We start from the raw sequence: 474925 nt of genomic DNA, 5'->3' as shown, positions 1-474925 counted from the left end.
TTTTTGGCTGATGAAGAGTCGGTCTTCCGGGCTAAAAAAATAATTTAGCGAAAATCTTGGGAACGAATTAAGAAAAATTCTTTGAAGATAAAAACCAAGCGGCGTATAATCGGTTCAAATTCGGGAAACCGGTCATTACTAGTCCCCATAGATCAACTCTGTCCCCATAAATAACTAGTCCGTGACGTTCATCCGTCCATGAAACAGGCTAATTAGTGCTCACGTGGAGGAATCAAGAGCATCTTTACGGACATATAAAGGGGAAATTTCGAGTTGCATTATCAATCCAAAAAAGAGACAATGAAGTTTCTACTTTCAATTTTCTTTGCCCTTGCGGTAGCAATCGACGAAACGATGCTCCTCCTTCTAATGCAGAATCAGCCTTCAAACCAGCCAGCTGGGCAACAGAACGCAATGCACCAGATGTTGCCACTGTTACTTCTCACTCAGGATTCTAGCAACAGCTCGTCGAACTCTGAGGCTTTGATGATTATGGCACTTTCCGGTGGTCTTGGCTCATCTGGCGAGATGTCTCATCTCCTGCCCTTCCTGATTCTCGAAGACGAAGGAAGCACCGACATGACGAGTTTATTCCTGCTCACAACAGTTCTTCAAAACGATTGCACTCAAAACACCAACTCGGCAATGAACAATCTCCTCCCTTTGCTCTTATTGAGCGACGATTCTTCATCTGCCTCCACCTCTTCTAGGGATAGTTTGATGAGTCTGCTCCTCGTTTCGACGATGTCATCAGGCGGCGCGGACATAAACAGCTTTCTTCCTATTCTTCTGATGAGTGATGACATCGCAAGCGATGATGACAATATGGTTCTGCTCATGGTAAAAATGAACAAAATAAGAGTTATTTCGAACAATTTGTTTAGGTGCTTCTAAGTTCAATGAACGGAGGCATGACAACGGAGCAAGGATTCGACAACAGCTTCAATATGCTTCTTCCATTAATGCTTTTGTCCGAGGAAGACAATCGACGCAAAAGACGTTCTACCGACGGTGTTGACGTGGACATGCTTGTTCTTCTGATGGCGATGCAGTCCCAGGCGCCTGGAACGACGATGGGCACCAATGTCATGCTTCCTCTTTTGCTGATGTCCGACGACAGCGCCGACTCCAATGAGAGCCTTATGTTCTTTATGATGATGAATAAGGGCCCATGCGAGCCTACTGTCTATTAGATTTCTTTATCAGACCGGCCACTTTATCCGCTTTACTGAAAAATTACAAAAAAAAAATAAATGAAACCAAAAAAATGCACTTCAGTCAATCTTCAAATGCACCGAAAAATGAAAACACTAACTTTCTTTGACCCATGAGCTCATTCGTCTTCTTTTTCTGAGCATTTGCTTGACTCAGGGCTGAAATTTTAAGCGCTCGGAATTCCAACAGATCAGGGCTCTTCTTGAGATTTATTCCCTTCCGTCTCCAGAGGATTGTCTTCGTCCCCGGCCTCAGAAGCATTTCTTTTTTGTCTTCTCTTTTGGAAAAAGGGAAAACTCACGGAGCGCTTATTGGCTGCGCAGGGCGCGTTTGAGCCTGCTATTGGCTCATCCTTTGCGAGCTCGGGCTCAGCTCAGAGAAGCTCCCAACCCTCCAGGCAATTTTCAAAAAGGAAATCATGAGCGAACCATTCATCTTCTCCAAGGTAGTAAATCTTACCGATGATTCAACTAGAGAAATAATTATTTTCAAATTATGATTTTCAATGTGCCCGTTTCAGATCGACAAACAGTTTGCCTTTCTGAAGAATAGAGAAGTGCTGGAGAAATTACAGAAATGGAACTTGGATCTTAAATTTAACACTTTCAATTATGATAAGCCAGCGAACGAGATCGATATGGGCAGATTGATTCAGAACTTTTTCGAAGACGCGACTGTTCTATCTCTACTACAGGTTAGATAAGTAAACATTCAGGGACGAAGAAAAAATAACTGTCTCTCATTATACAAACATTCATCTGGCACTTTAGATGGATAGATACGTGAACAAAATCGACGTACGACAATTGAACACTGATATTATGTCGATGGAGTTTTTCGACATTTTGCATAAGACAGGGACAGAAACTCCGATTCTCCGTCACACGGGGCACATTGTCGGATGCCCCCCAGATGTTCGCCAGGGAATGACAATAGAAGATGAGCTGCGCAGAATGCTTGTCGACGAAGAATCCGACAACTATCAACTTTTCAACGAGGACGAACGAGATGAGTTCATTTTCGAGCTCTTTTCGAGTCTGGTTCTCGGCGGTCCACTCTGCCAGTACGAAGACGAAATCGATCAATATCTTGAAACCACGAAAACTATTTACAAGGTAAAAGAAGCTGAGAAATATGTTGAATAAAACTTGTGGCAAGGACCTTGTGGCTATCAAGCAGAACGCCGCAGGCATAAAGGACATTCGAACAGCTGCCTTCATCATCGACGTGCAGAAGCAAAAGAACTGCATTTCCACTCACTACCAGCCAGGGGGTGCGTGCAATCCTCATCCGCAGACGAAGATGTTTTTCCTCGTTGATCCTTTCTACCGCCACATTACTATTCTCTCCCACCAATGGCCCAAAAATGCGCTCTAATCTTCATTTGACGCATCACCATTCTGCCTCACAAACATAGAAAACTCCGTACTTTTTTATTTTTCTAGCCACAATACATTTATTTTCAGGAAATCTTAATGATAAATAAGCGTTTTTCTTTCAGTTAGAATGACTACAAGCGGAATTGGCTACGCTCCGGGTCAGTTTGATGATCCAGACGAAGATGAAAACGAATTGGACAAGCTTCAGGTACACAGCTATTCAGTCGAACGTGTTTAAAAATAGTTAGATCGAAGAGATGATCTCGACTATCGTCATGTCGAAGTTAAAAACGAAGCGGGAAGATAGCAACGCCGAAGAGTTCGAATTAGACGAGCGCTTCATCGATGACAACGAGTTCAGCTCCTACGATGTACAGAGCATATCGAAGGGTGCTCACGGCTCATTCCAGCCAAAGCATGCAGAGCACAAGTTCGACAGCAGAATCAATACAGCGATGATCGTGCGCGAGCAGCACGAAAGGAAGCAACAGAGTGAACAAGAGATCCGGCGGAAGGACAAGTCCCAGCGTGCCACTACTGAGCAAGTACTCGATCCCCGAACAAGGCTGATCCTGCAGAAGATGCTCCAGCGGCAACTGCTGCACTCAATCCACGGCTGCATATCCACTGGAAAAGAAGCAAACGTGTATCATGCGCTGACAGAGTCTGGAGCTCACCGCGCGCTGAAGATTTATAAAACCTCAATTTTAGTCTTCAAAGACAGAGAAAAGTACATGAAGGGAGAATTCAGATGGCAGCGCTATTGCAAAGGTATATTCCTTTCTCAGCCCTCATAAAAACAAGTCTATCAAAGGAAATCCGCGAAAGATGGTGGCGACATGGGCAGAAAAAGAAATGCGAAACTTGGGTCGACTGCAATCAGCGGGCATTCCCTCGCCAGTTCCCTTGGAATTAAGAGCTCATGGTATGTTTTACAAGAGTTTATAAAGAAAAAGAAGATTTTCAGTGCTTTTGATGGAATTTATCGGAGACAACGGCGTTGCCGCGCTTCGACTCAAGGATGCTGCTCCTCATATAAAGCCCTCAAAATGGATTTCTCTTTATTTGGAAGTCGTGAAGCATGTTCGGACTATGTACCAAACTTGCAAACTAGTCCACGGAGATCTGTCAGAATTCAACATTCTTTACCACAAAGGTAGCTTACTTCTCTTTCCTAATGCTGAGCGGCGATTTAAGGCGTATGCTATATAATCGACGTGTCTCAATCTGTCGAGCACGATCATCCCTACGCTTTGGATTTTTTACGTTTCGATTGCAGAAATGTAAATGCATTTTTCAAGAAGCAAGGAGTCAATGTACCGAGCGTGAGAGAAGTATTCGAGTTCGTTGTGGATTTAAGCGTTAATAACTCTAACATAGGTGAGTATACTCTGTCGAAGACGATATAATGAAGTAAATTTAAGATGAGTACATCGACAAAATTATGACACGCGCTATCAATCGCAGCGAGACAGACCTAAAGGACATGGAGGAAGAAGACAAGATCTTTATTGAAATGCCGATTCCACGAACTCTGAGTGAGATTGGCTTTCTGCAGGCGGAGAAGGACATCAAAGCGGGAAAAGATGGTGGAGGAAGCGCACTATATGCGATTGTCTCGGGACTGAGAAAGGACATGTCTGGAGCAGCCCAACAGCCGAATATCTTAGCAGGTATAGTTATAATTACGAGACGCAATAAAAGTAAGCATTCAATTAAAAATCGGTTATCAGATGACGAGTCTGCTGAGTCAGAGGGTGAAGAAGATAACAATAACCAAAATGAAGATACTGATGAGGATGAAATTATAAAACCGGAAGAAACATGGGTGCATCCAAAAGACAGGAAGAAAATGACGAAACAAGAAATGAAGGAGCACAAAGCACAAGTGAAGGAAGCACAGAGAGAAAAGAGAAAACATAAAATGCCCAAGCACGTGAAGAAACGGAAGGAGAAAGCGACGAAAATGAAAAAATAAAACCGACTTTGGATGTCTTTTCATAATGCCTTTCAATTTCTTCATGTATTTGCTCAAACTTATTTATATTTTTTAGAACGATAATACCGAGTTACGGAAATCGGAATCGGCGACATAGGGGATGATAATTTCTCTTCTCCATGTCTTCATTGCCAGTACGTCTTGTGAGAGACTAAACAAATTCGTAAAAAGCTTCGAGCCGCTCCAATATGATCCAGTTCAAATTGAGCGGAAACATCGAGTAGTGCGAGATTTACATCACGAAGGACGCTATCGCCGCAGTCTCGTTGACTCAGAGGGATCGCCAGTTGTTTCCCTCAATTTTACTGCGAAGGGTTACCATTTCCCATTGCTGCTTCATGCTGACTCTTCTGTATTTGCGGAAGGTTATGAAGTAGAAGACAATAAAGGGCATTCACTAGTTCACCGGATTGATCATCTTGTTTCTGGCAAGATCGCTGATCAACCAGGCTCACACGCAGAAGGACAGTTACGACAGGGCGTTTTCAGTGGGACGATATTCTCTCCGCTTTGGGGAACGTTTTACGTCGAGCGACGGGGAGAAGCTGGGACCACTCACTCTGTTATTTATCATGAAAATGAAATTGAACTTCCGAAAGATTTCGGTCACTGCAAAGAGATGAAACATTCTCCTGCTGATTTTAATGCGCCAATGGGTGCATATCACCACACTGAGCCTGATGACGGATCGAGAGTGCGCCGTGAATCTGATCAAACGTACGAAGAGGATCAGCGAAACACTTGTATCATGCGTATTCAAGTAGATCACATGTTCTCCAATGAGTACAAAAGATGTCCAGGTACCGCACTATTTAATCATTAGATTCTTATGTAATTTTCAGATGGAAAACGCTCACCAAGCTGTCCTGTGGATCGGGAGGAGATTCTCTCTTTTATCTCTTCGCATTTGAAGGCAATAAACAAAATCTACATCAAACACCAGTTTATTGTCGATGGCGCCAAGGGAAAGAAGGTGTACATCCGACCTCGCTTCCAAGTAAAGCGAATCAAAATCGATGACACTACTGGCGAAGGAGACAACTTTAGATCGCGCAATATTGGTGTGGAAAAGTTTCTTGAGTACGCTTCGCTCGACGATTATGACGATTACTGCTTGTCTTATGTATTTACAAAGCGCGATTTTAACTCTGGTGTTCTTGGACTTGCTTGGGTTGCTCAGCCGGAAGGTAGTTCTGGCGGAATTTGTGAGAAGAACAAACGATACAACGATGGGAATACGAAGAGCTTGAACACAGGCATCATCACAATCGAGAACTATGGCTCAATTGTCCCCACCAAGGTCTCCCATATCACTTTCGCTCACGAAGGTAAGATTAAACGGCAATGACTCAATATTCATTTTTTCAGTGGGTCATAATTTTGGCTCTCCTCATGATGGAGGTATTCTCTGCACACCAGGCGACTCGATGGATCAGTCCATCAAAAGGGATGGAAATTATATCATGTTCTCCCGTGCCACCTCCGGCGACAAAGCAAATAATGATAAATTCTCGGAATGCTCGATCCGAAACATTACGCGAGTGCTGAGCAAAAAGCGAAGTTGTTTTGTTACATCCGATGCACCTATTTGCGGCAACCAAATTGTTGACAAGGAGGAAGAGTGTGACTGTGGATTCGAAGAAGAATGCAAGCGACTCAAGGATAACTGCTGCTACCCGGCAGATTTCGACATTCCAAACAAAAGATGCAAGTTGAAGCGTGGAGCGCAGTGCTCCATCTCACAAGGTCCATGCTGCGATGGAAACACGTGTAGACATCATGGAACAAATGTTCTCTGCGCCAAAGAACAAGACTGTACTGAGCCGACCATGTGCTCTGGCAAGAAGGCTGAATGCCCGACACCAAAGCCAAAAGAGAACTACAGTAAGTGTCATTCTTTCATACATAATCTATTGAGAACAGTTGTTCTAAAAGAATTAGAAGTTATAATTTCATTTATAGAGTGGTGCCAGAAAGAAACGATGACTTGTATTGATGGGTTTTGTTCTGGAAGTGCATGTGACAAATTTCCAGGGATCCTTGAGTCTTGCAACTGTCCAGTGCCGGAAGTTGACGCTACAGAGGCCGAGAAAAAGAAGCATTGCCATGTCTGTTGTCAGGTATCGCCACGAAATCTGTCGGTTTCTCACTAAGATTTTCAGTTACAAGGCCAACCAAATACTTGTATGTCAACTGGAGAGCTTACCAAGTATTTTAACAACAGGACGATTTACAGAAAACCCGGTTCTGCATGTGATGACTTTAAAGGCTACTGTGATGTATTTTCGAAATGCAGAAAGGTTGCAAATCACGTTTCTTAATAGTTTTGTAATTTTTATCTCTAGGTCGATGCAGACGGCCCTCTTGCTCGGCTTCGGAATATCTTCTTCAATATGAAACTCTATAATAATATCCGCGACTGGATCGTGGTAGGCTCTTGATCAGCTACTTGGTCTTTTAAGTGCTGCCTTTAAGGAATATTGGTGGGCCGTCGTTGCCATGTCTATTGCGCTGGTGATGTTAGCTGGGGCCTTCATCAAATGCTGCTCTATCCACACACCTACGAATAACCCGAAGATGCGTCGTCATCGCGACTTCCCAGGTGCAAATCACACTTTTATTTCAATTTATTTTAAAAAGGGTTGATGCCATTACTCGGCAAACTCAAAATATCGCTGGGAGGAGGGCTTTTCCTCCGTCCCAGAAGAGCAATAGAGATGATATTGTCTCCAATGCCACAAGTTACTGGCATTGGCTAATTGGGATCTTCAATTTTAAAAGACAAGATTGAGATGCTCTTTTTTATAAACATCTATCTTATATCTGGCTTGCAAAAATGAAGAACCTTGAAAAGTTTGTCTCCTCGGGCGGCAAGTCCACGAGTGAGTGTCACCAGAGAGCCCGTAAGTGAACCCCGGCGAATGCCCTCGCCGGTCTCTCGAAATTCAGCTCTCCCACTCATTTCGACGATGAAGAGCTTCTCTGCCAAGACCAGAAAGCCGTAAAACATATATTCGTCACGTTAACTTCTAAAATAAGACAAAAGATTTTGAGAAGTAATCGTTGTGGTCTGAGAGTGCTCTAATCACATTTTCGTTCCTCCAAAATTTTCGATACCTTCATAAAACAGATAAACTGTTTATCAAGGCTATCCGATTACTTGGATATGTATTGATCAGTCTTTCTAGGAACGATGACGCTAAGGAGGATGTCCGGCCGCCATCAAAATCGGGATCGACAGTACGGTGCAAGTCCGAACTCAAATCGGAGCCCGGATCTGCCTCTCAACTCCTACAGCCAGTAAGTAAAAGTAGAACTACCTCGTAAGTATGTTATAACTGCATTAACGACGTTTAAACTTTAAAGTATAAATGTCTGCTGCAATAGATATTTTAACTTTTTTTTCGCAGAGGACAAAGTCGGCGATGACCGACAGGACCACTTCGCTACCGGTAAAGAACTTTTCAATCAAAAGTCGCTTGATTAAATTTGCATCCAATCAATTAATAATTCGCCGCGATTGGCGCTTAGAATTCTACAAAAGCCTTCCTTTCCCATTCACAATATAGGAAACTATTGAGTCTGCATAATCAATAGACTTATCAATTTCAATTATTGGCATGCTCAAGTTCAATCTATTTGCTATTTATTTTTAAATCAGAGACCGTTCATCCTTTGATTATTCGCGTCTTTTTGGTCAGCACTAAACTGATTGTATTAACAATGTTTTATTTTCATGTCGCGTCCGAGTGCTACATGGTCTGACATTTATTTCAGCTGATCGGCTCTGCCTCGTGCACGAGCATTTGCCAAAGTCTTGGAAACAAATCTCTTTCTTCAACAAAAAAATCAACTTCAAGTGGTTGAAATTTTCACTGTATTGTCAAGTCGCAGTTAATTTCCATCTCTACGCATTCATTTATTCTACTCTAAAAATCTTTTTCGTTCCGGCATCCTATTGAAAAAAGTGGAGCTATAACTCAACTGAATAATTTTCTTATCAAGACTTCGCTGAAAATCTGACCCGCTCAAAGTTACTGTATCAATCTAACAATTTACCTATTTTTTAACATCTATCTACTTTATGGTACCTGCAAAACAAACCTCTGTAAGTATTGTGGAATTATCCCACTGCATTTTTATTTCTTCTCTGCTGACAAAATACGACCTTTCTGCTGCACATGTTTCAATTAATTAAAAAGATATTTCGAGTTTTAAACATACTTCTTAATGAAAACTGATTTCCTTGAGAAGCCTTTTCTTCATGTATTCTTGCAGGGCATGGCATTTATTTTGATATGACAGGAGGGATAATTCTGATAGTTAAAGAATAATCGTGGAACATTCTTCTTTTCTGATCGAATTTGTATTTGCTGGTCCAGTGATTGAATAATTAGGCTGCATGTTATACAGAGTCTTATTAATTTTGCAGCTTGCTCCTGCATTTTTTTCTTTTTGAGAAAAGTTCGAGAAAACGAGATTCTTTACAGAGTTTTTTAGTAGTCAATCAGTACAAAACAGATTTGAATAATAAGGGGGAATAGGATAATACAGAACAGGGGAAGATACACCTGTCTCTGGCCAGAAACGATGTTGTGTTGTTGTAAGTGGTTTGCCATCAGCGTGTGGTCGTGGGCCCAGGACCACTCGCCCAGCGAGAATCGAATTAATGGCCGTTAGCTTGGAGGGCAGCGAGGAACTCTGAATAAAACAAGTATAAACACTTATTTAAACAGAAGATATTTGTGAAACCAAGCATTTGTTTTTATAAACTCACCATCCATGTCAAGTTTGCCGTCTCCCTTCTTATTGGCATCATCGAAGAGCTCCTTGATTTCTTCCTCCTACAATCTCACATCAATCATCGTTGTTATATATAGTTATTCTATATTGTCAATTATAGTATTTTTATAGAGGAGTACAATTTGAGAAGGTGTGGCACCTAGAAAGTGATAACTCCTCTGAATCCAAGTGTGGATATCAGATCACGTAGGTACATTTCGCGTTTACAACTTTGAACTTATAGAAAAATGATATGGTTAGAAAATATGAGGTACTATTTAACAGGCCGTCCCAAGAATGATCCACAGTATCTTGTTAACTTACAGATGCTGCGCCAGCAAGAGCTACTCCGAGTTCGGCGACAGACAAGTAGGAGTCTTTGTCACTAGAATGAACAATTAGTAGTCTATTTTATCGAGGTAAGGAGGGAGTGTTTCTCATTGTTTTCATTTTCTTAGTCTTCACATAAGATTCCACACCTGTCAAGAATTCGGAAAGCGTCCTTGAGAACTGTCTCGTCCTGAGATTTGGATTCTTCCTTGAGCTGCATAACCATCATGATGAGAAACTCGTCAAAGTCGATCTCGCCAGAGCCGTCCTGGTCAACGACTTCGATGATTTCGTCAAGTTCATCTTTGGTTGGAGTAAAGCCAAGCATCTTGAAAACCTTGAGCAATTCCCGGGTGGAGATTTCTCCTCCTCCATCGGAGTCGAAGATGTTAAATGCCGACTGGAAGTCTTAAAGACCGGTGATTTCGATGTAAAGGGGAATGAAACTTACCGTCAACCTGTTGAGGAGTGAGCGCGCTTCGAGCCTCCTCGGCGGTCATCATTTTGATAGATCCACGTCGTTCACCCTAGCAAAAATAGATGAGAATCTACGCTAAGAAAATGCAGAATCGGGTAGACGGTGTTATTTTGTAGCAATTGAAAATGGACACCACCAGTAGATTACTCGTTCCGCCAGCTAGTGAATTATTCAAATGGCACATTCGAACAACTTTGTGGCCAAAAGTTCTCCTTTATTCATGAAACGCTAAACGGGACACAGCCCTCCCTTTTTGTAACACTCGAAATGTATTACATCTCGAATAAGGGTGACAATCATCTTATGAAAATTTATCTGCTAATTTTGATGGTCTAGTGATAGGAATAGGCGGGCGATTTGTCCCCAAATTTTCGATATAGACAGTAGATGTCAGTGTAATTTTTGATGAATTTTAAGCGCTTATACGCAACCCTAACCCTGAGTCTATATTTGATTGACTTATTTTTATTTTTGACTCATATTTTGAATGCATTAAACTGAAGTCAACAGTTTTATAATCAGTCTTAAAAGATATTTAATCTAAGATGTACGACAAAAAATATAAAAAAAGCAAAATACTACAGTGCTAGACGTCATAAATTATCATAACCAACACTCACCATAGCTTTTTTATGGTTTTCCAATAATCTCTACTCTGGGATGTGAAGTTGATGAAGCTGGTGTGCGAGCTCCGTGTTGATGCGGCTGAAAAAGACCTCTCCAACAGCTGCTCGACACCCTTCGCCGTGACAACGCAGCTTGAAGTCGAACAGCCTCGGCTCAAGGGAACTAGCAACTGACGTGAAAACATGCACTCTCCCTGGGAAAATGGCTAGCCTAATCCTCCATGAGGTAATCTTAAAATAAACTATATTTCTAAATTTAGCTCACCTCTAGCTATTCTTCTCGCATCTAGACTGACGCGTTTCTTTGTTGTCATCATACTTCGGCAATGCTTGATTCACCAGGCTAAAAATTTAGTTTTACTTACATGCTAGGCTCTGAAAATACAGTATTATTTAGACTATATCTCTCAAAATTTAAACAATTTAAATATTTCCTAGAACTTCCTGATGTCCTCATAAATTGAGATGCAAATTAAAATTGAAAATAGTCTATTTTAAATAGATGGAGAAAGATCTTTGTGAGTGATGAAGGAAGATGATTGAGTGATCTCTTTTTATGAGATGGTGATTTATATTTGGACTCACCTCGATACAGATACTGGCTCTGCGCGTAGAGTAGGTTGATCTGGCGATGCTGCTGTCCCTAGGAATAAAGAGTTCGCTAAAGAAGGATCTTGTGATGAGCAACGATGGGCGTGGGAAACTGGGGCGCGCACCTCGGAGAACTGATCGCGGATCGGCGCGACAGCTTGTCCACGGACCTACGCACTCTGGGGACATGCATATAATAAACTCGAATGGAAGGTTTATGCAATAAGTACCCAATTGAAAAGTACCTGCTTATTGGAAGAACTTGATCGGGCTCCCCAAGCAGCGAGTTGTCGCTTGTCCTCATTGATTTCCACATGTAGCGGGAAGCCTAACGTGATTTTAGATTATCGTTTAAATATTCAACTCCAATCAACAATTGACAACCACATTTCTTACTTTGAAGTTAAATCTAGTTTTCTTTTCGGCGGATAGTGATGAGTGACTTTTGTTACTGAAAGTGATTCCGGGTTAGTCAAGGGAGTGAAAGGATGAGCGCCCATCGCTCAGCGGAGTGAAAATCAAAAATTAATTCTTCTCGACGATTTTGTCGCCGACATTATTGATTTTTGAATTTATCGCTCGTGCTAAATGCTTCGGCTTTGTCATCTAACATTAGATGCTGGATCTTGGCATTGAATTAGATCCAGTCCCCATTACGGTACCTGTTATTACTAGAGGTAGAATCACGTCGTTTGAAAAATGCAGTTGATTGTCGCCTTTATAAGACTTATACTTTTATGTTTCAAATAAAATATATCCTTTCTAGGAGCTTCATATTTTGGTCTCTCCTGTGCATGAGCATCGAATGGCTACGTTGCATAGACTCTAGCCCCTTCGCCATATCAGTGTCGGAGATTTCGAATAGACGCACATTTGAACTGGCCGTAGCAAGTGTGCGAAGTTTTCCAACATTTATGCGTGGCCCCATCGCCATCGAGTATTTGTTCACGAAGTCGAAATCGGACTGATCTTCTTTGGCCCCTAGCACCTGAAAATTGAAAAGACTCAATTTATACGCCGTTTATGGCGCTTTTTATGCATCCAAGCGCGATGTTTTCTCTGTTTAATTTAGAATACTACCCGCGTTAGAATTTCAAATTAAGGACGTAGTCTCCATACAAAATGCACGCGAACTCTTACTTCATGGGTTAGAAATACAGGGTCAACCGAGGTCGACTGAACTTACTTTAGTGTGTTTCCAGAAAAGGCGATCAATAAGCCACAAAATCATGAAGAAGCCAAGCATACTGATAAGGCGTTAATAAATCATAACAAACCGTAAGCCTAACCAGATAAAAATAATGATACTTTGCATCAGAGGAGACACTTTACTGGAAGTCTTATCAAATTCATCGAGGAGACCAGTTTCAGTGGAATTTCCCACTCGAATTGGAGTCATCTCTGGTTAGGGTCGCGATTTCTCGTTGAGGTAGATTCACGTCGCCCGGGGTAAACCGGGATTCTGAGAAAGGTTCAACTTTTTTTTTTATTTCAAGATTTCCTTGTTGTGAGAACCTGCCTTGGGTCACAGAACGAGTAAATTCATTTGAAGTCGCTACTGATCATCAATAAAGTCGCTGTCGTCATTATTTTTACATTGACGGTTAGTGTCTCTTGCGTTTTCTGAAGAAAAAATAGAACTCACTGCCTATGGGCGCCATAGTTTCTATGCCCCGGGCGAGAGAGGTTGCGCTCCGTCGCCCTCAGCCGACACTTCCCACCGCTTTAGGGACATACCGGGAGAATAATTCGCGCCAAGCGAAAAAGTACTATCTTTAAAAGAATACACTCGCGCGAGGTTGTCTTTTAGTTTAATAGATCGTGATATAGTAATTATAAAAAGAACAATAAACAAATATCTTTTCACCTTAATTTTATCACGTTTAGTTCATTTTTTATTAAATAAATAAATCATTAATGCAAGAAGCATAAACTAATAATGAACATCACATTTATCGACTTTGGACAAAAATCTTTGACTATCTTCTCGTATTACTGTGATACTATTACCTTAATTCTCGAGTTCTATATAGACAAAACTTCTTTACTCTCCCTCTCTCTCTCTTATTCTCAAGCAGCCAGAATGTTACAAGGACGCTTCATCTGGCGAAAATAATTTTATACCGCACTTATGTCCCGTTTATGAGCACAAGTTAAACTTTAATCAGAGCGCAGGAAAGAGCTGAATTTTCTGAAAAGACTAATCGCCGCTAATTTAGCAAAGTGGATAGTAAAAGACCTGCGCATACTCTTATGGAAATCTCTTTCAAGTGATGGAACCCGCTTTTAAAAATTGTTTCTCTTTTAATCTTTACAGAAGCATTCATGGCAATAATGCATTCATGGCAATAATCTGGCGGGTGCCGAGAACAGTCGGAAGTTAACATAATCTTTTACATGTCGTGTGAAGTCACACGTAGTCTTCATTATGCGCCGTGAGTGGCAGGGTCGTCCATTGCTCGGGTAAGGCATGAACATCCCGCGTATGCCTTTGTTTGTGTTCTTCTCTCCTCCAAGAGTGATTTCATCTACAAATGCGTCCGGACTTGTATCTCCAAAGAGTTCCGACATCTTGAACATTTGCGTACCAATCACTATCTACGTAGCAGCGTATTTAGTTATTCAAAGCCTATTTTACTTACAATTGCCTTATTGGTATTTGCGTTGGGCTCTTGAATTAGCTTCGCCTTTATTATATGCTTTGCTCCGTCGCAGAAATGCAGTTGTCTTGCATGCATGGGGTTCTTCTTTTTATCCCGGACAACCCAGTCAGCGAGGTCGACGGTCTTTGATCGACCCCGCTTGGTCAAAGTGAGAAATAATTTTCCAAACTTCACAGACAGCTCCAGCGGACCGAATTTAAAAATCGTACCTTAAAAAACATTAAAAAATAGCATTATCGCACGTCAAAACCTGTATTGGACTCTATGATCGCATAAAATCCAAAGCTAAAATGACTGTCTTTGCGGTGAAGATTTTCAAGCTTTTCGAGACTGACAATTTATTATCGCTGTAGATTATTTTTGATGTGCCAATTTAAAGTCTGTCCTTTGAAATATCGAATGTAGCATAGCCATTTCCCTCGGCGTAGATGCCATCGCCATCCACTATTTCAGCGAAGCATTGTTCAGAGGAGCTCACCTCTACTTCAGAAGGAATTTCGTATTTATTGAAAAATGTAGTTGACTGTTTCTGGAAACAAGCATCGAGCGAGTTTGATGGGTCAATCAGAGGCTGGTCTTTGCTTCCACCAAGTTCAAGCTTGAACAAATTTAGATTAAAAAAGCTAAAGCAGCTTACTCGACGCATATTTGTTCCAAATGTTCCTTGGTCAAAGCCATCTTGGGAGAAGATTATATTCCCGTCGATGGAGATTTTCAATGCTTTCGTAGCTCCGAAGTCCCGACGGAAAGTTAAAGTCGAAAAATAGCCATTTGAATAGCTATTTGTAACGTTTTGTGAACCTAACTTTATCATAAGATATATTTTTTCAATAAATTCACCTTTGATCTCGCTTCCTTCAGAAAGAACCGTCGTGACCATACCATCGGCCAATTTTACCCTTATCAGCTGACCCTTATTTTTCTTTGATTTTCTTGAGCTCATTTCCATCAACACACCACTTTCATCGCGTGTTCGAAAGTTCACTGCGAATTCGAAATGCTTGTCCTCACCAACGATTTTAAGATCAATGACTTGCGAGTTCTCGCCATTGAATTTCCGTCCGGTTTGGTATGACTCTGCCATAGGCTCGATCGGTTCATGGCAAACTGTTGGGACGTTTGGCCTGACACATTCATATTTAGGGACTGTGTTCTGGCAGACAAATCCTTCGTCACACGTATGAGATCCTGTAGAACACTCATCAATGTCCTGTAATAAAGGATTATGGATGATCGAAAGTTGAGCAATCTTTCCTTGCACTGGTTTGTCGTCTTGTCCTCCTCATAACCTTCGCGACAGACGCAGTTAAAGCTGCCAGGAAGATTGTTGCAATAAGATGTTTTAAGATCACATGAGGAATGTTTGCACTCGTCTTCGTCTTTGCAGTTTCTGTCCAGATCGAGAGCGTAGTTTCTCGGACAAACACATTCAAAACTACCGCTTTCATTGAGTTAAATATCAAATTTCTTGTCTTTTATTCTATGATAAATTCACTGGTTTAACTAGTTCCTGGTATTTTCACAAATTGCTCCGTCGCCACAGTTATGAGTTCCGAGCTCGCACTCATCTATGTCTTCACAACTGTGTCCATCCGGTGAGAGGAGGTATCCATCTCGACAGCTGCATTCATAAGTTTCCTCCAGATTGTTGCATTTATGGTGACATTTGATGAGATTGCTGCAAGCATCCGAATCTGATTTTCTGAGGAGTTCCTTTCGAAAATCATTATTAAATCGAATCCAGATTATGTAAAAATCCTGAAAAAAAATCAACGAGGAGTACCTTGTAAGTCTGATCATTCATGCAGCGACATTCATCGACATCTGCACAAGTGAAACCATCCTCCTGAAGCCAGTGTCCCTTTTTGCACTTGCATTGAAAATCACCAGATGTATCGCGACAATCCTCGGTACACTTGCGATCCATGAATTCTTCGCAAACTTCACGGTTCTGATTATAAAAGCGCGAACCACCTTCGAAGCACTCGCACTCATTAATATTGTTACATGTGTGCTTGTCGCTGTCTAACATATAGCCAGTGTTGCAGCTGCATTCATATCTATGATTTTCGGTCATAAACGAGTCTCAAAATTTTCAAAATATCATAAACGTGACCGATTCCTGCGACCTTGTTTGTCCAAGTCTGGATTGAAATTTTGACACTCATGCTGACATCTTTGACCTTCTCTAAGAAGAGCAAGGCACGATGAATGCTCATTTTTGTAATCAGGGTCCTCCATACAGCGACACTCGTCCAAGTCGATCTCACAAGTTTTTCCGATAAAGCCCGTGTTTATGCAGCTACACAGGAAATCACCATCAATATTGGTGCAGATTCCTCCATGTGCACAGGGAGTGTCTTGACACTCATCGATATCGATACATGGTGGGTTGCTATATCGGCTCATGGCAGGAGTGTATCCTGAGGGACAAGGGCATTCATAGGACCCAATTGTATTCTCACAAACAGAAGGAGATCGACAGTCGTGCTGTTTTTCCAAACATTCGTCGATGTCGTGGCAAGTTTTCCAGTCGCTCTTCATAAATACCGTTTTGATTATATTTAGGATAGTCTTACCGTATCAAGTTTAAAGCCTTCTTTACAAGAGCAGTCGTAGGAACCATCAGTGTTGATACATTTTTGAGTGCATTCGTGAGTTCCGTCGAGACACTCATCATCGTCCATGCAAGTGAAGCCATCGTTAAGAATGTGATATCCTGATTCGCAAGTGCAATGATAACCACCATCTTCGTTAACACAAAGTTGGTCGCACTTCCCATTTGGTTCCATATTGTCAAGCTGCATTTTTAAGGATGGATTCAGATCTAAGAATATCTTCAAAAAGTAGAAAAGAATTTCTCACCCTGGGAAAGTGCAGCTGCAGGAAGGTCTTCTGGATGACATTCATCCAAATCTTTACAAGTATGACGGTCATTATCGAGATAGTAGCCATCTTCGCATCCGCAGTAGTACGAACCATGAGTGTTTTTGCACTCTTGAGAGCAACCTCCGTTATTGTCTTCACATTCGTCATCGTCATAGCAGTGTCGTTCGTACCTGTAGATATCCTTTTGCAAATATGGTTTCATTATTTGCGAAATATTACCTCATATCTAGTGTGAATCCGTCAGGGCAACTGCATTGAAAACTTCCTTCTGTATTCGAACAATATTTTTCGCAACCGCCGTTGTTGTGTCTGCATTCGTCCACATCGTCGCACTTGTTCGAATTCTGGCTACTCTTAATGTATCCCTTGTTACACTTGCAGATGTAGGAGCCAATGGTATTCTCGCATTGATGCTCGCACTGGTGAGAGCCAGTTTCACATTCATCTTCGTCTTGGTCGCAGACGTCAAAGCCGCTATTTGAATGAACCCAGCCTGGCGCACATATGCACATTTCCTGCTGATCGTCGCATTCTCCGTGGACGCACTGGTAGGCCTCATCGCTAGGCTCAAGCACTTCACGCCTGCAATCCTTGACCTCTTTCTCACAGTTTTTTCCTTCCCAATTAAGTTGACAATTGCATGTGTAATCTTCGTATTCAGGAATACATCCGTCGCCCTTTTCTCCGCCAATGCCATTAACACAAGGGTTGTTCACGCAATAGTTTACCAGTGTGCCACAATCTTTCTTTCCGTAACCATATTCGCACTCACAGCGAAAGTCCCTTATCAAGTCCTGGCAACGAATCGTATGAGCTTGATCGCAAGGATTCGCTGCACATTGATCCTCGTCTTCCATACATTCTGGAAGTTGGTTATTCTTCCACGTGCTCATTCTCCTCGGTATTCATTGCTCAGAATTTCTTTGCATTTTTCGTATTTTTCCCATTTACGGATTTTCGCATGTTGATTAAGGCCCTTTGCTGTCTCAAACAGTTCATCTTGGTTACAATCCTCCTCGACGCATTCACGCTCAAAATCAGCACTTTGAGTAAACTCCTCCAGTATATTGTTTGATCGTCTTACACGCTGTAAGACTTGTGATGCTTCTTGTTTTGTCTGTTGAGATAGATGAAGGAGTCAATGCGCTAAACGAATGTTTGTTTATAGATACTGTTGCTATTGACGGGCGGCATCGTCCTTCACTATTTCCTGAAAAAGTGCATCTGCGCGCATAAACAGTAAGAACGTCCATTTTTTCATGTCTCTTTCTCTCTCGTTTTATGGAACAATAAAAGCGGCTGTCTCTGGATGGGAAGATTTATAAAACCTCTTCGAGCTTGGCGCTGTTTGCTCCTCAAAAAATTAAAAACGGAACCCTTTTGTTGCTCCCCGTAGACAAAGAACGGAGTAGTTTAGAACAAATAAATGGCGATTGGTGGTGAGGGACACTTCGATCACTTCATTCAATTCCTAATTTTGAGTAAATTGCGCAATCACAGACATCGTTGAGTGTAAACAAACGAAATCATAATTTTCTCTTATCATCAACTTACATCGATCCCGGTTCCCAATCTCGGGCACCAGTCCTTATCAGATTCAGCAAGCCAAACCTACCTCTAAAAATGTATTTTCTAGAACTTAAGTTATTTTGATCTGCTTTTGCTTGCTATAATCAGTTCTAAGTCTAAATCAGGGATGGAGCATCGCATCATCAATCATAAGGAAGCTGCCCGAATAAATCAATTATTCAAAACGAAGATATACTTAACACCATCGTTAATTGGAAACTACAAGGTGATGTGTCCTCTACATCAAACTGAAGAGTACCATAAGCTACATCGATATGTCATCAGGAAAATTCTCATTCGAAGACGGCTCAGAAAGTACCATAAGCAGGTATATTTATCACTGCCAACATAACGTAATTGAACTCAATTTAGCGAGCCGATAGATGGACGATGGCAATTGTTGGAACTGTCTGGCTAACATTATTGAGCGATGTTATTTACACACACCTCTATTATTGATATTCTCAAAATAAAAGTAATATGTAATTATTCTTTCGTCCCTTATGCGAGAAAAGTCGTGTAAGAGACCGAACTCCTGGCAGAAAAAATTAATGTTCATGGTTATCAATTTAAACATTGATTGCATTTGTACTCTAGTTAATTGTCTTAAGACTTAAGTCCATTTATACATTTTTATTTAGAGATAAATAAATATATATCAAATTGAACAGAAATGATTTCATGATGTTATCCCCTCCAACCAGAAATCGGAGATGAAATTACCATTTTCAATAATACTGCACTGATAACACAGACCCCAGTGAGAAAGACTCCTAAATTCATGCAAAACATTTTTCTTTTCCACAGGAAGTATACCTGACATCATGAAGACAGCCTTATTACCGCTAGAACTCCCAGTATCGCAGTTGGGTGGATTGTCAAATGTTCCGTCGGGTAAGCAAGTAGAGTTCATAGGATCTGCTGCGGACGAGCAAGCATAAATTACACTTCCTCCGATTAGGCTAGACACTTTCATAGACAGCCTGCGAAAATATTCAGCGACTTACACAATTTCGTTTGATGGAAGAACGCATCCGTAGATTTCTTCGCATCCATGCTAAGTTTAAAACGAAAAATTCTTATTCTTATTTTTCTATATTTTTCTGTTCGTTTCAAACTTTCCTTGTTCCTCGGACCCCTGGTTCACATTCGCACTCGAACCATGGTTCATCTTGTAAATTGGAGCATACACCTCGCCTCTCGCAATTCTCAAAAGCGCACCCATCTGGTAAGCCCGTTTCGGGATCCAGTAAGGTTTCGCAGAAATCGCCGCCAAAATTCTCCGGACAGAAGCACCAGAAGAAGTTGATATCGTCAATACATTCTCCGCCGTTCAGGCAGGCATCTTCAAAGCAGTCGTCAATGTCAATTTCACATGAATCTCTTCGGGAAATAAAAATACATGTTTTTATTAGATAAAATTTAAATATCTTTATATCCTTAATAGCCAGTAAATCCGGAAAAACAATCGCAATAGAAATCGTTGACTCCATCTACACAGCTTCCATTATTGCAGGAGACGTCGATACAGTCGTCTACGTTTTCTTGACAAAGCTCGCCTTCAAAGCCTGCTAGACATACACACATTCCTTCATCACAAGTGCCTCCGTTTTGACATTGGACATTGTCACATGGGTCGGCCGAGATAACTTCGTATTCGATACGAAATCCTATGTTGTTGACACCTCCGTCAGATTTCCATTCGATGACAACTGGTCCTTGGTAGAGAAACTCTTCGCCAGCAAAGCCCGTTCCTTCTCCACAGTATTTTCCTTGAAGTGTTCCCGCGGCAGTTACTGTAAAGAGCTCAACATAATTTACAGATGACATTCATGTGTGTTTCGAGCTCTAGCTTGAACGTAATCCCAGCGACATCTTCCGTCGTTTTCAACCCCAAATACTGAACTCACTCTGAGGAGAATTTGAAGGGAGGGATTTCCGATAGTCCACTGACATTCTTCATTGTTTGCTTTATTCGGGGCGCTTAGGTATTTAATTTGTCATTATGTATGATTTATTTATATGTCATATAATTTGGGCCGGATTTCCACTATAAGTTATATAGTCTAAAACTGATGGTAATGCTAGTCTTTACATTCTAAATTTAAGACCCGTATCATATCTAGCAGGATTTCCAGGATCCATTGGAGGCTCTATTGCACTCGATCCATCTTGGATGCTGCCACCGCACTGTGCTAGTACTCTCTTCTTTTCAACAAGAATGAAAACTACGAAAAATAAATAACCCTGTTTCATGAAGCTCTAAAATGCTTATTAAGTAGAATGGAATTAGATTTGTTGGACAATGCTTGTCCCTCCTCAAGAGCCTTTGAGAATTCATCTTCGCGACAATACATTTTCATTCAAAATTTTGAAAACAGTTACTGACATTTTATTGTTGCAGAAAGCTAACAACGAGTGTGCATGTATGGTTATTGCAGGAGTGCAGGCTCTTGCTTATTAGTTAATTATTTTTGTTAGAGCAGTTTATCAGTGACGTTTTTGAAATTGTAAAAAAATGTCTATTATAACAACTAAAGCACATCTTCACAGAATTATATTTCGCCTGATTCTTAGGTGAGAAGCTCACTTTCAAGACTCTTAGCTTCGTGTTGGGCGCGGCGCAGGAACCATGCATGGGAGACAACCCATATTTCGTCACATTCTCGGGTGGGAAGCACTCTTTCCAGATTTTGTTTTTCGCGCATGCCGCGGTGATGGAAACCCGTGTGGGAGACAACCCATATTTCGCAATACACTCCTCCGGATCCATCCGAAACCCTGGGTATAAAAAGGCTGCCTGGGCGGCCAGAAATCACAGTGAAGAGTCTCTTTCTCTGGTCCGAGACGTAAAATAAACTTTGATTTTTCAACATGGCCAGATCCAACAAGAAGAAGCAAGCTTTGGATGACTCTGTCTCTTCGGATGCCGCTTCTACCAGCAATTCTTCCGTCTCTACCGACGCTTCGACCTTCGTCAAAGGATCCGAAGCGGCGAAAGAGAAGATGGCGAAAATGCGAGCGATGCGAGTGAAGGGCAAAAAAGCGAAGAACATTCAAGAAATGAGTGGCCTTCAACTCCCAGTCCACAAGATGAAGCGGACAATGAGGCAGATGAACGCCAACAACAAGGTGACTCTCGGCGCTCCAATCTACATCGCTGCGGTCGTCGAGTACCTCTGCGCCGAAGTCCTCGAGCTATCCGGCAACGCTGCTCGTGACAACAAGCAAAAGCGAATCTCTCCTCGATACATACAGCTCGCTGTCAATCAGGATGAGGAGCTCAAGGCGCTCGTTGGCAACGTCACCTTTGCTCAAGGAGGCGTGACGCCTCACATTCATCCCAACCTCCTTCCACGAACCAAGCCTTCTACCAGCGAGTGGCAGAAATAAAACTCCACTAACAGCCAAAAAACCAGCCCTTTTAAGGGCTACCAATCCTAAAACTACATTTGCGAGTTACACACGAAAAATGGTTGAACTAAGTAAGTTCGCCGAATTTCGAACTATGAGCATGAAAAATATTTTTTTTATTTGCAGAGAACTTTAATCTGAGTCTGAACTCAATGCAGAAACAAAGGTGAAACATTGCGATTTATAAAGCGCGCATCGGCTTTCGTTTTCCAAGAACTCTACTTTTTCATTTTCATCCAAAGAAAGACAGTCAAATCTTCGTACGGGGTGTTCTGGAGGTAATGTTTCTTCTGGTGCTCCTGGTGGCTTGGTGAACATTGTTCGATAGAGCTGATTGAAGCCGGACACGAATGCTTTTGGCCCAATAACGTCGTATAGGCCTATCTGGCTGATGAGAAAGGCTACCGCAATAGATCCAAAAGGGTTCCCTTTGGCAAGTGATAGATCACTAGGGCCGCTTCAATTCGGAGTTTGAAAAAAGAGAAACAAAGTTTCTTACTTGAATTTGTAAATAACGGGAAGCAAGTTTGGCTGTTGAAGTTGTTTTATCACCCATTTAGGCAACGATTTGAAAAAGTGATTTTCCGTGCAGTGATTTCTCCCAGCCGCATTCTCTTTTGTCAATATTCCGTTGTACGAAGCTGGGCTGTTAAAATCGTAGTGATTTTTGATAACGTGGTCGTCTCTAGCCATTTCAAGTTCAATCGCAAGGTTCACAGCAGCTTTCCCAGCAAGTCGTACTGTATCTTTGCATTCTGTACGCAAAGGATTGAAAATAATTATTCACGGAGCTTGTTTACCTTGAAAAATAGTCTTCGAACGAATACCAAGCTCCGAAGCGATTGATTTCGGCGGAATAGAAGCCTCATCGTCTGACTCTTCAAGAAGTTTTTCTGGGTTTTTATTTGACACGTGAAATTCTGGCTCGCTGTCTTCTTCGCTATCCATCTCCATTTTCACCGCCGTTGTGCTCGGGTCCTCGATGATTTCAGTTGGCTCCTCTTTTACCTCCATGGGTTCAGTTTTTGTTTCGTGAAGAAGCACATTCTCCATAATCTTAACGACAAACATTATTGAGAGCGAGTTTGTGCATCTTTGATCAAGAATAAAAATTGTTCGGCCGGTAAAACTAGATTCTCTGCATCCCATTGAACTCGTGGGAAGCTGGCTAAATCTGATAAACGTTCAATTTCTGATTCCCGAAAACACGAAACACTGCTCGCTTGCAATTTCATTGCAATGCTGCTTTTGAGATAAATCATTCAAACGTCTTGGTGCGATTGTGTTTAATGACAGTAGTTTCGAGTTAGAATGAAATACAGTAAACAGTGACTTTGAGTGTTTTGACTAGTGGGTATGACAATGGATAAGTTGATGAAGGGAGAAAATATTTAAGAAGCTAAACTAAAATTAGAAGAAAGTGTTGATAAGTGACTACTGTAAAAGATGACTTGATGAGTGTGGAAATCAAGTGCTAGAGACATCCAAGACGTTTAATCCAGGAGAGAGGCCGATCTCGATGTTGTTGACGATGCATTTTCGACTGATGCAGTCGGACAAGTACGCGAGAACTTGCGAGGAGGTGCTTTGAATGCAGAGCCACGAAGCATTACTAGAAACATTTCATAAATTGGTCAATGATGGCGCTCTTACATAGATTGTCTCAAAATGACGATCCCAGGAAAGCTGCTGAATGCGCTCTCAAGCTCCATTTGAGATAGTCCCGGCTTGATGTTTGTAACGTAAACGCTGTAAAATTATTTAAAGGAAAAGGAGATATCGAATGACATACCAGAAAACTGGTTGAGGAGCGGGAGAAATCATCGGAGGGGAAAAATGCTCCTGAACTGGGTAGACAGGCGCAACTCGAAGAACAGGAGCAAGTTGGTCTGGAGGAGAACCCGCCATGCTGTATGGAGAGGCTTTCGGTGACAGGGAGAAGTACGGTGCTTCATCCAATTCTCGAATTCCCATTGGAAATAGCTCGTTTCTCGGTCGAACATTGCATTTTGTGTTAGCCTAAAGATCATTAGACCTGTCTGAGAAAATTCTCTTCTACGGAAAGAGTTTTTACCTTGGCAAACTCGATTTTCAAACGCAAGGTGCTTTCCTGGTCAAGCTGGAAGCCATTGAAGCTGTTCATTGCGCTTCTAGCAGCTTCGACAGTGGTGAAAGTTGCAAAGGCAATCGGGTGTCCGTGGGGTTTGTGAGCAGGTGGCCCAGCGATGATCGCTCCCTCATATCCTGCAAGTCAAATTTTTAACAAAAAAATTCTTATCGATTCTTACCGGGAACGTTTCGGAAAAGGACTCGAATTTCCCGTCGCTTGATGTCCGCTGGGAGACCGGTGATGTACAAGGTTCGGACTTCTTCACCCTGAAAAAGATCATTTTCAAAGATACAAACGGCTTTTATTACCTGAGGGAGTGGAGAAAGGAAGTTGGTGTTGTTGATCAAAGAGCTGTAGTCGCCGAAGGTGCAGGTGGTAGAGCTGTTGTCGTAGAATTCCTCCATGTCCAAGAAGAAGAAGGCCGGAAATCTCTTTTTTTTTGAATGATTTTCGTTTTCAGTCAAAAGCGAAATGAAAAACTTTTTTCACTTTTTGGAGAAATTAGCTCCCGCGCCGGGGCCTATCGGCTCGAAAGTACATCTAGAAGCGCCCAATGTCCAAAACAAGCCAATTTCGGAAAACTTTTCTTTCTCCGCAGCAATTGTCAACGGAAAAAGTTTTGATACTAATCCTAAGCTGTAAACTAGCATTTTTCTTATTTAAATTCAAATTACAGTAATTGGAAGTACCCATGAAATTGAATTCGAAAACAAAAAAAAATGATCAAATTTATCAAGATATCAAAATGAAGGATAAAAGAATGTATGAGGACGTCATTCTTACGGCGTAATCTTTCTACCTCAAATATTTACCTTATCTGCATTTTTGAGCAAACTATTCGTTCAATCAAAAACGCCATTGAAAAGGGAAAACTCATCCGAGAATAATTTTTGAAGGAGAGAGAAATGACGGATGAAAATGAGTACGCGATTGGAATAGATTTGGGAACAACACATACAGTCTTCGCAGTTTATCGGCGCAATAACGCGGAGGTCTTGCAAAATGCAGAGGTACCATGAAATCGCTCATAAAAGAATAAAGTAAAAATAGGGAGATCGACTTATGAAAAGCTGCGTTATGTACACAGAAAAGGGCTTGATTATTGGAAACATCGCTTATGAAAGAATGCGTTCTAATCCCGAGGATGTAATTCTTCTCGCAAAGCGATACATGGGTCGATCACCGAAAGACGAAGAAGTAGAGATTGACAACCTCCACTTGCCCTGGCAGCAGCCGATCGACGAAAACGGCAAGTTGAAATTTCAAGTGAACGAAAGAGGCAAAAGGCGAAATTTTTCTCCGGAAGAAATTGCTTCAGAGATTCTCCGGAAAGTCAGATTGGACGGTATTGCACATAATTTTTTCACTAGTAGAGAAAAATTTCTAGCGGAGAAAGCGTTGGGAATACAAGGAATTACAAAGGCAGTTATTTCCGTCCCTGCGTATTTTAATGCGAGACGTATTCGGGCGACAGAAGGTGAGCTCATATTTTTTGAATTCATAAAAATCCCCCGAAGACGCTGCTAGAATCGCTGGCTTAGAAGTTCTCCAGATCGTCCACGAACCCATCGCAGCAGCGATCGCATATGGACATAAAAATAGACTCAGCACTGGAAATAAGATTCTCGTTTATGATCTCGGCGGCGGAACTTTCGATGCCACGATAATTCAAGTAGAGGAGAATCAGGGTTTGAAAGTTATCGCAGTCGACGGGAACTCTCATCTTGGCGGCGAGAATTTCAACCACAGAGTAAGATTTTTCTCTTATTGTGGAAAATTCAAGAATAAATCCAGATCGCAAACAAGCTTATTCTCGAGTTAAATCGTCGGGATAAAGTGAAGCTGGACATGTCAGACGACAAGTACAAACGGGACAGATTGTTTCTCCGGGACGTCGTGGAACATGCGAAAAAAGAGCTCACTGTTCAGCGAGAGACAAATGTTAGTTTCCAAGTGGGGGATCATATTTATGACTCCCCACTCTCAAGAGCGAAGTTTGAGAATTTCTGCGTCGATTTGTTCAAGGACACCATCGATATTATCACTCGCAATCTGGAAGGAGCAAAGATCAAAAAAGAGGAAATCGACAGAGTCGTCATTGTTGGCGGCTCGACACGTATTCCCAAAATTCAGGCAATGTTGAAAGAGTACTTTCCTCAAAAGTATTTCTCCATTTAAGTCTTTCATTTTAAACAATTTAAGGACAAAATTTGACTTTTCAATCAACGTGGATGAGGCAGTCGCAATGGGCTGCGCGATTCTCGCTGCCAAACGAAACGGAAACCAGGCACTTCAAGACTTAACTCTTGTGGACATCAATCCATTCACGTTTGGAGTTAGAGTTGAAGAAGACCAGTGAGTCAATTAATAGCGTTTCATTCGCATAACCTAATCAATAGAGGGGCGTTCGTAACAAAGCTGATCGAAAAAGGATCGGCCATCCCGTCTCCCGCCGTCACACAAAAGTTTTTTACTTACAGCCCGGACCAGACCGAGGTCATTATACCTATCTACCAAATTGAAGACACGCAAGATCCGGATATAAAGAAAGAAGTCAAAATCCAGCAGATAACTATTCAATGCGAAAAAGGACCCATCGAACAGCCGAAAGTAGAAGGTATCTTTCATCAAAGCGAAACGTATTTTTGATATTTTTGAAGTTTCATTTGAACTTAATGCGAGTCGCCTCTTGTCTAGGGTTGCAAATAATTTCAGGCACGTTTCATTTGTTTTTTCCAGAAATATTAAAAGCTAACGTCGTCTAATTTATGGTACAATTTGCAACCCAGGATTCGACAGTCACTGCTTTTGACCTGAGCGATAAGAATAACACAAAAAGGATACAATTCAATGCTTCTACTCCAAATATGACTGAAGACGAGATCCGAACGAGGATAAATGCAGCAATTCCTATGGCAGATATGAACTAGAACTTCGTTCTTTTCTGTCTCATTCACGACATTACCAGATAACTTTTTAAACTTACTCCTATCCCTGCTGCGACTTATTCGGTTCTTGACAATTTTTGTAAATAATATGTTATTATCATATTAAGAACATAATGAGTGCGTGAAGTTATTGAGCGATTTATTTAAGATGAGACGGAGTCAAAAGATTTTATATAAATATAAATGAATATGAACGAATCGTTTGCTGGAAGAAATGTAGCAAAAGTTGAAGAGATATTTAAATAGTTAAGTTGAATCGGAATGGTAAACGTTGTTGTTGAAGAAAATTGCTCTGGTTTAGCTCTGGTGCGTTAGAAACTTGTACGCCGATGGATATTCGGACGGCGCTTTTTCCTTTTTTCTTTGCCATCTTTGGTTATCTGAATAGTCGATTTTAGTTTGCAAAAAAAGGGGAAGAATGATAAATGTCTTGATTTGAACATATGATTCTGTGGCTCTGTTCCGAATCCACGTTATTTGGTGAAAAATTTATGTTTAAGAGGTTTATGATAGGTACAGAGTTTAATTTGATACTCGTGAGTGATTTCAGGTGCGTATACTTTCATATTTTGATTGCTTATTAAACTCACCACGGCTACAAGCTAATATTTCTATAAATATAAAGGTGTTCGACTTTCTCGCTTCTCGTGAGGATAAATACCTGATCGTTATTGAGACTGCGCGAGTAAAGCGAAGTCGAATTGTCCGTCTCCAGGTCCTCCACACTCATACGCGTTTGGACGAAAGAATTCGTCGAGCTCTGGCGACGCCCGCGGCGCGAACCCGACCGGCTTTCAGCTTCCGCGTTGCGGATCTGTGCCTGAATTAATTATTGCAAAAGTCACTTAAAGTTTATATAATTCAAACCTTGATGAATCTATCCACCTCCAACAGGCGGTTAGAAATTGTCTGAAACTTCTTTCCAGCGTCGAGTTGCTGCCATCTAGCCGTACGCGCTACCTCTGGCACGCCTTCTTTGCTCATTCCCAGGAAGCAGGAGCTACAAAAAATAAATACTCATGAAAATTTAAAACAGACTTACGCAGCGAGTGCAAAAAACGCTCCGGACTCAGGTGATGCAGCAGCAGTTGTTTTTCCATATTTCTGAACGATCTCCAATACACCACCAACATCTCCCATTTCCGCACAGCCAAAAACTTCTTGTGGATCAGGGCTGAGTAGTTCGAAGTGTTTCATGTCCGCTAATCACATTTTATACAAGCCTTTCAAGCAAACACTTACGATGGGAGTTGAAACAGTTTTCGAAAAAGCTCATTAGAGTATTCATCTTTCGACTGAGATCAGTGTGGCTCAAGTTTCGTCCGTTGTAAACTTGTCTCGTGATCTTGGTTTATTATATATTTTTGAAGAAAAAAGAAAGCTCACCTCATCGTACTCCATGAGGATCTGATTCAGTTGGAAGAATAGGAGATAGAGTAGCTTGCAGTATTCTAGTTGCTAGAAATAGTGTTATAGAGGGAACAAATACACAATCAGCGAAAACAGGCAGTTTCGCCGAACACTCAAATATAAGTCCCATGCTACATTGAAACAGTTAACTTACTAGGCGTGCTCGGAGCCTCTGAAATTTAAGATAGAAAAATCATTTCTTTGTTTACATTTTCGCCTTAGATTATCAACCTGGATACCTTTGCGAGGTCTTTAGAGTTCATGTAGTCCATGCAATTACGGGTATTGGTATCGTGAATGGCGAAGTTCTCGAGTCCATGAGACAGCTTCGAAATTCCCAACGCAAGAGTGGTTGTCATTTCTTCGTTGATTGCGCTTTTGGTGGCAAACACAATTGAAGGGCAGAGCTCGTTCATCACTTGGCAAATTTCGCGGAAACGCTGGTCGATCTCGACGATAACAGAACTTGTGCTTGGGCTCTTCATCTGATCTTTTGTGCTTGAGAGAATCCAGTTGGTGGAAGCGCGTAAAGCGTTCCAAATGTTTGGAAAAAGAGGAAGTGCTGCTAAATTATCACCCTTTTCGATAAGCTTTTGCCAACGATGTTTTAGAGAAGGGGACAGAGGTAGAGTGGAACACCACGGAAGCTCAAGTTCAGAGAAGTTACTCTCAGACATGCTACAATTAACATTAATAAATGTTAATTTTTCTGATCATGCACCTGGAGAGTGGCCTCGTCGTCGCATGGCTGCTTGTAGATACTTTTTTTGTCCGGTGAACCGACAGTGTTTTATTTTTGAGAGGCGAGACAAATGTTCTTGATTTGCTCTGGGTCGACGTATCCGAAGAGTTGCCATCGAACTCCATCATTTCAAGAACACGCTCTCGTCTGCGACGCTCTTCCTTCTTCTTTTTTTGCTACTTTAGATATAGAAAATATTTTCCGTAGAGAATAGCCTAAAATATATTCTAAGCTTTTCCTTGACAGGCTTCATGATAACTGGGTCAGAATCCTCTTGAGAGTTGGAATTGCCAGGTCGTAGATCTTATATCTTGTTATGACCATCCTCTTTTACTTTATTTTACCTATCATGTCTATCTTATTATCAGACTCCGAAGGGTAACGCAAGTCAATCTCGTCATCGTTCTCTTCCTTGTCTTCGACATCTTTGAGCTCGTTTTCCCTCTCGGTATCGTGTGCAGAATCGTGTCTAGGACTAAAGAAGAGTTAAAATTTTAAAACAGCAGAGAACAACCTGAAAGGCTTCGGATCACTGGTGAAATCATCATATTCGTAGAGATAATCAACGGTATTACCGGCAGTGGAGTCATCGTAGAGGAAATCAAAATCCTTCATGATTTGGGACTCGAAGTGCTCTCCATTTGTCTTAGTGTCGTCTTCGTGCCCTTCTTCAGTTGACATTGCTGCGTTTGACTCGCTAATAGAACTCGCCAAATTATTGCCTTTTATCACTCCAGGATCAGAATCGACATAGTCACCTTTTCCCGAGATATTATGTACGGAAGGAGGACGGGAAGTGACTGTGTTGTTAGACATGATTGAATTGTGAGCAATGTAACGGAGTTTTTTCTTCACTTCTCGACCTGTCGGATTGCGTTTCCAGGGGACTAGTGGCCGTCGCACTTCATCGACCTCATTATAATCGACTTCAAAGTCAAGCACGCGCCCGGGCATCAGATTTGAGTAGACCGGGCTCGAGGAGCGACTGTCACCAGGGCTGAATAAAGTGGCAGCTCGAGCCACAATTGACTGAAGGGCAGACAAGGCATTATCAATCAAAGTAGGACTGTTTTTTGCTTTATGAGATTGCTGCACTATCTTTGTAAGCGAACAAATAACGTTATTCAGCGACGCTGGTGGGTAGTGCGAATTAAGACAATGTTCGAGCAAGTAGCGTATTATTGCCGCACTGGCAGCACACAGCCAAGAGGCACAGTCGCGAGAGTCAATTAAAGTTAAATAGAAGTCTAACTGATCGTTGATAGCATCCGGTTCGAACTCGTGCAAGTATTTACAGGCAGCAGAGAGCCACGTGGTGTTGCCGTTTTTGTACTCGGTTTTTGCATACATCCGCATAATTTTCTCGAGATTCTGACCGGCCTCGATTTGAGCGGGGGTTTTGAGGGAAGTGCTCTCGGAAGTTGTTTGGGATAAAATCAGCTTGATGACTAGTCCGGTCCGTCGAGCTGCATTGATGTCTTGTGGATTAAGTTTAACAAAGTTCTCGTAAAGGCGCGGCAATAAAGAGGACAGTTGCAACGAGAATCCGTAATCGCCAAAGCTAGAAGAAGAAGGAAGCAGCTCAGTTAAAACCTGATAGACTTCGATGTCCAGATCGACGGCATCGTATGAGACATCTTTCTCCTTGACGAGACCTTTCCAGAGCATTTTCTGTAAGTCCTTCGCAGGATGTATGTTCCGTCGTTTGCACCAATGTACAAGAAGCCGAATAGGAACAATGTGGTTGATCTGACTTATGAGCTTGAGCGCCATTCGGAACTCATGTTCGAAATCAGAGTGCAAGAGCGCTATACCAACTTGAAGGAATATCGACAGTATTCTAGCGTCATCATCGTCGAGTCGTTCATTTCGCTCATCAGCCAGAACAACATAGGAAGATTTTCCTGTAGATGTTATCGCCCCAGTCGATGTTGATTTCGATTCGAGCTTCGATTGTTCGGCCTTAAAGTCATTACCAAAATCGAACCGCTTCGTCGATGGCCACTCTTTTCCCGAAAGTGGGATTTCGGCACAGTTGCGCTTCCAGAGTCAGAATAATCTTTCAATCCCTTTTCACTGATTTTATTTCTTAGTTTAACATCTTGGTAGAATAAGTCCAAAATTTCTAGGACTGCGGCTTGTTTTTCTTCATGAGGATCAGAGACAATCTCTGAAACTCTCGAGATCATTTTGTTGAGTGTTCTTTCTGTAATTTTGATTTGCAAAGAACGATAGAGCTGAACTGCACGACACGTAATCGGATGTGAAGGAGAGCTGATGGCAGACACGATGGCTAAATCGCCAAGCTTGCTCTTCAAATCGTTCCCAAAAACGTTGATGAGCGATTCGGTTAGGTGCTTGAGCTGGGCGGATGAACGAAGAGAAGACGGGAGAAAACTTGGAGACGCGAGCTCTTTGATCCAAAATTTTCGCGTGGTACACAGAAAATGCATCATCGTAAGACTCGATTGCGAACTATAAAATCGTCAGAAAAATATAAAATTTATGAATGATAACCTGGAACATGAGGCATTAGTAAGGAGAGATTGAATTGACATTGGCGAAGGTAAATCTGCTGTAATTGAAGATGTAGAAGAACTGTGGTATCCACTGTCATAAGCATCGAGAAGAAGTTGACCGCGCTGCTCGAGCTGCTGGAGGAGAACGCGCGCGCCTTCACTCAGTTCTGAAGACACCAGTTGTCGATGAGCAATGGCGAGGAGTGAGAGACGAGCCGCTTCTCGAATGTCGGACACATTCGAGTCCAGGTATAAAATGCTGGCAACAAGAATAGAGGGGATTGTGCTACTGAGTGAATTTTGGCATCGGCGACGATCATCGAGAAGTCGCGGAACGAAAAGCAGACAGATTGAACCAAGAGACGCTTTTGTTGAATAGAAATGGTCGGGAAGAAGTTTGGCAAACGGGAGATATGATTTCTCGAAGTTAACATGCGAGTTATCGAGACGAGTAGAGTCATCTTCTTGACTGTAGAAAAGTTCCTTGTGAGATGGAGCGCGATCCCGCATAGAAGACTGTTTTTTCGAACCGAACTCCACGGAGCTGGCAGTAAGAGTTCTCCGATTGCGCGAGGCGCTCAACGAGCCCTCAATTTTCGCTGAATTAACTGATCCATTTGGTGAGTCGGATTTGACTTTCTTTACAATCCATGATGGCTTTTCAACAAGTCTCTGGACATTGTACGGAACTGGGCCGTGGTTGTTTAATGATGTGATAAGGTATTCAAAGGCGTTTGGAGATGCGTATGTGATTTCTGACATCACATCTTGGAATAAGTCCACAACCGTCTGATCAAGATTATCAAGCCGAGCCATAGCGCAAATAGAATATATGACGATCATGGCGTTTTGCTCGTTTTGACCGAGGGCAAACCAGACTTCTCGTGTAACAACAGGATGACGGCGGCTGAAGGTATAAGTGCAGAATAACAAATTATTTATTATGAACAGGGATTCTTTGCTGCTGCAGCTGTCTAGCTGCAGTTTTCTCAACCAGTGAAGAAGCAAACTCAATAGTCTAGCCTCATAGAAGAAATTCAAAGAGTTGTCGATCTGACCAATCTTTGGGTCCACCAAGTCTTCACGGAAGTTTTCAGCTCCACGATTTTGAAGTCTGAGAAATATTTCGGTCAAAATAGGGAATGTAAGATCAATTAGTTCTGCCGCTAGAACCTCAGGGTACTTTTCGGGAGAGGTGCTTTCAATGACCTTCCCCTCTTTGGAACAATGCTTCGCCAGGACTTGAACAAAGAGTTGGGAGGCTTGAGCAACTTGTGAGTTTTCATTTGACATGTTCGCCATTGCCAGAACAAGTAGAGGGACTTTCATTCTCGTCATCTGTTCTCGCTGTGGCGCTTCCATTCTGTCCCATCCCTCAGAGCCAACGACTGAAGCAAGAGCTAGCAGAGCACGTCGATTAACTAGCTCAGCATCAGCTTGATAGCAACGACGCATTAGCTCTGAGGAGAATTCAAAGAGTTGATCATTATTCGCCCTGAGAAGGGCGGAAACAAACTCAATGATCAGTGCATCGATCGAGCTGAAGCACTTCACGGCAGATATCTGAGAAATCGCTGATTTTATTTGCTCATTTTCTTCTAGCAGAAGAAGTCGACTGAGCCAAGCACTAAATCGGGGATCTAGTTCGACTGTACCCGCCAAAAGAATGGAGCATCTGCCAATAAGAGCCATACAAGATAGCTGATTCAGATCGCTTGCTAGAGATGGACACCACGTTCCAAATAGGCTTGCCATTTTGCTCCGAATTTCTGTCGAGAACAAGTGTTTTCTATGTGATTCGGGACAATTACGGATCAGGCCAATGAGAAGACGGATAAAATTAAATTTGCGTTGGTCTCTATCTTCAGAGTAGTCTTGCTCCAAGTTTACGCCTTGAAAATATTCATAACAATTGATCGCGTAATCAACTACGCCTTCTCGGATAGGAACGTCTGTTTCTTTATCGCTTTTCACTTCGGTCGCAAGTTTCCCGAGCTCAGCAAGTTCAGCCATAACTTTCGCTGTTTGAAATCGCTGTCTATCTCGCTTGTTTTTTCTTCTAGAGCTTGGCGCTGCTTCAGAAAGTTTGAGCTCCTGCAGGAGAAGGTCAATCGCTTCGATACTAGTTCGCGCCAGACAAGTCGTGATGAGTTCCTTTTTCGCATTTTCTGAGGTGTTCTGCAAACTATCCAATATCCACTTGAAAAGAGCATCCGGCGTCTTACTTGCATTTATCAGCGCAGTGCACGTCATCCAGTCTGAAGTGCCCGTCGGGTGGCTTGTAGCTTCGCGAGAGCCGAAAACGGGGGTTGAAGCAAGCGATGCCAGCAAATAATTGCCCCACTGTTGCATGTAGCCACTTGCACTAGGCTGAGCGCGAGATCGAGAACCAGAACCGATAAAAGGAACATTCATATTGCCAGCTGCTAACGTTTCCCAGGGGCCGCAGCGAATCCGCTCGAAAGTATCCAAGAATGTAAAGTACAGAATCAACGAAAAGTTCTTCGATTGGCTTCGTTTGTGTGGAACCACTTGTGTGGAATTCGCCCAAATAAACTGGATGATCTCGTCGAGCTTGTCTCGCCATTCTTCAGCGCGACAAGTTGCGTATTTGCCGATCATTGCCCGAAGAGATTCGATATTCATTTGACGAATAGAACACTCGTTTAGGATATGCAGCAGTCTCGAATTTTGAAGACCGAGAGTGTCAGCAAGTACGACAACGGATTTGATCAGACTAACTGAAGATACACGAACGGATTCCGCATTATTTGCTAAGAGAAAAAGGCAGAATCCATCGAGACGATCGAGAATCGAAGGACAATCGGTGTTATTTCCGGCGGAATGAACTTCGGCCCATCTTTCGACAAGTCCTGTTAAATGAGCAACTGCAGTATCGATAGACATTTCGTGCGAGTCGTGAATTTCTGTAAGAATAAAGGTACAGTATATCGCGATGACATCTTCTCTGTACTCGGGCAGCTCGGTAATGATTCCATCTAGACTTCTGAGAGCTTGCTCGACGACCATACTGCTTTGGTGAATAGTGAGCTGAGAAATAATGCGCAGGATTTGCGAGCGATTCTTGTAGGACCGGAAACCTTCTGGTAAAATTCGAGGAATCGCTGACACGCACAAGGTCAGAAGGTCGATTTTCTCTTGTGAGATATCTTCAAACTTCAGTGACTTGGTAATGAGATAATCATAGCCGACTTGATTGTGCAACGTTAACATCAGTTGCCAAAGAGCGCGTTGAACAGTAGGCAAGTACTTGTCAAGGCCAGCAAGACGTGCTTGCTCATCGAAAAGCGGCGTGTGGAGGAACTTGTTTTTGCCGCGAATTGTGTTTCCGCTCGGGCGGTAAGTAATAGGCGGTAACTTTGGCTTTTCGCGCTGCTGGAAACTGTTAGCGATGGCAACAAAAGCCCGTAAACCAATACGTTGTCTCTCAACACAGATCTGAACTCTTTCCGGGTTTGTTGTTTTGTTCGCAGCGACGCCTAGCAAATCTTCGATCGTCGCCATTGCCAGTTCAAGTTTGATGTCCGCTATGTAGGAAAGAATTCGAACGAAGTGGATGCTTTGTTGGTTCTTTGGAATTGTGTGACGCGCTCCTGCTGGGAAGAGGGTCTTTGTGATCAAGGTCAGCCGGCTCGTAGTTGTCGCGTTGGCATCCGCGTGTCCATGCCGGATGCAGTAGACCCATACAAGGCGGGAGACACATTCTAGCGACACAGATTCGAATTTCTTCTTCTGTATGATTCCCAAGCAGCATTGAAGGAAGATTGACCAGTGATTAAGGAAGAACTGCTTTTGAGAGACGGCAAGAAGCAGCTGAACTAAGCGCGCTACCCAGGGAAAGTTCTTGAAACCTCTCTGCTTTGACAATTCAAGCACAGATGGATAGAGCGAATCTACGAAATGCCTGAGTACGGGGACGTTCACTTCATTGTTGATGTTTTCGGCCAGTGGCTCGAGAATTTCGGAGGTCATCTTTGCCAAACACTTTTGAAGCGCTTGGTCTTTGTTGTCAATAGCGTCGTGAAAGTAGTCGCCGAGTTCTTTCAGAAAGTTAATCGACTCGGTGAAGTCTTCTATTGGATACATCTTCACTTTGAAGTACTTCATCCCGTTTAGGATTGACTCCGACTTGGAAAGATTGACGGCTTTGTGGCGAAGATTACGCAGCTCGGCGAGAAAACGTTGCCGGACCTGCGGATGTCGATGTTCGGAGACGACGCCAAGTGCTTCCGCGTAGAGCTCGCAGATCTTCGCCTGCGTGGGATCTGCACTCGTATCTGCACTCTCAAACTGCTCGAATGCGAGATTGAGGATGGTGTTGATGTCCCGCTCGGGAATCGGATGCACATTCAGCTGCTTCAGCGTTTCTATCAGAAGATGGCAGAAGATGAACTCAACGCCTTGGCGCATTCGGCGATCATCCGATTCTAGTTTAGTTAGCCGCCAGTCAAATGCATGACGAATAACGGAACTGAGGCAGTATTCTGCCATCTGACCAAGAGCGGTGAGAAGACGATCGAATTCCGTGTCTCTCCCGCTACAAGAGAATGAGAACTTTGATACTCTAATTAATTACCGGAGAAACTGTCGGTGGAGTGATTCGGCATCTTGCGAGGATATGGACGAGTTGACGATGCGTTTATCAGCGACTCGAACGAAATCGAGAAAGAGCTTCTGCAGCACAAGCTCCCCGCACTCAGCAAATCTGCTTTGCTGCTGTATATCATTTTTCCCAGCCATGGTACGATTCCATATCTTAAAACAAGCTTCTTCAATCGAACAGTCATAGGTTAAATAAAAAGACACTCTGTGTCAGGATTTATGACCAAATGGACTAATAACCCACGCTCGCTCTCTCTCACTGCCCCTTTCGTTCTCGCTTATTTTCGAAGATTTGTAGCTTTTTCAGAGGATTCGGATAGTGACGGATCACTACTTTTCAATAAAAAATCTCAGCGCTCGCTGGGGAAGTGCTTTTTACTATTCAATAATAAATTGTTCCCAGTCTAAGCACAAAGACTGTTTTCTTAATTTTCACTTTTCTCAAAGGTTCACGAGACACGCCCTAAGGGGAGAGAGTGGGCCTGCTCATTATATCTTTGATATCGATTTTCCGAATCAGCGAGGTTTTTTCTATTCTCTCTCTTTCTATACAAGCACAATACATTCTTACGCACGTCGGGTGAAGGAAATATATTTAAGTATTTGTTTAAATATCCTTTTGCTCTGATTGACGGGAGAATCGTTTGATTTCCTTTGCTCCGTGCCAAATGGGACCACCGCCGACAAGACCTTTTAAAAATCTGCCGTCACTAAAGGCGGACACCGAACTTTCATGGAACGCGGTGAGAGGACAACAAAAACTGTAGATCATCTCTAGAACAAGAAAAAGTTTGACTGAAGTGGGATTCGAACCCACGCCCCCGAAGAGATTGGAGCCTTAATCCAACGCCTTAGACCGCTCGGCCATCCAGTCCTGTTCAATGCCTTACAATTTAATTACATAGACAGGTTTTTTTATATTGCACAAAAAACGGGCTTCATTGGGAGCTTAATAACTCTGGTCTCAGTAAAGCTACAGTAAGACCAAAAGCATTTAACTGTAGCTTAGGGTCTAATCTATTGTTTGAATAAGTTTCAAGCTCTAGAATTAACGGTAAGTATATTTAATTAGCCGTCAAAGTTGAACTTCTCAAAATCGGCCGGAGGACCCCACCCGGAGGACTCTGTGGGAGCCTCCTGCTGGAAGAAAGAATGACGAAAGTCTAGAAAAGAAGAAAGGCCTCTTCAATAATTTGACGAGTGTAAGCTAAACTATAAAAAAAATTAAAAAAAACCATAAAAAAAACTAAAAAATGGACAATATAAATTGAAACATCAGATGGAGGTGGGCGGGGTTGGGGACGCAACTGAGAATGATCAACTCAGCCTTTTCCCAGCCTTTGTCAAGCCCCTTAAATTTAAGAATCAAGGGACGGGGCTGAAACGGCCCGAAGGGCCGTCAAGCCCCTTAAATTTAAGAATCAAGGGACGGGGCTGAAACGGCCCGAAGGGCCGTCAAGCCCCTTAAATTTAAGAATCAAGGGACGGGGCTGAAACGGCCCGAAGGGCCGTCAAGCCCCTTAAATTTAAGAATCAAGGGACGGGGCTGAAACGGCCCGAAGGGCCGTCAAGCCCCTTAAATTTAAGAATCAAGGGACGGGGCTGAAACGGCCCGAAGGGCCGTCAAGCCCCTTAAATTTAAGAATCAAGGGACGGGGCTGAAACGGCCCGAAGGGCCGTCAAGCCCCTTAAATTTAAGAATCAAGGGACGGGGCTGAAACGGCCCGAAGGGCCGTCAAGCCCCTTAAATTTAAGAATCAAGGGACGGGGCTGAAACGGCCCGAAGGGCCGTCAAGCCCCTTAAATTTAAGAATCAAGGGACGGGGCTGAAACGGCCCGAAGGGCCGTCAAGCCCCTTAAATTTAAGAATCAAGGGACGGGGCTGAAACGGCCCGAAGGGCCGTCAAGCCCCTTAAATTTAAGAATCAAGGGACGGGGCTGAAACGGCCCGAAGGGCCGTCAAGCCCCTTAAATTTAAGAATCAAGGGACGGGGCTGAAACGGCCCGAAGGGCCGTCAAGCCCCTTAAATTTAAGAATCAAGGGACGGGGCTGAAACGGCCCGAAGGGCCGTCAAGCCCCTTAAATTTAAGAATCAAGGGACGGGGCTGAAACGGCCCGAAGGGCCGTCAAGCCCTTAAATTTAAGAATCAAGGGACGGGGCTGAAACGGCCAAGCCCCTTAAATTTAAGAATCAAGGGCCGTCAAGCCCCTTAAATTTAAGAATCAAGGGAGGCTGAAACGGCCCGAAGGGCCGTCAAGCCCCTTAAATTTAAGAATCAAGGGACGGGGCTGAAACGGCCCGAAGGGCCGTCAAGCCCCTTAAATTTAAGAATCAAGGGACGGGGCTGAAACGGCCCGAAGGGCCGTCAAGCCCCTTAAATTTAAGAATCAAGGGACGGGGCTGAAACGGCCCGAAGGGCCGTCAAGCCCCTTAAATTTAAGAATCAAGGGACGGGGCTGAAACGGCCCGAAGGGCCGTCAAGCCCCTTAAATTTAAGAATCAAGGGACGGGGCTGAAACGGCCCGAAGGGCCGTCAAGCCCCTTAAATTTAAGAATCAAGGGACGGGGCTGAAACGGCCCGAAGGGCCGTCAAGCCCCTTAAATTTAAGAATCAAGGGACGGGGCTGAAACGGCCCGAAGGGCCGTCAAGCCCCTTAAATTTAAGAATCAAGGGACGGGGCTGAAACGGCCCGAAGGGCCGTCAAGCCCCTTAAATTTAAGAATCAAGGGACGGGGCTGAAACGGCCCGAAGGGCCGTCAAGCCCCTTAAATTTAAGAATCAAGGGACGGGGCTGAAACGGCCCGAAGGGCCGTCAAGCCCCTTAAATTTAAGAATCAAGGGACGGGGCTGAAACGGCCCGAAGGGCCGTCAAGCCCCTTAAATTTAAGAATCAAGGGACGGGGCTGAAATAAATTTTTGAAATTTCGAGGTCACTTGGGGTCACGTGACCTCAGATGACCATTTTGATTCTTAAATCAGAATCAGCATCAAAAAACAATCAAATTGATGTATAATCCATCATATTTAGTCAAATAAAGAAAAAAGGTCATTGGGGGTCACGTGACCTCAGATGACCTTTTTGATGGCTTAATCAGAATGAGCATCAAAAAACAAGCAATTTGATGTATTATACATCATAGACTATTAAACAAAGAAAAAAAGGTCATTTGGGGTCACGTGACCTCGAGTGACCTCGATGAAAAAAGAGGAAGAAAATAGAGTTCGAATAGTCATTAGATCGAGGTTCTAGCACCTCTAATACTGAAAATATAACATTTTTTAGATTATTACGTAATATTACGTAATCCCACGTGGGCACTAGAATCTCAAACTTATTCAAACAATAGCCCAGACCCTAAGCTACATTTTGATGCTATGGGGGACCCTCTACGATGTGTCGTCTTGGAGTTATTAGACTCCCAAGATCTTGTGCAATATAAAAAAAAACCTGTCATAGAACAAAATGCACAGAAATGAATATCTTATGAAACTGAGCGTTTCCCGGTTCCCTCCGTGACTCGGCTGAGAGTAGAGCGCAGAAATGTTCCCGAAATTCTGCTGGCACGTGACCCCGTCGGCAAGCTAAAATAGCAAGTTGAAAAGACGATCCTCTAGCATGCAAACCTGCAAATAGTAGAAAAGGAACTCCCGCTGAGTTGCCACTTTGTTCGCCCAAACTCATCTGTTTCGTTTCGACCGACATAATTGGCAATCAAGTGTAAGCTCAGCCAAAGAAGCAGCGGTGAAAGAAGATACGTTCCAATTAAGAACTTAGATACAAATAACCTATTAAACGACGATTCACCCGTAAAATCATGAATAAAAGTATTAAAGACTCAATATTAAAAATCATTCGACCTTCCGAAATGGAGTTTCTTTGATTACTTTTATAGTAAAGAGATTTACCCAAGGTTGCATCAGCTCAACACGGGGATCAGCAAAGCAGAGATCTTTTTCTCGTGCATATTTTATTCGTTTTCTATCAGAAAAGATATCCTCTAAGATCAGCCAGACGGCTTGCCAAACTTTTCCCAAGTGGGCGAATTCGATTATCCGTTTTTTTAACATTTGACAATTATCTGACTTGCTAAATTTAGATCAAGTCTAAAAGGCAGAAAAGTGAGCTGACGCTATTTAGGCCTTTGTTAATTAACAATAATCACATTTTCGGTTCTTTATTTTCTCACACTGGAATATCAGTCAACAACTATGCCGTCTAAAAAGCCTTCTGAGTCTTCTGATAAACTGCTCCCATCATAATCATTTTCCACGCTTCCCAATGTTGGCAAAATTGACTGTTGTTTACTAATCGGATTATTTGTAAATGAAATAAATTGAAAGGATAACCTCTTCTCAAAATCAAACGAATAAGCATAAAATTCCAGAGCAGCTTGATAAGTGTTCAAGGAAACATCGTACTCGTCCGGTGACAATATTAATGGAAGCCTAACTTTATCAGGGTCACTTTTCAGTACATACGGTTGTCCTACTACGTTCGAATAGACCCTTATCTAGGGGAGAATGGAATGAAATAGAGATAAATCTGTCTGAGCTCCCTCTGGCTGCTTCGATAGTACTCCTGATCATCCCGCTAGCCTCTTTAGACGGCGACCATGGATTTTCAGCCGCCAGAAACGCGTCCATGACACCCTTTTCAATGACGAGATCGAAGCCGCGCCTACAGATCCTGTCCCTACAGTCCGACGTTAAATACTGATGCGATGGTTTACGCCTCTTCTGCTTCTCGCAAGCAGAAGCAGCGTAATCAGTGGACACTACAAAATGACCGCGCTCTTCCAGATGCTGACTACGAGTGCTGAAAACGAGAACTCAAGAAACAAAAAGGAAAAAACTTTCAACACGCTTCCTGAGAGTCGAGTTGCCGCAGCCTAAGACGAGTATCGCAGAATGCGGCTCCAAATTCAAAATTTCAAAAAAGTCATCGAGCTTGCCAAGCCAATCGAACTCCTCCTCAACAGAAAACCTCTTGTCCCAGTACTCCTGACTGGCGAACTTTTCGTTTTGCTCCAAATTCGCCATTCTTCAGAAAAAAAAAGTTTTCACTTTTTTGATGAATATCGTTTTATTCACAGAATGAAGGATATTTTATGCGGAATTTTCTGTATTTTTTTTTTGAATGGCCGGAAAAAGGCTGTTTGTATTGTTGTTTTTTGTTGAACTTGCTACATGTGAAAGAGCTGAGACGATAAATAGAAAGAGGATGAAAATATAAAACGTGTGCCTACAGCGGTTGGGGACAACGGGTAGCCACTGCGGGCGAGTGATTGAGACATGCGAATAAGGTCTTTTTTGATTTTTCTGACTAGCCAGCTACAATGAATCGTGATTTCGGCGAGCGTTGAAAGAGATCGGTTATCCGCACAGAATCGGGAAATTGAAAGTTACAAATAAAGGGCAAGGTCGAAACATTGAGAAAAGTTGACGCGATATTAATGACTGAACAAAGGTGACATGAGTAGTTTTTTGTGAGGTGAAGCGACGAACAGGAATCACGTATTTTAGTTCTTCTTCGCTTTATTTGTCAACCACTAGAACGCAAGTTAGCCAGAATAGTTAGCGCAGCAGATCAAACCTGAAGAACGACGTCGAGGTTATTTTTATTTTTGCAGGAGATCGTGTAAACTGCGACTTCCCGGTCGTCGATTCGATCAAGATTGAGTTTGTCAGTTAAGCTGTCAACGTCGAGCGCGTTGGGAAGGTCGTTTTTATTCCCCAACACGAGAACGGGCATGCCCTGAAGAATAAATGGATATATACAGCTGCTTGATAGTTTCTCAAACCTGTAGTGATGGTTTGTCAAGAAGCTCGTGGAGCTCGCGAGTTGTCTGCTCGATTTTGTCGTGATCGGCCGCGTCGACCATGTATACGATTACGTTGACGCCTCGGCAGTATCGCTCCCACATTGTTCGGAAACGAGGTTGTCCGCCAATATCCCAAATTTTTATCGATACGTTGCCCTTTTGAACTTTACGCATGTTAAATCCGACCGTGGGAATGGTGTCTTCTGTGTAGCTGCCAGACGCTAGAAAAACTGAGTGAAACAGACGAGCGGGAAGAAAGACTGACCAATCACGTTAACAAATGTGGTCTTGCCCGAGTACTGCAAGCCGACAAGCGATAGCTCCATCTCCTCTTTGAAGAAAAGCGCTTTTAGCCAGTCGAGAAACCTTTGAAATATTGACAACACCATTTTCTAAAAGATAACAGTTACATTTCAGTCAAAATTTGAGATTTTTATATTCAACTTGATGCACATTGAAAGTTGAAGAAAATAATAAGAGCACAGAGGAAAAATAGTTAAGAATTATTGAACCTTTGTTTTAAAATATTTAACAATTTTGGAAACGTTTGAAGTGATTACTCTAACCCGAACTTTTTTTAGCGTGGGCAAAAGACAGCGATACAGCATGAAGAATTTTGGTAGTGTAGTTTGGGTTAGAGTTAGGAGTTCTCTTTAGCACTTAGTGACCTGCAACAATAAACGAGAAACGTGGAAAAAAACGAGAAACGAGATAGGGAAAAACTGGCGCAGTTTGAGCAGCTATTGAGGAATTGAACTTTTTGAGCGTTCTTATTATTAAGCGATTTTCAGTTAGGAAATGAGAGCTCGTAACAGGCAGGTCTTGAAAATTTAGATTATAAAACAAATTTATGACAGTGTGAAAAATTGATTATATAAAGAGATCCTCTTTAGGTAGATTCGAATTGTCGGGAGGAGCGGCGAGAGGATCTCTCTTGTCTGAAAATATCGCAGTGATAAATGTTTAACTTAGCAGAATACACTATGAGTCATAAGCTATTAATCAAAAAATATATCGCTACTATTTTTCATGATCACGCTTGTCACCGAAATCTTCGGCGGGGAAAACTAACAGTTTTTGACGACGAAGACATTATCTCGTTAATCAAAATTGATTTGTAAAAATGAGGAAAATCGATTGGATCACGCGTCCTAGGCTTTGTCGCATTGCCATCAAGACTTGATTTAAACTTTCAGACTGAAACTGAAACACGGTTTGGAGAAAAATTGACCGGTGAGAGCGAGTGATCATTTCTAACAATAAATAGTTGTGATCTTCCCAACTAGGAAGTGATGAGTCTTACCTGGTTGGTTTGACAAGGACCTCGACAACTTCGTCGATGTCGTCCGCACCGCAGAGCCAGCAGAAGTAGCGGTAATCGTACGGTGTTTCTTTGATCTTCGCCACTTCCTCAGCCGATGACAATCGCTCGAGAAGGCGTCCGTAACCCTTTCGGAGTGCATTGATCTCGTTTGAATCCAAGTATTGAATTGATTTCGGTTTAAACAAGCTAGAATAATTTTAGGCCCGCTCGAAAAACTGGATATTTCCCTAGACTGTGAACTTACTACAAACCCGTCAAAACAGACTTCTCAGCTAAGTACTTGATTTGAACACCATGGCCAACTCTTTCCTCGTTGAATGGAGAATAGAGCAAGGTAGTTGCCTGGGTTCGTGTGTTCCAAACTTCTCCCTCCTCGCTTCCAAGCTCATTGATTGTCGCCCAACTATCTCCGTGTCGTTCGCAATCTATTCGGAGATTACTGTCGAAAAGCTTTTGGTAAAGACTTTCGTATTCATCAACTCGTAGAATGCGCGGGTATTCGGACTGGGATCTAATCAATGCCCTGCAGCGTAGGGTGGCTCACTTTTTCAACAATTTCCCGGCACACCCGATTTCTTGTGCTTATCTGAAAGAGCTCATTCTGCTGAGTATTTTGAGCACTCAACCACCCCTGGGAGATTTTCGGAAAGTATTTTTATCTGCCCTTGAAATTCAGGAAAACGCCTAAAATTTTCGAAATTTTCGATATTTTGGCCAAAAAACCTGGGGTTAACTGGCCATAACTTTTGTCACACTTCTGTCCGAAAAAAGATATGGGTATCATAATGACCAGCTTGATGAGCTCTTTCGAAAAATGTAATTTAGTACTAAGGTTCGGGTATGTGCCGAGAAATTACAGTACGAAAACTGTATTTTGAGAAAAAAATTCTGGAAAAAAATTTTGGGGAAAAAATTTTTTTTCGAATTTTTATTTTTTATATGTTGTATGGGTAGAAACATTCCACCTGACAAGGATAGAACGTAATCGGAAGACCTTCCCGAAAAGTGAGCCACCCTACTGCAGCGCTTGACAAGGTGATCCTTGCAAGCGGTCGGCCCTTTGTTAGATCTTTCTTGGGGACTCGAACGGCACGATCGTCTAGGCATCAGGCTGACTTGAGGTTCTGGGGGTGGACGGACAACTTGATGACCAACGTTGATCGTAAGACGATTCAAGCGTTCTTCTAGAAGAGCTTGCTCGCCTCTTCTTATAGCTTGCGTTCGACGGCGGCGACTGGACTCACGGTTCGCGTCGATCACATTGTTGTTATCATGACCACCGTGGAGTTTTCTAACGGGAGAAACAGTGCGCGAGACCGAAAAATCACTTCTGAAGCCAGAAGTTTGTGGGCTCGCCTCTTGGTTGCCTAAATGAACGATCAATACATGCAAATGAAGAAATATCTTACTATCGTCATCGTTAGAATTCGAGAGAGCACGACAAATTATGATCTTTTGAGAATACTGGCGGAAAAATTCTTCTTGGAACGTCTCCCAATCGCACTCGTCTGGCATATCCAACTGAACGCTATGCAGAAGATACTGAAGCGTTATTTTGCCGTTTTTGACTAAATTGGGCTTAGCAAGCAATATTGAAGATAATTGTAACGTACAGTATTCCTCAAGGGCTCCAGAGTCAATGAATTTTCGGACTTCGTGTTCTATTGAACGAGGATCGTCCATCATGCGCATCATAGTCCTGCTTCTGGCAATGCGTTGCAATTTGCTCATTAAGCGTATTTTACACCCAACAGGCAAATAGCAAGTCGATTCGGAAAACAAAAACAAGTCTGAACATGTTAGTTTTAATGCGAATATTGACTTTTATTGGAGTCGTGTTTAGTAGGAGACCGAAGAAAAGGGAATTTTCTTTTGCATGCGGTCGAATAAATAATCCGAAAGGTTTGAACAGGTGGAAACGACGATTTCGACTTCTGCTTGGAATCGAGCAACTAAATTATTCATCAGACGCCAATAAATGATCAAAAAGAACAACTTTCAAAGACTTACTAGGGTTAACGTGAACGAGCTTAGATGCCCTTGCCATCAGTAGGGGTCCAGTCGTACTCGGTGAAGTTGGACATGTAGGAGACGTCCTTCTCGTGCTCGGCGGGGTGCATTTTGGTGGGGATGTATCGGTACTTGCCATCGACGATGATGATGTTATCTTAACGATTTTGTCAGTTGGTGCGAACTCAAACACGAAGCGAACCCATCTGGAAGTGAGAGGCAGACATGTGGAACTTGGAGTAAAGGAAGTCAGCTCGAGCGAGTCGGTCAAAGGCCCAGAAGAAGAAAATGGCGCCGGCAGCGAGGAAAGCTTCACCAGAGAGCTTGGCAGAGCCCCAGTAGACCTTCTTTGGTGGGACTTGGTTGAACTTGTTCTACAAGCGCAGATTAGTAACTCCTTCTAAAGCGAATTACCTGGAAAGAGCCAGATCGGAAGTTTCTGACGGAGACGATCTGTCGAGCGAGAGTTCTGTTCAACATCTTCTGAACAAGCGAAATCAGTTTTGCGACGCTATTGAATTAACGGAGCGCACACAACATGTTTGAAGATTGCACAAATTCGAAATAATCTAAGAAAGTAAAGCTCGGTGTGAGACATTTTGGGAAGGAAAAGGTAGAAATAGTAGCGCCATTGTTCAATTCGTGTCATTTCGCCTTTATACTAGCATCTTGGTGCTCGGTTTGCGCGTCCACAAGCATAATCACTTCTTGCAGAGATCTGTTTGTCCAGTCGTTCGTGAAGTTGTCGAGGTAGCAGTCAAAGTCCTAGAAAAGGCCATGCGTGCGCAAAATAATAGAAGTTCTAACTTGAAGTTCGAGGCAGAAGTCGGCTTTATGCAGCTGAGCGACGGTCTTGAAAACGTTTTCGTTCTCAAAGCTGAGCTTGTTTGAAGAGTAAACCCACTTTCCAGACTAAATGCAAATCAATCAACACAGATTCTAGAAGTATCGATAAAATTTCGCACCTCTTTGACAAACGGTCTCAGGGCGAATTTGGAGTCTTCTTGCCAAATGTTGTGAAGAAGGAAGGCGTCCTTGAATTGCTCACGGAGCTTGTCGCCGACCTTCTCCGCGTACTGCGATGGCGTGGCGCTCTTGACGATTTCGGGCGACTCGTAGTAGCCAGCGATGGCCAGGTTGTTCCGCTCGCAGTAGTCTTCTACCGTTCTCATCGCTACTTGGAACATTGGCTTCAGCGAAATACCCTGACAATTCAGATCACAACTGCGCAACAAAAGTTATACTCACCTGGTGGAAAAGAGGAATACACTCGGATATATAAGTTTCTTTCTCGATGTCGCAGTCCATCAGTAAAACACCATTTACAGCTAAATATTCAATTCACAAGTATAAAAGCAAAAGTAACTCAAGAATCTTATTTAAGTAATATTATATAACCCAAATAACTATTTCCTGACTAGTGAAAAATTACGAAATATTCTGACTTGTATTATATTATCTTGAAAAATTAGAAACGATGAATTTCAGTTAATTTTTTCAAGAAAACTCACGTAGATGAGGGTATTTATACGAGTGAAGCATCATTTTTGTGAGAGCCAAACTTGAGACCGTAATTTCTCTCATATCGTTTGAATAAGCACTCCTGAGTTATTGAATAATACCGACGAGGACGAAATAAAGCAGAATCCGTGCTCTTTTAAAATCACGAATTCGCAAAATTACTCAGCGGCGATAAATGCGTAGGTGCGGCGCTTGCGCAAGGCAACAAGACTCGATGGCTTCACAGGATGTTAATTGATTTCTGCTTCCAGCTACTACGAATGTCTAAATGCGCAACAGCTCCTTCTTCGTATCTGAACAGTCAACTCATCCAGAAAAATTTTACAATCCTTCACTACAGAATGCGTTAAAAGATATTAAGTGAAAACCGTTTGACACTACCGAATCGGCCGAACAAATATTTACTAAAAACCTAATTCTAATTCTAACAAATCATCATAGCTAGAAATCCAATAACACTAATGCGCAGTAAGTTTATCTTCAATCATGCTCTGACTAACTGTTGCTTGTGGCCAAAAGAAATAACAACTACCGGTAGAAGATCTAGATACACTCATTGCGTTCTATCCGTCAAAAGTTAAATATTGTTTTCAGATAATTTCAAAAAAATTTTTGCGGGTCCGGAAATCATAAAAAATCTGAAAGTGCAGTTTTCTTCAGCTCGTCGAGACGAGTCGAATGATGGGTCAAACTTTTGATGACTCCAATGATTAACCGGTTAGCCGGCAATTTCCCGGAAAATACATTTCCGGTCGCCGTTTTTGTTCTAGAAATGCTAGAATGACAAAAAAAAGCGGAAAACTGGTCCTTGAAGTTAGTTCTTCTGTGGGTGAAAAAATGAGAATCATATCTCTAACCATAAGATGCTTATCACCAAAATTCTATTTTCTTATGAAAATGGGACCGAAAATTAGGAAGGTGCAGCAACAACGAAATACATACAAAATTTAGAATTTTTATCGTTAAAAAAAGTTTCGCTATATATTCGACCAATATCTTTTCGCCCACAGTAGAACTGATCATAAGGATCAGTTTCCGGGTTCATTCATCATCCTAGCATTTCTAGAACAAAAACGGCGACCGGAAACGTATTTTCCGGTAACCAGCCGGTTAACCGGTCAATCCTTGGAGTTATCAAGAGTTTGACCCACCATTCGACTCGTCTCAACAAGCTGAAGAAAACTGCACTTTCAGAATTTTTACGATTTTCAGACCCGCAAAAATTTTTTTGAAATCATCTTCATTTATTTGAATTTTTCTTTCGAATTTCAGAAAAAAGTTAAAAGCAGAAGGGGAAAGCTGTGCTCTGAAAAGTTGAGGGGTTGGAAAGTTCTTGAGATAGGGCAAGGTAGATCAGTATTTACAGTTGTCGTGTTTGTGCGTTGATCATTTTCTTCTGTTCCAGGAAGGTGTTCGTGTTTAAATATTGTACATCAGCGGATTCATCCACTCGTGAGGTCGAGATAGTCGTCTTCGACGCCAGAATCAATCATCATCTTCTCTGTGTCCTCCACTAGCGTCCTAAATAATAAAATTAAAAACAAGTTAAAACTAATTGAATACCTGAAATGAGGTCTTTTTTGTGGATTTTGATGCCAGCAGTCAAGCATTAATTGGTACAGTTCAGCGGAAGCGTGGTGTGGCTTCTCCAGGCGCTTGCCCTTTAAATTGCGAGGAGTTTGACGGTTTGGCCGAGGATAATGAGAGCTTACCTTTTGCAAGAAAGCTAAAATCTCGTCAGTGTCTAGGGCGCAGTAAGGGGTCTCGCCGAATGTGAAGATCTCCCAAAGAACGACTCCATACGACCAAACATCGCTTGCTTGAGTGTACACCTTCTTCTCGTATGTCTCGAGTGACATCCACCGCCAGGGCATCATCAGATTGTTTCGCTTTGGCTCTTCCGAGGCTGTCGTCAATCTAGATTTCCAGCCAGTAGTATCAAGTTATTTAAAATAGACTAACCGGTAATAATTCTCATCTGTAATGTCCCGTCTGGCCAGGCCAAAATCGGATATCTTCATGGTAAAATTAGCAGTGACTAGAATATTCCGCGCGGCGAGATCGCGATGGATGAAACTCTGCTGTTCCGAGAGGTACTTCATGCCGAGCGCGATTTGCCGGGAAGCGGATATCAGATCCATCTGAATTTAACAGTGACGCCTCTGACTACTGCTCAAGCCTAACCTTGGTAAGGTCACGTTCAAAATTAGTCTCTAGATCAACCCTGGGACGATCCTCGAGCAGCTTGCCCGGTTCGATCTTTTTCTCTCTGAGATAGTCTCTCAGGTTGCCATTTTCGCAGTATTCCATTACGAGCCAGTACGGCGCGTGAGTGCAACAAATACCGATGAGCCTCACCAGATTGTCGTGATTACCGTACTGCTGCATCGAAACGAACTCGCTAATCAAATCGTCTTGTAGCTTGGTTTTCGTTTCCGAGTTATGTTCCGCTTTGAGCGTCTTGACAGCAACAGGGAAAACTTTTTGGTCGTCTTCGAGCATTTCCGCTTTGTAGACAATTCCGAAGTGGCCAGTGCCAAGTAGCGGGCCAAGAGTGATTTTAATGCGCTCTAATTTCAAATGCTCCGGCACATGATGAAAAATGTTCGAGCTCATCGTGCCAGTACTGTAAGGCTGGTAAGGTTGGGGAATTCGGAAATTGGGCCCGAAGAAACCATCAGTCCGACCGTCTGGCATCGGCAGCATAGGATTTATTTCTACGGCGCCGGTATTCCACAGTTCACCGTCTTTGTAGTGATAGCTTTTCAACCCTTAAATGCGATGATCAATATGCTCGACTATAACGGCCGTACCTTGTTTGTGACGTCTCAAAATAGAACTGACGACAAAGCAGATAAGAAAGACGCCGAAAACAGCAGCTGCAACTCCGAGAACGATTTCGGATAGCTGCGACTTTTCCACGATGACGATATAGGTCTTCTCCGTGTTTCCATGGTAATTCGTAACGATGCACTTGTAACGCGTCCCGTTCAGAGCAAGTGATACACTCGGGAGAGTCCATTTTTCCTCGTAGACAGCGTCCGCGCCAGTCACTAAAAATAAGATCAGCTAACGTTAATCACAAAAGCAACTTACAATGCTTGTCAATAGGATTTGTCTCTTCGATTGGCGGTTGATATCTGTCCCAAGAAGGCATTTTTCCTTCTTCTTTGACAGGATGTTGAACAAGCCATTGATAGTTGACGACGCTGTCTGAAAACGCCTGACACACAACACGATGATCGGCTCCTTCTTCGATTCTAAGAACTTCATGCCGGCCATCCTTGATTTTTGGCAGAGATTGGGGCTGATCCACACCGTTTACCTAAAAATAATCTCGATGAAAATTATTCTCATGAAGGCTCTAACCTGGAACGTTTTTCCAATGATAACTTTTGAGGAGCCGTCGGCGCATGCCTCCGCGTACATGCATGTATAAAACCCGTTGAGGCTCTCTTGAATCGGCTGAAATTTGATGCGTTGTCCATTCTTGGAAAAAGAGATGAGATCGTCACGCCTCGAGTTTTTTATACGCGTTGTTTTTCGCTCTGTCGGCAATGGGTAAAGCTGGCTGCCGAATTTTCTCTGGAAGTTATCGAACGCAGCAGTGCTCATTTCTTTGCTGCCATTAAGATTTTTGTTAAGACTTTCGAGGGTTACATCGTCCGAAGTTATTCTATCCTCGAGGAGCTGGAACCATAGAATAGCGTTTTCACTGTCAGTTTTGGTATCGATCTTGCATTTTAGTGAAAACTCGTTACCAGTGGGTTCCAAATAAAGAGACTTTTCCATTTGCTAGAAGATATAATAGCGGACGATTAATTTGTTCTGAGTTACTTTTGCCGATTTCCACTCGAGATCGCGGCATGAGTTCTCTTGGCTCACACATTCTGTCTGGAAAATAGCGAAAAGGACGAATTGACAAACCGATTTCATATTGACATCGACATCATCTGAAAATATAATCGAGTTAGTTTCAAGTACTCGTTCATCTCAGTGGTGGCAGTTCGGGAAAACTGGACTCCTCTTCTTCGTAATAGGCGTCTTCTTCGTCGAGGGTTCCATGACTATCGAACAAGCGTCCGACTTGGGTGTCTGGCTCGACTCGCTGAATCACTGATATTCTCCTACAGAAATGTTACTTCCGCTCCAACTCAGTCTAGCAAAGTGCGAACAGTGATCACCTTGACTTGTTAATTTTTTCGCCATTGAAAAAGCTTTTGCTGTTGTTTAAAATTTCATGAGTGAAGTCGAAGCGCGCCTCGTCAGCCATACAATAGAGTGAGTATCTTGGGACTATTTTTCATTTTCGTTTGAATTCAAAATCGCCTGTTTACCGAGAATGTCCACGAAATCGTCGGGGTTGTTGACTCGTCGAAAGCGCAAAATTGAGTCTGAGAGGAGAGAAATGGTAGCCAGGCCACGTCCGACGAATTTTACGGAATCAACATGAGGGAGAATCTCACCGCTTCCCGCTAAATCAAGGCAGTGCGTCTGTGGCTTGATTTGGTCACTTTCGTCGAAACATATTTTTGTGACCTTGTTGAGGATAAAGCTGGCTCTCTGAAAGGAAGAAAAGTGAAACGCTGTACCCATTCCTTTTTCATAATCTCTTGAAGTGAGCTATCTTCAAAAGGGCACTGGAAACGGAGCTCGACGGCCCTGTCAAGAGGAACTCCTTTGTTTTTTGTGCAGTTGTAAAAACAAGGGTAGACTAGTACTTGAGAAGTTAAGCTGTATCTGTGCCCTGGATTGACAAACAAAATGCTATTTGGTCACCCGTGAGAAGCCGGAAGTTGAATGTGTCCAGTGCCCTGTCCAGCTAGATTTCTGAATTTCGCGGTACTCGTGGATAGCGTTATCAAAATGCGAGTCGTTATATGGCAAATGCCTATGAACAAAAATGTGATTTAAAATTTATAATCGCAAGAGTGGAAGTGAATTTTCAAAAGCAAAAAAATATATTTTCACTTCCCTAGAATAAAACATGTCTTAAAGATAAGTTCTTTCAGAGAAAGAAGAATGAAACGATTTATCTAACATTTGTAAGGATGATGATTTCTCTGCGAGATCATCTTTTGTTTCTTTTGTGAGTCTCTCTTTTGCCTCTCTTAAAATCGTGTTTACTCTCGCTATTGACCAATATCGGCCGTAAAAGTTGTAACAGCGCTCGAGTTGGTTTGTCTCTGACGAGTCTGGCCCCGCGGAAGTGGACCGCTGCGTTTACCTAATTTGTGGCTCGATCTCTTGCAGAAAGAGTTCCTCAACGGCAGGTTCGATGAAGTTGGGCCACAGTCGGCAATGCTTCTGGATTGTTTCTTTTGTCATTGGGTCGCATCCGGAATAAAAACCGGATGTGGTGCGACAGGAGGCGAATTTTACGACAAAACGATTGAGTCGTAACATATGCTTCAAGCAGCGATCTGACAGTTTCAGAAGGCGTTTTCTACCCCTAAACATATGCCACTCTGACGGAGAATGAGATCGTTCGCAGAACAATAGTGTCAAGTTCATTATTCAGATGATTCAGACAGGAAAAAGATTTCATAAGCCAAATCCGGGAGGAGCATCAGTTTGCTTTCGATGCACTTGAATCGCTGGAGATACCCACTGTCCGCATGAGCACTAAATCACAAATCTTTAAGCAATCACAAGAACTACCAATTTTTGAGGATAAACTAAAAAATCAGACGCGGAAATGAAATCTTCCGTAGTCGTTCATCAATAGGAAGATGCCAAGGGGCAGAGCGACGATTACTTCATTCTAGATCATTACGGACGATTGACCTTTCGACTAACCAGGTTTTTGACTACAAAAAGTCATGATCATCCTAAGTAAGCGCAATCCGACTGATTGCAAAGGGAGAGTACTGTCCGAAGCGGGTAGAATCGACTGGCAACATGTCATTTTTGCGTAAACGGTTGAAAGGGAGGGGCCCGAAGCCGCGAGACGTAGCGCAACGCTGTTACGTAATATTTCGGTAACCCTTCTTGAAAGCCAGAATTCGCTCTCCTTCAATCATTTCCAATACGACCCTACTCATAGAAACACCTTCTTTCTCAGATGAAGCTTATCCCTGCCCTCGGTGAGTCCTCCCTTTTTCAAGCTTGAAACAACGAAATACACTGAAGAAGAAGACGACCACTGTCAACAAGAGATCCTTTGAGCTAATATCGATGGTCGGGACGGTCCTTGAACTAATTTATTTGGATTAAATATAGCTTTCCATGAATTGGTGCTTGGACTCTTTTGACCATTCGAGCAACCGACCGCGAAATCAGAGATAAAGAAGCCGATTGAAAAGAGATTCCGTTTTTGAAATTCAATTCTGAATTAACAATTCAGCATCGATCGCAATGGCCTACAACGTCAATATCTATGGAGATGATCTTACCATTTGCTCGACAGATCCTATGACTGGATGGACAAGAGACGGAACCTGTAAACTTTACCAGGGAGATTATGGAACACACACGACCTGCTCAATTGTGACAACAGAGTTTTTGGAATTCTCTAAGTCAAAGGGAAACAACCTCATGGACCCAACGTAAGTAATCTTCGTTAACGACAAAGCTCTTAATTCAAGTGTCAAGACATTCCGATTGATCGGAATATCGTTTCTTCTAAGGTCTTTAGAATATCTAGATATTAATTTTAGATCGTGGGGATTCCCTGGTTTGAAAGAGGGTGACCGCTGGTGCCTCTGCGCTTTTCGATGGAATCAGGCGTACGAAGCCTATAGAAAAGGAGAAATCTCTATCAACGGCGTGCCCAAACTTCTCGGCACGGCAACACATGAGAAAACTGCCGAACTCGTTACCGGTGGAATGGACACAATTCAGCAATTCATTTATCAACAAGACTGACTAGATCTCCTTCCAAACTCCACAAAAGACGAACTCTGACAAAAAGCAAACTACGAACCCCTTAACTTCATGTATTCTCTAAACTAAAAACTCTAGCCCAATTTCTGTAAAACGATCGTGTATGCTGATTTAAATAAAACGATCTACTTTCACTAAATTGCTATCATTTCAAAGGGAGTATGTCTTCATATTACTCAGAAGTAAGCTTTACCTGCGAACCGGACCAATCGAAGTGTCCAACCTTCTGAGAGCATTTCGGACAGGTTAACAGGCCATTCAATTTCCCACGAATAAGATCTTCCATCCACTCCATCGGCTCAAGAAAGACAGACGAACAAATGTTCTTTTGTTCCCTATCCTTCATTCTTCTTCTTTTCTTATCCAAGAAGTCCTTTTTCCCCGCGTATCCATTCCCGTGTGGAATTATAGCCGCGGGCAGAAAAAGCGCGCGTCTACATTTCTTGCACTTGAAAGCAGCGGGATCCCGCTCGCTTGGAGTACGTTTAACCAGTTCTTCGAAATTACCGGGACGATCTTCGTGAGGTGCTCCCAACAACATTGACTCTTGAAACATGCTCATCTTGTACTGTTTGAATCCAGGATTGTTTGTGTCTAATTTTCCTCCCATTTCTTGCCATAGTTCAAGTTGAGCGAGAAATCCTTCGTTTGGATTCGGAGATCCACCTTTTTGAACAATCAACGCGATTCCCTCTTTAGACAGCTGAGAAATACTGAATGTGCATCTTGGATAGTTGGAACATAGAGAATCTCTATTAGAGATTACAGGCAAAACAAATAATTTTTCTCAACAATTCCTTCTACAGTCGAGACGATTCCCTCTCCGATCAAAAACGCAATCACAGCAGTGACAGATCTTGATGAACCTGCCTGACAATGCACTAGCACAGAGTTCTCTTCACCATCTTCGGCTTCGTTTTCTTTTATTTGTCTCTTGATGAAGTCGATCATCCGCGGAAACTCGGTTAGAAGGTCTGTCACCGGCGAATCTTCAACTTTGTAAACGAGTTTTTTCTCTCCGAAACGAGACAAGTCGAGTGGAAGATTGTAGAGACTGAGAACGGAAGTGCAGTCGCTCCTCTCCAGATCTCTCAAGTCTCCGAGAAAGACACCATCACATATTTCCATTCTTAACAAAGGAAGGGTTCAATAAGTGCGACTGGGGTAGTGTTTTAGTGAATGCCCCAGTGCTCTTCAAAGGCAGCCGTCAATCTAGCAGCGCAGAGTGCAGCACTAAGAGGATAATGCGATATCGAAACTTCCTTCTCACAATAATCTACGTCCACCTTGCCGTGAGCCATGGCGCCGATTACTAAAAATTAGTTTCAATCATTTCGAACATGCTTCATTTCTCTCTTACCGACGCAGTGAGGCATGTCGCCAGCTTCCGCCGCGAGCTGAGCAGGACGAATGATTCCGCTCGTCGTGTACGTGAAGAGAGTTTTCTTGCAGCCTGCAGGAAGATGATCTGTGACTGGATTCTTTATCACCTTCATCAGCTTGATTGGGCCACCGTCCGCTCTCACGCTCAACTTTTCAAGGAGCGTCACCATCAATCCACAAAAACGGTCGAAAGTTCGTGGAATACGCGTCTAAAATCCAGCTAGAGTCTCGTTCTGAGAAAAGGACATAGATTATGTGACATAGTTTTCTAGAATCGTTTTCGCTAACTTACAGCCGGGTTGATTTCGATCAATACATTCTTGCAGGTTTTGATGTAAACTTGAAGTAGGTTCGCTCTGTTCAACGGCGAGTCCATCAGATTCAACAATGTCTGATGCGTGATATCAGGCCTGGCCGAACCAATATCCCGTCCGTGCTTTTTCAGTATGTTTCTGTGCGTGTCTGCGTTCAACAATTCAACTTTCTTCCCATTCTTCACTAAAAATATGGATAGACAAAAATGATCGATTTCTAGAGCATCAGATCCTTTGAAAATGTTGTGGGTCTCCGTTGGCCTCAGCAGAATTCAGACTTCGTTATCAACTTGTACAATATTGTTAAAATAAAGACGGTAAATTGCAAAATTACATTTTCAGATTGAACTCGGTTTTACGGAAAATGAACTACGGTGACGAGAACGCTCAAATTCCCGCTGCCCCAAATAGCAGCCCAGTGAAAGGATTCAACTCCGGTCTGAACGCGGGCTTAAGTGGGGCCGCTCTCTTCACCATGACAAATTTGATTGCTCGAGTTCAGCAGGAAAAGAACAATTCAGGTAAAAGATTACTCGTCTTAATTAATTTCTAAATATTTTTCTTAGAAATGCTTGATGGCTTAAACCAAATTTCCTTCGAGAACAAGGAAGAGAAAGAACAAACCTCGCGAGAGGATAAAACTGCCAAACGTGAGCGTAATCTGTAACTCTCCCAACAAATCATATTTATTGAAATGTATTTATTGTGAATAAATATGCAAAAAACAACTTACCAAGTTCAAGATTTGCGTTCTCGAGCACAACAATGAGACGCTTTTCTGACTTTTTCTCTGTATTTGTTTTGAGTATCGTGATTCCCCGCTCGGCTTGCAGTTCTTTCTCGAAGCTTTCGTCGATGTCGACCTTTCGTCGGATTCCAGAGCCCATATTTAGCTCTTCGCCTTCTTTGTCTTCGTTCTTGCGCTTTCTGTTGGTATCCATTCTAGTAGTTGAATAGTAGTGAATATCGGATTAATATGAAGACTCATTGAAAAGTGTTTCGTTTTGAAAATGAAACATGAAGTTTGCGAGCTGCACGAAAATGCCTTTCCAGCTCATACGATAATGAAATAGGCTTAAAATAACGAGAACAAAAACTGGTTGAAGGTAGAAACAGCATTGAAGATTATTCTTGAGAGAAGTAGGTCTGTGCACGGTGAAATCAGAAGTAGATAAAACCAGAATTATGAACAGGATGATACAGTTTATGAACAAACTTTCAACAAATATACATATTCATGCATACAAACAATGAGATCCTAAATCAAAGAAATGGATTTGTCGGATCCCCTGAAGAAAAGGGATTTGAAGAAAACATGCATGAAGGGGCGATAGGCTGGTTAGGCATCGAGTACTGGACAGACGATTGCCTCTTCGGGTTGAGAAAGGGGTTCGCAGAGCTAGGAGCAGCGCCGAAGATCTGCTGCCCAACCGACACTTGCTTTTGGAGCTTTGCTCGGCGAGCGTTCATCGCCTCTGCTTTTACGGAAGCGTCGAGGTCAGCTAGGGCAGAGTAGCGATCAGCACTGCTTGTAGCTGGCGAAGAGCTCTGATTATGATACATTAAAGTTTGTTGGACATGTGGGGACGCGAAAACGTTTTGGGGATGAAAATGTTGAATTTCTTGACTACTTAAAGTCTGGTTTTGAGTAGTGAGAGATGTTGTCTGGGGATCAAGAAATGGATTTCTTTGCGCTGGTGAAGAATACATTTGATTTTGAACGGGCTGCGTAGAATGAGGAGTCATGGTGTTTGCTGAGAAAGACTGTTGGGAGAAGATCACTGGTGTTGGTAAAGATGGTGCTGCTTTCGACGCTCTAAAGTCGTCACCACTCGAAAAAGACATGGACTGGAATGGCTCGACCAGACTGTTGGAACAGTTAGCTGATGGCTTGTTGCTCTCCTTAATTCATATGTTACTCTCATTGTAACAGAAAATGACAGACCTTATCATTGATCGTTTGCCAGTTAACAGAATCGAAGTCGGCGAAGAAATCATCATTTGAGAAGCCAGAGTCTCCTCCAAGAGAAGCCGAATACAAATCATTCCGATTCAATTGAATTTCACTGTCCGCATCGCGACTTAAAATAGGCATAAGAACTATCGAGATCAAGTAATCGATTACCTGTATGTACTGTATGTTCCAGAGTTGGACCGAGAAGCATTCTTTGGCCTCTGTTTCTCCTCAACCTTTTCACTACAAAAAAAAGTACGATCATTTTAGTGTAGGAACAAACGTTTTTGGAGTGCGTTTGAACGCGTCATCAAACCAACATTTTCGCTCATATTTATCTTCTAAATAAGTTCTGTATAAAGGTGAATCTTTGGACACTTTCTTCCCACATCGCTGATCGTATTTACCCATCCACTTCCCTTCTACGTTTTCATTGCCATATTGTTCCATGAATTCGACTTCTTGGAGAGTAAACTACAAAATTTAACATAACTAGATTTTTTTGGTAATTTTACCTTGGAAAGACCGACTGATTTGATCCGATGAGGCGGGTTAAGTCCGCGAAGAATGCCCGAACATGTCGTACACACAAATGATCCAATTGTGCAGTTTACATACGTAGGGCCAAGTTGTTCACACTAAAGGACCATAAATGAGGGATTCGCAAGAATACCCGGCAAAAAATATGGGTCGGCTGGGCTAATGGTGTGTGATGCATTCCGATTCCCTATTATCCGACTGGGCCGAACAACCCATTCACTCCTGGGGACCACCTCAGTTCACTCTGACACCGCTGAAGTCAAAAGAAAGGTCAATCCCCAAGTGGTGTTCCGAAACCAAAAACCCGCCCGTATTGATACACATAATCATTTGCGTTGGCGACTGCCTGGGCGTTCAATTTGTACGTACGTCAGCACAAGTTCTATTCTCCGGCCTCTTCGACAATATCCTCACTCTTTCTGTCAAAGTAACACTTCCCATTCTATAACAGAATATATCTACTGAAGGTACTACGTATTCAGGAAGAAATGCGTATAAGAATAAGACTAGGAACCAGGAAAAATAGATAAAGCACAGTTTTCTACGAAGTTTGGAGAGATTTTATAATTTAGCCTACAGAAAAAAGCGCAGTATTTTAGTTAACTTTGATCAGCACAGATAGGATGAAATAAATAAAAGAGTGTTACTCTCAACTTGCGCTTTCTTCCAGTCCGAGGTCGCCGAGTTCTGCATCGATATCGCCGAGGTCTTCGCCGAATAGGTCTTCATCGACCTCAACAGCGGGAGGCGCCTTAAACATTCATAATGATGATTTCAAAAAACTTTTTGTGGGGCCGGAAATCGTAAAAAAACTGCAAGTGCAGTTTTCTTCAGCTCGTCAAGACGAGTCGAATGATGGGTCTAACTCCTGATAACTCTAAGGATTTACCGGTTTACCGGCTGGTTACCGGAAAATACGTTGTCAGCGGCCGTTTTTGTTCTAGAAGTGATAGACTAATGTTTGACACCGGAAATTGTTCCTTATAGTCAGTTCTCCTGCAGCCTAAAAGATGAAGATTGTATCAATTCTCTGAAGAGAGTTATCACTAAAAACAGTAATTTTTACTAAAATTTTGTTGTTGCTGCACGTTCCTAATTTCTAGTCCCATTTTCGCCAAAAATAGTATTTTAGTGATAACTCTCTTCAGAGATTTGATACAATCTTCATCTTTTAGGCTGCAGGAGAACTGACTATAAGGAACAATTTCCGGTGTCAAACATTAGTCTATCACTTCTAGAACAAAAACGGCCGCTGACAACGTATTTTCCGGTAACCAGCCGGTAAACCGGTAAATCCTTAGAGTTATCAGGAGTTAGACCCATCATTCGATTCGTCTTGAAGAGCTGAAGAAAACTGCACTTGCAGTTTTTTTACGATTTCCGGCCGCACAAAAAGTTTTTTGAAATCATCAATCGATCAATAGAAATATTATTTTTGCGGACACACGCATTCACATATTTTTCTCGACTTACAGGCTCTGCGGGTTTCTCTGCCGGCGTTGTCGTTTCGCTTGTTCCTTCTTGAACTACTACAACCTTATTGGCACTGTCGCCGCCCCAGCAATACCGGTTCTCCGCTGACGTCGGAACAGCCCCTTTCGATCTGAGGAGCGTTTCCGAAGCGCCAAGTTCAAAGGTATTGGCTCCGACTTCGAACACTTTTTCCTCGGGATCGTCTTCCTATCGCATTTTTAATAAAAGACAAAGAACTTCAAATAGCAACCTCTTTCTCGAACTCGATGTCTTCAGCTTCATCATCGTCGCCGCCCATGTTAGCATTGAAGGTGAACAATTCTCGGCCTTAAGATTTTCTTTTTCACTAAAAGTTCAAGAATATTACCAGTAAGTCCAGTAGTCTGTCCACTCTTGGCCTTTCCTTTCTTCTTTTTGTTCTCCTTCTCCAATGCCTTCTTTTTCTCTTCCTTCTTCTTCTTTTTCCAGACAGAGAAAGTCTCCCAGGTGATCTTCGTGCCAGGACCGAGAGCTGCTCTTTCTCTCTCAATCTAGATCACAAAATCAGCTTCCTGGTCCGCATTGATGTTTTATAAACATTGTTTATTGAATAGTGTTTGTATATAGCCGGAATATTTTTTGATTACCAAATCTTCAAGTGAGATCTGATTTTCTTTTTCGGCGTCTTTCATCTTCTTTAGATCCTTTTTGAGAACGTAACCTTCTGGGAGACAATGTCGGTATTTACATTTATCGCCGTTAGGACAGTCCCAAAACCAACCATATCTGGAAGAAAACTAGCGAACGGAACACATATCAGTGAGCTTACTTGTTGTCTTCGACAGCTTGCAAGAAATGATTGCAGATCTTGTCCGTCGTCGTCGCGGCGTTCTTATTAGATTTGCCGTGTTTCTTCTCGATCGCCGCGCGCAGTTCTTCTTCGGTCCATCCTTCCATCGTTTTGTTCTTCTCTTCATCTCGTCGATCGACGTGCAGATCAGCTTTCTTTGCCTTCTCCTTTGGATCGACTTTGCCTTTTTGGTCATCATCGTAGCACCTCCCTTCTTGGCGGGGATAGCCTTTCCGAACAGTTTCTCAAGCTCCAAAAGTTCTGCCTCCTTTGCTTTCTTCCTTTCTTGAGCTATCAGGGGTTTACTTTCAGAAGCCTTGGTCGAAAATATATAAATAAAGGGAAGATGTGCCATTCCCTACAAAAGTTGAAACCCCTTTCCTTTCTTTCTTTCCTGATCCTGAGCCCATGAGTTCACCTTTCCGCCCGTTTTGACCTGCTTCTCGACTTGATCAATGAATTTTTGCTGTTTGGCTCCCTTTTTATTTTTCAAACCAAAGGTCTTATCCTCGATAAGTTTCTCCTTCTTTTTCGCCTCGGTCTTTTTACTCGCTCCTCCTCCCTTTTTCGGTGGCATGATTGGAGTTTTCTTAAAACAACACATGCATTTAGGAGTAATCGAGAATCTTGTTTGATTTAGCGAACATAATTTATATTTCGTGATTGACCTGCAAGAAAGAGAAAATAGAAATCATGAGAGGTAGGAACAATATATTTAAACAAATTCGACATTATTTTTTCGGATTGAATGTTTTTGACAATATGCGATGAAGAGGGGTTTTCGTCAAACAAAGAGTATATTCATAAATATTCTTGAGCGAGTTTTGAATAGGGAATGAGAGAGAGAAATGGAGAGTCAATTAGTTTGGGCACAATGAGAGGGGAACGTTTCGGATTAGAATTTGGAACCGGATGAGCAATAGTCGGATGAGGGGATCTTTCGGAGGGACGTTTAGGGATCTTTCAGTTGCAAATTCAAAGCGATTTATGAGCAACTGTAACCTTCTGGGCAGAGATGGAAGGAAACATAACAACCATTCTTCCTTGGTCGTGCTTCCTTTCCCTCACACAAACTGGTCAAGAAAGAAACGAATGAGTGAACTTTACATTAGTTGCATAAACTTAATTCTAGTGTCGTTGCTCTTTGCAAGTAGAGTTCTTCTTTTTCTGTACAAAATATTTGCAAGTGTTTTTGTAAATTGGATTGAACTGGAATTTTACTGGCGAGCGGTACTTCATCAGTCGTTGTTGTTTTTGTTTGGCAGCTTCAAGAAAACGATGCGTACTGAAAACGGTATTAGCATTGGAAAAGCGAAGTGGACTATTAATCACGGCAAAATTTTGGGAACAACAAGTTTGCCTCGTCATTATCCACAAGAGTGCAAAAAAACAAGCGCATATCAAGAAGATAGATTATCGTGCAAGAATTGATTCGAGCAATAACTTCCATAACGTATTGTTTACCATAATTGATGAGACGTGTTTTATGGGTCCATTAATATTTGAAGGAATTAGTCTGGGCACCCGTCGGCGTGAGCGGGCTCATCGGATCCCTCGGTGTGCCCAATTCAACGTAAGTCTTTTCAGAGTCAATGCGCTTAAATTTTCGTTTTTGGATTCGTTTAGTTATTTTTTGATTATGTTTTAGTACGTTTTTTAGTATTTGGATCTTTTACCAAAATGAATAAAAATTCAGACAGCCGTTTCGCTGCTTCTTATAGAACTCGATGGAAAAAAGCCTTCAATGACGAACGAGTCCGTGCTCAAGAGCAGGCTACGTTTGTTCTCATTTTTAAAATTATTGCCAGCGCCACTTTTAATCTACAAAATAGAATCACCAGAAAACCGTACGGATGAGCTGCTACTTACATTAGGCGGACGATCGAGAATGAGATCGTCACTCGAATGGCAGAGATAGCTGGGCAGAGTTAGATGCCCATCTTGACGTGCCTAAACATTTAAATTTAATGCCCGTTGCTTCACTCGCGAAACTACCGGAGGATAAGAAGGCTGTTGGAAGTGAGAAGGTCGATTGAGCGGCAGAAATTCGTCCCCTCCTTTGTCGTAGCCACTAGAAATAATTGTTGAAAGAAAAGTTTGCTGATTCATTCTCGATTGTAATTGAAGTCTACCTTTCACCGTAGTCATTGTGCGGGTCGTAGTTGCGCCAGGCGCAAGGTGCAATGAGCAGCGCCGTAACGATGAATAACGAGACGAGAAAGGAGGAAGCGAGGATAGCCCACCAGCCGACGATGAATGGCGTGCGTGAGTCCGTGCAAATCGCTTCTGAAAAAACATTGACTGGTTTATTCTTTCGCTTTTTGGCTTTACCAGTTATTTTGGCGTACTCGCTTTCGACCATTTCGCAATTTAGCATCGTTTTCACCGATTCGCCAAAGTCGATGATAAGTTTTACTCCATTCCTGACAAAAAAAACATAGAGCGGGCCCAATTTATACTGTAATTACCGTAATTCTGTCAGAGTCGTGTCGGTATTAATATTCGGATGGTTGGAAAGACCCGAGTGAATTGTTTGCAAGTTCTCTAGGGCACTATTGAGCGTGTCTAGCTGCTCGTCGCTTTCACAGTCTAGTTTAAGTCAATATGACTTGTTAAAGGGATGAGTAAATTACCGGGCATTTTGACGATAGAATCCTTGGATTCTTTTGGATTTCTGCAGTAATCAGAAACGGCCACGGCGACGGGCAGTTGCACAGTAAGCGAGAGATAGCAGAGCACCATTGCAAAGAAGGAAACACATGTGACGCCAATGAGCATATTCTAAAAGCGCGTGTTTCGATTATGGATGGGAGAATAAAGTACTCGCCTTGGATTTGAGACATACGCCAGTCTTGGACAAAATCGCTACAAGGGCAAACAAGGAAAATAATCCCACTGATGTCCAGAGCGTGATTGTCGTCACGGTCTTTGTCGTCTCGAGCGCATTTGTTGAGAGGAAATTTTCAATCCTAAAAATGGTCATGTGAATCACTCGAAAATAGAATTATGTGTTGATCAGAATTGAAAGCGCACTTACATGAGAGTGTCCTTATTCAGCTGAGCTTCCAAGGCATCGACGGCACTTCGAAAGTCGTCGTTTTTGGCCGAGATGGAATCGATCTCCTCGCTCTTCGCCTCTAGCTGACTGTTAATGCTGGCGATGGTCTTTGGAATAAGATTCGTGTCCTTCATTTCTGGAATGAACTTTTCGGCCGACTTGTTGATGTTCTCGATCGATGGAAAGCAAATCATGATGACACCGCTTAGCGCAAAGAAAGACGCGATAAGGAGAATAACTTCTAAAGAAAGGTTGAGCTGGAGTCAAATACAAAAACATCTTTTACGCTGTTAAAATTTGAAAAGGAAACGCGAGTTTAGGCTACTTACGGCTTATGGTATAGAAGGAAGCGCTCCAATTACAACAGGATTTTTTCTCGTTTCCTTCGCGCGAGGTAGTAAAGTCTACACAGCAGTAGAAGATCATCAACACGACCATGACGAAGATGAGATAAATAAATGGCAAAACGGCCAAGAAAATCATCGACTCCTGGTATTGGGGCAGATCTGGCTGGAAGGGCTGAGGTAGCGGCAGCGATTCCATATTGAACGTGATGTGCTTTTTGTTCGGATCAAAATTTGAAAGAACCTTTCTTCGGAAAGTGCTCTATCGATTGCTTCTCAAAAGAACAATTTATTCCAAGGGGCACGCCTTTTCATTATTAATTCATATCACTGGCCAGTTAAGTGGACGCCGAAGGAAGTTGTGACGGGTAAAATAACTTCAATTGGCAAGGTGCCAGTCCTCTGCGCTTTGAAAAATACTAAACTTGCGTTTAGTATAAATACCCAATTTAAATTTACGAGGACTATGAGTAGTTGCGTTGAAGATAATTTCATCTTTTTAGATAGAAGAATTCCGAGACAAAAACGGAGAATTACTCCAGTAGCGCATATGTCGCTGCGGAAATAAAAATTTACACGGGCAGCTGGCGTGAAATCTGGCCTCGGTAATTTCATGACCTTGGACCCCCTGTCTAGCTCCCTGTGCGGGGAACAATAAAATGAAATGAGAGTGCAAAATTTGACGATTCAATCATCTTTTCTTTTCGAAGTCGAAAAACGGTCGATTTTTGATTCCTATTCAAATATTTTATTTTGTTTTGGGATCCTTGCCGGAATGCTGGAGCCAAAATTTGCCAACCATTGCGCTATTGGGGCGAAATCAACCATTTTCTCGTGATATTTCCGTTTTCTTTCAAAGTTCTTTCTTCATAGCTGGATCAGTCTCTGTTAGTTTTTATATCTTTCTTCTTGCGCTTTCAAGTCTTCACCTTCTGATTTCTTCGGAGTACCGATTTCTAGCGCTCTTTCTGTCTAAAAACGAAAAATTGGAGAAAAGCCGCCGAGTATTTTTTTTGCCGCGCGTTTTGCGCCAAAAACCGATTTTGGGATGAGCCCGCAGCGCCACCACTATGAATGGTCAATTGAGTCACCCGGCAGCAATTGAGTCAACTGGAAAAATTTGCCCGTGGGGGCAACGATTCGTCAAACCCAGGATACTATAATGGGCTCAGCCATCGATCAACATCGCGTAAAAAATAACCCACTTGTTCAAACTTGGACTCCATCAAAATTAAGCTCTTGGAAGTTGAACAATCCGGTGACAAGCAACTGACAACCCATGTCATGCATAACTAATCAAAATGTATAAGATGACAGAACATACAAAAATATCATAAATGGAAATTGTTTGTAAATTGAGAATATATTTGAAGAGCAAAAAAAATAGACATTTTTCATTTAGAATCCGATTTAACGATCGTGCTAATCATCCGCTGATTATTTTTTACTAATGCCACATATTCGCGAAATTATGTGACCGCATGGGAATGATTTCAGGCAAAAACAAAGCTAGCGGTATTAATTTGCGGAATGCTCGACTAGTCATACTGCGAGATTTATCATATTCAAGCCACTAATGAAAACTCTTAAAAAGAATTCAAAAAAGACCCTAAATTAAAATTGATTTTTCCATTTTAACATTTGAGTTCCCAAATGAACAAATCAATAGTCTTCTTTTTTGTGCTCTAAATGTTGTAAAGACTGAGAGTCCTTTCACGCTCATAATTCTCTTTGCTCGTTTTGTTTTGATAAGACAAGCAATAAAAAAGGGGCACGCGAGTAGCTTCGAAATTGTCAAATCTGACAAAGAAATCGGACGATTGACTCGACGCTCTTCACGCTCTGACAGTAGCAACCATTGTGTAAAGCAAGACAAGTTCTGTCTCTAACAGACAATGACTCAAATCTTATTAAAAAATAAGAAAGAAATGAAAAGAACACTTGAGGCGACGGTTTGAAATCAAAGAGGAGAATGCTATGTTTCTCGGTTCAGGTGGAGGAAGTCTTCTCTAGCAAGTGTAAATTAACCTGGAGGGGAAATAGCTACGCGCCGTGTTAGGGTAAACACGCCGGCCAGGTCTTATTTGCGGTTGATTCGCATTCTTTTACGAACGACCCCATTCGCGATAATTTACGTCTTCAGAAATCCACCAAAAACTTAATCATTTCTCATCATCTTTGGAAAATAAATCAACAGTGATGAGTGTCGCAAATAGATATAATCATAAAATCATACCTGACCTCAATTGTTGTCGTGATTAGGGTCAACGGGTGAAATTGTGCTCGTTTGAGATGCCTTTCCGGGTCAATGAAAATACCATTTATCGGGCTCATGCTTCAACCCACGGGGCGCATAATTCTCAAGCTGTGAATCGTTAAGAATCCCCCTTCTCAGAAAATCGAAGAATCTTCTTTCCAAGGTTAAAATTTTCAATTCAGAAAAAAAATTTTGCTCTTTTCGTTTTAATTTCCGAATAATAGAAGCAACCAGTCAAGCTAAAGCCGAAAATAAGCCGAGAAGGAGTGAATTATTCTTGGAGGCGGGTTCAAAACGAGCACCTCTCGTCAAAGAGCTCTTGGAAATTCGTTTGAAGCCGCGTTTGGAGTAAATATGAGAAGCAACGCAACAAATGAAGCGAAACAAAAAGTTTATTTGCAATAAGAAATGTGCAAGCTACATGATGATGTCATCGCAAACAGGACAGGTTGCAAATTATCAACAGAAAGCTTCAAAATTTTTCAACGACGGGTGAACAGTTCACCCTCTACCCTGATAACACAATCAATCCAAAGCGTGAAAAAAGATACAGAAGTTATGAGTCAATGATAAAGGCGCACCAGGACGCCGAGATCGCTTATCACCAGTTGATGAGGTGGTACACTTGCGAATTAGGGAGAAAATTTTCACACTTACAAGGACAAGCAAAATGTAATTCAAAGTTTAGTTGAAACATCAGTTGAGACTTTCTTGAAGAAAAAATAGAGTACAATCCTCCGATTTTCATAGATTCGGCGCGTTGCACACTTTCTTCATATTGCAAAACCTTTTAAAACATATAAAAAGCTACAATAGTAATCATTCTGTAGAGATGCATAAGTATCCGCCACAGACTGATTCCGATTGAACGTATATTTTATATAAAAAATATATATTTTGGATGTTTAATTTGAATATTTCGAAAGTAGGGCTTGAGAAAAATTCTTTGATGGAACGAAAACGTTAATTATTAATAATATAAAGCGGATAAAGCATTTTTCAGGAATAGAGCGATATTGGTGTTTTCGAGTCATTTTTCAGTTCAAAATTTTTCATACTGGCACGAGAGGTCTATTCTTTCTTCTCTTCCGCATCGGGCTTCGCTTCTTTCCCTCAAATGTGAAGTAAGAGTTAAACTAGTGTCGTGCTTACCTTCACCTTCTGGGGCTGAAGGCTCAGCCTCCGCTGGCGTGGCCGCCAGGATTTTCGCCTCAGCAGCTTCTGCTCGTTTAGTTAGTTCCTCTACTTGAGCCTTGAGCTGCTCGATTTCGCTTTTCATGTTTTCAACCTCAGCCGCATCAGGTTCACCTCAAATTTAAGTAAGTCCCAAGTAGAAATCAAGGAGGACTCACCTCCACAGAGAAGCTTTTTCATGTAGGCAACGGCATCCTGTGGTTTGTCTGGCTCTTCGTAGAGCGTGACGAGGAATTTGGTGAGTTCGTCTAGAATTCCTGCGCTGTCTAATAAATGGCATTAATCATTAACTTGATAAAATATTTTTTTTAGACTTACCGAGGTATTTTCGGTATTCCTCGCGCTTGACCTCGGGTTTCTTTGTCTCCGGCATTTTGGAAAGATCTGAAAATAGAAAAGTTGAAAAGAAAAGTATTGAATTTGCATCTGCTTGATTTAGAAAGAAAGGCAGTTACTAAAACAGCATTTAGTAAAGTTAAACTTGAATGAGAATGGATGATTGCAGTAAGGTCCGTCGCGGCCAAAAGAAAGAATAGTAAAATATAACTGTAGTGAGTGTACGAATCGAGCTTTTCTCGAGTCGCATCATTAGATGATCCCTCCGTTGATCGCTCCACCAGTGTAACCGGACTCTCCGCTTTCGCTAGAAACTGGATTAATGATGATTTCTAAGAGCTAGAGTCACCTTTGAGATCGCTGCCTGGAGACGTAATTTCTGTTCATTTTTCTCAACTTGGCCACTTCGCCTTCGAGTTCGTTTACTCTCGAGCGGAGGGTTTCGTTTTCGTTCTCGAGCTTAAACTCGTTCTCTTTTAGTCTCGCGATTTCTAAATTAGCCGACTCCAGTCGTCCCTTCAGCTGGTCTTGCCTCTTCGCCACGTTTTCTTCGTGTGTTGACCTGAGATTAAGTGTTAGTCTAACCTCTTTCGGGCGTTATCATAAAAGTGCGAAAGTAAAAGTTTAAGGTTTTGAGCAATTTAAGACGCAGGGAAGCATACCTTTCTCGTTCGCCTTGGATTTCGTCATTGAGCCTCGAGTGGTAGTCACGGTCGAAATCTTCATTGATTCCCACCTCTTTGAGCTCTGATTCCCCATCGGAAGAGTTATTATCAGCAATAAAGGAACCTAAACACGCGTATTCACAAAAATGACTTAAATTCACGACTCACCAGTGTTTGCGGGTGCAGGTATTCTAGGTCTATTGATGCACTCTGCGCGGTAAGCTCGTTTTTCGACTTTTGAGTGTGGGATGAATGGCGAAGACACACCAGTCACTGAACAAAATAATAAAAGAGGGAAGCTAGGGAGTGGTTTTTACCCTCTTCGTCAAATGAGACATTTCTCGTGCCTGGCCGATTCCGATTACGCGTTCTCTTTCGTCTTTTCCGCGATTTTTTCTGATCCGGCGTTAATAAGTCGCTCGATTCACTGAGTATTTGTGGCTTCTTTTCCTCCTCTGAAGAGGTGCATCCCGGTGGCGACTCCATTATCTTGGACAAATAATGCGATGTTTAGTTCTGAAAAGAAAGAAAATAAGTAGGCGTTCTAGAATCGGCGGAACAAGATTAATTACAGATGGAATACACTTTTCAGAATACACCACTCTTCAGTAATAGTTCGCCTCCCTTCGTATTCGTCACATTCTTTTTCGTTCTGTTTAGTTCCTCTTCGATTTCCGACTTTATCAACGCAATTACATCTTTGTCCTCCGTCTCAATCAACTGAAGGAGCAAAAAGCAGCCTAGAAGTAAAATTGAATAGTTAGAAAATTATCGATTTCTACCTCTGTTGTCACTCAATAGCTTGGGGAGCAATTTAACACATTCTTCAGCAAAAACTTTCGAAAATTTGAACTCTTCACGCACTTTGTCCAGCTTCAACACTTTCTTCAGGGTCATCGAAACACCTCTTCCATGGAGCATGTGGCTTTCATCGTACTCAGCGTTGAACTTAAACGGTAAAATGTCAAAAAAACAAGCTTCAAAGACGAGATTACTTTTTTGGCAAGTGCTCTTTGCGCCGTTACTAAAATATTTTCGGTTCCCTTCATAATCTGTGACTCATCGGAGTGGTCGAACGCTGCGCACAAAATTGGCAAATGTGCGGGCTCGTGGAGGACGATATCGATATTTTCCGAGATCCACTCGAGAATCAGGGGCACAGCGGAAGCCTGAATTTCCTCGTGCTTCACTTGTCGCGGCTTTTTCGAGGTCAACGTTTCGTCGCCGATTTCAAGCAGTTTAATCTGGTCTGGCAGGAAGGCCTTTCTATCGCGAGGGCTCAAAATGTACCAGTAGATCTTTCGCGCCACTAATATTCACGTAGGAAAATAGCTCTCGCCGCGGATTGCATACCTTTATCGCCGATGAGCTTGTCAATCTCCTTGATAAGGGGGAGAACGAGTTGCTTCTTGACTAGCACAGTGTCATCTACAGAATCCATGGCACCCAAGATTAAGAGATGTCCGTACTCCGACGTGGCTACTTTCTCCAAAAATTCCTTCAACGTCTTCAAGATGAGTTTTCGGTCCTTTGCTGTGCCGAACCAGAGGCAGTGGAGGCCAGCTTTGGCTCCGTCTGGCGTGTGAATCATGTGGATTACAGATGCCTTCAAGTCTTCGATCAACTCCGATCGGATGTCTTCAATCTGTTTTCTGAACCATTAAAATTCAACTTCTCTACCAAAGAAATAAACAAACCTTTTCTCCTTGAACTTGGGCGAGCTTAGCAGATAAAGGCAGAGATTGAAGAAGTCGAGAAACGCTCTATGCGAAACTGTTTGCTGCATAACTTCTTTTTCCGTCAGCCCCTTGAGGTCCTCCATGAAGTCCTTCAAAATTGTCTCTGAAATATTATATCATGCGATTTAACGACGGCAGTGACTTTTTACCCATAAAGTCGACGTTCTTCTCGATGACGGTGATCAGAGTGGGTTCTTTCTCAGTCTTACTGAGTCTGTTGTAACTCTTTCCGTACAAGTTGGAGACGATTCCGTTTCGCTGACCAGCTTGCGCGAACTGGTTGTAAGCATATTCTGAAATACAAGTAGAAATATCGCTTTGTTTTTAATTTCACACCTAAAATGCTCTGTCCAAAGGAAGATCTGACCAACTTGCGGACATTTCCCATATTTTCAATGCAGTAGTCTTTGATGTCTCGCTCGCCGTACTTGATGAGCTTGAGGACCATGTTCCTCGCGTATTTAGACTGGGCCATTTCCGCCACCTTTAGCTTCACTTCTTCGTAAATCACTCGCCTCTGGGCCGCTGTGCCGTGTTGAAGACAACTCTGGAGCACTCGAGTAGTGTCATGAGCGTAAGCAAAGTCAAGAAAATTGGCCTTTTCACTTCCTCGGATCTTTTCGAAGATTGTGTCCACAAAGGCTTCCCGATCTTCTGCCTTTTCTGAAGCGTAGATCAAAAACCTGCCATCATGAAACGCACTTACCAGCATTTCTGAGCTTCTCCCAGAGTTTCTTGAGTTCGCATCGAAGATCAAAGTTAGGATCCTCTCTTCGTTGCCGCTCTCGTTTGATTGCCTTGGCATCTCGTTCCTTCTTCTCCTCCTCATTGTCTTTCTTCTTGAAGTCTTTCTTGTTCTTGTTGAAGGCTTTTTTATCTCCTAAAGGTGCGTAAAAGACGAGTCCTCGTTCACTATCCTGCCTTTTTTGAAGTCTTTTTTTCCCTTCGAATCTTCCTTCTTGAATTCTTTCTTCACAGTGGTCTTCTTTGACCATTTGGCTTTCTTGGACTCGACCTCATTCTGACCTGGCTCCTTCTTGACCCTCTTTTCCGCCATCTAAACATTCCAGACATTTCTCTTTCTGTTCCAAAAACAAATATCAACAGAATCTAGAACAGTAAACCCATCCTCATTTTTCACTTTTTTCTTTCTCTCTTTCACGTCTATTAAAAAAGCTCATTGTTTCCATGGAAGCGACGTGCCCTGACGAGCTTGAGTTCCAGAGCGCATTCGCGATCGGGAAAAAAACGACTTTGGCGCTTGGCCGCCAGTGGCCAAAAGCAAAAAAACCCACGTCGCGCAGTTAGCGTCAAACTGCGCTTAGGGTATTCACTACTCCTTGAAGCATGGCTCGTGAAAAAACTCAAAAACTCAACTACAGTAGTTGATGGTTTAGGTTTGCCTCTTGATATTTTTGTTTCTTTCAACTTAGTTAAATAAGAATAGGAAGAGATATGATTGTTATTTTTTTCTTTTATCTTTTGACGAAAGTTAATTTGAACGCTTATGAACTGCTTAAGCATGAAAAAACTGCCGGCTGGATATATAATTAGCGGTAAATTGGCGAACACTCTTGCGGTGGAGCGTCTGCTACCCAATATTCGCATTCTTGTCTAAAAAGGCGTTGACTCCCTAAGGGATGATGGTGGGAAAGAAAATTGCACGATTTGTGGCAGCTTTAAAATATTACAAAAGTTCAGGTAAATGCTTGACTGTTGAATCTGAAAGACGCTAGTTGGGCTGAAGATGCTTTGAAGCCCCTTGATCCTTTACTTTGGTTTTAGTGAATGAAGCGCAGCGACCAATCAGGCTGCGCTTGGAGAGTCTCGAAGAGAAAGCAAAAGTGAAGTAAAAGGGATAGAGAACAGTAAATTACAGAAGAAGATGAACGACCTTATCAAAGGCGCAGTGCGCCAGAAAAATATCACTAACAAGAACCAGATGCCAGAATGGATGAAGAGGGAGCAAGAAAGGGCTGCGCAAAAAAAGGTTGGCGCGGATATAAATTCTGTGCAATAGACGGAACAGATATCTGCAGCATATTTTCTTTCAAATTACTTTGACAGTGTTAAAAAATCATTTAGGCGGATATCAATGCTGTTATGGATGTAACAACGGAAGGACACCATCAATCTTTGCTGGATGACTTCGAAAAACGAAAAAGAGCTCGGAAGATGGCGGTTTCGACGGATGATAAAGAAGTCAAGGCGACTTTGCGAGCACTAGGGGAACCGATCACTCTTTTCGGCGAAGATCCAGCTGATAGACGATCGCGTCTTAGGTATTTAAAGCGGTTCTTGAAGCAGTTTTAATCTTTCAGGATGATCCTGTCTGAAGTCGATGATGCGACCATGGCGAAACTTGAAGAAACGAAAACTGTTGCAGCCGAAAAGTCGCAAATGAGAGAGTTGAACTTGACAACCTGGTATCACGAAGGTCCGGACGAGCTTATCCCTGCCCGAGAGTTCATCAAAGACTACAGGTAACAAGTCACTGTATACAAGCTTTTTAACACTTTTTGTTAGCATACCTAGAGCAAGAGAGCGACTCTCCCTCGCTCGAGAGTACCGCGATCTTCCCGAAGCTAAGAAACTCTCCCGTCTTCAGCTAGCTCACAAGTCAGCCGGGTCCGTTCAAATGATCGGCTCGCAAGTGGGCGACACTCGGCCTCTTTCTTCGTGCAACTTCTCCCCCGACTCGAACTACCTCGCCACTGGTAGTTTCACCGGCTCTGTCAAAGTCTGGAGCGTGCCAGACCTGGAAGAAGTTCACAAAATCCCAGCGCACGATTTGCAAATCGGCGCCGTCGTCTGGCATCCCGGCGCTCTTGTTACTGTTGAAGAAAGCGAATGCTGCTTGGCAACTACTGCTTCCAACGGAGAAGTTAAATTGTGGTCGATGACTTCAGATGAGCCCCTGGCTGTACTAGAAGGCCACGAAGGGTAAAAAAGGCTTGTTAGAACGTAATTGATAAAGCGTTTATGATTAGGCGTGTTCCCCGAGCGAATTTCCATCCCTCCGGAAGATTCCTTGGCGTCACATGCTACGATGCTTCGTGGCGATTATGGGATTTGGAGGCTGAGTCAGAAGTACTCCATCAAGAAGGGCACTTGAAAGGAGTCCATGATATATCGTTTCAAGTGAGTTTATTCACCAGAGAGTCTTAAAAAGTTTTCCATAGGAAGATGGTGCCCTCGTGGCTACAACGGGACTGGATACGTACGGACGCGTTTGGGATTTGCGCTCTGGAAGGTGTGTAATGACCCTAGCTGGTCATTTGAAGGAAGTGTACTGTGTGACTTGGTCGCCGAACTGCTACCAGCTCGCAACTGGATCTGCGGACAATCATATTAAGGTAAAAGTGACTGCAAAAAACGAGGTTGTTAATTTCTCCATAGATTTGGGACATCAGACAACAAAAATGCATTTATTCCATTCCTGCGCACAAAAATATCGTTACCTCGCTCAGATACCAGAAGGGCATGGGCGATTATTTGGTCAGCGGATCGTATGATAGTACAGCAGCGATCTGGGCATGTCCGGGATTCCTTCCTGTTAAGGTGAGATCAGTCATTGTGGCAGTAGTAACTTACGTCTAATCTAGACTTTGACACATTCTGGCAAACTTATGTCAGCAGACTTATCGACAAAAGGAGACTACATCGCCACGTCGAGTTATGATAGAATAATTACGTTATGGGGTCCGGAAGCAAATCTAGAGTCGGATAAAAGCGAATTCCTGCCGTCTAAGAAGGCCCCAGAAGTGGACACAAAAGCAGAACCTATGGATGATTGACGAAGGAGCAGATCATGATTTCATTCTGCCACTATTAGAAAAAAACAGTGACCTAAATGCCGAAAATAGGAAAATACACTGCCCATCGGCGAAGTTCAAGCTCATCACATTCCACAATTGAAGAAGCACTCGTTTTCGATGTTTCTTCTTGCTAACGCTATCTTCTGCTAGAGTTGCATGCGCCTTTCTTATTGCAAGAGAAAAACTCGATTCGAATTCAAAATATAGTTTATTGGTGCATTAGCCTAAAAACCGTACGCGTGTTACTAAAACATAACTGTATCTAACCCTGCTTGGCACAAACGGGCCATGTTGCCTAGCACAGTTAGGAAAGATAAAAATCTGGAAGATATTAGGACACAGAGTTCTGCGAAGATATTCATATTGCACTAAAGCTCATCCTTTGCTCCGGAGCTTCTGTTTTCTGAAAGCCATTTTTCGAAATCCTCGAGGGATCGTCCTCCCTGGTATTTCACTGGATTCGTCTTGTCGCCAGCAGGAATCCAGAGGATGGATGGATATCCCTTCACAAGTTCCTTGTAGCTCTCGAGCTCTGAAGTTCCTTATGAAATGGTTAATGTTAGATCGACTTGCCTAGTTCATTAGCAGTGGCATCAAAGTCGCCAATAATGATGGAATCGTCATCCTTGTGAGCAGTAGCAAATTCTTCCCATGCTGGAGCCATGGCTTTGCAATGGCCGCACCAAGGTGCATAGAATTTGACGAAAACATCGGCGGAAGAGTTGATGACGAGATCGTTAAAGTTTTTCGCGACAATTTTTTTGTTATCGCCTGAATTATTAGAAGAAACGTTTTCGCAAAAATATTACCTTGAGTTTCTGGAATAGGTTCGGACATAACCTCGTGGAGCATCTTTGAAACGATGGCATCAGCGGTGAGTGCGCCGTCGTAACTCTTGGGTTCGTCTTCGCCCTTCACGAAAATCTTCATAGTGGGATAACCACTAATATCATACTTCTTGCAAAGAGCATTGTGCTGAGTGCAGTCGACCTAAAATTTTACGTTACGCATTCCTCGTTGTCGCTTCAGACAATACCTTTCCAATTTGGATGTTATGAGATTTGAGCTGAGCAGCGGCTGTGTCGTATTCGGGCGCAAGTCGCTTACAATGCGGGCACCAGGGAGCGTAGAACTCAACCATTATCTCCTCGTTGCGAGCAAGAGCCGCATCGAAGTTGGATTCGCCGAGGACGAGAACATCGCTCATGGCGTCCTTGATCTTTTGTTGAATCGTTGGCCTAGAATTTGGATAGCACTAAACTCTTTGACTCCTAAATTACCCAAAGAAGTAGATGGCCATGAATGTAGCATAGCAACCGATTCCGTAAAAGACATAGCGAAGAACTAGTTTGAGTCCGGCGAGGGGATCGTTAATCGTCTTATTCTTCTTCTCCTTCTTTTCTTTCTTCGCCATTTTATCTAGTTTTCACTGCGTACGAACAAAGAGGAAATTCCTTTCGATGTCGTATTCTGAAGAAAAAATACAATCAATTCCGAGGAAATCAATTGAAGAAAAAGGGCCTCCAGTGCATCGCCGCTCTCTCTCTCGGTGATGTGGCAAAGCATGAACTAGAAATAGCCGAAGGGCGGAGCTGAAACCCTGTACCAAAATTCTATCCCTTTTTCAATCACTCTCTATGTCAAAATTTTCATAAGCCAAATTCCGTTTGAAAAAATAAGGAAGTTTCTAAAATGGGAAAATTGAATCTCTAATAAAAAAATCACAGGAAAACAGGACAAAATAGGAATAGCCGCGCGGGTAAGAATAATAACCGGAGAAAAATAAGTCTTTGAGTGGACTTAAAGCGCAAAACAGGCTGCGAAATTCGTGTCAAGAGGCTCTTTCGCGTTTGAGAAAAAAAAATTTCAAAGTCGTTTTGATTGTTTACTCTTGGCCAGCTCATGACTTTACGAGCTTTGTGACTAATAATTCCAAGCAGAGGATAATTGATCGGTGATCCCTTTTACTTTCTTTAAAAGCGAAAGGTCGCATTTTAAATTGAGTCGTAAACTTTCGTTCAAGATGAAATTTCGCTATTTTTATTTGACCGAGCCTTGATACGCTCGTTGCGTTTATTTGAAAATAATTTCTGTAATTGAACATGCTGCATAGGCTTTCCAGTAAAACTGATAGTAGCAGAATGAAAGCGGTTTTTTAGTACAAAAAAAAAGCCTTTTATTGAGCGCTTCTTCATCTCTAAGCACTTTCAATATCCAGTGTTTGATAAAATATGCATGCGCCTCACCGAAAATACACATCTTATTCAATGCACTGGCCGATCAAGAGTTCTATTGATATTCTTTGCGAACAGAGGAGTGAAGTAGGTAAGAAAAGTTCTTGAAAGAGTCAATTACCCAAATGGAAACGTGTCTTTTTATTATAACCGGACTCGCGTCCCGTGGTCAATTCATATTCAAATTGATAAATGAATTAGGTAAAGCTTGAATAGAGCGTCCAAAGTAAATTTCTTCCTTTCACTTCACAGTGAATTAAGCTTAAACTATGGTTGATTTTCGTGCATTAAAAGCACGCATGAATTTGCGACAGTAATGAACAGAAATTGTCACTCGACCGAGAATGGAGAGGAGGTTCTATCTTCCTAGTGAAGGAATGGGGAGTAAAGGTGTTTTTTTCTCATAAATTGTTTTTTTCAAGTGACCCGATGCTCATAGTAAGGTATTTAATGCTTTTATGATAAAATCGGAACTCGAATTTTTATAAAAGTATTTTGCAAAGAGAATGTCAAGAGGGACAATTTTACAAGTTACACTTGTTAGATTTTTCGTGTTTTCTGAACTCGAGAACATATAAGTTATTCTAAGTTATAACCCGGTTTTACAGTAGCTCTCTACTTTGCATATAAACTATCTTTTGGGTAATCACTGTTTCGGACGGAGAAGCGCGCTCACTAGTCGCGAATATAGTGCTCAATTTAGTGCTAAATTAACGGAGGACCGCTCGGATCACTGCCCGAGCACGTCGCCAGAGCTTTCCCAAGATGAAGTTTTCTACGAAAATTATCAGAGTTGCCTCGGAGAACAAAGAGACTCGTTCGATTTTGGTCAGCCGGCAAAGCCAGTGTCAAAAAGAGATAAAGAGGAAGTCATTGCCAAAAGCCTGCTCTTCAAGCGTCACTTCGAAAGAGTTAACAGCCGAACAGGTCCATCTTCTAGTAAGGTTCGTAATGCTTTTCAAGAGCCAATAGCAGTAGTTACCGTGCATATTCAGCTCCACTGCGAGCTCGGCGTGCCTGGCTGGAATGACTTGGTCTATTTCAGATCCTTGAAACCAAATCGCCATGTTCGGTATCATCTCAGCGTCGGATTTGACAGGGATACACTCGAATAGAATACGTGCGAAGTGAACCAGATCAATTCCGCGCTACCCATAAAAAGTTATCACCATCGCAGTTTTGACTCAGGTTAGCTCGGTTTGCAAGGCTAATATTCAACAGTTTTTCAAACTTTTCTAACTACTGAGCTTTTCACGGGAAGAGCGAGGACCTTTAGCCTCTTAGAGGCCGAAATATAGAATTTTTGTATATTTAATACAGTATATCCTTCCCTAAGTGTACATTTGCTTTGGTTTTCTTATATTATATCAGCACGTCTTTCGTTATATTTTCATCGAGCCAGTCGTGGTTGGATTAGTCATTATCTTCTGTGGGATATTTTCGGTAAGCAAGGCTACATACAGTAAGATACTCAAAGTCGTTTCCTCTAAGTATTCCATGCAAACTCCGAAATCTACTGTCATTGTAACCGCAATCTGCTCGCTGCTTTCAATCGCCATGCTTGTTCTCGTTATTTTCGTTTTCATAAAAGAGCATGAGAATATTATGGAGATAACAAGGACAAAGAAGAACGCGCTTTCCTTGTGGTCCCTCATCGGTATCGGAATAAGTTCAATCGTCGAGATTTTGCTTGCTCTGGAACGGCTTTCGATAATATTTTCTCCATAAGGACGAAGGTTACTGATAGTGGCGTGATAGTTTATTTGAAATGAATATCTATCACTTATCCAATAAAAACAGCACGTTGTGCGAAAGTACACGTCTCTGGAAATCGAAAGCTTCAAAGTCTACTCTTTCTGCATGTCTTCGATACATGGATATTGTCGAGCGCTTAAGGGTGTACCAACAGATCTTAGATCTACAACAGAGACATCCTAACGTAGCCCTCGGAGTGCTCACGACGTGGTCCTCTGCGGAAGCCTCGAAAGACGGGTCAATGAACTTCAATCAGTTTCACGAGGTTAGAAAGGACTTCGGTTCCGAGTTATATAATAATTCGGGCCAGAGTTTAGACAGGTTCTGAGAGCAGAATCTTGTCGGGCTCTTTTCACTCCAAAATTAGAAGTTATTGCAAAAACAACGTTCTATTTTTTTAGCTGATCATTGCATAACGATTATGGCCGTGAAAATTTAAAAGAGTTCCAAGATTTTTGGTTATATTTGAAACTAGCATAATTAGGGTAATATAATTGAACAGAATCTGAATTATTCAAAAATATATTCTTAAAAGCTCCATCCGCGGTTTCAGCCGTAAAATTTTATTTACCGCGTAAGTGACATACTGTCAGGCAGTCCAGGCTAAGCCTTTGTCAAATTGTGACAGCGAGTCTTAAATTTCATTCGATCAATTAAAATATTTCCAAGCGCAACGTTGATATGGAAATACAAGCGGCTGAACGTGATATGGCAGATGCATACGAGCAGTACATGGATGATCAGGTCGATTTACAGAACCAGGTAAAAAAATAACCATAATGTGAATTTTTGGCGAAGCCGAGTTTCAATTTATTTGTATGCAAGTACGTTTAATATTTTGGGAGCTCCGTTTACGACGCAAACTCCGTAAACTAGATAACCAGACAATTGAAATGTGTCTTTAGGTGGAAATGGATGCTGAAATGGACATCGCCTTGAATCAATACGATTATGACCAGAATTAACTCATGCCCTCCAAAATATCTTCTTTACAAAAAATAAATAATTTCCAGCTATGCTTTATTCAATCTGTCCTTGTTAGAAGCTGAAAATTGTCAGTGCCCTTGCGCTACTGACTATTCGCCAGTGGTAACCCTTGTCAAGTAGGAATCAGTAAAGATCAACTATGGAGAACTGCCAAGCGTCAAAGTTGACAAGATGAGAATTATTTTCTTCGTTTTAGAGTACTTTGTAGTAGCATTGATCATGCAGTTGAAAGAACAGGGTCAAATATAATTTGCAATCGAGTTTTTTAGAAAAGATATTTGAGAAAGACGAGAAAGACTTGCCCGAGTAATCACTCCAGTAGTTTGGCGCTTTGCTTCCGCTTTAGCCTTAATGCATTCACTCCAAGGGCAACGTCGACTAGCAGGATGAGCACCAGCACAACGTGACCGGGCTCTACAAAAATTATTTCCTTGTTTGTGACAGTTTACCGCTACTTACTCGAGTTCGACCACGTCCCGAATTTCGAAGAGCTCGATGGAGAACCGAAAAAGATCTCTGCTTGCTCTCCAGTTAGAGGATCCCTGTTCGAGAGAAAAAACGGCCAGGGCCCGAATGTTTCTATCACTCCTGCTTTTTGAAAGAGTTTCTTGCTCCCTCCATTGTGCTCGAAGAACTGACTCGGAGAGTTGATTCTTTCCTGAGAAAACTCGTCTTCCGATCTTCTAGTTCTCCCTTCTTCCAATTTTTCTCTTTCCAATTCAGCTTTGTATTGTTCTAAGAGCTTATTAGAGCTTTCCTCCAAATTGAGTATTTTAGAATGAAGCAAAATGATAAGAGGAAGATTAAATTGATAGGTTCACAGAAATTCAGCCCATTGATTGAAGAGCGATCAGCTATTACTCCATAAAGGATCTTGCATATGATATCATTAAAAGCTCGTCTATTAGCCATTATCGGATTGTGGGTTTTTCTCTGAGTTTGCAGGGTTGTTTTATATGATATAAATTATATCTAGGGGGCGATAAGAGTTCATACTGATTAGAATTCACATTGCGCCATCTGCCCCTAGATCGGCTTGTTAACAAGTGCCATTCATGGCTTTAAATTGATAACCGTATTGAGATATGGAAAGCCCTTCCTCAAAATACTCTCTGTTGCTTTCTCTTGTAAAGCCAGTAGAGTTATGTATTTTGTTGCTTCTGTCAAGTGCTGTGTTCTTGTGCTCATCTCGTGGTTGCTTTCCGAGAATATTTTTCTTGTGTTCGTTTAATTTTAAAATCTCTCTCCAAATTCTGAAAGTCACATTAGCCCTTTTAAAATAAAACTGAGTTCAAATGGCTTTTCTATTTTAGTTTGAAAGATATTACCTTGTTCTAAGGTCGACTTCTTTAGGCGAAATTTTTCGATTGATAGTGAGATTAGCACTGGTGGTAACTTGGGAAGAATAATCGTTAAAGCCATCACCAAAAGTGGGGAAATCGGTGCACTTTGGTAATGTTGTCTTTGGTTTTGCTGTTGTCGTTGTTCTCTTCAAAATCTCTTCCTCTTCCTCGTCTGCTCCTTTTTCATCTTCGTAGCGAGTGCATGCAACATCTAGCTGCATAGTTCTAGCGTTATTATTTGCTTCTGACATATTTCCCAAAGCCATTCTCCTTTCCGCAGCATCTTTTTCTACTTCCCCTTCGTTGAGTTATGCAATAATTACAGAAATTAACTACAATTATTTGATTCTCCGGATAATCTGATTTAAACAATACGATATATCAAATATGTTAACTTATAGTGCTAGTTTTTGACTAATAAACTTGTCCTTCTTGACATGTTCCCATACAGTTCTCTCCATTCGTAACGCAGACCTAAATAGATTTAAGCAGCCGGTAATCAAACAATTTCATTATGCGACGCGCGGTCCATAAAAATTCAGTGTTTGATGGTTCTAAACCTTTGTTATAACGTGGATGAAGAAACCTCGGAAGTCTGGAATATTAGCAAACGCTTCAGAAATGCCCATGAAGTCGATTCTGAATGCCATATGTGGGTGCTCTTCTGGATTCTCTTTATCGAATGGATTCGGCATCGGGTAGCCGTCCATGAGTGGATGCAGGATCGCACACCCAGTTGGCAGTTTTCTAAGCAGAATAACAGAACCTTCTGGTGGGTCCGGGTCATCTGTTGCTGTGACCCAAAGCTTCTCGACAACCACGACTAAAGTCGGTTTTTGGATGTCGATTAGCTCGATACCGATCCAGGTTTCGTCATCTTTTTCAATTTCATCCGCCGCCGTGATCGGCCGTTCCAAATGCTCGTCATAGTAGAGCCCTGTTCTGACATCAAAACTGCCATCGCCGGGGATTGGCTCCAAAATGATAACGGAAGGCTTTTTACAGATGCATGGCTCCGTGATATCACAAGTGTATGTGCAGTTATTCAGCGGATCCCAAAAGCAGTCCTCGCAGAAATCGCACTTGGTAGACACGCACATACTCGTCGACAGCGTCTTCTCAAAGTGACAGGAGAAATTTGAAGTTTTGTGCCAATTATCGAACTAGCGCACGTTCTTGAGCGCAATGTTATGAAATATATTTTTGCGCGGAATGAGAACACTCTCCTGATTTCCAAATATAACTTTTGGAACCGTTGATGCTATTCTCGTCCACTCGATCTGATTTTCAAACGAGATGTGGGTCGCGTTTTCTGTTTGAGAAAAGCCACAACTGTAACTCCAAGTTTGCATGTTGTCCTTTCAAGTTGCTCCATAAATTGCTGAAAGTTTGAATATTCAGTGAGATAAAATAAACTCGACTACAAAAAGAGCCCTTTCCTGATTCGTGAAGTTGAATAGATTCCCTCCGTCCATCGAGCAGTCTCCAATCCTACCTACTGTATAATCCTGTAAGATTTCTTTTCACTCGGGTCGCCAAATGAGCTCATCCCTTTTCTTCGCGCCTCGAGAGGAATCTAACAACCCTGGTAAGGAAATAGAACGGCTAATGCCGTCAACGTTTGAAACTCAAAGATTTTGTTATTAAAAAAACGAACGGAAGAAAACCCGTTCGTTTTTTCATCCATCATATCAAGCGCAAGAAGATACTGTCCAAACGTCAAAAATGATGAATAAGTTTACTTAAGGCTCTGTTTGCTTCGTCTAAATTCCGAAAAGTGGAATAATTTCTTTACAACTTCGGTTTTTGAAATTGTGAGGCGAGCACTTCTTGCACAGATGGTAATTAGATGAAATGCTAAATAGTCTGATGATCAGTTAGTTTTCAGATTAACTTAAATTGCCCAATTATCGTGTTCTGGAGGGCTTTCGTTGCGCCTCTCAATTTCCGTCAAGCGTTTTTTCGTAAATATTTAGATGAAAGATGAGCGTCAATTTAGATTCGACCCGCTCCTGGTAAGTCGTTGAGCTCCAGGACTATTTCGCTGTATCCACATGAGATAACATTAAACTCCTAATTAGGGTCTTGTCCATAATCTAGGATATGCTATTTGAGCTTGACTTTCATTTAACTCTTCAATCAAAATTACTGTCTTTGGAAGCGAAGTGCACTCTCTCGGAGGAAAAATAACGTGGATTTTTGACGAGTGTCGGCCGTCGTTTGATTTTCTCAAGATCGCTTGCTCTTTTTATCTCTTGTTCAAAAGAATCAAAGACCCTTGCCTGTGCATTAACAGTACTTATGCCATAGATGGCGAAAATCGCCAAAAACGGCCTCCGTCCCATCGAGGAACACGTAATGCGATCTAATGGAGCACCGTCGCTCCACCGTTTCGTTCACAATTAGACCACTTTTTTCACATTTTCTCCAACAAACCTAAATTGCTCCTACGTGACTCACGACCAACGTGGTTCTTTTTTTTTCCTTCGACTTGCAGATTCCAACTTTTAGGGGATAACCTGTGCCGATTTCCACGCAAAGGTAAGCCCCAGCTTCTGTCCGTTCTTTTTGTGAGTTTTGCGAAAGAGTTATTAGAATGCTCAAAAATTATTTAAACATCATAGAGCGTAGTTCAGCGCGCTTTTATTAGATCAGCGGCGTTTTTTCTATCCTTTGAAAAAGTTGGAACGCGAGAGATAGAAAATAAAGGGCTTAGAAAAATATTCGAGATAAACATTCTCGTCATGCGAAAACGGTCCTTGTTTGAATTAATTACGCCCAAGACTTAGTAGAGCATACTCAAGTCATTTCGCACAAAAACAATTCGACCCTTGGCCGATTACCTCAGCCGAGTTTGAAGGGTTTATCCGCGCTAATTCACGGCGGCAATTCTAAACCAGAGAAATTTTGATTCTTGAGGTTTACGTCGCTCGATTCCCACCAGCTGCCAACATACAAACCCGTTCTTGCTGATTGTATTCAACGTGAAGTTTTCTTGACTGCAAGTTCAAAATATAACCCACAAAAATATGGATCTATGTTTTATTGTTACCTTGAAGCAAATATATAAGCTATTCCTACGTTGCATAATAACGAGCAGGCCGCGAAAGACTTAGAAAGATCCGGAACGGATCATTTTTCTTTTGCCTAGTGCGGTCTGCTGATGATGCCGTTTCTTGATTAAAAAAAAGGAGTGCCCATCGCCTTGTGACAGCAATCATGGAATGTGGCATTTGGGAAACAGATGACACTTGCGTCGTCGCAATCTTAAGATGCAGCCACGGCATGCACCTCGATTGTTTCCCAGATTTTTGAGCAAGTCTATCCTATATCTCAAATGCAGAGTTAAATCTCGACTGTCAAAGATAACTCGTGAAACCATAGTTTTTGACCTGCAAGCTAATTGAGCGTTTGAGCTCGCCAAATCGCATTTGACCGAACGTGAAAGTAAGTTTTGCGACCGCAGAGTGTGGAAACGGTTAAGTCGGCCGGATGGCATATATTTGGAATATTATATTCTTAAGGATGGCAATAACCAATTATGGCCGCGTAAGAGTAAGGGAGAGTTTCACCCAGATGTAAGTGATTTACGGCATGTTCATTTTTAGAAGCAAATAGCTTCTTGCGAAATGAGCCGCTAAATATAGGCCTGGAACGCTAAACGCATCCCCTCTCCAAAGTAAAAAGCGCATGGCGCGCGGTAACTTGCGCCGCGCCTCTCTACTGCCACATGAAAAAAGACGATGCGCGCCGTGCTAAAGACGAGTACCTGCTAAAGGAGCATCCCTAAGAGAGAACAGGCCACCGAAAGATGTGGACGCTTAAATTGCTGCTTTTGTACAGTAATACACTCGAGAATTTCAAACTGACAGAAGCGAGAAATGTATTGGGAAAAATTGAGAAGGGGCCAAGAGTCAGAAAGATTAGAGAAGTTCTGGATGAGTCGACGACAATTTTAAACGTGAGTATTGAAGTTTGTTCTACCTTCGACTGAAACGAAGAAAACAAAAATCTTTATCGAGTTTTTCAGTTCTGGAGTTCTTCTACTCCGGGTCATCCTCGCAAACCTTTTTACCGACAAGTTCGGCCCAGTTGTGGCGGGTGTTGGTACACCAATGATCGAACAATCGAAAAAAGCGCGACAGCGATTCTATTCGATAACACTCGTTTCAGCGTTGGAAATCGTCACAACGGTAATCATTCTAAAGCATCCTCTAGCACAGTTTTGGAAATATTTTTCCTGCCACGCTGCTGGGTTTCCTCTTATGAAATATCAAAAGTGTGCTAAGTGCTTAAAAGAATTCCAAATATTTTGACGCGGCGATAGGGACAGTACTCTTCAAAATCGCCTAACAATATTCACCTTCAACCCGCTTTTAGACTTGCCTGATTTCAAAGATCGCAATACTGACTCGCAATATTGGGTCATTTGGCCACGGGAAGCTGCTTCGAAAGGAATTACCAAAGGAACAAACTATCAAGGCACTGGTTAATGAACTAGAAATATCAATTCGTTCTTAGATATCTAAATTCTAGGACATCAATTACAGTTGATTTACGGGCTAGTCCTCTACGTTGGTAAGGTACCTACCAATTACGTGGAATCAGCTGGGAGGAGTTCCGTAAAAGATAACTACGGAAGTTTTGACGATTCATCCAAGTCCCGTAATCAATAATAGTCGCTACATTAACATAACTTATGTTTTAATTGACAATTATTTTTTATAAATGGAACCAAAATAAGACGTGAAATTCTGGGACCCTGCATTTAATCTCACCCTTTCTTATCGGCTGGATAGTGATATCCACCGCCCTTTCGGAAACACGATCACGTCAGCGAAATTTCTCCGTTTTGACCAAGGTAAGCGGCTCAAACCAGTAGATCAAATGTTCAGTGATCTTCTCTCCTTGAAAACGGCAGAGAAACATACTGCCTGGATTGTAAGTAACTGTGAGAGAACGAACGGTGCATCGCGAAGAATGGAATATGCTGACCAAATGATTCGTGCAGGGAAGGGGTGAAAACAGACACAGAATCTTGGATGCAAGAAAAAAGAACAGATAAAAACCCTCAAAGGACTTTCTCTTGATGGATATGGCGAGTGCTTCAACAATACTCTTGTCGGATCGCCATGGACGCATGGAAACGATATCGGACCTATTGCCAAATATAAATTCTACCTGGCCTTTGAAAACTCTGTGCACTGTAATGATTACATATCCGAGAAGTTCTGGAGAAACTCGCTGGCAAACGGAGCCGTTCCGATCGTTTTCGGCCCTCATCGAGATGATGTGGCAAAAATTGCACCTCCAAAATCATATATTCATACGGTTAGTCGTCGTTGCTTACTAATTTGTGCGAATTAATCTTTGTCGACACGAAGGTATAAAATAACAGCCTCGTAATTAGATATGTACTTGAGTCTGGCGCCGCGAATCCAATCGCGTTCCATGATCATAGAAAGGCATCATGCACAATGAAATAATCGGCTTTTAGGAGGACTTTGATTCTCCCGCGCATTTGGTTGATTATTTGGACTATCTCGATGGAAATGACACGGCTTACATGGAGTACCATCAGTGGCGCGCTGATGTCAGTCCGGCCAAGCTGCAGGAGAAGCACTCAGTCGATCACTTGGGTAACTACGACCAAATGATGTGCAACCTCTGCAAGAATATCAACGACAGAAAGCACAGCGGTTTCCCCAAGCAGAAAATCGCTTCTGGTAAGAAAATATTCTCTTCCATGATTTCTATATTGGATAGCGATTCTAGACAGATTACGTAACACCCTGCATTTTAGTCGCTCACTGGTGGTGGATGGATGTGCATGACGAAAAGTGCACAGCTGATTTTGAGATTCCCGCCTGGCTGCGAGCACTAGACGATCCCAATCACAAAACTGTACGAAGACATCTTCTGTAAATAACCTGTTTATCTGTCCTTGTTTCTAATCTGTTTTATACGCTCACTGTACATATGAATATAAAATATTTCTGATTTTCGTAACTCCTAGACTTTGGATTCCAAGTTCACGGGTGACCACGGTCTATGGTGCGATCTCAACAGCGCTCACGGGGTCCAAGTTAAACATTGAGGTCGTTAGAAATCGCGCGCATGTTACGTTTGGTTACAAATTTCGCGAATTTTCCCTCGGAAGGGTTATTTTTCATTTCAATAACACCTCTTTATAGCTGATTTCCGGCGATTTATTTAGTCTACAGTACTTTTCGGTACTCCCTCGCAGTGCCAGTTGCACATTTAGGTCATTTGAAGGTGAAGTTGCTTGTAATGTAGATCATATACCCGCGGGTTCTCGCTGGTGACGCTTTTTGACCACGCCTCCAAGGAGCAAACATCTTCTAGACCCTCAATTTTCTTTTACGACTGTCCTTACTCACTGAATTTGTTTTTAATTCAGTTCGGCGAGCTCAACTAGCACTGAGCCGCTGATTTACAAAGAGAAAGTACTGATTCCGATACTTTTATCGGTGAAACACCCCGATTTAACCTGACTGTAGGCTATTTGCAGAGAACTTCGGAGTTAGGGGCTCCTCTTTGACTCAGCAGTCGCACGCAGAGAAGTGCACTACCAGGTCAGTCAGAGAATAAACTTAATTAAATCAGTTTCGCTTCGATGGATGTTTAAAAAGTCGTAGGTGTAAGCCTTAAGGTCGTTAAAAGCATCAAATAATAGAAACATTCTAATTTTCAAAAGAGAAAACTTGATAAGAATCTTTTTGGCGCCTTTTTCAATAGATTTGCATATCATCGTTGTCTCCATTTTGTATTCCTATTTTGGGGTAAACAATATCTAGAGATATTTTTCAGTCTTGAGATGCCTCCACAGCAAGGAGCTGAACCTGCTAGCGTCCCCGAGAAGGTCTCGGTGGACATTCCTGACATTGAATCTGTCCTCGCTCTCAATCCGAAGAGCTACTCTGGGGCCAAGTCGATCCCCACTCACAAGGGTCAGAAAGCCAAAGCCCACTGGAAACGAAACATTAAAAAGTCACAAGGGTGCTCCCAAAATGATGGCTGCGGTTCAAAGGGCAAACTTTACAAGAACTTCGGTGATATTAAGCACACTACTCTTTCGGAGAGAGCTGCTCTCAGAGAAGCCGGTCGCTGTCTCAAATGTGCAGATGCCCCGTGCCAGAAATCTTGTCCTACTTCGCTCGATATCAAATGTAAGTTTATGCCATAATAGGACAAATTATTCTATCTCATTTTCAGCATTCATTTCCGCTATCGCTAACAAAAACTATTATGGCGCGGCACAGATCATTTTGTCTGACAATCCCATCGGTTTGACTTGTGGTATGGTCTGCCCAACATCTGATCTTTGCATGGGCGGTTGCAATTTGTACGCGGCAGAAGAGGGGCCAATCAACATCTCTGGTCTCCAGCAATACGCCTGTGAAGTTTTCAAAGCAATGAAAATCCCGGCTTCGCGTGACCCCGCTCTGCCCGCACCCGAAGACATGCCAGCTGCTTTCAACCAAAAGATCGCTCTTGTTGGCTGTGGACCCGCATCAATTTCTTGCGCTACTTTCCTCGCTCGAATGGGCTACAGCAACATTACAATCTACGAGCGAGACGAAAACCCAGGTGGACTCTCTGCATCCGAAATTCCTCAGTACCGACTCCCTTATGATGTTATCGATTGGGAAACAAACCTGGTAAAAGATCTTGGCGTTAAGGTCGAATACGGCCGTGAACTTGGAAGAAATCTCTCTGTGCAACAGCTGCGTGACGAAGGAAACGCCGCTATCTTCCTCGGTATCGGACTTCCAAATCCAAAAACTTCGCCCATCTTCAAAGGCCTCGATGCTAGCTCTGGCTTCTACACGTCTAAAGAGTTCTTGCCAAAGGTAGCTCAAGCTTCCAAAGCTGGAATGTGCTCCTGCAAATCTCAATTACCTGAGCTTCATGGAAACGTTGTCGTTCTCGGCGCTGGTGATACCGCGTTTGATTGTGCGACAAGCGCGATCCGTTGTGGTGCCCGACGAGTCTTTGTTGCCTTCCGAAAAGGTGTTCAGAATATCCGAGCTGTGCCAGAAGAAGCCGATCTCGCTAAGGACGAGCGATGTGAATTCATGCCTTTCCTAAATCCCGAAAAGGTCTACACTGGAGAAGATGGCAAAATCAACGCGATCGAGTTCCATCGAACAGAACAAGACGATGACGGAAACTGGATTGTCGACTCAGACCAAGTCATTAAAGTCAAAGCTAACTTCGTCATTTCTGCGTTCGGTTCCGGCCTTACCAGCGAAGCCATCAAGGACGCAATGGGTGTCGAGCTCAATAAGTGGGGAACTCCAGTTATCGATCCCGATACTGGCTGCACAAAATCCGAGGATGTATTTGTCGGTGGTGATCTTACCGGCATTTCTGGAATGTCTGTTGAAGCTGCTAACGATGGTAAAACTGCTTCCTGGTCGATGCACAGGTAATTCTTTTCGTTGCTCGCGGCATTTAATGATGATTCCTAGATTCCTTCAAAAGAAAGGTAATTGCGAAGACCCTGGAACCACAGCCATTCTTCCTATGTTCCACACTCCAATTGACGATGTTGATATTTCTGTGGAAATTTGCGGTGTAAAATTTCCAAATCCTTTTGGCTTGGCTTCCGCTCCACCGACAACGAATTCTGCTATGATCCGACGATCATTCGAAGCTGGATGGGGATTCACCGTTACAAAGACTTTCGGTTGCGATCACGATTTGGTCACGAACGTCGCTCCTCGTATCACAAGAGGTACAACGAGCGGTCATCAATACGGACCCGGTCTAGGCTCTTTTATCAACATTGAGTTGATTTCCGAGAAGTCTGCTGAATACTGGTACAGATCTATTCGAGAGCTGAAAGATGACTTCCCAGAAAAGTAAGAATCATTTTTTTACAAAATGACAAATTTACAATCCAGGGTTGTTATTGCTTCGATTATGGCTTCTTACAACAAAGAGGACTGGCAAGAGCTTGCGATTGGATCTTGCAAGGCTGGTGCTGATATGCTCGAGTTGAACTTGTCTTGTCCTCACGGAATGGGCGAGCGTGGCATGGGTCTTGCTTGCGGTCAGAATACCGATATGGTCTACAATATTTCCAAATGGGTGAAGGAAGTCACGACTGTTCCCTTCTTCCCAAAGATGACACCTAACATCACTGATATTACTGCTATCGCTCAGGCAGCTAAGGACGGTGGAGCCGATGGCGTCACTGCGACCAACACTGTTTCTGGATTGATGCAGATCAAGGGAGATGGTACTCCTTGGCCAGGTGTCGGATCCGAAAAGAAAACAACTTACGGTGGTGTTGCAGGTAAAAACTTCAAAAGGAAAAACAATTTACGAACTGTAAAATGAAGGTAATGCCATTCGGCCGATTGCTATGAAAGCTGTTTCCGCTATCGCACGGGCAATCCCTGGATTCCCTATTTTGGCGACTGGCGGTATCGATTCTGCTGATGTTTCCATGCAGTATTTCAACGCTGGTGCAAGTGCGATGCAAGTCTGCTCCGCTGTCCAAAACCAGGACTACACTGTCGTCCAAGATTACATTAGCGGACTCAAAACTCTTCTCTATCTCAAAGGTAACCGCAGGATATAAGATGTATTCCTCTAATTTATTGCTAGGAAAATCTTCTATTGGCGAACTCGTTGACTGGGACGGTCAATCTCCGCCGACTCCAAAACATCAACTCGGCAAAGAGGTTATCTCTTGCGCGGAGCTTGGAAAGGATATTCCCAACTTCGGAGCATACAAAAAGGAAAAAGACGCTGCCATGGCCGCCAAAATGGTTGAGCGAGATCTCCTTGCTGACTCTCTCAAGCCCAACAATACGTAAGTCGAAAATGGCGTTACCCTTATTGATTTGAAACTAGAACTACTGTTGTCCCAACAAAGAACATTCCCACTGTCTCTGATGTCATTGGCCGTTCTTTACCGAATATTGGAAAGTACAACGATCTGGACAACAAACAGCACGTTGTTGCTCTGGTCGATCCAGATATGTGCATCAACTGCGGAAAATGCTACATGACGTGCAATGACTCTGGCTATCAGGTAATTTTGACAAAAGATGGATGTCGAACTTAATATTTTTCAGGCTATTTCATTCGACCCTGAGACTCATCTTCCAGTTGTCAATCACGACACTTGTACTGGGTGCACACTCTGCTTCTCGGTCTGCCCGATCATCGACTGTATCTCGATGGTACCACGAAAGGACCAGTACGTACCCAAGCGTGGCATTCCTCCTAAAAGCTTGAAAAAGCGTATTTACTAATTATTTTCTGTCTCTTATTTTCTGACAACTATTCACGCATTCGATTTACCAAATTTTCTGACAAATCGCTAGCTAAGTTCAACTTTCAATTTCTCTATTCAAGTTAACCTTTTTGGAGTGCTCTGTCGACTATTATTATTCTAAGATCTTTTTAGAATAATAATAACTTTAATTTAATGTTGAAACTAAAACCAAAAACTACACTGACGCTTCCTTCAAAGGATATCGTATGCCGGATTTCCTCCTGATATTCTTTGAGTGCTTTCCTCATTATCTCAAAAATGGGTGGTTTATTTCTGATATGCTGGGGTTCCGAAACCCCCGCCTGCAAGAGTTTAGGGTTTTCGATGCCGGAATTCCTCCGAAAATCCTACCACCCAAGATAACCATTTTTCTCAAATGTTTTCCACGTGCCGAATTCCAAATTAGACATCAAAAGAACAACTGTTGACTTTAATTGAGAAAACAGGCAAAGCAAGCGGCAAAGATATGCGCATCGCAGCATTCGGCATGAACAGCTCATTAACAGATTAGTTTTTATCAATTTCAGCGACCACATTCACCAGCGTTACAAATCGCTTCGATCATCTCCTCGTTTCAATGTCGCCCGGCTAAATTGTCTCCAATGAAAGCGCATAAGTTCTGCGACTGCTCTATTAGAGAATTTATATTTTCGTTTGCACTACTGAATTTTATTGTTTTGGCGTTTTTTATTAACTTCCACTTGGTCAAGTTTGAAGAGATTTTGCAAATCGATCAGGGGAAATTGCTGCAGAGACCATCTCAGCGAGAGATTTCGTTGTTTTCTCCAAAGGTGGAAGATGTCTTCATCTACTCTTCGCCCCTGGCAGGTGCTTCGGCGCTCAGTGATTTTCTCGAATTCGACGGTACTCTGTTTCTGCAAAAAGTTACTTCTTTCGAGGAGCTGCTGAAGGCGCGAAATTGTCATTTTGCTCGAACAACGGCACACCAGTGCCAATCCAGAAATCACGTCTACCACGTGACTTTCAACGATACAGTATCGAACCTTCTCTCTTATCCTGGACGCCTTATTTACATGGTGGTGAATCCTCGGCAGTACGCACTTTATCACATAAAACGCAAGCAACTTTCCAACTTTGAAGAAGTTTTGCCGACTGTCTTCGCTTATTGCGACGAGATCCAAGAAAGCTTTGACTTTCTCTACGACTTTAGCGGACGAAAGCGTGCACGCGTCATCAGACTAGAAGATCTTGAAGCGAACGAGTTAAGTGTCGTCAGTGAGCTCTACAAGTTTGCTGGCTACAAGTGGAGAGGCGTAAATGCTCAGGACTTACAGAAGTGGGCAGAGCACTATCAATTAGAACCGAACGAGTGGAGAACGACGTTGCCGTTCGATCTTGTCGATACTATTGATAACTACTGGTACGTCAATTGAATTTTCCACCAATCTTGTTTAATAAAATCAATCATTTTTAGCCGAAAAACAATGGACCAAATAGGCTATTTACCCGTCCGAAACGATTTCATCCTGACTGACTTGCATATCGACCTAAATGGTGAAAACTACATTGACCAGACTATTCAGAATTTGAAATAAACTCTTACTTAAGTCTTAAAATTATATAAATATTGTCTTTGTTGAAACACCATCGCTTAGCGTCATACCGCGTAGAATAAACCAGTTCTCGTCCGATCACTGAAGTCAAACTACGACGGGCGGGGTTAGTACTTACATGGGTGACCGGTTGGGAATACCTCGTGCGCTAAGCATTTTGATTTTTTGCAAGGAAATGGATCATCCTTTTGTCTCGGGCAAAATTTCCCAAAAGATTTTCGATGAATCGAACTAGCTACCATCGAAAATGATTGACATTATCTTTGTGAAACATTGAGAGTGGAGCTTGCGTTGCGGGCGGCGTGGCACTTGTAAAAAAGCGCCCTCTACCGCGCGATTTTCTGAAAAGAGGCCGAAAATAGGAGCGCGCAGCGACAAAACGACCTCGAAATCAAGCACCCCTTCTCTTTACTCATCCCATTTTTGAGTCCGATTTCGATTGTCTAACAGGTAAGAATCGTCTCCATGCCCTCTCTCTCCTATGACGCGCTTTTTTTAAGGTGGTGGAAGTTTTCTAGCCCACTTGCGCCTTATAAACCCTAGAACACCATACCTTTTTAGAATCAGCAGGAAATTCTAAGAACTTTGACCGTTTTAGTTTTCAAAAATCCCACTTCCGGTCCGATTCTAGAGCCGGAAGTTGACGAAATTTAGTAGTTAAGGTAATGTGTGACCTATCAAATTGCTCCCCAGAAGATTTCCTGTCGATATAGAGAAGAATCAATCCCTACCGCGGCCAAACCAACCGGTTAAAATTGTGAAAAATTTCATCAATTTATGCCTTTTTTACATCATTTTACCGGTCGGTTTGACCACGTTTGGGACTGTTTCTTCTGATGGTTTGATTATACCATGGAGTTTAACTCTTTTGGGAGAAAGCCTCTGGCCCCCCTTCCCCGTATCCCGCGCAAATCACTGTCGGGGAAGTCTAGAAATTTTCTTAAACGCTTGCTTGGCGGTTTAGAAGAATCTCGAGATTCTGAAGAACAGAATCTGGAAATAAAACGGGTCTAAGCCAATGAGAGAGCCGACAAGCGTTTGCGCGGCTTCTCCCAAAATTAGGCGCGCTCGCAGATCGAGCGTCTTACGGGGCCTAAGACGCTCAGATTCTCCTATCTCCACTTAGAGCTCAACTCCATGGTAGGATGACTCAAAATCTTCTGAGCATTAATTTCATATGTCACCAACTACCATTACTCCAAAATTTCGCCAACTTCCGGCTCTAGAATCGGACCGGAAGTGGAATTTTCGAAAACTAAAACGGTCAAAGTTCTTAGAATTTCCTGCTGATTCCAAAAAGGTATGGTGTTCTAGGGTTTATAAGGCGCAAGTGGGCTAGAAAACTTCCACCACCTTAAAAAAAGCGCGTCATAGGAGAGAGAGGGCATGGAGACGATTCTTACCTGTTAGACAATCGAAATCGGACTCAAAAATGGGATGAGTAAAGAGAAGGGGTGCTTGATTTCGAGGTCGTTTTGTCGCTGCGCGCTCCTATTTTCGGCCTCTTTTCAGAAAATCGCGCGGTAGAGGGCGCTTTTTTACAAGTGCCACGCCGCCCGCAACGCAAGCTCCACTCTCAATGTTTCACAAAGATAATGTCAATCATTTTCGATGGTAGCTAGTTCGATTCATCGAAAATCTTTTGGGAAATTTTGCCCGAGACAAAAGGATGATCCATTTCCTTGCAAAAAATCAAAATGCTTAGCGCACGAGGTATTCCCAACCGGTCACCCATGTAAGTACTAACCCCGCCCGTCGTAGTTTGACTTCAGTGATCGGACGAGAACTGGTTTATTCTACGCGGTATGACGCTAAGCGATGGTGTTTCAACAAAGACAATATTTATATTATTTTTTTTAGTGATGACTTCAAAAATTACTGTAATCCAGTGATCATAGAATTAACGGCAGAATGTTTCTGCTCTAACCATAGAAGTAATATCAGTAGAATTTATTATCTTTAGTTTAAAATATCTAAGAAATGGAAAAAAAGATTATTTGCATAGCCAACGCCCATTGAAGGACATAGAAATAATTTCGAATAAGACAAATGATGTTGTCTGAAGTAATAGAGAGAGAACTCGAATTAACAGGGGGTATTTTATTCGGAAGAGAAACCATTGTTTACAGAGGAAGTTACAATGGAAACAATTTTCTTGGTAAAAATTCGAGCGATGAAGAGCCAGATCAAAGAGGGTATTGGCCAGTAGAGCGGTGGATTCTGTCATTAGTTGAAGCTCAAAATCCTGTCAAATTGACTGGCGAAGGGCTCACAAAAGTTCAAGGATATGATTTCTCCTTTCTCGATGCAGTGAATGCTTGCGAAGAGCGATTACTTGGAACTTTCAGGTAGAATTGAAATATTCTTGAAAACTTAACGCGTCTAAGAGATTCTTGGCCTTTGATAAAAGTTCTTGATATCGGAGGAAAATTAACACAGGTATCTTAAATTGTTCAAGAATGTTTCTATAAATGATCACATTAGACAAGTTTCGGAACAAATGAGATACCTCCTATTCCTGCACATATCCACGCTGGCTGCACAAAAGACCGGAACAATCAAATTTCCTGCGGAAAAGCAGAAGCACAGTTCTTTCCATTTATTCCCAAAGATTCTTCGCCAATAACGCGAATGGGCTTCAAGAAAGAAGTTTCAAAGGAGATGCTTTTGGAAGCAATGAACGAATTCGGGAAAAGTGACGCGTTGTACAATCTTATGAACGAATACGAAGTCAAAGAAGGTGAATGCTGGATGGTCAGGCCCGGATTCGTGCACGCTCCGGGACCAGTGTTGACTATAGAAATCCAGAGACCCCAAGACGATTTCAACTTTTTGGGTAAATTTCAAAAACCATGCTCATTAATCAACAATTAAGCCTGGAAACTCGGCGAAAGAATCAATGCTGATCAATTAGTCTCGATGAAAAACGACAATCAGCTTCGTGGGCTTCAGTAAGAGAAGCGTTGAGAAATTATTAAAAAAGAATTAGGAACGTTGAAGAGTTTGTCGACCGCTGTATTGATTGGGAGATGAATGTGGATCCGAAATCGGAAACGATTTGGAAAACAAACAAACGCGTTTTCAAGCACACTGAAAGTTTTGAAATGGTGATTTTGGACCCTTTTCCTTTTATTAATCTTTCAGTCCAAAATATTCCACGACATGTTTGACGGCGAAGAGTGGCTTATAAAGAAGGGTAAAAATCTATATTACGAAAACGACTGTAGCCCTAAAGGAATCGGTGACTTTCATAATTCTTAGTTCATGAATGAATTACTTCATGTAAGTCGACGCTTATCCTCACCCAAAAAAGCTGCTCTTGTCTGGAAAGGATGCGGAACTTTAAATGGCCGCTCAATCTCGAAGAAAATGGAATTTCTTATCACACCAAACTCAAAATTAGAAATCGTCGCAGACAAAGAGTTGAAAATATACCTTTTCTTTCCTATGTTGTCATAAATAAACGAAAATATTTTGTTTTTAAGATTTCGACTACCGATATAAATTGTCCTGCGTTTCTTAAAATAGTCTTTTCTTTCTGAGAGAGAATCATAAGAAAGTCAATGAAGCCTTCACCGGCAGAAGATAACAACAACTTCGCTGTGGATTTACAAAATTATTTCGTTGGCAAAAGACAATGGAAACGAGCTGTATTTATAAAGGCAAAATTTAACTGGACTTTGCTATATTTTTTGTTGTCCTCAGTTTTTGGATACTTTATTGGAGGTTTTTACCAGAAAGTGAATCAACTTCTGCCCAACAACGTGGAAAGCTCGATGACGCTAGAAGCAGTTAGCAAGAGAGTAGGATAAAATTGATTCAATAATCATTTATGATTTCCACTAGGCAAATTTTCTTCTTGCTGATTTTGAGAGAAACATGAACAGCAAGGACATCAGATCTACTTCTTTAGAAGACCATGAAGTTGATTTTTACAAAGAACTCAAGAAGAAGATTCGGGATCTTCGCGCGCATATAGTGAGCTTTCAACCTTTGCCCGAAGAAATCAATGAGTACAAGAAAAAAGCTCGAGAATCTAAGCGAAATACTTTTTCAAAGAATCGATGGATGGGGACACAGATCTGGAAAAATTTATAACGGCATACTCGGTCCGCTGATTGTGAAGATTCCGAGACACCTGGCCGAATCTTTCAAGGATATACCCAACACAGAAGGACTCGCATACTTTGGCTACAACACTGAAGGACTCGTCGGGATTTCCAACGACAATAATCGACTTAAAAATATCCATTTCAAAGTAAGTGAAAAATTTTCGAGAGTAATTAATTAAACAAAGAAATTTTCGGGGAAAATACTTGTTAGCGAGGCGGTTGAGATTCACGAAGCTGCTCTCCTATCAAATCGGGCGGTAACTATCATTGTTCCATTCTATGGAAGAGTTCACACTCTTAGAAGATTTCTTGCCGACTTTGTGAAGTTTGCAGAAAAAGACACGAATCTTTATCTTGTTCTAGGAATGGTTTATATTTTTCTTTGTTGATAAATCGATTATAGAAATAACTTCTTAGTATTTCTTAGTTTAACTTCCTATATTCCTATAAGAGGTTCTATATGCTCACTGAGAAGAACTTTGCGCGAACCTCCTATAGAAATTACTTAGGAAGAAACATTAATTTCCTGTGAATGCATTCATTAGTGAAGAGAAAAAATAACCAAGATAAAAGCGGTCTTAGAATCAGAAATATCCGGCATCAAAAACTATCTTCAAGCTAACATAAAGAAGAATTTATATCCTGCACGAATCAAGACAGTTCTGTGCACAAACAGTAAATTCAAGCGGAGCGATTGCCTCAACAGAGGAATCGACTCTCTCAACAGCGAAAAGGAGTTATTTTTCATCTGCGATGTGGATCTCTATCTCAACGAAACCATTTTTGAACGCATTCGACTCTTTACCGGCAACAATACTGCTTTTTATCCTACATTCTTTAGGTTTGTATTTGAGTATTATTTAGCCATTTTAAACTTAATCTCACAATAAGCCAGTATGAACATAATTCGAAGAATCATGAGCTAACCCAAACTAATGGCTTCTGGAGATATTTTTCATATGGAATGGTTTCAATGACAAAGGACGCATTCCTGAAAACAAATGGCTTCAATGAGCTGATGGAAGGTTGGGGAGGCGAGGACACTGAGTTCGCTACTGAATGCGCGAAGAATAGGGTAATATTTCATTAATTAATCAGCCTAGAATAATTTTTTCGAAGATCATCTTTTTGCGAGCTAACGATCCAGGGCTCTTCCATAAATGGCATTTGAAGAACTGCCGTGAGACAAGTGAAAATCAGCGAGAGAGCTGCATCGTCACGAAAATGAGCAACAAAATGAGCACCGTTGAGTTGACGAAATTATACTTGTTGCCTGATGATCATCCTATCATTATTAAATAAATAGAAAAGTGTAGAAAGCGTTTATTATTTACTCGTGTTATGTTTGATCACTGCAATAAGAATTTTCTCAGTACTTGAGAAAATTACTGAACAGCGGCTCGTCACAAGAGACGCATTCCATGCGCATGCATCTTGCTTTGATGTCGTTTAATAAATATTAGTCTGTTTAGGCACACTATCTTTTCTCTGAGGCGAGGGCGATCAAGAGCCAGTTCTCGCCTCTCGACAACGACTCTAGCATCCGGACGCATTTATAACTTTAAGAGCATAAACAAAGCATTATCACTGTAACTTTTTATTATCAGTGTCTCTGAGATAAGCTTTCCAGGGCGATAAAGACAATATCGCTCTGTCAAGAGATAAATGAACAATGAGAGTCTTCCTAACGACAATCCGCGGCGATGGGATCGCGCGAAGAAGATCGACTGGACGGATTATGGGAAGGTAAAGGAGTCGACGGCCGAAAACTACATCAAGATATTTTCCCGCATATTCACTATTCTAATCCTCTTTGTACTCGTTGTTATCGTCAATATTATGCACTACTCAGCTTTCGCCGATTTTTTACCTCATCTCAGACCGAGTACCCCCTGCTACAGGAACGGAGTCAGCGAATTCCTCGAGTTGTGATTGACATGTAGAGCAACGTTGCGCAGAAAGGCGAGTTCTTCTTTCAAAGGAGCACTCAGTGTTTGCCGCGCTGTCATTCAAGAACAGCCGTGTGCATTCGTGAGAACGCACGCGGGCCAACTGTCCACTAAATTACTCAAACTCCGACATTACAATCGGCTGACTCCTCCTCAGCTCCAACATGACCCTTGCTTTTTATCTGGTACTCATTCCTGAGTTATACGCTGCTATTTATTACTTGTACTTTATCTTTTTCAAAAAAGACGTCCGTCCCAACTTGAGACAATGGATCAACACTTTGCTCTGCGAAGCTTTTTGTGCCATCGGCATCGGCCTTATGGTCTTTTACGTTGGTGGCTCTCTCGACGGCACTGCGTTTGTAGTTTCCTCGCTTTACGTTACTGCAACCCCTCTTGTATTCTCCTTGATGACAAACGACTTGAAATACCGGGGCAAGTGGACAATTTTTGGGCAGCTGGAACGCTGGTTTGAAGTGCGCAACCGCACCGGATACAACTTCGTAGCATTGGTCATCAGGCTAGCCGGCGTTGCTGCTTTTATTGTTGGCTTAGTCTTTCTATCTTCACTCAAGTCGCATCCAACCAATTCTGATGTACCGAGCAGTGCAGCCATTGCCATGGTTCTCGTTATCTGTCTCGTTCTAGTTTCTATAAGATATTGGAGCAACTATGCATCAGTTTGTGCCTTTCGACCAGTTCGCGAAGACGCTTTCAATTGCAAGGGACACAGGAAAGATCATTCAAGTACATAATTAAGCTCTCAAAGAAATAACTTGAGCAAATGATTGAAATCAAAAAAGGTTCAATGCTAAAAATTCAAATATACAGGAAAATTTAAAAACAGAAGGCGCAGCATGGTGTGGAGTCTCCGGAGTGGCCATACGCATCGCGTTATTTTTGAGTAAGTGCGGATCAACGCAAGTGTTTGCTTTGGTATTTTTTTACTTGATACGGAAAACGTAAGTTTTTCATGTCGCGATCTTGGTAAACAAGAGTTACGCAGGAACATGTTTGCTCGAATGTAGACAAATAGCTCTAAGTGCGGATAATTGCGTGTATTTCCAATTTATAGGTGTTTTAATAGCTGATTTTAGGTATTTATGCTGGGGTGATAGTGTCTGCCGGAAGTTCGCCCTTCGAAGAATTGAAAACGGATGAATGCAATCTCGTATGCAGTGAACTTAGTTGTGAGCTGACTCTGAACGAGGCAATATTCCGTATCGCAATCACCACTCCTTTGTTGAGCTACTTCTCGAAAACTGCTGTCCGAATCAACAGCCAAATGCTCGGATCGTATTTACCTAATCTTGTGGGCCTTATCTCTGCCTTTTGTATCCTTGCACATAGAGAAAACAGCTGGGAAATGGTTGTACCCTTTCTCTTTGGAATCTTTCAGTTTTTCGTCTTGACGACACATCTCCTTGATGATGATTATCTGATTTACCCACTGGAGAGGAAAGTATTCGACTTTGCATCTTACACTCCTCTCTTCACGAATACCATGTTGATGTTGAATAGAAAAGTGGTTGAGGTGGAGGAAGAAGTGAAAAATATCCTCCTAAAAGACGCCGAAGAAAACAGCCATTTCATCATTTCAAAATGTCAAAAACTTTTGGTGGAGTTAAGGACAAAGTGGACACACTTGGAAGGCGGAAGACGCAGGATGCGGGCGAGTTCGGCCAAAGCAACATGAAACGCTTTTCCTATGACAAGTCTTATCGGTGGAGCAGCGGTCAACGGGTGCCTCTGATTTACGTCTGCACGACGTTATGGCACGAAGAGGACTTTGAAATGGCGACAATGTTGAGATCAGTAATCAAACTCATAAAACATAGAAATGCAAAGGAGAAAAGGGCCCAGAGAGCGCAGGACAACGAAGACGCCAAGGTCGAGCTCGAGATTAATTTTTATAGTACCTATACTAATTATAGAACTCATTCATCTGAGCAAATAGAATACAGGACTATTCTGTAGTTAGATGAAAATCACACGACAATTTTCAACCTCCTAAAAGCATGATTATTTCAACATGGAAGTTCATATTTTCTTTGACAATGTGTTTGACGACAATGATATCATATTCGAAAGGGACACAGTAAAAGTACTGAACAAATGGGTTTGCCAATTTCTCGACGAATTAGAAAAAGCATTGTCTCTTTTTGGACTGATGAAAAAAGATAGAGACTCAAATGATACTATTCTGCAGCGTGGAAGGGTTGTTCTCACTCCTTACGGGTCACGTGTAAACAAAACCTCCTTATCAAACTATGACGACAATAAAGAGCTGTCAAAATAAAACTGTAGGAATCGCATTTGTTTACCCGTGAGTAGAGGTAGACTGGAGTACGACATTGAGGGCACACAGTTCGTAGTTCATCTCAAAGATGCGGAAAAGGTACAACGAGGCAAACGATGGAGTCAAGGTCGAGTTCAAATCGATTTCAATTTCTCTTAAAAGTTAGAGGATATTAAAAATTGAACATTAAAAAAGTTATGTATCTCTACTACCTTATCGGCTGGAAAATTGATGCCACTGATGAAATGGAAATCTCCGGCGCATATGAAAAGCTAGAAAAAGATAAGTGTTTCATTCTTGCGCTCGATGGTGACGTGGACTTTGACCCTCCTGCTCTTGAAATAGTCCTGAATCGACTGAAAAGAAACGATCACGTGGCAGCTTGCTGTAGTCAAATCCATCCGATGGGTTCTAGCTGGCTAGTAATGTATCAAAGATTTGAATATGCAGTTGGACATTGGCTACAAAAGACGACTGAGCACGTTCTAGGCTGTGTACTGTGTTCGCCTGGTTGTTTTTCGTTGGTTAGAATCAGTCATCTGGCGAGGCCGAACGTGATGGCAATGTACAAGTCTTTGGCAAGTACACCACTGGAAAAGTTGCAGTTTGACCAAGGCGAGGATCGATGGGTAAGGCCTCTCTGAGGGCTACTAAATAAATTTTAAGCTATGCACGCTTATGCTTACATCTGGTGGTAGAATTGAGTTCGAAGCATCGGCGCATTGCAACACATTTGCTCCTGAAGATTTACCAACGTTTTACAAACAGGTAACCCTGGTTACTTCAGAAAAACACTAAGACGGCAGAGTACTTGACCATTACTACCATGGAGTTGAGCTCTAAGTGGAGATAGGAGAATCTGAGCGTCTTAGGCCCCGTAAGACGCTCGATCTGGGCGCGCCTAAATCTGCGCCAAAACCTGGAGTTCGCCTTCTCGATTCTATGATTGGCTGAATCCCTTCATTTTCGCAGAAATGATTTTCGAGATTCTTCTGAAGCGCCCAACACGCGCTAAGGAAAATTTCTAGACTTCCCTGCGAGTGATCTTCGCGGGAAACGGGAAAGGGGACCCGGAGGCTTTCTCCACTTAGAGCTCAACTCTATGGTAGTTCATTATCATACTCTTGAAAACACTTACTTTCGCATTATTTCCGCATTAGTTCCTACTTCAGACTGTCTGCCGGCATTCTTATCGGAGCAAGTTCCTACTTAAGGATATAAGCTATGAATTCGAACTTTTGTAGCGCCTAAATGGGACGTAGGATCATTTTCACTTCAAAAGTAATCCTACCTAAAAATGCGCGTAAAACTCAAATCTGGTATTTTTAAAAAATTTTTTATAGAAAATTTTTCTTTTAGAGCGTTTTCAAATCTTACGATCGCGATTCCTCGAAATTTTTCCACTAAATCGGTCGAGTTTTTTCGATGAATAACTTCTCTTAACCCTTATCTATAAAATTGACGGATCAGTTTTCCCTAATTCCGACCGAAACCGATTTTAGAGCCATTTCCATGAGGCTTACCCAGCGCGTGAATAGTGTAAAAAGCGGCGCGCTGGGCACTCGGACTCTCGGCTCCTCTTTTCCGTGAGAGTGGCGCGGTTGAGCGGAGCGCTTTGATTGGTTGCACGCGAAAAAGCACAAAAAGAAGAAAAACACGAGCAAAAAAGAGGAAAACGCTAGAATGAAAATTCGAGAGAGTTTTGAAATAAAAGCCCGTCAATTTTCTAGCTTAACATCATCGATATAAAAAACACGGTTTAGTTTTAGCGATTTAATGGAAAATTTTCGAGAAATCGAGATCGTAAGATTTGAAATCGCTCTAAAGGGAAAATTTTCTTCGAAAATTTTTTTAAAGTACAAGATTTGAGTTATGCGTGCATTTTTAGGTAGGATTGCTTTTGAAATGAAAATGATCCTACGTCGCATTTAGGCGCTACGAAAGCTCAAATTCATAGCTTATATCCTTAAGACTGTTTGCAGTCATTTTAGTGATACTTCGTAGATAAGTCTGAAATTTTAGAGGCGGCGATGGGGTCCTTCAACCACGGCAAATGTCTGGCAGCTAATCTTGAATCAATTTGACGCTCGCAAAAATAATCCATATATCTCGCTTCCATATGTGCTCTACCATCTCTTTATGCTGATGTTTTCTATAATTGGCGTTTCCACAACAATGATGATGGTGGCTGAAGCGTTTTATATTGCGTTAGGATACAACTTGGACAAGGGTTTCTGCTATCTCATCGTTATGGCGCCGGTAGTAATTTTCTGCATCGCTTGCTACTTGAGTGGCAATGGAGACTTACAGATCAAGCTTGCAAGCTGGCTCTCCCTGATGTTCAGTTTCCTTATGTTGATTGTTTTGATTGGAATCATCATGGAAGGCGTCAATTGTCCTTTTAGCCCTTCGTTTTTATTCTTTGTTGGCTTAGCAGCTGTACATATTGTCGCTGGATTGCTTCATTTTGATGTGAAATCTCTCTTCTGTGGGGTAGTTTACTTTCTCTTTATTCCCTCTTGCTTTATCTTCCTTCAAATTTACTCTATTGCCAACCTGAACGATTTCTCCTGGGGAACACGCCAGGCGCCATCAAAGGCAGCAGCTAGTGACAATAGGAGTTTCTTTCAAAAAATAATGGGCGCTGAAATCAAGGAAGAGGACCCAGTCGACCCGGTTCAAAAAGACGGATATGGCTGTCATTGTAATCTGTGTCCGACAATTGTTCCAGCAAAAAATACTAAATTCTACGCGCATAGTGATGACAATAAACCAAAGGTAGTTACAAGTGAGTTTCAGTCACAAGTTTGTGACAACGACTTTATACCCGATGCACCGGATCGCATTTCCATCGAAGAAATTCCACCTGACACTCAAGAACTTGCGTACATGATCGAAGATGAGTTTGATGAACAATTCTTACAAGAAAATATTATGAAGGAGTCTTATTACGGCGGAGAAACTGTGCACGAGCTTAAGAAAAGTGAGTTCACTCAATGGACGAAACTGATGACAAACTGCGAGAACAACACAAGTCAAAGATTGAAAATGAATCCTGAGCAGCCTTCGGATCCAAAGATGAGTTTTTCTTACGGCTGGTTGTACAACAGAGAGATTGAATCTTTCAAACGCGAAGGCAAATTCGTAAATGAATCGGAGAGGATGAAGCTTGAGAAAGCAAAACGAATAAAGACGGAAAAAGATTATTTGGGATGGGTCGTTTCTAACAAATCGCCAATTAATGATAACTGCACAGTACACGTTCTTTCAAACCCGGAATATATCTTCTGGAGGGATATGGTTGACCCCACAGATGGATACATCGGACTTAAATCAAATGGAGAAAAATATGAAGAACTCGTGGAGAATGAGAAACAACTTGTCAAGGATGTCAATGAGTTTCGAGCTGAAAAATATGGTCTTTATCTTTTCATCAATACTGTCTGGGTCGTTATCTCAACAATTGTTCTGAAATACTCCGCTGAGCTTCTACAGATTCCGATTAAAGTCCCGAATATTGCCAAGTGCGATAATGAAGTAGAGTCAGAAGGTTCATTTGGTATTCTCTTCGATGGAAATTTTTCAAGAGATTACATCGAAAATTATAATGGAGGTAAGGATGACGACTGGGCTGAGATAAAGTTACAACCTCTTTCTCTCTTCTTTTTGGCATTTTACGTCATTCTTATTATTGCGCAGTTTATCTGCATGCTCTGGTAAGATATTTTGTGTGTGTCTGTCCGTAATCCTTTTTTAAGGCATCGTGTGTCAACGTACTATCATTTCGTAGCAGATGTTGATATAAGTATGCAACGAAGAGAAATTGAACGAAAAAAACGGGCAGCATTGGAGGCCAGTTTAACAGCAGAAGGAGAAAAAATTGAAGACATAGACAAGACGGTATCAGAGAGAAAGCTGGAGGAAATCAACAGGGCGTTCTTAGACGACGAAGGTCCAGGGCCTGATTCTGATCCAGGAGCGGGTTTGAAGTTGTTAATGTGGGTCAATTACATGACTTTGATTTAGGCGGGAATATGCACGCTAAACAAAGACGAAAGTCAACCATTAGGTTTGAAAATGTGTCGTCAGACGATGACGACGATGATAACGACGAGGGTGATCGGGTGGAGATCATCCAACCAACAGAAGACGACATCCGAAAAATGATCGAGCGACGGCAAGAACGCCGTAAATCTAGCATCTTCCACGGGGAAGGCAGTATTCTTTTCGCCGCGTCAAAAGTTATCGATATTTCCTTTCTTGGTCTAACAAAATGTTTGTAGGAACAATCAAGGTTTCAGCAAAGCAGACTCAACAGCCCAATGCTCCAGAAAATTAGACAGAAATCAAGCGCTAACATGTGAGTTGAATTGAACAAAACAAGGTGATTTTTTTATTCAAGATACGGTAAGAGTCCACTTTCCGTCCAGACATCTTATGGAGACGACGACGTATTCTCCGAAGCAGGCGACTTTATCAATAAAGAACACTCTCCTATTGAACCAGCTGCTCGTCCTTCGAGTGAAAAGTAATGGATTTATTGTTACCGTAATAACCCAATAAATAGCTCGTCGACTGTCAGCAACGGCCAGGAGAAGAAATTTCTCAAGAACTACATGAGAATTTCATACACAACGACGAACAAGATCGATTTGACAGATATAACTGAGTCAGATGCAGACGATAGTTCTTATGGCTCTCAACATTCCGGAGAGGCAAGCAACGGGTCAGAAACAAATACTCCTCGTGGTGTCGGTTTCGCTTTTCCTCAAGCAACTATACCTGAGCCTCAACAAATTCCACAAACTCAGCCTCCTCTCTTGTATGCCAAAAACCCAAGAATACAGCAGCTAAGAAGTAGAAGTCCTTTCCCAAGTGTGGACTGCTAAATGTATAATAAACTGTATAAACTGTATATACTGTACATTCTGCCATATTAAAACATCTAGCAATTATAATCTCGACTATGATACTCTGCTATGATTAGCTAAAAACTGCATATTGAACTCTTGATGAAAGTATTAGAATTGAAAATCATCAACTAAATGTATAAATGATCGGGCTCATTAATCATGCCTTGCTTGATCCTTTCTCTATTGCCGATTGGCACCTGTAATATATAAAGATAGACAAAGATGTAAGCAAAGTCTAGTCTTGTTTTAAATAAAATGATGTACATGTATTGATTATGTTAAAAGGTACAACTTATCAGCCCTTGAGTGATAGTAAAGTTAAGAAAAACTCAATGGCGTCATCCTGTAAATTGTAAAGGCAACAGGCTGGGCCCGCGCTGACCGGCGTAGATACAGTTCGAGTGGCTGACTTTTTCACTCTTGAAGATTTCGGTCATTCTGTGGCCCGACTGGCTCAACTTTTGAATACTTGAATAGTAACATGTTTTTGTACAAAGCTTGAATTTAGAAGTAAGAAATGGTTTTGGCTTAGTAGAGAATGATGGAGAGAAGAGAGTAAAATTTGAGAGCAATAATTTTATGAAAATATTCATATTTTATACAGGTAGTCCTGCCACCTTGTGACGAGGGATTGAGCCTAGCTTCAATTAAAAATAAAATAAACGAGGGTGTGCGATGATTACTATTGCAGTGCTGAAAAGCGCTTGAGCCAGGCTCCTTATAGATGGTGGCAAGCTGCTGTACGAATTCAGACTGATAGCATCTGCCGAACTAACTTGAAGCTAGGCGAAGTTGCTAAGTGAAGAAATTTTAAATAGAGCCAGCAGATATTTAGTTGAACACGAACTTGATTGATGATATAGGGGTGATGTACCATGGGCAAAAGAAACAGAGAAGAAAAAAGGTCAATAAGATATTCCTTTGAAGAAGATAGATAATATTATTTAATAATACTTTCTTTAAACATTTTAAAGTAGAAACTGTCTGAGATCGCTGCCTAGAGAAGAATTTGATCTTGTACTAGTTCCTACGGGGAACTTTTACGGCGTAAGACTATCTGCACTTTGATAGTTTTGAAGGAATGAGAGCTTGTTCGCAAACTTGGAAGAGAAGGAAAGTGTACAAGACAGAGAGAAGGAGAGAAAGGATTAGAAAAAAGTTGAACTTGCAGGTTTATTCAATCAAAACTACGTCAGAGATAGGTGGAATGTTGGAACTAAGAACGTCGTTAACACATTGACTTAAGAATGCCTTCTTCGATGAAATGGAAGTTTTTTTTTTGCGAGAGGCGATTCTTAACTCCTTATACAAGCGTGAACTTATGTTATTGGATTTATGTCTAAGATAATTGTCTTATGGCGCTCCCTCTCACCTAAAGAGATCATAGCTGCCGGGAGTTGGAAGAAAGTAAGCGAAGAAGCTAAACGCTAGAAAGGAAAATTACTGGCCTTGAAGAATTTGCAATTACTGGGTATCGCTGTCAGAAAGATTGAAAAATAATAGTCGTAAAATTAAAAATATATATAAATATGTTTAGTATCTTTGGGCCGATTGATAAAATAACAGGGCCGATGCTTGAGTCCAGTGAGTGGACTCCATCTTGAAGAATAACCAAGGAATAATGTTGAAGCATCTCCAGTTTACTCGGTTTTCAGTTTTAGTCTAAAAGTTTGGTCTTTCTCATGTTTACTGAAATGGAGCTTACCTTAAACTACTACTAAAGATAAACCGTAACGTCGTCGGAAGAAATCTATAGAGGACGTATAAGACAGCAAATATTAACGCTATCGAGTCGAGCATCAAGTACTGGTACCAGTACAAGTTGTGCGCAGCTGGACGCAAGTGAAACGCGCCTTTGGTTCTTATCGTGTACTCGATCCAGAAAACTGCGGCTTCGAGCGGCGTCATCGCCTTGTCCCGATGGATGCGGCTCATCGACCGCGCGTTCTCAGTGAAGGAGTAGTCTTCGATAACCCTAGGAAGAGTTCTCTAAGTGGGATAAAATTGAAACGGGGGTACCTTGTGACAGCCTCGTAAAGATCGTCGGAGGTGAGAGAAGTGATGTCTAGGGTGACGCCTGCGCCGCGCTCGGTCACTCGAAGCATGTTGTCAAACTGATCTACGAGTAGAGGAACACCAACTACTGGCACGCCATGGTATATCGCTTGGTAGAGCCCATTAGTTCCTACAAACAGATATTAGTCTAAAAAAATTTATTTGACGTTCGATATTTACACTCGCGGTGTGATTTATCAAATAACACGACCGATCTTTAAATCCGTTATTATATGTGAACGGAGCATATAAATGCCTTTAACAGCTACTTGCCTCCGTGAGAAATGAATAGCTTGGTCTTCGGGTGTCCCATGAGTTCATTTTGGGGGATCCAATCCATGGTCTTCGTGTTCGCTCCGAGCGAGTCAGGCATCTCTCCGTCATATCGCCAGATGACCCGCTGCGGGAGCCTCGCAAGAGCGGCCGCGATTACTTCCGCTTTGGATTTGTGCATCGAGCGAACCATAGAACCCATGGAGAAAACGATGATTCCATCGTCTGCCTCGTTGATCCAGTCCACAAGGCTCTGGTCTTTGAGGGGCTCTGCTTCTTGGCAATGAAAGCCTCCAATGAATTTAACGTTTGGCATCAGTGGTCGAGGATATTCGAAGGCGAAGTCTGTTCTAAACACCAATTAGCATCTATCGTCAACTGAAATGCTTTGTAGAAAATGAGATGACCTTGCTCAGAGTCAAGTACGCTTGTTTTGGCTGTTGCCTAGGCACACGTATGTAGAATATACTGTTGCCAAGTAAGCTCTGAGAAGCGCAAGGGCATTAAGCGTGAGCAAGCACGAAGTACAATAGGGGCTTAGTAGGAAGTTGATCAAATCAAATTTGCGAAGTGAAGAAGGGACAAAGCGCAATAGATTACAGCAGGGAAGTTTATTCAGCGGCCATTCGTACCTGATGAGCCACATAGAGCTTTGACTGACAATATCCAGAAAGCTTCGGTTCGAGTCGATGTATTTGTGAACAATTGAGTCCATCATGGATAATCCAGCTCGGACGCCGATGGTTTGGTATACGTAGGTGATCATATTCATCGTTCGCTCGAAAAGATTCATCGTGTCCGAAAACTCAGTGTTAATCATAGGCACATAGCTAAGGGGCATCGGCGTCTGCGAAAGCGAAAAGTGCAGCTCGGCTGGCAGTGTGCGCACATTGTAAACGAATGGCACTCCCATCTTGGTGGCGATGAGTTCGCCGCACATCACCGTCGGATCCGCTAACACCAAGTCAAAGTCAGTAGCGTTTAACGAGTTGAGAAGGGTTGAGTTTTTCATGACCAGCTCACATTGGTTCATTCTTCGAAGGGATAACTTTGTTTAGAAAAGCCAATTGAATATAGCCTTCAGTCTACATCCTATAGAATAGAATCCTAAGGATATCATTATTCGTATTAGTTGCGTCCCTTTCCTCATAGATAACTGTTCAGCAACAAAACTAACCATCGCGTAAGCTTTCCCGAAGAAAGAGGATTCTGCCGGATCGCCGAGTTTGACTTGTGAGAGCACCTTATCCATACTCTGCAGATGGTGGCCTTCTTCGTAAGGCACATAGAAGTCGATATAGGTCGCCTCTGGAATATCGATCTTGATAAAGTCCGTGTATGCCGAGGAACGCATGATCGCCACTTCGTGATCGCGGCTGATCAGCTCTTTTATTATAATCTGAAATAAACCTTGAATGTCCGAAAATATGTGAGAGATCGAGTACTACGTGCACTTATATATTAATCGCACCTCAAAGTTTAACATGAATTTTAACTAACTCATGAGTCGAGTTGTTGTCTAAAAGACTGAAAATATCTGAAAAATACCGCAGCCCCACACTGTGATAAGATTACAATGTATATATTTTATTATAAATTGCGATATTTTGTAACACTACGATAAAAATGCGGGTTTAACTTGTGGCTCCCTGTAGACATCTTGTCTACTGAAAATTAATTTCATTTCAATTTGCTAAAAGTCACCATAAATTAAAAAGAGGTGTAATTGGGCGGGCTTTAAATGTAAACTGTGGCGCAGGTTGCATAATAACGCTTCTTTCACGGACAATAAAGTTTAAACGTTATTTAAACGCGCAGATTGAAATGGATGTACCCAGTAATCAAATCAAATATTAGTGCGTGTGAGGGGTCTGTTACCTTCATATTGATCCAGTGGCTCCATTCTGCTGGCCAAACTAAGATTTTGGAGGCATCAGCACCGACCGCGACGAGGGCGAGGAGCAAGGAAAGCTTCATTGTCGTCGTTCTTGTCGACGAAACTTGTCACCCAATTTCGATCGACCAAAAAGAAACCAGCTCTTAACAGGAAAGTGTGAAAATTTTATTTTTGTTTTGTTTTTCTCTAATTCAAATTTGCTTTTTTGAAAAAGTGAGAAAATGATTCAGCTTTTAAAGCCGATTTCGGGGAAAAAGAGGAGCTCGGACTCTTATTTTCTCTCGCGCTCTCTCTGCGGTTTTCTATCTTTCTCTCCTAAATTCATCGGGATCTCTCGGGACACACGTCTTTTAACAGAACACGCATTAATGATGCATTTAAAGTTCCTTATTATTTCCTTAGCCGCACTATGGTATTTTTTTGTTACGAGACCTTATTATTTCTCTGAAGGCAATAGCGCCGAAAATATTCAAACTCTAAGAAAAGTAATTTAACGAGCTATAGCGGTATGCGCCGTAAAGGCTCGCTATGCTTCAATTAATGAATGTAACACGGACGAATATCTCTTTGTAAACTTTAGTGAGGAGGGACTAAGAAAATTTAAGTCATGCTCTATCCGAAAGGCGTCATTTCCGAGCCTTGTCATTTACAGCGTGGCGGACATAAAAAAGAATCTATATTTGCCTCTGCTTTTGTTCAGCATTTCCTCTTTTTGGAATCGGGATTTATGTAACTCCTTTACGAGAATCTCAAATTCAAGAGAGGTGGACATCATGAACTTTTTGGAAATAAATTACTCATTAACGTTCAACGATAGACTTTTACGAGCGGTTTTCTTTTTATCACTTGACATAAACATTTGCTAGGTTCCATAACGCAATTAAAACGTTAGGGACTAAATTTAATGCTCGAACAAGAGTAATGACTTATAAGACCCCTAAGAATCGCCAGCTGATTCAAACGAATGAAGTCATTATTTCGTCATGAGGAGGTAAGACTGTTACTTGTAACAAGATTTTATGGCGCGAAATAATTAATCTCTATAAAGTCAGAGGGTTAATTTAGAAAAGAAAGAAATACAATTTCGTTTCCGATCTTGAAGGAAAACGAAAAGTAGAAAGTAAGAATGCGACAACTCTTGACGAAATTGAAAATTTCTCTTTTTCTTTCAAGTTTTTTGTTCTCCAATCTCTCACCACTTAACGAGGGGCTGGGAGAAGCAGAAGCACTTGAAATTTGTCACGTTCGTTGGTCACCACAGAAGACGAATTAACGAACAAAACGAAAAATGTCAATTGAACGAAAATTGAGCATTTAATAAAAAATGGTATATAGAGAATAAGTGAATGTAAATTATTCATCCCATTCATTTGCAAACTGACGGACATCGACAAGGCCGGGTCTAACTCGTCGTGATAAAAATGACGTGCTCGAACAGAAATGCATCGATTGAGTGCGCTCACTGTAAATATTCGCACGTATATTTATAACACTCGTGGGGCGGCTAAATCTTCAATTAAGTAATCGCGTACTAAAGTAGGTCACGCCATTCCAAAACGACACTTCTCTTCCTTGATTTCACATAGCGAGATTTCTCCTAATTTTCTCATTGCCGTAAATCAAAAGCGCGAAAATTAGATTGTTCATCTTATGCGAGTACTTCATGAGACAGGACGCGAGCACGGAGTAGATTAAGGGCCCCAACAAAAGGTTGAAGACCTTTGTCCTCCCCTTTTGTCAAATCTACGCGGGACTCGGGAGCACACGGAGAAATGAACTCATTAGGAGCAAACTTGAATTTGACCATGCCGCAGAAAAAATTCTGCAACGATCGCGCACTGATTTCCACCAGGGTGAAGACATGCAAAAGAATTTACATAATCGCATTAGAGTGCGTCTTTTAAAATTCCGCGTCTACAAGAAAATAAAACCAGAACAAATGGATTTATCAATTTCTTTATATGACAAAGATAAGTCGTGAGAAGCGACTTAATTATAATACATTGATAGTGGATTACTCTGCGCATGAATGAGTGAGTCCGCTCGGAGATGCAATGAATGACTGGGCGATAGGTTGGTAGAAAGAGGGATGAATACCTTTTCGCGCGGGGTTGATAAACTGAGAATTTCTCAGCCTTGAAAACAAGTCCAAGTCCTTCAATTCTAGAATTCTTGTTGTCTCTAAGCTTTCGTCAGTGAGGGAGACGAAAACCGCCCAGAGTGTTAAGATGGCGGATCAATAGGAAAAATTCAATTAGTCCGAGCTTGTCCGTCTAGCGGGGCGTTGGGCACATCGCCTTCTTTCTCTCCCTCTCTTTTTGCTTTTTCTCGTTCTCTTTTCTGTTTCTCGCGCTTCAAGCGAAACGAGCGCCTCCGAAAAAACCAAATTCCAATTGTTTGAATTTCCTACTGGAAAAATAGATCTCACTATTGTTTTACACTGGAAATCGTCATCCACGTTTGACCCCTATTTGAAGCGCACCGCGCGTTACTTGGCGACCTACCAATAATAAAAGCCGCACTTATCGGAACATAAATTTCATTATCTGTAATGCAATCAGATCTCCAATAAAGAGCGGGCAACGAATGCTTATTTCCTATTAGATTGCTGTCAAGTGGCCATATTCATCAAAACAGTTTCAGAATGCTATGAAGTAGGCTTGCATTTTGCGTCATTCGTTTGGCAAAAAACGAGCTGGTAAATCTGATATGATTATCAAAAGTTAACCAGTTACTCATCATTGATTGCTATCAGTTTTCAGAAATACTTTCCACGAGATAAAACACTCTTTCGCTATCGTAGGAATCGAAAACATTAGCGTAGTCTCTGATTAGGATTTACGAAATTGTATCTCAAACAAGTTCCAGCAAAAGACAGTTGAATCATAGAATAACGCAAAAAGCAGATTGGTAGATCAGGAGTGAATAATCTAACGAAACTTATTCACGCATCAAAGCATGTCCTGGCGCTCGTAAAAACTTAAGCTCTGTTTGGCTGGGTTTTCCTTACAAGAGAGTTTATAAGTTCATTTGCCGAGTTAACTTTTGCGCGGAAGAGTGCAGGATTAAACTGCTCCTTAGAGCAAATTTATTCCGCGCTGTAGATTGCAGGTGAATTCAGAATTCTTTAAGAACTAAATAATTCTGCGTGAAGCAACGAGGAGTTATCCAAATAAGCCTAGACAAGCTTGGAAGGTTATCTTCCTTGATTTCATTTCTCTGCAAGGGATGTTTAAATGTGTTCAGGCCTCGCGTTAGTCAAATCTAATACCACTTAATTATAGGTCTCAAAGGGGAATTCAGAAGACTGTCCACCCGTGCAATTGCCACGTGATAAAAGACTATATTATCGATTCGCCTTAACCGCAAACGCATTTATCCATACGGTGACTAGATTGTACAGCTTTGACTTAGAATTATTCCAAGCCGCCTAGTACCTCCTCGATTATTCGCTCTCCCATTTATGTGTTCTGTTTTTTCTAATATCGGTATTTCCGGCATAAATATATCTAGCGCCGTACACAAGGCAGTTTTCATAAATAAAATGCATACTTACAGCAGGTCAAAGTTTACTTTTAGAAAAAAAGTAAAAAATCGGTCGTTTTTTCTCTTTTGAATTCACGCGTTGGTATCGACTCTATGACGAAGCCAAGCGCGGCCAAGCAATAAGTAACTTATTTCTAAATGACTACAGTGCTCCTCTAGAATACTCATCAAGCTAAACAAAGAACGACTTTTTAGACTTTATGAAGATCAAATAGCAGGTGACGTCTTATTTTAGTAAATGACTTTCTCATTACTCAACATGGCCAATTCATCTACAAGAAAAACGAGGTTCCTCAATAAAAATTAACCTCATTGTCTATGAGAATGGTTGCTTCTTACCTGTAGTTTATCAAGCGATATTCGTCAGCCGGTTTGAACGCTGGGATTTACGATTGTGCACATAACTCTGAGGTTTAAAATGTCTGAAAGGGAAGTCTTTTGTTATTTTCGCTCCAGCGCAATCGAAGCGGAAGTGCGTGTACTGTTTAGGCTAGCGATTTAGCGATAGCTACGGAATGCCAAGGGTCCATGAAAAGGTCAGTTAAAGGAATTCGAGCTTTAACACAATATATAACATGGTCACGGGTTATCTGCTTCATTTGCATTCATAATCGACGGCAATAAAGTTTTATTGTATGGACATGTTAGTTCAAACAGAGCTAGGAAAGATCATTCTTTTTTTTGCGAGTTGCTATGCCAAAACCTTCAAATAAATAACAAAGTCAGTAAAATAAATGAGAATATTGACAGCATCAATGACAGAATACACATTCTGTATCCTACAGTGGGAGAAACGACAAATAGATACGGTAAATTATCAAGGTCGTGGTCACGGTTACTATTTGCGTTACTTTCGTGATAGAAATCCTATCTAGTATAAGAATTTAGCGAGTTAGGAAGTCTTAGGATTGAAGAATCGATTACGCAAAGTTTATATTAATAATAAATTCCTGTTATAGGAGATCCCTATTAGGAATTTAAAAGTGGTATTCGCTAGAATTTCTATCCTAGAAAGACTAAAGAGTGCAAGGTAGTGAGGTTTTAAGCACTTTTGAATTAAATTGCGGATTTCTCACTAAAGGAGTTTTAAATACGTTGAGATAATTGCGCTTTTGAAACCTCAGAGTATTTCTCTCTTGTTCGCACGACATTTGAAGAAACCGAGAAAGCCCTTTTAATGCCAGCAGTTTCCACCTACGCCAAGACTCAGCCGGAAATCATCAATTTGGACATAAATTTTAATAACTTTTCACGAGTAAAAATAGAGTAAAGACATACGAGTCCGCCAATTAGAATGAAAGAAATAGATAGAACGTTTTTTTTTTTACAAAATTAGAGTGTGACTGGTTTTTTTTCGTAATTTTCCAGTTGGCAGTGAGATGGGAGCTGGATTTTCAATGAATTTAATTCAAAAAGTCAAAAAGTCTTTTATATCAGAGTTGCTCTGGTGTGAAAAAATTTAACAAAAGCATTATAACAATCAATTGAAACAATTTTTATCATCGTTGATGAATTACGTCTTCTTATTGGTGTAGCTCATTGCCGCATACTTTTCGAAACGCTCGAGGAATGAATTCCAGTAAAGCTTCATTTCGGGTGGGGTAATATAAATGATATCGCAGGGTCTATGATGGGTTAACGAATAATAGCGTTAAAAACGCTTATTGTTCTGTAAACAAAAAACCATTAATCCATGTCCTGTCTTTGTAGATCTTGACTAAAGCCCCTTTATTCAACCCAAGCGCTGCGGCATACGCAGCGATCTGTAGCGGCTCGTCAAAGCACTGCGAGAGATTCTGAACTTATCTTCACAAAATTACTGCAGTTGAAGCGAACAAACAGTTTTACGTTTTTGGCTTGTTTTCCAGTCGATGATGCACCAGCCAAACTTGTGGATGTATCCTTTTTACGAGTTATGATCAGGTAGTAGAAAAAATTTGGAAAATTATCAAAAAGCAGCATATTGAATCTAACAGTGTTAGACTAACACTACAACAAGAAAATTCAATTCTTGGAATAAGAGTCACCTCAAACGTCTTTCATCAGAACCCTTCCTATGCTATCTGCAATGCCAGTGTATGGTAACTGCGAGTTTTGTATTCTGTACTCAGATTCCTTGATTGTAACGTCTCCACTTCTCAAAATTGGTTCAACTGACTTCCAAAAGGCTTTTACGTCGTGCCCCGCTTTTTCGAACGACTTTTCAAAAGCAGCCTCGTTTTCTTTCGCAAAACACTCGATCAGATAGTGAGTGTCCGTCCCGTGCTCCAAAAGATTTCTTTGATAAATCTTGAAGCCGCTTTCGCCCATTTCGAGTATCATCCTTTCCCTCCATCGGCGCAGAACTTCCCGCTGATTTTCTGACATAGTCTTCTGTAGAATCGAAGTTACTCCAGCAACCTTATCGCCAAAGTCTTCAGCTTCAATTTTACCAGGCTTCAAATGAGGTTCCCCGTTGAGTGTCAACCGCTCCTGGATTTTGATGCTTCTCAGCACTTCCAATATCGGCCTGAGATTTTGAAATAAACAAGATAAAATTTGAGAAACGAGTTTACGCGGTACTGCTTTCTTCTTTTCCTGGATTGGGTAATAATTGTCCGTGCCCATTCGCGTAAACGAGCTTTTCCATGTTCTGAAGAACATTCCCCCAGTCTTTCAGACTTCTCAGCGGTCTTTCCAACCCACTTATGCATCGCCTGGCGATCCTGATCATACTAAAAATGGTACCAATGAGAGAAAAGCGATTTATTCTGAATTGGAATTTAAATAGAAATGAGAGGAGAATATTTAGATCGTTTCTTGATTGACCCCGGCAAATTGGCGAAGATACTCGGCTGATACCTCTTAAATTCGTTGTATTTAGCAGTAGCGATAAATAGATCATACCAATGTAGGGTAGTTTTTGCATTGATTTCATCTCTTCTAAGATAAATTGTCTAGCCGATGCGTCGGGCGTGCCTGTTCTTTCTTTGAAAAGGCCCTTTTTGTTGTAATTGCCCGAGATCTTTGTCCAAAACGCCAGACAATTTCGCTCATTTTCCAATAAAACATCGCACTCATGAGGATAGTGTTGGTTCGGCATCACTCTAGCTCTGTTGTTGGATTGAAAATAACATGTCCAAGAGGAAATACGAATAAAGGGCTAAACTATCGGCTTTACGATAAGATAAAATTGGGAAATTAAGAGACGTTTAAACCCAATATTTTCCTCATTTGATAATGGTGCGAAGAACATTCTTTCTTTCATTTTCTGATAATTTGCTTCGCCGTAGCGCAAACAGTTTTTGTAGCTCGATTGCTCGCGCTGACAGTTTTCGGCAATAAGCTTCAAATCGAGATCATCTGGAGTCTCGTTCATTCTCATAGATAAAAACTCAATTTAAGCGAAAGAAGATATCTATTGGCTGTAATTAATTAGAAGATAAAGCTTTATTCGGAATCAAAGAAAGAATCAACAGAAAATGGAACTGACAGTGGAGCTAAAGAAGAAAAAATCAAAGAATAGAAATCGAAAATCAGGTCGTAAAGGCGCCAATCAGTAGTCTGGAAGAGGCGAGGTGATGAAAGACACAAACTCGTCGTATTTAATGTAGCCATTTGATTGGACATTTGCAGATCGGAGGAGCAAGTCACATTCTCGACTTGTGAGCTAAACATACGGATGAACATAACAACAAGGCGTTAGCGCACCTTTTCGCCCGTTCTCGTTAGTATTTGGCGCACTTCTTGGACGGTGACGAAGCCCTTCTTTTCCCAGTCCGATTGCTTGAACGCGGCGAGTATTTCCTTCGCCGCGTTTTCCTGACTCAGTTGTTGATGCCTTAGAATAAGAATTTTCAAAAGAGTCGAAATGCCCTTACATAATGTTCAAAAAGGTCGAGAACTCGACGTCGTCACCGTGCTTCTTATCATAAGTTTTGAAGTGACTTTCAATTTCCTTCTTGGTCGGATATGTTCCGAGAGATCTCATAACAGTTATGACATCCCTGTATAGCTTACAGATAACAGTTCAAAATTATATTTTCTCTATAATATCTGGAAGCTAGCCTTGTGGAAATTTTGTTTTGCTTCTTTCGATCGTAGAGGTTGAAGCACTCCCTGAACTCGTCGATTTGCTTTTGCGATAAGTATCGAGCCATGTTTCTTAAAATTCAGAACTTCACTTTTCATATCGAAGAAATGTTGAATCGGTAATTATAAAGAAGAATGATGATAAATACTGCTAGTAATGTGTCTTTCAGATTAGGTAATTCATTCGGGCTCAACGCCACAATTCAAATTCCAGGGGAGAGCTTTGTCGATCATCTTCGGATAAGCAAGACCGAGGTTTTCCATAATGTCGACGAATTCCGTTTCGGACTTGGTCAATCTTGGGTTGAATTGCTTCTCTTCATGGACAGAGCTCGAGGTCTGTCCCTTGTAATCATGAGCTGGGTAGATCTTGAAGTCCTCCGGCAGCGAGAAAATGCGATCGTGAACTGATTTGAAAAGGGTTTTCGAGCAGCCTTAAATTGCCCAATAAGAAAAGTTACTTTTAGAAGAGCTATTTTACCTTCTTGAAAATCAGTTCTTCCGCATCCTCGAATAAGTAAAGCGTCTCCTGTGAATGCGGCACCGCCATCGTGATCCACATAAGTTACGCACCCGTTTGTATGCCCTGATTAAACAATTTCAAAACAAAATGATGCAGGAGGCACACCTGGTGTGTGTCGAACTTCCAAATTGATGTCCCCAACTTCAATTTTAAAATTATCATCAAACTTCTCGTCCGACTTGGCCGTGTTCGCCGATCCGAGTCCTGTCTGAAGCCCTTCAAAGTGGGCCCGAAGAAGATGAGTGCCAGTTATATGATCTGCGTGAACATGCGTGTTCAAGGCTTTCACTAGCGTCAGTCCAAGCTCTTTCAACAATTTCGCGTCCCTCTCCACCGTAAGATCGACAGGATCTAGACGTGTCTTATCGTTAGAAATATCCGACTCCTGAGGGCTGCGTAACTTACCAATAATGATAGCTTTCTTAGTTCTCTTGCATCCCAAAATATAAGTATAGGTGGACGACTCTTTCTCGAAAAGCTGCCTGAACAGAACCTTCTGCGACATACTTCTACACGCTCTGACAATGCCTGTGTTCATTAATAATATTCCCTGATGTACGAGTCAGCAATCTAGAGATTGTACCATCACTTGTCTTTTCTTTTTCAAGTAGTGCGAGTACACAAAAAAGTCAACACAAAAAACAGAGCCTTGTTCACCCGATCACAGGAGAGCAAGTCTTTTTAAAAGAGTTTTTTAAAGCAAGTTTTGTATTCCAGTGCTAATGACATTATCATCGCAATTCATAGATGATTCTTGTTTGTAAACTGAACAATTGAATAATAATAAATGTAATTCAGTAAAAGTAGATCGAAATAGGTTTGAGAATTGTAGCTCTAACCAAGTCTCGAATGGGATCCATGCGGAATAGAAAAGTAACAGTTGAATCTCACACGAGGACAAGGTAATAGCCGGTTTATAGCAAATTGAATTTGGTTTTTATTTGACCGGGCATGATTTTTTTTAGTTTTTAGAATGTTGGACAGGGGCAGAAAGACAGGGCAGCTTCAGACAGCGGCATGATCAAAGCGCGATACTAAGTCGGTTATCACGCTAGATCTCGTTCGCACGTTCGGTATATACTGTATAATTGATAGAGTGATAGAAATATTGAAATGAATTTCGAGTGTGTAAATTTGGAGTTCAATCGTGATAAATGGGATAAATGAAATACGCGTGAGTTTTGAGGTCCGAAAGATTCGAGGTCAGTAAGAACACTAACAAAGGCGAGAGTAGGGGTGGCTGCCTTTATCTCGCCGATGTTCTTGTAGACACCAGTTGATAATGAAAGATTGTTCCGGGCCGGAAATATTGCAGGTAAATGGTATTTGAAAAGGCTAAATCGCGATGTGAAGGCTTTTAGACTACTGGCACTGATGTCCTTTTTGTAAACGGTAAACAAAAGAAGTCTACGTTGCCGGTAGTTGTTTTTCTATTGCAAAAGTTAAGGGCGCCGTGCTAAGCTGGAAAAGAGTCTGCCCGAAAAAAGTGCGGCGCATCACACGTCCCCAGCTAGGCACGCAGTACTGACGACTTTGATGGTTTCCGTTATTGTTTATTTTTGTAAGTTCACTGACTTATTGAAAATTCTACAAGGTAAGGCGTTATTATTTTTGAATACTCTAGTGGTTTCATGTGATCGACTATTAAATAGATAATGTATTTTAGCGTATACCGGTTGTTTAGTCCGCGTATGGTTCATCTGGAGCAATTCCCAGGTGGTGCAGCAGTCCTTTTCAAAAATGGATCAGATTTAGTATGGATCCAAATTGAAGAATATGTTTTTCGAATAGTGACTTAATACCCTAGAGGGCGAATATTTATAAGGATTTAGGTCGGGTTGGTTTTTGTAGTTCTCAAAAATGAGTTAAGAGATTATGTAGATAATAGAATTTGGATTTGAATTGCAGTTCAATGGTACAAACACTGTAACTGTTTTCAAAAAATAGAACACATAATTAGCTGGAAGGAGACCTTCGAATGATAACTGAAATGGTCTGAAATGGCCAATCATTATTAAATATGAATCGACATTTAGGGATACAATATTAAGATGAAGAACAATTACGGCGTGAGAACGTATAGACGTAATTGCGCTGTAGAATATGTGAAGCTTGAAAGCCTACTCGTTACGGTGAATTACTGTAACTGCTATATGATAAAATGATAGTATGAAGAGGAAGTTGAAATTGGAGAGATACGTATAATGGGGGGAGAGGGGATTAATAGAAAATAAGGAATTTGAATCAAGACTCTGAAAGTCTATAATAATAATATATCATGTAACTTGGTTATGATGGGTTGGTGATGATTCGACGGACCTCTCCGGGACGCTTCGGTGCGGTGTCGGCGAGAGTCAGCCGTTTTCGATCAGTTGACGTGAGGTTAACGATCGTTTCTAAAGAATAAATTACTCCACGTTGTATTGCGTGATTTCGTACCTGGGTTCTGTTCGTTTTCGGCGGGCGGAACGCCGTTGCTGCCCTGATCGTTTGGTTTGGGAGCGCCTTGCATTCCTTCGTGGCCGTTCTGTCGAGTACCGGTTTCGTCGACTCCGAAGTTCTTGGTCAGAGCGAGCAGTTTCTGTCTTTCTTCAGCCATCGTTTGCTTGTAGTTATCCATGTTGCCCATTTTAGACGGATTGGTTTGAGCGGCGCTGGGCTTGCCGCTAGCACGAGCTTGCCCATTCGAGCCTTGGAGATGATGGCTGTTGCCAACGCCCTTCTGAATAGGCTGCTTGAGCATCTCGTTGCCAATCACTCCTTTCTTTTCGAACGGATTTCCGAACTGTTGCTGCTGCATCATTCTTTTTCCTTGCGGTCTAATAAGAGTGATTAGGTGAAAAGTGCAAGGATAGTTGAAATCACCTGTGCTGCTGGTGAAATCCTTGGCCATTGAAATTTTGGAATGATGGTTGTTTGAAGCCAGTTTCCATGCCTTGTCGGAGAAAATGCTGGTTGAGCTGATTTTTGTCATCAAAGCCCGCAAACTGTTGTTGCTGATGGGGTTGCTGTTGCTGCTGCGGATGCTTGAGAGAGTCTTTTTGCTCGAACCCGTTCGCGAATCCTTGATTAGGATAGCCGCCCTTCGCAAACTAAAATAGTAAGGTCAAAATATGCATCACGACTGTTGTCTTACGTTAAAGTCCTTCGTCTTATGTCGACTTTGGTGGTGAGGAGGAGTTATACTCGTTGGGCGATTGCGCTCGCGGAACTGAAGCACTTGCGAAAGCTGGCCGAAAGCATTCGGATGCATTTGCTCGAATCCACCCGTGTTTGGAGGGATGATGTTCTTTGCTAACCCAGGAGATGGAGACGTTGACTTGCCGAAACCTTGCATTTGCTAAAAATAACCGACTTATAGAGCAATTGTTCAAATGATCTTACCGGAAACGATGGGAGCCCATTTTGTCTTGCTTGCTGATTAATAAGACCACTAAAGCCAGATGTTCGGTATCCTGTAGGCCCCATTGGTTGACTATCAATAAATATTATGGCGAGAAGATAATGATAATTTCACCTGAATATATTCTGCATGGTTGTGTTGGATGGCGGTCGTTGGAGGCCCATGACGTTCGTGTAGTCTTGAAAGTTATTGGGGTTGAAAATTTGGTTCCCAAGCGAAGACGATGGATCTGGAAACATGGCCTCGCTCCTGCCAGTGCCTTGATAAAGGTCAAATGAGCTTGATGTCGATGGTGAATTGTATAAAGCATTCGTATCATGGGGAAAGAAAGACTAAATTTAGATAAATATCTCATTTTAATAGCGAAAACTTACAGTCGCCTGTAGAGCTTGAGCAGATGCTTGGGCAATTTGGAGCTGGTTCTGATACATCGGTTGCTGGTAGTTGGTGAAGTTGCTTGGATTACTGATGAGCGCTTGATTGTAATTCGCGGCTAGAGTGTTCGTTGAGTTCGCCATGAGGTTACCATTGAAGTTACTAAAATGATTTTCGCTTATTCTCTAATGATTTAAATAATCTCACCTTCCGAGGTTATTCTCAATTCCCTGAGAATACGGATTCGCTTGTTGTCTCGTTATGTTCGCCTGGAAGTTCATCTGAGAGTTCTGCATACTCGCTATCGGCTGTGCCATCGAAGAGGTAGGAATAACCTGTGGGACTGCTTGCTGCTGATTGATCGCTTGTTCAGGCTTATTTGAAAATAGACTCAAAGTGTAAGGATCGAGTGTTACCTGACTGGTGGCAGTCCCAATATTCTCCTGCTTCGTAGGCGATTTCCATGAGCCGCCCTCTCTATTTTGGCTCCAGTCAGGTCCGTTCCAGATGGGTTGCTGGGCTGAGGGCTGCCACGTTGCTGAAGGCATCACGTTGGCAGGGATGTTTCGCTCAGCGGAAATCCAGGCATTGTGGACGGTTTTCCATTTGGCGCTCTCATGTTGGCCTGCAACTAACACCTCTTGCTTTGGATTAGAAATGAGTTCCTGTGGATCGTGTGGAAAGTGCTGACGATTGATCACAGCGGGCTGAAGCGGCTGAAGACCTCGGGGGCCAGGATGAATCGGTTGCTGTGGAGGTTGTGGTTGAGCTGGTGCTTGTACTGCTGGACTTTCAACCGTGATCGTCGCTGGATTCTTCTCTTCTTCTTCCGGGGTGATGAAGTTGAGTGATTGTTGGCCAAGGTTTGGATCCTTGTCAGGGAATTCGACCTCGGTCCTGCGATCATTAATCGTCTCTTTGAAGATCTCTTCATCCACTTTTTCAACTTCAAGATTTTCTATTTTCTCTGTAATCTCTTCAACATCTTCCACTTCCGACGAGTTTTGCATCGATTGCTCATTCGAAGTCTCTACAGTCTCGGACTCATCAGGCTCCTCGCTATAATCTTCACTTTTCGATTGACGGGACCCACGCATAGCTGCTGTGGAACCCGCTCGCTTCTTCGCCATGAGACCCCTGAAAGACATTCCTCCCCGTATCGCCTCAACATGTTGCGTCTCGACTTCTTTGATGTCGCTGCTTGGCTTGGGAAACTCGTATGCCGTTCTGAAATCGGCTGATTTGTATTTGCTGCTCTCACGAGGCTTCTTATCACGGCGAGTGTTCTTCCTATCAGTGGCTCTCGTAGCTCCTCCGCGTTTTGCGCGTCCGGCTGTTTGTCCGTCTCGCTCGGGACGATCATGACGATCTCTAGGCTCCTTTCTTTCTCTAGGTCTTTGTGATACGTTATCATCGTCTTGGGAGTATAGCCGAACGGATCTATCAGAATGTTTCGCGGATTCATTAACTGAGGATGCATCTCCGTCTTTTGAAGAGTTATCTAACTTTTTAGACTTTTTCTCGGGTCTAGCTTTGCGAGCTTCTTCTCGACGCTCATTACGTCTATCACTTCTGCTCGGTTTGTGATCGTTATCGTTGGATTGGTGGGCATTCTTTCGGTTTCCTCTTTCTCTAAAATTCTGAAGCGGATTCTCGTTGCTGTGGAGGCGTTGTTTGTGACTGCTGGAACTATCCTCGGACATCTTTTGGCCCTTTCGACCGTGATGATCCTTACTTGGAATGCGGTCGCGATCAGAGCGGTCACGATCTCTTCGGTCACCTCGTTCTTTATGACGATCGTTTCGATCTTTAGGCTCTCGCTGATCGCGATGCTCTCGACCATCTCGATTTTCTCGGGAATCACGGTCACGGTCTCGAAGCTCTTCACGATTTTTGATACCTTTCGGAGCTTGTAAAGAACCTTGTTCTTTGATATGTGGCTCTTCCTTATGGACATCTTCTTTCGGGGCTTGTTGGCGGGTTTCAATTCGCTTCGCCCAAACATTCTCCGTTGGAGCTGGAGCTGGCTCAATCTTAACGATTTTCTGTTCACTTTTTCCATCCTTCAGAGATTCTGATCTCGAGGCCTTTTCCGATTTTCGTGCGTTTTCTCCGCGTTTGGACTTTTCCCTTGGACCAGATTCAGGTTTTTCTTCCCGATGTCTCTGGCCTTTTTCAGGGCGTTCGCCACGTGAGTGATGCCCATCGTTTTTATCAGGCCGCTCTCGAGGATGCTTGCCTTCCTTTCCTTCGCGGGGTTCTCGTTCTCGACGGTTGTCACGTTTCTCGCGACGATTAGGGCCGCGCTCGTCTCGCTCCCTGCGTCTATCGTGTTCATCCCGCCTTGAGCTTCCCCGTTGATCGTCCTTCTTTCTATCGGCATTAGGATTAGTCTCGCCGAGCGTTTTCTTCCTATCATTCTCCGATGGAATATAAACTTCTTTATTCTTGGAATCTTGAGAGTCATCACGCTTGCTATCAAGTCGCTTGGCGATCTCCTTTTGCCTCTTTTCCCAGACGTTAGCATTCGATTTTTGCTCTTTTTCGGCATTATTCTTTTCAAGGCGACTATGCTTGCTTCCGTCAGCTGTCGGTAGCTGACCTTTTTGAGAGGAATTCCCACTTCGCGGTTTAAAATGAGCGCTCTCTTCGTCAGGGTTATCGCCCTTTTTCCATCCACGGATTTGTTTACTTTTCTCTTCTTTTTCAAACTCTTCTTCAACTTTGTCCTTTTGGTCGTCTTCGCCTTTTTCTTCGTTGGTGAAATCACGGATTTTTGCCTCCTTTTTCACCTTGATGATGCGCTTTTTAGACACCTGAACTGGTTCTGTCTCTTGGAGCTCGATGTTTTCAATATCGATGTTGTGATCAGATGATTCCGACGTCTGTCGTCGATTATTGACATTATCCGATCCTTTCCTACTGCGACGTGGGTTCACTGGAGCCGGTCTTGGCGGCTCTTCTCGTTCAAATATGTCTCGCCTTGATGAGTGTTTGGACCCATGTCTCGATTCATCCCTTCTATTTTCAATTTCAGACTCGTAAATGCCTCGTTTATGATCATCATAGAAGCCCCTGTGGATTGGTCTGCCTGACCCATAGCGAGGTCTGTACGCGTTACTTCTGCTTCCATTTTCATAGTTATTGTGGCCGCGATCGTGACGCGCGTTATACCTATCGTCTTCGTTCCTTATATCGTAGCGATCAGTCGAATCCGCTTCAGGTTGGAGAGGTGCTCTGCTCGGTCCCGCAGACGGAACCGGCGCAACTTCCGTCTTCTTTTTGTCTTGATCTTCATCTGAGAAGTCGATCTTTTCATCCCACTTGACCGGCCTATCGTCAGCCCATGACGCGGTTGAGTCGAGTTTGTCGTCTTCTGCCCAGTTGATTTCTTGAAGATTTTCTCCGGGCTTGTTCATTTCTGATTCGAAGTCAACATTCTCTTTCTCCGAAGATTGGGGTGAGTCCCTGTCTCGCGTTTGACGCCTCTTTGACGGACTCATTCGTTCTCGCTGATCTGGACTGCGCCGGCGGAAGGGCCTTCTCTCGTTAGAATCGGGCTGAGCTTCCTCCTTAACTTCATCTTGCTGTTGAACAGGCTGGTTGCTCTCCCTTTCTCCTGGAGGTGGTTTCATGTAAGAAGGTAGCATTGCTGCTTGTGCAGGGTTAGATGGTCTCTTGATCTTCGAGTCCTCCTGTTTCGCTGACTTGTCGGGCTGGTTCAGACCAGGAACGCCGCGACGCCGAGTCCACGGCAGAAGCCCGTCGATCGGAGCATCATCGCCTAAATTTTACGGTAAACGCCGACGAAAACATGAATACGAACCTCGTTTAGTTGCTTTGTCTTCAGATTTCTTCTGTCCCCACCCTGACGAGGACAGAATATTGACAGCGTCTGCATTTTCAGATTTTAAAGAAGGTAGAGGCGCGGGCCGAACGGAGGCTTTCTTTCTTGGTGGAGCTGATAGTGACGATCCTAACGGGCTGGGACGCCCATAGCCGCTGCGGGAAGAGGAGTCTTTGTACGAACGATTACTGTATCCACTGTATCCATATTGGCCTTTGTTCCGGGAAGCATATCGATCAGACATTTCTTACCAGATCCGGAATATACATTTGGAGAGTCACGCGAAGACTTTCAACTAAGAAAGTTTAGTTATTTTCTCTCACGGCGAAAAAATGCTTCTTTGATAATAAAATGAGAAAAACCTGTCTCTCGGCACCGACAGAATGGTCAATATTCTCTATTTTGGAAAAAGTCCAATAAATGGATCGCTGTAAATCAATAAAATGCTGTTCGCCTTTTCACGGCTGTGTGGCGAGCGGAGTTGCCTAAATTTGAGCACAAAAAATGGGCATCAAAGGTGCCATCGAGAGTACAAAATTGAAATTTTGTCACGCTCAGCTGCGCACACTTCTGGCGAGTTTCATCCCCACACACCGACGCGAAGTCCTCTGCGCGGCGAAAACGCCCGCGGTGCCAGAAATCTTTTTTTTTAAGATTCAACTCGAAGACTTACGCTTATAATTAATGAAAACTTTAGAGTTTCAGAGTTACTATCGATCGAAATGAAATATCATCTAGCATATTTGATAAGCAAAATGAGTGTCCCCTGAAATCAGAATGGGCCAAGAAACAGGTGAAGCAGTTCCTTCCGTACCTGGTTCGTTTTTTTTTCCACCGTTAATTTGGTAGAAAAATTGTGCGTTTTCGTTAGTCGAAAAATGTAGGGTCGCCTTCCCGATTCGATCTTCCTGATTTACGCTAAGCTGTACAAAAATCTAAATAGACAGTAGGTTAGCTAATTGTTAACAAGGTCTAGGGCGAGATGTGGGCAGAGTAGGGCTACATGCTTCCCTCAAGCGCGTCTCTACTGCGTTAACTCGACTCTACGATAGGTTAGGGCCTTGAAAAAGGGTTGATGGAGGAACTACAAATTTGACAATTTGACAAATCGGTAAAGAAGCTAAGGAGCGCGGACTGTGCCTCCGGGGCGCCGTTACAGACCTGCCCATTGGCTCATTTCCCGTCCGCCCTTTCGGAGCCTGACCAATTGAGCCGTCGAGCCATCCAACTGATTCATTCATTCACTACTCTCTACAACCGTCATCCCCTTTTCTCCTTTTCCCGGGCTGAGAAGCGCCGCGCGCCCCGCTTTTCTCTTTCTCAAATCGGCCAACTAAAGCAAACGCCGCTCCTTTTTACGTTCACAAAAACATCCTCCCAGACGTCTCTCCACTGAACAAATCCACTAATTCCAAATCCGACAAAACTTCCAAAACATAACAACACGATAACACTTCTCCTTAAATGAAACTCGGGACTTTTTCAGTTCTTCTATGTAATTGAACTAACGATATGTCTGATCGCTTACTCGCGGCAGTGGTAAGTCAGTAGTGACAGCTAGAAATCAGGGAAGAACATAAACTTCGCAGTGGAACTTGTCATTTGCAGAATTCGGCGTGGATGGCGAGGAGAAAGCGAAGAATGTCCTTTTGCAAGCTAATGTCTGTCGGCATCATTGAAATTTTGAAGCCGGGAACTTCGTTGTCGACCAAGGTCTCCTGCTGCTGTTTGACAGTTTCTTCCATATCCTTGACCAATTTCAGGTCAAACTGGCGGCGTTCCTCTTTCATCTCATCCACCATCTGCTCGTGCTCCGACTTGATTTGCCGCCGAATGCGTCTCAACTCAACCTCGTCTTTCATTCCCAACACTCTTTGTTGATGATTTTTCATTTGCGCAGACATGCGTTCTCGCTGTTTTCTCATCACTAGATTTATTTTGAAAAAGTTGAAAACGGGGATTCGGTACTTACGAACTGTTCGCTCTCCATAGAGCCCATCCAGTATCAAGACTTGGCATTTTTCGAGTTCCTTGACAACTTGAATTATCCACAGATCATCTTCATTTAACGCATCTAAAATGATATGTACAACGGTTCCCGGACGGTTATTCACGCATACCTTCGACAACCTGAACGAGTTTTTTGACGAGGTCAATTTTAAACGGGTCCTGGACATGTCTTTCAAGTTCTTTGTGTGCGATTTCTCTGACTCTTGTGCTTACAGGCACCTTATCGCTACTCACTGCCATTCCTCACACTTCTACTCGCAATGAATCACTTGCGAACAGTGAGTCATCAAACAAGCTCCGAAGCGAGAGAACAAGTTCGTCAGCTTCTGAACAGAAAGCGGCCATTTAGCGTGTTTTTATACAAAATTTCATAGATTCTGAAGTGGAAAAATAAAAACGAAGTAGTGAGGCAGGTACATTATGATCCTGATTGACGGTAGTGGAGGCTCAGAACATCTCGGTCTTTTTCATTATTCGTAAGAACTCGGCTTCGGACACTTCTCCGTCTCCGTCCATGTCCGCTTCGTCGATCATTTCCTGCACATTCGATTACAGTCGATGTGAATGGTTCTAGACGCTCACCTGTAATTCTTCGTCCGTCAGATTCTCATTCAGCTCTTTACAGACTCGTTTCAAATTCTAAAGCAAATTGCTCAGAATAGAAAAGACAAAGAAGATTACCTTGAAGGAGATTTTTCCAGTTTCGTCGTCGTCGAATAATTTGAATGCCTTTTGGATTTCTTCCTAAGCAAAGTTGGTAAGTCGATTGTCCAAAGAATAGAGCTTCTGTTACCTTTGGATCTCGCTCAGACATCTTCTGCGACATGATTTTTAGGAAGTCATTAAAGTCGATGGCGCCCGTTCCGTCGGTCTCGACTCCGGCGATCATCTGTTTCAGCTCCTCCTTTTTCGGCTCGAAGCCCAGCGCTCTCATGGCTACCTGAAAATCAATTCTCAGATGGATGAAAGAAGACAATAGTCGACCTTTATCTCCTTGACGTTGATGGTTCCAGTGCCTTCGGTATCGAACAAATCGAACGCTTCTCTGATTTCAGCCTTTTGCTCGTCCTTGAGCTCCAACTTGGTGGTTTTCTTCTTTGCTGGCTGTTTTCGGTAAGCACTCATTCTGAAATTTTCTCTTCGAAATGGCTAAAACAAAAATGAACAGAAAAGAAAAAACTCGAAGATGAGTAAGAGGGGTGCCCGAGGGCTTTCGAACAAGGGCACCATTTTCTCGTGTAATAAAGAGCACAATGGAATATTATTTTGGGCGGTTTGGATTGTTTGTCCAGAAATTCAAACTTTCTCTAATTCGCGATTCGATGCTGCGGGCGCGCGCAAAACACTCCGGAGCGCCGGTAACGCTCTAGAAATTTTCAACAAAAAGAAAATTGAACTTGGCGCCTCGGGCTATGTTTACAATTTGCGGGAAGCGTTTTGACGCCCTCAGGCGAGTGCATGGTAAACTCTGCAGCCCATGACTGGAGCGATAGTTCTACCTTGGGCACACACAAGCTTTCTTCTCCCATGGCAACGATGCGGAAATTTGGAACTTTGGAAAATCAACACCAACCGTATTGGTGACAACCTGCCATCGCTTTGGGCACATTTGCTCAAGATACTTCCTTTGCTGCGTATTCGTGCCCAAGTGAAACTTTCGAAAGAAAAAAACGAAATCGCAGAAAAAAAGAAAAACTAGGCCGGCGAGTAGATCGGGGCGTACTGTGATTGCTTTTCGTGAAACTAGAACGCGATCCATTGTCCAGTAGCGCCGGAACAAAGAGAACAACCCGACGTGTTGAGAAAGTATTTGGATCGAAATTATTTTTGACGGGCATAAATCAACCCAACTGATAATGAGAAAACGCTGACGACGAAGACACCGGCACCAGAGATGGTCAAAGTCAAGGAATACGTCCCGGATGCGCTATCCATCGAGGCCAGAGCGATTGCAGATCAGGTACTGTATACTATTAAACTACCACACAATAATAATTAATTATTATAAATCTTAATTATGTTATGCATGTCGAAAATATAAATAAAGTTGGCTCTATTAGTCTCAAGAAATATATCATCAGATGCAGGAATCGGCAATACTCGTGCGCTATTTTTGAAAAACGAGAACAGATTTTCTAGAGCTAGTTATTGAAAAAGTGACAAGCAAGCTTATTGATGAGGGAGACTTTAGTTAGCAAGTGTGCCTCATGCAGTAAGGAGGGCTTATTCAGAGCCGCTTTGATACTAGTCGTATCTAGCAATGCCGAAACGGGCATCTGAGTCGGAGAGTGGTCGTCCCAGTCCCAGTTGGGGGGACAAGATCATCGATTTGTCCTTGAAATTTGCTGAACAGAAGCCATTCGAAAAGGTTATCGATAGGAGCAAAATTTTATTCGCTCGGGGAATAGTACGGGGAATAGTACAGTAAGGAATAATTAAGGCGATCCAGCAGAAGAAAGTTTTCCGTTTGGATGGCGGGCATCGGTACATTCGAAAAGCGATGCGCGATCGGGGCTGGATCGAAAAGATAACCCCGAAAACGAAGCGTTTTCACTGTGGCGCGAAATCAGACGCCAACGACGACGACATTGACAAATCAGATGACGATCTCGATGAAGACGATCTTGATGAGCGCGAGATCCTCATCTCGCGAGCGCTGCGCGACGTGGAGCCCCACCTTCAATTCGTGCCCTTACATCGAATTGATTTCAATCACATTCCCAAGGAAATTGTGCTCAATCACTTTCCAAAGGCACAGTTCGTCACCAAAACTGGCTTGACTCTCGCTCTCAAGAACATGGCCTGGTTCAGTGATCGCCATGCGGACGAATTTTATCCACGGTAACTCTGTCTCATTCTTTCATTATTGAATTTATCTTCTCGCAGATGCTACATACTCGGAGACAAGGATGATAATGCTGCGTTTCAAGACGACTTCCGAACTTGTGCGATGACGGCCTTCCTAAAGAGTGCCGAGAGACAGAACAAAGCCGTGCATCAAGATGATTACATTGAAGTCACTCCTCCAGGAAAGTGTCGAAATTTTAGGCATTCCAAACCAGCAAGACTCTTTTCGACAGTCTAAAAAGGTTTTGTCGAGGAGTGCTTTTTAGAATTCGCCCTTGAAATCTTCCAAAAGCACTTCGAGTTCCAAGAAGAAGGAAGCATTGCTGAGTCAATCATCACGCTTGCAAAGCAAACTTCCATAAATATGGAGGAGGGTGAAAGCACGGAACAGTGGAATAAGTTCTTAGAAGCCTTTTATAAAGTCGCTTATTCTGGATATCACATCGCAGGTAAAACTCAAATAATTCCCTTTAACTCTCCACACTTTCAATGATTTCAATATTGCTTTTAGGTGCCAAAGAAAGGGCCGATGATATTTCGAATGCGCTTTCTTCGTATTATATGCGAAACCCACAAGCCGAAATTGAAGGCGAGAAGAATCTATGGATCGTCAAGCCTGGTGCAATGAGCCGAGGTCGGGGAATCGCTGTCTACAAAAACTTGAAGGAAATCACGGATATTCTTGGGCCTGATTTGACTGTAATTGCCAACAACCGCTGGGTGGCGCAAAAATACATCGAGCGCCCCTTGCTCATCAATGGTGTCAAATTTGATATTCGGCAGTGGTTTCTTATTACAGGGCAGTGATGCGCTAGAATGCTTAATATTTATATTGTTGCCGCTTATAATGCTAGTAGTAGTTCATCCCGTAAACGGATTGGAATCAGTTAAGCTGCTGGATGTACAAACGGGCTTATGTTCGCTTCGCAACAACCAAGTTTAATCTGGACTCACTTGATGCACAAGTGCACTTGACCAATAATGCCATTCAGAAGAATTACTCCATCGATGCTGATGTTCAGGAAAGGATTTCGATAATTTCGCACATAAATATCAAATTTCAAATATGAATCTAATTTTATATTAATCCGTAATAAAGGATGCCGTACCAGAAGAAAAAATGTGGTTCTCTGAAGAGCTTGATGAATACCTTCGAAGTCTGGGACATGGAAATGCTTACCAAGAAAAAATCTATGAAGACATGAAGAACATTCTTATAGAATCGTGTCTGTCGTCTCAGGAGAACTCAACGCACAGGAAGAACTCATTCGAGGTTTACGGCGCCGATTTCATGCTAGACGAGAAGCTCAATGTATGGCTGATTGAAATTAACCAGGGACCAACAATGTCCACTGCTACAAAGGTATCTGATGAGCTTGTCGGCGAAATGCTTGAGGATATGTGTAAAGTCGTCGTTGACAGACGAGCTCGTGGTGGACGCAATGCGGATACAGGGAACTTTGTGCAAGTGTACAGGCAAGGAAACGCTGACCCTCCGCCATTCACTGGAACAGCACTTTCCGTCGAAGGAAAGGTCTGTTACAAGCCGAAACCAAAACAACGCACTTTTATCAAGACAGGGATTATTTTCTTTTTATAACACGAGTATGAAATCTTAAATTCATCCTGGAACTCAGCAAATACCGATTGTAAAAAAGGATAAAGATGCCAATGAAAATGAAGAAGGCGAAGAACAAGATCAAGCGTTCGAGCAGCGAGTCTATTCTTGGGACCACGATCGAATCGAACGTCTCGCCCAGCCAAGGCACGTAAAAAAGCGACGAGACGATGTTGATCAAAAGCGAATAGAAATGCGCTTGAAGAAGCCGAACTCTGGAAAAGTAGAGAGTCCGAAGCCAATCATGACAATTACAAGTCAAACCACTGTTGTCCAAAGAAAATCTTGCCAGAACCAGTCAACAAGCCATCAGACGACGAACAAAGTGATCACACGAGCATCACATTCTGACACTTCCGCCTCTACTTGCTCTTCAAGCACGCGAAATCATGAAGAACAGCGACTGCCTAAAAAAGCAAACACGCGAAGTCGCAGGCCACCGCCAAAAAGTGCTGCGAACGAGTACCAACAGCAGAAGACGAGGTAAGTTAATTTTAAAACGCAGAATACGCTCGTGTAAGCCAGATCTCGTATAGGCCGGATGATTGCTATTCGTACTATGGTCGGTTAAGCAATAATATGGTCAATCTGAACTTGTGTCCACTTCCACCCCGTCGAGCGCGGCTGCCTACTGACATACCTCACGCGTTGCGCAATCTTTGCGATCCCAACAGAGTTGCCCAGCTCTTAAAAATTTACAAAGAATCCATAAAGTATGACACTTACCAGTTATTCTCTTCCATGTTATCACCCCATTTATCATACCTTCACATCGATGAGGGGTCATCTTTGCGCAGTGTTGCCTCGTTTTTTAGCAATACAGTTTCCTTCTAGTGGGCACAAGGTTCAAATTGACCCCTCGATGTCTTCCGAAATAAAGAACTTTTTCAGACCTACCTCTTCGCGATCTGAGTATGTCCCAACGCAGTCAGAATACCGTCTTGCCCAGAAAGAAATCGCTGCTGATGTCATGCACACGCTTGGTAAGCATAAGTCGCTTAGAAATGAGCCCGCATATTGAGAGAAATGAAGCTGATACTTGTTGCATTCAGACGAGCATCGGATTCGCAATGCGCCGTCTATTCGTTACTCAAGCTCCAACCCAGTGATTCCATCAAGAACGACCCCAAGAAAGACACCACGCGAGCGTCAATCAAATTGCGTCGAACAGAAGATCCTGTATCCTCTACGATTCACCGAGAAACGCTACAAAAATCCTCAACAGAGTCCGAACAAAAAAGACTACTGGAAATACCAGGTTCGTAGTTGGTTTATATAATTCTGGTGGAACGTTTACTAGGAAAAGAGAAAAAATATCAGGAAAACTAAGCCCCTTAACTTGCCAGGTGACAAGCACAAACACAGTAGAATCTACAGTGATTTTTAAAGGTTTTATATAGACCGGATTCTATATAAGCACTGGAGATATTAAATTTACCGGTGAATGAAAAAGTGTAAACCGGAATCCGGAAGCACCAGACAATGACGATGATTAAACTTATTCCTTGAACTTCCATGAGAAATATATTTTTAGTTATCGAGTTCTTCAACCCAAGCTATAGATGGCCGCGAAGTTACCAGAGACCTAATCCGCGCAAAAACAACTCTCAGCAAAGTAAGAATCGTTCCAGGGCCCGTTGAACTTATCATTTTAGTTATCTATTCCAAAATACTGGCCAAATCCAAACCCTCCTTCTACCCAGCCCACTCACAGGCTACCAGTCATCGTTGATTTCTCGCAATGTAAAAAGCGCTTGAAAACAATCGACAATTTTGAGCTTTTGATTTTCAAAATGATTAAATTAAATTCAACTCTAATTCAACTCTGGATAATTCTAAATTACAAATAGGATCCCTCCGGGTTATAGAATGATTTGCAACTGCAGCTGTTGAATTTTTCGTAAAATTAATTTCAGGCGTCGTTATTCCGACCCGTCTACGCACTAGACACCAACAACAAAGTAATCATCGGTGACCAGTCTTTGGCGCAGCTACCTGTGATCATGCCCCTTCGTTGCTCGCAGCGCGGTCGAGCGGTACAAACAGAGCGAATCTTCAGCGCTGCCATCACTACTGACAACCAAGCAGACAACGTCCCAATGCGGGGCGAGGTCCGCAAGGGGATTCCTGGTGAGCCTCTCTCTTTCTCGCCCTAACAGTAGCTATAAACTTCTTTAGATAAAACCGCGCGAGTTCACAAAGCAAAGCCTTACTGTATAAAGATTCCACTCTCCCTGGCGCCCAGACACTACCATCCATCAGCGACGTGATGAGAGACAGCTGCGCGAAATCTACAATTTTCTGTTCTCCTTTCGAACCATAAGTTATAATAGTAATATATATTCTAATTCAAGTTTCTTTCTTCTTCCGAAATGCTGCGCACTGCCAAATTTGTATATAAGTAACAGTAAACAGTCATTTCGGCCGTAAACGGTCGATCGAAAAGGGTGAACTTGCAAAACCTTTTGAACTTCGCAACAAACGTAATTTGGCGCCATAATCTCTTGGGTAGTTTCCATAAATTTTTGCAGGTGTTTTTCGAAAACAACGACGCTTCGTCAATTTTCCACTGCTTTCCTACAACCGCTTTCATTCGAAAACATCGCTTGATAGAGGTAAGCACAATTAGCAGAGATTATTATTTGGGGAATTATTTGTATGGGTTAGAATTTACAGTGTAGATTCCACAACAGCCATATTAATAAAGGCTCTGATTTAGGAAGGTTCTCATCCCCTGGTTAGAAAAATAATGTTAACTTTATTTCAAAATGGTGATACACAGAAAGCTACAGATTCATTAGCAGCTCGAGTTCCAAGAATATCCCCAAATGTACTCGCTGGACCCATTTTGCTTGAGAAAAATGGTTCAGACTTTTCCCAAGAATTTTAAATTCGGAGCGAAGGGCGCTCCGCCAATGAGGCGACGAGTTTCTCAGAGCGCGCGCGATTTGACGCGGCTCGTTGGCGGCCGAATCGAAATATTCGATTTTTCTCCTAGCGCTGTTTTTCCTTTTCGAGAGAAATTTATGAGAAGTTAGACGGAAAATTAAAATTCCTGCTTTTTTCTAGAACACGTGTTTTTTACTGAGGACCGTCGCGAGAGTGAATCAGTTCGGATCCGACCGGAAACCGAAATAGCACGGCAAGGTGATTTTTATGCTTTTTGATATATCATTGTTGTTATTTGTTTATATATAGTTTTTAACAATCTGACCATTTTCTTTTAGATGTCGACTAATGCGGCGATAATTCAGAGCTGCCGGACGAAGACGAGCAAAATCATTGCGGATCTTCGCGAGTTCGAGAAGTCCTGCACCGGCTCAGCGGCTCTGAACGCGTGTAAGGCGATCAAGTGCTACGACAATGCCACGAAGTTTCTCTCTTACATAATGGAGGAACTGCAGTCGGTCAGAGCCGATCCAGTCGAGAAGGTAGCGAAAGGCGCCGTCTTCATCCGACTGTGCCAACCGCTCCTCCAATCAGCCGGCCTCGAGGATGCCGTGGTAGGCGAGCAACTAGTCGAGGCTGGAATAAGTAAGTCTCTAAAATTTAGAGTCTAAATACTCTTGTCATCTGTAACGCAATGATTTTAGGGTTCGTGAGGCCGCTGATCGGCTCCGCTAGACAGAAAGTAGATCTGATCGAAAGACCCACACCGGAGCAAGAAGATGAGGCCGACGAGACACTGCAGAATACGGAAGTTGCGATCCCCGTCCCTTCTGCAGCTGAGTTTTGCTCGACTGCGCAAAAGGCGAAGAGAGATATCGATGCACCAGAGCCTCTCATTAGCCCGATCCAGAAACTGGACTGGAGCGCAGACATCGACGAGACTCCTTCGCGAACGACGCGCTCCACAGTGCTGCAGAACACGCTCCAGAAAACTGTGAGTAGTCCAGCACTGCCTGCACGGACGACTAGAGCATCAAAACGCGAATTCAACATGACACCCGTGCAGAGCCATGAAAAACGACTGAAGAAAGCGGCAAGTGCTACGCAATTGTAAGTTTTGCTTCTGTTTCCAAACAAGTAACTGATCACTAATAGGAGCCAGAGTAAGTCGTCAAAAAGCGCAAAAGCACCTCCATTGTCAAAGGCACCTCAAAAACTGCGACTGAGATCTCCCTCTCCTTCTCAATCATCGCTTTTCTCTTCAAAGGTAATTTTATTTTCTACTGCTTCTTTTTAACAAGAAATTCCAGGCGGGAACCTCTGGTTCGAGCAGCTCATTATTCGCGTCCAAAGACTCGCCAAAGAAGCCCCAAACTCGAACAAACTCTGCTAAAGAGAAGTTTGAGATAAAAAAGAAACAGGATGCGGAGAGGATGAAAAAGAAACAGGAGGAACAAAAAGAAGAGCGAGAGAAGCGAAAGCGCGAAAAAGAGGCAAAGATGCAACGGTAAGAAGCTATTTCATTTTTCCGCTTGTAAGTTGAGTATTCTAGCGCCAAAGAGCGACGAGAGGAGGATGAGAAACGCCGTAAAGAAGAGCTGATCAAAAAGCAGGAAAACAAAAAACCTGTTCCTTCTCTCAAGTCAGTGCGCGCAGGGCAATCAAAGTAAGTTTCTTCAATTACCTAAGATGTAAAGCTAACCACTTTTCAGGAAACAGAAGACGACTTCTGTCTCGAGCGAGGAGCCAATGTCGATGGACTCCGTTCCCTCAAAAGACAACATCGAAGCTTCAAAATTCGATAAGCCCAGACTGGTAAGAAGATTCGTCTTTTTGATCGCTCGCTAAAATGAATTTTAGGTAGTCGAGGATTCACCAATGGAGGCAACTTTCGTGGTGACAAAACCCAAGTCCCAAATGACGCAGTTGCCGATGCCCAGCGTGAAGCTCTTCACTCCAGGGGGAGGTTCCAATGTCTCGTCAGACTTTCCTCCTGTCAATGCTGAATCATACGAGGTATATAATTACTCATAGAAGCGGTATCTAAATCTGTTCGAAAGATGACGCCGAAGAACACAGACAAGTCGACCGCGAATAAGACGGCGGAAGATTACGGCCTCGACGACTTGTCCAGCGGGGATGAAACTGATGACGACGAAAATCCTCGAAAAAAGGTTCCCGCTTGGGCACTCAAGGAAGCGCTCAAAAACCGCCTTAAATTGCAGTATTGGGAGACTGTCCCAACCGTCGACATCTTCACGGTAGTTTCTCAAAGTTGAAATTCGTTTCTATTATTTGCCTTTCAGAGCTGCTACGCTCATCCTGATCGTCTGGTGGACATGCGAGAGTTGCTCGGCCAGCAGCTCAAGCACAAGCCCAACCGACTGAACAGAATCAATCAGCGTCGCGAGACTTCTGTTTGGAACACGCCCATGCGCAATCCGGCCCCAGTTCTCGACAGGTAGTCTCACTTTTACTCTTCCATGATTCCTAACTATAAACTTTTAGAACTCTCAACTTGGACCAGTCGTGCATGCCGTTCGAGCCGCCCAACGCACCCTGAATTCACATCTCACCCATTCCATATTCACACTTTCACATTCTTTTTACCATATTTCTCACTGCCACTTCACACATACACAAATCTCACAAAACCCTTTAAACCTGTACACAAAGCATCACCAAATATATAATAATATATTATATGACAGTACTCAATCGTCGCGCTGCTATTTTACCAATGCTAGCGACGATGTTCTTCTTTCCTAATTCTTGCAGTTGCACTTTAATATAAAATCGCAGGAAGCTTCAATAACACTAGACTGATTTTAAAATGTCCTCGCTGTCCGGAGAATTTCTATGAAAATGAATTTTGAGGTTTGTTTACGTATTCTATTGTTTGAATGGATAGTTATCGATTCGAAATTTCATGATTTAGAAGGAGTCCGTAGTGCAAAAGCCTGCAGTAAGAATAGTCATTGAAAATGGGAGAATAGAGGATCCAATTGAAAGGATGACTCATTCGCAAGTTAAAATTAGCGGCGTGAAAAAGGCGGGTCCGTAGTAGCCCTTTTTACGCGTTGGACGGCTGCCAGGAGGATGGACGAGCTCTTGGAGCATTTTTTCTTTTCAAACTTGGTGAAACTGGCTGTGATTGGCCGACAGCGCCGCGGGCTACCCGTGGCTTGACGCCATCAGGCGACGGGCCAATCAGCGCCGGCTTGGCGCGCGGCTCGAGCAACGAATTTTTGAGTCGTTTTGTTTTTTTTCGACGCGTGTTTTGAGTCGACAGAGATCTTCCGGACGATGTCCTCCTGACTCAGAGAAGAAGCAAAAGAAGCGGCGATTGAAGACGATGACTAGCGGGGTGCGACTCAGAAATTACATTTACAAAGAAGCGCTTCTCCGGGTGGCGCTTCTTCTTGGATTTCTTCTTACAGGCAAGTTATTCATCATTTATCTTAAAAATTTACCGTGGAAAAAATTCTTTCCAAATATCGAGCAAACATTTTGAAGTGAACTAAAGTGTTAAAGTTGTTGGCGAGCAACAATGAATCGCGACGATAATTTTTTGATTGATTTTTTTTTTCAGAATGGGCGGTTCCGTTTTTCCGCATTATCCAAGACGAAGAATGGTGGCTCTACAAATTCCCCACTAAGACGATGAGCCAGGACCTGCTCCCGACCTCGACCCTTTTCACTCTTGTCGTCCTTTGCCCACTGCTGGTCATCTGCGGCCGCTATCTGAAAAACAAGAAATCCCAGAAGTATGGCGAAACCGCCCGTCTTGACCTCATCGCCGGCATTCTTTCCGCTTCTCTAAGTAAGTTCCTGAAAACATGATCGACTCTGAATTTTGATTATCAGCGATGGGAATGAACGGAATCGCCACCAATCTAATCAAGAACAAATACGGCCGCCCTCGTCCCGACTTCTTTTTCCGCTGCTTTCCCGATGGGAATCCACCTGCTGGCCAGCCCAATCCGTACAATTTGGAATGCACGGGCAATTACGAGGACATCATCGAGGGACGCAAGTCCTTTCCGTCTGGCCATTCAAGCTTTTTGTTCTCTTTCTGCGTTTGGATCTCGCTCTATCTTGCCGGCAAACTTAGGTAATTAACATTTACCTTCTAATCTGTCATTATGCGTTTGCTCAGAGTTGGCAATTCCATTTCCGAAAGTGGCCGCCTTCCAAAGACGGAAAATCTAATAATCTGCCTGACGCTTCCATTGTTGGCGATTCTGAACGCGATCGGGCGAACTTGCGATTACAAGCATCATTGGCAAGATGTCACAGTTGGCTCCTGTCTCGGCACAGTAATGGCCTACATTGGCTACCGCCAGTTTTACCCGTCGCTCAAGGATCGAAGATCTGCAGTATCTTATGAACGGGTGACTTTTGAGCCAACTCAATTTAAAATAGCAGCGAGGATTGGGCCCTACTCGAAGCATTGCCCTTTCTAGGAGTCCTTTAGACCCCACGGCGCGACCAAACAAATTAATAATCAATACGATTTTTTCCGGAGAGAAGTTATCTCTTATCTACGCATCGACCATTTAATTCGACGAAAGGCGGGAAATATCGGTCAGACACATTCTTTGAAAATTGCCGATTGACCTTATTTTGTGTTTAACAGTTGAAAGGAATCAGAGTTCTTAAGGGCATTTGAAAGTTAACGTGGCACTCGTGTCCGCAAGTGTTCCTTGAGAGTGTCTCTAGTCACCCGCGCTTCTTAGATGGAACAAAAGGCACTCAACAACGATGAAAACCAGATTTACGATTTGGGCAAGCTCTCCGTCGAGACATCCTCTATCTAGACTCAAAGCGCGTTGAATTAGCTTCTTTATTATTTATACACACTAATTTATTTTACGATAAATTTCGTTGAGAATTTCGGGGCTGATATTATTTCCCTCAGAGCTCGTTTCGAAAAGATGTTTAAGAATATTGTTTTATTCTTCACATGTACCCTACTCAACCGGTGCCACTCTAGTTCCTCATTCAGTTCATTTGTCAATCTCTGCTACTCAAATTTGCAAAAGACTAAATCTATTAGTTCTAGCGCTTGAACTCGAAAATCTTAAATTGAGACTGTTTACGGAGCCCAATCAATAATACTAGCTTCTCTTTGAGTCTAAAAATGGCGATTTTCTCTGTCCTAAAGTTAGTAATCAATGAGAAACATAGAAGATATTCGCTCAAAGTCCTTTCTATACTAAAATCATTCCCTCGTCTTTTTAATCCCCTCTCTCTAAGGGTTTACGGTCGTTCATTGAACGACGTTCAAAAAATCGCGTTTTTAGATTTTGCGAAAAAGAAGCGCTCGCATACTAGTAGCTTTAGTCTTAAAATTGACCTTCAATTCAAGAACCCTTGTCTGATATTTAAATTTTCCTCTTCAGATAAATTTGAACGTAGATAGCGATTATGCCCACCCGAAAGACGGGAGACCCGGTGGTGGTTTATGTCGAGAGAGACGATGGTCGCAAAGGCGAGTACCGAAACGGGTCGGTCATCAAGCTCGTTCGCGGCTACGGCTACGAAGTCATGACCGTCGACGATAATGGTGAACAGAAGCAAGGTAACTCTCATTATCAAGTCTATCATGAAATTCCGAAAAATTGCGAATGGTTCATATTAAATTAATTTTTAGGGACCTTCACTTTTGCCCATGTGAAAGCGATTGGTTCCCGAAATCGATCCCGCTCACGTGGACGAAAGAGCACAGTCAACGTCCAAACAGTCAAACCGGTCAAGCGAGAGGAGTCCCCTTCCCCAGAACGTGAGGAGAAACCCACCGTTCGAAAGTCACGTGCCCGCGCCACCTCAAAGAAGCAAACACCATCTGCTGACATGAATCCGGTTGATTATGCCTGGGCGAATGTGGCCGGAGAAGCTGAAGGACGAGCTCGTATCCGTCGATCGCGAAGCCGATCTCGAGGTCGAAGACGAGACGATGTTCCCATCGAAGTAGAACTCCTTCAGGACAGCTACAGAGTAAGACTTTCTCGAGTCATCTATGTCTCAATTTTCTATTTCAGCGAAAGTCGACTAGGATCGCGAAGAAAAAAGAAGCAGAAGCACCAGTTAAAGCCGAACCGGTCCCAGTCGAACAGTTCTCAGCAGACGAAGACGATCAGGAACAGTCGACTGCTCCTGCCACACAATCTTGCCCATGGTTCGAGAAGTATGCCAACCCCTTTTGCAAGTTTATTGGAACGCTTCTTACGGTAATTTTACGAGTTTAGCAACATATCAGCAGAAAAATATTTCAGATTTACGTCGCCCCAGCTCTTTTCGTGTGGACATTTTATTGCTTCTACGCCTTTAAAACGTTCAATGTCCAAGAGCAGAGCACCCAAATGGCAGGCGCCCTCCTCATTGCTGTCGGCTCTGTCTTGGTAAGCATCAATATCTTTTTCTTTCCGCAAATCGTTATTTTAGCACTTGAAGCCACGATTTAAAAATCAGCAATTTTTCCTCGCCACCATTATCGCCATTGTCTCTGCCGCTGTCTTTGCCCTGCCAGCTAACTTCGTGAACGAAAACTCCAGCGCCATTGGCGAAACTGCCCTCCTCTTTATTTCAGCCTACAGCCTTGTGGGAAACTCTGCCAATTCGGGTAAGAAACGAGTAATGAATCGTCGATTTGAGATGTTCTTTAGACTTCAAACTCTCGTTCTCTTGGCTCCACAACTACCTCCAGTCATTCATGTTCGACAACTCTAAGATCTGCGCGGTAAGTCATACTTGATGGTATCATGTTCATAGCTTACGTTTCCCTTTAGCGAGGATTTGCTCGTGCTGGAGAAATAATCACTTTGATCCTGATCATGCCCTCCCTCGCCGCCTGGAACACCGACAATCTGGCCCTCTTTGCAGCTGCGCTTCTGAATGTGCTCCTGACCAGCTATAAAGTTATGACTGAAGCTGATTACTCCACCAAAATCCAAGGCAATGGCTTCATGTGGGCATTTTACCACGTGATCTATCTACCTTTCCTGGCCACCATCCCCATCCTTTCTAACCTCTCCAACACAGTGGTCGTTATCGATCCTGCGACAGCCGTCGTTGCCGCCGCTTTTGCGCTCCTCTCTGGCAAGCTCGCGACGGAAGGCAACTTCATTCAATCCAATATCTCCTCCCTCATTGCTACGGTCACATTAGCTTACACCACTATCAGCTGCCCATTCTTTTTGTTAGTTCCCTTTTTAAACGTCGTCTTCAGCTGGCACTAGATTTTAAATTAGCTTTAACACTGTTTTTTTTAGGTTGGCCCATCATTTGTCCATTATAGGCTCTTAACTGGTAAGAGATAGGACCATATGAACAATAGTAAACTTGTAGAGGAGGGTTTGGAGGTGGTGCAGAGGGGGTTGAGAATTTCCAGAGGTCACGTGGTTATGACGTAACAGGGGCCCAAAGTTGGGAAAGTCGTAAATTGAGAATTTAAGGTCATGGGGCCATTATAATTTAACATTTTAAATGAAAAATAAGTCATGTGACATCGATGACTCATTGATGGTCCTCCGGAGGATACAGCTGGTGGAAGAACTTTGCTGGAAGACCAACACAAATTTTAATTTTCTAAAAAATAATATTCATTCATATGTTAGATTTTATCATGTGACTAAAGCTAACATTCCAGAGGTCCTCCGGAGGACTCAACTACTGGAAGAAATTTGCTGGAAGAACAAAAATTCTTTTTCTTTTTTAAATTTTAGGGGCTTGACGGCCCTTCGGGCCGTTTCAGCCCCGTTCCTTGATTTTTAAATTTAAGGGGCTTGACGGCCCTTCGGGCCGTTTCAGCCCCGTTCCTTGATTTTAAATTTAAGGGCTTGACGGCCCTTCGGGCCGTTTCAGCCCCGTTCCTTGATTTTAAATTTAAGGAGCTTGACGGCCCTTCGGGCCGTTTCAGCCGTTCCTTGATTTTTAAATTTAAGGGGCTTGACGGCCCTTCGGGCCGTTTCAGCCCCGTTCCTTGATTTTTAAATTTAAGGGGCTTGACGGCCCTTCGGGCCGTTTCAGCCCCGTTCCTTGATTTTTAAATTTAAGGGCTTGACGGCCCTTCGGGCCGTTTCAGCCCCGTTCCTTGATTTTTAAATTTAAGGGGCTTGACGGCCCTTCGGGCCGTTTCAGCCCCGTTCCTTGATTTTAATTTAAGGGGCTTGACGGCCCTTCGGGCCGTTTAAGCCCCGTTCCTTGATTTTTAAATTTAAGGGGCTTGACGGCCCTTCGGGCCGTTTCAGCCCCGTTCCTTGATTTTTAAATTTAAGGGGCTTGACGGCCCTTCGGGCCGTTTCAGCCCCGTTCCTTGATTTTAAATTTAAGGGCTTGACGGCCCTTCGGGCCGTTTCAGCCCCGTTCCTTGATTTTTAAATTTAAGGGCTTGACGGCCCTTCGGGCCGTTTCAGCCCCGTTCCTTGATTTTTAAATTTAAGGGGCTTGACGGCCCTTCGGGCCGTTTCAGCCCCGTTCCTTGATTTTAATTTAAGGGGCTTGACGGCCCTTCGGGCCGTTTCAGCCCCGTTCCTTGATTTTTAATTTAAGGGGCTTGACGGCCCTTCGGGCCGTTTCAGCCCCGTTCCTTGATTTTTAATTTAAGGGGCTTGACGGCCCTTCGGGCCGTTTCAGCCCCGTTCCTTGATTTTTAATTTAAGGGGCTTGACGGCCCTTCGGGCCGTTTCAGCCCCGTTCCTTGATTTTTAATTTAAGGGGCTTGACGGCCCTTCGGGCCGTTTCAGCCCCGTTCCTTGATTTTTAATTTAAGGGGCTTGACGGCCCTTCGGGCCGTTTCAGCCCCGTTCCTTGATTTTTTAATTTAAGGGGCTTGACGGCCCTTCGGGCCGTTTCAGCCCCGTTCCTTGATTTTAAATTTAAGGGCTTGACGGCCCTTCGGGCCGTTTCAGCCCCGTTCCTTGATTTTTAAATTTAAGGGGCTTGACGGCCCTTCGGGCCGTTTCAGCCCCGTTCCTTGATTTTTAAATTTAAGGGGCTTGACGGCCCTTCGGGCCGTTTCAGCCCCGTTCCTTGATTTTTAAATTTAAGGGGCTTGACGGCCCTTCGGGCCGTTTCAGCCCCGTTCCTTGATTTTTAAATTTAAGGGCTTGACGGCCCTTCGGGCCGTTTCAGCCCCGTTCCTTGATTTTTAAATTTAAGGGGCTTGACGGCCCTTCGGGCCGTTTCAGCCCCGTTCCTTGATTTTTAAATTTAAGGGGCTTGACAAAGGCTGGGAAATCTGAGTTGATCATTCTCAGTTTCGTCCCCAACCCCACCCACACCCATGCATATAAAAATTCAGGTTATCCCTTGTTTCTTGCTTAATTATGGTTTTCATTTTTTATATTTTTTTTTGTCTTCCACCATTTGTTTTCAAGGAAAAAGTCCTACGGAGGACTTCTGTGACGTCAGATTAAGTCACATGACAAAAATTCTAATTTTTGCAATTGTTAATTGTTATACAAAAGAAAATTTTTTTTGTCTTCCAGGAACGGTCTTCCACCAGGTGAGTCCTCCGGAAGAGCTATGATGACTCATCTAAGTCACATGATTAATAATTAATAAAAACTATAAATATAAGGTTCATATGGCCTAAAATTCTCCAATTCCGACTTTACCAACTTTACCCCCATATTACGTAATAACCACGTGACCTCTAGAATTTCTAAACCCCCTCTGCACCACCTCCAAACCCTCCTCTACAAGTTTACTATTGATCATATAGTCCTATCTCTTACCAGTTAAGAGCCTATAAAGGACAAATGATGGGCCAACCTAAAAAAAACAGTGTTTTTACTAAATTAAAGTGATCTTTTACCGAATCATATTTCTGAACAAAGTTCCAACTTGAACCCCATTCCAGTCACAGTGACTACGGATCAACTTTCTGTTTTTTTTTTATTTTTTGTCTCATATGAGTTCCCCACTTATTAGCGCAGTAACTTGCAAATCTGAAATCCGTCATATTGCCATCGCGACAAAGATTTCATGGTCCATGGATTTTGTCTTTTCTGCGGGACGATTTGACGGCTTCCAGATTAAATGGATACTCCTTGACCTGTTCACATTGCTGTGCTTCAACGTGGCGTTCGACGACGTCCCGTCCGATTCAGTTCAGGGAGCGGAGGTGATCAAACACCCGGGCCAGGCCGAGCGTGCACAAACTAACTCCCTTGTTTTCTATCATTCGAATTTTACTGCGCACTTGCTGGCCCGAATGGCTGATTTGCTCTGCCACACTAACAAGCTCTTTCCCTCCATGTACTACTGCCAGTTTCAGGTTTTTGTAGCTAGATAACCTCTGGCCTCAGAAAATCACGTATTGCCTCGCCTTGTTCACATTGGAGTTCACCTCTTCCTCGAGTTTTCCAATGCTGTCAATAAACACACAATTTTTTTATTCAAAGCGGAGAGCATAAAATATGTTTTTCGGAGACTTCTCTTGTGTTCTTATAATAATGCAGGTAATCCTTTGCATCCTTTCTTTTGAGCATTTGATATTTATTCATGGCAATTGTGATTGAAAAATCTTCGATCGCCGAGGGCTTTTGCTGTCTTCCTCCTGAAAATACCAAGACGCGGTTTTTGACCGCTTCGATTACGTAGCCTAGTTGGTTTATCGAAATAACTTTTTCTTTCGTTTTATAAGCCCTTGCAATCGACCACATCTAACATTTTCAAAACAATCAAACAAAGAGGTACCTAATTCTCATGTGCTCATTATACATTATAACTCCGATTGTCTACTGATGACCCTTGCAAGACAAAGAGCATTTTTATCATATTTTCTCGAGCATGTTCAAACACAGGAAGTACTGAATTGAGGCGTGTCGCCGCGATTAGGTTGTAGCGAACCGCGATATTCAATTAATAAAATATTCGTCCGTTACTCAACGTCGTATTACCACGGTTTTACGAAGAGGGAACCACTTTTACACCACTTTTGGTTAGGCACAGTCTCGAGATCGCCCCGCTCCACGGAAATTCTACTTGATTTCCGAAAATTCCTCACATTCTCATGAAATGACGGACTCTTTTCGGCGTTAACGTGAACTAAACTTTATTTATCTGTCATCCAGCCAGCGTATAGAAGAACTTTGCAAGGTTACATGCTTTGGGCACAATTATTATCTAGTTGAAAACAGAAAAAATAATACTCAGAAGAAACTTATTAGTTTAAGAGCGTAAGTAGTATTTGTAACCCGAAAATGAAGTTATGAAAACAAAAAAGACGTGCATTTGATGTATTTCCTAGGACAATGATGAAATAGAGACGCGTTACAATTTTCAGCGCAGAAAAAGTTTATTCACCATGCCTTGTGCTTGAAGTCGTCGTAAATACAGATTCCGAGGTAAACGAGAAGACCCAGGGCTGAATAAACTTCGTCAAAAGTGTCTAATTTGAGGGCTGATGAGAGCGGCTCATCTGTGCACGTCAACTCGATTCACTCTTTTGGGAACGATCTTTCGCCGAAAACGACTCAACCCCCAATCAAAATAATGAGGATGAGGCAAGACTTGAAAAGCCGGAAAGAGTGACTTCATTGAGCGCCGATCGAAACTTCATCCAATTTCTGAATATTTCTTCGATTACAGTTTTGTACCTAAGAGCGCCAGAAAAAGACTCGTGATCGATGATTTTCCTTCCTCTTCGCTGCGTTCCTCATTCACAGAATTCATCAAATTATGAGATTGTCAAATTTCTGTTGTTCATTGAGATTTTTGAGTAATAATCGTCGTTATCAATTGGTCTCTTCCCCACGTGTCTGGGGCTCGTTTCTGTTTCTTTGTGGCAGTGAGTACGTGTTGGCATGTTTATGCTTCTGGATTGAGCGGATCATGAGCCGTTCTAGCGGATTACAACTTTTCATGGAATATCCAACTCTCGCCCATTTTCCCAACAAATCAACTTACAAACACTTATGGATCAGGCATGTGAGGCTTTCCAAGATCTCTTCAAGCTGCTTTTTGTTTATGATTTTGGTTCACACATGCATTTTTCTGCTCTCTCTGAATTCCATTTACGGTAACAGCGATCTGGAAGCAAATGCAAGATTTAGCTGGAACCCTGACGAGAGTTCCGAGAAGCATCTTAACTATTTTCGATGGTTATCAGGTGGTCTGGTCTTGTGTGTCTTTCGCCGCCCAACGGAATGCGAGTGAGATGTTGCATTTTCAGCGCTAGAACCGCCATCTCCACCACTATGCTCGGATGCCTTTCTCTGAAGCAGCATCTTGGTAGCGGGGCGATGGAATTTCCGACACGTCTCAGGGGAAATTTTTTAAGAAATCTTTCAATGCGCACATCCGTCAGTTATGAGCAAAAATAGATGAAACGTTGTGATTATGAACGCACCTCCCAGAAAGTATTCCAGAATTCGGAACCCAGATGCGATGAGTACAAATCATTTTTTAAAAATATATAAAGGAAATATTATTGTTGCGCTTTGTCTTGTTTTCAGCTGTAGTTCGCAAAACAAACTGCGAACAACATACTTTTTATGAGATTTTTCGTGGTCGTGAAAAGTGGCACTTCTGTAGTAATTCGATTTTGTGAATTGTGCCAGTGCATTTCGGAAAGTGTAGTGCTTGAGTATTGTTTTGATTTGGACTGAGCGGGAGTCGTGGCGCCTTATCACTTTTTGTCGTGGATGCATAACGGCAGGCGCATAGTAAATCGGCTTTGAAATATTGGCAAATGCTGTACTCCGCTGCTCCACCAAACCGCCTCCTCCAAGTCTCAATTTGTTTTACACACAGTTTAACTATGCATAATCGAAATAGCCCGCCTATGTCGTATGCAAACCCATGACGCGCAGATTTTTTGTAAAGCAGTTAATTATGCAATTTCCAAGTTGGATACTCGCCACTCTGAGATGGGAAGATCGTTTCCCATCAGGCTAATCGAAACCTTGCGCAGAATCATGAAACTTCTAAATGATTTCATTTGCTGGAGAAATCTTAGTTATCAAATATCATTTATATTAGTATACATCGTAGTGCGGCCTCAAAATTCAGCTCCCTGGAACCGGTTAGGGTTTGCACTTAGATATATCTCCCTGACTTTTTTAAATATAAAAGGCGGTTCTACTGTTTAGGAGTTGTATATCACCATAATAATCTTCAATTACCAGCAGCACGTTTAATGACAATTAAACTCAGTAAGTAAAGTGACGACTGTACTATAAGCGATAATGAGTGCTTGATGCTGATAAGAGATCTATTCAAAGGTTTTTCAAATGTTGAAATTTATTCATTTGAATCGATCGAGAGTTTTTTGAAAGCTGGGTTCAAGCTTGCTTGTTTGATATTTACAAGCAAGAAAATACTGAAGATGTTCGTGACTTGAAACTGATAAAAAAATTGTCCGATTTTAGGAAAGTGCGAGGGCAGTAGTAAGTACTCACGGCGCAAAAGAAAGACGCCACCTGGCGGCGCGAGAAACGCGCGCACATGCGCAACTTTCTGGCGATGATCCTAGCTTCTGACAATTTTACCGACTCTTGGGAACAAACTTGCGAACTATTTTTACTTACTTTTTTAAACACTTTTGTGAGGTTTCAAAAACATAGAGATTTTTACATTTCCTTCGATCGCGGAAGAAGAATTTCTTTGAGAACACAGTGAGTTTTTACAGTTTTTCTTTGCATGGAAAAAAAATAGTTTTAAATTTAAATATTGCTTAATAAAAATTACTTATGCAACAATTTCGTTGCTTTATAGATGCCAATAAGCAAGAGATAATGGTAATTGAGCTTTCGAGTCTTCAGCAATGACTGTGCATTAAATAGGTGTCGAAATAAAATCTATTATTTAGCCAATAACATTGTCTCGAAAATAGAAGAATCAATTAGACCGCGCTTGAAAGATATTTTCACGCTTTTCTTGTTAACTCAAAATATGTAAACACAACTGCCTTCAATTACCACCACTCAATATCAACGAATAACACTGTAAAATAATTATTGCAATTAGTGGCGTAAAACGTGTGTACATTTCTCTCCAAAGCAGAAGGTGCCGCAAATCTGGGCCACTTCCCATGCTGATATGCGCTAACGTTCCCTATCGCTAAGTACTCTTCAGCGCAGCTTTTTTGTTATCACTCAATCACTTTCGCATAAATAGCGGTAGAATGCACGTCTTTTGCTCTTTATTTTTCTATCAGTTTTGCTAATTTTGACTATAAGCTACAGTTACGCATCTAAAGAAAAAAAGGAAAGAGGGAAGGCGAATTGAATTTGAGTGCGGACCGCGCGGTTAAATTTCGCGCCAATCTGGTTTGAATAGAGTTGCTGGCCCAGCCCTGCGCGTGTGTGCTGGACACTTCGCACCGATTGCGTGAAATCGACGCGGGAAAGTGCCTCCTCGCCAAAACTGGAGACGACGCCTCATCCCATACCTGTTTAGAACTTGGCACGGAGGATCTTCGTGGCTAACGTCTGTATCCCCATTTGGGGGTAATCAATATGTTTTTTTTTTAACGCGATGATACTCCATGAACAGCTAAAAGTTGGCCACCTTTCTTAAAATAGCCTTTTTCTCTTATCATAAAAACATTTTTGTTCTAAGAGGATTTTTTGATCTTGTCCTCAAAATTTTTTCTCATATAATGAAAAACTGATAAGGCGGTTAAAAAATCCTTCCGTAAAATTATCAGTAAGAATGAAGAGTTGCGGTCGGGAAAACTAGCGAGCGAGTTCCGCTTCCCTGAAGTCACCAGTCCCTATTCAGCTCGCAAGTGGGCTTGTACGGAAGAGACAACTCATAAGTTGCTTGTCATTTAGCGGCAGTAGTCCGAATGGAGTTAGATGCAAACTCTGCAACCAAATACCTTGTTCTGGATTTTCTAAAATCCAAGCAACACGTGGAGCACCTATTCCTACTTTCCCTTCGCCGACCATGCTCATAACATGACCCGCTTGTTCTAATAAGCCGCAATGTTACAAAAATTTTTGCCCAAGAAACCAGAGTTATTATTTCATTACGAGTCAAAAAAGCGAGCCGCGATCAAACTAACCAGAACCTTGGATTATTTGAATTCAAACTAATTTTACATTCAATTTGGACCTAAAGCGTTAATTTGTTTCAAATTTCAAAATTGTCTCTATTCAAGAAGAGAGTTTTCTGAGCCTTTTTTTCTTCACTGATAAAATCCTTGTAGTTAAATTTGCGATAAAAGGGTGGTAAAAGCGCGTCTCATGAATTCTAAATCCTCATTGTTTGACACTTGCTCCTTGCGGAGACATCTACCCTAGAAGGAGTCGTGTTAATTTTGGTGACGTTATCTCCAAATAGTCCTATCAGGCGCGATAAGAATACTCTTCTGCAAGCCACCTGGAAGAGCCCGAGCTGGGCATCGTTTCCAGGTGCACAAAGCTCGACTAAAGCGCCCATTTCAACGAGCGGGATCATCGCGTCTCAAAAATCAAATCTAATTTATAGAAATTTTAGAAGCGCTGACTTTGCAAAAGAAACTTCTTTAGCTATTAAAAAAATCGAAATAGAAATTAAATGAATTTAGGAGGAAGAATGGTTTCTATCACAGAAGAGAGCACCGTCGGTCGACGAATCGTGACAGCAGCGGAGTACGACCGATGGAAGGCTGTTAACGACGAGATCCACGTCGATGTGAAGTGCTCGGCCGAAGAAGTGATCGTCACATTAGAAGGAGCGCTCCCAAACACGCCTTTTCACCTGAAAGATCCTGGCTGCCGCCTTGAGCCGATCTCGCGAAATGCCCAGCAGATTCAGGTACCATTTCGCAACAGAGAAGCGTATTAATGACCTAGACAAGGGCACTCGTCAATAACAAAGTAGCTTGCTCAAAATTGCCAGCGCAAAGACAAAGTGGGGAAAATACACTTCTAGTTAATGCGTGTTTACTCGCTGGAACCAATCGAACCAGATAATCAGCCAAAATTACCAGAAACATTCCGCCGCGAGACTTCTTTTTCGGGCAATGTCAAGGTCCGCAATCTTTGAAAATGCAAGTTAAATTTCAGAATCTAGGTCCTAGATTCTAGGATCGTCAAAATTCTTTCGCTAAATATTCATGATAAGAATTGAAAAGGACTGAAATTATCTATCGACTGTAGATCTACTTATTTCAAATCCAAAGTTACCCTGACTTAGTGGAATCGAGTGATTGATATATAAATACATTGCGCTGGTTACGTTTAATTCCAAAGCTCGAAGCTTCTTATTGAACGTTATGTTTTGCGTTTCAAACCAAGAATAAATAGAGATGACCAGTCTCAGAAGATAACGTGATTCGCCTGAAAATGAAATTCGCTTGGCTCATTTGAATGTTAATTTTAAGTGAGCATTTTTGGCATTGCTTCTGGAAGTCTTCTTGTGCTTCTAAAGACGGTTGACGCGATTGGTTCCTTTTTATAATCTGCTTTGTCGGTAATCCATCGACTTAGATTGTTGCCATTTTAAATACGCCTTTCTGTTTTCTTTTTGCTCAGATTTCATCTTTTACGAAAATGGTGGACTCTCAATTCCGAGATAATCACCATTGCGATTATCACTCATTACGTATAAGAACATATACAGTCGACCCGAGACTAACCGAAAATCTAATTCAGATTCGCCCTCCGACTGCTTGCGGAAGTTCGCTGACCATCAACTCCACTCATCTTGTTTTGATGAACGAAATCGTCCAGCCCATTGCCACAGCTCTAGGTAGTGGTCAAAACGCAACACGAATCACAGGACATTCTAATTTCTACTCGGAAAGTGGGGGAAAGGGGATAATTTCTTGGCGATCTAAAATCGAAATGATCGATATAAATTTTTAAAATCCTCTTAAACTTTATCTCCGAATTTTAGTTCTTTCGCTGTGCAAAGTGATAAGACACACTTGAAAGTGATCCGAGATACACGTACGGGCGGCCCTTACGAGACTTTATCGGTGTCGCAATTACATAATTATGCAAATCGATCACAAACGCGAGTGCTTGATTTCTCAAGCATGTAGTTTTTGCCCCACTTTCTCCATTTACAGCGCCCCATTAAACGTAACGCAAGGACAAAAAAATAAAAGGCTTTCTAAGTAGAATTTGTTTAAAGCTGCCGAAAAAGCCTCGCGCTAAAATTATCCTCCCGTTTCTCGAACAGGGCCGTTTAGTTTGGCAATCATCAAAATAAGCTATCAAAATGAAAGTCGAATTTTTTCTTTCAAAAAGTAAATTTAGCTCCATTCAGAGAAGCCCCACATCAAGTCGTTAATCAGAAGTGAATATTTACATCATTAAAGTATAATTTAAGCTTGCGCGTTGCTTCTGATTAGAAATCAAAATCAGGCGCTGGAAAAATACGTGTTCTTGGCTTTTGCGCCTGTCTGGGATGGTCGCGAGTTTTTGCTCTGCGGCGGCTCTAGATTTTCTAATTTGTCTTTTTATGAAAAAAAATTTTGATTCTGAGAAAATATTCTGCGGCCTTTCCGTCGCCAGGGAGAAAGCGGATGATATTACGTGGCCAAACCTGATTTCGACTCCTGAAAAGAGGAGCAAATTCTATTAATCAGCCTCAGTCGGCTAATTTCGTTCGCCCCAGACCTTTTGGGGCCGATTTTGAAGAATTATCTGAAAAAGTTGTTAATTGCTATTTATGAATAATTTCCTTGAAAATATGACGAGTTCGCCTTCCAACCTCGCGAATGGCGCGTAAACAAGCCTCGCTTGAGATTGTAGATTTTTACAAGAAAGTGGTATTACAACCACGTGTCAAAAATGTTCCCAGCTATTTACTTGATTATACGCGGAATTATTTTACGCGGTAGCATTTTTGAACATAAATGATTCTCGCGCTTCTCACTGCATTCAAAACGAGGAGTTATTTTGTGAATAGAACATTTGACCGAGAACAGGTTCTCTAGGCTTCACAGAAATTTAAAGAAATTAGGGGTAACACATGGACTCTTAAAGTTTTCTATGCAATTCATACATTTTGCGGGTTTTCGGATGGTCTTTCGGGTTTCGATTTTGCTTAGGTAATGTTTAATTCAGGTTAGTTATGGCATGTAAATGAAATGTTAACTTCTCAATACACGTGGTCGGTTGAACCGACCACGGCGACTTTGAGCCGCCGTAATTTCTCTTGTGATAATTCATTTGACCTGATTTTTGAAATGTGAGCTGAGATCACTAAAACGAACCACTTTGTGAAATTTTGGAAGTTTTCTCAAAAGTGGTGGCGTTTTGCACTGGATTTATCTTTCACTCTCCAGCCGTAAATCCAAAAAGTGTTTTGCAAAATCAATTGTAAATCTTGATAGGTGAGTGTTCAAGCTTTCCATCGATATGTATAGTAACTTTTTTGCTTGCCGGAAACGCAAGTTAGAGCTTAAAGTCTTGAGCGCACTTTATCACACTCCGAATTTTGCGCGCCGCGCGGGGCTGAATAATGCATTGTGGTCCCCTCACCCGACCCCGTGTTTTGAGCGCTTAGTCGCGCGCCCGTGTATTGAGAAGTTAAATTATTCCTGAAAGAACCTCACTTCTATAGTGCTAGTTCTAGGACTACTCGCAGAAATGGCCACTTGAACACAAGCGTATGGCTCTTTGTCTAAATACCAATCTAACAAGTCTCTGCTTGGGATTATCGAAAGGCCCGTTTTGACCAGCAATAAAAGCACCCGAGGTGTTCTCTGGACGAATAGGATGCATCTTCAACGAAGACGAACTGCGTACCTCGCTCTACTATGATTCTCCATCCATCCCGGTAAGTCAAACCTTTTATGCCTGCTTTGGCAACTAAGCGTTATCATTCTTTTCTGGAGACTCGCGATAAATACGAAAAAGGCGGCTCCTCGATTTATAGCCGACTATCTAGCGTTTTTTCTGCGAGGCGGTCTAATCAACCGCGGACTCCTTATCTAATGAAATTGGAACGCAATGAACACCCTTGATCACGGCCTAGCTCTGACAAAGGTACTTGATCACCGTCCGAGATATTATTTCTTGCTCACCTAAGTTCATTCATTGCCTTGACTCACTTTTCAAAACGCTAGAACATCCTTTAGCGACTACTATTCTAACGCATTAATCTTTCCCTTGCCCAAGCGTCCGGACTGGTTATCAACCTGACGGGCTTTTATCGCTTTCTGGAGCAGCCCAAGAGAACTTTTCGTTTTCATGAGCCTCGAATAAGCGTCCTGTGAACCTATTTTTACGTTTTCTCTTGATTTATTTTGAGGGCGAGAGCCTTCTTCTCGTATTCATCCGTAGACACACGGTTACGGTACTCTTCACATTGCAAGACACTTTTCCAACGTGCAACACATCCTATGTGCTAATTACGGCCTTGAATCTGTGATTTGCGGCTGTGCGCTTTGCAATGTGGCACCAGTCGAAACCATTAAAAGACGCCCGAGCTCTGGAATTATATAGTAGCAGGGGAATCAGACCTTCCAAATTTACTTCTTTTCGCAAGAAACATAATGCATTTTCACGTGTAGATTGAAGGGCCGATTTACAATGAGAATTTCTAAACTCGTTCTTGATCTCTTCTCCTTTCTTTTTCTTTTTTTTTTATTGTAGTCGAACAATCAACATCCACGTTTTGCGAATATTGCTCTCGTTCCTAGCAGCATTATCCAATATGGCTAAATTGACGTCTATAATTTCTGTGGCGGTGGCAGCGGACAGTTCTCAATCAGATTTTTTTCTCCGCTCTACTCAATTTAGTTCTATTTGCGTTTACAAAGAAATTCTACAACCTGCGACACAAATACCATTTCCCATGCTATTTCAAGAGCTTTTAAAATGTTCATATCGTTATCAGAAAGGGAGGAGAATTCAAAGTGCTTTTCTGTATAAAAGAGTAGATCTCTTTTTCGCTTTTGACAAGTTCCTAATCTGAAGGAAGACTTCTGATCTCTTCAAATCCCTTCGCCACATGGCTTACGGTAGTGGTGTCGGGTATTAATTGAGCTTTGATTTAACGCGGTTGTAGTCATCGACACCAGTAAGCGAGCGATAATAATGGAGCAGCGGGATTATATGATTAAAATCCAGCTCAGCTCCGTTACGTACCTCTTTTTTCATATTATTTTGTCGATTCAAAAGCGTTCTACAAACTCGTCGGAAATATGAATTTCCTGTTCGGCCACGTTCGCAATTAAGCTATAAGTGATCGAGTAAGCATTGTGTAAGTACTGGCAGAGTACTCAAAATACGGAACAACTTGCGCAAATGAAGAGAGTTTCAATTTCTCACAATTTTCTCGCAATTAAGTTTTTAGTGCGTCAAAGTCGACCCCACCTCCGGATATTTGACTCTTCTTTTAGATGCTGAACGATGCAATGGAGGGCCGAACATGGGAGCCCATCGAGACTTATGGGTAAAGGTTACTAAACTAAGAGTCGCTTTAATTGGATTATGCACAGTTGGTAGTGCACCTATTCCCACAAGTGGAAATCTCATTTAACAAGAGAAATCTTTCTAACCTCGCTCGAGCATTTTTTGTTGCTCGCATTGCGGTTGCATAAACGAATCATTTGCAACACCTAAGCTACACCTCTAAGCTACCCAAAGTCATACCGTTGTTGAACAATCTGACTCACTTTCAAACAAACACTACTTGCCTCATTTTGAAACTATAAGGTTCCGCAGACAGAAAAACCTTAATATCGAATTTCTGTACTGAGCACAAAATTGTATTCGAAAAAGATCTGTAATGACGACGCACGTTTTTGATTCGAAATTCGCGAGTTCTAATCTCGCCGAGGGTGAATTACGAAGGCTTAGAGAGCCATAGTCAGTATTTTTGTTCAGCGGTGTTCGCGTCTATGGCCAGGAGCATATCAGTGGCACCTTAGTTGATATTTACTCGGAGCCCAATAGTGGCCAGCTTGTCTCACCGGCGGTTGGCTCATGTTGTCACCAACGCGTTACGCTTCGTTAGATTTTAGATCGAAACTCAAAACGAATTTTCGCGGAAATAAGCCTCTTTTGGATTGCCTTCTTAAATCTAAAATTGTCAACATTAAATTTGTCAATGAAAATCGCCACGTTTAAAGTAACCTCAAAAAGCGGAGTCGGAAAAGACTTGATCTGGGCCCGGATGGACATCTTCAAAGATCGCCCCTTTGGAAACAGATTCGAATCGCTGCCTACTCTTCAAACGAACGAGAAGCTACATATTGGACTGGAGGTAAATGCAGTGTACGGAAACAAAGTTCTTCTGGCAGAACACATGTTCGCGGATTCTAGACCCTCTAATCTCTAGTTGGGTATCCCTCCATCCCCCGATCCGTTAATCTGCGGTGCGAATCCGGACATCGAGTAGCTAGAATCATCTCTTTGATAACCTGAAGAAGTGTGTGCGATTTTAAAGCGCTTGTATTCGAGCTCGAGACTCACGTTAAAACTTCTAGTTGATGCGAGCGCCTACAGAAGAAGCCTATCTCTTTGTTGATAGATGCTGGGCTGTGCCGAACGATTATTCTGACTTGCGACTTGATCTCGTCTCCGGAGGATGCATGGATGACTCTCTAAGGTAAAATCCGAGAGCAGATCATTAAAAGGGTTGAGGTTCATGCTAATTATTAAAGGGCACTCGGGAGAGTTCCATAATGCGCCGCAGCTTTTACGTTCTTTTTTAGGAAAGAAGGGATCGAGTTTTCCGTAGTCGATAATGGCGAGTCGAATAGAGTGCACTTTTCCATTCCTGTTTTCAAATTCGTCGGCTCAGAACATGTCTATCTCCAATGCCAGGTAAATGAGTCAACTTGAAAGAAATAAAGTGTTTAAAAAGAAAATGGGTGATTATTTTGGTCAGCTAACACGAGTTATCCGTTAGGATTTAATGCGCTGTAAAGGCGACAATGTGGTGATGCATATTTAGGTGAAAGCCTGTCTGAGGCGGACATGTTTGCCCTCATGCGGCCACGAAAAGGTAGTTAACGAGTACGAAGAATTCCTACTCTATGAGCAGCTAAACGGCACCGAGATCGTTTACGACGATGAGTGGGAAGAACTGATGGAAGAAAATGGCCCACAGCTCAAAGCGGCGAATTCTGCTCCACTAATGAACAATTTGCCCCAGTTCTCTCAACTCTCTAGGTCAGATACTACGTCATTCGTCGTTAGAGATCAACGATAGAATACATTTCTGTTCGTCACTGGTTTAATAGCTGTTTAACAACCATTCTAGTGTTCATATTCTCATCCACGAAGTCGAAGAAGCCCCGGAAATTATTATTGACCGGTTAGGTGCGATGATTCTAACAGGAACGGGATTAACATTCACTTGAAAAGAACATTCTCAAGTAAAGCGCTATTTGGCAAATAGCTCCAAGAGATGGAGATAAGTTCCATTTCCAAAATAAGAATAAGCAAATCTTCGAGGACTGCTTCGCTTTTCTCCTGCCAATTTAGGAGTGATAAGGACAGAGACTCCAAAAGCGGTTTCATTGTTAATAAAATAAAACCATATCTCAAGTAGCATCACTCGAAAGATGACCCTAACGGATTTCGCAGTTACCTGAACGTAAATATTAATGCTCAGTAGATAGCAATTCCAAGACCCTTTCTTTGCTCGATAAATAAATCCCTTAACAGTACTTGTTGTGTTGGTGATATTCTTTATCGTGATTGTGTGTCTATTGTTCCAGCGCCGCCGTCGCCAAACCAAGCAGTTTTCAATCTCAACCTAACTGTAAGTACTTCATCGACAGTGTATATTTAAGTTTCCTGCCCAAAAACAAACTACAGAAATATCAAATGAAGGAAGTGCTCGCGAAATTGACTCCCGTAGTAAAGAAGACCTTCGCCAAAATTGTATAAATTAACCTGTAAATAAAAATATAAGAGGATCAAACTAAAATTGATTCTCGCTAACTTATCGACCCTAAACTTGTGAGCTTTTTATAAACATGCATGAGATGTCAAAAAAATGAGTTCCTAGAAAAAACGATCATGATGAAGAAAGAAGTATCTGCTTCCTAGCAGTTATTGGGGGTCCCAATTCGGGACTATGAATAATTTATAGTATAATTTATGATTTATTAAATGGCAATTTTGAAAGTGAAACTTAGAAGTCGCCTTCCTTGAGCTTCAGCGGACTTCCCACATCCGTTTCCCAAATTGGCAATGAAATGGCTTTGGAAGCGATTATAATAATATATTCACAAAATTATATAAGTCAGACTTTCCCGCAATGAAGAAAACGCGATTTGAATTCTTGGGCTATGTAAGTGGGAAAGTGGGGCGAATCGGAAATTCAAAACCGCATTTTTGTAAATTCCGATTTTGAAAAAGTCGATTTTAGAAGGAGCACTTTCAATCTTTGGGAATACTAATGATTCTCTTTATAAATCTTGTTGCTTCATTCATAAGAACTCCTGAAGAGATTACATCTGCAATCCTGGGCTAGACTTTTGACTAGCAAAAGTGAACACACGAACGATAAAGGGTATCTCTTTCTGGAGGAAGCGGATTAGAGAGGCCGTGGTGCTGGATATCACACATGCTTATCATGTGGACGTCTCAACTTCGCAGAACGCCACACGTAACTTCTTTTAACCTTCTTCTGATTCACTCAATACAACACCTTCAATATACAACTAAAAGCAAACTCTCAACGGCTTAATGGCAAAGGGTCATTTCTAAACTGGGATTCTGTGGTAACTTGAGCTCTAGGTTCACTTATTACAAACTGTCATAACTGCTTGACAAAGGCGAGCCTTGCTTTCATCAAGATTTGGGGGAACTTTCGGCTAGGAGGCATTAGTTATAAATCAAAAATCTGTCGATTACAGTCTTTATTGAAAACTTTGTCTCGTCGCGAAATTCTTGAAATAACAAGTTTTCAAACAACAATCTTTGGTTACACTCGCCGAGGGGCGGACCCACGAGATCGATTTTCGAAAAAAATCGCGAGTATCCGGCGCTGGCGCTCGATCTCCTCAACTTGAGACGCCAGGAGTTTCAATCCCCTACTTTCCCGTGCACGCTTGTCTTCGTTTATTTTTCATGATAAGGAGTGAGTGATCGATCCAAGTCCGCATTTCTTGGATAACAACGAAAAAACGCCAATTTTCACAAACGATTTCAAGATTAACAGGTCCCTAAGAAAGAGAGAGTCAAACAATATTCAGAGCTAAAGAAAAGAGGTATGGAATTGAATTATTTTTAGTATATAGACTAGTGGAAAATAGAGAACTATTTTAAAATTGTAACAGTAATTAGCTTTCACAGTGAAAATAAATTCAAGCAGAGGTGCCAGACGAACAGAAGGAGCTACGTTTCTTGACACGAGCCGGACAAGTAGCTCAAAATGCAGCTGTTTCAGACGGTACGCTTGAAAATTTCTGTTTTTGATAAGAAGTCCGTTGTGATACGATACTGGCCCATTTTACCGCAAAATGCTGTTCGTAATCGTGAAAAATGTAATAGTTGGATTAGTACTAGGCTAAAGTCGCATTCCATCCATAATTACTTAGAATGGGAAGATACTTCTTTTGCAGAGTGAACCTTATTTGTTTAGAACTTCTAACGGGAAAACGTATTAAGGAACGCCAAAAATAGTTGGTTGGGCAGCTTGCGCGAAGCACGTCACTTTGTGGCGCGTAAATGCTTCGAACATTGCATGAAAATGGGAGGAGAGTGTCTATATTCCCGAATGAGTTGTACTTTGACTCCGAAGTCGAATCGACTGCGCAAAAAATCATCAAGCTCATTTAGAAACCCTAGAATTGTTCAACAAATTAAACCTTTTTAGAAGCAAGTATTTATTATAAAGGGCCCTTTGATAAAGGCCGTGTTTCGTGAAAACTTCATCCTTTTCTTCTAAACCAGCCACAGGGCTGGCGATATCGCTACTGCCGCGGTGGTGATATCTTCCTAGGAATTTTCTTTCGAATCTTTGAAGGTGTATTTTTTAGATCGTCGTTGCTGTTTCTTATCGTCCGGCAAAAGCCAAGGTTCATCATTTTTCATCAAACAGCCACGAGATATCCGATAATTTAACAGTTACTTTCATTTCTACTCATAGTTTAATATTTGATCAACTTGAAACAAGGCCAAAGATTGAGCTGTGAAAACCGTGCACTCATGAATGGACAACCAGGAATGGGTTCTAGTCGCATAAAGACTTTTTTATGATCAATTATGATTCAATCCCGACGAAAACCCGTACTCAGCTTGCTGCGTTGGAGCTGACAACGGCACAGGCGTGGGATCAGTCACGTGCTCTATCGGATTAGACGATGAGCGCCTCATCCCTAAAAAGGTCTTGACACACCGTTTAATTAACGCGTTTTTCTTGAGATTAATTGCCCAATGCGCAAATAATAAAAAAATGGAGTCAAGAGCTGATCTGATCAGGATGCACAGGAGTCGCGAATATTGACGAACAAAACGATCCATCTTTTGCTGGAGCAAACACACCCTCTTCGACACCATGTTTCTGCGATGATCGTTGCTTTCAGTTGGGCGATTGTTGTCACGATTTCATGCAGACTTGCAAATATCCTCAAGGTAAAAATATGAAAAATTACTTGATAAATAATAGACTATTATTAATAGTTATACGCTTTGACTTACCAGAACGCCTGCTCCACTAGTATGTCTAGAACAACTTATAAAGCATAGCATATATTTCTAAATAAATTGTAAATTGAGAGATCATTGCATTTTCCAGTAAGCAATCGTAAAGGATCATAATTTACACATGTCCCGAAAGTCACACAGTTACCAATGTTACGAGAATGGATGCTTTGATGATACAAAACATATTTTTAGATTGTGACTCGATGAGTGCGTGGAGCGATTGGAGCGAGTGTAAATTGCCATCAAAGAAGTCTTGCGGCAAAGGAGTTATGAGTGGGTTTGTTTCGCTAAATCGAAATAACAAAATTCTAGCGCGCAATCGGGAAAACACTGCAAAGGACATCAGATGCTTCACGATAGACAAGTACGGCGAGCAACAGCCGCAGCGTAAAATCACTCAAAGTCGATCCTGCAATGAGCGGTGTCCTCTCCATAAATGTAACTTCAGTTTCAAAATTATCTTTGTATGAGAACGTATGCATAGCAGATATTCTCTTACGAGAGATACAATGGCGCGTTAGTAATTAAGGTTTTTATCGAGTTTTCTACGTTAAAAAGGGCGATAACTACATGGAGCTGATAACCTCCAGTGATTTGCTCATTAGCATCGGGATGATAACGTGAAGCGATAGTGGGTTTTAACTTCCCTTTCTAGCCTCAGCAGCGTCGATAATCCCCGCTTCGGCAACCTTCCGGAAAGAGCTCAACAACGGTGACTACTGTCATCTCTACAAGGTCCGTTGCACTAGATTCAGAATGAGAAACTTAAACTTACTTAGGTGACAAGAAGAAATTCCGCCTGCATGGCCCAAAAAAGTGTTTACAAGGAAAGGATTCTAAATTTCGGGTTAATCTAGGATCTCGAACCGGCCCATCAAATAACAAGCGCCCGTGAACTTGGAATAGTGAACTGTAAATAACACACCTTGAACTGTGTGCTTTGAAATTTGTCACGTGAATATATATTTACTTTTTACAAATCGGGGAAATTTCCTAGGGGGAATCTTCTCAAGAATATCTGTGTCAAATGCCGCTCAGATGTCATGCTTGGGGATGGGAAATGTCGCGGCTCGGTCGAAGCTAGCCGGGGAAGCTGGACCATCGAAAATCTCGAAGGCATTCGCCCTTACTGCCACGGTCGATGGATCAATTTCTACAAAAAAGGAATCGGTGTCATCTTTTTAATCTTTATTAAATATTATTTTATATTTTTCGTTCATTTGTTTTTTTTTTTCATCGAACTTGAAAAGTGGACTGCTCGGTGTGCATGAAGAAAGGTGCTCCATTTCTGTACATTTAATTTTTACAAAGCTGCTTATTCTTTGCTGCTTGAAGAAGATAGATACGGTCGAGAATAAAGGACTTCGGTCTTAGAGGAGTTGTTCGAAGTGGAGTTTGAGTCTTGTGTCTCGGGCTTCTTTCGGATCGCACTGTCATATGTCTAGTGGTTTGGAATATGCTCAGATGATTTGATTAGGAATTTAGCGATCACTGCCTGTAATGTTTCAGTTGTCACATTTGAACATCTTCGGTCAGGCCTGGAATCAGAATTTTTATGCTTTTTCGTCGCAAGACCGTATAAAAACGGAGTCTTTTCATAGCTTCCTTTTCGAAAATGGCTTCTGTCGGCTAAAAAACGCTAAAGTTCAACTATTCTACTGGCATTTATTTTATTGTTCGAATTATGCAAAAGAAAAGTAACTAGTTATATAACTTTTATATAATAATTATTATCTAATTTAGTTATACAAAAGCTTTATTCTATTCGATCTATAAAAAGCAGGATGCAAAAGTTTCAGGGCTTGACGCAAATTTACACGGTTGGAGAGAAATATCCTGATTCGATTTTCCGTCGAGGATTTCCCGGCTCTTTTAAACGAGCTTTGCGGGTTGGTCGTGGTTGCGAGGTACTAAGTAGCGCAGCCGTTTAAAAAAATCTAAACTGGCAGTAACCAAATTTCGTTATTGATGATGCTCCAATACTAATACGCGCTCGTTAAAATCGCTATGATCAAAGTTTGAAAGTGATGAAGCAGTTTGCTGAGAAAGTTTTCATTGCTCGAGTGAGCTCTAATTTGAGAAGAAGCTAAAAATATTCTCGTCACAAACCAAAGCGCTTGTGTTTTGGCCATTCCAGACGTTTATGTAGCTAAATTTATGGACAGCTTTTAATACTATTTCTCATTTTACATGAGAAGGGGGGTTTGTTATCAGACAGAATTTCCAGCTGTAGAAGCTTTTCCTGATTAGAAAAGTTTTTCTTGAAGCGTTTTAATTTAGATTTGAACTCCCGAGACATAAACACAAGTAGCTAGGGTCGTACTCCTCTCCTTTTGAATTCCCTAATTAAGAATCCGTTTTACTTGATTTCTGAATTGATTCCTTGCCCTTTTTATCATTTTGGCGAAAAAACAGAACGTTAAGGAGTACGACCCTAGACAAACAGCACACAGATGATAAGCGGATAAACGAATTCCACAAACGTAGAAATAACTCATCAATAGGCTCACTCTCTCAGTCATGATTGAAAAAATTAAGGAGAAGATTCTTGAGCCCGTTCCTAGACTGTAAAAAGGCGTGCCTATATGCTTCGCCTCGACGCGGAAGAAGTTGTTGTCAGTGATTTCGAGTATATGCAAAATGTTGAACAAAGGTATGAGGTAATAAACTGCTCGCGTTACTCGCCAGATTCCTGCACGAGTATTTGAATGGATTCTTTAAACAGTTTCATAAGAACTCGCCGATTTTTTTTTTCCGGAATAATGAAACCACTTCCTGTACACTTGATACACAACAATGATGAAAAATATGGAGTTAATCGCCAAACAAATGCCTGTGAAAACATAGATAGAGTGATACTAAAATTTTTTAGATGGAGAGTATATCTATATGTACCTACGTCCGAAACGTCTTCTTTTATTCCACAGAAAACGTTGTCGTTTCTATAGTTGTACAGACGATCTTTAAAAGGATATATAGAAAAGTTAAACTTATTCTTAATCCCTGAACGCATATTAACCAATTGTTGGGCATTGCGCCTTTTTAGTGAAAAAATAATATGAGTAGCTTCGAAAAATAGCATAATATGACTACATATTCATATGTTGATATAAAACAAGGCAAAGGTCTAACAAAACCAACCATGGCTTCTGTGAGTCTATTTCATTCTTACTGTCGACGTGAGATGCACTTAAAAGCCGTGCCGAATTAAGGACCCCCCCCGTCAACAATTTTCCTCAAAAAATCGAAAATTTCTTAAAAGCCATATTTTGGCTTCTGAGTCTTCCTGAAAGTTCAATTTATCATAAAAACTTGTTCGGAGCACTTTTTGACCAAGAAAAATCTGAAATTTTAGCAAAATTGGGACTTTTTCGTCATTTTTCGTCAAAAATCCGATTTTCAAACGCGATTTTGAGGGTGTTAGAGTCGAGATAGACCCCCAAAAAATGAAGCCTCAAAATCGTTTTTTCACTCGTAGAATCCATTTCCGGGGTCATAATTTTGAAATTCCGAAAATAGATTTTTCGAAAATTGTTGACGGGGGGGTCCTTAATTGGGCGTATTTGCGTTCAGCGGAATTTGAAAATTATACGTTCAGGAGTTAAAATATTTTTCCTTAATCAAAATAAATGGACCCAGTTCCTTTTGAGAAGAAAAAATTAGACGCAAAGGCAGCGAGAAATGGGAGAGGTGTTAGCCAGCCGATCCAGATAAACATGTTGGATTGAAAAATAGAGAGTGAGTTGTATGTACATAAATTCAGCATGACTAGATAAATTGCTTGTAAGATAAACCAAGTAAACTTTGTCATCCAGAAGTACGCTTCCAGAAGGCCAAAAAAGATACAGTAATTTTCAATGGTGGATTTTTCGGCGTTGAACTCGTCCCAGCCGCAGCCGGCTTCGCGAGCAACTCGATCTAGATCTTCCAGGGTCGAGCAGTCTGCTCTCGTATAGTTTAGTCTTTTGTAAAAATGTTCATCGTTTCTGTCGCAGAAATCCGGCTTGAGAAATAAGTCGTGCTGCGTCGTCGTCAAGTTGTTTATTCCGTTTTCGCCATTGTAATTTCGTTGGAATAAAGAGTCGATGTAACCACCAAGTACTAAAATCACCGTAAATTTTGTCCAGAAGAAAAATCGTTCAAAGTTTAAAAGCTTACCATCGATAATTTTTTTTGATTCCTCTTTTCTCATATTAGCGTAAAGTCGATAAATCCAAATATTGATAACGTAGCAGAGCGAAAAGAGGGACATTGACAGGAACATGTTTATATAGACTAGTATGCGCTTGCTTCGTCGGAAAAATTTTACCAGGACTAGGGTCGTCGATAGCGTCAAAATAAAAGCAAAAGAGGGCAGTCCAATATATACCAAATCTCTGACAACTTCAGAAACAGAAGTTTCATATTCTTGTTCGAAGGACTTCTCTGTAATGCATGGATTGAAGGACCCCTGGTTTTCGTTCTTGTGATCGGGAGTTTCGCACCACTCCAAGTACATTCTGTCGGGATGAATTCTTGAGTGGGAGGTGTTTTCCCCGCACTCTCCTTTGTTCATCAGCTCGATATAATTTGTATCGTTCGCTTCCCAATGATGATGAGCGAACTGGTGATGGATCCATCCACCGTCATCGAACGGCGGATATTGTGTTGTCGAATGTGTTGGCGACTGTGTTGGCGATTGTGATTCGTATTCTTCGTAGTCATCATATGCTGGAGGCATGCATTTTGTGAGGAAACGTCGTTCTTTGTCGCAAAATGAAGCGTTTTGTGGAACTTCAGGGAAACAAACGGCGCCAAACATGCTTAAATGGGCCAAAGGAACAGTCAAACTTACAAATCATTTGAAGTTTCATTTATGAAATATTTTGTCCAATAGCCTGAATTGAATTTTGGCAGGGCAGTTCGATCTCTCCGATACCTCCTTCTTTTCTGAATCAAGGCAGTGATGAATTTTCTCGACATAATTGCTGTAATCGTGGGTTCGAGCTAGTACGTTTTTATTTGCCAAAGTGCGAGGATAGTTCACGGGAACGGGGTTGAATTTGGCCTCTACAAATAGCACAATATTTGGCGCACTGCCGAAAATTTGAACTCAGTTTGCTTCGATCTCGAACCCATGCCAATAAAAGAGAGCAGCCTCGCTTTCTCTTCCTGAGTGAACTTTTCTTGTGCGACTGTCACGTTCTCCTTTTATCTTCTTATCTTCCCTACCATATAACGTTTTTACGGACTTCGACTCTAGAGAAATTTAATAAACGAGAGCATACCAGCTTTTTTGTTCCGTTGTTGTTTTCTCATCAGCGCCCGGGCGATCTGTATGGTTCTCTGGTTCTTGGCTCATGTCTATCTCGTCGTAACGGATATCGGGTCATTCCAGAGTTAAGGCTGCGCTGCACGGAAGAGTGCCCTTTCATAAGCGCAAAGCGCCGCTCACGAGCGACGCCCCAGCCCTGCCCACAGTGTTTTCCCTCTCAAACCAGACTGTGACATAAACCGTTACCGACTGTACCTCGCTCACATTCACTGAAACGTTACATTACTGGTGCCAAATTGTTCAACTTCCCGTGAAGTTACTCTTCTTTGATTTCAATCAAATTTCTTCTTTGATTTCTAGACAGGGTCTACTTTTCGTCGTACCTTGTTTAGATGATTGATTTGTGAAACAGTGGGTTTAACAAGAGTGCACAGCTCGTCTTTAGAAGAAAAAACTTTTTCAGGTCTATGAGGAATAGACTTATTTGACTCATTGAAGCAATGTTTTCGGTAGAGATATATTGTTACTCGAAAAGAGTGCATTTCTCAGCGTCGCAGGAGTTACTCGGTGATATGAGAGGTGTCGAGTTTAGCCTACAGGCTTAGTTCTGACATTTTTTCTGGCTTAGCGCTGACACTTTCTGGGACTAGACAAGTTAATAACCTGAGGAACTGAGGAACTGAGCGACAGGTGTGGGGTGCACTGTGGACATATGCTCGATCGGACTCTTTCTTTTCCTAAGCAAACTCCGTGTAATCACTAGAGATTTATTGGAAGACACACGTGACTGCTGTGAGAAAGTTTTTCTTGTTCAGAAAGACACATGCACATCCTTGCTGATTATGATACAAGGGTAAATAGGCCATCTGTTCCCCTTAACTCAAGTAGAATAATCAAGTTGCTTGTCGATCAAGAGCTTCGTTTTTATAAGAAGGTCAAGTTCTTCCGTAGATAGATAGAGTTATATATAGACGAGAATTCCCACTTATAGATGTGCAAGATGCACGGTGCAACTTTCCTTCTGATTGACCGTTTATATGGAAAACAGCAAAAAATAACATAAAGTTGTGATCGAAAAAAAATATTTTGAGTAATTATCCCGTTCTTCAATTCTGATTCATTTCTTTTTTCGCGATTGAAAATCGAAAGAGTATTAATTTCAGACAGGAAAACAAGGAAGACTTATTTCTAATGAATCAAGAGTCGACGTTTCGAGGTTTATTGGAGCAAAGAGAAAAGGGTCAGCTGTAGTTGGAAAGCGTTTGAAATTCTTTAAGATGAATTTGAGTATGCGTTTGAGTCTGCTAATGAATCTTGGTATCCAATGTTTGTAACTTCACCTAATAAAATTTTCAAATTTCAATTTTATGGGCATTTAAAAGCTCGTCAACTTGACATTTACGACAAACTTTGGGTAGAATAAGATCTCAAACTAACCGTTTTCTTGTTCATATTCCTTTGTAAGATCAGTATTCCAGCCGTGTCCGTAGGCCTCGATTGGATACGCTGGCTCGCCGTGCTTTCCGATGTCCAAGCCACGCACTTCATCATCTCTACTCACTCGAAGCATCTTCGTTACTTTCAAGCAGTAGAAAATCAAAAAGGACAAAGAACCTGACCATAGGACTATAGAAAGGAAACCAGCCAGATTCCATGCAAAGACTTTAAATTCAAAGTAGTCACATTGAAAATTGCCTTCTGCATCAGGGTTTATCGCAGGGAAATCGGCTCTAAACAGCCTTGCTCAGTTAACAGCTCGCGGAACAGAAAATCTGTTTATATAAAAACATTGCTTACTCGTAAATATCTCTCTGAGTTTTGCAGTTTTTCCAGTGAACGATACCACCATTCATAAAAACCGGAGTGGCGAGAATTCCTACCAATCCTCCGCCAAAATGAACAGCAAAGGCATCAAGGGGATCATCAACTCGAATTCTTTTCATAACCCATGATACCCAAAGAAGAGTTATGCCAGCCATGGCTCCAATTCCAACGGCAGCGCCTAGAATTTAAAAGTTTTAGAGTCTAAAATTTAGACTATTATGATTAGTAATATTTTTATTTGAAAATAGTAAAACCTTGATTCAGACGATTGCAGCCAGCACACATTGCCACCATTCCAATTAGGCCTCCATTGATCATTTGTAGAAGGGACCAGTATTTTGGCTCGCCTTTGATCCAAGCAACGCAATAATTTAACACGACAGCGACGATCGAGCCTGCAGCTCCACCAAGCATGGTGTTGACAAAAGCAGTGGCAACAACAACTGCATGATCATCACCGACAATAGCAAGTTCAGAGCCGCCATTGAATGCAAGAAAACCCAGAAAGAGGATGAATGCACCAAGGGCTGCAAAAGGCGTTGAATGGCCAGGCTGTGGGTTCGGATCATGCGCTCCCTTCTCAAAGCGACCTATTCTTGGTCCAATAACTAGGGCTCCCATGAAGGCAGCAGCACCACCAGTACAATGTACAATAGCGGAACCAGCAAAATCAACGAACTGATCTAGTGCTCGAAATCAAATAAACTTTGAAAAGAAAAAATACGATTAATGAACGGAGATATTCAGATCTTCTAAAATGGTTTGAGGCAAGTTGTAAACCGCAAATTACTATATTGCTGATGAAAACGATAGATTTTGAACTCTTTCACTTGACAGGTTGATTGCCGTCGTAGGCTAAAGAGCCATTTGCAGTGTAAGCGTGTTTGAAGTTTGACGAAATCTTGAACGAATTAATGCAACTCATTCTCGTAAAAAAGGAGCTTACAATTTGATTCTGAAGCCAACCAGTTTCTGACCAGGCCCAATGGGTGACCACGGGATAGATGAAGCCGGTGATGAAGGTACTGTAGATCAAATAGGCGCCGAATTGTGTGCGTTCCGCCACTGCACCCGACACAATCGTTGCTGCTGTAGCAGCGAATACAAATTGAAAGAACCAAGTCGCATAAAAACCCACCCCATCATCTATGCTCAATCTATTTTAGCCTTATCGCTTGTGTCAGTGAGCAATTTACTCACGAAAAAAAGTATTTGAATCCGATGAATCTATTTGCTGATGAGTGAGGATGACTTTCATCGACATCTCCGTACGCAAATGCAAATCCAAAGGCCCAGTAGACTATTGCCCCAATGACTAAAAAATTAGTTGCTTAAATTCATATGAAAACTTTGAAATCACTTACAACAATCGAGAACGTTTTTCACCAAAATATTTACAACGTTTTTAGCGCGTACCGAGCCGGCCTCTAGAAATGCAAAGCCCGACTGCATGAGCAGCACGATTGCACCCATTATAAGCAGAAAAAACTGGTTGATGTTCTTCCTGTCATCTTCTATCAACCCTCGAAGCTCCTCAAGAGTCGACATCGATGATTTAGAGTTGAGTGTAAATTTCTCTTACTATTCAAATTTTATGAAACGGAAAAACTATCATTCAATGTAACTCTCTCGCGCCCAGTCGTGTCAAAGGTGGGCGATTAACGGTCAGAAAGGCGGATCTTACGTTTATGACCATGGATGAGCCGATTTTAAAATTTAAATCCATATGTTGATGTCCGAACAAAAATTCATCACAAAAGATTTGTAAGCAGGTCAATTTAGAACGATGAAAATCTAACGAAGAGGCCTGAGGTGAACTTGATTCAAATTTGAAATGATCACGATCAAATCCTTGACTCGTCGATGCAAGAACAGATTTTATGAGACCATTTTAAAAAATTTAACGATCCTTCGTTGGGGATATTTTCCCGCTCCAAGGCCAATCGTTCCTGCAATAAATGGCAGTGACAGTACTGTTTATACTCTTTATACAAGAATATTTGAAGTGTTTGAGAAAAGTTGAAGTAATTTTGGCGTGTTTCTTCGGTCATTTGGAATCATTCCTGTCTTCGTTTATAAAGATAGGATCGGTAGATGAAGTAAGCGGCGCCGAATAGAAGAATGACGCCCCACAATACAGCTGATTTATTAAGCGGTCAACAATTTATCAAATCAAATGAGAACTTACCGGAAATAATGAAGATTATGTAGAAAATTGCGGAAGTAACGTTCGAATCCCAGAGCATATTGTTGTCGAAAAATGAGATGTCTTGGCTAAAAGGCGGTCCTTTGTCTTCTTGCGACCAGTCCGTTCCAAATAAGACCCATCCTATCGAGGGCGACTTTTGCGGAGTTCATGTATTGCTCAAATGTGCATTTATTTTAATCTACTGAACCCGTTCCAGAACTAGCAGTGGCATAACACACATCCAGACCACTAATGCAACGATGATTCCGAGCGCGCGCGCAAAGTGCCACCAGATATGTTCGTGGCCATGCTTCCTCAGAAAGGATCGAAATGTAACCACGAAAAGCATATATCTAGGAATATTGAACTTGCGGTTAAACGTCTTGTTCTCCTACCCGGACGCGAGACTGTCGATCGCTTTTGTTAAAAACGCAAAGCTGAACCAAACGAGTTCTGGAGCTACTCGATCTTCTTGCTCGACAACGCTTGAATTATGAAACTTTAAAAACAGGGTTCAGCAAGCATTGAATTACCTTGCATTCAATTTTAAAGTTTGATAAGGATCAGGTAGAGGAGTCGTGTTTGGCGGCGGTGCAAATTGAGCATTCACTTGCTCCACGAGATCCAGAAGACATGGTATCGAAGTTTTGCCAAAAACAAAACCAGCCGCTATAGATCTGTTAGTATTGTTTCTTTTTATTTGTCACAGACTCACCTTTAACGGAAACTATGCCTGTTAGTACAGGTAAGCAACTATAGAGCATAGTAACGACGAATGCTGTAGCTGGTTGAAATAGATTGCGATTAACCGTGTGGTTTATATTTAATAATGCAACGCCAGACCTGACATGAGATGAGAATGGCCGCATCCCAGAACGACTACGCGGAAGAACATGCACTTTATGCGGTCGGAACAGGCCCTGCGCTAATTATTCTAGCAGCCGAGCTCTGACCGTTCCAATGTTGTGGAAAGCACGCATCCGATAATAAGCGCTGGTTTATAAATATTCTCAAGCAGGTGGCGAAAGCGCCGTATTTGTCCATTGATCGTCCCGCCTGTATCCTTGTCTTGAAGCTTTTCCAAAAAATTGTCACAGAATCTCCTGAGAAAGCGTTTGAGGAAATACAAGGCTAATACAAGTAATAACTTACTTGTTACTTTCAATCGAGTTTATATCGAATTCTGGTGGAAGGTTGATATGGAGCTTGGCCTTCTCCGTTGCTTTTTCGGCCAGCTCAAAAGTGAAAGTTGATTCTGTTGCGATCTCCACAGAGGACGAACTGTCAAATGGAAGGGTCTTGTTTCCATTCGTGAGTTTTTGGTTTTGGTTCTGATTTAGCAGTAGTGAACTGTTTCGTGACTTTCATTATTTTTTCATTTCGAGATCAGTAAAATGAGAAAGTCACTTTCCTTATGGCGTCAATGTAAATCTGATTGCAAGTTACATAAAAGGCAATATCGGCTGAAAATGAGCTTAATAATCCGAACGGGATAAAAAAGACCTTACCGGTAAATGATATTAAAGGCGAAAGAACACAGACGAGGAGGATTCCGGTTGTCTTTTCAGGTTAAATACCACTTATTTGAGTGGAGCAAGGTTTTTGATTTTTGGCACTGATCGAAGAAGTGCTAGTTGAATTAGGCTGAAAAGAATTTGATATTTAACCGTTCGCCAAATGAAAGCTAGCGGCCCTCGTCCTCCAATGCACCAACACAAAGGAGAAAAAGATGGCAGCTCATCACCTAAATAAATGTATTTACTGATCATGTTCTGAGTTTTCTACCACCCACTGAAACATCATTGCGATAGCTAAATTTTCATTATTAAATATTCACTCGCCTCTAGCGTGCATCCTCCCTCTTTCTTAGACAACATGATATTGTTGTCTCAATTCATTCAAAATTAAATATTTATTGTATATAGAAAACAGCTGAAAGCACTCATTTCCAAGTAACACCAAAACAATGAGCCGTCAATGGTCCCACGAGTTCGGAAGATCTCAATGTAGATTCTACATGTCATCAAATATTCTCTCGTGGGCAAATGACCCTCAGAAGCAATCTGTATTAAAATTTTCCATTATTAATTCACGTGATGCACAAATCCAAAATGCCGATAAATTATACCGATGCGCTGAGATTACACTCAGCATCTCATCTATTCTGGTGCAATGCTGTGCTAACAGCCAAATGAAGCATGAGCTAAGATGTCAAAATTTAACGCGCGGAAAAGTCAATTCGATTACATTCCTTTCCAAAAACTTTCTACTATAAATTAATGTCTGTAAATGTCTAATGGTCTATTTTGTAGATGAAAGGAACTTTCTCATGCGTTTCTGTACCAATTTGGTTGTTAAACTCGACTATTTTTTGACTATTTGAAATGCTTTGTAAAGCTTTGCTTATCATTGAGAAATTTAGGGGATACTGAAGACGGTTTTAGTTCTATTGTGTATACACTGACAGTTTGAGAAGCACCTTCAATGAGTGATCGGTCGCGTAGTGTGGAGATATCAGGCACTCCGGCTTATCGACCGGGTCATACAACTAATTCGCTATTCTCTGCTTCAAAGCTCTGGCCCTATCAATTAGAATCTAATAATTACTCTGCTCATATTGATCCAAGCGGCTATAATTAGTCAAAACAGTGTTACTAAGACGGTATTCCAGATGTAAGTCTTTTCATATCCTAAACTGGAGCTATCTCCATCCGAAGTAAGTAATTTTTGATCTCCTAACCCTATTTGAGTTATGAATCCTTTTGTATGAAAATATAGTTTTCGACATGTTTTCAGAGTACTTCGTTGATTTTCTCCGGTTTCCTTTGACAGCTTTGATTTGGTAGTTTTTCACCGAAGATATCATGAATCTCTTATCCCCATTATTCTCTTGAATGTCACGATATTTATTTTAGGGAGAAAAAAAAGGATGAAAAAGGTTTAACTAGTGCTCGAGCGCGGATGAGTGGTGCTGCGCCTCTAAAAGAAATGACATTGCCAAGTTGTTAATTATTCAACACAAGAACGAGATAGAGCCGGGCGAAAGCCGAAGCCTATCTTTAAAGAGAAAATAATCGAAAACAATTTCTTTTCTAATTGCGCCTAATGGAGCCTGCCTTGAAATTCTGATCGCTCGCGCGATAGAATGGGCCCCTTCCGGCCACGAGTTTTTCCTCCCTTCGCTATATCACTTCGATCCCATGGATAATTAACAAGTTTTATAACGTGTAATATGACGTATCGTTATGTCCGTCTTGTATAGCTGCGCTCGTCTGATCGAGGACTTCCTTGTTACTGGATTAATAAATTTTGAGTGCTCCATCGGTAATACTCTAGCGAAGTGTTGCTCCTAATAATTCATGCTACACATTTAGGCTACTTGACCACAACTATTTCTTGCTCTCGTTTAACTTGCAGACTGCGTACTGAAGCAACTAGAACGAGTGATGCCCTCAGAAGCAGCTTTGTAGTGGATTGTTACTGATTTTATTGCGAAAAAGATGACTTTGATTACTTTTTTTTGCGCGAAAATTGCATTCAGAAAGCAATCAATCTCTTATTCCAAATCCGAAGATGACTTTGAATGCAAAACAGTAAAGACGCTAAAGAAACACGGATATCTGAAAGTCCAAATGCGTGTTTCTGGTGAGGAAATGTAAGGAAGAATCTTTTAATTTATTAATAAAACCGTCAAGACTCATTGAATCAATTGTTGCTAGATTTTTGTCGAGCTAGTAATAAGTTTATCGAACTTAGGGTCAGAACAGAAGGTGATGCTTCCAACGAAAAAATAATAATATAACTAGGTTTAGTTTTTTTTGTACAATGGCGTCGGAAAGTGGGAATTAGAAACAATAACGTATTGCACGAAGGTCGGCCGAATGTAGGGAAAATTTACGAAATATTAATTAAAATTGTGAAATCGAACTAATTTTGCCACGCAGGTGGTGTGAAAATCGATGGTAGACGAGTAAATTACTCCACCTTGCGTCGGCGCGACTGGGGAGAGGTCTTCGGCGTGGTAGCGCTCTTCTTCATGTGAATGTCGGGAATCCAGCTGGCGTCGGCAGTGGCAGAGGTTCCGACCTCCACGGGAGCGGCCTTTTTCTTTGACGAGAATTTGGAAGCGAAAAGGAAGAAGCCGACAGCGGCGAAGGCAGCGAACGTCAAAAAGATAAAGAACTGCTCGGCGGCGGCATTGTCGAGGTTTTCGGCAACTTCGACCGTCTGGTTAACCACAGATGCGAACATTTGACGAGGAGGGCCTGAATGCAATCGATAAATAACTGCTTTTGGAGAAAATGAATTAAGTTTTCTGCTCTTTGGACTTACTGGAGTCGGCTTCGTAAGCGAGGTTGATCTGGAGTCCGTAAGATCGTCCTCCGGCGAGTTCGGCGGCAACAAATGGGTAAAGGAAAGTTGCTTCTTGGCCGGATCCGAGGTCACGATTGTACTTGATCGAGGAGAAATTCTGCACCTTGTAGCTCTGGTCTTGGGGAAAGTGGAAGCCACCTTCGATGATGCCGAATTGGTATCGGTTCATGGCGGTGGATGCAACCTAGTGGAACGCTTGATGCTAGTTCAACTAAGCAGATCGCTCACCTTGACGGAAACAAGCACTTCGGAAACCTTGCCGGCAGTAATTGTTGCTTCCGGCCAGTATGTATTGATTTGAACTTCCGACTCTTCCTCGAGCTCGTCGATGATTCCCATGTCATCGCCCTCATCTTCGTCCAAGACGTCATTTACTTCCACGGTGTCGTCTCCAACTTCTGACAAAAGAAGTTAAAATCATTAAATCAAAGTAATTTCCCATCTTTCTCGAATCAATAAAAATAGTTTCTCAAAAGCGAAAATTCCGTAGAATCTCCTAGTATCGATCTGCTGGCTTACCTTCATCAAACTCCTCCGCCCTAGCTACAAGAGCCAGTCCGAGAATGGCGATCGGGAGCATTCTTCTCAGGAGCTTCATTTTTTCTCAGTTTTGTCTCTCTGTCGGGCGGGAAGAAAATCTTTCCTTCAGAAATTTCGTCTTCGTATTATTTTCCTATTCAACGTGGACGGGCAGTGATGGCGGCTTACGATTGGGCGAGAGCTTCCACGCAACTTCGTGGCAACTTGGGCACGGATTCGGATCAAAACCGGACAAAAAATCATTATTACTAAATCGAAAATAATCTGATAGAAACATGTCTAATTAATTCTCATTGGAAAGCCGGAAAATAAATAAAGCTATGATCACTATGAAGCTAAATTGGAGAGCTATTTGAGTTCATTCGTGAACAAGGTCTTGAAATATTCGTAGGAGAACACTAGAATGGCAAGTTAACTGTTAGCGGTCAAGATGAGCGATTATCAAGGTCGAACTAGTCGTTTGAACACGAAGATAGAAATTCAATTGGTAGAAAAAGCCCACGCAATGGGTCTTGTTCAAAATAAAGCCTATATGGGCGATAAGAAGTACGTGTAAGTAGACAGCTGTGAATGGAATGAGTAGGAGAGGAATGGTTGTTTTGTGAGTGAAATCGGGTCACATGGTTGGCGGGTGAGGGGAGATCGCGGCCCACCTCCACAACGAAATTCGCGCGGGCGACATCTTATAGTATTTTCGGGAGTGAAGAAAAAGAAAGAAAAAAAGAGAGGGGAAGATGGGAGAAGAGGTCGTCTGCGAGGAAACGTGTGTTGAGCAGTTGGCCGAGGAAGTGGCGGACAAGGCCGCACTCTTCCACTCCAATGACGACGAAAACCACAACCAAGGCGACGGGGCGAACGAGGCCGACAAGACAGAGCAGGCTCTGCTGAACGACGACCTTCGCCACCCGCTTGACAACAGCTGGGACTTCTGGTACCTCTCCGCAGACAAGGTAGAATTATCTGAATTCGTGAATTTTAACAATGACAAATCTAGACAATTAAAAATAATTTAACAGTAGAGACACAGCCTAAACATAATTGAACATCACGTAGTAACTAATTTTGAATCTATGGGAGAGAAATTTGCTCGGAAAGTAAAAGTAGAACGCGGTGCAGCCTGCGTCGCCGATCATGAGAATCGCAGCCAGCGGGCGTTTGAACTGATAGGTCACCAATGCGTGCATTCTAAAAGGAAAGAGTTTCAGTGGCTTGATTGATTTGTTTCAGACGAAGGAATGGGATGAACGCATGACAAAGATAATGACCTTCTCCACAGTAGAAGACTTTTGGGCAGTATATCACCATGTAGCACTTCCGTCTCGTCTACACATTGGCGCTGACTACATGGTGTTCAAATCGGGCATTGCGCCCAAGTGGGAGGACGTGCGAAACGCCAAGGGAGGAAGCTGGGTGCTCGAGACGGGCAAGAAACAGAAGGAACACTTGGACGCCGGCTGGTTGGAATCGCTTCTTGCCTGCATCGGCGAGCGTGAGTGTGCCTTTGAATGCTTCAGTGAGTGAATGAGTGTGTTTAGTGTTTGGCGAGCATGGAGACTGTGTAAACGGCGTTGTCGTGCAAGTTCGCAAGCGCGCCGATCGACTGCAGTTGTGGACGGGCGAAGTCGGCACCGACGGGAAAGAGGCGCTCTCGATCGGCACCAACTTCAAGAAGGCACTAAATTTACCTGATCACTTTCGGATACGCTTCCAGTTGCACACTGACGCGATGAAGCGCCGTGGATCTACTGTCACTGCCAGGTGGCAGCTATAGTCACCTCACTCGAATCTACTCTGAAAGCGAACTAATTGGAGAAATCCTTAATTTTTCACTGCTACAGTTGGCCTCCTGTTAAGAGAGAGAACCACTGCTAGGCTTTTTAATGGCGGAGAAAATCCCATTCCTTTGGAATCGACATTTTCTGCCCATTTAGACTAATTAACGCCTTTTTGTTTTGTCTGTTGATTTCTAGCGCTCTCCTCATAGTTCAACTAATCTAGTTTAAATTGATCCCTAGACACAATTTTCCTTTTTTTCAATTGTCAAAATGCTTCTTTCCAAGTCCGTACGTTAGCAATCATTTCATCACTCCAGTAACAGTTTTACTCGATGCTTTCAAATCTGAATAGAACCCAAATAAATGCTGATCTCTCAATTCCATATTTCTTCTTTTGCACAATAAAGAAAAATAGTATCTTGTCTAATGGCAGGAAGCAAAATGAACATACGCAAGAAAGCAAGTCGCAGATTTAATCTAGAAAATGTCAGGAGCGTTCCTGCGATAATATAGCCGCTGCGAATGCAGAATTTAATGAAGCAAGCGATTCTACTACTGAAAAGAGGGGCAAGTGGGGTGCATAAGGGAACGTTATAAGTGTGGCAATGAAGTGTTATATTCCCATAAGAATCGATCAGTCCATTTTCGTGTTGTTGTTCCCATCATTTCCGCCGATCATTAAATTGGCGATTCGCTGCTGGTTCTGATCGATTTCGGCGGCTTTCTGCGCAGCCGCATCAACCTCTCGCTCGACACTTATTCAGGATGGACAAATATAATAATCCAAGTGACAGAATTTTACTGTCCATCCTTCCTTGTTCGCAAGCGACCATACATTCTTCGCTCGACCATCTTAACTTTGAGCTCCTTGATGAGGGCCATCATCTCATCGCATTTGTCCTCTAGAAATTCCCAGTCTTCCTGTTGTGGAGGGTAGAAGTTCGCGTGGAACTAAAAATGAATTGTTTTCGACGAAAAGAGAGAAAAAAAAATACCTCAAAATCCTCGTAGCCTCGCGCTTTCGCCATCTTCAGAGCCTCCACGACTCCGATCGTCTTCATGAACGTTATCTTGTGCATGCGGTCTTTGTTCAAGTTCAGCGAGCAATTACAGTCAAAATTAAACATTCGAGATTATAATGGCCGGCGAGGGCTGACGGCGGGCGTCAAATTAGTTACAGTAAGAGCTCAATTTGAATCTGTTCCTTCGCCGATCGGGTTCGGGATCATTGTTGCCTCTTGGTGCGGGAACTTGACCGAAAAGCCGTTACCAACTGGAGTCTTTAGCGGTTTCCTGCTGTCTTTTGTCACAGCCTGGGAATATCTCCCACCAAATTGAATTATGAAATTTTTCTCATGGAGATATTTTGTTAATTCCTAAAAGTTTCTGTCTCTTACCAATTTTGTTTAACCTAATCATTAAAAGAGTGCTTTCTGATATTAAATTTCAGATCTTGTAAATTATAAGAAACCGTTCCTGGTCTGCGAGTCGAGCAGCAGCGAAATAAATTTCGCAGGGTTTATCTTCGAGAGTTAATCGGTCCATTTTCGTTTTTTCTCAGTCTAAATTTAAAAATTTTAGTAAAAAAAAGATCGAAAAAGGTTCACGTGAAAATTTTACGCGGCGCGCGCCAAAATGCTAGTTCAGCAACCAGTAGGAATTAGCGCGCCAGAAGACCGTAAGTGATTCATCGTGGGAGAACTGGTCGGATGGCAAAAGTGTGCGAATCAGCTGGAAATATCTCTTTATGAATGATTTTTTGAAAGAGAATAAATCGATCCGACGAAAAGGGAAGACCTTCCAAGAAAAACATTTAAAAATGCTATCCAGAAAATTTGTCCCTTTGATCTGGTGTAGAAATTCGCCAATTATAGTTCTTCTAGAAAAGTTTTTTTTCTAGAACTATTCTATGAGCTTAATTATTTTCCTTTACCAAGCTCAGTTTGAGCCATGGGAAATTTAACCGAGGATGAAGCAGAACTGAGCCATCAAGTCGCCAAAGCACGAATGCAGGTAAATTGCTTGACACAATTTCTGCAGCTGACTGTTCGATAGGCAACGGCACACCCTTGCGACTGCGAAGTTCCTCGCCAACTTGCTCCGATGCCAGTTTTGATGATGAACGATCTGCCAGCGTACACGCCGAAAGACGGCTTATCTTCAAAAGCAAAGGACCTACGCATATTTGCCCGTAACGTAAGTCACTGCCAATCTTCTTAAATTTAAATGTGATGTTAAATATAAAGATTTTTATAAGCAAATGGCTGCGGCCTTCCAGCAAGAGGAGCTTAAGCAGAGTTATCTGCGGGAGGAGCTCCGCGTGGCGCAAGACAACAAGGACAACGCCACTCAATATTTAAACCGACAGGTCAATGAGCGAAATAAACTGGCAGGCGATGGGTCCATAGGATTGTTTGAATCAAGATAACACAACTTTCGCACTCGATATTATCATCCACCCTTGACAGAGGAAAATCGCAGCTTACGACGGCTTTTACAAAATGCAGACGAGCAGCTCTCCACTCTAAACGCCTCGATAACGAACGAGCAAGCCTTTCGAGGGAAGTCTTCGTACATAATCGACCGCTTCAAGGAGCAAAAAGAAGTTTTCAGCGAGTTAGAGAGCTCGCTCACGAACACCAACAGGATGATAAGAGAGATTGAAGCGCAAATGCAGAATCTGAGAGTCGAACAGTCGAATTTCCAAAATGAAGGACTAAAGGTGAAACTATCTCTTGTTAAAGATGACGATAACACTTGTCAGATTCGTGCTAGAATTGAAAGTACGATCGAAGATGCCCGAAAGACCAGAAAAGAACTAGACCTTATGGAGGGATCAATCAAAAAGAAGCGCACCCCTTCAAAATGCACCCATCGCTGCTAAAAAGGATGCTGTTAAATTTATCCACACTATTTAATTTAAGCATAAAATCTTTCAACTTTTTCTGAATTTAGATTGCGCAGCATGACTCGTTTGCTCAAGCAGATTTTGAGGACTCACGCACAGGAGGAAGCGCGCGAACGCGAGGAACAATCGAAGGAGGCTTCGAGGAAAAAGGGGATCCAGGCGATGGTCGAAAATCTGGCAATTCCAGTACCTAAGTTTGGAGTTGCTAACTCAACTTCTAAATTAAAGGAATAATTGAAAATATTCCATTTTTGACTTTTATATGTTTGCGTGTTTCTAACAAATAGTAAAATGAAGTGTATTTTGAATTCCGAAAAAGGTCGAAGAGCGAAAGGGAAGCTTGTGCCTCAAGGTAAACTCTCTGTTAACTTATGATCTTACAAGATATTATAAGAGCGAGCACATGCATTATGGCCCGAAAACTTTGAACAGCGATTGGCATTCCGTTCGAGAGGCTGAACCAAAGGCTCGGTTTTCCACTAGCTTAATTTGATGATAATCGTCTGGCACTAATAAGCCCATAAAAGGACTACGATGTTACAGCAGTACGCGATCGAGACAGAAATCAACATTTAGCTACGTACGTACAATTTATTTATTATTAAATTATTATTGTACATTTAGCTACAAGACCATTGGTTTCGATAAACCAACAATCCCAATTTCTACTACAAAAGAAGGCCTTGAAGAAACTTTCAAACAAAAACAATTCCATGAGCCTGTTTCGAAAACCACGGTGATAATAACTTTAATCTTACCGTAACTGTTAATGGTTTGATTCAGGGAATGGTCGACAGAACCGGCTACCGTCTTATGGCAAAAAACTACCTGCCCGAGGGAGGCGACCGCGCCAAAACCACTCTCGACCACAAATGCATTCGTTGGCAGGAAGTGCAAGCCCGTCAGCATAAACTCAAGACGCAGCGCTACGAAACAACCAATAAGGCGGACTACACTGTTCCTCATCCAGAAAAAATGGAAGGTGACCGTAGAATCTCTTCTCCCAAGATGCCTTCCATCGATACGTACGGCAGAAAGTTGACTGACCGGGTCGCCTGTGACGCTCACCGACGCAAAGGTTCCTTCAAATGGTTAGATACGTACGAGCCAAAATGATTTCTTCCCTTTTTCTCTGACAATTTTTATAAATAAACTATATTTTCATAAAAAATATTTTTGACATTTTCGTCGATATTGATTCTGTCCATATTAATTTCTTCAATTTGTAAGAACATAAATATTTTCGAGTCTTTATAAAATATTTGAACTGTAGTGGGAATGTTGTTTCAGGGTCAAATTGTGAGTTTATAGGATTGTTTTCCTCCTTGATTTCGAGATTGGGTCTATTTCGGTTCTTGGGCAGCGTGTGGATTCGGCGTACTTAGGGTAGCAGGAGGCTTTTGGAACGGTTGAGCATTCAAGGCTAAGTAGATGGACAGTGGATTGCCCGTGAAATCGCTCGGGGTGCGTTTGTTTTACTTTCCATGAAAAGTCAGTGATTCTGTCTCACAAGATCATTCCCATAGAAACTGAGACACCTCGTCTCGCGAGAAAAGAGTGCAAAATTCAAAGGAGCATCAACCCTTGCCTGTTGAACGAAAGGAACTAGAACAACTGGAATCAGAACTAAATAAAACTCATTCAGATTTCTTACGTTCGACTTACCTTGACGGGTAGTCCACGTCGATCGGATCATCCAATGAAGAGCTGTCCCACGTTGAGGACTTCTTCCTGAGTGTCGACGATCCGACATTCTTCGAAAAAAGGGCAGGGAGACGGAACCATGACCCTCTGCGACTCTTTGTGTTTGGATCCAGGTTTTCGATAACGCTAAATTATCATGTCACGAGGGAAATAGAAATGTGTGCCGTTCCGCGGCGCCAATTTTTAAAGCAAAATGGAAAACAGTAAATTCGGCGACATAATGATAGTTGAAGAATTTACGAACTTGGCTATTTAAAAAAAATGAGCAGACAAGAGTGGCTCCACTTCCGATGACGAACCGGTTCTCTATGCCATTGAATGAGAAAACTGTGCAAGTTCAAGGTAGTGAAGAGCGATTTTTCGAATATCAAGGTAAAAAAAACCCCACAGTAGCGACATGTGCGAATACAGCTGGCAGTGGCACGTCAAAGAGAGCAAACGGGATTCAAGCTGAAGCGCAAAAATTCAGACGTGCTGCACTAACATTATCGAGCCATGTGCAAATTTCCGCCTTGACAAAAACTTTGTCCTACCGTTTGGGTTCAATATTTGCGAGAAAAAGACTTTTTGGCTTAATGCGGCGCCTTCTTGACGCCCAACTTATGATTTTTTTCAAAATAGAAGTGCAAGAATGTGAAAATCGGAAAGAACTTGACTTACCCTGCGCTGATTGTGGTATTGGTGGCGGAGGGCGTCAAATTCGGCGTGATGAGAGTAGCACAGACTCTGTTTTGTTCATGTGCGCTTAGGGCCTTTTTGATTTCAGGTCCGTGTCGTCCTCCAACTGTCTAAAATGACGGATGATTTGAAGGATTAATGATTAACCGTAAGTGATTGGCTTCCGCGCAAAATCTGAAAATACAACTGATCGAAGTCTTTAGACAATATCGCTGTTTGTTGAGGGTTACCCTTGTCATAATGTAAGTAGCTAATCAGAGTGCGTTATCGGCTGGAATCCGAATTCCATGATTTGAACTTACCTGTCGGCGATTCTTTGTCGAGTTGAGTCTTGTCAAACTCTGTGGAATCTCAACAGTACTGTGCTTCCGTGCTCGTAAGCGTTTCGACACTTGTCCTAAACGAATTTTCTAATACGGTTATTTGAAAGAGTTTCCGAAGAAATTCAACAAGCGTAACCGGAAATAGTTGACTCTAGCCCAAATAGTTTCTCTGGCGAAAATAGGATGGTACTAGAGGTCATAATTATGCAAGAGTTACCTTCGGCTGTGTCGATATCCAGCAATTGGTGGTAGAGGTTGCTGAAGGCTTTGATGACGCCGTCTGTCTTCTGAATCGGATAAATGTTGAAACTGCTTTTGAGCATACCTCCTTGGCGGAAACGGTGAAGTGGTTCTGACTCTTTTCGAGCTCGACAGGCAAGCCAGCGTTCCCATCAAGGTCTCTTTTATTGCCTACTATAACATGTGGTATTCGAAGAGCATTCAGCGTCGTCACTATCTCCTGTATTCAAGGGTGTTCAATCAATCCATTCAAAAATATTTAGGGTGATTATGCTGAAATTTGTTTGAACTCCGCCTTTGAGTGAATTATGGACGTCTGTGAGGTCGTATCATAGCTAAAATAGGAGTTTGTGGATTGCGAGGAATAAAAAGGAGTTTCACGTCAAATGAAATCTCAAATTTACCACCCTTAAGATTTGTTCATCTGAATGAGCTACAAAATCAAGTGTATAACTCCAGATGGAACACTCGAACTAGACAAGCAACTGTAACTGGCCGAAAAACGGTGTTGACATCAGAATCTGGAAAAATTTATAATTTTCAAATAAGCCTCGCGCACTTAAGGATATACCAATGATTAAAATAGCTGTTGCTATTTGAAAAGAATAAATTGAAAAGTCGAGTTTTCAAATACAGATTACTTACACAACAATGACACCGTCAAGGTCACATCGTTCTATCGGGCAGAAGTTGTTTGAGTCCTCGGAGCACAGGTCGATGAATTCAGCGGCGATAGATTTTCCCATAATGTTCGCTTTATGTTTATACTTCAGCGATCTGTCTAAACGAGGATAAATATAGGAAAGCTGATGTAATGATGAAATCACTGAGCATTTCGTCAAATTTCCTCCTACGCGAGTGGGCTTTTTCGTCTATAAATGGAACGCAGATATTTCCAGCGGAAGTAATGCTGCGAAGTTTATGAAGTTTGAGCTAAGAGCAGTTACTGTCGCGGAAATCCGGTAGCGCTATTTGCGCAGCTCGCGGAAATCGAGTTTGAGTGCGGTCGACGCCATCCGAATCTGATAAAATCAAAAGTCAGTGACCGGAAATTGTCAGATAATTTGAATCGGTTATAGGGGCAATAAGAATCCACTGTTGCGAGCAGATTCTAGCCGAACTTTCACGAAACTAGTTATGTAAGCGAAGAATTTCCAAATTAAAAACGTAGCGTATCAACGTGAGTTAAAGTTCAACATTCTGATAAGGAAAATGGACGATCTAGAGCTTGCAAGTGAGCACTCGCTATTTAATCGACTTATTATGTCGACAAGAAACTGAAATGAGAAAACTCTAACATATTCAAATCCTTCTTTCCACGACAGCCCACTGATTTCTAGCCCATTTCCACAATAAAAAAGCTGTGAGTGTAAACAGCGCGAATTCTTCTTGAAGAATTTCTATCTGTTTATCTATTCGCGCAGTGCCTAACAGTTGGTTGTTTATGTTTGAACTTGGCTATCAATGTGTTGCCTTTTTGACTTCGTAATGAAGGAATTTCCTTTGACTCTTAATTGCGCTGTCAGTGTGTGCCAGAATAAACTCACGCAATACTTCTGACTTGTGACAGTGCAAAATTGGGCTGACCCAAATTGTCAACGAAAATTCAAAATGAAAGTACATTTCACGATGCATAATGCATATTTGCGATAAAAAATTTTGACCAGAGCAAGTCCGTTTCACGATTTACAATTCGAAAAGGAAGTCTCACACTATTTTTAGAGCAGAAGAGCTCTTTCGGGTTGGAGAAGTAAGGCCCATTGAGTTAGCACAGGGTGACACCAGCTGTCCAAAGGCAGCTTGATTTGACTCAGCGAGTTCTAACATTAACTACAAGATTTTTTACCCCTCGATCAAGCAATGACATTTCCAGAGCTGATTTATTTTTGCTGAAATTTGCCATTCTGGTTAATTCGAAGAACTCTTGGCCGCTATCCAAAATGCATATAATAATTGCGATTAACGAGCTGAAATATTTTTCCCACAAAAAAATATCTTGCCAAAATGTCTGAAGAAAAATCAAATGTTTTCCTCCGTTCTCCTGTCGGATTTTACTGTCCATTTAAACTTTCAAATAAGGCCTTAGAGAAGTGCAAATAATTACCTTTAACATATTCTCCAATAAAACGTCCGGTCAGGTACCGAACGAGAACAGCTGATTTGCCGCAGTTCGGCTCGCCAAGCATCGCAAATCGCAGGTTTATCTTTAAAACGGCTTAATTTTATTCTCGGGCTACCACTTGAAAAGATTAACGTTGATATTTTCGAGGTGGTTGAAAGAGTTTACTTTAACTATCAGCGAATAGGAGAATTACTGTTCATCTCGTGCAAGAAAGAACTGACGGATGCCCACGACTCCAAGTCCAGACGGGAGCGATATCGAGGCGATATCAACCCGTTCAGGAAATGTGATGTCACCAAGCGCGACGGAAGAGCTACCTTTGATCACAGAAAATAAATACACGTCCGCGCATTCCTCAATCGCCAACGCGATCGAAAAAGTCAAAGTCAAAACACACTAAAGATCTTTGACAAGTTTGTCGAAAAGTTATTTCCGACAATGTCCGGTCAGTTAATATTTGTTCATTCGCATTTAGACGCAGTGCTTTTCGCTGAACCGGTCAGTTGCGTGACGCTGACCGATCCTTTTTTAGAGAAAACAAAAGAAAAATAATCCGTCGCTTCACCTTTTGCAATTGTAAATATATAATATTTATTATATAAGCACCGATTCATAATGAAGGTTGTATTTAGAAAAAGCTTAGTATGGGAGTCCGGAAATCAATAAGGAATTTTTTAATAAAAACTTCGCCGATTCCTGTGATCCTGATATTGACGATTTTCTACTGATAATTTTCGGTCTACTGAAGGATTTCTTTCGACTCTTTTGATTTTGGCTGATATCCGGGCAGGAGAGTTTCCTTCAGATGAGATCATAAAAGAGTTCTCGTCTATGATTGAAATGGCGTTTAAAAATTACGCGATAAAATGATATCTCTCCTGGTTTTGTTCTCGTTTTTCTCTAGTTTGCTATGGTCTACGCTTGTTTTTCGAATGCTGTTATAAATTTTTGCAGGCAATTGGATGATGTCGTTCATTCTTGCTTCTTCAAGTCATCCCTCTGAAATTTTCTTCTTACGAACTCTAAAAAAATCAAAATTGCATAGGGAGTTTCGTCCTGAATACGCGGGAAGACACACACACACCTTCAGTGCAGAATAGGGCTCCGCGGCGCCGCACGAGAGCTTCTAGTTACTGGATCCATACTGTGTGCATGTTCAGGCGCCGTGCTTTGATCGATAAATTTGACCGTGGCCGGAAGTGTTTTCGCCTTCTTTTCAATTCGCTACGTTCTCGGAGCGCCACATCAAGCCAGCACGTTACGAGCGGACCGATACGGACGATTGCGAAACGCCAGTCAGAAAGGCTCCTGTCGCCGGAAATGGGCTTTTCAGAACGAATTTTTAAAATTCTGGAGAATAACGGAGGTGTAACTCATCGTTTTTTTTAGATCTCAGGATTTCTGTCATTCATGCCACTTCTTAGTATATGACACTTCTTAATTCTTATAATTTTAGACGTTAAATTTAAAATACTGAACACCTTAAAACAACTCAGATATCGGAAAACCCGAGAGGAAATTCGCAGGAGCTGCTTAATTCGCCCGGAGTAGACATTTATTGCGATCTTTGGTACCCTTGACATTTCACTCAACTGCTGAAATCGCGCAAATAACTGCCAAAATACACAGCTCATCTTCTTAATCTCAAACAAACGGAAGAATCCTATCATAAGCTACCTCTTTGGCGCTGGGAAGACATTCCGCGCCCGGGTACGAGAACATCAGGACTCGAAATTGCTTTACACGCATCCGAAAGAAGCTTCTGGTTGAGCAGTATAAATTTTCGTTGGTATGAACTAGCGGTCTTTACGTGCAGGGTTATTCCGTTTTAACGATAACTGCGGTTGCTGAGTATTTTTCTTTGTTCTTTGCGAAGGGCCGAGCCGCAGTGTTTGTTCTCGTTCTACAGATGCTTTAATTAACGGGATCTTGTTTAGTTCGCTGTCCGGAAGAGTTGCGTCCACTTGAGTGACCCCTTGTTCCCAAGGAGGTCACATGTCTCTCGTGACAGAATGTTATGTCAGATAAAGAACGCTTCCTCGATCTTTCAAGGTCCGGATTATGAAATGCGATTCTCGCAAACATAGACGACTCTCCTTAAGCTCCCCCATCCTTGAGCTCATGTTTACTGCCAATTAAAGTTTAAAGTACTGTATCGAAGTCTCTTATCGAGAGAGTCGCATCTGTGGCTTCTGCGTTCTTAGTCGATAAGGATGGCTACCTGTCCCCTTATCAGGAAATCTGTGAGCGAAGGTCAAAGTAAACATCACTAGGGCAAGGATAGTGCTTCTGGTTCGCTACTTCCCCCCCCCCATTTTTCCCATAAATGGGTCTTGTTCATACATCAATGTTATTTAATTGTTATGGTTTAAACCGTTTTGGAAACCGTTTTGGAAACCTTTTAGAATACTATAATTATTAAAACTTGTACATAAAAATTATTTTGCGAGAAAAACAGCACGGAATTGAAAGTTCATGCATAAAAATACGTTATTTTGATCGCGCTCATCAGATAACTGAAAAGTGGCGCGGAAGCGACACTAGTCTGAATTAATGCCAGTCTGCACAAACCGCCTCGCCTAGAGAAGAGAGAACTTTGCCTTTTTTGCGATGTCAAAATCTGACGACAAAAATCGCTCGTGGTGTCTGACAGATACGCCGACTTCTTTCAAGCCTGCAGGATTGCCCAGGCCGAGGAGGCTGTCTTCTGATTTTACAAATTTGCTGAGCAAACGATCTGAAAATGAGGTTAGTATTGTCAGCTGAAGTGATTTTATGCTCTTTTCACAAAATATAAAAGTCTGAATATATTTCAGAAAAACAATGTTATTCTTTTCAGTAGTAAGCTTAGTTAACTTGGTTTCCTTATTATATTCAATTTATTAAGTTGTTAAAGATATTTTATAGGCGAAAATGCGATTAGCAGCAAGTTCGGAGACGCTGTCGGGGGAGAAAATGCCGTTACTTGCAACGCCTAGACCGAGCGGCTCGGTGAACTCAATCGCCGATCACTGCTCGTGCACAGCTGGCCAGATCGCGCGCTGGGCGATTTCGCTAGACGGTGTACTAGGTTGCGCGCTTGGGCGAACGGCATTTTCATATCACCTGAAAAAGGAGCACTCCGAAGAAAATCTCCAGTTTTGGATCGACTGCGAAGTTTTCAAGAATGCGCTTGGGGAGGAAGAACGGCGGCGAATCGCCTTCAAGCTTGTGAAAAAGTACATTGGCGATAGCGCGGAAATTCCAGTCAATCTTCCTCATAAGCTAGAGAGTAGCGTCAAAATGTGCAGCTCGTGGCACCGCGATTCCTTCCGGCTCCAACAGAATCATATTTACGATCTCATGCGGCGTGATTCGTACCCCAGATTCATCAAGTCGGAGCAGTACCGCAGATTAGTCCAACTCGGTAAAAATCAACTGCGCTGCAAATTGTTGTGATCGTACTTTTAGAGCTGACGCATAAGTCAGTGAGCGAGGAGGATATCTGTGATGCCTACGAAAAACGACGCGATACTGCAAAGCCAAAAAAATCCGCGTTTCAGATCTTGAAGAAGGCGGTGAACGTGCGGCCAAAAAAAGAGCGGCGTAAGTCTGTAGACGCCGGACAGCTACTCCGTTGGGGCTTCGATCCCGACAAGGAGAACAAACCAAGGAGAGATGGTTCCAGAACCGGCAAATGCTACGTTCAGTTCAGCGACGGACGCAATTTGTCGGTGAATTTGGCCGACGATCGAACAGTACAGGATGTTCTCGATAGCCTTGTCCAGCGACTAGACATCGATAAAAATCACGTTGACTGGATGTTGATTGGCGAAAGTCGCGAGAATCGACTTTTGATGGACCAGAACTCGATGGAGCTTGAGAATTGTCACTTGCGGGCGGAATTGCGCTGTTCTTTCAAGCTTGATCTAATTGATTTAAAGAAAAGGATTGCCATCAGGTACATTGAGATTAAAATTATGCAGAAAAACATGACATTTAGAGTAAAACCGCAAAAACCACTTCGCGACATAATATTGCCGATTCTGGAAAAGTATTCCGGCGAAGACCCAAACAACTTTCGTCTGTATACAAACTCTCAGAATGGCTCAGAGAATACTGTTGACATTGATGATCACGCGTTTAAAGTCGATAACAAGAGACTTTTTCTTGTCAGGAAAAACGATATTGGCGACTCTCTCTTCGACGAAGTCAAAAATGAAAGTTCAAAGAGTCTAAACGTGGACCGCCCTTTTCTCGAGAGGCGACCTGGATTTCGAACAGCTAAGAAAAAGAGGAAGCGAAGAGAAAGTTTCGGACTCCGACGAATGCTCACGAAATCAAAGGTCACACCAGAATTGTCACCGTTTCAACCTCAGTAAGTAGAGAGCGCTCATAAATGCTTATTGTCTCTTTTAGACGAGCATCTGATGCGTATTTGCCTTTTCGTCGCTGCGAGGCGATACCACTTCAGTTTCTTCTGACCCTTCTTCGGAGCCGAATAGTGGCAGACTACGTCCACCTCAAGGACGAATCGACACACAGCGCGGACTGCTAAACAAGGAAGAACTTAGTTTGCCAAAGTTTCTTCAAGAAAGACAAGAGTTTGACGACGAGATCAGACAGCACACACCATCTGACGCCTTCGGAGGCGATCTCCAAGGAGTGATGCCTTCTGCAGCGGCTGGTTACGCTCTTTTCGGAAGTGCAACCAAGGGCTTCCCTCAGACCAGCTTCAACTCGATGATGGGTGAAAGTGGAAACATAAGCAGTTTAAACAGCTTGTTCGACAACTTTCGGTCAGAAGAGATTGGCTCACATGAATTCACCTCTCACGAGTCGATGGAAAACCTATTCATGCCCGTTGAAACTTGCGAGACTGTAACAGACTGGGAAGAATCCTCAAGGAACGTGAAAAGACATATTTTTACTTGGTTAGTTTGGCAACTAGACCCGTACTTCTTCACACCAATAAGGGATTCATCTCGATACAATGAGGAAGACACCTACGAGTCTCTGAATGAGAAGTTCCATCGACATCCGTTGTTCAAGGCCACATTACACGAAAGTCTGGAAAGTGCAAATCTTCCGAAAAGTCACTCAAGTCCAGCTTCATTAAGAAACGGTTACTAAGATTAGAAATTAATTTTGTTAAAAATAATCTGTGATATTAACCGATGCAAGTCGACTGCATTCACCTACTAATCACCGACGATTGACGAACACTGTGTACAGAAAGAAGCACAAAGCAACATTCGTCTAATCAGCCACTCATCAATATCACATTATCACTGACACTGTAAATAAAACTCACAAATACCTTATTAATCAAATAAATCACAAGACGAATATGAAAGAAAATATTGGTTTGATCTATTTCATAACTATTTTAAGGAATAATGTGCTTCATCAGGCTGTCAGGTGAACGATTAAATTTCAGTCGCCCGTAACAGGGATTTTTGAGCTCGCTGAAGCGCAAGACAGAGGCTGTGTGTATTCTAAAAATAGCCTTTTCAAAAGTCCCGAATTTCCGTAATAATGATAAATCACCACCCAGTGGTGAATATAAAACGAACTTTCTCCTCTGGAATAGGCAATCAGTAAAAATCTCACCATGAGGTCGGTTTTTCTAGCAGGAGTTGTCTCCAGTTGTATGATATTCAAAGAGAATGGGCTTTCATGGGACGAAGAGAAAAATGGAATCTCCAAAGGAAAGTATTACACTTATCTACGCGGAGAAGCAGCGAAGGACTTCCAAAAGTATGACGAGCTCAATGTTAAAGAATAATATAATTTTAACATAGAATGAATGGGAAGAAACCCAAGAATTACCGGCCCTTTGTCCGGGGTGATATCATTCCGATTTTGGGCTTCTATCGGGAAGGTTCAAAGTTCGCAAAGAGAACCGGCGATTTGGTCGTCCTCAATGGCGATATGAATTTACCAAACCAAAAGTACAATAAAGTCCGCTTCTTGGTTAACGAGATCAAGAACATTCTCGAGAACAGAGAGAAGATGTCTCAACTCACTGTACTGGACAACGATCTCGTCTGTCCCGAAGGAACATGGAAGGTATCCAATCAAACTACGCAAATGTCCCAATGTCTTGGTAAGTTGACATCAAGAGTAATAAAAGATAATTGAGTAAAATCATTCAAATATTTTAAGATATTAATGAATGCGATTGGACGATTCGTTCAACACTTCAGGACGTAGGGGCTTATAGATGTCACAAATCCGCAAATTGTGATAATCTTGAGGTAAATCATTTATCCCATCATAAAACTCATGTAATTATAGAACGGAGAAGGATATGCTTGTTCCTGTCGAGATGGTTTTGTAGACAAGTCTCCCGAAGGAGAGGAAGGAACAGTTTGCGAAGGTTAACTAGATATCTCATCTTTTGATTTCTCTATTTTGGTAGATATCGACGAATGCGCAACCGGAACACACGATTGTGACTTTGATCCTGACTTTGAATGCGTTAATGGAAATGGTTACTATACTTGCCAATGTGCTGAAGGTAAAAATCTTCGTTGATTCCAACAGCTAAATAAAAGAAAATAGGAAAAGGTGAGCGATCGTATGATGAGGATAACAACATGTACTGCGATCGATTCACATTTTTTAATTCGCCTTGCAAGGTAATGTGTATCTTGGAAAAATGTATCCTAACTCCTAGTAGCAAGGCTACATTCTGTCCACGAAGATTTATGAGTGCGTTACTGACTGGTGGTCTGGCAAAAGCTATGAAGAGTGCAAGGAAGAAGCGCTTGGATATTTTGGTAATACTATAAAATGTTCTTTGCTTACGTTTTTAAGACGATCAGGGACGATACAATATTACTCGAATGGAATGTTTTTTGAGCATGTTCCCGTTCGGCTGTTCAGATGGTAGAAAAATTAGGCTCGTTGCTTTCTTTTAACTCTCCTTAGATTCGAAAGTGGACCGACATACAGGAATGATTCCTGATTTCCAGATTTCCGATGTTTGCAGCGAGGATATTCTCCGAGCGGACTTCCGCCCAGGCGGATACAGGGATGATTACGTGATTGACTTGGCCGATCAGACGACATACAGGCCTCCATTTTTCAAGCGAGAAGTGACACAACCACCAACGCCTGACCCAATGATGTAATTTTATAAAAAAAATATCATAATTTACTGATCATTAATAAGCTTCACGGGCAGTGTTCCTGTCTGGAATATTACTCGACCGGCAAACTGGAATCAAACTTCTCCTGAGACAACCGTTACAACAACAACAACAACTGAAGCCTTTTTTCCTCCCAAAGGAGGAAGATTCCCGTTTCCCGGAAGAGGATAAATCTTGAAACGCTTAATGTACTGTCATAGCTCGTACAATAAAAAAATGCTAATAAAATGAGTTCTATAAGATAATCTTTAAGATTATAGTGAGACTTGAATAAATAAAGATGGAAACTAACGAAAAATAGGAAATATCGGTAATCGACGTTGAAACACGGTTCTTTCAACGATACTCGAAGTGTGAATCCCTTTGTCAGCTGGTCAAAGGTCACGATGAAATCTCTTCGTTTATTTAGAAAAAAAAGAGAAATAAAATGGATACCGTAACTGTCCGTCTTCGACAGGGAAAAGAATAGGGATCGTCACAAAAAAATATGACGCGTTGAAGCGCTTATTGCGATCTCTCCTGACAGATATACTGAGAGAGTTGCGAACATTTCTCACGGAAAATGAAATTCATGCAGGCGTAGTTCTTTCCGGCACGGGGCATCTAACGCGAGCAAATATCAAATTTGCGAGTGGAATGATCGATATTTTGCGGGGAAACTTTACATTATTGTCACTAACTGGACCAGTATCAGATAATTTCGGTGCGGATTTGAAGGTAAGTTAGGTTAATTTAACATATTCTATCTAAAACAAGATAACACTCGCAAATGAAGAGGGAGCAGTAGCAGGTGGCGATCTTTTTGGCGATACAACAGTGGGGAACACTGTTGTTTTAGTGATTGGAATTCTCAAAGAAGAAGAATACACCAAAGCTGTTGATCCGTATACGGGCACCGAAGAACTCAAAGTTAAATATCTTTAGACTGCAAATACATCACAATCACTTCGAATTTCATCGAAATTATTTATTTAACTTTGGAGGTTGAATGACAGTGATTTGAACAGTGAAGAAAACATAGTAAACGAGCATATTACTGTGCTACCGTGACTGCGGCTTTAGAAAGGTTGAAGAGAATTTAGAGTTCCAATTCGTCCGGATATTGATTTTTGAGGTTGTCCTCAGGACCTTCGTCTATGGCTGCAAGATAGATCAATTTTAGTTATAAAAAATATGAACCATTTTTGTTGTCTTCGACTCTTCCATGTTCGCAAGCGTTGTTTGTTGTGGAATCAGAAACGAAGGACTCGACGCACGTTACTCCAGGAATGTTTGGCATGTCTCGTGGAGGTGTCTTGTAGCTTTGTTTTAAATACGTTAAGATGCTTCCGTTACCTGCGACACGACGTGATCCCGCATTCGAAGGAGATAAAGGCGATCATAAATGATTTTCGTGCCTCCAGGGGTCGTTCCATAGATTGTCCCGCCTAAGAGTGGGTATTTTTAACCACAACTAGCTAAAAATATTCTGACCTGGAGTTCCACTGCAATCACTTGGCAAATCCTGGGCTTTTCGAACTGGAATTCTCTTGATCGGCTTCTCAGTGCTCATTTCAACTTTTCTTAAAGTATAGAAAAAGTCAGAAGTGGAATAGATCAGGAATTGATTGTCGGATGAAGAATGAATCAGTCAGGGGAATTAGAGAAGGAATTATAGATAGTCGGCCATTTACAGACCAAAGATGAGCTTGATGGCGATCCAGATGTTGTAAAGTAGCATGCCAAGGAAACCGATGTAGCCGAAAACGCCCCGCATACGCTTTTCCGGATCGCCAGTGTAGTAACCATGGGCGTAAACGAATCTAGTCTCATATAAAGAATGCATTTCACAAGAGAGATTACCTAGAGGTGACCCAGATCGCCTGGCAGATACTAGCAAACAAGGGCCAGGCGATGGCGCAAGGGATGAACAGGATTATAACATACGGGATGTACTCAAGAGTGTTTTGATGAGCGCGCTGAGAGACGTTTTCAGAACGTTAAATAACTTTATAGTTACCTGATAGCAGTTGAAGCGGTCATCGCTGGAGTACATCGTGGGATACTTGACATCAAACTTCTTTCTTGCTTTCATCACGTTATGAGAAAGGTAGAAGTTCATGAGTACAGTGTATACCACCGCCAAATAAACATACCCAGCGTTGGGTACTTCGTTTAGCTGGATCAACATGCGTGACTCTCTAAAAAGGGTGAATTAGCGAAGAGTGGCTCGGCCGGTTACCCGAAAAATGACAAACTGAAAGAGGAGTTCGAGTTTACGTCCATTGACGAAAAGTTGTAATTTTCTGGCTGAAAATAATTTTTGGTTTATTTTTGACTGAGGTCGTCCAGTTTAACCACTAGACCGTGTGGACACGAGCGGTTAAGCGTAGATACAGCTTCAGCACCCAATAATGTCGAAAATTCTAGCTCAATTAAATTCTTACTAGGGCGGGATCCGTATTTAGTAAAAAAAACCTTCTCTTGCTGCCGAAGCGTACCAAGAATTGGCAATGGTGACGAAGCAGGGTTCGAAAGGTAAAGGCTCAGATAGCAAGACATAAATAGCAAGTTCAATTTTATAAATACGAAATCGACCTGAGCGAAATGGGGGAGAGAGAGGCCCCACAAGGACGCGTTTAATAATCAGACGTTCAGTAATAATTTGACCAGTAAACGGCGTTGGGAGCAGTGTTTTGACTATAATGGGAATTTCATGTAAAGGCAGATGAAGTAAATCCAGGTCCTAATATAGGTTCGGTTACAAGTAGACCGATCTATCAAATGTACAGTGTAAATAATTTTAGCAAGTCTCTCTCCTACAAAACACGTCAGTAAGCGAACAATCTTCAGTAATCCTCGATGCCGTCAATCTCGCCATCGTCGGAATCGTCGTCGAGGTCATCAAAGTCAGTCATAGACTGTTTGTTGCCGTCCTTATCAACGCGTAATCCCGAGAGCATGTCATTCAGCTCAAAATCGGCACCAGCCTTATCCTCGTCATCGGAATCGTCCTCATCCTAAAAATGTAGAATAAAGTTGCACCACCGGATTACTTTTTATATAAGATAATTTTTTCCAAATCCTAACAAGTTAACTTGACCTCTTACCTTCCATCGACCAAAGTCAACTTTGAGCCAGTGAATTCGAATTTTCTCTTTGGTCAATCGAGGCCAGTACTCGCCCTCTTCTGCGCGGGTCATCACGCAACGGACAACCCGGCCGGTGTTTACGTATCTGGATTGCTAAAATGACAAAGGCATTGGCGATGGACGGGAGCGATAAGCATTCTTACGTCAGGGTCGATCGCGCCGAAAAGTTCGATCTCATTGCAGTAGTGCTTCTCTTTGTTTTCTTCTTCAGCGACACTCCTGAAGGTCATTCGGTTTTTTTCGAATACGACCTGTTCGTTCTTGGCATCGCGAACCTATTTTTATCGATTAAAACGATTACCGCTATAAATAGCTGAAGCTTGGACTAAATAAAGCTCCCTCGATTCACCTGAAAGGTCAAGTGGACCTTATCCTTTCGGATAGCCCATTCGGTTTGAGCTGGTACTTCCTTTGCCATTCTGAAAATAAAATCACTTAGTTAACAAATAGGCGCTCTTTGGAAGTGAATCCGGTACGAAAAGAGCCAAGACACGATTCGGCGTAGGCAAGAGACAACTTTTTTCCAAAAGCTATCCGTGTGTCACAAGAGCTATCATTTTTAATACGATCGATATTTTCAAAACAGCTCCGATAGCACTGGATATCATCGGAATTATCAGATCTTTCAGATTAAATCGTCATGCTTGAATAGGGCAGAACATTTATTTGAAGAAAGTTTAATGAGTTAAGGTTGAGAATTTTTAATCGGAGTAGAGGGGAATCAACTCCAACTGCTTGGATCTCTCATGGCAGCTTCTATTCGCAGCCGTATTGCTTTTGTCTCCTCAGAAGGCGGAATTGTAGAAAAGTGACGTTTTAATCCGTCGATGTCTTTTGTCTTTTTAAAACACTATAAAATACGCGTAAGGAAAACCGACCAATGAATAGATTCGCTGCAGCTTTTAACTACCTCAAGAGCAGTAGTATGGTCATTCCACTTTTTCGCAGCTTGTTTTCTATCATCGATATCCTCAATCGCAACAATGAACTTTCTCAGCCTATCTATAGGCATTTCGTTTTGACCACAGAGGTTCACCAAGTTAGGTAGCTTGATGGATGTCTGATATTTCGGGCCCGTGGAGAAGGAGCCTAGAAGTCCTCCAGACTTACGGACCAAGAGCTCAATCTGATCCCAGTTCTGCTGTTTGGCTAGAGCCGTCAACGCTATCCAATCTTTTTCTAGTGATTTATTTAGGAAATTCACTTTGCTTTAGTATGGTACGAACCTGCGTCTCTGACGTTAAAATCAGCAGCCAGTGTGTCGGGAGACGAAAGGGTGTTCTTATCGCCAGCACTATACATATTCGCATACCAGAGCGTAGAACCTAATGTATTCAAGAAATAAAGCAATATAATTTGAAGTCGGTTACATAAAGTGTCGTCAACTTTGAGTTGTGCCTCGGCTGGGATCATCTTATTTGACTTGTCCTTTTCGGCAATGACAAGTTGTTTTTCGATCAGGCGGATTTGCTCGTCAATCAATTCAGATTCAACTTGCAGTTCGCGCTGAGATTGAAACTGGAATTTTAGCGTGTCCTGAAGTTTTATTACAACCACGTTCTTTATAACCTTTAGATTACTTTGAGTTTTTCGGCGCGCATCTTGCCAGGTCGGCTTTGTTCAAGCTTGCGCTGATAATCGAGAAAGGCCTCCTCTTCAGGGCGATTTAAGATACCCAGCAAGTCGGATAGCTCGTCGAACTCCTTCATCTCGCGCAAATACGATATGTAGTGGTTCATTGCATCAGGCCGCGCTCGAAGCTCATTGAGGTAAGACTCGTCTCGGCCAAGACTGTGCTTGATCCAAATGACGATGCGAGTCATAGCTGCTCCATCGTAGTTCTCGATCGCTGCCAGGTCAAGATTACTACTAATTGAATGCGAGTACCTTTATCTAACAGTGCGAATTTCTCCTTTCTCGACGTGAACGGCTCTAATGTGGGATATGACGATGAGTCCTCTAGCATAAATGCACGAGCCGTCGCGTCGACGGAAAGAGCTTTGGCACCCGAGGACTTGTCTCGCAAGAGCAACTTCAGTCTGCTCACCTCTGCTTCGAGTCGCGCAACTTCAGCTTTGCTTTCCGGTGAGGCATGTGGAGAGGATCCTCTTGGTAATGTTAGGCGGTTAGTGCTGGTCATTCCCTAATAAAACAAGTTTTTAAATGAGAATTTAGATTAAAGAACTTCTTCAATTATGTTTACATATTGCTTATGTTGTTATTGTTATTTTCGCTACTTTTCACGAGTTATCGTCTCCATTTTAAGTAAAAATTTTTAACTACGATGTATACAAGATCCTTCGATTTGAAAAAAGGGTGAAATCAATTTTATTACGTGATTAGATTGAGCTGCATCCGCTCCTTGTGGTCTCTTTCTTGCTGACTGGGCCACAGTTCGTGCAGATTGGGCTACAGGTCTCTGATGAACTTTTTCCATTGGATCGCTTTCAGTGCAGATAAAATCAGATTGACTTGTATCGTTAGGATCCTCGTCAAAGACATGATTCCATTTAGGCTTTTCATCCCAGTAATCATCTCCTTCTATCGTCGGTGCTTTCTTATCTTTTTTCTTCTCTCTCGGTAATGTCAGCTTACCCATCTTTTTTAGAGCCTTCGCCATCGCCTTGCCACTCTTAATGCTCATATTCAAAAGTAGGTAAAAATCTTTTTGGTTCTTGCTTTGTGTACTTAATCAGCTTTATTGACTCATTGCAATGTACGATGATGCAGAGGCGTAGAGAAAGAAATATTATGACTTGTTAAATAGACTGGTCTTATAAACGCTCACATACGACAAAAGGATAGATTTTTCTAACTTTTAAAGCCTGACTTTAAAAGACTTGACGATTCGGAATTTAACCCTGTAAGACCACTTATTGTAATCATCTTACTTTTTCGGACATGCAGGTTTCCTCATTTGAATACAGCGCTGCTCTCGATTTTTTTCTCTGTAAATCTGGACGCATGCAAGACATTTTTAAGTGATGAAAGGCATTCTGCTCCTTGCGCCTCGAAAATCGTAGATAATTGATTTTCATGGAAGTAATGCGAACAACTTCAACTGCGGTCATTTGTAAAATTTATTTCCACTGGCAAAAGAAAGTGTATACTTTGAATGATCAGAAAATGAAGTTATCTTGAATGAAGTTCAATGATAGGTGGTTGCATCAGGTAAAGCAAGAATATAATTGCAAAAGAAGAATAGTAAAAACAAAAGGGAAAAGGGGATGGGAACTTTTTAGGCTAAAGGATCGAATTCCGATAAATCGTGGCGGTTGCTTGAAGATCTGAATACTACACTTAGAAGTCAGTTTGACGAAGTTTCAGCTTACGAGTTTGTCTGGCACGTCGTCATTTGCGTTCTCGGTGCTGGAACTGGGGGCTGTGCAGCAGAATTATGATTTTGTGAAATATGAAGGTTATCGAAGTCGATTAAGCTGGGAATATGCATTGGCACGTTATTGCGTTCTGGTTTTGTAGGAACCGGATTCGTATTTGTAAGAGTTGCGGGCGCAGGAGGTGGTGGTCTGCTTGGCTTTTGTGGTTTGACTTGTTCTGCCGCGGCGTCTGTTGGAGAAAAGTCGAACACAAGCTCCTAGATAAAATTATAGAGCTAGGTTAACAATTATTGACAAACCTCAGCTTGGACAACTCGTGGTGTTCGGTTCGACATGGGTCCTTTAATACTGCCAACCCGTCTAGGTGTTTCTGACACGATCTGTTTCGTTTTTGACATAGTCTTATCAAAGAGCTTGTTCACCATGCTCTGGCTGTTCTGACCAAGCTGCTTGAAGTCGGGCATTTTCAATCCTAGATCTTCTAGTGATGCAATTCGCTCATCGAGAGCGTTCCGTTTCGATGTGTTTTTAGTGTTGACTTCGTCAAGTCGCTGCTGGCTGAATTGCTCAAACATTTGGACGCCGATGATCGCCTCTGCAAAAGAACTGAATTAATTCATAAATTGAGAGTAAAAAGAGTCATAGCTTACCGGTGAGATTTATCATTGTGCGCAGCTACAAACAAATCCTTCGAATATACAATCTTGTCATCTTTGATCTGGAATCCTTGGCGGTAGTAGTACAAAAGCCTAGCTTGAAGCGTCAGAAAAGCACTTTGTATCTCATTTCCAGTAAACTGCTCCCAAGATTTGAAAGTTTTCTCAAGCTCTTTCATGAACTTCTTCGGGATAAGCTCAAGGTCTCTATCCTTCTCGATGGAGTAGAACGCTTGCTGGTCAAGGTCTAGCACACAGACGCCATCTTCTACAATAGAAGAGCCGACTTTATCCAGCAGAGATTGATAAAGCGACGAGTGCACGCCTATCATATATGGAGTCGGTGCACTAGCGTAATCCATTAGATCTTCCGGCAGTGGCATGATATAGATTCCTGTCCACTTAATTACTCTGTTAAATTTGGGAAAAGGAGATGGGTTTACTTTGAAAGGATAAAGTAACTCTTCGAGCGCAGAAGTGGTATCCGTCAGAGTGGACAAACTCGTACTTTTGAAGATCACCCGCCGCTCGAAAAGCAACGCCACCCAAATTTCTATCACTAGTCTGGGTGTAAGGGACGAGCGTAGCACCATTGTAGAAACATTGCCGAAGATATCTGGAAACATGGTTTCTGGTGGCTTGAGTATAATGCGGTTTGGAATCACTTCGAGTGGGCATTCCGCCGTCGGAATATTTGAAGTTTTCAAAATTTGTAGAATTTGCGCTTGGACACTGGGATTGCTATTCTGACTTTCAATGAACCGCAAAATGTCGTAGAATGAAGATCGCCAAGACAGCGAACTAAACAGAATGAGCCAAGACGTTGACTTTGAATCGATACCTTAGAATGCAATAAACAATACACGAGTCTGGATTTGAGTTGTCTAGCAAGCAATACCCAAAAATATGCGCACCAGATATATCAGTCATTATAAAAGTAAACGTCTCTTTCTTCGGCAGATACTGAACTCCAGTTTTGTCGTCAAAGGGGAAACAATATTTCTTTGCCATGTTGATCTTGTCTGGCGGGTATTCCAGAGGCGTTCTTGCTAGATTTACTTATAGAACTAAGGCTGACTTATTCAGATTCACCTCTAATTTTGACTTCAGCATTGCCCCTGATTTTCTGAAGTTTCAGGAAACACAAAAGAGGATTTTGCTTTTCGACTTGATTGTCCATCTATTCATCTTAAAAGAACTAAGTGCTAGGGCGAAGCTGATAGGATAAGTTTATGCCTGTACAGAAATTCCGTAAAGAACATATCCGCGATTTCCAGGCATGTGGACTTCGGGGTGTGTTCTTTTAGGCAACACTTGCACAGTTCGTTCAAAAATGCTGTTAATTGACAACATAACAGCCCTTTTACTCTCGTGAAGCTTGTTGAAAATTTCTAAAAAGAGATTCTTACTAAATAATTGAAGCTGCATTCCTTACCCATAAGAGGTTCCTTCTTATCACAATAAACAACGAATGGGCAGCTAGGTTTTAAAAAAGAGAGCAGCATAAAAAGCCACGGCAGTGGGTGATGCTTCGCTGCAATCACTAGACATTCTAGCTGTTCTTTTAGTAGTTCTGCCGCTCTGGAGTATTTTTTGAGACGTTTCTCCTGCCTCTCACGTCGGGAAATCCTTCCTTTATCTTCTGCCTCTTCAACTTTCTGTTTCTTCGGTTGGGGCTCTTCATCTTCATCCTTCAATTCTGGTAGTAAAAAAACTTTGCTGATTACAGCCTTCCCCAAATTTTTCGCAGGATAATAAGAGAGCTTGTCCCACACTTCATCTGGGAAGTCATAATTTTGAAGGGGTACATGAGGAGGACTATCGCCGAGCTGCCCTTGAAAAATTGAGACGAGTTCCCCTCTTCCTCCATTCAATTTCGCTACAGAATTTATTCATTTGAATTAAATTGTCGCTAGAAATCCCTTAGATGAAATTAAAAAAGTCGACTTGAGGCAAAATTTTTTGAAAAATATTTTATTGGCTTATCTGAAAGAAGATGAAATTCTGAGTCGAATGGTCTACTTCCGGCTCTATAATTCCATCAAATGACGTCATTATGACTCATTTTCCCTAAAAATCGTTTGGGGAGCTTTTGAAGGGGTTTCCGATGGAATTTTTCGGCGTTCTTGGGCTCAAAAGAATCGCCGTCGAAAATTGAGGGGGGGTTTTCCTGAATTTTGAAAAATTCCAAGAGAAACACCTTCAAACCGACCGGTCGAAAAATGGTCAAAATTTTTTTCTTGGTTTTTTTCAAAACCCTTTAAAACCCCCCCTCAATTTTCGACGGCGATTCTTTTGAGCTATAGAACGTCGAATAAGTCCAACGGAAACCTCCTTAAAAGTTCCCCAAAAGTTTACCAAAAATGCCCTAATCTGGACTTTGTTACGCAATTTTTGACGTCATAAAGTCAAAATTTTCGGGTCAAATCTAGCCCATTCGACTCAGAATTTTCTGGTCTTTCTTCTGAGCACGAAAAAAAATTTTATGAAAATTTGCCTCAAGTGAAGTTTTTTAATTTCATCTTACATAATATTGCTCCAGTCATGAAACACGATGAGTGGTCAGCAAGCAGAACTTTCGAATTTGCATGGATATTTGCCATCGCCATAATTGTAGCGAACTCCTGTACATCCAAGTAAGCTCCTTTCGTCCTTTCTGTTGCGAGTTTCTGATGCACGATCAATTTCATTGACGGCTTCAAGATCTATAAAATCATTCAAAAAGATGCACCTACAACTTCCTTCTTACCTCAATTCGTCCACCGTGCTTCTTCTGCTTGTGCCTGACAAACTTCTCTTGGGTAAATCGTGTCTTGCTTTCGAAATCGGCATTTCCTCTTGCGATCTTTTCAATAAGTTCTTCGCCCTTCTGTTCTTCTCGCATCTCCATGATGCGCTCTCTTTCTAAGTTCTGGCCCTTCTGCGACAAATCTGCAGCGTTTCGGTTGTCCGCTCCTGATTGAATATTCCCAAGGACCTTCGAGACGACATTTTCTTATCGATACAGTAAATTGTACATATCAAAACTGTGTGATACCTCCACAGGCCTCAGCAATATCTAGCTTCTCCAAATGTCCTTGTTGTATTTGCCAGGTATGTCCCCAACTACTTCCAATGCAGGCGTCCCATGAAAATTTATGCTTTGCAAACGAGGCATGTTTGCCCTTCTTCACTACCATGATTTTATATATTCCATCGTGGCCAATAACTGCTCGATCTCCGTCAGCGATCACTTCCATCTTTACCTAAAAAAATAATATGAAGTTGATTACAAAGAGCATATATTTTTCAGGCAGTTATGTGAATCCCACATGTAAATAGAATAGTGCGAAAAGGGAAAGAGAAAGGTCAATAATAGTAGAACTTCTACTGTAGAAGGAAATAATTCAATAATTCAAACTGGATCAATCCGAATCTTAAATGATATATTATTATAAGATTGAATTTAGCGGTTACCGGAATCCAATCCAGGTCGGCTAGTATTCTTCTTCTCCGTATCGGAATTCATATCCTCATCACTTGAACTATCCAACATGGCAGTTTTGTTCGATGGCGCTGGAGGGGCGTCTTCATCGCTTGAACTAGCCAAGGTGTCTTTCTGTGGCTTTGGTGGGCCGGCTTCCTCGTCACTGCTTGACGAAAGCATCGCTTGCTGTTGTACATGGGCCTTAATCATCACGTTATCTCTATTTCATATTCTTTTGCTACCTTTGCGTTGAAGTCCTCGTCGGAAGACGAGTCGTCGTCGATGACTTCTCTACTTTTGTGCTTGGGATTGAAACGCGATGGCGCTGGTCGCTCATCATCCGAGTCTCGTTGTTTCTTCTTCTTCTTTCTTCCTCGAAGGGCAGATCCGGCCTCAGCATCAGATTCGTTGTCATTAATGAGACCATCGTCGCCTTCGTTTCGTCGACGTTGCTCTGAATTATAATAAATATCGTTTTGAATAAAACCAGTTACTTTTCGAGCCCTTCGGTTTCGGCGTGCTGTCCTTGAACTTTTCGGATGGCTTGTAGACTTTCTCCAAGACGGCACCAGTTTTTTCTCGATACTCGTTTCGTTTTACTTCGAGCGCACGCTGTCTGGCTTCTGCCGCAGCGATTCTCTCTTGCTCCTTTTGCTTTCTTTTCAACGTCGCTTGATTGACGCTTTCTTTAGTTCGTTCACGATGAGCACGTTCCTCATCATCAGCTAATTTGGCTCGATTGACGTACTGAACAAAATTAGTTTTTGAAGAAGACTATTTTATTTACGATATGAGCTTGAGTAAGGATATCCTTGCACTTGCGTGCTTCATTGCTCGCCCCAACCAAAGCGAATTTATGCTTGTCTCCAGCAACACTGAGCCATTCGAAATACCGCTCACTCAATTCCAGATCTCTTACAGCGCAAACGACCTAAATAGTAAAGTGAATGCAAATAAATAGAACGATAAAGTCATTACCTCTTTGAGATTGCTCTTAGACGCGATGAGCTTTCTCTCGGCTAGCTGTTGCATAACCAACGCCAAGTTATAGAGAACAACAGTATCCTGCGGCGCAACCCTTCTTGCTTTTATGAGACATTGCTTGCATTCTTCCATCAAATTGTTCTTGAACAGTGCTCGGGCAAGATATGTGAGGCAATCTTCAATAATCGTTATTCTTTATTCAAGTCTGGACCTTACCAGGATCCGATTGCAAGTTGAATGTTCGCATCGCATTTTTGTACATCTGAATTGCACTTGAAAATTGCTTCTGCTCAACGTAGATATGCGCCAGATTGAACCACACATCTTTCATTTCAGATGTTGCCTCTCGGACGTGTGAGAAAATGTCTCTTGCTAAAAGTAACCGTGAGTCGAAACATATTTCTCATCTTAAACTTACCTTCGCTGGTATATCCTCTGTGAGCGAGAACAGCTCCAAGGCCGTTGGCAGCGTAGATGTTCTTTGGATCCTGACGCAATACATTCTTGTACAAGGTCAACGCTCTTTCTTGATGTCGTTTGAGTCTCATTTGATCCCTCGCTGGTGCATGTATCATATTGAGCCATACATTTCCAAGCGCAACATTCGCATACGCATCATTTGCCGTCCTTTCAGCTTTCAGAATTCTTTCAAACTTTTTCTGTCCGGTCCCCCACTCTCCCTTTTCTAAGTGGAGATTTCCAATCAAGCTCCAGGCATCCGGACTTTCTGGGTCAATGTTCAAGCCTTCCTTGAACAAGTCCGAAGCGTCGAAGATTTGGCCCTTGTCACGATGCATACACCCTAGTCTTAGAATAGCATCGATGTACTTGGGGTTATTGTTAACGATTTCTTTGTAGAGCCAGATCGCCTTGTCGAAGTTGTACATCTTTTCCATCAATCGAGCGGAGTTATACTTTACTGTATTATGAAGGCTCCTGTAGTACATGTAATCAGGACCATCGACAAGTATCTTGATTTTATCTTCAGCATACTGCAGATTCGTTTTAGCATCTTCGAGATTCCCAAGGCGCATTTGGAGTGTACCAATATTATTGTAGATTTCTGCACGCACATCAACTCCCATGCACTCCATCAGTTCGATCACCTTTCGATACGTTTCAAGAGATTTCTCTGGAGTGAACTGCTCCAGCACCTGAGCGTAGTCAATGAGCGCTTCCCAATCTTTTGGATTATTAGCAACCACTTTCTCTAGGTGAGTTTTTGCAAGGGCACATTTTTCTGGATCAGTCGAGTCGGCGTATAAGTGACCAAGAACTTTCATAGTGTCATGCTCGTTAGGGTACTCCTTGAGGATCTTCTCGAAAAGAATGATTGCCTGTTCAATGTCAGAGGGAGAACCGCGTTGAAGATACATGCAACCGAGATAATAATACGGCAGTGCATACTTAGGCGTTGAAAAGTTCGCGGCTTGGTTGTAGTAACGAAACGCTTGTTCGTAATCGCCACTCTTATGATGGCACCGGCCGAGCTGATAGCACGCTTCCGCACGAATTTGCTGATGTTCGGTGTGATGCAAAGCGTGAAATGCGAGTTGCTGCGCTTTATCTATTGCGTTTCGGAAAAAGAAATGGTTCGCAAGATGAATATGAACCAAGGCGTTCTTCTTGTCGATTTTATATGCAGAAGAAAAGAGAGTAATTGCATCTTTGACAGAGGTCATATCCCTTTGGTTCAAGTTGATGACGGCAAGACCAACAAGGGCTCCAACGCATCTCTTGTTGATTGTAAGCGCCCGTGTGAAAGCATCGACGGCTTTACCAAGCTTGTTCATTCGATAGAAGCAAAGACCCATTCCGAGACGAATATCAGCTGGACAGCCAGGATTCAGTCGCAGACATTTTTTGTAATGCCCAAGTGCGCCTTTGAAGTCGCGTTTGTTGAAGGCAATGCAGGCTTTTCCCAGGAGCGCTGGAATGGAGTTGGGATCTTGATCGAGAACGAAATTGAACTGATTATCGGCCTGGTCAAGTTGATCGCCTTTATCGAGGAGGCAGAAGCAGGCGCGCCCGAGGAGATGGCTTTGGTCGTACATAATGACTTTATCGGCGAGAGTATACAAAGTTGTAGCTTCCATGAAAAACTTGGTTTGTTTTTCCTTGTCGATTTCCTGCTTTCCACAGATGACGTTGTATGCTGCTAGAGTATCGAGGCATCTCATTGTATCCTTTTCGTGGCCCATGTAGTCCTTTCCTGCTTTCGTGCGGGCCTCCTCCAACACTTGCTGAAATTCGTCTCGACGATCTTGGCGCCAGAATTCAAGAGCAAGTTCGAGCCAGACGCGCATGGGGGCGGCCTCATTGCTCAAAATGTTGAGCACCTCTCCAGCATCAGGAATACTGGAGCATTCCAATTCGATAACTTCCTCCGAGTTTCGAATTGGTATTTCGATCGTTTTAGGGCCGCCATGATCCATAGTGGAGTACCGCCCACTCCAATCCCCACTGAACAAAAACGCATTAGAATATGTTATAACAGTTGATGTTAAGATTTACTTCGTTTAAATATATAAGTGGGGCTGGTGTTTGTGTAACAGAAATGATAAAATTCATACAATTATGACGATTGCACAGACAAAAGGTACTTTGGCTAAAAAATAGGAATGAAGAAACTGCATTGATATATAAAAAGGATAAAAATAGCCGGAAACAAAGTTCGAAATGAATGAAGAAAAGTAGACAAGAAGCAATAATGGTAAATATTTCGCTAAACGAGATTTTCAAGCTTGCATGCTGTTTAGCAAAAAACATTGCGGATAATTAAATAACTTAATATGGCGATAAAATGGGAATAGCTGGTTCAGTTAGCGGACTGATCAAACGAGATAGGATTTTCAAATTCAGCCGGAGGTTCGGGGCGTTTCTGAGATTTATTTTTCTGTGTGGAGGTAACATCCTTTAGGTCACGGCCCTTCGTTTCAATCGGTAACAGGATGGAGGCAAGAGAGGCTACCTTCACGAAGGTTCAACTTCTGTCAGTAAAAAGACGCTTTATAGTATTTATAAATTTACTTTTTAAGCGGAAATTTAATAAACGGGAGTTTTCTGTGTCTCAGTTTTGAACCTAAACAAAGCCACGATGCCATATGTAGATGCAGCGGCGACTTGACTCTGCCGGATGAGAACTTGCGCGATGAAAGGCGTTATAAGAGCACCAACTCTTGCAAAGCCGCTAATACAAGTTGGAAAAAGCTTTAAGATTGAGAGCACATACCTGCATGTTCCTAGCCCAACCGCACGCATTGATGTAGGGTATACTTCTGGTGTATAAACATATGCCGCTTGGAATGAGCCAGATATGAAAGCGCGGGCAGCAAATAGACAAAAAATAGTGGCTTTCTCTGATGTGGCATGCGGGGTTATAAATGTGAAGATAGCGAAGCCAAAAATCGTAACTGCAAGCGTGGCTTTTCTGCCCACATACTCAAGGATGAGAAGAGTAACGATTAATCCGGGAAATTCTGCAAGAGTAGTCCACAAAAGTTCGATATAATCACCCTGAAAAGATGTTAGCGAAATTAATTTTTCTGGACATTACCGTGTCTAAATCGCGGCAATTAAAACTGCACTGATCCTTTGCGTCACAAGTTCCTTCCTTGAGTTCTTGAAGAATTTCCGTTGTCATCAAGACGATTCCATAATAACTAAAAGCGCATGCGAACCAAATGAGCCACAAAAGAAGAGTCGTATTCTTCATTTGCGGGCTAAGCAAGTCGCTTATGCTTCCGCGAGATTCAACAGATCCAGTCGTAAGGAGCCTTCCTTTAGGAAGCTGCTTTCCGTTCGTCTTGCAAACAGACTCAAGCGTCTAAAAAGGTCATTGGAATTTGTCCAGTTCAAAAAAGAACATACAAGCAGCGCCTTATCCGGATTTCCAGAAAGCATGTGGTATCGGGGCGATTCAGGAAGCCATCTGCAGGAAATTGTAAAAAGAATCAGTGGAATCGCGCTAACTCCTAACAAAGCACGCCAACCGTACTTTGGCATTATCAGAATCGCTAGAATCAAACTGTTAGACAAAGACAGAATTACCATCTTACCGAGGATAACTTCCACACAAGTGCCAATCGCCCAAAATACTTCGATCATCATTATACACCTCCCTCTTGCTTTCTTCGGCAGGAATTCGGAGTATAACTAATTGAAGCTTGATTCAAACTAAAACGAGCAAAGGATGCTTACTGTAACAGATTGAGGCACCCCGCCGACTCCAAACCCGACACAGCCTCGAAGAATCAAAATCCACGGATAGGTTGGTGCGAAAGCCGACAAAACTCCAACATATGAGACAAATGCAACCGCTAATACCAATCCTGAGCGCCGTCTGACAGAAGAAACATAATCTCAAGCGACGAATTTTTATGTCTTACCCGTGTCGATCGCAAAGTTTTCCCCAAAAAGCGCTTGAACACATCATTCCTACAAAAACCACAGTCGAAACCAAAGCTTCCTTCCACGAGTCTAACTTCCACTCACAACGAAGAGCCGGCGCGATTATTGATAGAATCATGAGCTCCATAGCGTCTGCCATCCATGCCATGCCAGTTAAGATACTCAATCTCCACTGAAATCGACCAAAACCAGCTTTTTCGACAGCTTCTTCAACAGAAAAACGAGCTTCATTCTCGTCTGGCGCATCCCTAGCGAAAGTTTTAAAAGTTTATTCTTTAGAACATCAAAAATCTTTTTTCAAACGTGCCTGATCGCATATTGCGCCCTTCCTCTGGAATCCGTTTCGTCCGATTCGACAGCCATGTCACCAGAATCTATAAAAAGCGATCGTTAGATATATGAATTCAATGTGTACAGATTTCACCTATTAAAGTTTTATATAATATGAGGGATTATTGCACTGGAGGAACTTTTAATATTCTAACGGACTTAGGTGGCCCGAAACGGCCTTTAAATTTGTATTATCTTAATAAGTATGAATTGAATAACGGCTTGTTGAAATTTTAGGCAAAGAAAATAACGAAAACGATGAAGAAAATGATCATAGTGGCGAAGACCTTGACCATTAGCCAGCGGTTCGATGTTACGGAACGGAAGTACTTTAGGAGCTCGGTATGCGCAGACTCGATGTTCATCTCCGACTCCTCGACGTTCGAGTCTATTCTCATGATGGTTTCTTCTTGCGCTAAAAAGACACAATTTACGTACGAGCCGAGCCATAGAATCGTTACCTTTCACCATTCCAGCTAACTGAACGAACATATCTCCCAGCTCGACGATGGTTGATTCGACTTGTTCCATCGCTTTCGATCGATCTTGTAAATACTGATCTTGCTCTTCATACATTTGTCCTAAATCCAGTTAAAAGAGCGTTTGATGAGAAAAAATGGACCTTGAAATTGCTGATTGAGAGGAATCAAACTGGAATCGTTATTCTGTGCTCTTTGGTCGTCATTGAACAGGACGGTGGAACGCATAAAGCTGCTTTGCGAGTCTCCAGGAATGCCCTTTCCGGAGAATTGACTTCTCCTATCGCTCTGTGCTTTCATGTTTTCTCGCCGCGCCTCGAGAGTCGATTTAAAATTGCTACTCATTGCGGCCAATTTCGTTTGCAAGCTCCGGACCTAATTATTCAAAATAATAAATAGCAAAGGCAAAACGGCTACCATGGATTTGTTATGTTTTTCCCCGTCTTTCGAGTTGGGCGTTCCAGATTGCATTCTGTCCAACTCAGCCAGTGACTGTCTAAAACGTGTGTCTACCACACAGCGTTCAAAAAACGATTGAATACCTCATTTGGTCCATGTCTTGTTTGATGATATAAGTGAGTTCTTGAATTTCGACGGGCTTGTCATTGAAGAGCGTGGTACTCTTGCAAAGCTGTGTTAATCTTCCTAGTTTGTCCCATGTGTTGGTGATGTCTTTGCCGACTGCCTTGCACCGCGCCGCAATTTGCGATCGTTGACGGTTTCGACCAGCGCCCTTGCCTGCCATGGCGTTCGTCCCCATCGATCGACAAATCGACAGGAACTCATTCGTCCGATCTTTGCTCATATCCTCGGGGAGAACAGGACGATTCTAGGCAAATGACAAAATAGTATAAGTAATCATATTTGCAACACATTTTAATCAAGCAGCAGAATTTGAAAAAGAAAGCCATTTTAAAATTTTAGAAGAGCAGCACGCGGCTCAGCGATGCAATTTTGTACGTTCGAATTAAGGCGTACCTGTAATTCAGGATTAACAGAGGTAGGCTCAGATTTAGCCCAGGCAGGAGTTGCCGAAGATGTAAACGCGCTGCTACCGGCTGAGTGATTGATAGAATAAGTTGGCTTCCTTGAATCCCCTCCCCGCCTCCTATGCGCGTGCATTCACTCTAGAAGCGACCGTACTGATTTACTGATGCATTTTGGAACGTACTGCTTTATTATTTCATTAATGACAATCATCAAGACTACAATTTGAAGTTATGTAATGAGAGTTTTTAAGAAATTCGTATTTTATTTTTTTGATTATCGAAAAAACGTGCAAAAGAGTGAGCGAAGTTCAACAGGCACAATTTAATTTTTGTATGTTTCGTGAGAATTGAAATATGTATTCGTGCGAAGGCAGAGTGAAAGAAAAGGTTGAGACGAATAAGAAGAGGGTTTCAGAGCGTTGCTGTTTTCATTCGAGCTTGACCATCTCCAATTTATTCGCGTCTGGGTCCACTTTGCCGTGTTTTAGGATTTTGACGAACTAAAGAGCTCGTTAGACTCAATTCTGCTTGTGCGCGTTTTACCTCAATGTAATCGAAGTCGCCGTTGGCGTCGATCGGCGCTTCTCGTAAAAGCTCGTCCACCTGGTCTTCGGTGTAGCGGTCGCCCGTCGTCATTAGCAACTCTCGCAGATATTCCTCGCTTAGTTTTCCTGAAAGCGTTAACAAGCGCCATCTGACGTCTTGCCCACCTGAGTTGTTGTCGTCGAAGCATGCAAAGGCGTTGCGTATCACATCCTCGGGATCAGTTCCGTTAAGCTTTTCGCCAAACATCGTCAAGAACATTGTGAAATTGATCGGCCCTGGCGCTTCAGCCATCATTTTTTCCAGGTAATCATCAGTTGGGTCTAGAAGTTTTCGATTAAGATTAAGGATGCTTTTTTGAAGTGGCTTCAAAATTCATATTTTAGCTTTCTGGGGACAATTTTCAAAATAAGCTCAAGATCTTTTTGAGCGGTATTTTACGAGTAGTAAAATAAATCATAATGATAGTTGATCACCTTTGCCGAGAGATGCAAGCATATCGTGAAGATCGTCTTTGTCGACGAAGCCATCCCGGTTTTGGTCAATCATGGTGAAGGCTTCTTTGAACTCCTAAACGAAACATGAGCTATCTGTTGGAATAGCGCGCACCTGCGACTACGAGCTCTATGTAAATTTACAATTACGTCAAAATGTCTGTTTCATCTACCAGTTTCATTTCGCTAAAGAAAAGTTACTAAAATCACTAACATCTAAGGAACCGTTCTGAATTTTGAACAAGAAGTCTGGGCTATTGAGTCTTTACAAAAAATCAAAGCTAAGATTTCATCAATAAAGAAAAATCATTTTTTTTATTATTCAACATTATTGTTGGAGTTTTAAAATAAATGCAAGTGATTGCCCAGGCTTTTGCATTCGCGAGTCTTCAAAAAAGAGAAGATCGTCGGCGCAAATGGTAAGCAGACAGTGTCAATATTGGAAATTCCATTCTCAAAGAGGGAAAAAGAAGAACGTACCTGGATCTGGTCCTGGCCGAACATGGCGAAGACATTGGAGGTGGCTCGTTGCGCTCGCTTCTTTGGCTTCTTGGTTTTTCGGCTGGCCATTTTGGATGTGTTTTGGAGGTCGGCTTGGCTCTCTTTCTAAACTTACTCGGTCTTAGCCCGGCTCTATGTCAATGAGAGTGATTCAGAAATAAAAATGGCCACAGCAGCGCGCAAGAGCAAATATTTGAACAAATAGACTGAATTAGAAAATTCAAAATTTTTTAATCGAAAAACTTCGCAGCAGCATGTGAAAAAAACACAGTAGACTCTCTCTCTCAATATGTTTCTCTCTTTCTAAGTCTGTCAAAATTCGCGCTAGGGTATGAACGGCGCATTAAAAAATACAATGGGAGCTACTTTGGTGGATCAAAGAAAGGTTTGACCTTTTATGATTGACTACAAAAGAAAATCGTTCGCGAATCGCGTGTATATCAAATCGACAAGAATAACTTTACGAAAACCGTGAGTGATCTTTTATTCTTGGCGTGAATAATTTACTACTCGCTTGGTGAATAGACGGCAATTATTAATTTAATCAATCGACAATAGTAAAAATGTTGACAGTACCTTCGTGTTGTTCATTTCGAATGGATTCATGGTCGTCTTGCTTATTTAAAGAATGAACACGAAAAAATAGGTACATCACTGGGCGCTCTTTCGATCTAGAAACTCTTCGGAAACGACTGTAAACTCTCCTTTTTGAGATTGATTCTAGATTTGATCGAATATGCAAAAATCAATCTACTATAGATTAGTTCTCTCTTTATTTCTGATTTCCCTTGTCCCTTTTGAAAGAAAATAAATGAACACATGAAAGATGACTTTGAATGAAGCTGAAGTCGGCAGTTATAAAGCAAAAAAGCTGAGATTCACTAAAATTGTATTTTGGCACATTTTTCGGTTTCGAAATCGTTTTTTCTCGACCAATTGGATATCTCTACGGCTGCCCGGCGAGCTATTAACTTTTCTCGGCTGGCTGCTCAGAAAGACAAAACAGAAGAAGCATCGAAAAGGCGAGTTTTAGTTTCTCAGTTGAAAAAAATGCGCCGCAGATGATGATTGGGCGACCTACACCGCGAAGAAAAAGAGAGGTCCTACCGAGATTCGAACTCGGATTGGTGGATTCAAAGTCCACAGTGATAGCCATTACACCATAGGACCATCTGACCCAGTCCATAAAATAGCGCAATATATTTAATTCTTTCTATAACTTCTCTGGAAAGTCGCTTATTAAAAAAAACACGAATAAGTTACTCACCTTTCCGTTTCTGTTCATCGCTCTATCTGTTGCCATTTGGTACAAAATGAGTGCAATCGTTTCTTTAAATATCGTGGATTTCGTTGAAGGTTGTTTTTGTATTTACAAGAAGATACGACTTATACTGTACTGTACAGTCTGGCATGAAGTGGAGGCAGGATGGTTCATAAATCGCTATTTTACTTATTGAATAATCATGAATCAAGGTTCTTTTAAATTTAAAAGCAAGTTGAACTACCGAAAGTTTGGGTCCCGAATTGATTTCCTTTGATCGGATCATATGATTGCTATTAATCCATCTGTGGCACTGTCTTAGTTTCGAACGCAACCAACTATCGTGGATAGACTATCCAGGATATTCTGCTAATCACTGTGTCAAGCTCACGCCCCAAAACGGACTAGAACGCAAAACCTATCTGATCAACGCAGCGGGCTACTGCTTCAAAGATTATCCACCTGATAGCAAGAGCGCCCTCTGTTGGATTCTCATGCTTATAAGCGGTCAGTTTGAACCAAATTTACAAAATGAGTCGAAAACGAAAATTCTCGGAAGCAAACAGATCACCACCAAAACAGCCACTATCCCTCAAAGCGATAGCAACATTGTCTGTGAAGGAACTGATTCTCGAAGCCTTAGACGATGATCCCGCAGCAGTCGGCCATATCAAAGTCGATCACGTCTTCTCAACCGAGTTCAACATCTACAGAATTCTGCTGCCCGATGGAACTCCGACACCCTATGTATTCTGCGATCACCCGTCTTGCCTTGATAAGCCTAATAGAGATAAGGTAAACATCATTTATTTTAGTTTTTCTCTAATTATTCTCTTAGATCTTCCTTGGGATGGGAGGACGAGTCACATCCGACAAAGCAGTCACTTCACTGATCAGAAGTCACGAGAAGACACACCTCAATTTAGAACGCCTCGGTCGATTACTAGCAGAGATCTGCGTCGAGTTGAACTTGGACCCTTCGTACTGGTGGCGTCTTCCAACAATGGGCTTCAGTGTCGTCCAATTGCTTGGGGCGAGCCACGGATTCAACATTCATGACATTCATGAAGATATCCAGAAATACATGACAAGCCATCTAGAGTAAGTTATAGCGCGAATGATAAATTTTACCTTCGATTCAAAGGCGTGTGGGCATGGAATGGGATGAAGAGGAACGACAATTTATTGAACTCGTCACGGAGCACGAAGACATGGATTACGACGAACCTGGAATGTAAAACTAATATCACTCTGTCATGATTTGTGCAGATTTTCTAAGCTCTTTTTCGCATCTTTAAGGACACTGACTCAGGATTTCTGCACAGGTTGCCGACCCATTTCTTTGACAAATAAGGCAACTACTATTTTCTGGAGTTTGAAAAATTTGGAGTAAAATTTCTGTAGTCAATTTTCATTTTAATTTTAAAACTGGAGATTTTTTTTTCTGGACCTGTTTCTCAAAAAATTTCATCGATTCCATTTGGACCAAAAATAGCACCTTGTTCAGATCGATTTTTAAGGGTGTTAGTGTAATAATTAAGGGTATCTGACTGGGGCAAACGAAAGCCCGGGCCCCGAGCCAGGTTTTCATCAGGGTTTTAGGGGGCCGGGAGGCCCTTAACACCCTTAAAAATGGGCTTGAACAAGGTGTAATTTTTGGTCCAAATGGAATCGACGAAATTTTTTGGGAAACAGGTCCAGAAAAAAAAATCTCCAGTTTTAAAATTAAAATGAAAATTGACTACAGAAATTTTACTCCAAATTTTTCAAACTCCAGAAAATAGTAGCAGCCCAAATAAAGGGAAATCCTCCAAAACTTGTCTCTGATATCAACAATAACTACAGTTAAGAGATTCGATTGTGAGCATCAATTTATCAGGAATAAATCCTTTATATGAAAATCTTCGAGGTTGATAAGAAACCGTATTCGGGGTTACCACATTCGGGATATAATAATCTCGGAAATGAAAACGCATTTGCCCTTATAAATCACGCGCATTTGTTTACGCTGGTCTTGATAGGAAAGTTTGATTTGTTAGTTTGGCCCGTTAGTCAAGCACGCGGCGAAGTGGTAGAAAGTTTCCAGCTTGCGAGAAAATGATAGTTTTTATGCTCGGCACTGATGACCCTGTCCACACTTCTGAAAAAGGTCTGTGTAGTAACCATTAATTATATTAAGGATAAACCTAGACGCGATAACTGAGTTTCGAGTTCTCTTCGATACAATCGCCGGTCTCAGCATGGACCCACTCCATATTTCTCCACAGAACATAGTCGAGCATTTCTGCTCTGTTGGATTGATACGCGCTCACGACGGAACCCAGCACGATTTCGCGCGCACTTTGGCTAAGTTTACAAAGAAGTTTGACGCCAAAGGAAAGCTTATGCGCCCTGGCTTTTACAACGAGGAGGAATTCGTCAAGTTTTGGTTCAATACACATAAGTTCTACAACAAATACGACGTCAGTAAGTCAAGTCTCTTCCATGTCTCCAAGATCTGCATTTTCATCTTAAGACAACTCTGGAGCGATTACCCGAGCTGATTTCCTTCAATCACTCAAAGACTCTGATCGATCAGACGCGGATACCGACGAGAAAGTCTCAGAGATCTTCAACATTGCCGATCGTAACCGCGACGGTGTGATTGACTTCATCGAGTTTTTCTGTCGACTACCTCAGATTCTCAACTGGAATTAACGAATAAACATTGACTTGCATTGGAAACTTTGCATTGGAAACTTTGCTGGGAGATATATGATATTATTATTGATATATAATATATTTTCAAGAATAGTCTATCTAAAGAGAATCAGTTGCATATCGATTGCCACTTTGAGCAGAACTCGGCCTCTCTATCTGAGCATTTGTCTGTAACTTGAATAACCACAAGGGACAGGGCAATCACAATAGCACCGAATACCCACGCTCGAGAAACAATTTTATCCCCTTAAATTCGATGATTATTTGATTTTATAAACGATTATCTAACCTGGGTCGTATCTAGCAGCTTCTAAAAGAAGTGAAGAAATTGAAACTTGGGTCATTATTCCAGCTGTTATTCCAAATAACCATCCGAATATTTTGTGATTTGAACTTTCATCGCTTAGGTTAATAAATAGATAACCTATCAGAGCACCGAGGGGCTCGGCAAATCCAGTAATTGCTGCGTAACACATTCCCTAATAATATGAGCTGCTTGTTTGTGGACTGTTATTACCTTGAGTTTACTTCCAGTCGCAATCATGATGGGAAACGCTACTGCGAAGCCTTCCGGAATATTGTGCATGCCAATGGCAACCGCGATTCCTAAGCCGATCGTTGGATTTGCAGACTTAAAGATAATCCCTTTTAACTATTTTTCATTGTTTACCTGAGCAGATACATACGTAAGTAGACCTTCCGGAATGTTGTGAACAGTGAGGGCTAAAGCAGTGAACCAGCCAACTCGCATAAGTCTGAATGTATCAGCTTCGAACCGTCGTTGGGCCATTTCTTCTTCATTTTCGGGATGCCCTTTTTCGAGAAAGGCACTTGGACAAGAGTTGTCCACTTCAGGATCCAGGTATTTATGAAGCAGGTGGTCCATGGCGAGAGCAACGCCCCACCCAACGAAGAAAGAGAGGCAAGCGTAGATTAGTCCCCAGTCGCCTTTGTAAACCTCCTCAAAGTGTTCTTTTGCTTCGTGGAACACCTCCACGAGGGAAACAAATGCCATCACTCCGGAGGCTGAAGCTAGACAGAAACAAGACGTCAGCCGCATGTGCTGCTTTGGAATAGGAAAATAGACAGTCATTGCGCCAAGAAAAGTCATCATTCCCGCCATCGTAGAAAGAATGAAGCCATATAGAGGCTTTGATGTAGTCGAACTTGAACAATCATCTTCACCCTGCCCGGAAGTCAAAAAATGTCTAATCTCTCCTTTCGGAAAATAAAGCAATAAAAGAAAAATGTTATCCGGTGCCTGTGCGCGATTGGAAAATGAGGAAAGTGAGAAGAAAAAAATAGAAACAAGCCCAGCACCGACAATACATAAAAACGTTTGGCTCTTCATAATCTATTCGTACTTCTCTAATTTTATCATGCACAGCGTTATCCGAGGGAGCCGGAGGACACTTCAAGGAGCAGCGCTTATTGGTTCAATCTGGTGGAAGAGTTTTACTTAGGAAACTCGTAATTCTTTATTTGATTGTTTTTCAACTCTTGCGTCTTTCCAGGGTTGGGTTAGGGTTTACCCAATTTTTTATGAAGGAAATGGAATTATATTGTGGTAAAAATAACAACAATGGAAGCTTCTGCTGAAAACGGAAGTCGAGTTGAGAGTCAAACTTTCTGATAATATTTATTTCTGCTGATGGTAGAGGCCGCTTATCCAGCTGATGAAACTGTGATTAGTAGAGGGGTTAGCAAAGGAGTACATGTATTTTGGCATTGGAGAGGTTTTGTATTCGGCACTAGAATGTCGAAAAATCGAAGCTGATTTAGAGCGCCTTGAAGTCGGCCTTGCCGCGGGGCGGAGTACCAAGACGGGTTTCGTAAAATTCGAGAATCCTTCCCGAGCTCAACCGGCGGCTATTACCATTATTAAAATCAACTTCCGGAGAAGAGAAAACACAACCCTCGGACAATCGAAGGAGAGACTAAAACCCCCGAAAACATCCAACTTCGTCAATTTTTAGGTTAGTCCCGCTCTCACACGAGCCAGCCCTAATGTCTTACTACCGATCGCCCGGTGGCTTCATCAATCTCAGAATTTTTCTTCTTCATTTTTTTTATATTATTGGCCTTTATTTTGTATAAAAAGGAGGACCTACGTCGATGAAGTCGTTGTAATAAAGATCTGGCGCTATTTTTGAAGTTTCAGAAAACGTTATGTTTATTCTTCAGCAATTCTGACGAACTTGATGAGTTTATTCTATTTTCGAGCTTTAATTTGAAATAATTCTTGGTTCTTTTATTAAAAAGGTTTTGGAGATAAAGTTCCAACTGTAATTATATCAACTTTATTAGCGAAAAGGTTCGCTTCAGATTAGCAATGTTTTTCTTAAGTCAGACTTAGCTTGATTTGGGTTTATTTGTAAATTGCAAGGAGTGAAAGTTAGATTGGTGTTGAGTTGAGTTTTCCGTTGTTGGAGCTTTTATTGTGGCGTGTGTGGAGATACGAGCGTGTTCTTGGGAGCTGAGTCGGACGTGCCTGGATGATCCGCCCGAGTTGCCCAATCAGCTGTCCAGTTCGCAGTTGTCGTAGCCAATTAGACGCGCGAATCGATTACAGACTGGGGAACTGTCAGATCCACACGTTCGAAAAGTCAACCTTTTTCTAGCTTTAGATAACGTTGCACGAAAATCGAAAATTTCATACGACTTTCAAAAAGAAAACTTGGCTTAGGTTCACCTAATTTCTTAATTAATAATCTGATCTAGCATTAATAGCGTTTTCGTTCATTCCAACCGTCTATTACTCGGAAAAAAGCGCTAAACTCATCTTAACGAAAATTACAATTATCAAAGTTCGACTTGAACTTTTTCACAAAATTAAATTGAGCGAAGATCATCCTTGGTCTAATTAATATCACGTACTAGCATTGTCAATTAGAATTTCAAATTCAAGCTCAAAGAGTCTTCTCACCGGCGTTCATCTTTTTGTTGTTTTTTGAGTTGCGCTCGGCTTCGAAGAATAAAAACGAAAAAGCCATCTTGTTTTGATGCTTTTACTTTTCTGGCTTGTAGTGTGTGGGTTACTAGGTCAAACTGTGCGCTGGATTGTGATTTTACGATTAAAAAGAGTGAAAAACTGATTAATGCCTTTCGAGCTGCTTGGAAAGTGATTCAACAAGGCCGTAAATATTTGCAGATTCCGAATTACTACGCTCCAAGCCACTACAATATGCGTTTTATTCTAGCAGAGAAAGAAAAAATACGACTGCTATCAGACACGCTAAGAAATAACGATCAATTTTCTTTTAATGCGTAACATGTTTTATTTATCAAATTTTTGTTTTGAAAAATCGAGTCGGAAAGTTAAAAATACTATTCTCGTTATTTGTCGAATCACGGGATAAATCATATTATTATAGTACTAATTTTAAAATTGTCTCGGGAAAGGGATTAATTTATGGAAGAGAGGGACTGCTCAAGACAGGGGCACTATACTGGGATGTATTCTAAAGACGTCGCGCATTAGAATCGATTTGTATGGCGTGGGTAGGAATAGTAACCCTAAGAAGGTGCAGGTGTGAATTCTTTTGAAGATTTTTTTCGTACGAGTAGAAGTGATGGCTGTAGATCGGAGAGCAACAGCGCCGCTACGGTTAAATGTGGGAACTTGACACTGTGAGCTGCCCCCGCAGGCGTAATGCTGCTATGATTGTTTATTTTTTTTTAATTTTCTGTGCTTTTTCTTAACTGTATCTGGTAGTAGCCTCAGCTGTGTTTCCCTTGAAAATTTCGCCAGAAACGCCCGCGCGCCCGTATCTAGCCTAATAGAGAATTCCTTTTTTTCAGAAATCGATTGTCAGGGAATCGGAGAATCGCTCAATATCACACAAAACTAAGGACGACATTTTCAAAACCTTGCGTGAGTCACTTTTTGAGCGGATTAATTTTTCTAAATAGATTTTATTTTAGCGCTCCCTTCTCTGAGTGATAGTACTCTCAAAGTCTTGGATTTTAGAAATAAAAGTAATTCTAGATCGGCGATGAAATTTCTGTGCGAGCCACCAGACCCGTGAACGCTCTTCACTGAAACGCGTGCGTAGTTTGGATACCTCTGTGTCTCCATTACGAGCGTACAGCGAGTTCAACCATCGCCAAGTCATCGGGCTTTATGCTTCCTGATGCGCACACCAATGTGTTCAAGCTTGTCGATCTGCCGGGCATCAAATGGACGAAGTATAGCTTCGCGAATACGCTCCCCTGTCTTCCAGGGGATGATGCGATCCTCTCCGCCTTCGCCAAATGCATGCGCGAGGGAATCCTCTGCACCTGGCGCCGGCCCATGGAGGGCGGGCGAGAAAAGGAAACACCGTCGAGCGAACACAAGAAAGAGCTTTGGTGCTTCTGGTGGGGCGACAAGCCAGCTTTGCTAGGTAGTACTTTCTATAAATGCTGAATGAAAACTGGGTTTAGAATCCTTCAAAGAGAAGGGTCTGGAGAACTCGGACGAGAAAATCTTCGAGTACTCGGGAACGAACAGCGATGGAATGCCTTATGTTCAACGCACCCTTTTATTCAAGGCTCTGCACAACTCTGTCGAGCGCAAGTTGTGCGCCGAAGGATGGACACGAATGGGTCGCTGGTTCTTCAGAACGCCAGAAGGAGACAATATCTCCAAATCAGCGTTTTCGATTAGCTTCTTTCTCAATGGATCGAACGTTTGTTGCTCGATAGAGCCTGGCCAGGCACCGGCTGTGAAGCGATTACGTCCCTCGAACTCGTCTCTGCAGTCTGAGATCCATCCGATAGAAGTAATCTGCGCGCCCTGGGGTCTGCGCGGCTTTTTCTCTGGGAAGTTTCTTCGCAAGCACCATCACGATGTGAGTTTGGCGAATGACTCCTGGAGCTCTTGGCTCGAGTTTTATCCTTATGCATTCCCTGCTACAACACGCGATGACGATGAAGAAGAGCCATTCGCCGTCGAACTGGCACTAGGCAGTACCGTCTCTGCCTTTCGAGTTGTCTACCCAGCACGGCTGGTCTTTGTCCCACAGGATCCAGAGGAGCTTAATCTTCCAAAATTGAAGCCCGAGAAGGCAAAGATTGAGAATGTCGTGCGTGAGGTTGCAAAGAGTGCGGCGATCGACCTCTTCCCCCGTCCAATGGCAAATGGTAACATTCCGACGTCCGTCAACCAGTCAAACATGGTAGAGGTCGTCCCTTCCTTCGTTGATCGGCGCTGCCGACGCTCTGAAAAGTCCTCCGTCAAGAGAACCACTCGCTGGCCAAAGCATAAGTCTCCATTCCACAAGCGCAATAACGAAGGCCAGCGTCGCTCCGAATTCATCATGGATGAGGTCGTTAACGCCGACTCACTTACTGCACCCGAATCAAATCCTCCAACCAATTCAACGACGCAATCCTCAAACTCGCCCGCGACGCCGACAGAAGTCGATGACGTGAAGGATGTTATGGGTGATTCTCCCTCTCCAATTTATTATCGACCAACGGTGCCCTGTTGGAACGGGCTCAAGCTTCCCGTCGAACCGAATGGCTTGACCCTCAAGAGCGACCGTTGTCGCCCAAAGCTTGAGGTCGACGACATCGCCGATGACGACACTCTTTACTTCTCCACTAATCGTTCAAATAATGAGATATTTCCAGAGTTCAAGCCGCGTAAAAGATTGAAGAAAGCTCGAATTAGCGAGTCCAATGACATTTTGCCGGCAAAAAAGGCGCCCAAGGAAACCCTTTACGAGCCATCACCAACCAAAACCGAACCTAATCCCTTCGATTCGAATGGAAGTATGATGGATCACCATAATCCCATTTCGCTTACTAACGCTATAAATAATGGATATTCCGAAAAACGACTTAGTGTCAAAGAAAACGACCCAGACGAGAATACGTACGAGCTAAATATCCTCACGCCGAGTCCTGACGATCGTCCAGGATTAAGCAAATCTAGATATTATACTTCGAAATTGAGCCATCCGAGTCCAAGTCATGTAACGCAACGCATAAAAAAGGATCCCTCTGAAGTCTCGACCTTTCTTCTTGATTCGTCGACAATGTTAACGCCTGATCCTGACCCAGAGCCTGGCACGAAGACAGACGAAGAAGGAGTCTTCGCAGCCATAAGACTAGACGATGAATCAATCACACACTCTCACTCTAATGCTCCTAACTACAAGCCTAGTTGGAAAGACGGATCAATCAGTCACAAGTTTAAGCAAAGAATGAAAGAAAAAGAGCTGAACGCGCAAGGACAAGAAGCCTACAGGCGACAGATTCAAGTGCACATTCAGCAGCCGACAAGTGTGCGTCCCCCGAATACTCCTGGAGCTCCACGAACGCCTGGTATCTCTGGTGGCCCTGGCACTCCGGGTCACGCGCCACAGACTCCGGGGCAACCGACGACCCCTGGCTATCAGAACCCACATTCGGTTGGTGGTCCGCCGTCCGTGGGAACCTATCCGCACACGCCAGGATCTACGCGACTTTCCATGAACCATCGATCTCCTGGCGTCGTTCCTCCAAGTCCCGCGAGCCATGCAAGTCATTCACGCGATTTCAATGCCCCTCGAACTCCGAAAACTCCCCGCACACCTCGAAGCTGTCTTACACCGGGCAAATCGGGCCCTGGCTCTGTTGGCATTCGCGGTGTAGCAAGTCTACCAGAAGCCAGCGCACTGTTGCTGAATCTTATTTTGAGCGACTCTGTGTTAGACGCTCACCGTGATAGAAACTTTATACAAGCGCCTTTATGCAGTTGCAAGTCAAATTATTTGGGATCTGATGGACACCTGATAGGTAAGCATAAATCGATAATGCTGCTTTATAAATGCATCAATCTATTTATAAAGAATTTCTCGCAAGAATGTTTTTTATCGCCCTGTCTTTCTGGTTTATTCTTACTTATTACTTCAGGAATGAAAATAAAAGGCGCCACGAATATGGATGAAGACGACATTTGTAGCTGTGGATTCTCAGCAATAGCGATGCGATCATCTGCGATCGGCACCTGGGGTGGGCTTTTCTTAGAGGACGAGATCAAAATGGCTGGCGAAAAGATAGAAGACGATGTTGTTCTCGCAAACCAACGCTGTTTCCTCGACGACAGTTTAAGAACAACACCTGAGATACTTGGAAAGGGCGGCAATGTTGGTGTTAACAAGCCCAAGCTCAATGTCGTTGCAAAAATGCTTCGAGTTATCATAGAAACAACCAAAAGCGTAAGTAGCGACAACGAAATTTCCTGACTACCCCCGATTCTTTTAGAGAAACATGACAACAGCCGATGCCAACGAATTTCCTCATCCTTATATTCTCAATTATGCGTTATTCTGGGACGCGTGCAATGCAACGGGCGACGCTCTGAAGAATGCTCGGTCGGCTGTGCAGCAGGCAGCGTCTGACCGTGACAACTCTCTTCATTTCGGACACGATGTGTCGCAAGACGTCGTCACAAGATACTCACTGCCTTATCAAGACGCACTGCAGCAAGCTCCGACATCCGAAGTTGTTCGCCTTCTAGGGTTAGTCAAAATAATTTAAGTACGAGAGGCATAAACATAATTAAAGATATCTCCGGCCGATTTTACAAGAAGCAATCCAAAAGCCTGGCGTAGAAGGACCGCTAAACTGGTCTGGCTTAGTTCGCGCCGGGCGAAGGACCGCTAGTGACGAGACAGAGGCACTTCCAGTCCCGCAGCTCCAGTCGATGTCGTCATCTGTGCACAATGAGCTTTTCCACGCTGCGCCGAACTCTATCCAATTCAGCCGAGAACTCTCGCTCGCGCCCGTGGGAATGAAGAAAAACGTCTATTATCTCGTCATTTTGCCAAATTCAGACGTCATCCTGAGCAAAGCGAAAAGGTAGGTTGAACTATCATTTCTCAGGAGTCATTTGGTTATTTAGATGGTTCCAAGAGCTATCTTCGGCTTACACGCGGAACAACTTCGGCACTCACAAGCCGCTTCCACTGCCGATATCTCATTCACGCAAAACGCGCAAAGTGTCCGACAATTTTATCCGCCTTGTGCAGGACACCACTTCTTTTTCTGACCGGTACCGAAAGACATTCACGAATCAGGTGTCGCCGATCCTTCAAAGTCTCCATTTTAAAAAGCAGTATGGCCTTGACTGGTCGAAGCACGCTGCGCAGCTGGACCAGGACCGCCATGGACCGGGCTATGATCAGAGTAGACAAAGGGCTGAGCTGATGAATCCAGGTAAGCAAGAATAAAACTCGGCATCAAATTTCCTTGAATCAAGATCACCCGAAGAACAAAACTCTTATCGACGGAGATATCAGTCAACTTATCGTGTATGTATTCGAGCCTTCGCAAGCGAAAGACGCCGAGCACCCCAAGGATCTCCTAGAGGTACGCGATCGTGAAAACATGATGCGCGCGTTGCCTGAGCAATGGAAGTCTCGTACCCAGTTCAAATTCATTCCAGCGAGCTTCTTAGCGACGGCCGACACCCAGTTCTTGGAAAAAATCTCGCTTGAGACGTTTAATCAGGTTTGTCAGATTACACGTGTGTTTTTTCAATGCTTCTAGTGTTTAACTCCGCTTGATAAAGCACTCAAACCGGAAAAGTCTTTCACTGGTTTCGGTCCTACGAAAGACAGAATCGAGAAGAAGGCTGTGATCTACACGGAGAGCAATGAAAATCCATCAATAACATTACGAGAACCTGAGCCCGACTTCTCGGCTGAAACTGAGAGCTACCAGCAAGTTATTTATTGCTCTTACTTTCCGTCTCAGGATCAACGGTAACCATCATTCGGAAAGCATGATTAATATGTCTCCTCTTTAGATGGGTACTGGTTTCATGCACTGATAGTTTTGGAAAACATCTGGAGACAAATGTTATCGCGATTGACGTCCCAGCAAGGTAGCGGACGAATATTTTCGCGGCATATATTTATCATTTGAATAGAAATTATGATAGAAAAAAGCTAATCATGAAGCTTAAATACGATTTAGATATTTGACAAGCAGGCGCCAGAAAAATACTGTCTGATTCAACAAGCGCTGAGCAAAGTCTGGGAATTCACGAAAGAGTTCGCAGACAGGACGTTCAGCGAGGGCCAGCTACGAGTCGTCGTCTCTCGTATAGGCCGACTTGGTTTCGGCGAAACCAATGAATGGGCAAAGCTGATGCAAGTATCTGCCAGATGGTCCAATTGGACACAACGAGCGAACAAGTCGAGTTTGAGCTCTCACAAGCTCTCTCTTGTTTCTGGTAAGATAGAAATGTTTTTGCTTAGTCAAACTGTTAATTAAGCGTACCTTACGTCGATCGAGCCGGATGCAACAATCAGAATCGTTCAAGACCCAAAGAAAACTTACAAAGCGATCAGCCAGTCAAAACTAGCCACCTTGAAACCCGAAGAAGTTCAATCAGCACATATAGCCGTTTTCGCAACAACACCTAGTGCCAGAGAAAGTACTGGCGATGAGAAAAACAATGCAAATCAAAACGATGATTTCGGACTCGACCTTGGATGGACAGATGCAATGAATGACGATGAAAATGAAGACCGTGAGTAACCATAGAAGCAATTTTGAAATGCTTTCTTATCGAGTTTCCAACTAGAATGTAACGAACAGGGGATCTAATGTTTTTTTCAGTGAAAGGACTGGCTGACGAAATCGTCGGTGAAAATATGGGTGGAGCAGCTGGAAGCGAAGATGGAGAAAACTGCATCGAGCTGATGCACCAGCCACTTTCCGTCGCGCTCTGGATCAGTCAAGCTCTTATGCCAATCGGCATGCCTCAATGGTTCGGGCCTCTAAACAAGAACGAGCCTACTACCCTCAGAGTCGCTCTTCACATCCAAGTAAGCACCGTTCCTTATTGACCTTTATCTGACCCTTGCTTGAAGGCGAAATCGTCGGACATACAAGAAAGTCTGCATGCATTAGACAAGTCCTGCACGCAAATCTGTCTGCGCTACATTGTCGAGAACCTGGAGCGCCTCTCATGGCTTTCGATGAAACCGGCGGGGCGTGTGATGAGTCGGAGCGCGCTGCCGCACCATATTTCCGCGCTCGCCGAGCTGCACCGCTCGCTCATCTTGCTCACCTCGCGTGTTGGACAGCTAAACTCCCAACTGCCTAGTTCACAACAGCTGTAAATACGAAAACAATTCTTAAATTAAAAAATTCTAAACAAACCATCGCCGTCTTAAACCCTTATTCTATTTCCATTCTACAAACATATTCTTTCAGTTTGCGACCCTCACTCCCTTAAAGTTGAGCCCGAGCTATGTGATCACAAACCGAGATTGCAGGGCCTATCAGATAATCGGGTCCGAATAGTCGTTATTTTTTAAGTTATAATTCATTTCGCATTCACCTCAAGAATCTACCTTCTGGCAGACATTCTAGGATCATTCACCTTTCTCTTCGTTACCGGATCATTTCCTGATTCAGATTCCCCCTTTTTCGCCATTTGCTCTTGTCTCACCAAAAGAAACCGTGCTTTGGCTAGAGAAGAACAACTCGACGAAGCTAATTTCCAAAAACTTGTCTTATGTGTGCCTGATCTTCTTGGCCTGAAAAACACATGTACCAACTAAACGACCAATTAAATATAATGTTATAGAACTTCTTGTCAAGTTCAATTGCCAAACCTTTTGCGCAAACGTATACTGAGAAGAATAAAAGCGCCTAAGAAAAAAAACAAATATCTGTTGAGTATGGAAAACCATTTTTCAACAGACGCACTTGGACTCAATCAGATTATGTACTGTTTCAAGACACTAGAGTTTTTTTCAGGGGCAGTTTTAAAGACAGGGATTTATGACTTAATTATGATTTATTTGCAGGGCAAATTTTAAAGGAAATTCAGTGATTTTTAAGTAAAGGGGCGATAGAAGGGCAATAATGGAAGAGATATGACCATGAGTACTGCGCCACTTGAGCTAATTAAATAAATATTGGTCCAGAACGTTAGTTTTAGTCTAGTGGCGCCTTTTGTAATTTAATTATTACTCATAATCCTGTAACAACAATCCGTTAATCAAACTCTTTTCATTCCGGAAAGAGCACGCCAGACATGGAAAACGCAGAGAACAAACTACCGCGATTGGCATTTCTGACTGACTGATTCTGATTTTCGAGTGAAATAGCTAATCAACCAATTAAAATTTGACTCTAGTGTCTCTTCTTTGAGAGTTCAGTCAAACCAGTGACGCCTACGCAATCTACGTTACAAATCTCCTATGTTTTTAGCATGGAGAATTGTAACGTCAATGTGCATCTTTCAAAAATCAGTCAGTCAGGACTGCCAATCGCGGTACAAGAAGAGTGCCAGAAGTGCCTGAAACTCGAGAGTCACTGGCAACATAAAATTAAAGAACAAATAGTAGTCGCAGAAGTCGCGCAAAAGTCAGGGCAAAAGTCTAGTTTCAAGTTAAGTTTAAAGAATACAAAAAAACTATTCGAAATTGACTTCATTACAGACGAGTGACAATGACAAAGAAAATTATTCTTTTGAAAACTTAATTGAGGAGTTACTGGAAAGTTTAGAACTTGTTCAAGCAAAAATATATTTTACAAAAAAATTAAGTAAGCCGATTATCGGCATATATAATATCAGTCTATATTGTAATATCAATCTTGGTGATATTGGAGTCGGATATCTAGTTTGAATTCAAGTTATCCAAAAAACAACTTCATTGTATTTGAACATAAAAAAGAAAGACCTCGAAAGTGAAAGAGAACAAAATTGTATTTTGCGAAACGCGGTGATAGAGCTTCAGCTAGATCAAAGATGCTTGGAAGAGCAAGTTGGCTACGCACGTCGGTATGTATTTGGAAAATATTCGAACGTCAGGCCAAGTGATTTTCTGGCTACCTGACATACGTCTATTGAGTTTGCAAACTTTCAATCCAGCTGACTCAAACAGTTCGAAGCTCTGGATTGGAATCCAGACTTAGAATACAGCAACTCGGATTGTAAGATACGGTAACAGAAATCTTCAGTGTCATTCGTAATTCCTCTCGAGAGCAAGAAAAAACGCGTACTGAAAATGAGAAACTTCGGAGAAAACTTAAATCAGCAGAAGAACGAGCCGAATCTTTACGTCAGAATATCATGTCAGTCAAGAAGGACAAAGACTCTTATCAGGAGAAGAACGAAGGATTACAGCTCAAGCTTAGCAGAAAGAGAGAGGAGGTCAGTTTTTAAACTCCATCCTATTGTGAATTGTCCTTATAGGTGGATTTTTACAGAACAGACAATCGAAATCTTGTAGAAGAAATAGAATCATTCGAAACAGACCGAAAACGATTAGAAAATGAGCTAGCTGACGCTAAGTATGATAATTGATTAGATCAAATGCTGACTGAAAATATAACGTTAAGGCGAGAAATCGAACACATAAAATCTGAAGAGTACCAGATGAGTATCGCTCTCCCCTACACTCTGGAAATACAGAACAAGCAGGAACGAATCAACGAGTTAGAACAATGCCTATCAAGTCAATCCAATAAGCCTCCACTGGAAAAACAGTAAGAGCTAAAGAGCTGAACTTAAATTTAAACTTTTTAGAATTAAAAATGCTCCTCCTCCGCTAGTACTCGAGTATGTTTTTGAGTGATTTTTTTAAGAGTGCTTTTCTCTGTGTGAATGTTTTGCGGGATATTTTTTCTAATGAAAACCTAGAAAATCCATCGCTACAACTAAGAAGACTCTTTGCCGAACGAAATCTGCAGAACCAAGCAACCACGGACATCGAAAGGCTCTTGCTTCCTCAATGGCAAACATATTAGAAAAGCAAGAATCAATATCAGAGCCCTCAACTCCAAGGTAAAAACTCGAAAACCGCTAGTTGACGAAATTCTAGTAGGGAGGACGTTGACATGACAGAATGGCCAATGACAGTGTTACCAACGCCACAAGTTAGCCGACACACGAAGTTCTGACTAACACAGCAATTGGTTTTCATGTAAAAAGTCTAAAATAAAATACGAAAGAGTGTCTTCTGCAATCAATAAGATAAATTCTTCTGTATCTTCTTTAGGAGATGTAGCTTTGTAGATGAAAAAGAAGAAGGTATAGTAATAATTTGGAACGTAATTTAATTCGGACTGTTCCATTATACGTGCTTGATATAGGCATATTTCGTTGAGTACGCTTCTCCTCTTCTCCTGATAGGCTCTTCATTCGTCTCAGTAAATTAGAATCTGTTGAAAATTTCAACTTGAAATAGTGAAATTTCCAGCCGTTCTATTTAGTGTTGTAGGCGAATTATAAGATGAAGCGCAGCGCGGAGTTTTATTCAACTTAGAGTTCAAAGACCGTATTCCGACCGTATATTGAAAAGGAGCCTCAATGAGCATGATGCGTTTCTGCTCTTCGAATTGAATCAATTATCGGGACACAAAGAAGAATTATCTACCTCGAACGGCTATCAGGGTCTCCTGCAGCCTCTTATCGAACTCAAACTGACCTTCGAAGTCTGCGGGATTATGTCGATTTCGACATTCTAACACAACGAGAAAAACAAAAGTCTTGTCGGCCCGCACTGCGCTCATGAAATCAAGGAAGAGTCCCTTTCTGAAATCGCGCGATAATCTACGTTCTTGTAATTCTATTTTTAACGAATTCGGTCGGTTTTCGCTGAATTCGCAATCTTAGATCAAGTCGGCGGGAAGGAAAAATCTATGAAAAAACTCCCATTGAGGAGAACTAGCCGCAAAGGCGAGTTTTTATTTTTGCGAATACGATTCTTTTTATCCGCATATTTAATATCAGATCATAGTCAGTATCAGATCATAGCGTTTCAGATCGGAGTAGAATGGCGTCCGTGACGCGCTTCCTGTCCGAGATTCGATCATTCAACAATCATCGTTCAACGCGACTGCGATAAACGCTGGGAGCCTGAAGATTCGAACTCGCGGCTTTGAGATTTGTTACGTTGGGAACTTGGGAAGTGCACAACGGGCCATCCATGACCGTGTGTCGGGCGAGAAAACGCTTGTTTTGTGCTCGGGCGAGGCTTCGCGCCAGTCGCGATGAAAAATATTTTTATCTTATAATTTATGCTACCGCGATTATCATTCCTGACTGACGGAATTTCCAGTCAGTCAAATTATGTCACATTTTCAATGTTAAAAACATAGGGCGAACGCGTTGCGTTGTGACATAAATTGCTGAGTGACGGGGGTCCTTTCAGTAATCGGACTCTGATTGGCTAATTAGCGGAGAACAATAGAAATTAAATTTAGTCAGTCAGAAATGAGAATCATGGTATATGAGTTAAATGACAGTTTATTAGTAATTGCTTATTTGCTCACGAAAAAACATGTTGTTAATGTGACCATACATTGTGAAAGACGAAAAACTCAGGGGTTTCCCTGAGAAACTCCACACGAGGCTACCCGAGCGAGTTTTTTAGAGGGCGCTCGCCCAGGGAGAAGTCGGGTTTCCCCGAGAAGACATTGCTTCAAGCGTGATACGATCTCGTACGTTCACGAGCCGCAGCGTTGGGCGCTAACCAACGGGCCACCCGGGTGCCAACAAAAGAACTTAAAAACAGGTATTTATACTGCCAAATTACTGTATTCTAGAGAAATTTTCTCGTTTATTTCAAAGTTAAATCCCTTCAATCAAAGGTTTTTCTGTGTATACAGTTTTCGCGTTTATATCGAATACAAGATCGTAGAAACAGTCTAAAATTCAGATAACCTTTAATGGGAAAAATATAAACTTACTGTAATTGACGCAAGGGGATCTACTGTTATTACTGATATATCGACTGTAAAAGAACCAAGTTTAGAACCTCCCTCGGCTTTGTTGAAATCAAGGAGGTCATAAACAGTTCCACCGGCTGAAAATTTCAAATCACTGATTCGCATCAGGGTTCCATGTCTTGTATCCATGATTAATCGATCAGAAGCAAAATTCATCGCTGGAAATTCCAACTGATGATTTCAAAAAACTTTTGTGGGGCCGGAAATCGTAAAAACTGCTAGTGCAGTTTTCTTCAGCTCATCGAGACAAGTCGAATGATGGGTCTAACTCCTGATAACTCTAATGATTTACCGGTTTACCGGCCGGTTACCGGAAAATACGTTGTCACCGGCCGTTTTTGTTCTAGAAGTGATAAACAGATGATTGACCCCGAAAAATGTTCCTTATAGTTAGTTCTACTGCAGGCTAAAAGATGAGAGTCGTATCATTACTCCGAAGAGAGTTATCACTAAAAACAGTAAATTTTGCATAAATTCCGTTGTCGCTGCACGTTCCTGATTTCTAGTCCCATTTGCGCCAGAAATAGTATTCTAGTGATAACTCTCTTCGGAGTAATGATACGACTCTCATCTTTTAGCCTGCAGTAGAACTGACTATAAGGAACATTTTTCGGGGTCAATCATCTGTTTATCACTTCTAGAACAAAAACGGCCGGTGACAACGTATTTTCCGGTAACCGGCCGGTAAACCGGTAAATCATTAGAGTTATCATGAGTTAGACCCATCATTCGACTCGTCTCGATGAGCTGAAGAAAACTGCACTAGCAGTTTTTACGATTTCCGGCCCCGCAAAAGTTTTTGAAATTATCAACTCGTATGTTGTATTTCTGGCAGTTGGTTGGATTTCACCAGCCTTGACGTACTCACAAGAGTCAGAATCACAATTGAAGGCATGGTAGAAATTCAGTTTGGCGCCTCGGTAAGTCTCTGCATCGGTTTCACTAGTTTTCAGACTGATTTTAGAGCCTCCCGATACTCCACCCTAGAATAGTTTTTGCGTCTTTATGTCTTCCATCGAAACTTACAGAAGTCGTCGAACCATCCTTCCCAGAGATCAGAGAAGCCGAGTAACTCATTGTTTTCGCGCCAAGGTCGAATGTAACGTCCCAAACACAACGAGTGCCTCTTGGATACCAAGATGCACAAACATAGTTTCTTGCATCGTAGTCAAAGACTAAATACTTACAGAATTTATTAAAACGTAATCAAAAATTTCCTACTTTATCAGCACTCACGGGAGACTGAGTGAATCCGGACTTTGTATTGAAGAGCTCGATGATATCAGTTTGCTCAAGAATTCCGGTTTGGAGGAGAAGTCAACCAGAGAGTGTGAACTTTAGTAGACCGAGGATACCAAAAATTTTCCTACTAACGGTAAAAAACGGGCGAATTTTCGAAGGCGCAACTTGAGTTTTCACTGTAACTGCTTTGAAAATACATATCCGCCGGCATCACAGTAGAAAGAACCATATCTGTCGCACTCTTTCCTTATTCCACGAAAAATAGCTTCGTCAGAGTCACGGTAAGTAAAGATGATCAAGTCGTCATCCTCAACAAGATCTGGAAGCTGGTAAAAATGACCTCGATTGATTGTTAACCCGACATTTTGAGGATACGTAACATTTCCTTGATAAAGGTAATCACAAGTTCTTCCTGACTGAACATTTGTTTCACAATTTCGGCCAATATAAATCTTCAGCTCGCCAGCAAAATTTGCGACACTCTTAAAGGGTCGCAAAACGTTTTAATTCGGCGATAAAGCAAACTTATAAAAAGTAACCCTTTCCTCAAGTTGGCCAGCTGAAATTCAAGGGTTGCGTTTCTCTGGGCAATCACCAGTGAGATAAAGAAAATCCAGACTCTCATGACAATGACAGCATTAGTCTGATTCTTTCTGGTAAAAAATCTGTTTGAATAGGATTTGTGCACGGATTGTCTTCATTTTCCTTTGCCAGCTATTTGACAAGCTTTACAACTTCCTGGATACAGGAATAAAGAACACAACACCCTCCCACGAAAGCACTGATTCTGGGCGGATAAGTTTTTAATTGGACTTTTAATTTTCATTCAAATTTATTGATCAGCAAAGAGCAGATGTTTAGCAAGGAATGAAATGTCGAGTTCATTTTTATTCAAGATTACTGATCTGAGACTTTTTCTTCTTACTCTTCTTTTTCTTCGGAGTCGAGACTTGTTCGTCAACGGTATTTACCTTGAAAAAAGTAAACTAGAATAATTGTTTCCAACAAACTTCTGATTTCTTTGATTTTTTCTTTGGTTTCTCGGTTGGCGGGTCATTATCTTCTAAGGGGGTCTTTTTCTTTTTATTCTTCTTTTTCTTTGGAGGAGAAACTTCTTCTTCTTTATCTGCATTTACCTAGATAAAATTTAACCAAGAAAATTATCTCCAAAGTACTTCCTCTTTCTTTGATTTTTTCCGAGGTTTCTGAATAGGCAAATCATCATCTTCTAAGAAATCTTCTTCTTGCAATTCTTCGTCGTCCCCATTATCGTCGTCTTTAGTAGTAGCGATTATAGCTAATCTGTAAGTCTCTAACATTAACACGAGTCCATTTTTAATGGTGAAAAACAAGATTGTCGGGTGAACAACATTTCTTCCAATGATGATGTACATTCTCATCGCCCAAAAAGGGCCATCCTTATAAAATATTAAATTCTTAATTTTTCCTAAGAACAGAATAACCTGAAGAACTACGGTGGTAAGAATACTCCAAACTTCAGGATTTGCCCAAAAGCTTCCCATGCAGTCATTTCTACTTCTTCTTCAATAATCTTAAATTGCTGTTTGTCCTTACTTTTTCATTGGAAACGTACCATAACAGGACTTCCACTCTCTGAGCCGTAAATCTCTGACACTTTTGTCTTCGTCTTAGAGGTTCCTGCAACGACAAGAATAAACTGTACCAAGCAGTGTTGGAAAAAACCCGCCCGCGAACCCCGCGGGGGCGGCGGGCGGGGGCTGCGGGCGCCCGCGCCCCCGTACCCGCAAAAATTTCGGATCTGGCCCCGCGCCCGCCCGCGACCGCAAAAAATTTCTGATTTGGCCCCCGCGCCCGCCCGCGCCCGTACAAATTTTTTTTAGCCGCCCGGGGCCCCCGGGCGTTGTTATAATTCCCTTTCCTCGCCTTGAATTTTAATTGAGCTTGACGGCCCAACTGGCCGATTCCCCCCTTTTTCTCCCTCCTTGTTTTTTGAAGGTATTTCCTTACACCGACCATATCCTTACACCGACCAAATCCTTACACCGACCAATTCCTTACACCGACCAAATTCTGAAAATGGTCGAGATAGACCCCCACAAAATGAAGCCTCAAAATAGTTTTCCGACCTGTAGAATCCTTTTCCGGGGTCAAAATTTTAAAATTCCGAAAATTGATTTTTCGAAAATTGTTGACGGGGGGGTCCGTCTCAGCCCTGTTCCATGATTTTTGAATTTAAGGGCTTGACGGCCCTTCGGGCCGTCTCAGCCCTGTTCCATGATTTTTGAATTTAAGGGCTTGACGGCCCTTCGGGCCGTCTCAGCCCTGTTCCATGATATTTGAATTTAAGGGGCTTGACGGCCCTTCGGGCCGTCTCAGCCCTGTTCCATGATTTTTGAATTTAAGGGCTTGACGGCCCTTCGGGCCGTCTCAGCCCTGTTCCATGATTTTGAATTTAAGGGGCTTGACGGCCCTTCGGGCCGTCTCAGCCCTGTTCCATGATTTTTGAATTTAGGGGCTTGACGGCCCTTCGGGCCGTCTCAGCCCTGTTCCATGATTTTGAATTTAAGGGCTTGACGGCCCTTCGGGCCGTCTCAGCCCTGTTCCATGATTTTTGAATTTAAGGGGCTTGACGGCCCTTCGGGCCGTCTCAGCCCTGTTCCATGATTTTTGAATTTAAGGGCTTGACGGCCCTTCGGGCCGTCTCAGCCCTGTTCCATGATTTTGAATTTAAGGGCTTGACGGCCCTTCGGGCCGTCTCAGCCCTGTTCCATGATTTTTGAATTTAAGGGCTTGACGGCCCTTCGGGCCGTCTCAGCCCTGTTCCATGATTTTTGAATTTAAGGGGCTTGACGGCCCTTCGGGCCGTCTCAGCCCTGTTCCATGATTTTGAATTTAAGGGCTTGACGGCCCTTCGGGCCGTCTCAGCCCTGTTCCATGATTTTTGAATTTAAGGGGCTTGACGGCCCTTCGGGCCGTCTCAGCCCTGTTCCATGATTTTTGAATTTAAGGGGCTTGACGGCCCTTCGGGCCGTCTCAGCCCTGTTCCATGATTTTTGAATTTAAGGGGCTTGACGGCCCTTCGGGCCGTCTCAGCCCTGTTCCATGATTTTTGAATTTAAGGGGCTTGACGGCCCTTCGGGCCGTCTCAGCCCTGTTCCATGATTTTTGAATTTAAGGGGCTTGACGGCCCTTCGGGCCGTCTCAGCCCTGTTCCATGATTTTTGAATTTAAGGGGCTTGACGGCCCTTCGGGCCGTCTCAGCCCTGTTCCATGATTTTGAATTTAAGGGCTTGACGGCCCTTCGGGCCGTCTCAGCCCTGTTCCATGATTTTTGAATTTAAGGGCTTGACGGCCCTTCGGGCCGTCTCAGCCCTGTTCCATGATTTTGAATTTAAGGGCTTGACGGCCCTTCGGGCCGTCTCAGCCCTGTTCCATGATTTTTGAATTTAAGGGGCTTGACAATGGCTGGGAACTCTAAGTTGATCAATCTCAGTTTTGTCCCCAACCCCACCCACACCCATCGTTTGAAAAATTATAATTATCTTAGTTTATAGCTCTATTATGGTTTTTATCAAAAATTTTTTATTTTCCGATTTCTGAGCCCGCGGGGCTTGCGGACGCGAGGGTTACGGGCGCCCTTCACCCCCCGGGCGCCCGCGGGCGCGAAAATCTGCGGGGCCCCCGCCCGCGCCCGCCCGGATCCGCACGTAATTTTTGAGTTGGCCCCCGCGCCCGCCCGGACCCGCAGGAAATTTTGGAATTCGCCCCCGCGCCCGCCCGCACCCGCGGAAAATTTTGAAATCGGCCCCCGCGCCCGCCCGCGCCCGCGGGAAATGTTGCGGGTTTTCCAACACTGGTACCAAGGACCATGTCCAAAGCCCAAGCATAATAAGAATGACACTAAATGAGCAGCGCACTTCCATTTCCTAAGCAAAATTAAGTCTTTGAGAATAAATAACTCATTTCATCAAGTTCCGAACCTTGATTGTCTCAGTCACAAATTCAAGAATATCCGCACCGACGCCAATGAAGATAAGTAGAACTTGCGACAGCTGATCACGAGTGACACCCTGTGCTTTAGGCAACATCCAACGACCGACGATAATGATGAACAAAATCAATTGATGAAGAATGTTAATCCAGTCGTCATCCGAGTTGAAGATTGGTATGTTTTTCTTGATCTTAAATTAGGAATGAATATTTGATGCTTAATTTATATACAAAAGTACCCATTCATCAATGATATCGGATATAATGTTCGCCTGTGAGTCGTCTGCTTGATCGGCGTCAAGTAAACTGTTTTGCTGTGTCTCTGTTTTGTTATTCTCTTCTTCTGTTTTCCTTTTTATTTCTTCGTTCTCATCGAAACAGCTGGAGTTCTGGTTCTTTTCACAGTCAAACTGAAGATCACAGGCTCGTTCCAGAACGAGCCGTTGCCATTGAAATGTGGATTTCAGCGCTGAAAAATAGTTGTTCCTTACTAAGCGATCTCTCGAATTTGAAACCAAGTCTATTTACCCGCATCGTTGTATGTTTCATTCCCCATACATTTTGTATATTTCCCCTCTTCGACCGCCGCAATGTTCCAAACTGTTTCTCCTGTACTATCATCTGTTATACTCAAACCACCTTCCATAGATTCATCGCAGCTCGAGTCGACTAGTTTATTCAAATGCTTCCTGAGATCTTCCTCCGCATCTTCTCTCTCACGATTGGAAAACGAGCCATTAGTTTTCACGTTATAAGTGTCTATTACTTTTGTAAAAGTATCATTGACCTCTGTGAGAGTTGTTTCTACCGCGAAGTCATGTCGCACAAAACTGGTAAAGCGAAATTCACAGCCAGCGCTGGACGATGCATTCATTGGAAGGTTCCTGAGCCAAGCTCTCGTATCCTGGCAGACATGCCGCTCCTGCCTATCAAAGTACGATTTTATCTCCAGGAACCAAATAGCTGGGACGACAGAGCCAAGATAAAGCGCAATACAAGGAGAGATGAATTTATATTCTCGGCCCCCGCGAATGGCAATCGTGAAAAGAGCTTCGAAGAAAAGAGTCATCACCGGGACAAGGAGAATGAACATGAATGAAGTTTTGTAACGATGCTGACACTTCCAGACAGCAAGTAGACCGTGGGCTTCACTAAGAGTTCAGAATAAGGATAAAAATACCTTACTTACCCAAAAACATTGCTCTTGCACCAAGTGCCAAAACAGCATCTTTCATCTATCAAGGCTCTCCTTTTAAAAACTCTTGGATTTTCGACAAATAAGAGAGACGCACCTCAAGATTTTGGCGCTTTTCTATTATTATATGTATAAGGCTAGGAGACTAATAGAGTTGTTAGAGGAATATTCGAACAGTACTTGTGAATACATTAGTGTTTTTCACAAGTCAATAAGCGTTTACCGATTGAACCCTCTTTGTATACGAGCCTGAATATAAGCGCGTGTGCCGAAACTGTGGAAGCACAATTGGCATTTGGGTAGACGGAAAGACGGATGCATATTTCGGAAATAATTACAAAATGAACTATATGATATAGTCTGTATCGTATAGACGCTATATAGACTATTATTATAGTCTATACGTTTCGTAATATAAGAATTGTGAGATAAGAATATAAAAATATGGATCATTTTTAATGTGTAGGCCTAGTGTTTATGTAGCGTACGGAAACCATAGCAACAATGACGAACGTAGTTTACCTTCTTACCATTGAAAAAGTGGAATTTTCATCTTCAAAGGATCATCTTTTTTATAAAAAAACTACATCCAGAACATATTCGCTTCGCGGGGAAGCAAAATTTAGAAGGAATTTTTACTGGTCATAGAAATAAGTCTTGGTTCGTAAAGACGGAAGGATAGAGACTTGAGCACAATGGATAGCTCAAATAGTAGCTATTGGAAGATTGAGAACGAAGTACCAGCCGCAGAGGAACGAAAGACGGAGAGTAATTCGGAAATTGACTCCATCATGTCATATTATTCGGTAATGAACGCGTTGATGGCCAAAACTAGCAATTTTTAGGCGAAAAGCCGACTTTCGCAAACGCTTCCTGACAATTTATCCGAAACTAGTTCGCACACGATCACTGGCAACGCCTCCCACGTCGGTGCTTTTGTCGAGAGCGTTTCTGGAGAATCCTTACGCTATACGGCCAAAGACATGCAAGTGATAAGAAAAGAAGCCCGGATCTCAGAAGAAAAAGCAAGGGATGAACTGAGAACGATGGAAATGATATGAAACGGTTTTAAGCTAACTTTTAACTTATAACAGTTTTACGGCAAGAAAAAATAATGAAAGCCTAAAACCATTCGCTAGTCGAAAGTACGAGAGTCTGATGGTCGAGTTGCAGGAGAAACACGAAAAAGAAGTCGAGAAATTTAAAGCGTCTTACTCAAGAGCACTTGTCGAGAAATCAGCTGTGCAGGCAGAGCTTGATGGTTACAAATACTTCCACTATATTTTTTAAACAATCTTTAGCGGTTGACAAACAGGTTTTCGAACTGCACGCTCGTTTCGGAAAATTGAGGGGCATCGTTGAAAACGTCAAGCGAAATGAACAAGCCCTAAGGTTGTCAATAATAAATGAAAGCAAATTAGAAATTATCCGTTAAGAAATACGGTAGCTGAGCACGAACAGCGATTACTGGAGGAACAAGAGCGCTTTGGACAGCTGAAGGACTGGAGCCAAAAATTCGTCAACCAGTAAACAACGATCCCATTTGAAAACAATGCCTATCAATGTTCCTTTAGAGCAAACGAAACAATTGCTGAGACAGAAGCGTCTGTCAATCATCGGCTTCTTGCGCTGGAGACAGAGAATAGAAGACTTAAGATCAAGCAAGAGGTATTAGAGTTCCTATTTTTGAGAGAGGTCTAAATAGTTCAGTCGCTCACTGCCGAACTGCAGCGCAAAAGCGAAGAGGTGAGCGAACTTACAGGCATCTGCGACGAGCTAATCACATCTGCTTCCGCCAACTACTGACCTCAAACGCTTCTGCTGTCTTTCCAATGGTTACACCATGACTTTTGCTAGAATAAATCCAAACAAGTGTTTCTTCGCATTTTCTGTGAATATTTATTTTCCCGTTGACAATTAGAAAAAAAGGTGCAAAAACTCTCCTTACGAAAAGTCGAGCATCACCTTGACATGAACTTTGCGAGCACGATTATTTGTGGCTGAATTGGGTGAGACGTAGATGAAGAATTGAGTGCTTGCGAAAGCACAGTAACCTTTGTAGTACAGGTAAACGGCGACGCGCTCAGACGCGAGTGACTGAGCTAGAACTTTCTCCGGCCAGCGCAGCTTGTTCGTCTTCCTTCGATGTTCTAAACGCGTGTAAAAGGGTGCCCGCTAGTTTCGAGATTACGTTGGGGCCCGCGATTGCACTCTTACGGCTCTGCTCACAGCTGTGCGGTAAAGTTTGAAGCCGCTAGTTCCAATGAAACGGAAAAGAGCATACTCTGAAAAGGTCGCTTTTAATCGCACCCGAATTTACACTCTTACCAATAAAACAACACAAAACAACAGCCGCGGATTTGATGAGCGTGTGATGTTTCTCGAAGCTCGATATTCGGTATTCGTCGACTTGCCGGCAGAGCAAGTAAGTACCGTACGGGGCGAAAAGGATCGTCACGAAAGAGGGGACCACCATGAACCAGTGGATCTTCTTCAAAGTATCGTCGAAGTCGATCTAGCAATTAGAAATTATATTTTGAACTGTTTACTCTTTTCAACCTTTTCGATGTAAATCAAGTATTCTTGCTTGCAGACTTGGCAGCAAGGCTTGTCTCCTTGGCTCTTCTCGGCGATCCACCGCTGCAAGCACTTTTGATGCACCCATTTCACGTCGCCCTGCGAGACAGATAAATAACTTTTCTTTTTTTTTAGTTAACGGGCTGTTTTCGCAACGTCACTTATTTTATTGGTGAAAGAAATCTCAAGCTAATTCGCTGCTGTTGTATTGAGTGTACCTTGCAGTCGCAGGGCTGAATGAGATCATCCTCCTTGGCGTCGTAGCAAATCCAGCATTCAGCGTCGTGCGGGCTCTGGACGAGCAGCTGATCCGTGCGCAAATCGAGCGCCTCTCGCTTGGCAGGTTTGAGAAGCTTGCGCGGATTCAACGCCCAGAGCTCTTCTGGATTCGTCGAGTTCCAGAGAATGCAGGGAAACCAAAGCACGACGCCCAGTTCCATCAGGCGGAAGGTGACCTCAAAGGCATCGCGATAAAAGATGTCTTGGATGACGTCACTGCCGCCGAAAACGTCAGCAAGAATGAAAACGACGAGCAGAACTGTTAGCCCACACTAGACAATAATCCGATTTGAGAAAGTGTGAGAAAAGACGCAGCTCTGACCTGGAAAAACAAACCAACGCGAGAATGCGCCGCCTGGACAACGTCGATCTTCTCTTTTGTCTCGCTCTTCGTATTCATCACGAACTCGCCGCGGATCTTGCAAAACATTTCGATCCCGATAATGAGGAACAACACGTGGACGATAAACAGTACTAAAATTTTGATAATGAAAACTGACTGCTTTAAACTGTGGCCTCGGCAATCTGTAAAGATAACCTAAGTTAGGTTCTGAAGGGCATAAATGAAAAGCCGCAAAGTTCGCCAGCTTTTGATCATAGACTATAATGGTTATGTTGTGAAGCCGCTTCGCTCTTCAGAACCTGACTCAGTTTTTCTTTACAGATTGCCGACCTCAGTTCTAATTGTCTCACCAATAGCAAAGAGCGTGGGGAACACTAGATTCGGCGAGTGAGCGGAGTGTTCTTGGAAGTGGGAGGCGGTAAAATTGATGAAAAGCACTCCGATCAAACACGCATTGAAAATCGTAAATGCCAGCCGGGACTTTGTCAAAAACCGAGGGCAACTAAACAACTTAATGCAACTCGAGTAAATCAACTGTGGAATTTACTGTTTCTGGACACCAATGGCAGCTTCTCTGCTGAAGAGCAATTCGGACCAGTAGCAGACCACCAGCGCCAGGGACGAAATGATAAGTGCGTAGTAAATAGAAAGGAGGGGCTTTTTATTGGATTTCAAAGAATTACAAGAATTACATAACCCTACGCCGCCAAATGTGCCATATATGGCACAAGGGCTTTCCAACACCCATTTTTCTCTCCGTCATCATTTCGGGTTCTTCCATTTTTACTCATTTTCGGGCAATAGTCTGGGCTTGGGTTTGGGTTCATTTTTGAGCTCGGGTTCTGGTTCGAGTTCGGATCTTGGTTAAGGTTCGGGTTCGGCCATTGTATGGGGCCTAGGACGACGGAAAAGATGATGTGCCATATATGGCACATTTGGCGGCGGGGGGTGAAATTTAAGTTTGGCGGCGTAAGGATAAGAAATTGATTGCTATTTCAATTTAACTTCGAGTTCCGGTGCGCGTAATTAAGTTAGTTGTAAAAACGCAGCACTTTCGCGGCATAAAAAGGCAACGGTCTATTTTGAGCGCTTTGATCTTGGATGATTGTCAAATCATTGTAATCCTGTTTTCCTTTTCGTACTTTTCATATTGCTCCGTGTCGAGGGAATCGTTGCCGAGACTAAAGAGCAGGCCACGGATGAGACAGGCGATCTAAAGTGACAGTGGCTGCCTGTTGCCGTTAATTTGTGGGCGCTTACCGCCGAGCAGCTATAGAGAAACTTCTGGACAGTAATTCGACAAGCCTGGTTGAGGGACTTTTGCTTCTGCTTGGCGTACTCCGATCGGATACAAATGCCAAGCTGGATAAAGCAGCATAGTGTAATGCAGTAGAAAATCACGGAAAACGACGTGAAGTAAATTAAATTGTGCTTGGTGCAGTCAGGACCAGACCAATGGACTAAAAAAGGGGTTTTGAGAATTACTTTGAAGCTAAACAGTACCTGAGCAGCGACATTGGCCACTGTAGCACTGTCCGTCATTTGAACAGAAGGAATCGTCAATGCACTAAATTCTCATTTGAATCGAATTGTAATTATTCTCCAGTTCAATGTTTGAGCTGAGCGTATTGAAAGCCCGCGGAATAGATTCTAGCAAAATCCAAGTTCAAATAAATCGTGCTTACCTTGTCCATCAATCTCCGGCCTAGTTCATTCTCTCTTAAATATTTCTTAACAGGGTTGATAGTATTTAATTTAAATTTATAGATTAAATCTTCAATTTGAATTCATAAAAAAAGGTTAATTTCTTAATTAACAAACATTACACCACCATCGTCCTGTAAGCTCATTAGAAACAGGAAACAGCAAAGACTGACAAAAAATGGAGAAGACTGGCAGTACCTCGATGAGTTACGAAATGAGTAACGCCTCGTGGAGTGGTTAATCGTAAATTCTCATTATTTTAAAGTTTAGTGTTGTTTGGATGAAAATGAATGGACTCAGCGCGATTCGGAGATGAGCTGCTCTCTCGAGATCGCCCTCCCCCTCGCCAAAGCAACCTACGCAACCAAGAGAAAACTCACACGAACTCAGTTTTCCTTTTTCCCCAAGCATTCAATATTCCCACGACTCCGCAAAAACATCGCGTTTACTTCACGTTATTATTTGGATAACCTTTTCAAAAGAATACGAGAGGATAAAGAAACCAGAAGCTCTTTTACATAATCTTAATTTTTGAGGATGAAAATTTATCATTATCATTATGATAAAGGTTATTTAGCATCGGGTTACTGTTTTTAGCGAAATGTCCGGAGCCTCTAGAATGTTTCCATCTCAATTTCAGCTGTGTCCAGATTTAATAACTTATATTTGATGTTCTAATCGATGCAGAATTTTAAGGCTTCGCCTGTCAACAACAGTGGTTAGTTTTCAAGCGATACCTTTTTGTGCAGAACTAGGCTTAACTCAGATGGAGTGCCCTTTATTACTTCTAATTCTAGAAGTAAAAATCCACCTGTATTATTTTCTTTTATAATGTCTCATTGTGACCGACATATGCGTCTATTCTTCGGGATCCTTACCCCGAAGATTGACCACGTATGAAGATTGTGACTTTAATATGGCGACTTTAAGAGAATGCGGGCTGAGCATGCAGGACTGCCAGTAACTGGCCTGGCAGTGATGCCTGCATGGGAGACCTTCCGAGAGGGCAATAGGCACAGAAAAAGGGGTGGCGCTCCGCTCGAAAATTTGATCATTTGCTGTAAGTCTCTTCATTCATTCATGAAACAAAACTGACTATTTCTAATTGCAGGCAGGGGAAGCTACATTATCTTCTACGATTGCGACAGCATGACCGAGGTTTATTCAAGAAAGACGAAGAGCGAGACGAGTATTTCCGGTTTGAAAGTGTTCGATGGATATTTGGCCGTTTGGTCGGACAAGGAAGTTTTCAATTTCAAGTTCGGAAACGTCCATCCGTCGTGGCTGGTGCCAGGCCAGTGTTACAAATTACCGAGATTTGCACTCGAGTACTCATCATTTGTAACCCTAGAATCAGCACGTGGCAGAGAGTATCCTAGCGAAGTTTGTGCATTTTCGGAAAACCACGCTTTTCTTCGCAACAATTCGATCGTCCCTGATCTTAGCGAGGCTGAGCATCGACTCCTTTATTCGGCATGTTTTGCGATGTTTGAGAGCAGACTTGTAGCTTTATCTGGAACTATCTTTAATACCGTAGAAGCACGGTTCGTAGGCGATTCTGATAACTTTGCTGTTGCGAAGGAAAGAGAAAAATAATTCCACAAATCTTCAATGAACTCTCTCAGGAATATTACAGTAATCTGATTAGCGTGAATTGAAGGGTCGTTGGATTTTTATTATGCTTTATCTTGAACTAGAAGTTCAGAGATGATGAATTTCTTTTATAAAAATTAGCAAAACTCTTGAAAGGGCCACACTGGGTCAATTTTTTGTCTTATCGCCAGTGAGCAATTTGTCTTTTCCGGCTCCGACGACCGAACTATCCGACAATGGAAAACGAGGTAGTAGGAACGCCCTTAGAATCACCAATGGAATTCTATTACTAGTGGTGGACTGGAATCTGTGAAGATTTATCTTGGCCACACTGCGCGAATTTGGTCGCTGGATTATAATGAAAGTGGATTATTGGCGTCTGGAGGGGAAAATGAGGTCTGCCTCTGGAATTACAAGCTTGAGGCAGGGAACATGCCGTTGCGCATGATAAAGAACGACAGTATGGGCGCTGTGTGGCACGTTGTACTTACCGGCGAGTCGTTTATCTGCGGCCACCAGACAGGAGCTGTGAGCAAGCGTCGTACCAAATGCTCTCAACCGGATGAGATGGACTCGACGGGCGCTTCGGGCAGCGTCTACCGAAGCGAGGCATCGGTCCTTACAGAAATCGAAGAATCGATCGACAAGGTGCTTACCCTGACGTACGGTACTAGGGATGGAAACCTCATCGAAAGAATCTATATAGGCGCTGGCTAGCATATCTCTTTGGAATTATAAATTATCTAATTGACTTCGTCATTGCACTTTTATCAAAAATAGCGAAAATTATACATCAGCCATGTAACAGCGGAGTCTGGCTCCATTTACCAAGGTACTTCTAAGCTAGGTCTAGGATTTGGGGTGACCGTTGGTGATCCAAAATAATTTGCTCAGGATGGATCACCAAAAAATGGTGATCGGGTTCTCCGATCACCAGAGGTTGGTGATCGAGGCCAGATGTGAAAATCAGTGCCTGTTATTTCTTCGATCAGCTTAATTGATAGGCTTATTTTGCCCAATATATAATAATATGACCTTTTGCGTTAAAACTAGCAAATCTGCAAAAATTTTCTGCTAACAATCACCAGCGGATCACCAGGATCGAGTCTCGATCACCAAGCTCTGGTGATCCGAGAAACCCGATCACCACCTTTTGGTGATTCATCCCGAGCAACTTTTTTTGGATCACCATCTGTCACCCCCAATCCTAGACCTAGCTTCTAAGGCAAATGTACTTCCACTCAATCGCCACCATTTCGTCGCAGCTAATCGCCATCTCGTCCTTGTTGCTGAAAATGAGACGCGCCACGAAAATGGGGAAAGTATTCAAAGAAACTCCTGCATTTTTCGCCTGTTGTGTCTATCAAAATCCACAAAACAGAAACGAAGGCTTGAATCGATCAAGTTTCCATCGAATCGGTTGATGTCGCACGCAAAGGTTCTTATTCCGGTGAAAATAAGTGATGAAGTGCTCAACAGACGGCACGGATGGATCGAATTTATTTGCGTGACAGATGACCTCAGGATGTGGCTGATCCTCGTGGATCATGAGGAGCGAACTCATCCTGATATCACAGTCACGGATTTACATGTCAGTCTTCGAAAAGCCAAGAACCCGATGCCTACTGCTGCTTTATGGCTCCAAAATGATTTTCTAGCTGTAGGAACCTGTCAGGGTTATCTTTATGTATTCTGGGGCTTTCAAAGAAAGGAGTCCGAAGGAACGAAACCAACACCACGAAAAATAGCAAGGTCCTGGCGCACAGTGGGAAAAATGGACGCAACGGTGTAGCAAGCATCCTCTACGACGGAGATCATATCATCACCTGTGGTAACGATGGGACAATTAAGAAATGGGAAATGGACGACGGGCAGTTGAGGCAGACTAGCAGCATCCGCTTGAAGATTGAGAGTCCAATCGCATTCCTAGAGAGGGTCGAAGAGATAATCTACTTTGGCCACACGGGCGCCGATTTCGTGCTTTTCCAAGGAGATCACGAGCTATTCAGATGCAATACTGGTGGTCGCCATCGTCAGGCGAGCTTTGTCTACTCCACAGCGAATGACAGGCCACATTCACTTGTATATCTAAATAAAGGTCGCGTGCATCTGCTGGAATTGGCGGCAGAGTCGATCGAAACGAAAACTGTTGACGGATGCGGGCATTTTGGACTAATTAACTCGATCGAAGTAAGACCCTGGAAAAACGACTGGAAACTCCAACCACTGAAAGTAACTACGAGTGATGACTGCTCAATCCGAATCGGTAAAACGAAATTTCCGAGGCCAGTAACTATGTGTGGCTCGGCTACCATAAATGTTGCTGGGACAGCACTTCACTACTTAGTTGCTGGGTTTGGATCCAAAGGACACGTTTCAGTTTTTACTTACAAACGAAGAGATGGCATCGATATCATAGTTGAGCTCTTACCGAAGTTGCCGAGCTTTCAAGAGGCCAAGAAAAGAAAGCATGAAGATACTCTTGGGAAAATCACCTGTGGCGCCTTCTGGGTAGCAGATAAAAAGACTTTTCTTATTGTATTTTCTTCCACGCAACATGCTACTGTCTATAATGTGGATATAGATAACCGTTTCTTCGAGGAGTACTTTTCTTTCGATTTGAACGGGTAATTGAAGAAGAAATAAAAACCTTGAGATTAATAAATTTATTTTCAGTTCGCATTGCCCACTCTCTGTGGCTGTTTACAACAATCAGAGGCTTGCGATGACAGATTCAGGTGGCTTCTTCAAAGTTTATTTCCTCAAGGAACTCGAGGAGAAAATAAGCAATTCATCAGATCATAGAGTAGATGACGCAGCAATACAGACCTTTTCGACGACGAATGGAAAGTCGTTCGTTTTGGGAGGCGATGCTGGAAAATTACTTACTGTGGAGCCGCAGCCAGAGCTGAAAATCAAGGAACTACCACTGTCTGCTTGCGGTATCGTAAGATTGCGATTCCGAAGAAATCAGCTTTGGGCACTGACGATCGATCAACGAATTCATCACTACGACGAGCACCTTAAATTCGTCGAAGCATTCTACACCCACGTCGCCGACCCGAGCGACTTTGCCTTTGACAGTGAGTGTTCTCTCTGCATCGTCGGTCAAGGAATGCAAACCATTCGTTTCTAATTTGATTATGCTACGCTTATTCATTTATCTTACAGTGCTTTATCTTCGCTCCCTTTCCTCCATTAATTTATCGCCTAGCACTTGCCAAACAAATATAAAGCCATAAACTGCCTCTTCGCTTGGCGCATTCCGTCCAGTTCAAACCTATTGTACGTGTTGGTGCTAAATTATAACTGATGGTCCAGCGGATTTAATAGTTCTCCCTGTTTGTAACGTAAATTTCGTTACCAAATGACGATTCCCTCTCTCTGGCCAATTGCTCGGCTTTTCTTCACGTGCCCGTATACACTATGTTTTCTTTTATTTAATTAATAAAATCGAGAACATCTTTCATTCACAGAGAATATTATTAAAGAATTGATTGAGAGATGTCCCGATTCGTAGCCTCTAGATATCGCCAAGCCGCCGAGAAGAAGGTGGCTAGTGCGAACGCCACGCTCTTGAGCGATAAAACACTCAACGAGTCCAAGTTTGAGCCTGGATCGGCCTCTTCGCCGTTGAAGGCCCCTAGAGGTTAGACATATTTGCTTACTGACTGTTTCATTTATTATTTTAGCGGATTCTGGGAAGACCAAACGACCGGTTTCAAAAAGGTCGCTGGCCTCTTCGAAATCGGATAACGCACTCTCCTCGAAGGCTGGAAAGACTCCAGGTAAACTGATTAATAAGAGGGATATTTTAATCATTTTGTAAAGGGACAAACATGCGGCCGAGCTCCAGCACTGGCAGTCTTGCTTCCAAGGCGAGGGCGAAAGATGCCACAACGACGCTTCCCGAGAAGGCCCCTTTCGCCGCTGGCATCACCAGCTGGCCTAATGGGGCCCTGATGACGAAGATTGAGATCAGCGCGGTTCACAGTAAGTTCTTTTTAGTATTTAAATATATGTTCTGAGTAATAATGGCTGACAGTGAAGTAAAATATTTTTAGTGGTGAACAGCCTCCAGCCGATGATGGAGGCGATCCGCGACCCGGAAAGGCTCAAGAACATTGACCCTCTCCAGCTACAGCGGATCGTCTCCTATCAACGCTGGTTCAACCAGCTGTTCCGTGATAAGGGACCGAAGCAGCGAAAGGCGCTGAACAAAAGGCAGCGCACGAAGTTCGAGAAGTTGATCGCAGAACTGCAAGAAGTCAACGCGATCTATCAAGAGAAAAAAGCGAGAGTAGAGGAAGCTGAAAGCGCTGAGAAGACCCGAGAGGAGCTTACTCATTTAGAAGCACTCGTCACCCAGCTGGGTAATTAATTTGAACCAGGAAATCAGAAAGTAACAGAACTATTTTAGATCCGTTGAAAGAAGCTGTCGAAGAAGCTAGAAAATCTCTCAAGGCTGACGAAGCGCAGGTGTCTTCTCAGACCGGCCAAAATCTCCTTGATGTTTCGGCCGAGATCGAGACGGCCCGGGACCGTATCGTTCACAAGCTCGAATCCTGCGGGTAGGTCTAGATCAGCTTTAAAAATATATTCAATAAAAATTATAGCGGGGACGTCAACGAAATCATCCGGCTCATCAACTTGAAGAGTGAAGAGGCCGAATTGAAAATCAAGGTCGAAGAGATGAAGAAGAAACTCGCCATACAAAAAGAAAAAGAGGCCGCTGTTCGTCGCCAACAAGCGCTCGAGGAGTTTGCCGAGTGGGCGGAAGCAACAAAAGACAAGAAGGGAATCTCTCTTTGGGATTGATTCTTCTTTTGTTTGAAAATTATTCTTTCACATCTGTGCGGTTCATTATTTCACTCACATTCCTTGCTGTTCACTTCCAAACATGATATCCACTTTCATTGCCAAATCTTGTTTTCGATTTCTTGCAATTGCATACTTTATCGTCGAGATTTGCAGAATGGACGCCGATCAGGCCTTCGAAATCGTCACTAATGGGAAATCACTAGGATGGTACTCCTACTACACATTTGGGCTTCAATGTAATATTCAGCAGGAAACACACATGCATCAACCCTTTATTTAGTGACAACGCAGGTTCTTGTCGCTTTTCAAATGTGTCTCATGGTCATCCTAACGCCGATTTTGAAAAATGAAGAATGGCCCTGGCACCTGAGCGAGTTGCAAGTGTCTTTGGCAAGTTCAATCTATATGCTTGGTGTCATGGGTGGCAACTTTGTGATGGGGATCGTCGCTGATACTTATGGCCGCAAGCGCCCATATTTTGCAGTGCTTCCTTTGTTGATTATCCTTCAAGTATTCGGAACGCTTTGCTGGTCTGTCAACTCTTTTCTTGGTAAACTTTCTTTCTTGTTTTTCAGATATAGATTATAGAAAATTTCATTTCGCATTATTATACTTGTAGCATTTCGCCTTGTTTCCGGCTTTTTGACAGGCGGTCTTGGCCTCGTCGGTTTCGTTTACCAGCAAGAGTTGCTGCCATCAAACGTCTGGGCCATTTCTGGCAACATTTCGCCAGGTGTATTTGCAATCGGAATCGCTTTCCTCGCTCTTATCGGACAATTATTTGACTCCTACTCTACGATCCTCCTCATTTCCAGTCTTCCTTTTATTTTCTCGCTCTTGCCCTTATTTATTGGAATCCCTGAATCGCCGCGGTGGCTGCTTTCTCAAAACCGCATTGATGAAAGTGCTGCTGCTTTTGTCTTGCTCGCTAACAAGAATGGCATCAAGATGGACCCACCTGAGTTAAAGTCCCCGCCTGCTGGTGAAGCCGCTGGATGTATGATGATTTTTAACAGTAAGAAAAATGAGCGAACCTTCAGCTTGATTAATTTCTTCTCATAGAAGCAGTAATTTCCCGTGTAACGATCATGGGCATTCTATGGTTTTCCGCTTCTCTTTGCTATTATGGTTTGACTCTCAACCTATCAGGACTTCATCCTAATCCAAACGTTTCTCTTTGCCTTTCTGGACTGGTCGAAATTCCTTCCTACATTATTGCATTTTACCTCATGGAGTCCGAATTCTTCGGCCGCCGTCGCTCAACTTCCCTTTCTTTCTTTGGCGTCTTTCTAGGCTGTTTCTCGACAATCTTCGCACTCATTCATCACGCCGGTCAGGAAGGCTCTTCTTCCGCTGTCTTGGGATCGGCGATGTTTGGCAAGCTCTGCGTGGCAGCAGCATTCTCCTGATTTACATTTACGGCGGGGAGCTTTTCCCAAGCGATGTTCGCTCTGTCGGTCTAGCCATTTCATCGTGCTGTGCCCGTATTGGAGGAATCATAGGAAATGATGTTACACTTGCTTTTGTGAAAATGAAGGATAGTTATTATTTACTGTGACTAGCTCGTCTAGTCATTTTCGCAACTTATTTCGTAACAACTCGTTGCTTAAAATTAATAACATCATTGGCAAGCTCCGCTACTTCCGAATATGTTTACCGAAGATCGTTCCTATTTCGTTTACGTGATACTTTCAGCGGCTGGCTTGATAAGCGCGTTAGCTGCCCTTTTCCTCGCTGAAACTCGCGGTACTCAGTTGCCCTCTACTGTCGCCGAGCTTGAGCGAGCTCAACGAAATGGCAACAGGACGAGAATCGGCAGTTCCGATCGCCAACCTCTTTTAGCTAACGATGCCTAATCCAACGTTTCAATCGTAATCTGTTACCAAGTTCTTTATTTTATTTCAATGCCCAATGCTATTTTCTGTAGAATATACTTCCTTCCTTTTCGAATCGGTTCAAATCAAGATGGTTCGCTTTTTTTCTTGCAATTTCACGCTCCAAATGCGTTTCTAAAGACAAAGCCGCGCTATCAGCTGCAGAGAATCATCCAATGTGAACTTCACCGTCTGTTTTACGCTTGGCGTCTTTATTCACTATTGTTTGGAAATCATAAATGGGCGCTCTTGACACCCACTCGAACGTTCCCCTTATTCTATATTTTCAAACCACGGAGTAGAAATTTATTTCGAATTCAATCGCGTCATCGACCAGTTTTGAGGGCTTTTCGTTTTTTTAACGCGAAGAGAGAAATTGATTGTTCTCCCACGGCGCACTGGCAGGGAGCCAAGAATATGAATTTTACACAAATACAAGTGTCGCTGTTGCGGAATGAAGGAGCTTCGTTTCAAGCCTCACTCTTTCCGAGTTTTGAGGAAACACGCGTGCGAAGACAACCATACGGCACGGCGATGACACGTGTCACCGAGACTACCAGTGAAATCAAACTCACCGAGAAGGACATTGCCAATGCTCTTGAGCACATCCGAATTCTTATCAAAGCCAAAATGAAGAAAGAAAAGGACCGTCGTGCCCTACTCAAGCTGCAGTCCAGCCTCGCGGCTGTCGGTAAGCATGTTCTCTTCCTTGATTTCAATTCGTTATCCGTTGTATTTGCTCCAGAAAGTACTTTGATAATTACTTGATCATAAAATAACTGATCAATAGCGAACGAGCAAAAATCAGACGAGAGTAGATCTAAACAAATGTTCTAGGATGCATGGAAGATGATTTCAAAAACAAACAAGCTTCCCATCAGCGCCTCCGGGTCGAGTTCTACCAGCGCATTCGTAACATCGTCACTGAAGACGTCATTCTCAGCGACTTAGAAAACGCCGCGGAAGCAATGCACACGGAGCTTACCAATAAATTATCAGACTTCACTGCCATCCACAATGACCTGCAATTTATCCTTGTCACTCTTTTGCAATGCAGAAAATAAAACAAACAATTCATTCATTCGCGAAGCTGTTTGCTACGATAGTTTGACAAATTTTTTTATTAGAATTTTAATTTCGTTGTTCTAAAAATCCATTACCAACTCGATTGCTACTTCCTAAGTGATATCGTATGACTCATACGCTAAGTTTTTTTGAGGACTCTCAAGTTGATCCTATTTTTCATCAATAGATTATTCCCGAGCTGATTAGAAGTTCGTTTATTTTTGAAAAGCTTGCAAGATAGAACGGCTGTGTCAGCAAAAACTTGGGTGTCTTGAAAAAATAACGAATAGAGATTTATATTGAGGAATTTCTCGCGCTCTGCCAAGTCCACTCCGGGAACACGAACTCAAGCGTTCGCCAAGTGTTTTGATTTCACTTGAGTTGAGCTTGAAAAAGTTCCAGTAGTCGTAAATGGCGTCGTAATAAGTTCATGGCTCCCCTTGGGCGGGGTCGGTGGGTCGTGTTCCCTACCGGTCCCGCTGATAACAAACCGCAGCTAAGTTACAATGTTGTGCTCTAGCCCTCGCTCTAGGCGCCGTAAAACGCGAAAAAAATACCGCCTGATGTTACGAATACGGAAATGCTAACACTTAATTAAACAACCCCTTTTTATCGCCTGCGTCAGCTTTAGAATGGACGCTCTGGACGCGTTGCAGTTGAGAGATCAGGAAATAAATAAAGCCTTATCGCTCGCCAATGAGATTCTCAACGAAGAACCAAAGCAAAATGAAAACATCGAAAAGGACACAACACAATCGGATGAGGATATGGACACGCTCATAGGTAATTTGCGGAGTTTTCCTTTCTTTAGATTTATTCTTTGAAATTTTAAAACAATTAGTAGTCTTAAGCTATTTTAAACAGATTTATGCTCATAATTGCATAAAACATCATGATTCCTATTCATTTCATTATTGAATTTTCCCACGTCTTGTAAACATCGTAATGATGATTTATTAGTAAAATCCTTTTGTCTTGGCCACAATCGAAATGGTCACTTACCTCATCCTCAATTTTACGAGTCCGCCTTTTTATTTTCCCGGCACAAAAAAAGGAAATCCTGGTATTGTCTAATTCCCAATTAGGCATAAAGATAGCTGTTTCGCTAGTGGGCCGATTGTTTTGGCTATTGCCAAGATGCGACGCTTGCAAGTTTTATTTTTGTTCTGGCCCAAGGATAATCGACAGAATACCAATCAACAACTTAGAGCTCGTGAAAAGTGTCGATGTTGAGCCGGCAAGCAACCTTGGAAAGCTGGTTGACCTTGACGATCGAACGCAATTCGCAGCGAACCTTGACGAGATTAAATCCAGAATCGACCTGAACGACTACAACGGTTAGTGAAAGAATTTTCATAGAGAGATTATCGTCTAATAATTGAAATCATGATTTTTTGAGGACTTATTTAGAACATGCCCAAATCAACGTAGACCAACGAGTGCCTGCAGAGGGCCGCGAACGATTCCTCAAAGCCCGCGTCACCGTGCTCGAAGAAGAAGTGAAAAAATTGACCAAAGAACTTCAAAAAACAGGCGACAAGCTACACAAAGCCAAGCGAGAGGCACAGACCAACGGCGAAAGCACCGAATTCCTCACGAAACAAAATGAAAAGCTGAAGAAAGATCTCATCAAGTCTAAAAATGGTAAGATATTTGGAACAAGGAGTTTTGAATTTCGATCTAACGCGAATAAATAGCCGCCACAGACGCAAGCAAGGAAAAAGAAGAGGCGCAGCGCGAGCTGAAACTTATCCGAAGAGAACTTGATGATCTTAAACGAGCCAAGAAAACTGTGAAGCCCAAACAACAGCAGAATGATGTGCGGCTGCAGAGAGCTCTTGAAGAGGTAAAATACATTTTTACTTATCTGGTAGCTTTTTGAACTTATCGAAGAAAGATTCAATTTCTTGTTTATATTTTTGATAATTCAAATATCTAATAATTTTGCTAGGCTCAAAAATACAAACTCGAAATGGCGGAGATGACACGCAAACACAAAGACGACGGCGTCGTTGCCAAGGCCCAATACAACGAAGCAACGGCTGAGACTGCGCGCCAAAAAAAGCTAGTAAGCGAGTACAAGTCCGTTATTCAGAAGCAGTCGAAGCTGATTGAGGTGCTGCGCAACAAGTGCACGCATTTGGAGGCGGCGCGCGTCCTCGACTTCTCCGAGCAAGAGTTCATGCGCGTTCTCGACTGGAAATAATCCGTTCTTCGCTTTTGAAGAGCCAGACACCTTCCCTTTTCACTTCCAATTTATACCTTTCCTTTTATTTTCTTACAAATCTTGACCTCTTCATTTTTATAAAGAGTTCCTCTCCTTACGATTTCGATTTTAGACTAAATGCCATCAGTTGACCGCTCTAAAATGACGTTCGAGGAGGCACTCAAAAAGTTGATGAAAGAAAAAGATGATTTGGAAGAATTACTTGCAGTTCACTACGCTAATGCTAAATACGACGAGCAACTGGTTGACGCTCATGGATTCCCCCGTGCTGACCTAAACATAGAAGAAATCAGGTAACCTTACTTGATTTATCGGCCAAACTAACTTAAACTTACTGAAGATTCGCTCGGAACCGCTTTGTTTGCGCGCAAAATGATCACAAAGATATCATGAAAAGAATCGAAGCCGCGCTTCACGACCTCCACAAGTTCAAAAAAGGGCCGTCATTGCCTCGAAAGTTCCAAGAAGTTCCTCTTGAAACCACTTATAAAAACTACAAACAAATTTGCTACATAAAAGTGATTCAGGTTAACCATTTCTTTTCGAGTATTTCTGATAACGAAATAATTGCAGCCCGGAAGCCCAGCTGATTTGGCGGGACTGATGGAAGGAGACGCGGTTCTACGGGTGGAGAATTTGATTGAAAAAGACTACACACATGCTCGGGAAATGATGAATATCATCAAATCGAAAGCGAATAGCTCCGTGGAATTCGTCATCCGCCGCAAGTTTCCTACCGAAGAGACAAAGATCGTCATCGTTCATCCAAAAAGTGGAACGGTCCCGGTCTCACTGGCTGCACTTTCACCGATAATATCACAAACCTTACCGAAGCCCAAGAACATCAACAAATGAACAATAACCCAACGACCTCAACCTAATGGGAATACAATTTCGCAGTCCTTTCCACCCTCAGTTATTCGCCATTTAAAATAAGAATTCAGCAAGTCCCCAAACTCAGGAATGGCTCGATCTCGATATTTTACATTCACTTTTATCTCCTGTATTCCGTCAATCTCCGCTGGGCCCCCACTTTCTTCATCACATTCGTAATTACTGATACGACAATTATTTTTTATACACTAATGGGCCTCGAACGCGCGCTATTTCCCCTCAACTGTTACGGGCGAAAGATCCATTTATCGAAAACCGGTTTGCTAATAATTTACTTATTTTAAGAAAGGAAATGTCGGATACTAAGTATGCCCCACTGGGTAAACTCTCCGCTTTGCAAAAGCTTCAGGTGAGCAAAAATTCGCTGCTTTATTTAGATTTAATCACGGGTGAAACTGCCCAGTTGGACTTTTTCGCAAAATGAAACCTCTTCTTGACCCTTTTTAGGAGGTAAATCATGTTCTATCCTTCCGGTGTTCATTTTCTTGATTTTCTCGAAAGTCTTTGTTTCCTACTTTTCAAATTAAACTAAATTTAGTTCGCCCGCAAACATTTTCGCTATGTGAGTCTAAGATGTCACCTCGATGTCAGTGTCTAAAATGTTCTCGAATAATAAAAATAATTGCGATTTTTTATATAATTGACCTTTCAAATAATTAAGGTGCAATCATTCCATGTTCAATTACTTGTTGGACAGTTATTGAGTATGTCTTTTTAGGTGAGACTTGGTAACACCGGCGTCAGAATTTCCCCTCTTGGTCTTCTCGTTGGATTCTTCTCTATGATTGCACTCTGTTACTACATCCTGGTGCCCGCACCAGTGCCCCTTCAGTCCACTGCAACTCAAGTTTCCATGAAAGGTACCATCTTTACCCGTTAATTCGCTTTATTATCATCATTCTAGAGCTGATCAAGGCTTCAATCGAATTCGCCGAACGAGGTGGCAAGATCCTCGTCGACATTCGAAACTCCCCCGACATTGGACAGGCTTCAAAGGGCACTCACGACGATGTCGCCGCTGGCGATATTGGCGCTGACGATCCAGTCACAAACGGAGACAAAGTAAATCTATCTTCAATCTTTCACTTTAATTATCTTGACCATTCTAGGAATCACACAAGGCAATGACCTTCGGTTTTACCAAGTACTTCCCAACCATTCACGTTGTCTCTGAAGAACACACCGCCAAGCCCGATTTGGACGCTGTTGCCGCTCCTTCCAACCGAAACCGAGAGGTGAGATTTGTTGTATATTCTAACGATTCAATATATTCTTATCAGGTCGACAGAATTCTCACTTCTGACGAATTCCTCGACCCCAACCGAATCACAGTCTGGATCGATCCCCTCGACGCCACTCAAGAATACACTGAAGATCTTCGTCAGTACGTCACCACTATGGTCTGCATTGTTTACGGTAAGCTCCTAACAATTATTATTCTGTGATGAAAATTGCATTTATAGACGAAAAGCCAATCGCTGGTATCATCCATAAACCATTCGAAAAGTCTACTTCTTGGGCTTGGGTTGGCCACGGTGGAAACATGGTTGACAACTCTGCCAGCGTAAGTCAACACAGTCTCTTAAAAATATCGACACGCTTTTTAGGCTCCCAAGAACTCTGTCATCGTTTCTCGATCTCACGCTGGTGGTGTCAAGGATGTCGCCAAGGCCAGTCTCGGTGAAGATGTCACTGTCGTCCCTGCTGGCGGCGCTGGTATAGTTTTGAAACATGCATCAGGGGTTTATCGATATATGTAGGTTATAAAGCGGTCAGTCTCTTCGAAGGTGTCGCAGAAGCTTACATCCACACTACTCTGATCAAAAAGTGGGATCTCTGTCCTGGTCACGCCATTATCAAGGCCTACGGAGGCAACATGTCCAAATTGGATGGATCGGAGATCAACTACAAGTATGCTCGTTTCTCCCCGATCTAGTTACATAGCTCGACTTTAGATATGACGCTGATCCAAAGAACGAAGGTGGAATGGTCTCCTCGCTGCATCACTACCCAGAAATGCAAGCTGCTTTTAAGGACGCTATGAACGCGTAAATGCTCGACCTGTTTGCAACAGACCCTGTGGATAAATTGTATTCGAAACATTATAAAACAACAACAGCCGCAGTGTTAAACTCAACGAACTAGGCTAAACAACAAATTTCATTCAGTACGTTCTCTTATATTTATCTAAGTAAGCAAACATGACAGCAACAGACAATCCTTATATTATTATAATCGCTTCCTTTCTGTAATTACACTTATAACCTATCTCGTTTCATCTTTCCTCCCTATGGTTACTCTCAGTAGTTCGGGATGTCATGTGGGGCAAAGATCGAAAAAGCATTTACTTCTTTTTCTGTATTCTGCCAAAGGGGTTTCCAGCTAACTTAGCAATAATTAAACCCTTGTATGAAAATCCTGAAAAACATAATAAAAATGAAATATCATGTATCTAGTGTTTACTAACGAAACGATAACGAAAAGTACAAGCTACTATTTATATATTAAATATATTATTATTAATAAACAAAAAGAAGGTTGCAGTGAAAGTAATTTCTTGGAAGCTTCTCCGTTTTTCGCGTCATTCGTTCACTTCGCATTTCATTCAGCGAAAATCAATCAGGTCATGTTTCCAGCAGAATTCCTTAATCAATGTTTGCTCCTATTGTAAGTGCAATTTCTTTCAAAAATATTATCTTTATTTATCTGTCAAACCCTGAAGAACAACCAAGCCTATATATTCCTGAACAAAAAAAAACCAGTCAACAGCACTTTTTATTTTGCATTTTAAGATAGTCGAAATGGCAGACAATCCATATGCTTATGTCTCTGGCGGTGCGTTAAAATTGAAAACAGACGGATCAGGGAAAATCTCAAAGGTAATTCAGTACGATGACCTGAACCAATTTTACTGTCCGATTAGCGCAAAGAGAAGAAAAGTAAGAAGAAAAAGAAGAAGCGTGATCGAAGCGCCTCGCCGGAGCCGGGGAAGGGGCTCGATAAACTCTCAGGCGCACCCAACTACAGATTCGCCAAGCCAGTTGACAACAGAGAGCCGTGGAATCCAGGCGATGTTCCTGGCTCAACAAGAACAGAGGTGCCAGTAGTGGAACCAGATGAATACCGCCCTATGCTCACGTCAACCGAGCGAAAATTCCTCGAAAAACAACGCGAACGAGAAATGGATCGTATTCTAAAAAAGGTAATGTTCTATTTCACTTATCCATTAAACGATTACTTCAGGCTGGCAAAAGCCACAAAGAAAAAGTTGAAGACTACAACCGAAAACTCGCCGACATCGCTGAACTGCACTTTGATATTCCCAAAATTTCGTGGACAAAATAAACTCTTTCTCTGTCACCGTTTCATGTACCCAATAAATACTCTAAATAAACTCACTTCCATTAAAGAATGTCATCGCTAGAAAAATGGGTAGAGAGGAACTTGTACTCAGCACTCGGGTACTCGGAGCGAGATGTCGTCAGCATGGTTATTGGCATGGCAAAGGGTAGCATAGATTTAAAAAAACGATGTTTATGAACTATTTCAGAGTCTAAAACGCCAGAGAAATGTTTTAAGAAAATACAGAAACTAGATATTGGTCTTGACGACACTTTTACGGATGAGCTTTTCAACAAAGTTAAGGGGATTACCAAAACTGGCAAAAAGCGTCCTCAACAAGCACCGAAAGCGCCTTCTCCTAAAGTAACCCTGAAACTATTTATTAAAGCTGATCAATTGATTATTAGAGAGCAACAAGACCTGCTCAATCTTCCAAAGCAGAGGATGGATCCGACTCAGACGAGTGGGAGCGTGAGGAACGGCAACGTATGGCCGATCAGAACGAAAAGAAAGAATTTGAAAAGCGGTTAAAGGCTCGCGATGAAGCGCGAACGAAGAAAAAAGTTCAAGAGCCAGACTATAATGAAGCAAAAAGAATCATGGCCGAGGATGAGGCGTTGAAGAAGCTTCAGATTGAGACTTTGCGTGAAAAGTCTCGTCGGGAGTATTTAGAGAAGCGAGAAGGTGACCAGCTCAAGCTGTTGGAAGGTGACTTGAAGGACGAAGAATATCTTTTCGACGATGAAGACCTGACGTCAAAGGAAAAAGCTGACTTCGCGCGGAGGAAAGAACTCCTTAGAATCGCCAAGCAATATCGACAGCTGAATGAAAACGACGATGTTATGCGCTACAAAATGCCAGAGGAGAAGCGAGGTGCGAACGTAAAGCAGAACTACAAGGAAGTTGACGAGACCTATCTGAACGGCGCAAAAAGCGAGCATGAGAAGTGGGAAAAGGATCATTACAAGTCGACAATGTTTGATGTCGGCGCAAAGGACAAGATGAAGAAGAAGAAAAAGGATTATGATCTCGTCGTTGATGATGACATGATCGATTTCGTCCAGGCGTTTACCATTGCGGGCAAAGATCTGAAGAGCAAGGAACCAGAGCTTTCGGCGAAGGAGCGAAAGAAGCAATCCATCAAAGAGTGTCGAGAATCGTTGCCTATTTTCTACTACAGAGATGATTTAATTCAAGCCATCAAAGATCACCAGGATAGTAACAAAATTATCAGAGATTCTCTGTCTTGGCTTTTTGATGATAATTTAATTTTGTAACTGAAAACAGGTGCTGATTATTGAAGGAGAAACCGGCTCTGGTAAAACCACTCAAATTCCCCAATACTTATACGAAAGTGGTTTCTGCGAAGACGGTATGCGTGTCGGCTGTACTCAACCTCGTCGAGTTGCTGCGATGAGTGTGGCCGCCCGTGTAGCTGAAGAAATCGGCGTCAAGCTCGGACAAGAGGTTGGTTACTCGATTCGTTTCGAAGATTGTACTTCGGATCGTACTGTGCTCAAGTACATGACTGATGGTATGCTCCTTCGGGAGTTCCTCAACGAGCCGGATTTGGCTAGCTACTCGGTTATTATCGTCGATGAAGCTCACGAGAGGACCCTCCATACGGACATCCTTTTCGGCCTTGTCAAAGATATTGCTCGCTTCAGGCCTGATCTGAAAGTATTGATCGCCTCAGCGACACTCGACGCAGAAAAATTTTCAACATTCTTCGATGATGCACCGATCTTCCGAATTCCTGGCCGAAGATATCCTGTTACAACTTATTATACGAAAGCCCCTGAAGGTTAAATTTATCAAGTTCTCATTTATCCTAGCATTTATTTTAGCCGACTATATTGAAGCAACTGTTGTCTCGGTAATGCAAATTCACGTTACACAGCCGCTTGGAGACATTCTTGTGTTTCTAACCGGTCAAGAAGAAATCGAGAAAGTCTGTGAAGAGTTATCTGAGCGCGTTCGCAAGCTTGGAACGAAAATCAAGGAGCTCATTGTTCTACCGATTTATGCAAACTTGCCGTCTGATCAGCAAGCGCGTATCTTCGAACCTACTCCTCCTAAAGCTCGAAAAGTGGTCGTCGCTACCAATATTGCTGAAACCTCGCTGACAATTGATGGCATCACCTATGTAATTGATCCCGGCTTTTCAAAGCAGAAAACGTTCAATGCTAGAACGGGAATGGAATCACTGGTAGTTCAACCAGCGTCGCAAGCATCTGCGAACCAGCGAGCCGGTCGTGCTGGACGTGTCGCCCCGGGCAAATGCTTTAGGTAAAATGCTTCAGGTTCTTATTCAATAACTTTCCTCATCACTTTCCAGATTATACACCGCCTATGCGTACAAACACGAGCTGGAGGAAAATACGATCCCTGAAATTCAGCGCACCAATCTCTCAAATGTCGTCTTGATGCTCAAGTCGTTGGGTATCAATGATCTCATTAACTTCGATTTCATGGATCCACCGCCGCACGAGTGTCTCGCTCTCGCTTTGGAGCAACTTTACGCTCTCGGCGCGTTGAATCACATGGGAGAGTTGACAAAGGTATTGCTTTTGAGAGTTTAGCATTGAATAAACATTTACTTTTAGCTTGGGCGACGAATGGCCGAGTTTCCAGCCGATCCGATGCTCTCCAAGTCACTCATCGCTTCCGAGAAGTACAAATGCTCAGAGGACGTTCTAACTATCATCTCCATGCTCTCAGCTGGGGTGCGATCTTCCACAGGCCCAAAGATCGCCAAGTTCACGCCGACAATGCACATAAGAACTTTTGGGCTCCGTCGGGTGACCACTTGACGCTAAAAACGTTTACGATCAGTGGGTTGAGTCTGACTATAGTGTGCAGTGGTGCTTCGAAAACTACGTTCAGCACAGGATGATGAAAAGAGCGCGAGACATCAGAGATCAGCTTGAAGGACTTATGGACCGGGTTGAAATCGAAATGCACAAGTCCGAAGACGACATTGCAATCAGAAAGGCAATTACTTCTGGATTTTTCTACCACACGGCTAGGTGAGCTCTTTTCTTCTAGGATATATTTCGGAAGCTTTATTTTAGACTCGGAAAAGGAGGATACAAGACTGTGAAGCATCAGCAACAAGTGCATGTTCATCCGAATTCGTGTCTTTTCGAGGAAACGCCGAAGTGGGTGATTTACCACGAACTCTGTTTCACTTCCAAAGAGTATATGCGCCAATTGATAGAGATCGAGGGCAAGTGGCTGCTCGAAGTGGCACCCCATTACTACAAAGAAAAAGAGATCGAGGATTCGTCAATGAAGAAAATGCCGAAGAAAGCTGGCAAGGCCGCCGGGTCGAGATAATAATAAAGTCCAAGGCTTCTTCTTCTATCTATTCCTGCTACATGTCTTTCCTGTAGCTTCAAAATGCTAATGATCGCTGCCGTTCAAATCAATGATCACGGGGACTTTTAGATTGAGTGATGTTCAAGAAATTGAAAGACAAGACGAAATCGGAGGGCGGGTCGAGCGCTCAGGGTAGTCCTCTGAAGCGATCCGACTCGCAGACCTCGCTAAACTCGACACATTCCACGTCTTCGGCGGTCTCTCACTCGAGCAGCACCCCGCAGAATCGAAACAGAATGCGCATGGCCTCAAATCTGCAAGGGAGTGCCACCGAAAACGACGTGCGAGTTCGACAGCTGGAGGCAAAACTCGCTGGTACAGTAGATTCTCATTCCATTTCATTTGATTCGAACATCATCACACTCAACGAGATCGCATGATTCGAATTCTCAATCATTCCTAATCGCTTCCGCATTCTGGTGAAATTAACGCAAAAGATAGAAAACAGCATGTTTCAAATTCTAGGACAATAATTCTTGGTGTCAAAAACTCTCGCTGGTGTACAAAGTGTCAATATGGATATGGCGAAAATCCTGAAGCTGATTAAAATGTAGCTTCAAGATTGTGTCACCATTGTAAACAAAACGTAAGCGGTGCAAAAATACAGTACGGGTACGACTGTTATTTAGTTATTTTAGTTAGCGAGTAAGTTTTCTATACTCATTTTAAGGACTCGCTGGTAGCCCTCTTAAATACTTACTTATCAACAAAAGTACCAAAGAAATGGACTATTTTCTCGACGACTTCGATGTCTTTGACAAATTTTACCATCGTTTGGCAAGTAAGAGTCCTTAAAAATATTGAAATTCTTTTGCATGAATGAATTAAGCTTGTCGCAGAAAGATTTTTTTTCAGTAGGAGCTATTTCCGTCTTGACCAGTTAAAGATTAAATTGGAACTGGGAAAAGAAGCAAAGGAATGTCTCCGTATGGCTTAGAATTGTCAGGAAAGATCTTCATTCATGTTTCCTGACAATTAAGGGTGTGCTAGCATAGTTAAGGGTAGCCGATGATTATATTTATTCGCTCGCGCACCTCGCCAACAATATCCGCCAGTAAAAAGCATTCAGCTCTACGTCGAAACAATAATAGTAAATATATCCCAAATGTACTCCAAAAATTAACTTACCTTCATCTAACCTGAATCGTCTTGTTTTCACCCAATTTGCGGAACCTCTTGATCTTGCAAATTTCAATTATCTAATTAGAACGCGCGGTGATGATACGAAAGCTAGAACACGAGAGGGAAAAACTTTCTGGCCAACTGGAAGTCAGGTTTGCAGCAAAAACTGGAATGAGTTTGTTTATCCTTTATAGCCAAGAAGCGGCATCACAAGCGAAAAAGATCGCAAAAGAGTCCGAAAACTCAGTTCGCCTGGCGCAAGACAGAGTCAGAGATCTCGAACGAGAGCTTTCTAAAGTTGTTACTCATCGAGACGAGCTAGAAGAAACGGGCGATTTTGCTAACCAAGAGTCAGCGAAGATCAAGCACATGCTTCTCTTAGGTAGGTAATTTTTCTTGAAATCAAGGAAGAGTACTATTCTTGTGCCTTTTTTAACTCTGCTTCAGCGGAGTCACAGCTGGAAGAAGCAAGGAGCCAACTTAAAGAAAACTCTAGTGAAGATGCGATCGCCTTAAAAATCGAACTTGATAATACTCGTGAAGAACTCAACAGTGCACTAGCAAATGTGGAGTCGCTCAAGACTGACAAACTTCAAACTGACGATGCGCTCTCTAGGTATAAAATTCACTCAAATTGCTAGTAACAAATCTTTAGGCTAAAATATGAGCTCGAGTCTGCACACTCCGAAGCATCACGACTACGAGACGAACACTCTGAGTTGACACAAGAGCGACGCAAGCTTGTCGACGAAGGTGAAAAACTACGACTCCAGCTTTCGGAGAAAATTGTCGAAAGCGGCAAATTTGAAGCTGCGCTCGCTAACCGAGAGAAGCATCTTGCCTCTTCATCGGAAGAAAATGAGCGGCTTTCTTTGGAGAACCAAGCTTACACAGAAAAATTTGTCGAGCAGGAAGCGGTCAATGCGCGTCTCAAAGAGGGAAACTACAAGTTGCAAGACGCACACAAGAAGATGACCGACGAGCACAGCCAAATGTCTTCCAAATACGAAGAAATGCAGCGCGAAAACGAACGCTGCAAACGCGAAACGGCCGACGCCAAAAGCACCGCCACCGATATTTATAAAGAAAACCAAAGATTCACCTCTGAAGCTGAAAAAATTGAAGCTCAACTGACAGCTAATTCAAACGAGCTCGCCAATTATCGAGACCTACTTGAGCAAGCTCTGGGGATCCGAAAAGATTTGGAGTCAAAGTTGAGCTCGTTGGAGACTGAGAAAAGTAAAGGTAGAGAATTGAAATTGAATCTATTTCAAATACATACAGTTATTATTTCAACAGATTTCATACAAATTCAAAAGTCTCGGGTAAAATTTAGCGCGTGAAAATTTTCCGCGGCGGTGAGCCCTTGCGCGGTGCTCCGAACGAACCAAGCTCGACATTTTTGCTTGTTTCAATATTTGAAAATGAGCCACCTAGCTGCGATTGTAAAATAAATACAGTTCTCCAAGAAACATAATGGACGAAACTCTTTATAAACTTTTTTCTCTCTCTGTGGACTATCTTTCTCACGAGTGGAATTTAGCTCTCGAAGAGTCTGAAGAGACTGCCAAGAAATCTCAAAGGCTGCAAGAAGAAATCGATCTGCTTCAGAGCAAGTTGCAGCAGCTGCAAAGCGAAAACTCGGAGATCAAGGCGTCATTGAGCACGAGCGAGAATCAAAATGAAACACTCCAAAACGATCTCAAGTACGTCATCTCGCCATGATTTGGAGACTAACCGGATTTTCAGAAACCTACACGGCCGCCTTGCCGATTTGGAAGAAACAACTTCAATCAACGCGGAGAACTCGGCGCTGGGAGAGGCGGAACGCAAAAGTCTCATGGAGAGAATCGAACAGGCCGAAGATCGAGCAACGACGGTAAGACTCGATTTCATAAATGCAATTCCTATGATTCCATTAGTTGTCCGGCGATCTTGAAGAGCTCCGAGACAAGTTTGAGAAAACCGAGAGCAAACTTGCCGAAGAAGTTCGAATCCACAATCAGACCAAGGAAGACTTAGAAACGAATATCAACAGAGTGAAAAACTGCGAGCAAAAGTTCAACGAAAAAGACAAGTCACTCAAACAAGGTAAAATGGACAGCATATTTTCAAGTTAAATGCGTTTTCTAGCGCATGACAAGTTAAAGAAAGTCGTGAACAAATGCAAAGCTGACGCAAGTACGATCGAAAACTTGACGAAACAACTCGCGTCTTCCGATGAAGCTGCTCAAAACTTGAAGGAAAAGTTTTCAACTGCACATGACTCCCAAAAGCTAGCAGAAGTAAAAGTAATGGAGCTCGAACAGCGCCTATCCGTCGTCTCATCGAAGCACCAAACTGCTGAAGAAAGTCTTGATGAAATCGAGAAGAAATTTGGCGAATGTCAAAAGCGCGAAACGGAGCAAAGTAAGAAGGTGAAAGATTTGGAAAAGGAAAACAAAAATCTCGAGAAGAAATCAAGAGAGATTGAAACTGTAAGCTTAACTCGTAAGCTCGTTCCCCCATCTTTTCTTCAGAAAATAGAAATGTTCAAAGGCGAGAACGAAAAACTCCAAGCAGAGATGAACGAAAAAGAAAAGAGGTGTACCGCCCTTTCAAACAAAATAGAGTCGATAGATCAAGCGAAAAGGTATTTTTTCATTAACTTCCTTTCAAATTATTGCTTTTCGTAAGATCACTGGAGTTGATCGTCACCGATAACAAGAACTCGTTTGCTGCTTCGTCTGAAGAGAACACTCGCCTGATTGCAGAAAAGAGTCGTCTCGAAGAGAAACTCGCAAGTCTCAAAGAATCTCAAGCGCAGACGATGAACGAGCTTTCTTCGACAAAATCGAAGGTTGAAGAACTAGAAAAACAAAATACAATCGTCGGTATCAAGCTCGAAACTGCTCTGAATGAGCACACTACCTTGAGCGAAGAAAACGCGACACTCAACAGTAGACTCGATGCAATTCAAAAGAACATTGGGAACGCAGAGAATCGCTCCGAGAAGGCGGCAAATGAAGTGAAGGAGATGGAGGAAAAACTCGTTGTGGCGCAAAAGTCGGAAAGTGACGCGACTGGTGCTTTGAAAAACGTCGAGGACGAACTGAAATCAACGAAGAAAAAGCTCGCTCAAGTTGAGAGCTTGTCCGAGAGTCAATCCGCCGAGCTCAAATGCATCAGCAGCGAGCTAAAAGAACTACGTGGCGAGCTTGAATCAGTAAATCAGAAGTCAGCCGACTTTGGGAAAGAGAAAACTTCGTTGCTGGAGCAAATTCGCGATTTACGCGAAGAGAAAGAGTCTCAAAAGGGCTCGTTGCTGGAGAAAGCTGAGGAAGAGCGGTCTAAACTGATTGGCATATCTACAGAGCTCGAGGCCAAATGTGCTAAAATCGAACAAAATGTGGCCGCAGCCGAGGAACTTGCCGCTGAAAGATTGGGAAAGATCGCCGATCTCGAAACTGAAGCATTGAAGCAACAGGAAATTGCGGAAGAGCTTCAGTCCAGGCTTCGCAGTAAAGAAGAAGAGCTCCACAAGACGCTTGAGAGCGTCTCTAGTCAAAAAGCAGACTCTGAAAAAACGGCGAAGATGTCGCAAAAGCAGGTGCAAGAGTTGAAAAAAGAGCTGCAAAAAGTAATGGACAGGGAAAAAGAAGTTCTTGAGAAGCAAAACGAGCTTGAGATAGAAAAAGCACGAGTGATAGAAGAGGCGAGCAACAACGGCCCAGAGGTCGATCTAGACTATTTGAAGCATATCGTCTTGCGGTACATCACTGCGCCCAGCCATGACAGGGAGCACATTCTCAAGGCGCTCGGCCAGGCGCTGGCCTTCTCAAGTGACGACAAAAAGCTAGTGAGCGATACGCTAGAATACAAAAAGAGCTGGTTCGGCGCGAAACCGCCCGCCCCCAGAGGCTCAATCGCGCCTTCCATTCAAAGTAGCAAAAAGTAAAACAAGTTTCGTGCAATCTGCAGCATTTCTATTTTCGAATAGTGTCAATTAATTTAATCCAAGCTTTACCTCTCTTCAAACTGTGACTGATTTTTGCATTTAACAATTTCCAGTTTACTAAACTCGGTCACTTCATTATCATCTAAGAAATTTCGCTTGCCAACCTTCTTTTTTTTTACATATTTCTGTTTCCTCTTTTTCTTTTACATTTGCAAAAACAAACAACTGTATGAAAATATCAACAAAAGTGCAATTAAGTAGCTTCTACTATACAACAAAAAATACATGAAAATATATTTATTTAAATTGAACCGCGTTTTTCGATGCATACTCAAGACAGGAAATTACTCTTCAAGAACAAGGTTTTTTTTCACGATGTTTAAATTGAGAAGAAGAACGAGGTATATAATATACCGTATATTTCATAATGCAATATTTGTCTGTTTGCAAAAGAACGAAATCCAGACAGTGGATTTTTAGTTCAGTCGCAATCCTTGACTTTGCGGTCATGTTATTTCTAGATTGCCGAACTTATGATAATTTTTTCTGAATGAGGTCATCTGCTTTTAGTTTGTGCTATAAAAGGTAGTTAGAATAAAAAGGGTGTATGCTTGAGAAAGAGATTGCACTGACCTGAGTCAATAATCACGCCTCTCCGTAGAGAGCAGTTGCATAACCATCACGATTTTTTGGCAATATTTAAACTCTCGCCCGTTTATTTTACTATTTATCCCACAAATTCAGAAGGAGCCCGAAGAGAAGACAGAACAGAGATAATTTTGAAATGTCGTTTTTCGGAAATGTGCAGTTGGCCCCACCAGTCGCCGTCTTCAAGCTCTCCGCCGACTTCCGCGCTGACGAGAACCCACAAAAGATCAACCTCGGTGTCGGTGCCTACAGAGACGATGATGGCAAGCCCTGGGTCCTCCCTGTTGTTAGCAAGGTCGAGAAGCAGATTGCTTCTGACTCTTCACTAAATCACGAATATCTACCCATTAAGGTACCATTAACGTTTCTTTGCTTGTCAATAGAGAGAATTTTTAGGGTCTTCCGGAATTCTGCGAGGCCGCTACTAAACTCGCCCTTGGAGACAGCAAGACGATCTCCGAGGGTCGCGCCGCTGGAGTGCAGACTCTTTCTGGCACTGGAGCTCTTCGCCTCGCCGCAGACTTCCTCTTCCAGACCTTTCCTGCCGAAACTACCGTGCTCTACTCGAACCCAACCTGGGGCAACCACTTGGACATTTTCAAACGAGCCGGTTTTAAGAATCTAGCCCCATACTCGTACTGGTCCGGAGATATCAAAGCCGCCGATATTTCGAAGTTCGTTTCTGATCTCCAGTCCGCGCCCGACCGCTCGATCATTCTCTTCCATTCGTGCGCGCACAATCCCACTGGTGCTGATCCCTCTGCTGAGCAGTGGAACCAACTCGCCGAGGTCGTCCGCGCCAAGAACCACTTTCCCATCTTCGACACCGCTTACCAGGGCTTCGCATCTGGCGACCCAGACAAGGACGCAGCCGCGCTCCGATCTTTTGCCGATGCTGGCTTCGAGATGATGATTTGTCAATCTTTTGCCAAGAACTTCGGCCTCTACAACGAAAGATGCGGTAACTTGGTCACCATTACTCAGACTTCACAGATTCTCGATAACGTTCGATCGCAACAGGAGCTTATTGTCAGGTATTCACCGCTGAATGATAATGGCTGACATGTTTTTATCTAAGAGCTAACTACTCGAATCCACCCGCTCACGGCGCTAGGATCGTCGCCAATGTGTTGAACACCCCCGATCTTGCTTCCGAATGGCGACAGAACATCAAACAAATGTCCGATCGAATTGATCTGATGAGAAACGAGCTCAGAGGCCGCCTCGAGAAATTAGGCACTCCCGGCCAATGGAATCACATCACCGATCAAATTGGCATGTTCTCCTTTACCGGATTGAATCCCGACCAGTGCAACTTCCTGAAGAATGAACGATCGTGTTATCTTATGTCTAATGGTCGTATAAGTGTAAGTAGCACATCCTCTCGAAAATTGATTATCTACGCTTTGACTTGAAAATGTATTGATTCGTTTGTTTCAGATGGCCGGCCTCAACTCCAAAAATATCGACTACTTCGCTCAGTGCGTCGACGAAGCCGTCCGAAAGATCCAATAATAATTTATCCACCCGCCGACAGATTAATTCACTCAGTGACTCTCACCGAGTTTCTGAGCTTCTGACATTCAGTTCGTTAAAAACATCTTCCAATCAAAAAACTACTGTAAATCTTCAATGAATCGAAAAAAAGAATCCTATCAAAAAGTTTGTCTTCATTTCGAATCGTTCAACATGCATTTCATTACAGTTCCTTATTTTTGTTCATTTTTTCGTTCTAGTGCCATCAAGATTAATTTACTTCGTTCATTAAACTAAAAAGCATTCGGAGTTGATCCAAAATCAGTTTGAGTGAAAAGTTCTACTTCAGCATGGCACAGAACCCCTACGATTACTGCTATGGATTTAACGGTTTCGATGCGTCCGGCGGCTATTCGGAGCAAGGCGCGTCAGGTAAGATAAGAGACTCCACTTTTGATAGATTATGCCAATCCCTCATTTTGTGTCCGTTATCTTTGTCTACCACGCCAGTTCGATTCGCTCAGTACAACCGCTATCCTAAATTATGCCGTTTTTACAAAAAAATGAAGAGAATCGACACTTTAATGAGTGTTTTATGATTTTATTGCCTGGCGTAAGAATTGCTGCTCATACAAGCATTCATGATTTTTTTGAAGGCGACTAGTACAAGAGAGATTGAAAAGAATTTTAAGGAAACTACGGCGGTTATGATCCTAATGCTGGCTACGGTGGCTACGGCGGAGGCAGTGTCCCTCCAGCCGGAAGTACCGGCGCAGGCTTGCCACAAGACGACGCGAATCGTCTCCAGTTGAAGAGCGATGAAAAACACGGTCAAATACTCAAAAAGCACATGGGCTCCTCGGATCGAAAAATGTTCGTCGGGGGACTGGCGCACGAGACGACGACGGCCAACTTATGGGAATATTTCGAGCAGTTCGGGGAACTTGAAGATGTTGACATCAAAACGGATGTCTACACTGGTTGCTCTCGGGGCTTTGGTTTCATCCTATTCAAGGTAATTGACCCTCTTCGATCTCTTGAGATGACATTTGCTCTCTAGGATGCTGCCTCAGTGGAGAAAGTTAAGGCTCAGGAGGCCCATAATCTAGTTAAGGTCACAAATTTCCCACTAGCCACAGTATAACCACGTGACAGGGCCGAAAAGAAAAGAAATACTTCCGAAGCCATGGGGTCTAATGAAAATCTCTTTCATTGTTTTCCTCTTAGGGCGTTTTCTCTTACTTTTTTCGAGTTTTTGATTTTCAAGGCCAGTTTTGTAAGTAACGATGCTCTGGTTAGACCCCGGTCCCTTGTAAAACAACGAGAAAGTGGAAATAGCTGGCGAAATTTGTTACCACCGGTAAGATGGAAAGCGCATTGATCCCAAGGGCGCATCGAAAAACTCTAAGATCTTTGTTGGCGGCTTGAAGCCCGAAACCGACGACGAAACAATCAAAACTTTTTTCACGGACTTATACGGTGAAATCGTTTCCTTTGAGCGTGGAATCGACAAACACTCCGAAATGCCCAGGTAACGGCTAGAGATTAATAACCACAGCGCAAATTTGGAGTTCAGGCCATTCGCCTTCATGACGCTGAAAGATGAAGATCTAGCGGGTGAGTTCAATTCACAACATTCTATCTCCGCGACCGAAAACAGAGAGAATAATTCCTCTTTCAGCCAAATGCGTCAAAGAAAAGTGGCACACGATCGACGATAAACAAGTAGAGTGCAAATCGGCGGTAGACAACTACCAGTACAAGCAGCAGCGAAACTTTCATTACCAAAACAACTATAGATACGACTGTAAGTTTCCGTGGAAGAGATACCTAAACTTAGATTCTAAATTTACTAACTGGATCGAGCATCATCGCAAACTCCACCCACACTTGCACAGCGTGAGGAGCCCACAGTGGCTGTAACTTGCACTGTAACAACTCAAAATTCGTAACTTGCACAATGTATAAAACCCACACAAGCTCTGAAATAAGCGTCATTGAAATATCGCCACGATATTTAGAAAGAGACAAGTTTTCGTTTGTTTGATCGCACGTGAAAACGAAAACGGAACAAATTCGAAATGGAAAATCAAAAAAAAATATACTAACCAGAAATTCTTGACCCCACGCATCCAAGTCTATCAAGGTTTATTTATGAAAAAGAGGAATAAAGAAAGTTGTCTTCCTTGATTTCAATTTCTTTGAGAGAATCTGCTCGCTACGGTTATCTGATTAACAAATGCGAGATAGCGACTTACCGGAATTTATAGCTTATGGTGGGCCCAGCTTTGGCTCCTCGTACGGTCATTTCGCTGGTGGCGGTCCCGCTCGACAGAACAAGGGGATGAACAGGTCTAATCCTTACTAGAGCTAAATTACTCCGACCGTTTTTGGAGGAGGAATGCCGTATCCTCTTGCTGAACGATCGAAAGCCACTTCGCTCAACAATCTTCAAACACTTGTAAATTTAACTAGACCCACTTTTAGCTTTATAATTAGTCTGTTTCCCATTAACTCATCCTTCTTTGAGAAGCCCATAATCTGTCAGCCTTGTCGAATCAAAACGCACATCTCAGAACCTTTCTAGCCACCTATCTTTTTGAATCGTTATCCTGGCTCACTACTGATGAATAATTGTTTTGCGATTCGCCTGGCGTTTTCCACTTAATTCAGCCAACATAGAGCTCGTTTTTTCGAACTTAGCTTCGAATCAATCCTCAATCAAAAGCTGTTATACACCTCAACTGTTCCAATTAGTAATATTACCCACCACTGTGGTTTTTGCCGAGTCTGTGGCGCTCCCTTGTAAAATTAACTTTCCGATTTACTCTATAACTATTGCTTTATTTGTCAGAGCAGAGATTTCATCGAAAATCAGCTAGTTTATTCTTCTTTTGCCGCAGCTTTTAACAATTACAAATTTTATATTACTTTTGCTTTACTGTACCTGCCAGAAGTGTTTCTATTTTTTTTAAATTTTTTGGCAATGCTTAGAAATAATTTTCTTTATCTTCACCAATTATGAAAGCAAAGCTTTTTTACTAGATTTATCTTGTTCTTTTTTGTTTCTGTATTTCGACTAATTCTTTTTCGTTTTTACCTTTTCCGTTTTTAGGTTTATTTATCAGCATTTTAAGTTTTCTCCCTAGCTTTCTAGTCCATTAAGATATTGTCTGTTTTCTCCATTTATCATTAGCAAGGCCTACAGATCAACTTTCTTCCGGATTTTCTCTGCTCTTCGTCTACTTTTTACGTCAATTGAGCTCGCGCCCAGCTCACGGCCCGATCATCTTATTAATTGTTTTCGCATTGTGCGCAAACCTCACTTACGACAATAATAAAAACTAGTCCGTAAAAGGGACACTTTTGTTCTGACCCAATTCAATTTAGTTTGAAGTCGATCGCGAGAGTTATTTTTGAAAGAGAAATTTGTGAATATGGACCACTCCAATATGGATCATTCAAACATGGATCATTCAAACATGGACCACTCGAACATGAACCACGGGAATATGGACCACTCACAACACAAGTAAACGCCGCTAGAGTCTATCTATCTACATCTCAATAGAATAACACTTGAGTTTTAGAGACAGAAAATATTCTCACTATAAGTTGGACTACTTTCTGTTTATATTTACTTCGCTGTTTTTCTGCATTTTGTCTGACAATGGCACTTTTTCAAATCAAAATTAGACATAGAGATAGATAGAGAGTCGATATATCAACCATAATGTGTCAATTTTCTTCACTCCTACTTAGTTCCTATGGGAAATGCAGCTATTGAAGTTTTTATTGATTTTTTAGTAATATGATGATGATGAGCCACGACGAAATGATGAAGATGTATTTTTACTTTGGAGTAGAAGACGTTCAGATGATCTTCAAAGCCTGGGTTGTCAATTCCCCTAAAGAGATGATCCTCAGTTGCTTGGTGCTCTTCCTCGTTACGTTGTTCCACGAGTGGCTTCGTGTTTGGAGGGACAATCTCGTAACAAGTAAGTTTCACGCCTAGAATGTCGCTGGCGCAACTCAGTCCCAGAGTTCGAAATCCCGCGTTTGCCCGGGGGAAGATACGGGCACGGGCAAGAAAGTGAAGATTCCCGAGGGCAAAAGGGGTCACGGGCAAAAAAACGAATTTTCCCGCGGGACAAGCGGGCACGGGCACAATAAAAAATATTCCCGCGGGCAAATTCGGGCACGGGCAAGATTCCCGCGAGCTTAAACGGGCACGGGCAGATTCAATGCACCTTATGAAAAAGTGTTTAAACTATTTAAATAGCGTGGAAATAGACACCAAATACTTGAGGGAGTATATTGAAAACTAATCTGCATACAGAACTGTTATGACGTGCTTTTTTAAGGTTAACGAAGTTTTCCAGCCCATTTCCGCCTTATAGACCCCCTAACATTATACCTAGGTGTAATGGTAGAAAAATCGACCCCATGATCGCCTTTTCTAAACTTATTTTTTGATGCAGAATCTTGAGGTCGAGGCGATCATTATGATACCAAATTCACCGAAATCCAACTTGGTTTTCGGCATAAAGATACCATTAGAAGTTCAAAAATGAGCACTAGAAATTTTCTAGCGCCCGGAAAAGGATGATTACTCCAGCCTATCAGCACGTGCCTAATTCCAGATTGTAGAGCAGGTTCTATTCTATCAGAATCTATTCTCAGAAGTTGTGAACAGGGACTCTAGTGAGAACCAGCGCCCGAAGAAGCTCAAAAAATCGGGTAAAATCAAGGCCAAAAATGGCTGCCGTGAACTCAGACAAACGATTTCAGTGAAATTTTCACTTCAATTTTGCTTCATTTTTCGAGCTTCTTCGGGCGCTGGTTCTCGCTAGAGTCCCTGTTCACAACTTCTGAGAATAGATTCTGATAGAATATAACCTGCTTTACAATCTGGAATGAGGCACGTGCTGATAGGCTGGAGTAATCATCCTTTTCCGGGCGCTAGAAAATTTCTAGTGCTCATTTTCGAACTTCAAATGGTACTTTTATGTCGAAAACCAAGTCGGATTTCGATGAATTTGGTATCAAAATGATCGCCGCGACCTAAAGATTCTTATTCTGCATCAAAAAAGAAGTTTAGAAGAGGTGATCGTGGGGTTGATTTTTCTACCATTACACCTAATTATACCTTTACAAATCAACAGAAAATTTTAAGAACTTTAACGGTTCAAAATTCTAGAAAACTCCACTTCCGGTCGGTTCTAGAGCCGGAAGTTGACGTAATTTAGGTGTTATGGTGAAGTGTGACCTATCAAATTGATGCTTAGACGATTTCATATCATTTTAGACCAAGAATCAAGACCAACCGCGGTAATATAAACCGGAAAAAAGTGAAAAAAAATTCATCACTTTATGCCTTTTTTACATAATTTTAACGGTCGGTTTGACCAGGTTTGGGACTGTTTCTTCTGAAATATTGATTTAAGGATGACTCGAAATCTTCTTAGCATCAATTTGATAGGTCACACTCTACCATTTTAACTAAATTTCGTCAACTTCCGGCTCTAGAATCGACAGAGACTAGAATTCTCTAGAATTTTAAACCGCCAAAGTTTTTGAAATTTTCTGCTGATTCTAAAAAAGTATGGTGTTCGGGGGTCTATAAGGCGGAAGTGGGCTGGAAAACTTCGTTAACCTTAAAAAAGCACGTCTATATGCAAAAATAAACTCATGGACGATGTACAATGCACATTGTGCATGCAGAATAGTTCTGCAAAATGCAGAATTGTTTCGATCAGAAATCGGACTGGTCTGGGGATCTCAAATGAAAATTTTCAAAAATCACATTTTTAGTGAATTTAAATTATTTTATATTTCAATTAATTCTTAAGACAACATCGAACTTTTCTAACCAGCCCGATTTCAAAATAAGGCGCTAGAAGCTGAGAAAATGAGAGTTAAAGTTTAAATTTGGGAAATTTTGTCAAGCCGTTTGCGGCTAAGTGTGACGTCATACGACTGTAATGATGTAATTTTCTGATAGAGTATATCTGAAACTATCGTAAAAACTAAAAACATCATTTAAAAGTATGAACCTAAGCGTTCTATGAGCTAGAAATGTGAAAAAGGAGCGGAGGACCTAAATCTGGTCTTCCAGCAAAAAGAGGCTCCTCTTCTGCGAAAATGATGTTTTGAAGCTCTCTAGAACCGCAGGTTGATAAATTTTTGAAAATTTTTGATTTTTTAGATAGAAGAGACTCTACTCTATCAGTACATACCATCATGATATCTCTACGACATCACAAATAGACGTGAGAAGCTTGACAAATTTTCATGGATTTTAGTGCATTTTACAAATCTTCATTTAATATCCCCTCTCCGTTGGCCCAAATCGCCGTTTGCCCAACTTGGAGAAACGGCGATCTGAAAAAAGTTCATTAGACATTATCAAATCATTAGACATTATTTGGCTTTTTTAATGTCAATCCTGGCTTCTTCAACGCCAATCCTGGCTTCACCAACATCAATCATGTTTTCTCCAATATCATCTTCCATATCAATTATGGCTTCTCCATCGCCAATTCTCGCTTCACCGAGTTCAAATATGGCTTCTCCATTGTCTCTCTCTCATTTTCTTTCTTCGACGTCAATCCCGATTTCTCCATCGTCGATCCCGACTTCTCCAACGTCGATTCCGGCTTCATCCATCTCCATCTCGGCTTTTTCAACGCCATTTTTATCTTGAAGAAGCCATGATCGACATTCAAGAAGCGATGATTGACAATTGAGAAGCCGGGAGTGACGTTTGAGAAGCTTGGATTGAAGTAAGTGATCAACATTGATAACGGATCAGCATTGAAGAAGCCGGGATTGACGCTGGAGATGCCAGGACTCAAGTTTGAGCCACCAAGATTGACGTCTGAAAAGCTAGGATCGAAGTTTTTGAAGCCGGGATTGAAATAAGTGAAGCCAGGATTGACTGTGAAGAAGACAATAAAAGTTATATGATTAATCAATTTAAATTAATTCACATCGCCGTTTGCCCAAGTCGCCGTTTCCCCAAACGGAGACCATTCGGTCGTAGTTTCAACTAGCTCCTAAAACTTGCGATTTAAAAATCCGAATTGATTCAGGGTCGTTTTTATTTTATTTTCTTATTTTGAAAAATAGGCTTGAGATTTAGCAGTAGAAAAAAATGTTCCCCCGGGCTGCCCTCGGGAATATTTCGTGCGGGAACGCGGGCAAATCGCCCGTGCCCGTTTATGCCCGCGGGAATCTTCTCATTCATGCCCGTGCCCGTATCTGCCCGCGGGAAAATTTGTTATAGTGCCCGTGCCCGCTTGGCTCGCGGGAAAATTCGTTTTTGTGCCCGTGACCGTTTTTGCCCCCGGGAATCTTAAATATTCTGCCCGTGCCCGCCCGCCCGCCGCCCCCTTGCCCGGGAGCCGCAAAAATTTCGAACTCTGCTCAGTCCTCAACGATGTAAGACAATAAAAGATGTCCTTTGATTTATTGACGAGTTAAACTGGAACAGGGTTCGTTTTTGTTGGTTAAATTTTTGTTCAGAGCTCATCTGTTCCTTCCACAACAAGTACGAAGCTGTCCAAGACGAGAGTCAATCTGACAGTGGCGAGCCAGAGCGACCTGGCTCGCGTACACCCCTCGTCACTAGACAGCTGGCCCCAAGCTACCGCCACGGACTTAAATCATCAACCCACATTCTTCTCAGCGTTTCTTATGTGCTGCAGCAGTTTATCAGCCTTTGTCTGATGCTTGTTTTTATGACGTTCAATCTATACTTGTGTCTTACTGTTGTGTTTTCGGCTGGCCTCGGTTTTTACTTGTTCGCTTGGAAGCGGATCATCCTCTCTGGCAACATGATCCAGACTACTCCCGATTGTCACTGACACTGACACAATTGACGTTGATTTTTAACTGTACTTCCTGTAGTTTGCCAGTTCGCAAACCAGATTTTTTCAATGCGTGTGTATTTATTTTATAGCCTTAGGCTGTATTCCCGACTGTGCCCTTCGAATTTCTTTTTATCTCGCAAAATCTTTACCTAGCATTAATTTTGAACTTATTTCTCCTTATTTTCTCAATCCGAAATAAAGCTATGGTGCTCACAGGCTCAACTCTCAGAAAGCAAAATTAAGTAGCTGCTGGTGTTCTTCATTTTTTTCTTTATCCGTGCTAAATACCCACTTGAAAAGCTAAAATTACGACTAATCTTCAGGAGTTCAAGCATTTTCGAGCAATTATCTTTCATCGTAAGTAATAAATACTAAAACTTATGATGCCCTATCCGATTCTTGAGTCTTGAGTTTGTGAGCGTCATCCAATTGTTCCTCCATTCAAAAAAAAACCATATTCAACAATGAACTTCAAAACCTATTAAAAATTCGTTTTCGATCCTTATCTACGATCTCAAAAATCTCACAATAACAAGGGTCAAATGAAACTGGGTCGAAATTTCCGCCACACTGGGTAGATTCTCATCCGACCGTTTTACTTTTTCGCCGGCTGATTTGCCTATTCTTGGCTATTATTCAAATTTGCGTATTTTTTTGAAAGAGACATTTTTCTTTAAAAAATATCATGGCTAGAACGCGTTTTATCGGAAGAAGTGCAACTACAAAAAGGTATAAATCATCCTATTCGAGTTGGTGTATTTTATAGGGCATTGACTTGCTTAAATCGATGAGCATTTTTATGACGTGAATAACCTTTTAACTGAAATGATGAATATGAGTTATTGTTTCCCCTGGTCCATTTTGACATTAACGTTGCCCATCAAGTAGATATCTAGCATGAGTTTTCATAGGAAAGCCCGATCTATAGCCAGATAAAACGGCGGTCGTTAATTAAATTTCCGTCTGATAAGCAAAAGTTTCGTGAAAGGAGCCTAGCTAGTGAAAAATTAACCTGACCACGTCATGAGAAATAAATCATGTAGCCGTTTTACTACTTTTGAGATGATTCAATTTGCTTTTTTGGCCTGCTGAACATTTTTTTTCGAAATGTGTGATTTCGCGATTCGCGTCCGGGATAAAAGAGAGAGAGAGACACAACCGTTGACAAACAAACGGCCAAGCGCGTTTTTCTTTGATCAGCGCGGAAATTTTTCAATTTTAAAAAAGAAATTTCATATGCTCATAAAAATGATTAAGAAATGAAAAGAGAACTGTAGTCGGAAATGGATAAACATAAAGACAAAGATAGAGGCCTCTCTAGGATAACTAGGTACAGTGACAATCGCTATCGGAAAAGAGTGTATGAAACATAACACTTGTTTAGTTACATATCCGGAGAGAAGCCAGAGAAACACAAAATGAGATCGACCAAATCGGGAGTAGATAGCGGCTTTGGTGGAAACATGACCATGGACCAGACAAAAGCGTTTTGCCAAGCGATATCAGATAAAAAGGTAATTTCTTGAAAATCTTGTTGTCACAGTCTCTTCCTTGATTTTTTTCAAATCCTTTCTCTTCCTTGATTTGTGAAAAATTCTGACAAAAATACCTTTAGCTCGATGAGTTACTTGAGAAAATGATGAACGATACGGACATCAAAGAAGCATCGAGAGGTCCAATTCGAAAAAATATAAGACCAATAAAAGAGCAAATGTAAGTTGTAATCTGAAACCGAGTTGTTTTCATTCCATTTCTAGGGTCGTCATGTGGATGTTTAATTCGAACAAAGCGCTTGCAAGCGACTCGAGGAATCACTCGCAAGATCTTCTTTCGTGGAAAACGATGAAAAAGAGCGAATTGAGGGCTACTCTTGAGGCCGTAAAGGTAGTTTTTTCTGACCGCGAGGGACTTTTCTATCATTTTTAGGTCGGAGCGAGCTCAAATACGGTCAACTGGTTGAAAGAGTTCTGCAGTCCTGTGGACCGCGGTGGAGACGATGCTGGCCAGAAAACAGATGGACTGTCTACCCTCGTCGAAATTATGAGAGCACAAACAGTTGAGTATCTCGAAACGAAGAGGAAACTGAGATACTCGATCGACATGTTTGGGATGACACAGGACGCGACGCGGCTTGACGCAGAACTGAGAAGAGTGGAATTTAACATAAAAAACCTTGTTCTAAGGTGAGTCATTATCTCTCTCTTGCTTTCATATCCCTTTGATTCTCGCAGTATTTGCAAAATTGGAAACGTTGGCTTCGGTTACAAGCGGCTCGTGAAGGAGTTCCGCGCTATCAAGGCACTATGCCTGACGCTCAATCCTGACATACCACTTTCTGTGATTCATCAATCGTCGAAGCTACTGGCAGTCGTCGCCATTGATGCCGACGGGCAGAGTCACATCATCCGTGCGCTGACAGAAAATGCGGAAGAGTTTACCGACGAAAATGGCTTTCCGAAATCACGATTCAAAAATCTAGTCAATATTTTGCGTCTCAAAATTCCTGAAGATCATGAGGCAAGTTCTTTCAAATGAATTCTAGTTTCTTATGTCTGATTCCAGGCTGATTCCGTTACTCAACGACAAAACCAGATATTTACGAGGCAGTACGTGCTTATTTTGATCAATGAAATTTTAAAAAACAAAAATGATAACGACGAGGAATCGGACGGCGACATCGACGTGAGAATATCCCTGAGAAATGAGTTTATCCGCAACGGGCTGAAAGATACGCTTATCAGCAGGATACGATCCGAAGCGGTCGACGACAAGCAAGATCTGCTTATACGACAGTGCGACGATTATATAAAAGAGCGAGAAGACGATCAGCAGGAGCTTCATGATAGACTTAGGTAAGTCTTACCAACTACGCATAAATCTAGCCATCGTTCAGCGCAATCCGAGAAGATCTCAAACTCTCGTCCGAACTTTTCAAATATCTTTATCATTCGACGAAAGGCACCGAAGCCGAGCAGTACTTTGTCTCTATTCTACAGCACTTACTATTCGTTCGCGATGACCCTGTCACCAAATCACAGCACTATCGTCTGATCGAGGACTGCGTCGCGCAGCTTGTCATTACGCCCAACGGCACCGATCCAGACTTCCGTGTTCAAAAGAGCTCAAATAAATTGCCTGTGAATGTCGATGGCCTTCTCACCGAGCTGGTCAACGATGCTGATTTACAAAGTCTAAGAGTGAACAATGAAGAGCTATCCGCAGAACTAGAGAAAGAAAGAGTCGAGAAAAATGTTGAAATATCAAATTTGCAAAAAGAAATTGTCGCCTTGAAAGCGGCGAAAACAATTGTTGGCCCCGCTCCACCTGGTCCTCCAGCACCCCCTGGAATGGGAGGGCCTCCTCCCCTCCGCCTCCTCCTGGTATGGCCGTTCCCGGCGGTCCTCCACCTCCACCCCCACCCCCTGGAATGGGTGGGCCGCCTCCTCCTCCTCCACCTCCTGGAATGGCTGGCACTGGTGGTCCACCCCCTCCGCCCCCACCTCCGGGAATGGCTGGTCCAGGTGGTCCACCCCCTCCGCCTCCACCTCCTGGAATGACTGGCCCTGGTGGTCCACCACCTCCGCCGCCACCTCCTGGAATGGTTGGCCCTGGTGGTCCTCCCCCTCCTCCACCTCCCGGTATGCGCGGTCCCCCTGGACCACCAGGTCCTCCTGGAATGGGTGGCCTGCCTCCTCCACCAGGCGGCATGATCGGTGGGGCTCGGCCTCTTCCTTTTGGTCTTACAATGAAGAAAAAATACGAGTCCGCCCAGACTAAACGACTTAATTGGCAAAAAATAGAACCCGTTAAGTTGAAGGAGGGCTCAATCTGGACAAAGGCGAATGAACAAAAATTCGCGAATGAATCCCTCATGTCTGAAATCGCCTCCGTCTTTGCTACTAAGGCTCCTAAAAACACAAGATCAGACGGACCGGCTGTTGAAAAGAAACGACAAAAGGAGAATAAGATTCTTGACGCAAAGAAGGCCCAGAACTTGTCAATTTTCCTTGGCCGAGTCAAGGTTCCATACCAGACCGTACGCAAACAGATCCTTCAATGCTCTCCAGAACTAGAAACATCATTCGTTGTCGGTTTACTCAATCAGTTGCCGGATGCTGAGCAGATTTCTATGTTTAAAGAGCTCAAAGACGAATACAACGAGTTAGTCGAAGCGGAAAAATTCTGCGTCGTCGTTTCCGACATGCACAGAGTTCACATGCGTCTGGAAACGATAAAATTCCAGCGTGAATTCGAAGAGATCGTTGACCGAAACATCAAACCAGATATCGTCAGCGTAACAGAAGCGTCGAGAAAGATTTCAAAGTCGAAGCCTTTCAGGCTGTTCCTTGAATTGGTTCTGTTCATTGGAAACGTCATGAATGCTGGTGGACGAAACCAGCAGAGTTTTGGTTTTGATATAGAATACTTGCCAAAACTTCGCGATTCTAAAACCGCCGATAACTCAATGACGATGCTGCATTTTATTGCCCAGCTTATCGAAACCGACCCCAAATACGAAGAAATACGAGGCTTCGATAAAGACCTGCATGCAGCTGATCGAGCGCGCCGCGTTGCTCAAGACGATCTCAACAAGAGCATCAACAACCTGACGAAAGAGGTGAAGAACTTGGAGAAGAATGTCGAGCAAGTCAGTAAGCTGTTGAACAAGGACCAAGACGATCAATTTGATGAGACGATGAATGAATTCCTGATCACTGCCACGGAACAACACAAATTGTGCCTTGATCTGAAAGCGACTCTTGATCAAGAGTACGAGTCATTAGCAGATTACCTATGTTTTAACACCAAGAAAACACCTATTGAAGGTAAACATATGTTTTTAGTGGAAATTTTATAGTATTAATTTAGCATTCTTCTCGATGATGAATCAATTCCGGGAGGATTACGCGGCTGCCGTTCGCGAGAATCAAATGAGGAAAGAGGAGGAAGAGAAGAAATCACGACGAGAAATGGCTAAAGTCGCAGCGGAGCAGGTAAATATAAAACTGATTTTTATTCATTCCGTTACTTCCATTTATGAATTCATTTAACGCTCTTATCTAGGCCAAAATAAAGAAGAAGCAAAAACTTCAAAGCTCTGCGTCAAAAACACAGATCATCGACGATGAATCTGAAAATGTCATCGATGATATGCTCAAGGCTCTTCAGTCCGGCGAGGGGAATAAGGTAACACGCCCGTTCCGGATAAAGTTCCTCGTGAATTTTATCGCCGTCATTTTGCGAATTTGATTGATCAGTTCAAGTATCCAGGCTCGAATGTGATTGATTCAGGGTCTTACGTCGCTACAGCATAACCTTTCTGCGGGATATTTTTTAAATATCCCTACGAAATTGTATAAACAGCATTCATTTTCAGGCCACACGTATAAAGTGCCGGTTGTAATTGATACCGAAAGATTTCTTCATCAGCATTCATTTCACTCAAGACATTTTACGCAAAAGAGATTCTTTTTTGCGAGGGCTTACCAGAGGAATCGTCAGATGTTTTCGCTCTTCCAGCGAAAAGTGGGGAAGAGCAAGATCGTTAAAGTGCGATTTCTTCATTCATTCTCTAACGCATTCTATGAACACAGTTAGCAGTAGCGAGGTCGTAACATGCGAATTATAGCTGAGGGGCGACAAACGCCGAAGACGCAAGCCAAGATGGTAACATTTAAGACATTAAAGACAAACACACGAGCTCTTAAGGACACAATGGCATGCTGCATGAAAAACCATTTAGCAACTTTACAGATCTTTAGGGTAGCCCATTAACTAAATATATGTTTTCAGAAGCGACGACGGGCTCGCCGCAGTGGAGTTCCTACCGACGGAGGAGGAGACAACCGAACAAGATCACGAAGGGGTGGACGTCAAGTGTTCGCCTCGCTTGAAGAGGCAATTGCCGCTTCCTGATCATCCACCTCCGCCTTTCCTTCCACTCTTTGTCCAATCCAAAGTGTATTATCTGCAGTTCATCTTCACACACGTCTCAGGAGACAAAAACCCTTCAACCCTTCACATTGTCGCCACCAGCATTCCAGGAACAAGAAGAAAAAACTACGTCAGTTCCAGTTTATTCCTAATAAAATAAGATAATGTTTCATTTGTGTTGTATCATTTTTGCGCGCATTCTACTGTCTTGGCCTTGGGAGAGGATGAAAATCCTTATTTTGTAATTCATAAATTAAACTGAACATTTTTTCAACTGTTAATTTTTTCGATCTTTAATGCACATTCATGTATGACTGCTTTTGACTGTACAAATAAATATTTCATCGTCGAATATCATAGGGTTAGTTAGCAGATTAAGTTGACAAGCAAACGATCCACCGTTTGTATCAGACCTACTTATAGCAAATGATATCGTTGCTGGGCTATTTTCAAATTCAGTCATATACAGTTCTTTTCCTCTTTTGTGGACACTCTTTGTCCCAAATATTCGGAAAAATGTCCACAAAAGTGGGCAAGGGTTCCCAAAAAAATGTCCCGCCGTAGTGTATTAAAATTTTTTCAAACATAAGTTTTTATAGAAAAATGACAAATTTCATTCTTGAAACGCCTTTCTCTTGCTTATGTTTATGTTTTTTCGACAAATTTAACAGCTTTAGCCCTTCATTTCTCAAAAATAACCCTTGATTTTTGAAAAAAAATATGCTATTATTGCCTCTAAAATTTTCTTATCAGGAAAAATGTCCACAAAAGTGGAACATTATCTTTGCAATAGTGTCCCACGTAAACCCCTTAAAATCAAGAAAATGTCCACAAACTTGGGGTCCACAAAAGAGGAAAAAAACTGTACATGTATATCACGTCATTATTTTGGTTAGTCCATCTTCTCATAACTTATGAGTCATAGCATCGAAGTAATAGGCTATTACTAATAGCATCTAGTAAAATAATGAAAATTAGTTTCTCCCTTAGATTAGTATCAACAGCATGCGCAAACATTATGCAACAAATTTGAGACACTATTTTATAATGTAAAACTTTGTCTGTGCAACAAAACTCCTTTTGTAAGTGTGTACCCTAGTGACAAAAATAGTCAAAAACTAAAAAATGCATTTCAGTTCAGCATGTAACAGAACTTTTCTTTCTCCTAAAATAAACTTTACATACTCTGATGTTAAATAGATGCCTAGAGAAAAGTGAATGGAAGTAGGAATTAGGCAAAAATTATTTTGGGTAGTCTTCGTTGATCTTAGCTTTTAAGCTTTGATAGTCCTGTTATCTCAGATTAGGCAGCTCTCTAACAGCAGTGTGTGGTAGTTCCCCCCAGTTGTGCTTGTTAACCTACAATTTGCTCCTCCAGACTCTGGAGACTTCAGATGCATTCTGCGATTTTCAAGTGTTTCCTTGCTTACAAATATTGCTTTACTATTGAGCCATTTTTGCTGAAACCTTACAAAGTTCCTTCAAAGTCATCTTTTCCAATTTATGTACCTTTCTGTATTTTAATTCAGAAGATAATTCCACGCGTTTAGATTTTGAAATGGCTGGTGAGCCAAATATCTGGGCAATCGCTCGGAGACAGACCTTACTAAAATCGAGCAGATATCGACTTAATATAAAGCCAGCCGAGAATATAGAAAACTTCAAAAACATCCTTTTCGCGTTCGCTTTTATTATCGATTCGTGAAGCGACCCACAATCAAGTTTGTTTATACTCCGGCAAGAAATCTCGTGCTAGGTTCGTCATGTTATGATTTATCTTCTAAAGTTCTCTTAGACTACTACGAAGTTGGCAAGGATCTGAAAAAATATGCAAGAACAAATCCTTTTTGGGCGACTTTGTCCTGGGCGAGCTTCTTCCTTGCAGTTGCCTCCTACTGGACGCGGCCGGTGTTAGAAGACTACCGCTGCGATTTCCGGCGACTTGCTGCAAAAGCGTCGCCGATCTCAGAATCCTCAATGAACAGTTCAGCACATAATTTTGTCAAGTGCAATTCTGAGGCTCTTGGTCGTGGTCAAATAAAAGAAATGAACTTTTTCTTTTTCACATTATTCTATATGGACAAATATTCTGAAAGAAACTGGAATCCCCTGGCAACTTGTGATGAAATGCAGCTCTCGTTCTCAGATAAATTTAGATGTAAGTCTCTAGTAGAGACTCTCTACTTTTCGTTTTTCTCTTTCAGCGTAATTTTAGCAATGGTTGACATTGGCTGGCTTGGCACGATGTGGATGAATCGATGGCACTTGTCTGACATTGACATTCCATCCTACAATGAAGACAACAAAGAGTTAAAAGACGATGAGAGTCGACTTTCTTCATTCTTTAGGTGAAATAAAAATCAATTATCTTGATTTATTGAAACTTTAGGCGAATTCGACTTATCCCCAAATTCGAAAATTTAACAGTTGAGGAAAGAATACCGAGGAACGCACGAGCAGAAGGCCTCAACGACCTGCTGCCGCAAAACTAGACTATTTGACTTATTTAACGCCGTGTACAAAATAAATCTATCTCAAGGATACCAAAGAATTCGAAGTTTGTGTGACTTTATCCCAAAAATTTCTCTGTCGAGTTTTATTATCGCAGCAGTTGTTAGAGACTTTTAACAGGAGTTAGAAAGAGCTTTTCTCTGCGCCAGCTGATCTTTGTTTGCGACGCGATTCTCATCCTCCCTGTGAATTCCTCAGAAGGGCTAAGAATCTTTCCAGCATCGGGCACTTTTGAAATGTAGTCAATTACGTTTGAACCCTGAATCGAGAAGCGGTTGTCGCGGCAGTGTCCTCCAACATTTTCTCTGCCCGACGTCGTCATCTGAGTGAGGCACCATAGAAAGCCCTTCGGCATCGTCATCAAACGACTAGTGATGGTCTCTTGCGTCAGCACATAACTTCCATCAAGTACGACAATAACTGCCTTATCAAGCTTTGTAGGTCTCTAAATTGAAGTCAAAGAGTCTAGGTCTCTTTATCGAGACCATCCTTTTTCGGATTCATTCTGTTCACTTTGAGTGCGATCTCTTTTCCTAGTGACTTAATCATCACTCTCTCCTCGTAGCAATTTCTTCCCTCGCATTCAGCTTCAGAGGATTCAAACTCTGGATAGGGAGTTACCATGTGGAACTCGAACCCAGTTAGCATGTCCATATCTGTATAGTAATCTTTTATTTTTGTCCTTGTTGACTTTAGATCGCTTTCTTGTTTGAACTCCAAGCTAGAGAGTATTGCAATCGATGGAGTATGTCGTTGTCTTTTACCTGGATAGATAATGAAATACCATCAAGTACTCGGGCGGACTTCCATTTATTTGCATCTCGGCTTCCGTCATATTCTGCTTCGCGACACGAACATGCTCCCTCTTTTTCGCGTTTTCTTTTCTTCTCTCTTGCTTTAGTATATTCTCATTCTTGCCCTCGTTTTTTTGCAGCGCAAAATAAATCAAAGCGCCTAGAAGTAATGCGAAGCCAATTGGAACGAATCGACCCATCCTTTTTAGCAAATATTTTCTGCTCTGTTTTTTTCACCAAACTGAACCGGTAAGAAAAGCCGCGGGTGGGTACGATTTCAACGTAATCCCCCAGCCCGTCTTTTCTCCCCTGCGGTGATAAATAAGCACTTCTTTTTCAAATCATGAACTTTTATTTTGTCTGTTGCACCTTATTATACGCAAAGAAAGTAAAATTTCACGAGATGACATTTTCTTTATTCGCGAGGTCACTTGCTGATGGACTGGGCGTACCGCTTCAGCATCTCATCCTTGAATTTGATATTTGATAGACTCTGACTCGACATTGGGTTCGTGATTTTTGAAGAAAACGGTGAGAGCTGAGACGGCGATGCTGTCGACGATTTGGGCATGTTTTCGTTGCTACCTGGATGTTGTCGGGCAAAGTGTTTCTCCAGCGCTGTCTTATCTCGGAACCTTATTTTCTTGACTTAGATTTTTTGACTGAGAAAAGATGGTACCTCTTATCGCAGACAGAGCAGTCGACCCGTTTGGAGTGCACCTCCCGCAGATGCTGGCGAAACTTGGACTTGGACCTGAAACACTCGCCACAGTGGGTGCATTGCTTGACTCGTTCGTGCACGCGCGCGTGGTACTCCAACTGATGCTCTTGCGCAAATCTCTTGGAGCACACTTTACACTCGTACTCCTCTTATCGCGGGATTAATTTTATTACTGTTGATTTTATCTTTCGATTTCGCACTATCCCGCCTATTTTCTAACGCAAGATGGAATATTCCAGAGCCACAACAGTAAATGGATAATTAGAATCATTGTTTCTAATTGATGAGATTTAAACCTACACCTTTACTTTAAAATTATTTCCATATGAAAATCAATAACATATTTTTGAAAGAAGCATATAAAAAAATCCGCTCCTGTTTTATTTTCTTTGAATTCTAGCTTCGGAATGAGCTTAGGTATCGTAGGCATTTCTTCGTCGAGCCCTAGAATTTCGGCGATTAAAAAGCTCTTCATGTTGCTTTCTTTCTCGTGTGCTTTTCTCTGTTTCTCTTTGTTTCTTTGTGCTGATGGATGCCTATGCTTGGCGTTGTTGTTTTGGTGGAAGAAATTTGTATTGCGCGTGCGTCTTCGCTCGATCGGACGGATCCGCCGTTGGTTGGAGTTGGAGTTGATTTCGACGGACGATTCGAGCTCTCTTTATAAAGGACCAGGGGCGAGTAAAGAGGCAGCGATCTCTTCCGCGCTCGCTATCGCCAAATCAATGAGGTCAACAACAAACTGCTGCACGGGTCTCTCTCACTTCCAAAGGTGCTACTAACTAAACTTAGTTTACAAAGGAAGGAAGAGTTTGCGCTTCAGCGAGCCGCCCGGGGTCACTCCGACCCTGAGATTACAAACAGATGCTATCTTCCGCTGTCCATAGCTATATATGATTAAACTCTTGGCTACCCAAGCAGTAAACATTAACTCAGCAGAGCTGATTTTTGAGGCTCACTGTTTGTAGGCCTGAGAACGCATCACTCGCTAATCCAAAAACAATTATTTTGTCTTTCGTGATAGGGCCAGGAATTCATGCAAATAAACGTCTTTTATATAGTTTTGCCTTATCAGTGGAATGTCAAGACGTGGGTGTTGTGTTTCCCGACGCAGCTGTCCGTCTTGTTGCATTTAGGAACAAGATCTCCATTAAGAGAAAAACCTGTTCCATGCTGCAAACATTGCTTTGCGCCGTTTAATGCGGTATCAAATAGTTACCCATTTTTTTATGTTTAAAAAGAAGGCAATTGTGATGGTAGCACTGTTAATTTTACTATTTACAAGAGACAGTGTTCAGAAGGGGCAGTTTAAAAAAAGTCCTCAATGTCGCTTGGATTGACATCGAAGTTGCCGATTTTCTTAGGCGTCTTCGGTGCCTTCTTTGGAGTACTCTTCGGAGTCTTGGTATTCGAAAAACTAACTCTTCGCCTTTTTCATATTCGAAAAACAATTTCCTAGGCATTAACGATTGTCAAAAGAACAGCAAATTTCGAACATTTCCTAGAGGCGGAAGGCGCCGATTTTGGCGTCTTCAAGATTGGCTTCGGCGATTTCGTTGGAGTTTTTGGTCCTATCTTCGACGAAACCGATCTCGCTCGGTCAGTTTTTGGCGTCTGCACGTATTTATGATTCTCCTTGATCTGGATGCGGGGAGGAGATTCGTGGTTTCGTAGGCCTCGAGAGAGAGGCGACAAGGAAGAAGCGTTGGACTCCTGGGAGCTTGCATTTCGAGCTTTCTTCGGTTCTCGGAAGGATTGGCGTGATTGGCTCTTTCGGGAACCTCTACGAAATAATATAAATCCCGAATATGAAGCAAAAAAACTAACCCGAGAATCGGCTTCTGTGTTTTCGGCTTGACAACAGCTACCGGTGGAATTTTTGGTCTAGAGAAGATGATTGTAATGAGTTTCAAGCGTTCAATTTGTTACGTACGTGGTTAGGAATCCAAGCAGAGAGTCGTCGCCAATAGATTCGGTTTCGGTTGGCGCTGCTGCTTCTTCGCCAACAAAGAGGACTGACGGCGGGCTTGACATGTTTTCAGCCTCCTTCGGCGTCGACTTCTTTCTGTTGAGCTCCCACAAGTTGGTTGGAGGATGCTGGCCGATAGGAGTCGCGTAACTTTCCTCTGACATTTGCGACTGATTATCAGGTGCTCGCGCAGCTAAAAAGTTTTGAGAATAAAATATTTTAAACGAATAATATCTCTTTACGTTTCATGAGGGAAGTTGTTCGAGCGAGCTCTGCTTCATCATAAAGCTTAATGACTTCATCGTCTTCGGACAAAATGGGCTGAGAGTTGAGTTTTCGCTCCTGGGGCGAACGTCGATTCCGCTGATGTCTTGGCTTGAGAATAATCGCCTTCTGAGCCTTTCCACTCGCCATTTCTTTTTGAGCCGGGGGAGATGCCATTAGTTCAATGGTCGTGTCGATGCTCGATTGTGCAGAAGGAGCAGCCTCTTCTTCGCTAAGAAGATTTGTTTCCTGCTCTGGTAACACAGGTGGAGATATATGCGAAAGAACGGGCGTTGGAGCAGACATGATAGCCTGTTCGGACTCTTTTTCTTGCACTGGGAGAGAAACAAGGGTCTGATGATTAGGTGCAGCTGTTGAATTCTTCTCCTCCTCTTTTTTGCGAAGTTGCTCCTTTAGCTCCACAAGATCGGCTTCTTTCTTTTCCAGCTCTATATTTGAGTCATTTTTAGATCTCTTATTTACGGGAGAATGCTAACCTTCTTGAGTTTTTGCGAGGCGCTGTTTCATGATCGCCTCCTTTCGTCCATGATCGAGGACTTTTTCCAAAATACTCTCGAGGACTTTTTGCTCTTTTGCTTTTCGTTCGAGAAGCTCTTCTCTTGCCGTGGCTCCCTTCGCCAGTTTTTCCTTGAATCCTTCCTTTTTTTCTTCAAACTCTTGAAGTCTCTCGTTTTCAGCCTCGAGCAAAAGCTAAAAGTGGATTAAGAGTCGCCAACACTCATCGACAGGACGCATGAAAACGGTACCTTGATTGAGGCATTTTCAGCAGCAAGCTCGTTGAATTTTGCTTGCTTCTCGTCATCCTTCTTAGTAAGTTCGCCGATTTGAGCTTGCTTCTCTTCTTTTTGCTTTTTGGCCTGCTCGATTTTTGCAAGAAATCCCTCTTTTTCAACCTGAATTGCCGCAAACTTCGCTTCCAAATCCTTGATTTCCTAATTTGCTTGGTTAAAAATATAAAGGAACTGATGAAAATTACCGCGAAGATTGGATCATTCATGACAGAGTCGATGGTCATCCTCTTTCTTTGAATCGCATTGGCTACCGGCTCGAGGTCTTCTCGTTTGAGCATGTTCAATTTACCCGCTCGTTCAACTTTTCTTTTCAAGTCTGTCGCACCCTCCTTGAGCTCGCGCACCTTCCCGGTTTTATCTTCATTCATTTGCTTCATGAAAGCGACCCTTTTCTTGCCTTTCTCGAGTTCGGCCTTCTTTTCTCCACAGGCTACCTCTCTGCCGACTCGTTGATCACCAAGTTCCTTGAATTTCTTTTGCAGTCGATCGCGTGTGCCAGCTCCAGTGGAAGAAGAGGAGTCGAGCTTGGCACACTCAGCCATCGCAGTAGTGTATTTCTGTTCGTTCTCTTCGCAGAAGGCTTTCGACTTTTTAATCAGTCCTAAAATGCGAATTTTTTATTAAATATCATATTTGAAATCTCACCATTTTTCTCTACATCCTTCTTCTGCATCCACTCGCCATGAGCCTTCGCTTCGACTTCCCGAACATGGATTTCCTTAGCGATTTGTTCTTCAAGGTTTTTCGCGAAGTCCTCGTATCGAACAAGTTTTTCCTCGTCTCCAACTGGTTGTTGGTACTTCTTCATTTCTTCTTGAAAGATGCGCTCCTGCTCGATCGCCTTTGCCTCGAAGTTTGGGTCTTCATAAGTTGGCACATCTTCCAGCTCTAAAAAAAGAAGTTATTTTCAATATTAATTTTGAAAAATTGTTTCAATTGATTAACTCCGTGACTTACTCTGCTCAAGGAACTGCTCGATCTTCTCATTCTTCGCTTCCCACGCGGCTTGAAGCTCATCGACTTCCTTGCAAATCGCATCATGGACCGATTTCGTCGTTTTGCAAGTTTCCAACGCTTTTTCCAACATGGCGTCTTCTCTTAATAATTTTTTGAACACACGATTCATCTTCTTCCTTGCTAAATTCTTACTTGATTAGGTCGTCGTTGATTTCCTCAACTTTTTTCGAAAAGTCTTGAATTCGACCCAGCTCGTTTACGATCCCTTCTTGCTTTACTTGCTGCGATTGGAGCTCGTTGCAAATCAAGATCGCATGTTCTTGCTCTAAATTCAGTATTTCACAGCCTTTTTGATGGACTAAGATTACTTACGTTTAGCCTCGGCGATTTCATTCTTCTCCTTGCTCTCCTGGAAAGAATCCTTGAGATCATCTTTCTTCGCAGCAGTTTTCTTTTGCTGATCCTCGACAGCTTTCGTGAGCATTTGATACTCTTGTCGTCGCTCTTCATTGTGCCGTTTTAGCCGGTAGTTGATAAGGTCGATGTTTTCCATCTCCGTAGTTGCCGGTCTCTTGCTGAGCTCTGGTTTTGACTTTTACGAATTGCCAAGTGAAGAAATGAACGCTGGTATGGGCCTTAAATTGTCAAGGAGAAGCACGTGGAGAGTACCAACCAATCACTCCAGAGAAAAAATGTCGGAGGCAAAACCGAGCGGCTCGAAAAACTCGACGAAGAGGTTTCTGGAAAGCAAAGCGCTGGGTCAGTGGCAGCGCGCCTCTAAAAAAAATGGAAATGCCGCAGAGGCGAGCACAAAAGCTCGGTCTTGCGATTATGCGATTATATCATATAGTCTTTATCATATATAGACTATATGTCATAGAGCCTATAGATCTTAGGCTATAATTCGGTAAATATGCTGATGTGCTTTGTCTAAAAACTACGTTACAGAGCACTTCCGGTAAGCAACTACAAACACCAATGCGTGTGGCGCGGCGTTTGGTTTCCTCTTCATTCACATTATTTTTAGTTCATCGAATTTTTCCAAATGTCAAAAGTATGAAAAGAGATAAGGTCCTTATTTAACATAAAACATTAAGGCCAATCCAGAGCCGGAAACACTGGCGGAAATCAAAGATAGATTTCAGAAGAACGGCGGCAAGGTGAGAGAAGTTACTATTCATTGCGTTTTTATAATATCTCTAAGACGACCATCAAAAACGCGGATATGGCAACGGCAGAACAGATTTTCCTCATCGACTGTGCGATAAAAGGAAAAGGGTCGAACATATTTGAAAAGCAGCTTCAGTAAGTTATTAAAATAGCCCAAAATAAAGCGGTTGACCGATTCTCGCTGGAGAAGGATATTGCTGCGTCGATAAAGAAAGAAGCCGACAAAAAATATGGGTGAGTTTGACTCCCATACTTTGAATCATATTTTAGCCCTACATGGCATTGTATCGTTGGGCGTAATTTCGGCTCTTACGTGACGCACGAGTCCAAGCACTTTCTTTATTTCTACATTAACACTTTTGCAGTGCTCCTATTCAAAGCCGGATAGAGTTCTTTATTTACAGTTATAATACATCTCAGTCGTAAATAAACGAATCATAGTCTACGCCGTGTGACCAAGACCTGAAGAAAAGATTTTTCTTTTCCCCGTTTGGCCACAGTTTGCGCAAGAGTTCCAAGTGTTCTTCTTTTGAAACAGCATCACGGTCCAGAACCTCTCTTGCTACGAAAACTATAAAACGAGAAAAGCTGAGAGAAAAAACCTGTTCCTCCTCTTCCAAACTCGATAGCTTGAACGGAATGCAGGATTCGCACGACTGCGTAAACAAGCAAGTAAATTCCCGTGGCCACAGCTTATTTCTCATTATTTCTCAACATGTGAAATTATCAACTCATACCTACGGCCATGAAAAACCCCTCAATAATTGCATCTTTGTCCTGATAGTTTGTTTTATGTGCAAAGCCAGCAGAGGCGTAATCAATTTTAGATACTTTTTAGTCGTTTTAGAAAATGAGTCTTCCTTGATATCATCGGCAAAAATAATTCTCTAAAACCGTTCCGTATTCACCACCTGAAACAAGTCCATTGTTGGCATTATTTCCGCCTCCTCCTTTTCCAGACGATCTGAAAGCTTACTTCGAAGGCCAGTTGCTAGAATTGATCCTTACCCTCTTCTGCTTTCCACAAGTGCTAGGAATAATGAAGAAAATAGAGTCCACGATACTGTTTTTTCATTTCGTCTCTTATTTATCGCTTTCCCAAAGGAAATCGGCTCGAAGCAAAAGGAGGATTAGAGAAGTCATTCGAAAGGTCAGCTTATTGAAAACCGTGTTGAAAGAAACAATGCGTAATTAGCATACATATTCAAGCGCCATGGCGAGGAATTTCAACCCTCCCCAGGAGAAGAGTCCGGAATTTCAGAGAAAATGGACAGAACTGGATTCGTGATAAGAGATGGCATGCGTCTCAAGTCAGAGAAGTTTAAAGGCATTTTATTGAAAGACTACGGCCCAGCAAGCTCGATGCAGTGGTCCGGCTTGGACGAGCTAGACTTCCGTTTGATGGCCACTGACGTATTGATCAAAATACGCGCTACTTCTGTCAATCACTTTGATGTGCTTCTACGCTCGGGCTATTTTTCGCAAGGGCGTAAGCTCCAGAAGCCGTTTATCTTAGGCAAGGACAATTAAAATCATTTTTGGAAAATAATTATTTTCAGGAAGTGATGCGGCGGGAATAATTGTACAAAAAGGACGCCAAGGTGAGGTTTAATTTTAGTCAGTAATTGGCAATTATTCAGTGACGGAGTTTGATTTGGGGGATCGAGTTTATACTGTCATTTCGACGAAAACAGGGACTTACGCTAAGTACTGCGTTGCTTCTGTTTTGAATGGAAGTGTTCATGCCCTTCCAGGTAAAAGAGTTTGACGGCAATTATTTAACTTCAGCGTAAGATAGCGTATCATTCGCCGAGGGAGCCTGCTACGGCCTTCCTTACTTTGTAGCGCATCGAATTCTCGCAAAGATCTCGCGTCTTCCTCCTCGTGGTTCGCTTCTCGTCAAGGGAGCAAGCGGGGCAGTCGGAAATGCGCTCTCCCAAATCGGAAGGGCTCTCAACCTGCGCGTATATGGCACTGCAGGTTCATTCAATGGTCAAAAAGCTGCTAAAGAATGTGGTTGCTTGCAAGTGTTTAACCATGCCGATAACACGAATGAAGAGCTAGTCAAAATGGTTAAATCGCGAATTGGAGGGATCGACCTCTTAGTCGAGTCCAAACCGGAAAATCTTCAAACAGACCTGGCTATGATGAATCCAGGTGGACGGGTCATTCTCCTTGGCCCTCACGAGCAAAAAGTACAGCTCTATCTTAGGCCATTTTTGGCCAAAGAAGTGTATCTTTCTGGAATCAACCTAGCGAATGCAAAAGTAAACGACTTATACGAGGCAATGCGATTATGATTTATAAGATATCTATTTAATGAATTTAAGGCAGCTGGATTTCTAGCAAGAAACAAGATAGTCCCCAAGATCGAGACTAAGTTCAATATAAAAGATGCCTCAATCGCACATCTCTACAAAGAAGATGAAACGCGGAAACGAAGCGGCCAGATTGTCTTGCTAATAGGAGATTCTGAGAAATAAAGACATCTTAGTGATTTGTGATATGTATTATCGTAATTGGTGCATTGATTGTTTTCTTCGGAAAATTGAAAATTGTGAAAGTTACAATGGCAGAGATCGATTTTACTAATAATAACAATGAGTGAAATGGATGAAGTGGGATCACAATGTTGTATAATTAGGCTTACCGCGGCATTTTCTATTTTCCAAGTTCTCTTGAAAAATCTCACCAAACTACGAATACATATACTTCAAGACACGCTTGGAAAAGTTGATCAATTAGATTTTTCAAAATGGATCTTCTTGTTGCTTTTTTTGACAGATTTTTGTGGAGAAAATTGGCACTCATATCAGTTGAAGCCAATTTTGAGCACCTGCTAGTTTGATTTTGATAATTTTGTGCATACCAAGTGAAAGTTGAGGTCAGCCTGAATCGATAGAGCCAAAAAAATTTTATGCCAACTTCGTTTTTCACACTTTCCCAGGGCTCCAAAGTTGACCAAGACTGTCAGATCTGAAATTTCAGAAATATCAACTTCTGATATAGGGGTGCTATGATGACGTTCTATAGCTTAAATGAAAGCTTATGATTCACTTGATTCAGTGAGGCGGTATTTTTTCAACCAGCCGGTCATTCTCGCGGTTCATCGTGGTTCACTTCGATTTTTGCATTTTTTCACGTTGTAACCAAATTTTAACTAATAAAAACTCGGCCAGTTAATGGCCACTTATAGTCACCTTTGGTCTAGTTCGCCCGGAGGACCCCGGAGGACCTCCCTGCTGGAAGACCATCCGCTGGAAGACCAATATTAAAATATTCAATATATGGCCGCGCTCGGCCAGTAAATGGCCACCTATGGCCAACAGTGGTCTAGTTCGGCCGGAGGAACCCCGGAGGACCTCCCAGGTGGAAGACTATCAGCTAAAAGACCAAAATTATATAATCCTATGGAATGCCTTGCTGGGCTAAGAATTGAAACTTTAGGCAAACTTTGGTCACTTTTTGCCGGAGGACCCCCGGAGGACCCCTTTTGCCGGATGACAATCTACTAAAAGAGGTCCGTTTATTCTTTTAAATCAGAGTCAGGGCGAAGCCGACCCGAAGGGAAGCAACGCCCGTTTATTATTTTAAATCAGAAGCAGGGCGAAGCCGACCCGAAGGTGAGGCCACGCCCGATTATTCTTTTCAATCAGAGTCAGGGCGAAGCCGACCCGAAGGAGGCCACGCCCGATTATTCTTTCAATCAGAGTCAGGGCGAAGCCGACCCGAAGGGAGGCCACGCCCGATTATTCTTTTCAATCAGAGTCAGGGCGAAGCCGACCCGAAGGAGGCCACGCCCGTTTATTCTTTTAAATCAGAGTCAGGGCGAAGCCGACCCGAAGGGGATGCCACGTCCGTTTATTCTTTTAAATCAGAGGCGCCCTGACTCTGATTGAAAAAAAAAATCGGGCGTGGCTTCCCCTTTGGGTCGGCTTTGTCCTGACTCTGATTGAAAAGAATAATCGGGCGTGGCCTCCCCTTCGGGTCGGCTTCGACCTGCTTCTGATTTAAAATAATTAATGGGCGTTGCCTCCCTTTCGGGTCGGCTTCGCCCTTACTCTGATTGAAAGAATAATCGGGCGTGGCCTCCCTTCGGGTCGGCTTCGCCCCGACTCTGATTGAAAAGAATAATCGGGCGTGGCCTCCTTCAGGTCGGCTTCGCCCTGACTCTGATTGAAAGTATAAACGGGCGTGGCCTCCCTTCGGGTCGGCTTCGCCCTGACTCTGATTGAAAAGTATAAACGGGCGTGGCCTCCCCTTCGGGTCGGCTTCGCCCTGCTTCTGATTTTAAATAATAAACGGGCGTTGCTTCCCCTTCGGGTCGGCTTCGCCCTGACTCTGATTTAAAAGAATAAACGGACGTGGCATCCCCTTCGGGTCGGCTTCGCCCTGACTCTGATTTAAAAGAATAAACGGGCGTGGCCTCCCCTTCGGGTCGGCTTCGCCCTGACTCTGATTGAAAAGAATAATCGGGCGTGGCCTCACCTTCGGGTCGGCTTCGCCCTGCTTCTGATTTAAAATAATAAACGGGCGTTGCTTCCCCTTCGGGTCGGCTTCGCCCTGACTCTGATTTAAAAGAATAAACGGACCTCTTTTAGTAGATTGTCATCCGGCAAAAGGGGTCCTCCGGGGGTCCTCCGGCAAAAAGTGACCAAAGTTTGCCTAAAGTTTCAATTCTTAGCCCAGCAAGGCATTCCATAGGATTATATAATTTTGGTCTTTTAGCTGATAGTCTTCCACCTGGGAAGTCCTCCGGGGTTCCTCCGGCCGAACTAGACCACTGTTGGCCATAGGTGGCCATTTACTGGCCGAGCGCGGCCATATATTGAATATTTTAATATTGGTCTTCCAGCGGATGGACGATTTTCAATAAGGATTTCTGAGTGAAATCCTGACCTCCCTTTTATTAGCTCATTGAAAAGAGCGTAAAAGTTATCCCAGATTTCCCAGGAAAAGGATGAAATTTTCGAAAGAATGATGCGATGGCACGTGACTGAAGTCCCAAAAACTCAAACTTTCCCGCTCGAGCATTTTCGACTCGTCTGAGCTGATAAGGCTTGTAATAGCTCAAAATAATCGTCTCTGCGAGCTCTTGGTGGGCATTAAGTTTTCATCCCTTTTCAACGCATTTTTTAAATTTCTTTTTTCGAGCAATAGATAAAGGGATGAAAAAGGGTTGAAGAGGGATGAAAATATGATGCCCACCAAGAGCTCGCCAAGACGATCATTTTGAGCTATTACAAGCTCTTGTATCTCAGACGAGTCGAAAATGCCCGGGCGGGAAAGTTTTGGTACTTTTGGGACTTCAGTCACGTGTCATGAAGCTATTTCTTCGGAATTTCATCCTTTTCCTGGGAAATCTGGGATAACTTTTACGCTCTTTTCAATTAGCTCATAAAAAGGAGGGTCAGAAGTCACTCAGAAATCCTTATTGAAAATCGTCATGGTCTTCCAGCAGGGAGGTCCTCCGGGGTCCTCCGGCCGAACTAGACCAAAGGTGACTATAAGTGGCCATTAACTGGCCGAGTTTTTATTAGTTAAAATTTGGTTACAACGTGAAAAAATGCAAAAATCGAAGTGAACCGCGATGAACCGCGAGAATGACCGGCTGGTTGAAAAATACCGCCTCACTGAATCAAGTGAATCATAAGCTTTCATTTAAGCTATAGAACGTCATCATAGCACCCCTATATCAGAATTTGATATTTCTGAAATTTCAGATCTGACAGTCTTGGTCAACTTTGGAGCCCTGGGAAAGTGTGAAAAACTAAGTTGGCATAAAATTTTTGACTCTATCGATTCAGGCTGACCTCAACTTTCACTTGGTATGCACAAAATTATCAAAATCAAACTAGCAGGTGCTCAAAATTGGCTTCAACTGATATGAGTGCCAATTTTCTCCACAAAAATCTGTCAAAAAAAGCAACAAGAAGATCCATTTTGAAAAATCTAATTGATCAACTTTTCCAAGCGTGTCTTGAAGTATATGTATTCGTAGTTTGGTGAGATTATTCAAAAGAACCTGGAAAATAGCTTCTAGCCGCGGTAAGCCTATGTATAATAAGATAATAGAGGTGAATGAGGACTTTATAATTCTTGCGTATTTACAGTACAGTGCATGTTCGTGAGTTGAAAATAAAATGAATGAATAAATAGCTGATTGTCTGTCTGTCAAAGTCACAATGATTTTTGAACTTGGGAATTGCGAGAGGGTCGTATTATTATCAGTTCTCCGATTCGTTCACTTCGCAAACTGTGGCAGAAGAGGGGAGCTCGCTTGTTAGTGGGTTGACGAGCGGGGCAGGGTTAACGCCAGTTGCGGCGAGCCCATGCGACGCCATGATGCGCTGGATATTGGCGAATATCGTGAAGTTTGCCATTGCCTGGCTGTTCTGTCCTCCGAGTATATTGCCCAACAAATTATTACTTTCCAGTCCGCCATCCACGGTGACGGAAGAAGGGGGACTTGGGTTGTTTGTGATTCCCTGCGTGATCTTTAGCTGGTTGATGTGAGCAGCGGAGAAAAGATGTTCACGGAGCTCCTTGAAAAATTGTATATATACTTTTTTTTTATATTGTATCATACCGTATGGCCTTCAATTGGAACGTTGCAAATAGAGCACACCTTCGGCGGCTCCGGAGAAGGTGGTTCCGGAGTTTCTCCTCTGGCGGCACGGTTTCGGCGCTCCTTTGCGCGGTGATTCTGGAACCAAACCTGAAACATGGTGATGAGTAAGAGTCTAATGTGAGTACTGCGATGGGAGGCTCAATCAACCACGCGCGGCTCATTTGATGAATATCGAATATATAATTATAATTCCAGAAATGACTATAATTTAACGGCGGAATTATGGGGTCTTACTGCCGATATAGTCTGCCCGGCCGGCGCTGGGCATGCAACTCATTAGGCTAACTAGGCGACTTATATCGAGCTCCTAGCGCACGCACCATTGCGGCCAAAATTAAGGGTTTAGCGGTAGCTTTTCCCGAAGACGTATTTTACTAGTAATTTTTGTCGGTGATTGGGGTTTAACTGGTCCCGGTAATCCCTCGCTGCGTCCATTAATCACCGTGTGGTCGCACTGAATTGAGAGGAGAGTGTTGCGCGGTCCTAGGGTGGCCCAGAATATTTTCTTCTCATTGCGCAAATTTTCATATGTCAAATCTTTGCTAGAAACATTAAACGTCACATACGAAAGGTCTGTTAGTTACAGTAACTCATTCGTGTAATTCAAGATACTATCTCTAGACAAGCTCAATTATCTTTCCTAAGCTATTTGCTCAGAACAAAAATGCATAAAGAAACAATCTCTGAACATAGATTTCTTGCTTTATTATAATTATAATTATGCCATGCCATAAAACAAAAGTGTCACCATATGCGAGAAAAAAGGTATTCTAGAGCGTGCACCCTTGATGCATCAGTTGCTAGCGGGCGCCGTTTAACCGGCGGCGGTAATCTTGCGAGATTAAGTCTAATGCACAAATCACCACAATTCCTTTACCGCGACGAATTCTCTTTACGAATATTTGGAAGCAGCGTATTTAATCGTAAAAACCTTTAAATGAGTTAATGATAGGGTTTGCGCGCACTCACGGCAAAGCCCCAGCATTAATTAAACAGTGCGCAAGGGGTAACTTATGCACTCAGCCAGAGCAGCTGCGAGTTCTAGCGGACGGGGGAAATACAAAGTTCCGATCCGACAATGCCCGACTCACAGGTATTCATTAAATTCAAGCGCTGCCAAAATCTAAGTCTGTAGAGGCATCTAACGAGATTAGCTTGCAAAACATCAATGTTTCAGTGCTCAGCGCACAACACAAAACTCTCCCACCGTTCCCAAGCTAAGCCTAATACGATATTTCATATAAACTAATTAGCAAGACTTGATTACGTTCATCCGCAACTAAAAACACCCCCGCAGTTACTTATTCGATTAGCCGCTTTGATTTTTTCTTCAGCTAAATTTTACTGTAAATACCTGTACAACGCGTCTAGCAAGGCCAATTCCATTGCCAAGAATTTCGCATTCGGCCAAACTAGGGCTTCTGTACATTTCGAAGGTGCTCTGCATTGCCATCACCTGGCCTTGGGAAAGCTGAGTTCGAGAACGTTTCTGGCCTGATTCTGATCCATCCGCACTCAGTCTTCCTGTCGCTTGGCTGCCCGGACTGGGTGTTTTCACGTAGTTGTTGTTGGCGAAGGTTTTCTTTTGCGAGAGCTTCAGCATTGTAGGCAGTGCAGAGTCATCGTCGAGCGAGGAAAGGCCAAATCCTTCAGGTGAAGCAGGATAGCTCTTAGAGCCAGATTCAGATACTTGAATAAATTTTTAGATAAGTACTAATTTCTGATTGGCTGGGATAAAACAGCGCCATCAGCGGACACTTACGATCAAGATCTTTTTCGTTCTGTTGACTTCTAGCGCTCATTCCAGCCAAGCTGAGTAGCGAGTTACTGCTTATGGGATTGACGCCCTGTTTCTTGGCGCTGGCGAAGTGTGAGACTGAGCGATACTGTCCCTTTCGTTCTCTAGCACGTGTGTTTTGGAACCAGACCTGAACCACTCGTCGTTTAAGACCGGTGCTTTGCGCGATATCTTCCAAACGATGGCGAGGAGGGCAATTGTCCTAGAATACAAATTGAAAAGTTAGCTCGGAACGTTTAGGCGGTTGCCCATCACAAGCGTTCGCGGAAGGGCACGGCTGAGGATGATTAATTGGTGATTTTTGCCCTTGCCGGGTGCGAAAATGGATAATTATGGTCGGCACGCCGTAAACCGATGCTGCCATGAGTTAATTTGCGGTAAATTATACACTTGTTTCAAAGGCTCAGCAATTAGAACTGTTTCGGTAGCACCTTGCAGGCTGAACCTTTTGGAACCAAATAAGCTGCAATTAGGTCATTTTCGCGAAGGGAGAAGAGAAATAGCAAACGCTACGTTGACTAATAGCCCGGGCAATTATTCGATGATGCTTCATTACTGTCGGCTTAAGACGCTAGAGTTACCTTCAAATACTCCTGGTAGAGGATCTCCGCTTGCTCGGGAGAGATCAAAGTGCGCATTCGTCGATTCCCCTCCTCTTTTGTGGAATTTCCGTTCTCTGAGTTTGCTGCGGAATTATTGCTCCTAGACTCAGAGTTGTTCTCCGACTTCTTTGTCTCTTCATTTTCCATTTCGACGATCTGAAGCGGATTTTGATTCTCTTCATCCGAAAACTCCGCCGTATCCTGGTTGTTGTCGATAGAGGATTTGCGCGACGCCTCATTTTCCTCTTCCTTCTTTACTTTCTGCTCATTCTGACTTGTGTCGCTGGCGGATTGAAACTGGTTTAGAATGAGCTGGGCAAGGATAGGATTCATCGCAGCTCCGGCGCTCGCCGATAAACGCTGTGCCCAGTCCATTTGTAGTTGATTTGCAACGGGCGGAGGAGTGGCTTTGGCGTTGAGCTGCTGGATGAGTTGTTGAACCGATGGTGGCTGTGCGGGTGGAGTTGGGGCCATTTGGTGCAGTTGGCGTTGGAGCTCGTTGTCGAAAGTTGTTGTTGAGGCTCGCTGCACAAGTTTGTTGAGTAGGCCGTTGAAGGGTTGCGCCGCCATCTTGGGAGCGCAGTAAGGGTTGAACTGATTGGACTGTTGGAAGACGAGACGCTGAGCGACTTCTGGGCAGACCTGGTGAGTGTGGCGCAGGTGGAGCTCGAGTTTCTTCTCCGAGATCGCCTCCTGAACAAGAAGGCATTAATTCGCTGGCTATTTGGCGGAGGTGATGTCAGTCAGTTGTAATTAGGCGTCCATTAACGGGATGAGTTTAATGGATCAACTTGCGGGTGTCGGACGGAGCCACAAATGCCGCCCCGGCTGACTTTTTGGGTACATCACTTAATCATCATTAATTATTAATCGATCGAATTTCACACATAATGAAATTATCCAAAGCGATCAAATTTTAATTCAGACAGGCGGGATACTCGAAACCTGCCCCACGAAATGCGAATAAAATTAACCAGATCCACTTTCTACAGGATCAAGTACTAAGCCACGCAATCGCCCGCGCCCGACTAAATTAGCGCAATCCGCGCACATCCAAATTGCCTCAATTGATTCACAATAACAACAACCGCCAACATGGCTAATTGTTGTCTTCCTCACAAAAATGCGGGAAAATCCGGGGTGAGCCTCTTCCGCTCAAGCGCCAACAGTAAACACAAACCCGAGCGAAGTGATAGAACGACTTACCAGGCAAAGTGGGCAGGGATGCTCGTCGCTTGCTCCATTTTGAAAGTTCGGAGCGTCTCCATCTAATTACTGTTAGTTACGGGATTTACACTTATATACATGCGTTTTATAACAGAACCACAGGAAAATAGAGAAAACAAAGCAGAGCTTCTCGGAGAAATCTCCACTAGAATCTTTCGTTTCCGAGTAGCCATTTAAAATAGCCAGGTTCAAGCAGTTCATACCTTTAGTTTGGGGCAGTTTCAGTGGGTGGTTGCTGTCCATAGCGTGTCGAACTTGTTCCAGCTTCGATTTGAAGACTTGGCCGCACGCGGAACACTCGGGCGAGAGTTGATGCTCCTTTACTTTCTAAACGAATATCTCAAGATTCATTCAATTCAAAGTATTCATTTTTATTTGCGCACTGCTCGGTCCTCTCTGTTGAAAAGAAAAGTGTTAGTTCAAATGAGTGAGCAACGCTGCAATTACTCTTTTCTGGTTGAATAGCAGGCGTATTGATTCTCTGATTAATGACTTGAATTAATGAGTGATTAATATATAACAATTGCGCGAAATTATCCGCGAATCTGGTTTGACAAAAGTAGAAAGGCAGCTGAGGATCATCTCGTCGACAGTGGATCATCTCCTCCGCACCTCATCAGGAGAAGATCGATCTCCCTTCCTCGCCACCGAATATAGCTTGCTACTTTCTATCACTTCTAATTTTGCATTTCCAATCAACTCATTTTAATCCTCTAACAACCAACATAGCAAATTTATCAAATGGTTTCGAGTGCCTTGTTTTGATTATTTTCACCCAAGTCGCTAAATGCCAAAACGAGGTTGAGTACAGTTAGCATTTTCTAATCAATGACTGAAATTCGAGAAAAACTCCATGGCGGATAAAATCGAGATAGGGGAGAAACTATATAATCTGATGTTCATTTTTGCTTTCGCCGCGTTCTGTATAATTTGGAGCTCGGCAGGTTATAATCAGTGCGACCCGACGGGGTGCGATGTGATGATAAGGGGCCACCCGACGATTAAAATGTTTCGCCCGCGCCGGGCCAGGATCTCGGCCTATCTCCTGATAACAGCCCGTCGAGAGTAATTATTAGGTGTAATGGTAGAAAAATGGACCCCATGATCGCCCTTGTAAAACTCCAATTATGATGCAGATTTAGAATCCCCAGGTCGCGGCGATCATTTTGATACCAAGATCACCGGAATCAGACTAGATTTTCGACCGATAATGAGCATCTGAAGTCCCAAAATGAGCGCTAGAAATCTTCGAGCGCCAGGAAAGGGATGAATACTCCATCTAGTCATTCAACCAATAGTCTCAGTTTGTAGAGCAGGTTCAATTCTCCTAGAATCAATTCACAGAAGTTGTGAACAGGGACTCTAGTGAGAATGAGCGCCAGAAGAAGCCGAAAAATGGGGAAATCAATGCCAAATTTGGTTTCCGAGAACTCGCACTCACGATTTCACCTCGATTTTGCACCTTTTGGGGGCCTCTTTCGGCGCTGGTCCTTACAAGAGTCCCTGTTCACAACTTCTGTGAATTGATTCTAGTAGAATAGAACCTGCTCTACAAACTGGGACTATTGGTTAAATGACTGGATGGAGTATTCATGCCTTTCCGGCCGCTCGAAAATTTCTAGCGCTCATTTGGGGACTTCAGATGCTCATTATCGGTCGAAAATCAAGTCTGATTCCGGTGACCTTGGTATCAAAATGTTCGCCGCGACCTGGGGATTCTAAATCTGCATCATAATTGGAGTTTTACAAGTGCGATCATGGGGTCCATTTTTCTACAATTACACCTAGTAATTATGGACTAAAACATTTGGTTCCGCAGCGGCTCTTCCTCTGCAAATGTCCCTCCACCTTTATGGGAAAACTGAGCAAATACCGCCCCATTCTCAATCACAAAAACGAACACGTCAATATTTTCCTACATTTTGAAAGTAACGAAAATCAATGAAAAAACTCTTGAATGGATCTCAACTGCTCGATTTACCTGGTAAAGTTGAACGTGATGAATGTGCTTCTCACTGGCAGCATGTAGCTTTAACCCGTCCCAACTGGCGGCGGTGAACTGACAGAGCTGGCAGACCAGTTGCAAGCCCTGTGGAAGATACCTACATTACGTAATTACGGGTAAATGGAAAGGAAAGCAAACCTGAGTCTCCACTCGTTCTGAGGACCTCCTTCTCGAATGTGCGCGGCTAGCTGCTGTCTACTGATGTGCTTGTCGGTTTTGCAGTGAATCGTAAAGTTCGACTTCAGCTGAAAAAATGAAAAAGTTAATTTTAATTTTCGCTTTTTTGGTCTCTTTAAAAACAAGATTGAAAAGTGGATTCGCGATTCGATCAGAAATAAAATGCCCAATCAAATTTGCAATGCACTTATTGTCACGCAGACGTAAAAACACATCCTGGCAGCGATAATTGAACAGTAACTGTTGTATCACTACTGTGCCACAGTAACTGGCGTCAGGGGCCTTAACTATTTATAATCAGTACAAGGAAAGACAGGTCGCTACAGTCAGGGGAGGAGAATTAGACACCTCAGCCTGAATTGGTCATTTTGATCGAATTAATTGGCTTCAAGAAGTTTTTGGCTAGAAAAGATATTCTATGAAAAGATCTTTTTATAGACATAGCATATTCAGTCGCCTCGGTCTTATTTTATCCCAAGGTGTAGTGTTTCTTATTTTCTCTCGTGTTCTTGTCTAACTTTTGAGAAATCTAGAGTGAGTGTAAAAAGCGTAATTTCGTGTCGGGCCTGGAATGGTCTTGGCCATTTGATTGGGCATAATCAGCTTTCGTGCAAATTGCAAATTAAATATTTGATTAAAATGAATAGCTGATTAAATGCACTTCGACGCTGGCAGCGAGGACGCCGAATAAATACAATAAACAAAGTGCAAATACGCGGAGGGCAGTGCGCGCATTCCTTCCAGCGTGTACTATTGTTCTCTTGCTCGAATCAGTGTCTCGGGCGACTGAAGGAGTTAGTGCTGGGACTAATTGCACTTAGCCACTCAATTATTTAATGTGATGCCGAATTGGTGCCGAAACGGCTTCGGCGCAAGTCGCATTCGCTCCAGCCCAGAGCCCCAACCAGTAAAAACCAATCGATCATTTTTACGCACAATTTTACGTCCAAACTTATTATTAATATATCAAACAATTATTAATTGTAAGATCGAATTCTACCTTTTCCTCTAAAATCGATGAAGATAATTGGGATAACGTTAAAATGTATTAATTTTGGTTGTAATTGTTAGCTTTTGGTTTCCAAAGTGGCTAGAGATGATTTCCCGCGGCGCTGGCCTTTGAAGATGGCGGTGGTGCTGGCGCCAAGCACAGCGCGGTGGGAGCTTTTCATCCTCGCCAGCAATTTTTTAATTAATTAACATGGAGAGCACCCTAACGCCTAATTAGCCTTCTGATGTGGGACTGCGACCGGAAAGCAACTCCAAAAATGGCTTTTTGATTGCTTACCTGCGTTTGGTAGGAGCACAGCGTGCACACGAAGTTGTCGTCTTGCTGTGCCAGAGCTACCTCTTCCTCGATCTGACGCCAGCTGTTCACGTGTGCCTCGAGCGACTCCAGTGAATCGCTCATAAACTTCGAGCAGATTCCGCAGAAAAAGATGCTGTCCAGCACTGCTACTGTTGATTGATGTTTCCCTAAATCTGCTTAACGCAAAGATCAATTTACGAAAGAACAGTTTAGTTGCTATTTTTTATCGTGAATAACTACTTTCCTCCTCTTTTCAACCACTAATATAGACACTGTTGATTTTTACCTGAGCTGAGGTGAATCCTTAAATTTGACGCGACAGCGGTAGAGTATCCACAAGGAGGACACTTCCAGGGTCGGGAAGATTCTTCGCTCGCTTCGGGGAGAATCTTAAAAAATCGTAAACTTCCACCGTTGTAGTCGCGAATGTCGATCTACTACTAGGGAGGCAACGAAGTTATCCTCGAGGAGAGAAATAAGAAATCTCTCAACCGTTGAATTGATTAGCAGGATCATCAATGTACCTCAAATTATATAGCCACTTTGGTTTTAATTAGCTATCATTACTGGCTGCGATAGAAAAAGCGACTCTTTCAAGTCGGCAAGAGCTATCGGCCTTCATTAAATCGAGTGATACTAAACGTTGGCCAATGCATTACTGTATTCATCTTTGACTGACCGAATTCTAGCTTCCTTACCGTTCTCAGATGAAGTTGCGACTCCGGCATGACGGTTATTCGCTTTGGCAGTTTTCCGGCTGCTTGTAGGACTCGAACGTTGTTGCTGTGCTTGTCTGATTGAAGGTGGATTGTGAGGTTGCCCTTGGTGGTGGTGCTGTAGCCACAGACCTCGCAGCGGTAGGGTTTGTATCCACAAGGGTAGGACTCTCCGCGAGCTAGACGGGGGTGACTCCGGACCACAAGATTCACCATTACGTTTTTATTCATTATTACGGTATTGATTCGTAAAACTTATTTGATTGAGTGTTAATTAGGAGAATAATCATACTCTCATCTCTTTATATAAACCCGTCTTTTTCTTAACAATTATCAAATTAAATTCGAATGAAAAATGAATATTCATAATGGATTCATAAATAATGGATCATAAATTCTGATAATTGAAAAATTGAAGGTGCGATTTCCTAACGAAAAGTTCCGTGGAAAAAGCCCTCGCATCTTGGATTTTGCAAGCCGGTAAGAAAGCGATTGCTTTCTATTTATAGATCTTACTCTAATTTATAGAAAAAATTTATGTAAAAAGATCTATCAAAAGACTATCCTAAGCATTCGTTAAGTTTTTTATTGATATCAAAACTAGTGTGTGAAAATAAAATTAGCCATTCAAGTTCTTGTAAAGAAATTCATTTCTCAGCAATATCTACATTCCAGACTCGAACCATCTTAACTTAATTAACCAATTAAACTTGAACCCCAATATTTATGAAATGCAAAATAAAAAACACACAGTAAGATGTCTCTTTAGTGAACCTTTCCTTCCTTCGCGGCAAAAGCGGCAATTCGAGTTGTTCGCATCTTGGCGCGGCTGCATAAATTACACTATTTTTTCTGAAACTTGCCCGCGGCGGGTGAGCCCGGCGGTGGCGAATTAATGATCCAATTAAAAATTGAGCAAATTTCAATTAACACGCTTTTCACAATTTCGTCGTTAAATATTGATCTTGGTACGTTTCTTTCCGCCGTCGAGCCAGGCTCGCATTACTTAACTTAATAAATTAATCATTATCTAATTATCGTCTCTCTAAGTTGCCTAATTAATCAATTAGCCAAGCTCGCATTCACCTTGGAAAGGAAATACGACTTTTTCAATAATTTCATCTACGATCGAGTTCGAGTATTCAGCGAAAAAGTTATCGTACGAATACATATAATATCCTTTTAATTATTGTCTATTTCATGAAACTAAGCAGAATAGACTTTCGAGATTCCTAGAATAAGTTCACGAAAAAGCGTCAAAAATAATGATTTTCTTCAAAAATAATCACTGTAAATTCTGATCAATTGAAAATATGAATTGAAAATATGCTTCTATGTCGACTTTTTAAGAAAAAGCTTATGCAATAATAGAAAATAGAGAAAAATCGTAAAAATCTTAGCGGCCGTTCCCTGGAAGAAGATCTTCTGAGTGTTTCTCCCTAATATGGGCTTCTAGCGTCTCGATGTATTTGTAATGCCAGTTGCACTTTGGACATTTGAGGGTCTTGTCTGCGTTCTTCTGACTCTGCAGAATGCTGAAAAAGCCAATCATCATCACAAAACATGAGTAAAAGTAAAATTAGACGCAAAATGATCGTGTGGTCGATTTTAACCAACTCCGGAATCCACAAACGCATTTTGGACTTTTGTGGTCGAATACACTTTTACATATGGCATTTGAAAGGGCGAATCTTAAGAATGGCATTGTAAGATTCCTATTAGTAAGTAAAATTTTCAATCAATTTTGTTATAACTTATAAGCAAGATGAGCTTAAATTATTGATTTCAAAAGTGGTGCGAGAACTGAAATAATGATGAAGGTATAGTATTTTTAGTTGTGTAGAACTATCATTTGTCAACAAACAGCTCCACCAGAGAAGTATATTTTTGGTGTTGAGAGCTTTTCTCGGCGGAGTACGACTCAACGTTGCTGATTAGATCATCCAATTAGCCGTAACTTGATTAGCTGCTCGGCAGAAACGAGCTCGCCAGTTGAGTTCTAGTCGAGCTCATTCTTTTTCTCTCTACAGGTTTATCTGTTGTAATTGGCGCGGAATTAAGATAATTGCGCGAGTATTAATCAACTAATTGCCAAAGTGCTTCTAATTATTTTAATTTGGATTAATCACCGCCCTGCCAGTGCTCTGCCACTGATCGATCTGCCCTTCTTAGAGTTTACTCCGACAATAACACGCAAATCGTAACCGAATCGTAATCAATAGAGTCCGAAGATGAGTTAGTACTACATACGTATTACTGTTTTGGAGGGAGCTACTTGCTGGGGTCGCCGGAGACTGCTCTAGAACTGAAGAAGGGGGCATGCCGCTAAGGAGAGATTCTGTCTGCGTCTCTGTCTGTATGTCTCCCTCAGCGGGAGCTACAGTAGGCTCGAGCGGGCGAGGTTGCTCTTCCAGCGCGGCGTTCTCCATCATCCTTCCCCCATGGGACTGGCGCGCTCTGTCTCTCTTTCTGTCTCTCTGACTGAATGTATATCTCTGGAGCAGTGATAAGATCCTTTATCACTGGATCGTTAACGAGCTACTACCACGGTCATTTTTAATTTTTTTCATTTTTTCGAAAACGAAGAATTTTGTGGCGCGCGCGGAGGAATAAGAGGGCGCCCGAGACCACCGCGCCGCCAAATCCTCCCCAATTAGCGCCGGAAATCAACATCAAGCCAGTCCGACTCTTTAGCCAATGGTATCCACAACATTCCACCAGGCACTGATTACACTCTTCATCTAAAACGACGAACTTCAAATTGAACAGGTAACTCGTTTATAGGCGAAACCACTTTCTCCAAAATGATTTGAGACTTCCGGTATTGACACCCTTCAGATATTTGGAGTTTTCCGGAGCTGCTGAGTTGTTATCTGTTGAATGAATGACACGTGTATCGAAAGTAGAAGTTGAAGTGGCTGCGCCGGAAGAAAGTACTAATTATCCCTTAATTGCACATTCTACGGACGACTAATTACCCTTTCCGACCGCAGTACAGCAACATCAATCGGCCGAGAAGCAAAGCAGTACTCCCGCAAGGCTGAGCAGCGCTTAGAGAATTAATAACCCGTGGCAAGCACCAAACATACGCTTTATTCTCCCGTCCGGCACGTGGGTACAGTGCAGGGCACAGGAAGAGCTGAGAAAACAATTATTTGCAAAATTAAATAATTTTTGTTTCGCAAAGCCGATTGATAACATTCAATTATTCCCGCAAAATTATACCAACTTTCAGGGTGCGTTTTTTTTGTTGCTAATTATCAGTCTAAATTTTAGACTCTAAAAAGAGCTTCTTGTGCAATATTCTTTCATCAAAAATATTCTTTGAGGCTATCTTTTTATTTATAACATTTATCGAGCTTATTAACTGAAGAATTACGTCGGGCAACTTTTTTTTAATTTTGACTAGAATTTAACTTTTTTAATATTAAAATTCAAAAATGTCGGGCCTGGGAATTCTGGTTTTTGTCCGCTTGGCTTCGGAGATTAAAAAGACACGCAGCTGTTGGTAATTATTAATCTATCCCATTATAATATATTATATTTGCACGATTGGAGGTGTCTTGCGCTGCGCCCGCAATCAAATTAAGCGACAATCATCAGTCTGGACGGAATAGGGAGAGTTAAAACGAATTAACGCGGCGGCTGCACCTGGACAAATTCACTGCGCAAACTCCACCGCGCACCACCAACGTTATTACGCATCAGAGCCGAGTGCGGTATAATTTCCGCCATTAATTCGAATCTCCCCAATCAAGCTTGCCACGATCTTTTCAGTGATTGTGAATGGCTTTTAATAGCCTCGGCCTTATGAGTTCCAACGGAGCATCGCGTCGCCCATTGTCTTCTGATCCGGCCTTTTTAGCGCTAATTCGGTTATTTTAATTTCAATTGTGTTTTAATTTTTCGAAATTAATTATCTTTGCCCACCCGAGCAAACAAAACCAAAACACTCTTAATCCGCGAAGCTCAATGGTACCGGTGTGCGTATTTACCGATATGACCTATTTTTTTAACTTCATAGGAGGATGAATGTCTGATTTTCAAGATGTAATATTTAAAATTCTTTGATTGACACAAGTTTGATCAAAAGTATGACTCATGTATAATCTAATCGTAATTAATGATTGCCAAGGCTTGGTTTGACACGCCCAAGGCTTTCGTAAAATTCATCAAAATAAATAAAAGAGACAATTGAGAAATGACGAGGAAAGAAATTTCAGAAGGAGACCAAAACGTGCTCTCCCTCTTGTTGGACCCGTCTCAGGTTTGAGTTTTGAGTTTTCTCTTCCTTGATTTCAATTGATAGCCGTTCGACGCAATCAAGTCTCGTGCGGCGCAACGAGCCGAGGCCAAGCGAACCTTGTTACAGTTTGAGTCCCAGTTTGATGCTGACGAGCTGAGAACTTACAAAAATCTTCTGGTTGAGGGGATTCGGAAGATAGAAGCCATCAATTTCGCGGTGGGCATGGACGATTCTCAAATTTCGGCGGTGGCGGCGGATGCGCTCGTTGTTTTTGAGCGCGCAAAAGGTGCGTTAATCATGTGCCCCTCATTAATTCAATTAAACGTACAGAACTGCTGCCAGTCCATCCCGGAGCTTTCAACGATACTGCGCAGGCTTACCGCCTTCTGAAGAAGGACCAACTCGCCTTCCGCTCGCTCGACAAAGCAATAGAGCTCAGCCAAGGAAAAGGGAGCGTCGCTTGCCAGGCATTTCTTCAACGAGCGCTGTTAAAACAACTCAAGCTCGACGAGAAAGGAGCGCTTGCTGACTTCGAAAAGGCTGCTGCACTTGGTTCTGAGTTCGCAGCTTCCCAGGTTTGTAGAGAATTTTTATATATGGTAATTTCCTTTATATTTTAATTCTTGCAAATTGCATTATGCAGGATTCGCACGAAATTTTTACTTATAGTTTTACTCTTTTTGAATTTACGACTTTTCGTTTCTTGAAAATAGAATTTTTTAGATGGTGAAACTGAACCCTATCGCAAAGCTATGCGATAAGATGGTTTCCATGATGATCAACGAAGTTCAGAACTCTCCAGCTAAACCATCATAGACCGACTTATGGAAAACTGAGAGAGAATTAAAAAAAAATGGCACAAAGAAAAATTTCAATAATCAAAAAAATATCCGAGAAAAATCTTCTAAAAAGTGATTTAGAAGAGTATCTTCTTTTCCAAAGTAGCTACAAGAAATCAGCGAAGAGTTTTTGTTTTATTAATAATTCAAGAAAGCGGTAGCTGAGGAAGAACGCACGCAGGGCATTGTATAAAAAGTCAGACATCAGCAACGGAAACCTTCGTGCCGTTATTGGTGATGACCTTAGATATCGTTCTCACTGGCTGCGAGCTCGTTTACCTCGACGACGCCCGACTCTGCCAGTTTGCTTTGTCTCCGTGCTTCCCAGTTGAACCTGCACAGCATGCATATGATTATCACCATCTGAGTAGAAATCATTTCTTGCGCTTTTCAAATTTACTTACGGGAATAAGCGGCATCATAAAGAAGAAGAGACTGAAAGAAGCTCAGGTTTACGCTTTCTTACAAATATTCTGAGCTTCGATTTAGATTCAAGTATATTTTCGCTCCCTGTTGCCTATCATCTTTCCATCTCGGGTCAAGATAAGACGGAAGATCGTCTGGGTAATGCTCCGAACAGGCGTATGCAAAAGAATTCTGGAAAAAATACCAACGAATTTGGCGATCCTTTAACGTTAGAAACTTGTCAAAAGACTTTTGAATACCGCCCTGTATAAGTTTTGCTTGACCCTTCAATTTGTGTTCGTTTTGAATGAGGCCCATGATTTCTCTCTTTCCAGGAATGAGGATCATCGTTTTTCGTACGAAGTGTTCGAGAAAAAAGGCACGGGGATGTGGTTAATCGCGCGGTAGATCCATGTCAGAGTGCGAAAAGAAAAAGAACAAAGCAAAGACAACTGTATCTCATTTATTCTGAATTCGTTCATCTTGATCCCTCGTGCGGGTCTATAATTCAGAAAGAAAACAGCTACGTCTCTCACAAAAGCACTCTAGAGCTCAATTTCGAGGTTTATTCGAAAAACACACACGCGTTTTTCTGTTCACTGCGGCTTGCACGTCTTCTTTTATTAAAATCATAAACACTTAAAAAAATATTCCTGAATTGCAAATTCTATGACATACGGTATTAGTAATACTCCTCCTAAGAGTCCTTAAGTAACTTGCGGCTGATGAATGCGAGTAATTAACTAACATTATGAGCCCGTAAAAACGTTTCCCCCGACCTGTCTTTTATGATCTGGGAAAATAAGCTTTGTAGAATCATCAAAACGTAAAACAGGTTCGTCTATTTTCTATTATTCTTAGTTCTTCGAAATATGTTTTTCTTTATTTTTCTAACAGCTACAAATGCACAACAAAGTATTATTGATAGTTGCTCGGCATGCGTTGCGGGAGAAGTATGCCATACTTTAAGAGAGGATAATGTTTTGAAGTACCAACTGCAGTGCGAAAAAAGTAAGTTGAGTTAACCGCAAGAATGAAGAATTCCTCTTATAAATCGTAAAATTTAAGAGATGATAACTGTGCATTTGTAGATGACGAAACATCCTGTAGACATGAGATTAATTCGCAGACATTGACCGGTTGCCCATTATCAAATTATTGCGAGGAATCGATTTTTGCTTCAGGAAAGCGTTTCCTTGACTAAATTTTCCTTCCAAACTTTGAAAATGATGTTCTAACGCGTAAGAGGAAGTAATGATTGGGACTGCGTGCCTTATCGTTCATGGGCGACCTGGTCCACATGGAGCACTTGCTCCGTAAGCTGTGGACTGGGAAGTCAGATAAGACAACGAGTCTGTCAAAATGGCGTGCCTGGGGAAGACGGATGCTCAGGCCAAGCTCAAGAATCAAAACAATGCAACCCACCTTGTTCATTTCCTGTAGAAACATGCCAAGAATGGCAGGAATGGAGTACCTGCAGCGATTCAAGTTGCCAAGCAAATCAACGAGAACGATGCCGTCAATGTACAGGGCAAACACAGTGCGAGAACGACGACGGCAATCCGACAACAACGAGCACTCAAGCTCCAACAACAAAGACTGATTTTTCAACGATCAGCCTCAATTTTAATACCGACAATAATAATGTTGAATCTGGGTTCTTTGACACAGCAGACACAACTCCACGACAAGTCTCAACAACGACAACAAATAAAGTCACCACCACAACAACAAGAATAATAACAACCACGTCGACAACGACAACAAAATCGACGACAACAGCAGCAACCGTATGCATAATTTCTTATACAAAATCTCAAATCACAAAATTCCTAAAGTTAAAGACTTTTATAAACTCTAGGCCTCACCTGAAGTGATTTTTCCGTCAACTACAGTAAATACCGCTGGTTTGGGACGCTCAAAAATCGTGCTAGTTTGGGACGGTCGGGCAAAATAAGGATCAAAGGCAAGCGCCCACGGCGAGTGTTTTTAAACTGACCGCTTTACCCGGAAAGCGAAAGTGGCGCCCGAGAGTCGAAAGCGAAAATCCTGCTGGTTTGGGACGCTTTCGTGAATTAGGACCGTCCCAGACCAGCGGTATTTACTGTATCTAATAAAATATGAATTCAGACAAACAGCTCTTCAAGTGATTCGTGTCCATTTGGCCAGGTTCTCAATGAATCCACCGGAAACTGCGACCTGGGTGAGTACAGAATAATTCTTTATGAAATTTGACGCATTTTTCTACCGTAGCGACTGGCTCGATAGCAGCTATCGCTGTGGTACTATCGCTGCTCGTGCTCTCAGTCATTTGGATCTTAATATGCTTTCTCTGCGGTTGTTGCGGATGTGTGGCGAAGCCATGCTCCAGTTGCTAAACTTGGCATCTTATACTTTTTTAATTTTCTGAAGTCATTTATAAAAAAACTGTAACACGCAGCCGAACTTATATTTTTAATGTAAATAAAACATATTCGTGGCTGAAGATTAATTTTTTTGAGTTTCATTTAGAATTTTACGCGAAAGTTACGGACGTCAGAATTTGAAGAATCTCTATGCTTACCTGTAGTTTTGTTATTCAAGTTAGTCTTGATGAAAAAAGCTCAAGATTAAATGCAAACACAAGGAGTCTACATAAATATACACGTAACAAAGTAAATTCGTTATTATTGAAAGTAAGAGGCGCTAGATTTGGCAGTTCGATGGCCAATGTCCAGCATACAGTTTTAATTAACAGGTTCATGAGAAGAGCGGGGACAGTTTTTATCGGCTAGCATCTGACACATCAGAGGATTAATAAATATAATAAATCGAGCTATCGGCTCCGCGGTGGACTATATAATTCGCAAATCTCCATTCCCCACAAGCAGTTTTCCTGATCAAGAGAATCTCAAACGAACTATGCAGTCGAACAGGTAACTTTACCAAATTCCAGTATTGCGTGAAGCACGTGAGTAAGAGAAGTGAGCTGGGATGAGTTGTGACTCGCTGGGCGGCACACTGGGGTAACTGAGTCACATTTACCTAATCTGCTAAAATTGGAGTGACCAATTGGCCTGAACAGCATAGGTGGCCCCTACGGAGCTCGCGACTTAGCTCTTTCTGCCCTTTTGAATACTACTCGCCTGGCTCCGTTTACTATCACCAAGTTACTAAAATCACGGAGGAAGTTGACCCCCCTTCTATTCATTAAAAATCAGACACCTCGCTCAGAGACCTCAAAAAATAACTAGAGATAGCTAGAAGAATAAGAATCAACTGAAAGTCAAGAAAACGGCAGCTTCGTCAAACAAAAGGCTCAGACAAAAAATAGGAAGCTGATCATAAACGCTCGCTTTTATTAAAGATACATCGAGGCCTACCTATAAGAGGATTTATAATATTTTAATATTTGGAAATTTCATTTTATATTCGCTCCGTTTATATATATATAACAACAATTTTTAAGACTTTTTTAGAATCAGTGAGTGCTTTTGAAAATCTCATACTTCTGGCGAGCTGCATGCGGCTATTTACTTATAAAACTTAATTATAAAATGGGCAGAGAATAACGATAGCGCTGGAATGGCTTGGCTCGGGCTTGACTCTAGCTCCCAAATTAGCCTTTTCCATGACGGCCAGCGATGACGCTTGCCCGACTGGGCTGACGTTGATTTCTTCCTGGGGAAAATTGAAAGTGGAAAAAATTTGCAGGAGTATCACTCGCTCACTATAAATAACGTGCTGTGACCGTGCAAATGGCCAGCTCACTAATTTTTACGGCTGGAGTTAGAGCCAGAGCGTGTAAGTGACGTTTTTTCTGTAGCCAAGTTGCCGCCGCGCGGGCTACTGTTCTTCTACTGCTGAATTATTCATCGCTGGAGAGACAGAGAAATGTCACTGCCAGTTATTGCTTCGGTTGACGGACGGAGAAGACCTTGCCCTAGGCGAGTCGTTGCCAGGTTAGCCAAAACCAAGTCCACGCCAGCGTCAAGTCCTACCTCGAATTTCTTTGTCGCAAGTTACAGTTACTTCAATCCCATATCTACAATTATGATTAGGCGTCAGAATACTCTCTCTTTCTCTCGCACAATTAGCTCTATCTTTGCTTTTAATATATACTGAGAGGTATTTTAAACATAAAGATTGAGCAATCTAAAAAAGAGAAAGTGACGTTTCAGAATCGATTTTTTGAAGAAGTCGAAAGCGACCACGCGGAAGATTTGCTCGTTTTACTATTGTAGAGATCGAGTACGGACAGCCGCATAAAACTGTAATATAAAGAAGTAATGAAGTTAAAGTAGGAACATCGGCCAAAAAAATTATTCTGATTGCTGAGAAATATTAACATTTATTTCTTAGAGATTTATATAATAATTGTGTTGGAAAAGGTCGTTCGGAATCGGGAAAGGAGGAGGATGAGAGTAAGTTCCATTCATCATTAAAGTTGTTAGCTTATTGAATTTCATCACTTGAGGCAGACCCGCGGTTCACGAGAGCCAGGCCAAGTTTGGGAGTCGAATCGCTTTGAAATCGCAGAGACAGAGTCTGCACCAGGCTGCACCTGCGCGAAACACATAGAGCACGAAGCACTTCACAGACTTTTAAATTTTTTTGAATTGAAATCCAAGTCTAACTAATTGGCGCATTGTTCAGAGTTGAATCGGCTAAATTGGGAAGAATTGATTTTCGCCCCGCATCATCGCCCTCGCCACAAGGAAATCGATCTACCAAACAACAAAAGAAAGGAACTCTCAAGAGACCCCATCCGGGAGGAATGGGCCGGCAGGAAGACGCCACAGAGCCGCCACTACTGCCCGGAAGTAAATCGACCAAAGAGGTGTGATTATTATAATTAAATCGCTCGTCAAGCTAGAAATAACGATGACAAGGCACATTTTGGCTCTTGTCTTTTTTCGGTCTAATTGCTTCTTTCTGTAGCTTAGAAGATGACTAGAAAATGTTAGAATAGAGAGAAGGTCCTTATTTAGGTGTATAATTTAATGAAAGTCTAACTTTAAATGTCTGTAGAATGCACTCCCATCGAAAGAAGAAAGAGAGCTTAACAGATCTGAAAAGAGCGAGAGGCGATAAATCGTGTTTACGGTCAGATCAAAGAAGTGATAGATCGCCTTTCTTTATTTTCTCGCTCTCTCGACGGATCCAAAAACTGATCATTATTTCAATTTTTATCAGTGGGCTCAACACATTCAAACAGCTAATGTTCCTTTAGGAAGAGGAGAACTCAAACGGCCACAGTCACGAGCTCACCTCGGTGGAGTTTCCTATCTTCTCGTACGATGAAGATGGTCTTGTGTCCGTTATCACAGAGATGCTCGATACTGCGGGCGTCATAAGCCATTGGAAGATTTCCACGGATCGGCTGGGACACTTCCTTCTCACAGTCAAGTCCAACTATCGAGGTAAAAATTCCTAAGAAGTACTTGAAAACACTTCACCAAAGCTCTGGTCTAGCCCAGCGTGGTCTAACCGTTCTTATCAGCCAATCCCTATCACAACTTTCGACATGCCTTTTGTGTGACGCAAATCGTCTATTCGCTGCTCGAGCTGCTCAAATCCGACTTGCACCTGGACCTCGATTCCTGGGGTGTGCTCATCTTCGCCGCCATTTGCCACGACGTAGGAAGCGGTTCATGAAGAATTTCTAAAAAAATATAGAGAGTAGAGCTTTTGTGAGCCCGCTGGGAGACCACCCAGGAGTTGCGAACAGCTTTCTCAAAAACTCGTGCGACGCTCTGTATATCCTCTACGGGGATTCCGGCACGCTGGAGCATCACCATTTTTCAACGCTGTGTAAGATTCTCCACCACCGCGACAACGACATTTTCACGAATGTCCTGGACAAGTATGGCCAAACATTTGTAAGAAAGTGAGATTTAATTTTTGTTAAAGAAAGAGCAATCTGCTAAGAAGGATCAAAGACTTAATCCTTTGCACGGATATGGCCAAGCAGCCAGAATTCATTGCTTCTGCTTCCAAAAAAGACTCGCTCAGCACCGACGAAACCCTCAAGCTTTTTCTAAAATGCGCTGACATCTCGAACGAAGTCCGCCCCAAACCGATTGCTCAGAAAATCGTGGACTCACTTTATCAAGAAATGAACATGGAAAAGGTATTTCTCGGTTTTTCTTCGGAAATTCACTGATTGTTCAGGAATTGGCAACATCACTCAATATTCCTCAAAGCGAAATTGAAATTCCTCGCGAGCAGCAGCAGTTCAACTTTCATCGCAATTGCGTGCTACCTCTATTCAATGTCTTGCTCCGCGCATTCCCGCGCACTCGCGATACCTTCTGGAGGCCACTGGAAGAGAGTGCACACGAGCTGGGAATCGAGGAGTGGACGAGTCCAGCCGAGAGCTCTAAAAGGAGCAAGACTCAAGGAAAGCCTTGAAATCAACGAAGACGCACTTGCACATACCAATTATATAATGATATTCCGTGATTTGACGCGCGAAGCCAAAAAAGAGTTCAGCTCGCAGAAAGTCACTCCTGTACAGAATCTGACTGCTGTTAGAGAATCCTGCCCTTGTCGATATTCCTCTAATAAAAAGATCCTCACTCAAGCGCGTTCTTATGCAAACTAGAAATCGTCCGTCTTCACTGCGGCAATGTTCGAAACAAAACTTGGCACTTAGGCTAAAAGGCACTTGAATTTCAAAACTCAGCCGAACAAAACCGCGCTCGACGTTGCAGTCTAAATCGTTGATTTTTAAAGAGAATTTTATGGATAATCCAAAAGTCCAGAGAGTCATCAAATACTGCTTACTGTTCTACTGTGGCGTCAGGAAGCGTTTTCTCTACAAAATGAGTCTCCTCACTAGAAATAAATACATTCTATTTGTTTATCCAATTAAGAAGACATCTCAAAGGTCGGAACCTTCATTTAATTGGAAACACTATGTTCTCCAAATATCCACAGCAATTTTAGTTTTTCTTCCGATAATCATTCAAGTTTAAGGAATAGAAAGAACACTTTTATCACAAAAAATATATTTCTATTCCGGCTTCATTCAGTCTCAAATTGACTAACGTTCTAATCATCGATCCTTTTCAAATTGCTGGAATTTCCTCAGCGATCGGAGCTTCCTGTATTTTTCTCTTCGGACTCCTGTCGAATTTATACAGCAAAAGAAAGCAGACAGGAGATGAATCATCACCGCATAAGAAGCTCACCGAAATTTTTACGGATATTTTTCCACCGAGGAAAGATTTTAGCAGATCAATTCATCAATCTATTTTTAACATGCGTACTTCGAGTACTGTACTCGTTAAAATCTTACTTAGGAATACTCTTAATGTGATTCTTCGGGGAATAATCGTAGGTGGATGGATTTTCTCAAAAGTGATCTATACATTCTGGGCTGATCAGTGGATTGGCTGGTCAAAAATTTCAAACGAGACAGAAATCCTCCAACATCCGATCCCACGACCGAATTGTAGTGGTCTCGCCTGCGGACTGAAAATAGAACATCTTATCGGCGTCTGGTTTTACTTCTTTGTTCACTTTATCCCAGCTTCAACTGGCATTCATCTCTGCAAAATGACTTATTCTCAAAACGAAGAAGAAGCCATCAATTCTCTGGCGGGAGTAACGATAACCATGTTCGCGTATGCTTGGGGCACGATCCAGTTTATATTTTCCACATTTTTTACGACGTGGACAACTTATGTAGACGTTCTTGCAATTATATTTCCTCTATTGGTTCCATCACTCAACACTCTCTCGTTGGTACCCGCGACGATTTCGTTAGGCTTTTTCATTCTCGAAACGATCGACAGACTGATTTTCGGTGGGAGGACTTGTGCGATTAATCGAGGAATAGATCTGAGTAAGACAACGTTGCTGGCAGTTATTTTAATAGGTTCTGGTCCACAGTTTACTCTGGCACAAATATATTTGGACATCAACTATTCTTGTGAACCATATTAAATAGGATGTATCATTTTAAAAATGAAGATGATTTTTTTCGTGGGGACATCTTTCCTGGTTTGTTATGTCTGGAACTTGGCTGTGGTCGATTATCTCTTTCTGACTCTTCCTTGTTTTCAAGTGCTCAAGCAAGAAATAAATTTCCAACAACAAACACGATTCGCCCAGCTACGCCACGTTCTAATTCCTCTCCTCTTATTAATTGCAATGATAGTAATTGGCGCAACAGAAACCGACCGGTCTTTCGGAAAACTCCTACAGCGAGAAATCGTTTTTAAATCAATAGTCGGAGTCCTGCTTGTATTCAACGCTGTTTGTTTTGCTATTGTTTATCAAGAAACGGGATGGCTACGACAAATGATCACTGACTTCATACTTCCAGGAACGGGCAAAGAGCTAAAAGCCGGAACCTTTTTTATACTGCTATAGAGGGTCAGCAGAGGGCGTGATTCGTATTCTGACCAAAGCGGTATATAATATACCGTATATTTAACACAATTAGCGGTCAATTGGCCTACTTTGTCTAATCGACAGAACAGGCTTTAGTTTCTACCAGGGATGGGATTATTTATTATGTCAATACTTTTTTCTTTCCATAAGGCAGTGAGTAAATTCAGGCAGATAGTGTACGGTACATTTTGCTCTCCAGTGCTCGAATTTTCTTTTCTCGGTCATCTATTTCTTTTCTCATTCTTTCTCTGCCCTTTTTAAGTTTCTTTTTCTCTTTGAATCGTTTCTTCAAGAAATTCTCTTTTTCTTTTTCATCGAGGTTATTGTCCTTCTTGATCTCGCGCTCATGAACTGCCATGAAGCTCAATTTAGCAACCGTTTTCTGCAATTCATTCTTCGTTGACATCTGCGCAGATTGAAGGGTCTGCAGTCTCTTATCATCATCTTTGAAGTCACTGAATGGTTGACATGAAAAAATATCCAGAGTTTGGTTGTACCGAAATACATCTTTTGGTAGTTTTAGTCTTTCCGACTTGGATTGTGTGCAGGCATTCGCATCCATGTAGTTTTCTATCTTATAAAGAGCGAGCATCCTCTATTGAAAATGTCTGAAAATATTAATTTAATCAGCCCCAACACACTTGGAGTTCTTTTAATCGAATGATAGAAATCAAAATAAGGACCCAGACTTATACTGCCCCGAATCACACGCTGATAGATGGTAAAAATGATGCGAAATATTTATTATTCTCTTTCAATAATGCCCCGCCGAGTGAAATCAGGTCAAAAAGCAAATAGCAGGTGTTGAAATCGAGCGGTAATCAGTAGAGGGATCTTTACCTTTTTCGAATCTCTTAGTACTCAAATAACTAATGGTGAATAAATTTCATACGTCGCTTTTACATGAACAAAAAAAGATAATCGCAACCAATACAAAAGCTTCATCTTCTCTCATGCCCGATAAGGAACAATCTGCTTGTATCAGCTTTGGAATTTCACTGGAATAACTCCATTCGAAACCCGTATAACGGAAGATCCAATTCTGGGAATATTTCTCTTTCATTCCTTTCGTGTACTATGGATCGAGCCTCTTTGGTACGGCACTGCGATTTTTCTGAGTCTCTGCTTGAGATTGATCACTCAAAATGTTCTTGTCAACGAACCATTCTACGCATCTGAAATTATTGCCCCTGTTGCAGTTGAAATCGTCATGATAGTGTTTACTTCCTTCATCTTAAAGATGAAATTCATCGCCCAGCAAATTCAAAAAATGATCGGCCAAAATAGAAACTTTGCATTACGATGGCTGCCTTTTAGCGTCATAAACGCTATAACATCGTCTATTTTCAAAAGTCCTTATGTGTGGACGAAAAAAGGCAGTTTTGATCTGCGAGCATGGACCCCAAATCATATGATCAAGATTTCCAGACCTAAAACAGGCACGAAGATCAAATTATAACCACGGCAAAAATCCATTTGATTCGCCGATTTCAAAATCTCGACATCTTTGCTACAGACATCAACTCCACTGAAAAAGCTGTATTCGACAAAAAGTCATCAGAAATTGCGGCACTTATCGCCGACAAAATAACGCTTGCCTCACCCGGCGTTAGCTGGCTAGCAAAAGAGAATGAAAATGAATTCGCTATGCTTATTTTCAAACACTCGGATAGTTATTTGTCTAATTTCATAGGACAGAGATTTTAGATATTTCTTACAATTTTTTGTTTCTGTACTTATATAATCCTCAACTAAGAGATCTTTACGGTGAAAAACGAAATGAACATGTTGCGGAAGTCCGTGCTAAATGAACAAGTGATTGCCGAGGAGAGAAAACTTGTGAATAGAAAAGAAATGGATTGGTACTGGCCGAAGTTTGCGGCTTCTTTAGCCGACGCTTTCATTGAATATCTAGAAGACAATGAGTCTGAGCATGGTCAAACTCTGAAAATTAACCAAATTGCACCTGTTGTCACCGAGTCAACTGGCTACTATCAAGTTGAGGAGGACATACCAGAAGCGCCTCGAAAAACGATTCCAGGAGACTGGCATTATATTCCAATGGATGTTAGAGTGGCTCTGGAATCTTCAAGAAATCGGTGCTTTTCTTTTTTCTTTCAAATATTCGAAGTTTGCTTAAAAGACTCGGTCTAAGATTTTACCAAGACGATCTTCGGCGAATACTTTCTTCCTCTTCAATTTCGTCGAGAGATTTGGTAAGCCGGCAATCAATTTTCAAAGGGATGTAAGTAAAAATTGACATCATCTTTCAGAGTACACTTGAGAGTCTTATTGGCGCGATTTTAATAACAATTAATGACGATGCTTTCTGGGACTTGTTGCAAAGCGAAAATAATGCTAAGCTAAAATGGATTCATGAGAGAACTGATCTCAATCGTCTGGTTGTGTCAGCTGCTCTTCAGAGTTTTTCCGCTTTATTTCAAGTCGAAGCGGAAACGTATCTTTGGGACTCTCGTGACCTCAGAGTAGCGATTCAAAGTGGCAGTCCTTGCATTGGCCTAAAGATCCTAAACGTAAGTGTATGTCTTCCCGACAAAAATTTGATAATTGTAGGACTTCGCGGAACTGACCTTTTTCTCGAAACGAGATAGCGAATGGTCCGTGTGCTCAATAAGCAAACATATCCTTGAGTCAATTTTTCTCAACCGAGAGTACTTCGACGATGTTTACTTCGAAGCACTTACAACGGCGAATTTCAGCGGTATTCATTCAGGAAACGTTATCTACTGAAACTCGTGCTCACGTACTATGCTAAAGTACAGCAAGTCAACTGAGTTCGTCTTTACCATTTTTATGTCAAATATTTGGCAGAGTAGTGACGCTCAATGTAAATGTCTGCTTCGCAATGTAAATTGATGTTATGGAAAGATTGTCTGAATCAAACAACCTTTAGAAAATCCCAATGAACCACCATAGCATGAATAACGAATCGTTGATAACATCTCCTGAGGTTCCAATCGCATCGTTCTTTACCACTGATTCTTTGCTGAAAATGTCGCTGAATATGAATTTTAGTTTACCATTCTCAATCGAAACTTAATAAAATGATTGTCACTTGTTTCAACTGAAGTTAACTCGCTGAATAAGCCCTGGCTTGTAACATCAACAACTGGGTGATGCGGATAGGTGAACTTAGGAGGTGGCACGCTGATAACACGCGCTCAGAGCGTGAAGGCTCTGAGCTGTGAGGGCACAGGCTGGGCTAAACTGGGTGCGACAATTCGGCCAAAGTTCTGCAAGTAATTATGTAACTCCTTTTCTGTTGTGTAAATACAAGTTATGCAAGACGCTACTTTCGGTGAGGGAGTCGCTGAGGCCCCCGCGCACGGAGAAGGCTCCTGGCCCAAGGAAGGACACGGACTAAGCTGTTAAGGTTAAGCGCGGCGGTGGTCACCGCATTGGCGCGGAAGCAGCAAGGACTGGCGGCGGAGGGAGAGAAGCGCCCACGCTCTCTCCGTGCCGTGTAGGCGCATCAGGCCAAGAGAGTCGTCCGCGGACTATGGCTGGAGCCACACTTGCCGAGCATTCCCCTAAGCGCACAATCTCCCTCTCCTCCGCGCAGTAGAGCTTTTTCCTAGCGCCGCGTGCGTTCAGCAGCGTGTGCAGAGCAGTCAACCCCCGCCGCCGCCTCCCGAGTCAGGAACGATCCACCCGCCAGGGAACGAAGAAGACGGTCATCATCATCCGGAAGCTATGGTCGCCACTGAGAGCAAATCAAGCGCCAAGAGCAATCGAGAGCTGGGATTCAGATTCTCCGATCAAGATGCGATGGATGTCGACTACGTCCTAGAGAAACCAGTGGAAGATCAAGAAAGAAGCCCAGTCGAACACGGCCGAAGCGGAAACGACAACAACCTAAGCCTCCTCTGCCTCGCCGCGGAGCAGTTCAAGGATGAATCGCAGCTCAAGTAAGCACGCGCTCATTGTAAATACTTCATACTAGAGAGACGGGGCGTAGCATCAAGATCATCTGAAAGCAAAGATGAGAAAGTCACTTTTCGAGTTGAAATATCATGAATTGAAATAAAAATCTTATTTGAAAGCGAATCACCGCATTGTCCCTCTCGAATCGCTGCATTCGGTCAAAAAGTCGTAGCGTGTGTAGATTTCCTCGACTTTCGTTACAGGCATTCCTGTCTCTCGAGCACTGTAAGCGCCCATTATCCCGGAGAACGAGTTAATTGCCTTGTTGTGAAGATTTCAGTTACACCTCTCTTTCCAGTTCAATTTCGAACCCCGAGAGGTCGCGCAAATTTAGACACCCGATCCCTGTTGCTTCCTTAGATTATGATTTTGCCCTTAGTGTGCAGATGAACAGATACGAAGGTCTGGTCAACTCGCATCACTTGCCGATTGATGAGCGTAGTCTCTGGATCAGTGCAGCAAGAACACTCCAGGTGACTCTTTTCGAGAGATTTTTAAGAATTACTTCTGGGCTTGACAGTGTTTTTTAATCCATTTGTTTTTCATTTGGGCAGGCGTGCTCGTTACACAACACTCACGCACTGTGCCCAAGCGATAACCAGACTCGCTTCAGGCGCTGCGAAATAGAAAATCGGAGAAGATGCAAGAACACGAGAACCTGCGACAGATGGGCCGGCAGCAACACAATCGGCGCGCTCAACTTTTGTCAAACGCCGGAAAACGCGGCATCAGCGACGGGAATGAAGGAGGAGTAAGTATTTTGTGATTTTTGACGCCAGTAGGACCGTTTTTGACTAAATACGCATTCTAACATAGCTCTAGGAGTTTATCAGACGCAAGCGGTCACTGACGACTCCAGGCCCGGCGAAAAACATCCGCGGAAAGACAATTAACGACCTAATCATGAGACAGCCGCCGCACCATTTTGATGTTACGATTTTGCCCTACACAATGCAACGCATCGAAAAAACAGGCAGGAAACAGGCGGAAATGGACCCAGATGCCGTTCTTGATCATCCCGAGGTACGTGATGGACTAGGGCTTTAATCGCTGGTCTCAGCGATCGAGCGCTTGACACTATTGAGAAAAAAGAATGAAATCGCGTTTTTATAGATGCAAAGCGAAGGCGAGAAAAGTCCAAGCCCAGAACCCGTGCATGCCAGCGTCATCGTAAAGCTAAACGACATGCCGCCAAAAGTCTCTAAAGGTGATCCTTCAAGCGCGCCATAATTCATAAAGAAAAACACTTCTCTTTATTTCTGATGAAAAAACTTGCTTTATATCCTCTTCCCTGACACAGGAAGTTTACCTTTTAATTTTGATATTACCGCTACCCATTCTATCTTTCGGTGATAAGATTAACAAAAAAACGGAACTACAGTGAGACTACTGCCTAGTACAGATCGACCGCCCATCGAGTGAATGTTGCTCTTTTCATAATTGTGTTACAATTGTACTGTAAAAAGAATGCGAGACGGGCGTGCTATCTGTAAAACGCGGCACTTACTGTAACTGTATGCTTGCGAAGGAGAATCTGGTTGTTCAACAGCTGTCTAATAATACGCCACTAGTAAACTCTAACTGTATCCTCCTTTGCGAACACTGTCCTCTTTCTGCTTCGGGTGACTAAGAATCCAAAGAGTAAATAATTGAACGTGCAGCTTTCGATTTCTCATTTCCCCTCAAAAAACCAACACACGTATTTTATCCTATCCGCAGCTGCTCGTGAACTCCTCCCCTGATAAGTATGCGAAAAATGAGTGTAGTTAGTGTTTTCTATTTGATAAACTGTGATTTGTATGTTTGATGATATGATTGATTTTCTGTTTGAATATTGTGAGTGAGAATATACTGTCAAACGATGACCCGTTCAGCCTGCACGATATTATCGAGATTAAATGAAATATTATTGAAAGTTCAAGACATATTACCTGTTTTAAAACACGGCGGAAATATGCCGTCAGTTTGCTTTTTGGTTGTCTGAGAGTTTAATTCAAGAAATTGCACATTGTTTTCGCACATATTTAAATTAGGTGTAGATTTGTCTCTCATGGTACTTCAGGACTACTTGGAGGAAAAGTAAACTAGAAATGAAAAGCAGGAATAGAAATGAGAATGTAGAGAGAGCTCTACGAAGGAGATGAGTAGTACAGTATGAAATGTGACATTCAAGGGGTCAAAGCAGCACATTATTAATGGAGATGGGCACCGAAAATTCAACTTAGATATGTACGCAACTTGACGGTTACAGCTGTTTCGGCCTAAATGTTACAAAAGTCGACCGAATAAAAGGTATTGAAGACATTCGGAAAATTAAATAGTTCTAGTTTTGGTATCGCGTATAGATCTGGGATAGCCAACACCAAATGAGTATAAATAGTTAAATGTTGAAATAAAGGAGGTGCTCGCTAGACTAGTGATTCCCGGGGATATGTTCGATTAGGTTACTGTTCAGTAAAAGCAGTAGAAGGACTGTTAGTGAAGAAAACGTAGTCTAGAAGTCCTTCTTTCTCTTGTCGATGGAGACTCCCCGGGACCGAAGGCAGTCAGTAAAAGAAGACCACCGCTGACAGTAAGAGCCTGAAATATTGCGTTGACTGATGATCATTGATAAAGACTATCGCCGGGTTTCAACCACCTCAGATCGAAATAAACACGATTGTTTACCTGGAAGAAATCGTATTTCTTGAAGTCCCACATAATAGAAGTAGATCTATGACGCCAGAAATCGTTGAGAATGCAGTTGAGAGCGAGGAGCCAGCAGACCATGACCATGGACGCGAGTTTGGTCTTGTAACCGACGGCGACGAGAAGCATCAGGCCCATGCCGACGCAGTTGACGAGGAGATCCTTGAGACTGAAGGTAAAGTGGAGGAGAGTCATGAACATAAAAATGAGCAGGATGCGACCTAAAAACGAAGCTGAAGACTCATGCTTTGGTGGCCTTGCGTTACCAGATAACTGAAGGTAGTTCTGGGACTGATTGTCGTCGAGAGTGGGAACGCCGGCAAACATGGTGGAAGCGGCCCCCATGACTTCGGCCAGAAGAAGACACACGGTTCCACAAAGAGAAAGATTGCGCGCAAGGAATTTCATGTCGAACAGAATTTTGTAAGCGACGGTTTGAAGAATAATGATGAAAAATAGCGAAAAGCAAGCTTCCTTGACATGTTTTCGGGCCTTTGAATGGGTTAGAAAGCCAGATCATACATGGATATCGATCCAGTTATATAGCGTGCTTTTTAACCCGTAGCAAAACCATGCCAGACGCCCCAAGCTGAACTACGAGGTTCAAAAAGACAAAAAGAGACCCTAAATCTCTATAAAACACGTGGATAAAGACTGTCTTCAATACCTAAAAAGCTGCCGCACCCCAACTCGACGCCATGTAGTCACGCTGCTCGCCCCACTGAAACCACATTCGGACGCCATCCTCGATAAATGTCGAAACTAAGAGAAGAACAATTGAAAAATAATCTTGACTAGCCAGGATCCCGATTAAAATCAACAGTAATTATAGATGGAAATAGTCAAATAGTTAACCCACGATCCAATGAGCAATATCACACCGTGATAAAAGTGTAGTATGCTTACCAAGGAATAATCGCGCAATATGGGGCAAGATGTGTTTCGTTTTACGAAGAACTCCATCGGCAAAATCTTCTGCTTGCGAAATCAAGTTGTTCTGAGCCATTTTAACGATTCTGTCTGAAGATTTTTCAGTCAGACTTGGCAGAAGATGAAAATATTCTCGGTACAACTCTCCCAAAGGACGAATTCTCAGCCGGTCTATTTATTTACACACGTATTTGCGTCTACACGCGAAAATGATGACCGAGTCTTATTGTAATTTTAATGTCTTTTGAGAATGAAACACAAGAGTTTGATTTTTATGAACTATTGGTCCATTATGTTTTATTCAGCGAAACATGTAGTTATGCGAACAATAAATAATTTTAGTTGGGAGTCGAATGACAACAAGGTTGCAGCGGACCATTAACAATAGAATTGAACTTTGCAGGTTCGCAATAAATAGAATTTTTCATTCATGAACGTCACCAATATGGTGCGATTTCGATGGAATTTAGACGTTGGAAACAAGGAGGAACTAAAATAGAATTTTTAGAAGAGTAATTGACGGCCAAGAGCTATTCAAATAGAGTGCACTTACGAAGACCATGGTGAAAACCATTTTGACGTAGTTGGATCGGCCGTAGAGGGTCTGGGTGTTGAACTTGGCGGCGTTTCGGGGGGAGAAGGGAGACAAGTCAGTCAAGGTGTTGACGGTGGCTGGCTTGATGGCGACCTGAAAGATGTAGCGTTAGATGAAATTCCATAAGAATTTTTCGGCAAAAAAAATTTTTTGTGAGCTATCAGCATATTCTGAAAGCCCGTATCAGAATTAGTGGAATCCCCAAATTCTAGCACTTGATGACGTCACGATGACGTCATCACTGATGATTGAAGGTGAAGAATCCTAGAAACTTAGGTACGCTTTTAGAGAACGTTTTTGTTGAAAAGCAATTTTTTTTCTTTGCGGGAGGTTATTCAGCATCAAAAACTACGTGGGAATCCGGAAGAATTTTTCCGAACCGACCGGTTACAAATTGAACCGCCAAAATGACCGGCTGGTTATGGCCGGTTCGAACCCGGATTCCCGTGTAGTTTTCGATGCTGAACAACCTCCTGCAAAGAAAAAAATTATTTTTTCGACAAAAACGTCTTCAAAAAGCGTACCTAAGGTTCCGCGGTTCTGGACCTTCAATCATCAGTGATGACGTCATCGTGACGTCATCAAGTGCTAGAATTTGGGGATTCCACTAATTCTGATACGGGCTTTCAGAATATGCTGATAGCTCACAAAAAAATTTTTTTGCCGAAAAATTCTTATGGAATTTCATCGTTAGCTCTATTAGATTGAATGGCCCTTTACCAAGGACTGGAAGCCGTTAAACTTGTCGAGGACGGCAGCATTGGCGGCATACTCAGCAGCCTGCTGGCTTGGAGTACCGGCGCCCTGGAGCCATCCGTAGACTGGACCAAGGGTGAATCGGGGGAAGCCAGCATCGTTGGTGATGAAGCTAGCCTCGGTGATGCCAGAGGTAGCTGGGGAGACGGTGGTAACAGCGGTCTCGCCATCAGCCTGGACTAAAATACTGGTTAAAAATGACTAAAACAATACTTTGTATTACCGGTCTCAACGTTGGCAGGGACTGGGGCCTGGATTGGGATTCGGACAGTCTGTCCAGCGGCATCTTCTCCTAATAGTAAAAATAAGAATTTGGTTTTAGGGTACAAACAATTAATTACCCTCAAAGAAGAATTCGCCGGCCCAGGCACCGTGGACGGCCTCAAGGACGGGCTCTCCAGTGTGGGGCCAGACTCGGTCCTTGGATAGGACATCCTCGATGCAGCCATTTTCGGGGTTGAGTGGCATCCCCTGGTCCTTGAAGTGACCGTGCATGGAGACAACTGGTGGGTATCGTTCGACAAGGTTGATCCAGGAAGCGGTGTTCAACATTCGGTGACCTTCGATGGGAGATGAGCCGGTCATCTTTGGTGGGGGACCCATGTAAAGGTAGTAGAGGTTAGAAAGAGCTCGGTTCTCTCGTCGAATTCGAGGGACGGCATCGGTCCGGGCAGCCTCGATGGCCTTGGCTTCTTCAAGGAAGATTGGGCCAAGAGTGTTTCTTAAAACTTTTATCCAAGAGTATTTTAACAAAGAACGACTTACTTGATCTGGTAGGCCTTGGCGTTGTCGGCCCGCATCTTCTCGAAGATAGCGAGGGTCTTCTCAAGGGTGGCATCGGAGACCTGGCCTCGGATTCGGTGGGGGATGAAGTCCTGGAATTCGACAACGGCACCCAAACCAGCTTTGACGACCGGATCGTAAACATTAGTGACTGAAACATTCCAGTTCTTGACACCGGCAGCAGAGGCGGAAGCCTTGAAGGCAACGGTCTAGAAATGGCATGACTAGGAGTATTGCCAGGAGTACTTACGTTCATGAGGCCCGAGTTGGCAACAACGGCGCTGGCCTTGCGAATGGAAAGTCGCATTCTAAAAGGGATGAGTTAACGTAAGTTTTTATGAAGGCCGCGTTCGTCGCAGTACAGAAATTTAAATATTATTGAACAATGGAAGCAGTAAAAGTTACAGACGAAGAAGAGGACAGTAAAGAGGGTAAGTAGGTGGTTAGAAACGACCCCGGTAAATGGCGCGAGGGTATTTTAGAAGAAGTTGAGGCCACTGTACGAAGAATACGTCGGCAATCGGATAAAGCAGCATTCCAGTCATCGAGAGCTTTTCAACCCTGCAGAATGACTCGACAAAGACTAGATAGTCAGGTCAAAGCAAGAAAAACTGAAAACACATACCTAGTTTTACATCATGATTCGTGAACAGTTGCAGGCAAAATGAAGCAATTACAATGGGGATACATGTTCCAGGTCCATTGAGAAGCAACAAGTCAGGTCGATCGTCGAAGACGACCGGGATTGAGGCGAAGATTGCTTTGGCAGTAGACAATAATGTACTTGACCAGGTTTGCTTTACTTCTCTCGCCCTTGGAATGACTTGGAGTTTGTACGGTTTGATTATTTTCTGCTTGGCCATGAAGGTAGATTGTCGATCGGTATCGGCCACGACAACTGTGATAGGGCCGAACTCGTTATCTGATGGCGAATTTGATATGGGAATAGATAGAGCCGTGAATACCTAAGACAGAGAGAATCCGGAGCATTTCTGTTGTGTGGCCGCCCGAGCCAAGGACGGCCATTACTCTCACACTGCCGCCCCTTCTTTGCGCAATTGTACAAGCCTTGCCACGCTGGAAAATAAGTATTTTGACGAGTCGATAGAATGGAAAGAGCACCAGAATCCAAAGTACTGCCAGCATCCGATCTCTAAATGAGGAAAGTGTGCTTGACGGGTTTCGGCAATGGAGGAGTTGAAATACGAAGATAGCAGTGAGAAGATGAGCGGAATCGGGAGTACCAAGGGTTTGCTAAGTCATCTGACTAGGCTGGGAGGTGAGATGACCTCCAACGATTTGTTGAGTCTCATTGCGGATCACAGAAGGTTCTTTTTCTAGTTACAGAAACCCTCCCTTAGTAACGTCCTATTAGCAAAAGCGTTCTTTACGTTGATTCCTGTCTATCTAGTAATCCTGCTCTCAGGTTGAGCCTTCGGCATGCTATCGTAGAGCTTCGCCATCGAGCGGTCGTCGGGAAATTTGGCCCACACGCCGTACATAGCCAGGATTTCTTTCGTTATCTTCGCCAACTGTTTGAGATCAAGGGACAGCTCGGCGAACCAGTCGCTAAGCTTTGGTCGGCCGTGAATCTGACGGTCCATGTAGTTGAGTTGGATGCCAGACATATGTAGAGCAGCAAGAGCGATCATGTAGGGAGGATATTGAAGCATTACATCAGATCTATGAAATGCGAAATGACAAATTGAAATCAAGGAAGACTCCTCCAAAATGACAAGCCCTGAATTTTACCTGTAGGAATCATTTAGGATGCGCCAGGCCATGAGCGATAGTCGATCATCGGATTCTTTGATATTTAAGTCTTGTAGAAATTGCAGTAGCGGGCGATAAGGATGGTAAATAATCAAACAGCAGTCCATCAGCTCGAGTAAGTAAAATTCGCACTCAAGAATGTTCCTAAAAAGTATTGCTACGGCTTAAAATCAGACGTCTCACTTACGAGTTTCTGTAAGGATAGTCGGAGATCATGTGGAAAATATCGCGGAATTTGCAGCGGACAATCTGAGTCATGGCGTTGATCAGCCGATTTTGCGATATTTGTCCGCTTTCTTCTACTTTGGAGGCGAGAAAGAGGCAAGTAGGTGCCATCAGTAGAGGATCGCACGATGAGAAGCTATTTCTAACGTAGAATCTTCGGAAATATACTACAAAATAATATGGATCAGTAAGTTCTGAGGAAAATTTTACCTGTTGCTGTGGCTATAACTTGCTGTCTGGACTTGAGCTGCTCGCCGATTGCTTGAATGACGTTTGCGAAGAGTATGATTATCTTTCTATAGTTCTCGTCCGCCTCGTCCGAGTTCACCAGATCCGGGCGTTCGCCTTTGTATAGTTTGTTCATAATGTATTCGCGGTCGCTCTTGACTGCCTCGCTTTCAATCTCGTGTGGCTCCAACAGCCACTGGCGACAGTGCGAGCTCTGCCAGAAATTGCCCGCCATGTTCTCGAATTTCTAAACGCTTAAAAATTTGTCAGAAGCGTCCTCGTAGACAATCTCATATTGGAATAAGATTTAACTTTCATAATAAAAGTTTCGATGAAAGATGGCAGCGGACGGTCACTAGCACGGTGAGATAATGAATTTAAATCTAATGAAAGATGATTCTTGATTGACGGTTAATTGCGGTTGGTTTACGAGCGGGATCGCGAGCGACGATTTCTAAAGATAGAGGTTGAAGGTGAATGAAGAACGGCTGGAGCTGAACCTGGATTTGGATCTAGTCCTCGATTTGGAGCGCCTTTCTGAGCGAGAGCGGCTGCGTCTGGTCGACCTTGAGCGGCGCCGTGAGTCAGACTGTCTTCGAGAGTGTGATCTTGAGCGTCGACGTCTTCGATTCCCCGAGTAAGACCGCCGCCGAGGAGAGCGAGATCGTCTCCGCCGTGGCGAGCGAGAACGTCGTCTTAAATTTCCATTAGATAATTGAACACTCGTGCATTGGGCGACTTTTGAGACTCTTTCGGTGACCGTCTCTTTTCGGCACTTGCTAATTCTCTCGTAAATTCGTATCGCCCTTTTAAGAATCGTAAGTGGCGTGTCTGCTTTTCGATTTGGCGCGAGTTTTCGAAAAAGGCGAATTAGACAGACAGAGACTACAGTATCGCTCTCGTAAAGTGGTAAACTAATCGTAGGATCGTGCAATCGTTCACTCTTAAATCAACATCACCCCTGCACTTTAAATTTCTGGGTGCTTTGCCGCCGAGAAAATAATCCTTACCTCGACTTGCCGCTCGGTTTCGCCAGTTCAGCGCGCAAACGGGTTGACCAAATCGAAAGGTTATGCAATTTTCTCGCAGCGTTTCTTGCGTCATTGCTAAACGCGAGTTTTAGGGGACAAGGTCAAGAAAACTAACTTCAAAACGGTTTTTAAGACTGTACCTGTGTTTGTAGACGATAAAGCAAACGGTTGGGCAGCGACGGATGAGAATGAGATCAATAATCTTTCCATAGCGATCGAATTCCTTCTCTAGCTCGTACTTTGAGATGCGCGTGTTCAAATCAGCCACTTTCACTCGATAACCTCGAAAGGCCGGATCGTAACCGTCCACGTGGCCAAGCACTGACCGAGAGCGGGATCTTGACCGGCTTCGGCTTTTCGATCGGCTTCTGCTAAAGAAGTAGATTGATTTACCGGAAAACACTTTTGCATGAAAAATTACGGTGTCTTTTGCTTTGCTTTTTTTTAAGAAAAGGGGACACGGATTAAAGAGAAGTTAAAATATGGGATCTTACCTTGAGCGGTCTCTGGACGCGCTTCTTCCTCTAGAACTCCTGGACCCGGATCGCGAACGGCTGCGAGAGTGACTCGGAGTCATTCTTCAAAAAGAAAACCAAACTGTTAATTGAAACATACCAATCAAGAAAACATCAACTGATGACATATTCTAGAATAACTTTTCCCGTTTTCAGATTTTCGACTTTCTCTCAATTTTTCTTTCTCGGGCGTTTTTCGAGGCGCGCCATCCCTGGCTCCAGGCATAAATAAAATGCCAAAAAGAAAAGATTCTAGAGCCGAGGAAATGAAGATGAATTCAGTTGAGAGATGACACAAGAAAAAATTACATTTTTTCGTTTTTTTTTTCGCGTTTTGCGCGGGCGGGTGTTTGTCACCGAACACTAGCGCGCGGCCTCCAAAAAGTCGCGAAAAAACGAACTTTCGCGAATTCCTGAATCGTTCACTTCAGTCTTCTTTTCTTTCGATACTCTTAGCTTTTAGTTTTCAAACGAAAGCAATTAGAAATTCTCGTCGAGCGGAATTCTGCCGGAACAAACTTGACTTTCTTCTTTTGCTCTCTTTGAATCACCGTTAAACGGTTCGGGTTTGAGTTTCGGTTCGGAAAGAGGAAGGGAGCAATTCAGAATCTACTGGAGGGAGAATTTCTAACCCTCGGTAAGGAAATCGAGCGCGGGAAAGGAGCCAATCAGAGGCGCAGCTTTATGGGCGAACCAACTCAAAGAAATCCTTCTCGCCGGCCCGCTACTGGAAGAATAATTTCTCCTTTCTTACTGGATAGTTTTCTTGGATTTTTAAAAATTATGATTGTCTTTTATTCATCGATAAAACGATAATTTTTTATTGGATCATCTTATTCAGTTTTTGAAATTACTTAAATTAATAATAATCAGTCTATCCGGTTTGTTTATCGAAAGACAGACAGAGACTGTATTAACTGGAAGAAGCTCAATCTCCGCTCATTTATGTTTATGAGAGAAAGTGGCGGCGGCGTAGTAGAAATGGCAAAAATAAGAAGAAATGACTCATGCGCCCAGTGACTCTTCGCTGCGCCATCATTGGCCAATACTGCTAAAAACTTACGTTGAAAGAGCCAGAGCAAAAGTTCCAGACGATGCTGTCGAAGCAAGGTGTCCTAGCTAGAAGGGTATTTAATTAGTTAACGATACAGTATAATTTTGATAATTCATAAGCTCCTGAATTGCTTGAAGATGCATATTTTGACTCGATAAATTATTTTTTCACATCGGAAAAGGGATTTCGCCGATTAAACGAAGTTATTTGTAGTATTCTTCAACCGCTCGCTAAACTACCGTCTGATCCGGCGGAGTGGGGATTTCGCAGGTGGAGATTCGGCGAAGATTTCGGCGGATCCATGGACAGTTCTTGGTGTTTCCAGGGATGCCACAAAGTCAGAAGTGAGAAACGCTTTTGTTCATCTGGCCAGAATCTATCACCCGGACAATAACCCCTCTCAACACTCAGGTAAGAAAATGCTGAAATTATCGTAAATCGTCCTTTTATATAAAAATTGATGATTTCATTATAATTTATTAATATTATTGGTTATTTTTCTGAAAGGAAGGGGCTGGGTGCGCGTCAGTTAAGGCGATTTTGCTATTTGCGTCCTTTAAGGCATTGCGTCAGTTAAGGCACTTGCGTCAGTTAAGGCGCTGAAAAATGACTAGTGGAATTCTGATATAAAGTAGGGTCTGCCTGATTTCTTGATAAAATATTACTTTACCAATTCCTAGGGTAAGTGCCAGAGTTAATATTTTCTCAAGATAATCCTTTTATATTCAGTTATAAGCTGAACCGCTGGTTTATGATTGAATTTGAAGTTTTTCGTGATAGAATAAATTTATTATTTGTAAAAATAAAGGTTCGGCACTAAAATTTTAGTTAATTTTCTCAGATCGTTTTCAATGTATTTGAAATTATCTGAAATTTAAATATTTTGAATACGCTGTTAAATTTGAGATTGAAATGAGGAGAATTTCAAGGATAGTTACAATCGAGGTAATTAAGCAGACCCTAGTTGATATCACAATTCCACTAGTAATTTTTCAGCGCCTTAACTGACGCAAGTGCCTTAACTGACGCAATGCCTTAAAGGACGCAAATGGCAAAAACGCCTTAACTGACGCGCACCCGAAGGGGATTTGAAATACGAAGATTGTTTTCAGATGCCAAATTTAACGAAATCCAGAACGCCTACCGCGAAGCAATGAAATACGCCTTGCCTGGAAAGGATCGAACTCGCAGAGAAGGCTGGGTGAAAAAGGAGCCGCCGAAGCACTACGCTCCGAACCGCGCGATTCCAGAGTACACGAAAGTGATTGAGGCGATCGACGTCCGCTCCAAAGTTGATGTCGAAGCAGAATACAACCGCGACCCGTTGAAAGTAAAATGGTTCATCTACACGGCTCTGGCTACGCTGATTTTTGGCTTTTGGGGCGCCCTTCTTGTCCAGACCCCGGATCTCGCCTCGCCGGAGAACTCGGCGACGCAGAACTTTATAAAGGCTGGCAAGGCGGATAGAGAAGCGATTCTAGAGGCGAAGATTCAAAGCGAAAAGAATCAAAGTCTGAAATGAATAAATCGAAAATGATCGCTGACAATGATTCTGAAATGCATTCGTGTTTAGAATGGCAGAAGGGGAAACGAGTCTGGAGACGAGGATCTTCTCGATTCAGGAGCACCGCGCGATGGAACACGGCCGCATGGAGCGCGCCTTCGAGCAGTTCCACAGCCAAATCGAAAAGTACCGCGTCGAGCTCGACAAAATATCAAAGAGCATGAAATCACTCGCCGAGGAAACAGCAACGCTTCGCAAGGAACTCACGGCTGCTGGAAAAGACGAGCTCGCTTCTATCGTTTTCGACCTTCAAAAACAAGAAGAAGAACTTTTACTCATCAGGTAATCACATCTTTTTATCGATGAAGAGCTACAGTCGATTTTTAGCGCCGCGTACCAAGTTTCTCGAAGCGAGAAGAATGAGGACGAGGACGAATTAAAAGACACCCGAAGACGTATCCGAAACAGGATAGCTGAGGTGGGGTTTCAATTTAATTGCCTCAACTTACTTTTGGTCTAGCTCTTACAGTATACATATTCACCCTATACAACCATATATTTTTAGAATCGTCTCATCGAGCTTTAGTGCATTATCATAGCCGATTCCCGAAAAGCCGGCTTTTATCGGATTTTTATCGGTTTCGCCCATTTCGGACACACAAAATTTAAACAATCATATATTTTTAGAATCCTCATGACCTCTTCTTTCCACTCACAGTCTCAGTTTGTCGGATTTCCGGTTCAGCCGGTCAATTATCGGTTTTGGGCCAGTTTAAAAGTAAGATAAGGGATATGATATATTTTTCGAATGCTCTCATCAAGACCGATTAGTTGGTCAGAGAATCAGCCCCTCAAGTCCGAAAATTATCGGTTTTTGTCGGTTTTTAATAAAAAATCGTTTTTTTATTAAAAATAAATACTTCGAAGACTAGATTACCTTCTGCGCTCTAAAGCTTAACCGCTTTTCTGAAGAGCTGCGCTTGCGCGCGCAATTCCCCTTTCCAAAGACCATTTTACACCATCTAAATATTTAGACGATAAACTAAAATCAATGTTTCCGTTATTTTAATGGCAGTTATTATTGAAGAACATAGTATTGAAACTTTAAGAATCATAATTTAAGGTAAATATTAATCCAGTGGAGGGATGAAGGCATGTGGCAGTTTTCTTCTGGGCAGGTATTGTTTTTTTCTTCTTTTCGGTCGAGAACACGTTCACAAAAGGTATCTGTCGGGCGTTTTTTGAATTGAATTCTTGTTTCTTCCCATTTTCCATTCTCGTCCTTGCAAAGACGAAGCATATGATACTTTTTCTGGTTTATAAAATTCTTTTTTTTTTAAATTTCGATAAATCCTCATTATGTAACCGTCCCGATCGACTGCCTGTGACAGTTTTACCGCTTGTTCGCAGTCCGGGATCGCGCTTAAACTCCGAAATGTATCTTCCACTGAGATAAAACCCTCGGCTGTCCATTTTTTCACTCTCGAGCTCTCCGAAATGGCATTTCATGTCGTTGTTTAAGTAGTTGACGAGTCCATCGGCGCTGTCAACCAAACCAATGACGTCGAGACCATCTCCATTCAAGTCATTGCGGCCAAGATTGTTGTATAGGTTGGTGAGATCTCTTTTCACACATCCATGACTCGAATCTATTTCACCTGAAAAAATTAACAATGGCCCACATCACTTTCATACCTTTCCCATGTCCGGACACAGTCTTGAACCAGACGATTGTCTCAAAGTCGAATCGATCATCGAGGCTGTTAAAGAACCGGGGAAGGGTATAGAACATCTCCGCACTCCAGAATTGCGATTCTGCTCCATCACTCTGCACATAAAGGTTCTTTTTCGGGCCATACAACTGGTACGCTCGCTCCAATGACATCTTGATTCCGGCAAGAGAGAACAGTGGATCCTTCGGAGTTCTGACTTCTGCAAGGAGGTGTGTGTAGATCTTCCGAGGCTTTCCATCTGGACACTTTCCATAGCTGATATCGGAGAGGAGCGGGAACACATCCTTCCGGAAGTGCATGGTTTGCGTCTCCTGGATTTCTCTGGCACTGACACCCATGGCTATAATATGACGTCAGTATAGGATGGTTATAGGAAGATTCTGATGGCTAGTCAGAACTATTCTATATGATCTAGAGGCTCTAGAATGTCTTATAGGAAGGTTCTGATGGCTAGTCAGAACTATTCCATAGGATCTGGAGGCTCTAGAATGTCTTATAGGAAGATTCTGATGGCTAGCCAGAACAATTCCATAGGATCTGGAGGCTCTAGAATGTCTTATAGGAAGATTCTGATGGCTAGTCAGAACTATTCCATAGGATCTGGAGGCTCTAGAATGTCTTACGGGAAGATTCTGATGGCTAGTCAGAACTATTCCATAGAATCTGGAGGCTCTAGAATGTCTTATAGGAAGGTTCTGATGGCTAGCCAGAACTATTCCATAGGATCTGGAGGCTCTAGAATGTCTTATAAAGTTCTCACTATCCCTCTGAATCTTCCTATAGTTATTCGATACTCTCAAAATTCTCTAGAATAGTTCTGACTACTGATGATTCTGATGGTTAGTCAGGACTTTATCTGATGATATCAACTCATACCGTAGTCAGTGATGATCACAAGGGCGTCACTGTCGTAGGTGCAGGTGTCGAGAAGACTCTTGCTAAAGTTGTAACACTCACTATTCAGTTTATAGTGGTTCAAGAGTTTCTTTTGCGCACCAGAAGACATGCATCCCCTCAGAAGATAGTCAGTCAACAGATCCAGGAACTCTGACTTCGGTGCACTTTGCATGAGAATCTGCTCGCGTTTGTACTTGTTGTTGTTGCTGTCGACTCTTTCAATCTCACATAGATAGGCATACGTTATGTCCGCATCATCTGGTACTTCCTCAATGAGCAACTCTAGGCGAGCTCGGGCAAGGGCATATCCATCTTCACTGTCGTCGCAGTCGGTGCAGTGGTTTTCGAGGCATTTATAGGCATGACCAGAGTTTTCGCATACTGTTGTGTCCAATAATTGCTCTTCAGATATGGCAGGTCGCAAAGAAACTCGATTGATGGCCTTGCAGAAGAGTTCCACTTGTAGGTGACTGGGGCAGACGCATCTGAGAATGGATTCATCATCGGGGAGAGAAAGCCAGCAGGAGAAATGCTCCTGATAGATTCTCCGCAGCGTCGATAGGCTGCATTCGGGCATTTTCTCATCTTTGTATTGTCTAAGAAGTATCCAAAATGGTTTTCGTAGGTATCGCTTTCGTTTTAGTTGTCCAAGAACTTCGATTTCACTTCTTACTCGAGTTTCGAGATCGGAATTCTCCTCCAGAAAGCCGCATAAACTTGATTTCAAGTCGTCATTTTTCGATGTTGAACTGTAAGTATCAGGTCTCGTGTCTCCTAGGCACCTGTCGAGCTCTTTGTACTTCGGATGTTTCATCCAATACTGGCCCATCTCGGAATATTTCATGTCTTCTTTTGATATCTTGTCGAATTCGATGTCTCGAACTATCCATGGGAGAAGTTCAGAATGTCCAGTAGCAATTGCTTTATTTTGGTTATCATTTGTAGCAATTTTCTGATTTTACCTCTCATTTGACGAACAAAAACCGCTTCTTTGCTGTCCAGTTTACGTAAATTAACTGTAAAGATGGAATCCAAGATCTTTGAGAGGTTCTTCTCCATCCTTGGTAAGACGAGAATTGGTTCTTTTGGGGTCTAGAATAATTATTTGAATGATTTCTCTTTCAAAATTATTTCACAACCGATTTTTTTTACAAAAAAACCGACAAAAACCACCGCTGGCCCGTAAGAACACATCCAAAAATTAATTTCTAGCGAGAGAAATGTGTCTGGCAACTTCCATTTTGAGCATTTCATTTTCCAATTCTAGTTTTTTCATTTCCTGTTCTTTCTATCTTTTGATTTCTCCAGCGAGATTTTCTTCCACGCTTTCTTCTTTTTCCGTGGCTTCTCTCAAGGTAGAGTTCAAGAAAAGATAAAGAAAAGAAATCAATATTCTAGTGCTTTTTCTCTTTTTATTTTCTCTCTCTCTCTCTTCGACTTACAAGGAAATTTGATTCCTGATTCTGCAGTTGGTCAAAGATGATTCATTTCACCGAGAAAAGAGTCTGGCGATCTCTCGGTCGAAAAAACGACCATTGTGCGATAAAAACCGATAAAAAAGATAGAGAAGATTTTCAATAAGCTCAACTGATTCATCTTACCGAGAGCTTTCAGAAAATATATAATTTTATAATGATTTCTTTCATGAACGGTTAAAACCGATAAATGACCGATTTAACCGGAAATCCGACGAATTGAACTTGTCACTAGAAAGAAGAGGTCAAGAGGTTTCTAAAAATATATAATTTTCCAATCTTTACTTGTCAGAAATGGACAAAACCGATAAAAATCCGATATTTAGAGGTTTTTCAGGAATCGGCTATGATAAAGCACTAGAGCTCGACGAGACGATTCTAAAAATATATGGTTGTGTGGGGTGAATATGTATACTGTAAGAGCTGGACCAAAAGTAAGTTGAGGCAATTAAATTGAAACCCCACCTGAGCTTCTACAGGACTACCGGGCCGAGCTTGACTAGCAGATAACTCGCTCCTCAGTCTTCAAATTGAACTCACCCCCTTTTCTGCCACATGTATACTCATTCGTTTTTTGTTCAATAATTTTTCTGTTTCAATATTTTTGAAATTTCCAAAAAGCGTCAATATTAATGCGTTCGATTCAGAAAGACATGACGTCGGACATCATCGTGGAGACTGGGTGGGCGAAAAATCTTGTTCGCCAATTGCACGTAAGCTGTTTTCTTACATCAAGCAACGTATTAAAAATGATACTAGAGACAGCGATCCGACCCCCAGAGCAAATGTTGCGACGTCGTCTTTGAAGGCAAGAGCTACTTTAAAGAGCTTTATTTATTTATTTTCGTTAGTCGAGAATAAACTCCTGCCATGCCACCGCGCTGTTCTGTCGGCAATCGATTGTGAGCAGCTTCACGAAGTGCTCAGTCTACAAGACACGCCCGTGAGCATAAAGCTGGAGGACTTTCCCTTTGACGGTGTTACAGCCGTTCTCGATTTTATCTACACCGGGCATGCCCATATCAGGTGAATTTGACCAGTGTTTGGCGAAGATTCGAAACAGTCTTTTATAGCTCAGAGAATGTGCAAAACATTCTGACCGTGTCGACGTATTTTTCCGTGCACCAGCTTCGATCGAAATGCGAAAGTTTTCTTTACGAGCTGCAGACTTTGTCGCCCAGCTTGACCGTAAATGACCTCACTGAAAATATTCTTGCCCAGAACAACAACGAATCTACCCCTCCTGCCTCTACAAGCAACAACAATACCGAAGCAATCAACGGCGGCAACGACGGCTGCGTCGCCCAAGCTCCCGCTCAAGGGCCCTTTATGACAAATGAATGCCCATCCAACTCAGACATCACGCACTTGCTAGAAATTATTCGCACTAACCACCCGCCCCACACGCAGCCAATGCAGCCCAACCCGCTCGACTCCTTCTTAGTTCCCATGCAGACTATTCAGCTTAACGACCCAGAAAACGTAAGACCCAATCGCGCCATTAAATAAAGGGAGCCCCTTTCTTAGCATGAAGAAAGCATCAAAAACTGTTCTCAAAACAATCTCGAGTTCATCGAACCCACCTTATCCTCTTCTGTAACTGAAGCGATCATCAACAACCAACCCATCACGATCGTGTCGGACATGACAGAGCGCACCTGCGAGTTGTGCAGCCGCCATTTCATATCGCAAGACGAGCTTGATCGACATATTCAGATGGATCATAACAGTGTTGAAAAGAAATTTGAATGTACCATCTGCGGGAAGAGGCTCGCCAATAGGAAAACCCTCGCTCAGCACAGACGGTCACACAGAACTACTCAAAAGTCCCGTCATAGTTGCGAATACTGTACAAAAGATTTTTCGACTAAAGGTTGTTGTAGAATTTCCTAAACGCATATTTATCCTCGTCGTTCAGCTAACTACAACGCTCACTTGAAACGAATGCACCCCGACGAGTGTCAATTACTGATCACAGTGCATCAATGCGGCGAGTGCAATCGCACATTTCCGCGAGCCACAGATCTACGCACGCACCAGAAACGTCACCTGAACATTCGGGAGCATAAATGCCATTTTTGCGAGCAGTCTTTCGTAACGAAATCCAGTCTTCAAGTGCATCTAAGACGACACAACGGCGAGAAGCCGTACAAGTGCACGGAATGTTCAGCCGAGTTCGTCGATTCCTGTGGGTTGAAGAGGCACATCGACAACATTCATTCCGCAGTGAGGTGAGTTTTCCTTGATTTCATCCTTGGCTAGTTGTTATTAGGTGGAAGTGTGCAGACTGTGAGAAATGCTTCCGCACTAAAACGGCTTTGCATAATCACGAAAAACAGTGCGGCCTGCTTATTCAGAGCATCTGAGAATCAAGGGATTTCTAGCCAATTACTGCCCCTTCAGCAAAATAATTTACTCCTACAGTTCCACTTAAATACTATCGCCGCTAGAAAATATTTCTATAGAAGCTTAAAATCACCTGTCAGATGATAGTATAACATGTGTTTGTTGGATCGTATTCTATTCATAAATCATTCTAGATTCATATTTCATCACTGAGTTCATTGAATAATGTTTCAATCGTTTCGTACGATTGTTTGATTCTAGCCAAATTGCTTAACTCGTTTTTTTTCAGGCTGTTAGAATGTTTGAGCCTAGGGCTTTGAGGAAATTGGCGCCGAAACCAAGGAAAAGGGGTCAATCGGAATCGGACGATGAGTACCAAATCGACCTCACCGAACTTGATGAATCGATAGAAGAAGAGGAAAAATACGTCCTTGAAGAAGACGAAGCTCCCGTTGAGTACATTCCCCGAAAGAAAAGAAAGGCTCCTGTCGAGAAGGACGATCAGACAGACAATTTAAACGACGTGCTACATAATCAAGTTAGAAAAGATTACGGGAAGAACTGCGAAATGCTAGAAGCGAAGATTCTCGAAGATGCGAGCATTCTTGGCGATTTCGATAAACTTCGCATTTTAGAAAGTCTTTATGGAATCAAAAAGGTAACCGAACAAGGTTCAGTGAATAATGATAGTAATACTCCTTAGCTGTACAAAACGGAGCATAAAATTGCTGACATCAAGATAAGTGGCAAGCTGTTCGTCTGCGCGGAATGTGGCAAAAAATTCACAACGCGGCCAGGCATCAAGGTTTCTCCGATAGTAAATTGCTTGTATTAAAACAGCTTTATAGTATCACATCAATGGAAAATGTCCAGAAGTTGCATCGCTTCACAAGTGTCGATTTTGTGACTACCAGTCTGGGGAAACGTTCAAGATAGATAGTAAGTTGGCGAGGTTTTCTTCGGGATTACGATAATAGGAGAACTAAGGTCACATTCGTTTGGATCATTTGAAGCTGCAGACTGAATCGACTCCGAGGAAACCAGCGCAAACCATGTCTTGGCTCATGTCGGAGCAGCTTCTTCGGACGTCCTACAAATATAAGAATAATTCGGAACCAAACGAAACTCATTTGTCCTCTCCAATGTGGGCATCCGACGACACAGTTCTTCGGAAAGGTATTATCGTTATATCTCTGTGTTTCGTAAGAATGCTTAGGCTGGAAGTTTAGCAATACCGTCCGCGTTAAAGTGGGTAAAAAGTTAATGACCAAAAACGTCGAGCCACGCACGTCGTGGGAGACGTCCGACCATGCAGAGCATGGCTACAAATTCGAATGTAACAGTGGATTCCACAGTATTCGATGCTTCACCTGGCTCCGTGCTGGGCAAATTGATGCCTTCGCCATTTCTACTCCGCCTTTCAAAATAAATTCTTCCGATCTTCACTTTTCCTCATTTCTTCAATTCTGGTATTTCCCTTCTTCACTCATTTCAAAAAAAGGTAATTGGAATCTATTTCCGTTTCATATTACTTATTTCCATCTAGTGCATTCACCTTTACACCTCCTTACCAAACAATGTCCGTTCGCAATCAATGCCCTCATCCAAGTTGTGGACGATAGCAACGACGGTTACCTCGCGATGGCTTGCGATGATGGGATAATTCGACTGGTTCCGACCGGTATCGATCCCACTAATAAACAACGATTCGCTGTTGACTTTTCCCATAAAGAGCTCGTCCTCAAGTAAGTGCACGATTTAGGGGAACATCTAACTCATTTTTTGTAGCGGGCGTTCGCGATCCAACCCCCTTTCTATAGATTCTTTTAATGACCTGATCGTAGCTGGCTACGCATCAGGAATCGCCGCTGTGTACAAAGTTCTAGCTGCTCAACAAACAATTAAACCGCTTCAAGTTTTCGATACGCATGGACTTCCAATCAGTAGTATTTGCTTTCATTCTTTCGACGTAATATTCTTACCTTCTCCTCAATGATGAATTCTTTCATTTAGCACGATATATTTACCACTTCTTCCTTCGAGCGAATAACAACGATCTGGAGTCGCACTCGCGGCGAGCTCTACAGCACTGGAGACTCACCTTCACATATGATCCTCGACTCATGTTGGGTGCAGGATATGCTCGCACTGGCAACAGACAATGTGTTTCAAGATCACTTTGGAGTCGTTATTTACGATCCGAACTTCATGGATACTAGACTCAAGCAAAGAATAGGTTACGCCCAGCCTATTTCTTCGATGGATTATGCTCATCTCCACGGGACCCTTGCCATTGGTGATATTGATGGCCGCATCTCCCTAACTTCGTTGCCCAATCCTCGTAAGCAGATGAACATGACCCGAAAAGGATTTCAAACCGTTGTCATCTCCATTGCCTCAGTCTCCCCGCTCGCTGACAAAAAGGACGAAAAAGAGTTCGACGTGCTGTTTGAAGACCACAAAGATCTATCGAAGATTAGTGAACAAACTTCTTTGCCAACAAAGCGTGCTAATCTCAAGACAGGAGCCGTTCCGATCGGTAAAAGTATATTTGATTTAACTTAAGTCCAACAAGTTTTTAGATTTCAGCACTCTCACGAATTACAGTTCTGTTCGCTGGAATACTTCGGGTGCCAGATCATGTTGGCTCGGCTTCGCTAGTGGTAGTGGTGTCGTGAGAATACAATATATTCGCGGCCTGACCAGAGAAAGTCAAACAAGTACTCCTCTGACCCCGGCGCAATTGGAAGAAAAATGTACATCTTACAGTTGATTTTATATATTTATAACTGTTAAAACACCTTGCTTCTTAACCTCTCGTATTTTCGTATTTTCTTTCATCCTTGCAATATTTCATCTCAATATGTCAAATTCAAAGTACTTGCAATATAACTCCAAACAAAAGTACTCTTGTTGACTGATGAATCTTTCAGACAATGTTCGTATTATTCGAACATGCATCGGGCTACGTCCTTGTTCACTGTGAGCAAACCGATGACATCAGCGAGCTCAATGCCAACGACTGGGCTAGCTTCAGCCAGCTTGTAAAGCTGAAGGCTTTCCAGCCCTTCACATCCGCGGCAATTGCCCTGGATAACATGAATGCTATCTCTGAAGGTAATCATCAAAAATCGTCTCTTATTCACCATCGATTAGGTCTTATCCACGCTGACTTGAAAAATTCCTCGTCAACAATGTCCCGAAGGGTCAGTCTGTCGGTATCAATGACCAGCGACTCCTTCAGGTCGTCAAGGAAGAGCTTGACATGAGCGTTGCTGGAGGCGACATTGTCCTTGAAGTCTGTCGAGGCGTTCGACAGAACATCGACAAGTTGATCAAGCCTTTGAATCTGAAAAAGAAGGCGGCGCCCAGCTTGGTCTCTCGCACTCTTACTCACGAACCAAGGTCAAGTTCAACGTCAATCGAATGGACAACATGGTCATCCAGGTAAATATCAAAAATGCAATTCTTGTGTTAGATATCAACGTAGGCCATCGCTCTTATCGACCAGCTCGACAAGGATATCAACACCTTTGCCATGCGAGTGCGCGAGTGGTACGGCTACCACTTCCCAGAGATGGTTCGTCTCGTCAACGACAACTATCAGTACTGTCAACTGATCGGTCTCATCAAAATGCGAAAGAACCTTACCAACCCAAGTGACGAGCTTGTTGAATCCATCGAAAAAGTCGTCATGGACACTGCAAAGACGCAGGCCATCTGCGACTGTGCTCGAGCTTCCATGGGAATGGACATTTCCGAATTTGATCTGATCAACATCGAGATCTTCGCCAAAAAGGTTATCAGCCTCGCTGACTACCGAAAGAAGCTCCAGCAGTACCTCAGTGACAAGATGAGCAACGTCGCTCCATCACTTGCCGCTCTTATCGGCGACGTCGTCGGCGCTCGACTTATCTCCCACGCTGGCTCTTTGACCAAACTTGCCAAGGTAAAAAAGGTTGATCTAAGCTGTTTTATTCATTTCTTCAGTATCCCGCCTCTACTGTCCAAATTCTCGGTGCTGAGAAGGCTCTTTTCCGAGCCCTCAAAACAAAGGGAAATACTCCCAAGTACGGTCTTCTTTTCCACTCTACCTTTATTGGTCGAGCCACTGCCAAAAACAAGGGTAAAGTCAACTTCACTCAACGAGAGTTTGACATGATTTAGGTCGAATTTCCCGATTCCTTGCCAACAAATGTTCCATTGCGTCTCGTATTGACGCCTTCTCCGAAAATCCCAACAACATCTTCGGAGACAAGCTCAAAGAACAGGTCGAAGAGCGACTCAAAATGTATGAGGACGGAGATGTACCACGAAAGAACATCGACGTTATGAAGGAGGCTATGGAAGCCGTCAAGAAAGCCCAGCCAGAAGACGAGGAGGTATAATAAGTTATTTCAAAATCATTTCTTAAAAGCATTATTAGAAGGCAGAGCTCGCTCCTACTAAGCGAAAGATCGAAGCCGTCGACGACGTCGACACCTCGGAAACTCCTTCCAAGAAGAAGAAAAAGAAGAAGGATAAGGTCAAAGAAGAACCATCCGAGGTATCTCTTTTATTAAGCTTCTAAATCTAACTCTGATGAAGGAGGCCTCAGAAGAAGTTACGGAGGAAACTCCCAAAAAGAAAAAGAAGAAGAAGAAAGTAAAGGAGGAAGCGAGTGAGGAGGCTGAGGAAGCTTCCGTCGAGCCCGAGACCGATTCGACCGAGGTAAGTAAATAGTTCTTCCAGAAAAAATTATGGCCTGTCTAGGTCAAAAAGAAAAAAAAGAAGAAGAAGTCGAAGGAAGCGGCAAGCGAGGAGGCCGAGGCTGAGGCTGTGACAGAGGAGACCTCTCAGGAGGTAACGCTTTGTTTCCCGATTGCATTTTCTAAATTATTTTCCCTAGGTCGAAGTTGACAGCTCCGAGAAGAAGAAGAAAAAGAAGAAAAAAAAGAAGGCAGCTGAAGAGTAAACCTTGCAGCAAGGTTACCTTCTTGGTACTCTCTGCTGAAGATGTTGTGCTTTAGTATTATTAATCTGTCCAACAACATCTGAACAAAAAAAGAGTCCTGACATACTTCCATCTAAATTCGGCGTTCTTAGATAGATCGAATTAAATGCGCTCGATTCCGTGTTGTCTATTGTCGTTTTTTCTGCAGGTAGCATTGGCCGAGGTTGGCGACAGGCCAAAGCGTTATTTGTTGTATGACACGAATCCTGGGGAAGGATTCAACTTACGCAGAGACGTCTATATAAGAATCGCAAATCTGGTCAAAGAACTTCGGAAAGATGGTCAGTATGACTGGACGTTGGTTTTGCCCCCATGGGGTAGAATAGGCTACCATTGGCAAGAGAGGGACATGGAACAGTCGAGGAATAGGTTTAAGCTAGAAATTTGAACCAGTTTTCTCTTATTTCTATGCGGAGTTCATAGATCAAACCAAAATGAGAATCAAATGGAGTACATTTTTCGAAGTAGACCAGCTCAATCGCTATATTCCCGTGATGGAACTTACCGATTACTTTGAAGCCATCGGGGAAGACAAAATTGACGAAGTTTGGTATCTACAGCGATACGCGGAGGGTTGGGGAGACGGCGGCTTTGTTGAAAGAGTTCATGAGCGCGACTGCATTGACGCTCCAGTTTATGAAACTGACGCAGGGCTAGGTTTCATTTTACTGTATTGTTTTCGAATTTTGATCTCACCAGCCTTATCAGACAAAAAATACCGAGGTTGGTTCTTTGGCTATCCTTCCACGCACGCAGTAAACTTCAAATGCGTATCGGTGCAAGGATTTTCGTCTGTCCTTGTCGAGCCTTTGAATGGTGGAAATACTACTGCGCGGTCAATTCTCCTCGATCGAGCTGAGAACGTTTTGCACAAATTTTATGGACAGTACGATTACTGGAGTGCACGCCGATCGATGGTTTTCAATAAAGGTTCGTTTTGTGCCTCTACTGACAGCTAAATTACTTATTGAAAGAGCTTCGAGAAGAAGCCGCCAAGTTCCGATCTCAGTTTCTGGATTCTAACGATGTAGACGATCGAACTGATATCTGGAATGAGTCGTGGGATTCCGTTGAACGGGACATCACAAAGCCGGACGCACTTGGTGGCGCATATATCGCTGTTCATCTGCGCAGAAAAGACTTTCTTTACGCTCGCAAAAAAGAGCTCCCATCGTTGAAAGGCGCTGCAAAGGAAATAAAGAAGCAAATGGAAATCTACGGTGTTAATAAAGTCTTCATTGCTACTGATGGTGTTCAAGGTGAAAGGGAAGAGATGAAAAAGCTTCTTGGCGCGGATAAGGTCGGAGAAACGTTTAACTTCTATGAAGACGATTATCTAGGTTTTCTTTTACGAACCGACTCCAGAAGCAGAGAAAAATTCAAAAAGGGGGAGTCGCTATCATTGATCAAATAATCTGCGCCAATGGTCGATACTTTGTCGGATCCAAAGAGTCCACGTTCAGTTTCAGAATTCAGGAAGAGCGTGAAATTATGGGATTTGATCCTGATAGGACTTACAATCGGTAAAATGATCTCTTATTGGTGTGAAAACACACTTCTTTAGGCTTTGTCCAGATGATCGGCAGCGTACTTGTATTGTCGACCGAAGCAAGGGGATCGACGAGCGAGAGGATACGAAAAAACATAAGTGCTGCGATCATCACACTCACTGGAAAATTGTTTACGAGCCAGGAAGACACTACTAATACCATTATTCAATTCACGATTGCTTCCTCTTCTAGTTCATTACACGCTGATACTAAAACTTCTTCATTTCTGTCTATCGCAATAACGAAATTCTGTAGATCAATCTTTATTCAGTTTCATTTGTTTAGAAAAAATGTCTTACCCGTATCCTGGTGGCGGCGGTGGTTATCCGCCACAAGGGCCACCTGGAGGTGGGTACCCCCAAGGACCCCCGGGTGGTGGGTATCCGCCCCAAAACCAAGGCGGTTATCCCGGTGCACAACCTTCAGCACCACCGGCATCTGGGTATCCTCCTAACACTGGGTATCCACAACCAGGCATGCCTGGTGGACCGGGTGGTGCTCCAGGTTACCCAGCATATCCTCCTAACCAGGGTCAGCCGGGAGGATATCCTCCGCAGCATGGAGGTTATCCAAATCCTGGTGGTCCTCCTCCTATGGGCGGTGGATATCCTGCTCCAGGAGGTCATCCTAACTACAATCCTCATGGTGGATATGGAGGCGCACCGCCCGCACCTTACCCATCACACACTGGAGGTGGTCTCCCTCCACCTCACGCTCCACCAGGTGGATATGGAGGCCCTATGGGCGGATATGGCGGCCATGGGGGACACTACAAGCCACACAAGCATCATAGACATCGACGCGGCTCCTCGTCGTCCTCTTCATCATCTTGTTCCTCTGATGACGGATGGAAGCACCTTCCAAAGGTAAAAGCTACTTCCCAGGGAGCGCCCATCTTTCTCTTTGAAGAGTGATCCACGTTGGCAGAGAGCTTTTATGAAGGTTGCGGTTCTTTGATCAGAATAGCCTTTATAATAACTTTATAAAACGATCTTTATGTAGTTGCTTGCAGTTATTATAAAACTAATCAAATAATCATGACGAAAAACTCACAAATATATATTTTTAGTCACCGGGTGTTATTTTTTTAATGGAAAAGCGTTTTTTTCGCTATGCAATGACACTTCAAGGAATATAAGACATTGATAATTTTCATATATTTTTTAGCATGAGCGCAAACGTCTTAAAAAACAGAAAAAGATGATGAAGAAGAAAGGAAAAATGCACTGGTGATGAGTTGCATTTTCCGGGGCTTTGTACTTCAAGTTCCTCTCATCTCGCTCTTAATCGACAGTTTCAATCTGTTCCTCTCGCCACGAATCATGATATGCATTCAAGAACACATTCATTCTTTCGCCTTTAAGTCTATTCTCTTTCAAATCGAGCCAAATTTCCTTACTTAACCCTTACTAAATTCAGTCTCAGTAATCAAAACTGTCGAAACCGTGTTATTATTTTTAATTCAGTACGAAATCGTCTTAATGCTCTTGTTTTTCCTTCTAATCATTCTTTTACGTTTGTATTTTCTTCTCTCCTAGGAATCATGTTCTCTTACTTTGACTCAATGCATTTATTGGTAGATTGGGAGATTCATGATTCGTACTTCTTTGAAAAGACTCGCCTCGGTTAGAGTTCCTTCCTACTACGATAGATTTGCCAAGCCACAACCTCCAGGTAAAAATTAGTTTAGAAAATCATCCTCTATTTGATCGCTTTCAATGACCTTGTGTTAATATATTTAATTGCATGTCCTACTTATAGCATCTGTTTCCAGTGCAGAATCATCCCAGCTCTGTGAACAGATTAACGAAGCGATAAAGACCTCCAATAGTCCGAATTTCGCTATATTGAACGTTGAATCCAATCAAGTCAGAGTGACAAATGGTGACTTGCTGGAAGTTCCTGCTGATTGGCCTTGTAAAGCTGGTGATGAAATCAAATTCGAGCATGTTCTTACTGCTGGGAGCACAGATTTCACCCTTGTTGGGAGACCGACAATATCTAGTGAAATTGTGGAAGGTATCATTTATACAGCTTTCAGTAGATATATTAGTATTTCAGTGATTGGAACATGCGTGGAGAAAAGAATTAATGAGACGCCGTTCGTGCGATTCCGGAATCCACGTGCACCGCGGAAACCGGCGCTCTCTTTCAAACGCGAAGTTTACACTACTTTTAGAATTAATTCCGTAACTGTTAAACCAACTCTGAGTTAAAGTCAAAGAAGATAAGAATATGCGGTAAATTTGGATTAATAATCGATGACGAGTTTAGACAAGAATGGCGCGTAATTCGGAGAAGGCGATGACGGCGCTCGCCCGATGGCGTCAGCTCAAGATCGACTCCGAAACCAGCGGCGGTCGCTACAACGGAGTTAGAAAACGACCTTTTCTCGCGGAGGAATGCTCTGATGTCAGGTTTGTGGGAGACACCGTCGATCTTCTTATTACGTTTGCTCCAGGAGTTGCAAAAGATGGCGACGTGAAATCATCCAGGAGATCTCGCAAAAAATGGCGCAAATCCAAAACGCTGGCCTTGGTGAATTCCGTCTCAGAGATCTCAACGACGAAATCAACAAGTTGATACGCGAAAAGAGGCATTGGGAAGAAAGAATCAAAAAGCTAGGAGGCCCAGATTATATATCCAGGTTGTCTTTGAAATCGTTTTTCTTTTATCAACAGTTTTTAGTAACAAAATGCTGGACAATGACGGGAAGGAGCTACAGTGGAATCGGGGTTACAAGTATTTTGGGGCGGCAAAAGACCTGCCAGGAGTTAAGGAACTCTTTGAGCCAGACCCGCCTAAGCCTATAAAAAAGACTCGCGCAGAATATATGAGGTTTTGTCGAATTCACAAAAAATAAATATAAAATTCTTCTAGATATGTTGACGCTCATTATTTTGGATACATGGACGAAGAGGACGGCCAAGTACTCCCGCACGAGGCTGAGGCAGAGAGGAAAGCGAGAGCAGAAGCAATCGAAAATTATGAAATGGACAAAGAATTGGCGGCAATGAAAAACGGTGATAATTGTAGCACTTTGGTTCTTATATTCACCTTTTTTCTAGATGACTGGGACCAGGACATTTACGCAACGGAGCCGCGAAATACTGATCTAGATCCAGTCAACGAGAACTTTGCCGGCCTCGCTGTGGGCGATCCAAGCAAGTCAAAAGAGAAAAAAGAAACGAGCGAGAAGAAACCCGAAAGTGAAAAGATTGAAGAAGTCTCAAGTGCTACGGGTGAAAAAACCTTTAGAGCTGCGCACGTTCCTGTTCCTACCCAGGCAAGGACATTAATCCAAAGTTCCCCCTTTCACGCTGTATTTAGGATGAAATCCAAGCAGCAATGCTCCGGAAGAAAAAAATTGAGCTCTTACAAACTTATGCGAACGAAACGCTCTCGTCCCAATCTGTCGAAGCTAGAATTCTTCTAGGATAATTTTTACTGCCTGATCTCACCTACCAACAATGTTGTCAAACCCATTAAAATAACAATTTCTACGTTCAGATAGTATGTCGAAAGACATACTCAACAGCAAGTTTGTGCTGCAAAAGTATGCAAAAGAAAGACGATTCGAAGAGTCCGATCAGTGTAAGTCAGGATGCCTATGTCATCTTGAAGCACTTTGCGAAATTTGATCGAAAACGATTCTTTCAGCCTTGCTTGGTCGTCTACTTACAGTGCGATGCAACGACATGAAGCTGAAGGTCATCGGGGACCTGTCTCAGTTAAAAAATCTTGTCAAGCTCTACGTACGCAACAACGACATCGAATCCCTTCGTGGCGTTGAGACATCGCCAAACTTGACGCATCTTTACATTATAAATAACTCCCTTTTCGAACTGGACAGCGTCTCTCGCCTCAGCAAACTGGAAAAGATCTACGCTGGCAAGAACCGAATTCAGGTAAAGCATAGCCTCTTTTCCCTCGTAAAGAGTTCAAAAAGGTTATTGAAGGACTCACAAACTTGGACAACTTGCTTGAGCTTCACATCGAGAACCAGAAGCTCTTTCCTGGAGAAAAAATGCATCTTGAGCCGGAATCTCTCTCCACTTTGAAAAACTTAGAAGGTAAATTTGGACAGAAATTTTTCAAAAATAACTATTTGATCTGATTTTGTAGAATCTTTCTCGCGAACATTATTCACAGAAAATAGTGAAGATTACATTGATTTAAGTGTTGAATGTCTCTGGAAACGGCCTTGCTACGCTAGAATTTTGTGCTTTCTTGCCCAAACTTGTCAGTCTCCGCTGCGAGGACAATAATATCACCCGCTTCAACGAGTTAAAAGTGCTAGAGCACTGTCGCGAGCTGCGCTATGTGTACATGAAAGGAAACCCCATCGCTAAAATGTCCAAATACAGAGACCACATCATTCTCAACGTCATGAAAATAACTCAGATAGGTAAAGTTGAGATCGAATTTTAATGATTACATTTGGGTTTAGATGATAAAGATGTTACGCGAAATGAAATCAATTTCTTGCGAAAATGGAACGATTTCAGAATTTCACAGTCGCAAGAATCCCTTCGTCTGCAAAGAAGACACGAAGCGCACACACTCGTCGACTACGGCCACCACAGTATGGCTTGTGTCCTGTTAATTCATTGCTAGTGATTTAGATGGACTGCCTTCTGGTTACGCACATGTGCAGGAGCTACTCAAAAAGCGCAGCGATATTGATTATTCGCTCTCCGCAACTCAACTTGGCACCAACTATACTAAACCAGTCAAGTGGACGAGATCTGCCCAGTAAGAAAAATCTTCTTATATCATAATTATCTCCTGAAAATCGATAATAGTAACTTTAAATTCTAGTCAGCGGCCAAATAGCCCCGTCGGAGCAAATGGAGAGCGACCAACTGTTGTGGCGACTGAAATTAACCCGCCAGATCCAGCAGGAGCAGGGGATGTAAAGGTTCTTATAAGTTCAATAAAATGAAGGAATAAATTATTATATGCCTGAAGGTTGACGGCGAAGAGAATGAAAAGCAAAACCAGAAGCCTCTCATGCTAGTGCCTCAAAAGAACGTATCGCTGGAGCGTTACTTTGAAGATGGAAATTGAAAGACTTTCAATTTCGCCCCATTTCCAGTTCTGTTTCCATTTTCTAGTACATTGTTACCTGCCTTGTATATTTTTGTACTCACACTATATTTTTGATAGAAAAAGGCCTTGTCTTCATTGAATAATCATTATAGATTGACTGTATTTGCGCAAAGAAAGGAGAAAATGGAAGTGAAAAAGCCTATCAGTTTTGATTCATCCAAAATTACTTATTTATTAAATTTATCACATGAGCTGATTAACTCATTCTTTGATTACCCTAGCACTGTACCCGTTTTATTCATTGCAACTAAGCCAAGCCAGCCAGCCTCACGATTACTAACACGCATTCCATTTTTAAGCCGGTCGAACTTGTATCGTAAGAATGGCCTGTACCGGGGACATGAGGGGCCACTTTGCAAGATTTGGGTTCAATTTAATCGTGTTTGAGTTTCTTTCCTTTCGCATGTTTGTTATCGTTAAAGTTCGACTTTTATGAACCAAAGATAGTGGACTAACGTAATGAGGGGCTGGGCGTGGCGATGGTTTGTGCTTCAAGATAACATTCTTACCTATTATACTTCAAAAGAAAAACGTCAAATCGGTGAAAAACGTGGACAACTCTCACTCGAACAAGCATTGCTGAACATCGAAGAGGACTGTAACTTTAGTGTTACAGTGGACGATCACACTTATCACTTTCAGGTATCACCAGTCATTGCGAACTGCGACGTCATTTTTTTCTCAGGCGCCCGATATTGTTGAGCGAGATAAATGGGTGTCAGAGCTTGACAACGCCATCCGAAACTCCAAAACGAACAATCAGGAAAGTGTCAATTTAAGGCTAATTTTGTTATGGTCTACTCGTATTCTTCCTTGATTTCATGAAATCGAAAAGAGCAAATAATTGATACTTTCAAAGCTTTTCATCGATGAAAACGGAGACATCCAGCGCCGAATAGAAGAAGCGGAACAATATCTGCAGCTCATAGAAAAGATTCAAATCGAAACACAAAACTCATCGGCAACGGAAGCAGCTACTTTAGGAAAGGATCTAATATTCCTAAAATCACTCGTCACTCCCTTAATATCTTAAGTAGACTGGAAGCCAAAAGGCCATATATAATCGAATCGTTAATTTATCGCGTATCGATCTTGCGTAGCAACACTCACATCTGGTCTGATAGAAAACGGTGCCGAAGGAGCCCTTATGTTGCGCGCTGCAGCTGGAAGCAGCAAAGAGAGCAACCGGTCCAAACAAGTCGATGAGACGAAAAATAACTCGTCTGCCGAGATTGCCGTCAAAGAGAAAAAATGTGATTCTATGAGCGACTTTAGCCCAATCGCGGTGAGCCATCAGGAAACGCTGACAAGCTCGGACGATGAATTCCATGATTGCGACGATGTATCAGAGCATAGAGTCATGTAAGTTTTATAGTGATTACTTTCATTGTTCGCGCATTTTACGGGAAAATAACAGAGACCTCATTATCGGGCTGTCTAAATCATCTTCTCCTTTGCCCTCTGAATCCGCGGGACCAATAAAAAAGGAAATCTAAAGCTCGTTAAAACGTCGCTCTGTGTAACACCAATTCGATAAATAAATTATAAAACGCCGGACACAGAGGAACGGGTTAGAGGTAACTACGGCACGTACAGCTAGATTGTTCATAATAAATGTCACTTTGCGATCGCCAGTGAAAGCGCACTAGATGTACATGCTGGACGATGGCAATGAAGTTAATTTTTAATTCTACTCAGGGTCGTATATACTTGACTCCCTAAGGGGTTCAACCATTTGCGGTTGCCCAACGCCAATGGATTTTTATCGAATCGGCGCGAGTCCGCTTTCCTTTCTAGAGACTTAAGAAATCACTTTCATCGCAAAGGTATTTAGGGCAATCAACTCTCGACTGACTGCATTTAGCAAGTGACATTTCGGGTCTTTGCCTATCGTAAAATTTTGACACCCAAATGCGTCATCTTACTCTCTTTTGAAGTCAAAGAAGCTATCTCTATTTTTAGGATGAGTGGACAAGAGCCAGTTGAATTTATGGAAGAAGAAAATGATAGAGGGGGCAAGGAAGGGGAGGGCGTTGAAGCCCACAAGTCAGTCATTCTGCACCTAATCAAGCAAGTGAGAATCGGCATGGATCTCACAACAGGTAAATTTTTGCATGCTATGGAATTTAAATAATGCTGTCAGTTGTACTGCCAACATTTATCTTGGAACGGAGGTCGCTGCTGGAAATGTATTCCGACTTCTTTGCTCATCCTGATTTTTTCTCCATGATTCCAACTTTCCCCACGCCGCGTGAAAGATTGATTGCTGTAATCAAATGGTATTTGACCTCCTTTCATGCAGGTCGAAACGGTTCTGTTGCCAAAAAGGTAGAGTGAATACATTATTGATCTGCGTCACACTTGAAATTAGCCATACAATCCTATAATTGGGGAAACATTCCGCTGCTTTTGGAAGACTGGCTCTCCAGACTCAGAAAGCCCTTTGAATAAACGAGGCCCAGTTCCTTGGTCGAAAGAGGACGATGTCAGCTTTCTGGCCGAGCAAGTCTCCCACCATCCTCCTGTGTCTGCTTTCTACGCAGAAAATGTCCAAAAAAGGATACAGTTTAGTGGGCATATCTGGACGAAATCACAGTTCCACGGCTTGTCTATAGGAGTCGAGAATATCGGAAATGGGAAGCTTGGTGAGTCTTCCGTGATACCAAATCAAATATAAAATGTTTCCAGAACTTTTGGATCTAAACGAAAGCTACGAGCTGACATTTCCGTGTGGCTACTGTCGGTCGATTTTAACCGTACCTTGGGTGGAACTTGGTGGTGACACGAAGCTGACGTCATCGACTGGCTACCGTGCGGACGTCAAGTTCCATACGAAATCCTTCATTGGTGGCAAGATGCATAAAGTCAGCGCACAGTGCTTCGAGCCAAACGTAACTTCGAATAATGAAAACGAATTCATCGTAACTTATTAAGGCAAAGAAACCCTTTGCGGAATTCGAGGGAGAATGGAACGCGGACTTTCACTGGACTGAAAATGTGAATGGTGAAAAGCGAGGCCCCAACGAGTTTGTTGATACTCGCAAAATTCCAGTTAGTCGAAAGTTTGTCAAAAGTATTAGCCAGCAAGAACCAACAGAATCAAGGCGTCTCTGGAAGGACGTTACAGAGGTAAAAACCGAGTCCACTTGTATAGTGACTTAAACAGCAATATTCAGAATTTGAAAATCAACGACATCGAAAAAGCGACAACTGGAAAGCGTCGTCTGGAGCAGAAGCAGCGTGACGAGCGCAAATACCGCGAGGAGAACAAAATCACTTACCAGCAAAAACTCTTTACGAAAAACGCGAAAGGCGACTGGAGATACAACCACGAGCTGAAATCGCGGAGCCACAGTACCTAATCTGAAATACTGTCTTGCCTTTACTCCTTCTTCGAAGCGTCCGTCTACAATTTGTGTGTTGCCTCTATTTATCTCGAGTTCTAAGTGACGAGGCCCTGCTTTCTGTGATCACGCGATTGCAGTCAGCCACACCAGTTCAACTCTGTCACTCTCGGAAGTCCTGCTTTTCCTTTGTACTTTCTTCTCTTTCCATTAGCCAAAACTAGAATCTAGTCCGCTTTGCAATATATATCGAAAAATACAAAAATCAAAAGTACAAAAATTGATCAGGCAGATATAAATTCCATCAATCTAGTTAGTGTAGTGCTAGTAGTCGAGTCTCCTTTTCCAAACTATCACTGCTCCGGAAGTGCAAATTCAGGTCTCACTGCAAAAGAATCAGGTGCAGCACAATTCAAGTCGATACCTTGCAGACCTTCTCATGCCATGTCTTTACCTCGGATTAAACTAAGCCAAACTCATTTCAACCCATGTAGCTTGTTAATGCATATTTTAAGTTTTCTCTTCTTCTAATCAGCAATCTCTAGAAAGCGAGGTTTGTGTATTTCTAACTCTATATTCATTCACCTTTTTCAATGGAATTCTTCATGATTTTAAGTTTATATCCTTCGTTGTCTTTAAGTTCATCATCAGCCGCTGACCCGATGTATTTCGGATCCCTTTACCTGTATTATAATAATTACTGTCATTTCATAACCGAGTCTTAATGTGACATGTCCGCGACGGAACAGTTTGTGACAGTATTTAGCTTTTGACAATGTCTCATGGTTCATCCTTTTAATTCTTCAACCCTGTGTTATTTCCGCACAATATCATTTTGATTAATTCAGTAATAAGCTAGAGTTGACTCTTCTTGCTTTAGTGAGGAAAAATCGATACTGGGTATATGTGGTGGTCCGGAGATATAGCCTCAGCGATTCAGGCGATTGTTAGCCAAGATAAATTTTTAGGCAGGGTTTGAAAATCTCGTTCTTTCCTAGGATCGACAAGTCCCACCTGACACCCGATCGAAAACCGACGTTTTTGTCGGGTTTTTGTTGGATTCGACAAAGACCCGATAAAAATCCGAAAAATACCCGACAAAAACCCGAAAAATCCTACAAAAACCCGATAAAAACCCAATCGGAAAAATCAGACTTCAAGAAAATCCGATGAAAACCCGATCCGGATTTCGGGGGCATTTGTCGATCCTAGGCTAGGATTCCTAGGTTCTACCTTTCAATCAAAAGTCACGAAATAAAAAATATTGAAAAACTCCTTTGAAAGTCGTTGTTGCCAGTGGCAGCAACTCAGCCTCACAAGATGTTGAGAAAATCTTCGAAAGTCCAATAATGCATTCAAAAGTTCAACCACATTGCATCGCTCTGCGTTTGCAGGAGGGCACACAAGGGTTTATAGATTTTAACCAGTTCTGGACAATCGAAGGCACTCCGATGATTTTCTTCATGAACAGCGGCGGTGAAATGATAAGAGAGCCGCTGAAAGGAACAATCACACAAGCACAGATTCTTAGAACGGCAGTTGGGATTATCAACGAAAAGGTAATCAATATTGTTCATTAAATATTAAAGGAATTCGAATGAGTCATGGTGGAGGTGTATAAAGCTTACGTGTCTTTAGACAACGCCTGACGCGCCTAGTAAAGAATGTTCAAGCAGCACGAACTCAAACATGCATTCTGAAACTCCTGGAACTTCAGAACCTTCAGAGACTCCTGAAGAAAAAGCCACAAGGTTAGCAGAGAAGGCAGAAGAGTACAGGCGCAAAATTGATGCGGTTCGAGAGCAAAAAGCAAAAGAAGCCGCGGAAAAGAAGCGACAAGACGAGATTAAACGAAGAGAAGAGGGAAAGAAAATGGCAGAAGCGTGAGTTCCCCTTTTATTTTCGAAAAAAATAAAATTTCCTTTTAGAAGACGAAAGCGAGAGGAAGACGAACTAAAGATCATCGCAAACCGAAATAAGCGTGCCGCAGAAAAGAAAGCTGACGCAGAACACCTCGCGAGAGTACGGGCTCAAATTGAGGAAGACAAGCGGAACCGAGCGGCAGCCTACAACGCGGAGAAAACCGCGAGGGATGCAGAAACTAATCGGCTTAGAGAGGAGAAGTTGCGTGCCGAACGCGAAAAGCAAGAAGAGATTCAGCGTGCTAAAGCGAGCAAAGCGCGTCTTTCTATCCGCCTCGGCAATGGCGCTTCTATCACTTATACATTCGAAGCCGACGATCCTCTTCAAAACGCTCGCGACCTCTTAGTCAGCGATAATAAGGTTAAAGGGTGAGAGAAAATCACCATTGAAGAACCGGAAATAAAAAATTCATATTAAAGAGCTTTCAAATTCCGCCAAATGATGCCAAACAGACTTATTGACAAAGATGAAGAGACGAAAACGATGAGAGATCTCGGGCTCGCTCCTTCAGCAGTTCTGATAGTCGTTCAAGATGTCAGTGGCACGCAGATGTCACAATCCGGCATTGTCGGATGGCTCTGGGCCCTCATCTTTTTTCCAATTAGTAAACATTTTTGATTGACCACTAGTTAATGATGTTGTAGATCTTCTTATCCGAGGTCTTGCCAGTATTTTCGGCCCAAATACTGCACCTCCTCCAAGGCAGCCAGCCACGACCAGTTCGACCCAACGCCCTCAAAGAGTAGCACTTGTTTTTCTTCTTGATAAACTTATCAAAATTTTTAAAGCGTCGTATTGCTGATTTACAAGACGATGCTGATCGACCAACATACAATGGTAACTCGACGAATCAACTGTAGAAAGCCTTTCTTCTTTAATTTTTTCCACCCTGGACGCGAACTTCACACTCTTGATTCTTCAGAATCAAATCTCTGTGCAATAGATTGAATTAGAAAAATACTTGCAACACGGAAAGAAATAAACTGCTTTGACAAATTCAACTTGGTGAATTGAACGTTTATCTGATCAGAATGAGCGTAATCGAGTCGTGTCAGTCTTTGGGCATTGATGTTTCTCCAGAAGCGACTATCCCAGAGGTCATAGAAATTTTGAAGACGCAGGAAAGAGTAATAAATTTTTGCTCTGTTCTGAAAGTTTTAACTTTTTCAAGGAGAAAAAGAAATTTTTTTTTTCTATATATAAAACTACGAGAAAAAATGCTGGTGCTTTTTAACTCTTGACAGTCGGATGATTTAAAAGTCAAGCTCCTTCTCGGTATCGCATATCAAGAAGAAGATCAGGAAGATGAAGCCTTCAAAATCTTCGATGAAGCTGCTTCTCTTGGCTCGCTCTCAGCGCTCTATCAAAAGGCAGCATATTTGTACGATGGCAGGGGCGTCGAAAAAGATACACAAGCAGCAATCGCTCTTATGGAAGAAGTCGTCGATCTCGCTCAAAAAGGTGCACCCTAAAATCATTAAATTCATCTTGATAATGTTTCGTTCAGATGAGAAACAAGAACATCTACTACAAAACGCTTTTTTGAATCTTGGCCGTGCCTACTGGGATTCATTCCCTCACAATGCACCGGTAAGGAGTTAACGCGTTTTTCTTTCCAACATTTCAGAAAGCTGAAGAGTACTGGACAAAGGCTGCCGCCGAGGGGAACGGGCTGCTCGATGCGATGATCGAATTGAGCAAGTTCTACGCTCATCCCGTTTACAAAAACGTAGAAAAATGCTTCTACTGGCACCAAAACGCGGCTGGAGCGGGCCATGTCCCGAGTCAGGCAATCATTGGCAAATTTTATCTTCAAGGCGAGGTGGGATTAATAAAATTGATGTCGGCTCTCATCGCGGATTTTTTTTTTATCCAAGCCGGAGATATAAAAATTAATCAGGGGATTGCACAAAGCACGACGAAAGCGATGAACTGTTTCAAACGATCTGCCAACAACGGTAGTGCGTTGGGCCGCGCAATGCTGGCTGAGCTTTATTATAAGCGAAAAATGTTTACCGAAGCAGCTCAACAGTCAAAGCGGTGAGTGACGCGAGTTCTCCCCTCCCCTCGTGCTTCAAATTAAAATGAACTTTGTTTTCAGTGTCTGCGAGGCATCATCCGATTTTGACTTTTCGGAAAAAGATGAGCACTTCAAAAAGGTTTCCTTTCCGCGGTATTTCCAAAACAAGCTATCAAATATCTAGGGCTTCTGTCTGGGCGCCTTCATTTATTCTCGATGTCTTCAACTTGGCCGTGGCACGCTGCCTGATTACGAATACTCGGTGGAACTCCTTCACGCCGCAGCTAAGGCCGATCCCGAATATGCAAATCAACTTCAAAAACAGATCATCGCTGGCCAGATTTGATTATACAAGCATTTACCTTGCAACATATAATTTTGTAAACAACATATACATTTTATATTTTTAGAAAAAATTCTCTATGCGCATGATGAATGATTTTAGATGTCGAATTTGTTATTCAGCAATGACGATACTGACGATCAGCCGCAATTCTTCGTCCCTGCGCCGGTACCTGCGCCGGTACCTGCGCCAGTAACTCAACCAGCTATGGCTCCATCATCAACAGTCCCCACTTCTCTAGTACCGCCCTCCTCCTTTACTCCCTCGCCCTCTCTTCCGCCACTGCCAGCACATAATTTGCAATCTCCGAAGCCTGCGGCTCAGACGAATCGATATGCCGCTACTCCTGGAATGAGTTTTATCGGTGCCGCACCAGTGCCGGCATTTTCCCCTACTAATGCTCCACCAACAACAGCGCCTCCACCAGGGCGTCTTCCTCCTCATACGTATAACCCCCTCCCCCCAGTAGCACTTCCACAGCAGCCGCCTCCGACTTTCAACGCGGCCTCTGCTCCACCGCCCTCTTACTATGGCGCCCAAACGCCGCCGAAAACAGCCACTCAAGCTCCAAATCCAGCGCCACCAGTTTTACCAGAGGATAATGTCGTCTGGTTCTATGAGAATTCGGCTTCGACGAAAGATTCAGACAGATGGCTTCCCTTCTCAACGGCTGACTCTTCGCTGATCGAGTCCAAATTCAACGAAGGAACAACTGAACGAGTGAAAGTAATGTCCGGGCGATATGAGGTCGACTTGATGGATGGGACTCGTCATGCACAGTATTGGGCAGAAGATCCAATTCGCATCCGTCGAGGTTATTATTACGGACAAGTGGATGGCGTTTATCAACCTTTGTCTGAAGACTGTGGCGAAGCTATTGACATGGAGCTAAATTCTGGTGGCTTCCCCAAGAAGGTCCAACTTCCAATCGGCCACGCAGTTATGCACAACTCTCAGTCTGTAGTGTACTTGCCTCCTGGGTGCTCCCCGGACGAGCAAGGTTATGTTCCGCCAGGTGCGCCCCAGATGCAGTTTGTTAGGCGCAACGTTCGCCACAACGAACTCGGTCTTCGAGTACCTCTAAGTGAACCGGTTGGCGCTGCCTGTGGACTAATTCTAGTTGCATGCGATGGTTCGGCCGCGGAAACATCAGTGGGACTCGTCGACTCTTTCCGAAACCGTTTGCTCGACATGCGGCAGTCTCACTTTGGTCACAAACAGCGCATAGATATTTTAGTAAGTAATATTCTATTTAACTTGCAAACCGATTTAATTTAGCCGATTATTTGGCAAGACGCTCACAGCGAGCAGCTTTCTGGAACAGCAGAAGTAGTAAAGGAGCTTTCAATAAGTTCAATTCCTCGTCTTCGAGAGTTCAGCAGTGCTGCTGTAGCCGATGTTATGTTCTACAGTTCACCTATTTATGCCCAGCCAATGATCGAGTCACTGACGCTGCAGCTAGAAACAATTCTCGGCCTTTATAGGGAAAAAAATCCTAACTTTTCGGGCTCAGTTCATCTCATTGGACATGGTATATCCGGTCTGATGCTGTTCGACCTCTTGCAAAATCAAAACCAGAAGGAAAAGAAGCCAGAGTGCGTCGAAATTTCCCCGTCAGTTCCACCTGCTTCCAATTCGCAAAATGAAACTCAACCTACGTCACTAGCAGGTTTGTCATCAAAATTTGAAAGGAAACCGAAATTAACACTATGTTCCCTAGAATTGTTAAAAAGCCTGAATATCGAGAGCGTCGAACCGATCTTACAACAGGAACAGATTGATGTCTCATCACTAATGATGCTCGAGCAACAGGATATTGAGTCGTTAGGATTACCACTAGGCCCAAGAAAGAAGCTTCTTCAGGTGAGTACTCCTGAAAGATTTTCATTTTAATGTTTTTATAAAGTACATTTCGTCCAATACAAGAAAAGAGATTTCGATACCCGAAATCAAGCAAGATGAAATTCCAAACATCGATTTGGAGGAAGGCATGACGGTCAATGTTGAGTATAAACAATACGACTATGGTGCTGGTCAACCAAGTATTAGGTCGGTGTGATTTCGATTTTCTTTCGTAAGCATGTAATTCTCATAGATATCCGAAGCTCAATTTCAAACCAGATGGAGTATTCACCCTTGGCTCACCAACTGGACTATTGCTAGCTCTACGCGGAATGGAGGCCCTTGGCTATGAATTCAGTCTTCCGACCTGTGGGCGTTTCTACAATCTTTTCCATCCGATGGATCCTTTCGCCTATCGTCTAGAACCATTTATCGTCTCGCCATGTCCACCAAAGCCGTCGCAAGTTCCTCATCACAAGGGTCGAAAGCGTCTTCATTTGGAACTAGCCGACAATCTTGGCAAAGCCGCTGCCGAGTTTAGGTCGGGCTTGATGAGCACTATGAAAACAGTTATGTCCACTGTCAAGAGAGCCGCCGGCTATGACGAGGATCAGCAGCAGGCGGAGCAACTTGCAAACGAAATGATTCAGGTACCTTTAAATGTGTTTGCATCTTTTTTATTCATTTTCATAGTCTGCCAGAGCGCGCGCAGATTCCGACACCTCTTCCTCTGTTAAGGAAGACTTTGATATGGGCCAGCTTAATTCGGGAGAGCGCATTGATTATCAGGTAATTGAGAACTGCAGTGGTTTCTAGATAAACGCGTGTAATTTGTTGTGAAGGTGTTGATTTTAACTATTGGCCAGCAGTTTCTTTCTCACTCAGTTAATATTGACCAGATTGTTTGAGCACACAAGATAAAGTCTTAAACACCTTTTTAGCTCCAAGAGCGCCCGCTAGAGATGTTTAACGAGTACATGTTCGCTCCTTCTGCTCACCGCTGCTACTGGACATCCGAAGACGCGGCATTATTGATTCTCAAGCAGATTTATACCAACAGTCCTCCCCCCACGCTAACCCCAGCACCATTAGGCAGCCATAAAAGTAATTTAATGAGTATGCCTGCTTCTAGTATAAATTTACAGCCTATGTAACTTTCATTGTATTTTTACTGGGTTTCTTTGCTGCGTTTACTTTTATATAATATCTTCAGTTCCCTTCTTCCTACTCATGTGCAATCTAACAAAATGCTTCTACCTATTGAAAATTATTATCTTCTGTTTTAAGACGACCATGAGTTATGGTGGAGGGCGTTCCGGGGGCCGCAGAAAACAACTGCTATGGGTTGAAAGCCAAAGTTTTTATCAATGCTAAATTTCTTGTTTTTTCAACCCTCAAATAGCCAACCGAGCCTCCATTTACTGCATATGTAGGAAACCTTCCAGATACCCTTGTTCAGGGTGACTTCGATCACATTTTCCCTGACCAGCAGGTAACCTTTTGCGATTTGGATATTCTCTAACTGAAATTTTTCTACGTTAGGTAAAGCAAATCCGAATGGTTCGCGATCGGGAAACCGCAGCCTTCCGTGGATATGCATACGTCGAGTTCGAGACGGTTGATGACTTGAAAAGCGCGCTTGCTGTTGATGGAGCGGTAATGTAAAGCTGTGCTTCTTGAAATTCATTGATTTTTAGCAAATTGAAAATGGCAAAAAGATTCGTATCGATATTGCTGAAAACAGAGATAACCGACGAGGTGGAGGCGACCGTGGCGGTCGAGGTGGCCGTGGAGGAGGCAGAGGAGGTCACAGCGATAGAGACGGTGGTTTCAGAGGAGACAACAGAGACCAGTAAGTCTTAATACCAGGTTATCGCCGTTGATTGTTGTTTATACGACGCATTTCTGCGGTTTCGCGAAATGTACGCGTGTGAAACCAAGATTGAAAATTTTTTCTAGCGACAGAGGGTACCCGGGGCCATCCGGACGAGGAGGACCAGGGAGCTTTGGAGGTGAGAAAAAACCTGAAATTGGATTCGTGATCATTTTTTAGGCGGACGAGATGGAGGTTTCCGAGGTGATCGTCCCCGAGACGACAGATATTCTGATAGACGTGGACAAGACAGTGGCTTACCTCCAGCAAATCCATCAACTTCTGGCCGGCCAAGATTAAATTTGATGCCAAAGGGTTCGACGAAGCCTGCGGAAAAATCATCAGAAGACAAGGCTAGAAGTTCCATTTTCGGCGCGGCCAAGCCACGAGAAGAGGTTAATCTTTTTAATTTTTTGAATTAAATTATAGAATTAATTTGTAAGGTGCTGAAAGAGAAAAAGATGGAGGATCCCACTGACAAAGTGGCCGAGCGCCTCGAAAACCAGAAGATCTCCGATTAGGCGCCAAAGTGGAACGAAGGTGGAATTCGGCTATAAAATCAGATGCTGGCTACCGGCCTCTTCTGTGCTTCCTTGTCCCCAATCCCAAATCTATTTTCAGTACACTCTCTTTCATCTCTATTAAACAAAATATATTAAGAAAAGGCTCGCGCTTTATGGCGACGCTCATTTTGGTGTAGCCAAGTTAAATTCATTACGTCGATTATTTTTTGTGCTTGATGTTAGATTAGATACTCTCTCTTCCATCCTCTGCTACTAACAGTTCCTGTGGCAGATCTTTATTTCTCCATTTGTTATACTTTTGTATTGATGTAGGTGTTGTGATCATAACTTGCGTGACTGGGGGTCCTACATTGTCATATTTGTCAATATTGATCTCATGTCGAGTCAGAAAATGGGGAGGGGATGCACTGCCTGCATTTGTATCTGGTCGTCGATCCACCGGAGTACTCTTTGGTTCCATCCGATGGTTTCTTTTTTGTATTATAGTAGTACAGAATTCCGCAAAGTTCAAAGCAAACTTGAAACAAACTTGAAACAGTTTATAGTAATAGCGCTTGTCATAGTCGCTACACACATTATCTATCGCCATAAATGGGGTAATAATACAGCGAAGCACTTTATAAATAACGCTGCGACTTTGGTCGACCAAACTCAACTGCCCAGCTACCCCGACTTGTACAGACAAACATTGACAAAAACAAGTGCCTGACTGACTCCTACCCCGGACCTCAAATTTGATCCGATATCACTATCAGTTATTGCAGAATATGATATTATCAGCTTATTATTTCTAACTCAAATAAAACTTTCTTGCGCCCACAGCCACGATGCTGATATCCGCTCGCAAAACTTTTTAATAAGTGAAATCTGGCTCTGTGCGCAAATCCTTGCATGTCTAACAAACTGAGATATAGCTCTCGTTGTCGAGCACATACATTACTATGTAAAAGATCTACAATTTTTATAAGCTCATGCTCTCAGCTCGTCTCTTAATCATTATATATCAGATGGAAAGATGACCCTGCATCGTTGGTGATGCGTCGAGAAGCAATGGAATCGTTATAAATTCTACAATGCTACACAAGTTGTCCTTGTGGGAGCTTATCAAGGTCAACTCGCTGCCAGCTGGGCTTGATTTCGTATCATGTGCCGCCTTTACATTCATCGTGCCCAGCTTGATGAGCTCGGATCTCCAGAGCGACACGGTCGGCTGCGTTCTTGGCTGTGGCCCTCTTCTTGCGATGATCGTGGGCCCCCGAATTGGTGCCTGGTCTGACGATTGTCAGTCCCGCCATGGAAAACGAACACCATTTATTTTCTGTATCTCCCTGGCAATCTTGCTTGCCCTCCTTCTCATTCCTTATAGGTTAGTGTAAAACTGATTCAGTCGTTATATTTGCTAAATTCTAAAGTTCCACGATTTCGAAAGTACTCCCCGAAAAATACTCTGGTCTCATCCATCTTGGCTTGCTCTTTTCGGGAATAGTCTTACTCGACAGTTGTGTCAGCTTGTGCTACACTCCATTCGAAGCGCTTCTTGATGATCTTTACGAGTCCAAAGGATTTGTCCAAAAGGTACTTCTTCTATCAAGGACGCAATTAATAAGGCTGAAATTAGGCATTCGGCATCAAATCATTAATGGTATCTGCTGGCGGCTCGCTGGCATATCTCTTCTGCAGTATCGATTTGAAAAACTTGTGGCTTTCTACTTTCCTCGGAGGAGCAGACAAGCTTTTGTTCTTGACCCTGTTCTTTGTCTACGCTTCGTTGGTGATGATGTCGATGGCTGCTGTCCGATCGTCCACTTTTACAGTTCTGCTGTTTCCGCACAAATTTATTTTGACGAATTTTCTAGGACACTGAAGGCAACCCGCAGGGGCTTATCTCCATCTCTGCAATAACTACCATGGTTGTACGCGCTCCACTGATCGTCTTCAAAATACCCGCGGTAAGTCACGATCAAAATACTTCCCACCGTTTGAACTCTTGATTCAAGGCTATCCGAATGTTTTTCTGCTCGCTGGCGGAGATGATTCGAAGTTTAATTACTATGCCAAACATGTTTCATCGACTTTGGTTCGCGCATTTCTGTGGATGGATGGGACTAATGAATCTGGTAAAGAACTCGTTCTGGTGTCGATTTGATTGTTATTTCAGATCACTTACTACACGGAGTACTTCGCAGAAGTAATCTTCAACGGGGATCCAAACGCAGAAGTCGGCTCTGAGTTACGAAACCTGTACGAAGAGGGCATCCGCTACGGTTCTATAGGACTTTTCTTACAGAACGTCGTCGGGGTAATTTGTGCCTTCTACGCGGAAGACATAATCAAAATGATGGGCCGCCGCAATGCCTTCGTCTACTCTTGTGTAAGATCACTAGTTGATGTACCAGAACATATGACTGTTATTAGATTTCATTTTCCTTCGCTGCAGCAATTATTTTTGTTTCCCGATCAGTTCCAATCGTCATTTGCGCCACGTCACTGACTGGTTTTTTGCTCGCAGCTCTTCAAGTCCTTCCCTATTCTCTTTTATCACAGTACCACAAAGAAGCCAAAAGCAACGTAAGTCTTTCATTGATTTCTCTTGTCGCGATAATTGCATTATTCAAGGCCGTTGGGGAGGATAACATTTACGAGCGTGGTCTCTGTGAGATGTACGCACTTTTGGACTCGGCTTATTACCTATCGCATATGATTCCTATCGCCATTGTGTCCACTTTACTTACGATTACGAAAAGTCCTCTTAGCTACGCTGCCTGCTCGGCTATCTTCGGATGTTTGGGTGTCATTGCCTCCACTCAAGTAAGCTTTTCTCGTCGAATGCTAGTTAACATATTCTCTAGGTGCATTACGACAGGATCGACTACATTCGCTACTTGTCGTAGTCTCCAATAGTTCCATGATGCATTTACATAAACTGTATTCATAGTGTATGATATTTAGTGGTGTCACTATACAACTGTGATAGTTTTTATATATTATTAGCTTAGCAGTTTGTCCATCCTGCCAAGTCCCCGATCGCTGCCATATTTATTCTACCAATTCTAAATCCGCTTTTTACCTATTTTATTAATTTTCTGATAATTAATATTTATTGAATATCATTTTCTCGGCATGATGAGCATTTATGATTGTTATGACTTTGTAATTTACCTTTTCTTAGCATTCAAAGCCTGGTTGATATTTTTTTTATCAAAAAACCTTTTCTGTATAAATATATACGTACAATCCAGCTTCTCACCATAACTGTATACTGAGGAAAGCCTATCGTACACACAAAGTGCAATTTTATATCCGATTTTATCTATTTTTTTTTGCATATATTTTGCTCATTTATATTGTTTATATATGAGTCTGATGCCATACGATACTACGTATTACCATATCTACCTGTTAAAATTCAACTCCTCTATTTTAAATTTCCAAAATAAGACATGATGGAAGTCGAGAGTTTCTGGAACGAGCGTTACTGGCTTCCACCGGGAGTAACCTGGGCCGACGTCGAGAAATTCAAAAATCAAGGTGGAAGTATCCCACATCTGAGCGACCTTTGGATAGTGATTCCAATCGCGTTTTCGATGATTTTAATAAGAAGAGTGTTTGAGGAAGCTATCAGTACACCAATTGCAAAAAGAGTCGGAATAAAGGTGATAAATGATGTAAATTTACTTGAATTAAACTTCTTCTTTTCAGAATAAACGTACAGCGAAGCCTGAAAGCTGCCCTATTTTGGAAAAATACTCAAAAAGTCATAGGCGTCTAGAACGAGGAGACTTACGTAAAGTAAAAAATCTTCGTTTCTGACGGTTAACTAATTTCTTTAGCTGATCTTTTATCGAAGTTGGATAAAGATTGGAATGAACGAAGAATAGAGAGATGGTTCAGACGGAAGAAAGCTCAGGGTACACGGCCACTGACGGCGAAGTTCGGCGAAACCATGTGGCGCGGCTTTTTCTATACGCTTGCCTACTCGTATGGAACGTATGTTGTAATGGCAAACACGTGGTTCTGGGACACACTCGACTGCTGGAGAAACTTTCCTTTGCAGGATCTAACCTGGGATGTCAAATGTAAAATTGCTACACGAAACAAACATATATAACATCTTTCAGATTACTACATTGCGGAACTGGCGTTCTATCTTTCTCTCTGCTGCACATTACTCTCCGACACAATTCGAAAAGACTTCCTCGCGCAGATCATCCATCACGTCGCGACTATTGCTTTGATAACTTTTTCGTATGCATGCGGATTTACGAGGATAGGTGTTTTAGGTAATCGTTTACTGCGAGAAAAAGTTTTGATAAATTTACAGTGATGTGGCTTCACGACATATCCGACATCTTCCTTGAAATCGCCAAATGCTTCGTTTACGCAGAGAGGCAAGCAATCGCAGATCACTTCTTCAACATTTTCGCAGTTGTTTTCTTTATAAGGTAATTTAATTTTTTCTTCTTCGATTGAACAACAATTTCAGTCGGATCATTTACTTCCCTTTCGTTGTGCTTCACACGACATGGATCAAGTCAATGTGGCTCTTCGAGCCTTTCTTTGGGTACTACTTTTTCAACTTCCTGCTCATGGTTCTTCAAATCTTGCATCTCTACTGGTTCTATCTTATCCTCGATATGGCGTACAGGCTGCTGAAAGGCAAGAACGTCACTGACAGCCGCTCAGATGAGGAGTTCTCCGTCGATGAAAGTGACAACGACAATCAGAACCTCTCCGACAAAAAAGGCAAGTAAAGCCGCTTTCTTCATTCTTACAAGCTTCGATTACAATTCAACAGTATTTTCCGACATTGTTTTCTCAGTACTATCTGACTGTAGTTTCAAACCACTTCTTCAACCGAGCAATTCTTTACAACGCAAAGATCAGTTCTCGCTCTTTCGCAAAAACATGCCAAGACAGCACCAATACTTCCTTTTTTATATAATTCTCAAAGTCGTGCCCTGATTTATTTCTATTTAAGGATATAGCCTGTAAAATTCAACTTTCGTGGCGGCTAAACGCGAGGTCGGATCTTTTCATTTCAAGTGCAATCCTACCTAAAAATGGACGGAGAATTCAATTTTGGTACTTTTTTAAAATTTTTTACTCGAATTTTTCTCTCTAGAGCGATTTGAAATCTTACGATCGCGATTCCTCGAAAATTTTTCACTAAATCGGTCGAGTTTTTTCGATAGATAGGCTCTTTAGACCTTTATCTACAAAATTGACGGTTCAGTGTTCTCTTAATCCGAAAGAAACCGATTTTACAGCCCTAACCCTAACCCTTGTATGAGGCTAACTCAGCGCGCAGAAGCTATGAAAAGCGCTGCGCTCGGTGCTCGCTCTCTCGCCTCCTCTTTTCCGGGAGAGCGTGAGAGTTTTTGCGAGCGCTTTGATTGGCTGCACGCGATAAAGCGCGCAGGGAAGAAAAGCAAGAGCAAGAAAGAGGAGAATACTAGAATGAAAATATGACCGAGTTTGAGAATTTTATTCCCTCAATTTTCTAGCTTAGCATCATGACAACAGAGAACACGGTTTAGTTTTAGCGAATTAGTGGAAAAATTTTGAGAAATCGCGATCGTAAGATTTCAAATCGCTTTAGAGAGAAAAATTCGAGTAAAAAATTTTAAAAAAGTACCAAAATTGAATTTTCCGTCCATTTTTAGGTAAGATTGCTTTTGAAATGAAAAAGATCCGACCTCGCGTTTAGCCGCTACGAAAGTTGAATTTTACAGGCTATATCCTTAATATGATCAAAATGCCAATATCACTGTTTTTACGGTCACATGATCTATAGTGGATCTGTAGAGGAGGGTTCAAAGGTGGTGCAGAGAGGGTTTTGGAATTCTAGATATCACGTGATCTCGCGTAATCGGTCGCCAAAGTCAAAAATGGGCAAAAAATGCCGACTTTCAGGGGTCTATTACGTAATACCACGTGACCTCTAGAATTTTTAAACACTCTATGCACCACCACCATACATTCCCCTACATTTCTGTTATTGGTCACGAGCAGGGCTGTTGATTCCGGGTCCTTTCGGATTACCCGCAACTAAAAAAGCCATTTAGGTGTCAATTAATCTCACAAAAATATTTTCACCTATTATAAGGCAGCCCGAGTAATTATTGTAAAGCGTAAAAACGCGTAGAAACTTGCGGATTACCCGGAAAATGTCGCGGGTAATTTGAAAGGACTCGAAATCAATAGCCCTGGTCACGAGGGCATATCTAGAACGGTTTAGAAGTTTATAGATGCCAATGGCCAACCTAAAAAAACAGTGTTAATGTTATTTATTTTATTTGATTATTAGCCCCGTCAACTGAATCCCCAATTAATCATGTGCCTTTATATCAATTCCTGTGTCTTTGCCCATGTAACCACAGTTGCCGCTACAGTCGTTTTCAAGTATGCTTTCCTTGATTTGAACAATAAATTACCTCATGGAAATTTAACTCGCCAAAATTGAACTGCATTTTTCCAAAAAATGCATTTCCCTGCGATGCCTAGAGGGGCACTTAAAAGACATGAAAATAATCCCAGCATTGCAAGGACGCCCCGCCCGGCAGCCCTTCCATACTTTTTTCTAATGCAGTCAATGAGCCGCGGGGCAATGAGCGTGCGTCAAATTTTCGGCAGAAAAATACCCTTACTCAGTTTTCTTTTTTATTGCATCGTATGTTCCACCTGGCGCGTATTTGTTAGCAGAGAAAAGGGGGCGAGATTAAAGATTTCTCCGAAAACATCAGAAGAATGATTGTCTGGATTCTCCAGTTGGGCCAGGTCGTGGCTGAATCTCCAGGAAGCGTTGTTTTGATCCTTAAATTTATGTCTTCGTTGATTTCAGTGTCGATTTTATTTGGCTATTACGTCAGGGTGGACAATAAAAGGCTCTTTCTGAGTGTCGTGTTATGATTAAAGCCGTGAATAATGCTCACAATTCAATGCGGCTCAGGACACAAGTACGAGCCGGAGTTCAACCCGCCAGATGAGAGCTTTCCCAAAGAGAGATGGAACAAAGAAGTACTCATTCCCAAAGGAGACTTCATTTTCGGCACTGATTCGCCAGTTTTAGAAGACGATGGTGAAGAGCCAGCGCGGGAATGTAGAATAACAAGGTCTGACCTGCTTGACTAGAGACTAAACTCAAACTAAACTAGAGACTACTACATGGATGCGTATGAAGTTACGAACTCGGAATTCTGGATATTCGTTCAGAAGACCGGCTACAAAACGGATGCCGAGAATTTCGGCAACTCGTACGTCTTTGACCTCTGTTTACCAAAGGAGGTCCTTGAGTCTGCTGATCAAATGGTTCAGGCGGCTCCTTGGGCTTAGGTTGCTTAATCTCCACTTCATAGTTTATTTATTCGAAAGTCTTTTATTATTATTTAACCCCGGCGCGGTATGTTTGCCAGAATAAAACTGTCACAGAGGCGAGCGCTAAAAATTTCATTCGCGAAGAAAATTTTCGAGATTCGTTGGGTTGAATGCAGCAATATCGGCTTATATGCACGCAGGGGTTAAACTTCATAAGTACAAAACACGCCCACTTGATCATAAATGTAAATAAGTGTAACTATCACATAAGCAACCAGATGAAGTGGGTGATGATCAACGGCGCAGATTGGGCGCATCCAGAAGGGCCGCAGAGTTCACTCCAGGGCCGATGGACGCATCCAGTTGTCCATGTCTCGCATACCGACGCCGAGCGCTACTGTAAGTGGGCTGGAAAGGTTTAGGGTGATAGAATTATCGCTATTTTTTCAAAAAACTCTCACGACGTTTTCGTGTAATTTTCTTTCACAGACTCTGTGACATAGAGAATATCATAATGATCTTGTTTTTTGAAAAACACTGCGTGCAAATGTACACCCTTTGACAGAGATTACCGACCGAGGCAGAGTGGGAGCGTGCTGCGCGGGGCAAACTCGTCTCCAAACATTTCCCTTGGGTGAGAACCTTTTTTTGAGAAGTTCCGCGGAAGCAGCACGCGAATCCAGTCAGATTTCTCCAGCGCTCGTAAAAACGTCAAGCCTGGATCCCGGCGCTACTTCCGCGGGAATCTATACTCTATTTACTCAGTAGTGACCCCTTGCCCAAGCTCTGGAATCATGTCATGATTAGAATCAGGAGAAGTTTTTACCTTCATTTTCACGGTGACAATGGACATCACCGTTGCGGTCGACTCCCTGTGAAACCGTGAAATCGCCGGCAAAAATTCAAAACCCTCAATTTTTTTAGCAGGAACAAATTAATGCCCCGAATTCTGGCCTCCCATGCGAACAAGGGCCAAGAATTTAATTTTATTGCGACAATGACCTTGAAATAGGCGTCCATTTATGCTTTATGTCCCGAAAAAAATACGACTCTTTTGAAATGGCGAGACTCAGAGCCAGAGAATTTTAAATGTGAGCCTCTCATTTCATGTGAATGGCTCGGAGGACTTTTGAATTACCTCTGATAAAGGGACGAAAATAGTTCAAGTGGGCCAGATACTGGGCACACAGTAGAGCGCGTTTATGAAGAGAGAAAACGCAGCCAGCCGGAAAGAAATGCTGGTCGATCCGCAGTGGGAAAGAATTTCACGCCCGCTGTGAAAATTTCAAAACAGAGAATTCCTGCTTTTGGAGAAAGTTTCAATTTGGAAATTCCACTTTTTATGGGGAGCTAATTCACGCACGGTTTTTTCATTTGCTGAATCGCGTGTGTTTGCTCTTTGTTCAAAGACACATTTTTGAGCCAGTTTCAGGCAAACCAGAGAAAGAGAAGAGCATTTACGGCGATGAAAAAAAGAACTTGGATGATGTAAGAGGATTTAAATTTTTGTTTTTGGGATCATGGAAGACCCTAGTGAAGGATATTCGCCTATAGTCTATAGGCTATAGATGAATCCTCTTTCGAGGCAATAGAGGACTAAATTTCATTAGCTTTATTACTTGCCATTGAATCGTTATAAATGCGCACAAGGGTTAAATAATTGGAGCAACGTCAAGTACGGCACCGTGCCAGTCGGGCGCAATCGTGTGGAAATGGGCGAGTGCGCTTCGACACGATTAAAACTGCTGAAGTGAATTCGTTTAGGATCAATATCCCAGCAATTTGAGCAGAGAGGCCCAACAAACTTTTTTTTTGGACAAGAGAAAATAGAATAATCTATGAAGACTCATGGAAGAATCTCACATTCAGAAAGGCGACAGTTTTTCGAGAAAAGGGAAAAAATTATTTACAATTATGATCATGCCAAGAATAAGGTGAATACGCGCGTTAAGATTCGTACAAAAAGTGTCGTTTTCATGGCGTCTAAATATTATTGATAATTGAGTCGGTATTTGCACAACGATTTCGTGCAAAAGTATTTGGAATAAGCGATTTTACACAGCCCCCTATGTTTGCCATTGCTAGACATTCCAAAATTGAAAAGAGACACGCCGGCCAGAGAAAAAGAGCTTCCATGAATAGCGAATTTTACTACTCATAGAAGGTGGACAATATAATACTGCTCCTCTTGACAAAGTGCCAAAAATAGCCAGAATCTAGTTCTACAGCGAATTGCATTTTTCATGAGTTTTAGTTGCACTCAAGTATAATTAACATTATCAGTAATATTTTTTAAAATATTCGGCTTTTTTGTTTTCGAAATTCGGTCAACATCCGCTCGATAGTTAATTATTGATTATAAACAGACAATTGGTCCGGATCATGAACTTCATGCCAGTAGCTTGGCCCTTTTTAGATTCTTTGCAAATGGCATTGTCTTCTTGAATTTGCATTATAAGTATTCAGTCTTGAATAATTAAGTTTTCTTCTTAATTTCTCCTTTTGAAAGTCAACAATCGCTTTTCCCGAGAGACGAAGGCCAAAATTTATTCTCCCCTGATGATGTGAATAATTTAGCGGCGAAAGGAAAACGCACGCAGTCGTTAACCTTTTCCAAAAGAGAGACGATGAATTTTTACTCTTCAAAAGCAGATGTCCGCCTTTTTCGTAATTCTTTCTTAATCGGCCAACTTCTTACTACGCATTTTGTAAGAAAAGCGTAAGAGAGTATTTTTGGACACTATAGAAAATGGAATACAATGTATTATCTTTAGGGTTTAGTTTAAATAAATGTTTATCTTTTCACCTGTACCGTGTTATGATCATTTTTAAGTTTTACAACAGAAATATGCGGTCAAGAAAATGATAAAAACGCGCAAAACTATTGCTCGTAATTTTCCCGTGCTAGAATTTGATAACTATCAGTTATTTTTTGAAGAGACAAATCGCTAAAAGATCGATTTTTGCTTGGCAAGGCGGTTGTGTTGAATTTTCATTATTTGCTTTGGGGTGTCTGATTTTCGAAATTTAGGGCGATGACCTTCTCGCGCCGGAGGGCGAGTTCCGTGCCAACTACTGGCAGGGCGAGTTCCCAGACGAAGATGGCGGGGGCGACGGATTCCCCCTCACCACCGCGCCTGGTGAGTTTAATTTTTCAAATGCATTTTTTAATAATTTAAAAAGTTGACGCCTTCGGGGCTCAGAACGAGTTCGGCCTCTTCAACATGATAGGCAACGTTTGGGAGTGGACTGGCGACCGCTTTGCTCGTTACCACACGCACGAGCCAAAAAACGATCCCTCAGGAAGTCCGCGAGGCACTGAAAGAGTCAAAAAGGGAGGAAGCTTCTTGTCTGACACAGAGCACTCTTACAGGCACAGGCTCATTTTTCACCTCGTTGAGAATGACGTTCGAATTTTTCGTAACTGGATTTTTAAATAACTACCATGAGATTTTTTCCTAGAGGGAGATCTGAGAATCTGAGGGTCTTAAGCTCTCTGGGACTCTCAGTTTAGCCGCGCGCGCCTAGCGCGGCTAGCCAATCAGAAGACTGTATTTTTCCGGAGTGCGCCGAACTCTAAATTCTTTATTCTGAAGTGCCCAACAGGACCTCAAAGAAATTTCTAGACTTCCCCGAGAGTGAAACGGGGAAGCGAGGCCAGGGGCCTTCTCCCTCTCTAAAAAAATCCCACGGTAGTATCGGGCTCTTTTTAGTCTCGAGTGATAAGCTGTTTGTAATGTAATTTCGTCTTTTGTGTGGAAGTACTTCCGTTTCTTTTTTCCAGCCAAAAGCGTGACTAAACTACGCGCTATATATTCCTTTGTCCGGCTTGAGCGCCAGAAAGGAAAGAAATAAAAAAAGATTAATTTCAAAGTTATCGTTTCTGAAAAAAAAAATAATTTCCAAGAGTCAATTTTGAATCGAGAGGGAAAGAGAGTTTATTGCTTTTTCAATCACTTTTCTGCGCGACAGTCTAATTAGGCCCAATTATGTACTCGCGCCAAGTTTAGCCAGTTTCATACTTTCGACGAGGGCTGAAAAGAGCCGCACATAGAATTCGCAATGCAGCGCGACATCACAACTCCCCAGACTCGTCCACCAACGACATGGGCTTCAGATGCGTCAGAGAGACCAAGAAGCCAAACACCTTCAAGAAAACCATGTAGCAGTGTCTATTTCTACTAGCCAAAACTATATTAACCTGCCCTGCCAAGATATCAGTTCAACGCCATTTAAAAGTGTTAGAATTCGATTTTTAACAGTTGATTATTTAAGAATAAGACAATGAAATCGCTGATTCTCCTTCTTCCCAGTTTTGCGCACGCCATCTGTCCGGAGCCAGACTATGATGATTCGGTTATGTGGATCTCCTGCAGTGAAAATGAATGCAACATTGAGGTGGGATGTCCTCTTCCTCGAATTAAAGAGAACAAAAAAGAACTTCAATTCATGTTCTTTTTAGTGCCTTGACACGCTTGAAGAGCATGTGATTGGCTGTACTGAAGACGGAACCCTTCAAAGCTCACTGCCCAGCTGTAAAAACGCGCAATGCCCCGAAATTTCCCCCTCGCCGAATCGTCAAGACGATTGCGACGAAATTGTAAGTCAATTCCTATCTTTTGCGAATCTAATAATTGGCTGCTAGTCGTGTAAATTCTCATGCCCAGACGATCTTGAACTTGTCGGCCCAACTTCAATTTTATGCGAAAATGGAGTTTGGTCTGCAGAATTACCAGTCTGCGGACCTCCTGCCAGCTGTCCAGAGTTGCATCAGCCAGAAAACGGATTCATCAAATGTACTGGCAACTCGAGAAGAAGTGTCTGCGAGTATTCGTAAGTAAACGATTGCGGCTTCAGTTGATTCAATGATCATCTAGGTGTGCGGATGGATTCCAGCTTGTCGGTGAGCGAAGCCGCACATGCGAATACTCTGGGGGCGAGCTCGAATGGAGTGATGATGATCCGTCGTGTCAACAAAATGTTTACACTCCAGTACCAAACGAAGAGTAAATATCCTTATCTGCGTTCGTTCAATCTCGTAACCATTTTACTAGCACCGACAATCCTCAGTCTGACGCCACGCCCGACAATAACGACCAGAGTGTTTGGAATTTATTGAAAGAAAATCAGGTGAGATTTTGGCGCTATAACTTGGCCTTTCTTCTTACATTTTATTTAAAGATTGTGGTGGGCATCAGTGCCGGCGTTTTCTTGTTGATTCTGACGCTTTCTGTCATGCTCGCTTATTGTATTCGAAAGAAGAGGACGGGAAAAGAACCCAACGATATTGAGCTGTACCACAAGTGGGATCGAAATCCTACGCTTAATCCAGAGGTTAATTACATCTTCAATACTCTTTTCACAATTTTCGTTTCAGAATACCTTCCATGACCAAATCGTAACTTCTGGACCTAATCGGGATAATTCTATTTCCGACCCTTCACAAACGGTAAAGGAGCAAGAAAAAATCAAAGAGTAAACGATCGTTATAGTTTTACCAGCCGAACCATAATCGCGCGCAATATCCGATAAGAGGCGGAAATGTCTCTCCTTATAGCCAGGTCAACGTCGGAGGCACCTCTGAAAACGACCAGCTGTTGACAGCGGACGAAGGAGGGCCCAGTATTTATGATCCGTCTAATGCAGATCAAGCCCGTAAGTTTGAAACGTACTGGCAGTAATATGCGGAGTTTTACATTCACTCCCTGAAATATTTAATGTATTTATAGAATACCCGTCGAGTCGCGGCCCTTCGCAGAACCAGAACTATTACCGCCCGAATATGGCCACGTTCATTTACTAGATGCCCCGTTCAAGCTATTTCTGTAAAATTCCATTTCCCCGTTGGTGAAAGTCATCAACAAGCAAAGTTCACTTCTGATCTCGATTCCACTCTTTCTTAAAAACGAAAAAACAAACAAAAACGACAATCTGTTGCACTGCTTCTAATCTCACTGTTTTGGTGTACGACTGCTCTCTCTCTTTCTCTTTTCGAAAATATAAATATATTCTTTCTACTCTTTCTTTCGTTATAAAGGTTGACCTAATAGAGTGGAAATTTGAAGGTCACGAAAATAAATTTTTGCAGGCATTCACAGTTTCTTTTTCGAGATAAATTATTAAGGTTTCTTCTTGAAAACTGTCGGGTGCCTGTAAAAAACAAGCAAATAATCCTGGTAAGCGCGTCGAATGGATTTCTGATTACTTATGCCAATTAATTTTATTATTTACTAATCGCGATAATGTATCGGCATTTACAATCCCCTTTAGGTGGTTCTCTCGTTTTCCGCTTTAATCAACTGTTCCGTTATGACATTCCCTTCTTTTAACTATTTGCCCTCTTTGGCTTTCGAAGAACAAATTTAAATTGGTCTTTTCTAATTCATCTTTCATTAGAAATCGAAATGAGGCCTCAGATGGAGGACTACTTTGTGGAGAAAACGGTCCTCACCAAGTTTGAGATTGCGCTTCTCTTCAGCGCGACCTGCTTCTTTATTCGTGCCAAGTTCCCCAAGCTTTTCAATCCTAACAACTGGGGCATCGTTGGCAGCCTCCAGATCTTGTGCTACAGAGCAGCTAAATTCGCCGAACGCTCTTCCTTCCTCATGTGCCTGCTTTTTTTTGTTGCTGGTTTCTTGACGCTCAAGTACAAAGAACCGATACATGTAAATGTATTTTGAAATATTTCTTCACTACTGCCGACAATAAGGACTCACTATTTACTTAGCAGGGAAATAATAAGCTAAAAGTGCGTTTTTAGCTTATTTCAACTACGACTTTCTCATGTCATTTCAATCATTTATTCGCAGCATTCATTTGAAGTTAACTCAGATTAGATTCGCAACTGGCATTCAGCCTCACTCACAGCCATAAACTAGAAATTGAAGCAATTCAGGATGAATAGGTTAGAAGTTGTCTATTGATTTGCGGCGACGTTGGCAGCAGCGAGGAAAGCGGCGCCTTTCGCGCTGCCGTCGTATGATGTTCGGAACGTCACCTGAATAGTTATGTTGAAATCAATAAATGATAGACACCGTCTGAGCTAAGTTAGACTCGCAACGAGCATGGCAAACTAATGTTAAGTAACACTCAATGACGGGTACCTGTATCTTGTGGCCGATGTGGTGCTAGCAAGTTAATTAACAAGTTACTAAATTGGTATTTACCTCGTGCCCATCTAATAACTCTTGGGTCATTTCTTGAATAGAGGAAGCTAGTAATGGGTGGCTTTTGTAGAACGATCCGTCTTTGTTCGGTTTGACCATAAGCTGTTTGACTTATGGAGAGTTTAAGTTATTATTGCTTATGTTAACCATTCCTACGCAAATGTTAATACTGTGCTTTGAGTAGTTTGAGACTTCGATGATTCCAGCGAGGCAAGCGGCGACAAGTCCAGCAGCTCTATGTGTGAGCATCTTTGCGATAGAAAGACAGGCTTCCGCATCGGCGTACATTCCACAAAGGTCGATGTTGATCAAAACATCCTGCACGTGGTTTAAGCCTAGTCAATTTCTTTTATCGCACATACGAAAATCATTTGTTTACCTTGGGTGCCGGCTCTAATAATCTGTGGAAGGAAACTGCCTGGAATTCCTCCCACTCTGTCAATTTGGTCGGATGAAACGCCGTTAAACATAAGTCCTTCGTCGACGAAGTGCTTGACCATGATTCTGAAGATTTCTGGCAAGTAAGTTCCCGAAACCAGCTTCTCGATCACTTGCTTCCCCGGATTAGGCATATAACCAGCGTTGACGATATCCTTGTCGAAGCTCGTTAGATACTCGTCTAGCTCGCCATCGTCACCGAAACTGCCCATTTCAGCATTAACAGCTTGTGTCTGCTCTTCAGTCCGCAAGAAGGACAAGTTGAAGCCAGTTCCAATAATCAGACCAAGTTTAGTGTTGACTTCTTCGCTAACACCAGTAAAGAGGCAGGCAACGGTGTCGTTCACAATGGCGACAACTTTGTGCGGTAAGCCTGCATCACTGATCGCGTTTTGAAGAAGCTCAGAAACGTCCAATCCGATTCCGTCGCTTGGATGCAGTCCCTAGAAACAGCTTTTAATAGATAAAAAAAGCTCAAACTAGAACGATGACTAGCTATTCACATAAAGAAAATATTCTGTTAAGTTGTAAGCAGTCTATTACTACAGCCTTACCAGAACGGTCTATAAAAAGATCGAGTTGGGTATTTGCGAAAAAGTACCTTACCTTGTTCCATCGGATAAGAGTTGCTTTATTAATGCTTTCATGGCGGCAGGGAAACGAATTCACAAGAACAATATCGATGGGGTTTTCTTCTAGCCTGAAGCGACTACAAAAGTCAGCACAGCTCTAATTCATCGTTTCCAACAAAATATGAATTGAATAAATACCTTTGCTATAAGTTTAAAAAGCTCTTCTGAACCTTTGGTCTGATTCTTTCTTAGTGGATAGATCTTGCTTTCCATAAATACTGCTTCATCGTTGCCAAGTTTTGTTCCAGAGCCTTTTGGGGCCACGGAAAAGTCTGCATCTGCTGAGTTTGCTTGGTTCAGACGTACATAAACAACTCTGAAGAATCGTCCACCGAAATCTATAAGACAATTTATAGGCAATTATGAAAAGTCGATTATTCTACCCAGAACAATATATTCGCCCTTCTCGGACCCATTTGGAATCTTGGCTACATATGAGTTTAACATTCGTCCAACACCGCTTTGATCTTTCTCGAGCTTCGCTTTCACATCTCCCTTCACTTTTTCTTTGATTGCATTCAAGTCTTCGTACGAGAGCGCGATCTTGTCCATAACTTCGCTCAGGGCTTCTTCGTACTTAGCGATCGAGTCTGTTCTATGCCGCAACGCCATTTTTAAGAATTCTTAATTTTCAGTTCCTAATTAGCGCTAAATACAAATAGTATCTTCTCAAAAAATATATGGCAGTCAAAAGCTGGCAGTGCGTTTGTACAGTAAAAGTTACTGTAAAAGCTTAGCGCCTAAAATTCGAGCCTTCGACTGCTTTTACTTCTACGTCTTCCTTCTGTCTTTAGTTTCTTCTCCTCTGGGGATTTCTTCGCACACTGTCTGCCCCTTTTAGGGAGGGATTCTTGCTCTAACTTCACGTCTGTCGTTTCTTTCTTTGGCTTCCTCTTTCCTACTCCTTTCTTCGCCTTCGCAAGCTGCAATTCTTTAAAGAAAAGCACCGTCTTTTTGTAGGGATTATTGCAATTTTTTTTTTGAGAGGATCCAGGAGTAAATTCTTGGCGCTGATATCCCTTTCCTGGACGTACCCCGAATCTTCGCCCCAAGTTTCCCTCAATCTCGCGACAATGCTGTTGTATCGCGCCGGGGTGAGGCCCTTCTCAGCTTCGCGCAAACCGTAATCTAACGGAGAGTAAGTAATTATAATTTACAGCTGTATTACCGCGGTTCGCGATTCGTATCAAATGCACGTCGAGAGGAATCGCCTGGCGCTTATTCAGCTAAAAAATATTCGTTCAATATTAATGCATAGTTGTTGATGAGAGCTATCAAAAAGGTACCCGCGAGAGATTAAGAAATACACTCAAAGAATCAATGTCTATTTTACAAACGGAGGTCCTCGACTTGAGAGTTATTATCATCTACGTAGTTATCATTTACGTGAGTTTATAGTTTCTATTTTTTGTTCATCAATTCGTAGACAATATTGACCTTGATCGCTGTTTGGGCATATATGAAAAAGGCGGCCCGTGTTTATAAACAGGAGCAAATGAATAGAAAATGGAGGTTATTTTGCTTTAGTGAGCTATTTTTACTGGATTCTAATCCTAGCGCAATGGATAGACTGCGAAATCGCCACTCACAACCGAACGTCTGCAGCATGTCCGTAGCTTACAAATCGGTAAACCAAGAATTCCTGTTCAATTATACAATTTTCTTCAGAGATGTTTGTCAGTCTTGTAGACTAATTCTACACTTTCTGTGAAAACGCAGAGCAAATACTCACGCCGTATAAAACGATGCAATCAGCTACTTTTCGCCCAATTCCAGAAAGAGTCATCAACTTTTCCACTGCCACATCGTAGTCCTGATTTTGAAGCTCTTCTACCCAGGCATCGCCGCCGTTCTCCAAAATCATTTGGGCAGTTTTCACGATGTATTTTGCGCGATAGCCGAACTGGGCTTCTCGTAGCTTTACAATTTATTAATAAATCTTCTTTCTGTCAAATAGTCGTTTGTGAAAAGTGAAACAGTATCACCAACTCACCTCTTTTTCTGTTAGCGCAGCAAGTGTTTTAATATCAGGAAATTGGTGAAGGTCAACTGGACCACAAACGAGAAGGGGCCCTTTTCTACCAAGGTAAACCATCATGGAAGATATTCTAAATCTTAATCACACAATTGCATTTGTTACTTATGCGAAACCTTGAGATGTGGTTGTTGCTGGAGCAAATAAAGCTGAATAGTGTCTCCACTGGGTCCAGTTGTAGCTGGCGAATACCATCGTAAGTTGCGATGGCTTCAAGCATGTTTTTATCGTCGTTCGAAATTTTGTAATCCCTGTCCAAGTCGAAAAACTGGCGCAGTTGTTGTTCAATGAGTGCATCATTATTTTTCTCTGTCAGATTGAGGAGCGAATATTTTATACCTTCATCAACTTGTTGCAATCGGAATGCGTTCCTTTAAATTGAAAATTCCGAATTCGGACGAATGTACCGTCGATTCTCACCTCCCAATTACCCCTTCCCACGAATCTTCATTCTTATGCCAGCGAAAGGTCATGCCCATCTGGAGTACCTTTTCAATATCGAGCACTTTTCGATCAATTCGAATCATTCTGCAATGAAACAGTTGTGTTAGAGGAATTCTCGTTCACTTTGCTTGCTCGCCGAATTCAGACAGAAATTTCTTCGCCGCTTCGACCGTCAACACTTTCGCAAAAACTGGACTATCAAAATCCGATACTTCTTTCATGACCGCTTTCTCGTACGGGTTTAGAGAGGCGTGAACAGCTAAAGCTAAGTACGATTGATTACTCATTATTCTCTATTCTAGGAGGTAGGGCAGACGTTGCCCTCTCAAGACCCTGCCTTAGAGAAGTAAATCCCAGGATTGTGACCCTTCGCCACTAGAAACCATAAAATCTAAGCTAAGAGCTGATCTCTCTAACCTGCATAAATCGGGATTCTCGGCGGTTTCTCTGATAAATTCCTGGCCCTCTCTCTAATTCCGCTTGCTCGCAAAGTTACTAATAATTTTCTCATTCTAAACTAGCCATGATCAGTCACTGATCGTTGCCTCCTGCCTTATAACATGCGCATATCGATTGCGTAATAATCACTAACGTCAAGTGCGTCCTTTCGCCTTTTATTTTTCCCGATAAAGAGCTCACAGTAAAAGTCTGGCAGATTAGTATGAGACTCTTCAAAGGTGGCAAGTACAGGAAGTTTATCGCTTTCGTCGGAGTCGAAGGGTGTTTCGTCGCTTCCAGGCGGCGTGGGTGGAGCCACCGATGGAGTTGGTGAACTTGTGACCCTGAGCAAAGCGAGTTATGGGCGATTACGAGCTGAATTGAACTAACCTTGCCGACACCTCGGGATCGCTTGCCAGCGGAGGTAAGGCCTCGCATTTCTCGGTGCTTCTGCACTGGAGCAGTGATCCATTGGAGCTTGGGGTTGTTTCGGACGGCGTTGTGGTTGGGGTCGACGAGGATGACCTCGAAGTACTTGTAAGTGGAGTCTTCACCAACCCAGTAGGAGTTCAAGACTCGGAGAGAGCCGCAGTGTCGGCCAACTCGCTCCTCAGCGACGGACTGAAGTCGTCGGGCGAACTGGACGAACACACCCATGTTGGTGGGCTTACCCATGGTAGCTCCCTTGGGGACAGGCTTCTTTCGTCCACCTCGTCGGATCTTGATTCTGTCAAGTGGTTGAACATTCACCGCGGACGTTTAGAAACGTGTCCGTCTACGTTTGCATAAGGCCCTCTGCTGGATTTTCCAGTCTCTAAATTCGTTTCATGACGAGTCATTACTTGGAATCATAGTGTTTCTCCACGCGCTAGAAGTTTTTAGAGCGACTAGACTAAGAAAACGCGGAGAAGAGTCGAGAACTGGTTTGTTACCGGACACGCGCCCCGTGTTTCCGAGTAACTCTTTGCCGTTTTCATTCTTTGGCTATCCTAATCGCAGGTAATTTGAGCTAGGCCGTGCAACCCTCTGTGCCTGTAAACGACGAAGCCCTGAGTGGCCTTGTATCCGAGTCGTCGGGCCTTCTCTGGTCGAGTGGGCTTGGAAGCTCGGTGGATGGTGTTGAGGTTTCGGTACTGCCAGACCCGAATTCTTAAACAAATGGTCAAGCCCTGAAAAAGGTGAATATAAAGTTACCGCTGCAAGTATCGCATAGTGTCCGAAGACTTCTTGCGCCAAACTTCGTTCATGTACTTGTATGCGCCCATTTCGATCAAATCTAAAACGCCCAATTTTAAGTAACTTGAATGAACACAACTCCTGTCAAAGTACAAAGTTAAATACTAATTAAGACAGGGGAAGTTTTTAGCGCTTTCCAGCCTTGGCACCGCCCTTCTTCATCTGCTTGGCGACGGGAGCGGCGGCCTTGCCCTTAGCAAGAGTGGCGGAGCGAGCGGCCTTCTTGTTAGCCTCGTTGGCCTTCTTCTTGTCCTTGGCAGCTCGGATGGCGTTTTCTCGCTGCTTCTGTCGGATCTACAAGGGTCGGTGGAAAGTGGGCTCTTGGGTAGGTCTTACCTCGGGCTTCTGCATCTTCTTGTTGAGGATTTCAGTGTAGCTGAGTCCTCCGACAGCTTTGGTGGCCTTGACGTTACGTCGGACACGTCGCTTCACAGAAGCTTCCTGGCTAATCTGATTATTCACAAGGACTCTACTTTCGCTTTCCAATACCTGATGCCCTTCTTGTTCTTTCGTCGGTAGAGGATGGTCCATCGAAGCTTTCTGGGGTTCTTCTTGTTGTGGTACAAGGAGGCGACCTTGCTGTTGATCATTCGGATGACCTTTCCGTCGGCTCGGCAGTGGCTCATGCCATGGCCGGGGTGGATCTTGAGGCCGCTGAAGTGACAAAGCTCAGCGCGCATATTTCCGAGAGCCGATAATCAATCTGTAAAGAACACAATCAGTAAGTTACTTGAGTAACTTGAACCTCGAACATGTTGGGCTTTCGCTGAGCATCGCCCCTTCGGGAAGGCAGTTATGTGAGGTTTGAAGAAAGTAATAAATAAAATATTCAAAAATCTAGGAGTGGGAGCCGATTGATTGGGCTCGACCAGCTGGGTTGAAAGTACGGGTGACGTCCGGAGAGGTGACTCGCCATTCGTACCAAGTTTTGGCATCGCGCTTTCTCGTGCAACGCCACATGTGTACTGTTAAAGTCTCGCCAGCCCGCACTTTCATTGGTGTTTCGATCGGGAAGAACACGGGAAACCAACTGGAAACTTAAATAATACGTCGAAGCTTAAAAAATGACAGTACCTGAACATTTTAGGCGAGTGATGCTTCGGAGTAATCGACATGAACACATCGTCGTACAGACAGCAGTGGAAGTAGCCAGCGAAACCGTGAACTCGGGCTTCGGAAGCCAGCTTCCATGAAAGACAAGCTCGCTGATCGAAGGAATTGCCACCTTTCATGAAGGCCTTCGGGTGGCTGAAGGAGAATACTTCCTTTTCTTCGCCAAGAATAAGCTGCGAAAAAAAAAAACATTATAAAATTAAGGTTTTTGGAAAGTAATACCTTGTTGTTCATGTTAACTACGTAATTGCATTCGAATGTAAAGGACGCTGGTCTGTCCACCTTGGCACTTTTCTTCACAGCTCGGTAGAGACTTTCTGACGTCATCGGAGCCAGGTACGAAGTATACCATGTGGGTATAGAAATAGCATCATCCTAAATAATCAGCATTGAGAATTTAGTTCAACAATCCTTCGGAGAAGTTTCTCTATAGTTTACCTATTCAAATTAAATAGGACGACCGAGGTTTTCGACTAGATCTCTCTCAAAAAAGGAACAAAATAATTAGTTCCCATTGAGTGCTTCTGATTGGATCTCTGAGAAAATTTCTCAAGGGAAAGGAGGGAATTTCTCGCTGTGGCTCAATTTTACTCGGGTGGCACGTGGAGCGAATAGTAGAAGCGCCCACTCTGCGCGGCGCACCTACGCAAAATCTGAAATCGCGCAGCGCCGCGCTCAACGCAAAAAAGAATTACGCACGTAATTGAACTGAGCTAACACTTCCTGAACTGTTAAGTACGAACCCAAATCGATACAGAACGTCGAAGCTTTCTTTCTTAGTTTTAAGAAGTCCGGAAACTCTTTTGAAATAGTAATTACTAGTAACCACTATTAGTGATCGGCAATTATGGTTGGCCATCAATCACAGGACAATTATGTGTTAATTTTCCAGTAGTTTGAAATTTACTTCTCGGTCACCACATTTACAAATAAGATTTATTACCTTTAGCAGATGATTGGCTCCAATAAGACATTCAGGCGAAAGCTCATTACAGCTGAAAGAACCCAACAATTCGGAGACTATAATGTCAGCTTTGAAATCCGGCTTCCAATCACGCATGTCCGAGGATATGATTTCCACATTGCCTCCCCACATCTGTAGCTCATTATTCTTAAGTCTTGCGAATGGTAGATGAATAATGGAAGTTCCTTCGATTTTCTACCTGAGAATATTGACTGCACTTGGATTCTTCTCGATCGCATAGACTTTGATCCTCTTGCCGACATTCTTCGCAGCCCTCAAAATCTTATCGACAATTGGGCCTCTTCCAGCACCGAGCATGAAAACTATCGTTTCATCCAAATCTTTCGCCTTCAGAGCCTTTTCTACTGCTTGCTGATAAAGATCGTATTTCACTGGATCTTTTTCGAAGGTCTCGTAAGTCAGCGATTCCAAATCGTCCATCAACGGCTGAAGCGGCGCTAAAGCAGATTTTATCAAGCTCGAAGCTTCGGAGAGGTCTTACTTTGAAGATAGTCCATCAATGAGACGGACTGGCCGGATTCGCGATAGCCGTTAATGTCCGGCACATTTCTCAACCACTGCGGCCACTTTCCATTTTTGATGTAAGACACTCGCAGGTGCAATTCCTCGTTCATTCCCTTCGTTTCAATGATGATCAGTGGGTCCATGTGCACGAACTTGCTGATAAAGTTCTGATGCGACTTGGTGAGACAAGGATAACCGGCTCGATTCAGTGTCCAACAGTCGTCCTCGATGATGATGGCGTAAATAGGCTCGCCCAACCATCGGTTGAAATCTTTTTCGTATTCTAGCGGCACCTCTGTTCCCAAACGAAGGCTACATAAAAAAATAGTTTTTCGGCATATCATTTGTGACATACACTGTTAGCAGCCTTAATTTATGATCGCAAGCCATTCTGAGCGAGTCCCAGACTCTCCAGGCTTTCAACGCGCCATTTTCCACCTCGTTATTTTCGTCATCAGTCTTCATCACTACTGGTATCTCGGCCATGACCGGGTAGTCATTGATATGAGAATTCATGCTCTTCGAGATGTGTCTGACGAGATTCTGGTGCTCTTCCTTGATGGAAATTAATACTCCCGGAGTCGACATGAAGAATGCCCAGTTGATTTGCTCCTAAACAAATTATTTTTCAACCATATCGCTTTAAACAGTTGAATTCTGTTACATACATCGACGATCTCTGCTGCTGCCAAGTTCTCCTTAGCTTCCATGGACTCTATCCCTTCAGGGACGTGAATTCTAGGCACATTGTACTGGCACCATTCACTCGATTTGAGATGGTTATCGACGTACGCTTCTCCCATGAATCGTTCGCTCGGTTTCGCCTCCGAAAGACTTCCAACCTTGCTCTTGTCGAAAAGCTCGACAATTTGGAAATCGCAACCATGTTCAGCGTACTGCAGCTTCAGAACGAATATCCAACATTAACCATTATTTGAAAGTATTCTTTCTTTCAAAAAATTTTACAAGAAAGTTAATCGGTTCCTGAACTTCCTCGCCGCCTACCAGACACTCGTTCCAATCGACCCCAACCCTGGCTTGCTTTGATTTCTTTGTTGGACTATCTTCCAAGGATCTACTGTAGCTCATTCTACAATTCGAACCTTAGAGAAATATACTCGTTCGTTATTTCGGTTAATTTTATTTAATAAATAAGTGTACAGAATAAATAAATAGTCTGAATGAATCAGCAATTTTGAATTAAAGTTAGTTGAAAAGTAAAAAAAGAGAGTCTTCTGAAGAATAATCTAAGTGAGCCTAAAATAGATAGAAATTGAAGAAAAGGGGGTCTCCCGGGAGGTAAAAAATGGTAGAAAAACAAAGGCACGCGAATTTTTGTCTGGCAACGGAACTATGAAATGAAAGGCATACAGGTACTTGGTACTCGGACTCAACTGGTTCTGGGCTGTGGTACAGAATTAGTGCTAGATCCTGTATTGGCCATGGCGACTGTATGCACCAGGTGAATGCTGCCATTACTCGCGCTCGAGACTATCAAGCTTTTCGACTCGTCTGCATCTTGGTAGACAATCGGATTCTGTTGAGCCTGAATAGTATTAGCATAGAGTCAAACATAGCGCACTCACGAATTCAATTTGCTCATTCAGAACATGTCCATTTTGTCGAGCATCTTGAACGACCATCTGTCTGTAGGCTGTAGAGATCTGATTGACCTGCGATGCGATTTTTGAATCAACTTGACTAGGTTCTCATGACTTACCGGCTTCATGTCAGAGTCGTACATAGTCGAGGAATACGTCGAGATCGGAACCATGCTTGTGGTTGGTACGCGCATCGTCTTCAATTTTGAACCGGTTTTTTATTAATAAGGTTTATACCTTTCGAGAAGTGTTCTCTGGCAGGATTCCGACTATTCTGTATTCTTGGCTGAGACCATTCTCAACTTGAAGGACGTTCGAGTCGCTCTGAGTCAGTTGTCGATCGAATACAATCGTCTTATTTGAACTTAATTAACACAGGAAACTAATGAAGATGTTACCTCCAGTTGTTGGTTTGTAAAAACTCGTCCAGCATCGTCAAGAGTTATTCCGTCTTCCAAATGCGAGTGCTCGAGCGAGGCGATTATTTGGACCTTGGATTCGTCGTTTTGAGGCACATTGACAATCTGGAAGCCAGAATTGATCTTGTGAAGATCGCCGTTCGGAACTTGAGTGCCGAGAAACTTGCACTGCTTCGAAGAGTTGCCTACATAAGGAGATTCACTGTTGGAAAAATTTCAAAAGAAGAATGCTACCTATAAGAATTTCTGTTTCTTTTGCAGAGACGGGCGAGGCAGTGCTGGGCGATGGCTGATAATTGCCACGGCATTCTTTTGAATGCTTGACGTACTCATCATGCGTCGCAAAGGCTTTGTTGCAATTCTGATAGGTACAGACATTTACATTTGCCCAAGCACTGTGCGCCTTGAACTTTTTGTAAGAGCACTTTTTTATTTAGCATACCTTTTTGATGTGATTAGTCAGAGTGGAGCGGAGAGTGTATGCTTTATCGCAGAAGCTGCACTTCCACGGTTTCGCGCCTGTGTGCACAACTTCATGCCTTCGCAGAATCGACGAATCAGAGAATTCTTTGAAGCAAATGGGACATCTGTAGGGCTTTTCTCCAGTGTGTTTCCGCCTGTGCTTGGTCAAATCGGACTTATAAATCGTCTTGTAGCCGCAGTCCTCGCATTTGTGGACGGGAACAAGTTCATCGTCTACAGATTGGCCATGCTGCTTCACTAGGTGTTTGAGGAGCATCTTGTGCGCGGAGAGTATTTTGCCACAGAAATGACACTTGAATCGCGGATTCGCTGAGTGACAATTCAAATGGTGCACAAGCGATGTTTTAAACTGAAAACGTTTCCCGCAGTACTGGCATTGATGCATCTTTTCCGCCGCGTGTCCGTCCATGTGTTGCAGAAGCTTATTCTTGCGGTAGAATTGCTTGTTGCACTTCTCGCATGTGAAGCGTTTCTCGCCGATAGTAACTGCCTTAAATTAATTATTTTGTAAATAGTTTATTTAAATAATTCAAGCTAGATATACATTCGATAGTTCTACCTTGTCGGATTTGGACATTCCCATTAGGTCCGCTTCAAGCACATCTTCTGGAAAGGACAATGGCGAGGTGTGACTACTCGAGTAAGCGTCGACAACGACGGGGTTTCCAACAGGAGCCATCAGCTGACGATTTCGATTTTGATCTTCAAGATGGTCTTCTCTGAGAAACTCGTCGCTGCCGTGTTTTCGCATTTGCTGAAAATTAGGCTGCGCTCCTCGAATAGGGACAGAAGCAACTTCTACATGATCGATCTTTCGCGATGCTTCCGACTGGCGATACTTCCAAGGCAGAGCTTTTGGAGCAGCTTCGATTGGAACAGTTTTGCTCTTTTGAGTCGGCTTGGGGTAGTTGAGAGGCGTGGAGACGGAACTGGTTATGGGAATTGTCTCGTATTTAATGGTACTGAACTCGGACAAGCCGTGAAGCTGCTGGCTCTGCATCACGGGGAATTACTACTAGCTGCGTTCGACGTTATTATCTGGCAGGAGTTGCCCTCTTTGATTGACGAGTTGGCCATTTGTATGAAAACGCCCTCTCCGTCCATGTCTAACAGGCGCTGCCCGTCCATGAGGAATTGTGTCTTGACTCCGTCCGGATTGCTGATGATCAGCTGCGGCTCCTGGTTCATCGTTGAGCTGGCGCCAAGATTAGGCATGGAAGGGATGTGATTTTCGGAAATGTGTTTGACCGCCAGTTTTGGGTCGCAAAATTCCAAATCGCATACGTCACACGAAAACATAACCTTTGACTTGGCATTGACTCGCGTGTGAAATTCTTGTGCTTCAGCTAAACGATTAAGCATTAATTATACTTTCTCAAAAATAGAGAATCAAACCTCCTCCAGGTGACTTTCGTCGTTTGAGATTTGTCAGGGGCATTCGAAAGTTCGCTTTGCTAGAGTTAGGGCTCGTCGATTCTACCTCCATCATTTGATTTGGATCGTCAGGGGTTGAAGCTGTCCAGAGCGGCTCGTTCTCTTCTGTTATTGCATTCAAATCGTCAAATTCGTCGTGATCGCCGTGATGTTCGGTGAAGTGCGCGGTTTCGTGGCTCGCAAAGCTGGTTTCTCCATCGTTCGATGCGCCATCTTGACTTTCAGACTGGTCGAAAGAAACGGTTGTTACAGTCGAGTCCTCTGCTTGGGGCATGACGAATTCAAGAGCATTTTCCATCTTTTGCTCTTGTTTTCAAAAATGAAACATGTCTGTTTTGCGCAATGCGACTCAAACATTATCATCACCATTTCATAAGAGTCACTCATCTTCTCAAAGTCTTGAGTTTACGATAATTCGAGTAAACATTTAAAAAGCGAGAATACTACTATAAGGCATTACTACAGTCTGAGAAGTTGTCTGAGGAGGACATTTTTTCTAATGGAAAACAATCCCTAATTGGTCACCATGCAATAAGGAGGACGTCGTCTTCTTGTCTCTTTTAAGTTTGCCTCTGTCGATGGCTGCTTCTTCAAGTTGCCTGCCGGAGAGGTATTTACTCATCAAAGGCAGTAATCTGCAGCTCTTGTCGCCTCGCCACTCGCCCAATCCACTGATAGCACTCGCCATGGTGATAACACGCCGCGGGCCACGAGCATACTTGCCCAGAGCAAAGCGTCGCCTTTGAGCACGCATCGTAAGCCTTTCTTAGGGATGTTTCTGGAAAAGAGTCAAAATCAAAAAGTTACAATTTTCTTATTATAGTTCTCTGTTAAATCAACATTTGATAAAAAGAGATCAAAACATAATTGTAAGATTGAGCTTCTTGAGGCAAAAATAAAGATAAAAAACGTCCCTTAGCGGAGGAGCGCGGGAAAGAGCGGCCATGAGAAAAAACGAGTGCGGCGTGGAGGACCAAGCGTAGTTGAAGAAGTATTTCCAAATCGTTTCGTTTACCAGACAAAAATTGTACGGCCGCTCAAATTGGGAAAAAATGATGAAAAAAGAAGAAAATCGTTGTGAAGGAATAAGTGAAGTTAAGTTGGTTTTCACTGGTCGGAATCGGTTTTTTCAAAGATTGCATAGGACTCACTAAGTTGGCTCGACCATTGCTGGGACTCTGGTCTTTGGCTGTCTGGATGAATCATTTCTTCTTCCCGTTCAAATTCTTCCGCCATTTCTCGATAATAGTGTTGGGAGTTCGGGTACAATTGACCGTCATCAACGGCTTCATTTATCTCTTGAGTAAAATTCGTTTGCGACTCTTGAGATAGAGACGTTTCGACTGGAGGCCCCATAAACTCTTCCGCCAAATTCTTATAATAAACTTCTTCTTCGATCGTTTGCATAGATGTTTCAGAAAAAGTTTGTGATTGCATATCTTCTCTGGAGAAAAGATCCTCCGATTTTTGAGACTGTGATCCGGACTCGAAAGAGCCGTCAAGATTAGTGTTTTGAAGATATCTTTCATAAAAATCTGAGATATTATGAGTATAGGACGTCTTCTCTTCATAGTATCCAGACTCTGGAGTCAAATGGATTCCAGAGTCGTGCTCGGGAGAGGATTCCCTTGGAGTTGAGCAACAAAAAAAAGGTAAGTTTTCCATTTTTCTTTTTGTTTTATAAAATTGACTACGGCTCTTTATTAAAGTCGAAACTGCACTCCTGTTTGTTTCGACACGCGCCGAAGAGTTTGACGGGCAAAAAATACTCTGTCTGAGGGACAAATGATGGGCTCTGATTAGGAAAGAAGATTTTTTCTTTGAAATTGCTATTGCATCAGAAGAATAGACGAGACTATAACAAATTATTGACGAAAGTGGATTTACATAAACCGTCTATGCCAGTGACACGAATTGTCCAAACATTAAAACTCAAAAAAGCTGCTCAACTGAGCTGTGAAAATTTTCCCCGATAGTTGACTTTTATGATCGAACTAAAACTACTGCATATATCCCTGATTTTATGCTTTTTCTTCAACACCCATGGCGTGCAGTTTGTAGAGCAGAGCGAGATACAGTGGACAGATCCTGAATCTTTGATCGATTGCTTAGAGGTTGAATCTATTGGGATTGAATGATTCTAAAGAACAAATTAAGGATGGGAGATATCTTTGCCTGGTCTACGTCGCTTCGAATCTTTGCAAAAACTGCCCTCAAATGAACGAAATCATGACAATTGCAGACTACAAAATTCGATACGTAGACTCCTGGAGAAAGAACATTGCGGATGAGATAAAAATCTCACACGTCAATTGCAACCTGGACAAAGAATTCGAGAGCCTTGTTCCGGAATGTGCAGATTTCAACATTGATTTGCCGAGAATGACTCTTTACGAAAAACTTCCGCAAGGTACAAGAAGTAAATTGAGGGCTCGATTCGTTAAAACTCAAATTTTAAGATGAAGTAATTGCGAATGACACTATTACTCGTGCACAAAGGGAACAACGGCCGTTTGATTCCGAACAGATCAACAATTTTGTCGCTAAGACTGCAATTCCTCGCTTCAATGGGAATTACGGGGAAGTCGACAGAAACGATCTTGTAGAAAAATTGCTTCGAGGGATGTCGAATGCAAGAAGCTTATTTGAGCCATCTGGAAACAAAGTGCAGACTTTTATTGGCTCGAATCCGTACTGGAACTTCGAGGACACATACATTCTCGGAAACGATCTTGTTGAGAAGTACGTCAAGTCATTTTATGATTGCGGAAAAGAGTGCCAAGATTATCCTGGCAATGAGTGCCACGCTTTTACTTATAAAAACAAAGAACCAGTAAAAGGCATGTGCTCCCTAAAAAGGCACCATCGGAAAAAGACTACACGGTACAGAAAGACAGGTTGAATAGAAAAACTCCGATCTTTTTAGAAACGAACCGTCAGAGAAGTTTATCACTCGGCGATTCGCTCCGCACAGTCATTTCCTACTTGCCAAGGGAATTCATACGGGCCCAACTCCGTATTCGATCGAAAAACGGAAAAAGAACTTCAAAGTACTACTGGATGTTGGTCGGCAAAACTGCGAGAGAGTGGAAAGTACGAATGCATAATCGAAAATCCCCAATGCGTCGAACTCAGCTGCAACCCCACGTACATGACGGTAAAGGTCAGAAAAGACGCTTTTGAAAATCCTGGCGTTGTTGATTCCAATGGTAAGGCGGCAACATTCATTCTCAATAACGCGACAAGAATCAACGAAATGGACTCTTCTTTGAATGAGTGCACGGTAGAGGCGCATAACGGTACAATCAATCCGAAACCAAATGGTCCTAAAATGAAAACTCTGGACATATACAATCAATTCCTACAATTCGACATTCCCTTGGACGACTGTGGAATGGAAATGATCGTCTCAGACAAACAAATCAGCTTCTTGATGTCGATTGACCTTGAAAAACCAACTCCCGAAGGGGATTTTATTCAGAACTTCCATCTCAGCCATAGGTTGAGTTTTATGTGCTCGTTCTCAAACGAAGTTCGCGTCTATAAACGAACAAGAGAACTTGGGGGTAGAAACATTGGAATGGTACTTTTAAATAAACTTTTAAATTTTTTGCATAAAATTTCAGATCGTCACACGTGACTTCAGCAATGGTCTTTTTGAAGAAAGCTCGAGATTCGAAACGCGACCGGAGATTGTGATCTATGAAACGGCTGCATTTAAGGATATAAGCTATGAATTTGAACTTTCGTAGCGCCTAAATGCGAAGTAGGATCATTTTCACTTCAAAAGTATTCCTACCTAAAAATGCACGCAAAACTCAAATATGGTACTTTTAAAAAAAATTTTATTGAAAATTTTCCTTTTAGAGCGATTTAAAATCTTACTCTCTCGATTCCTCGAATTTTTTCCACTAAATCGGTCCAGTTTTTTCGATAAATAACTTCTCTTAACCCTTATCTACAAAATTGACGGATCAGTTTTTCCTAATTCCGACCGAAACCGATTTTAGAGCCATTTTCATGAGGCTTACCAAGCGCGCGAATAGTGTAAAAAGCGGCGCGCTGGGCGCTCGCTCTCTCGACTCCTCTTTTCCGTGAGAGTGGCGCGGTTGAGCGTAGCGCTTTGATTGGTTGCAAGCGAAAAAGCACAAAAAGAAGAAAAACACGAGCAAGAAAGAGGAAAACGCTAGAATAAAAATTCGAAAGATTTTCGAAATAAAAGCCCGTCAATTTTCTAGCTTAACATCATCGAAATAAAAGACACGGTTTAGTTTTAGCGATGCAATGGAAAAATTTCGAGAAATCGAGAGAGTAAGATTTGAAATCGCTCTAAAAGGAAAATTTTCAATAAAATTTTTTTTAAAAATACCATATTTGAGTCTTGCGTGCATTTTTAGGTAGGATTGCTTTTGAAATGAAAATGATCCTACAACGCATTTAGGCGCTACGAAAGTTCAAATTCATAGCTTATATCCTTAAGAAACAAGTAGACTTACAAGACACCAGCAGGTCAATGTCTATTGGGAGGAATATATATTTCAAAATAGTCTGGGATATTGGATTGACTCTTGCTTCCCCAGTGGTGTTTTATGCCCAGGAAGGTTTCTTAATTTTGAAATTTATTGGCTTTGGCAAAAATCACAATATGGTTTAATAATCAAAGAATAATGAAACTTGAAAGAATTGCCGAGTATCTGAGCGAGATGTACCGGACCCAAAATACTATGACATCGTTTGGAACGGGCGAGGAAGCCGACTTACAAGTACCAAGTTGCGATCGCCTAGTGTTTTCGCAAAGCGTGAGCTTCGATTTTCGTTTAGGAATGGAGTTTTCACATCAAATAGAAATTATTTTTATTCCCGTTAAAACTCGACCTGAGATCGTTTGTCTTCAACCAGGGAATAGAAGAATACAACATGGACATTTCTTGCAACATTAACTTTTGCGTCGAGTCTTCAATGCACACTAACAAGTATTACTCTAACACCAAAAATAAAGATCAATACAGGCTTTTTCAGATGCAGATATACCAAGACAATCAACGCTGAGCCGGATGACTATTACGAAGAATTTGAGCCTTTTCCAGAGCAATAAAATAAAAGACCGATCACTGTCGTTTACCGTAGTTTGCATAGCGAGGTGTCCTTTGTATGAATATTCTGAGAGTCAACCGGTGGGGACACGTTACATCCTCCCTGGCGGCTGCATTATTGAGGCTTTCCTTTTTTAAAATTAAATACTTGCACGATCGATGGCGATGGCTGAGCTGGCGGCGGAGAGTGGCCCCCTTCGCCTCGCTAATCAAAAAACGCAAAAAGAGCAGCAGGTCGATTTTCCTTCCCAAAGAGAATCGACCCAGTGTAGCCATACTACAGTTGCCATTATCACTCGACAGCGCGGGACGAACGAGCACACGCGCCTGTCAATTTACGAATAGAGAATTGAGCTGCGAGAAATGCATATACGCAAAACGCAACTAGAGAAAACGAAGACTTTCTAAGGTAATTCAATTTTCTTAAACCCTCTCTTTCGGTCTAAGGCAAAGGATCTTGACCGGTTTATTTATAAAAAATGTCTAGAAAAAGGAGAAACCAGGTCTCGCCGTGAAAATATAACGATACATAGCTTTAAAATTATTTAGCTGGTCAAAATTTGCGCGCTAGTTCTCCCTCGAAGCATTCGCCTTGGGGCATTTTGCAACGCTCACCCCATGGGCTGCCCAAAAGAAGATGTCATTATCCTCAAGCGTCGTCCTCGAGTAAGCACATCGAATTTAGTAGTCTTCCATGATTTCAATTGATAAAAATCTATTTCAGCCTAAGACATTACTCCTGCCAAATCCAACACTTTATATTCCGTAAGTAAACGGTGCTTTATCAGTCTTGACGAAATTATATTTGATTTTTCATCGCTCAGCTCGTGATGAATAAATATTTTGCCCGGTCGCGATGCTGGTAGATGTTCGCAGTTCGTGCTTGGCGAGTGTCCATGCGCGCGAGGGATGGCGCATCGGGCCGCCGTCGATTCCCAACGGCCAGCTCGAGTTTAACTTCATCGGCGCTGGGCGATTGGTCCCGCGCAGGTCACCTTCATTAATATTGCAGCTTACTCCCCTCAGCATCGGTAGCCGTCGTCGAAACCACCCGCCCATTTTTTCCACGATTCGGGAATACACAATTTTAATCCCTGCAAATGGCACATTAGAGAAACGCTAAACAGAAAACCGTTTGATCTTATTTTAAATGTCAGAGGAGACTTTTGAAGAGCCTCTCCCACCGCGACAATCTGCAGATTGGGACGCTTTGCTTTATTATTATTTATTTAATTGAATGTTTGTAATGCATCCACGGCGATAGATGGATGCAGCTTTGACTTTGAATTTGACGCCGATAAACAGCTGTTAGACAAGCTTGACTGGGAAGAGTACTCAAATCCTCTCGAGGAAGAAGGCATCTCTTCAGAGTTTGATTCTAGTCTCTCTTCTCCCACCGAATGGGTCAAAGACTGGGATAACCGAGTTGACTGGTATTCACGAGCTGAGCGATTTTTCAGATACTCTTCCTTGTTCCCATTTAAACCCGTTTTAGGGGTAGTCAATTAAACCATTCCGGACGGTGGACGACCGCTGGAGAAGTGTTCCCAGTACGTCAATTAGGCTCGACAGAGATCGTGGCTGACACAAATCTCTCGTCTGAGTTGCAGAATGCTATTCGCCGCCTCTCGCGAAATATCCCCAGATCAAGCACATCCTTTTCCCTCGGATATCGACCTCTCATAAAGGTCAGCCATAATATTTTATTGTAGCATCTGTTGATCGTCTTATTAATTATGATAGGATACACCGGAGGAAGATGAATGTGGACAGTCAACTGGAAAGCAGCAGAGTGATGCTTATTTGGTGGTGGAGGCCGAACAGATACGCGTTATCGATCCTGTTACACGAGCAATTCTGGAGACAATCAAGCTGTCATCGGTGAGAAGCACCAAACAACATCTTTTATTGCATTATTAGATCCGCGTTTGGGCAGCGCATCAGTTGGATATCGGCGTCGTCGCTAGGACAGGGTTCACACATGCAGTTTTATTACCAATAAAGGGATCAAAGTCGGGAACTCGGTGAGTAGGGTTGGATCGACCGATATGGCCCTTGTGTTTCGCTGCGAGACGGATGCCAAAGGAGTCGCCGCTGCTATCCACGCCAACTGCCTTCGTCTAGCCAACGAAATCAAGGACCGAGTTGGAACTGCTGAAACATTTTTAGTTGTTACTCATTCAGTAGATATTTATCCAACTCTAACAGATGGCCAAGGAAAAGCAAAGGCCCTTTTCCATTCAAGGTTTGATCGCTCGTCAATCACAAAACCATTTCATTGAAATTGTCGCTCACTTCGCTTTTCTCATCCGCGCTAGCTCAACTTAGAACTCAAGTCTCGAATTCAATTAAGACCCGGAGCCCTACAATCAGTTCCAAGTGAAGTACGTAGGCAACTGCGCGGTGAACAACCCTACAGGTATCGAGACCATTCGGGACGCCATCGGTCGCCTGCTCACCATCCACCTCGAGTCAGAGTGGACTCCTGCAAATGCGTTTATTTCTGCTACCACGGTATTTTATTATTTTCATTTAACGATTTCAGCGTTCTCTTTAGCTTCTTTTGAAAAGCTCTCCCCCGCAGATCTTCTTTCCTCGAAATCTTCCCCTTGCAATGGCGAACTGAGTCGCGTTCGTCTTAGATATTTGAGCTTTATGGCTATAGGAAACGATGCTAGGTAGAATATTGCAAATTTCACTTTTAAATTTACTGAAATTACAAACAGAATGTTTGGTTTTATCCATTTAATTGGTCCAGAAGAATACCGATGTCACGTGCTCTGCTGCGATCCCAGTGCAATCGAGCTCAGCCAAGCTCTTCAAGAAGCATGCGTGGTTAGTTACTAATGATTTATTGCATCTGCTCAATCGAGTCTAGTTGCGATACCAAAAAGCCGTGGAAGCAAAAAATCAAAGACTTGCTCCTGCATGCCATCAGCCAGAAAGTAGTCTACAGTCAAGGGTCAATTTTAGTAAGATGCAGAAATTATTTTTCTCCTCAAAGTGAACTAAAAATGACCCATAGAGAAGAGCATCCTCGGGGCTTCTAAGCGAGGCTTCGGCAATTTGATGGGCGCTTTTAGAAGACACACAACGACGACATCAAACGACCATCCTTCCTAATTAATTTATATTTAGCAAATATAACAAAATTGACTCTCGAGCTGACCCTACCACGTAAAAACTTCGAAGCCATTGCAGACTTGAAATTTGCTCCGATCCTCAAAAATCGCATTTCCTCAATTTACGAAACAGCAGTCGCCAAACTCTCTGTACAGTAACACAACAGTATATAATCGGTCTTTTTTTACTTTTTTTTTTACATTTTCTTCAAAAGTTCGGAAATAAACTATGAATTATTTTTCAGTAAATATACGGAGACATTTCAATAAAGAACAGTGTTCAATAATAGTTGTTTTTGCAAAGGAAAGATAAAAGAATGTTGAAGGAGAAAGCTTATTCTGCCTTGCGCGGATGGTTGAGTTCCAAGTGCTCCGAAGGCGCCGGGAAGATGTCTTGCTTTCTTCAGTTAAAAATTCATTTGCCGTTAGTGATTGAATATGGAAGGTATTTTTTAGTGATAAAGAGATAGGGAAATGAGCTCGATCTGAAATTTAGGTCGCTTGTCGATTGCAGAGAGAATAAAATTACTGAGTGCAAAAACAGGATTGGAAGAAATACTATCCTTTCTATCTATCTAGGCTTATTTTTCTTGGAGTAATTGAAATTAACGTGTATTCCATATGAGACAATTCACTTATTCAAATCAAGAGCCGAAAACTAATACGAAAAAGTAACTCAGTGGAGAACATTCTGAGTACTTCTGCTTCTCCAGCGCGAATAAACTCAACCTATGGAGCTTCGAATAGCACACGTCGCGTTTCCTCTATTCAAAGCCATCAGAGATGTATGTTTTAAAAAGTTTAAATATAAAAGTGTTGATTTTTCTATTCCAGCATCTTCGTCGATTGTCGTTCCGACAACATCATCTCCATGTTCTCCCACTCCAGGCAGAAAAATGACGTTTACTCGAATTCGGTAGAAGAATTACATACAATTAAACTATTCGATAAAACTCTATACTTAATTTAAGGGCCGAGCATAAACCTCCATCGACAAAAAATTCAAAAACACAGTTGAAGCCAGTAAAACGTTTTTCAATTGGAGGTAAAAAAAGAGAGGTCGATATTTCTTTTAAAAAATGAAACAAGTTGAACAGCCGGAAAAGACTCAACGCGAAACGTTCCTTAGTCAAATTCGAAGTGGGATCATCCTACGACCCTGTAGAAGAAACTCTACGAAAGGAAGAACGATTATCGTCAATGGCCCGAAGAAATCTTTAGAGTACTGAAAGTTAAATGCTTGAAATAAAAATCAACTAAATCTGCTCGGTTACTTTCGCATCGTGTCCATGGCAACGCGCAGCTCCGAGTTCATTTACGCATTTCAAAAATAGAATAAAGTCTCTAGAATTAAGTTGATTTTAAATATTTTCTGAGCCAGCTGAGATTTAAGAGAAACGCTAAAAGAGGAGGCTAAATTGAGAAGCTCCAAGAATGGACGAGCGGACAGAGTCCAACAGAACGCTCAAAAGAGACAAGTCAGGTAATCGGAGTCGATGCTCTATTGTCACTCTGGAGAAAGAACATGCTTCAAAAATTGTAAAATTAGTATAGAGAATTTATCATTGAATTTTATGGCGAAGGGCAAGCTTAGAGCAGCTGCGAAGGAAATAGATCTAAATAAGTTTATAAATACTTTTCTTATCATCATTTTGATCGAGCTGACAGCTCACCAGTGTCGTCAACTCACTGACATCATTGTCGAGTTCTTATGACACAAGCAGTTCGGGAACAAGCACGGGTAAGTGTTTTTAATACAAATTTTTAGAAAGCTCGGTACAAGAGAGCAACACAGAAAGTATAGCGGCATCAGAAGAAACTTCAGACAGGGTTGCAAAATCAAGATTATTTTCAGCAAGCAAGATTTTATATAAAAAAAAAAAGATAGAAACGGTTGATTTTGATCCAAACTGGCAGAGGCCACATCAATCTCATCGGGATCGGCAGTGACAAGCACAACGCGAAAGAGCGTAGCAAGTACTCCTCCCAGTCTTGAAAAGGCGAGTACTTCTTCGAAAGAGAATATAGAGCAGGAGCCAACGCCGCAGGAATCTGTGCAAGATATTCTGATTGCATATTTTTCAAATTCACTTGTGTGGATATGAAATTTAAAAATTAACAAATTATTGAGCAGGCATAAAAGAACACCGCATCAACAAGAAGTCTTCATGAAGGTAATAATTTAGTTGCGAAAGCATAAGTGAGCATCTTACCGACAGCATTTATCAAACAATCATTCGCCAGGAATTTTTTTCGCTAACATAATTCTGTAGAAACCTCAAAGCGCAAAATATCAGATGAAGATTCAACAGCAGCAACAGAGGGTGAAACAGAAGTGGAAGAAGAAAAGGCTTCTTCTGTGATCGATGGAGAGGATATTCAACAACTTGCGGTCGATCCGGACGACCTTGAAAGAATTGAGGTAGCATCTCATTTTTTGATTTACTTCTCTATTATTTCTTGAAGGAAGCGATCGAAGAAGCCAGACGAGTTCTTGTGACGCGCTCAAATATGCGTCAGAATCGAACAATAACAGTCCGTAAGAATAATATGTCAGGCGACGCCGATGCAGATTATGATTTCCGGAATAGAATAACGCTTCTCAAAAGAAAAGACTCACTCAACTGGCCAGTTCATGAAGACGATCTTATATTTGGAGCAAGTCATGTTGAAAATCTAAAGGTTTATATTATATAAATCATATTAATAGTGTGATTGTATCTACTTACTTTGTTACAGGATTGGCAATTGATTGGGTCAAAAGAGGACTTCATTGAATCGGCGATGGGAGCAGGAGAAATGGACAAACGAATCGGGAATCGACTTCTCGGCAAGCCAAGCTGCATCACTCGCGCCAAGATGGACTTGAGCCACGAAGCACCCCCAGTTTACAAACTTGACAGCCGCATCAACTCGAAGAACGCGCTTAAAAACTGGCAAGATCACATGACACACAGAAAAAAACAGCAGGGATATATTTCTTCTTTGCTTCAAAAAGAAAATAGCCAACTTATTGGAATGAGTGGAGAAGATTTTCGGCACACTCTCGAAGTACGAGAGCTTATTGATAGAGCTATCCCAGCTGTTGATAAGGGAAAAGGATAGGGATCAAAAATTCTTGTTTCAATATAGATCGTGAAGCTCAGAAGTTGACCCAAAACAAAGGCTTTCGAGTTGGCTCTGAATTCTGGAGGCAATACGAAACTATTGGCCCCGAAGAGACTGGCCTCAAAATGAGCCTTGGCTTATCTGAAAAGGGCCAGGCACGTCCTTTAGAACGCATCGGAAAGCCAAAACTCGTCAAAGAAGAAACTTGTGAAAGCAAAAAGTACGCATATCGACCTGACTCGGAATATTTGGTCTCGCGAACTGAAAAGCTAAAACACATTCTTGCCGAAATCGAAGGACACCGTCCCGATATCGACAATATTATCGTCAAAGGCAAAGAATATTACGAAGCCGACACCGAAATTCTCGAGGACCAAGCTCAACAAAGATTAAATAATGGCAACTTTTCTGACAGTGCTTCTGAAGGTACACTTTCACTCTCTAGGGATCGGATTAGCATACCAAAATGAGGAGCTTCCTCCATGATTGCACTTTGGCAAGGAGTTTATTGACCAACCTTATGGCGAACCAAATTGGCAAGGCTTATACAATATTACTCTTTGGCTAATCCGAAATAAAGAGAATCCTCTATTGTTAATGGATTTATCAGAGGCCCAGCAGTTCGAGTGGAAGACTACGTGGTAACAGCCAAGTGCAAAAACGGACACCCAGTTTATCTCTACTTCGATACGATGATAGGCGAGCTGAAGCATGCCAAAATCACTATAACAAATGTTGGCACAACTGTAGCCATGTTCGATTGGCACAAGGAGCATCGAGAAATCAGCTTTGACGGACCTAATCGAAACAACAAGCAGCGCTTTTTCTTCAACGCGGCGACAAAAAAACTCCTCCCTGGCCAAAGCGAGACGCTTCAGTTTTCCTTCAAGACGGAGAAAAAAGGCCATTTCCATGAAGTGTGGAGCTTGCAGCTTAGTCCATCAATGCCATCTTTCACAGTGAGCTTAAAAGGCATCGGAAGACAGCCAGAAAATGACAACAAGTCGGCGAAGAGATTACGAGAAGAAGCATTATCGGCTTCTGAATACATTCTTAACAAAGTTTTGCAGCGAATACGACCAAAGCCACAACCTCTTCTTGGCGAAGCACCCAAGTCAGAAGAAGAGCTCTTCAAAGTTCAAAATCCAACTCTTCCTTATCGATACCAACCGGTTGAAAACATGCGACGAGTCTGGCTCAAGTACATTCTCCGTGCAAGTAGCGCCCAAGAAGACGTTCCAACAATTGGCCTCGTCGAGGACGAAAGTTCTGAAACGTACATTTTTTAAATCAATTATTTTTAATTTTATTTATTCTAGTGTTGAGCAAGTGGATACAACCGTTGAACCATGGGATGATCCAGCCGAGTGGGACTACGACATTCCTAAATTGAAGCGCGAAATTCTCGCCCTTGACGACTTCGAAAGCAAAGAAGATGCGCTTCAGATCATCGAAGAGGCTCTCGTATCGCTTCTCGAAGAAGAAACCTTCCTGCCCCTTCCACAACCGGACATCAATGATGTACTTAAGAACGTCGTTGGCGAATGCATTGAGCGCATCGGAGACGAGATGAATTGGATTCGACAGGCGTTCAAGGTTCTCCCGGTTGAGGATTTCCCCGAACTTAAAGTGAACAGACCCTCTTCATCTGAAACTACCTTGACCAGTATCAGTAAACGAGATTTGAATCTACGAAAAACTCCATCCGCAACAAGAAAAACACGCGCTGGCAACGGTAAAAAGTTGAAAATTCTTTAAAGTTGTAAAGAACAATCATAGCCGCTAAAGAAGCCGCACTTCTCGCTAAAGAAGCCGCGGAGAGAGCTGCGGCTGAGAAAGCAGCTGCAGAGGCTGCAGAAAAGGCTGCAGCAGCGGCGGCAGCAGCAGCTGCCCAGAAAAAAGGCAAAGGTTAGTGAAGTTCTTTCAAAATAATTACAAATAGTTCTACTGACCAAATGTTTTTAAGGAGGTCGTCGTGGAAAGGCGTCAAAAGACGTGGGTCCGCCGAAGGTTGAAATTCCACCAGTGGAAGTTGTCTCAATCACTGATGGATGGCGGGACATCCGTGAGCCCGAAAACGCCAACTTGCAGATCATCATGCAGCGAAAAATGCACCATGTTGTCAAGGAGCTACTGGGCAAATGCGTTGAGAATCTCTGTGATGTTCTGTCCCAAAAATAAACTGTATTTAATATTTTTCTATGTAACCGAATTGTTGATCTTTGCGCGAGTCTGAATCGAAGTCTAAAGATTCCTAAGGAGGATAATATCCTTCTAATAACAAGTTAAATGCATTGTCCTCGAAATCTTGCACTCTTTCCAAGCAAACAAATCGACATATGCTGCCAAATACCGGATAATTAATAATTCCTGACTGACCGCTTTTTAAATCGCTATATAAAAGAGCTTGCTTGAGCAGTCAACATCAACCAGAAATCGAAATGAAGTTCAATCTTTTTTTAACTTATGCAGCGGCAGCACCAAACTTCAATTCATGGGTAAGATTCGCTCAGTTTATAACATAAGCCTTCAAAACTATGGAAATCTAAGATTTATTAGATGAAGCGTCAGGATGAGCCATTTGGATTAAATGCGCTACTCCGAGGTGTGAAAACCGACTTGGACAAAGGCCCAATCTTTTTCGGCGGAGAATACCGACAGTAACTTTCTTTGTCATTCAATAAAATTATTCGTTCTTTTCAATGCAAAGACTTCGAAAAGGCTCGAAAGTATCTCTTCTTTTCAAATTTCGACATTTCAAAAAGGAAGTGCTTAGTTGAACTGGAGCGGAAGTAAGCAGCATTAGTTGCTCTTTTAGAGCGATTTTAATTATTATTGAACCTCATTAGAAGCGTTTTCTAGCGAAACGAGCAAATAAACAATGCACGCGTAGCACCAGAGTACCGTTGTTTACGGCGGGTTGTCAGAGATAAAGGCAGTTTTATTAAATGGATAATCAATACGAATACAGTAGACATTGAATTTTTCAGTTTTGATTTTGCAATTTCTTTTCTGCCGCTTCTTGAGCGCGCTCGAGCTCCAATCTAGAGCGTCGTCGGATCAGGTCTTTCACCACTTTTTGTCCAAGGAATGTCGCTCTAGGTGTCGGTTTGACAGCTTCGGTTTCAGGCTGATCTTCTAAAAGCATTATTGAGTAAGAATATAAATGAAAAGCGTACCTGCTGGGTGGATTTTGATTTCCCCAAATCCTGCCATGTCATCAGATTCATCTGATTCATCGGAGTCGTTAATGGTGTAGTCGAAGTTGGGATTCATACTGAATATTTAAGGAATCGAAAAAAGGATCCACGGAAAAACGTTCAGATAAAATGTTAGTTAGTTTACCTCAAGGACATTGTCCTGACTCCAACAGCTTCACCCTCCTCTTCATCCGAAGTGTCTCCCTCTTCATGTACCACAATCATTTTCTTCTTCTCTTGAGTTGGCAAGTATCGACGGAATCCTATAGATAATTGACTCGTGCTTGTAACTGATATTTCTTACTTATTGTCACGAAAATGCTACAACTGAATAACACAAGAGCAGTAATAATCATAGAAGCATAGGCGTCAAAGGCTTTTCCTTCTTCGATGAAAAAGCCAAACTCGATTGCGTACTGCTTGAATGAAAACTCGGAGTCCAAGTCGACTACGAAGTGGTAAAGTCCACTGCGATATTCGGGTATGACAATGTAGATGTCGTCCATGAATAGGGGCTGATCATGGCGATGATCCTCGGTATGATTTACAGAATCGATAACGTCTGCAAGTTTTCCACTGTATTCATAGTCCAACGTAGACCCCTATTTTCAATTCAACCGATCAATTTCGAATAACTAATCAAACCTGTCTACAGTGGCCGACATATTTCTTTGGAATAGCGTGTTCAGGATTGTTGGTCTCGAAAATGAAATAATCCTGTAAATCTGGACTGCGTCCATTCTTCTCGTACAATGACACCTTCACATTGCCAATAGCTTCTTTCACCAATTCCAACTTGAAGCAAAACGCGCTGTTCTGAAAATAAACTTAACAGTAGAATTTACAATTGCGGAAGTGGATAGCACTTGTGAGATTATGAAATAGATTTGCTTAGGATGAGGATGCCCTTTGTCGGTTTACAAATGTTTGGACCAGAAATGCGCAGAACAGTTTCCACGCCGTGGCAATCGACAGAGAAAATAAGGACTTCGCGGAGATGCAATCACGTTAGTTTAAGGCTTCATGTGATGCCTCTAATAGCCTGCTTTCTATACCACCTGACGATAGAAGCTGTTGACTTTTTACGCAACGAGGCGAACGATAAAGTTCACTTGGCTGAGTTCACTTACTGAATTGTTTCGGTAAATGTATAAGACTTCTTTTAGACAACCGGGCGTTTCAAAAGCGTAAGGCTAAAACAAAATTAAAGATGTAAAGAGTGCTTTTAGATCTCACCGATCTGTTGAGTGCCTCGCACCCATCCCTATACTCGCCATCTTCAAGAGCAAGACTTGAGGCGGAAATCATTTCGGACTCGATACCAATTGTTTTGAGTGAGTCGGTGACTTGATACTGGCTGACTATGTTGGTAACGGATTCTTGGGGACAAATGTTCGGCGGCCCTGACGACCAGAGATAATTCCAGAAGGAAGTCGGTTGGAGTTGACCCGGTTCATCGCTGAACAACTGTACACATTTCAAACAAGATTTGTCTTGGCTAGCCTCGTTGTTTGTCCACGGCTCGCAGTTCTCCATATTGACGTTATATAGTTTCGCAGAATTGTCTATACTGATTGATCGGCCAAACTTAGACGGGGGTCTAAAAGTGAGTTTTTAATTTCAACCAAGTCCAAGTCGTCTCCCGAGTGAGTTTGACTACTGTCCTGAAACGCTCCGGGAAGATGTTAATAAGCCCCTATCAGAACATGTAAGTGAATTATGAAAGGATCGGCCTAACTTATGGAGTGGCTAGAGGTGACGAAGTCGCTTAATCCCACCTGTAATTCTCCGGGAGATGCAATACCATTGGAATTTCCAGACAGCTTTTGTCGTTTATGTCCCAGAAAAAACTACGTGCCCACCACGATTCCGGGTACGCTCTGCTTCCGGGTATCATTTGCTTTTGATAATTTCACGAGTATAGCAAAAATTATTACTGATAGTGTATAAGAATTCAACCCGTTTCTAGTTGAACAGTTCGTATTTCGCACCTGGGCTATGGATCCGTCGGATAGCGTTATATTTCGGAAGTCCATGACTTCTTTATGGCGCTTTTTCAGCTGATCAAGAAAACTGCTCCCATGGCCCACACCATTTTTACGCCAGTTGGAGATGTCTTCGTTCATTCGCTCGCTTGACGAGTTGTACATCCTCATCCAGTGGTGGCCCATCAAAAAGCGAAAAGAGGCAAAGTAATCCATCGTTATGTAGCTCTCTGGTGGATCGATGTTGAAAGTAAGCACAAGTGACTGCTCCTTGCAACTTGGAAGTGGGTCGCTAAGGTAGATGAATGCCGATGTGACGACAAAACCAGACTGTGCAGAACTCTGCTTCGCTTCGAAAATAAAGTCGACCACTATGCCACCATCACTGTTATTTCTAAGATCGTACGTGTAGTCAATGGCTTGTTCTTCTGTTGTAGTCAAATTAAATGAGTAGTCACCGCTGTCGCTCTTTATTATGAGGGACACGTGAGCTTTGGTCGTCTTGTCAAGCTGAAACTCTTGTGGTCCATCATAAACTTGAAACAAGTTTCAATAAATTAATTCAAGACTAAGAAATTACCAATACGTCGGTCGCAAGTTTGATCCAACACGATTTCCGTGAGGGATGAGTTCACAGATAATATTCCATAAAGCCGGCTTTGACCCTCTTTTGGTTGCATCCAAACAAGTGCGTAGAAGCCGCTATCCGTATTCAGCGCCTAGTTGCCAGAAATTACTCGTTAATTCGTCTTACTAGTGCAGCGTATGACACTACCAAAAAGAAAAGCTTACCTCAAGAGTTGGGTCTGACTCGGCTACAATCAGCCACGCAACTTTAACGTTATTTTGGTGACAATTCGTAAGTACTGCCAGACGCTCGTTGACCGGGTCTGTAAAAGGCTGTTTCTTTTTCTGCTTGTAAAATATTATAGTGTTATTATTTTTATAATTTATCAGTTGAGCACCCTTATCAGAAACAACAGAAAGTACATCAAATCCGTTTGAATTAATATCAGAGTAGCTCGCATGCTCAAAATCGTATTCAGACCACGAATCGCCATCGTCGTGAGAATACAGTAAAATGTTTTTTCCAGAGACAATCATGATCTCGCAGTGTTTTCCTAAGCAATCCAACTTTAGTGTTTCATCTTGAAGAGAGGTAGTGATGGCTCCACTGAAGCGATGACATTTATATGCGGTGCTACTTGTCTCGAATGACAGATGAGTCCGATGAAGACACAAATCGTTGTTGGTTGCGTCGTATCGAAGAACGAAAAAGTCGTGCTCCACCCCAAGGTCAAGGGTTCAAAAACGGTCTTCTGCTTAAACCGGACTCATATTGGAAAATTCATGCCGTCGAAAGTTTCTTTGAATGATAAGAATCATGTTTACATTTTGAACCCTAGCTTTGCGTCCGATGGGGCTTTCCACACTGCTGACTTCACATTTTTTGTTGATGTAAAAGTCCTTGAAGCCAGCACTTTCCGTGTCCCCATTAAAGGCTCCACTGGTGACAAATTCTTGGTGAAGCGAAGTTTGGTCCTAAAAAGAAAAGCTATATATTTTGGAGATGTAACGTGAAAGTGAGAACGCTTTTGGAGCGCTGCGCTTTGAATTTCATTAAGAATAGACAAGAACTTGATGCGCTTACTAGCAGTTCACTGGTCCATGTCGTTTCGGACGTGTTAGTGAATGTGAGCAGCATAAATTTGTCGTTCGTCACCAGGTAGAAGGCATCCACGTTGCTACTCAGGGTTACTATCACGTGAGCAATCATCGTTTTCTAAGCGCAATCGAAAACCCGCCCTGTCGCAGTTTAAAGGCATATTTCCGAAGAGGCCCACATCGCTGGAAGTGCTTGGCAAGCCCTGGGTCGTGAGTACATTGTAATCAAGCGTGATCTAGACAAATAAGTGATCACATTGCAGAAGAGATTCTTGAAAGGTTTCTCGCATTTGATAACTAATGTTCAAAATTTACAATTATCGGAGTTCAGGTCTGACACGAAGTTCGCGCTTTTGAATCAAAATTTCTGACTATTAAAATGCTAGTAAAGATTGTTCTGGTACTCTCGAAAATACAGGAACATGTGTTTACAACGAGTGTCACTTACGATCTGATTTTGGTTGATTTTCCTAAAGACTTCTTTCCCAGGAGGGTTACTCGAAAGCCAGCTTCCGCCTGATAGTTTCACTATTCGCCCAGCGGTGGAAACTGCAAAGTGAGTATTCGTTCCAAGGGGTACCCAGACCACGGACTTTTGTAGATTTCAAGGACTAGAACAAAAAAATCTAATGTCGTGTCTTAAATCGTTAAATTCATTCCTGAGTGTCCCAAATCAGCCCAAGTTTACTCTCATCCAGTGTTTTCATCATTTTAGAGTTCGAGGAGCACGGCAGTTCGATAAGTCTCTTTTATGATAAATAAATTTCCTTTGAAAGAATAATATCTGCACAAAGCACATAAAAAGAGAATTAATTCTTGCTTAAATTTATCACTAACTCCTATGTTCCACTCCTTCAGTTGTCGGGTCGAAAGAAGTCGTGCCGAATTCCTTACTGAGTTCCTCACTGATCAGCGCCAAAGGATCATGAGCGAGAATTTTGATACCACTTAGTAAATTAATGAATATATATTTTTCAATATTCAAAAAATAGTTTTGTTTCTACAAAAATATTCTTGATGTTACCTGTCTTGGAGACCCAAGTTCTTGCTCTTGATAACGCCAAGGTAGTACGGACGGAGATCGTTTTCAGAAACTGCTAGCTTATTGGGATAAGCATAGATGTTTAAAGTCATTTCTTTGTGAAATTTCATGAAATTTGTTATTCCAAATCTTAAGAATAGTCTCCAAAAGCTCGTTATTTTCAAATTCGTCGGTTGTACTGTTCCAAGTTAAAGGGGAACTGACTGTCACGTCTTTCCATGTGAAGTAGATGTCAATTTTGTGATAGTAATTCAATTTCCATTCATCGTTCGCACTGGCGTCTAAATTTTAATGTATTAGTTTACCACTCAATACGAATTTTTGTTTACCTGTTAAACTACATTTCAAGGGGTCGTATATTGAAACTGACTCGCTGCAGCTGAGAAAAGTCGCTTTTACTTGATAAAGAATCAAGAGGGAGGACACGATCATAGATTTCATTGCATTTGTCTTTCTCTTTTCTCCACACTTATAAATCTACATCCCCTGAAAAACAAATCATTTGATAACATACTGGCTCTAGAAAAAACTGGTGAAAATATGCTATCTCCGAAATCATGTGTCTTTGGCAAATAAACTTTTTTCATTTGGAAATAGGACAAACAACGTAATATAAATTTACAGATTAAAAGATACGTCAGTTACGGAAGCAATTTTAAAAGAGAGAAATCCAAAGAGACATTCTTAAGACATTTATGTTGCAAATTTAGGCGACTGAGCGGCGCATCACAAGAATCGCGGAATGCTTCGTTCGCAGGTTGTCGATGGTTCGCGCGGGCCAGCGTCCGCGGCGGGCGCTCCACTCTCTTATCGATTTATGGTGGCGCTCTACATTAACTTTACGAAGCTTTAAGCAACCGTGGCGCCGGAAACTGTATCCAAATCAGTCCCACAGCCGACGCCGCCACCACCAGAAAAAAGAGAGTCTACTTCATCGACTTCACGAAAAAGAAAACAACTTTCTCTCAGGGTCGGTTCAGCACTTTCAAATTTAATAAAGCCTCTCCGTGCTTAGTATTTGAACCGTGTTAAAGGATGAAGTTATTGTCGAGCTTTTCGATTTTCCAGCTTGTTTTTGCTCGATTCGAGCTCGGAGGTGACTCGAGCCCAGCCACCAACGCCGACGAGGCCGATGAAGGAGGCCTGGAATGGCTTCGTTCTCGTGCAAGCTCAACTTCAATCAACCTCTCTCAGAAACGCTCTAACTTGATGCGTTTTCTTTGGCAGAATCCTCTCTGCAGAGACATCAACAAATGCGGTGAGTAGATTTCAGATATTTATTCTTGGGGAGCACCAAATTACCTAACCATTCTAATTAAAGAATGCGGTGGTGAAATCGGCGGCAAAAAACAGCTAGAAGGAACGATTACCGTCGGAAACGGGGAGGATGTCGATGCGAGATATGATCGCCGACAAGCCTGTATGTGGCACATTAGAGTTCCCGACAACTACACCATCCACGTAAGAAACAGTCCGCATTCTTTTGCTTGACAAATTTAGATGCAATTCGATCGAGAGTACGGCTTCGACGTGGAATACCACAACTTTTGCGGATTCGACAAGGAACGAGTTGAAAAATAGAAAAACGAATTGATTGACGAAATTCTAGTGAAAAGAGAATCACGTTAAAAAGTGAACAGCTATTTTATCTCGCTCAAGGTCCACATTCTCAAGGGACTTTTCGGAGCGAATAAAAATTTCGAAAAAATTGCGCGATTCTGCGGTCCGCGCAAAAATTTCGAGCCGCTGCCATGGGATGGCAAGAGACGAATCTATCACAACGAGGGGGACATGGACTTTTGGGACAGACCCTATGATATCAAGAGCAACAAAGTAAGACAGTCTACCATTTTCATTAAGCAAATACTTTAACCAGGCAACTGTTGCATGGGACGCTGATCAAACGAAAGTGCACAAGGGCTGGAAACTCAATTGGTGGGCAGTTGCTGCTGAGCCGATGGAATCCGATCGTCTGGAAGATAGTAACTCGATCACAACTTTCTCACCTCTCTAAACCTATGCTTTCTTTAGACACGAAGTTCGATACATTAGCCGGTGTGCTCCATCTCCTTACTGGCAAGATCCGCCCATTGATTCAAGCGCAGATAACGCTTCCCGTGCGTGTCAAGCAAAACCAACTTCAGCACCTGAACAATCTTCTAGGCAAGCTTGAAGACGCCATTTCAATCAAGGTAAAACACTTTCTCCTTGTTTGCAGTGTTTTATTTCTATTCAGGGCCCTCTTGGATCCAAGAGCTGCTCAGACATGGAAGACTGGCAGCCACCATCGCAGAAATTGAAGCAGATTCTCGCTGAAGACCACACTCTCGAAGGCTGGCTCGCCGAAGATGGCCCTATCGTCCAATACGCTGCTTACTACATCGGCGAGTGCAAGAACTACAAGTGGGACAAGCGCGTCAAAAACGTTTACGCGAAAACCACGAAAAATCTCGGTCGCGCTAGAAAGCCGAAATTCTAAATTTCATCTGGTAAAGTATTATTGCTTTCTTTAACTTTCAGACTCGTAAACCTCGCCACACATATTGTAAAGATAAAGACCCAGACCGTGTGAAAGCTTCTGATTCGATTCGCGCGTGGATAACTATTTACTGTAAATACGATCTTTTTCAACAAAATGTATTTGAATAAAATATGAAAATTACAAAAAATGGAGGTATTCAGTGTTTTGTACAGGGCGAATGATGTTACTGTGGTCGGCTGGTAGCTGAGCGATCTTTCCGTAGCCAAAGTGGTCCATGTACTCACTACAGAGATTTTGGATTTTGTCGATTGTTCTGAATTGAAAGTTGAATAATTGATTCTTACTATTTTCGCCGCTTTTCGAATAACTTATATATTGTTCATATTGATGCCGAACAGTTAGGGACTCCCTGGCAGGGAGTCTTAAAAGAGCCAAGTCTTCCTAAAAAACGGCAGAATTTTGTGTGTAAAAATCGGCTAAAAGCTTAAATTAACTATTTTATTGTATTGTTTTATCGATTTATCTTGCGGGATACTCCAGAGGACATTTTCAAACACGTACGTGTAGTTGAGCGTTTTCATCCATTTGTAAGGAATGAGCGACGTATTCCGTCCAAAAGTGGCGAATCGTCCAGGATGCTCGAGCGCTTTCGCAATTGGGCCAAGCGCCTTCTCGTCACTCTTTGTCAACCGATATCAGTTAGGATATAGAGAGAGCACGTTCGCTTGATTGAAATATTGGTCTGAGCGTGTTTACAAAGGGAGCGAATGCAATCGGCCCCTTCAAATTCATTTTGAACGGTTTCCTGGCCCACGTTCTCTGCGCTCTCCATCTGGTCGTAGTAAATGTCGCCAAGCCACTCTGCTACCTCATTTGTCTTTTTCTGGCTTCCACACAGCTCTATTAATATACCCCTCGTACTAACTACTCATTAATTCCACGTTAGTTTTTTCGACCACAAAAATATTATTTCTCATATAAATTTTTTGTTGGCGTCAAAAAAGGACTTCGTAAATTCTGGATCTAGACTTGAAAGGAAGTGTAAGTGGAAAAAGCCGTGACTGGTTGAGTCCCGCGTAACGTAACAATCTGGCGGCCGTGGCATTCGTGGCAAAAGACATGTCTTCATACCGCAAGATCTTCGTGCGCGCCCTTCACCGTCCAAATTAGCCAGAATACCAATAGCTGCTTACCTAAGCCATGGGTGTTTTCTGAGCGCGGCAACGTTCTCCATCGATTTGGCGCAGACGACGTTGTTCAAGTTGCCCAAGAGTTGTTCCTCGTCCTGCACTTTCATATTGCGCCGCGCCTGGTAAGACGAATCTGTCATAATCGCCGCCCTCGATGCCAAAATCGACCTAAGCGAGAGGTAAGCGACACGTGTTCACGAGGAAATCAGAAAGCAATGAGCACGAACCTGGGATCGCGCACCAGCATGATGACTTTCAGATCTAAATATAATCAACCTTCTGACCGAAAAGTGAGCTACAGAGGCTAACCAAAAATAACAACAACGATGAATAAGCCTTGATCTCAGTTTCGTCTTTTTGTGTAACTCTTGTTTTTGCAGCGTTGAAATATTTACGAAAGCAGGTCTTTATGACTCAACGCGTTGCTCTGATAAGAGTTGTTAGTTCTAAAAATCCACCTTTAGAAATTGCATCTCCGGAGTACTTTGCTCTTGTATTTTTGGGAATTCCGGAAATAGCCCCCGTCTTTTGATCGTTGCACAATAGGATGGACTTTCTATTAACAAGCGTCACGACGGGGAGTATCAATTCTAGAGTAATACTTATGTAACGCAAAGGGAAGCAATACACTTCCCATGGATATAAAGTGAAGGTCTGTTGGATGAACCATGCGCTGTAAAAACAGTGTTAGAAGCCCGCTGCGGCCGTGAAAGAATATCAAAGTCCTTACACGCGCATCCTTCCAGCAACTCAACTTGAAAAGCTAAATCTTCTCTAAACACCATCTCAACCAGCAAGGAAAATGTTAACGATTGAAGAGGACGCAATTGGGAACGCTTTTTAACTCGTTTAGAAAATATCATAACGCTGCATATTCAAAATCTTCACGTTAAAAAAATGAACAGCCAAAGCTGGAGAAAGAATTGGAGTTGTTACGGTCGACAGAAACTATTTTAAGAGGCTTGAACTTAGAATTCAAATTACCTACGTGTTCGAGGATCGGCTTGAGGAGCTCTAGATCGCACAGTCGTATAACTTTGGCGACGGGAATGCTAGCTAGACACATCTCGCGGGCCAGCTGCACATTTACAGGGCGGCAGTGGTACCTTATCAAAAGAATAGCGATTCCAACTTGTCTAACAGTATCTTCTCTCTCCCGTCAAGGCATTTAGAATCAGAATTGCCTACTCACCTGCAAAGTCTTTCCAGCCCATCGAAGGAGAAGTCTGACGCGCAAAACGGAGGCTTTAGACTGGGTTTTACAGAGATCCCGTATTTTCATTTTATGATAAAAGGGGTAAATATTGTGGCTGATCTGTACTCTTTCGGTTTCTAAAGAGGAATTAAGAAATTTTCGAAGAAAACGTTGGTTTATTTAAAGGCGAGAGCAGACTAGGAATTTAGCTGCCACGTGGATGCGTGATTCTCTGTTTGGAATGTGAACCCGTGAACCTTGCACAGCCGGTGGCTTTTGTAGCGGAAGATGAAGTTACCGCGGTGGTCGAATTCGTCGTTCACCCCCCAACCGTTCGCCTCCTTTTTCTGACTCTCAATCTTACTCTCTCATTTCTAGTATCTTCCAGTGAGTCCTATCCTTGTAGTGTTTGTAGCTATGTTCACTTCCGATAACATCAGTGAAGTTACATCTGAAGCCTGTTAGCTCTTATTGGATGATTTTTTCATACCGAAGATAATTTTCTTGGGAGTTTTCAAAGTGATTAAATCGTTTTTATTTTATTTCTCACCGAGTACAGAATAATCTCAATGGGATATTGAATACAATTCTGGAAATGTTCAAGATTTCATTTTATGGCAATTAAAACTTTTTTTCTGTTTTTTGATAATTATCAAGAGGGCACCCAGTATAAATGGCACTTCGCTGTCAGAAGAGGGCGCCCGATGGAATGCCCTCTCAGTTGGATACCGATTTATAGATGCTATCGCCATCTTACGAACAGTTTAGGTTGACCTAGCTCTTGATATAGATAATGTAGGTTTAAGATTATCAAATCGTGTTTTGAAAATTCCTTCCTAAGTGTGCTATTCTTTTCTCATTCGTGTCTCTTTTGCAGCCTTTTTTCAGGGTTCATTTGAATAGCCAATTTGGCAGCAATTTACTTACTGAGTACAATTAGGCGTTAGTGTGAACCCTGGCAGTGTTATAAAAGGGGTGGAGTGGCTCGAACATGTAGAACACCTCCGGGTGCACGTTGAAGGCCTCGCCGACAAAGGATGAACCAGAGCGCATGAAACCACTCAGTACCACTGCGCGAGGCTTCTTTTCTCCCTCGCCTAATTTCATTTAACTACAACCGCTCAATACAAATACGTGCCGTTCGCGATTATAAATGTTCAAATTCAAGTTGAAAAAGAAAATTTGTTTTACAAAATAAATCTAATTCATTAAATTCAAGAGCTCGACATGGAAAATAGTCGCGCGAATTAGTCCACAACAGAATAAACACTAGTTTGCAGGCCCTAGAATCCAAAACGTTCGATTTTTCGCCCACTGAGGATTAAAATTTGAACAAAAAGCGAATATCGAAAATATTCTTTTACGATAATTTTTACTCTACCTGCCATTGTTGTTTCTTGAATGGCATTCTTGAGAATTTCAGTTTTTCGAAAGCTGTTAGAAGTTGCATTTACGTGCAAATCAGCCGCATCAGCGGCGCTTGGCAATGCGTTCTGGCGCATTCCGCCATGCTGCGATAATATCTCAAGTTAGAAGTCAAAATCAACCAAAACTGAAGTCGTAATACCTGAAGCTCTCGCTTTTTCCAAGTTATGTCATGTAAGTCTAAAGCAGGAAGCTTTGAAACGGAAAAATAATTAACAAGAATGAAATAAGTTTCCAGAACTATTGAATTCAACATAACTGTTCCTTTATCCGCTGAATCAAATACTCTTCTGAGCTTTCCTCCTCGATGCTTCGAATATTTTCTCTTATAAAAAACAAAATCACCAGCAACAAACAAAATCTGGCTATGAAGACTAAAAGGCGGAAGAGAGGCTTCATCGAGAGCGTTTTTGACGTAAGCGGACTTCAACCTTTTGCCGAAAATCGCTTCCAAAATTTGTTTTTTCATCACGTGCATGCGGCGACGCTTATCAAACGCGATTGTTCAAATGTCAAGATAGCTTCAGAAATCCAATCAAGACCATTTCGACTATGTTATGTTTATTTCAGAATACAGGAAGACATGTTTAACATATTACGGCATAATTAACATTCATGCATTTACTCAAGTGGAAGAAAAGATTTTGAAATTTCATTTTATAAACTGAAAATAGTTGGGAAGTAGCCAGCTTATATGTCCAGTTTCGCCAAAAGATGGCGCTATTCAAATGGAATCGAATCAACAATCAGCAGGACACTTTTGAACCTAAAAGCAGCTGGACGCAGTCTTGTATCGCAGCTGTTACTAAATTTTGCTTTCGAGAACATTGGCAAGCGTTTATTTTTAAATAAAACTTATTTTTTCATTAAAGAAACAGGGACCAAGCATAAAATTTTCGGCTCTTTGCCAAATATTGACAAAATTGGTCATCTGTGTCGCGAAATAGGTCTCGCCCGTTGGCCTTGTGACTCATTTTGACGTCTGAAAAGAGAAAGGATCATCCGCGATCATGATGCTGCCCTGGCGTCCCATTCAAACTCAACTCGCCAAGAGAATGCTCGGCGGCTATCTTCCCGAAATCGGCTCCGTCGAGAAGCTCAAGAAAGACACACTCGTCTCGCACGTTATTGGCAGCAGCAACGATAAAAGAAACCATCTTGGACGATACAAAGTAATTTTTCATAATTCAAATTTTTATTTTCAGATTTGATTTTTAGCAATTTTGAAAACTCAACTTTTGTTTTCAGAAAGCTGTGAACAAACCGGAGTTAGCTCCCCGTTGCGCGAAAAGAATGTGTTCCAAACCAGCCAGTCTCGGTGGACATGTTTGGATAAAAGGAAGGGCTTCGAATTCTTTCTGCAATAATAGACCTAAATGCACGTTTGCGAAGCTCTCGTAGGACGTAATTCAAATGAAGTTTGTTATATCGTGCCGCTGTGCACCTCCTGCAATAATTCAAGAGGGGAAAACTTCGACGGCAAAAATTCAGACTGGTTTCCGGTCAAAGCGAACACTCAGGCTTGATTCAAAAGCAAATATGTTTTCTTAACCATTTCTCGCTTGCTGACTATCAAAGGGTTTCCTTCTATTAGAAAAGGAGACAAACTCTTGGTCGAAATTCGAAAAATGTGAAAAGGTTAAAATAGAAATTTAGTTTGGGCTTCTTCTTTGAATCTTACTCAAAGGCGCTGGTTACGAAAGTTGTTCCGGGAATGTTCCAAAACTATTTTCTCTTTCAGCGGCGAAATCGAAAAACTGCACCTTCTAACTTTATTTCTGCTTTCTTCAATTCTCCATGAAAAATTCAACTTATGCATTCTTCTCTTGCTTTACTCGCTTTCTGCCAACATGCTCAATAAAAGGACATCAAAGTAAAGAAATTTTATTTTGTCTCAATTCAATAGGATATTATCTTTAAAACTCGAACTTGCCTTTGCTTTCCACAAGCAAGGGTATGGCTTCTCGTGGCTTCTAACATTTCATAGGCTTTTGGAATAAGGCAAATCTCAGAACCTCGCAGGAGCAATAATTTATGGGCCATAAATTAAGGGTCATTAACTAGTCAAAAGTCATCAGCGGAAAGCTCTCTCGAGAACTGAAATCTTTCTCATTTGGATGCTGAAACTTATAAGAAATCTTCGTATTCAATATAATTTATCAATATTCGAAAGTTTACGAATAGCCTTCCTGTATAATATACAGTGTATATCTATTTTCTGACAGCCTTTAATAATATCCATTGAATATAATTTTCCAATAGATGTTCGTTCAATGCTTGTCGCAAAAAGTGTTCCCACTCCGAGAGTAATTTATTTTTTTCCCAGGATCGTCAATTGCAATTTAGGGGTGAATGCTCGAAGACAAAGAACGCTGCTGAAAAATTCACCCAAATCAGTTTCAAATGAATAAAGCATACGGCTCGTGTTGGGCGCCTTGCGTAATTATCTCAACCCATTCACGAGCAATTGGATCAGACAGAAACACACAGGACGCGTCGGAAGAAGGCGAATCCAATTCTAGCGCCGAGAATCGCCGAATCCTTCAAGAGTAGCTCCAACAAGATCAAGCATAGGTATGTCTCTGTCAACAAACATGATAATAATGCTACTACTTGCATAATTGTTAGACACCGTGGCGCTATTCGAACCGATTATGAAAATAATCGCCTTTTTAAAAAAGGGTTTCGCTTTAGCCATTCTTGAATGTAGAAAACGAGCAATTATATGATTCCCCGTGTGTCGCACTTTTTTTAAACTGAGAGGAGAATTATCTGCCATTTCTATTCTTTCAACCGTGGAACATTGAAAACGATAATCGCCGATTTTTCATCCCATTTTTCGTCTGCGTGTATATTTGGAGTGCGCAAAACACTACTAATGGCTAAAGTAATCAGCCCAGCTTTGAAAATATTTAAATGAGATTGCAGCCCAATACATTGAACTCCAGATGTTCTAGCCGTTTAGACACAGTTGGAATTCATTTATTAAACATTCTTGAGTCTAAAAAGTTTGACACGTTTTCTGCAACAGAGATGGGTAGCTCTCAACAAGGAGATCGATGGATAGCATCTTTGCTGTAGGAAAATTTCCCAAAGTGTTCCTTTTAGAGCCCCTTTGTCGTGTCGAAATCGGGAGGTCCGATTTTTGGTGCCCGATTTTGTTGGGGTAATTTGCGGGTGGAAGTGGGCTTACTATCAAACTAATCATCGTCATCAGTTGCCGTCCTTGAGGTGAATGGCTTCTCGACGTGTTGGGTGACGTCACGTAACTCGAGGCCATTTCAACCTTTTAATTTCCTTGAGAAACGGGGCTCGATGAGGATAACTTTGCGTTCAGAAAGGGAGAGAAAAGATGAGAAGTCGCTGGACGCCGCTCCTCCTCGTCATACTCGGCCTCACGCTCAGCCGACTCGCACCGCCGCACATCGTTCATGCTCAGCTACGAGTTTTTAACCCAAACAACAAAACCAACCCTATATTTTCTTAAATTTCAAAATTAAAACTCTTGCAAGTTTGCTGAATTCGCTGACTTGGAAGAAGAGGAGAAAGAAACGGCCTCCCCGACTTTTACGTAAGTTAGACCAAAATTTTTCATACTTTTCTGCCTTCTTGATATTTTTTTCTTGTTATTCTAAACTTTAGAATCTAAAGGATTCTGAAAGAGATTCAGCATTTCAAAGAGGCTTTTATGAGCCAAAGAGACTGTTGGGTTGATCTGGATAGCCTGCATGGTGGGCGCCCTGGAATAAACTCTGTAACCTTGCTGTGATAAAAAAAATTATTGCAAATTAGCGTCACGTTGAGTTTGACGCGAATAGCGACGATTAAAACGTAAAAACGGCGTCCAAAGTCTGATACGTTTTTTTAGTTCACTCTGGCTCGCTTCAATTTGGTGGGAGGCCGGATATCAACAGGGCCGCGGCGAGTCCAAATATCCTTCATGCAATGAGATCAGGTATAATTGTGCCCTTTGACGCGGTAATAAATTATTTAAACAAGAATGGCAATGAAGGCAAAGAAGACATTTGAGGATTACCAGCTGCCGGATTGCGACGCGAGCGGGCTTTGGACACCTCTTCAATGCTCGGACAAAAACTGCTGGTGCGTGTTTGTTGATTCTGGCTACCGCATTCAGCGCGTGCCGTTTGGTGAAGTTGACAGCATGCTCATTTGTCCGAAACTCTACCTCTTCGGAACTGATCCATGCAATGTCGCACAAACCCCCTTGTTCACATGTCGCAATGTGCGTTCTTCTAAGCAGAAATGGATCTACAATTCGATCTCCAAGAAATGCGAAGTTCAAGAAAGCTGCACTGGCTTTGCTTCTGCGCAAGAATGCTCCAATACTTGCGGTAATTATAACCATCAACGAAAACTTTTAATCCATATTTTTGAAAACAGATTACAAACATCTGACTCATAAATTCTTCTTCTTGCGGAAGTTTTTAAAAATTATTTTTATCCCGCTGCTCTCAAAATAATCACTTGATAGATCCGGTGCCAATGTCCTTGTGTACGATGCCGTTGAATCGAGGGAATTGCTCATCCGAGGTGATATTTTATCATTTCGTCAAAAGTTTACCCTTCATTTCAGCCCTTGAATCCGCTCATTGCGCCGTCCGCGGAGGATGAGCTCTCCAAATTGACCCAAGAACGTTACTACTTCCATCAAGGCAAAAACGCTTGTGTCAAGTTTGACTCTGGTAACTGTGGCGGCAACTCCAACAACTTTAAAAGCAGTCTCGAATGCCTCGGTAGGTTGAACCCGTTTACATTCCTTGATGGATCCGTTTAGGAACCTGTATTAAAGACACCACTGTAACTGTACAAGCTCGAATTGGTCAACAGCTGGTGAGTTTGCAGCTCCCCGCATGGCTGGTCATCGAGCTTGATCTGTCAGAAACCGAGGCCCGTGACATTCCTCCAGAGCTGCTACCGATGGTGTTTCAGTACGCCAGGCAGCCTTTCTTATCTGGTTAGTAAATAATGACCTTGAATAACTCAAAACAATAAAATCAAGCGCCTCAGCAAGCAGGGCCGAGCAACAGTGGCGAGATGGAGGTGGTTGGAATGCGACTACTTGGGTCGCAACAAGGCATCTCTGCTAGAACTGCGGACAGAGACTCATTGATGGACATGCGAGAGAAGCCGGCTAGGTGTATGGCAAAAACAATGCCAGTGAGTGTCGTTTTTTAACGCGAGAGTGTAAATTCCTTGTGTAGGGCGAATGCCGTGCCTACGTCCCAGCTTGGTACTATGACAAAGAGGAAGATGCTTGCAAGGTGTTTGTCTGGGGTGGCTGCTGGGGACGTCTCGATCGAGAGATGCAAAATAACTTCATGGTTAGTTCGAAATGAAATGAGTAGAAAATACTAGATTTATTAGAAAACTTACAAATAATTTTGAAGGATAAAACTACTTGCGCAGAGACATGCTCGAGTATTGATCGCTCGAGAAACCCATCTGATTTCCGCGATTTCCTGCTGCGAGGAGATGACGAGAGCCTCGCCCAAATCAACCAGCCGCAGATGAATGTCGGGGTTCCGCCCATGGCAATCCCTTACGAAATGGTTGGTGAGCAGCGAGCGCAGCTCGAGAATCTGATGATGCTCGGATGAGCTGAACTAGTTGGCTGTGCTGTCCAGATTAAAGACCACTAAACTTATCTCACTGTACTCAAAATCCAAATGCCCTCACACTGATTTCAAAATGTCCCTCGTGTAATTTATGCTCCGCTCCTAATAAATAAAAAAACAAATGGAATATCGTCGAATGTTCTCCGAAGCGATCAACGATGATAATCTAGGCTACCAAGTTCAACTGCGACCAAGTAACCTAAATTAAGTCATCAGTGATCGACATTCAAAGGATTTGAATCAAAGCATAAAATTATAGATTTCGTCGAGTGTGCTTTTTTATGCAAAGAACTGAATGGAACTTCTTGATCAGCTTTTTTTATCAAGCAGGTTCCTTGCAGTCCTTCCTTCAAAAAGCCGAGAAGCATAATGACCAGAGAAATGGACTTTTAAAAACAACGACGTCGATTCTAGAGAGATTCAGAAAATAGTGACACATTGACTACGCGCGTACCTTCTCGAAATGTTGATGATTCTAACAATCCTATCGCTTTTGCATTAATTACAGTAGTTCTTTAAAACTAAGTCGCAACTTGGAGCAAGAATTCGCGGAATTTTCGCGCCTATCATGCCCAGGTCCAGAGCCAAACAAGAGGAGATGGCTCGCGCGCGATAATCAGAAACATGGCATTACAGGCTGACCATCGACGATACGAAATTTGTATTTGTTGGAGGCCTCTCACCTCTGTAGCGACTCCGTTAGGTGGAATTTCTAAATTGAGTCGTAACAAGCGCCCCCACCATTAAAATTAAAATAAAGCCAATAGAGTTATTGACGCAATTACGATAATCGATTGGAAAAAGCTAAACCTCAAAAATACTACAACGAAGAAAGAAAAACGAACAAGAAGCTCAAAAAACAGAGAGAAAAAAAACACAATCGACAGAGACAGACCGAGAGACAGTAAAATTAAACAAAGCAGATGTTCTCGAAGGCCACATTCATCACATTTATTGTCTACCTCCAACTCAGCACAATTCAAGCACAAGTTCGCTCCAGACGATGTCCAGGTATAAATCCACATATTTTTACATGATGTGGACTGAATACTCATTGCTAATCTGAATAAAGGAGCTAGAATAATGGATTACATATGAGCTATGTACTGTGGAATGTTACGTTTCATAAAATTTGTAAAGCAGGAACAATAATTGACTAAGGTCAATCAGGCGTAAATCAACATAATAAAACATAAACTCAAGGGACTCCGAATTACTGATAGATTCGTTCAGATGGGAATTGGTTTCTATTAGAAGATCCTGGGACAAAATGCTATGCAAAAATGAGAGGCCAATACACAGTTGAACAGGCTCATAGGGAATTGTTAGATTTCTGCCATAAACTAAAAGTTGACATTTGGAACAACCAAATCAATTGAATGCCTTCACTTTAAATTAGTTGTAACACTAACAGTAAAAAGAGTCTGCGACGATGAATCAATTGGAAACAGAATAGCGCGAGTAGCTTTGCCGCAAAACGAGCGGGAGAACCAATTTCTCGTTCAACTGCTTGTAGAGAAGCGCGGCAAAAACGCATGGATTGGAGCTGAACGGAACAGAACCTATCTCACTTCAAGAACCGTGCATGGCCTTGGTGGCCGTCCACTTTTGTTAGGGCTTGAAAGACATGTAAATTAAATGGCATAAATGACAAGAGTGATTATTTGCAAGCCCCGCTCAAGTTCAACAAAATGACATTCAAAATGAATCGTTTGTTGAAAAAATCGATCCGTGAAAATCACAACATCGGGCGATATCCCTGGCTGACAAGAAACGGGGAGTGGAAATTCTTCGCGCGACAGCATGAAATCAACAAAGGTCTCAAACGAGAACTTATTTGTGAAGGTACATAAAAAGTCACAGACTAAGTGTACGTTCCTTTTTTACCAGCTCGTTGTAGTGCGCGCGCGACCATGTCGCTCTGGATCACTGGAACATGCAGAACGGACTGTAACTGGTATTCCTTGTCAGGCATGGAATACAACCACGCCTCACAAACCGTTGATTCTTCCTCCTTTTCCGAACCAAGCTGGAGCTCGATGCCACGTCCTCGGTGAAAACGAGCAGCTACCGTGGTGCTACACGACAGGTAACAGAGAACAGAGCAACGTAATCTAATCCTCTTTGCGAATTTCAGACCCAGAGCGAAAGTGGGAGTACTGCGCACTTCCCCGCTGTGCCGAAGACGGGATTAACATTCCAGAGGATGAAATAGGTATGGGACAGTGTGACGGAATCTTTCTATAAAGCCACGTACCGAGCATATTTTTGCATGTTCACCGGATCAGAAAGATTCGTCGGAAAGAAATTCAAGCTTAAAAATCTTAAGAATCTGATCTGAACGAGCTTCTGGATGCAGAAAGATACTGTGGTCGTTCTAACTGCCAGAGTCGCATCATCGGCGCGACGACGTCAAAGCCATGCAACCATCCTTGGATGGCTCAGATCGCCTATTCGAAGCCACAGACTTTTGCGGATCACACCCGTGGACAGCATGCATGTGGCGCCTCAATTATCGGAAGTTGCTGGGTCATCACTGCTGCGCATTGCTTGATGGTCAGTGACAGAAGCTCAAACGCGCGCACTATTCAAGCTGCAGTCGAGCGCGGCACGTTTCAAGTACGCAGCGGAAGATTCAACAAAGAAGGTGACGACGAGATTAACGCACAGGATCGGAGTAAAATGCATAGATAAGAAGCCATTTATTAAATTTCAGATTGATATTAACACTCACTTTAAAATTTAAAGTTTAAATCCGCGAAAGGCTATTGATGTGAAGGACATTTTTGTTCACGAAAACTTTCAAGTCATTTCTGAGTAAGTTAAGTGCGCAAAAATATATGTGAGGGAATGTTTAGAACAGGAGCAGCAAACAATGACATCGCCTTGATTCAGTTGAAACCAGACCACACGGGCAAGTGCTTCAAGTTTGACATGGAAACGGGCCCTATTTGCATGCCGCGCGCTGTCGACTCTCTCAAGGTCAGGGACAGTTGCTACATCACTGGTTGGGGACGTACGTCTTCTGAGCCTGGCGCCCGCTTCAGGTAGTCAACAAACTATGAACACGTAACTCCGTAGCTTTCCAGTGAGACGATCCAGCGTGCCCAAGTCCCACTGACAAAGTTCAGTGATTGCCGGGCAGCATACGCAAATTCCTCCGTGCGCGAGATTTCGCATACACGTCCTGTCACACTTACGCGAAAGTAAGTGCCAAGTTCAAGCTTGTGAAAGAATACTTTAATCAAATCTCATTCAAGGCAGCATTTGTGTGCAGCGGAGCTTGGCGCCATTGACGCGTGTATTGGAGATAGGTGAGAGAGGCTGGTTATGATTCCAACTAGGAGTGATTGTTTTTAGTGGCGGTCCGCTCGATTGCTTTGATCGTCGTACTCAGCGACAATCGCTCGCAGGTCTCGTCTCTTTTGGCAAGCAGTGCGCGGACAAAGTCTACCCAGGGGTCTACACCAACGTCGCTTATTACAGGGAGTGGATCCACAAGATCATCAAAAATCCGTCCGCGCATTCAGTCGTTCCTAGGTAGGCTACTAATTCTAGCATTTTGTTTTGACGCCGCTTAGGAACCAAAACTTGCATCAAAATATGAACATTGACCACAATGTTCTTCGCCACATGAAACCATCAAACTGATTAACTGAAATTACTGTTGTACTTTTGTTCAATATCTCATAAATGAGATGAATTTATATAAATATTAAATAAACGCTTCGACACCTGACAAACCGTGAATAAAAATAGCTTTACGTAAGGTCGTTTAGAAGGCATAAATTTATAACATCAAAGAGGCGTGAAAAAGCTTTCTTCATCCTTAGTTGCGAACCAATATATTAATGGTATCTCCGTACCAACGCGAAAGTCCGAAGGAGATAGAGACAATAAATTCATATTTTATGCGAAGCACTGAAATACGCGACAAACTGATAAAGACGTATCTTATGTTCTGCTGTCTAATCGCGCTGCACTACTACGTCTGGATGCGCATCTTCAACATTTCTAAGAGACAAATGAACACTTTGTTGTGCAATGTGCATTATTTGCACCGGGGAAGGCGAATGCTTTCAAATCTGCTTGAGTCTTCCAATAAATAAATACAAAATACATCGAAAATAATTCAATCTTTTTGATATTATAATTATTTATTTTCCTTAAATTTGACAGTTCACGATGGACGAAAGATGCGCGTTGTACTGCTCAGCTGAGGACGACTAAATTAAAATTATTTGGTGAATCATAAAAAGAGCTTACTTGAAGATACGGACGCGAGCGGCTGGTTTCGAATAAGCAGCAGGAAGACGCGAGGTACTTGGAACCAGAGAATGTCGGGAAGCGCGTTTTGGAGTGAATTGAGTGACTGGGCGTATTGTCATCGGCGATGACGGAATGGCGTACTTTGTGGTGTCAAGCTTTATCATACTGAGGAGTGCTTCCATACTTCTAGGTTGTCCAAAGGTTACGTTGCTCGATGACTCCTAAGTTAATTATTGGAATCAAGGAAGAGATTACTCCCTACCTGATCCCTTTTGAAGGTCCGAGGTAATCTGCTCATCGAGTTCCAGTCGCATTTTGAGTTGAGAGTAAACTTTTTTCTATTCCACTGCACTTGAATTTGTGAAGTGAGATCGGTGGGAACGGGTCCCCCAATTGTTACTTTCTGCAACTTGTGACTGTAACCCGCGTAGCAGCGCTGAAATTCGCGGATCAAGCCAGCCAAGCTGTCGTATATCAATGGCTTGTCAGCTAAATCGTCTCTTCTTGAGAGCCCAATAGAGCCAAGTTGTCCCTCGTAGTAGATTCCTAGCACGATGTGATAGAAAGTCTGCCCATTGCAAACGGATTTAAAAGTAATCGGGAAGCGGATGAGCTTCGGAATGAAGCAAGTCAGATACATTCCTTTAGGGCGATTGAAAAGTGAAATGGGCAAGCTTTGAAGTAAACCTTGTGCTCTTCAAATATCGCTTCCTACAACAGTCGCTTCTAAACATTTGATCGGCATCGAGCAACGGATAATGAATTTCGCCTTTTCCATCAGCCTTGAGAAACCCGTCAGCTTCGATATTTCGAAAATTTGAGTTCCTGTGTGATTGTACTATAAATTATTCATTGTCTGACAAATAGAAGTAGGTCTACCTCAAGCTGGTTAAAGTAGCCTTTGATATTACAGAGGTAGAGCGATACTTCGGCATACCGAGGAGCGTTCTTGTCTAATAATTAATTATAAACATAAGAAAATATAAAAGTTCCTCACCCAAGGCGCTCAATTTAGGTAAACTTGGATATTTTGTTTTGTTATACTTGGCTTTGTCTTCGATTTCTTAAAGCAAATCAAGAGCGGATCGTCGCAATAAACATTATTACTGTATCTTAACTGCTTATCATTTTTGGCGTAGAAAGTGAACATGCGATCCCATGCTTCTTCGGACAAGGGCACTCCAGAGCGGTTGAGTAGAAAGCGGGGGCCCGCGGATTTTCTCTCCTTCTTCTTCATTCTTTTTCCATGACCCGAAGTTTTGCCTGAATGGCTATTTCATTACCACAATTTTTTCTGAGGAGCGCACTGTGTAATAAGATGACGCCAAGACTATAGAAAGAGGAGAAATGTTGTCACGGAGACCTCTGGATTACATCTATTGGATAAGTGGTGCACGCGGCCCTTCAAGGACGCTCTCATACTGTCAAGCGAGACTTTTTCCTTTCGCTTACCATCCGAGCTATTTTCCCAGCCGTTACTGTCATCGGACATTGCTTGAAAACTGAATTACACAGAGAACAATACTTGCAGATAGGGCTTTTATTCTAGAAACTGACAGCAAATAGGGCAACCCGTGATGTGTTTGAATTATATTTACATTCAACAAAGCGGACTTCCGAGAGACGTTCCCGAAAAGTTCAATCAAAGAAAAACTTAGACAAAGATTTCGAAATCAAGGAGGAACGTTTTCCTGGGTGCGCGGCCACGATCGCGGCATTTTTCCGGCTGACGGCTTTTGTACTCCGTTAGATATTCGCCAGCACGCTGGAAAAGAATTTCGCGTTTCTTCTGCTCTGCTCTCTCTAGTTCTTCTCTTCTGCGTAAGTACCACACCATCACAACAATTAAAACCAAAATGCCTACAAATCGACAGTTATTCCTCTAAAAGCCGTCACGTATTATTCTTTTCAAAGATTTAAACTTACATAGTCCCGTCAATGCTCCTCCTAAAGCATTTCTCCATGGATTTGAAACTTGCGTCACTGAATGATGATGTTGTAGCGTTCGCATGTTTTAAAGAAGATATTTTGAAAATAAATGATTTTCTGATTAATATATCTCTGAAATTTTGAAAAGGTTTCTCTAAGCTTACAGTGCTCCAAATGGTCAGGCATGATTATCGTCGCCTTTGATCGTTTTTGAAGAGACGGTCGAAAAAGAACTCGAATATAATTGCCAGTCACTTCCACAAAGAGCGACTGGCATGTGAAGTTGCTAATGAAAGAGGAAGCAAATATGGTCATCCCCAGCGGACGATGATGATCACCAATTGACCTCCGTCAATGACCTCGCGCGCCAGACGTCTTCGTCTCAATGAAACCTTCAATCGTCACTTTTAAATTAATAATATATTAAAACTTCTTCAGCTTGGCCAAGCTGTATTTTTCCCGTTTCAACTCCCAAAGTTCTTCTTTGGGGAGGCAAAGTATGCCGGCTTTAGAGAACGAAAAAGCAAAATCCTTTTGGCGATAGCTAAAACAACCGTTTTCACAGATGGAAACCGTCAATTTTGTAAATTCTTGGCAAGTGCAATACTTTATTACTAATAAATCATACCACTTAACTGAGTAAAGATTCCAGACAAACATTTATGGCGTAGTAAAAATAGAACAACAAAGCCTATTGTGTTATCCCCTTGTCAAATTTGGGATGAAAATAGGGCACCGGAGGCACCCCGGATTCACCCATTCGGAAAATTTTGCGCGTTGTTAGATCTCAGACTCAGTCCGAACGAAATTTTCTGGAAATTTTTCTCACCATAAGAACTCCGAAATGCCTATGTTTTCTGCTGCACGTCTAGCGCATACAAGAATTAATAGAAAGAGATCCTCGAACAAGACAAAGGAATGGTATCGAGTCTTATTGAAGTCAGTTTTTTAAGAGGCATTTATATATCAACTAAAGAAAAGCGCAGCATTGTTCATTCGACAAGGAAAAGACAGGGGATCCTCGATCACATGCAATAGAGCGACACGAGTTTTATCCTTCATTGCAGCTCTCATCCTACTCACTGGTGGCTGTCTTCTCTATACTCTTCCCCGCGAACAAGGCATTCTCGTGTCTGGTGTTTGTTTCGGACTCGCCCTCTTCATTGAAATCTGCACTCTCGCCTTTTTGCTCGAAGAAAGCAAAACTACTGCCAAAGTTTCTCAAATAAACAACGTATAAAAGTGACTGAAATTTATTTAGTCCTTCAGAAATGCCGCAATAAGTTAAAAATAACAGATCAGAAGAAATTGTCATCGAAATTGAATTCGCGTTTGGTCATGTATCCGCCGAAAGTGCCCAGAAAATTGGCGATTTCTTCCGACTCTCGTTTCAATTGGTCGTAGTCTTCTCCGTAGTCGAGATTTTTTGCTGTCAGCTAAAAGAGCGCTTATTATTTTTCCAGACAGATTTATTGGATAGAAATTATAACCCAATTATTATAGTACTAGTTATGAAAAATCGCCTTAGCCATGAAGACTTGAGTGCCGACAACGGAAATCATTTACAAAGCTATCTTTGGTGGAGGAATCTCTTGAACACTTACTGAAGCAAAAAAGAAGCAAAGAAGAGTGAATCGCATTATCTCGTTTTTTCGTTTCAATCAAAAGCAACAATCAAGTTTTGAATGCATATGATTCGATGAGCATGGTTAAATGGGGGATCGGAACTCCCTTGAGGCTGTTTAGGGCGCTCTCTGCTCCCGTCGTGTGACAGGAACCCTAAGCGAACATTTTGCAGCGTGGAAATAGACGATGTTTTACATATACAGTCATTTATTTGAATAATGATGAAAGTTGAAGTTCACTTTTGCACCTTGTAGGGGTCTTCTATGTCTTCATAGTTACTATCGGTGTTGCTGTCGTGGAAGTTGCGTTTGTAATAAGTACGATACCACTCTGGGAAGTTGTTTAGTCCGCTGCCTGGCGATCAATGACTTTCGAATAATTGGAAACATGAAAGGGTAGATGCGGATTAGACTATGTCAGAACAAGTGGGTTATGACTTCGTCCACCTGGGTGGTGTCCTTTGCCCAGTTAAAATGTGTTAATGCCGTTTTCGAACTTGTTAAAGTTTATAATCACATAAACATTAAAATCGGAGCTTCTTTTATGAGCGCTAGGTGTGATGATACCGGCTGTACGACCGGAACCAGAAATTTTCCTTCGCTCCGTTGTTTGTTTCATCTCCGTAAACGACCACTTTAAAGGCAATTTCGAATAGAATACTTCAGCGAACATAAATAGTTGATATTGAATCTACAGAAAAAATGTCCGAAAACGAATGTATTAATGATAAAGTGTTCTTAATTACTAAAAAGAACATCGACCGCTCCTGAATTTATCAAGCATAAGTCCCTTGTTGCCCTTGGCCGACGGTCGCCTCCTCAGAGATCCTGATCGTGCCGAACTTTCGGAAGAATTTCTTCGCACTCGTCCAGTCTTGACCTGTTGATTGGGCACTCGCGAGGCTTTATGTCGAACCCATTCGTGTGGCGCTGTACTCCGTAAACTTAACTTATGTAAGCGCAAAGCTTTGAACTTCTTTCCGATATCGAAGGCACTGTATGAACTTGGACATGATATTTCTCGATGAAAACAAATCGACAAGATGTCCATAGTTATGTACAATAAATGATTGTTACCTGTTGGTTGGCGTAGACGCCCTTGAGCCTTCACTAGTGACGATATCACTTAATGCAACTTGACTTGGATCAGCCGTCACCTCCTCCGTCTTCCTCTCTCGCCTTCAACCAAAACAAAGTTAAACTTTAAAACACGCAAAACCAACAATGTCCCAGGGAATAAATCAACAACCGACAGAAAAGTGCTGAATAACCTATATTTTTCTATTCACCTTTTTCTGATCTTTTGAATTCCAGGCTCTTGGAACGATTTTCGACGCACTAGTAACTCCCAATTCCGCTCGCGCAAATCCGAAGGCTAAATAGTTATATAAGAATTCTATTCTCTATATAGAACAAATATTTTCATTTGTCTGAATTGGCTCCCGAATTCTTAATGCAAAGCGGGTTAATTATCGTCGACATAAATTGTCGGAGAAGACAATTTGCTGACTGGTGCATCAAATTAAGGCATAATCTCATGTAACCGAGGAGGAAAACAGGTATCGATTTTGTTTGTCTTACCTTGATATTTTGGTCGGACGTCGTCGCAATCCGATTTAAAATGGATTCACTCGTCGGCGGTCGAGATGATATTGCCGTTGTGGGTGCTTAATAGCTTTCGTTAAAAAATGCATGCGACTGCAACGGAAAACGCCAAGTCAAAAAATAGGTCGCGCACGTACGTTTTACGATGAGGGGTATCTTTTCAGGTCTGTCTGGCAGTGACTTGCGCTGAAGTTCGAAGCGGGAGACTCCAAGGAATTGCTGTGTTTCCACCTTTGAATCGAGAATTGCCTCTCGATTTGCCTCGAAAGCAGCTACTTGATCCCGTAGAAGCTCATTCTCAAGTCGTAGTTCGTCGTTTTCTCGGCGCAAGTACTGAAGTTTATTTTTGATATTGGAATTGAAAGAAGTCGGTGACGTTCACAACAGAAGATTATCACGTGACTTAGAGAAGCATTGCTTGATGCATTATTTACTCGAAAATAGCTCGTGTTTTATATTTCAGAGGCGCAAAGCTTATAAATTAATATTTTAAAAGAAGCCAAAGACTTACTCTTGAGTCGCCCTCGATGAGCTCGATACGTTTCTGTGACTCCTTGAGTAGCTCTTGGAACTTGCGTTTGTGTTCCTTCTTGCGCTGCTCGAGCTCTTCCTTTAGTTTCGCGATGGTCGATTCTTGCTCCGTGATTAGTTTGAAGGACTTGCGCGTGAGGAGATGAACCTCGTAGCAAATGTGTTCTAGATTTTCCATAGCCGCTAGGATTTGTTCCGAAAGGTCGTTTGATCCGTGTCTCAGGAAAAAATTCACGAACACCGGCTCGTGTGGCTGCTCAAGAAGCTTAGCAGGGAAAAACGCTCTATAAATAGTCTTGATAGTGGCGGAGGTATGGGACTTACTTTTTCGCGAATCCACCATGATATGAGAAGTTGGAAACGTAGTCGGAGGCCAAGGGCACTCCCTCGATCGTTGTCAGCTCGACGAACAACGAGCAATTTAATGTAGAGAGCAGTTCTTGTTCTGTTCAACGGGTTATTATTGTATTTTTAGTCAACGATTTTTTTCGTCATCGAACTAGGCAAGGAAAGCTGCGGTTTGATCACACAAAGGGAAAGATACAATAAATCTCATAAAATCCCGTCACTAAACGCACAAAGTAGCCGATCCAGAACTTTGACTTTTTCAAGCCAAACTTGGAGGCGCCGGCAGCGCCACGAAAAAGGCCAAAGCGATGCATAATTTTCTCGCTTTCCGCCGAAGTGACTGAAATTGGAATCATGGAGGACTCAGAAATGTCGTCGAGGTCTAAAATCGATTAATTTACGATTTGGTGGTGTTTTCGTCATACTTGGAATGTAGAGAGAGATTTTGGTAGATTCTAGTTTGAAGCGTGAGATTTTGCCGGCCGCCATTTCGAAAATGCGCGGAGAGTTCTGAAGGCGGCTTAGCAGGAGATTATATGAATGGTCCATCCACGGGAGGAGGGCCCGCAGCCCAGGATGCATGGAGACATCGTGCGAATCCCTGATTAAAAATTAAACGCCTGACTAAGTCGGAACAAGCGAATTGTTTGTATTATTCAGATGGGTTGCTTATATACCTCTTGTTATTAGGCGATACGCGAATGAAAACGGTGCTTACCTAAATTTATTCACTTCTTTGATAATTTTAGAGATTCTTTGCGCTCGTTTCTCCATCCTCTCGGGAGCAGGGTGCAGTTGACTTTAACTAAAGATTCTCTGATGGCTTCTCTCGTCTTTCTCGGGGCTATGATTAGATTCTGAAGAAAAGTAGCTCGGCGCAATGAAGAAAGAGCCGTCTGAGTCAGCCGTCAGAGAGATGATCAGGCCGGGAGGCGCCTTAACAAACGATCGTAACTAGTTCCGAACTTCGAACTCGTAAATCACAAACTTTTTCAAAAGGCGCCTAATTGACACAAGGCACGTAGCTACCCTTCACTATCCTTCCGGCAATCACATGGAAAATACTTTCAACGAAAATGACGATGAAGCGCAATTAAACCCTTCGTGCAGGTCAAACAATTTTAAGGAAATCATTGATTCCTAGAATTTCATAACTTATGAATCATAAGATAACTGTTTGGTATAGCCGATGGGGGTCAATTTTTGAAACTTTTTGGTTTCAGTGGATTTATTCACCAAAAAACGCGCAGTGAATGATTCAGCGGATTTTCAAAATGCTCGCGGTGAGATTTTACTGAGCGTAGACGACAGCGGAGTACTGGTCCATCATGAGCGCGGCCTTGGTGCGGAGTAAGACGGTTTCGTCGTTGGTGGCTTCGTCTTTGAGCTCCTCAAGCGAACAGCACTGGATTTCCGTCTCGCTCAATGCCCATCCTTCAAGCTGCACATAGTCGTCTTTCTAAACAAGTTTATGTTTTTTTTAATTTTAATTTTAATAAGTTGAAATAATGCAATGATATATACGGTATATTTAGAGGATTTTCTTAGAATTTTTCAACCATTCTTAAATCTTAAGATTTAATCGAATATTAAAGCGGCCTCTTCATAATAAAGCGTCTTTGATTTCATCCGCTTCCAGGATAAGTGTTCCCTGGGGAAAAGATGTTCCAGTAATGAGTTTTATCCTTACTTCTGCGAACAAGAAGAGTTCTTCGTTGTTGCACGTGCAGGTGATCTGGCCGACCATATCGGAGACGATTATCTTGTTTTCATCAACTCGTTCCATGACTTTGCAGAGAATTGTCACTGCATTGCCAATGTGCTAAAAACAAAAGATAGTTAAAAAACAAGGATCATCTTAGACAGCCACTAAGTCGCATGAAATAAAAGGAAGATCGACTAAAGAGAGCGAAGATTGCATCAGAAATGCTTACTTTGGCCAAGTTTTCGGAGCAGACCCATTTGCGGGGTTGCTCTTTGAAGTCCAGTTCTTCTTGGGTGAGGCCCGCCATGACTTCCATGATGTCAATCTAAACTATTCAAATCAGTAGACAAAATTGGCATGAGTAGGTAATCAACACAAAAAAGAAGCAGAAATAATCTCTTCCGATCGCTACTTTGATTTCTCTTCCCTAGTTTTCTCCGTCGAAAGATGGTGAATGACTCACTGATCCCGTTTTTGACTGGAAGATTTAAAAATTCAGGAAATGACTCATTCAAGGGTTGACTCATCGCAAAAATTAACCGACATTTTACTCCAGCTCTTCGAATCTGCTTTCGACTCGGAAGAATAGACTTCAAAATACGAGAGAAGATCAGCTCGGAAATTAAAATAGGGGGCGTTCGAGCTGGGAAACAAGACGAATCACATTTACAGTGGTGTGTGGAGTTGGTGCACCCCTAGATAGCGGGTAAAAGGTGCACAAACGCAGCACTCACTTTTGCTACTTCTAGAAGAAAACAATAGAAAAAGTGCGGGTCAGGGGTGCACCAACGCAGCACTCACTAGGGGTGCACCAACTCCACACACCACTGTACCTTCCCTCTCTCTGCCATATTGAAATCACTTATCGCCAAATATAAAATCTGCTTTTGAAATCTTGATAGTTCTGTTCGGTCTTACTCTCGGAAATGCTTTTGTTATGCCTCATTGCAAAATTCACTCCTGCTAAAATAGTTCAACTTAGCGACTGAACTGAAGAGTTATCCGCGCTTTTGAATCCCTTTATCAATTCTCCAACTTGACATTTGACGAAATTTAACAAAATAAAAATTGCAAAAAAAAAACAAAATAAACTTGAAATCAGAATCGGTATCGTTTTACAGTTCTGATTTATCATAAGGTTTTATTTAAAAGTGTGTTTAATTAATTTTGCTTTCCGATCATGAAAGTAAAGGCAGTCGAGAAAGAGTGTTCTCTCTTGTTAGAAGTACTTCCTTCTTAGGAATTAGATTTTCCTGTATTGCTGTTCGATGGCGTTGAAAATAACCTTGTTGACCAACGACAGCAATTGGATTTCTTCTTCTGTTTCCCTCCAAATAATCTGGCGCGGAATTCTCACTTTTTCATTCTGAAATTGAGTTTTTAGTAATTGCAGTTTTAAATCAACATAGTCAGCAGTAAATAAGGCAGTCATTCGTAAAATATTCATGTGTAGTCGTCAGTTTCCCAGAGAAACGAAAAAATAGAAAAGGAGAATTTTTCCTAGTGAGAAAAGTGGCTCAACGCGCAGCTCTGCTCGCTCATTGGCTCGCCCGCTCCAATTGAGGCGCTACTCTCGGTTCTAGAAAATTACTATACGAGGCTCGTATTACGAGCGATAGATACTGTGTTGCAACTAGTACAGTTTCTCTAAGAATAATTTTTATTGATTAAATAACGTTCTAAGCATGACATTCATTTTTTTATCATTTTCTTATTTCTACTAGATTTTCGAATTATTAAAAATTAAAACTTTAATAGAAATGAATTCAGAGAGAAATGAGGTAATCGGACTCGAATATGGAACCATCTGTGTCATTGTTAGGGGAGGGGATTCGAAAAGTCACTCCGACGGGCGTCGCCTGTAAGGTGAACTTTCAATTCTGAAGTCATTGAAGAAATGAGTATTTTTGAATTAGGTAGGCTGCGGGGCCAAGTGCAAGCACGAGCAGCGAAACTTCGCCTTTTCAACTTCCGTAGTGCCTAGACTGAGCTCAAGCTGGATTTGGCCATCGAAGCTCCTTGCGATCGCGCGTCCGGCCGAGGACTTCTTCCCTGACAACGTGAAATACTTCAAAAGCGCGGGAATCCGCTCGATAGTGAATTTGCAAGAGCCAGGTGAGCACGAGCACTGTGGAACCTTGCTTGCGCAGTCCGGCTTCACGTATTCGCCCGAGCGCCTCATGGCCGAGAAGATCAGCTTCTACAGCTACCCGACAAAAGACTACGGAGTTTACTCCGTCGACCAGATGTTCGATATTTGCAAAGTGATTTCGTTCGCAATCAGCGAGGGCGCCTGCGCCGTCCACTGCCACGCTGGACTTGGCCGCACCGGAGTCGTTTGCGCGGCCTGGCTCATTTTTGATATGGTAACCATCATCTCTGATCGTTGTGTCTAGCCGAAACTGCGTTAAGGGCTTCACGGACGTGGAAGCTTTCACGCACGTGCGAGCAACGCGACCGGGCTCGATTCAAAGCCGACCCCAGATCGCCAGCGTTTCGAACTTCTTCCAAGTTCTGAAACAACTCCGGACGTGGCCCCTGAAATCACTTTCCGTGGATGAGTTATATTTGCGTGGCATGAAGGCGTACAACAAGCATGAATTGTAAGAAGATGACAATCTCTCAGAGATGAAAATTTTATTCTAGTGGGAAGAATCCTCTTGTTCATCCCTTTATTCTCGTGCTTCGGAAGTATCTTAGTCTGGAACTTATTGAAGAAGAGCTCCCGCGAACCATGTCAAAGTGGATTCACCTCGAAAGGGTCAAAGAAGGGGCTTGGAACTCTATCCGATATCTGTCGTAAGAACTTGCAAAGCGAAGCCGCAAGACTTTTATTTTATTGGCCTAGGAAAGCGCAGCTAGACCAACTCTTACGGGAGTGGCTATCAGACTTGAAAGAGCCGCTCCTTCCTGAATTAAAGGACGCGAAAACAGACAAACTATCAGACGTTCAGTTAAACACAGCGAAAATGGTGTATTCAATTCTTGAAGACCTCAACATGAGCCAAGGTTAGGATCGATTTTACCGAATCATTAAATTTGACGTTGCTTTTTAGATGACATTTGCGTTCTGTTAACGCGCGATCGCGCTGCTTCCAACAACCGACTTTGCCTTATTTCTTCAAATGCTTCCTAAATCTTTTACTTTTTTACTTCAATAAACGGATTTTTATAATAAAGCGCCTCTCAATTATTTTCATATTCCAGAATGGAAATAAGCGTTCCAAGATTATGAAGGTGCGGGTCCGGCCTCTTGTCTACGGACTCTGCTTCGTCCTGCTTTTTCTTCTTTATAGGAAGCTTCCTTCTGGAGAAACGGCAAGCATCGATCAGCTTCAATCCATTCGGTATGGCAAACAACGTTGCTCACGAGCGCGCTACATCAGATCTATCTTCAAATTAATGTACGATACTTTCGTAATGCGTCTTTATAAATTGGGTTTTTAGTTCAGTGTATATAGTTTTAATTCAGTATTCGAGTTAGATAGATTTAGTCTTAGGAGATGGGAAATAGCGGTTTTATTGGTGTGAAATTAAACTGGCTCCTGTTTGAGGAAAGCTTTTGATTGACAACAATCTTAGCGAGTCGCCGCACAGCCAAGTTAACTTCCATGGAGATCTTGCTCATCCTCAAATGCATGCAGGTGCGATTTTAGGGCAACAAGTTGTCAAGCACAAGAAACGAGAGCCGGTTTGGAAAGACTGGCACGACCACGAGTTTATGCGCGAAGAAGCTGCTCGAACAGGTTGAATATTGGACAAAACACGCGATTAAATGTATCGTAGGCTTGGGAGAACAAGGACGGCCGGTAGAACTTCTCGAGAATGAAAAGTTGGACTCGGCGTATCGAGACAACGGCTTCAACATTCTCGTTTCCGACAGAATCGCGCTCGATCGCAGCCTTCACGACATTCGCCACAACAGCTGTAAATCGAAAAAATATCATTCCGACCTGCCAGATGTCTCCGTAGTGATTCCTTTCCACAACGAAGGCTTTACCACACTCCTAAGAACCCTTCATTCCCTCCACAATCGATCGCCAGACTCCTTGCTAAGAGAGATTATTCTAGTCGATGATGCTAGTACTCGCCTGTATTTAAAAAGTAATTATTGTGAATAATATTTTGAAATTGAATTTTTAACACTTCTTTTCAAGCTGCTTATTTATTTTTCAGCGGACTTGGAGAAGACCTTGGCAAAGTTTACGAAAGTCAAGCTTATTCGAAACCCAACGAGACAAGGACTGATTCGCAGTCGAGTCCGTGGCGTTCATCTGGCGAAAGGCGAGGTTGTGGTGATTCTGGACTCGCACGTAGAAGTAGCAAACAACTGGCTCCCTCCGTTGCTTCATCCGATCTCGTTGGACCGCAAGACTGTTGTCTGCCCAATGATTGACATCATCGACAACGAAAACTTTCAATATATCAGCCAGCCTGGCGACGCAATGCGAGGAGCATTTGACTGGGAGTTGTACTACAAAAGAATCCCCATTCCAAAAGAAAAACGCCCCAAAGATCCATCAGATCCGTTCGAATCACCAGTTATGGCAGGTGGGCTGTTTGCGATCGAACGAAATTATTTCTACGAGATTGGGTTGTATGACGAAGGTCTCGAAATTTGGGGCGGTGAGCAGTACGAGCTCTCATTCAAAATTTGGATGTGCGGAGGAAGGATTCTTGACGCTCCATGCTCCCGAATCGGTCATATCTATCGAAAGTTTGTTCCATATACTATTCCCAATACTGGCGGCCCGAATTACAATTATAAACGAGTAGCAGAAGTCTGGATGGACGAATATGCTGAGTTCTTTTATAAAAGACGTCCTTATGTTCGCAAAATCGGTAATTCAAAGCCTCCAAAGTTGTTTATCTTTTTATCCGTTCTTTTGTAGATGCTGGAGATCTGACGAAGGCCAAGGCTCTCCGTGCGGAACTCAACTGCAAATCATTTGACTGGTACATAAAGAACATCATTCCTGACCTGCTCCATTACTATCCTCCGATTCTGCCTCCTTCTGCCGCCTGGGGCCAGTTACGGCATATTCAGTCCGGCCTCTGTATGGATCCACAAGTCAAAAAGGCAAGATAGCTGTAAAGATACAATTGATTAAACGATTGTTATTTAAGGGTAGTCAAGTAATTGTGTCGCCATGTAAGAAAGGAAGCCATGCCCAGGATTTGCAACTGACGTGGCGGGAAGACATCCGACCTGGTCAGACTCCTGAAAGCGCCGTTCGAATCTGTCTAGACGCAAGTTACCGAAGCAAGAGCATCCTGACTTGGGACTGTCACAATCAGCACGGAAACCAGCTGTGGAAGTACATGGACAAACAACTCGTCCATCCTTCCTCGAAAAAGTGCGCGACTGTTGACGCCTCCAAACTTTTGATGATGCCCTGCTCGCAAGTTGGCGATCCAGCCTTTCAATGGCAGTGGGAAAACATCAACGCTACTCAACTCGAAGGTTTCAACTCGAACCCAAGTGCTCCGTACAAACCAAATCCTTAAAAAAGGATATCTCCTTTTCATTTTCTTCAGTTAACCACTTCCGACTACCTTCATGATCATCCACTGTAATTGAGAATGAATGAAGTAATTTCTGTATATCTGCTCTGTTTTCTGTAGCTTTCTTATTCTCAACGCATATCCAATTTTACCTACAATTATCAAACCTACATTTCCACTATTTTTTAAAATCTTTTCAGACATGGTAAGAATCGAAGTGATGGACGAAGCTTTGGGCACAGTAAAAGAATACCTTACAGGACGACAAGAAGTTCCTCCTAGAACGTAAGTCTATTGAACGCCAGTAGAAGTTAGATTTATTCCTGTCTTGATTAGAAATGCTCAGATCTTAAAAGAAACCGGAGTTGGATTTATCGGCGGCTTAGTTATTGGAGCTCTGGTCAAGAAAGTGGGAAAATTGGCTTTTTCTACTGTTGGCGGTGGAATCACCTGTATTTCTGGTACTTTTAGCCTTTTATGTACATTTGCTTCCAACAAAGGGGTTTAGTTCTGACCCAACTTGGATACATCAAAGTCGACTGGCCAAAAGTAAAAAACGATTACAACAAGCTGAAAAGCCGCAATCCCCAGTTCGATTTATCCAAGGTCTGTTTATCACCAAAATAGCAGCTGAGTTGAGTTGTTTAGTACCCGACTGAAGAGATAATAAAAGAGAATGTGCCTCTTTCTTGCGGACTTGCAGGTGGCGCGCTTGTTGCCATAGGAACGTGATAATTTACACCTTTATTATTTTCCCCAAGTTGAGCGAGTCTGAGTTGCTAGAAGTCTTTTATTACGGTGAGCAGCAACATAACGCGAAGCAGTACCATTTTAATGACTACAAAATCGTCAAGTTTCTCCATTCTCTTTTTCTTTTGAAGATTGAACTATTTTCTTCGTGTAAATTCACACTGACTACCTTAACTTATACAATTCTTGTAAAGAAACATTATTTTTGCCAAGAGTAAGATAACCAGAGCTGAAGCAGCATTTAAATATTAAAAAAAAATTAAAGATACACTTTTGAATGACAGATTCGATTGTTATTTCCTACCACGATTCTGTTCTTCGGCAATCTGACTTGGCACTGCTCTCCGCCCCGAATTGGCTCAACGACCAGATCATCTCCTTTTTCTACGAATATCTAAGCAACGAAGAAATCAATGATCCAAGAATTGGCTATGTTGATCCTTCCCTTGTGCAATTGGTTAAATTGTGCGCAGAACCTTTCGAAGCAGATGCCATGCTTCAGAGTTTGAATTTGTCTGCTAAGGAGATCGTTCTCATTCCAATAAATGACGAGGAATCAGGGAATGCCGGGGGTACTCACTGGAGTTTACTCGTCTGGTTCCGACAGACGGAAAAATTTGTTCATTTCAACTCGATAAGGTAAGCCTTGCATTTTTTATCCCAAAGCCTCAAAAGTCTTTGCATATTTCTTCAATTAATCTACTTGGATAGTAATTCGAATGTCAAGGCGGCTAAAAGAAGCGCAAATTCTTTTGCTACGTCCATTGGCGCAAAAGTCCCCTTCAAGATCGTTGACGCTGACGTTGTCGCACAAAAGAATACCTACGATTGCGGTCTGCACGTTCTATCAATATCTCATCAAATTTGCATTAACTTCTTGACAGGAGCGAGGAAGGAAAGCTTTTATTTCGACAAGAAGGCTGTTCATATCAGTCACTTTCGCGAGCGTCTTCAGAAGATTGTTGGAAGAATGCTCAAAACGTACCATCCAGTAAGTATTACAAAATTCAGCAAGAAAGGGATTGTCCCTTAGTTAATCTAGAGTGTGTGTTGTAGCTAACTGAATCAGTCTCAGGTCGAGAGCACGAGCCCGTTGCAGAAAGCTGGGCATGCTTTTAATCAACGCGCGCGCCAATACATACACGAGACTGTTTTAGGTGCTTTAGATCGCCAGTTTTACAGTTTGGCTAATTATCACTTTAGTCCCAGTAGGGGAGTTCGAAGTACTTAACAAAATGAACGAGGCGACCGGCTTCCAAATCGGCAAGATTGAGAACGAAGTGGCGAGCATCTCCGCGCGACTCGTGCAAATGAGCGCCAGGGACAACGAGATCGACGTCCTCCTCGGCAACCTTAGTCAACTAATAATTGATCTCGAGCAAATGAATTCCAACGTCTCCAAAATCGACAGCTACACGAAGAAGCTCGAGGAAGCGATCAAGAGTCACCTGAAAACGCTTTGACTTGATTGATGCTCTTTTTAATTTTTCATCTTCAAAATTTCGATTCCACGGATATTTTCTAGAATCGACGCTAAGGGAACGTTTATTCAGATCTTTGTAAAAATGCCTCGCTCAGATAAAGTAGTGGCACCTTTGTAAAATCATCGGACAGTTTTTTCTTGTCGATGAGAGGTGCCTTTAAAACCAACGATGGGTGGTTTGAGGCGAAACGCAAGGGCTCCAAAGGCAGCTCCAAGGAGAGCTCGCTCAAATCTTCGGCATCAACGGCAAGCGCCAACTCAGGTCTCCAAGTAGAAAAAATGAAAAAAATCATCCGGGAAGAAGGTAACTCCTTCCCACGGCAGTAGAGCAGTCTCATTTAACGCATTTATCTAAGGACGTAACGCTCGAAATCTACTTTATTACAATGTTCCACAACAACCTTCAGGCGACCGTTGCATGCGGCCAGTACCGATCTTTGGTCGATCGAAGAGCGAGACGAGGATCTCCGCAGTCGAGCACATGACGCACGGTGGCGGTGATATGCGTCGCATTTACGATCAAGCAAGGACCGACATCAGAGCGCGCGCAAACGCCAAAAAGTGGCAATTCTTAATCGACAATCTCAAGAAAGCCGTTGGTCAGGAACATTTAATTTTACCCCGGTTGTAAATGAATTTTATAGACCAAATTTACGCGACTTGCGAAAAAGACGAGTCGGTAGAAGAATGCAAGGAAGTAGTGCTCTACCTGAAAGCTTACTTGTACGACGTAGAAAAGCTTCAAGAACGAATTCTACTACAGCGGGATCCAACATTCGAACAGAAGCTGCCGATCCGTGGCATTGCTTGGGAAGTGCGCAAGACCAGTCCTGCCCCGCGAAAGCTGGATGAAATCAGATCAAAGACTCCTAGATCACCGCGTGAAAGGCTCTCTAATCGGACAAACACAGATCAGCAGAATAAACAAACTGCGCATCACAACTCCAACGGAACCAGAACATGGGCAGATAGGTTGAAAGGCAAGTCAGTAAGTGACACGAGCGTTTTGCCAAAGCCAATTTCCGTCTCACCAGACCAGTGCGACCTTCCTGTTCCAAAGTAAGCAATACAAATAGAGAGATTTGTTTTCAATCTTAATCTTGTAGACTTGATTTGGAAGATGTGCGCGATTACAACGCAAACGGCTCCATGCAAAGCCCGATAGAAGACTTTGACTGGGCCGACGATGTCATTAGCCAAGACGACTGTCAGTATAGAGAACCAGGACGGCTTGCCACCCTTCACGAGACTCTGATGTCCCCATCGCGCAAAAATACGGAAAAGAACAGCGAATCCTATAGGGAGCTGATCGAGAGCCGTCAGAAAGAAGCCCAACAGCGGCGTGAAGAGATTCAGCGGGAAAAGGTACAGCGATAATCACTAGGTGTAACGGTAGAAAAATCCCCCTCATGATCGCCCTTTTTTAACTTCTAATTTCATGCAGAATAAGAATCCCTAGGTCGCGGCGATCATTTTGGTACCAAATTCATCGCAATCGGACTTGGTTTTCGGCCGATAAGGAGCATTTGAAGGCCCAAAATAAGCACTAGAAATTTTCTAGCGCCCGGAAAGGGATGAATACTCCATCTCATCAGTACGCCACTTGTTCCAGATTGTAGAGCAGGCTCTACTCTATCGGAATCTACTCGCAGAAGTTGTGAACAGGGGCCCTCGTGAGAACCAGCGCCCGAAGAAGCTCAAAAAATGGGGCAAAATCAAGGCCAAATTTGACTTCCATGATCTCAGACTGATGATTTCACCCCAATTTTGCTTCATTTTTCGACCTTCTTCGGGCGCTGGTTCTCACTAGAGCCCCTGTTCACAACTTTTGCGAGTAGATTCCGATAGAGTAGAGCCTGCTCTACAATCTGGAACAAGTGGCGTACTGATGAGCTGGAGTATTCATCCCTTTCCGGGCGCTAGAAATTTCTAGTGCTTATTTTGGGCCTTCAAATGCTCCTTATCGGCCGAAAACCAAGTCCGATTGCGATGAATTTGGTACCAAAATGATCGCCGCGACATAAGGATTCTTATTCTGCATGAAATTAAAAGTTTAAAAAGGGCGATCGGGGGGTCGATTTTTCTACTATTACACCTAATAATCACGTGGACTCACAAAAAATATATCTTCAGACGGAAAAAGTACGAAAACAAACTGAAAAGGTAGAAAAAGCTCAACAAAACCAGAAAAAAGCTCAACAGCGCGCCAAAATTAACCTCGAAGAAAAACTGAAGCAGGCGACTGCAAAAAGAAACGCACAACAACAGGACCTCAAGATCAAGGCGCAAGACGAAAGTCAAAAAGTAAAAGAAGTAAACTTCATCAATGAGCTAGAAATCGGCATGAAAAGAGCGGATGGAGAAAAGAAGATCAAAAAATACGAAGAAAAGACGGAGAAGCACACGATGTCATTAGAAGAACAGAAGGAGCTCAAAGTAAGTGTCTTGTTTCACTCAAAGTATTTTTATCGATTTAGGCAAAAGAAAACGAGGAGCGTGAGCGCGCAGTCATTGCTCGCAAAAGGTCCGGGTTCACAATAATCACAGTTTATATTTGAAAAACATTATCGAAGATAAAACAAGCTACTCTATCTCATAAAATTGGCCGTTTTATAATTGTTGAGCTCAACAAAAGACGCCTTGAGTATGAGCGAAAAACGTGGCTTTCAACATTATCCCAGAAGCGGCAGGATAAGACCTCGTTGATTTCCGAAAAGCTAGAAAAGGAGAAAAATGCCAAGATTGCGGCGCTCAAAAACAAAGAAAAGCGCCACGAGGAATACGTTAATGCCAGACGGCAACAAGAAAAGAAAGATGCGATGGAAAGCAAGGAAAAAATTAAGGCAAAGCAGATCGAGGCCGAAAGAAGACGTCTTGAAGAGCTGGAGAAGCGGAAAGAACGAGCGCAGGTAGCAATTTTATGTTTTATTTTTTTTTAGAAAACTTATTCAGGATATGAGTCGCTGTATCCCAGTGTCGCCACGGTCGAACATGGATGGACAAAAGTCGAATCGAGAATCACCCTCATCAACTGTTTCGCGAAAGCTGAACTTCGCATCTGACCGCGAGGACTTTGATTCTTCGCCAGAAAAGAGCCTCATCACCGTCGCTTCTCAGAAGAAAACTGCTAAAAAGAAGCTGAAAAAAATCCGTGTCAAAGTGGAAAACAGATTCGAGCAGTTCGAACTCATGTTGAATGGGGACTGCCCTCCCGCGTCGAGCAAGGGCAAAATGGGAAAACTGATTGGTGACATCAAACGCCAGGCCGAGCTTCAGCTCCAGGAAGGGAAAAACTCTGTCTGGTCGGCAAACCGACAAGCAGCGCTTGAGCGATCATTGACTGATCTAGCCAAGGTGGCTCCACAATCTCAACTTGGGGATGTCTTGCCGCTCACTCAAGCCATCAGCTGTATGTTGCCGGTATTATTTTTCACTAGGCTAAATGAATGATAAGGTCTCCTACAAATTCGCACAATTGCTGCAAGATGCTTGTCTCTCATCGTCGACGTGATCAAATCTTCGCGGCCGATTCAGTGCGCTAGTCTTATGTGCAGCTCTGTGCCTTTTACCATCATCGACCTTGTGACTTCAACGTTTGTCAAGTACCCCGTCATTGCTGAGTCGCCATATGTAGATCGCTGGTATCTGCTCGGTATAGCTCTTCCACCTGAGTTCAGCATTCGAACCAGTCTTTTTAGATAGCCTTGCCTGGTTGATGACTTCTTGCACCGATGCTCCTACTGGGGCGGAACTTGCGCATGCTTCTTCTTCAGACGTCATCTCACACGCTCTGCAATCAGGTTTCTACGAGAAGCTCTGGCAGTTCGCGACAATTGAATGCTCTCATGACGTGCTCTCTGCTGCATTCGCCTTCCTCACTGCGAGTCTACGAACTGTAGGCATTGCGAAAAGCCCATCGTACCATGAAGAGTTTATTGCTATGCTCGAAAGGTATAACACATTACCTATTTTAGATAGAATCTGAATAATTAAGAACGGAATTGTTGGGCGGAATCTCGGTGCTTTACGGATCCATTGTTCTCGAGCAGAATAGCGACAATCAGCACGGTGGAATTAAACTTTCCCCGGCGATCGAGCGAACTACGATGCTGATCCTCCAATGCATTAATTCAGCGGCGACGCTCTGTCTTGAGACCATGCAACGAATTCTAAACCAAGAACTGCTACAAGTTCGATCAGGTGAAAGCAGTGGTCAATCAGAGAACATAACATTTTTGACAAGTGATTGCATGTCTTTTGACTTCGATGGTTCCCGAGGCGATTCGCCATGAATCGATCTTGGCTATTGGTTATTTCGTCATGGGAAACAAGGAGAACCAGCTCTGGATCCACCAAGGCGAACAACCAACGATTCTCAACCAACTCTGCATGTTGCCCTTCCAATATTTCTCCGAGCCCGTTCTGAAGGGAATTCTCTTCCCAACACTTGTCTCCAGCCTCTTTCTTTGCGACGAGGCAAAGGAAATTGTCCGCAATGAAGTGTCCCTCATTCACATGGCCTCCTACCTCACAGGTTCATTCTTTCTATCCTCTCTTCAACTATCAACTCAACTTTCAGACTCGATCGAGCAAGTTACGTCTGAATCGGAAACACTTGTTTCTGAAGCTGAAAAGTGGCGCCTGAAAAATGTCGACCGCTGGCTTCTCTACCACCGCTTTCATGTAGGCTTGTTTTCCGTGATCTCTATAAAATTCGCTTTTAGAAATTTTCTCTCAACGATGCGATCGAAGACTTCCTTTCATATACTGCCGCTTAATCTCACAATATTCCACGCATTTCTTATTTTTTTAATTATACGTTTTATATTCAATAAACTTCATATTTTGTTTTTCTTCAAATTCAATTGTACAAATGTAAATGATATGATTATGATTGTCACTGTTATTGAAAGTAAAAGTGGGTAAGCTTTCCGAGTTCTTGAGAAGTTCGCTTTAGCCGTGATCGTTAAAGAGATGGTTGGCACGATAGAACTGGGTGAAGTCACACAGCACAACGTTCGCGTATTACGGCTGATAAATCAGCAAGTGTTTCCCGTTTCCTACAATCATAGGTAACTGAGTTCCAAGATGGCCCTCAAAATAACCCAACATGAGCTCCATTTTTCATGTTCAGATTTTATCGCGATATTATCGCGCTCGGAGAGTGGTCGAAGCTCGCTTTCCTTGACGATCTAACCATAGGGGCCGTGTGTGCAAGAACAGGTTAAACCCTTTCAAAAGCATTTTTTCAGTCCTTTATAGAGGTTGTTGACAATCAGAAGAGATGCTACATTATGACTTTGGGGTGCTTACCGCGGTACAGACGGCTCGGAGTCGGCCAGAAGCTACTGAAGTAATAGTACAATTATTGATTTCGCGAATAAACCAAAAATCGGTAGCCATATTTTGGAACACGCGCAAAAAGAGAAAGTCGATCTTGTAACGTTACATGTCCAGACGAATAATGATGCTGCCCGACGACTTTACGAGAAGAACGGTTTCACGGTCGTTGATACTAAAGAAGGTTATTACAAGGGCTGGTTATTTAATAATCAATAGTATCTTCTCTCTTCATTGACACTGTTTTTTTTATGTTTCCTACCTCATTTTCGACCAGTGTCATTGAAAATTTATAATAAAGGCTGTTATTGTAGGAGAAAACACTTAATTACGTTAACCAATTACAGAAAATAACGCCGGCAGATGCTTATGTACTCGAGAAAAAGATGCGAGAAAAGTAATTCACATCGACGCCTTATCGAAGATTCCTCATAGTATCAGTGGAAGATTAGCAAATAATTTAAAACTATCAGATCACCAATGCGATCAAGAGAGCGAAAACAACCGAGATTCTTACCTCTTTGGTGTTAAGATTGTTAAATTGTACCGAATCGGCCAAGGCAGTTTAAATCATGAATTTTGGTTTTCCGAGGTTAGTATCAGAGTATTCCTTTGCCGGGAATTTTAATAGTTGACATGCTGGTGGAAGCGTATTTAGTCTTCAGTACGTTTACCATAATATAATCACTTCGTGCTCATTATGATTTTGTCATCCCGAGGCTTGATTATTTTTAGGTGAGCTAAAAGGTCCGGGAGGATAAGTTACAAAGGATTTTATGGTTATCAAAAGTGTTAAGGGGTCTCTTCCCTGGAATGGGCGGAGGGGAGCCCATGGATATGTCCGAGGACCAGCGCTTCCAATCTCTCCAGCAACGCTTCCAGAATCATCTGTCACGACCTATGATGACGCAGGAGGAGCAAAACCCTCAAAATCAGCATTCTGACGATGACGAAGTAGCTTCTTATCTTTCTGCACAGTTAAAACAAGCTTGATTAGAATGTTCAAATCGACACCAACTCGCCATACATCAAAGAAGAGCCCGAGTACGTCGGCGAGATCCCCAATGATGCCAACGACTTCTCGATGGATATCTACTCTGAGGGCGCATTTCACTCGAAGCATGTTTGCAAAGGTAATTTCTACTTCTGTTCTAGTTTCACTTAGATTCATTCTAGTTTGCGGAGACAGAGCCTCTGGAAAACACTACGGCTTATACAGCTGCGAAGGTTGCAAAGTGAGACTAAAAAAACCTACCAAAATGTGCTAATGTTCGTTCTTAGGGCTTTTTCAAACGCACGGTCAGAAAAGAGCTCTCATACTCCTGTAGAGATAACAAACACTGCGTCATCGACAAGCGACAGAGAAATAGATGCCAGGTTAGCTTTTTAAAGGGTTCATAAGTGACCCGGATTATGACTAAAATAATCAAGACACGTTTTTATTTTTGTTTAGTTTTGTCGATATCAAAAGTGTCTGACGATGGGAATGAAGCGCGAAGCAGTCCAGGGCGAAAGTAAGTTTAGCTGTTAATTTCTGCTTATCAACTTTCCCTAGTTTCGAAGGACGCCGGCAAAATGATGATGGACTACGAGAACGGAGGGGAGTCGTCTATGATGTCCCGAAATATTTGTAAGTCGCGTAGACAAGCGCTGTTTTTCTCAACCAATTTATTCTAGACTTACCTGTGGGCTAACCATATTTTATTCATTATGCTTTAGCATCTGAAAACGGCGGGCACCCATTTGATGAAATGCCTATAGAACAGATCAGAGACGCGGAAAACGAATTGGACAGGTTATACCAACAGAATCAAGGAGGTTTGTAACGGTCGCATCTTTTTTAATAGAATGCTTTTTTTCAGTCAACTACGTCACTGAATATCTTCGTGCGCTTATTGAGTGGACAAAGATGATTCCGCAGTTTGAGACGTTAAAAACAGACGATAGAGTTTATCTAGTGCAGAGTGCCTGGAATGAAATCACAATCGCGGACATCGCGCATCGCTCGATGGAATTCGAGGTTTCTTTTTATCAATATCCCAAAAAAATTTACCGTTCCACTCATTTAGGATAAACTGCTCATTGGAAAGAATGAAATCCTCACGCGAGGACAAGCCACATCGACAAATGTTGACATCATTTTCGGACGCGTTATTACGGAATTGGTTTATAAAATGAAAGAAATGAAGGTACAGTGATTACACGCATCATTTTTTTTATAAAACATTGAATAGCTGGATCGAACAGAACTTGGTTGCTTGAAGGCGATCATTTTGTACAATCCCGACGTCAAGCAGTTACAAGACCCGCTCCTTGTCGAAGATTTGCGAGAAAAAGTTTACGCCACGCTAGAGGCTTACTGTAAGTCGGGAGAACATAATTAAATCTAAGCTTAAAATATAGCTAAACAGAAATACCCGGAGCAACCCGGCCGCTTTGCGAAACTTCTCCTCCGTCTTCCAGCTCTACGATCGATTGGGCTAAAAGTAAGCCACTTATTAAAGATCGGGCTTGATTATAACGAATTTCTAGTGCCTTGAAAGCATGTTCCTGTTCAAGACAGTCGGCGACACGCCTCAAATCGAGCTGGTCAGAGATTGTTTCTGATTTCGTTGTTCATCTGATGTGCTGGCCCCTTTTTACTAATGAAGATGATACTCTTCTCCAACTTCCGTGTAGTGTTTCTGTTCTCCTTATGTTTCTCAAACGATCTTACCTTGATCGACTGATACTTAACTTTCTGCATAATTTGGGGTGATTTCTTCTTATCCTCACAAGTTCTTAACGCATCTCAATCATCTATTCTGGATTAGAATCGCCGTTTTCCCTTCGACGCGGTAAATATTGTCTTCTACAATGTTTCCGCAATGTGAAGCAATGTTCATATTCCGATTTCTATTTATATATTTATATTTCATAAACAACAAAGTAAAATACCGTTCCCTCTGTTTAATCTTATTCTGCCTCCGATATTCAAGAATTCAAAGTCAAAGTATTTGTTCTAAAAACGCGTCTATAGAATTAAGCTTTCAGCATGCCAAAGATCGGGGATATAAAGCTTGAAAAGGGAGCAGTTGTTTGCGTGGAGGCAATGATTGAGGGCGACTTCAGCGTGGAGATCGGCGCCAAAACGGTTATACATCCTAAAGCGCAGATCATCGCCGAGAAGGGGCCCATCAAAATTGGTTAGTTCTTCAAGTGGGTTTCAACGTTGATTTCCTACTTAGGAAGTGAGAATCTGATCGAAGAATTCGTCGTTATCAGGAACACACGGCCGGAACCACTGATTATTGGCGATGGAAATATCTTTGAAATACAAACCAGATTTGAAGGTACTTGACGATAATTGAACGATAAAAGTATTGTTTCCTTCAAGGTATAAAAATTGGGGATAGGAATATCTTTGAAGTTCGTTCCTCAATCACAGGCGACGTAGAAGTCACCACCGGCTGCATATTTGGCATCGGCGCCAGTCTCGCCAGAAGCGAAATCGTCAAGCCAAAAACAGTATTCACAAAGCAAGATGGCATTTTATTAAGGCGCAACGCCGAAGTCATGCCTGCCACAAACACTACGCATATTACATTTCTTCACCGCATTCTGCCCAACTATCACTATCTGAAAGAGCCATTTGAAAGCAAATAAATAAAGCTCATTCTCATTTCATTCTTTCATATCCTTGCTGGATTCTTTTTTCTCAAACAAAGTAAGTCACTTTAACACTTTGAACAACAGATTGTCGAAATCGGAGCATGGCGTCTCCGGGGATGCAGTCGAAGATTGACACGCTTCCTCTGGAAGACCTCCGTGCGTTCTCACGAAAACAAATGTCCATGCTCAAACAGCTGAAAATGAAGATGGACTCGGTTAACAAGGAAAAACAATCGGTCCAGTCTGAACTCGCCGAATCTATATCTCTCCAAAAACGCCAAGAAGAAGAAATTGAATGTCTGAAGCAAAAGTCGGCAACTCTCGAGGAGACTCTTAGGGGCAGCAGCTCGAACAAGCAATCTGAACAGATGGAGTTCGAATATGAAGAGCTCAAGCTCAAGTTCGAAGAGCAAAACGAAAAGATGGACAAGTTCCGCGACATGTTCAACGAGCGGCTTGACAAGGCGATGGAGGAGAAAGAGCAACTACGCGGGGAGCTACAGGACCTGATAGATGCCAAAGACTCGCGCATCGCCGAACTTGAATCAGACCTGTTCAACGAAGAAAAAGAAAACAGCTTCACGGAATTAGAAGAAGAATGCACAAAGCTTCATGCAATTATTAGCGATATTACCGAGGAAAAACAAACGTTGCAATCAAAATTGAATCAACTCAGCTCGACGGAAGAGGAAAACTCAAAACTGAAAAGCGAAGTTGAAAGTCTTCAAAGCTCGCGCTCATCCTCGCATCAAGCTGAACTTGATAAAATGAAGTCCGAGAACGATGCCCTGAAAGAAAAGATGGAAACCTTCCGTGGAGAAGTCGAAAACTCCGAAGAAGATCTACGTCTCGCCCAAGAGAATATTATCTCTTTGGAAAAAGCCCTTTCTGACCTTAAATCCTCCGCTTCGACTTCTGCTGATGCTCTGAAAAGCCTCAAAGAATCAGAAACTCGATTGACTGAGCTTGAATCGATCATTACGCAGTTGAATAGCGAGCTCCAAGATGCGCGTACAAATGTTGAAGAGGAAAAGGCATCGGTTAGCTTGCTTTCCGCGGAAATAGAAAAATTACGCGATGAAAAGGAGGAAATGGCGTCAAACCTCGAACAATCTCAAACAAAATTGACAGAGATTATTCAAAATAATAAAACGCTTCTTGAGGAAAAGACGCGACAATCAAATGATTCTGAAGCTCTTGCCAATCGAGAATTGACGATAAAAGATCTAGAACAAAAATGCAACGAAATAACTGGGGAGAATGCATCGCTATCTGCAGAAGTAAGTGAGCTGAAAAATCAATTGGATAGTGCTCAAAAAGAAGATTCCGAAGCATTTTTATCGTTAGAATCGACGATAAAGAAGCTGCAAGAAGAACGCGCAGCTGATCAGCAAAAGTTTAATGATGAAAAAACCTCACTTTCCGATGTAATTAATGACTTAAAAAGCCAACTCGAATGCTCAGACAGCAAGGAAGCAGAAGATTCAGATACAGTACCTTCTGTGGAACAAAGTCAAAAGATAAAAGAACTCGAAGGTCTTCTCCAACGATCTGCAGAAGAACTTGCTTTTTTGAAAGAAAAAGTAATCCGCTTAGATGAGCTTGAGAAAATGGAGAAAAAAGCTACTGAGCTTCAAGAAACCAACAAAAAATTAAAACAACTGGCACTCAAGAGCAAAAAGGAACTGGATGAGATGAAAAAGAAGTTGTCAGCCGAAAAAGCATCACGTGAAGACGCAATCAAGAAATTAAAAGAGTCTTCATCAAAAGCATCTACGGCGACGTCGTCATTTCAGGTAAGATAATCATAAAATGAAATGGCTTATTACCATGTTTAGGCTGAAAACGATCGATTACAAGACGAGGTTGACAGGCTCGAGGCCCAACTCCAGAGTCTTAACAAGCACCTGGCTGAAGTGCAGGAGGAAAACTCGCGAAACGCAGAGGCAATTGACGCCAAAGAATCCATCTCTCGCGAACTTGAGCGACTTTCTCAAAAACTAAAGGAAAAGGAATCGCGACTTGATGAAGCGCTGGAGAGAGAAGTCCAGCTTGACTCACAAATTGCTCAGGTATTTATTCGGCGTTTTACGAAGTTTCATAGAGAAACACATTTTAGGAAAAACGCGCAAGGCAAGAAGAAAAGAACATCTTAGTGGAAAGATTTACTAAGGCAGAAAAGGCTCTTGAAGTCGAAAAAACTAAACGTGCATTATCAGGAATGGGTCTATTATTGACTCAATAATATCGAGAACAATGTCAAAAGATTATTTTCATATCGACTTGAGTTCTTTCGACCCTAAAATAGCCAAAGAACTGGAAGATACGAAGGAAGACTTCAAAACTCAACGTCTCATCAATATGGAAATGAAGGATTACGAGCGGTCCGTCAACGAGCTCAAAAAACTTGTGGAAAGTGCCCAAGAAGAAGCTGAAGCCACTAAGAAAGGTGATCCCAGACGTGTCCATGAGTCTCTTATTGAAATCCCTTTTAGATAATAAACAGCTCAACGATCTGCTCGATCAAGTTCGGCAGCGAGCAAATGCGGCGGAAGAGGCGCTCGAATCAGCGGAAGAACGCGTCGAAAAGTATCGCAGCACAGTTGAAGCATCCAACCAAGAACTGAGCGAGTTACGGGAAAAGGTAGCATAAGCTTTGTTTCACCAGTTCTGAAATTTTAGGAAATGCACACTCGAACTGAAGTGATGCAATCGTCGTCGACCACAGAACAGCTTCGAGGACAATTAGAAGACTTCAAGTTACAGCTTTCAACTAAGGATGCAGAACTCGTCGATCTTCGCTTCAAAAATGTACGCGTTCAAACAAGCTATTAATTCTTTTTATTTATGAAAAAATGATGATTATTGGCTCTTAGATTATTTTCAGCTTTTTTCTATGGTATTTTAAGGAGCAATCGGAGAAGAAACTGGCTAGGGAGAAGTCAGCCCTGGAAGCTACTGTCAAAGAGAAGCTTGACGAGTTCGGGCGTCTCACTACCGATCACGAAAACTTGAGCAAAGAATTCGAGCAGTATAAAGTCCGAGTGCATTCTGTCCTAAAACAGCAGCGACAGAGTTCCTCTGACCCCGCACAATTAGAGCAAGCCAAACAAGGTAGCGAAAAAGAAAATTTTTTGATATTGGTATGACTGAATTAATTAGCGCTCATTGCGGCGCACGATCAAATCAAGCGACTAAATGCGCAGCGGGAAGAGAGTCAGTCGCAATCGGAAGTCGTCCGGTTAGAAGTAGATAAATGGCGTCACCAAGCTGAAAGCACCGCATCGCAACTCAAGGACCTCGAAAGCAGTTTCGGCGACAAAGAAAAACTCCTCGTCGAACGGGTTAACAGAACTGAAGCTGAAGTTCTTGAAGCAAAGACGAAGACGCTCACTTTAGAAAACGAGCTTGCTAGGGCTCAGGAGGAGCACAAGAAGGCGATCGAAGATGCTCAGCAAAAAGAAAGGTGAAATGGCGTCACGGGTAGCATGGAAAAGTAAAGAATTATTTAGAAACGAGTACGGATTAAAGTTATCGCTGGCAGAGCGACGCGCGGCCCAAGCGGAATCAGAGCTCTTTAAACTACGTCAGTCGAGTAAGGCACAGGAAGAGAGCGATCTCGAGAACCGACGCAACTCACAACAAGTAGATAGGAGTCCCAAAATTGACCCGCTGCGGACAGAACGATCGGATCCTATTGGCGCGGAACGGGACGGTACGAGGAGAATAAGGCTTTATCGATTAAAATTATAGCACATGTGAGTATCTCTATTAAAAGTTATTCAGATGATCGGTCGGACGTTATGTCTCTAGAGCAAATCATCCAGTCTCCGTATTCCATGTCCCAGCGATCCGAGTCCGTGCGCCACCGCGAATCCTCCAAGCAGGAAGATCAAATCAAAAAGCTCATCCTCAAAGTGGAACATGCGAACTCGCTGCTTGCTGAATCAGAAGCTACAAATTCTCGTCTCGAAGACCAGACGAGCATCCTGAAAGTATGGCCTTAAAATGTTTGGCAAGGCGCCTGTAAATGGTGTTTTTAGACGGAAATCCGGCGTCTCGAGAAGAACCAAGAACGCGAGAGCAACATCCACAACTTGGAGTATTTGAAGAACATCATACTTAAGTTCATGACAATTGCGCCCGGCTCTGAAAGGACTGGCCTGATACCCGTGCTAGATACGATGCTTCAACTCGAACCAAAAGAGAAGGAAAAGCTGATTGAGTTGGCTGGCCTAGAAGTTGAATCTGTAAGTCGAAAAATTTTATAATTTATGTTCAAATTCATATTTTTCAGAGTCAAGCTGGCTGGGGCTCATACCTGCCGCGATGGGGAGGGCTTTAATTTCTTCAAACTCAAGAATCTAACGTCTAATCAAAGTAAAAATCACTTTCACAGCTTCTAGTTCTAATGATCACCGTGTTGCCTTGACAATTCCTTCGCTCTTATTATTCTTATGGTAGTAGCGAGAGAACCTTACCCTGAACCCCTATTCTTATTTTCTGTATAATGTAGGTGCAATAAACCGATATACTTCTCAACTAGTGTAAGTACAGCTGATGTATCAGTGTGTACGGAAAGCCGGTTATATTTTTTGTTTATAATTACCCACTTGGTAGTTATGTGGGTGATGAGATTTGAGCATCTGGTCAGATTTGGCAGAGCACTCTCGTCCTCCTTAGGGTCCGGCCCGAAGTGGTCAAACGACCATACAACAAGGCAGCTCGGTTATCTTCACGCAGATTACCATTTATGATATGAAAAGAGTCCAGCTTATCGGGGTTTATGTGCTTTTATGGCGTTTCTTCCTCGTCTGGATGATCTGGCGTCGGACGGATTAGCTATTAAGGAAATACTCGGGGCTGAACTCGATCAATTTAAGCATGAATCACATTCATGGAAATGTTGCACGAGGAAAAGTTAAATCATTTACGTCGCTATTCACAGTAAAAGTTTCGTCGATGATACCTATTTAAAATAATTTATTAAAATACAGATGTGCGATTAGGAACAAGTTAAGCAAACCCTAGGGTTCTTCTTTTTCTTCTCCCAGATCGGGCTCGAGTAATCCTTGCATACTTCGGAGTTGCTTGTTCTTAAAAAATAGGTGGTTGGAGGTTTTGAATTGGTAAGTCTACCTGATTATGGAAACGTTTGAATTGATCGTCCAGTGTTGAGAGACCTCGCTGCAGAGACTAAAAGTCATCATAGCGTTTCATAGTAAACTATTTATTTCAAAGATAGTAAGTTATATAAAAGCATGCGAATTTACCTCAAAGCCTAGTTTTTCTTCTTGCGTTTTGATGATCAGAGTATCGTGATCGTCCTTCAGGCCTTTTAACCGAAGCCTGGTCTCTTTTAGCTGCTCCTTGTAGAACATGTGTTCTTTGAAGATAGCGGAAGTGGCTTGTCTTTTCTCCTGAAGGTCTTTTTACGGCTTTTTATTATTGTCTAGCCCGTAAATGATTAAAACTTAGAAGCCTTTCTTTGCTGACTGCCACACGCTCGTACAAAGCCTCATTTACTTTGAGCTTGAGCTCTTCGTCTAGCTCGTCTAATTTTGATCGAATCATGAAATCCTTCTTAGACCATTTCGGCCGGTTCTTCATTCTTTATTTTAATCTCAATTTAAATTTTTCTCGAGAAATATTACCCAAGTATGGCAAATGTGATCACAAGCACCAAGTTGAAAACAAAGCTAAACATGGGCGAGGTAAACTTTGATCCAGCCGGTCCATACTCGATTCCAATATATTCTAGACTGATTTATCCAAAGAGCGCGAACGTTGTCAGTAACTCACGTTTGAGAAAAAAGTAGCAGTTGTCCTGGAACTTCCCAGATCCGAAAATATCGCACACAGTCATTTTTAGACGCGTCTGTAACTAAGTCTCCTCCGTGGAAAACTCAATGCCTTGTTTTTTTGCTCACAAGAATCTAGAAAAACGATCGAGAAAGGATGATAATTTCATTGCTTTCTTTTGAGATCTTTTTTGGGTTGGTAGCTTCCGAAATTCAGAAGAAGAACCTATGCAGCGTATTTATTGAATCATAGTCATTATCTTTCTTGGCGCCATATTGCGTCAATGCTCTCTAGCGACGGAGTCCAAGATATTTGGTATAAAATCTCCCTACAAGAAAACTCAGCATTATATCTAACGTGAATATTTAGTATAAAATGAAGTGCGGAAGTTTAATTACATCTCGAATTTGCACTTATAATCACGCAAGCCCAGATACTAGCTCACCGAGGTTTCGAAAACGCCGTTCAGGATTCTACGAAGGGAAGACGAATGTCTTTGAATTTGCCTTTGTGATCGCAAGAATGACACGAAAGGATTACAAGCTCTTCGAAGAATTCACGGAACGACAGGGTCTTGGAATGAGTCTCAAATTCTGGCTCGCCTGTGTCAAATATGGCAATGTGAAACAAACGCGAAAGAAGTCCAAAGCTGACATGATTCTGCAAACGTTTCTGATAGACCACACCGTACCGCTCTCATCATCGGTTCTCGCGCGGACAATTCTACAACTGTCTGCGCATTATCCAGATCAAGAAGCTCTTCTCGAAGCGAAAGACCTGATTCAATCCAGACTATTACGCTGCTACAGCATCTACCAATTTCAGCGCCTCTAATTGTCTCTGACCTGTATAATAAAAACACCAATTGGCAATATTCCATTATTATCAGAATGTGTTGACCTTTTTCAGCAAGATTTTTCTACTGCATTCCTAAAACAACCAGCATTGCTTGATGTCACAGCGGCGCACAAAAGTTTATGGAAAATCAAATTTGAGATTCGCAAAGGTAAATTCCGCATTTATGAAAACGCGGCTAGAGCAATCGAAATCAACTTAGAGAATGAAGCTTTTTGTCAATCGCGGTTTCGAATTTTTTAAACTTTCGTTGTTGTTTCATAGAAAAAAAATAAACCGCACTTAGTTTTTGCCTTTGGATCAGCCATTGCCGCCTCAGCGGGCTTTTCGCCGCGAAGGAATATCCTCTCAAGAGTAACGAATCCAAACTGCGATGAGTTTTCTCTCGCCGCAGCTGCTGAATGCGAGGATGAGTGCGACGTTGATCTAGTCCTGTAAGTGTCCCTGCCCATGTTTGGACTTCTTGAAGCTTCTTTTAGCTGCATAAATCAATGTAACGAGTCTCAAGATCCGACCAACTGCTCGCGAAACTGCTTCGATGTCCAGGAAAAGTGCAGACGAGGTAATTTATGCAGCATTAATTTATGCTTTTCATTAATTTTGAAAGGGCTGCGCTAATAATTCTATTTCAGGCTGCCCATGCCACGACGGATGCTATAACGGGTGCGAGCAATGTCCTGAAGTCTCCCAATGTATCAACTGCCTGCCCGAATCTGAATGCCGCGACGCATGCACCGACAAGCTCTGCGCTGACCAGATCAAGTGTGAAATTTACAACTCGTATTGCATGGACGATGCTCGTCGAACTTTCGATGCTTGTGAAGGTAGAACTTTATTTATAGCATCTTTTATGTGAAACTCTTATCAGCGAAATGTGCCTGTGGCGGAACCACTCCGACTCCGACTCCGACTCCTACTTCGAGCTCAAGCACGACCTCGACAAATACCGGCGGCATCTGTAACCCTTACTTTTTCCACTTGTCAACTAGCGCTCTTTCTCTTTAGGTCCAAACGGAATCGCTTTCGTCGATTGTCCGTACGAAACAGAGTCAATCTCAAAGTGCTCGAATATTTATGGCGGCGGCATCTGCTGCTGGAACGAGAACACTGGCAAATGCGGCAAGGTGAACCCTTACGGCGAATTTTAGAGTTCAAATTTTTTACGTTTTCAACTTCAAAATAGACTCCAATAAAAATTACAATTATAACGATCGGTCGGCGGAAAGGACGCGAACGCATAAATTAGACGTATTGACGCAATTTTAGCGAGAATTCCAGAGGAAATAACAATCGGTTCGCATTATTTATGCGTTGTAGCTCTTAGACAAAGATGATTGAGTGTAATCGTAATAATTCGAGAGTCATCTATCTGATGGAATAAATGGTTGATTTTTTTTATATTTCAAGAAAAGGCAGTCTTTTTCCACGTCTCGAGCATTTGCACAGAAACAGCAGATCCACCGCAGATTTCAAGCACGAGTGGACCATCTCCGATTGGGATGTCTTTCAAGTATTCCTTCAGATAGCAACTCACGAGTGTTGCGGCACAAGCAGGCTCGACAAAAAATCGATGATCTCCAAGGAACTTTTCAATGACTAAATTATAAGTCAGAGCTCTGCTAAATTGTGAAAGAGCACGAAGTTTATCGGTATTTTTACGAACCTTGAATGACTTCTGTATCGTGGCAGGTTTTGTAATAAACTTTTCCTTTGTAATTTCGAGCCAAGTCAAGGATTTGTTGTGTAGTGGCACGAGCGCCGAGACTCTTGGCAATTGAGTTGATCCCGTCTAAAGTGACGAGCTCGCCACAGGCCAATGATTTGTTAAGACAGTCGGCTCCGTGCGTTTCCATTGCCAGAACTGAATACTAAACATCAGCGTTTTATTAAACGTTACTTGGAACATCTTCCCAGCCATTTCGCTCAAGACCAAGAATCAAGCCCGCTAGAAGTCCTCCTCCTCCAACAGAGCACACGATCAGTCCAGGCTTTTGGCCCCTCATTTGTTCTTTTCAAATTAATAAATTCCATTTGAAATTAAATATTGCGCACAACAGAAAATCACCATTTTCGGCGTCATTCAATATCACGGAATAATTAACTTCCCTTTCAGCTCATCGATGATGGTCGCGTGACCATTCCATATGTCTTCGCCATCAAAAGGATGAATGTAAATTGACTCTTCTGTCAAATGCCGCCTTGCCTCGTTATCCGCGGCGTTCCAGTTCTCACTGGAATTTATACGATTTTCACTGTAATGAAAAAGAAACTTACCCGTGATAGGTGACTTGTGCAGCGTGTTCTTTGATATTGTCCGCGGCGAACTGAGGCGTCGAGTTGGGCACAAAGACGTGGCATGGAATGTTGCTTCTAGCGCATGCATATGCCGCCGCAAGCCCAGCATTTCCACCGCTAGAGCTAATAGCAGAGCGTTTACCATTTTCGATCCCTCGCTGGACTAAATTGCCAATTCCACGGATTTTGAAACTGCCAGCTGGCTGCAAATTGTCAAGCTTCAGAAGAACGCGGTGATTACAAGCAGCTAGAAAAAGATATGATAAAGCCGAGAAAGAAGAGAGAATATCGTTGACTGAAAATAATAATTTTGCGTGCAGGCCAAAAGATAATTACCAGAAATCTTCGGCGACTCTATAAGAGGCGTCTTTTCGTGCAGCGTCGACGAAATCTGGTCAAAAGAATATGTGTACGAAGACATTCTCTGAAATTTTCAAAAGCTCAATATTTGCGCCCGCCAGCTATTGAAAAACAAAATGGGTGTGTCATACACTAGATATCCATCTTCATTGGCCAATCCTTTCTTGCGATTTAAGGAGACCCCTCACTCTAAAGAATAAATCCTTCAGGTTCATTCTTTTTATTTTTTCGGCTTTGGTCCTTTCTCTCAAAAATGATGTTAAACGAGATACAATTTTTTGTCGGCCGATACCGAAACTTGTAAGGACGATGAAATGAACGGGTATGTTTAAATTTTCTCTTGTTTAGAAGCTCCTTATATAAACAGTTTTTACGTTTGACGGCGAACGTGTGGTTTGCTTTGAGACCAGTGATCCTTCTGCCCTCTCGGCTTTGCGCGGGACTCCGGCGTAGTCTTCAATAGAGCGCAAAAATGCATTTTCTGCGAGTTTTGCACGTTCTTTTATTTTTTATAGAGAAAACAGCGGCTGGCCCACCGAGCGACATCAAATGGGACATCTCACACTGCGTCGACGAAGTCATCAGCCCAGGAGTCGGCGAGGAGCAACACTCAAAAGTGATTGTTTCCCGCTACTACCCCTCGCCCATGGGAAACAATTGGGAGTGCGAGTACAAGATCCAAAATCCAGACACCCAAATGAAGATCATGGTTGAGTTCTTATTTTTTGACCTTGCACGATGCGATTTGCAGAATGTTACGATTGTTGACTGGAAAACGTAAGTCTTTTGCTCAATGTTAAATTTACCGGCATTGGTGAATGATTATTCAGCGGCACTTTAATTTCCCTTATTTTTAAGAATTTTTCAGTAAAAATGCGGTTGGTCCATTGTGTGGAACTGACACACCGCAGCGTTATCTCTCGGAGTCCAGTCGGATCCACATTTTCGTCAAGTCCGGTCAAATTCCAGATGGCGTCCGCCACATTGGATTCATGCTCAAGGTGACAAGAACGCCTCCAGGATTTGAGGAGGAGTTTCAAAGATTACTGAGGCAAGAATCAGGACAGCCAGAATATCCTGATTATATGGCAGGGTTAGGAAGGCCTTTGGGTCGTCTTCAAAATCCGATGCCGGGAATGCGAATGCCTGGAATGGGAAATGGTATGGTCGCTCCCTTTCCGGGTATGATGGGAATGATGCCGAATATGAACTTAGGACGCCCAAATCTGCCAATGGGAAACATGCGAAATATGAACATGGGTTTTCGTCCTCGACAGCAAGTTCCCTCATCCCTTCCCAAATCACCGTTGATTCCAACAGCTTCGAGAAACCCAGGCTATTCTGATGGACCGCCGCATTTATCTGCGGCTTATGGCCCAGAACGTCCATCTATGAACGCTCCTACTTCTTTTTCAAATGCCGCTGTAGAGGCAATAAGCAGACGAAATCAAGGATCTACAGCTGATTTGCCTGAGCCTGTCATAACAAAGCGGCCCCAAATGAATGGTCGCATGCGCAACGGTCAACAACGCCAGCAAAAGGGAAGACCGCGAGGACAGAACGGGAGACAACAACGACCAATGCCTGTGACTCCGCAGAGGGGCATGCTTATTCCACCGCCAATTAGAATGAAATCGAACAATCAACAACAGATAGAGGCGACACCTCAGAGTGAGTCTTGAATTCAAGAGTTTTTGCAATAAGACAATTTTTAAGTCCCGGATTTTGCTATTCCGCCGACGAAAGCAACTAGAATAGAGCCCGCTGAAGAGGGACTCAGCTCGGAGATCATCTCACTTGTTTGCGTTGGCATCGTGCTCATATCCATCATAGGTAAGCTGTTTTAATGCAAAACCTAGCTAATTTGAGCATAGCTGTCGCAATAACTTGCAAACTACGTGCCGTAGAGCGAAAAAAGAAAGAAGAATATAAAACCCGTGAAAAAGTAACAGCCGCGCGCAACTACGAAAAGAATAAAAACAAGACGAACAAGTTCAAGAACTGACTTGTTCTTAACTTATTTTTTTGTCGACAGTCTGAAACATGACGAGAGGCAAAGTTGCAGATTTGTACATAAGAAATATTAAACGTCTCTCTTTATTACGGCGTCACGAGTCTTTTTCTTTGACAACTTCGTCTTGTTGTATAAGTTTGCTTGTGGTCTTGATATAATCTTTTTGATGCTTATAAAATCAATATCACTATGAAGAGTAGAAGTTTTTAAAACTGTTGATCACTTTTTTTATAAGCGTATTCCTATTTTCGCTCTTACAAAAGATAGAGTCCCACTGATCTGCTCGAGAATAATTGGAATCGACCTACGAAGAGAATCTCTTGAAAATCCAACAGAATGTGCACTGTCTTTCGTTGCTTTGGCCGCAGTATAAATGTACGAAAAGAGGATCTCTGTCGGATCGCGGGAAACCTTAATTTGCTCCAGAGGAATTCCGGAAGCGGCTGTAGATTAGACTAAGAACGTGATTTAGAATAGTCAATTACCTTTCAAGGCGCCAAATGGACTAATTGGCGACGTCGAGAGAAGAAAAAGAAGCTTGAATTCGGTATAAAATGGGAGCCAGCATAATACCCAGTCTATAAAACGTGCTGTTCTCGATAATATCTTCCGAATAGCTACCTATCACCAGCTCGAGAAGATACCAATGGGCGAAAACTATCCAGTACTTTTTAAGCTCAAAATTTTTGAAGATTAAATAACCTGTATTAATTACCAAAATTAATGCTGGATTTAAAATTTTTATACTAGACGCATCGTTTGAGCCTTTACTTTAGCCAAAAATTGTCCATTTTATTTTCTTCTTTGTCCCTTTCATAGTCCAACAAAGCTCTGAGCGAGAAGTTGGCAGGAAGTGCGACGGCCAAACAAAGCCAAGCTTCGATATTATTTAGTTGATTACTCGAAATTTCAGTCCTACCGATGTTGTAGACAAGTGGCATTTATAAGTCTTTCGAATCTTCGTTCAGAGAAAAGAGTCTCTTTTTATTTTCTAATTGAACGGCAAATTCAAGGCTGGTGCTCAATTTGCGACGCGATCATGTTTAACGAGCGTCTAGTAGCACCAGCGTGATAATACTCGTTATTTTATTTTTAATTCATTGTGCAGCCTTGGTTGTCCATTTAAAGGAAATCTCTGATTAGAGAAAGACCTTTTGAAATATAAGAAACAGGGCTTTTATGCTAGGATTATATTGTAGTCTGCGAAATTCTCCTAGATACGGATTTACGTTGAAAGTGCGCGAAATATTCAACTGCGTTCACTTTTGTGCGGCGCGGAAGCTCTCCAATGCGGAATTCGAAGGTTAAGTGGACACTTAGCTCGGCGCATAAACCTCCAAGATCAGCACGTGTCCGTTCTTGGGTTCGTTTGCGTTTATTAACAATTGTACACGTTCTTGTTTTACGACAAAGTGCAGAATAATTTCAAACTCTGACAAAGAAAATTATTTCAATGATAAAAATACGTGACATTATTAACTCTCAAAACTCGATGCTTTGTTAAATCGAAAAATCTGATTAACTAGTAGGAAAATTTAACGATATTTCTATTATAAGGCTACATGATATCATTCTTAGTCTTATCGCGTCTAAAAGAGGTTCTCAAGAAATTCAGTTTTTACATTAGACTTGGAAATAAGTGTTCCTGTTGCCGGCAGAGATAACGAGAGATAGAATCTATTACTGTCATTAATTCGTTCCTGCAGCAGCTAAATCATAAACGTTCTAATTCTCGTGGCTAATCAAGACTCTCTTGATAACCTGAAAATTTATGAACCTGAAGATTATTTTGAAAAAAATAAAGAATCTTTCAAAAAAAGTTCCCTGTGCGAATTCCTGCCAATACCAGTTGAGTTTTCCGTTGGAGATGTAAGTGTAAAGACTATTTACTAAAGAGTATTATTCAGGCATTGAAAAGTTCTATTGAGAGTGCTTCACAAAGTCAACTGACTTGCGTTATGAAAATTGATGCTTTCTTTGTTGATTTCATATTGCAAAAAGTTAAGGAGATAGGGTCGATTAGATTGGGCACCAGCCCATTTTTATTGAAATTTTTGGTTTTTTTATGCAGGGGATAGTAGTAGTAGAACAGAAACAAAGGTACATCTTAGTAAAGGAGATATCAAGAGGCATTTAGCTTTCTTTAACTGATTTTGCAAATGTACGGATGTAACTTCGCTTGCGAAATTAGCAGTCGAGGGCAGCATCGATTTTCTTGCCGAAGTTCTTGAGTTTCTTGTTCTGTCGCTTGAGTTGTTTGTGGACTCGCTTGGTGTTGAAGGCCATGTTCTTCTCAGCGTTGTAGCCGAAGGAGGAGACGCAAGCGAAAGATCGAGCGAATCGCTTGGCAGCGGTCTGAAAGCATTCAGTTAAAAACCTTGTTTTCTACATTGATTATCACCTGGAGATCATCAGCGAAGGCGCAGAGATCATCGGAGTCCCATCCGAGGAGCTCTTCAGAGGATTCGAGGTCAGCGGCCTCAGCGGCATCGGCCTGGAGGTCACCGTTGTTGTAGCATCCCTGGGTCCATTCGCTGACGAAGAAGATGTCGTTGTTGAAGGCGTTGAGGGCCTTCTGGACTCGGCCAGCAGCTCGGGTGTCGTTGACGAGGTCAGCGGCGGCGGTGGCCTCGAATTCAGCAGCTCGGGCAAGGATGTTGGCAGCTCGCTCACCAGCGATGTCTAGATAATTGAGTTAGTCAAGCTGTTTTGATCCTAGTACAAATCTATGAGCGGAAGATAAAAGCGCAAACTTACTGGTGCATTCGTATCCGTCTCCCTTGAATCCATCGTTGCAAGAGCACTCCTGGGAGCCATCAGCCTGGTTGGCGCAGGCGGCGTCAGCGGAGCATGGGTTGGCGCTGTCACAGACATCGGCTATAAAGAAATAGATAGAGAAGAGTATGGAGAAATGCTACTTACTCCAGCAGAAGTCAGTTCCGTTAACATCAGCGCCGAGGTAGAAACCAGCGTTGCAAGTGCAAGAGTAGTCGTTCATGTCGTTGGCGCAGGTGGAGTCAGCCTGGCATGGGTCCTCGGAGCAGGAGTCAACGTAGCAAGTGACTCCATCACCGTAGAAACCATCGTCGCAATCGCAAGACCACTGGGCGGTTCCGTTGACGTCTGGGAGCTCGACGGTGCAGGTGGCATCGGCGGAGCAGTCATCGGAGCTGCCGCAAGCGTCTGGGACGCAGTTAGAAGCATCACCAGCGTAGTCAAAGAAGCCAGCGCTGCAGGAGCAGACGGCGGAACCGGCGTCGTTGGCGCAGTCGGTGTTGTCAGCGCATGGGTCTTCGGCGCAGGCATCGAAGTAGCAAGTGTCAGCGAATCCGGTGGAGTTACCGTCAGCATCGAATTGTTCGACGGACTCGTAGTAGTAGTCATCGTCGCAGGCGCAGGAGGCAGCACCATCAGCGGAGACGCTGCAGGAGGCGTTGTCCTGGCAGGTGGTGTCAGCGCAAGAGTCGTAGACGCAGGCACCGAACTTTCGGTAGCTGGATGGGTCGAAGTCGAGGTAGCCTTCGGCGCAAGCGCACTCGAAGTTCCAGCCTCGGCCGTTGGTGCAAACAGCGTTGTCACCGCAAGCTTGCCAGTCGGCGACGTCATCCTCAGTGACGACGTAGTTGTCTTGCTCCTTCAAGACTTGTCCGACAGAGGGGTGCCAGTGCAGGAGTCTTAATTAGACAATAAAAACCTGTAGTTTTCTCTCGATCTCTGTTTTTTCTGTTTGGTTACTTACTCTTTCGCTTCATGAAATCATTGGGATCGTTAGCGGAGGCGGCAGCAAGGGCAATAACGGAACACAAAAGCTTCATTTCTTTAGTTTCTGTCTACTATCGGGACTACTTAATCGGCAGCGGTGGAGAAGCTTTTATAAGCATTCTGAAGAACGAGCGCCACCTGCCGCGCAGGGTACTCCAAGCACCGCCGTCGCCGAGTACCGAGAGCATCAGAGAGCTTTTTCTCCACCAACTTCCATAAAAATCACATGCTCCGTTATCTGCATAATCTGTTTGTTCGTTTTATCGGTAATCTACTTTCCCTAGAAGCTCTCATTTTGAGAAGGTAATTATTCATTCCGCTAGAATCCGGCTCGTGACTCATTCGAAATTTTCGCGGCAGGCAGCTGTTTCAATTAATTTTTAAAATTGTACGCTCCCGTAACTCTCCATTTCAAAATTTCTCATTTTCCATCCCTCATTTCTTCATTTCCTTTTTTAAAAATGACGTCCGAAAACTTAGAGAGCATGATTACGAAGATGGAGGTTTCTCCAGGAACGTAAAATCGAATTGACAGAGCGTTAACGTTATTTGAAAATGTTTTGAACAATTCTTGTTGTTATTTAATCTCTAATTTGTCAGTCGTTATTACGGAATAGACGATGATCGGCAGCATGCTGATGTAAAACGTGCGATTCAACTTGTTTTGAAAACAGCGAAGCAAGGAATACGCTTTAAAATTCAAAAATTTAAGTATTCGAAATTGCAGCATTAACGAGACTCTTTTCGAAGGAATTGTTGAGCATATAAAAAGGAATAATTCCACTGTGCCAGGAAATCTCGCGGATGGTGATGCAAAACCACGAGCACGAAGAAAAAGCGGCGGAATTCGAAGCTAAATTCCGCGAGGCAGAAGCTTTTCTCAAAAACTCGAAGCCCATTGTCGAAACCGAAGATTTCAATTGTCAAACCGTTCAAGAAATCTGCATTCAGTGATAAGGATTTCCAACTGCTTGCTCAAAAGTTGCCATCTGTGGCTTTTATGTTAGTATGCTAAAATATTGGCGGATTTTATGGAATTCTACTCTTATGAATCTCGAATCAAATTGGTACTTATTCTGACCGAAAATTCCTAATGCTGCTAGAATTTTGAGAAGATAACTTCGTATTAAAAAGTGTCCATTGAGCATTTGATAGTTTGGGATCCTAGGATTAGACTGCAAACGTCGCAATTTACGAAGATTGCGGAGTGAACACGAGTTTGGTTGGAGAAGTAAAGTGCACGTGCAGGCACTGTGAACCGATCCCAAGCAACGAGCAAGCAGTCCAGTACAACGCGCCTGTAGACTCGGGAACAGCGACTAACCAAATCCTCGAAAAGAAGCAATCTATGCTTGGCTACTGGGAGTACGAGTCTATCCAGCAGCGCTGCGTCCTTCTACAAGGTTCCTTTTTTTTGTCGAATTCCCTTTATAAATGAATAAAGACTTATTTTGTTTCCTTTAGAAAAAAATGATGATCTTCGGGGAAAATATGAAAACGAAGTGAAGGCCAGGCGGTTTTTTGAATTTACAAGATGTTCGTAACTCGTAAAAAAGAGCGTCACGTTACCTGTCTCCGTGAGCCTCCTTATCAACAGATGATAACACACTCTGACTTGTAACTAAACGCTGCAGTCAAACCCGATCACCATTTTAAATCTTTTTGATAAACAAAAGTGAAATAGTATTGTTTCCTTAAAAGGACTTGTTTAAAAGAAAAAGCAGCTAGAAAAGCCGCAAACTAGAAAACATGGCCGCAGTTTGAAGCCGTGTTTTCTGGCACTCAAGAACATTTTTTTCTGCTTTCGAAAACCCGAGTAAGGCAAAATTAGCGGCGATGGCGAACGTACAGCAAGAACTCGCGAGAGGCGAAATAGGGACCGTTCAAATTCAGCAAGTTATTAATTTGATAGATATAGGCTAGGAGTATTTGAACGAAATAAGCGCGAATGAGATGCGAAGAATTGGAGAAGGAGCGAAAAGAACTGCGTTTGAGTTTGGAGGAAGCTCGCGAACGCGCCGAAAGAGTGTTGTTTAGAAAAGGTACTCGTTCCACCCAAAATGTTTACACAGCGGCTCGAATTAAAAACAGAAATACTGACAAACATACATGCTCACGTTTTTCTATGTTTAGAAGACAACTACTATCCCTCACAGCCAACACCTCAGTTACGGATTAACATAACAGCAGTGTATAATTAACAGTGAGAAGTACATCCAAAAAAGGGAGCTCAATTGCGACTGCTTGAACATTTGGCCGAGTCCGAAGACGAATTCGAAAGTACTCAGCTAGAACTTGCTCCTGGAGAGTTCTCCTCCGAGCGTGAGTACGTCCGCCAGCTGCCTGATTTGCCAGAGAGCTTCGCAGGCCCAATCGTTGGCTGCCGATGCCAAAGCTGCAAAGTTTTCTTCCGCAGTGCGTCTTTCCGAGGCGGCGACTTTGGCGAGCTCTTTCAGCTACCTAAACTAGCGAATTCTGTGCGGCGTTTCAAAGATGACCTCGAGAAGTTGACGATGATGCGCAACGCCAAGCTCATCCTCGAAGTGGGCATGCGCATCCTTATCAAGCGCAACCGCGTCGGCACTGTTCGATACTTAGGCCACTTGGAAAAGAGCCCCCGCAAGAATATGGTAAAACTGTTGGCTAGCTTTGAGTTTCTTCTTTCACACGGTTTAGGTTTACGTCGGACTCGAACTAGACGTGGCCGTAGGAAGGCACGATGGAATCGTGCAAGGGAAGCGCTACTTCACGTGCAGGCCCAGCCACGGGCTAATGATTCCAATTAGAGACACTCTAGCGATTCTTTCCAAAAAGCTGCAGCCTAAAGTTGTCGCCCTTGCAAACAGGCTTTCTTCGATAAGAGCGCTGAGAAACACTTCTGAAGTCGCTTCGGTCGGGATCAAACCTTAATTAACTTAAAACATTCAACCCTAACCAAATTTATTCGCCATCATCTTAGTATTGTGCATATAATAAGGTATATAAGAGTGTAATAATGTCAGAAGGATTATTTGCTACTGAAGGGGGTTTTTAAAGGTTGATCCCTTTTAAGGGGATACTAAGCGGCGGTGGGCGACTGCCTCCTATCTCGGGAAGGGATGAACTGGGCGCGATTAGGAGCGGCGAGGCCCGTCTCAGTCCGGCCCATCCCGAATAAGCCAGGATACCTGTCTTCCTCGATCACTGCCGCCACGCCCGACCAGGGCCAAGAAAACACTCAACACATTCTAGCGCCCGGCCGTTTCTCATCAGCGCATTCTAACGCAGATCTACATCAGAACGGGTATCATTTCACGTCATACATTTGACTTTTATAAAAATGGTCTTAATCTTAGACAATCATTAAATAAATTGAAACGAAAAAATCGTGCTTTAAGTTTTTTTCGTTCATCTCCCGTAATAATACCATATACCGGGTTTTCTACATGTCATCTGGGCTATTAATCGTGTTAATGTATTATTCAGTCTTCTGACTGTATCGAGCAGTTTCGCCTAACCTTGAACGATCACTCTCTGTACAAGTATACTTCTTTTGCCTGACTGTATCAGTAGCTGACAATAAATAAAAAAGAACAGAGATCCAAGTTGTAATAGCCCAAATCAATAATGTCTCAGCGCTCCTGGATCTCCATTTCGCATTCTTCGGCGATTGTAATTTACACACATAGAAAGCATATAGAATAAACAATGTTTTATCTTATTTAAAATTAATTTGGCAGTGAGCACGAAAAAAGAGAGGGTGCGGCGCGCTTGTGTGCCCAAAGCACTTTTACGAGACCTGCGTTTTTTTATATAGAGATGATTCACCAAGATCTATGATTTCGAGCATCTGACCACTTTTCGAATAAAACATCGACAGAAACGAATTTTACGAGGTAAAATTTACTCGTCAGAAAATTAACTTCCGGAGGAGCGTGTCCCTGGTTAACGCAAAACTAAACCTCTAGAACCATTCCTATTAAACCTTTTTTTCAAGATTTGCGCACTGAAAGTAAATTAGAGAGCAAATTACTCAAAAATTCAGTTTTTCAGAAAAAGCTCTTTTGAAATTGCTTCAAGTGCGCCGCTCGGACAAAAGCGCACTCGCCTCAAGCCGAAGAAAAAACGCGAAAAAAACTGAAAGCGAAACTGAAAAACTGAAAGAGATAGTAAAAAAGAAAAAAAAAGAAACTTCAAAAAAATAATATAGGATGGTTGCAACAGAGGGCAGGATGGCTTCGCGACTAATAAGTATAGGTACAGTAAGCTACCCGTTTGGAAGATACAACTTCTTATTGCTGCAATGTTAAAATATCTTATAAGTCGTATCTACGGTTTAAATGGTACTTGGTGTAATAACAGCGTTTGAGGAAAAGTTATCAGAGCTTTCGATGTTCTGAGAAATATGTTTTGGACTCAAACAGCGGACGTCATTTTCGCCGTCTTGCTTCGGCGTTTTTGTATTTTGAAGACAAAGTGCATTTCACCAAAAACAAGCATTTAGGAGAATGAGAGGCGATTCGACTAAAGGCCAACAAGCTTTCCCGTTCATGCGTGCCCTCGATTGTCCCCACTCTGTCATTTTGTTTTCAAAGTGCTCTAAAAACTCACGGGGCTAGGATTAGAAGAAAGTCTATCAAATCTAACGTTACGATAGCTTCTCTTGATCCTTTGGAGCCGCTTTAAATAAATCATAAAATATGATGGATTAAAAAAATTAACGCCTTAGTAAAATTGCCTTAGTGCCGGCCGGATTAGTGCTCCTTTCGACAATCTTGTTTGGAACGATGAAAGGCGAGCGGGATGGACTCTTCTCCCCAATTCTCGGGCTTCTGATCACATCCCTGTTGATTCTAGCGCTCACTGGCGGTCTGTGCGTCTTTCTTCCTGAAGCGAAACAAGAATGGCCGATTCTACTTGCCAGCACGAACTCACGTAAGTCGCAAATCACCCACTCGTCAAAACAAACTCATGTCAAAGTGAACATCGATGAACTCGAGAGCCAAATTTGACTTTTTTATACTCAAACGATAATCGTTTAATTCGGTATTTTTGAGTGAAAAGATTAAGCTTTGACGTTCAAATAATGAAAGAAAATTTTGAACAACCATTATGACGGATACACTTAACATTTTGACCGTTAAAGTTGATCTTGAGTGATTCCTCGGATAATATTTCTTGGCAGCTAGTTTGAATGTGAAGTGATCTTTTGAAATAATTTTGTATGAGGGCACTTGGGACGAATTTTGGATGAAGACTGAGTAAACTTTAGTGGCGGGGCTCTTTCTCTTCATCGCTTGGGTAGTTTTCATCGCAGCGATGGCACAGGGCGGCCCAGTCAAGATCCAGTTGAAAAACGAAACGATTTTGCTGTCCAACGGCTCTCCCTTTAGATGCGACGACCAAATTCAAATCGACAAGGAGTTTTGAAACGGCTTTCTCAAAAATATCCTCGTTCTGACTTCTGCGTCAATTTTTCTAGCCCGATATCAAATTAGTATGCATGCAAAAATATCTTTGAAAAAGCCAATTCTAGCCGGGAGCAGCGCGAGGAATGTCTGCAACTGATCACCGAATGTTCGGATCGTGCTGAAACGCGCTCCCTCAATCATCACTGCAATGCTGCTATGGCATTTGTTACAATCTCAGGTATGTCCAACGAGAGCAAGAGTTTTAAAAAACACTTCGGATAACAGTTTCTTTCCAAATTCATGTCTTACCGGCGGGTTTGAAGCAACAACTTGTGCGAACATGAGCTTCTACCAAAGTAACTACCTCTTACGCAGAATAAGGGAGGAGTCAGATGTCGAAATTTTCGATGAAGCAGAGCGCTGGAAGCAGAGGAATGACTCTGGAACGCCATCGGCAGTTTTTCCTTTTAACTGGCCGCCAAGTTAATGGCAGGAAGGAGCCCTTCCGACTCCTCCAAAGCGATTCCCTCCCTTATGAAATTACCGTTTCCATCTCGCCACTAATTTCCAAGAGCTCAGAAAATTTAACCAAAGAGATAAAATCCTCCGGCCTCCATTTCTCAGTCCAAACTTTACGTAAAGCGGCATTTATTTGATATTAAGGGCGAGTCCTAAATTTTTCGTAAGCAGGCTCCACCCAAAACCCGATTTTAAAGCTTCTGCCCGTTCCAAAATAAACAAGTGGTTTTCACGTTACAAATGTAAAACAAGGCGCGGGCTAAGGAGTCACTCTTGGGGATCTTGTCCGTAAAAGCCCGGCGAAGAGAAAGGATGAGTACAGAGCACAATTTCGAAATAAAGACTGCTTCTAAAAAGAGCACGGGACATTGTTACCACTAAAAATAGAACGACAGGGCTTGTTTGACTTACCGCAGTTTCGGACTATTAGCGTCGTAATAACGTCTCCAGACGTAATTTTTATTATCTGATAACAGATTCACTACCAACAATGAATTATTATCATAAACTAACAATTGGATACTATTGATTAATGAAGTAATGGCAACGAAAACTATTAGAAGCAGAGCGTTGAAAATCTTTGGTTCCCACGATGGAATCCAAATGGAATACTCTCAAGTGAGAATTTAAAAGTAGGAAAAGAATACTCGGCCTGAGCCTGTTTTTTATGATAAAATAAACCGCTTTCTGATTAGATCTTATTTGCGCTGTTTCAACTAATATCATAACGGTCTATTTAGAAAATAGAACTAGAAAGTTCTAGTAACGTTCGTTGGCTTGATGCCAGGCAATTCTGAGTCCGGTGCTGCTAATGAGCTCTGTTCTGAGGAAAGCCCTTCATAATCAGCCACAGAAAGTGCCGCGAGCAAGCCCAAAACATTTTCTTCCTAAAAGCATTTTTACAAATCCCTCTTAATCCATCCTGGCGTTCCCTCAAGAATTTATTCAGAACATAGGGTTAGCGCATTCTAATTCCACTTTCGTAAGCAACCTGTTTGGTTATCCATTCAACTCGAATATATGGGCCATAATTTTTAAACTCATCGATAAGGGTTAGGGTTAGAGAGGGTCCGTTATAGTTTGATATATTAGTTGAAACTAAAATCTACGAGCAATAATTTCACTTTGATGAGGCCCTTTGTATTATTCATCATCAAAAGTGTTGGTTCAAAATAATCTAAAACAGAGAAGCATCACTAGCATAATCATAACCAGAAAAACAAAGTTTCAACTAAATTTTTAAAATTAATTTCAGTTCTCGCTGTTGGATTCGCTCTTTTCACACAATGGCGCGAGGCCAGCAGCGATGGCGAAGAAAAAGAAAGAGATGACTACCTGGCGCCGCAGAAGAGAGAGCTCGATTCGCCACGGCCGTCGCCGATGATCTGACTCTAGCTCGTAGCTAGGACACTCCTGTAACTCTTGTACATATGTTTTTCTTACTGAATGAAAATAAAACCAAACGAGTCGAAAGTTAAAGAAGGTTCTTCGCAGGTCTTGTAAGCCGGAATCGGGCTGGAAGTTGAAAATCCGATCGACGGAAGCACATTTTAGAAAGGACACAGATTAATGCCCTCTCTCGCCATCCAACTCTTATCTTGGACATGTTCAGTTTCTCAGAGGAAATGCACGAAAAGTAAGGACATTTTTTCAGGTCTCGTCACGACTTTTATGGCGGTTTCGAACATGATAGTTTTGTTGTTTCGATTTCAGTGCATTCCTTCGTTCTAAAATTATCATTTTGTTGATGACATAGAGTACCTTTATAAAGCCTTTTAATCCGTTTAGAGTGCTGATAAAAATTGTGCATCGCTTCGTTAAACTGAAGCGTTTCGTGACGGGTCGCGAGGTCTTATCGCAACCAGGATAAGGAAAAGGATAGAAATTGATAAGAGAGCTTATCGTCGCAAGTCTCGTAACCCTCTGCGTTTCGGAATGTGTGGCCAGTACTCGTATTTAATTATCAAATTCTGCAGGAATAATTCTTTGTAAATTATATTGCAAATATTTTTAAAGTTAGACTTCGACAACCCAAGACTGAAGGATTCTTTCAGAACTTTTCATCCAAAACCACCCAAAGCACGAGATTTGAGCTACAGTACGGTTCCCGGGTCAGCAGCGAACGCACTCGAATTTTTAAGTGGTTTAACGCAGCTAAGCGCCTTTTACGCCCGCAAGCTGAATCTTCAGACTTTTTTCTCCTGCATGGAACCACTGTAGACACTTTTAAGGTGAAATTTACGAAATTGAAATAATTTTAAGATTTGGGAAAAATCACCGGATATAAACGGAAATATTTGTGAGGAAAAAATTGAGGAAAAAAAACGATCGACGGGTAGACCTTTAATAGTGCATTCAAAGTGGCACAGTCGCGCTGAATCGAGTGGGTCTTGGAGCCCGAGCAGAGAAGGTCAACGGCAGTTGGGACCGAGCGCCACCGGTTGCTCTCTTCGTTTCGCATTTTTGCGCGTTTCGCGACCCTTGTGCAAAAGTGGCGATGCTTGGCCCCATCGTACCAGGACCTGAGGCAACCAAAGACCACAGAGGTCATCGGCAGATATGGATGAGGGCTAAAGCAAAGCTACATCGAAAAAAGACACGCGTAAAAGAAACTCAGAATATGCCCGCTCCTAAGAAGGTGGCTTTGAAAACAAATAGAGCTAACCCCCGGAACTTGAGGTTCAAATAAGTCTACGCCAAAAATGAAGCGACTGTTTTTTCAAAAAATAAATACGCTGCTTGGGATCAGCAACGCTCAGGATGAGCTCTTTCAAATAGCCAAACACTAAACTAGCTACAGTTCTCATCTCACACGAACAGAAGTATTTTACACTGCAAAATTTACAATTACTCAAAGTAAAATATATAATGTCCATAAAACCATCTCAAAAGGCACTTTGATCAATCTTTTGAGTTACGTGTCCTTACGATCCTTACGTGCCCCCACATGATATATTGACCACAAAATATTGACTATATTTAAGTCCTTCTATTGCAGTAATAACAATTTCTTATTTTGCCAAAGCCCGTATAAAATCATGAAAATGAATCAGATCGTTTATTTCGAAACCGAGAATATACATATACAGTAGAAAAGGTTGCACTACAGAGTTCAGTTCTTGCTCGTGAACTTGTCAATGAGCGCGATGACGAGTGACTCGATGAGATCAACGAAGACTTCTCCTTCCTCGCTTTCAAAGGCTTCTGCTTCTTGGCCAGCGCATTTCTCAATATCTGGGACTACCCGTGGCTCTTCCATACCTTTTTTGGGTTTAGATTTTTTTATTTCTCAAGTGAGTTTTTTTCTCAAGGCGTGTCCGCCAGATCAAAATCAAAATTCTAAATAATGCGTAGGCCAACAACATGCGATAAGGTCAAAGGTCGGCCAAGATCCCGGATCGATTGTAATGCACAATGCCAAAACAGCTGACCATCCTTTACAGAAGAGCTAATTTTTTGCATTTATTTATTAAAATTTTAGAAATTTCAGCTTTTGTTTGAGCCGGAGGAGCAAAAAATCCAGGCGAGGAATTTTTGCAA

The 474925-nt window shown here is 42.4% G+C and overlaps 158 protein-coding genes, 4 long non-coding RNA genes, 2 other non-coding genes and 3 pseudogenes across 184 annotated transcripts in view; 90 read left to right on the top strand and 77 right to left on the bottom strand.

Annotated features, from left to right (window-relative positions):
• LOC145706792 (SCO2-like protein RBE_0699) overlaps positions 1-1544 on the bottom strand; it is a 3159-nt gene extending 1615 nt beyond the window's left edge. The window contains exons 1-2 of the mRNA XM_081784237.1: positions 1316-1544; positions 1-31 (exon numbers count right to left, since the gene is read on the bottom strand). The exon at positions 1-31 is cut by the window's left edge and continues 243 nt beyond it. Of these exons, the coding sequence (XP_081640363.1) occupies positions 1-31; positions 1316-1476 (192 nt within the window). The 5' untranslated portion in view covers positions 1477-1544. The remainder of the gene's footprint in view (positions 32-1315) is intronic.
• Positions 1-8812, top strand: part of LOC145706782 (disintegrin and metalloproteinase domain-containing protein 10-like) — a 14664-nt gene extending 5852 nt beyond the window's left edge. The window contains exons 2-11 of one of the 2 annotated variants that reach the window (XM_081784224.1): positions 4649-5393; positions 5436-5921; positions 5962-6477; positions 6556-6713; positions 6756-6893; positions 6939-7022; positions 7069-7195; positions 7782-7893; positions 8004-8045; positions 8371-8812. In XM_081784224.1, the coding sequence (XP_081640350.1) occupies positions 4694-5393; positions 5436-5921; positions 5962-6477; positions 6556-6713; positions 6756-6893; positions 6939-7022; positions 7069-7195; positions 7782-7893; positions 8004-8022 (2340 nt within the window). In that variant the 5' untranslated portion in view covers positions 4649-4693 and the 3' untranslated portion in view covers positions 8023-8045; positions 8371-8812. The remainder of the gene's footprint in view (positions 1-4648; positions 5394-5435; positions 5922-5961; positions 6478-6555; positions 6714-6755; positions 6894-6938; positions 7023-7068; positions 7196-7781; positions 7894-8003; positions 8046-8370) is intronic. The other variant, XM_081784225.1, reaches the window with a different exon arrangement.
• Positions 272-1249, top strand: LOC145706795 (uncharacterized). Its single transcript, XM_081784241.1, has 2 exons — positions 272-840; positions 885-1249. Exons 1-2 carry the CDS (start codon positions 301-303, stop codon positions 1191-1193), a joined length of 849 nt encoding a protein of 282 aa, XP_081640367.1. The 5' UTR covers positions 272-300; the 3' UTR covers positions 1194-1249.
• LOC145706798 (cilia- and flagella-associated protein 300-like) lies at positions 1538-2679 on the top strand. The gene is made up of 4 exons (XM_081784245.1): positions 1538-1660; positions 1736-1909; positions 1986-2330; positions 2374-2679. Exons 1-4 carry the CDS (start codon positions 1634-1636, stop codon positions 2590-2592), a joined length of 765 nt encoding a protein of 254 aa, XP_081640371.1. The 5' UTR covers positions 1538-1633; the 3' UTR covers positions 2593-2679.
• Positions 2722-4572, top strand: LOC145708963 (serine/threonine-protein kinase RIO1-like). Its single transcript, XM_081786655.1, has 7 exons — positions 2722-2802; positions 2843-3365; positions 3409-3519; positions 3562-3750; positions 3792-3974; positions 4019-4267; positions 4328-4572. The coding sequence occupies exons 1-7, from the start codon at positions 2722-2724 to the stop codon at positions 4570-4572; spliced, it is 1581 nt and encodes a 526-aa protein (XP_081642781.1).
• A 103-nt stretch (positions 8813-8915) lies between the features above and the next one.
• On the bottom strand, positions 8916-10967 carry LOC145706804 (troponin C, skeletal muscle-like). The gene is made up of 6 exons (XM_081784251.1): positions 10804-10967; positions 10157-10232; positions 9855-10113; positions 9700-9760; positions 9371-9437; positions 8916-9294 (listed from the first exon to the last, which is right to left on the bottom strand). The coding sequence occupies exons 1-6, from the start codon at positions 10804-10806 to the stop codon at positions 9260-9262; spliced, it is 501 nt and encodes a 166-aa protein (XP_081640377.1). The 5' UTR covers positions 10807-10967; the 3' UTR covers positions 8916-9259.
• A 3942-nt stretch (positions 10968-14909) lies between these two features.
• LOC145708961 (uncharacterized) lies at positions 14910-18091 on the bottom strand. The gene is made up of 7 exons (XM_081786654.1): positions 17172-18091; positions 16929-17122; positions 16643-16890; positions 16193-16601; positions 15847-16148; positions 15568-15776; positions 14910-15498 (listed from the first exon to the last, which is right to left on the bottom strand). The coding sequence occupies exons 1-7, from the start codon at positions 17843-17845 to the stop codon at positions 15045-15047; spliced, it is 2490 nt and encodes an 829-aa protein (XP_081642780.1). The 5' UTR covers positions 17846-18091; the 3' UTR covers positions 14910-15044.
• Positions 18092-21395: 3304 nt separating this feature from the next.
• Positions 21396-21914, top strand: LOC145708960 (late histone H2A.2.2 pseudogene; annotated as a pseudogene).
• A 128-nt stretch (positions 21915-22042) lies between these two features.
• On the bottom strand, positions 22043-23013 carry LOC145708410 (uncharacterized). Of its 2 annotated transcripts, none has more exons than XM_081786075.1 (3): positions 22736-23013; positions 22435-22690; positions 22043-22392 (listed from the first exon to the last, which is right to left on the bottom strand). In XM_081786075.1, exons 1-3 carry the CDS (start codon positions 23004-23006, stop codon positions 22068-22070), a joined length of 852 nt encoding a protein of 283 aa, XP_081642201.1. In that variant the 5' UTR covers positions 23007-23013; the 3' UTR covers positions 22043-22067. The 2 variants fall into 2 exon arrangements, with proteins under 2 accessions (XP_081642201.1, XP_081642202.1); XM_081786076.1 differs by having other exon boundaries at positions 22043-22383.
• Positions 23014-23225: 212 nt separating this feature from the next.
• LOC145708648 (uncharacterized) lies at positions 23226-24613 on the bottom strand. The gene is made up of 6 exons (XM_081786345.1): positions 24354-24613; positions 24224-24311; positions 24010-24179; positions 23728-23954; positions 23589-23684; positions 23226-23547 (listed from the first exon to the last, which is right to left on the bottom strand). The coding sequence occupies exons 1-6, from the start codon at positions 24447-24449 to the stop codon at positions 23403-23405; spliced, it is 822 nt and encodes a 273-aa protein (XP_081642471.1). The 5' UTR covers positions 24450-24613; the 3' UTR covers positions 23226-23402.
• A 297-nt stretch (positions 24614-24910) lies between these two features.
• On the top strand, positions 24911-27259 carry LOC145710407 (major heat shock 70 kDa protein Bbb-like). Its single transcript, XM_081788158.1, has 9 exons — positions 24911-25055; positions 25096-25390; positions 25433-25522; positions 25563-25795; positions 25840-26207; positions 26248-26400; positions 26445-26662; positions 26706-26737; positions 26841-27259. The coding sequence occupies exons 1-9, from the start codon at positions 24951-24953 to the stop codon at positions 26973-26975; spliced, it is 1629 nt and encodes a 542-aa protein (XP_081644284.1). The 5' UTR covers positions 24911-24950; the 3' UTR covers positions 26976-27259.
• Positions 27112-30919, bottom strand: LOC145710406 (uncharacterized). 2 transcript variants are annotated; one of them, XM_081788157.1, is made up of 12 exons: positions 29660-30919; positions 29490-29620; positions 29386-29448; positions 29125-29323; positions 28643-29081; positions 28380-28451; positions 28236-28338; positions 28036-28195; positions 27861-27993; positions 27655-27813; positions 27584-27604; positions 27112-27373 (listed from the first exon to the last, which is right to left on the bottom strand). In XM_081788157.1, the coding sequence occupies exons 1-11, from the start codon at positions 30916-30918 to the stop codon at positions 27596-27598; spliced, it is 2727 nt and encodes a 908-aa protein (XP_081644283.1). In that variant the 5' UTR covers position 30919; the 3' UTR covers positions 27112-27373; positions 27584-27595. The 2 variants fall into 2 exon arrangements, with proteins under 2 accessions (XP_081644283.1, XP_081644282.1); XM_081788156.1 differs by lacking the exon at positions 27584-27604.
• Positions 30920-31058: 139 nt separating this feature from the next.
• LOC145710405 (protein furry homolog-like) lies at positions 31059-36704 on the bottom strand. The gene is made up of 3 exons (XM_081788155.1): positions 36262-36704; positions 31663-36222; positions 31059-31620 (listed from the first exon to the last, which is right to left on the bottom strand). The coding sequence occupies exons 1-3, from the start codon at positions 36423-36425 to the stop codon at positions 31059-31061; spliced, it is 5286 nt and encodes a 1761-aa protein (XP_081644281.1). The 5' UTR covers positions 36426-36704.
• A 375-nt stretch (positions 36705-37079) lies between these two features.
• On the bottom strand, positions 37080-37161 carry TRNAL-AAG (transfer RNA leucine (anticodon AAG)). The gene has a single exon. It is a non-coding gene; the product is annotated as a tRNA-Leu (tRNA).
• Positions 37162-39403: 2242 nt separating this feature from the next.
• Positions 39404-40755, bottom strand: LOC145706817 (uncharacterized). Its single transcript, XR_014134711.1, has 3 exons — positions 40638-40755; positions 39915-40595; positions 39404-39872 (listed from the first exon to the last, which is right to left on the bottom strand). It is a non-coding gene; the product is annotated as an uncharacterized LOC145706817 (long non-coding RNA).
• Positions 40756-41371: 616 nt separating this feature from the next.
• Positions 41372-42534, bottom strand: LOC145706802 (ADP-ribosylation factor-like protein 8B-A). The gene is made up of 4 exons (XM_081784248.1): positions 42378-42534; positions 42092-42333; positions 41884-42045; positions 41372-41839 (listed from the first exon to the last, which is right to left on the bottom strand). The coding sequence occupies exons 1-4, from the start codon at positions 42499-42501 to the stop codon at positions 41810-41812; spliced, it is 558 nt and encodes a 185-aa protein (XP_081640374.1). The 5' UTR covers positions 42502-42534; the 3' UTR covers positions 41372-41809.
• Positions 42535-45235: 2701 nt separating this feature from the next.
• Positions 45236-46009, bottom strand: LOC145706809 (uncharacterized). Its single transcript, XM_081784256.1, has 4 exons — positions 45861-46009; positions 45649-45820; positions 45447-45603; positions 45236-45388 (listed from the first exon to the last, which is right to left on the bottom strand). The coding sequence occupies exons 1-3, from the start codon at positions 45924-45926 to the stop codon at positions 45467-45469; spliced, it is 375 nt and encodes a 124-aa protein (XP_081640382.1). The 5' UTR covers positions 45927-46009; the 3' UTR covers positions 45236-45388; positions 45447-45466.
• On the bottom strand, positions 45961-47272 carry LOC145706799 (ER membrane protein complex subunit 8-like). The gene is made up of 5 exons (XM_081784246.1): positions 46958-47272; positions 46695-46774; positions 46412-46651; positions 46254-46358; positions 45961-46211 (listed from the first exon to the last, which is right to left on the bottom strand). Exons 1-5 carry the CDS (start codon positions 47028-47030, stop codon positions 46092-46094), a joined length of 618 nt encoding a protein of 205 aa, XP_081640372.1. The 5' UTR covers positions 47031-47272; the 3' UTR covers positions 45961-46091.
• A 277-nt stretch (positions 47273-47549) lies between these two features.
• LOC145706783 (fibroblast growth factor receptor 2-like) lies at positions 47550-50955 on the bottom strand. 2 transcript variants are annotated; one of them, XM_081784226.1, is made up of 9 exons: positions 50805-50955; positions 50337-50762; positions 50064-50292; positions 49781-50020; positions 49152-49738; positions 48930-49108; positions 48680-48884; positions 48531-48628; positions 47550-48488 (listed from the first exon to the last, which is right to left on the bottom strand). In XM_081784226.1, exons 1-9 carry the CDS (start codon positions 50901-50903, stop codon positions 48410-48412), a joined length of 2142 nt encoding a protein of 713 aa, XP_081640352.1. In that variant the 5' UTR covers positions 50904-50955; the 3' UTR covers positions 47550-48409. The 2 variants fall into 2 exon arrangements, with proteins under 2 accessions (XP_081640352.1, XP_081640353.1); XM_081784227.1 differs by having other exon boundaries at positions 47550-48480.
• LOC145708959 (RNA demethylase ALKBH7, mitochondrial-like) lies at positions 50956-52295 on the bottom strand. The gene is made up of 5 exons (XM_081786653.1): positions 52195-52295; positions 51747-51858; positions 51305-51530; positions 51152-51263; positions 50956-51094 (listed from the first exon to the last, which is right to left on the bottom strand). Exons 1-5 carry the CDS (start codon positions 52293-52295, stop codon positions 50956-50958), a joined length of 690 nt encoding a protein of 229 aa, XP_081642779.1.
• Positions 52296-52461: 166 nt separating this feature from the next.
• On the bottom strand, positions 52462-55002 carry LOC145706814 (dual specificity protein phosphatase 12-like). The gene is made up of 3 exons (XM_081784260.1): positions 54657-55002; positions 54046-54555; positions 52462-52592 (listed from the first exon to the last, which is right to left on the bottom strand). Exons 1-3 carry the CDS (start codon positions 54978-54980, stop codon positions 52512-52514), a joined length of 915 nt encoding a protein of 304 aa, XP_081640386.1. The 5' UTR covers positions 54981-55002; the 3' UTR covers positions 52462-52511.
• LOC145706807 (uncharacterized) lies at positions 52866-53982 on the top strand. The gene is made up of 3 exons (XM_081784254.1): positions 52866-53053; positions 53314-53515; positions 53627-53982. Exons 1-3 carry the CDS (start codon positions 53032-53034, stop codon positions 53832-53834), a joined length of 432 nt encoding a protein of 143 aa, XP_081640380.1. The 5' UTR covers positions 52866-53031; the 3' UTR covers positions 53835-53982.
• Positions 55003-55024: 22 nt separating the features above from the next.
• On the bottom strand, positions 55025-56490 carry LOC145708958 (ribosomal RNA small subunit methyltransferase NEP1-like). The gene is made up of 4 exons (XM_081786652.1): positions 56283-56490; positions 55528-55733; positions 55213-55444; positions 55025-55164 (listed from the first exon to the last, which is right to left on the bottom strand). The coding sequence occupies exons 1-4, from the start codon at positions 56488-56490 to the stop codon at positions 55025-55027; spliced, it is 786 nt and encodes a 261-aa protein (XP_081642778.1).
• Positions 56491-56520: 30 nt separating this feature from the next.
• LOC145706790 (uncharacterized) lies at positions 56521-58494 on the bottom strand. The gene is made up of 6 exons (XM_081784235.1): positions 58413-58494; positions 58019-58141; positions 57787-57977; positions 57675-57746; positions 57495-57630; positions 56521-57451 (listed from the first exon to the last, which is right to left on the bottom strand). Exons 1-6 carry the CDS (start codon positions 58482-58484, stop codon positions 56813-56815), a joined length of 1233 nt encoding a protein of 410 aa, XP_081640361.1. The 5' UTR covers positions 58485-58494; the 3' UTR covers positions 56521-56812.
• A 20-nt stretch (positions 58495-58514) lies between these two features.
• LOC145708957 (zinc finger CCCH domain-containing protein 15 homolog) lies at positions 58515-60922 on the bottom strand. Its single transcript, XM_081786651.1, has 8 exons — positions 60764-60922; positions 60652-60703; positions 60325-60589; positions 60143-60281; positions 59884-60046; positions 59767-59843; positions 59517-59723; positions 58515-58794 (listed from the first exon to the last, which is right to left on the bottom strand). The coding sequence occupies exons 1-8, from the start codon at positions 60920-60922 to the stop codon at positions 58693-58695; spliced, it is 1164 nt and encodes a 387-aa protein (XP_081642777.1). The 3' UTR covers positions 58515-58692.
• Positions 60923-61039: 117 nt separating this feature from the next.
• On the bottom strand, positions 61040-94486 carry LOC145706789 (uncharacterized). The gene is made up of 12 exons (XM_081784234.1): positions 94474-94486; positions 63733-63892; positions 63383-63644; positions 63173-63314; positions 62979-63126; positions 62814-62934; positions 62677-62768; positions 62478-62631; positions 62341-62416; positions 62215-62295; positions 61810-61942; positions 61040-61630 (listed from the first exon to the last, which is right to left on the bottom strand). Exons 2-11 carry the CDS (start codon positions 63884-63886, stop codon positions 61841-61843), a joined length of 1332 nt encoding a protein of 443 aa, XP_081640360.1. The 5' UTR covers positions 63887-63892; positions 94474-94486; the 3' UTR covers positions 61040-61630; positions 61810-61840.
• On the bottom strand, positions 68750-93432 carry LOC145706785 (pumilio homolog 3-like). Its single transcript, XM_081784229.1, has 10 exons — positions 93368-93432; positions 70860-70995; positions 70645-70818; positions 70275-70601; positions 70088-70231; positions 69897-70041; positions 69553-69851; positions 69195-69508; positions 68982-69147; positions 68750-68939 (listed from the first exon to the last, which is right to left on the bottom strand). Exons 2-10 carry the CDS (start codon positions 70993-70995, stop codon positions 68788-68790), a joined length of 1857 nt encoding a protein of 618 aa, XP_081640355.1. The 5' UTR covers positions 93368-93432; the 3' UTR covers positions 68750-68787.
• On the top strand, positions 71736-73842 carry LOC145706787 (uncharacterized). Its single transcript, XM_081784231.1, has 8 exons — positions 71736-71928; positions 72024-72220; positions 72260-72421; positions 72465-72881; positions 72929-73079; positions 73121-73294; positions 73338-73499; positions 73544-73842. Exons 1-8 carry the CDS (start codon positions 71824-71826, stop codon positions 73733-73735), a joined length of 1560 nt encoding a protein of 519 aa, XP_081640357.1. The 5' UTR covers positions 71736-71823; the 3' UTR covers positions 73736-73842.
• LOC145708956 (uncharacterized) lies at positions 74125-75170 on the bottom strand. Its single transcript, XM_081786650.1, has 5 exons — positions 75037-75170; positions 74793-74994; positions 74566-74746; positions 74330-74527; positions 74125-74297 (listed from the first exon to the last, which is right to left on the bottom strand). The coding sequence occupies exons 1-5, from the start codon at positions 75168-75170 to the stop codon at positions 74125-74127; spliced, it is 888 nt and encodes a 295-aa protein (XP_081642776.1).
• Positions 79772-80371, bottom strand: LOC145708955 (uncharacterized). The gene is made up of 2 exons (XM_081786649.1): positions 80061-80371; positions 79772-79985 (listed from the first exon to the last, which is right to left on the bottom strand). The coding sequence occupies exons 1-2, from the start codon at positions 80339-80341 to the stop codon at positions 79772-79774; spliced, it is 495 nt and encodes a 164-aa protein (XP_081642775.1). The 5' UTR covers positions 80342-80371.
• Positions 80490-81234, bottom strand: LOC145708954 (uncharacterized). The gene is made up of 2 exons (XM_081786647.1): positions 80636-81234; positions 80490-80549 (listed from the first exon to the last, which is right to left on the bottom strand). Exons 1-2 carry the CDS (start codon positions 81173-81175, stop codon positions 80490-80492), a joined length of 600 nt encoding a protein of 199 aa, XP_081642773.1. The 5' UTR covers positions 81176-81234.
• On the top strand, positions 83868-86057 carry LOC145706815 (4-galactosyl-N-acetylglucosaminide 3-alpha-L-fucosyltransferase FUT6-like). The gene is made up of 7 exons (XM_081784262.1): positions 83868-84036; positions 84106-84268; positions 84456-84557; positions 84820-85080; positions 85153-85406; positions 85573-85801; positions 85879-86057. Exons 1-7 carry the CDS (start codon positions 83887-83889, stop codon positions 85998-86000), a joined length of 1281 nt encoding a protein of 426 aa, XP_081640388.1. The 5' UTR covers positions 83868-83886; the 3' UTR covers positions 86001-86057.
• Positions 86491-90574, top strand: LOC145706781 (dihydropyrimidine dehydrogenase [NADP(+)]-like). Of its 2 annotated transcripts, none has more exons than XM_081784222.1 (9): positions 86491-86671; positions 86907-87265; positions 87312-88527; positions 88571-88963; positions 89006-89400; positions 89447-89671; positions 89715-89922; positions 89964-90144; positions 90188-90574. In XM_081784222.1, exons 2-9 carry the CDS (start codon positions 86914-86916, stop codon positions 90365-90367), a joined length of 3150 nt encoding a protein of 1049 aa, XP_081640348.1. In that variant the 5' UTR covers positions 86491-86671; positions 86907-86913; the 3' UTR covers positions 90368-90574. The 2 variants fall into 2 exon arrangements, with proteins under 2 accessions (XP_081640348.1, XP_081640347.1); XM_081784221.1 differs by lacking the exon at positions 86491-86671 and adding an exon at positions 86702-86730.
• On the top strand, positions 92001-92119 carry LOC145710684 (5S ribosomal RNA; annotated as a pseudogene).
• LOC145706788 (uncharacterized) lies at positions 92309-142350 on the top strand. Of its 2 annotated transcripts, XR_014134710.1 has the most exons (9): positions 92309-92414; positions 139997-140175; positions 140248-140591; positions 140636-140824; positions 140870-140995; positions 141039-141216; positions 141260-141333; positions 141383-142095; positions 142245-142350. XR_014134710.1 is itself a non-coding variant. In XM_081784233.1 (8 exons), the coding sequence occupies exons 2-8, from the start codon at positions 140022-140024 to the stop codon at positions 141830-141832; spliced, it is 1515 nt and encodes a 504-aa protein (XP_081640359.1). In that variant the 5' UTR covers positions 92309-92414; positions 139997-140021; the 3' UTR covers positions 141833-142312. The 2 variants fall into 2 exon arrangements, 1 of the variants encoding a protein (XP_081640359.1); XM_081784233.1 differs by having other exon boundaries at positions 141383-142312.
• On the top strand, positions 93471-95418 carry LOC145706793 (uncharacterized). Its single transcript, XM_081784238.1, has 6 exons — positions 93471-94312; positions 94352-94403; positions 94449-94800; positions 94840-94915; positions 94954-95071; positions 95109-95418. Exons 1-6 carry the CDS (start codon positions 94014-94016, stop codon positions 95223-95225), a joined length of 1014 nt encoding a protein of 337 aa, XP_081640364.1. The 5' UTR covers positions 93471-94013; the 3' UTR covers positions 95226-95418.
• Positions 93663-93781, bottom strand: LOC145710683 (5S ribosomal RNA; annotated as a pseudogene).
• LOC145706909 (chitin synthase chs-2-like) lies at positions 100046-105268 on the top strand. The gene is made up of 10 exons (XM_081784367.1): positions 100046-100263; positions 100360-100451; positions 100520-100953; positions 100991-101092; positions 102347-104040; positions 104083-104306; positions 104351-104565; positions 104608-104684; positions 104727-104852; positions 104892-105268. Exons 1-10 carry the CDS (start codon positions 100058-100060, stop codon positions 105211-105213), a joined length of 3492 nt encoding a protein of 1163 aa, XP_081640493.1. The 5' UTR covers positions 100046-100057; the 3' UTR covers positions 105214-105268.
• LOC145706812 (UDP-glucuronosyltransferase 2A1-like) lies at positions 105479-113453 on the bottom strand. The gene is made up of 8 exons (XM_081784258.1): positions 113348-113453; positions 109444-109604; positions 108702-108964; positions 108198-108599; positions 107566-107915; positions 107257-107422; positions 106943-107212; positions 105479-106899 (listed from the first exon to the last, which is right to left on the bottom strand). The coding sequence occupies exons 2-8, from the start codon at positions 109540-109542 to the stop codon at positions 106878-106880; spliced, it is 1572 nt and encodes a 523-aa protein (XP_081640384.1). The 5' UTR covers positions 109543-109604; positions 113348-113453; the 3' UTR covers positions 105479-106877.
• LOC145706797 (mitochondrial genome maintenance exonuclease 1-like) lies at positions 113620-115718 on the bottom strand. The gene is made up of 5 exons (XM_081784244.1): positions 115564-115718; positions 115065-115517; positions 114849-114912; positions 114709-114804; positions 113620-114635 (listed from the first exon to the last, which is right to left on the bottom strand). The coding sequence occupies exons 1-5, from the start codon at positions 115635-115637 to the stop codon at positions 114522-114524; spliced, it is 801 nt and encodes a 266-aa protein (XP_081640370.1). The 5' UTR covers positions 115638-115718; the 3' UTR covers positions 113620-114521.
• Positions 115748-116372, bottom strand: LOC145708656 (uncharacterized). Its single transcript, XM_081786353.1, has 3 exons — positions 116206-116372; positions 115895-116094; positions 115748-115851 (listed from the first exon to the last, which is right to left on the bottom strand). Exons 1-3 carry the CDS (start codon positions 116370-116372, stop codon positions 115796-115798), a joined length of 423 nt encoding a protein of 140 aa, XP_081642479.1. The 3' UTR covers positions 115748-115795.
• LOC145706400 (calmodulin-like protein 4) lies at positions 116425-117186 on the bottom strand. Its single transcript, XM_081783795.1, has 4 exons — positions 117056-117186; positions 116869-116994; positions 116699-116828; positions 116425-116657 (listed from the first exon to the last, which is right to left on the bottom strand). Exons 1-4 carry the CDS (start codon positions 117145-117147, stop codon positions 116544-116546), a joined length of 462 nt encoding a protein of 153 aa, XP_081639921.1. The 5' UTR covers positions 117148-117186; the 3' UTR covers positions 116425-116543.
• LOC145706399 (uncharacterized) lies at positions 117180-118168 on the bottom strand. Its single transcript, XM_081783794.1, has 4 exons — positions 118008-118168; positions 117708-117953; positions 117561-117665; positions 117180-117513 (listed from the first exon to the last, which is right to left on the bottom strand). The coding sequence occupies exons 1-4, from the start codon at positions 118138-118140 to the stop codon at positions 117260-117262; spliced, it is 738 nt and encodes a 245-aa protein (XP_081639920.1). The 5' UTR covers positions 118141-118168; the 3' UTR covers positions 117180-117259.
• On the bottom strand, positions 118292-126183 carry LOC145706779 (uncharacterized). 2 transcript variants are annotated; one of them, XM_081784219.1, is made up of 11 exons: positions 126042-126183; positions 125207-125522; positions 121797-125164; positions 121588-121754; positions 121380-121542; positions 121120-121337; positions 120987-121077; positions 120739-120942; positions 120468-120694; positions 120042-120421; positions 118292-119998 (listed from the first exon to the last, which is right to left on the bottom strand). In XM_081784219.1, exons 2-11 carry the CDS (start codon positions 125469-125471, stop codon positions 119892-119894), a joined length of 5190 nt encoding a protein of 1729 aa, XP_081640345.1. In that variant the 5' UTR covers positions 125472-125522; positions 126042-126183; the 3' UTR covers positions 118292-119891. The 2 variants fall into 2 exon arrangements, with proteins under 2 accessions (XP_081640345.1, XP_081640346.1); XM_081784220.1 differs by lacking the exon at positions 126042-126183 and adding an exon at positions 125590-125737.
• LOC145706801 (uncharacterized) lies at positions 126693-127603 on the bottom strand. The gene is made up of 3 exons (XM_081784247.1): positions 127348-127603; positions 127200-127301; positions 126693-127154 (listed from the first exon to the last, which is right to left on the bottom strand). The coding sequence occupies exons 1-3, from the start codon at positions 127475-127477 to the stop codon at positions 126826-126828; spliced, it is 561 nt and encodes a 186-aa protein (XP_081640373.1). The 5' UTR covers positions 127478-127603; the 3' UTR covers positions 126693-126825.
• LOC145706805 (uncharacterized) lies at positions 127591-128394 on the bottom strand. Its single transcript, XM_081784252.1, has 5 exons — positions 128222-128394; positions 128031-128177; positions 127919-127981; positions 127820-127876; positions 127591-127774 (listed from the first exon to the last, which is right to left on the bottom strand). Exons 1-5 carry the CDS (start codon positions 128360-128362, stop codon positions 127685-127687), a joined length of 498 nt encoding a protein of 165 aa, XP_081640378.1. The 5' UTR covers positions 128363-128394; the 3' UTR covers positions 127591-127684.
• LOC145706813 (tubulin tyrosine ligase 3-like) lies at positions 129442-131699 on the top strand. The gene is made up of 7 exons (XM_081784259.1): positions 129442-129605; positions 129678-130078; positions 130124-130267; positions 130328-130533; positions 130596-130878; positions 130956-131100; positions 131184-131699. Exons 1-7 carry the CDS (start codon positions 129498-129500, stop codon positions 131682-131684), a joined length of 1788 nt encoding a protein of 595 aa, XP_081640385.1. The 5' UTR covers positions 129442-129497; the 3' UTR covers positions 131685-131699.
• Positions 131726-134055, top strand: LOC145706791 (uncharacterized). Its single transcript, XM_081784236.1, has 7 exons — positions 131726-132185; positions 132239-132415; positions 132594-132685; positions 132755-132960; positions 133237-133317; positions 133619-133832; positions 133881-134055. The coding sequence occupies exons 1-7, from the start codon at positions 131896-131898 to the stop codon at positions 133970-133972; spliced, it is 1152 nt and encodes a 383-aa protein (XP_081640362.1). The 5' UTR covers positions 131726-131895; the 3' UTR covers positions 133973-134055.
• On the top strand, positions 134175-137276 carry LOC145706786 (uncharacterized). The gene is made up of 11 exons (XM_081784230.1): positions 134175-134317; positions 134930-135236; positions 135296-135701; positions 135747-135858; positions 135902-136098; positions 136144-136257; positions 136304-136406; positions 136452-136607; positions 136652-136852; positions 136898-137052; positions 137100-137276. Exons 2-11 carry the CDS (start codon positions 134930-134932, stop codon positions 137152-137154), a joined length of 1806 nt encoding a protein of 601 aa, XP_081640356.1. The 5' UTR covers positions 134175-134317; the 3' UTR covers positions 137155-137276.
• LOC145706794 (phospholipid phosphatase 5-like) lies at positions 137798-139964 on the top strand. Its single transcript, XM_081784240.1, has 5 exons — positions 137798-138031; positions 138184-138414; positions 138459-138705; positions 138751-138979; positions 139331-139964. Exons 1-5 carry the CDS (start codon positions 137947-137949, stop codon positions 139409-139411), a joined length of 873 nt encoding a protein of 290 aa, XP_081640366.1. The 5' UTR covers positions 137798-137946; the 3' UTR covers positions 139412-139964.
• A 5731-nt stretch (positions 142351-148081) lies between the features above and the next one.
• On the top strand, positions 148082-157442 carry LOC145707716 (pancreatic secretory granule membrane major glycoprotein GP2-like). The gene is made up of 11 exons (XM_081785282.1): positions 148082-148216; positions 150115-150344; positions 151184-151280; positions 153232-153320; positions 154888-154940; positions 155633-155753; positions 155977-156098; positions 156205-156316; positions 156447-156664; positions 156756-156832; positions 157163-157442. Exons 2-11 carry the CDS (start codon positions 150123-150125, stop codon positions 157255-157257), a joined length of 1206 nt encoding a protein of 401 aa, XP_081641408.1. The 5' UTR covers positions 148082-148216; positions 150115-150122; the 3' UTR covers positions 157258-157442.
• Positions 157443-163769: 6327 nt separating this feature from the next.
• LOC145708953 (uncharacterized) lies at positions 163770-164954 on the bottom strand. The gene is made up of 2 exons (XM_081786646.1): positions 164312-164954; positions 163770-164254 (listed from the first exon to the last, which is right to left on the bottom strand). The coding sequence occupies exons 1-2, from the start codon at positions 164952-164954 to the stop codon at positions 163770-163772; spliced, it is 1128 nt and encodes a 375-aa protein (XP_081642772.1).
• A 1665-nt stretch (positions 164955-166619) lies between these two features.
• Positions 166620-168867, bottom strand: LOC145708637 (putative ammonium transporter 1). Its single transcript, XM_081786331.1, has 7 exons — positions 168596-168867; positions 168432-168546; positions 168174-168388; positions 167486-167920; positions 167205-167409; positions 166845-167137; positions 166620-166747 (listed from the first exon to the last, which is right to left on the bottom strand). The coding sequence occupies exons 1-7, from the start codon at positions 168777-168779 to the stop codon at positions 166680-166682; spliced, it is 1515 nt and encodes a 504-aa protein (XP_081642457.1). The 5' UTR covers positions 168780-168867; the 3' UTR covers positions 166620-166679.
• A 377-nt stretch (positions 168868-169244) lies between these two features.
• LOC145709483 (uncharacterized) lies at positions 169245-170335 on the bottom strand. The gene is made up of 6 exons (XM_081787172.1): positions 170263-170335; positions 170135-170197; positions 169953-170088; positions 169815-169904; positions 169420-169772; positions 169245-169371 (listed from the first exon to the last, which is right to left on the bottom strand). Exons 1-5 carry the CDS (start codon positions 170312-170314, stop codon positions 169619-169621), a joined length of 495 nt encoding a protein of 164 aa, XP_081643298.1. The 5' UTR covers positions 170315-170335; the 3' UTR covers positions 169245-169371; positions 169420-169618.
• A 2732-nt stretch (positions 170336-173067) lies between these two features.
• Positions 173068-174490, bottom strand: LOC145707421 (translocon-associated protein subunit alpha-like). The gene is made up of 4 exons (XM_081784946.1): positions 174313-174490; positions 174022-174191; positions 173752-173977; positions 173068-173684 (listed from the first exon to the last, which is right to left on the bottom strand). The coding sequence occupies exons 1-4, from the start codon at positions 174389-174391 to the stop codon at positions 173395-173397; spliced, it is 765 nt and encodes a 254-aa protein (XP_081641072.1). The 5' UTR covers positions 174392-174490; the 3' UTR covers positions 173068-173394.
• A 515-nt stretch (positions 174491-175005) lies between these two features.
• Positions 175006-176486, top strand: LOC145707422 (eukaryotic translation initiation factor 4E-like). The gene is made up of 3 exons (XM_081784947.1): positions 175006-175283; positions 175561-175822; positions 175869-176486. The coding sequence occupies exons 1-3, from the start codon at positions 175068-175070 to the stop codon at positions 176102-176104; spliced, it is 714 nt and encodes a 237-aa protein (XP_081641073.1). The 5' UTR covers positions 175006-175067; the 3' UTR covers positions 176105-176486.
• A 256-nt stretch (positions 176487-176742) lies between these two features.
• LOC145708952 (uncharacterized) lies at positions 176743-177189 on the bottom strand. Its single transcript, XM_081786645.1, has 3 exons — positions 177104-177189; positions 176911-177059; positions 176743-176863 (listed from the first exon to the last, which is right to left on the bottom strand). The coding sequence occupies exons 1-3, from the start codon at positions 177185-177187 to the stop codon at positions 176743-176745; spliced, it is 354 nt and encodes a 117-aa protein (XP_081642771.1). The 5' UTR covers positions 177188-177189.
• A 795-nt stretch (positions 177190-177984) lies between these two features.
• On the top strand, positions 177985-179011 carry LOC145708659 (uncharacterized). The gene is made up of 5 exons (XM_081786358.1): positions 177985-178121; positions 178164-178304; positions 178366-178501; positions 178577-178830; positions 178873-179011. The coding sequence occupies exons 1-5, from the start codon at positions 178059-178061 to the stop codon at positions 178990-178992; spliced, it is 714 nt and encodes a 237-aa protein (XP_081642484.1). The 5' UTR covers positions 177985-178058; the 3' UTR covers positions 178993-179011.
• A 62-nt stretch (positions 179012-179073) lies between these two features.
• Positions 179074-180141, top strand: LOC145708950 (uncharacterized). Its single transcript, XM_081786644.1, has 6 exons — positions 179074-179202; positions 179336-179368; positions 179411-179482; positions 179544-179596; positions 179641-179752; positions 179800-180141. Exons 1-6 carry the CDS (start codon positions 179074-179076, stop codon positions 180130-180132), a joined length of 732 nt encoding a protein of 243 aa, XP_081642770.1. The 3' UTR covers positions 180133-180141.
• Positions 180142-180509: 368 nt separating this feature from the next.
• LOC145708949 (ras-related and estrogen-regulated growth inhibitor-like) lies at positions 180510-184161 on the bottom strand. Its single transcript, XM_081786643.1, has 9 exons — positions 184066-184161; positions 182607-182742; positions 182236-182296; positions 182047-182181; positions 181939-182008; positions 181701-181795; positions 181381-181508; positions 180682-180846; positions 180510-180642 (listed from the first exon to the last, which is right to left on the bottom strand). Exons 1-9 carry the CDS (start codon positions 184145-184147, stop codon positions 180594-180596), a joined length of 921 nt encoding a protein of 306 aa, XP_081642769.1. The 5' UTR covers positions 184148-184161; the 3' UTR covers positions 180510-180593.
• Positions 184162-186648: 2487 nt separating this feature from the next.
• LOC145707952 (regulator of G-protein signaling 12-like) lies at positions 186649-189176 on the top strand. Its single transcript, XM_081785547.1, has 5 exons — positions 186649-186831; positions 186991-187489; positions 187534-188023; positions 188066-188440; positions 188482-189176. Exons 1-5 carry the CDS (start codon positions 186694-186696, stop codon positions 188618-188620), a joined length of 1641 nt encoding a protein of 546 aa, XP_081641673.1. The 5' UTR covers positions 186649-186693; the 3' UTR covers positions 188621-189176.
• A 466-nt stretch (positions 189177-189642) lies between these two features.
• LOC145707723 (uncharacterized) lies at positions 189643-191447 on the top strand. The gene is made up of 10 exons (XM_081785289.1): positions 189643-189822; positions 189867-190171; positions 190231-190322; positions 190363-190444; positions 190487-190585; positions 190630-190706; positions 190748-190847; positions 190885-190956; positions 190999-191197; positions 191243-191447. Exons 1-10 carry the CDS (start codon positions 189677-189679, stop codon positions 191388-191390), a joined length of 1320 nt encoding a protein of 439 aa, XP_081641415.1. The 5' UTR covers positions 189643-189676; the 3' UTR covers positions 191391-191447.
• A 153-nt stretch (positions 191448-191600) lies between these two features.
• LOC145710284 (eukaryotic translation initiation factor 4E-binding protein 2-like) lies at positions 191601-192808 on the bottom strand. 2 transcript variants are annotated; one of them, XM_081788011.1, is made up of 4 exons: positions 192693-192808; positions 192555-192646; positions 192399-192513; positions 191601-192359 (listed from the first exon to the last, which is right to left on the bottom strand). In XM_081788011.1, the coding sequence occupies exons 1-4, from the start codon at positions 192769-192771 to the stop codon at positions 192298-192300; spliced, it is 348 nt and encodes a 115-aa protein (XP_081644137.1). In that variant the 5' UTR covers positions 192772-192808; the 3' UTR covers positions 191601-192297. The 2 variants fall into 2 exon arrangements, with proteins under 2 accessions (XP_081644137.1, XP_081644138.1); XM_081788012.1 differs by having other exon boundaries at positions 191601-192353.
• LOC145710285 (uncharacterized) lies at positions 191637-192348 on the top strand. The gene is made up of 2 exons (XR_014135029.1): positions 191637-191936; positions 191976-192348. It is a non-coding gene; the product is annotated as an uncharacterized LOC145710285 (long non-coding RNA).
• Positions 192807-193524, bottom strand: LOC145710283 (glutathione S-transferase 3, mitochondrial-like). The gene is made up of 4 exons (XM_081788010.1): positions 193441-193524; positions 193219-193399; positions 193062-193177; positions 192807-193021 (listed from the first exon to the last, which is right to left on the bottom strand). The coding sequence occupies exons 1-4, from the start codon at positions 193482-193484 to the stop codon at positions 192889-192891; spliced, it is 474 nt and encodes a 157-aa protein (XP_081644136.1). The 5' UTR covers positions 193485-193524; the 3' UTR covers positions 192807-192888.
• A 519-nt stretch (positions 193525-194043) lies between these two features.
• LOC145710282 (prostaglandin E synthase 3-like) lies at positions 194044-194811 on the bottom strand. The gene is made up of 4 exons (XM_081788009.1): positions 194700-194811; positions 194494-194625; positions 194309-194443; positions 194044-194218 (listed from the first exon to the last, which is right to left on the bottom strand). The coding sequence occupies exons 1-4, from the start codon at positions 194766-194768 to the stop codon at positions 194048-194050; spliced, it is 507 nt and encodes a 168-aa protein (XP_081644135.1). The 5' UTR covers positions 194769-194811; the 3' UTR covers positions 194044-194047.
• A 183-nt stretch (positions 194812-194994) lies between these two features.
• Positions 194995-197008, bottom strand: LOC145710280 (spermatogenesis-defective protein 39 homolog). The gene is made up of 7 exons (XM_081788007.1): positions 196686-197008; positions 196238-196493; positions 195931-196199; positions 195721-195886; positions 195577-195675; positions 195261-195529; positions 194995-195200 (listed from the first exon to the last, which is right to left on the bottom strand). Exons 1-7 carry the CDS (start codon positions 196992-196994, stop codon positions 195072-195074), a joined length of 1497 nt encoding a protein of 498 aa, XP_081644133.1. The 5' UTR covers positions 196995-197008; the 3' UTR covers positions 194995-195071.
• Positions 197009-197412: 404 nt separating this feature from the next.
• LOC145710279 (DENN domain-containing protein 1B-like) lies at positions 197413-199563 on the bottom strand. Its single transcript, XM_081788005.1, has 7 exons — positions 199437-199563; positions 199186-199393; positions 198788-199145; positions 198339-198745; positions 197988-198294; positions 197683-197945; positions 197413-197637 (listed from the first exon to the last, which is right to left on the bottom strand). The coding sequence occupies exons 1-7, from the start codon at positions 199522-199524 to the stop codon at positions 197589-197591; spliced, it is 1680 nt and encodes a 559-aa protein (XP_081644131.1). The 5' UTR covers positions 199525-199563; the 3' UTR covers positions 197413-197588.
• LOC145710281 (tRNA (adenine(58)-N(1))-methyltransferase non-catalytic subunit TRM6-like) lies at positions 199553-201585 on the bottom strand. Its single transcript, XM_081788008.1, has 5 exons — positions 201382-201585; positions 201094-201338; positions 200872-201049; positions 199780-200223; positions 199553-199735 (listed from the first exon to the last, which is right to left on the bottom strand). Exons 1-5 carry the CDS (start codon positions 201581-201583, stop codon positions 199575-199577), a joined length of 1230 nt encoding a protein of 409 aa, XP_081644134.1. The 5' UTR covers positions 201584-201585; the 3' UTR covers positions 199553-199574.
• A 27-nt stretch (positions 201586-201612) lies between these two features.
• On the bottom strand, positions 201613-205254 carry LOC145706931 (RNA polymerase-associated protein CTR9 homolog). The gene is made up of 8 exons (XM_081784387.1): positions 203213-205254; positions 203011-203166; positions 202789-202970; positions 202598-202741; positions 202305-202557; positions 202053-202264; positions 201801-202011; positions 201613-201759 (listed from the first exon to the last, which is right to left on the bottom strand). The coding sequence occupies exons 1-8, from the start codon at positions 205227-205229 to the stop codon at positions 201749-201751; spliced, it is 3186 nt and encodes a 1061-aa protein (XP_081640513.1). The 5' UTR covers positions 205230-205254; the 3' UTR covers positions 201613-201748.
• A 34-nt stretch (positions 205255-205288) lies between these two features.
• Positions 205289-207578, bottom strand: LOC145710557 (synaptic vesicle 2-related protein-like). Its single transcript, XM_081788324.1, has 9 exons — positions 207512-207578; positions 207183-207452; positions 206995-207136; positions 206853-206949; positions 206665-206810; positions 206351-206620; positions 206027-206310; positions 205883-205984; positions 205289-205766 (listed from the first exon to the last, which is right to left on the bottom strand). Exons 1-9 carry the CDS (start codon positions 207565-207567, stop codon positions 205613-205615), a joined length of 1521 nt encoding a protein of 506 aa, XP_081644450.1. The 5' UTR covers positions 207568-207578; the 3' UTR covers positions 205289-205612.
• A 54-nt stretch (positions 207579-207632) lies between these two features.
• LOC145709517 (syntaxin-5-like) lies at positions 207633-209148 on the bottom strand. Its single transcript, XM_081787205.1, has 6 exons — positions 208992-209148; positions 208556-208842; positions 208431-208509; positions 208157-208388; positions 207996-208115; positions 207633-207949 (listed from the first exon to the last, which is right to left on the bottom strand). Exons 1-6 carry the CDS (start codon positions 209133-209135, stop codon positions 207768-207770), a joined length of 1044 nt encoding a protein of 347 aa, XP_081643331.1. The 5' UTR covers positions 209136-209148; the 3' UTR covers positions 207633-207767.
• Positions 209149-209245: 97 nt separating this feature from the next.
• LOC145709532 (myosin regulatory light chain 12A-like) lies at positions 209246-210656 on the bottom strand. The gene is made up of 5 exons (XM_081787220.1): positions 210520-210656; positions 210022-210115; positions 209713-209868; positions 209546-209673; positions 209246-209502 (listed from the first exon to the last, which is right to left on the bottom strand). Exons 1-5 carry the CDS (start codon positions 210607-210609, stop codon positions 209431-209433), a joined length of 540 nt encoding a protein of 179 aa, XP_081643346.1. The 5' UTR covers positions 210610-210656; the 3' UTR covers positions 209246-209430.
• A 982-nt stretch (positions 210657-211638) lies between these two features.
• Positions 211639-211710, bottom strand: TRNAQ-UUG (transfer RNA glutamine (anticodon UUG)). Its single transcript has one exon. It is a non-coding gene; the product is annotated as a tRNA-Gln (tRNA).
• A 175-nt stretch (positions 211711-211885) lies between these two features.
• Positions 211886-213455, top strand: LOC145709528 (uncharacterized). Its single transcript, XM_081787216.1, has 3 exons — positions 211886-212596; positions 212640-212902; positions 212946-213455. The coding sequence occupies exons 1-3, from the start codon at positions 212333-212335 to the stop codon at positions 213037-213039; spliced, it is 621 nt and encodes a 206-aa protein (XP_081643342.1). The 5' UTR covers positions 211886-212332; the 3' UTR covers positions 213040-213455.
• Positions 213456-213861: 406 nt separating this feature from the next.
• LOC145708698 (uncharacterized) lies at positions 213862-214518 on the top strand. The gene is made up of 3 exons (XM_081786393.1): positions 213862-213950; positions 213992-214267; positions 214317-214518. Exons 1-3 carry the CDS (start codon positions 213899-213901, stop codon positions 214496-214498), a joined length of 510 nt encoding a protein of 169 aa, XP_081642519.1. The 5' UTR covers positions 213862-213898; the 3' UTR covers positions 214499-214518.
• Positions 214519-214602: 84 nt separating this feature from the next.
• LOC145709484 (zinc transporter ZupT-like) lies at positions 214603-215845 on the bottom strand. Its single transcript, XM_081787175.1, has 4 exons — positions 215172-215845; positions 215019-215132; positions 214791-214980; positions 214603-214747 (listed from the first exon to the last, which is right to left on the bottom strand). The coding sequence occupies exons 1-4, from the start codon at positions 215622-215624 to the stop codon at positions 214611-214613; spliced, it is 894 nt and encodes a 297-aa protein (XP_081643301.1). The 5' UTR covers positions 215625-215845; the 3' UTR covers positions 214603-214610.
• A 479-nt stretch (positions 215846-216324) lies between these two features.
• Positions 216325-225137, top strand: LOC145708948 (mediator of RNA polymerase II transcription subunit 13-like). The gene is made up of 15 exons (XM_081786642.1): positions 216325-216477; positions 218303-218375; positions 218490-218886; positions 218927-221266; positions 221384-221688; positions 221735-221991; positions 222038-222331; positions 222375-222688; positions 222732-222982; positions 223022-223236; positions 223281-223353; positions 223451-223709; positions 223752-224009; positions 224099-224307; positions 224353-225137. The coding sequence occupies exons 3-15, from the start codon at positions 218625-218627 to the stop codon at positions 224602-224604; spliced, it is 5289 nt and encodes a 1762-aa protein (XP_081642768.1). The 5' UTR covers positions 216325-216477; positions 218303-218375; positions 218490-218624; the 3' UTR covers positions 224605-225137.
• A 1038-nt stretch (positions 225138-226175) lies between these two features.
• Positions 226176-227458, top strand: LOC145709531 (uncharacterized). The gene is made up of 6 exons (XM_081787219.1): positions 226176-226277; positions 226457-226649; positions 226692-226789; positions 226838-226984; positions 227139-227282; positions 227323-227458. Exons 2-6 carry the CDS (start codon positions 226569-226571, stop codon positions 227396-227398), a joined length of 546 nt encoding a protein of 181 aa, XP_081643345.1. The 5' UTR covers positions 226176-226277; positions 226457-226568; the 3' UTR covers positions 227399-227458.
• A 2576-nt stretch (positions 227459-230034) lies between these two features.
• Positions 230035-230951, bottom strand: LOC145706447 (uncharacterized). Its single transcript, XR_014134687.1, has 3 exons — positions 230450-230951; positions 230255-230410; positions 230035-230211 (listed from the first exon to the last, which is right to left on the bottom strand). It is a non-coding gene; the product is annotated as an uncharacterized LOC145706447 (long non-coding RNA).
• A 339-nt stretch (positions 230952-231290) lies between these two features.
• Positions 231291-235677, bottom strand: LOC145708947 (uncharacterized). The gene is given in 11 exon segments (XM_081786641.1): positions 231291-231441; positions 231481-231606; positions 231646-231888; positions 231934-231984; positions 231987-232022; positions 232065-232148; positions 234307-234378; positions 234433-234633; positions 234682-234911; positions 234971-235588; positions 235632-235677. Coding segments are annotated over 11 exon segments (1791 nt in total). The 3' UTR covers positions 231291-231357.
• On the top strand, positions 235072-237512 carry LOC145706446 (transforming acidic coiled-coil-containing protein 1-like). The gene is made up of 6 exons (XM_081783854.1): positions 235072-236443; positions 236483-236898; positions 236939-237029; positions 237074-237163; positions 237212-237305; positions 237348-237512. Exons 2-6 carry the CDS (start codon positions 236796-236798, stop codon positions 237441-237443), a joined length of 474 nt encoding a protein of 157 aa, XP_081639980.1. The 5' UTR covers positions 235072-236443; positions 236483-236795; the 3' UTR covers positions 237444-237512.
• Positions 237513-237520: 8 nt separating this feature from the next.
• Positions 237521-240865, bottom strand: LOC145706445 (uncharacterized). 3 transcript variants are annotated; one of them, XM_081783851.1, is made up of 13 exons: positions 240658-240846; positions 240522-240555; positions 240340-240403; positions 240097-240296; positions 239974-240049; positions 239384-239498; positions 239187-239338; positions 238816-238967; positions 238433-238765; positions 238197-238313; positions 237966-238152; positions 237829-237922; positions 237521-237787 (listed from the first exon to the last, which is right to left on the bottom strand). In XM_081783851.1, the coding sequence occupies exons 1-13, from the start codon at positions 240684-240686 to the stop codon at positions 237721-237723; spliced, it is 1620 nt and encodes a 539-aa protein (XP_081639977.1). In that variant the 5' UTR covers positions 240687-240846; the 3' UTR covers positions 237521-237720. The 3 variants fall into 3 exon arrangements, with proteins under 3 accessions (XP_081639977.1, XP_081639979.1, XP_081639978.1); XM_081783853.1 differs by having other exon boundaries at positions 237522-237787; positions 240739-240865; XM_081783852.1 differs by having other exon boundaries at positions 237522-237787; positions 240522-240568; positions 240677-240845.
• A 609-nt stretch (positions 240866-241474) lies between these two features.
• Positions 241475-242980, top strand: LOC145709533 (uncharacterized). Its single transcript, XM_081787221.1, has 5 exons — positions 241475-241600; positions 241652-241834; positions 241898-242381; positions 242427-242839; positions 242942-242980. Exons 1-3 carry the CDS (start codon positions 241519-241521, stop codon positions 242134-242136), a joined length of 504 nt encoding a protein of 167 aa, XP_081643347.1. The 5' UTR covers positions 241475-241518; the 3' UTR covers positions 242137-242381; positions 242427-242839; positions 242942-242980.
• Positions 242981-242982: 2 nt separating this feature from the next.
• Positions 242983-245598, top strand: LOC145709511 (uncharacterized). The gene is made up of 2 exons (XM_081787199.1): positions 242983-244760; positions 244810-245598. The coding sequence occupies exons 1-2, from the start codon at positions 243994-243996 to the stop codon at positions 245267-245269; spliced, it is 1227 nt and encodes a 408-aa protein (XP_081643325.1). The 5' UTR covers positions 242983-243993; the 3' UTR covers positions 245270-245598.
• On the top strand, positions 245589-247051 carry LOC145709516 (uncharacterized). The gene is made up of 6 exons (XM_081787204.1): positions 245589-245782; positions 245826-245921; positions 245965-246126; positions 246198-246506; positions 246554-246704; positions 246750-247051. The coding sequence occupies exons 1-6, from the start codon at positions 245638-245640 to the stop codon at positions 246949-246951; spliced, it is 1065 nt and encodes a 354-aa protein (XP_081643330.1). The 5' UTR covers positions 245589-245637; the 3' UTR covers positions 246952-247051.
• Positions 247052-247073: 22 nt separating this feature from the next.
• LOC145708946 (solute carrier family 22 member 15-like) lies at positions 247074-248512 on the top strand. Its single transcript, XM_081786640.1, is given in 5 exon segments — positions 247074-247190; positions 247235-247504; positions 247574-247969; positions 248017-248355; positions 248358-248512. Coding segments are annotated over 5 exon segments (1242 nt in total). The 5' UTR covers positions 247074-247108.
• A 464-nt stretch (positions 248513-248976) lies between these two features.
• Positions 248977-249909, top strand: LOC145709521 (uncharacterized). Its single transcript, XM_081787209.1, has 2 exons — positions 248977-249519; positions 249666-249909. Exons 1-2 carry the CDS (start codon positions 249246-249248, stop codon positions 249890-249892), a joined length of 501 nt encoding a protein of 166 aa, XP_081643335.1. The 5' UTR covers positions 248977-249245; the 3' UTR covers positions 249893-249909.
• A 516-nt stretch (positions 249910-250425) lies between these two features.
• Positions 250426-252193, top strand: LOC145709519 (testis-expressed protein 9-like). The gene is made up of 5 exons (XM_081787207.1): positions 250426-250676; positions 251102-251230; positions 251304-251537; positions 251591-251739; positions 251845-252193. Exons 1-5 carry the CDS (start codon positions 250526-250528, stop codon positions 252097-252099), a joined length of 918 nt encoding a protein of 305 aa, XP_081643333.1. The 5' UTR covers positions 250426-250525; the 3' UTR covers positions 252100-252193.
• Positions 252194-252212: 19 nt separating this feature from the next.
• On the top strand, positions 252213-253264 carry LOC145709525 (26S proteasome non-ATPase regulatory subunit 9-like). Its single transcript, XM_081787212.1, has 3 exons — positions 252213-252413; positions 252461-252647; positions 252694-253264. The coding sequence occupies exons 1-3, from the start codon at positions 252238-252240 to the stop codon at positions 252973-252975; spliced, it is 645 nt and encodes a 214-aa protein (XP_081643338.1). The 5' UTR covers positions 252213-252237; the 3' UTR covers positions 252976-253264.
• A 25-nt stretch (positions 253265-253289) lies between these two features.
• On the top strand, positions 253290-255782 carry LOC145709515 (Golgi-resident adenosine 3',5'-bisphosphate 3'-phosphatase-like). The gene is made up of 9 exons (XM_081787202.1): positions 253290-253363; positions 253733-253874; positions 253919-254076; positions 254124-254249; positions 254295-254430; positions 254478-254578; positions 254622-254730; positions 254775-254925; positions 254970-255782. Exons 1-9 carry the CDS (start codon positions 253307-253309, stop codon positions 255064-255066), a joined length of 1077 nt encoding a protein of 358 aa, XP_081643328.1. The 5' UTR covers positions 253290-253306; the 3' UTR covers positions 255067-255782.
• Positions 255783-255810: 28 nt separating this feature from the next.
• On the top strand, positions 255811-256374 carry LOC145709537 (uncharacterized). The gene is made up of 3 exons (XM_081787224.1): positions 255811-255893; positions 255938-256216; positions 256258-256374. The coding sequence occupies exons 1-3, from the start codon at positions 255816-255818 to the stop codon at positions 256357-256359; spliced, it is 459 nt and encodes a 152-aa protein (XP_081643350.1). The 5' UTR covers positions 255811-255815; the 3' UTR covers positions 256360-256374.
• A 35-nt stretch (positions 256375-256409) lies between these two features.
• On the top strand, positions 256410-259777 carry LOC145709540 (pre-mRNA-splicing factor ATP-dependent RNA helicase DHX16-like). Its single transcript, XM_081787229.1, is given in 10 exon segments — positions 256410-256522; positions 256565-256719; positions 256764-257567; positions 257641-258160; positions 258204-258645; positions 258695-258917; positions 258963-259077; positions 259080-259172; positions 259175-259385; positions 259431-259777. Coding segments are annotated over 10 exon segments (2925 nt in total). The 5' UTR covers positions 256410-256425; the 3' UTR covers positions 259696-259777.
• Positions 259778-259805: 28 nt separating this feature from the next.
• LOC145709507 (uncharacterized) lies at positions 259806-265180 on the top strand. Of its 2 annotated transcripts, XM_081787193.1 has the most exons (12): positions 259806-260052; positions 260408-260518; positions 260945-261011; positions 261054-261241; positions 261307-261475; positions 261515-262104; positions 262403-262565; positions 262609-262738; positions 262782-262950; positions 262993-263336; positions 263379-263491; positions 263536-265180. In XM_081787193.1, the coding sequence occupies exons 1-12, from the start codon at positions 259815-259817 to the stop codon at positions 264794-264796; spliced, it is 3543 nt and encodes a 1180-aa protein (XP_081643319.1). In that variant the 5' UTR covers positions 259806-259814; the 3' UTR covers positions 264797-265180. The 2 variants fall into 2 exon arrangements, with proteins under 2 accessions (XP_081643319.1, XP_081643320.1); XM_081787194.1 differs by lacking the exon at positions 260408-260518.
• Positions 265181-265315: 135 nt separating this feature from the next.
• Positions 265316-267229, top strand: LOC145709510 (aspartate aminotransferase, cytoplasmic-like). The gene is made up of 5 exons (XM_081787198.1): positions 265316-265381; positions 265541-265796; positions 265841-266478; positions 266523-266811; positions 266885-267229. The coding sequence occupies exons 1-5, from the start codon at positions 265347-265349 to the stop codon at positions 266957-266959; spliced, it is 1293 nt and encodes a 430-aa protein (XP_081643324.1). The 5' UTR covers positions 265316-265346; the 3' UTR covers positions 266960-267229.
• A 30-nt stretch (positions 267230-267259) lies between these two features.
• Positions 267260-270281, top strand: LOC145709522 (heterogeneous nuclear ribonucleoprotein A/B-like). The gene is made up of 7 exons (XM_081787210.1): positions 267260-267352; positions 267613-267935; positions 267981-268029; positions 268286-268451; positions 268497-268537; positions 268602-268727; positions 269191-270281. Exons 1-7 carry the CDS (start codon positions 267271-267273, stop codon positions 269286-269288), a joined length of 885 nt encoding a protein of 294 aa, XP_081643336.1. The 5' UTR covers positions 267260-267270; the 3' UTR covers positions 269289-270281.
• Positions 270282-270287: 6 nt separating this feature from the next.
• On the top strand, positions 270288-275282 carry LOC145709526 (high affinity copper uptake protein 1-like). Its single transcript, XM_081787213.1, has 3 exons — positions 270288-270452; positions 270728-270918; positions 274448-275282. The coding sequence occupies exons 1-3, from the start codon at positions 270358-270360 to the stop codon at positions 274786-274788; spliced, it is 627 nt and encodes a 208-aa protein (XP_081643339.1). The 5' UTR covers positions 270288-270357; the 3' UTR covers positions 274789-275282.
• A 519-nt stretch (positions 275283-275801) lies between these two features.
• Positions 275802-282252, top strand: LOC145709541 (protein diaphanous homolog 2-like). Its single transcript, XM_081787230.1, is given in 12 exon segments — positions 275802-276124; positions 276179-276308; positions 276410-276507; positions 276552-276678; positions 276721-276977; positions 277026-277311; positions 277357-277646; positions 277688-278198; positions 278201-279620; positions 279664-279788; positions 279859-279981; positions 280588-282252. Coding segments are annotated over 12 exon segments (3537 nt in total). The 5' UTR covers positions 275802-276077; the 3' UTR covers positions 280711-282252.
• Positions 282253-282275: 23 nt separating this feature from the next.
• Positions 282276-283265, top strand: LOC145709539 (uncharacterized). Its single transcript, XM_081787228.1, has 4 exons — positions 282276-282484; positions 282524-282886; positions 282944-283076; positions 283118-283265. The coding sequence occupies exons 2-4, from the start codon at positions 282706-282708 to the stop codon at positions 283218-283220; spliced, it is 417 nt and encodes a 138-aa protein (XP_081643354.1). The 5' UTR covers positions 282276-282484; positions 282524-282705; the 3' UTR covers positions 283221-283265.
• A 72-nt stretch (positions 283266-283337) lies between these two features.
• Positions 283338-284287, bottom strand: LOC145709535 (uncharacterized). The gene is made up of 2 exons (XM_081787222.1): positions 284004-284287; positions 283338-283960 (listed from the first exon to the last, which is right to left on the bottom strand). Exons 1-2 carry the CDS (start codon positions 284231-284233, stop codon positions 283705-283707), a joined length of 486 nt encoding a protein of 161 aa, XP_081643348.1. The 5' UTR covers positions 284234-284287; the 3' UTR covers positions 283338-283704.
• Positions 284288-286668: 2381 nt separating this feature from the next.
• Positions 286669-289306, bottom strand: LOC145708945 (uncharacterized). Its single transcript, XM_081786639.1, has 9 exons — positions 289126-289306; positions 288946-289078; positions 288754-288893; positions 288442-288684; positions 287982-288397; positions 287752-287937; positions 287482-287695; positions 286963-287433; positions 286669-286913 (listed from the first exon to the last, which is right to left on the bottom strand). Exons 1-9 carry the CDS (start codon positions 289304-289306, stop codon positions 286669-286671), a joined length of 2229 nt encoding a protein of 742 aa, XP_081642765.1.
• Positions 289307-289663: 357 nt separating this feature from the next.
• On the top strand, positions 289664-290349 carry LOC145706828 (dynein light chain LC6, flagellar outer arm-like). The gene is made up of 5 exons (XM_081784276.1): positions 289664-289807; positions 289851-289913; positions 289958-290012; positions 290076-290157; positions 290194-290349. The coding sequence occupies exons 1-5, from the start codon at positions 289799-289801 to the stop codon at positions 290309-290311; spliced, it is 327 nt and encodes a 108-aa protein (XP_081640402.1). The 5' UTR covers positions 289664-289798; the 3' UTR covers positions 290312-290349.
• An 840-nt stretch (positions 290350-291189) lies between these two features.
• On the top strand, positions 291190-292406 carry LOC145708944 (zeta-crystallin-like). The gene is made up of 4 exons (XM_081786638.1): positions 291190-291412; positions 291564-291677; positions 291718-292190; positions 292254-292406. The coding sequence occupies exons 1-4, from the start codon at positions 291190-291192 to the stop codon at positions 292404-292406; spliced, it is 963 nt and encodes a 320-aa protein (XP_081642764.1).
• Positions 292407-295566: 3160 nt separating this feature from the next.
• Positions 295567-304619, bottom strand: LOC145708943 (uncharacterized). Its single transcript, XM_081786635.1, has 12 exons — positions 304371-304619; positions 303959-304061; positions 303652-303839; positions 302325-302431; positions 302163-302283; positions 300385-300508; positions 300161-300222; positions 298934-299647; positions 298317-298554; positions 297909-298243; positions 296513-296641; positions 295567-296468 (listed from the first exon to the last, which is right to left on the bottom strand). Exons 1-12 carry the CDS (start codon positions 304617-304619, stop codon positions 296151-296153), a joined length of 2688 nt encoding a protein of 895 aa, XP_081642761.1. The 3' UTR covers positions 295567-296150.
• A 1165-nt stretch (positions 304620-305784) lies between these two features.
• Positions 305785-306922, bottom strand: LOC145708942 (uncharacterized). Its single transcript, XM_081786634.1, has 2 exons — positions 306639-306922; positions 305785-305923 (listed from the first exon to the last, which is right to left on the bottom strand). Exons 1-2 carry the CDS (start codon positions 306818-306820, stop codon positions 305785-305787), a joined length of 321 nt encoding a protein of 106 aa, XP_081642760.1. The 5' UTR covers positions 306821-306922.
• A 1625-nt stretch (positions 306923-308547) lies between these two features.
• On the top strand, positions 308548-309482 carry LOC145707997 (tetratricopeptide repeat protein 36-like). The gene is made up of 4 exons (XM_081785601.1): positions 308548-308655; positions 308698-308920; positions 308965-309209; positions 309358-309482. The coding sequence occupies exons 1-4, from the start codon at positions 308590-308592 to the stop codon at positions 309448-309450; spliced, it is 627 nt and encodes a 208-aa protein (XP_081641727.1). The 5' UTR covers positions 308548-308589; the 3' UTR covers positions 309451-309482.
• Positions 309483-309710: 228 nt separating this feature from the next.
• LOC145708941 (uncharacterized) lies at positions 309711-312316 on the top strand. Its single transcript, XM_081786633.1, has 4 exons — positions 309711-309775; positions 311131-311668; positions 312009-312081; positions 312132-312316. The coding sequence occupies exons 1-4, from the start codon at positions 309711-309713 to the stop codon at positions 312254-312256; spliced, it is 801 nt and encodes a 266-aa protein (XP_081642759.1). The 3' UTR covers positions 312257-312316.
• A 1358-nt stretch (positions 312317-313674) lies between these two features.
• Positions 313675-316413, top strand: LOC145706833 (high affinity cGMP-specific 3',5'-cyclic phosphodiesterase 9A-like). The gene is made up of 7 exons (XM_081784280.1): positions 313675-313819; positions 314514-314697; positions 315091-315280; positions 315361-315507; positions 315567-315723; positions 315771-315990; positions 316032-316413. Exons 1-7 carry the CDS (start codon positions 313752-313754, stop codon positions 316269-316271), a joined length of 1206 nt encoding a protein of 401 aa, XP_081640406.1. The 5' UTR covers positions 313675-313751; the 3' UTR covers positions 316272-316413.
• Positions 316414-318423: 2010 nt separating this feature from the next.
• Positions 318424-318993, bottom strand: LOC145708939 (uncharacterized). Its single transcript, XM_081786632.1, has 2 exons — positions 318758-318993; positions 318424-318715 (listed from the first exon to the last, which is right to left on the bottom strand). Exons 1-2 carry the CDS (start codon positions 318850-318852, stop codon positions 318424-318426), a joined length of 387 nt encoding a protein of 128 aa, XP_081642758.1. The 5' UTR covers positions 318853-318993.
• Positions 318994-321780: 2787 nt separating this feature from the next.
• On the top strand, positions 321781-324070 carry LOC145709524 (uncharacterized). Its single transcript, XM_081787211.1, has 5 exons — positions 321781-322189; positions 322585-322678; positions 322819-322956; positions 323028-323228; positions 323319-324070. Exons 1-5 carry the CDS (start codon positions 321975-321977, stop codon positions 323433-323435), a joined length of 765 nt encoding a protein of 254 aa, XP_081643337.1. The 5' UTR covers positions 321781-321974; the 3' UTR covers positions 323436-324070.
• A 102-nt stretch (positions 324071-324172) lies between these two features.
• Positions 324173-325953, bottom strand: LOC145709542 (surfeit locus protein 4-like). The gene is given in 6 exon segments (XM_081787231.1): positions 324173-324737; positions 324740-324785; positions 324873-325114; positions 325160-325385; positions 325453-325655; positions 325800-325953. Coding segments are annotated over 6 exon segments (855 nt in total). The 5' UTR covers positions 325900-325953; the 3' UTR covers positions 324173-324699.
• Positions 325954-326089: 136 nt separating this feature from the next.
• LOC145709514 (uncharacterized) lies at positions 326090-328276 on the bottom strand. Its single transcript, XM_081787201.1, has 7 exons — positions 328208-328276; positions 327940-328166; positions 327516-327895; positions 327398-327466; positions 327139-327353; positions 326377-326511; positions 326090-326313 (listed from the first exon to the last, which is right to left on the bottom strand). Exons 1-7 carry the CDS (start codon positions 328262-328264, stop codon positions 326290-326292), a joined length of 1107 nt encoding a protein of 368 aa, XP_081643327.1. The 5' UTR covers positions 328265-328276; the 3' UTR covers positions 326090-326289.
• A 40-nt stretch (positions 328277-328316) lies between these two features.
• LOC145709529 (UDP-N-acetylglucosamine transferase subunit ALG14-like) lies at positions 328317-329110 on the bottom strand. Its single transcript, XM_081787217.1, has 3 exons — positions 328923-329110; positions 328583-328879; positions 328317-328540 (listed from the first exon to the last, which is right to left on the bottom strand). Exons 1-3 carry the CDS (start codon positions 329101-329103, stop codon positions 328401-328403), a joined length of 618 nt encoding a protein of 205 aa, XP_081643343.1. The 5' UTR covers positions 329104-329110; the 3' UTR covers positions 328317-328400.
• A 242-nt stretch (positions 329111-329352) lies between these two features.
• Positions 329353-330443, bottom strand: LOC145709520 (cyclin-C-like). The gene is made up of 4 exons (XM_081787208.1): positions 330166-330443; positions 329918-330122; positions 329710-329874; positions 329353-329640 (listed from the first exon to the last, which is right to left on the bottom strand). The coding sequence occupies exons 1-4, from the start codon at positions 330416-330418 to the stop codon at positions 329361-329363; spliced, it is 903 nt and encodes a 300-aa protein (XP_081643334.1). The 5' UTR covers positions 330419-330443; the 3' UTR covers positions 329353-329360.
• A 30-nt stretch (positions 330444-330473) lies between these two features.
• LOC145709538 (uncharacterized) lies at positions 330474-332364 on the bottom strand. 2 transcript variants are annotated; one of them, XM_081787226.1, is made up of 5 exons: positions 331709-332364; positions 331355-331585; positions 331194-331289; positions 330684-330878; positions 330474-330637 (listed from the first exon to the last, which is right to left on the bottom strand). In XM_081787226.1, exons 2-5 carry the CDS (start codon positions 331422-331424, stop codon positions 330567-330569), a joined length of 432 nt encoding a protein of 143 aa, XP_081643352.1. In that variant the 5' UTR covers positions 331425-331585; positions 331709-332364; the 3' UTR covers positions 330474-330566. The 2 variants fall into 2 exon arrangements, with proteins under 2 accessions (XP_081643352.1, XP_081643353.1); XM_081787227.1 differs by having other exon boundaries at positions 331355-331582.
• Positions 332007-334449, top strand: LOC145709527 (uncharacterized). The gene is made up of 3 exons (XM_081787215.1): positions 332007-332839; positions 332997-333194; positions 333896-334449. The coding sequence occupies exons 1-3, from the start codon at positions 332824-332826 to the stop codon at positions 334303-334305; spliced, it is 624 nt and encodes a 207-aa protein (XP_081643341.1). The 5' UTR covers positions 332007-332823; the 3' UTR covers positions 334306-334449.
• Positions 334450-334486: 37 nt separating this feature from the next.
• Positions 334487-340998, top strand: LOC145709509 (uncharacterized). Of its 2 annotated transcripts, none has more exons than XM_081787197.1 (9): positions 334487-334629; positions 334675-334765; positions 338872-339105; positions 339152-339200; positions 339244-339418; positions 339466-339874; positions 339920-340265; positions 340311-340623; positions 340665-340998. In XM_081787197.1, exons 3-9 carry the CDS (start codon positions 339025-339027, stop codon positions 340756-340758), a joined length of 1467 nt encoding a protein of 488 aa, XP_081643323.1. In that variant the 5' UTR covers positions 334487-334629; positions 334675-334765; positions 338872-339024; the 3' UTR covers positions 340759-340998. The 2 variants fall into 2 exon arrangements, with proteins under 2 accessions (XP_081643323.1, XP_081643322.1); XM_081787196.1 differs by having other exon boundaries at positions 338863-339105.
• A 32-nt stretch (positions 340999-341030) lies between these two features.
• On the top strand, positions 341031-343645 carry LOC145710073 (uncharacterized). Its single transcript, XM_081787762.1, has 9 exons — positions 341031-341396; positions 341442-341543; positions 341587-341677; positions 341726-341914; positions 341955-342239; positions 342285-342483; positions 342527-342707; positions 342752-343277; positions 343321-343645. Exons 1-9 carry the CDS (start codon positions 341037-341039, stop codon positions 343509-343511), a joined length of 2124 nt encoding a protein of 707 aa, XP_081643888.1. The 5' UTR covers positions 341031-341036; the 3' UTR covers positions 343512-343645.
• A 23-nt stretch (positions 343646-343668) lies between these two features.
• LOC145710070 (nucleolar protein 56-like) lies at positions 343669-345797 on the top strand. The gene is given in 11 exon segments (XM_081787760.1): positions 343669-343855; positions 343895-343915; positions 343918-344076; positions 344079-344185; positions 344229-344687; positions 344729-344864; positions 344906-345120; positions 345165-345284; positions 345326-345448; positions 345491-345580; positions 345627-345797. Coding segments are annotated over 11 exon segments (1677 nt in total). The 5' UTR covers positions 343669-343674; the 3' UTR covers positions 345693-345797.
• An 11-nt stretch (positions 345798-345808) lies between these two features.
• On the top strand, positions 345809-347541 carry LOC145710072 (GDP-fucose protein O-fucosyltransferase 2-like). Its single transcript, XM_081787761.1, has 6 exons — positions 345809-346100; positions 346171-346384; positions 346442-346661; positions 346706-347071; positions 347119-347254; positions 347296-347541. Exons 1-6 carry the CDS (start codon positions 345838-345840, stop codon positions 347435-347437), a joined length of 1341 nt encoding a protein of 446 aa, XP_081643887.1. The 5' UTR covers positions 345809-345837; the 3' UTR covers positions 347438-347541.
• Positions 347542-347555: 14 nt separating this feature from the next.
• On the top strand, positions 347556-348835 carry LOC145710069 (uncharacterized). Its single transcript, XM_081787759.1, has 2 exons — positions 347556-348147; positions 348449-348835. Exons 1-2 carry the CDS (start codon positions 347572-347574, stop codon positions 348512-348514), a joined length of 642 nt encoding a protein of 213 aa, XP_081643885.1. The 5' UTR covers positions 347556-347571; the 3' UTR covers positions 348515-348835.
• Positions 348836-348846: 11 nt separating this feature from the next.
• On the top strand, positions 348847-349518 carry LOC145710068 (large ribosomal subunit protein bL21m-like). The gene is made up of 3 exons (XM_081787758.1): positions 348847-348955; positions 349043-349300; positions 349343-349518. Exons 1-3 carry the CDS (start codon positions 348874-348876, stop codon positions 349495-349497), a joined length of 495 nt encoding a protein of 164 aa, XP_081643884.1. The 5' UTR covers positions 348847-348873; the 3' UTR covers positions 349498-349518.
• A 35-nt stretch (positions 349519-349553) lies between these two features.
• Positions 349554-350750, top strand: LOC145709518 (pre-mRNA-splicing factor ISY1 homolog). Its single transcript, XM_081787206.1, has 6 exons — positions 349554-349698; positions 349743-349928; positions 349970-350119; positions 350162-350304; positions 350350-350567; positions 350612-350750. The coding sequence occupies exons 1-6, from the start codon at positions 349562-349564 to the stop codon at positions 350720-350722; spliced, it is 945 nt and encodes a 314-aa protein (XP_081643332.1). The 5' UTR covers positions 349554-349561; the 3' UTR covers positions 350723-350750.
• A 5-nt stretch (positions 350751-350755) lies between these two features.
• LOC145709513 (uncharacterized) lies at positions 350756-352449 on the top strand. Its single transcript, XM_081787200.1, has 8 exons — positions 350756-350875; positions 350942-351189; positions 351231-351354; positions 351462-351689; positions 351732-351866; positions 351907-352036; positions 352103-352202; positions 352253-352449. The coding sequence occupies exons 1-8, from the start codon at positions 350797-350799 to the stop codon at positions 352349-352351; spliced, it is 1143 nt and encodes a 380-aa protein (XP_081643326.1). The 5' UTR covers positions 350756-350796; the 3' UTR covers positions 352352-352449.
• A 403-nt stretch (positions 352450-352852) lies between these two features.
• On the top strand, positions 352853-356591 carry LOC145710638 (oxysterol-binding protein-related protein 9-like). The gene is made up of 10 exons (XM_081788432.1): positions 352853-353035; positions 353079-353156; positions 353253-353376; positions 353494-353755; positions 354356-354495; positions 354537-354721; positions 354765-355038; positions 355082-355284; positions 355328-355522; positions 355570-356591. The coding sequence occupies exons 1-10, from the start codon at positions 352853-352855 to the stop codon at positions 355753-355755; spliced, it is 1830 nt and encodes a 609-aa protein (XP_081644558.1). The 3' UTR covers positions 355756-356591.
• On the top strand, positions 356568-358661 carry LOC145710639 (uncharacterized). Its single transcript, XM_081788434.1, has 7 exons — positions 356568-356705; positions 357022-357296; positions 357376-357620; positions 357666-358028; positions 358080-358264; positions 358305-358402; positions 358449-358661. Exons 1-7 carry the CDS (start codon positions 356642-356644, stop codon positions 358518-358520), a joined length of 1302 nt encoding a protein of 433 aa, XP_081644560.1. The 5' UTR covers positions 356568-356641; the 3' UTR covers positions 358521-358661.
• Positions 358662-358691: 30 nt separating this feature from the next.
• On the top strand, positions 358692-360092 carry LOC145707862 (LRP2-binding protein-like). Its single transcript, XM_081785445.1, has 7 exons — positions 358692-358781; positions 358905-359121; positions 359168-359250; positions 359288-359482; positions 359561-359700; positions 359762-359819; positions 359865-360092. The coding sequence occupies exons 1-7, from the start codon at positions 358692-358694 to the stop codon at positions 360024-360026; spliced, it is 945 nt and encodes a 314-aa protein (XP_081641571.1). The 3' UTR covers positions 360027-360092.
• A 33-nt stretch (positions 360093-360125) lies between these two features.
• Positions 360126-363125, top strand: LOC145706384 (triacylglycerol hydrolase DDHD2-like). Its single transcript, XM_081783773.1, has 7 exons — positions 360126-361259; positions 361302-361692; positions 361744-361886; positions 361930-362072; positions 362119-362515; positions 362559-362654; positions 362807-363125. The coding sequence occupies exons 1-7, from the start codon at positions 360126-360128 to the stop codon at positions 363017-363019; spliced, it is 2517 nt and encodes an 838-aa protein (XP_081639899.1). The 3' UTR covers positions 363020-363125.
• Positions 363126-363151: 26 nt separating this feature from the next.
• LOC145706383 (eukaryotic translation initiation factor 4H-like) lies at positions 363152-365242 on the top strand. The gene is made up of 7 exons (XM_081783772.1): positions 363152-363204; positions 363269-363357; positions 363408-363521; positions 363563-363717; positions 363825-363877; positions 363919-364133; positions 364182-365242. Exons 1-7 carry the CDS (start codon positions 363159-363161, stop codon positions 364257-364259), a joined length of 750 nt encoding a protein of 249 aa, XP_081639898.1. The 5' UTR covers positions 363152-363158; the 3' UTR covers positions 364260-365242.
• An 82-nt stretch (positions 365243-365324) lies between these two features.
• LOC145706382 (solute carrier family 45 member 3-like) lies at positions 365325-367653 on the top strand. Its single transcript, XM_081783771.1, has 9 exons — positions 365325-365628; positions 365675-365837; positions 365881-366075; positions 366119-366211; positions 366260-366379; positions 366421-366633; positions 366678-366830; positions 366879-367070; positions 367112-367653. The coding sequence occupies exons 1-9, from the start codon at positions 365336-365338 to the stop codon at positions 367151-367153; spliced, it is 1464 nt and encodes a 487-aa protein (XP_081639897.1). The 5' UTR covers positions 365325-365335; the 3' UTR covers positions 367154-367653.
• Positions 367654-367704: 51 nt separating this feature from the next.
• On the top strand, positions 367705-370731 carry LOC145707550 (ceramide synthase 2-like). Its single transcript, XM_081785095.1, has 6 exons — positions 367705-367915; positions 367962-368046; positions 368093-368338; positions 368381-368542; positions 368584-368704; positions 368746-370731. Exons 1-6 carry the CDS (start codon positions 367706-367708, stop codon positions 369011-369013), a joined length of 1092 nt encoding a protein of 363 aa, XP_081641221.1. The 5' UTR covers position 367705; the 3' UTR covers positions 369014-370731.
• Positions 370732-370900: 169 nt separating this feature from the next.
• LOC145710624 (formylglycine-generating enzyme-like) lies at positions 370901-375798 on the top strand. 2 transcript variants are annotated; one of them, XM_081788416.1, is made up of 8 exons: positions 370901-371066; positions 371220-371374; positions 371417-371588; positions 371861-371992; positions 372142-372210; positions 374608-374716; positions 374760-374949; positions 375631-375798. In XM_081788416.1, the coding sequence occupies exons 1-8, from the start codon at positions 371010-371012 to the stop codon at positions 375740-375742; spliced, it is 996 nt and encodes a 331-aa protein (XP_081644542.1). In that variant the 5' UTR covers positions 370901-371009; the 3' UTR covers positions 375743-375798. The 2 variants fall into 2 exon arrangements, with proteins under 2 accessions (XP_081644542.1, XP_081644543.1); XM_081788417.1 differs by having other exon boundaries at positions 370980-371374.
• Positions 375799-375842: 44 nt separating this feature from the next.
• LOC145710623 (uncharacterized) lies at positions 375843-377947 on the top strand. Its single transcript, XM_081788415.1, has 9 exons — positions 375843-375974; positions 376039-376176; positions 376222-376409; positions 376454-376582; positions 376631-376706; positions 376758-376910; positions 376954-377025; positions 377069-377231; positions 377306-377947. The coding sequence occupies exons 1-9, from the start codon at positions 375861-375863 to the stop codon at positions 377377-377379; spliced, it is 1107 nt and encodes a 368-aa protein (XP_081644541.1). The 5' UTR covers positions 375843-375860; the 3' UTR covers positions 377380-377947.
• Positions 377948-378360: 413 nt separating this feature from the next.
• On the bottom strand, positions 378361-380548 carry LOC145710622 (hexokinase-4-like). Of its 2 annotated transcripts, XM_081788413.1 has the most exons (8): positions 380196-380548; positions 379951-380150; positions 379787-379909; positions 379122-379623; positions 378897-379077; positions 378743-378824; positions 378680-378703; positions 378361-378573 (listed from the first exon to the last, which is right to left on the bottom strand). In XM_081788413.1, exons 1-8 carry the CDS (start codon positions 380422-380424, stop codon positions 378493-378495), a joined length of 1422 nt encoding a protein of 473 aa, XP_081644539.1. In that variant the 5' UTR covers positions 380425-380548; the 3' UTR covers positions 378361-378492. The 2 variants fall into 2 exon arrangements, with proteins under 2 accessions (XP_081644539.1, XP_081644540.1); XM_081788414.1 differs by lacking the exon at positions 378680-378703.
• A 160-nt stretch (positions 380549-380708) lies between these two features.
• Positions 380709-382517, bottom strand: LOC145710625 (N-glycosylase/DNA lyase-like). The gene is made up of 6 exons (XM_081788418.1): positions 382268-382517; positions 381964-382218; positions 381806-381920; positions 381545-381730; positions 380981-381038; positions 380709-380940 (listed from the first exon to the last, which is right to left on the bottom strand). Exons 1-6 carry the CDS (start codon positions 382372-382374, stop codon positions 380711-380713), a joined length of 951 nt encoding a protein of 316 aa, XP_081644544.1. The 5' UTR covers positions 382375-382517; the 3' UTR covers positions 380709-380710.
• Positions 382518-382918: 401 nt separating this feature from the next.
• LOC145709530 (large ribosomal subunit protein eL15-like) lies at positions 382919-384078 on the bottom strand. Its single transcript, XM_081787218.1, has 4 exons — positions 383924-384078; positions 383762-383878; positions 383120-383456; positions 382919-383073 (listed from the first exon to the last, which is right to left on the bottom strand). Exons 1-4 carry the CDS (start codon positions 383992-383994, stop codon positions 382987-382989), a joined length of 612 nt encoding a protein of 203 aa, XP_081643344.1. The 5' UTR covers positions 383995-384078; the 3' UTR covers positions 382919-382986.
• On the bottom strand, positions 384035-384710 carry LOC145709536 (large ribosomal subunit protein eL24-like). The gene is made up of 3 exons (XM_081787223.1): positions 384455-384710; positions 384302-384410; positions 384035-384259 (listed from the first exon to the last, which is right to left on the bottom strand). Exons 1-3 carry the CDS (start codon positions 384643-384645, stop codon positions 384092-384094), a joined length of 468 nt encoding a protein of 155 aa, XP_081643349.1. The 5' UTR covers positions 384646-384710; the 3' UTR covers positions 384035-384091.
• On the bottom strand, positions 384696-387656 carry LOC145709508 (protein arginine N-methyltransferase 5-like). The gene is made up of 9 exons (XM_081787195.1): positions 387554-387656; positions 387236-387471; positions 386923-387179; positions 386545-386879; positions 386242-386500; positions 386022-386196; positions 385301-385453; positions 385040-385251; positions 384696-384995 (listed from the first exon to the last, which is right to left on the bottom strand). The coding sequence occupies exons 1-9, from the start codon at positions 387654-387656 to the stop codon at positions 384803-384805; spliced, it is 1923 nt and encodes a 640-aa protein (XP_081643321.1). The 3' UTR covers positions 384696-384802.
• A 47-nt stretch (positions 387657-387703) lies between these two features.
• LOC145706369 (uncharacterized) lies at positions 387704-390203 on the bottom strand. The gene is made up of 8 exons (XM_081783758.1): positions 389630-390203; positions 389030-389560; positions 388822-388990; positions 388567-388772; positions 388406-388522; positions 388288-388365; positions 388154-388240; positions 387704-388113 (listed from the first exon to the last, which is right to left on the bottom strand). Exons 1-8 carry the CDS (start codon positions 390068-390070, stop codon positions 387958-387960), a joined length of 1785 nt encoding a protein of 594 aa, XP_081639884.1. The 5' UTR covers positions 390071-390203; the 3' UTR covers positions 387704-387957.
• Positions 390204-392450: 2247 nt separating this feature from the next.
• On the top strand, positions 392451-394226 carry LOC145708040 (uncharacterized). The gene is made up of 5 exons (XM_081785657.1): positions 392451-392618; positions 392662-392914; positions 392964-393387; positions 393431-394087; positions 394131-394226. The coding sequence occupies exons 1-4, from the start codon at positions 392490-392492 to the stop codon at positions 393609-393611; spliced, it is 987 nt and encodes a 328-aa protein (XP_081641783.1). The 5' UTR covers positions 392451-392489; the 3' UTR covers positions 393612-394087; positions 394131-394226.
• Positions 394227-395870: 1644 nt separating this feature from the next.
• LOC145708667 (uncharacterized) lies at positions 395871-397748 on the top strand. Its single transcript, XM_081786365.1, has 6 exons — positions 395871-396006; positions 396147-396263; positions 396322-396362; positions 397093-397285; positions 397341-397478; positions 397518-397748. Exons 2-6 carry the CDS (start codon positions 396216-396218, stop codon positions 397623-397625), a joined length of 528 nt encoding a protein of 175 aa, XP_081642491.1. The 5' UTR covers positions 395871-396006; positions 396147-396215; the 3' UTR covers positions 397626-397748.
• Positions 397646-398940, top strand: LOC145708938 (amyloid beta precursor protein binding family B member 2-like). The gene is made up of 5 exons (XM_081786631.1): positions 397646-397842; positions 397951-398111; positions 398155-398275; positions 398324-398432; positions 398476-398940. The coding sequence occupies exons 1-5, from the start codon at positions 397646-397648 to the stop codon at positions 398602-398604; spliced, it is 717 nt and encodes a 238-aa protein (XP_081642757.1). The 3' UTR covers positions 398605-398940.
• A 1136-nt stretch (positions 398941-400076) lies between these two features.
• LOC145708937 (MYCBP-associated protein-like) lies at positions 400077-404034 on the top strand. Its single transcript, XM_081786630.1, has 12 exons — positions 400077-400202; positions 400488-400538; positions 400631-400767; positions 400863-400893; positions 400993-401141; positions 401186-401401; positions 401459-401816; positions 401852-402283; positions 402410-403103; positions 403147-403562; positions 403607-403735; positions 403794-404034. Exons 1-12 carry the CDS (start codon positions 400154-400156, stop codon positions 404006-404008), a joined length of 2877 nt encoding a protein of 958 aa, XP_081642756.1. The 5' UTR covers positions 400077-400153; the 3' UTR covers positions 404009-404034.
• A 6580-nt stretch (positions 404035-410614) lies between these two features.
• On the top strand, positions 410615-412376 carry LOC145707680 (uncharacterized). The gene is made up of 7 exons (XM_081785240.1): positions 410615-410977; positions 411041-411180; positions 411220-411283; positions 411380-411552; positions 411596-411701; positions 411751-411911; positions 411956-412376. Exons 1-7 carry the CDS (start codon positions 410755-410757, stop codon positions 412196-412198), a joined length of 1110 nt encoding a protein of 369 aa, XP_081641366.1. The 5' UTR covers positions 410615-410754; the 3' UTR covers positions 412199-412376.
• An 820-nt stretch (positions 412377-413196) lies between these two features.
• Positions 413197-414908, bottom strand: LOC145708936 (carbohydrate sulfotransferase 3-like). Its single transcript, XM_081786629.1, has 6 exons — positions 414844-414908; positions 414584-414636; positions 414376-414497; positions 413619-413652; positions 413395-413559; positions 413197-413353 (listed from the first exon to the last, which is right to left on the bottom strand). Exons 3-6 carry the CDS (start codon positions 414455-414457, stop codon positions 413197-413199), a joined length of 438 nt encoding a protein of 145 aa, XP_081642755.1. The 5' UTR covers positions 414458-414497; positions 414584-414636; positions 414844-414908.
• Positions 414909-416917: 2009 nt separating this feature from the next.
• LOC145707956 (uncharacterized) lies at positions 416918-417907 on the top strand. 2 transcript variants are annotated; one of them, XM_081785549.1, is made up of 4 exons: positions 416918-417183; positions 417260-417352; positions 417415-417531; positions 417699-417907. In XM_081785549.1, exons 1-4 carry the CDS (start codon positions 417022-417024, stop codon positions 417810-417812), a joined length of 486 nt encoding a protein of 161 aa, XP_081641675.1. In that variant the 5' UTR covers positions 416918-417021; the 3' UTR covers positions 417813-417907. The 2 variants fall into 2 exon arrangements, 1 of the variants encoding a protein (XP_081641675.1); XR_014134788.1 differs by having other exon boundaries at positions 416920-417183; positions 417415-417624; positions 417668-417907.
• A 581-nt stretch (positions 417908-418488) lies between these two features.
• On the top strand, positions 418489-421741 carry LOC145707966 (actinia tenebrosa protease inhibitors-like). Its single transcript, XM_081785563.1, has 10 exons — positions 418489-418585; positions 419349-419582; positions 419880-419966; positions 420011-420363; positions 420504-420562; positions 420606-420765; positions 420807-420986; positions 421032-421189; positions 421234-421353; positions 421420-421741. The coding sequence occupies exons 4-10, from the start codon at positions 420012-420014 to the stop codon at positions 421627-421629; spliced, it is 1239 nt and encodes a 412-aa protein (XP_081641689.1). The 5' UTR covers positions 418489-418585; positions 419349-419582; positions 419880-419966; position 420011; the 3' UTR covers positions 421630-421741.
• Positions 421742-423072: 1331 nt separating this feature from the next.
• On the top strand, positions 423073-425371 carry LOC145707494 (plasminogen-like). Of its 2 annotated transcripts, none has more exons than XM_081785027.1 (11): positions 423073-423247; positions 423319-423492; positions 423548-423736; positions 423785-423862; positions 423977-424318; positions 424413-424464; positions 424506-424694; positions 424737-424853; positions 424908-424961; positions 425008-425187; positions 425229-425371. In XM_081785027.1, the coding sequence occupies exons 2-11, from the start codon at positions 423339-423341 to the stop codon at positions 425296-425298; spliced, it is 1425 nt and encodes a 474-aa protein (XP_081641153.1). In that variant the 5' UTR covers positions 423073-423247; positions 423319-423338; the 3' UTR covers positions 425299-425371. The 2 variants fall into 2 exon arrangements, with proteins under 2 accessions (XP_081641153.1, XP_081641152.1); XM_081785026.1 differs by having other exon boundaries at positions 423073-423264; positions 423336-423492.
• Positions 425372-425789: 418 nt separating this feature from the next.
• Positions 425790-427399, bottom strand: LOC145707745 (tubulinyl-Tyr carboxypeptidase 2-like). Its single transcript, XM_081785316.1, has 8 exons — positions 427369-427399; positions 427024-427179; positions 426914-426979; positions 426796-426869; positions 426625-426754; positions 426179-426558; positions 425914-426137; positions 425790-425873 (listed from the first exon to the last, which is right to left on the bottom strand). The coding sequence occupies exons 2-8, from the start codon at positions 427151-427153 to the stop codon at positions 425828-425830; spliced, it is 1050 nt and encodes a 349-aa protein (XP_081641442.1). The 5' UTR covers positions 427154-427179; positions 427369-427399; the 3' UTR covers positions 425790-425827.
• Positions 427400-430215: 2816 nt separating this feature from the next.
• On the bottom strand, positions 430216-432788 carry LOC145708935 (uncharacterized). Its single transcript, XM_081786628.1, has 10 exons — positions 432673-432788; positions 432380-432555; positions 432181-432336; positions 431931-432051; positions 431587-431890; positions 431213-431408; positions 431052-431137; positions 430760-430845; positions 430548-430649; positions 430216-430414 (listed from the first exon to the last, which is right to left on the bottom strand). Exons 1-10 carry the CDS (start codon positions 432726-432728, stop codon positions 430216-430218), a joined length of 1482 nt encoding a protein of 493 aa, XP_081642754.1. The 5' UTR covers positions 432729-432788.
• Positions 432789-433162: 374 nt separating this feature from the next.
• LOC145706590 (uncharacterized) lies at positions 433163-433994 on the bottom strand. The gene is made up of 3 exons (XM_081784010.1): positions 433889-433994; positions 433645-433776; positions 433163-433413 (listed from the first exon to the last, which is right to left on the bottom strand). Exons 1-3 carry the CDS (start codon positions 433973-433975, stop codon positions 433246-433248), a joined length of 387 nt encoding a protein of 128 aa, XP_081640136.1. The 5' UTR covers positions 433976-433994; the 3' UTR covers positions 433163-433245.
• A 1417-nt stretch (positions 433995-435411) lies between these two features.
• On the top strand, positions 435412-436838 carry LOC145706588 (protein tyrosine phosphatase domain-containing protein 1-like). The gene is made up of 6 exons (XM_081784009.1): positions 435412-435525; positions 435576-436025; positions 436072-436262; positions 436306-436458; positions 436508-436668; positions 436716-436838. Exons 1-6 carry the CDS (start codon positions 435457-435459, stop codon positions 436793-436795), a joined length of 1104 nt encoding a protein of 367 aa, XP_081640135.1. The 5' UTR covers positions 435412-435456; the 3' UTR covers positions 436796-436838.
• Positions 436839-436845: 7 nt separating this feature from the next.
• Positions 436846-439325, top strand: LOC145706587 (polypeptide N-acetylgalactosaminyltransferase 10-like). 2 transcript variants are annotated; one of them, XM_081784008.1, is made up of 6 exons: positions 436846-437006; positions 437242-437405; positions 437446-437763; positions 437836-438501; positions 438552-438739; positions 438787-439325. In XM_081784008.1, the coding sequence occupies exons 1-6, from the start codon at positions 436891-436893 to the stop codon at positions 439165-439167; spliced, it is 1833 nt and encodes a 610-aa protein (XP_081640134.1). In that variant the 5' UTR covers positions 436846-436890; the 3' UTR covers positions 439168-439325. The 2 variants fall into 2 exon arrangements, with proteins under 2 accessions (XP_081640134.1, XP_081640133.1); XM_081784007.1 differs by having other exon boundaries at positions 436846-437063.
• Positions 439326-439364: 39 nt separating this feature from the next.
• Positions 439365-440151, top strand: LOC145709721 (FUN14 domain-containing protein 1-like). Of its 2 annotated transcripts, XM_081787419.1 has the most exons (5): positions 439365-439449; positions 439501-439625; positions 439673-439770; positions 439813-439888; positions 439971-440151. In XM_081787419.1, exons 1-5 carry the CDS (start codon positions 439367-439369, stop codon positions 439976-439978), a joined length of 390 nt encoding a protein of 129 aa, XP_081643545.1. In that variant the 5' UTR covers positions 439365-439366; the 3' UTR covers positions 439979-440151. The 2 variants fall into 2 exon arrangements, with proteins under 2 accessions (XP_081643545.1, XP_081643546.1); XM_081787420.1 differs by having other exon boundaries at positions 439813-440151.
• Positions 440151-441495, top strand: LOC145709718 (sentrin-specific protease 8-like). Its single transcript, XM_081787416.1, has 4 exons — positions 440151-440553; positions 440626-440905; positions 440984-441071; positions 441118-441495. Exons 1-4 carry the CDS (start codon positions 440192-440194, stop codon positions 441375-441377), a joined length of 990 nt encoding a protein of 329 aa, XP_081643542.1. The 5' UTR covers positions 440151-440191; the 3' UTR covers positions 441378-441495.
• Positions 441447-446332, top strand: LOC145709716 (uncharacterized). The gene is made up of 14 exons (XM_081787413.1): positions 441447-441701; positions 441754-441996; positions 442042-442456; positions 442504-442762; positions 443531-443833; positions 443875-443921; positions 444033-444306; positions 444350-444806; positions 444852-445049; positions 445096-445348; positions 445392-445597; positions 445641-445931; positions 445977-446080; positions 446122-446332. The coding sequence occupies exons 1-14, from the start codon at positions 441542-441544 to the stop codon at positions 446173-446175; spliced, it is 3264 nt and encodes a 1087-aa protein (XP_081643539.1). The 5' UTR covers positions 441447-441541; the 3' UTR covers positions 446176-446332.
• Positions 446333-446348: 16 nt separating this feature from the next.
• LOC145709720 (N-alpha-acetyltransferase 50-like) lies at positions 446349-447241 on the top strand. The gene is made up of 5 exons (XM_081787418.1): positions 446349-446469; positions 446532-446620; positions 446660-446750; positions 446797-446932; positions 447085-447241. Exons 1-5 carry the CDS (start codon positions 446372-446374, stop codon positions 447136-447138), a joined length of 468 nt encoding a protein of 155 aa, XP_081643544.1. The 5' UTR covers positions 446349-446371; the 3' UTR covers positions 447139-447241.
• Positions 447203-449739, top strand: LOC145709717 (retinoic acid receptor RXR-alpha-B-like). The gene is made up of 13 exons (XM_081787415.1): positions 447203-447329; positions 447535-447691; positions 447735-447870; positions 447914-447972; positions 448019-448114; positions 448191-448251; positions 448293-448367; positions 448457-448555; positions 448600-448757; positions 448807-448926; positions 448972-449098; positions 449141-449223; positions 449270-449739. Exons 1-13 carry the CDS (start codon positions 447310-447312, stop codon positions 449342-449344), a joined length of 1266 nt encoding a protein of 421 aa, XP_081643541.1. The 5' UTR covers positions 447203-447309; the 3' UTR covers positions 449345-449739.
• Positions 449740-449760: 21 nt separating this feature from the next.
• LOC145709719 (dynactin subunit 6-like) lies at positions 449761-450403 on the top strand. The gene is made up of 3 exons (XM_081787417.1): positions 449761-449922; positions 449965-450069; positions 450114-450403. The coding sequence occupies exons 1-3, from the start codon at positions 449772-449774 to the stop codon at positions 450380-450382; spliced, it is 525 nt and encodes a 174-aa protein (XP_081643543.1). The 5' UTR covers positions 449761-449771; the 3' UTR covers positions 450383-450403.
• A 70-nt stretch (positions 450404-450473) lies between these two features.
• Positions 450474-454930, top strand: LOC145709715 (uncharacterized). Its single transcript, XM_081787412.1, has 12 exons — positions 450474-452184; positions 452227-452460; positions 452508-452607; positions 452697-452837; positions 452884-453032; positions 453071-453199; positions 453298-453502; positions 453551-453854; positions 453901-454103; positions 454175-454383; positions 454432-454638; positions 454686-454930. The coding sequence occupies exons 1-12, from the start codon at positions 450490-450492 to the stop codon at positions 454731-454733; spliced, it is 3624 nt and encodes a 1207-aa protein (XP_081643538.1). The 5' UTR covers positions 450474-450489; the 3' UTR covers positions 454734-454930.
• A 434-nt stretch (positions 454931-455364) lies between these two features.
• LOC145709376 (uncharacterized) lies at positions 455365-456363 on the bottom strand. Of its 2 annotated transcripts, none has more exons than XR_014134882.1 (6): positions 456191-456363; positions 456043-456145; positions 455885-455999; positions 455662-455826; positions 455528-455584; positions 455365-455484 (listed from the first exon to the last, which is right to left on the bottom strand). It is a non-coding gene; the product is annotated as an uncharacterized LOC145709376 (long non-coding RNA). Both variants share the same exon structure in this region.
• Positions 456364-457250: 887 nt separating this feature from the next.
• On the top strand, positions 457251-458261 carry LOC145708934 (uncharacterized). Its single transcript, XM_081786627.1, has 6 exons — positions 457251-457272; positions 457332-457479; positions 457525-457607; positions 457678-457869; positions 457914-458003; positions 458051-458261. Exons 1-6 carry the CDS (start codon positions 457251-457253, stop codon positions 458191-458193), a joined length of 678 nt encoding a protein of 225 aa, XP_081642753.1. The 3' UTR covers positions 458194-458261.
• Positions 458262-458435: 174 nt separating this feature from the next.
• On the bottom strand, positions 458436-459831 carry LOC145708096 (L-serine dehydratase/L-threonine deaminase-like). The gene is made up of 6 exons (XM_081785718.1): positions 459677-459831; positions 459320-459587; positions 459156-459276; positions 458943-459057; positions 458709-458906; positions 458436-458641 (listed from the first exon to the last, which is right to left on the bottom strand). The coding sequence occupies exons 1-6, from the start codon at positions 459759-459761 to the stop codon at positions 458448-458450; spliced, it is 981 nt and encodes a 326-aa protein (XP_081641844.1). The 5' UTR covers positions 459762-459831; the 3' UTR covers positions 458436-458447.
• A 340-nt stretch (positions 459832-460171) lies between these two features.
• On the top strand, positions 460172-461727 carry LOC145707447 (uncharacterized). Its single transcript, XM_081784972.1, has 4 exons — positions 460172-460477; positions 460569-461371; positions 461417-461533; positions 461575-461727. Exons 1-4 carry the CDS (start codon positions 460173-460175, stop codon positions 461703-461705), a joined length of 1356 nt encoding a protein of 451 aa, XP_081641098.1. The 5' UTR covers position 460172; the 3' UTR covers positions 461706-461727.
• An 8-nt stretch (positions 461728-461735) lies between these two features.
• On the bottom strand, positions 461736-462739 carry LOC145707448 (uncharacterized). Its single transcript, XM_081784974.1, has 5 exons — positions 462634-462739; positions 462489-462591; positions 462336-462385; positions 462200-462292; positions 461736-462157 (listed from the first exon to the last, which is right to left on the bottom strand). The coding sequence occupies exons 1-5, from the start codon at positions 462653-462655 to the stop codon at positions 461943-461945; spliced, it is 483 nt and encodes a 160-aa protein (XP_081641100.1). The 5' UTR covers positions 462656-462739; the 3' UTR covers positions 461736-461942.
• A 990-nt stretch (positions 462740-463729) lies between these two features.
• On the bottom strand, positions 463730-465529 carry LOC145708933 (uncharacterized). The gene is made up of 5 exons (XM_081786626.1): positions 465450-465529; positions 464637-465388; positions 464472-464591; positions 464116-464396; positions 463730-464069 (listed from the first exon to the last, which is right to left on the bottom strand). The coding sequence occupies exons 1-5, from the start codon at positions 465527-465529 to the stop codon at positions 463902-463904; spliced, it is 1401 nt and encodes a 466-aa protein (XP_081642752.1). The 3' UTR covers positions 463730-463901.
• A 3749-nt stretch (positions 465530-469278) lies between these two features.
• Positions 469279-472852, top strand: LOC145709656 (uncharacterized). The gene is made up of 5 exons (XM_081787350.1): positions 469279-469351; positions 469501-469712; positions 470199-470390; positions 470728-471104; positions 472641-472852. The coding sequence occupies exons 2-4, from the start codon at positions 469667-469669 to the stop codon at positions 470883-470885; spliced, it is 396 nt and encodes a 131-aa protein (XP_081643476.1). The 5' UTR covers positions 469279-469351; positions 469501-469666; the 3' UTR covers positions 470886-471104; positions 472641-472852.
• Positions 472853-474925: the final 2073 nt, after the last annotated feature.

The sequence above is a fragment of the Oikopleura dioica genome, chromosome XSR (genome assembly GCF_907165135.1).
Source record: "Oikopleura dioica chromosome XSR, OKI2018_I68_1.0, whole genome shotgun sequence".
In the NCBI taxonomy this organism is placed as follows: Eukaryota; Metazoa; Chordata; class Appendicularia; order Copelata; family Oikopleuridae; genus Oikopleura; species Oikopleura dioica.
The sequence above is the reverse complement of the archived record's forward strand: the minus strand, read 5'-3'. Positions and strand labels throughout refer to the sequence as shown.

What these genes read in the sequence shown, in the direction of transcription:
- LOC145706795 (XM_081784241.1), top strand. Translation starts at nt 301, where the DNA reads ATGAAGTTTCTACTTTCAATTTTCTTTGCCCTTGCGGTAGCAATCGAC. An exon ending in ACAATATGGTTCTGCTCATG is followed by an intron (nt 841 to 884) that starts GTAAAAATGAAC and finishes CAATTTGTTTAG; the next exon opens with GTGCTTCTAAGTTCAATGAA.
- LOC145706798 (XM_081784245.1), top strand. Translation starts at nt 1,634, where the DNA reads ATGAGCGAACCATTCATCTTCTCCAAG. An exon ending in AACCATTCATCTTCTCCAAG is followed by an intron (nt 1,661 to 1,735) that starts GTAGTAAATCTT and finishes TGCCCGTTTCAG; the next exon opens with ATCGACAAACAGTTTGCCTT. An exon ending in CTGTTCTATCTCTACTACAG is followed by an intron (nt 1,910 to 1,985) that starts GTTAGATAAGTA and finishes CTGGCACTTTAG; the next exon opens with ATGGATAGATACGTGAACAA.
- LOC145708963 (XM_081786655.1), top strand. Translation starts at nt 2,722, where the DNA reads ATGACTACAAGCGGAATTGGCTACGCTCCGGGTCAGTTTGATGATCCA. An exon ending in CAACATTCTTTACCACAAAG is followed by an intron (nt 3,751 to 3,791) that starts GTAGCTTACTTC and finishes CGGCGATTTAAG; the next exon opens with GCGTATGCTATATAATCGAC. An exon ending in CGTTAATAACTCTAACATAG is followed by an intron (nt 3,975 to 4,018) that starts GTGAGTATACTC and finishes AGTAAATTTAAG; the next exon opens with ATGAGTACATCGACAAAATT.
- LOC145706804 (XM_081784251.1), bottom strand. An exon ending in CTCTTGCTGGCGCAGCATCT is followed by an intron (nt 9,438 to 9,699) that starts GTAAGTTAACAA and finishes GTGAGATTGTAG; the next exon opens with GAGGAAGAAATCAAGGAGCT. An exon ending in CGGCAAACTTGACATGGATG is followed by an intron (nt 9,295 to 9,370) that starts GTGAGTTTATAA and finishes TGTTTTATTCAG; the next exon opens with AGTTCCTCGCTGCCCTCCAA.
- LOC145708961 (XM_081786654.1), bottom strand. Translation starts at nt 17,845, where the DNA reads ATGAGCACGTGGAAGAATAACCAACTTCCAGAATGTATGGAAGACGAG. An exon ending in GGATTCACACTAGATATGAG is followed by an intron (nt 17,123 to 17,171) that starts GTAATATTTCGC and finishes GGATATCTACAG; the next exon opens with GTACGAACGACACTGCTATG. An exon ending in TCCAGACTTGGACAAACAAG is followed by an intron (nt 16,149 to 16,192) that starts GTCGCAGGAATC and finishes GAAAATTTTGAG; the next exon opens with ACTCGTTTATGACCGAAAAT.
- LOC145708410 (XM_081786075.1), bottom strand. Translation starts at nt 23,006, where the DNA reads ATGTTTGTCGTTAAGATTATGGAGAATGTGCTTCTTCACGAAACAAAA. An exon ending in TTCGAAGACTATTTTTCAAG is followed by an intron (nt 22,691 to 22,735) that starts GTAAACAAGCTC and finishes CTTTGCGTACAG; the next exon opens with AATGCAAAGATACAGTACGA. An exon ending in CCCGTTATTTACAAATTCAA is followed by an intron (nt 22,393 to 22,434) that starts GTAAGAAACTTT and finishes TCCGAATTGAAG; the next exon opens with CGGCCCTAGTGATCTATCAC.
- LOC145708648 (XM_081786345.1), bottom strand. Translation starts at nt 24,449, where the DNA reads ATGGAGGAATTCTACGACAACAGCTCTACCACCTGCACCTTCGGCGAC. An exon ending in GCTCCTCAACCAGTTTTCTG is followed by an intron (nt 23,685 to 23,727) that starts GTATGTCATTCG and finishes ATAATTTTACAG; the next exon opens with CGTTTACGTTACAAACATCA. An exon ending in GTCATTTTGAGACAATCTAT is followed by an intron (nt 23,548 to 23,588) that starts GTAAGAGCGCCA and finishes AAATGTTTCTAG; the next exon opens with TAATGCTTCGTGGCTCTGCA.
- LOC145710407 (XM_081788158.1), top strand. Translation starts at nt 24,951, where the DNA reads ATGACGGATGAAAATGAGTACGCGATTGGAATAGATTTGGGAACAACA. An exon ending in GTTAGAGTTGAAGAAGACCA is followed by an intron (nt 26,401 to 26,444) that starts GTGAGTCAATTA and finishes CCTAATCAATAG; the next exon opens with AGGGGCGTTCGTAACAAAGC. An exon ending in TTAATGCGAGTCGCCTCTTG is followed by an intron (nt 26,738 to 26,840) that starts TCTAGGGTTGCA and finishes ACCCAGGATTCG; the next exon opens with ACAGTCACTGCTTTTGACCT.
- LOC145710406 (XM_081788156.1), bottom strand. Translation starts at nt 30,918, where the DNA reads ATGGCGCTCAAGCTCATAAGTCAGATCAACCACATTGTTCCTATTCGG. An exon ending in TAATAAGATAGACATGATAG is followed by an intron (nt 29,449 to 29,489) that starts GTAAAATAAAGT and finishes ACAAGATATAAG; the next exon opens with ATCTACGACCTGGCAATTCC. An exon ending in TCCTCATGGAGTACGATGAG is followed by an intron (nt 28,339 to 28,379) that starts GTGAGCTTTCTT and finishes TAATAAACCAAG; the next exon opens with ATCACGAGACAAGTTTACAA.
- LOC145710405 (XM_081788155.1), bottom strand. Translation starts at nt 36,425, where the DNA reads ATGGCTGGGAAAAATGATATACAGCAGCAAAGCAGATTTGCTGAGTGC. An exon ending in CTCCACCGACAGTTTCTCCG is followed by an intron (nt 36,223 to 36,261) that starts GTAATTAATTAG and finishes ATTCTCTTGTAG; the next exon opens with CGGGAGAGACACGGAATTCG. An exon ending in ACTAATGCCTCATGTTCCAG is followed by an intron (nt 31,621 to 31,662) that starts GTTATCATTCAT and finishes ACGATTTTATAG; the next exon opens with TTCGCAATCGAGTCTTACGA.
- LOC145706802 (XM_081784248.1), bottom strand. Translation starts at nt 42,501, where the DNA reads ATGGTGTTGTCAATATTTCAAAGGTTTCTCGACTGGCTAAAAGCGCTT. An exon ending in CACATTTGTTAACGTGATTG is followed by an intron (nt 42,334 to 42,377) that starts GTCAGTCTTTCT and finishes CAGTTTTTCTAG; the next exon opens with CGTCTGGCAGCTACACAGAA. An exon ending in ACCTCGACGTCGTTCTTCAG is followed by an intron (nt 41,840 to 41,883) that starts GTTTGATCTGCT and finishes CTTGCGTTCTAG; the next exon opens with TGGTTGACAAATAAAGCGAA.
- LOC145706809 (XM_081784256.1), bottom strand. Translation starts at nt 45,926, where the DNA reads ATGTTGAACAGAACTCTCGCTCGACAGATCGTCTCCGTCAGAAACTTC. An exon ending in TCCGATCTGGCTCTTTCCAG is followed by an intron (nt 45,821 to 45,860) that starts GTAATTCGCTTT and finishes CTGCGCTTGTAG; the next exon opens with AACAAGTTCAACCAAGTCCC. An exon ending in TGCCTCTCACTTCCAGATGG is followed by an intron (nt 45,604 to 45,648) that starts GTTCGCTTCGTG and finishes AAAATCGTTAAG; the next exon opens with ATAACATCATCATCGTCGAT.
- LOC145706799 (XM_081784246.1), bottom strand. Translation starts at nt 47,030, where the DNA reads ATGAGAGAAATTACGGTCTCAAGTTTGGCTCTCACAAAAATGATGCTT. An exon ending in GTATTCCTCTTTTCCACCAG is followed by an intron (nt 46,652 to 46,694) that starts GTGAGTATAACT and finishes CTGAATTGTCAG; the next exon opens with GGTATTTCGCTGAAGCCAAT. An exon ending in TGAGACCGTTTGTCAAAGAG is followed by an intron (nt 46,359 to 46,411) that starts GTGCGAAATTTT and finishes ATTTGCATTTAG; the next exon opens with TCTGGAAAGTGGGTTTACTC.
- LOC145706783 (XM_081784226.1), bottom strand. Translation starts at nt 50,903, where the DNA reads ATGAAATCGGTTTGTCAATTCGTCCTTTTCGCTATTTTCCAGACAGAA. An exon ending in TTTTAGCTTTCTTGCAAAAG is followed by an intron (nt 48,629 to 48,679) that starts GTAAGCTCTCAT and finishes CGCAATTTAAAG; the next exon opens with GGCAAGCGCCTGGAGAAGCC. An exon ending in CAAAAAAGACCTCATTTCAG is followed by an intron (nt 48,489 to 48,530) that starts GTATTCAATTAG and finishes TTTATTATTTAG; the next exon opens with GACGCTAGTGGAGGACACAG.
- LOC145708959 (XM_081786653.1), bottom strand. Translation starts at nt 52,295, where the DNA reads ATGACAAAAGAAACAATCCAGAAGCATTGCCGACTGTGGCCCAACTTC. An exon ending in CAACTTCCGGCTTCTCACGG is followed by an intron (nt 51,531 to 51,746) that starts GTGACCAAATAG and finishes TCTTCCTTTCAG; the next exon opens with AGAGCCAGCTTTATCCTCAA. An exon ending in GAAAAAATTAACAAGTCAAG is followed by an intron (nt 51,095 to 51,151) that starts GTGATCACTGTT and finishes ACATTTCTGTAG; the next exon opens with GAGAATATCAGTGATTCAGC.
- LOC145706807 (XM_081784254.1), top strand. Translation starts at nt 53,032, where the DNA reads ATGAAGCTTATCCCTGCCCTCG. An exon ending in GAAGCTTATCCCTGCCCTCG is followed by an intron (nt 53,054 to 53,313) that starts GTGAGTCCTCCC and finishes TTAACAATTCAG; the next exon opens with CATCGATCGCAATGGCCTAC. An exon ending in AACAACCTCATGGACCCAAC is followed by an intron (nt 53,516 to 53,626) that starts GTAAGTAATCTT and finishes TATTAATTTTAG; the next exon opens with ATCGTGGGGATTCCCTGGTT.
- LOC145706814 (XM_081784260.1), bottom strand. Translation starts at nt 54,980, where the DNA reads ATGGAAATATGTGATGGTGTCTTTCTCGGAGACTTGAGAGATCTGGAG. An exon ending in GAGAGGGAATCGTCTCGACT is followed by an intron (nt 54,556 to 54,656) that starts GTAGAAGGAATT and finishes AGTATTTCTCAG; the next exon opens with CTGTCTAAAGAGGGAATCGC. An exon ending in TCGATTGGTCCGGTTCGCAG is followed by an intron (nt 52,593 to 54,045) that starts GTAAAGCTTACT and finishes TTTGTGATTTAG; the next exon opens with TGCTCATGCGGACAGTGGGT.
- LOC145708958 (XM_081786652.1), bottom strand. Translation starts at nt 56,490, where the DNA reads ATGGATACCAACAGAAAGCGCAAGAACGAAGACAAAGAAGGCGAAGAG. An exon ending in GAACGCAAATCTTGAACTTG is followed by an intron (nt 55,734 to 56,282) that starts GTAAGTTGTTTT and finishes CCATATTTTTAG; the next exon opens with TGAAGAATGGGAAGAAAGTT. An exon ending in CGACATGCCTCACTGCGTCG is followed by an intron (nt 55,165 to 55,212) that starts GTAAGAGAGAAA and finishes ACTAATTTTTAG; the next exon opens with TAATCGGCGCCATGGCTCAC.
- LOC145706790 (XM_081784235.1), bottom strand. Translation starts at nt 58,484, where the DNA reads ATGGGAAGTGTTACTTTGACAGAAAGAGTGAGGATATTGTCGAAGAGG. An exon ending in TTCAAACGCACTCCAAAAAC is followed by an intron (nt 57,747 to 57,786) that starts GTTTGTTCCTAC and finishes TTTTTTTTGTAG; the next exon opens with TGAAAAGGTTGAGGAGAAAC. An exon ending in GGAACATACAGTACATACAG is followed by an intron (nt 57,631 to 57,674) that starts GTAATCGATTAC and finishes GCCTATTTTAAG; the next exon opens with TCGCGATGCGGACAGTGAAA.
- LOC145708957 (XM_081786651.1), bottom strand. Translation starts at nt 60,922, where the DNA reads ATGCCACCGAAAAAGGGAGGAGGAGCGAGTAAAAAGACCGAGGCGAAA. An exon ending in AGGTCAAAACGGGCGGAAAG is followed by an intron (nt 60,704 to 60,763) that starts GTGAACTCATGG and finishes CAACTTTTGTAG; the next exon opens with GGAATGGCACATCTTCCCTT. An exon ending in AGATCTCACTTGAAGATTTG is followed by an intron (nt 60,047 to 60,142) that starts GTAATCAAAAAA and finishes TTTGTGATCTAG; the next exon opens with ATTGAGAGAGAAAGAGCAGC.
- LOC145706789 (XM_081784234.1), bottom strand. Translation starts at nt 63,886, where the DNA reads ATGATTTTCTTGGCCGTTTTGCCATTTATTTATCTCATCTTCGTCATG. An exon ending in AACAGCCTTCTTATCCTCCG is followed by an intron (nt 62,296 to 62,340) that starts GTAGTTTCGCGA and finishes TTAAATGTTTAG; the next exon opens with GCACGTCAAGATGGGCATCT. An exon ending in TTCTCGATCGTCCGCCTAAT is followed by an intron (nt 61,943 to 62,214) that starts GTAAGTAGCAGC and finishes CGAAAATTTAAG; the next exon opens with CGCATTGACTCTGAAAAGAC.
- LOC145706785 (XM_081784229.1), bottom strand. Translation starts at nt 70,995, where the DNA reads ATGGCGGAAAAGAGGGTCAAGAAGGAGCCAGGTCAGAATGAGGTCGAG. An exon ending in CCCAAGTTCAAGGAGAAAAG is followed by an intron (nt 69,852 to 69,896) that starts GTTTGTTTATTT and finishes TTAATGGTTCAG; the next exon opens with AAAACAGATTGAAGACATCC. An exon ending in AAAGAGCACTTGCCAAAAAA is followed by an intron (nt 69,148 to 69,194) that starts GTAATCTCGTCT and finishes TTACCGTTTAAG; the next exon opens with TTCAACGCTGAGTACGATGA.
- LOC145706787 (XM_081784231.1), top strand. Translation starts at nt 71,824, where the DNA reads ATGAACGACCTTATCAAAGGCGCAGTGCGCCAGAAAAATATCACTAAC. An exon ending in GATAGACGATCGCGTCTTAG is followed by an intron (nt 72,221 to 72,259) that starts GTATTTAAAGCG and finishes TTAATCTTTCAG; the next exon opens with GATGATCCTGTCTGAAGTCG. An exon ending in CGGGATTCCTTCCTGTTAAG is followed by an intron (nt 73,500 to 73,543) that starts GTGAGATCAGTC and finishes CGTCTAATCTAG; the next exon opens with ACTTTGACACATTCTGGCAA.
- LOC145708956 (XM_081786650.1), bottom strand. Translation starts at nt 75,170, where the DNA reads ATGGCGAAGAAAGAAAAGAAGGAGAAGAAGAATAAGACGATTAACGAT. An exon ending in ATGGCCATCTACTTCTTTGG is followed by an intron (nt 74,995 to 75,036) that starts GTAATTTAGGAG and finishes TCCAAATTCTAG; the next exon opens with GCCAACGATTCAACAAAAGA. An exon ending in ATAACATCCAAATTGGAAAG is followed by an intron (nt 74,747 to 74,792) that starts GTATTGTCTGAA and finishes GTAAAATTTTAG; the next exon opens with GTCGACTGCACTCAGCACAA.
- LOC145708955 (XM_081786649.1), bottom strand. Translation starts at nt 80,341, where the DNA reads ATGGCTTTGGGAAATATGTCAGAAGCAAATAATAACGCTAGAACTATG. An exon ending in GAAGTCGACCTTAGAACAAG is followed by an intron (nt 79,986 to 80,060) that starts GTAATATCTTTC and finishes TGTGACTTTCAG; the next exon opens with AATTTGGAGAGAGATTTTAA.
- LOC145708954 (XM_081786647.1), bottom strand. Translation starts at nt 81,175, where the DNA reads ATGTGCGTGTCTACCAAGTGCGATTTCTGCGAGGACTGCTTTTGGGAT. An exon ending in TCATCCACGTTATAACAAAG is followed by an intron (nt 80,550 to 80,635) that starts GTTTAGAACCAT and finishes AAATCTATTTAG; the next exon opens with GTCTGCGTTACGAATGGAGA.
- LOC145706815 (XM_081784262.1), top strand. Translation starts at nt 83,887, where the DNA reads ATGTGGACGCTTAAATTGCTGCTTTTGTACAGTAATACACTCGAGAAT. An exon ending in CAAAGGAACAAACTATCAAG is followed by an intron (nt 84,558 to 84,819) that starts GCACTGGTTAAT and finishes AACCAAAATAAG; the next exon opens with ACGTGAAATTCTGGGACCCT. An exon ending in ATATGCTGACCAAATGATTC is followed by an intron (nt 85,081 to 85,152) that starts GTGCAGGGAAGG and finishes AAACCCTCAAAG; the next exon opens with GACTTTCTCTTGATGGATAT.
- LOC145706781 (XM_081784221.1), top strand. An exon ending in AACTTACGGTGGTGTTGCAG is followed by an intron (nt 89,401 to 89,446) that starts GTAAAAACTTCA and finishes TGTAAAATGAAG; the next exon opens with GTAATGCCATTCGGCCGATT. An exon ending in GCAATGACTCTGGCTATCAG is followed by an intron (nt 90,145 to 90,187) that starts GTAATTTTGACA and finishes AATATTTTTCAG; the next exon opens with GCTATTTCATTCGACCCTGA.
- LOC145706793 (XM_081784238.1), top strand. Translation starts at nt 94,014, where the DNA reads ATGATGTTGTCTGAAGTAATAGAGAGAGAACTCGAATTAACAGGGGGT. An exon ending in CGATTACTTGGAACTTTCAG is followed by an intron (nt 94,313 to 94,351) that starts GTAGAATTGAAA and finishes AACGCGTCTAAG; the next exon opens with AGATTCTTGGCCTTTGATAA. An exon ending in AGACGATTTCAACTTTTTGG is followed by an intron (nt 94,801 to 94,839) that starts GTAAATTTCAAA and finishes TCAACAATTAAG; the next exon opens with CCTGGAAACTCGGCGAAAGA.
- LOC145706909 (XM_081784367.1), top strand. Translation starts at nt 100,058, where the DNA reads ATGGAAGTTCATATTTTCTTTGACAATGTGTTTGACGACAATGATATC. An exon ending in ACCAAGGCGAGGATCGATGG is followed by an intron (nt 100,954 to 100,990) that starts GTAAGGCCTCTC and finishes ATAAATTTTAAG; the next exon opens with CTATGCACGCTTATGCTTAC. An exon ending in TACCAACGTTTTACAAACAG is followed by an intron (nt 101,093 to 102,346) that starts GTAACCCTGGTT and finishes CTGAAATTTTAG; the next exon opens with AGGCGGCGATGGGGTCCTTC.
- LOC145706812 (XM_081784258.1), bottom strand. Translation starts at nt 109,542, where the DNA reads ATGAAGCTTTCCTTGCTCCTCGCCCTCGTCGCGGTCGGTGCTGATGCC. An exon ending in AGCTCTATGTGGCTCATCAG is followed by an intron (nt 107,916 to 108,197) that starts GTACGAATGGCC and finishes ATTGGTGTTTAG; the next exon opens with AACAGACTTCGCCTTCGAAT. An exon ending in GCTATTCATTTCTCACGGAG is followed by an intron (nt 107,423 to 107,565) that starts GCAAGTAGCTGT and finishes ATCTGTTTGTAG; the next exon opens with GAACTAATGGGCTCTACCAA.
- LOC145706797 (XM_081784244.1), bottom strand. Translation starts at nt 115,637, where the DNA reads ATGGAAAAGCTCGTTTACGCGAATGGGCACGGACAATTATTACCCAAT. An exon ending in AAAGAAGAAAGCAGTACCGC is followed by an intron (nt 115,518 to 115,563) that starts GTAAACTCGTTT and finishes TCAAAATCTCAG; the next exon opens with GCCGATATTGGAAGTGCTGA. An exon ending in CAAGCCAAAAACGTAAAACT is followed by an intron (nt 114,805 to 114,848) that starts GTTTGTTCGCTT and finishes AGATAAGTTCAG; the next exon opens with AATCTCTCGCAGTGCTTTGA.
- LOC145708656 (XM_081786353.1), bottom strand. Translation starts at nt 116,372, where the DNA reads ATGAGAATGAACGAGACTCCAGATGATCTCGATTTGAAGCTTATTGCC. An exon ending in TCAAATGAGGAAAATATTGG is followed by an intron (nt 116,095 to 116,205) that starts GTTTAAACGTCT and finishes CAACAGAGCTAG; the next exon opens with AGTGATGCCGAACCAACACT. An exon ending in GCAAAAACTACCCTACATTG is followed by an intron (nt 115,852 to 115,894) that starts GTATGATCTATT and finishes AACGAATTTAAG; the next exon opens with AGGTATCAGCCGAGTATCTT.
- LOC145706400 (XM_081783795.1), bottom strand. Translation starts at nt 117,147, where the DNA reads ATGGCTCGATACTTATCGCAAAAGCAAATCGACGAGTTCAGGGAGTGC. An exon ending in CAAAACAAAATTTCCACAAG is followed by an intron (nt 116,995 to 117,055) that starts GCTAGCTTCCAG and finishes TAAGCTATACAG; the next exon opens with GGATGTCATAACTGTTATGA. An exon ending in TAACGAGAACGGGCGAAAAG is followed by an intron (nt 116,658 to 116,698) that starts GTGCGCTAACGC and finishes CCGTATGTTTAG; the next exon opens with CTCACAAGTCGAGAATGTGA.
- LOC145706399 (XM_081783794.1), bottom strand. Translation starts at nt 118,140, where the DNA reads ATGAACACAGGCATTGTCAGAGCGTGTAGAAGTATGTCGCAGAAGGTT. An exon ending in TAAGAAAGCTATCATTATTG is followed by an intron (nt 117,954 to 118,007) that starts GTAAGTTACGCA and finishes AGACACGTCTAG; the next exon opens with ATCCTGTCGATCTTACGGTG. An exon ending in GGAAGTTCGACACACACCAG is followed by an intron (nt 117,666 to 117,707) that starts GTGTGCCTCCTG and finishes TTGTTTAATCAG; the next exon opens with GGCATACAAACGGGTGCGTA.
- LOC145706779 (XM_081784219.1), bottom strand. Translation starts at nt 125,471, where the DNA reads ATGTCTGATCGATATGCTTCCCGGAACAAAGGCCAATATGGATACAGT. An exon ending in CTCAAGCTCTACAGGCGACT is followed by an intron (nt 121,338 to 121,379) that starts GTAAGTTTTCGC and finishes ATCTAAATTTAG; the next exon opens with TCTTTCTTTCCCCATGATAC. An exon ending in CGAAAACGAACAGAACCCAG is followed by an intron (nt 119,999 to 120,041) that starts GTACGAAATCAC and finishes TTTATTCTTTAG; the next exon opens with AAACGATCGTTAACCTCACG.
- LOC145706801 (XM_081784247.1), bottom strand. Translation starts at nt 127,477, where the DNA reads ATGGCAGTGAGTAGCGATAAGGTGCCTGTAAGCACAAGAGTCAGAGAA. An exon ending in ACTCGTTCAGGTTGTCGAAG is followed by an intron (nt 127,302 to 127,347) that starts GTATGCGTGAAT and finishes ATATCATTTTAG; the next exon opens with ATGCGTTAAATGAAGATGAT. An exon ending in CTATGGAGAGCGAACAGTTC is followed by an intron (nt 127,155 to 127,199) that starts GTAAGTACCGAA and finishes AAATAAATCTAG; the next exon opens with TGATGAGAAAACAGCGAGAA.
- LOC145706805 (XM_081784252.1), bottom strand. Translation starts at nt 128,362, where the DNA reads ATGAGTGCTTACCGAAAACAGCCAGCAAAGAAGAAAACCACCAAGTTG. An exon ending in TGTCTGAGCGAGATCCAAAG is followed by an intron (nt 127,982 to 128,030) that starts GTAACAGAAGCT and finishes AACTTTGCTTAG; the next exon opens with GAAGAAATCCAAAAGGCATT. An exon ending in CTGGAAAAATCTCCTTCAAG is followed by an intron (nt 127,877 to 127,918) that starts GTAATCTTCTTT and finishes AATTTGCTTTAG; the next exon opens with AATTTGAAACGAGTCTGTAA.
- LOC145706813 (XM_081784259.1), top strand. Translation starts at nt 129,498, where the DNA reads ATGCCGAAACGGGCATCTGAGTCGGAGAGTGGTCGTCCCAGTCCCAGT. An exon ending in AACAGAAGCCATTCGAAAAG is followed by an intron (nt 129,606 to 129,677) that starts GTTATCGATAGG and finishes GGAATAATTAAG; the next exon opens with GCGATCCAGCAGAAGAAAGT. An exon ending in ATTACTCCATCGATGCTGAT is followed by an intron (nt 131,101 to 131,183) that starts GTTCAGGAAAGG and finishes TCCGTAATAAAG; the next exon opens with GATGCCGTACCAGAAGAAAA.
- LOC145706791 (XM_081784236.1), top strand. Translation starts at nt 131,896, where the DNA reads ATGCGCTTGAAGAAGCCGAACTCTGGAAAAGTAGAGAGTCCGAAGCCA. An exon ending in TACCAACAGCAGAAGACGAG is followed by an intron (nt 132,186 to 132,238) that starts GTAAGTTAATTT and finishes GATCTCGTATAG; the next exon opens with GCCGGATGATTGCTATTCGT. An exon ending in CAAAAACAACTCTCAGCAAA is followed by an intron (nt 133,318 to 133,618) that starts GTAAGAATCGTT and finishes AATTAATTTCAG; the next exon opens with GCGTCGTTATTCCGACCCGT.
- LOC145706786 (XM_081784230.1), top strand. Translation starts at nt 134,930, where the DNA reads ATGTCGACTAATGCGGCGATAATTCAGAGCTGCCGGACGAAGACGAGC. An exon ending in CATCGCTTTTCTCTTCAAAG is followed by an intron (nt 135,859 to 135,901) that starts GTAATTTTATTT and finishes AAGAAATTCCAG; the next exon opens with GCGGGAACCTCTGGTTCGAG. An exon ending in CAACCGTCGACATCTTCACG is followed by an intron (nt 136,853 to 136,897) that starts GTAGTTTCTCAA and finishes TTTGCCTTTCAG; the next exon opens with AGCTGCTACGCTCATCCTGA.
- LOC145706794 (XM_081784240.1), top strand. Translation starts at nt 137,947, where the DNA reads ATGACTAGCGGGGTGCGACTCAGAAATTACATTTACAAAGAAGCGCTT. An exon ending in TATCTTGCCGGCAAACTTAG is followed by an intron (nt 138,706 to 138,750) that starts GTAATTAACATT and finishes GCGTTTGCTCAG; the next exon opens with AGTTGGCAATTCCATTTCCG. An exon ending in GAAGATCTGCAGTATCTTAT is followed by an intron (nt 138,980 to 139,330) that starts GAACGGGTGACT and finishes CGCGCTTCTTAG; the next exon opens with ATGGAACAAAAGGCACTCAA.
- LOC145706788 (XM_081784233.1), top strand. Translation starts at nt 140,022, where the DNA reads ATGCCCACCCGAAAGACGGGAGACCCGGTGGTGGTTTATGTCGAGAGA. An exon ending in TCCTTCAGGACAGCTACAGA is followed by an intron (nt 140,592 to 140,635) that starts GTAAGACTTTCT and finishes TTTCTATTTCAG; the next exon opens with CGAAAGTCGACTAGGATCGC. An exon ending in ACAACTCTAAGATCTGCGCG is followed by an intron (nt 141,334 to 141,382) that starts GTAAGTCATACT and finishes GTTTCCCTTTAG; the next exon opens with CGAGGATTTGCTCGTGCTGG.
- LOC145707716 (XM_081785282.1), top strand. Translation starts at nt 150,123, where the DNA reads ATGGTTTCTATCACAGAAGAGAGCACCGTCGGTCGACGAATCGTGACA. An exon ending in GCCCATTGCCACAGCTCTAG is followed by an intron (nt 151,281 to 153,231) that starts GTAGTGGTCAAA and finishes CAGCAATAAAAG; the next exon opens with CACCCGAGGTGTTCTCTGGA. An exon ending in ATGATTCTCCATCCATCCCG is followed by an intron (nt 153,321 to 154,887) that starts GTAAGTCAAACC and finishes CTCTTCTTTTAG; the next exon opens with ATGCTGAACGATGCAATGGA.
- LOC145708953 (XM_081786646.1), bottom strand. Translation starts at nt 164,954, where the DNA reads ATGTTTGGCGCCGTTTGTTTCCCTGAAGTTCCACAAAACGCTTCATTT. An exon ending in ATCAAAAAAAATTATCGATG is followed by an intron (nt 164,255 to 164,311) that starts GTAAGCTTTTAA and finishes CGGTGATTTTAG; the next exon opens with TACTTGGTGGTTACATCGAC.
- LOC145708637 (XM_081786331.1), bottom strand. Translation starts at nt 168,779, where the DNA reads ATGTCGACTCTTGAGGAGCTTCGAGGGTTGATAGAAGATGACAGGAAG. An exon ending in GAAAAACGTTCTCGATTGTT is followed by an intron (nt 168,547 to 168,595) that starts GTAAGTGATTTC and finishes CTAATTTTTTAG; the next exon opens with TCATTGGGGCAATAGTCTAC. An exon ending in GGAATATGAACAAGAAAACG is followed by an intron (nt 166,748 to 166,844) that starts GTTAGTTTGAGA and finishes AAATTTTATTAG; the next exon opens with GTGAAGTTACAAACATTGGA.
- LOC145709483 (XM_081787172.1), bottom strand. Translation starts at nt 170,314, where the DNA reads ATGTTCTTCCGCGTAGTCGTTCTGGGATGCGGCCATTCTCATCTCATG. An exon ending in CCATTCTCATCTCATGTCAG is followed by an intron (nt 170,198 to 170,262) that starts GTCTGGCGTTGC and finishes AACCAGCTACAG; the next exon opens with CATTCGTCGTTACTATGCTC. An exon ending in ACTTTAAAATTGAATGCAAG is followed by an intron (nt 169,905 to 169,952) that starts GTAATTCAATGC and finishes TCATAATTCAAG; the next exon opens with CGTTGTCGAGCAAGAAGATC.
- LOC145707421 (XM_081784946.1), bottom strand. Translation starts at nt 174,391, where the DNA reads ATGAAGCTCCTGAGAAGAATGCTCCCGATCGCCATTCTCGGACTGGCT. An exon ending in GGCGGAGGAGTTTGATGAAG is followed by an intron (nt 174,192 to 174,312) that starts GTAAGCCAGCAG and finishes TTCTTTTGTCAG; the next exon opens with AAGTTGGAGACGACACCGTG. An exon ending in AAGTGCTTGTTTCCGTCAAG is followed by an intron (nt 173,978 to 174,021) that starts GTGAGCGATCTG and finishes GCGTTCCACTAG; the next exon opens with GTTGCATCCACCGCCATGAA.
- LOC145707422 (XM_081784947.1), top strand. Translation starts at nt 175,068, where the DNA reads ATGGGAGAAGAGGTCGTCTGCGAGGAAACGTGTGTTGAGCAGTTGGCC. An exon ending in GGTACCTCTCCGCAGACAAG is followed by an intron (nt 175,284 to 175,560) that starts GTAGAATTATCT and finishes GATTTGTTTCAG; the next exon opens with ACGAAGGAATGGGATGAACG. An exon ending in TCTTGCCTGCATCGGCGAGC is followed by an intron (nt 175,823 to 175,868) that starts GTGAGTGTGCCT and finishes GAGTGTGTTTAG; the next exon opens with TGTTTGGCGAGCATGGAGAC.
- LOC145708952 (XM_081786645.1), bottom strand. Translation starts at nt 177,187, where the DNA reads ATGCACAAGATAACGTTCATGAAGACGATCGGAGTCGTGGAGGCTCTG. An exon ending in GAGGCTACGAGGATTTTGAG is followed by an intron (nt 177,060 to 177,103) that starts GTATTTTTTTTT and finishes ATTCATTTTTAG; the next exon opens with TTCCACGCGAACTTCTACCC. An exon ending in CGAACAAGGAAGGATGGACA is followed by an intron (nt 176,864 to 176,910) that starts GTAAAATTCTGT and finishes ATCCTGAATAAG; the next exon opens with TGTCGAGCGAGAGGTTGATG.
- LOC145708659 (XM_081786358.1), top strand. Translation starts at nt 178,059, where the DNA reads ATGGGAAATTTAACCGAGGATGAAGCAGAACTGAGCCATCAAGTCGCC. An exon ending in TCGCCAAAGCACGAATGCAG is followed by an intron (nt 178,122 to 178,163) that starts GTAAATTGCTTG and finishes ACTGTTCGATAG; the next exon opens with GCAACGGCACACCCTTGCGA. An exon ending in TGAGCGAAATAAACTGGCAG is followed by an intron (nt 178,502 to 178,576) that starts GCGATGGGTCCA and finishes CACCCTTGACAG; the next exon opens with AGGAAAATCGCAGCTTACGA.
- LOC145708950 (XM_081786644.1), top strand. Translation starts at nt 179,074, where the DNA reads ATGACTCGTTTGCTCAAGCAGATTTTGAGGACTCACGCACAGGAGGAA. An exon ending in TTCGAGAGGCTGAACCAAAG is followed by an intron (nt 179,483 to 179,543) that starts GCTCGGTTTTCC and finishes AGCCCATAAAAG; the next exon opens with GACTACGATGTTACAGCAGT. An exon ending in AGCCTGTTTCGAAAACCACG is followed by an intron (nt 179,753 to 179,799) that starts GTGATAATAACT and finishes GGTTTGATTCAG; the next exon opens with GGAATGGTCGACAGAACCGG.
- LOC145708949 (XM_081786643.1), bottom strand. Translation starts at nt 184,147, where the DNA reads ATGCTTGGCGAGCCGAACTGCGGCAAATCAGCTGTTCTCGTTCGGTAC. An exon ending in TCACCGTTTCCGCCAAGGAG is followed by an intron (nt 182,009 to 182,046) that starts GTATGCTCAAAA and finishes TATCCGATTCAG; the next exon opens with AAGACAGACGGCGTCATCAA. An exon ending in CGACAAAGAATCGCCGACAG is followed by an intron (nt 181,509 to 181,700) that starts GTAAGTTCAAAT and finishes CCGTCATTTTAG; the next exon opens with ACAGTTGGAGGACGACACGG.
- LOC145707952 (XM_081785547.1), top strand. Translation starts at nt 186,694, where the DNA reads ATGTCAAAATCTGACGACAAAAATCGCTCGTGGTGTCTGACAGATACG. An exon ending in CCGCAGATTAGTCCAACTCG is followed by an intron (nt 187,490 to 187,533) that starts GTAAAAATCAAC and finishes TCGTACTTTTAG; the next exon opens with AGCTGACGCATAAGTCAGTG. An exon ending in TTGTCACCGTTTCAACCTCA is followed by an intron (nt 188,441 to 188,481) that starts GTAAGTAGAGAG and finishes TGTCTCTTTTAG; the next exon opens with ACGAGCATCTGATGCGTATT.
- LOC145707723 (XM_081785289.1), top strand. Translation starts at nt 189,677, where the DNA reads ATGAGGTCGGTTTTTCTAGCAGGAGTTGTCTCCAGTTGTATGATATTC. An exon ending in GCAAATGTCCCAATGTCTTG is followed by an intron (nt 190,172 to 190,230) that starts GTAAGTTGACAT and finishes AAATATTTTAAG; the next exon opens with ATATTAATGAATGCGATTGG. An exon ending in CCCGTTCGGCTGTTCAGATG is followed by an intron (nt 190,957 to 190,998) that starts GTAGAAAAATTA and finishes AACTCTCCTTAG; the next exon opens with ATTCGAAAGTGGACCGACAT.
- LOC145710284 (XM_081788011.1), bottom strand. Translation starts at nt 192,771, where the DNA reads ATGAGCACTGAGAAGCCGATCAAGAGAATTCCAGTTCGAAAAGCCCAG. An exon ending in TGATTGCAGTGGAACTCCAG is followed by an intron (nt 192,647 to 192,692) that starts GTCAGAATATTT and finishes ACCCACTCTTAG; the next exon opens with GCGGGACAATCTATGGAACG. An exon ending in AGTCGAAGACAACAAAAATG is followed by an intron (nt 192,360 to 192,398) that starts GTTCATATTTTT and finishes TCTATCTTGCAG; the next exon opens with CCATAGACGAAGGTCCTGAG.
- LOC145710283 (XM_081788010.1), bottom strand. Translation starts at nt 193,484, where the DNA reads ATGGACGTAAACTCGAACTCCTCTTTCAGTTTGTCATTTTTCGG. An exon ending in TTCAGTTTGTCATTTTTCGG is followed by an intron (nt 193,400 to 193,440) that starts GTAACCGGCCGA and finishes CACCCTTTTTAG; the next exon opens with AGAGTCACGCATGTTGATCC. An exon ending in GCGATCTGGGTCACCTCTAG is followed by an intron (nt 193,022 to 193,061) that starts GTAATCTCTCTT and finishes ATATGAGACTAG; the next exon opens with ATTCGTTTACGCCCATGGTT.
- LOC145710282 (XM_081788009.1), bottom strand. Translation starts at nt 194,768, where the DNA reads ATGGCAAAGGAAGTACCAGCTCAAACCGAATGGGCTATCCGAAAGGAT. An exon ending in AGGTCCACTTGACCTTTCAG is followed by an intron (nt 194,626 to 194,699) that starts GTGAATCGAGGG and finishes CGATAAAAATAG; the next exon opens with GTTCGCGATGCCAAGAACGA. An exon ending in TCGGCGCGATCGACCCTGAC is followed by an intron (nt 194,444 to 194,493) that starts GTAAGAATGCTT and finishes TTGTCATTTTAG; the next exon opens with CAATCCAGATACGTAAACAC.
- LOC145710280 (XM_081788007.1), bottom strand. Translation starts at nt 196,994, where the DNA reads ATGAGCATTAAGAGTGGCAAGGCGATGGCGAAGGCTCTAAAAAAGATG. An exon ending in ATGCAGCTCAATCTAATCAC is followed by an intron (nt 196,494 to 196,685) that starts GTAATAAAATTG and finishes TTGTTTTATTAG; the next exon opens with GGAATGACCAGCACTAACCG. An exon ending in ACCATACTACTGCTCTTGAG is followed by an intron (nt 195,201 to 195,260) that starts GTAGTTAAAAGC and finishes CGTATTTTATAG; the next exon opens with TGTTTTAAAAAGACAAAAGA.
- LOC145710279 (XM_081788005.1), bottom strand. Translation starts at nt 199,524, where the DNA reads ATGGACAATCAAGTCGAAAAGCAAAATCCTCTTTTGTGTTTCCTGAAA. An exon ending in CACAATGATAAATCTCACCG is followed by an intron (nt 198,295 to 198,338) that starts GTAAGCTATGAC and finishes GAATTAATTCAG; the next exon opens with TTCTTTTGCAGAGGCGATCA. An exon ending in ACGACGTGCCAGACAAACTC is followed by an intron (nt 197,638 to 197,682) that starts GTAAGCTGAAAC and finishes TGTAGTATTCAG; the next exon opens with ATCTTCAAGCAACCGCCACG.
- LOC145710281 (XM_081788008.1), bottom strand. Translation starts at nt 201,583, where the DNA reads ATGGAAGTGATCGCTGACGGAGATCGAGCAGTTATTGGCCACGATGGA. An exon ending in TATTGCTGAGGCCTGTGGAG is followed by an intron (nt 201,339 to 201,381) that starts GTATCACACAGT and finishes TGTATCGATAAG; the next exon opens with AAAATGTCGTCTCGAAGGTC. An exon ending in TAAGAAGGAACCTCTTATGG is followed by an intron (nt 199,736 to 199,779) that starts GTAAGGAATGCA and finishes ATCTCTTTTTAG; the next exon opens with AAATTTTCAACAAGCTTCAC.
- LOC145706931 (XM_081784387.1), bottom strand. Translation starts at nt 205,229, where the DNA reads ATGGATCATGGCGGCCCTAAAACGATCGAAATACCAATTCGAAACTCG. An exon ending in CAACTTGCAATCGGATCCTG is followed by an intron (nt 202,971 to 203,010) that starts GTAAGGTCCAGA and finishes CGATTATTGAAG; the next exon opens with ATTGCCTCACATATCTTGCC. An exon ending in ACGAGGACTTCAACGCAAAG is followed by an intron (nt 202,012 to 202,052) that starts GTAGCAAAAGAA and finishes GTGATGATTAAG; the next exon opens with GCCCATGTACAACAGCAAGC.
- LOC145710557 (XM_081788324.1), bottom strand. Translation starts at nt 207,567, where the DNA reads ATGGCTGTCGAATCGGACGAAACGGATTCCAGAGGAAGGGCGCAATAT. An exon ending in AGGGCGCAATATGCGATCAG is followed by an intron (nt 207,453 to 207,511) that starts GCACGTTTGAAA and finishes AACTTTCGCTAG; the next exon opens with GGATGCGCCAGACGAGAATG. An exon ending in AAACTTTGCGATCGACACGG is followed by an intron (nt 207,137 to 207,182) that starts GTAAGACATAAA and finishes TTCTTCTGTCAG; the next exon opens with ACGGCGCTCAGGATTGGTAT.
- LOC145709517 (XM_081787205.1), bottom strand. Translation starts at nt 209,135, where the DNA reads ATGCACGCGCATAGGAGGCGGGGAGGGGATTCAAGGAAGCCAACTTAT. An exon ending in AAAAACATAACAAATCCATG is followed by an intron (nt 208,389 to 208,430) that starts GTAGCCGTTTTG and finishes TTGAATAATTAG; the next exon opens with GTCCGGAGCTTGCAAACGAA. An exon ending in TCTCAATCAGCAATTTCAAG is followed by an intron (nt 208,116 to 208,156) that starts GTCCATTTTTTC and finishes AACTGGATTTAG; the next exon opens with GACAAATGTATGAAGAGCAA.
- LOC145709532 (XM_081787220.1), bottom strand. Translation starts at nt 210,609, where the DNA reads ATGGCCAGCCGAAAAACCAAGAAGCCAAAGAAGCGAGCGCAACGAGCC. An exon ending in GCTTGCATCTCTCGGCAAAG is followed by an intron (nt 209,869 to 210,021) that starts GTGATCAACTAT and finishes GAAAACTTCTAG; the next exon opens with ACCCAACTGATGATTACCTG. An exon ending in CTTCGACGACAACAACTCAG is followed by an intron (nt 209,674 to 209,712) that starts GTGGGCAAGACG and finishes TAACGCTTTCAG; the next exon opens with GAAAACTAAGCGAGGAATAT.
- LOC145709528 (XM_081787216.1), top strand. Translation starts at nt 212,333, where the DNA reads ATGAGTCGAAAACGAAAATTCTCGGAAGCAAACAGATCACCACCAAAA. An exon ending in ATAAGCCTAATAGAGATAAG is followed by an intron (nt 212,597 to 212,639) that starts GTAAACATCATT and finishes TTATTCTCTTAG; the next exon opens with ATCTTCCTTGGGATGGGAGG. An exon ending in TACATGACAAGCCATCTAGA is followed by an intron (nt 212,903 to 212,945) that starts GTAAGTTATAGC and finishes TTCGATTCAAAG; the next exon opens with GCGTGTGGGCATGGAATGGG.
- LOC145708698 (XM_081786393.1), top strand. Translation starts at nt 213,899, where the DNA reads ATGATAGTTTTTATGCTCGGCACTGATGACCCTGTCCACACTTCTGAA. An exon ending in TGTCCACACTTCTGAAAAAG is followed by an intron (nt 213,951 to 213,991) that starts GTCTGTGTAGTA and finishes GGATAAACCTAG; the next exon opens with ACGCGATAACTGAGTTTCGA. An exon ending in CTACAACAAATACGACGTCA is followed by an intron (nt 214,268 to 214,316) that starts GTAAGTCAAGTC and finishes TTTCATCTTAAG; the next exon opens with ACAACTCTGGAGCGATTACC.
- LOC145709484 (XM_081787175.1), bottom strand. Translation starts at nt 215,624, where the DNA reads ATGGCGGGAATGATGACTTTTCTTGGCGCAATGACTGTCTATTTTCCT. An exon ending in TTACGTATGTATCTGCTCAG is followed by an intron (nt 215,133 to 215,171) that starts GTAAACAATGAA and finishes ATTATCTTTAAG; the next exon opens with TCTGCAAATCCAACGATCGG. An exon ending in AGCTGCTAGATACGACCCAG is followed by an intron (nt 214,748 to 214,790) that starts GTTAGATAATCG and finishes ATCGAATTTAAG; the next exon opens with GGGATAAAATTGTTTCTCGA.
- LOC145708948 (XM_081786642.1), top strand. Translation starts at nt 218,625, where the DNA reads ATGCTTCCTGATGCGCACACCAATGTGTTCAAGCTTGTCGATCTGCCG. An exon ending in ATCCTGAGCAAAGCGAAAAG is followed by an intron (nt 222,332 to 222,374) that starts GTAGGTTGAACT and finishes TTGGTTATTTAG; the next exon opens with ATGGTTCCAAGAGCTATCTT. An exon ending in TTATCGCGATTGACGTCCCA is followed by an intron (nt 223,354 to 223,450) that starts GCAAGGTAGCGG and finishes AATACGATTTAG; the next exon opens with ATATTTGACAAGCAGGCGCC.
- LOC145709531 (XM_081787219.1), top strand. Translation starts at nt 226,569, where the DNA reads ATGTCAGTCAAGAAGGACAAAGACTCTTATCAGGAGAAGAACGAAGGA. An exon ending in TTAGCAGAAAGAGAGAGGAG is followed by an intron (nt 226,650 to 226,691) that starts GTCAGTTTTTAA and finishes TTGTCCTTATAG; the next exon opens with GTGGATTTTTACAGAACAGA. An exon ending in AATGAGCTAGCTGACGCTAA is followed by an intron (nt 226,790 to 226,837) that starts GTATGATAATTG and finishes TATAACGTTAAG; the next exon opens with GCGAGAAATCGAACACATAA.
- LOC145706446 (XM_081783854.1), top strand. Translation starts at nt 236,796, where the DNA reads ATGGTCGAGTTGCAGGAGAAACACGAAAAAGAAGTCGAGAAATTTAAA. An exon ending in AGCCAAAAATTCGTCAACCA is followed by an intron (nt 237,164 to 237,211) that starts GTAAACAACGAT and finishes ATGTTCCTTTAG; the next exon opens with AGCAAACGAAACAATTGCTG. An exon ending in GACTTAAGATCAAGCAAGAG is followed by an intron (nt 237,306 to 237,347) that starts GTATTAGAGTTC and finishes TAAATAGTTCAG; the next exon opens with TCGCTCACTGCCGAACTGCA.
- LOC145706445 (XM_081783851.1), bottom strand. Translation starts at nt 240,686, where the DNA reads ATGAGCTTACAGGACGATGGTGGTGTAAT. An exon ending in GCCGGAGATTGATGGACAAG is followed by an intron (nt 240,404 to 240,521) that starts GTAAGCACGATT and finishes ATGAGAATTTAG; the next exon opens with TGCATTGACGATTCCTTCTG. An exon ending in GCGTTGGTTTGTTTTTCCAG is followed by an intron (nt 238,766 to 238,815) that starts GTCAGAGCTGCG and finishes ATTATTGTCTAG; the next exon opens with TGTGGGCTAACAGTTCTGCT.
- LOC145709533 (XM_081787221.1), top strand. Translation starts at nt 241,519, where the DNA reads ATGCCTGCATGGGAGACCTTCCGAGAGGGCAATAGGCACAGAAAAAGG. An exon ending in CGAAAATTTGATCATTTGCT is followed by an intron (nt 241,601 to 241,651) that starts GTAAGTCTCTTC and finishes TTCTAATTGCAG; the next exon opens with GCAGGGGAAGCTACATTATC. An exon ending in TCCGTCGTGGCTGGTGCCAG is followed by an intron (nt 241,835 to 241,897) that starts GCCAGTGTTACA and finishes CCCTAGAATCAG; the next exon opens with CACGTGGCAGAGAGTATCCT.
- LOC145709511 (XM_081787199.1), top strand. Translation starts at nt 243,994, where the DNA reads ATGGACGACGGGCAGTTGAGGCAGACTAGCAGCATCCGCTTGAAGATT. An exon ending in TTTTCTTTCGATTTGAACGG is followed by an intron (nt 244,761 to 244,809) that starts GTAATTGAAGAA and finishes ATTTATTTTCAG; the next exon opens with TTCGCATTGCCCACTCTCTG.
- LOC145709516 (XM_081787204.1), top strand. Translation starts at nt 245,638, where the DNA reads ATGTCCCGATTCGTAGCCTCTAGATATCGCCAAGCCGCCGAGAAGAAG. An exon ending in GAAGGCTGGAAAGACTCCAG is followed by an intron (nt 245,922 to 245,964) that starts GTAAACTGATTA and finishes CATTTTGTAAAG; the next exon opens with GGACAAACATGCGGCCGAGC. An exon ending in AGCACTCGTCACCCAGCTGG is followed by an intron (nt 246,507 to 246,553) that starts GTAATTAATTTG and finishes GAACTATTTTAG; the next exon opens with ATCCGTTGAAAGAAGCTGTC.
- LOC145709521 (XM_081787209.1), top strand. Translation starts at nt 249,246, where the DNA reads ATGAATTTTACACAAATACAAGTGTCGCTGTTGCGGAATGAAGGAGCT. An exon ending in GTCCAGCCTCGCGGCTGTCG is followed by an intron (nt 249,520 to 249,665) that starts GTAAGCATGTTC and finishes CAAATGTTCTAG; the next exon opens with GATGCATGGAAGATGATTTC.
- LOC145709519 (XM_081787207.1), top strand. Translation starts at nt 250,526, where the DNA reads ATGGACGCTCTGGACGCGTTGCAGTTGAGAGATCAGGAAATAAATAAA. An exon ending in GGATATGGACACGCTCATAG is followed by an intron (nt 250,677 to 251,101) that starts GTAATTTGCGGA and finishes TCAACAACTTAG; the next exon opens with AGCTCGTGAAAAGTGTCGAT. An exon ending in TCTCATCAAGTCTAAAAATG is followed by an intron (nt 251,538 to 251,590) that starts GTAAGATATTTG and finishes GCGAATAAATAG; the next exon opens with CCGCCACAGACGCAAGCAAG.
- LOC145709525 (XM_081787212.1), top strand. Translation starts at nt 252,238, where the DNA reads ATGCCATCAGTTGACCGCTCTAAAATGACGTTCGAGGAGGCACTCAAA. An exon ending in CTAAACATAGAAGAAATCAG is followed by an intron (nt 252,414 to 252,460) that starts GTAACCTTACTT and finishes AACTTACTGAAG; the next exon opens with ATTCGCTCGGAACCGCTTTG. An exon ending in GCTACATAAAAGTGATTCAG is followed by an intron (nt 252,648 to 252,693) that starts GTTAACCATTTC and finishes AAATAATTGCAG; the next exon opens with CCCGGAAGCCCAGCTGATTT.
- LOC145709515 (XM_081787202.1), top strand. Translation starts at nt 253,307, where the DNA reads ATGTCGGATACTAAGTATGCCCCACTGGGTAAACTCTCCGCTTTGCAA. An exon ending in CAGTCACAAACGGAGACAAA is followed by an intron (nt 254,077 to 254,123) that starts GTAAATCTATCT and finishes TGACCATTCTAG; the next exon opens with GAATCACACAAGGCAATGAC. An exon ending in CTTCCAACCGAAACCGAGAG is followed by an intron (nt 254,250 to 254,294) that starts GTGAGATTTGTT and finishes TATTCTTATCAG; the next exon opens with GTCGACAGAATTCTCACTTC.
- LOC145709537 (XM_081787224.1), top strand. Translation starts at nt 255,816, where the DNA reads ATGGCAGACAATCCATATGCTTATGTCTCTGGCGGTGCGTTAAAATTG. An exon ending in GATCAGGGAAAATCTCAAAG is followed by an intron (nt 255,894 to 255,937) that starts GTAATTCAGTAC and finishes CTGTCCGATTAG; the next exon opens with CGCAAAGAGAAGAAAAGTAA. An exon ending in TGGATCGTATTCTAAAAAAG is followed by an intron (nt 256,217 to 256,257) that starts GTAATGTTCTAT and finishes CGATTACTTCAG; the next exon opens with GCTGGCAAAAGCCACAAAGA.
- LOC145709507 (XM_081787193.1), top strand. Translation starts at nt 259,815, where the DNA reads ATGTTCAAGAAATTGAAAGACAAGACGAAATCGGAGGGCGGGTCGAGC. An exon ending in GGAGACTGAGAAAAGTAAAG is followed by an intron (nt 262,105 to 262,402) that starts GTAGAGAATTGA and finishes AGTGGAATTTAG; the next exon opens with CTCTCGAAGAGTCTGAAGAG. An exon ending in AGACAAGTCACTCAAACAAG is followed by an intron (nt 262,951 to 262,992) that starts GTAAAATGGACA and finishes TGCGTTTTCTAG; the next exon opens with CGCATGACAAGTTAAAGAAA.
- LOC145709510 (XM_081787198.1), top strand. Translation starts at nt 265,347, where the DNA reads ATGAGGTCATCTGCTTTTAGTTTGTGCTATAAAAG. An exon ending in TTTAGTTTGTGCTATAAAAG is followed by an intron (nt 265,382 to 265,540) that starts GTAGTTAGAATA and finishes CCACAAATTCAG; the next exon opens with AAGGAGCCCGAAGAGAAGAC. An exon ending in ACGAATATCTACCCATTAAG is followed by an intron (nt 265,797 to 265,840) that starts GTACCATTAACG and finishes GAGAATTTTTAG; the next exon opens with GGTCTTCCGGAATTCTGCGA.
- LOC145709522 (XM_081787210.1), top strand. Translation starts at nt 267,271, where the DNA reads ATGGCACAGAACCCCTACGATTACTGCTATGGATTTAACGGTTTCGAT. An exon ending in GAAAGATGAAGATCTAGCGG is followed by an intron (nt 268,538 to 268,601) that starts GTGAGTTCAATT and finishes TTCCTCTTTCAG; the next exon opens with CCAAATGCGTCAAAGAAAAG. An exon ending in AAACAACTATAGATACGACT is followed by an intron (nt 268,728 to 269,190) that starts GTAAGTTTCCGT and finishes CGGAATTTATAG; the next exon opens with CTTATGGTGGGCCCAGCTTT.
- LOC145709526 (XM_081787213.1), top strand. Translation starts at nt 270,358, where the DNA reads ATGGACCACTCCAATATGGATCATTCAAACATGGATCATTCAAACATG. An exon ending in ATGGACCACTCACAACACAA is followed by an intron (nt 270,453 to 270,727) that starts GTAAACGCCGCT and finishes TTGATTTTTTAG; the next exon opens with TAATATGATGATGATGAGCC. An exon ending in GAGGGACAATCTCGTAACAA is followed by an intron (nt 270,919 to 274,447) that starts GTAAGTTTCACG and finishes ATTTTTGTTCAG; the next exon opens with AGCTCATCTGTTCCTTCCAC.
- LOC145709539 (XM_081787228.1), top strand. Translation starts at nt 282,706, where the DNA reads ATGAACAGTTCAGCACATAATTTTGTCAAGTGCAATTCTGAGGCTCTT. An exon ending in GTTCTCAGATAAATTTAGAT is followed by an intron (nt 282,887 to 282,943) that starts GTAAGTCTCTAG and finishes GCGTAATTTTAG; the next exon opens with CAATGGTTGACATTGGCTGG. An exon ending in CGACTTTCTTCATTCTTTAG is followed by an intron (nt 283,077 to 283,117) that starts GTGAAATAAAAA and finishes TTGAAACTTTAG; the next exon opens with GCGAATTCGACTTATCCCCA.
- LOC145709535 (XM_081787222.1), bottom strand. Translation starts at nt 284,233, where the DNA reads ATGGGTCGATTCGTTCCAATTGGCTTCGCATTACTTCTAGGCGCTTTG. An exon ending in GTATTTCATTATCTATCCAG is followed by an intron (nt 283,961 to 284,003) that starts GTAAAAGACAAC and finishes AATACTCTCTAG; the next exon opens with CTTGGAGTTCAAACAAGAAA.
- LOC145708945 (XM_081786639.1), bottom strand. Translation starts at nt 289,306, where the DNA reads ATGGAAAACATCGACCTTATCAACTACCGGCTAAAACGGCACAATGAA. An exon ending in TGAATGATCCAATCTTCGCG is followed by an intron (nt 287,938 to 287,981) that starts GTAATTTTCATC and finishes CAAGCAAATTAG; the next exon opens with GAAATCAAGGATTTGGAAGC. An exon ending in CCTCGCAAAAACTCAAGAAG is followed by an intron (nt 287,434 to 287,481) that starts GTTAGCATTCTC and finishes ACTCAAATATAG; the next exon opens with AGCTGGAAAAGAAAGAAGCC.
- LOC145706828 (XM_081784276.1), top strand. An exon ending in TTCAGAAGAACGGCGGCAAG is followed by an intron (nt 289,914 to 289,957) that starts GTGAGAGAAGTT and finishes AATATCTCTAAG; the next exon opens with ACGACCATCAAAAACGCGGA. An exon ending in GAAGCCGACAAAAAATATGG is followed by an intron (nt 290,158 to 290,193) that starts GTGAGTTTGACT and finishes ATCATATTTTAG; the next exon opens with CCCTACATGGCATTGTATCG.
- LOC145708944 (XM_081786638.1), top strand. Translation starts at nt 291,190, where the DNA reads ATGGACAGAACTGGATTCGTGATAAGAGATGGCATGCGTCTCAAGTCA. An exon ending in AAGTGTTCATGCCCTTCCAG is followed by an intron (nt 291,678 to 291,717) that starts GTAAAAGAGTTT and finishes CTTCAGCGTAAG; the next exon opens with ATAGCGTATCATTCGCCGAG. An exon ending in TCAACCTAGCGAATGCAAAA is followed by an intron (nt 292,191 to 292,253) that starts GTAAACGACTTA and finishes AATGAATTTAAG; the next exon opens with GCAGCTGGATTTCTAGCAAG.
- LOC145708943 (XM_081786635.1), bottom strand. Translation starts at nt 304,619, where the DNA reads ATGAATAAAAACGTAATGGTGAATCTTGTGGTCCGGAGTCACCCCCGT. An exon ending in CGCAACTTCATCTGAGAACG is followed by an intron (nt 304,062 to 304,370) that starts GTAAGGAAGCTA and finishes CGATTTTTTAAG; the next exon opens with ATTCTCCCCGAAGCGAGCGA. An exon ending in GAAACTGCCCCAAACTAAAG is followed by an intron (nt 300,223 to 300,384) that starts GTATGAACTGCT and finishes AACAGTAATTAG; the next exon opens with ATGGAGACGCTCCGAACTTT.
- LOC145708942 (XM_081786634.1), bottom strand. Translation starts at nt 306,820, where the DNA reads ATGATGGAGAACGCCGCGCTGGAAGAGCAACCTCGCCCGCTCGAGCCT. An exon ending in TCCCTCCAAAACAGTAATAC is followed by an intron (nt 305,924 to 306,638) that starts GTATGTAGTACT and finishes TGGCTTTTTCAG; the next exon opens with CATTCTGCAGAGTCAGAAGA.
- LOC145707997 (XM_081785601.1), top strand. Translation starts at nt 308,590, where the DNA reads ATGACGAGGAAAGAAATTTCAGAAGGAGACCAAAACGTGCTCTCCCTC. An exon ending in TCTTGTTGGACCCGTCTCAG is followed by an intron (nt 308,656 to 308,697) that starts GTTTGAGTTTTG and finishes TTCAATTGATAG; the next exon opens with CCGTTCGACGCAATCAAGTC. An exon ending in CTGAGTTCGCAGCTTCCCAG is followed by an intron (nt 309,210 to 309,357) that starts GTTTGTAGAGAA and finishes AGAATTTTTTAG; the next exon opens with ATGGTGAAACTGAACCCTAT.
- LOC145708941 (XM_081786633.1), top strand. Translation starts at nt 309,711, where the DNA reads ATGACCTTAGATATCGTTCTCACTGGCTGCGAGCTCGTTTACCTCGAC. An exon ending in GACGACGCCCGACTCTGCCA is followed by an intron (nt 309,776 to 311,130) that starts GTTTGCTTTGTC and finishes CGTAAGAGGAAG; the next exon opens with TAATGATTGGGACTGCGTGC. An exon ending in CGACGACAACAGCAGCAACC is followed by an intron (nt 311,669 to 312,008) that starts GTATGCATAATT and finishes ATATGAATTCAG; the next exon opens with ACAAACAGCTCTTCAAGTGA.
- LOC145706833 (XM_081784280.1), top strand. Translation starts at nt 313,752, where the DNA reads ATGTCACTGCCAGTTATTGCTTCGGTTGACGGACGGAGAAGACCTTGC. An exon ending in CCTAGGCGAGTCGTTGCCAG is followed by an intron (nt 313,820 to 314,513) that starts GTTAGCCAAAAC and finishes CGCATTGTTCAG; the next exon opens with AGTTGAATCGGCTAAATTGG. An exon ending in TTCACGAATGTCCTGGACAA is followed by an intron (nt 315,724 to 315,770) that starts GTATGGCCAAAC and finishes TTTTTGTTAAAG; the next exon opens with AAAGAGCAATCTGCTAAGAA.
- LOC145708939 (XM_081786632.1), bottom strand. Translation starts at nt 318,852, where the DNA reads ATGCTCGCTCTTTATAAGATAGAAAACTACATGGATGCGAATGCCTGC. An exon ending in CTACCAAAAGATGTATTTCG is followed by an intron (nt 318,716 to 318,757) that starts GTACAACCAAAC and finishes TCAACCATTCAG; the next exon opens with TGACTTCAAAGATGATGATA.
- LOC145709524 (XM_081787211.1), top strand. Translation starts at nt 321,975, where the DNA reads ATGGTCGCCACTGAGAGCAAATCAAGCGCCAAGAGCAATCGAGAGCTG. An exon ending in GTGCAGCAAGAACACTCCAG is followed by an intron (nt 322,679 to 322,818) that starts GTGACTCTTTTC and finishes GACTCGCTTCAG; the next exon opens with GCGCTGCGAAATAGAAAATC. An exon ending in CCGTTCTTGATCATCCCGAG is followed by an intron (nt 323,229 to 323,318) that starts GTACGTGATGGA and finishes GCGTTTTTATAG; the next exon opens with ATGCAAAGCGAAGGCGAGAA.
- LOC145709514 (XM_081787201.1), bottom strand. Translation starts at nt 328,264, where the DNA reads ATGCGACTTTCCATTCGCAAGGCCAGCGCCGTTGTTGCCAACTCGGGC. An exon ending in CGGCGAATTCTTCTTTGAGG is followed by an intron (nt 327,467 to 327,515) that starts GTAATTAATTGT and finishes TTTTACTATTAG; the next exon opens with GAGAAGATGCCGCTGGACAG. An exon ending in CCCTGCCAACGTTGAGACCG is followed by an intron (nt 327,354 to 327,397) that starts GTAATACAAAGT and finishes CCAGTATTTTAG; the next exon opens with TCCAGGCTGATGGCGAGACC.
- LOC145709529 (XM_081787217.1), bottom strand. Translation starts at nt 329,103, where the DNA reads ATGCTGGCAGTACTTTGGATTCTGGTGCTCTTTCCATTCTATCGACTC. An exon ending in CCGGATTCTCTCTGTCTTAG is followed by an intron (nt 328,880 to 328,922) that starts GTATTCACGGCT and finishes ATTCGCCATCAG; the next exon opens with ATAACGAGTTCGGCCCTATC. An exon ending in GAATCATGATGTAAAACTAG is followed by an intron (nt 328,541 to 328,582) that starts GTATGTGTTTTC and finishes CTGACTATCTAG; the next exon opens with TCTTTGTCGAGTCATTCTGC.
- LOC145709520 (XM_081787208.1), bottom strand. Translation starts at nt 330,418, where the DNA reads ATGGCGGGCAATTTCTGGCAGAGCTCGCACTGTCGCCAGTGGCTGTTG. An exon ending in AGTTATAGCCACAGCAACAG is followed by an intron (nt 330,123 to 330,165) that starts GTAAAATTTTCC and finishes ATTATTTTGTAG; the next exon opens with TATATTTCCGAAGATTCTAC. An exon ending in GACTATCCTTACAGAAACTC is followed by an intron (nt 329,875 to 329,917) that starts GTAAGTGAGACG and finishes AATACTTTTTAG; the next exon opens with GAACATTCTTGAGTGCGAAT.
- LOC145709538 (XM_081787226.1), bottom strand. Translation starts at nt 331,424, where the DNA reads ATGGAAAGATTATTGATCTCATTCTCATCCGTCGCTGCCCAACCGTTT. An exon ending in AAACCGAGCGGCAAGTCGAG is followed by an intron (nt 330,879 to 331,193) that starts GTAAGGATTATT and finishes TGGAAATTTAAG; the next exon opens with ACGACGTTCTCGCTCGCCAC. An exon ending in AGGACTAGATCCAAATCCAG is followed by an intron (nt 330,638 to 330,683) that starts GTTCAGCTCCAG and finishes CTCTATCTTTAG; the next exon opens with AAATCGTCGCTCGCGATCCC.
- LOC145709527 (XM_081787215.1), top strand. An exon ending in TAACCCCTCTCAACACTCAG is followed by an intron (nt 333,195 to 333,895) that starts GTAAGAAAATGC and finishes GATTGTTTTCAG; the next exon opens with ATGCCAAATTTAACGAAATC.
- LOC145709509 (XM_081787197.1), top strand. Translation starts at nt 339,025, where the DNA reads ATGCGTTCGATTCAGAAAGACATGACGTCGGACATCATCGTGGAGACT. An exon ending in ACCGGGCATGCCCATATCAG is followed by an intron (nt 339,419 to 339,465) that starts GTGAATTTGACC and finishes AGTCTTTTATAG; the next exon opens with CTCAGAGAATGTGCAAAACA. An exon ending in AAAAGATTTTTCGACTAAAG is followed by an intron (nt 340,266 to 340,310) that starts GTTGTTGTAGAA and finishes CTCGTCGTTCAG; the next exon opens with CTAACTACAACGCTCACTTG.
- LOC145710073 (XM_081787762.1), top strand. Translation starts at nt 341,037, where the DNA reads ATGTTTGAGCCTAGGGCTTTGAGGAAATTGGCGCCGAAACCAAGGAAA. An exon ending in CATAAAGAGCTCGTCCTCAA is followed by an intron (nt 342,484 to 342,526) that starts GTAAGTGCACGA and finishes CATTTTTTGTAG; the next exon opens with CGGGCGTTCGCGATCCAACC. An exon ending in GACAGGAGCCGTTCCGATCG is followed by an intron (nt 343,278 to 343,320) that starts GTAAAAGTATAT and finishes ACAAGTTTTTAG; the next exon opens with ATTTCAGCACTCTCACGAAT.
- LOC145710072 (XM_081787761.1), top strand. Translation starts at nt 345,838, where the DNA reads ATGCGCTCGATTCCGTGTTGTCTATTGTCGTTTTTTCTGCAGGTAGCA. An exon ending in ATGGAACAGTCGAGGAATAG is followed by an intron (nt 346,101 to 346,170) that starts GTTTAAGCTAGA and finishes AACCAAAATGAG; the next exon opens with AATCAAATGGAGTACATTTT. An exon ending in TTTATGAAACTGACGCAGGG is followed by an intron (nt 346,385 to 346,441) that starts CTAGGTTTCATT and finishes GCCTTATCAGAC; the next exon opens with AAAAAATACCGAGGTTGGTT.
- LOC145710069 (XM_081787759.1), top strand. Translation starts at nt 347,572, where the DNA reads ATGTCTTACCCGTATCCTGGTGGCGGCGGTGGTTATCCGCCACAAGGG. An exon ending in GATGGAAGCACCTTCCAAAG is followed by an intron (nt 348,148 to 348,448) that starts GTAAAAGCTACT and finishes TATATTTTTTAG; the next exon opens with CATGAGCGCAAACGTCTTAA.
- LOC145710068 (XM_081787758.1), top strand. Translation starts at nt 348,874, where the DNA reads ATGATTCGTACTTCTTTGAAAAGACTCGCCTCGGTTAGAGTTCCTTCC. An exon ending in TGCCAAGCCACAACCTCCAG is followed by an intron (nt 348,956 to 349,042) that starts GTAAAAATTAGT and finishes TCCTACTTATAG; the next exon opens with CATCTGTTTCCAGTGCAGAA. An exon ending in ATCTAGTGAAATTGTGGAAG is followed by an intron (nt 349,301 to 349,342) that starts GTATCATTTATA and finishes TTAGTATTTCAG; the next exon opens with TGATTGGAACATGCGTGGAG.
- LOC145709518 (XM_081787206.1), top strand. Translation starts at nt 349,562, where the DNA reads ATGGCGCGTAATTCGGAGAAGGCGATGACGGCGCTCGCCCGATGGCGT. An exon ending in ACTCGCGCAGAATATATGAG is followed by an intron (nt 350,120 to 350,161) that starts GTTTTGTCGAAT and finishes AAATTCTTCTAG; the next exon opens with ATATGTTGACGCTCATTATT. An exon ending in ACGTTCCTGTTCCTACCCAG is followed by an intron (nt 350,568 to 350,611) that starts GCAAGGACATTA and finishes CGCTGTATTTAG; the next exon opens with GATGAAATCCAAGCAGCAAT.
- LOC145709513 (XM_081787200.1), top strand. Translation starts at nt 350,797, where the DNA reads ATGTCGAAAGACATACTCAACAGCAAGTTTGTGCTGCAAAAGTATGCA. An exon ending in ATTCGAAGAGTCCGATCAGT is followed by an intron (nt 350,876 to 350,941) that starts GTAAGTCAGGAT and finishes CGATTCTTTCAG; the next exon opens with CCTTGCTTGGTCGTCTACTT. An exon ending in AAGTGGACGAGATCTGCCCA is followed by an intron (nt 352,037 to 352,102) that starts GTAAGAAAAATC and finishes TTTAAATTCTAG; the next exon opens with TCAGCGGCCAAATAGCCCCG.
- LOC145710638 (XM_081788432.1), top strand. Translation starts at nt 352,853, where the DNA reads ATGAGGGGCTGGGCGTGGCGATGGTTTGTGCTTCAAGATAACATTCTT. An exon ending in ACTCCAAAACGAACAATCAG is followed by an intron (nt 353,157 to 353,252) that starts GAAAGTGTCAAT and finishes ATACTTTCAAAG; the next exon opens with CTTTTCATCGATGAAAACGG. An exon ending in ACGGTTCTGTTGCCAAAAAG is followed by an intron (nt 354,722 to 354,764) that starts GTAGAGTGAATA and finishes ACTTGAAATTAG; the next exon opens with CCATACAATCCTATAATTGG.
- LOC145710639 (XM_081788434.1), top strand. Translation starts at nt 356,642, where the DNA reads ATGTGGTGGTCCGGAGATATAGCCTCAGCGATTCAGGCGATTGTTAGC. An exon ending in AGCGATAATAAGGTTAAAGG is followed by an intron (nt 358,029 to 358,079) that starts GTGAGAGAAAAT and finishes TTCATATTAAAG; the next exon opens with AGCTTTCAAATTCCGCCAAA. An exon ending in CGACCCAACGCCCTCAAAGA is followed by an intron (nt 358,403 to 358,448) that starts GTAGCACTTGTT and finishes AAATTTTTAAAG; the next exon opens with CGTCGTATTGCTGATTTACA.
- LOC145707862 (XM_081785445.1), top strand. Translation starts at nt 358,692, where the DNA reads ATGAGCGTAATCGAGTCGTGTCAGTCTTTGGGCATTGATGTTTCTCCA. An exon ending in CGTCGATCTCGCTCAAAAAG is followed by an intron (nt 359,122 to 359,167) that starts GTGCACCCTAAA and finishes TGTTTCGTTCAG; the next exon opens with ATGAGAAACAAGAACATCTA. An exon ending in AAGATGAGCACTTCAAAAAG is followed by an intron (nt 359,820 to 359,864) that starts GTTTCCTTTCCG and finishes TCAAATATCTAG; the next exon opens with GGCTTCTGTCTGGGCGCCTT.
- LOC145706384 (XM_081783773.1), top strand. Translation starts at nt 360,126, where the DNA reads ATGTCGAATTTGTTATTCAGCAATGACGATACTGACGATCAGCCGCAA. An exon ending in TCAACCTACGTCACTAGCAG is followed by an intron (nt 361,693 to 361,743) that starts GTTTGTCATCAA and finishes TATGTTCCCTAG; the next exon opens with AATTGTTAAAAAGCCTGAAT. An exon ending in GCTGGTCAACCAAGTATTAG is followed by an intron (nt 362,073 to 362,118) that starts GTCGGTGTGATT and finishes TAATTCTCATAG; the next exon opens with ATATCCGAAGCTCAATTTCA.
- LOC145706383 (XM_081783772.1), top strand. Translation starts at nt 363,159, where the DNA reads ATGAGTTATGGTGGAGGGCGTTCCGGGGGCCGCAGAAAACAACTGC. An exon ending in CGCTTGCTGTTGATGGAGCG is followed by an intron (nt 363,522 to 363,562) that starts GTAATGTAAAGC and finishes ATTGATTTTTAG; the next exon opens with CAAATTGAAAATGGCAAAAA. An exon ending in AGGACCAGGGAGCTTTGGAG is followed by an intron (nt 363,878 to 363,918) that starts GTGAGAAAAAAC and finishes ATCATTTTTTAG; the next exon opens with GCGGACGAGATGGAGGTTTC.
- LOC145706382 (XM_081783771.1), top strand. Translation starts at nt 365,336, where the DNA reads ATGCTACACAAGTTGTCCTTGTGGGAGCTTATCAAGGTCAACTCGCTG. An exon ending in CCAAAGGATTTGTCCAAAAG is followed by an intron (nt 365,838 to 365,880) that starts GTACTTCTTCTA and finishes GGCTGAAATTAG; the next exon opens with GCATTCGGCATCAAATCATT. An exon ending in ATGCCTTCGTCTACTCTTGT is followed by an intron (nt 366,634 to 366,677) that starts GTAAGATCACTA and finishes GACTGTTATTAG; the next exon opens with ATTTCATTTTCCTTCGCTGC.
- LOC145707550 (XM_081785095.1), top strand. Translation starts at nt 367,706, where the DNA reads ATGGAAGTCGAGAGTTTCTGGAACGAGCGTTACTGGCTTCCACCGGGA. An exon ending in CAAAAAGAGTCGGAATAAAG is followed by an intron (nt 367,916 to 367,961) that starts GTGATAAATGAT and finishes TCTTCTTTTCAG; the next exon opens with AATAAACGTACAGCGAAGCC. An exon ending in TACGAGGATAGGTGTTTTAG is followed by an intron (nt 368,543 to 368,583) that starts GTAATCGTTTAC and finishes ATAAATTTACAG; the next exon opens with TGATGTGGCTTCACGACATA.
- LOC145710624 (XM_081788416.1), top strand. Translation starts at nt 371,010, where the DNA reads ATGATTGTCTGGATTCTCCAGTTGGGCCAGGTCGTGGCTGAATCTCCA. An exon ending in TGGTTCAGGCGGCTCCTTGG is followed by an intron (nt 371,589 to 371,860) that starts GCTTAGGTTGCT and finishes AACCAGATGAAG; the next exon opens with TGGGTGATGATCAACGGCGC. An exon ending in GACACAGAGCACTCTTACAG is followed by an intron (nt 374,950 to 375,630) that starts GCACAGGCTCAT and finishes AGCCGCACATAG; the next exon opens with AATTCGCAATGCAGCGCGAC.
- LOC145710623 (XM_081788415.1), top strand. Translation starts at nt 375,861, where the DNA reads ATGAAATCGCTGATTCTCCTTCTTCCCAGTTTTGCGCACGCCATCTGT. An exon ending in AAAATGAATGCAACATTGAG is followed by an intron (nt 375,975 to 376,038) that starts GTGGGATGTCCT and finishes TGTTCTTTTTAG; the next exon opens with TGCCTTGACACGCTTGAAGA. An exon ending in ACTCCAGTACCAAACGAAGA is followed by an intron (nt 376,583 to 376,630) that starts GTAAATATCCTT and finishes CCATTTTACTAG; the next exon opens with CACCGACAATCCTCAGTCTG.
- LOC145710622 (XM_081788413.1), bottom strand. Translation starts at nt 380,424, where the DNA reads ATGGCGTTGCGGCATAGAACAGACTCGATCGCTAAGTACGAAGAAGCC. An exon ending in GGGCGAATATATTGTTCTGG is followed by an intron (nt 380,151 to 380,195) that starts GTAGAATAATCG and finishes ATTGTCTTATAG; the next exon opens with ATTTCGGTGGACGATTCTTC. An exon ending in CACAGTATTAACATTTGCGT is followed by an intron (nt 378,825 to 378,896) that starts AGGAATGGTTAA and finishes CAAACCGAACAA; the next exon opens with AGACGGATCGTTCTACAAAA.
- LOC145710625 (XM_081788418.1), bottom strand. Translation starts at nt 382,374, where the DNA reads ATGATTCGAATTGATCGAAAAGTGCTCGATATTGAAAAGGTACTCCAG. An exon ending in TGGGAAGGGGTAATTGGGAG is followed by an intron (nt 382,219 to 382,267) that starts GTGAGAATCGAC and finishes TTCAATTTAAAG; the next exon opens with GAACGCATTCCGATTGCAAC. An exon ending in GATACGAATCGCGAACCGCG is followed by an intron (nt 380,941 to 380,980) that starts GTAATACAGCTG and finishes ACTCTCCGTTAG; the next exon opens with ATTACGGTTTGCGCGAAGCT.
- LOC145709530 (XM_081787218.1), bottom strand. Translation starts at nt 383,994, where the DNA reads ATGGGCGCATACAAGTACATGAACGAAGTTTGGCGCAAGAAGTCTTCG. An exon ending in ACTATGCGATACTTGCAGCG is followed by an intron (nt 383,879 to 383,923) that starts GTAACTTTATAT and finishes CATTTGTTTAAG; the next exon opens with AATTCGGGTCTGGCAGTACC. An exon ending in CAGGGCTTCGTCGTTTACAG is followed by an intron (nt 383,457 to 383,761) that starts GCACAGAGGGTT and finishes ACCACTTGACAG; the next exon opens with AATCAAGATCCGACGAGGTG.
- LOC145709536 (XM_081787223.1), bottom strand. Translation starts at nt 384,645, where the DNA reads ATGCGCGCTGAGCTTTGTCACTTCAGCGGCCTCAAGATCCACCCCGGC. An exon ending in AAGAACAAGAAGGGCATCAG is followed by an intron (nt 384,411 to 384,454) that starts GTATTGGAAAGC and finishes TAATCAGATTAG; the next exon opens with CCAGGAAGCTTCTGTGAAGC. An exon ending in AGAAGATGCAGAAGCCCGAG is followed by an intron (nt 384,260 to 384,301) that starts GTAAGACCTACC and finishes CGACCCTTGTAG; the next exon opens with ATCCGACAGAAGCAGCGAGA.
- LOC145709508 (XM_081787195.1), bottom strand. Translation starts at nt 387,656, where the DNA reads ATGAGCTACAGTAGATCCTTGGAAGATAGTCCAACAAAGAAATCAAAG. An exon ending in GAGCCAATCATCTGCTAAAG is followed by an intron (nt 385,454 to 386,021) that starts GTAATAAATCTT and finishes CTGATTATTTAG; the next exon opens with GATGATGCTATTTCTATACC. An exon ending in CACTCGCCTAAAATGTTCAG is followed by an intron (nt 384,996 to 385,039) that starts GTACTGTCATTT and finishes TTAAGTTTCCAG; the next exon opens with TTGGTTTCCCGTGTTCTTCC.
- LOC145706369 (XM_081783758.1), bottom strand. Translation starts at nt 390,070, where the DNA reads ATGCAGAGCCAGCAGCTTCACGGCTTGTCCGAGTTCAGTACCATTAAA. An exon ending in TGACTAATCACATCAAAAAG is followed by an intron (nt 388,991 to 389,029) that starts GTATGCTAAATA and finishes AAAAAGTTCAAG; the next exon opens with GCGCACAGTGCTTGGGCAAA. An exon ending in ACGACTCTGACATGAAGCCG is followed by an intron (nt 388,241 to 388,287) that starts GTAAGTCATGAG and finishes ATCGCATCGCAG; the next exon opens with GTCAATCAGATCTCTACAGC.
- LOC145708040 (XM_081785657.1), top strand. Translation starts at nt 392,490, where the DNA reads ATGATCGAACTAAAACTACTGCATATATCCCTGATTTTATGCTTTTTC. An exon ending in CTTTGATCGATTGCTTAGAG is followed by an intron (nt 392,619 to 392,661) that starts GTTGAATCTATT and finishes GAACAAATTAAG; the next exon opens with GATGGGAGATATCTTTGCCT. An exon ending in TTACGAAAAACTTCCGCAAG is followed by an intron (nt 392,915 to 392,963) that starts GTACAAGAAGTA and finishes TCAAATTTTAAG; the next exon opens with ATGAAGTAATTGCGAATGAC.
- LOC145708667 (XM_081786365.1), top strand. Translation starts at nt 396,216, where the DNA reads ATGGGCTGCCCAAAAGAAGATGTCATTATCCTCAAGCGTCGTCCTCGA. An exon ending in AATCCAACACTTTATATTCC is followed by an intron (nt 396,363 to 397,092) that starts GTAAGTAAACGG and finishes AACCCGTTTTAG; the next exon opens with GGGTAGTCAATTAAACCATT. An exon ending in GATATCGACCTCTCATAAAG is followed by an intron (nt 397,286 to 397,340) that starts GTCAGCCATAAT and finishes TAATTATGATAG; the next exon opens with GATACACCGGAGGAAGATGA.
- LOC145708938 (XM_081786631.1), top strand. Translation starts at nt 397,646, where the DNA reads ATGGCCCTTGTGTTTCGCTGCGAGACGGATGCCAAAGGAGTCGCCGCT. An exon ending in CGTTTATTTCTGCTACCACG is followed by an intron (nt 398,112 to 398,154) that starts GTATTTTATTAT and finishes CGTTCTCTTTAG; the next exon opens with CTTCTTTTGAAAAGCTCTCC. An exon ending in CTCTTCAAGAAGCATGCGTG is followed by an intron (nt 398,433 to 398,475) that starts GTTAGTTACTAA and finishes AATCGAGTCTAG; the next exon opens with TTGCGATACCAAAAAGCCGT.
- LOC145708937 (XM_081786630.1), top strand. Translation starts at nt 400,154, where the DNA reads ATGGACGAGCGGACAGAGTCCAACAGAACGCTCAAAAGAGACAAGTCA. An exon ending in GCTCAAAAGAGACAAGTCAG is followed by an intron (nt 400,203 to 400,487) that starts GTAATCGGAGTC and finishes ACAAATTTTTAG; the next exon opens with AAAGCTCGGTACAAGAGAGC. An exon ending in ACTCTCTAGGGATCGGATTA is followed by an intron (nt 402,284 to 402,409) that starts GCATACCAAAAT and finishes CGAAATAAAGAG; the next exon opens with AATCCTCTATTGTTAATGGA.
- LOC145707680 (XM_081785240.1), top strand. Translation starts at nt 410,755, where the DNA reads ATGAAGTTATTGTCGAGCTTTTCGATTTTCCAGCTTGTTTTTGCTCGA. An exon ending in CAGAGACATCAACAAATGCG is followed by an intron (nt 410,978 to 411,040) that starts GTGAGTAGATTT and finishes TTCTAATTAAAG; the next exon opens with AATGCGGTGGTGAAATCGGC. An exon ending in CCGACAACTACACCATCCAC is followed by an intron (nt 411,181 to 411,219) that starts GTAAGAAACAGT and finishes TGACAAATTTAG; the next exon opens with ATGCAATTCGATCGAGAGTA.
- LOC145708936 (XM_081786629.1), bottom strand. Translation starts at nt 414,457, where the DNA reads ATGTGTCTAGCTAGCATTCCCGTCGCCAAAGTTATACGACTGTGCGAT. An exon ending in ATGCTGGTGCGCGATCCCAG is followed by an intron (nt 413,560 to 413,618) that starts GTTCGTGCTCAT and finishes CCTCTCGCTTAG; the next exon opens with GTCGATTTTGGCATCGAGGG. An exon ending in AGAAAACACCCATGGCTTAG is followed by an intron (nt 413,354 to 413,394) that starts GTAAGCAGCTAT and finishes TGGACGGTGAAG; the next exon opens with GGCGCGCACGAAGATCTTGC.
- LOC145707956 (XM_081785549.1), top strand. Translation starts at nt 417,022, where the DNA reads ATGATGCTGCCCTGGCGTCCCATTCAAACTCAACTCGCCAAGAGAATG. An exon ending in ACCATCTTGGACGATACAAA is followed by an intron (nt 417,184 to 417,259) that starts GTAATTTTTCAT and finishes TTTTGTTTTCAG; the next exon opens with AAAGCTGTGAACAAACCGGA. An exon ending in GACATGTTTGGATAAAAGGA is followed by an intron (nt 417,353 to 417,414) that starts AGGGCTTCGAAT and finishes GCTCTCGTAGGA; the next exon opens with CGTAATTCAAATGAAGTTTG.
- LOC145707966 (XM_081785563.1), top strand. Translation starts at nt 420,012, where the DNA reads ATGGCAATGAAGGCAAAGAAGACATTTGAGGATTACCAGCTGCCGGAT. An exon ending in GAGGGAATTGCTCATCCGAG is followed by an intron (nt 420,563 to 420,605) that starts GTGATATTTTAT and finishes CCTTCATTTCAG; the next exon opens with CCCTTGAATCCGCTCATTGC. An exon ending in AAGCAGTCTCGAATGCCTCG is followed by an intron (nt 420,766 to 420,806) that starts GTAGGTTGAACC and finishes GGATCCGTTTAG; the next exon opens with GAACCTGTATTAAAGACACC.
- LOC145707494 (XM_081785027.1), top strand. Translation starts at nt 423,339, where the DNA reads ATGACATTCAAAATGAATCGTTTGTTGAAAAAATCGATCCGTGAAAAT. An exon ending in CATTCCAGAGGATGAAATAG is followed by an intron (nt 423,863 to 423,976) that starts GTATGGGACAGT and finishes AAAAATCTTAAG; the next exon opens with AATCTGATCTGAACGAGCTT. An exon ending in CCTGTCACACTTACGCGAAA is followed by an intron (nt 424,854 to 424,907) that starts GTAAGTGCCAAG and finishes ATCTCATTCAAG; the next exon opens with GCAGCATTTGTGTGCAGCGG.
- LOC145707745 (XM_081785316.1), bottom strand. Translation starts at nt 427,153, where the DNA reads ATGAAGAAGAAGGAGAGAAAATCCGCGGGCCCCCGCTTTCTACTCAAC. An exon ending in AGAAGCGACTGTTGTAGGAA is followed by an intron (nt 426,559 to 426,624) that starts GCGATATTTGAA and finishes ATCGCCCTAAAG; the next exon opens with GAATGTATCTGACTTGCTTC. An exon ending in GGACCTTCAAAAGGGATCAG is followed by an intron (nt 426,138 to 426,178) that starts GTAGGGAGTAAT and finishes TAATTAACTTAG; the next exon opens with GAGTCATCGAGCAACGTAAC.
- LOC145708935 (XM_081786628.1), bottom strand. Translation starts at nt 432,728, where the DNA reads ATGGAGAAACGAGCGCAAAGAATCTCTAAAATTATCAAAGAAGTGAAT. An exon ending in CATGGTGGATTCGCGAAAAA is followed by an intron (nt 431,891 to 431,930) that starts GTAAGTCCCATA and finishes GACTATTTATAG; the next exon opens with AGCGTTTTTCCCTGCTAAGC. An exon ending in GATACCCCTCATCGTAAAAC is followed by an intron (nt 431,138 to 431,212) that starts GTACGTGCGCGA and finishes AAAGCTATTAAG; the next exon opens with CACCCACAACGGCAATATCA.
- LOC145706590 (XM_081784010.1), bottom strand. Translation starts at nt 433,975, where the DNA reads ATGGAAGTCATGGCGGGCCTCACCCAAGAAGAACTGGACTTCAAAGAG. An exon ending in GCTCCGAAAACTTGGCCAAA is followed by an intron (nt 433,777 to 433,888) that starts GTAAGCATTTCT and finishes TTTTGTTTTTAG; the next exon opens with CACATTGGCAATGCAGTGAC. An exon ending in AACTCTTCTTGTTCGCAGAA is followed by an intron (nt 433,414 to 433,644) that starts GTAAGGATAAAA and finishes AAACTTGTTTAG; the next exon opens with AAAGACGACTATGTGCAGCT.
- LOC145706588 (XM_081784009.1), top strand. Translation starts at nt 435,457, where the DNA reads ATGGAACCATCTGTGTCATTGTTAGGGGAGGGGATTCGAAAAGTCACT. An exon ending in GCGTACAACAAGCATGAATT is followed by an intron (nt 436,263 to 436,305) that starts GTAAGAAGATGA and finishes ATTTTATTCTAG; the next exon opens with TGGGAAGAATCCTCTTGTTC. An exon ending in AGACCTCAACATGAGCCAAG is followed by an intron (nt 436,669 to 436,715) that starts GTTAGGATCGAT and finishes GTTGCTTTTTAG; the next exon opens with ATGACATTTGCGTTCTGTTA.
- LOC145706587 (XM_081784007.1), top strand. Translation starts at nt 436,891, where the DNA reads ATGAAGGTGCGGGTCCGGCCTCTTGTCTACGGACTCTGCTTCGTCCTG. An exon ending in TCCTTATGTTCGCAAAATCG is followed by an intron (nt 438,502 to 438,551) that starts GTAATTCAAAGC and finishes GTTCTTTTGTAG; the next exon opens with ATGCTGGAGATCTGACGAAG. An exon ending in TGGATCCACAAGTCAAAAAG is followed by an intron (nt 438,740 to 438,786) that starts GCAAGATAGCTG and finishes TTGTTATTTAAG; the next exon opens with GGTAGTCAAGTAATTGTGTC.
- LOC145709721 (XM_081787419.1), top strand. Translation starts at nt 439,367, where the DNA reads ATGGTAAGAATCGAAGTGATGGACGAAGCTTTGGGCACAGTAAAAGAA. An exon ending in CAAGAAGTTCCTCCTAGAAC is followed by an intron (nt 439,450 to 439,500) that starts GTAAGTCTATTG and finishes TGTCTTGATTAG; the next exon opens with AAATGCTCAGATCTTAAAAG. An exon ending in CCCAGTTCGATTTATCCAAG is followed by an intron (nt 439,771 to 439,812) that starts GTCTGTTTATCA and finishes TGAGTTGTTTAG; the next exon opens with TACCCGACTGAAGAGATAAT.
- LOC145709718 (XM_081787416.1), top strand. Translation starts at nt 440,192, where the DNA reads ATGACAGATTCGATTGTTATTTCCTACCACGATTCTGTTCTTCGGCAA. An exon ending in TGCTCAAAACGTACCATCCA is followed by an intron (nt 440,906 to 440,983) that starts GTAAGTATTACA and finishes TAACTGAATCAG; the next exon opens with TCTCAGGTCGAGAGCACGAG. An exon ending in CATACACGAGACTGTTTTAG is followed by an intron (nt 441,072 to 441,117) that starts GTGCTTTAGATC and finishes TTATCACTTTAG; the next exon opens with TCCCAGTAGGGGAGTTCGAA.
- LOC145709716 (XM_081787413.1), top strand. Translation starts at nt 441,542, where the DNA reads ATGAGAGGTGCCTTTAAAACCAACGATGGGTGGTTTGAGGCGAAACGC. An exon ending in CAATCTCAAGAAAGCCGTTG is followed by an intron (nt 441,997 to 442,041) that starts GTCAGGAACATT and finishes TGAATTTTATAG; the next exon opens with ACCAAATTTACGCGACTTGC. An exon ending in AGATCGCTGGTATCTGCTCG is followed by an intron (nt 445,050 to 445,095) that starts GTATAGCTCTTC and finishes CAGTCTTTTTAG; the next exon opens with ATAGCCTTGCCTGGTTGATG.
- LOC145709720 (XM_081787418.1), top strand. Translation starts at nt 446,372, where the DNA reads ATGGTTGGCACGATAGAACTGGGTGAAGTCACACAGCACAACGTTCGC. An exon ending in CCCGTTTCCTACAATCATAG is followed by an intron (nt 446,470 to 446,531) that starts GTAACTGAGTTC and finishes TTTCATGTTCAG; the next exon opens with ATTTTATCGCGATATTATCG. An exon ending in GGCCGTGTGTGCAAGAACAG is followed by an intron (nt 446,621 to 446,659) that starts GTTAAACCCTTT and finishes AGTCCTTTATAG; the next exon opens with AGGTTGTTGACAATCAGAAG.
- LOC145709717 (XM_081787415.1), top strand. Translation starts at nt 447,310, where the DNA reads ATGAATTTTGGTTTTCCGAG. An exon ending in ATACCAACAGAATCAAGGAG is followed by an intron (nt 448,556 to 448,599) that starts GTTTGTAACGGT and finishes GCTTTTTTTCAG; the next exon opens with TCAACTACGTCACTGAATAT. An exon ending in ATCGCTCGATGGAATTCGAG is followed by an intron (nt 448,758 to 448,806) that starts GTTTCTTTTTAT and finishes CCACTCATTTAG; the next exon opens with GATAAACTGCTCATTGGAAA.
- LOC145709719 (XM_081787417.1), top strand. Translation starts at nt 449,772, where the DNA reads ATGCCAAAGATCGGGGATATAAAGCTTGAAAAGGGAGCAGTTGTTTGC. An exon ending in GAAGGGGCCCATCAAAATTG is followed by an intron (nt 449,923 to 449,964) that starts GTTAGTTCTTCA and finishes TTTCCTACTTAG; the next exon opens with GAAGTGAGAATCTGATCGAA. An exon ending in AATACAAACCAGATTTGAAG is followed by an intron (nt 450,070 to 450,113) that starts GTACTTGACGAT and finishes GTTTCCTTCAAG; the next exon opens with GTATAAAAATTGGGGATAGG.
- LOC145709715 (XM_081787412.1), top strand. Translation starts at nt 450,490, where the DNA reads ATGGCGTCTCCGGGGATGCAGTCGAAGATTGACACGCTTCCTCTGGAA. An exon ending in TGAGCGAGTTACGGGAAAAG is followed by an intron (nt 453,033 to 453,070) that starts GTAGCATAAGCT and finishes CTGAAATTTTAG; the next exon opens with GAAATGCACACTCGAACTGA. An exon ending in ATTAGAGCAAGCCAAACAAG is followed by an intron (nt 453,503 to 453,550) that starts GTAGCGAAAAAG and finishes TGAATTAATTAG; the next exon opens with CGCTCATTGCGGCGCACGAT.
- LOC145708934 (XM_081786627.1), top strand. Translation starts at nt 457,251, where the DNA reads ATGAAGCTTTTTGTCAATCGCG. An exon ending in GAAGCTTTTTGTCAATCGCG is followed by an intron (nt 457,273 to 457,331) that starts GTTTCGAATTTT and finishes AACCGCACTTAG; the next exon opens with TTTTTGCCTTTGGATCAGCC. An exon ending in TGCGACGTTGATCTAGTCCT is followed by an intron (nt 457,480 to 457,524) that starts GTAAGTGTCCCT and finishes AGCTTCTTTTAG; the next exon opens with CTGCATAAATCAATGTAACG.
- LOC145708096 (XM_081785718.1), bottom strand. Translation starts at nt 459,761, where the DNA reads ATGTCTTCGTACACATATTCTTTTGACCAGATTTCGTCGACGCTGCAC. An exon ending in TGGCTGGGAAGATGTTCCAA is followed by an intron (nt 458,907 to 458,942) that starts GTAACGTTTAAT and finishes TTTAGTATTCAG; the next exon opens with TTCTGGCAATGGAAACGCAC. An exon ending in CGATACAGAAGTCATTCAAG is followed by an intron (nt 458,642 to 458,708) that starts GTTCGTAAAAAT and finishes CTTATAATTTAG; the next exon opens with TCATTGAAAAGTTCCTTGGA.
- LOC145707447 (XM_081784972.1), top strand. Translation starts at nt 460,173, where the DNA reads ATGCATTTTCTGCGAGTTTTGCACGTTCTTTTATTTTTTATAGAGAAA. An exon ending in GATAGAGGCGACACCTCAGA is followed by an intron (nt 461,372 to 461,416) that starts GTGAGTCTTGAA and finishes ACAATTTTTAAG; the next exon opens with TCCCGGATTTTGCTATTCCG. An exon ending in CGTGCTCATATCCATCATAG is followed by an intron (nt 461,534 to 461,574) that starts GTAAGCTGTTTT and finishes ATTTGAGCATAG; the next exon opens with CTGTCGCAATAACTTGCAAA.
- LOC145707448 (XM_081784974.1), bottom strand. Translation starts at nt 462,655, where the DNA reads ATGCCACTTGTCTACAACATCG. An exon ending in GCCACTTGTCTACAACATCG is followed by an intron (nt 462,592 to 462,633) that starts GTAGGACTGAAA and finishes ATAATATCGAAG; the next exon opens with CTTGGCTTTGTTTGGCCGTC. An exon ending in TCTTCTCGAGCTGGTGATAG is followed by an intron (nt 462,293 to 462,335) that starts GTAGCTATTCGG and finishes CACGTTTTATAG; the next exon opens with ACTGGGTATTATGCTGGCTC.
- LOC145708933 (XM_081786626.1), bottom strand. Translation starts at nt 465,529, where the DNA reads ATGAAGCTTTTGTGTTCCGTTATTGCCCTTGCTGCCGCCTCCGCTAAC. An exon ending in TTCATGAAGCGAAAGAGTAA is followed by an intron (nt 465,389 to 465,449) that starts GTAACCAAACAG and finishes TGTCTAATTAAG; the next exon opens with ACTCCTGCACTGGCACCCCT. An exon ending in AGACGGATACGAATGCACCA is followed by an intron (nt 464,397 to 464,471) that starts GTAAGTTTGCGC and finishes TCAATTATCTAG; the next exon opens with ACATCGCTGGTGAGCGAGCT.
- LOC145709656 (XM_081787350.1), top strand. Translation starts at nt 469,667, where the DNA reads ATGGTTGCAACAGAGGGCAGGATGGCTTCGCGACTAATAAGTATAG. An exon ending in TTCGCGACTAATAAGTATAG is followed by an intron (nt 469,713 to 470,198) that starts GTACAGTAAGCT and finishes AAATTGCCTTAG; the next exon opens with TGCCGGCCGGATTAGTGCTC. An exon ending in ACTTGCCAGCACGAACTCAC is followed by an intron (nt 470,391 to 470,727) that starts GTAAGTCGCAAA and finishes AGTAAACTTTAG; the next exon opens with TGGCGGGGCTCTTTCTCTTC.